A 533,964-nucleotide genomic window follows, 5' to 3' on the forward strand; every position below is an offset into this window, starting at 1 on the left:
AAACTCAGAGAGGTCAGGTGACTTGCCTAAAGACACACAGCTGGTTGCTCTCTTCTCTCCACTATGCCTTCCAATTCTAGAGCTCTCATTTTGAGGCCTTGGACAAATCACCCCAATGTTTGGACCTCCCACAGTTAGAACCTCAGTGCCTAAGAGTTGCAAAAAGTATGCATAGTAAGAAAGGTACAGCATCTATTTTTGATAGACTTTGATGTTTACGTGGATGCTCTCAGATTTAGCTTTCTAATAATATTTTGTTTGGCTGATGCAAAAATTGGTTGGTATTCTCCAAACAAATAGTAAATGGGAAACTAGATTTGTGCTGGGCCATGGAGAGGTGTCTGTGTTCTGTGAACATCTTTTCAATGATTTTTTTTTTTGGTATGCACGTGTGAGCAGGAAAATGATGGTCCCTAAGAGAGAAAAGAAGCCTTCTCTCCCCAGGGTGGAGGGGCAGGGCCAGGTTTAATGTGACTGGTGTGGCCTCCATTTTCCCATCCATAAAATGGCAATGATGATACTTGTCCTCCCATCTTCAGAGGCAGATCGTAAAGGTCAAATGGAATAACGTCTGGGAGGGAGTTCTGAAAGGTAAGGGATTATTGTGACAGGCAAAGGGGACGAAGCTGGCAGATTGAGGCGAGGTTCTCAGGAGTGAGGGGCTGGGAAGGGTGACGGGGAAATAAGATGCTGCCTTGGCACCAGAATGCTGGCAAGAATTTCCATGCCCTCATTACCACGGTGCTCCTGTCCGATTTAAACCCATCTCTGCTTTACTGCTCGAGCTGCCGCGATATTTTAGGAACGGCAGCCCAAAGGAACGCTGCGTTTGAAAAAGGTCGCTTTCCTGAATTTGCCACCGGGTATTATTTTTATGCCATTGTGCTGTTACCCAACTTCAAAATATACATCATATTTACATTGCCTCTGCTATGCATATATTTTTATTTTATTGCTTACCGTGTGGGTGACATTTGGTTATTGAGAATTGGACCCGGTTGTTGTTGTTGTTGTTGTTTGTTATCCTTCCTTTTGTAAGTGCTTGCTCTGATGTATTAATCTTTACAAAAGGAATGAGACGGGGACACATAAGCATTCACACTCACACACACTAATCACATTGCCATTTTATCTCACTTTGCGGGTGTGTGGCTACATTTATAAGAGCCGACAGATCTGAAATAGGTGGTCTGAACTGATTCAGGTGGGGAACGATGAAGCCCACAGCCTCCTGGGGAATCAGCTGAGGGAGAGAGAGAGAGAGAGAGAGAGAGAGTGAGAGAGCACCTTTTGTCTTGTTTGTGAAGGACACACCAGGCAAGAGGCAAGGATGGAACCATTGTGAGTCTGGGCTGGAAGGGGCCCTGGGGATATATTTATAGATCTATAAAAATATAGACATGTGTTTTATAGATATTTTATATCTTATACATTCATCTATCTATCCAGCACCTCACATAATTCCTGATCCTGGGCTCAATAAATGGTTATTGAATTAAGGAACCAAAGAATAGTTCTATCAACAATTTGTTGAGGTTGTCCTCTGTGCAAAACATTTTACATGCCCTCTTGCTCAGTGCCCCCAGCATCCCTGCCAAGCAATGTCATGATTTCCATTTTAAAAAGAAAGGAAACGGGGCTCCTCAAAAAGGGAAACATAGAATTGTCATATGACCCAGCAATTCCACTCCTTTTTTGGGTGTGTACCCAAAGGAATTGAAAGCAGGGACTCAAATACTTGTACCCAGGTGTTTCAGCAGCATTATTCACAATGACCAAAAGGTGAAACCATTTCATGTGTCCATCAACAGATGCATGGATAAACAAATTGTGGTCTATTGATAAAATGGAATATCATTCTGCCATAAAAAAGAATGGATTACGATGATAACATGCTAGGACGTGGATGAACCTGGAAAACACGGTAAGTTGAAGGAGCCAGAAACAAAAGGTCACATAGTCCATTTATAGGAAATGTCCAGAATAGGGAAAGCCACGGAGAGAAGGCAGATTTGTGGTCGCCAGCAGCAGGGTTGGCTGGGGAGTAACTCCATGATGGATTTGGGGGTTTTATTGTGGGGTATTTAAAATGTCTAGAACCAGAAGGAGGTGGTGGGTGCACCACACTGTGAACGGACTACATGCCACTGAATTGTTCACTCTAAGATGGTTCGTTTTATAGTATGTGAATTTCACCTCGATTTTAAAAAGGGAAACTGAGTCTAGAGGGTGTGGCAGATCAGTTACATCGGCAGCCCTAATTACCCTCTCCCATGTCCATGCGTTTGCACCGTGGCTTTTTTTTTTTTTTTTAAGATTTTATTTATTTATTTGACAGAGAGAGAGACACAGCGAGAGAGGGAACACAAGCAGGGGGAGTGGGAGAGGGAGAAGCAGGCTTCCTGCGGAGCAGGGAGCCCGATGCGGGGCTCGATCCCAGTACCCTGGGATCATGAACAGAGCCAAAGGCAGTCGCTTAACCAACTGAGCCACCCAGGCGCCCCTGCACTGTAGCTTTATAGGGCCTCTTCCGTTCTGACTCTGGACTTGGCCAAATGACTCTCTGATCAATGGGATGGCAGCAAACTTAATGGAGAGGCTTGGAAAAGCCCACATGTGTTTCCACTCACTGTCTTGGACTTAAACACCGCCACGGAGAACGGGCTTGGGCTAGCCTTCTGGAGGATGACGTGGAGTGGAGCCAAGTCATCCCAGCCAAGGCCATCCTATACCAGCCAGCCCCCAGCCGACCTGCAGGCTGCCTGCGATGCAGGAGTGACCTCGGCCAAGATCAGCCAAGCCTGGCTCATATCAGCAGAACCGCTCGGGCTACTGCTGGATTCGTGAGAAATAAGAACTGATTGTTGTTTTAAGCGATTAAATTTTGAAGTGGCTGTTTAACAATAAGAGCTAACTGGTACAGAGAGTTTGCATAACTTGCCCGAGGTCTCACATCAAGTAAGAAAAAGCAGAACTCGTTCCAAAGATGGGTTTGGAAGGCACTGTTTTATTCAGTTGTCATCTTCATTTTACAAATGAAGAAAATGAGACTCAGAAATTGTGAGGGTGGGTGGAGAAAGTGGGGCAGGGGGTGGGGTAGGGAGAGTCAGCCTCCTTGTCCTTGGTAAGGAAGGAATGTCACATGCACGCCCTCCCAGCCTTCCCCCAAACCCCAACCCAATGTCACTGGAAGGTACCGAAATGCTGATGTTGGTTTTCCAATGTGGGTTTCAGGTGGGATCTCTGTAGCTTTCCATCAGTTTTTGGCAAGGCTGCCCTCCTGCCCTGCCCTGCCATGGGCACTGCCTTGCTGGCGGAAAAGTAAGAACGATAACTCACTTACGTACTATTCTTCTCTCCTAAAACATTGCCCAGGTGTTATCCTGGTTCTTTAGAAGATGTTAATTTTGTGAGGCAGTGAGTTGCTGAGTGTTGCCCGATCAGCTTTGGAAACAGGGTCCCAAGGAGGACATGCAACTCACAGAGGCCACCTGGTTTAGTGTGCTTGGATCCAGTTATTAAAGAGGTGCTATTTCCTGACAGTCCTTTCTTACAAAGAGATCACGGCAATGATCAGCTTATCCTCACCCCCCCTGAGAAAAATGCTTCCCTCTGTGGGAAGAGAGCCACATGGATCTACACAATCAAGTGCTGGGCGTGGGGGGAGCAGGGAGAGGAGAGGGGAGGCTTTCAGGGACTGGGGGTGAAGGAAGAGCTTTTTCAGGGCGTCGAGGAGAGGCACACCTGAGTTGCAGGATAAGAAAGAAGTAAGTAGGAGGACAAATGGGAGTTTGATAAGTGCCGTTGGGGTCCATGGCTGGGAGCCTCGTTGACTGAGTCGGGAATGGCCCAGGGCTGTGTTCTTGGCCAGACAGTGCCCTGAGACTGAGCCACGTGAACCCACACTTTATAAGGGTTACGTCAGGCATGGGGCTGAGCCTAGTGTGAACTGGAGGTGATAAATGGGAATTCTGTCTCTAGTTCCTATTCCAGCCGTCACCCTGTCCACCTGGATTTGGAAAGAGACTTGAAAATATGGGGATTGCCACTTACAGGGGCATTCCTGAAGCTGAGGTCCCAGGTCCCAGCGCTCTGAGCAGCTCAGAAACCTGGGGGAGTCTAGGACTACCCTGATGGCTGTTGTGTCACTTCTAGGATGGGGCTCCTCTGGTCTGAGTAGTCTCGGAGCCTCACCAGCGTGGGCGAAGATTCGTGCAGAACCCAGGCTAGGCAGACAAGCTAGGGGTGGGATGATCACGTCCCATAGAGCCCACGTGTCCTCCGTACATCTCACACCAGATCACATGCATCGCTCCACATGCCCTATGACAGGCCACACACCTACCACGGGCCACATAGACACCACTAGTCATATGCCACATCAAAGCACAAGCTATACAGACACACCACATAACGTATGTCAAATACACATCCCGTCCCTCACACACATCCCGCACAGCACACCCACATTTCAGCACAATGCACACACATACACCGCTCCGAGATACACCCACCACACCCCCAACACACGTCGCAGCCCAGGCACCGACTTTACACACCTCCCACCCTGTGCCGCACGGGCACGCTCGCGAACCTGCCCTCCGCGCCCCAAGGCGCCAGCCGCCGCCGTGGCCCGCACCCACCCCACCCGCCGCACTTCCCTTCTCGCTCTGCCCCGGGAAGAAGCATAAAGGCATCTCCACGATCGTCTTCATGGCAGGAAGCCCAGCCGACGCGGGCGGTTGGTGGGGGTAGAGTGAACGCCTGTAAGCGACCGCATGCTTTTGGCACCGAGCAAGCACCTGGGCACAATGGAACATTGTAGGAGTTGCTGGATCTGGATTCTTTTTAAACTTTATTTAAATCAGATGATCCCTTTTTCCTCCCTGAGAAGTCAGGTCATGGGTATTGCCTTGAAGGGGTCACTGCATGGTCAGGGTGACTGACAGATAAACAGGTTATAACAAAGCCTTTCCAAAACTCTGGGGGGCCCAGCGCTTGCCAGGAGCGTCCATCTGGGCAGATCTTGCGGAGACCCCCAGGACTGGCATCTGTTGTGGGGCTTGCAGACTGAGGGCACTGACAGACTGGCCTGCTAGGGAAGCTAGGTTTATGGCAGTCGAAGATGTGGGAGGCGTGAGGGGATAGGCAGGTGGCCTCTGTGATGGCGAGGGGCTCGGCCTCGGGGGCAGAGGGGCCTGGGCGTGAGTCCTGGTCCTGCATCTCAGTAGGGCTGGGGCCTTGGGCTTTTACTCCTCCCGGGAGCTCAGTTTCCTCATGTGAAAAGAGGGACAATCATAGGCCCTACCCTAAAGGGTGGTTCTGAGGGCCAGATCTAAATGAGAACCCATGTGGCTGGTGCCTGTTAAGCACACCATGAATATTGGCCGCTGTTATTATTGTGACTATTATTATCATTTTCTTTGGAGTCTGGTCCCCGAAGTGATGGGAGAAGATGAGACCCAGAGCTGAGCAGAGGGGTCAGCCTTGGAGAAGGAGAGGGAAACAGGCAGGAGGAGGAGAGCTGGGTGAGGACAGATGTGGTGAGGTAGAGGCCAGGGAGGAGGAGAAAAATGGACCCCGAGTCAGCTGGTAGAGCCTGGTGGTTCTCGGCCCTGGCTGCCGGCAGCATCACATGGGGGACTTTTTAATAAACCCAGGCCCAGGCCCCGCCCCAGGAACCCGAAACTGGTCTGGCAGGGCCCAGGCATTGGGATCTGGGAGAGCAACCTTGACAACTGTTATGTGCACTCAGGGTCTAGGGCTCCTGTTGTAGACAAATGGTACCAGAAGGTCAGTGCCATCAAGCCCCCGGTGGGTGTTCTCCTGGCTTTTTTGGGGGTCTAACATTTGAGAGTGCCTTGCAGGCGAATCTCTCCACTGGATCTAATAGAGTGGACGCAGCGGCAGACTCACCCCCTCCCTGGGAGCCCCACGTCCTTAAGTGAGGGGGACTTGGCCACTGGCCTGGCTGAGGTGGGTGGAAGCAGACAGCCTGAGGGTGACCAGGGGCAGGGCCCATGACAGCTCAAGCCCTGGGCCATCTCTGGCAGCTCGTGGCCAGGAAAGGACCGGAGGGGGTGGGCCCTGCTCGGCACTCAGCACCCAAGTTCGCTCAAGCTCCTCAGCCCCAGCCAGCCCACCTCCCAGCCTCCCCTTCTGGGCTTACGGCCCCGAACCCCTCAGTCCTCCAGGCCCCTCCCTCCCACAGGTCACAGCCCTCTGCCCGCTTACTCCTCCTCCCTCTCAGATGCACTCTTGCAAGGCACCCTCCTGGACCACCTCTCCTCCCTGGCTCTGAGCCCTGTGCTTTCCTGACACCTTGGCTCAGGCCCATCTCAGCCTTTTTTCAACCCCATGTTGCAATCATCAGACTATAACCCCTTCGGGAGGAGTTTCTGGGTTATATTTATATCCTGGTATCCCTGGGCCAGCCACCGGCGGGTACTCAGTTAAATTTGTAAAGAGGCACACAAACCACCCACACTGGAATGAAAGATGGGGTTTGTGGCTTTCTTCTCTCCACCCTGTGCCTGCCCACGCTCTGCGAGTGAGAGAGGGGCTCAGCCTCAAGGCTGTCTCTGCGGGGCCTTGGGTACAGCTGGGGGACTGCACGCGTCTGGGGCTACTGGATGCTGCGCACCTCTCGATTCCTGCCCTCCGAGGAGGACGAGCTCCAGCTCCGGGCCCCTCGGGACACGCCCTGGAAAGCAATGTGGCATCTCAATGAGTCTACTCTTCCGGCCTCAACTGGGATACAGAAATCTATCCTGGGTGTGCCATGCGTGAACAAGCCTGCTCCTCCATCCCAGCTGCCCTCCTCTGGCCCTCCCCTCCTCTTTCCTTCCCTGCAGGGTCCCTCACCCCACAGCGGCAGTGGCCGGGGTTTGGACACCTGAGAACCCCAAACCCAGGCTGGATGTGAGGTGGCTGAGAGGCTTCGGTCTCCCTGCTGAAAGCCAAGGTGGATCCAGCTGTTCGCCCTGGCCAGGGAATCATGTCCTCTTTCTCACCATCCGATGGTGAGATCCCTCTTGCTACCTTTCTTGGGGGTCAAGAGGTGGGCTGGGTTCCGGCTCCGCTACTGTCCCCTGTGCCCTTCGGCAAATCCCTTCTCCGTCGAATGAGGGGGTGGGGCTCAGTGGTCTGCAGTGCTGTGATTCTCCAGGAACTGGGACAAGCCGGAGCCCTCTCTCTGCAGGTGGCATCGGGCTGCCTCGCTCGGGGTCTGAGCTCTACCTCTGCACCCAGTCGCATGGAAGAGGAGTGGAGGGAGCAGGCTCCATTCCCATATTGGGAAAATCTCGATGGGGGCGGATAGGTGAGCCCCTAAGCTTACCCTCTCTCATACCACCCTCTGGTTCCTAGAATTTGCTCCATTGCCTCTTGGGGTGGCAGGATTCTGCTCAGAGATGGACAAGGCTGCCCCTCTTCTTTGCCTCTGACCCTGAAGCCAGAGCAACCCTGGTCTGCAGCCCCTGGCGAGTCGAATGGGAGTGGAATGCTGCGTTGGGTCTCCACTTCCTCCCTGAAGGCTGATGGTAGCCCACAGCCGGCCACCTCACTGCCCTGAGGCCTCAGGCTCGGGAGACTCTGCTTTCCCATCATCTTGACCCCCAGCCTGCTCCTCCCAGCATCCCCTGGTGCTCCTCAGAGAGTCCCTGTTCGGGGGACAAAGAGCCAGCAGTTCTGCTGGTCCAGCCAAGCTGAGGGTGGCCAAGACAGGTGGCAGCCCCCTTCTTGCCCCAAACAGATGCAATCAAGCCATCAGCCTGTCTTTTTTTTCTTTCTCTCTCTTTCTTAATCAATTCCCATGACAAATGGGTTTGTGAAGGAGGGCAGCCTGCCCCGGGCGCTCTGCACGTCAGTCGGGACCCCAGAAGGAGCTGGATTCATAAAACTATAATGCACTATTTGAGCATATTTCCCAGTAACTGGACCCTGCAGAAAGGGGGCTGCCAGGGCCTTCCCTCCCACTAGGGAAGGTGGCTTAACCCTTCACCCCAAGTGCAGATGGAGTTGTTGCGTAGCCTCCTCATGGGGCCAGGAGCTCGGCGCATCGGGGGGCATTTGGGGGTGGCACGGTTGGAAGGATGGGCGGCAGCGCATGGTAACTGTGGGAACACTGGGCTCCAGCCTAACAATAAGTGAGATGCGGAACAAACAAAAAATCCGCAATTCTTCTTAGATCCATCACAGAGTGGAGGTCACTGGGCAAACGGCTGCCCCCTAAATTGGAAAGACAGACGAGAGGGTATAGACAATCGCGACTCTCCTGAACAGAAACCCTCAGGTGGACGCCCCCGCAGGAACCGTGCCGGGGTAGAAAACTCCAGCTGTAACTGATGGGTTGCCAGAGGCTCAGTGTGGACAAGCCAGACAGACAAACACTCCAGAGGGATCCAGTCATATGCAGCTTTTGTGTGTTTTACCAAGTTCTTACAGTAAAGATTGGAGAAAGAGCCCGTCTTGCTTCCTGCACAGGGACGGGAAAAGGAGCTGTTTTGAAATACTTCAGAGCATTCTGTTCCTACTAAGCCCTGCCTTCCAGAGCAACTAGTTAACCAGAGCTTAACCTGCTGGGGATTAATCGGAGCCCGACCGACCTGGGGCAGGGAAATGCCCGACTCCAGCCCCCTTTAGCCTTCCCGTCCCACCTAAGGAGAGCCAGAAAGCTGAGAAGGGCTTGTGCACAGGCTCCCAGAAAGACAGAGGCCTAACCCCAGGGCTCTAGAGCGTTCCCCTCCCCTACACCTCAGCCCCACGCCATGGAGGGTCTAGATGTGCTAGGGGCTCGGTCCTTTCTATGTACAGAAGAGGAAGCTGAGGCTCACGGGGGTTCAGGGACTTGCTAAGGACCCCATACGTAGCCAAATGGGAAGCAGGAGTTGGATTAGGTCTTCTCAATCCTAGACCGTGGGCCAATGTAATTCCCCTTCAGCCCCCTGAGTGAGTAGTCCTCTTGCCCTGGAGCATCTTAAGGCTGAAACTCTGCTCCTTTCCCAAACCTTGGCCACAGAGGTAATTCAAAGCAGCTCACTCCGATGCCTCTCTGGGAAGCCGCCAGTGGGGAATCCAGTGGGTGCACTGTTGTAGGAAAGAGGTTTGGGGGCAGGGCATACCCGATGCCCCTCTGGGTCACTTCTGCCCCAGGGAGCTGATGTCCTGTTCCACGCCCCTCAAGGGCTTAACCCTCTTCCCAGCCCGAGACCCAGGGGCTGAGGGATGTGAAGATGCCCAGTGAGGGTACCGGGTCTCACGGTGAAGCTGCCCGGAACCTGCCCTGAATCCACAGCCCCCCTCCCTGCCTTTAGCACTTCATCTGGCCAACCTGGTGGGACAGATGCGAGGACACTCCTTTCCCCAGACCCTCTTGCTCACAGCTGACACTGTGAGGACTCAAGGACAGCCTGTCTCCATGATGTGGGGCAATGCCCTTTGTTGGAAACTTCCAGAAGCAATTTGTGTTTCCTGGCAGAGGAAAAGGGAAAGAACTCCGGGCCTTCCATCTACTTATCCAGGGACAAACATAAGGAGAGAGTGTGGGGGTTAAGAGCTTAGGCTCTGCCCTGGGGAAATGTGGATTCAAGTCCTGATTCCAGCTGTGTGACCTTGAACAAGCTCTCTAGCCTTGGTTTTCCCTTATGAAGAGTGGAGGTCATTATAGCCAATCCGTGGGGGTGCTGTGAGGACTGAAGTGGTTTATAGAGAGCCTTAGCTCCTGGCGCCAGAAGGTGACAAACTGTCAGTACCATTATGGCGGGGGGGGCCTGCCTTTCTGGGACATCCTCTGAGAGACCATGAGTCTGCCGTGAGGCAATGCTCGAGGGTCTCCCTGGCCCACCAGCCCTCTGCTGGGTGACCTTGAGCCAGTCACTTTGCCTTACCAGGCCGAGTTTCTCCCTCTGTGAGCGGGAAGGGCCTCTTGGGATGGCTGGCCCACCCTGCCACAGGCAGGAGCTCAGGGGCCCGGCCCGGGGAGGGACAGGGGGGCCCGGGGGGGCAGGGGGGCCCGCAGGGGGCAGGGGGGCAGACCGAGGCCTTGAGCCCTGGGGGCACCGTGCTAAGACAGTTGCAGACACTATTGTTTGTGAGTTTGAAATTTCCTGACAGACAGAATGAGCCATCTGAAGCGAGAGTTTCATTTCCGTGGCCGTCCGGCTCGGCCACCTCCTGGGGAAGGCACGTGAGTGACAAGCTATAATTAAAGCCTCAGCTTAAGTCCAAGTCGGAGAAGGACGGTCTTTTAGTCAAGCACTCGGGTGAGGACAGACCTTTCCATCTGTGTGTCTTTGCAGGCCTTCTCCCCGGACACCGTCTGGCCGCTGGAGCAGGCCGGCCCTGTCCTCGTGACCTTTGCTGACCTGGCAGGAGCTCTCCCACATTCTCAGGCTTCAGCCCATCTGCCTGCTTCCCTGAGAAACCCGCAGAGCTGTGTGGATGGGCTCTGGGGCCCAAGACGGAGGCCTTTGTGCCGAGGCCCCAGGAGGCCACCTGCCTGGGGAAGGGCTGAGGGGCCGACTGTGCCTGGGGGAGCCCCAACAGTGTGCCGTGGGGATGCTGAGGCCTGGGTCAGACGACAGGGCTGCTCTCCGGTTCAGCCTGCCTGAGGCTCTGAGGCATGCCTGCGAAGGGTGGGGGGTGCCCCTAGATAGGGGGCTCCTGGCTTCACCCAGAAGCCCCTGCAAACCGGGGCCACCTGTGTGACCTGGCTCTGTCTACTCCCAGCTGCATCGGGCTGGGATTTCTCTTCCTCAGCAACCCCCCCCCCGCCCCCCCCCCGCCCCGCACCGTGTTTCTCTCTCTCTGGGCCTTACTCTTTCATTTGTTCAGCAACTATTCATCAGGGACCTGCGCTGCGCCCCAGAAATACAGTGTGAACAAGAGAGAGTTTCCGCCAGCTTCCAGAGCGGCAGGCAGCTGTTAGGGCGCCGAGCAGGGCAGCTCAAGGCCCACACAGACGTGCCCACACGGCCAGGCCTCCGCGGAGCCTGGTGGTGAAGGGAGCAGGGCAGCCCCTTCCCCCACTCAGGTGTCCTGCCCTGTAGGCTGCTTCCTACTCCGAGCCCTACCCACTGACCCCCCTACCCCCACCCGAGACGGAGAGAATTTTCCTCCTTCTCCAGCCTGGGCCGGACTGTCCGAGGCCAGTGGGTCCCGATCTCACCGATGTCCTCCTTGCCAGGCCGCCCTGACCGCTGGCCTGTTTCTGCTAGCCATGAGCTCTCTAGCTATTCCCTGGCAAGGAGGCGATATTCCTGTTTTACACCCCGGGGGCCGGTGGGGTATCAACAGGGTCCCTGACCACCCTGCGTTCGGCTAACCAGGAGCATATTTTCCCTGCTCATTTATTTATTGCGTGTGTTACTACTCTTGTCCTTCCTCATGCATTCGTGGTCATCTTGTGAAACCAGTGGGTCCCCAAGGAGCAGAATTCTTCCACTTCTTTAGGGACCCTTTCCTGAACGAGCATGTGGTGGGGGAGCGGCAAGGGCCGGATGCAGGCTGGAGAGTTGCTCTTCCCCGTCCTCACTGCACCTTCGGCCGCCTTCTCTCGGGGCCGGGGCGCTGACGCGGGGCGGGTGGCGGGGGGCAAACTCTACCAGCCTGGCTCCTCCTCAGGTTCAGTGGCTGGGAGACGCTGCGGGGAGCCTTGCAGGAGGGAAGGAGACCGAGGTCAGGATGCTTGTCCGACAAGCCCAGCTTCTTCCCTGAGGGACGGAGAGGGGCTGTGGCTGGGTCCCCAGTCCTGTCAGGCAGCCCCTGGGCTGTGGAGCCCGCGCCCCCCAGACTCCTGTAACGTAAACCCCTAGAGGCCCGGGGGGACCAGCGCTGCTCGCCTCAGTGAGTTCACTTCCTAGAGCTGCAGTCACCCCTTGGCTTCAACAACAGAAGTGTATTCTCTTCAGGTTCTGGGGGCTGGAAGTCCAAAATCAAAATGCTGGCAGGGCCCTGCCCCCTCTGAGGCCGCAGAGGGGAATCCGTTCTCCCCTCTCCCCTCGGGGGGGTTCCTGGGGTTCCTGGGGCCGGCAGGGCACCTCTTCAGTCTCTGCCCCATCACAGGGCGCTCTCCCCTCGTGTCTCTGTCTCTTTGCTTCTTGTAAGGACACCAGTCATACTGGATTAAAGACCCACCTCTCTCCTATATGACGTCTGCTTTACAATTTTTTTTTTTAAAGATTTTATTTATTTATTTGAGAGAGAGAGAATGAGAGAGCACATGAGAGGGGGGAGGGTCAGAGGGAGAAGCAGGATCCCCGCCGAGCAGGGAGCCCGATGCGGGACTCGATCCCGGGACTCCAGGATCATGACCTGAGCCGAAGGCAGACGCTTAACCGACTGAGCCACCCAGGCGCCCCTGCTTTACTATTAACATCTGCAGTGACCCTATTTCCAAATGAGGGCACATTCTGAGGTACGGGCGGGGATGAGGTTAGGGATTCAACATATCATCTTCGGGGGACACTCCTTATAACACTGGGGGTTGCCTCCTGGTCGGTGTTTCCTTAGCCCTGCCGCTAGCTCTTTGAAGAATCCTTTCCTTGAACCCCTCTTCCACGACCCCTTTGAATATGCTGTTTGTTTCCAGCCCTGAAATGGATCCCTGCTCTGACCCTTCCTCACTGTGTGAACTGGGGCCAGACGCTTAACCTCTCAGAGCCCTGGTTTCTTCATCTCTGAAGTGGAAATAATTTTCATACCTGCTCTACCTACTTTGCTGTGGCCGAAAGCTCTTTGTAAAGCCAAAAGGCCCGTAGCACTGACTGGGATCATTATCATCCTGTGTGTGTGCGCAAGGTCCAGCTGGGAAAGGCCCATGTCTACGTTACTCTCTGTGATCCGAACTGAACCTAGCACCACCTGCCAATACACGCTGAATCGACGCTCCTTGCTGTTGTTGATGACGGATCTCGTTCTTCTTGGCCCAGCCTTGGGGAGGCTCAACACCGAGCTGCTTCCCGGAATACAATTCATCCAGGGCCGGTTTCTTAGGGTCCGTTTGATTTGGACTTCCACTGAACCCTGACATCACAGGCTGCTCCATCACCAGTCCTGGGAGAAGCCAGCATCCCCCCGAGTGGAGCCCTTACTTTTAGTGCGACAGCTATTTTATCTAGGCCGCAGGGAAACAGAGATATTTTAAGATGAGTGTGTCAGCCGGGGTCAGTTTCCGCTCGGCTATCACTCGCGCTGTCAGGAGGAGAGAGGTTTCAGCTGTCCGGCGGGAGCCCATCAGTCACTCCCGGCAGCCCTTAATCAGACAAAGGAGCCCTCTCCACGGTGTTTCAGAGAGGGAGACTGTATTATTGTTCACACTCAACACATAATTTTGGACAAGAGTTTTAAGCCCACGAATAAGATCCCTTGTAGGTTTCAAGTGCTTAGGTCCCCTAAGATAGCCGACGGCCTCCCCCAAGGCTTCGAGTGGCTGCCATTTCTCTCCCGGCACAGCTCTCTTTCCCCAAGCTATTTTCATTCGGTCATTCAAGCAACATCCACACTGAGCCCCTCTGTGTGCCAGGCTTTTGCCAGGTTCTAGGGACAGTCCTCGAGAAAGCAAAGAACTCCAGTGCCCCGGGAGAAGCCCGTGAGCTAAGGCAGGTGCAGAGTGCTGGGGGACCCGAAGAAGGAGTGAGCAGCTCTCCCAGGGGGGAGGTGGAGGGCGGGGTTGCACCGGAGGGGCAGTCCAGCTGGACTCCAAGGACTTCTGCAGGTGGATGGGGGACAGTAAGGACATTCCAGGAAGGGATAAGAGCAAAGTTAGAGACGTGGGGAGGAACACCTGGGATTGTGAGCAGTTTAACAGGTGGGGAGTAGAAGGAGGGGAGGCTGGGGAGGCAGGGCCACGGCTCGATGATGAAGAGCCTTGTCCACTTAGCAGAGTAGAAGCTCCAGAAAGGGCAAGCACCTTGCCTGCCTGGCTCCCCACCGTTTCCCTGCTCCTGGAACAGTGCCTGCCGGGGGAGACATTCAGGAACTATTCCCTGAGTCCACAAAGGAGAAGTGAGGGCCGGGCGAGGAGGCTGATGCCGAGCCAATCCCTCTGTCAGCCCACTGCCATCTCGCCGTTCTCCAGTTAAACACCTTGCAAGATTCCCAGCAGCCACTGGGTAACATTTTTTTCTCTGGCGGGCCCTCAAGGCTTTACTGATCCATAGCCCATCCCCTTCTCCAACTGTATGTTCTAAGTCAGGAATTGGCAGACCACGGGCAGCCGGCCAACTCTGGCCCACCACCTGCTTCGGTAAATCATTTTTATCGGACCCCAGCCATGCCCCTTGGGTTAGATGATGTCCGTGGTGGCTTTTTCCTTCTACAAGGCAGCACTGAGGTGTTGCAACAGACCCCTTCTGGCCGGAAAAGCTGGAAATATTTACGATTTGGCCCATTTGCAGAAAAAGTTTGCAGGCCCCGTGCTAAGTCTTTGGACCTAGCACCTTGAACGTAGCAGGTGCTCAACCCATAGTTGCTGAACGAATCTGAGGGACCTTCATGAGTGCACTTACCCCTACTCCTGTCTTTTGGCTCACACCCTTCCTTGCACGCTCTTTTTGCCTCCCAGGCCTGGGCCCAGAACTCTCTGGTGACCTATCAGCAAGACAGAGCCGTAGGGCTGGACACCCCCATACACGGGGCCAGGACAGACAGATCCTGGGGTTTTTATTCGGATGTGGCTGCCGATGGAAGGTTCTGGCACCAGGGCAGCCGTGAAGCCATGGGAAAGGCTGGGGGATGGGTCAGAGCTCTTTGACTCACAGAAACCCTATCAAACTGCTGAGGAAAACAGGAGGGCTTATTGCGTGGGAAGTGGAGGGCAGTCTCCAGGTCTGAGAAGATTCAAGAGACCAGGCAAATCCAGGGACCACAGTCGAGGAGGCCATGACCCCCCTTTTCATCCACCCATCTTGCCTCATCTCTGCTCTTGAGTCTACCCGCTTCCTTCTCCCCTTTGACAGTCAGGGTTGCTCCCACTGGCAGCAAGTCTGGCCACCACCAGGCCGAGATGTCAGCATTCCTCTCTTGTAATCCACTGGGCCAGGGCCCCCATGAACTCTAGTTAGAACAGTCTTGGGGAAGGACTCTGATTGGTCAGACTGGGGCTCCGTAATCCGTCTCTGGGCTAATCCCTGTAGCAAGGGGCTTGAGTACTCTGATTGGCCAGGCCTGGGACACGTTGTGGGTGGGGTCTATTACCAAAGGAACGAGGGTTGGTGCAACCTGGCTGGGGATCTGAACAAACGTCCCTCAGCAGGTAGCGGTGTCCCAGCAAATGGCGCAGAGCCCCGCCTACAGAGCCGAGGCACCGAGGGAGCAAGGAAGTGTCTTAGACACAACAGGAAACCCTACTTGCACACTGGGGCACAGAGTCAGCTTCAGACCAGCAGCACAGGTAACGTCGCTGAGTCCTGGAATCTAGAGTTGGGGTTTCCTCGAATTCTTCCAGTTAAGACTGGTCCTGGGAACAGAGGTGGGTCTGAGCCTGCAGGGCTGAAAGAGTCAGTGGGTCCAACTGAATGCGCGTGTGTGGGGATGTTGCAGGGGCTGGGAACAGCCAGATCCTGCCCGTTCATTAAGCCCTGCTCACATGTCCTTCCTCCAGGCCACCCTCTCTGACCTTCCCTCCTGGAAGGGCCCTCCTCCACCTCGGACTTCTCACTGAACACGGGCTCTTTTTCCCCCCTGGGCACTTACCACATTTCCTGCCCAGGATTGTTCCCACAGCTGTCTCTCTGTGACAGGGTCTCACTCTAGCTGGAGAGAGAGAGAGAAGATGGCAGACACCAGGTCTTCTACTTGATTATTTTCCTGGAAGGCTCTAGAACTACCCTATGTGCCTCTCACAGAAGCCCTGAAATTTGGAATTGAAAGCCACTTTCTGGTGGCCGCTTTAATGCTCTTGGGGGCACCTCCAGCGATGGCAGACTCTCTTCTTTCCCAGACATGTATCACATGGAGGACAACTCTGATTCCACCAAAACACTATCTGCCTCGTCGTAACCGCTTCTCAGTGGTTCCAGCTCATTCTGGAGGACCTCCAAAAAAACTGAGTTGCTCTTCTAAATTGCAGGCTTTTAAATATTTGAAGAACATGATCATGGTACTTTCCTTCCGTATTTTCTCTCCAGGCAGACTCCCCAGGTCGCTGTTACTTAGTGGTGGCCAGTGGGTGAGGGATGGAGTGGGCCATGGGTATGAGACTCAGCATGCTGGTCAGGTCTGATTGGAGCAGAGCACTTACCAGGGCCATTAAAGGGGACTCACTTGGCTTTGTGTATTAGGATGCTTACAGGTAGAATACAATAGAAAACCCAAGCAAAAGGGGCTCAAATAATTAGAAAAAAGGATTATCTCTCAAGAAGAAGTCCTAAAGTGGAGTGGTTTTGGTTAGTTTAGTGCCCCAAGACAACCGTCAATGACCTGGGGCATTTCCATTTTTGCACCCTATATGCTCCTCTTTGGGCTGGTCTTATCACTCCAGATTCCTCAGGGTGTCGAGTCGGCTGCTGCAGTTCCAGACCTCACATGCTAGCAAGGTTTAAGGCAGAAGAAGGGCAGGGGCCAGTGTTTCTAGGGGTTCTTTTTAAGAAAGAGGAAAACTTTACCCAAAGTTCCCTAAATGTATTTGCCCCCATGTCTTCTTTGGCCAGAGTTGGATGTTGGGCCATTTTCAAAACCGTTAGTGGTGAGGAGAAAGGAATCACTTCAGTGAGTCATCAAGATTGACCCCCTGGGGGACGGGAAGGATTAGCCCCAAGGACAGGAAGACCTGAATTCAAATACCAGTTTCATCCACTTTGTAGCTGAGCTCCAACAGCTTAATGTGAATCACTAGTAGCTTGATGTGAATCATATAATCACCGAATCCCGTCACTGACCCCTTCATCTCCTCTGTGAAAGGGGCTCAGCGATGGTGCCGCCCGAAGAAACGGTGCGCGATCATTTAAAGCAATTAGTAGAGGTCCTGGTACAGCTAATGGATGCTGTTTTCTGTTCTTTTCTTTCTTCCCCTGATCTTAGACCACGGGCCATGTCACACTGGCTCCTACCTAGTCTCTTTGCTGCTTTTAAGCCCCGTTTTTCACATCTGATGTTTATGAAACCTTTTTTTTTTCCCATAAAACCTAAATGCAGGAATTTACGTTTATCCCTTTTGCATGTTTTCGGCCCGTTATTTCAACCTGTCAAGATATTTTTGAGTCTCGATTCTGCCACCCTTTCTATTAACAATCCCTCCGGCTTTGTGTCAACTGCAAATTTGATAAGCACCTCTTCTGTTCTGCTTCATCCACGTTGTTGAGAAAAGGGTGGAGGCAGACAAGGTCAAAGGCTGAGCCTCTGGGGCTGTGGGAGCTGCCTGCCGGGCCGACAGTGGGGTCCCAGCACGGCCTCCCCAACGCCTGTAGCATCAGGCAGGCAACGCTTGGCCTTCGTATTCAGGACGCGGAGGCTTTGAGGAATGTATTTCTTGAATTGCCACACCACCCCTTCGTCACAGGCACCCCCTGGTCCCTCCTGTTCTAGCTGTCCTTTAGGACAGGAATGCAAGCGGGCATGGCCCCTCCCGGGCGCCCCTGCTGGCTCCTAGGGATTCTTGCTTTCTGCTCTCTACGTCCTTACTGGGATTTGATGTTCTGTTCTAAAAATCAGGACGTAAGCTGTTGATAGTCCACCTTGTCTGCACTCTCTGTCAGCCCTCAAGGATGCCTGCCAGGGCTTCTGAACTGGCCCCTGAGGTCTTGCCATGAGCTCTCCAAGAGACCAGAGTCACTCTGGCTTCATATATATATATATATATATATATATATATATATATATACACACACACACACACATATATAAAATACAGTATACAGTATACATACATATTTTTAGAGAGAGAGAGAACGCTTTGGGGGGTGGGGGTGGGGAGGGACAGACAGAGAGAGAGGATCTTAAGCAGGCTCTATGCCGAGCAGGGAGCCCAAGGCGGGGCTCAATCCCACCACCCCGAGATCGTGGCCTGAGCTGAAATGAAGAGTCAGACACTTAACTGACTGAGCCACCCAGGCGCCCCCTGGCTTTATGTATGCTGAGTCCGATTTTCTTTCTTTCTTTTTCTTCTCTTCCTTTCCCTTCCCCTCTCCCTCCCTCTCTATTTCTTGAAATAAACGTTTTTAGATATTTTCCAATATCGTAAGTACATATTCTTTGCCACAAATTTGGAAAGCACCCACCTTGAGACATGACCTAATTCACAGTTCCGTGTGCTCTCTTCCCATAGGCATGGTCTGATTGTGTTAGGTAGCTGTAAACAGGTGATAAGAGAATTAAAGTACATCTGATAAATATTTTGAAATGCTATGGACCGCAGTTTTTCTACCGTACAGGTAATACAGGGAACAAGAGTGCATGCCCACACAACATGTGTGACTGCGTAAGCAAGTTTGGGACGCTTACCTTGTTTCTACTTAACCCGTCAGCCTATCTTGTCCAGGCTCTTACAAACTCTAGAAGGGTTTTGATGACTTTGGAAGAGTCCATAGGCTGGATGCCCCGAGTTGCCCCCAGAGGCAGGTCCAAACACCTAAGTTGTAGTGTTTGCCCTGAACTCAGTAGCTATGTGACCTGGGGCAAGTCACTTATTCTGCCTGGCTTCCAAAAAAGGGACTTGGCCTAGATACGCAATTCTCAATCTTTTAGGGTTTCAAGACTCCCAGTGATGACTAATTATATTTTTATTATCTATTGCTTGGGAAAAAAATGACGGCGACTTTGGGAAGGTTGTGAGTGTGAGCTTTGCTGGAAGGGTGTTACTCACGTCAATGTCCTAGAAGTATCTGAAGGGTGGTTGGCTCCGTAGCTCAGGGGTTAGAGCACTGGTCTTGTAGAAGTATCTGAAGGAAAGATTCAAGGTCCTAGGTCGGAGGAAACTCCAGAAAGCCTCTCTTCTGCTTTCTTTTCCATTTTCCCCAAAGACTGTAAGAAAAAGGGATCAGAGGATTGGGGGATGAAAGAGTAGGCGAGGATAGAGTTAGGGGGATGGGGGGATGGGGGATGGGGAATAAGGATGAGGGACTGGGGGGTGGGGATGAGGGGATGGGGTGGAGATGGGGGATGGGGAATAAGGATGAGGGCATGGGAGGTGGGGATGAAGGGATGGGGGATGGGGATGAGGATGAAGGGATGGAGGGAGGGCATGAGAGTGGGGATTAAGAGATGGAGGATGGGGATGAAGAAGTGGGGGGGATTGGAGATGGGGAATGAGGAGCTCCAATGTGTATGTGGTAGAATGGTGTTGCCTGTCCTCTTTATCCTCCTGTTTTCCCACCTCATGCATGGGGTAGGTTATTTTTGGTACAGTCCATCAAAGGAATGCTGTGTGAGGTGGTCAGTGTTAGCACCAGAAAGGTGGGTTGTCTTGTAGCTGTTCCTCTCAAGGACGTGAGGGTCCCTGGGAGCTGGGAGAATATCTCCCCAGCTTCAACCTCAAGGAGCAAAGACCAGTGGAACTGTTTCCCCTGGGGAAGGCAGAAAAAAGAGGAAAGAGGGAAGGGGGACATGGAAAAGACTCTCAGACTCCCATTTGAGACCCCCTCCCCACCCCCCGGCCCCAGGGCTCAGGAAGGAGACACTCTGCACCCTCCCATAGAGCGAGACAGCCCCTCCACAGAAGGCAGCATGACCTTGGAAAATGGAGAAGTAAGGAAGGCAGACAGGTCTTGGTGGGGCTGTGGTGTAGGGAAAAGGCAGGAAGAAGGGGCAGTTGGCGGGGAGGTCGGGGATACAGAGGTCTGTGGTGGAAGGGTGTGGGGGCAGGGGGAAGCCCTTGCCCATGAGGACTGCCAACAATGAAGTGGTGGCGGTGGGGAAGCCACAGCTCCCATCTGAGTTCTCACCTGCCTCGGCCCGTGCCCTCTGGGTGACTGCAGGTGCATCCTCCTTCCCCTGAGCCTCAGCTTACTCACTTTGGCAGTGGGGCGGGGCAGAGATGAGGAGGGTAGAGCAGTCTGCAAAGCTTCCTTCGGCTCCATCTTGGGGTCCCCTCTCCGCACGGTCTCTGGGGACAGCCTCCCCAGGCCTGCAGTGGTGGCCTTGGGACCCGCGCCTCATTCCCTAGATGTAACTACCCATTACACAGAGCCGCTCTCTACCAAGCTGGGGCTCTGGCAGCTTTATTATAAGTTTATTACATGCTAATTCAAGCAAATAAATTTGCCCCAGCTGTGAAGCAGAGGAGATTAATAACCTCAAAGATTACTTTGCTGCTTTGATGAGTTTCTTGAGCAGAGTATATTTAGGAAGAGCAACTAGATTAGTCAAAACCCCCTTTAATTATTAGTGACACTGTGCAAACGACTCTATACGACTGGAATACCAACTACTTAACTCCCTGACCTTCTTATTCAAATAAACACATCTTATTATAGCAACGTGCCTTCCTAGTGCACACACCACGGCAAACTGCTGGCCTTGGACCTGGCATTGGGGCAGGCGGTATGCGAACTCCATCCATGAAGGGTGGGATGACAGCCTTAAAGGTCTACATCCCCGTTTCCCTGTCTTCACCCTTGGATTGGATCGGCGCCACAGGGATGCCGTGGATGTCCTAGAGTTAGAAGAAACTTATCAGATGAGGGAAAGGACTTGCCCAAAGTCATGCAGTGAATTAGCCATATGGTCGCTGGAGCTCTGCCCCCTAATTTTCCACTCCAAAATCAGTTTTGCAGCAAGACAATGGGTCTGCCTCCAGTGGAAACTGTGAAGGTGACCAAATCTAATTGCAGGGACGCTCTCACCCCTCACTCCTATGCAGGCATATTGGGCCTTTGCTTCCTTCCAACTTAGAGCTTTTCTTCCCAGAAGCCTTATGCCGCATGGAAATGCCGCCTCTGCACATTCGGAGAATGAAGGTGGAGGAGTCATGTAACCAGGGATTCTGGCATCTCCTGCCAGGGGAGGGAAAGAGAGCCCCTCGGGTGTGTCCTCTGCTGCACAACAGACCGAGCACAAGGTCCCATCCCTGAATGCCAACAATGAGCTCATGAAGGAGGCTCTACCCATTTGTTTTCTAGATGAAGAAACCAAGGCTCAGGGAGCTGAAGCAACCTGCCCTGAAATGCCCTGCCTCCACTTGCCTACCTGGAAAATAGCCCCTGGTCTCTTCTGCCTCAGCTCAAGTGTCAGCTCCCGTGTGAAGCTTCCCTGTAGGCTTTTCCTTCCACACTACCTCCAGCGCTGATTACCCTCAACGGTGCTGATTTGCTTAGGATTTGTCTCCTTTATTTGTCTCTTAAAATCAAGAACTGGGTCTCTGTACTAAGTGCTCAGCTAACACTGACAAAGACTTGAAATTGTTCTGGATAATCTTGGTCATATGGGCAATGTCTGAACCTACTTATTGGCAACTTGGGAATAAGTAGTTATAGTTCCCTCATATAATTCAACAAAAAAATTGCAGGTGGAAAAGAAAAAAGTAATAATATGGAAAAAAATTATAGAGAAAAGGCCGACATGTATCTCAAGTGGAGAGTGCCTTTCTCAATGTAGAAACAAAGGCAGAATTCATAAAAGATAGATCTGACTATTTAAAAATGCAGATTTTTTTCCCACAGGCTAAGTGTAGGTTCCTTTCCCTTATTGTCTGCATGTCTTCCTGGTCAGAAACTTGCTTTTTTTTTTTTTTTTTTAAGATTTTATTTATTTGACAGATGATAGAGAGAACACAAGTAGGCAGAGTGGCAGGCAGAGGGAGAGGGAGAAGCAGACTCCCCGCTGACCAGGGAGCCCGACGTGGGACTAGATCCCAGGACCCTGGGATCATGACCCCAGCCAAAGGCAGACGCTTAATGACTGAGCCACCCAGGCGCCCAAGCCACTTGCTTTTATCCCAAATTTTATTTTTATTTATTTATTTTTTAAAGATTTTATTTATTTATTTATTAGAGAGCAAGAGAGAGAGAAACAGCATGAGAGGGAGAGGGTCAGAGGGAGAAGCAGGCTCCCTGCTGAGCTGGGAGCCCGATGTGGGACTCGATCCCAGGACTCCGGGATCATGACCTGAGCCGAAGGCAGTCGCTTAACCAACTGAGCCACCCAGGCGCCCTATCCCAAATTTTAAAAAGTACCATCAGAGTGAAAAATCTGCTGGTAGAAATGCTTGGATCAAACGATGCTTTGGCTTATTATTTGGAGGATGAGACAAATCCCCCAAGATTTTACTCCCTCCTTCTTCCTTTTGTAATAGAACCTCAAGATTTTAGCTGAGCAACTGCACTGCAGCAAAATTTTACATTTCCTAGTCTTCCTTGCAGCCAACTGGCCAATGGGGTGTAAATGGAAGTTCTGTGGACAACTTCTGGCTTCTGCCCTTAAAGAGAACTGGCCTCCTTTCCCCCTTTGCTCTTCTTGCTGGCTGGCGTGAGACCGGATCTGGAGCAGTCTTCTGGATCACAAGATGCAAGCCATGCGTGGAAGGTAGTGGAGTAACAAACAAAGGGAAAGAAGGCTAAGTCCCTTGCACCATAGAGTCATCACACCAGCCCTAGAGAGCTTACGCTAGAACTGTTAAGTGACAATTGTATATTATTGTTATTTTAGGGTCTTTGTTACAGCATCAAACTTGTATTCTAACCATAGAACGCTTTGATATGAATAACTGAGGATCAGCCTGACTGTGGATGCTGTAAAATCTCAAGACTGAGGTGTCTGTACTACTCTGAGCATGTTTAGGAGCTGCTCAAATTTTAATAGATCGGAATTGGAAGACTTCTTTTAAGATAACTTGTTTTGGGGGCGCCTGGGTGGCTTAGTCTTTAGGCGTCTGCCTTCGGCTCAGGTCATGGTCCCAGGGTCCTGGGATCGAGCCCCGCATTGGGCTCCCCGCTCAGTGGGAAGCCTGCTTCTCCCTCTCCCTCTCCCCCTGCTTGTGTTCCCTCTCTTGCTGTGTTTCTCTCTCTGTCAAATAAATAAATAAAATCTTAAAAAAAAAAGATAACTTGTTTGGTAGATGTGACTTTAGAAACTTGTAAAATTTTCCACAATTATAAAAAATTAATTTTGAAAAAATGAATCCATAAAAATGGAAAAAAAATCTAAATTGTGAAAGCAAAATGAAGGAAAGAAACCTGTGTATTAATTGTTATGGTAGCATAATTACACAGAAAAAAACTGTTTCAAGTGACTTAATTAATTACATTAATTTGATTATCAGCTCAAGGGGGATATACCCTAATAAAAACAGCTGCAAAAAAACTTTTTCAAACTGTTTATTGATATGCATATTACTAATGATAATGCTGGTATTGTTCATTTGAGACTGTTTGGTTTATATTATGAGATAAGGAAGTGAGTAATTATGTTGGTTTTATTGGGTTTTATGCTCAATGTGAAAGAAAAGATTATATGGATATAAGACTGATGAGGCTAAGTGAAAGCCCTATAATCCTGAGTCTGAATAGGGAGTATCAACATGAATTCAGGAGTATTTTATTATTTTTAAAGCTCTGTCCATTTTCTATACAGTGGGAAGACCTGGGAATAGTAGCTAACCCAGGAATATTGAACACCCCTACAAACCAGATTATGGTCTCTAAATACTATTATCTAAAAAATGGGCATCCAAGAGTTATTTATTTATTTATTATTTATTTGTCAGAGAGACAGAGCACAAGCAGGGGGAACAACAGGCAGAGGGAGAAGCAGACTCCCTGCTGAGCAGGAAGCCCCATGCAGGGCTCTATTCTAGGACCCTGGGATCATGACCTGAGCCGAGGGTAGATGCTTAACCGACTGAGCCACCCAGGCATCCCCCAAGATTTTTTTAAAAGATTTTATGTATTTATTTGACAGAGAGAGAGCACAAGCAGAGGGGAGTGGCAGGCAGAGGGAGAGGGAGAAGCAAGCTCCCTGTTGAGCAGGGAGACCGATGTGGGGCTCGATCCCAGGACCCTGGGATCATGACCCAAGCCAAAGGCAGACGCTTAACCGACTGAGCCACCCAGGTGCCCCAGGGATCCAAGATCTTTGAAGAAATGATGGATTCCGGTTCTGGGGCACAAAATGTATAAGATGACCCTGGAAAATTTGTTATGTCAAAGATTACTAGTTAGTAGCAACTTGAAAAGGCTTCTACTGGCCAAAGATGGGTCAATTTGATCATCAGTAAAATAATAACTGCAATGCATTGAAATGTATTTGGTCATATGGGCATTCTATGCAACGCTATTTGTCCCACAGCTGACCTTACTCATTGACAATTTGGAAAAAATTTAAGATATTTTTCAAGCCATGATTTCGTAATAAATTTTAAAAAGAAAAGAAGAAAAGCCACCCATGATCACTTTTGAAGGATGTTAGGGAACCTACTAAGTATTTTGAAAACCGGCAAATGAAGAGAAAGAATCAAGCTATATGAACCACAGGGTAAAGAAATGGTTGACAAGTAGCTCTGCATATGAAGAGTGAGATACAGAATTAGAATAACAGGGTGCCTGGGTGGCTCAGTTGGTTAAGCGACTGCCTTCGGCTCAGGTCATGATCCTGGAGTCCCGGGATCGAGTCCCGCATCGGGCTCCCTGCTCAGCAGGGAGTCTGCTTCTCCCTCTGACCCTCCCCCCTCTCATGCTCTCTCTCTCATTCTCTCTCTCAAATAAATAAATAAAATCTTAAAAAAAAAAAAAGAATTAGAATAACATCGTTTTGCAACTCTTAATGAAATTGTGGGGAACTCGATATAATGTGCTAGGTGATGGAAGAACACAGCACTCTCCACGAAGTGTCATTGCCAAAAAAACTCGACCTGAATTTTATCCAACCTCTATACCTAACTATCAATAATCTTTTGAAAGAGACGGGAAAACATGTTGAAGGACACTGTGGGGATGCAATCTGCAAAATCCCAGGTGTGCAAAGCCTACAGAACCATGATTCCAGGCTTTTCAATGAGCAAGGTAGGGTCAAGTTCAGTGGCATCCACCCAGCCTGGGATGTCAGCGGCAGAGCAGGTAAGAATGGCGTCCCTGGGGCAGGGGGCAGGGGGCAGCAACCCAGTGTGGGGTGTGGGAGCCCAAACAGGGTGAGGAGAGAGTCTTTGTGGCATGGCACAGGGGGTTAGAGTCCAGGTGAGGAGCGTCTGCATTGGTGAGTGGTGGGTGTTCAGAGGCTGGGGTGGGGTGGGAGTGGCCACATGGCCCAGCGAGGGGAGTTAGAGCCTGGATCAGGGTGAGGGAGAGTGTCCACACGGGAGGGGCGTCCTGGTGGGGGAGGTAGGGTATGGTGTATTGGAGCCAGACAGGGCTGAAGGGGGCATCTACGCGGGGCAGACAGCGGACAGCAGTGGCCTCATGAGGGATTTAAAAGCCAAAGCCGGGTAAGGAGGGCGCCCACGCGGGCATCCACAGAGGTGATGCTTACACGCACGTGGCTTCGTTCAGTAGGAAAACAGGCTGAGGGTAATCACGGGAGCGCTATCTCACGGTCAGAGGGAGTCACAAATATGGATGAGGGGAAAATGAGAAGTAACTGTGGAATGGGACTGGAATTAGGGATGTTCGTGTGAATTCATGTTTTTCAATGTCTAGATAGATATGGATATAAATATAGATGTAAATGTGGGTGTGAATGTATATAAATGTACATGTTGGTGTATTTGTGTGTGTGTGTGTTTTAGCGCAGTCTGTTGAGAGGGCCTAAGAGAAGCAGTATCTTGATACTAAGGAGCAGACCTAGTGCCCGTATTTTGATTTCTCAATACCCTTCTCCACGACAGAGGAGCCAGAACTCCCTGGAGAAAGGGGTGATTCTTCGGCTGGGGCGGAGACAGTAGAAGATGAGGCGAGAATATCTTGTGCCAGAAAATAAGGAAGGGCTCAAAAACCGGTGAGGGGGTGCTAGACAAATACTGAGGGCCAACCTGAGGGGCTACCACTAGAGCTCAAATCAGGGAACTTTTGAGTATAAAAATAAGTAATGATAGGGGCGCCTGGGTGGCTCAGTCGTTAAACATCTGCCTTCAGCTCAGGTCATGATCTCAGGATCCTGGGATCGAGTCCTGCATCGGGCTCCCTGCTCAGTGGGGAGTCTGCTTCTCCCTCTACCTGCTGCTCCCCCTGCTTGTGCTCGCTCTCTTGACAAGTAAATAAATAAAATTAAAAAAAAAGAGAGAGAGAGAAAGAAATATAGAAGAGAAGGTGGGATTCAAACCCCCCCCTTGGCTATCTTCACAGTCATAATGACTTCAGCCAAGAGGTTAGTGGATGCCGAGCTCAGGGAGTGAAAAGAAGCTCAGGGAGTGAGAAGTGGATATGTACGTAGTCTCAAACCAGCTGCCATCCAAAATATTGACTAATTACAAGGAAAAATGAGTACATTTACTGTGGAATAGCCTGGCCGACCCAATGGAATCAAGTGATTAAAAGCGAGCGTCGCTGCTAAGAGGACAAGCGAAACTGCATGGCCCCCGATAGGCTGCAGGACGCCCACAGCGCCCCTCAGTGTGGTGCTCTTGTTAAAAGGCATCGGCTGAAACGAATCGTGGAGAAACGTCAGGAAACTCAAATTGAGGGGATTCTGCAAAATCACTTGCCCATGATCTTCCCGAGTGTCCAGGTCATGGAAGTCGGTGAGAGGCTGAGGAACTGTCCCAGCTTGAGGGGGACGAATGAGACCTGACGATCAAATGTAATGCATGATCCTAGATCGCGGCTTTTGCAATAAAGGACGTTCCTGTGGCCACTGGTGGAACTTGGGTCGTGTGGTAGGAACGAATCAATGTTCGTTTCCTTATTGTGATGGCCGATTGGGATTATGTAGGAGAGGGTCACTGCTGCGGGAAAGACACGATCGCGTCTTGTCTGTGTGTGTAAATACGGGGGGGTGGGGGTGGCTAGTGGTGCTGGGCCATCCTGTCCGCCGTGCATTCTCAAACGGTTAAACAGAGAAAGTGCTTTGTATTGTCCTTGCAAAAACGTTTTTGTAAGTTTGAAGTTATTTTAAAATAAAAAATATCTCTGGCGTTCAAAAAAAGTAAGCTGTTCATAATAGCCCGTAAGCAGAAATAACCCAGATGCCTACCAACAGATGAATGGATAAATAAGATGTGGTGTATCCATACAATGGACTATCATTTGGTAATAAGAAGGAACAAAGTACACACTACAACATGGAGGAACCTTGAAAACATTATGCTAAGTGAAAGAAGCCAGTCATCATAGACCATATATTACATGAATCTGTTTATAGGAAATGTCTGAATAGACAAATCTATTGAGACAGAATTGTTCTAAAATTGGTCACGGTGATAATTGCGCAACGTTGTGAAGTACGAAAAACAACTGACTTCAAGCGAACTGCATGGTATATAAATTATATCTCAATAAAGCTGTTACCCAAAACAAACAAACAAACAAAACAAAGTGCACACGCATGATTAACCAATATATGAATTCCAGTGTAATCCTAACCCAGTAAGATTTGTTTGGGGGCAAAAATGAACCTTCTTTCAAATTCAGTTAAATTCAACATGAATTTGTGGAGCACCTACTACAAAGTAGAGTTTAAAAGGAAGTAAAAAGTGCCCAGGCTCTGGGCTAGGAGCTTGAGATTTAAGAATAGGAGACAAGAGGGGGCGCCTGGGTGGCTCAGTCGGTTAAGTGTTTGCCTTCGGCTCAGGTCATGATCCCAGGGTCCTGGGATCGAGCCGCATCAGGCTCCCTGCTCAGCGGGAAGCCTGCTCCTCCCTCTCGCACTCCCCCTGCTCATCTTCCCTTTCTCGCTGTCATTCTCTCTGTCAAATAAATAAATAAAATCTTAAAAAAAAAAAAAAAAAGAATAGGAGACAAGAGGAGCCCCAGGAGCTCAGACAAGTAAGGAGGATTACTACTGCAGGGTCACGGCTGTTGCAGAAGAGGGCCCAGGGGCTGTGGGAGCCCAGGAGAGGGGCACTTCATCCATTCCTCCTGGGAGGCCTGCCTGGAGGCGGTGACCCAGAGCTGAGTGGGGCGAGCTGAGGAAGTCAGGTGGAAGAGGGTAGTGCAGGGAAGGATCCTGCAGGCGCAGAAGCCACAGAAGCCACAGGACAGAGACCAGGCACTGCATGGCATGTTTTGGCAAACTGCAAGGGGTTAAGTGGGAGGCCTGGGCAGGGGGGCAGGCACCCAGAATGGAGGCCATGGTGCGGCAGGGTCAAGGCCGGCCTTGAGAGGGCAGAAGCCACCTCGTGCGCAGAAAGACAACAGAAGGTCATTTGCAGCTTCCAGAAGGTTAATAGGAGCAAGGAATCAGGTGACAATTGACAGTGCCCATTGGAGCAGAGGAGCAGAACACTGTCCCCTAGATTGTCTGTCCCTTTATGGGTTAACTGGTCCCCGCTGGGCTCCCAGGCCCCAAGGCTTCTCTGTCACTATGGATCACTCTACGGAGTTGGTCTCGCCTGCTCGCCAGCCAGCTCGGTTCCCTGGAGTCTGGCTGTCATTTGATTCCCCTGGAAGCCAGCTGCTGTGTGGGTGGGAGGGAGAGGGAGAGCAGGGTTTCAGGGACAGATCTTCTTTGTGCAGAACTCACGTCTGCTCCATGCTCCAGATGGAGGTGCCAGTCCCCTCCCTGAACAGAAGACAAACTCCAAAGCTGTCGGGCCAAGTTGGCTCACCTTGGAGACTCCTGGGAGGCAGGGGCGGGGGGGGGGACGGGAAGCAAATAAAGGGCACTTTTGATTTCTTTGCAAGAGCACAGCTCAAAGTGTCCTGCGTCAGGAGTGGGGGTGGGAGGGAGGGTGCAGAGGGGCAGAAGGGATCTGTGTCTCGGGAACATTCAGCAGAAGATTCAGAAAAATGTTTCCCTTTCCCTGCCCCTTCTTCCTCACCCCAAAACCTGTGGGGCTATAGAAAAGCACACCCATCTCCAGTATCATTGGCAGCACGACTCCCATTTCACAGAAGGAGCAGCTGAGGTGGTGCAGAGAGGTTGAGTAACTTGCCCAAGGTCACAAAGCTGGCTTTCCACCCAGGAGTGGCTGGTTCTAAAGCCCGCGTGGTGCAGGATATAGAACAGGACAGACTGGAAGATCCTCGAACCCTGCAGAACCCAGGGCGGTGGAGGGGCGGTCACAGGAATTCTGAAAGCCATCAGCAGACCCTGAAGGCCTCAGAAGATGCTTCAGAGGGGCTGGGCCTGAGCTAAGGAGAAATGGTGCATCTGTCCAGTCGTGGCATACGTCTTTATTTAGTGCCTATCATGTGTTGGGAACTCTTCCCAGCTGGACCGCAGGCTTGCAGGGTGCCAGGTGCTGGGGACACAAACACGAAGAAGTCGTGGTACTTGCTGGGCGGGAAACGCATGTGTAAGCCCCGCGCAGGGGTAGAAGTGAGCACGGCACTCCAAGAGAGGGGATGTGAGCGGGGGGCTTCCCTGAGCGGAGGCACTGCCTTGTGGAATTTCCTCCCGTCCACTCACGGGGGCCCACACTTGGATCTGTCGGCACCCTGAGCACAGGGTACTTGCACACCGAGCACACAAATGGAGGGACAGTTCTGGAGAGCCAGCTCGTTGACATCATCTAGGACTACCCGGGAGGCCAGATTATAACAAGAAGGTTGCTCAGGCGGGGGAAATCAGAGGGGTGGACGAACCATGAGAGACGATGGACTCTGGAAAACAAACTGAGGGTTCTAGAGGGGAGGGGGGTGGGAGGATGGGTTCGCCTGGTGGTGGGTATTGAGGAGGGCACATTCTGCATGGAGCACTGGGTGTTATGTACAAACAATGAATCATGGGACACTTTATCTAAAACTAATGATGTAATGTATGGGGATTAACATAAGAATAAAAAAAAAGATGCTGACAGAAGTTTAAGAGGACACAAATAAATGGAAAGACAGCCCATAAAAAAAAAAAAAAAAGAAGGTTGCTCGGCACGTTTTCAATCAGAACAAGGGGAGCTGGATGGAGCAAATATTCAACTGCATCAATAAGAAAGGTTGATGCACCTGTCTCTCAGGAAGGAAGACGTGAGCATAGGACGAGAATACTAGACATCCGTAAGCACGGAGCCCTGCCTCCACTGCGACAATTCTGCATGACGTGATCCAAAGCTTCTTGGCGAAGCTAGATTTAGCCGCTCAGCTTTCCCTGAGTCCAGCCTTTCATGCACCTCCCCTAACAGTGCAGCTTAGATGCTCTTCTGCTACAAATGTCCCCACCACAGAAGAAACCTCCAACTGACTTTCATGCAAGTAGCTCCTTTTCTGCAAGTTTGAAATGAAACTGACAAATGGTTGCAACTCACCGGTGGGTTCGAGAAATTGCTTTCTCATCCTACTTGGTGGATTAGCAGGCTCAGCAGGGCTGCGGGGAGCTGGGCTCCAGGGTCCTGGGGCCTTCGGACTCTTCTCCCACCCACTCCCACCCCACTCTCTGCCTCAGCCTCCCCCTCCTCCCCTCCCCCAGTCTACACTGGGTTTGCCAGTCATCGCCAGGCTGGACCACCAAGCTGAGCCGAGCTGTTCTGCCCCAGTCGAGCCCCCACTATCTGCCCAGCAGCCTCATCTATTGTGGCAACACGGTGGCCGACCACCCCACCGACGTCTTCAGCGCTAATGAAATGGTTTAATTTGACACAGATCTCTGAAAACTTTCTAAACAGTTAAGGGAGGCAAATTTTTAGTAAACGTGTTACACGCGACAGACGGGTCTGATGAGGCTGGAGCTGCAGGAAGGGGCTGCATCCGAAGGGTCTGGAAGCCTTCCTAGGAGGTTTGAGCAGTAGCCTGTTTCTCAACTCTATCAGACCCAACCCTCCTTTATATAAAAACATGTTGTAATGTCCCCCTTTACTAGCCTGAAAGAGAATCTGCAAATAATAGAACTTAAGTACTTTCAAAAAACTTCAGTAAAATGCTCAGTCCCTAATACAGGCAGTAATGTCGTGTGAGTGATTTAGAATAAAACACGATGTATTTGAGTATGTCAACATTTGGGAATGGCTGTGTTAGAGGGCATGATGAAGCGGTCAAATGTTTCCACGTGCGCGGTCACCGTGAATGTGACAAGTAGATGCAGACTGACCGAGGGCCATTGCCATCGATGACTCAATTTTCCAAATTGGTGAATAACTCGGTAACGTCCTGAACAAAACAAAGCGTGCTCTTCTCTTCAGTGACAGGGTAGTTACACTCCATCATGACTTATGAGATATTGAAAATGTGCAGAAAATACTTTGAGTTGACTGTTAAATAAAATTAGACAAAAGGCCCAGATAAGTATAGATTGGTTTCTTCTCCCGTGAATATTATGGGACCTGTCAGGCCTCCAGGGACCCAGGACAAGTCATCCTCGTGCAGGATTGCCCCACACGTCACAGCAGCCACAGCCCTCGCCTCGTCTGCTAAATGCCCACATTGAGAACCTCTTTGTGGGTCTGGAGGGCCAACAAAGGTCTAAGGGACAGTGACGGTCAGGCTTGTGGGGCAGCATGCCTCCTCTGGCCGCTGGTTGGGGCCGGGGAGGGCTTCGGTGGCTAATGCAGGAGTCCAGGGGAGAAGCCAGTGAGGGGAGGGCTCCCCAACCTGCAGCCCAGCCTGGTACGCACTGTGGGCTCAACTCCTCAGACACATGGGCCAATGACAGGTGTTGTGGGGGTCAGGCAGGGTGGGGAGCAGGGGTAGGATTTCGGTTCCGGCAAAAATATGGCAGATTGGTTTTGCTGCCATTCCACAGAGCTGGGTCCTTTGGTAAGGGAGCCCTTGATCTTCTCCTGACCCCAGATCCCCAAACTGGCCACGTGCGTTACAGCTCTAAGCTCGGCTTGCCATCCCCAGTTTGGATGCCCAGCTTCCCCCCATCATCCTGTTCCTGCCCCAACCATTGAGCATCTCATTGTCCTCTGGGGCTGGGGTTAGTGAGGGGCGAGGGCAGAGGTGATGGCCTCGGTGGTTCTTGAGCTGACTTCCATGCAACCCCAGCTCTCTCTGCCTGACCCTGCTGCTGGGCAGCACTTCCTGTGGGGATGGGGAGGAGGGTCTCTGGTCCTTAAAGGCACTATTAGAAAACCTTAAAAAGCCAGGCCTTCTTGCTCCTGACTTTTTGCCCCTGTTTCCACGTGGGAGTATATTCAAGGAAACAGCTATAGCCGAAAGTTATTGAAAAGCAATTTAAACTTTTCCTAAAGTATTCCAAAAAATTCCAAATGGTGATTCTTTTTTTTTTTTTTTAGATTGTATTTATTTATTTTAGAGAGAGAATGAGCATGAGCAGGAGGGGCAGAGAGAGAGGGAGAGAGAAACCCAAGCAGACTCCGTGCTGAGCGCGGAGCCCCAGGGAGGGCCCGAGATCAAGACCTGAGCCGAAACCAGGAGTTGGGACACCCAACCGAGGGCGCCACTCAGGCGCCCCTCCAAATGGTGATTCTATTTAAATTTTCTTTCCCAGAAAGAGCATGGTGGGCTCCTCCGTCTTTTAACAACCTAACCAGGGAGCTGTTATGTGCATTTCACCCACATACACTCTCAGCCCCATACACACACCTCACAGTCGTAGACAGCTGCCTGCGACCGTTCTCTAGTTTCTCCTTCTCCACCCAGCTCTTGCGAGATCCCGTCTTTCCCCTGCCCTGCTCACCTTACGTATCTGTTCATTTCTCTTTTACCTATTAAAGGGGATCCCGTCTTTGGCTCTTGGGCTTTTCCTGGGCAGGATAATTCTCCCCCTCACTGCTAATTTGCGCGACTGAGACCCAAAGCGGCAAAGAGCAAATTCTCCTTGGAAGGTGTGGGAGCAGAGGGGGGCCAGGGAGAAAGGCTGACTTCTTCCCAGGGTCATTCACTGAACGTGGGGACATCAGCATTAGCCCACGTTAGACTCCTTATCACAGCCGTGCTTACGTGCCCCCCACCCCACGCAGCCAGCTCTCACAGAAACGCCCACATGTGCTCTTTTCCATAATCCCCTCACCCAGTTCTTCCCTGGGTATTTTTACACTCCTTCAATATCAAGTTCTGATATTCATAACCATGACTCTGATTAGTGCAAGACTTCAAAGCGCCTTCTGAATCATTAAGGAAAGATTAAATTACATTCAGGATAGTTTCAGCATTAAGTGTAGCTGAGCTAATTCAGATCCTCTGAAAATTGGCAATATGATAAACTGCAACTTTACACAAGCCAGAGTATTCAGCTTAGATCCCCCTAGAAGCTCAGCAGAGTTAGACCACTCTGACGAGACCATGAGTCCACAGGAACCCATAAATACACAGGCACATCTGGGCAGGAAGCAGAGCCTGAGTCCCATCCAGCCAAATGCTGTCACTACCCCGTAAATCTTCCGGAAATTCAAACAGCCGTTAACGTTTGCCGACGTTGTAAGTGATGCTCTCATAATCACTGCCATCTATCTGGGCTTGGCCGTGGACAGGGTCATTTGGTTAATGCAGGATTCCATCTTCATTGCTTTGTAACTAGTTTTTAATCAGCGATGATTGCCGAGCTGGGATGCTGTGGGCCAGCTCACGGGCTCTTTCCTCAGAGAGTGCCCATAAATATGTCACAGCAATTAACCAGAGACCCGTGGGACGGTGGCGAGGGCGGCGGGGTGCAGCCACCAGCCTCTTCCCCTCCCCAAGAGGGGCTCCCTGGCCCCCATCCACCTTTGGAGGGTTGGTGAAGGGCATTGGCAGACAAGGGATGCCCTCGAAGGAGCATCTATTCCAGTGATTGCTTTTGACTTGCCCAGCAGTTTAATCTCCCAGGGGGTGGACGAAATGACCAGTCGTCCGGTTCCTCTGAAATCAATTCTGACCGTCAAAGAAAAATTGACTGGCAAACAGAATAGAGTCCTGGGGGGAGGGTCTTTATAATATTGTAGGCTGTATATAAAACGAGGCAGAGAAGGCTTAGCACGTGGAAGTTATCCCTTAGACTTGAGGGAGGTAGAGCACAAAACATTCAGAAAACAATATATAGTCATTTCTTTCGATTACAAGACTCTGCAGGAGAGGATGATGTGAGAAGCTGGGAAAACTACTACACATGCACTTCTGATTGGTCAATCTCAAATGATTCTGATGAGGAAAAGATGGGCAATGTCCCTCAGGATCCAGCGATGGCTGAACAGGCTTTCCAAAGGGACCAAAACATACATTTTTTAGCAGAAATATATGAGCACCCTTGGCTCAGAGCAACAGGTAATGCAGCTCTTTTCATTTTCTGCCGGACTGATGAGTGTAGCTTTAATGTTCATTTCCTATTTTGTGATTTAGAGCTGTGTTTCGTATGTTGAGCCATTTGGATTGGCTCGTCCATAAGGCACCTATTCCTGTCTTTTCCGCCTTTATCTATTGGGTTGCCTTTGTCTTGTCAATTCACAAGAGCTCTGCATATATTATGACCTTCGTTCTCCGCATTACAAATACTTTTTTCCGCCAAATCTGTCCTTGGTCTATCTTCAGTTTAAATTTCTTTGCCATATGAAAAATTTAAGTATTTTTTGTGCTAAAATATTTTCATAATGTTAGATATTTTTTTTAATGGCTTTTGGGTTTCTGATTTTAGCTTAAAAAGCTTCTAGATTGTACATGAATGGCATCGATTTTCTTGCAAGAATTTTATTGTTTTACATTTAAATCCTTAATCCATCTGGGATTTATTTTTATGAAGAACATAGGTTGAAAGTCAACTTTTATTTTAATCTAGTTGAAAAGCCAGCTGTGTTTGTACCATATATTAAGCAATCCATCCTTTTACAACAGAATTAAGCTACTCATTACATTTATCATGTAGTATTAATTCTTATATATACCAAGATTTATTTCAAATTATTTATTCTGTCCCACTGATCTATTTGACTCTTTTTTTGAAGTTTATTTATTTACTTAAAGATTTATTTATTTTGAGAGAGAGAGAGAGAGAGAGCACAAGCGAGAGGGGCAGAGGGAGAAGGAGAGAATCTCAAGCAGACTCCATGCTGAGTGCAGAGCCCAACTTGGGGCTTGATCTCATGACCCTGAGATCAGGACCTGAGCTGAACCCAAACGTCAGACGCTTAACCAACTGCACCATGCACCGTGCACCCCCATTGTATTTGTTTGTTTTGTTTTGTTTTAATGGAATCTCTTGAAATTTCTAGGATCACAATCCTATGTCTTTTCCTTTCAATGTTTATATTATTTCATTATCTTATTGCTTTCTTTAACCTCTAAGACAATATTAAATATTAAGTGATAGCAGCACCCCTCACCATCTCTTACTTTAATTTTTTTTTTTTTTTAAAGATTTTATTTATTTGACAGAGAGAGACAGCGAGAGCAGGAACACAAGCAGGGGGAGTGGGAGAGGGAGAAGCAGGGTCCCCGAAGAGCAGGGAGCCCGATGTGGGACTCGATCCCGGGACCCCGGGATCATGACCTGAGCCGAAGGCAGACGCTTAACGACTGAGCCACCCAGGCGCCCTCTCTTACTTTAATTGAAATAGGTTTTGTGTTTTGCCATTTAGGATAATTGCCATTGGGTTTGGTAGATAGTCTTTATTATATTGTATGCAATTGCTTTCTGTTTCAACTTTCTGTGGTTTTATTAGGAATAGCTGCTGTATTTTCAAATACTTTGCGAGCATTTACTGTTAGGATCACATGGTCTTTTTCTCCTTTAGTCTGTTAATATTAACAGATTATGTTGATAGATTTCGTGATAGTGGAATATTTTGCATTTCTGGAATAAATCCTGGTTGGTCATATTATGTTATACTCTTGGTATATTACTGGATTCTCTTTGCTACAGTTGTAGAATTGTAGAAGTTTTGCATCTGAGCAAAGTCTGTAGATGTATTTTTGTCTTGTTTCTGTATTGGGTTTTGACATCAAAGCTATGCTAGCATTATAAGACAGGGGAGCCTTCCATATTTTTCTATCATCTGGAACGGTTTAATAGCAATGGAATTATCAGTTAGATAAAACTCATTTGTAGGGGCGCCTGGGTGGCTCAGTCGTTAAGCGTCTGCCTTTGGCTCAGGTCATGATCCCAGGGTCCTGGGATCGAGCCCCGCATCGGGCTCCCTGCTCCGCGGGAAGCCTGCTTCTCCCTCTCCCACTCCCCCTGCTTGTGTTCCCTCTCTCGCTGTCTCTCTCTCTCTGTCAAAAATAAATAAAAATATTTTAATTAAAAAAAAAAGAAAAGAAAAGAAACTCCAGGGGCGCCTGGGTGGCTCAGTCGTTAAGCGTCTGCCTTCGGCTCAGGTCATGATCCCGGGGTCCTGGGATCGAGCCCCGCATGGGGCTCCCTGCTCAGCGGGAAGCTTGCTTCTCCCTCTCCCATTCCCCCTGCTTGTGTTCCCTCTCTCGCTGTGTCTCTCTGTCAAATAAATAAATAAAATCTTAAAAAAAAAAGCAACTCATTTGTAAACCCCTTTGTACCCAGTCCATTTTTCAATATTAGATCTTTAATTACCCTTTCAGTATCTTTTGTGGTAGTAAGTTTATTCTGGTCTTCTACTTCTGATCAGTTTTGGTATTTGCTAGAAAATTTTCTGCTTCTTTTAAATTTTTAGATTTGTTGCTCTTACTATTCTTTTCTCATTGTTATCTGTAGTTAATGTCTCTTATTCCTTAGATTGCATATTTTTGCTCTTTCTTCTTTATTCAGGGTGACTTATTAGCCTTTGTAAAAATCCAGCTTTTGGATCCATTTATCCCATCAATGACTTTATTGTTTCTATTTAAAACAATTTTTTTTAAAAAAGATCTTATTTATTTGGCAGAGAGAGAGAGTAGAGCAAGAGAGAGGGCACGAGATGGCGGGAGGGGCAGAGGGAGATGGAGAAGCAGCCTCCCAACTGAGCCTGATGACTGGGGGCTCATCCCAGTATCCTGAGATCATCACCTGAGCCAAAGGCAGATGCTTAACCAACTGAGCCACCGAGGCACCCTTATTGTTTTCTATTTTATAGCTTTTAGCTTCTACCAATTTCTCCTTTCTAGTTTTTTAGGTGCTGTTTACTACCTTAAGATGAATAATAAATTTCTTCACTGAAAAATAAATTTTTTCCATTGAAGACATTTAAAGCTATGAACTTTTCTCTGAGTACAGTTTTTGCTGTATGTTACAGGTTCAGATACAATGTGTGCTTTTTGTTGCTTTCTAGACCGTCTGTACTTTCTTTAACTTTCCTCTTTGATCCAAGGATGTACAGAATTGGGTCTCTCAATCATAACTGCACAGAAATTGAGAGACCCAATTTAATTATCTCTAATTGTATTGGATTATGATCATGGGATGTGGACCACAAAGTTGCTATTTGTTTAAATTAATATTAATTTTAGCTAAATTTAAGCATTAATAATTACATGGTTAATATTTATCAGTTAATAGGTAATTAATATGTTGCCACACAATGGGTTTTTGTATATATCCCATGGATAAATGACCAAAAAATGTACATTCTCTATTTAAAGATTCTATAGTCTGATGATCATTTACTAATTGCACTATACAAGTCCTCTGTGTCCTTATTTTTGTCTATTATACATGTCTAGTTCCAAGAGAGGTGCGTTAAAGTCTTTATGATTGTATTTTAATTTGTATCTAGTTCTCTTTGCAATTCTAATAGTTTCTGATTTAAGTGTTTGGTTCTCCTGGTAATTGAGGCTTGGGGTTTATCACCTCTGTATCCTCTTGTGTTTTTTGTCATTGCAGAATATCCCGTTGAGTGCCTTAATGTTAAATTCCACCCTGTCGGACCAACTGACATTTCAATTCTTGCCTTTTGTGTTTGCTTATTTTCTCTTTGCCACAGCTTTATTTTCAGCCATCTTTGTCATTTAACCATTTCTATAATAGCAGGTAATTGGGTTTCATTTTTTCTAAACATACCTGTTTTGCAGTGGTAGAAAATGCAATCCATTCATATTTAGTGATGGATTACCTTGCTAGCATTCCTTCTGTCCTACTTACTATGCTTATGTTTATCTTAACACTGTTGTTTCTTCTTTTCCTTTTCCTAGTTTTTGCTGATTTGTTTCTACTTAATATTTTTAGGGTTTCTCCCTGAAAGTTTGGTTTTCTCTAGATTGATATTTTTCTGCTTCTTTTTGGGTATATTTAGGCATTTAGTTTCGAGTGCTCTCCCCCACCCCCAACCAGGCACACTCAACACTGATGCTGACGCATGTCACCAGCTCAAACCCAGCAGAATGTTCTGGAGATGACAGCTCAGTGCTGTCATTGAGCACTTGTAGGACGGCAGGCAAATTACCTATCCCTCCCGAATATTAAAATGTAGCAGTCACACAACACGTGTAGGACTAACCAGGTCACGTGTGGGCCTCATCTAGCGTACCGTTGACGCCCCCATTCCCTGCTCTCTCCTTGGGCTTCTGGGACGGAGCTGCGCAATCAGGATGAGGATGAAGATGAACTTTTTCATGTCTCTGGCCCGCTCCTCTCAGAATTCCTAAGAGGAATTTCTCAGCCGAGCTCTCATTGGTCTTTCATTTCTGTGGGACGGCAGAGGTTATATATACTCTTCTGTCCTCAAGATTAACAAGACATTAGAGAGTGCTGATGTTTTGCCTGTGGACCTAAGAGATGGGCCTAGAAACAAATTCTCCTGTCTCCAGCCTTGGATTGAAAGGGACACCTTCTGGGCTTCTCTTCTTGGACCTTTGTGTAGCAGAAATGTCCCTAAGATAAAGCTGGAATAAGCCCGAGACGGGACACTGGAGGAGGGGCCCAAGGTGGCCATGCCCTGGGGACTAGGGCTCCACCTCACACTCTGAGGAAGCTTCATCCCTTATAAACCCATAGGCCTGGCTCTTCCTCTCCAAAGCTTAAAATCCATGGAATCCCTCTGGTTCAGACCATGTCTTGATTGTTACCACCAAGTCTTGGAGCTTGCCCCCCGTGAACTGGGTCTCAATGCTTTTCTTTTCTCTCAACGATTTGACAGATAGAAGGCGGAAGTGTCACAGATGATCTACTTCTTTCTACACCTTTAATTCTGTGATCCCACAAAATTTCTCTTCATTAAGCAAGACTTTGAACTTGAGGGCCAAGGCTGGGCTTCCTAACACCCTTTCAGACTCCTACTCAAGGGTCATGGAATTGGTTCTATGTCTTCTCCTGCAGGCTGCTGATAACAGAGGCCAGCAACCTGGAGAGCCACTTAGCTCCTTCGACACACATCTACCATCTGGGTCCCATGATCTCATGGGACCTTTGGTGTTTGCTCCCTGCCCACCCAAGGGCTCTGAGGTGTTCTGCAGCCTATTCTTCCATGGCAATGCTCTCTTGTCACTTCATAAAAATGTTCTACCAGCTACCTGGGGACAGCAGAAGGGCTTCTCCACTGGAGGTGCTGGGAGGCAGGTGCCAAGAGGTGAGGGGAGGCAGGTGTGATTGGTGACACCGCTGCCCCCCCAACCAAGCAACTGCTATCCCGCAGCCCAGCCCTCCTCTGCAAGTGAACAAACACCGAACAACTCTGTTCAAAACAGTTTATTGTATTTTATTTTTTTTTTGTCAGACAAACACATTGATTTCTGGACCACAGTAGAGGATGGAAACCTTTCACAAACTTATTTATTTGAAAATACAAATATAAAATTATACTTTCCACATCTGTGATGTGAGAGACTGCCATCCACATAGTAATTTTTTACAACAGGGCTTTAAGAAAGCCACACACAAAGACCTGAAAGATGCTTGAGATATATATATATATAGATACATATATATGTATATATATAAAAAAAATACTCACTACCAAAGTTGTCATCAGTTTCATACTAAAGTATAAAAGTAAGGGTGAGGTCAGCCACAGTGCTAGGGAAAGTTTTATTTAGATACATTTATGTCCACATGAAACGCTTAGACTTGCATCCTATTACATATGGAATTCCGAGTTTACAACACACCATGAACGGCAGACTGGCTAGCCCACGCTACTCAAGAGGACACTCACAGATTCCACACAGGATGGTACAGTATGTACAGAATACAGTAGCAGAGAGCCTTCCAGGGAGGCTCTGGAACTTCTGTCCCTCAGACACCCTCCCCCCCTCCCTGCCCCTTCGTGCCCCTGCCTCCCAGAAGTGAAATCCTGTCTGAGACAATACATTCTGATTATTTGATAGCCAAGTGTTTGGATTAAGGTTGCTTCCCCAGAGGTGTGGGTTTTATGTATATATATATTTTTGTTTTAGTTTACTTACGTTTTTTGGTTAAAAAAGAAAGAAAGAAAGAAAACCAACATATTACAGTATTAAAGTATTGCTTAACGTACAGCGTCTCCTTGTGTAGTGTCTGTGCCCAGGACCGGGCTGAGCTGATTCTGCTGCTTTTCTGCTTAGGGGGAGGGCAGAGGGGCCCACCAGTGTCTCTCTTCAGTGTGCTCGCACGCCTCCATCCCTCAGCTCGCACGCCTCCACCCCCCCCTTTTGTCTTCCTTGGAAGGTAGCCCAGCTGGTGAAGCACATTCAAGAGAGAAAATTCTCCCCCGCACCCCCTGCTCCCACAGTCTCCCTCTGTCCCTGCGTGCCACTCCCAACCGATAAAGAGAAGTATGAGTTAGTGTTTCTTTTGTAAACAATTTCATATGCAATATAATACAGAAAGCATGGCTGACCTTCAATAAAAAATGTAGTAAACTATATTGCTTTATTCTTGATTATGCTGCAGTGAGCGAATGGCAGGATGAAGCAGTGTGGTGTGGTGGTGGCTAAGTCTCTAGCCCTCGTTTGCACTAAAGATCAAAATAGGTTTTGTTTTTCTATTTGGAACCGAAAAAAAAAAAAATTTTTTTTTTCAAAATCCCCAAATGAAAAAAGAACCCCCCCTCAAAAAAAACCCCCAAACAAAAACAAAAACAAAACAAAACAAAAAAACTGAAAACAAAAACGGAACACCTTTCAGGTCGTTAGGACCAACAATTACCCGATGATTTTGAGACTAGTCTAGCAAGATGTGTGTAACATTCACTGGCTGTGAACTGCTGTGCAGTGAAACCGGAAATGGACACAATAGAGCCATGCTACCTTAAAGTCCAAGCTACAAGTTCAAATTAGGATGAAGGTTATGAAGGAGAGAAACGCAAAAAGGCATGTCGGGGCTTCGTTTGAGTCAAGCCAATGAGCGAACGGGACAGAACACGAGGCTGTTTGGTTTTCCCAGTGGGTGTGAGGAAGGCCACAAACCAGGGCTGAGAAAGCTCCTGGGGCGGGGACCAAAGGCTTGGCTGTCCCCGTCAGCTCCATGTCCAGGCGGAACCAGGAATGGGGTCTGGGAGCTAATGCCACTCACTTCCCTCTGCTTGGGAGGAGAGGAGTTCGGGGGTCCCAGGCAGATGGATCTGGAAGCCAGAAAGTCACCCGGTGGCTATTTTGTGATTCCGCGGGTGGGGGGGGGGAAGCCATCAGCCAAGAGGGTTTCTCCCCCAAAGGCGAAAAGGTGGTTCCCAGGTTCACCACTGAGCTTAACTGAAACAAAGACAAGGCTGAACATCAGTGCTAAAATAATTTATGAAAATCTTTCAAAATGGACTTCTAGATGAGTGGGGGGGACTAACGTGAACCTTAACCTAGGTAGCCACATTAAAACAGATCAGATTTCCACGAGATTTGTGCTATGGGCTACTGGGTCTCTTCAAAAGGTATTATAAACATCTAAAACATATTCACACAGATTATCAATTTCTTCTGAGCATTCTTAAAAAAATATTTTTTCTCTTAGTAAAATCATTTTAATATACCATGCCTCCCTCTTTTAAAAAATAAATTAAAAAAATCCAGTTTTGCATATCTAGCATTAGCATTTAAGGTAGTATGGCACACCCCTTCACAGTTTGGGGGGGGGTTGGGAATCTACAAAACGCCATAGAGTCTGCCGGCATTTGAACATCATGAGACCTTGGGTTAGCTGAAACCACATCAGATCAGCAAAAATAAAATAAAAAGTTGAAATTGGAAAAAAAAAACCAAAGGAAAAAACTGCCCCAAAATTATTAGCAATTTTTTTTTTCATAAATAAGAGAAAGTTCTATCCTTACTGGTCCTAAATCTGAATAACTATGTCTAATTTTTTTTTTAAACCTTAATTACGTTATACCTATCAATATGTACTAGAAGAAAGAGAAGAAAAAAAGTCACTACACTAGTACGAGGACAGCACGCTTACAAGATAGCCATTTTATACATTATTAACAGACAGTGATCAACGAAGAGTCTTCTGTGAGGTGATGGGGGATGCGGAGAAAGGAAGGGTACTACAGTACATCACCAACATGGACAAAAGAGTACTTAAATTCCCTAATCTAGACACTGAATTTCTGGGAATTTATGGTCTTTTTTCTTTTTTTCAAAAAACTTCTATTTTGTTATTTTATCACTTGAACAAGTTTTGATATTTTAAAAGCGCCCAGCATTTTACTCAACTTGGTTGTTTGGAAATAAAAGAAAGAAAGAAAAAAACAAAACAAAACAAAACAAAAACCCCTCACCAAACAACCTAACATTGATCGGAAAAACAAGATTTTTTTTTTCTTCTTTTTAATGTTGTTGCTGTTTAATTAGAATTGAAAAAGGCTTTTTTTCTTTCTTTCTGAGTTAGCATTTTGGAGCCTTTTGTTTGAAGATGCTTTTGCCCTACCATGTCTGTGAATGTCTACATTAGTCTACTTTGTTAGCAAAATTTATAAAAATAGGAGTGCAGCAGCTCTTTATAATAAATGTCGCATTCAGTGTTTCATACTGGCTGTGCCTTGAGTACCAAATTTATAAACGTAACAATTTAAAAAATATTAATAAAACGTCAATATCACATTTTAAAAAAGAAAAAATATATATCCACACTACAATATGTTTTAATGCCATCTACTGAGTTGTACTTCTATAGTTGCTGTTGCCGACCTATTACCAATATTAAAAAAAAGTTAAATTAAAAAATATCCTTCATCATAAGTATCTTTCCCCAACTGAGGACCATATATTATAACAGCCAAATGTTAAACATGTGCAAACAGGAAACTGTCAGTTTTTCCCACCAGTCACAGTGCAGCGATGTTTATACTTTTTTTATTTTTAAAATTCTGTTTACATCTACAATAAATTAAAAAAAAAAATTCTTCCATAGCCTCTCTGGGGATACTTGCAGCACTGAGGTATTAAAAAAAATATATAAACCAAAAGGTTGCTCTCCTAATTTGTAAATAGGAAGTGAATGGAGAAAAGTTTTCATTAACACAGGCTTCTCCGCCCCTGGCCTGAGCTCCCCCCACCCCCGGAGCTGGGGGGAGCCGGTGGGGGAGCAGGGGAGCAAAGAGAGGCAGAGTGTCCTAGGGACCTTTGGAGGTGCTGAAATGGTTGGACAATAGAAAATGATCAAATATTTAAAAATTAAGACTGAAAAAGAATGTCCCCCCACCCCCTCCCCACCCAAGCCAAACAGGTGTGCTTTGAAACTTTAAATATGTTAAATATTAAAATTGTAGCTTTGTTTTTAAAAAACGTCTTGGGAAAAGCAGTTTTTCATATTTTAAATAAAAATCTAACTAGACGGTAACATTTGAAGCTGTGCACAGACGAGAGGTTAATATGCTGGTATGACGCTAATACAGTTCTTAGGTCTATCACACAGACAGAAGGAGCTAAACAGTGTTCTAACTTTTCCCGGGGGGTCGTCCTGGCAGCGGGGGCGGGGGGGGGGGGTGTCCTTCCGCCTGGGAACCGACTCGGTTATCATGCCTTCCCCTCCTCCTCCTTCCACAGAGCATCGAACTGCCTGGGACCGACTCCCTCACAAAAATATTTTTGATTCTCTCTTTCTTAATAGTTTCTATGTAGTTAATGGAATTGTATTTACAACGCTTCTTTTTTTTTTAGAATTCACAATTTCAAAAAACCTTATAATATCACCTCTTTCAACAGAAAAAAAGCACTTATAGAAAAGGAGGACACTCAAAACATGGTCGTCCTTACCTTATTGCCGAAAATAGATATACTTAGGTTAACAAAGAGACGTCACAAAAAAGAACCGCTACAGAGTCTGTTAATTAGCTTACTACATCTCACTTATACGACGCAAAGTAGAAAGTTTATGCCCACCTCCCGCTCCACACTTCACAACTTTGCTTCCACAGACGCACAATGTGCTCCACTGGAAAAGCCATACAGTCTCAGAATTGGTACCAAAATATTGAGGAATATTACCATCTCAGCATCCTTTAAAAGTGAGAACAGAATCAAAACAAGCAAAAAAAAAAAAATCTTTTTAAGAGAAAAATAATACCTTAATATAACAATTATACTATGGTTAGCTTTTAACTAGATATTAAAGCTATATGACTACCGGACTAAGTCAAAATCACTACCAAATGTGATTCAAAGAGATTTAAAAGGAGAAGGGGGGGAAGAGAGAAGAGGAAGGGAAACCATCAAGAAAAACAAAACAAAACAAAACCAAAAATCATGGGTTATATACACATTTAAAAGCTGTTGTCTTATATTACAGCAGATTCGTGAGATGATGAGATGTAGTCAACCCTCGATCCGAAGTGAGCCATCTCTGGTTGGGATGGGGAGTGAGGCTGGTGGGGGTCCAGGTCTGATGACATCACCTAAACAAAGGGCCACTCAGAAACTTCGCCCAGTCTTGCCTGGACATCCAGGTATGCTCTGCAGGGCGCGGAAGGTCACGGATGCCCAGAGGAGAACATAAAGTGGGAAGTGGGAGAAGAGAGAAGATGTGTCAGGCAAACATACTATTTATTCCAACTTCTCAACTAGCGCTTCCACAGAACGACTACATTGGGCTACTGAGTACGTCTGGAAATGGCCAGGCTAACAGCTTACTGGGATCACGGCTTGGGAAATCTGACATCTTCACCACGCCTGACACTGGGGAGCGGACAGCTCTGCGACTCACTGTGCTCGTTTGCTATTTTGCTGATTTGATACGGCACTGGTGAATTCTTGGGGGGGGGGGGGCGGGGGAGTGGCAGGAAATGTGGTCAGCAAATGCGGCCATGCTGGGTGTTTGGCTACACTGGGTGAATTGCAAACTGATGAGAGATGCTTTTTGTTCTGGTTAAACTTCGGGTTTTCAAAGCCAAATGTTTAAAAAACTACTTTATCAGATACCGTCAATGACTGCCAATAACTGAAAATGCAGATTTAAAAAAATCTAAAAAAAATTATATTTCGTATCGAGGACTCGAGGTCAGGAAAAACATATGCAACAAATAACCAGCTTTGGTTATAGAAAATAAAAACAGGCCCGCGACTCACAGACTTGCTGAGTCTCCCTGAGTCCATTGTGAGCCTGGGAACTTCCTCTGTGGAGGGGACTACAGAGAACGAAACCTCGGTCATGGACAGAGTGTGTGTTTCGGTTCAAACATGTGACTCAATTGGTTCACTTCATCCATTTTGGAGGAGGGTGGTGGGGTGTTATCGCCAGTCTCTTGGCTACGTTATCCTTCTGTGGGAACCGGGTCCTAGAGTTGGGTGAGGAGGATGGGCTGGATGCCTTGCCCTCCCCTGGCTCCTATAGCGGCCATGGAGGGGAGGGCGGGCTGTGGTGGGAAGCCCTACCCCATCCTCATTTCCAGGGGAGGGAGAGTGCAAGGACAGCCGGGCAGCCGCAGTGTCTGACCTTGCAGGGGTCTGCTGTGCCTGGTAGCTGTCCCATCCCCTCATCATCTGACTCCACAAAGGGCTGGAGCCACCTCCAATCCCCAGAGTTCTTGGGGAGTTCAGTCCACTTTGCTCTCAGAGGAACCTTACTTCCCCTGGGCCCCCAAACCCAGCTTAATTAGTAGTGAGTAGCTCTCTTCAAACTGTTAGTGGCCTCTGGCTCTGGCCAGCAATGGCTGGGTCAGTGCTCGAAGGGAAGTGGAGGTGAGGGGTGGGGAGAATTCACACACGGGGTTTATTTGGTTAAGAGAGGCGGTTGCATTAGTTGAGGTGATTCCTTAGCAGCAACATTAGAGAAATCCAAAAGAGATTTATGGAGCTCAACTCAATCTGGTCCCCCAACTGGGCCCACCCGAGAGAGTCCTGGCTGACTTGGGGGCCTAGAGTGACCCCCTCTATGAGACAGGGGGTCCTACTAACTGCAAACCAAAGTGGCAAGTCCATCTCCAGTCTTGCTTCTCCTACATCCGAACTCCCAGAGGGAAAGGCGCTCCTGCCCCAGCAGGGACCCAGGCCCGGCCTCAGCTGTCACCCTCCCTCTTGACAGACCCATGTCTCAAGCCCCCAAACTAATGTGCTAACACAGTACGCACTTCGCTTTCACGAGAGAACCCCTCTTCCTTCTCGGGGTTCCTCCCGAGAGCAACAGATACTCATTTTCCAACGAGACCGTGGCAAGAGGCTCCTTCACTGACTGCCCCAACCCCCCCTTCTCCTCCACTCCACCCCTTCCATACCCCCATCAAAGTGATTTAAAAAAATGTTTAATTAACTTGAGCTCAGTTTAAAAGGTTAGGAAACTGGCAGGGATCCAAATCCACGTTATGCAGGTGATGTCGTTAATTTAATTTGCTTTTCGTGCGGTAATCTGGATAATTACTCAGTAGTTACTGGCAAAAATGTTTTCTTTTCACTAAAAGATGGAGTCTGGCTGTTGACTGCATGAACCCCATTGGCCAAAGCCAGCGAGCGCTGGGGGGCCGAAAGGGTCCAGGGACCTGAAAGGCCATCTCGTGGGACCCTGGAGGGGTTGGCCCTGGCCCCCACCCCCAGGCTTGGCTGAAGCCCAGGCTTCTCCTGCCTCCATCCCCCTGGGACAGGCAACAGCACCAGATCACCTTCCAGTTTCCTACACTCTTGATCGTATTTCAAGACAGAGAGAGATGAGGGGGTGGGGAAGAAGATAAAGAAAGGGAATCAAAAGAATCAAATCAAGAAGAATTAAAAAAAAAAGGTGGGGGTCATGATTACAGCTGGAGAGAAGGATGAGAGAGTACAAGACCGGATTTTTTGCCCCCACCCTCCTGCCAAGGGGTCGGGGAAGAGGAGAGAGAGGTGTTGGCACAATGGGGCCAGGGCCCGTGCGTACTTGCATGCCAGGGCACACACACGTACGACGCGCCCGGCAGGGCGGGGACACAGGGCAGAGAAGGTAGTACCTCAGAGTGGGGTGGCAACGGAAGCACCTGCTCAATGGTATCCATTTGTAAAGGCCGTTGCAATCAAAGGTCCCTAAAATTGCACAATTGTTAAGGTCATCAGCACGCTATACACGGGAACAGCTTGTCATATTCTGGGAAAGGAAATTATCTCTAGAACTAGACCGTGGTTGCCAGCATGAATATGTAATTCTGAGACACTGCGCCACGAGGGGCCCGGACGCCGTCCTCCCTGGCTCCGGGCCCTCCAGCCCCCACACCCCGCCCCAAGCCCGTCTGCTTGCCCAGGGGGTAATCGAGAGCCAGATGCACCAGGGAGGTGTGTGGCTGAGGGGAAAGGGAGGCCTCGGCCCAAAATGCTGGGCGCTGCTGCCCTGGACCCCGGAGGGCAAAGATACCCGTGTCTCTGCCCGCAGTCCCGACAGCTCCAGCTGGGGAGAAAGCAAGCCCAGCGCAGACAAAACGTGATGCCACGCGTGGTCATTTCAGAAAAGCGCCACGACCCACAGGTCAAGAGACCCAGGTTTTCAAGAACGAATAGGGTCTGTGTTTCCGGGCGCTGCAAATGGAAATGATCTGTGCTCTAGGTGGTGATAGATGGTCTCCCAAATCGATGCAGCTCTAAACTGAATACTACTACTCTGGATCTGGTACTACAGCTCAGCCGAGTGGATGTGACTCATCAGACTCCTGACTTAAGTGTTACTGGTCTGGGAGTGGAATTGCACAAGGACCCAGACTGCATGGGCCAGGGGTGGCGGCAACGCACACGTGCGTGTGCGCGCACGTGTGTGTAAGACAGTCTGTGAGAGAAAGAGTGCTCGTGCGTGGGTTAAGAGTGTGTGTGTGCACCCCTGCATGCGTGCGTGCACCCCTGTGTGTGTGCGTGTGCTTTCCAATGCTGGGGTGGGGGGGGCAGGGAGCGGCGCCCTGGTGCCCCAGACTTGTCCGCACTTGCCCTGTTCTCCCCAGCTCAGCCCCTGAGGCGGGGTTCTCCTGACAGGGACAGGGCCTGGAACAGCAGACACTCCCATCTTAGCCCCCAAACCAAACCTCCTCCAAAATGCTGAGGTTGGCTAGAACGGAGGGTGGCCGAATTTCTGCTTCCCAAATGGAAGGGACAGCGAGCGAGTGGGCTCAGGCACATTCATGCTCACACACACGAGGAGGGGGAAGAACAATACAATCTGAAAACAGCATGCAAATCTGTTAAGCAAATTTCCACTGCCTGGATTAGTTAGATTATAGAACCACAGAGCATTACAAATATCAAATGCATCTGGCCTTTGCGGGGTTGCGGCTAAAGAACGCAAATGGGAACTTACTTGGAACCTGGAAACTCTAAGAAACATTAGCAAAGGAAACCACCTGGGAGGGAGCGTGCACCCCACGCACCCCACACCGTGTCCCAGGGCCAAGTGCTGCCTCTGGACCTCAGGCCCAGGGCCTCGACCGACCAAGGCTGCTATCCTGAGGAGGGGGTGGGGGGCCCCCCAGCTCCTCAAGTCGCAGCCCACATGGCTGTCTCCAGGAGGCAGGGATCAAGCAGGGGGGCCGATACCGAGGGCCTGTTATGTGCTAGCAGGTGACGTATCCTGTTTCCATTAATTCTCAGACCATCTTTCGAGGGAGGCACGCTTATTGTCGTTTTGCAGCCAGGGAAGTGAAGTTCCGATGGGTTATGTAAGAGGCTTAAGGCTGCATGGGCTGAAGGTGATGGAGTGGGGATCTGAACTTGACCTGCCCATGCTCCTTCCACTCCATCACACGGCCACACACCGGTTGCTCAGGAAAAATCGAAACAGGAGCTTCAGCCCTAGGTGGCTGACGGAATGTGGACGGGGGAGTGGGGACCCACTGTCCTCTCCTCAGCCCCCAACCCTGGGGTCTTCTGGCATACTCTCCCATGGGAGACGGGCGGGAAAGGATGAGGCGGGGGGCGGGGGGTAGGTACTTACAGCTATGCCGTGGCTGAAGCCTGAGCCCGGCTGTGGGCTGGCCGCACTTATGTAATTCCCCACTCCGGAGTCCTGGCTGGCAGGGCCGTACAGATCGGCGACAGGTCCTGGGCTGTTGGCCCCCGGGAAGCCTCCAGGCCGCGCGGGGTTGGAGCCTGCCGGGGAAGCGGGCGCGCCAAAATTCGGTTGAGCACTGTAGCTATTCAGGACTGGTGTGCAGAGAATAGAGCTGGGTATGAGGCCAGAAGCCAGGCATGCACCGGTCATTACAAGCCAAACACTCGAGAAAAACAGCTGAGGCCCAACTTCTAACACTCAACCAAGGCCATGCGAAAACATCAGCAGGGACTCAAGAATACTCAGCCCAGGCTACTACTAAGAAGCTCGGAGCTCCGAAAATAGAATAAAAAAACAATCATTCAACACACTACAGCAACCAACCGGAGGTGCTTCACTGCCCACCAAATTATCACAAGAGAAATAGAGATATATATGGAAAAGAGAGAGGAAAAGAGAGAGAGAGATTGGTTTTCACATCTGAATTGGTGCTCATGCAGTCTTGTCTAGATCTGGGCACGTTGAGACAGCATTCACATCCCATGCAAACTACAAAGGAACTAGTTTTAGACTACACATTGTGTTAATATTGATATTAAAACGTGACAGGAAACAAAGCAATTTGTGTCCAGGAAAAAAAAATCTTTTGGGGAAGGGATTAAAAAAAATTTTTTTTTTGTTTCGCTTTTTCTTGTTTGTTTTTGGATCCATTCAATGACAAATTTGTTTAAAAAAAAAAGACAAAAAAGATCTCCATTCTCCAGCCCCCCCAAAACCACTTCCCCCCTCCCCACTGGCTACGTCCTCCCCCCACCCCCATTTATATCCCTGTATGAAAGTCGTCACTACTGAACGTGGTCGGAGGATGGGATATGTCATGGAAAATTTGGGCATCTTAACGTAACCGTAATGATGGTGGCAAGGGGTCCCCTTCTGGGGTGGAGAGCAGGGGATGGAGGGAGGGGGTGGGGTAGGGATGGCGAATCTGGAGGCTGGGGCCGAAGCCGGGTGAATGCCAATGGTTCTACAGGACACCCACACACTCACCTCCTGCAGTAGAAGGAAAAGGGGGGTTTAAACTTTTTTTTCCTTTTGTTTAAAAAAAAAAAAAGACAAAGAAGTATGAATGCAGAGGATACTGACTGAACCGATTTACAGCTAAAACGTATCTGACCGAAATGCCTGCTTTCTGTTAGTCAATCTCATATAAACTCCAGACTGAGCAAAGAGCTAGGAATGCACCTGTGCTCTAGAGAGGAGACTTCACAGCCACAGATCCTGAGAGTGGTGGTGAGGAGGGGCAGCGGCGGGGACACTGCCTGGGCTGCCATCTTTAGCCCTTGCACCCGCCCCCCCCCCCCGCCACAATTCCATCATTCCTTCTTCAGTGAGGGCCACGGCGGCAACCAGGTTAATTTTGTCTCATCTTTCATTTTCCCCTAGTAGCTTAAACTTTTTCTTTCCAAAATGGGGGAAAATTTTTTCTTTTTTTTTAAATTGCCAAAGTAAGTTCTCACTGATTTTGAAAGCTGAAGGTGGGTCTGGGGCCAGCCACTTCAGGGCTACGGCTGACCCATGTGGAAGAACCAGACAATCTGGACACCACATATTTCCACAACTTTGGCTCCAAGGGGCTGCTTCTCACTACAATCTTCTCCCACTGCTTCCCGTGGCATTTCCCTCTCTGCCTTGTGACCAGCTGCCTCCATCTGCAGCCCCACTCTTGGCCGCGGCCTGGCCCGAGGGACCTGGGCTTGAAGAGCCAGACTTGGATGGATTTTTACCTGTGTGTGCCTGGGATGGAAAGAGACTGACCACGCACCCAAGCCAGGCTGGCAGGAGACTGAGATGGGGACACGGAGATAGAAAGGAGATCAAACCAAGTGGCATCTGGCCCGTGACTGAGCAGAGAAAAGGGAAACTGATACCTCCAGGTGCCCTCGGGGCAGGAGGCTCGAAGGTGAGGCCCCTTGGAAGCTGGAGCTGAGAAATGAGTCAACTGGCAGATGGAAAAAACAGGTTCAAGAGGAAAAAATCACAGAGGCTTAGAGCAAGTGAACGGCTGATTTGAGAATGCACTGGCCGACAAGGGGGGCAGGAATTTTGAATACAGAAGATTAAACTTGCAGATAACATTTGGCCTTTTTCACTCATGGAGGCAAATATCAAGCTGAGATATTCAAAGGCGGTATTATCTTGGTCTAACACTTTTTCTTTTTTTGCTCTGGGCTAGGGAAAATGGAGTGAGCTCAGACAGTGGACTCCTGGTTTACCCAGGCAGCCGACCCCTGCTATACAAAGTAACTAGCTGGTTCTGTTTCAGGGTAAAGAGAGGCTAGGGGAAGGGGCCCACAGTGGAAGATGGAACGATTTTTTTGGCTTCTTGCTCCTCTGGCCAGATGAAAATGCAGGAAGACTGTGGGCAGGCCCACCTACCTAGGGGCTGGGGAGAAGGGAGGTCTTGGTCTTGGCTCCTTCCAGCAGGGAAAGCCACCCAGAGACTGATCCAGCTAGCAGAAGCAGCCTTGGAGAGAGGATGTAGCACGTCCATAGAAGGATGCTGTCCACAATCAGCCCCCTCCGTGTGCTTAGGAGCTAAGAGGGCCGGTGGTACCCGCCCATCCCAACTCCCTCTCCCGGTCCTGTGTGCCCAGGAGGCCTGAAGGGATTTCACAGTAAGCAGCCCCTCTCAGCCTACGGTGCCCCTCCCTGCTCAGTCACTTGTCAGCAAATGATCCTGTGAAGGCACCCGATTAGAATACAGCTCTGAAACCCCAAGTCCTGTATTGTTATAGACTCACTCCTCACAGTGCCTGATCCCTGCTCAAAGTCACCTTGCGGCTGTCCCCCAGCCAGGGGCGCAAGATCGGGCCGCGGGTCCCCGCCAGAGGGCGCAGTTGGCAGGCAGCAAGCACCTGGTTCCGGGCTGGGGGCTCCGGGCTGGGGGCACGGAGGAGGCCCGCCTCTGCGCCCTGCAGCCAACAACGCCCTCCTCGCCTCTCTGCAGGCGGAAGACCCAGGCTCCAGAAAGCAGGCCCAAGTCCCCGGACAGGCCAACCAGATACCCATGCATCATCAGCAAGCAAAAGGCTCGGACTGCTCGGCAAAGAGTAGGGAGCGCCACTTTGCATGCAAACTTGTCAGCAGCTGTTCCTTCTGTCTGGTGGGGGGTAAGGCATCAGGGACAAAATCGTCCTCTTCTTTTGGGAAGTTTGTACTGAACACCGGCTGGTTAGACAGGACGGGGAGCCATCTGAGGACCCTCTCTCTCCCTCTGCGCTGTGTGATCTGAGCAGAGGGAGATGCAGGCGGGCCGAGAAAGCAGCGGCTGAGTCCCGACCTGAGCGTGCATGCTGGGGCAGTCAGCCTTCAGGCAATGCTCAGTGAAGTGTCTTGGTGGAGGGTGCCTTTCCCTCCTTTGGAGGGGCTGGAAACAGTCCCCCAGGCCAGGATTGGGCAGGAAGAGGGGATGCGACATCACTTTCAGCGGGCAAGCGTACCTTGTCTACTGCTCAGCTCTAGGGTGTGTGTGTGTGTGTGTGTGTGTGTGTGTGTGTGTGTGCGCGCGTGCGCGCATGCGCTGGAGACAGGGACTCTTGGTATGTGTTGCTGAATAAACAGTGCTGAGATTTATGAATCGGGACATCATGACTCCCGTCCCAGGAGAGGACACGTCTTGCAAACACTTTGGCATTTCTGCTGCAGAAACCGTGAACATTGAGTGGCCACCAGGCAGTTTGGGGGCTCGCTGTGGGGAGCAGGGCTATGTGTCCGCCAGCCACTCTGGGCAGCATCCCCGTCAGCGGTTTAATTCTGGGCAAGTTCCTCCTCGCCCCTCGCCCCCAGCCCCCAGTGTCCTCTGGGCTTTCCGGGTCCAGGCAGCCAGTATGCTCAGGGACGCAGATGTGGTGCAGAGAAAGGGAGCACTGGACTTGGAGTCAGAAGGCCTGAGTGGGACCCTGGCCCTGACCTTCCGGCTGTGGGCCTCGGGTAAGCCCCTCAGCCGCTGGGGTGCTCATCTGTATCATGTGAGCGCCATCTGCCTTAGCCTGCCTCTCGGTGGGCTACGTGAGAATGGGAGAGAGAAAGCACTTTGTAACTTGTCGAGCTGAAAACAAACATGCTTATTTTTAATATAGTTGGGTAGGCAGAGCCCAGTAAGACAGGTACCATAGGAAGATTTAGGAAAATCTTATACAGGAAAATACAATTCACTGGCCATACAAATCAGGAAGGGATTTACTAAAGGATCCAATTCATCTGCCCGGTGCACTGAATCATGCTGGACCCGGATGAAGGACTCTGAGACATGGGGGGCAGGAAAGCAAGGGCGTGGAATCTCACTGAGGCCAGCAAGAGGAAATGCACTTGACTTATAGTGGGAGGCATTTAAGTTGGATAAAAAGAGGAACTTCCTGCCTATCCAGGGAATGAAACACCTTGATGGCTGAGCCAGGAAACCCCAGGGAATCTTATCCCAGAGACCCTAACAAAGGTTGGTCCTGCAGGCTTAAGTCCTTACTTGTAGGGGCTCAATCCACAGCTCACAGGTACCTCAGGGTGGAGCCTGCCTTCCTGCTGGCACACAGTCTGCCTGTGGCTCTGCCCAACTGTGGTCACAAGGGGCTGGGCTGAGAGTGGAATTAGTCACTGGGGGAGGGGAAGAACAGCCTTGAAAGTATGGAAGTGCCGATGTCCGTAGAATCCCTAAGTGATGCCAATGGACCTGACATAGAGAGCTAGAGCCCAGGACTATAAGGGGGGGTGGGCACCTCTGGGAGTGTCTGGCTCCAAGACCTGAAAATTGGATTATTACTGATCCAGACAAAGGAATTGTTTACAAAATCCTTTCTAGTTGAGCTCAGCGCACATATCCGGGACAAGCCGGGGCTCTGCCAAGTCCCAGCATGAGTCTGTGGTCTTGGTCTGGTGGCTCTCACGTTTCACCAAAGTGCAGGGCCAGCCCTCAAGACAATTGCAGTCATCTGCCTTGTGAATTATCTGCTGCTGCCAGGTTTCATCTGGGGTGGGAGGCCCTGGTGGCCCCTGGCACATTTCCAGAGCATGTGCTGCTTAGGGCTCAGGCAATGGTGGGCCCGTCCCCACCCAGTCCAGCTCTGAAGGTAATGTGCTACCGAAACAGAACTCACAACGCAGGGCATTTCAGGGCCAAAGAGAAGGGAGTCTGGGCTGACTGGTGTCAGGGCTCCCATTCCCAACCCCCAGCTCCCGAAAGAATGGAGGGAACAGAAGCCCCTGTCCTATTCTTTGAGGGCAGGGCTGTGTTCATTCATCACACTGGGTTTTAGGGTTGTTTGTTTTAAATAATGTAAAGAAACTGAAAAAGGAATGAGTAGAGGGGCTATGTTGATAGGCTGATGTCAGAGAAAAAGAGGTCAAGGTCATTGCCCCTCCAACTCTCCCCTCTACCTTCACCTTGTCCCTATCATGCTTCTAGCTGCCTTCATTAAAAACTCCATGGCAGGGGCGGTTGTGGTGGCTCAGTTGGACTCTTGATTTCAGCTCAGGTCATGATCTCAGGGTCATGAGATCCAGCCCTGTGCCCGGCTCTGCGTTCAGTGGGGCGTCTGCTTCTCTCCCTCTGCCCTCTCCCCGACTTGTGCATGCTCTCACTCTAAATAAATCTTAAACAACAACAACAACAAAAAAGACTCCTACAACACTGGGTGCTCAGTGATCCTGGGTCTGTAATGCCAACTGGCTGTCAACAGTGGAGACTCATGGGTCCCTCTTAACAGCCACTCACTCCTTGCTCATGTGCTCTGAAGAATGGCAGCTGGACAGCCAAGGCCTTCCTGGGAACAGAGTCGAGGACCCCGCTTTTATTCTCCGTGCCCTCTGAAAGTAGGGTCCACTATAAAGCAATGCAGATGGTCAAATGGGAAAGGTCAGCATGGAAAGATAATCCTGTTCCTGCTAACGGAAGGAGAAATACTGAGCTGTGAGTTATTATAGCATGTTTCCAGCAGAGCACCGGGGGATTATGCGCCAGCAGTCTGCCCGGCCGCTAGGTCCCAGGGATCCTGGCTCTAACTTTCCTTCTAGAGCTTAGCCTGAAGGTGGGAGAGAGAGATAGAGAGGACCAACAATTACATCCAACCTGGGAAAACTGTATGACACACTAAATTAGAATCAAATCAGTTCAGGGAACCAGATGCAGGGACAATCAATTTAATATATTATATATATATATACACACACACACACACATATATATATACTTAAGCTCTGCTAAAATTCAGGCTATTTCAGAAGGGCAGGGGAAGAAACACTTTAAAACTAGGGGAGGATTAAGAGAGTAATGTGATGACATTTCCTTTTCCCTGTCTCCATACACAAACAAATGTATTACAGAGGTACGAACTCAGCCTGATATCAACAGGTCTGGACATATCCAGGGAATGCCTGGCTCATCTTAAACACTGCACAGGACACGTGGAGAGTGTCTGCTCATGCACGGGGCTGACAGGAAAGCCAGTGTCACAAATACTCCAAATGTCACTTACAGCGGTGCCATGGTCTTCTAAGATTGCAGCTCCTGCTTGTTCTCTCAAAACCTAAGCTGCCTTAGACGGCTGTGGCTGGTGCCTGCCGGTTCACGCTGGGCGAATCTCAGGGAACGCATGGACAGCAGAACTGAGGGCTTGGGACTAACTATTATGTGGAATGATGGCCTAAGCTTCTGGTCAAATCACACCCCTCGGAAGAGATGACTTCACCACTGGCGGGCTCTAAAGCCCTCATCCAGTGTTAGAGGTGAACGTGGAGATTCTACTACCACTCAGGTCAGTGTGAGGAGAAGGCCCCAAACACCCAGAATGAACCCACTTGAGGAGAGCTTTGTGGCCAGGACTGTATACTTTTATGTTGAGATACAATCTCAACACAAATTAAACAGCTCGTTCTCTTTCTATCTTGATGCTCTTTTATTATCGGCCCTGAGTTGGGTCTGTGGGTGTGTGCCCTCCTCACAAAGGACCAGGCTGGGGTTGGTGGGGAAGGTGGGTGAGGGGAGGAGAGGGGTTAGTGGTTAGCTGCCGTCTGCTTATGGTGTAAATTCTGGGGATGGAGTAGCCGTGAGTGGGTCTGGGCCTAGTGGCCAAAGAAATCATGCTTTGCCGTGAGGGCAAAGAAGGAACTTTCTGGAGCCACTGTTAGGTTCCCGTTTCTCCCAGACCCCAAGGGTCCTGAGGGACAGACCCTATTTGCATGTGTCTGAAGAAGGAGGGGGAGACGGGTCCCCAGGAAGGGAAAGGCCATGAGATGGATCACTGGGGCTTGCCTGGCGCTGGCTCAGCCAAAGTGAACTGTTTTCCGGGCTGCAATGGCTTCACCAGTTGAAGGGACCTCAGCAGGCTGTCTGGCTCAGGCCCCTGGTCTCAAATGCAAGAGGGTGGTCGTGATCCCTCTCAGAAGTGAATGGGGTGAGTCAACAGTGCCTTAGCCCTGAGCCTCTAAGACACCTCGGAAAATAGGGGAAGTTAACCCGAGAGACAGATGTTTACGGCCCTGGGGAGACAGGCTTCGGCCTCCCCCGCCAACTCGCTGGGCTTCCAGTTCTGGCCCTCCCTGACCTGAGGCCCGAAAGGAAATAAGAACGGGGAGTGTGGTGCCAGAATGATCCCCCGTCTCTCTCTTTCCAGAACACTTTGGTTGCTCCGAGTGTCTCCTAGTTTAATCCCGAGAATGTCCCTTGCTTTGTTTTGATCTGGTGACTGCCTAGGTCTCTGAGGCCCATCCAGCTCTATCTTGTCAAAAAAGACACCAGTCTGGCTCCCCCCCCGCCCCCCGGGAACCCAGCCACCCTCTGTGCTGTGTGTGCTTGCTTGTTCCCCTCCTGTCTGCCCTCAGCCATAGGCGTCGGGTCCTAGCTTGCATCTTGTAAGTGATCCCACTCACGCAGGCTCGGCGAACGCTTCCTGCACTATGTACTATGAAGAGAAAGCATTATGAAGTCCAAGGCCAGAACTGCATACGTGTGGTATTCGCAGTCATGAGGAAAAGCTCTGTAAGAATTTGATAACACCCTGTCCCAGTCAGGGAAGGTGGAGTGGGGGAAAGCCTCCTACTATTGTGGGCACAAGAGGGTCCGGAGGCAAGAGGCACAAAGTTCTAGAAGCTGCAGCTTCTAAAGGTGCCAGGCTGGAAAGGGACCACGTGGGTGTTTGACGCCATCTTTTCTCACGCTCCCGACAACCTGTGAGATGGGTCCTATTACCCTGGGTTATAGATGAGGAAACTGAGGGCTGGAGCAGTGAGGGAACATGTCTCCTGAGTGTCTCTGACCAGACTGAACCCAGCTCTCACTTGGACCTCAAGCCAACTCCTGGCTGCTCTCCAAACCGAATCCTGCCGCTCGGCTGTCCCTCCCTGCATCACAGTCTGACAAGTCATCTCGTGATTATTTGGATCTTTCTTTGCCTCACACAGGTCGCAAGGACAAGACACCAAACCTGCCTTGTTGGAGCGCCAGCTCCTGAGGGTGTGGGCTCTGTTGCCCTCTCTGCATTAGAAGCTCCCTGGTGGTGGTGTCCCCCCCCATCAGACTGGGGGCTTCCTGGTGTTGGGCCATGCCTGCCGCAAGAGATAGGGGATGGTGTCTCTCCCAAAGGACTAGACCACCCTCCTCTGTGCCACATCCCAGAACAAGGCTGGGCAGAACAAAGCAGGCAGGCAGCATGGCTGGGGTCAGGGTGGGGAGGAGAGGGCGCTGCCAGACAGAAAGGAAGCCCTCCCATACGTGCATCCTTAGAGGGACTCCTCCAGAAAGTGTGACCAGAGGCCTGGTCTCAGTCCCAAAAGGGCAGTCCCGTGGGGAGCTGGACTGCCCTAGGGCCATCCGTATTTACTGCCCGATCACACTGAATGGAAACTCACTGTCCTGGACTTATGACCAGGGGTTAGGGTGGGGAGGATGCCCAAGGGGCAGCCCCTCGAGGACCTGCACAAGAGGCTTTCCACTCGAGCAGCCTGTCTTTAATGATTATAAAGGCAGAGGAGTTTAATCCATTTTTGATGTAAGCACTAATAGTTCTGTGTCCTTGAAGTTCAAAGCGGGCACATACATGTCACTAATTAGCCAAGCACGGAGCCATTCAGCTCCCTCTCATGTTTCTAATTAGGTCTTTAATAACAAACAAACTCCGACCTTACCAAACGGCCCCCATTCATCAGACAGTCAAGGAGGGTGGCTGCTTCCATGTTTATGGCTGCTTCGGGACGTTGGTTTCTATATGTACCTGCCCTTAATCTCAGCCAGGACAGGCCTGTCCTGAAATCCCTCTGTGAGGACAAAGACCCCTTCAGCCTGCCCTGGAGGGACGGACTTCCTGGCCCTGTTGGGAGGATCCATGGTGGGCAGGACAGCCGGCTGCAGGCTGAGGATCCAAACCAGCTCTCCTGGTCATTAGAGGAGGTGGGGGCGAGCAACCTGGCTTGGCTCTATGTATCCACTGCTGAGGTGCGGATGCTGGTGACAAAGTCACAGAGACGGTGTGAGGCTCTACATCTGGCAAGAAGCCGCTGGTACTTGAGTCCATGGTTACACACTGGACTTGACCCAGGGAGCTTTCACTACTACTCACGCCTGGGGCTGACCCTGGTAGATTCTGATTTGATGGGTCTGCAGTGTGGCCTGGATACCAGGAATTTAAAAAATTCTCCTGGTGATTCCAACAAGCAGCAAAGTTCAAGAACCACAGTGTGGGCCCCAGTCTCAGATCTGCTCACTGGCAGTAACTATTAACAGGTCCGCCTTTATTAATAAATACCATCCAGAAAGCCAAACCCTAAATGTTTAATCAACCACACCCAAGGATGGAAATCTGACTACAGGTTCCTTCAGGGATATCCATGATCCTGGAAATATTTTTGTCCCCCTCACTGCCTCCATGCATGAAAAAAATGCAGGATTGATTGTTTTCAAATGCATTCTCATCACCTGGAAGCCCTTGGCTTTCTCTTTACTCTTTTTAGCTCTTAAGGCACTGTCACTATTGTTTCCACCCCCCCCCCCCCACATGACAGGGGATCGAGAGCTGTGGAAACAGCAGCTACCTAGAGCTACAGAGTTGAAAGGTCCTCAAGCACCCTCTAGTCTGAAACCCTGAAATCACCTAGTGTGTTGGGTGGCGGAGCTAGACCAGAACCAAGTCTTTCCGATTCCCTCTTTCATGCTCTCATCTTCTTTTTAAAAAACACTGTTATCATCCTTCCTTATCTGATTAATCCCCAAGGCAACCTCGTCCCCTAGGAAGGTGAAGGAAAGTAAGGCCTCTGAGCTATTTCTGTCCCAAGGCCAGAGCACCGACAGCTGTGGGGCCAGTCCCTGAACCTGGTGTAACCCTCCAGCAACTCATATCCAAGCCTGACTTGTTTTTCTGGGCACCAGGTTGTCGGGGAGACACTGAAATCTCAGGGTCTGCCTCCGTGGAAGGTTTAAGGACTAAAAACTACTTCATGTGCCTGGAGTGGCACAATCTAGACCCAGAAAAGTCAAACAGTGTGGCCAAGGATACACAGCCAAACTGGATCCTCCAACATCGGTCTAGGTTTTCTGGTTTGGCTGCTGTGTTTGGGGTCTTCGGTCTTTTCTGGAGGCTGGGTTGACACTGCCAGACCCTTCCACCTGGGTCAGTGCCTAACTGACCCCTGACTCCGGGGTATCCTGTGTCCCGTGTGTCTGTAAAACTCTGCCTCTCTTTCCCCCAAGGCCCGGAAAGCCAACCCTCTGCAGGTTACAGTCAGAAATAACTTGCAGAAAGAGAGCCGAAAGCCGGGCTGGGCAGTCTTTGCCTCCCACAGCGCTCTGCCACGGCGCACAGGTCTGCACTGATTGCTTACCACAGACCTGGACAGACCGTTTTATTAATATTAATAAGTAACCAGGAACAAAGGGCCCCTTTATTTTTAGCTTTCTCTAATTGCGTAGTAATTACTCATCTACAAAACAAATGAGCCCCTGCTCGCGGTTGCCATAGTACCGGGAGCCCAGCCTCTCTCCAGGACGATTGGCCGAGGATCCCGCTGCTCCCACCTCCGGCCCCGCCCCTCCGCGGCCATTGGCCCGAAGCAAAGCCCCAGCAACTGGGCGGCCAATCCGCTCCCAGCCCCAGGGCTAGGCTGGGCTTCCTGGCGACCTTCCAGATTCAGTCCTCACCGCTCACGGGAAGGGATGGTGACTCATCCCTAAGGAGAACGGGAGAAGGTCTGTCTTGCCCTCCCTTGTTCCATCGCCTAGTTTCTTCTGGGCAGTGGCAAACTTCCCTCAGTCTTGTATTAGCTAAAGGCTCCTTTCAAATAATAACAATTACCTTCAGGCCGGCTCCCTCTTACCCGACCACGCCTCTTTGGGCCTCCTTTGTCTGTCTGTGGTGTGAAAAGGATTCAGGGACTGGAAGCCAGATCAGAAATGTCAGCCAAAGCTAGACAGAACCATGACCTTAAGTCTGCAACAGCAGAAGCAGGTGCAAAATGTGCATATAATGCTTCCTGAGGCCTCTTGTAAATGGTTTTGGGTTCTCTCTTCCCCCAAGGATAGGGAGAATTAAGTTGATGGGTAGTGGTGGTTTGCCCTTGAATATGTGTTAAGAATGCAGACCTCTGCTCACGAATCGGAGGGGCTGGTACGATGGAGCATCCGCTGACATGGTTGGGAGCACAGATGTGATGAGACAGACCCAGGTTCCGATCTTGTCTCTACTACCTCTGACAAGCTAGCTAAGCCACAGTCTTAAAATTTTAAAAATGGGAATGATAGTGCCCTCTTCATAGGATTAGGAGAATTAGATGGGGTAAGGCAGGTGGGCTTGGCACAATACTTGGCTCACTCAATGCGGGAGTTATTATGAACACTATTATGATTACTATTATCATCATGTATTAAAACTGGCTGGGAAGTGTCTCTAGCATTCTATCAACCACTTGCAAGATATCTTTCCCTTAGGGGGCCTCACAGGTGGGTGTGAATGTTGAAATGCTGGCTGGAACCCTCCTATCCATGCCACAGAGTGGATTTCATCGTGGCTCCCCCATCCTGACAGATCTACTTCCAACAGCCAATCACAGCTGTTCAAAAGCATTATTTGCCCACCTCCTGTTCTGCAGGATTCCAAGCTAGCAAGGGGGAGACCTTTTCATTATTATTAATAAGCATCCAGGAACAAAGGGCTCCTTTATTTTCTGCTTTCTCCGATTGCATAATAATTAGTCATCTACATTAAGAATGAGGCTGACTTTGCCTCCTGGAGTACTGATGGTTTATATTGTTGGAGAAGGTAGGCACCACTCTGAGATACATGCAAAACATGTTCCATAGAGTTTCAGAACCCCGCCTTTCATCCAGAAGACCTCACCAATCAGGAAGGAGACCGAGGACAGGTGCTGTGTTGAGGAGGGGCACCCTGGGTAGGGTTAATCAGGTGTGGCTTCCTAGCAGTCTGAGCCAATTTTAATGGAGGGAGCAAAGACAAGGACAGAGGGAGGTGGATTGGCAGTGGCTGCCACGAGGGCCCAGGAGTGGGGACCAACAGCCCCAGGTAGGGAATGAGTAATAACTTGTTGGCAGAAGCAAAGGAGAGTCACAAAAAACTAAGGTGGGGCATGGTGAGGGAGTGCCCTCCTGTGTCAGCCTTGCTCCCCCCTTCCCTTGTTCCAGGTCACCAACCCAGCCCCAGCCCTAGGGAATGGAGAGGGGTCAAGCTGTGTTCTCTGGGGGTGCTGCCAGGCTGATCTCCTTTAGCTGGTTCCGTCCTTACCACGTTCCACTGCCATGAAGCATATGAACTTCTCTCTCCCACCAATATGACTGTAGTGATCCGGTTTTCAAGGTCTCCCAGAATCTAGCCTGCCCTTGACCTCATCGTGCCTATACCCCCACTGCCCATCAGACAGCCTCCCACTGTCCCCCCTCTGACCGTGCCCTGAAATTCTGTGTCCCACCCCAGACTCCAGCATGATACTGAGCCCAGAGGTCAACAGCTAATAGGTAAGAGCCGAAGGCCCGAAGCCGCTCTTCCTGGGCAGTGACAGATGAACATTTATGGAGCGTTTACTCTACATGGTCTGTCACCTGTCCTCCTGCTTTCAGCCCGATCTCTCTAGTCTACCCTGCTTTCAAGGCTTGGCTAACATACAAATCTGATGTCACTTCCTGGGTTCAGGCCTCTTTGAGGCTCCTGGTTGTCTGTGTGAATCCAGGCTCTGGCCCTGCCAGCCCTCCAGCTTCATCAGCGGCCGCCCCCAGGCCCCCAACCCCACCCCATTGCATTTTACTCTCCAGCTGCTGGGAACCATTTGTAGGGCTTCAGATTCACTCCTCTGTTTTAGGCTCTGGTGACTTTGCACATGCTGTTCCCCCTGGTTCTTGGGGAACTCCTATTTGTCCTTTAAAAGTGGAGTCACTCCCCTGTGAAACCTTCCTTAACTTCCCAAACAAAGCCAATCACTTCCTCCTCCATGCCCTTTCTGTGACTGGACGGATGGCATCATACCGTAAGTACCCGTCAGCCTCCAGGCTAGGTGGGGAGACGCTTGAGGGCAGGGATTGTGCTCTGGATTCATCTAGGAGATTCCAGGGCTGTGGTGGGCTTCACACTTGTCCACCCAGCAGCATTCTCCTTTCCCCTCCTTTATCTGCACCCAGACCGTCCTTTGGAAATCCATCCTTCTCCTGCTATTCAGTTCAGAGGGGACTGATCTCACCCTCAGTGACTGGTTCTCTGCCAAGTCTTAGCCAAGGAGCACAAAGCTCTGGACTTCTGCTAGAATTCAGAACCATCTGACCCCCTCTTCTTCTAGACAGGTTGGTGTGAAGCAGGAAACTGTCGTGACCATTTTGCCACCACAGGAAAGCCAACATCATGACAATATTGAAGCAAAAAGGAGGACAAAGCCAAGGGAACTGCAGACAAAGAGCCCCAGCAGTCTATACATGAAGCCCACTCTTCCACGGAGCTTCCAGGATGTTGGTCAATAAGTCCCCTATCATATTTTACCATGCCGAGTTGGGTTTTCTGAGATAGCCCAAAGCACCCTGACTCAAGGCCTGGCACAGTGCCTGCCACATGTAATAATAACTACTGTTGTTATCCACTTAATAAATATCTGCTGAACTAAATTCCATGGCAGGTGTGCCATGGGCCCAGTTCTGAAATCTACATCTGAGAGACGGGCCTGTGAGGTCTAGGAGCCTGAGTCCTCCGCGGATACAGCGCCAGCCCCAAGGCTACTGGGCTCTCCCAGCATCCTGCATGTGGGGGGCATCTGGGTGGCAGGTGAGTTCTTCATGAACAAACATGGTTTCCCTACAGGGTTATTAAAGGAGGCCAGAGACCTGGGTTCAAGGTGAGGGTTCTTCACCCTTGACCAAAGCCTTGCTCCCCAGGTAACCAGCTGGGTGACTTTGGGTAAGTCATGCAACCACTCTGCAGATCCGCTTTCTCTTAAAACCAAACATGCAAAACCAGGCCAAAAACCTCTGCCTTCCTGCCTGTCTCCTGGGCTAGCTGCGGTCATAGGCATGGCAATCTAACCTCTGCCGAAAGGTAAGGAGCCATGACGCACCCAGGTCTGTGCTCCTTTGATGACTCTCACCAACATGTGAGTTCACCAGCTTTTGGGGTGCAAGGAGGGGGTGCCCCTGCCCATCTCTGTTGTGCTCTCTGTGCTCTTATGGAGCTTCCAAGGGCACCACCACACTTTCTACCCTCCTCCAGATGGCAGGGCCTGGGCTCCTGAGCCAGCGTGAGAGAGAGGGCCAACCAGCTCAGGGGGCAGGCATGGATGTGTCACCCTCTGAAAAGAATTCCACTGATTTAAAAGACCCTTAACATCCCCCTACTCCATTCACTTTAGGATTAACTTCTATGGAGGTCTGGGCTTCAAGGCTAGTCACTAATTGCACTAGAGTTGATTTATCAAGTGCATGGTGTTTCTATTACAAAATTATTGATCACAGCTGATGTATTTTATTCTCAACAGGGTTGGTCCAAAAGCCCTTGGAAAATGAATGAAGCCGAGGTCAGCAGCAGGCAGCTCCACACATTATTATAAATTCACTGGGGTTACTGAAATCCAACATAGGCCTCTTGATGGCAAAAGAACCGACCCTCCCAGAAGCGAAGATTTTAATAACAAACTGAGAAACGAGCTGCCCATCCCCAGGACATGAGGCGGTGGACTGAGAGGTAAGTCTGGCTGGTTGCAGCAGCTGCTCATAATGGGTCAGGGATCTGCTCTCCCTCTGGGCTGCCGTGCTGGCTCTACGCCATGGCCACAGATGGGGCTCCTTCCCAGCGAGAGGGCATCCCCAGGACCCTACTCCCCAGATGGGCTGTCTTGGGGCCGTCATCCCCAAAGGACACTTGCTGCTAGCACAAGGGAGGCTGGCTGGGAAAGAAGAGACGATTGCCCTGAGGCCCCCCTTCCTGGACATCAGATCCTGCTGATGGAGGTGCAGAAAAGCCATCCTCAGAAATGAAGGTAGCACGTGGATCCATTTTCCTTTTTGACATGAAGCTGACAGCGTGAGAAACAATGCATCGTGGGAAATAGGGACTCTCAGCAGGAGGGATCTGGAGCCTCAGACCACTGAAGGCAAGACGTGTTGTCTGCCTTTATATTCCTTGGGGCCTGGCACAGAGCAAACCTTCAATGCCTGCTTGGTTGAAAGCAACATCCGGGAACCCTAAAACGTATGCCACAAAGGATGCAAGTAATTCCGGATCCCTCTGGCAGCTGGAGGAGCGTGTGTGGGACGCTGTTGTTCACGCCCCTCAGGCCTAGCACATGTAAGGTGAAGGGGGTCACGGGGAACATGGAAAATACCCTGGGTGGGAGAGGTGGGACAGGCAGGCCTGCTTCATGTGCATCAGCATCTACTCTCCTTTATGGTTCAAGTTCAACTATTTCCTCTCCCTCCTGAGTTGAATTTTACTTTTGTTCATTGTACATACTGGAACCGAAACGGTTAGGATGTCCAGTCACAGGGTGGCAAAGCCATTTCCCTAGCAGAGCCAGACCCTGGATTTAGGCCACTAAGGGGGGATTTTCGCTGGCTCTGCCTTCTGTCCCACCCTCCTTCCTGCTCGGCAGCCTGCGTCCGTCAGCAGCTTTAGCAGCCCCAGAAGCCTGCCACTTCCAGCCATTTCCCCCGGCCCCCCCTCATCCCCCCCGCCCCCCCCCCCCCCCGCTCTGCAGGAGGGCTCTTCCCTGATCTCCCTTCCTGGGCCTCGGGGCCCTCCTTCTGTCCGGTGGCCAACTGGCCTGCTCACTTGCAATCCTTGTTCGTGCTGATGGTGCCACGGACCTCTCTCCACCATTCTGCTCTGTCACCTCACACTCCTCTGGGAACACCATGGACGCTGTGAAGTCCTGGGCTTCAGTCTCCCACAAGAGACAACCTATCCCCTGAAGGCTCAGGTCCCACCGGGTCCTCCTGCAGCGTTAGGTCAGAGTCACCAAGCAGCCGGACTAAAGAGCAGGTCCCCGGTGGCAACTACTGCTTCACATCCCATCAACTTGTAAAGATTCGGGCCATCTCCAAAAGCACTCCGTTATGGCTTGTCCCCACAAATGTAGGGGAGACAGCGTGTCCAGAGACATGGACTGCCCATGCCCCTGAGCCGAGGGCAGAGGCTGCAGGACTGGGAAATCTTCCTGGCAAGGTGGAGGGAAACTGTGGCCTCCTCTGTGAATGTCAGGGGTTCCCCTTCTCCCTTGTCCCGCCCCCTCTGCCCCCCCGGCCCACGGAGCTGTGCCAATAATCTCCGCACCAGGAAGATCACCACTCTGACACCACCTGTCCCCCCCCCGTCCCGTTCCTTGGAGAGCACATGTAAAGGCTTCTCCTTTATCTTCACCAACCGTAAGAACAGATGCTAAGCTTCACTAGGACCCAATGCATTCCTTGTCTGCAGATCAAGAACCTCAAGAGCTGAATCCCTTTCCCCACCATGTCTCATTTGCCCTCTGCCCCGGGGACTAGACTGTGTAGACAGGACTGCCATGAGGACCTGTTCCCTTGACAGGCTGGATGTGAGCTGGCAAAGGACCCAAGGCGTCGAGGGCCTGGACAGGCCTTGCCGGTGGGCTTTAAGAAAGAAGAAAAGACCTGCTCTGTTCAAGAACCACGTGAGGAAGACAAGAACAAGGCAGAATTGTCAGACTGCTTCCGATCCTGGTTCTGTTCTCATTTACTAGAGCCAGACGTCCTAGCAACAGAGACCTCAGTGAGGAAGGCTAGAGCTGAGGGTGGCAACCCAGTGCTGGACTGGGGGAGCAGGGAGTGTGAGGGGGGGTGGTGGTGGCTGATGGCGAGAACATGGATCCAAGCCCCTTGGCAACATTGAAAATATGGAGCCCCCTCTCTTCCTGGTCCCCCACGCTATCCTTCAGACAGCCATGCTGTGCTGGGCTGTCGGAGACCCTGTAATATCAACTCAACAATGCATGTTCTAGAGCTACAGCTACCAGGACATCTACTACAGTGCATGCATTTAGTTCAGTCCCACAGAGACATACACTCTAAGAACAGGCAGGGGAGGTGTGAAATGTTTTACTGGACAACAGGTGTTTTGGAGTTGTAACTAATAAAAAAAAATCGAAAACGAAAGTGTACAAAAAAAGACATTTCTCGAGAGTTGGATATGAGTTTGTTTCTTGAACTGTTTCATCTGAACAAGCAAAAACATGCAAACCAGCTGGTACTAACAGGAAGCTGGACACTGAGAGAGGATTAATAGGTGTGGACAAACCTTCCCGCTGAGCGTGCTCAGAAGAGTGTTTGAGAGGAGGTGTGCAGATCCTAGTGTAAGAGAGGCGGGAAAGTATGCCTCAGAGACACGCTCTCACCGCAGCCCCAACCAAGCAAGAGAAAAGACAACAGAAACATGACTCTCGCACTCACCACCACCGTCAGGAGCTCATGTTACTAGACTGGAATAAAGCTGGCAAGTATAAAGTACAGTAAGGGGTCCTGGCTGGGGCCGGAGATGGGCTGGGGGGTGGCGGGTGGGCAGGGGGCTCAGAAGCTCTTCGACTGATACACAGACCCACCCCGTAATGTCCCCCAGAAATAAAAGAGCCTGAAATCCGAACCACTTCCCTCATCTGTGTGTGTGTGTGCGGGGGGGGGGGGGGGGGGGGGTCGTTGACCAAACTGGATTTAGGTTTGGGTGGGACATGATGAGGCCATCAGAACTGAATGAATACGATCAAAATAAACAAACAAACTCTCGACTGAGCACAAGAAAAGATGACATTTCAGACTACCGGGTGAAGGTAAAAGAAAAGTGACCACTGATAGTGAAGTTATCTAGGAGTCGCAGGGACCTCCCCTGGCGGGGGGTCACCTGAGCCCTGCTCACCTCAGGTCCTGCGTGAATTAGGAAAAGGCGGGCAGGCTGGCCCCGAGAAGTTTTTGAGGTGGGTGCAGAGCTCAAGGCCCCCCTGGACCTCCTACCCTGACACCATAGCCCTGAGAGATACAAGTTGCCAACCTGAGCAAAATCCAAGCTGCTTCTCCAACCCCCAACCCTGCCCACCCCACGGCCCTCAGCAGGTGCTTCTACCTCAGGAAGCTCCCCCAGTACATCATAATATGGAAGGAAGAAAAACCAAAGTGGTGGAGCTAGACAAAAATGAAAGGCAAAATAGGGCCCTCCATAGGACGCCTGATCCCTAGACCAAGCCTGACAGCCAGGCCCTGGGGAGTGGAGGCCACGTTCCCTACTGTTTGGAGTCCCCTGCCAGGGTCGGTAGAGTACCAAGCTCAAGGTCAGTACTCCACCACAGGTTCCCTATACCAGCTTCTTCCTAGAAGACGATGCGCCTGGACTTGTGATGCCCTCCAACAGCTGAGGCTGCTTGCTTTGGGGGGGGGCGGGCGGGCAGAAGGAGCACCCCCGCCCCCCGCAAGGAGCTGGCACTGGGGGGCGGGGAGGGTTGCAGGAGCAGGGGAAGGGAGAACCGGGCAGTCATCCTTCAGTGATCACCTGCTGGCCTAGGCTGATGCACAAATACAAACAAGCGTGTGCCGTCCCTCTCACATATTCGCCAAAATGCCACCAAGGGGCCACTACAACAGGTAAATAATTGGCCATCTCACCAGGCTCGGAGTCCAGATTATTTTCTAGGGGGAGGGAGGGGACAGTCCTTACAGGCCAAAATGCACTAAAAGAAAGACAGGCAGAGATCTTCCTTCCCCAACCTTGTAACCCTGCTCCAGGTCCAAAGTGGGGGGCTGGGGGTGAGGGGCTGAGCTACCCTGTCTACACAGAGGCAGGTGTCTTCCAGCCCAGGTGGTGTTCTGACTTTGGCAGGCACAGTCTAGTCGTCGCCCTGGGGCTCACCACAAGCCCCTGACCCCCAGGCAGCACTGTGGGGTGCCCTGTAGCTTCCTGGCCGAGCCTGCACCCCTGGGGCCAGGCACCTCGGAGTTGAGGATTTACTCTTTGCACTAACCTAGGCTGGTGTGGGGCAGGTGGTCTGGGAGCACGCTCCTGAATAGAATTCACTAACAGTGCAGCAATGAGCATGGCTGACCTCGAATGGCCCCTGGGAGACTTAGCTCCCGATGGAAATGGCTACAAATAAAACACCACTGATCCTGGAAAAAAAAGTGTGGTTGGAGATGGCTCTGGAGTTTGGGGTTAGGAGCTGGAGGGAGGGGGTGGGTGGGACTCCCGCCTGGCTCTGGGGGTCCGTGAGAGGGTGGGGGTGGCGGGGGGGGCACAGGCCATGGGGAGACCGCTCTCAGACTCGCAAAGAACCCCATGCTGCCCTTTAAACTTGCCATGAAGTCAAGGAGAATGGGGGTGGGGAGAGAGGCAGGGTTAATTTTGGGTTAAAGTTTAGTTTCATAATCCAAGTTATAATAAGAAAGAAACTGAACGGAGAAAACATCCAACAACACTCAAAAATCTCGAGTTTTCTTTTTGTCGTCCCCCCCACCAGGCACAGGTAGGACAGAGGCTCGTTTGTAACGATACCAAAAAGCACTCAAGTTAAAAAACCAAACAGAACAGGGAGACACCAGGCAGGCGCGCCCGCCCCCAGGGCAGGGGCACCAAGGGACACGGGCCTGAGGGCAGGTGGGGGCCGCTGGAGGCTGAGCACGGGCGCCCAGCTCTCTGGCTAACTGGCCCTCAACAGCCCCCAGACAATTCCCGGCCCCTCCAAACAAATCCCCAGTGGGTGATTCCGGGGAGTGGATCCTTTGTAGCTCGAGGCAGTGCCAGTTTGCATGGAACGGATTTTTACTGATGTTTCTAAAGGGACTCACTGTGCCAGTCTCTTATCACTGAGGGTTTGGGTTTTTGGCATTTGCCCTCTGGGCTTTTAATGCCCCATTTCCTGGTACCCCACCAGCACCTCCCTCCCCCTGCCCTCCTCAGAGGCCTGTCAAACTAATTCGTTCCCGGGGTGCTCCCGTGCCCTGTCCATGGGGTATAGGGGAGAGAGCCGCAAACCGTGGCTACTGAGTCTAGGAGGAGCAAGGGCCCCTCAGCGGCTGGGGCGTGGAGGCCAGGAGGCCTCCCTGGGAGCCGGGCACAAAGCAGAAACCCCGCTTGCTTAGGAAGGCGGGGAGCATCTGGGGGGGAGAGACAGAAGGCCGCTCTGGGGCCTGCATCCTGGACATACCCAGCTCTAGCCTGAGCCCACAGTGCTGCTGGGGAAAATGTTCCCACCTCAGCTGAGGGGCTCCAGACCTCCTAAGAGGCGGGGTTTGGAGACCAAAGGACCAGGGCAGTTCTGTGGGAGAGAAAACCCCCAGTTCCCTCGGCAGGTGGAGTCCAGGAGCTCTCTGGCCTCTGCTCGGAGGATGCAACAGGGACTTCAAGGAATCACTCCATTTCAATCCCAGGACCGGGCTTTGAGCTGCATCAGCAAGGCCACCCACCAGGTGCAGCAGGGGCCTGGAGGCCAGGAGCTTCCCTCTCACTACCCGGAACTTCTCTGGCTAGGTCAGAGGCCCAAGGAAGGGCGCCTCGTGAAAGAGGGAAAGCTGAGGAGGGAAATGCGGCAGGTGCCCTGAGGCCGGCTGTCAGGTGAGGGGGCCATCCAGAGCCAAAAAGAAGGTCACTGCTCTTCTTACGAGGAGAGAGTAAGAGTCTACCTTTGGTCTGCAGTCCCGCGACTGGCCCCCACTGGGGGCTGCCCGGGGGGGCGGGGCCTCACCCACGCCCACCCCCCTGTCCCCACCCTCTGGGCTGTGGCGACAAGAGTGGACAGACGCAGCCACACAGATCCAACAGGGCCTTTACCTTCCCCGCACACTGGGGCATGCCTGGGAGCGCCTGTCCCGCACACCTCCCTACCTGAGCCTCTCGCCGCCGCCACCGCCGCCGCCGCCACTGGTCCGTAAGCCGCTGCCGGGAAGCCTGGCGGGGAGAGAGGAGCTGGAGTGAGGGCCGAACCCTGGCATGGGCCCCCCAGCACAGCCCGGGCTCACAGGCCACGCTCCACCCTGCCTCCAGAGCATGGGAGCGCGAAGGGAGCTCCGCGGGGTGGCCTTTAGGAGGGACCCAGGTCAGTGGCTCTCAGGCTTCTGGAAGGCATAGCACCTTCAGCTGGGTTTGATTCCTACACGTGTCACCCCAGAAACTAGTCCGAGAAGGCACACCGAAATAATCTCAGAGGATGAGGAGGATCTTCTCTTGGGAGCAGGGCGGGGTCCCTGCTGTCCTTGCCGTGACCGAGGGGGTCCCCCAGGGTGTGTCCAGGGCAGCGCCAAGCATGGCCCAGTGACCCCCGGAGCAGGTGGCCCCGAGCCTCTGGGCAGCACAGGCACCTGGGCCAGGAGTTGGCTGAACTCCAGCTGCTCTCCTAAGGCTCTGCTGGTCCGGACTCTGGAAAGCCTAGCGCTAGCAGCATCCCAGCCCCAGGCTGGAGGACGAGCTGTGCGGGGAGGCCTGGCTGGCCTCCTGCGTACACATGAAGGCAGCTAGGGGAGGGAGCGGGCAGCCGTAGGGACCGATGTGGGGTGAGCCCTGTGGCTTTGTCTCTCTGTTTCAAGCTCCCGAGGCACATTATGGGGATTTCGATCTGGCTCTTCTATCTGAGCTCCACATGCTGCTGATCAAGTCGGCAGTGAAGGGTCTCCTAGGGATCTCCATCAGTGCTTGTCCATCTAATAACACCCCGGGCAGCAAGGCTGTCCCAGAAATGGGACTGAAGGTCAGAAGGGACAAAGTGACCCAGTGTGGCTGCAGAATGTCCAGGGGAAGGAAGAGGTGGGCGAGTCCCCTCCCCTGGACTTCTCTTGGCCACTAGCATAATGCACACACAGTCACACTCACACGCGGAACAATCACCATCTGCCATCCAAGCAGACTTCTCAAGGCCTGATTTCAAGACCCATTTCCAAAGGCTGTGGTTTTAAACGATGCGCCAGAAGCCAGCAGCAAACAACGGGCAGCCAGACAGCTGCTCAGCTGTAGCCACTGGGCCTTCCAACTAGGGACCTGCTAGAGGACCAAGTGGGGGACACATGCACCGCGGTGTGGGGGCAGGGAGCAGGGGGAGGAAAGAAAGGAAAGAGAGCCATCCCCCAAACACAGCGAACTAGAAGCCCACTAAAGTCTAAGACTATTGTCCTAGCTACACGGAACTACTGGGGAGGAAAAGAAGTTCAAAAAGGAACAAGCTACTCTAAAAAGGTCAGGCTAAGCTACTTAAAATGTCAATGAAAAAAGACATACTTGCATTTAAATATGGTAATAGGGCTGTTGAAGGGGGAAAAAGAAAGATCCAGGTGAAATACGGGTACAAGGTCATCCCTGGCTGCTGGAATGGGTCTCCCAGCTCCCATGAAGACCCCCCATGTGCCAGGAGACCGCTCCCTCCCCCGAGGAGGCTGCCAGGGACCCATGCCACCTGAGACCCATGAAGGCACTCTCCCACCAAGTCCTTTCCCCCTCTCTTCCAAGCAGGATCTAGGTTTCTGGAAATGTGGGTGGTGGCAGAAAGTGCTGAAGAAAGTAAGGAAGAAGTCAAGTCATTTCTCCCTGTCCCAACCTCCGCACACCAGGCCCCCCCGCTGCAGGCACACGCAGCAGAGCTCAGGGGACCCTGAAGGAGAAGGAAGCAGACGGGGAGAGAAGGAAGGTCAAGTTACTCTTTTGCACTCCTCACCCGTACTCGAAACGGGTTTCCTCTTCCTCGGAAGCATGAAAAGGTGCGGCGGGGGGGGGGGGGAAGGGAAGGGGGGCAGAACCAGGGGGAGGCGCGTTTCGTCAATAAAAAGACATTTAACAAAAGGTCTATTTTCTGGAGTCAAGTGCATTTTTGACCAAAAAAAAAAAAAAAAAAAAAGTCCTAGAGAAAGAGGAAGAAAAAAAAAACTTATCCAAGAAAGGAAATCCATTATCCTTAATCTCAGATAAAGGTTTCTGCTGGAGACTGAGCATCAGACACCGCTAAGGGCTGGAATTTCATCTCAACCATCAAGCAGGGTTGAGCAGACTGACAGGTCTGAGAAGAGGCCGGGGGAGGAGAGCTCAGTCTGCCCCCCACCCCAGAGCGGGGAGCCCACAGCCCTCGCAGTGACTCCATCTGAAACACCAGGACCACAGCCCATGGCCCAGCCCAGCCTCTGTGGGAATCTGTCCCGGACCACTTCCCCAGCTCCCTGCCATCCCCCTCCTGTCCTCTTAGGCCGTTCAGCTGCACTGGTCACCCCACATACATTCTTCAGATGACCTCGCGGATAAGCCCGACACTATTACCAGGGGACCCCCATGGGCTAACACAGATCCAAGAAAGGGGAGTGTATGCATGCATGTGTGTGTGGTGGGCTGAGGCTGCCCCAGCCAGGGGCTGTCAGAGGCCAAAGAAGCATAGTGACCCTGGCCTAAAGCTGTCCTGATGGAGAACAGCCTGTCTCTAGGACAGCAGGAGACACCCGAGGACCAAGAGGCCCCAGCCCAGGGACTGTGGTGGAGATGAGCCCTCCTGGGCTGGACCTGGACCTGGACTTGGAAGAGCTGGGGGTGCAGGGAGAAGAAGCCTTCCAGACTTGCCTCGTGGTCCTGTTTTCAGCATATCTCCCCAGGCCCCGAGGAGCCAGGGGTCATCTATGGCAGCCTCGCTGTCCAGGAAACCTCTCATTTTATTTTTGGAGGGAGAGGGGGTCTGGGCTGCCGAGGAGAGAACTGCCCCGGTTGGGGGTACTCAGGAGAAGACCTTGGGGGGATTAGGCAGAAGGTCTGACAGGGCTCAGGCTTCTTGCTGGGGCTGAGGCCCAAGCAGAGATACATGGCAGAGCCCCTGGCCCCTGAGTGCCCATGGCTGCCTAGCACCCCACTCACTGCCCAGAATAGGTGACCATTTCTTCTCTGCTGCTGGGAATGTGGGCAGAGGCTCTTATGAGACAGGTGAGCACAAATCTTGGGTTCAAATCCTGGCTCAGCCATTTACTAGCTGTGTGACTTTGGGGACGTTGCTTAACCTTTCTGTGCCTTGATGTCCCCATCCGTAAAGGAGGTGATGATATTAGTGCAGGATTAATATACACAAAATGCTCAGATGAGTTCCTGCCAGGGAGTAAGCTTAAATGAATGTTAGGTGTCATCTTGATGAGGCCTGTCCAGCCATCAGCTCTGCCTTTAAGACATGACTCTCCTGCTTTCCTCATGAGGGGTCACAAGGTCAGATAATCATAAGCACACAGGAGGCTGGAATTTTTTACCCATTAACAGTGGCCTGTAATCCTTCATATTGTCCCAGCCTCCTAACGTCATTTTAGTGGAGCTAAAGTTCCCTAGCTCAAGATTTGAGTATGTATTCCGTTCAGCTCTAACAATGACTGGGCCAAGCCGGCTGGCATGACCCTCCTGCTCTCTAATACTTCCCGTTTCTTAGTAGTAAATCAGGCAGCAAAGAGAAAAATGTTTTGCTGATAAAATCTCAGGGCCTGGGGGCTTAGGTTGCCCACCTGGGAACTTGGGTGTTAGGAATGAGGTCTGCTCCTCCTGTTCGAGAACGCTGCATGCAAAAAGAGGGTGCCTGAGAACAAGAGAATAATGCTGATGCTAGAATTCCAAGCATGAGCAGGTGCCATGCCTTATTTAATGGCAGTCAAACCCAAAGACCCAGTCTCGCTAGTCTGAAGTTCCCCTGCCCCTCAGATGGGAGAACAGAAGGATCACCGTGCTCAAAGCCCAGCCTCTATCCCGTTGCCCAGGCCTTGCTGTGTAACTTGGGCATGACGCTTCACTTCTCTGGGCCCTGAGTAACCAGCTCGTTGTCTGCTGTAAGGACGTGAGGCCAGAGGACCTCTATGGTCCCTTCATCTCTGACCCTGTATGAACTGGTCTTCCTGACATAAAAGGATGACAAACCCAAGTCTCTGTCCCCGGAAAGCAGTGCCTCTGGGGTTGGTACGACCACACGTCTGGGTTCGTAACTCATCTAAGTAAAAGCTGTCACCATCCCACTGACCGTGAATGAGATGCTTTTCTGGACTTCTCCGAGCTGTAAGAAACTTGATGGCAAATTAGAAGTCAATGGCACTTTTGATTTTTTTGAGAATCCTAGGACACCACACCTTCTGCTGATTGCTTCCGTGGCACGCACCGGTTTCTGCCACCCCGGAGCAGTTATTTTGATGTGCACATCTTCTCTTGCTGGGTGACAAATTCTTCTGGGCAGGGAATGAGCCCCATGTCCCACTTAAGGCCTAGTGCAGAGTCTGCCCCAAAGAATATTCTCGTGGAGCATCAGCTGCTGCTGGTCAGGATGTCTTGAGGTGGTTCCTGAGAGCCAGAGCTGGGAGTCACCTGCACACGTAGCTGCCTCTCCTCAGGCGACCCTCCAACCTCGGGGGGGGGGGGGGGGAGGGCAGGGGAGGTTACACAAACTCAAAATGCCTACAGAAGTGTAATGAACCAGCGGAGGGGGCCGGGCGATAGCCCCTAAGAGCACCCTGCTCTGTCTCCCACGCTGATCCCCACCCCTGTCGCTCCCTGGACCACCCGGGGAAGCTTGACAAAGCCTGAGGCCTGGGTCCTACCCTGCAGAGAATCTGATTTAGCTGGTTGGGGCTGCAGCCCGGACAGTGGGACCTTTAACTGCTTCCTGGGTGATCCCAATGTACAGCCAAAGGCAAGAACCTTTGGTTGAAAGACTCTCAAAAACTGTAAAAAGTTCAAAGGCGCTGCACATCTGCACAAGTCCACCACTCTGCTTCCTTGTGGGAAGGAAGGCCCTGCCGACGATCCGGCAGTGACTCTCCTTCTTGGGACCATGTCTCACGAGACCCACGGCAGGGCCTCCATTCAGAGCAGCAGGTCTCTAGCCTGGCGGCGGGGGGGGGGGGGGGGGGGGGGGCGGAGGGGGCGGCTTTCACAACACACTAAGAATCGGGGGGGTCCGCATCTCTAGCTTTTAAAGGCCTTCCAGGGGTGCCTGGGTGGCTCAGTCATTAAGCGTCTGCCTTCAGCTCAGGTCATGATCCCAGGGTCCTGGGATCGAGCCCCACATCGGGCTCCCTGCTCAGCGGGAAGCCTGCTTCTCCCTCTCCCACTCCCCCTGCTTGTGTTCCCTCTCTCACTGTGTCTCTCTCTGTCAAATAAATAAATAAAATCTAAAAAAATTAAAAAAATAAAGAAATAAAGACCTTCCAGATGCTTCTGATGCACCGTGGAGGCAGAGAATCTCTGACTTAGAGGAAGCCTTAGCTTGTAGTCAACACCGAACGGTGCCTCCGTCCTATCGGCTGTGGGGCGTCAGGTCAGGCAGCTCTTTCTCTGCATCCCCTTCCCTGCCCGGCTTGAAAAGATGCTAGCCTGGAAATGGGCTGCAGGGAGACAGTCCTGGCAGTCACTACTTATTTCTGTGATCTTGGAGGAGTTCGTGGGCTTCTGTGCCTCTCGCAGGAAGAGCAGACGAGACAATTCAGAGCTTCCTGATTGTTCCAACAGGCTGCGACTTTGAGGGGAATCTTTATAAAACACTCTCTTGTAATGTGCCTTCCCATCCCGAAGGGTCCATTATGAAAGCAGTTTCTCCTCTGTTGTGTTTGCTCAAAGCACTCTCCACCCCCTTCCCCAGCACGTCCTGCATCTCCCCCACCAGGATTTTCTTTAGATGGTTCCAACATTCTTGACTAAATCCAACGTTGCTTCACTGAATCCAAACACTCAAAAAGAAGCAACCCAAAGAAGAAATGGTCTCCCAGAATGTAGGAAATACGCCCTGAAAGAGTTTAGAAAACGCTCCCATCTGTCATCTGACTGGCCCAAGGGCCCTGCCTACCTCCTGGGCAGGCCTGCCTGGTGTAGCTTTGTCCAGAGAGACAGAGCGGCGGATGCCCGGGGGTGCGGGGCGGGGGGACGGGTTGGGGGGGAGGGTGGATGGTGCATTTTTGGAGGAGGACCTAGGGGATCCAGATCAGAAGAGAGGGCCTGAAGAGGTGGGACAATGGATAACCAAAGGGGCACATGTTCATGATCAAACTGTAAAATTCTGCTCTGAAGAAAGCTGGTATGTGTCCATTGGAAAAAAAGAAAAAAACAAAACCCAAGTTCCTGCCATTCAACCTAGGAATCTGATTTCCACACACCTTTTTAGGAGCAAGCCTGACATTCCCTAAGGATACCAATAGTGCCATTCTCATGGGCACCCCCGCCCCCACCCCCAGGAGAGGGCTGGGGCTCCTACTGGGGCAGAGGTGCTGGAGACAAGTGTGGGGTGGAAGCCAGAGGGGCCAATGAGAACAGGCCAGGCCTACCTGTCTGGGCATAGGCAGGGGAAGGGTGTGCAGCTCACGGCTGGTCCTGGGTCCTCCCAGTTGCCTAAAGGAAGTGAGAGGCTCTGGGGTCAAGAGCCCCAAGGGTGTTGGCACCTAGAGCAGAGGGATGGCACAAAACTCGTCCCAAATAACTTTTAATGCAATTGCTGTTTAGCTTAATTTTCTCTGCAGATGTTGCAATGGGGATAAAGGGAAGGTACACTGCACATCAAAGCTTTGAGAGGTTTTACAGTCTGGTTGTCAGAGAGCTTCTTTTTGGATGAAAGGGTTTGTGGAAGCATGAAAACCCAAGTCAGGGAGCATCCTTTGGCAACGACAAGAAAATTCCCAGGAGAGGCAAGCACAGACCCAGGGTGCCCGGCCAGCAGTGAAAGCTGTCTGCCTGCAGATTCCTTCCAAATCAGAGGGGCTCAGGGAGCACAACAGAGTGCCTGCCATCACCATGCCCCCGAGCACCAGCAGGGGGGCGACTGCCCCCCACCCCGTGAAGCTTTGTGGCTTCCCATCTTCCTGGTGCCGGATAATGCAACTCAGGAATGGGCCTTGGCCTCAACCCAGGCGTGGCTCCCAGCTCAGAGCGTGGGGTCGAGGGCTGCAGGAGGAGAACTGAGAACACACTTTGGGCACTGCTTGCTTGGGTGCTGGGGTTCCTCTGGGAGAAAGGGAGCCGAGAGCTCCACCTGGGGGCTCTGGCCAGCATCCTCCTCCCTGGGCCTTCCTACCCCCACAGGTAGAGAGCTGGGGCCGCAGCACCTCTCTGACCCAGAACTTCTGCAGGGAAGCTATGTTCGAGCCTTCCCCATCTCCAGACCCTTTCTCAGACCCTTACCCTTTCCATAAATATTTACTGAGCACCTACTACATGCCAGCCACTATTCTAAGCACAGTGGTCAGGAGAGGAAATTGGCCAAAAGAAGCAGGGCCTTGGACTAAAGGGAGCTACGGCTCACTCTGCCAGGGAGAAGGGAGGGCTCTACCACAGACCCATCTAGTTTGTAACCAGGCCCGCGTCTGCTTTAGGGTCTTCTCACAGCCGAGCTCCAGCCCTGGGTGTGGCTACCCCAAATTCTGCTCCAAGAGGGGGCCAGCACCACGACTGTCTGACATAGGACACGTGCTTCGGCCCCCTGCTGGCCCTACAAGGACGCTCTGTTCCACATCACGCTCTCTCTCCAGCAAGACCTTAAGAGCGAGGACGGCCACAGGGAGTTCATTCCCAAACCAGCCCCCGCTGCTCTGGGCCAGCAGTCTGTGGCCCTGGATGGCCCTGGATAACCCAGGGTTACCTGCTTGCCCACAGAACGAACACCCGCCCGTCTCTGAGACCAAAGACCAAGACCTTCAAGTGAAGGCATTCCAGACTGTTGTTTCGAGAGATACATCAGCAACTATTCTGAGAGTTTCTCCTTGCATGAGAGAGTCCCTCCCTGCCCCCAAACGCTGCAATCTCTGCTTATGAGATGCTCACCCACCTACCACCAACGGGTGTCCCGACAAACCTGGTCTGACTATTGGTCCTTCTAGAGCTTGCTGTTCACATGGCTTTTCACACTTCTCCTGGTTCCCCAAATTTCAGATGCTGAGTCAAAATTCTGCTTCCTCCCCACAGGGTCTCATGCTGATCCATTTAAATCAAAATGGCCTCAAGTCTCTTTGGGCCTCTTCGCCGTGCCTACCTTGCCCCCCAGCTTCATTCTATATGGGCCTTTGCAATGGTACCGCCCCAGCACGGTTCCAAAGGGCACCCCTGTGGCGCCCACCTCTACGGACCCGGGCAGGAAACACTCAAGCCTTGAGCGCCCGACTTCTTGCCCGAAAGCCTTGAGCGCCCGACTTCTTGCCCGAAAGACCCCAGGTGGCCATCCTGGCCCTATCACTGGCTCCGTGAGTAAACTGACATCTGTGATCTCAACTCCCTCTGCCCCGCCTCCGACGTAAAATGTAGACCCCCCACCTTTTTGTGTCCCGAGAGAGGCTGTTTCTGGCGTTGAATAGCAGACCACTGCTGTACTGGGCATCACTGGGGTTGGTGGACCGTGGGATGGTCAGGGAGTCTTGGTGGGGAGCCCGGGGTGGCGAGGGAGACGCTCTGGGGGGCACAGGGCAGCTGTTATCTACCAACTGGCACAGACATATTTGACATTTTTAACAGCACAGCATACCACCTGCATGCCAGACCGAGGGTGAATGGCAGAACCTTCTCTACGCCTGTTTCCTCACCTGTACAGTAAAAGAACACGGCCTAGACAGTAAGAAAACAGTCCTCACACCCCGGAGAGTAACACAGCTGGTGTGTAAAAATTGTCAGCCACTGTGTCTCTTGCCCTGGAAGAATCAGGATAGTTTTGATTCAGATCTAAAAGGTAGAAAGAGGAGGAAGGTTGAAGCCAGGAGGGCATAGATGCTATCGATGGTGGAGCTTTCTGTAAAACGCTACCTGTTTCAACTTGCCCTCGTCCCACTCTCCAACATGGGATGGGCCCTTGGAGGGCCTGTTTCGAGCCCCTCGGTCTTACAGAGGAGGGCAAGTTGTGGTGCTTTCCATGGCCAAGGACCCAGAAAGTCCCCTCCAGCCGGGCCCTTCCCAGAGAGGCCCGGGTCACCTCCATGAGCTGTCCCACAGCTCTGCAAGGAAGACCCCGCTAGGCCCATTTAACAGACGAAGGACTCCAGGGCCAGAGCAGTTCCAGGAAACCGTATGGAGAGTGATTACAGCAAGGGGTAAAATGCCATCTCCCACACTTGTTGTGACCCAGGACAAGTGATGGAACTTCCGTCCCCAGCTCCTTCTGCTCCTTTGAAAATGTGGGTGACGGCACCGCCTGGCAGGGCCACTGTGACATTCAGCGAGAAGGCACTGGGTGCTCAGCGCAGTTATCTGGCACGCGGCAAGCCATCAGTAAGCGGGATAACAACTTTTATGTCTATTTTTATTATTACTGCCCAAGGTAATAACAGTAGTGGAGCTGAGAACTCCCTTTGGAGGCTTCCTATTCTAAAATCCTATTAATTTGGGGCGCCTGGGTGGCTCAGTCGTTAAGCGTCTGCCTTCGGCTCAGGTCATGGTCCCGGGGTCCTGGGATCGAGCCCCACATCGGGCTCCCTGCTCGGCGGGAAGCCTGCTTCTCCCTCTCCCACTCCCCCTGCTTGTGTTCCCTCTCTCGCTGTGTCTCTCTCTGTCAAATAAATAAATAAAATCTTAAAAAAAAAATAAATAAAATCCTATTAATTTACATGACATTCCACATCCAAAGGGCTTTCCTAGATAACATTTATAATTTCCTTGTGAGTGATAAAGGTAGGTTTTATCTGAAGTGTAAGTGCTAACTTTGGTGGGGTAACGTGCGTGAGGGCGGGAGGCAGGGGGCTCACAGGGGCTCAGGGAGGACACGGCCCCGTGATGTCGTGCCCACAGGTGTGGACGTGGCTCCCGGAGCTCTGGTGCTCATGTTGGCAGCTGGACTGGCTGCCCTCTTGCTCCTCACAGCTCCTCTAGGAAGGCCCCGCCTAGACGAGCCTCTCTGGGTCCTTCCATCTCAGTGGAGTCTGCCCTCTTCTCTGCCTCCAACAAATGCCCTATAAAGGCAAGAGCATGTCCCTCTGGTTCGCACCATGTCCCCAGATCGAGGGCAGGGCCTGTGACACGGCAGGTGTTTTAGTAACTTTACACTAGATGCGTAAAGGATGGAGAGGTGGAGGAGGATGGGTGGGTGGGTGCAAGGGGGTGGGGGGAAGAAGGTGCCTCTTCCTGCTCCTAGCCTTACCCGAATCCTAGCTTGCTCAAGGCTGGTACGAGAGACCAGATGAAGAAAGCCTGGAGAGATCCTAAACACGGACCGCTAAGACAGCTGCGGCACTGGCCCTACACCCTCCCCTGAAACGCCAGGAGTGCCCTGGGGCCAGCTGAACACCCACTCAGGCTCAGGGCAGGGCAGCAGGGCATCCATGGGGCATCAGCAGGCTGTGCTCTCCTCTCCCCGATGAGCGAGTGCTTTTGGGCAAGGCTCTCCTTCAAAGAAGCCAGTCCCGGCAGCTAGCATCCAGGGCGCGCGAGGCTGGCTCAGTGGTATCCACAAAGGCCTTGACAGGGAACAGCCTCCTAGGAGAAGTGGGGACAGCATCCCTGGCCCACAAATTCATTCCCTGGCTTCCCCATGACAGTCTGTTCTCCAGTTGTCCTGGCCCAGGTAAAGGCACAGCATCTGCCCGGGGGCAGGGGCAGGGGGTGGGGGGTGTCACAATGAACAGAGGCAGTAATGCAAGGGAGGAAGACATATGGACATATGACGCTTTCGTGCCTTTAACCTGCTGGTCCCTGGATACGGAATATCCTTCCCTCACCAGCTGCCTAATCAAATTCTATTTGCACTTCAAAACCCAGTTCAGGTACCACCCCTTCCTGAGAGCCTTCCAAGCAAAGTCCCAACTCCCTTCCCCATGCTCACTCTGCACATCTGGCCACATGTGGGACGTCCTCCAGGCTCTGACCTCCTCGATTGCTCACCCGCTTGCTCAGCATCCCTATGCCCACAGAGGATCCAGCCCCGGGGCTGGCCCTGATGACCCTTTCCAGCACATTGCAGAACATGTGCCCATGCCCCCACCCTCAAAACTGAAGGCGCAGGGAGGAGAGGGAGGAGAGGGAGTGACCCCACTGGTTGGGATCTCTCAGGGGCAGGGGATCCGAGCTGACCTGAACTCTGGGGCGTCTCTGGGCAGGACCCGGCTCCCTCTTTTCAGCCTGGAGAGGAGGAGGGCTTGGGGGCTGCACCTTTGCCTTCTGGTTTGTCCTTGGCTGCTGTGGACAGCATGAACTGCCCATCCCCCAGGCCTGCCACTGCCGCCTGCCTATAATTTCACACTCAATATTTTGTGTTTGTTTTGTGGTGTGAGTGGCTGGCTTTCACGTGCTTTTGCTGATGGAAATGAAACCTGAAGGGCTTGAAGCAAGGTGATTCCGTTTGAGCTGGCAGGCCAAGCAGGACTCTGTGAGCCTGGGGGTACAGGTACCCCGGGAGGTGGGAGCGGAGCAAGGGTGGCAGTGCGGGAGGAAATGGGGTCGGTGGGCGTGGCACTCAGCCCCCAGGAGAAGGAGGGAGGAAGCCAGGCCCGCAGCCTCCCTCATGCTGGCCCTGCCCCTGCCCCTGCCCCAGCCTCAGGGTGTCCCCACCTAGAAGGTGCATTGCCTGGCTCCTCCTCAGACACGACCCTCCCTTTCCCCAAGCACTAGATCATGCCTGATCCCAGTGCCCCTCTTAATGTGAGGAAAGGGAGCAGGGCAAGGATCGATAGCCCCATTTGACAGATGGGGACACAGAGGCCCAGAGGAGGCCTTAACTCTCCCAGCAAGCTAGGGGCAAGCACTGGGTCTCTGGACTTCGCCCTGGGAGAGCACAGTGCTCCGGGCTTTCGCGTGGGGAGCTGAGCGCTCCTTTAGTTACATTTCCCGTTATTTATGCAGAGGAGCTTCAAGAGGCACGGAAAGCTGATCGAAAGTGAAACCCGCAATTCATGTCAATTCAGATCGCTCCAATTCATTTCCGCAAACATTTATTAAGTGCCTATTAGGCCCTGTGCTCTGCTTTCATCTGGGAATAGCATCAGCTCCTGGGTCCCCAAGCGGAGGGAGGGCGCGGTGGTGAGGCCCACGCACGGCCCCCCACGGTGGCCCCCCACGGCCGTCAGCCAGGATTCGGGGCTGGGGCGGCATCTCCCCTCTGGTCTTCTTCCAGAACCGCAGACCGCTTCCCAGACTGAGTTTGCCTTTCACATGCAAACAGAGGATAAGCCCCCAGAACACCTGGGGGGCGGGGGGGGGGGCAGGAATGGGCTGGCCACAGGAGGAGCTAGCTTGTGATTTAAAATCTGCCCCATCCTATCTGTGAAGGGCGTAATGCCTGCAGACAAGCGTGAGCGCTGCAGGGCTGTGTGCATCGGGGTGCAGGGGGCTGCCTCATTACGAGGGGCCTTCTTTACACGGGAGTGTTTATAGAACCGAAACACCTGCCACGGGCGCCCAGGGCACATGGGCCTGAGGTTCCATGGCTGGGAAGCCAACCACCTCGTCTTAGCAGTTCAAGATCGGAAAAGGTGGGGGGCAGGAAGAATCCTGGGCTCTGGAGTTGTTTCCTGCAGTGGTCCAGGTGACCCATCCAGGCAAGATCCTAGGCCTGTGGGGTGGCAGCCGACGGTGTCTCTGAACACCTCACAAGATGTCATAAGCCGGACCGAACCAACAAGGTTGGGTGTGAGCTGGTTCAGGAAGCAGCCCATTCCCCATGGCCAAGGCTGCTCTCCCCAGTCATCTGGTTTATGGCAAACTCCTTCCCCGAGACCCTGGGCTCTCTGCACCCTGCTTTCCACATTCAGGCCACGGCCTTTGGGACAAGACCGACCACTAAGCCTGTGTGTTTGCTCAGACCAGCTGGACCTGACTGGAGCTGACCTTGCAGCAGCCCCTACCGAGCCTTCTCCTCCAGAGGGGACGGGGTGTCCCTGAGCTCCTGCACCTCTCCTCAGACCACACCCACCTCCTCTGCGTGAAACAGAATGGCCATCTTCTAGAGTGACCGAAAATCCCCCGGCACCGAAGATCCATCATTAGCCAAATAAGGAAGGCGAAATCTGTGGCGAGTGGGCATGAGTCCCAGACCCAACAACCCTGCAGGCATTGCTAACCAATCACAGCCCCTCTTTCTGCTGAGCGAGGACATGGCCTCAAAATCGCTCGGAAGCCAGTTCTCCAGGCGGCCAGTAGCCATCAGTCAATATCCACACTCGAGATGAAACCTGTTTTCTATCGCTGGAGAGGTAGAAGCACAAACTGGAACTTCCAGAACCAGAGCCTCAGGGTGTCCCCACCTAGAAGGTGCATTGCCTGGCTGCTCTCTCACGACCCGTCCTAGGAGGGGGGTGGGAGCACTGAGCTATGGGACACCAACCTGGTTGGTCCCCAGGGCAGCTGAAGGACCCCTGCAGGGCCACCGGCCAGCCTGAGGCAGGGAGAGGAATGGAGCCAAGAGAGAGTGAGGCAGAGGGGAGGGGAGAGGAGAGGAAGTGAAGGTGCAGGAGGAAGGAAACAGAGGTCCCCCTGTGGTTTCTCCACTGGCCCCCCACCTCTCTGACTCACTTTGGCAATCAAATCACATTACTCCTCTATTTAAAATCCCCTAAGGGCTTTCCTCTTGCTTTCGGGATCAAATCTCGATTCCTGAATCTGACTTACAAGCCCACCATGACTCAGCCCTGCTGCCCTCTTTAGCCTTGGCCCCCCACACCCTCACCTCCACCCCAAACCGCTCCTGCAAGCTGCCCATACTCTGAAGTCTGCGTAATCCATGAGACTTGTGTGGCTTCCTCTCTCAGGTTTGTGGCAGATTGCTAAGTATCCTGTATTATTCTACTTTTATTATTATCCCGTATATACTCCAGTTTTCTTCCTTAGTACAGAATCTCCTGTTTTTAGCTGGTATGTGGTTACCTGAAATAAAGATATTTCTGAGGATCCCTTGCAGCTAAAACTGGTCATGTGACTAAAGTCTGATCAATGGGATGTAAGCAGAGTGCCACACTTGACTTCTGAGAAGTAGTATTAAAGGGAAGAGATGTGCTCTTCTGGGATGAGTATGTAATGGCTGGAGCTTGGGCAGCCTTCTTAGACTATGAGGTAGAGTCTTATGTTGAAGAAAATAAGAACATGAAGATAAAAGAAACCCAGATCTCTAATACTGTGAAACCAAAACCAAAGGCTTCTTTTACATGAGAGAAACAAATTCTTATTTTGTTTAGGTCATCACTACTTTGTGTTTTCTTACTTTTGTGTGTTCTTTCTTTCTCTGCCTGGGATATATTTCCTTTCCTTCTTTACATAGCTGATTTCATTTGACTTTGCAAGACCCAGCTCTGATTTCACCGTCTCTAAGGGGCCATTCCTGACAGCACCCTAAGCTGGACAAGCAGCCACCATTGTCCCCTCGTAGCAAAGAGCGATCACCTCTTTCTAGCTAAGCACCTGTCTCATGATGGTCAGTGGGTCTGATGAGTGGTTCTCTCTCCCCCAGCTGGACTATGAGCATCTTGAAGGAGGGAGTCTCATTCATGTCCAGAGAGCTGGTACCTAATCAAGTGCCTGATCATGAGTAAATGGGGAGGGATGGAGGAGCAGGGGTGGGGCATGAGGGTGGGAAAGAAGTCCCGGCACTTCTCTGGCTTCACTTGGCGGATCCTATAGCATTTCTTTCACTGATAAGCAGAGCCACCAATAGGCAGCTCCACTGAGGTTGACGAGGAAGAGACAACCACTCTGGAGAGCGGCATAATAAGAACGCAATTTCTGAAACTTCTAGCTGCACAGCATTTACCAATTTACAAGGCACGCTGACATGTGCCCATTATCCTACTTAATTCTAACAACCTACCTAGGCACTCTTATTATTCCCAGGGCTGAAAGGGCTACATCATTCCCTCCAGGTCACATGGTACTACATGGCCAAGTGGGGGACCTGGGAATGAGGTCCTTCTAGCTTCACGTCGGAGCCTCCCCCAACCTGCACCGTTCAGGGGAGTCAGTGAGGCAAACCACGGGCAAACCGCACATCAGCCAGCGTGCACGAGCATGTGCATGAGCTCACGCACACCTGGTGCACAGATGTGAGAGGGGCTCCAGATGTTCCAGTGGCATCTTCCCCGGGGCGGCAAGAGTGATGGCAGACAAGGGGCATGGGGGCGGGCCACGCAGCTGCTGCATGCAGATGCTCTGCCCCTCTGCTCAAGGACAGGACCACCCCGAGCAAGTGCGGGGGACGCGAGGCAGCGGGGAGGGCTGGGGACAGGCAGAAGCCAGGGGGAGTCCGCATGCTTTCACAGACTGCGCTAGGCTGTTATGGGGACCAGTTATTTAGTCTAGCATTCACCTCCCCCGGAGCGAGAACAGGACACTGTCAGGCTAAGAGATGGCAGCACACAGCATGTCCGTGGTAAACAATTTATTTTTCTACCTCAGTCGCTTACAGGGGGGAAAAAAATAAAACGTCATTAGGGAGCAGCACAGATGAACTATTTACAGAGATGAAGAAAATTCACAATGGTTAAAACGTGGGTGAGGCGAGCATACCAAGACAAGTTCACCAAAGCAAAGCAATTCATAGCAGAACAAAATAAAGTGGGGGTGGGGGGGGTAGCCATACAGAATTGTTCAAAAAAAATAGCACTCATGAAAAAGCCTGCAGGAAAATAACAGGAAACTAACCAATGATTACATCAAGCATCTTTAATGAGATGAGCAAAACCACACTGGTTGGGTCTCAAGGACAGTGACATTCGAACAGATGGATTTGCTCACATCAAATGCATCCAGTGGAAGCACGCGGGTCACTTCTCACAAACTATGAACGTAAACAAGGGGGTGACTCTCGAAGGCGCTGCTGAGCTGTACTTCACGAATGCAAGCCCGTGGGGCTATTTCAAACGGGGGAGTGGAGGGGGTCGGGACCACGGGAAAAGCAAGCCCTTCTCGGAGTGACTGATCATCGGGGGTGCCAGCCCGATCTGGACCGGCCCCGTGTGTTCCGTCCCCTGCTACCCTGGCAGGCCCAGAGGCTCTGATCCCAGCAGTGACTGCAAGGCCAGTGTGGACGGGGTGCTGGGGAAGGAGGGGCTGGCGTGGGTCTGTGGCCATGGTAACTGAGATGTAGCAGTGCCCTAGTAAGGACACCAGCCCTTCTCCAAGTCACGTGTGCTTATTATTATGGCTAACGGCCACGGAGGGCCTGGCCCCCAAACACAAACATAACCAGATCATGATGGTTTTCCAGATACAGTTTTTCTTCCAGATGACGTTTTTCACATTAGTATGTACAGAACAGGGGTGTGTGTGTGTGTGTGTGTGTGTGTGTGTGTGTGTGTGTGTTCGTTCACTGTTGGTAATGTCCACCACAGGACATGAGTGCTCAAAGTCACACATCCCCAACGCCTGTGGGCCGCCACCAGCACTAAAAGCTCACCCCATGAAATGCCCCAAGAAGCCTATTTGGTCGCTATTTAAAATAATCTGATGTCTGTTTCCAGGATTCCCCTGAGGAGGCTCTACAAAGTTTGTGAGAAGTTTCCCTCTGGCCCCGTTACATTCCAGGTGGGGGTGGGGTGGGGGGGTGGGGCGGGGGGGGACGCTCACAGTGTGTACAAGAAGCAAAATGGGAGGGGACTGTAGAAGGAAAAAAAATTTTTTTTAAACTGAGTGAAGCAATGAGGACATGAGTCTTTTCCAAGAATTAAAAATGAGAAAAAGAACATTCGTTCAAACAGGCAGCTAGGACAGGCTCAGTGGACACTGAGAGCAGCTGGGGTGGCCCCGACCGGGACTGTGTCCTCTCTCTAGTAATGGTAGCAAACCCCAGTGTGTTATGCCTCTCTTAAGAGCTAGTTGATAAAAATTATGTCTTGTGAAATCGGCAAATAGTCTGCAAAGTGAAATAAGAACAGAAATTAACAGATTAAACTGAAATGAGTCCGGAGGGGGGGGAAGAGAGGAAACAGGGGAGGCCACCAATGAGGATCGTAATTATTTGAGCCCCAGTATTGATCCTGGGGGGGGTCAGGGTGGGGGTGCACGCGGTGGACACCTGGGCCTGGGAAGAAGGAGCCACTTCCATAGTGGCGGGTCGTCCCTCAATCTTTCTAGAAAAGAACCACTCCTCACTCTAACAATTATCCATAGATGTCGAGCCCTCTTTATCGGAGCATCTCATTTAATCGCATCAAACCCTAAAGGTGGGCGGAGGCAGGAACTGGTTCGCCTCAGCTGTGCGGCCCAGGAGAGGAGGTGGGTATTCACAGAGAGGACCTGCGTAGGGGAAACGCCGGGCCCTGTGTCCTGACAGGGGACCCCGGGGATGTGGGCTGTGAGTGAACACCCACAGGATGAAGAACCTTAGCAGCTCTTGGGGGCCTGGGCGTCCTGGTTAGTGCTCACACTGCCCCACTAGGATGGGTCCAGAGAGGGGCTGGGAGGGGTGCGGCGTCCACACACACTGTGAGAGACTGGAGGTGGGACGTGGGTGAAGTGGTACACGGTGAGGACACGGAAAAGAAAGATCACAAAGCAAAACCTCAGGGCAGTCTGGTGGGGACAGCTGTGTGCATGTCACCGGCTCAAAGGACCCCAGGGTGCGGGGGAGAAGTCAACCGGACAGGGAGAGCAGAGGGCAGATTTGGGCCACCCTCTGCTGGGCCGTCCCTCTGCACCCCAACCTCCTCCTCACCAGACCCTCCAAAACACTCCTTATTGGCACGGGGCAAGAGATGGATGTCAGAATGTTCCAAAGCTCCCCTGACTCAGAGACCCTGGCCCAGGCTGGAGGCTCCAGGCAGGGTCAAGTTTGGTTTTTGAAGGGAGCCACCACGTCACGAGCTCTTGACTAGAACACCATGGGGGGCTGCCTGGGGACAGCGGACAGAGGGGCAGCCAGGTCCAGCCACCGGGCCACCCCCTTCCCGGCCTGGGGCTACTCCACACGCTGACCCTCCCCAACGGCACGTGGCCTCACTCTTGTGGCCACTGACAGCCTCTTTGTGGCCATCGGTGAGGACATACAAGAGACCTCCAAGGTGAGAACTGGAAGGATGGGGAATGGAGAATCTGATGGCTGGGGGAGGAGAGAACAGCCACGTCTCACGGGTCAGGGAGCCCCTGTCCAGACATTTTAACGCCCCATTCCTGCCCTAATCAAATCCAGCTGACTGCATTGAGCTGCAGGAGCTAGTGACCGTGACAAACAGGCCCTGGACATGGTCACGCCTAGCCCACGCCAGGTCCCTCACACCCCTGCTCTGTTCCCAAAGCCTTGGCTAAAGGTGAAGGGCTGGGCACAGCAGGGAGACTATCTCATCCTACCCAGCCTTGGTTGGTCACTCTTGCATCTCTGTCTTGCATACATGTCTGCTGAGGACAGATCCTAAAGCACAGATCCCTGAGACAGAGCCCTTAGCATGAATCCATTTTGTCACCCCCCAAATTATTCCATGTTAGGATCCCCCAACTCTCCCTGCCTGGGACTAGTACTGCACCGAGGGGGCAATGGCAACCTGATTGTGAAGGGAGGGAAGCCACACCAGGTGTGCAGAGCGGCATGGTGCTCTCAGCGAGCCAGGACGGGAGCCTATATGTCTTCTTGTACCCTGGTGAGGAAGCCAGGGGAGGGAAGGAGACGAAAGGCTTTCCTAAAACTACCACCAGCTTCTGGGCTGAGGAGGATGGGCAAGAAATGAATAGGGACGATGACATGCCAGGCCTCCCTGGGAGGGACAGTACATATGCATGCATGTATGTGTGTGGACCATGCCCCGCCCACCTCTTTATGCTCCAGAATGGTGCCATCCAACAACTTCTGTAGAAATGTTCTACAGGCTGTGCTAACAGCAGCCACTAGCCACGTGTGGCTGCGAAGTGAAGCGTGGCTAGTGTGACGGAGAAACTGGAATTTTCATTTTACTTCATTTTCATTTAAATCTAAATTATAGTAGCTATGTGTGGTTAGTGGGATCGTCCTGGACAGACGGACGCTAGAGAGAGGAACGTGGGAGTTAAGAGCCAGACCACCTGGGTCTAAATCGTAGCCCTGCTCCTTGCTGCTAACGAGCCCTGGAACAGGGTTTTCTACCTCTCTAGGCCTCGGGGTCCCCATCTGTACATGGGAAAACCTAATGGAGGGGAGGGGCAGACTTCTCTGGTCGTCGCGCCCACTGTCCTGCTTCAAGAGCTCCCCTCCCAGTGCAGACGCTGGCCCCAGGGGACACGCTCATGGGGGAGTCTCCCCCACTCACACTCCCCCATCTGGAATGGCTGCTACTGTACCTGCCTTCCCTACCCCTCACCCCCACAATCGGAAGGGTGCACAGACCCCAGGGACTATCCTGCCCAAACCCCCTGTTTACAGAAGACAGAGATGAGGCCCGAGATACTGGGTGACCTGCTGTGGCCATGGGCAAGAGCCTGGGGCTTCCGTTGATGATGGAGGATCTGTCCCCCACCGGGCATGGCTCTAAGTGCCCCAAACGCTTCCTGGCCTCCTCTGAGTCACCCTTACCCCACCCCAACACTCAGTTGGAGGTGTGCAAATGCTGGGTGAGCCCCTCACGCACCTCTCCCTGGCCCTCCTCCCTGGCTTTAGGACAGGATCCTCTAAGGGCCATGCCTACGCTCCCTGGGCCTCCAAGGCCTCTGGGTCCAGGCAGGATGACCAACCAGGAATGAAACTCTCCTGGAAGCCCAGCTTCCGAGGGAGCCTCCTTCCTCAGCAGAGAACCCAAGAGGACAAAACTCCATTCCTAATGCCTTTTCTAGAAACTCCAGCTGTCCTCTGTACACACACACCCCCAAGCACCCCTGCACCCCGATATACTCTTGTCTATACTCCACGTTTGGGAAAGGCTGGCTCACCCCTTCAGGGGACAAATAAAGCCCCAACAACATTGCTTCCTTCAGCACCCTTCCCCCCACCCCTGTAAGACCATGCCTGCCCTTGCTGCCGCCTCAGGTGGGGGTCCCAGGCCCCCCAGCTACGTGGGAGCTGTGGCAGCCTGGGCACAAAGGCAGGCATTGTTGTGGGCTCTGCCTTGAGTCTCTGACGCCTACACGCGGGGGAGGGTGAATCTACACCCCCCGACCCAGGACAGCAAACCCAAACCCCAACAGCACACCACAGTTACACACAGAAGGGCGTCGAAGCCAGGGCTGCCAGGCAGAGCTGGAGGAGGGGAGGGAGGAAGGCAGGAAGGTAGGTAGGTGGGAGGGAGACGGGGGATGAGGGAAGCAGAGGGTAGGAGTCCAGTCCAGTGAGAGAACCTGTAACAGGCTCCAGACAAAGGAGGGTGGGCAGAGGGAGGGCTCCTGACTCAGCTCTTTCCCTTCCCCCGAAGGCTGCCACTCTCAAATACCCAGTACCGAGGCGGTACTTCGGTTAATCAGACACTGAGCTGCATCCTGCCCCCGGAGTTCAGTGGATTTGAACTTCAGCACCTACAGGTCATTTCCTGAATGCATATGTGTACGAGCTGTGTTCTCTTCAGGGATCCTCCCGCCTCCCCTCCAATGCAGCCCATCTCCCGTGCTTCCAAAGCCCCGGGAGACAAAGACACTCACCTGGGAACTGATAGCCATAGCTAGGAGCAAATCCAGGGTAGCCGCGGCCATAGGTTGCCACGAAGTTGGGGTAGCCTTGAACACAGAGAGAAAGATCACAGGGGCGTTAGTACAGCTGCTGCCTCAGCCCTGGGGTGAAATCCCGGGGAGGGCAGAAGTGAGGACAGCCTGGGTTATTTTCCCGCCAAAATGATTCGTCTCCCGTGAGGGTCTTTACCCAGGGCTCGGGTCCCCTCTCTCCTGTGGCTGGGGGCACTGCTGTCAGCCTGCTGGTAATTAACCTATATTTGGGCAGAGAGACCCCCAAAGCCCACGCACTTTCTGGAACCTGCAGAGTAAATGCCACGCGTTAGCACCAAACAGAGGGCCTGTGCCTGGCTCTGACATTTGGAGAGCTTACTCTGAATGTACTTTACCTTAAAGCTATTGACAGTAGGAGATTAAAGTCCTTGTAATGCCTCCTCCTGAGGCAGCAGACAGAGGTGCCCGCACCAGACAAAGCGGGAGCACTCAGGGCTCAGAGTTGTGGGGCAAAACTCAGGGCTGACCTTACGCTTCTAGAAAACCACTGTGCTTAATGAGCCCTGGCCCAGGGGAGGCAGGGTCCCGGGGAGCCTGCGTCCAAGCACAGGTACTCCACAGGGTGCCAGCATCTTCCCAAGCGCCCCCCCCCCGCACCCACCCCCACCCCCCGACCATGAGGGACTGGTTGGGTTAAAATGTGCTCCAGGAAGCATGGCCCAAACCCAGAAGCCTCACGCCACACATTGTAACTAACGGGTGCTTCACAGCGAGCGTATTTCCCACATGATCTCAACAGATAACCCAGGGGGTGATCTGTTAACCGTGGGCTGCCTGTGGAAATGGCTGCTGGGCTGGGCATGAGGAAACTCTGGCATGTTCTGCTCCTGGTGTGGCCCTCTGTGATCTAGCATGAAACCCCCAGTGAGCAGTCCCTTGGCTCTCAACCCTGCATTGTGCTCGCTCAGGCTACTTCACCATTTATGTCCCTGCCTCTTGGCTCAGGTGACAGAGAAGGCCGGTGTGTAGCCCTCTTGGACCGATTCTGCCAGCCCCAGGGGACCCACGGGTCCCCTCTGCCCCCATCCCACCAGGCTCACGTTGCCTCTGTCCACTCGGTGTGTAGGAGTCCCAGTACATTCATGCTCTTCACATACCTCCACGGTCAACCTCCCGCCACCACCATCACCAACCAGCCAACCACCACCAACAGCTGGACTTTTGCTTTGACCTCCGAGGTGGCTATTTGTGGTTGTTTCTTGGCTTCCCAGTCCCTGAACCCCTTCTCTGAGTTTGAGTCTTAGAGAGAGGCCTGCCTCCCATCCTGGAAGCAGAAGAGGGCCCCCTCCTGCTCTCTCTGAGCCAGGCAGCGGGAAAGCAAGTTGCGAACCTGGGTTTGGCCCAGGGAAGTCCCCCTTGGACCCACTGCTGAGGCTAATGGGGCAGAGGAGGAGACAGTGATTCAGAATTTACTCTGGGGCCTTTAGCATGAGCCCAGCACACAATGGTGGCAACAGGGGACCCCCCTTGACCAGGTCATTCCTAGGTTGTCCCTGGGTCACGGCTGTGGCTGACCACCCACCTCCCCAGTTACTGCCTATTCTCCAGCCTTCTTGGCAACTCTGTGAGCTGACGAGCCCCTTCCAATCATCTCCTTTTTGGTTTGCAGCAGCCAGAGCTGTTTCCGTGGCTTGCCACCAAGATGCTGGTAGAGAGTGGCTTTGATGGGTGGGGTCTGTCAGAGTCTTCCTGCGCTCCAGCCACAAGGGCAGCAGCTCGAGACAGCCACGGACACCCCCCAAATACGGGCTCTGGGGTCTCGTCACCCGCGTCCCAAGTGCACGTGGGTACGCCGCAAGCATTTTCTGACCTGCGGTGAGGGCTAAAGGAAAAGGATCATTCACGCAGTTCCATCTCGGGTGCCCTCGGGCATTGTGCGTTCGCGTTGGCAGGTCTTCCTGCTGCCTGTTCATAGAGCTCATATGCCTTAGAGGCCCAGGGATGGGACCCACCTTTCCTCACCTGCCCATGCATGTTTGTGTCATAGCCTCCTCTTGACCAGTGGATCTGTCATCGGACCGAGAAGAGAGGCTTGCTCTTGTGGGTGTCAGGAGACTTGGGGTCCAGGCTGGCCTCTGTCCCAAGGCCATGACCTTTGGGGGCGGGGGTCTTTATTGTCCTCTGACAGCTTGAGTCTTGCCATCTGTACAAAGCTCTGTGGGTCCCTTACAGCATTCTCGACTGAGACTCCCCGTGGCTCCCTTCCCTTCCTGTTTAGCCAGAGCCTTTCTAAATGTGCAGTCACAACTCACTGGCCGACTGACCCGTTTCCACGTCAAAAGGGGCCTGCGCCTGCTCCTTCCAAGTGCGCTGATCTCCCGGTGCTTGGGGTCTCCCTGGCACAGGGTCGCCCACACAAGCAGGATGACCGCACGGCTTTGCTCTGACTGCCGAGGAGCAGGCTATCCAAGGGTGATGCTCAGCTCTGGCCCCCCAGTGGGGAAAGAAAGGGACAGACGGACGGAGAGGAATGGGGCAAGCCCAAGAGGTCTTAAGTGGACTCACGCACACTGGCTTCTTCCCTGGTATTTATTTCATGGCTGGCCAGCTCAGTTCTCTTCTGAATTAATCACCCGCTCTCAAATCAGATCTTTCATGACTAGATTTCTTAAACCATTATTTCAACACTATTGATAAACGGATTATATGCAAACAGCCAAATCACCGCTGCCTAGGGCCTTTCCTGGTGAAAAATGACTCCTTTGCTTCTAACTTCAGCACTAGGGGTCTGGAATATTTTAATCTGACAGCAGATGTGTAGGCCCATGTGTCACCTTCAAGCCTCCCTCGGGGTGGGTGGGGTGGAGAGGGGGTGGGACGCCCAGCCCCTCCCTGACTCCAGCCACTTTCTTCCTGGCACATGTGACAGTCTTCGATAAGAAGGAAGACAAGCATGGTCGAGTTCACCCCAATTAGGGGCCTCACCCCAATCTTCCTGGACATATAGATATTGTCTCCTGCACAACAAAGACGAGAATTTGGCATCTGCCGGAGTGGGGTATCTGATCTCCAGCCCCCATCACGAACATCCTCTGGGTCAGGCAGATGAAATCATAAATTTATAATACAACATTACTTCAATTTTCCTCTTCATTTACTGTTGTGCAGCCCAGCTCTGCTCGAACTGCTCCAAGCCCCAGCCACACAGGGAAATTGGCTGGCTGCATATCAATAGCACATTACAGCAGACCGATGTGGATGCTCCATCAAGCCATATTACAGCGAGATGACCCAGCCGCCGCTTCCATTAGTAGCTGGGCCCCGCCCGCACTGGCCACTGCCCAATTTATGTGCTCCAGTACTCTGGACGCCTGATCAATCCCACAGTAATTATCTCTTGTCACTAAAGGAAAAACTAAGCCTGCTGCCTGGCTGACCACCTTTCTGGCAGATAGGCTTTCCGTTGTGGAAAAAAAAAAGGGAACTCAGAAATCAACAACTACTCGAATTTGCCAGTCAGATCATTTCAGGGCTCCCTTTTGGGGTTGCTGGCAGAGTTCTCAGAATCGTGGTTCTCGATCTTTGCTCCAACTCTAGGAGATGCTGGCTCTAACCCTGAAAAATGTCTGCATTCTAGGTGGGTGCATGACTCATCCGCTCCCGGGCTCTGTGACTCAGCTACTCAGTCATGGAAAATTGCTCCCACCAGGCCCCAACTTGAAAGGACAAGAGACAAGGGCTGTTTATCCAGGGACCTGCCAGAGTGTGACATATATGCCACGTGGTATGCAGAGCACTGCCCAGGGCGCCATGTTGGCTCCATGAGGGATGCATCCAGGATGCAATACCTAGTGCCCAGAGCCCCTCCCAGGTTGGGATGGGAAGGCCAAAGTCTACCTAGATGCTCGGACCCCAGAGTCATTCTGAGCCGTAGGAGCATCTTTAGGCCTATGCTGTCCAATTTAAATTTAAGTCTAAACTACGATGAAAACCCCAGTTCCTCAGTAGTATGAGCCACATCTTAAATGCTCAGTAGCCACATTAGCTAGTGGCTACCATCTTGGGCAGCGCAGACAGAGGCCCCTTCTACCACCACAGAAAGTTCTGGTGCACTGTGTTGTCCTAGAAGGAAACTGAAGAGCTGAATTTTGAGTTTCCTCTGTCCACCAGGAAACAGCTGAACAAACAGAGACCTCCTTGGCAATGACCTCAACAGGTACTTTGGGGAAAGACAAATCCCCGTTGAAATTACAAATGAGTCTAGACATGCAGCTCTACAATCAGCCCATCTCCTTTTGATCTGTTAGTGCATACCAGCAGATCACAGATCCTCATCTCTTCTAGATGCTGATTTTTTTTTTTTTTTTTAATTTGCTTTCATTTCAGAGGGGTTTAGTGTCAGGAAACACTGGGTCAAGACTTCACAGGGACTTCTCAGTAGGAGCACTGGTAAGAATGCCTCAGGCTTTCTTCAGCTGGTCTACAGAGTCCCACTATTTCCGGGCCTGCAGGGTGAAGCTTTCCTTCAAGGCCTCAGCAGTGAGGTATTTCTCTACCAGTGGTATCAAGCATGTTCAGTAGTGTGTGTCCAGCCGGGTCAAGACAGTTTAGAGGTAGTAGGACTATGTGGCTGGGGGCAGAGTAGGCCAAAAGGACTAAAATATATCAATAATAATCACATTTGCTTTTATTAAGTCCACTTTCATGAAGAAAAACCAGAGAGTCTAGGGCACGAGAGAGCAGCACAAAGTCTGAAGGGCTGCAAAAAGACCTTTCCAAGGGTCTTCGCTGATTTTCGTTTTGTCTAGCTGGAAGGCAGGGAGAGCTGGTCTGAGGAGGCCCCCTCCTCTTCTCTCCTACATTCTTTTTTAAGGAATTCCCAAGTGGGCTGATTATTCTATGACTCTGTCAAAGGCTGTGAAAGCTAAAGCCAAAACAGCTGTAGGTTTCCTCCCAAGGATGGATGCAGCCACATCAAGAGAGATCAAGCAAACATAACTGTGTAACTATACGCTCGCCAGCCTCCCTTTGACGAGACCTCCCCAAAGTATGGAGAAAATCTTAAGGGATATTTAAAAATTAGTTTCACAGTTCCCAAGTCATTTACAGACCAGCGTTATCTGCTGTCTCACTAGAACATCAGCTCCCTGAGATGCTCTGAGGCATCCTCAGCGCCTAGAACAGTGCCTGGCCCTTAGCAGGTGCTTGGGAAATACTTGTGAGAATGAACTGAAAAGCTTTAATGGTGTATAGTCTCACTTCGAAAAACCTGTCCAAGTGTTAGACATTTTTCTGCTCTTCTGACAACAAAAATTTACAGCACTAAACCTTTATTTCATTAATGAACTTTTAACAAACGTTGTTCTGTGCTGAGTTCATCAACCAAACTATGGCTGATGATGATCGCGGTGATGATGTGGACAGGTGATGGGTGATGGTGGCGATTCCAGGACAGATATGCACCACGGACGGGGTGACCCAGGTGACTTGTGGGGACATGTCAGGCCATCCCCATCCTAGCAAAGGATCAGATGCCGCCCGGTGCGACCACTTTAGAGGGAAGAAGCAAGAAGCAAGGGCTTTGGTCTCAGGATAGGAGACGGCACTCTCCTCGCCCAGAGTATCTAGAGGCCCAGGATGCCAGGCTCTGCCAATGCGAGAAGCCGAGGGCAGCGTCAGGAGTCTCCAGGCTGGCTGAGGAGGTGAGAGGCCAGCCAGGCCTTGAGACTGTGTGTTGGGTTCCCTGGGTGCTACGCCCGCTTCACCCCTTCTGCCTGGACCTTGGGCTGAGCTGGTTCCTGGCCGGGGGCATATTTTGGGAGCTCTCAGGAGGCCCGTCTCAGCAGGTGCCTGAAGGGCCTCACCACCATGGCTGGGGACTCAGGAGGCCCGGCGGCTGATGAGGCCTGGAGCCCAGCGCACAGATCACAGAAACTCAAAGATGATCCAACTCCTTGGGCTAGGGGTCTGAACGGAGAAGGCAGCAGATGCCACAGCACAAGCCACACCTTCCTGGCCGCTGGCAGGAAGGGATGCCCCATGGAAGGGTGTTGGGCACTTGCTCGGGCGGGAATGCCTTGGACTTGCACGGCTTACTAAGAAGAGCTCCCAGTTTGAGTATATCCTATTGTGTTTTATTGATCGGAAGACATACATTTTTTTCACATCTTAACGTCTCTGAAAGGAGCTCTATCTCACAGTCATTGTGGTAAGAAAGCCTTGGTCCAGTTTAATCAACAGCATCTGTATCTTTCTTTCTGAATGTTTGTACAAAGAGGCGTTTCACCACCCACAGCACCTTGGATTTGAGGAAATACAGCGCTGGCGAGGCCCGAGATGGTTTCATTGATCCTCAACAACCCCATGAAGTGAGAGTGTCCCACATCCCTATCTAAGGACGGGGTAACTGAAGGACAGAGCTGTTGGCACTTGTCCCAAGTCATGCAGCTCGGGGTGAGGAGTCCAGATCCCCTGGTTCTGAAGTCCCCAAGCCTTCCCCACTGGCTTACATAGCCCCCATGTTGGGGGAAGCTGGCCTGACACCATCAATTCCATCTTAAGGGCTCTCCGAGGACGGGTGACGGCCACCATCACCCGTCACCTGTCCACAGAGGAAAGCCTCTGTGACATGAGTGAGGCTGGCTGGGGTCTGGGGGTTCTGCCTGGTGGCAGTCTCAATAGAGCTACATGGGCCAAAGGCAAAAGCCTTAAGCAGCAGGGGTGTCAGTGGGAGGGGGTGACCTGGGAGAGGTTATCACTCAAGGACTAACAGATTCACCACAACATTTTTAACCAACAATTACTTCTTTACTGCAGCTTAGAGAAGTCATGACTTCAACCATGAGAGACAGGGAAAAAGTGGGGGCAGAGGAGTAAGCACCTGCCATTCATCACATATCCATCCCTCAATAAACAGGAGCCAATCGGATGGCACCTGGAGAAACACACGGACCACATGGGTTTGCCTACCACCAGCCGGGGTCAAAGCCCATCCTGGAGGCTCTGAGCCCAGCACTCCTCCTCACACACGCCCTGCAGGAACCTGGCCCCCTCAGCCAGGCCAGGGGGCTCTCAGTGTTCCCCACTAGGATCCTCGCCTTCCAAGGCTAGTCCTGTCTGGATCACTCTGAGCTTGCTCATCCTTCTTAGCATGGCGAACAGGTCACCTCCGCAGGGAGGTATTCCCTGATTCCTCAGTCTAATTTCCACTCTTCATGATGTGCTCTTAAAGCACCCCCAAACTCTATTATGACTAACTAGCTAGCTGTAGGATTAACTGTTAGCTGTTGTCACACTCACCAGACCGCAAGCTCCAGAGGGCAGGGACCACATCTGCCTTGTCAAGCGCTGTCTCCCCGTGCCAGCCCAGAGCAGGGCACGCACACAGCAGGTGCTCAAAGCCGACTGCTGGTGAGCACCTCCTGCATTCAACAAAGCCTCCCTGCCTTGGCTCCCATTATGAAACCACTGGGTGCCCTCTGTTCAGGAATCTGAGCTTGGGTGTCTGTAGAGATGTGGGCCCCCGGCCCTTGCTTGCAGTCTGGGGCAAACAGAACTGCTGCACCTTTGCTCTCTGGCAACTGACATGAATGAGCTGGCTTCGCTGTATACCTCTGCTTCCCCCTGAAGAAAACAGGTCATTCCTCCCAGCCTGCCAAGGGCATCAAGTTAGACTCCGAAAGGCAGCGGCACTTCCTGAAGATCTGATCCTAAGAAGGTTCCCATTTTATGCCCCAGGGCCTTCATACTCACCGTTTAAAATTCAAGACTCCAAAAACCAGCAGGAGGCAACTCTTTTAAGATTTGATTTTAGAATTTACAACTATTAATTAATTTGGAACTTCTCTTGGTATACACTGTATGGTAAAGACCACATACAAAATTACTTTTGAAGCAAGGGGTAGACAAGTGTCTCATAGTCAATCAGGAGATAATTCCCACTGATTTTTATTTATTTTATTTTATTAGAGAGAGCATGAGCAGGGGTGGGGGGAGGGGGAGAGGGAGAGAGAGAATCTCAAGCAGGCTCCACGCTCAGTGCAGAGCCCGACGCAGGGCTCGATCTCACGACCCTGAGATCATGACCTAAGCCAAAATTAAGAGTCGGACACCCTCCCACTGATTTTTAAAAGTAACTTCTTTATAATAATTACACTCTTACACAGAAATACGTTTAGTTTAGGTGCTTTCACTTTTTTTCTCAACAGGTGCATTCCTATATACCACACTATTTCATTACTGTAGCTTTGTGCCGTGTTCTGCTATCTGGTCAAACTAGTCTTTTCTCCTTTCTCTTTTGAAAACATTTTCTTATCTATTCTCATGTGTTTCTGCTTCCAGATCAGCGTTAGAATCATTTGGCCAATGCTTAAAGAAGTAAATAGGAATTTCCAATGAAACTCAATTAGACCTAAAACATTAATTCGAGAAGAAGTAATATTTCTGCTACTTTTAGGATTCTCGTGGCATCTCTTTCCATTTCTCAAAGTTCCTCAAACTAACTTTACTGGCCCTTGTTATTTCCTCAGACAAAATAGATACAATTCTTTTTAAGAATGTGTAACACCAAGAAAAGTTTCATACATTTCAAATGGAGCCAGGAATGATTTAAAGAACTGCGAATCTGAAAATACATAAAGAGCTGATCAAACAATATAGAAGGGGGACTCATCGCCAAACCGAATGAAAATCCATTAAAACCAGACAGATCATGTGCCTGAATGGAATTTTACCATTAACTACCATTTATCCCATTTAATTAGTATTTTCCCGACACACAATAACTCGCACTAAAATACCGCTCTCTCGCCTTGAAATTTCTAATTATTGTTGCGACCCACACCATTACGCCTCTTCTCTGCTTTCTCCATTTTTCATGCCATTTCAGTGGCAAGATTTTCAATTATCTACGTGGGATGGACAGAGATACCTTTAAGGAAGGGGCATAATATGCAACTTAATTTCTCTAAAAGCCAGGAGAGATCATTTTTCGTCAGAACAAAACACACTTTGTCTTTCATCATCATTTTTTTTTTTTTTGGCAAATAAAGAGTAAAACAGGCCATTTAAAACATCCATTTAAATGCAAATTCTGATATCCCGAGAGAAAAATGTTAATCATTTAAATAGACAGGATTATAGCCCACCCTCTTCACTTCCTCTCCTCTCCCAAGTTTTAGAAAATGGAGCCTCAGCCCACAAGGGTGAAGCTAGTCAGGAGTCCTCAGGTTTTTCAGAACACCCTGCCAGTAGAGAGGTGTGAGGCAGAGGGCTGCCTTTTTCTCCTTCCAAAGAAGGGAGTGGAGAGGAGATAAAATAATATCAAGTACCCCTATGAGCCAGGCATGGGACAAGATGATTATCTATCTATCTATCTATCTATCTATCTATCTATCTATCTATCTATCTATGTATCATCTATCTATCTTTGTAATGGTCACAACTACCTTGCAAAGGGGCTTATCATCTGAGACTCAGAAAGGCAGTTTGCCCAACTGGTAGGTGACCCAGTTGGGTGTCTAAGCCTCCGTAGCCCCCAGTGCATGGTAGCTCTGCAGTGTCCCCAGGGTCCCACCCGGACTCACCTAGCATTCCCATGCCAAGCATGAACGCGTCCATGGTGTAAGGCAGTCCCCGGGCCCGGCCTCTTGTCCCCGGTGGGAACATGACTTCCTTAGGCTGAGCTTTCTTACATTCTACCTGTTCAACAGAAAGGCGAACAAATGAGATGCAAATGAATGCCACGTAAATGTCAAATGCAGAACTGATCTGGTTACCCGCGAAGGTATTTTTAGCCTTGCTCCTTATTCACTGTAAATATAGCCATGCCAAGCAAATGGCCTGCAAAACAAATATTTAAGAAAACACGCCATTTGTTGCAAATCCTGCTCTGGAAAAACCGACAAGGATGAAATTGGGTTTGGAGGGGTGACAAGGACGTGGGCTGAAGACACACGTGCTTGGGTCGGGAGCTCAGACTGGAGCGTGCGCAGAAGGCCTGGGAGGTGAGGAGGCAGATGGGGCTGCCGGGTGTGTCTGTGAAGAAAAATAACAGCAGTAGTAATAATCCCTCCTGCTCGTTTGGTCCCTTACAGGTTTACAAATGCCTTTGCGCCCCTGACTCTTCACATCAGGCCACCTGATTCCATTTCTTATTAAACAGACAGGCCAGTTAGCTTTAGCTCCATTTCACAGATGACAAAACTGAACGTCAGAAGGCGTGTGTAATGTGCCGTAAGCCACAGCCCAGCAGGGGCAGGCCTGGAAGCCAGAGTTTTCAAATCTCTAGCTCAGCGATGCCATGGTCTCCAGAAAAGCCACCCCAGCAGGCTCCCGGGAGAAGTAATAACATTAAACACTGCTTCTGTCCATCTGGATTACCGGTTTCTCGTTCTGCAGCTACGTCTTCGAGTGGTTGCTAATCTTTCCTGTTTCCCTTCTGCCTCCTAAATTTCTTAATCCTATTCTGCTCACACAACCCATAAGTCACTTACTTCCCAGCCTTAATGATAGGTAATACAAGCTCCAGGAAAGAAGTAAAACTGTTGCCCTCGACAGTGCCTACACCATTCTTAGGAGCATGTGTCTCACACCCCTGCTCGGTGCTTACTTGCTTTTAGTTTACAGATAAACCTAACATAGCGTTGGCTGGTAATCCGCCCCATCGCTGATGGAGATAGGATGCCGTGGGGCAGGGCAGGAGTGCTTATGGTTGCAAAAAGTATCAGCATGACAGTCAGATAGATAGTGAGGTGGGAAGGGCAAGAATGAGGTCCCCGTATTTAAAAAGGGGCCATGTGGTTTAGGAGTCAAAACTCCACGTAGTTCAACCACTGCCGAGGGTCTCACTATCACATGGAAAATTACTATTATTCCCAGGGTATCTGAGATAGGAAGAAGTTAAATTGTGTGCCTTATACTTTGTTTTAAAGGGACCTACATGGGCTATCCATTTTGGAGACATGGATACCTCTCAAATCTTCTCATCCCAAATCTTCAATTAAAAAAAATATGTTAGGGGCACCCAGGTGGCTCAGTCGGTTAAGCAGCCGACTTTTGATCTCAGCTCAGGTCTTGATCTCAGGGTCGTGAGTTCAGGCCCCGTGTTGGGGCTTAGTGCTTAAGGCTTGAGGGAAGCTTTAACTACCTAAAACATTAACTACTCTTCCTTCAGAGACACCAGGTAGCAGGTGTTACTTGCTCTTGCTCTTTAAAGAACCACACATGCTTTAAAAACATGGACAAAATGGCTCAAAGTTCATGCCTGATAAGCGTAATACAAAGTTTTTATAGGTTATAAAAGAAAGAGACGAGCATACTGAAGTGAAAATGGGTGAAGGACATGAACAAGCAATTCACAAATGACTAATAATGACACGTATCTTTTCTATCACACGTCATGTATGACATCCTCAAACGAGACATACTGTCACCTATCAGATTGACCACAACGACAGGATTCCTTGATGTCAGAATCTCTGAGAGTACGGGGAGGATGGGTGGGAGTTTGTGCATATTTTTTGGGAGGGCAACCCAAAAACTTTCAAAAGCCATCCAAGTATACATCATTTGACCTAATAATGCTACTTGCAGGAGTTTATCCTGCACGGACATATGGATAAGGCTACTGTGGTGACAAACGTTAATTATGATTTTTTTTTTTTTAAAAGGAAATATCCTAAGTGTCCAAGAACAGGGAGTTAGTTAGCCAGGTTTGGTTCACCCAGGCTTACTGAAAGCTGTGAAGCTTCAGAAAAGCATGCTGATAATAAGATGCAATGGTATTGGGAAACCCTCAGTCCTGGGCAAACCAGGGTGGTTGGTCACCCTAAATGTAAGGGTGAGAAAAGCAAATTACAGTGACTCTGTGGAAAAATAAGTGTATATGCATACCAAACAAGGGGAAAATATTAAAAAGACATACCAAAGTCGCTTTAGAGTGACTTTGTTCTTTCATTTCCATGGTGCATTTTGTTACTGGTGTTTATTTGCCAAATTTTCTGCTCTGAGTATTACTGCTGCAAACAGTAGTAGGGAAAGGTGATTAAAAAGAAAGAAATTCATGAGAATTGGCTCTTTCAGATTTCTCTCCCAGGCCGGGGGTGACAGTTTGCTCCTAGATGCTATCCCTGGGACTCAGAAGCAGGCTGGGAAAGCTCATTTGCAGGAGCCTGTCTGAGCCTGGGAAGATGGGTGAGCTCTGCGGAGGCAGACAGATCATTACCTGACGCCAACACCGGGATCTGGAATAATACCGCTAACCAGCTCACTTCCTAATGGCCCTATCGCTGACAATCTACTGCATTGTCTTATGAAAACCTGCCGCCTGTTCCTAGGCAACCTGATCAACGAAAATTTCAGGTTTATACAGTCTTCATTTAGGGAACATAAAGGTTAACTGACTGTAATGGGAGTATTTTAAACAAACCCACCTACTCTTCCTCTCACTGAATAGGGCTAGCAGCTCCGTTTAATTCTGCTCTGTCTTCGCTGGTGCTGTTTTGGGCAGCACCCACTGCGCGGGTTCTGTCACCTGCCCGCTGTGTCAACTGTGAGTGCTCCCCGAGGCCAGGGGCTGTGGCACATGCACTCTTGGGGGGGATCCCCACGTCCTGGGCACTTGAGTGACGGGGAAAGGTAGCCACCGCACCAGGGAGCCTTGGCCTGGCCTGCACTGAAGGCTTCTCGAAAGATCTCTCAGAACCAAGAGGCCTGCCCACCCAGCCCCCAGCTCATTTGAAAACACACAAAAGGGGAAAGAAGAAGAGCTAATCTCTGTTCCTATCCTGAGTCCTTGCAGGGGGTCAGGGGCTTCCTGAGCGTGAAAACTACTCCCCCCTCCCCACCCCCACCAAGACTGGCAGAAGCCTCCCCTCCCCCATCAGACTGTGAGTTCTCAGGACAGGGATCAGGGTTTGCCCCTACTTCCCTGGTTCCTTATGACACCCCGTACAGAGCATGGACTGACGCACATGCTCATCAGGGTCGTGGAGACCCAGTCTTCTTAACCCAACAAAGCTGAGGGACTCCACATGCCCGGCAAGGGCTAGGCTGTGGGGGATGCAGACATAAGTAAGGCCAGCCTCCACCTCGAGAGCTCTCATTCTGTTGAAAGGAACAGGTTCTGTCTTGTTCTCCTAACATGACGGCAAGTACTCACGTCAATCTGTCCCCTGTCATTTCTGGGCCTGCCAGGCTCTGGAGCCTCTTGAGTTAGACCCACATTTGGGTCACCCCCGCACCCCCACTATCCTCCCACTGGGCCCCCTGGCAAGCTAGAGAACCGAGCAGTTACAGCCAGAACCCAAAGGGGGAAAACCAGCCTAAATCTGCCGGCTCCAGTCACACACTCAAGTCATGTGGCCACACACGACGTGCCACGTATCTACTGCTGTGTACCAGGCTACTTCCAAACTTCGTGGCCCCGAGCAACAATGGACCATCCTTCCCCGTGCTTCTGGGAGCTGCCTGGGCCCGGCAGGGCTCTTGCTTGCAGTCTCTCCTGTAGTTGTGCTCAGATGGTGCCTGGGGCTGGAGCTGGAGCCAGACAAAGCCCAGATCAGCTGGAGGTTCGAATGCCTTCTCCCACACAGTGGGCAGTTGAGGCTGGTCGGCGGGGACCGTCCATGGGGAGGCGCCGCCTTCTTGGCTTCTCCATGTAGCACTCCCTCCCTGGACACCATGGTGGCTGAGTCCCAAGAGGGGCTGTCCTTGCATGAGAATCCCATGAGACCAAGGCAGAGGCTGCAAGGCTTCTCATCACCTAGGCTCGAGGGTCACACTGCCATTTCCATCACGTTCTGCTGCTTACGCTGGGTCAGCCTAGACTTGCTGTGGGAAGGGACCACACAGGGTGTGCATGCCAGGAGGCGGAGCGCGCCGGGGCTGGCCTCGGACACCAGCTACCCCATGAGATCGATGAAGAGCGGCGAGCCAACAGGACAGTGGGAGGCCCTCCTCCTGGGAGGCCCGTGGCGTCTGGCTGGCCGGGTTCTTGGGCTGGCAGGCACTGAGGCCTGCTTCTAACATGGGGCCCCAGGCCTGGGAGCTCCCTACGGGGGCAGCCCCGGAGAGGCTTGCCTGGCTTCCCATAGTCAACAGAAGCAGTGGGCCTCTGGGTGGCCAGGCCTCTTGCTCTAGCTGTTTCAGCTCTGCCCCCACAGAACTCCATTTACTGTAAACGCCCTGCACCACCCACACCCAAAGTGCTTTCTCTAGGGCAGTCCTGGGTGGCGGCAGATTTTGAGGAAGGAACATCTCCAAGTCTTGGTCCTTGAATCTCCTCCATCAATGGCTCAGCCCCCACCTCAGCAGCTTCTCACAAAGGCTACAGCTTCCAATGGCAACTGGAAAAAGCAGTGTGGTTGGAGGACCAAGAGATTTCGTAGGAACTTCCATTCGGATCCTCAGAGGCCACCTGGGACTGACCAACTGCTCACATTAGGAAGACGAAGTCTCCATTTCAAGTGTCATGGCTAGCAAAGCCACAAGCCAACCCTGCACCAGGGGCCGAATGCCAAGGACGTGCCAAACCCCCCAAAGGTAGGTGGGATTTGCTTTCATTTTTCTGTCTTCAAATATGCTGCTCTACTTGGCACACTGGCCCTGGAGGAGAGGGGGTGGCTCCCCCGTAGCCTGCAGTTATGGAATAAGAATGATCTAGCTGAAGCCTCTTTAACGACAGGACAGTTAGGGCAGCAGTGTGCTCCTCCAGAAGATGAACCAGAGGCCTGACGTGGGCTGGCACGTGCGGTTTCTGACCCTCTGTACCGGCTGCTTGTCGAGGTGGGGTGCCCCCACCCATCACGGTCGAAAGCAACTCAGCAAGGAGGTCTGTTTCTAACTCTTTCTGTAGAAATGATTCCACACTTGCAGAAGAGTTGCAAGGATAGTACAAAGTACAGTTCTATATGTCTACATTCCTATCTGTATCTATGTACGTTTTTTCCTGAAACTTCTGAGAGTACGGTATATACACGATGGTACACATTTCCTAAACATTTTCTTACACACAGATACAATGCTTTTTATCTATAGCCTTGTGTCAGTGGACCCTATGATGTCCTTTGGAGGTAGAAATCCATCTTCCAGGACAGGAAGCTGAGGCCCAGGGATGTCAGACACCTCAGCTGTGGCTGAGGCCCAGGTCATGTGTGCTAAGGCTGAGTTTGAGGCCAGGTCTGCCTGATGCCCCCCATGGCTCATGCTAGGGGAGCCAGTCCCACGCCGAACCCTCTCCTTGGGGGTAGGGGTGTGTGTGTGTTTAGCATTGGCTTTTGGAGAAGGCACAGGGACTTTCTGTGGGGACGGCTTCCCTGCAGCTACTCTGAGTGGCCGCCCTCACCCAACTGGCCTGCAGCCCTTGCTGAGGCCAGCTCCCTGCCGGGCACCTTTTGGAAGAGGCTGAAGTCTGAGGATGGTGCCAAGGTCTGGGAAGTGAAAAAGGTTTTTGTTTTTCCCTGGTTTCTACATAAACAGCCCCAGTCAGCACATGGTCCCAGGGCTGGGAGGAAAACCACCCCAGCCTCAGTCTGGGGAAACCCAAGCCTGGTGCCCAGGGCCTTGATTTACCACCCAGGACAAAGCGACTCTGTGTGGCCTGGAGGCCAGGGTTTGCAGCGTCACTTCTCAGCCCAAACTGGTCAAGTTAGACGTGATTTTACTCCTCCAGGGGGAGAGGGGCCCATCTCAAAGGGTAAAATTCACTGCTGTTCAGAGAGGCCAGCCCGGACTGACTGGCTGGTGAAGGGAGGGGAACAAAGGGCAGGTCTCCCGGGCAGATGGGTGCGACTGGGAGCGTCCACGTGGGCAGCATCTTTTTGTTGAGCTTCCTGAAAGACAGAGGCCTGACCTGGTCTTGCCCCTAGATCAGCTTCTCCTCTGACTCAAACTGCAGCTCCCCCGCACCCCCCAGTCAGGTTCCAGGGGATTCCAGGCCAACACTGCTGCTCTGAGGCCCAAGCTGTCCATCCCCTCTGGCCGATAGGCCCCAAGTACTTTCCAGGGAGACGCCACTCTAGTGTAAAGACTTGGGGTCCTGCCTGGAGCCCGGCAGCTACCCAGCTCTCTCTGGTCAAACAGAAGGACTGAGCAACAGCCCAGAAACCACACCTGGCTCTGCACACCGGCCGTGCTCTCCTGTGGCTACGCCTTTCTCCCTCCTGCCCACTGTTCTCTCTTGCCCCGTCTGCCAGGCGTAAGCCTTTCTGGAGACGCTAGGAGGGCAGAACCTTTCCTGGGGCTCTTACAGGTTCATAACGAAGATTCAGAGGAGACCTGCTCTCAAGGAACCCACAGAGCAAGGAAGACAAACACAAGGCGAGCGACTCGGGGGAAGAACAGAGTCCTTACTGTTCTGCCCTGTGCACCATACCGGGAGTCAGCCCCAAGAGCATGGTAGCAATGGAACGTGCTCGAGAACGTGCAGGCCACTATGAAATGAAGTTGAGAGGCCCTTTATTCTGCCATTACTAGGAGTTCCGGGATGGTGGCAGCAGAGCACGAACCCAGCGAGGGCTCTGCTGAACACGGGTCTCATATCCCGGAAGCTGGCCCTGCTCCCGCCAGCTGCTGAGTGAGCTGTAGAAGGAGGCTGATGGAGTAGCAAGGTGCAGGTGACAAGCACAGAAACAGCCCAGCGAGGAGAGGCGGGGTAGGGCTGGGGAGGGAAGGCAGGACCACGGTCCTCCTCAGTGTGGAGCTCACGCTGGAGTTGGACCTGCTGGGCATCTCCCTCTGAGGAACCTGCAGAGAGTCGGGTTGCCCCTTCCGGGTTCTAACATCCAGTCCAGGGTTCCCATTCCGTCCAGCTGAGGTACTTGTCCACGGCCAGAGGCAGGATGGAGTCACGACCAGCAGGCGTGTGTCGCTGGAGGAGGGCCAGGCCTGGGGCGCCGCCATGGGAGGGGCGGCACTCACACCCAGAAATCCCGGCAGCCGCGCTGGGAAGACCCGGCCTGGGACTCCAGCAGGGGAGGGTGCCTCACCATCCTGCCATAGCCGCCCCCAGCCAGCACCTGCCCTCCAGCCTCTGCGGCCTCAGGGAGGCCGCTCAGCTGGGCGCTGGGGGCACCAGGAGGTGAGCAGAAGGGAGTTCTGCGTCCCGTCCCCTCGCCTCTCCTGTCCCAGACCTCTCCATCAGGTGCCGTCCTCGTAGACAGGGGCCAGCCTATGGCCAAGCGCCAGAGGACCCACTTGTAGAGGGTAACTTGTCTTGCTCCTACTGCAAAAGGGTCCCCACAGATACGGAGCCTCCCATGGGGTCTCTGGCAGAAGCAGTTACTGAGTAAACAAGATGGAAACGCCAGCTTAGACAGACAAAGGCCACCAGAAACCTCCACCTTCCAAGGACGTGTGCTTGCTATAAACGGTCCAGACCCATTTGTGAGAAGCACCGAGAGTCCCACAGGACATGTAATCTTGACGCTCTCTCCCCGGTCAGCAGGGTTACTGTAGGGAGGAAGGAACAAATTATTTATGGAGCGCTCCTCCTATGCCAGGCATGGCCACGACGCCCTCAGGTGTGCGCGCGTGTGCACGCATACGCTAGCTCACGTACAGTATGCATGCACGGTGACGTATACACATCACGCATGTAAGGCCCAGGGCCTGGCACAGAGGTCCTCAGAGAATGCCCACTGCTCTCCACACCCTCATTAATCAACTCCTCATTTCCTCTGCCTTGGCCTAATTAGCCCTGAAGTTACAACAGGAAAGGAAACGGAGGCTCCGAGGAAATGATTTGCGCAAGGTCACACAACCTGGTAATGACAAGCTATGGTTCAGTCCTAGGTCTCCTGCTTCAAAGCCCCTGTCCCCACCTCTGGGCCACTGGCCACGCAGGTGCGGCCCTCACAGCCCTTCCCCACCGCCCTCTATCCGATTCACATGCCACTCCTTCCACAAGGCCATCCTCAGTCCTAGTTCCAGAATTAATTTTATCTGTTGTTACCTCTGATTCATTAAAATCAACAATGACAAAGTGAAGGACGTTCTAAACCAATACAATCAGCACCTCCTAGTTAGCAGGCAGGGGCTAGGTGTGGACGCAGAGATGAATTCAACAGGATGTGGCTCTCCCTCAGAGGGGCCCAGCGTCTGGGCAAGGAGAGCAGAGGAGCTGGTCCCCAACACCCTCTGAGGCACGCGCCCCGTGACTGCAGGCTCCCACTCTGCCTCGATCTCAGGGTAGGGGGCTGTCCTTTCCACCAGCTCCTTGCTCTACATCTCTGTTCCGCTCACCAGCTGCCTGACTTCTCTGTGCCTCAATGTTCTCAACTGTAAAACAGACTAACAGTGGTGCCTGCCCCCCCAGGGCTGCACTGCACTAATAAATTCAACCAGCTAATCCTGTGAGCGCTTGCGCTGGATAAAGTTGGTTGGGTCACTCTTTAATCTTCGCCACGGGAGCCTAGGTGCGCGTCCCTGAAGGTGATAAAGCCGGTTCGCATCTGTGCTTCTGTCCCAAAGCCTGGGGAGCAGAGAGGAAGAAGGGGGCTGCCACCCGCCCCCAGCCCAGCAGACTCTGGACATGCTGCCACCGATTTTCCCCCAACCGCCCCACCTCCCGGCCGGGGAGAGCCCCGTCTTCCTGCTTTCATCAGCAAGGTGCGCAAAAGGAGCTTTGCGGGCTGCACTATTTGGGGAAAAAGCTGATGGTCGCAGTAGCAGCTGCTCTCTATTTCTGGGAACCTGCAAGGGCATTTCAAAGTGAAAGGAAACCTCTGCCTTCAGCAGGTGCCCAAACGCGGCCACAAGGCTGGGTGCTTACCCGAGGGTGGGCTTTGCCAGAGACTCTGCACCAAGCCCAACCTAATTTCTCTATTTAAAAGAGAGAGAGAGAAAGAAAAAAAAAGGGGGGGGGGGGCAGCCGAGCATTAGCTTGCAGGTGCCTGGGAAGTTGGGCAGGGCTGCTGGGTGGAGTCAAAGGAAGAACAGGCCCCAGAGAAGGGGTGCAGATTCTTCCAGGGGTCTCCATGCCCCCTGTGGACCCCCACCCCGTGGGCGGTGTGTAGGGAGCAGCACGTGTGGGAAAGTCCGGAGGAGCTGGGCACCAGGATAATGAAGGACCCCGCCCTCCCCAGGCCCCCTGCAGTGACCTTCCCAGAGGACAGATGAAGGGTGAAGGAGCCAGAACTCAGGCAACCTCCCTGCCGGCCAAATTACTTCTGCCTAAAGAGCACCGTTCACCACCCAACACCCAGCCTCCCCATGCCCTCCTCCCTCGGCACGCAAATCCCTCCACCCGCAGGAACACAGCCCGTACACAAACATGTGCATGCCTGATGCAGGGGTGGGGGGCGCAGGACCTCCCTCTCGCTCGTAAACACGGGGTTCATTTATTAAGTGCCTCTCTGGCATTTCCTTTTTTGCCTTCATCCTGCTTGTTTAATATTGCATTTGACATTCTCATTTTATAAATGGTAACAGAAGCAGAATGGATGGCTAAAATTAGCTTACAAGTAAGGAGGATGCTGCAAATAGGGTGGTGAACACAGAAGCCTAGTTAAATCCACCCACATCACCCAGCCCCTGCCCCCCACTTTTGGGCTGGTTCCCGATCAGCTCTTAGTCGTCAGTCTCCGGGCTGTGGAGGAGTGGCCCAAGGGAGGGGATGCGTGCCCACTCCTGGGGCACCCCTGCCAGGTGGCAGCACCCCATGCCAACCGTAGCTGGGGCCTCCGTGGACCATCTGGCCCAGCACCACAGCCCGAGAGGCCAACCCAGGACTCCCCTGCTCTCTCATCCTCCTGCCCCTGCCACCCCCAAAAGCCCCCATTCTGGGGGCGAATCCCCCAGGTGTGCCCTGGGCTGAAGGTGGCAAGCCTGAGAGCTCACCAGGCTTTGCTTTTTGAAGTGGGGTTTTCGAAACTTCCCCAATGTAGGATTCAGCTGAAGGGCTGAGCTGGCCTCCCTGGGACCTAGCAAATCCCGTCAGCGGGGCCCCTTCTGCTCTGTTCTGCAGGATGTGCACCCACCTGCTCTCCTCCGGCCCACCTCCCAGCCAGAGCATGGTGAATACCCACCTCACACCCTCCTCCCTGTCCGGGTCTGCACCCCTGCATTTCACTGACTTGTCGTCTGTCCAGGACCCCCTTCCCCTAGGATTACACATTTGTTCAGTAAAAGGATCCTAGAAATAATGACAGAGATGATGACTAACAGTAACAGTAAAAAGGCCTATTGCCTTGACAAAGCATGCTATGGCTGGTAGAGCCTGGTCCCAAGTCCTAACTCCCAGCAGTCTCTGAGAGAGGTGCCATCCTTACCTATCTGACCGAGGAGGAACCAAGCACAGGTGATGAGTAACCTGAGCAAGGTCACAAAGTCTAGCAATGAGTAGCCAGACATACTAGGGGGCATTCGGCAGCAAGGGACTTTGGGAACTCTCTCCTGGGAAGGCCTCTCGGGTTGACAGCATCCTGTTCTGACCCTTCCTTCACCTCCCACCCACTCAGTGCTTGGGGTCCCCCTAAGAATGAAGGCGCTGCTACTTTCTGCAGGCTACTACCGCAAACTCCAGCATCTGTTTGGGGCACCGCTGACCCTCTCTGCCTCACGCTAGTAACGTGCTGACTCCGTAGTGGACGTGGGTGAGCTCTTGCCTAAAAGCCTTTCCTTGGGCCCCTTGAGATAAGCAGACTGCACCTGCTCTGAGCTACATCAGTATAGGCCAGGAGTTGAAACTGTGGCCCACAAGGCAAATCCAGCTGCTGCTTGTTTTTATAAATAAAGTTTTATGTGAACACAGCCATGTCCACCCACTTACTTATCATCAGTGGCTACGGTTTGCTCTATGATGGCAGAGTTGAGTAGTTGTGACAGAAACCTAGGGACCTGAAAGCCTAAAATATTTATGTCTGGCCCTTTACAGAGTTTTTGGGCCCTTGGTTTAGGCCAAATGGAAGAAACTTGCGGGTACCAAGGGGGTTTTCAGGAGGGTGATTCCTTCAAGGCTACCAGATTATAGACCTTACACCAGAGCAGTCCAAGAGCTCCCAGGGACAAGAACCAAACCAGGGCCTTCAATAAGCTTCAAAGGCAGTGGCCACCATCCTTCCCATCTCAGAGGAGGAAACAGGAGCAGACAGGTGGGATATTCACCTGGGCACAGGACAACTAGTGATGGATATGGGATTGAGGCTCAGGTCCACATGATCTAAAGCCCTGAGTGCCTCTAAATGACCCAGGAGCTCCTGTTCTGGGGACAAGGACATGAGCATGTTACTTGGAGGATCCAGCTCAACACCCCAGTGGATGTGCCTCAAACATCTTTAATCTGAGACCCTTGTCAGAGGGGGAGGGCATGCCAGCACCGGGGGTGTGGTGGGGGGTGGTCCCTGGCACGGACAGCTTGCTATGGCGGGGTGCAGCGGGGGAGGCCTGGTGCCATGCACACAAAGGGCGTGTGGGCTGGGGCTGAGAGCAGCAGACCGGCCTGGGGACCCCATGCCATGCTGGCTCATCCAGCTCCATGCTCCTGGGGCCTCAGCCCTCACTCCGGGTCCCTTCCTTCGATACTTGACGATTTATGACCGACCCACAACTCCCACACCATCTCTCATTAGCAGCGATCCTTGCCTGGGGCTTCCCAGACTTTAAATGTGCACAGGCATCACTAGGGACTTGTCAAAATGCAGATTCTGATTCACTAGCTCTGGGGGTGGGGCCCGAGACTCTGCATTCCTAACGAGCTTGCAAAATGCTCAGCAAATTTCAAAAATCAGATCACCTCAATGGAACAAGGAAAAGGACTATTTAAAGGAGTCCTATAGAAATCCTTGTACAAAGCAAATAAAAACTCTATCTTCATCAGTCACACCAACCCAGGTTTTTCAGTTAGTGAGGTTTTGCCTAAGGTGGCAGCAGGGTAGAGTGGGAAGAACACTGGGTTGGAGCCAGAACACCACCGGTTCAAATCCCAGCTCTGCCACTTAGAACCGTGGACTGTGGAAGTCCCTTCACTGCTCTGAGCTCGAGAGCCCGCTCTGTAAAACGGGGCGATGACCACGTGCACGTGAAGGCCAACGTCCTACTGTTGAGTCAGGGGTCAGAGGAGGTGCCCCTGTTCGGGCACCCCTCAGGCCGCACCCCACGTTCTCCACCAGCGAGGCTCTCCCCAACTCCATCTGAGGTGGGGACGAAACCAGGCCTCGTTGGAGGCCCGGAGCAGGTCGGTGTCACTCCCGCCTCCCTCCCCGGGGCTGCGAGCTGGCGGGAGGCTGTGCCAGCTGGTGGCTCATCAAGCCCGCATCCCTGCTGCTGGGGGGGGGGGGGGGGCTGCTTCAATCAGGGGCCCGCGCTGGGGCTCGCAGAGTGGCCAGAGAGGAGGCCCTCTCTGGAGAGTCCCCAGATGGCTCTGCAGCTGCATTTCTGTGTGTTTATTAATAAGGAGCCCCGTTTGCGCCTCACAATGACCCGCACCAAGATGGGGGAAGGGGCTGAGTCCTGGCTCTCCCGGCTTGGGCCCCGAGCTCAGGTGGCGGCCAGCTGCCCCCCTTACCTGTGGCTCACCTGCCTCTGGGGGAGAGGCCAGGGAATCTGTCATGGCCGACGGGGACCCCTTCTGCCCAAGCTTGGCCCTTTGCCCCAGCCGGGAATCTGGCCCCGAGTGAGCCCATCTTCTCTGCTCTTCTCTTAGGAGAACATGGGAGCCCCACGGGCCATGACACAGCCGACTGGGGGAGGGGGGGGTCAGCGGTCTTGGAAGGCTGTGGCCCAGCGACATGACCTTTCAAGTCCCTTCCAGCCTCGAAGGGGTGCTGGCTTCCTGGATACAAATGTGAGCTCTGGTGCTGCCCATTGCTGAATGTTTGGCCCTGGGCAAATTGCTTAAGTTCTCTCTGCCTCACTTGCTTATCAGTAAAATGGGGGACAATAATCAGTACCTATATCAGAGTGTGTGTGATAGAAGAAAGAGATGCATATAGCGAGCTCTCAGCAGAGTATGTAGTTGGCACTAAAAACTGTGAGCTATTCGTGGGATCTCTGTAGGAGGGTGCCAGGGGGGTCTTTTGTGGCCCTCCCCCCTGCCGCCACCATCACCATGGAGGTGACCTCCTTAAGGGAGGGTCTATATGGGAATGGGGGCAGGGCTGTGGTGATTCCAGTTTCCTGAGGGCAGCTACCCAGAGCCCCGGCAGGCAGAAGGGCTGGTGTCTGCTGCGGGCTCTCTTGGATGCTGGGGAAGGGCCTTTTAAATGCCCAAGAGATTCACCAACCAAATTAGACGGGAAATGGCTTTGGGAATTATGATGCACCTCTCTGTCACATGGTCCCTCATGTAATCCTTTATTCATTCCACAATTATTTACCCAGGGCCCACTCAGTGCCAGCCAGAGGAGTACTGGATTAAGACGGAGAAGATCTGGATTCAAGTCCTGTCTTCGTGACTCATCGGGGGCCAGGCCTTTCTTATCTGTGAATATGAGAAAACGGTCGCTCCAGGCACATTCAGGGGCAGCACAGTGATCTGTCCCTGCAGAATTCGCGAGATTGCCAAGCCTCCAGGAGACGGGTCTTTACAGCTTCACAAGCAGTCCAGTTTACAAAACACTCCCCCAGACCTTCTAACAACCGTCCGGGTTTCTGCTTGGCAGTCTCTGCGTTCTCAGAGTCTTTCCAATCCTTCATTTGAATTCTGTCCATAGCACAGGTTAAATCCATTTCCTTTTCTGTGGGCCTCAGAAGTTGAAACCAGTATCACGGAATCCTCAGCAATTCCGACTTCTTCAGAGGAGGACGGCGTGCTGGAGAGGCCCTTTCTGTGACGACGACACGGCCGATGGCAAGAGCTCACGGTCAAGCTCATGGTTATCAAGGTGCTTGGCCTTTGCTGCTGGTACCTCCCCCCGAGGCCCAGGGGCCCCACCAGGTGGTCACCACGGGCCCCGTTATCCTGGAGCTTGGTGAGGCCTGGTGACCTTCCAATGGCCTCTTCCAGTACCTGGAATTTCCCCTTCAGAGCTGGTGACTGGTGGGTCAGGGCAGAGCACATGCAGGGACACCTCCAAAGCCTGTGTGTGATCCTCACCACTCCGCGCTCACCCCTTCCTCTTGTCTACTTCCACTGTTGCTATACCTTTAAAGAACAAGTACCAGCCCCCGATTCAAAAGAAATCAGAAACCCTGCCACTATGAACACAGTTACCTGCATGTGCCCCTGTCAGCCTCCAGCTGGCGGAAAAGAAGGTGACAATTGTGAAATGACTGGGGACCATGGCCACAAACCTCTCTGGCTTCAAGCCAGCCCATCCATGGGTTATCATCTTTCTGGGGCTGAACTCTACCTTCTGATGGTCCCCCTATGTCATCTGGGGATTCACCCTTGCAGCCCCCAAGCTCAAAACAATGGTCTGTGTTGTTCATCAGATGAGCCAGGAAGCTCAAGACCTCGGTTCCTTTACTGCCTGGGGAGCCCTGGGGCAGATTCCCCTGGGCCTCAGTTTCCCCACTGGACCCCCGAGGAGAATAAAGCTCTTTGTCACTTGTGCTTAAGGCTTGTGTCAAAGCCAGTCTGTAGCGAAGGGCTGCACGTATGGATTCGAGGCCGCACACAGCACAGTCTCTCGCCCGTCTGCACTGGGACTTCCTGATGAACCGTTAAGTCCTGGCAGGACGGGAATGGTGTCTGCCGGTGCTCTCAGAGGCCTCTTTCACTCTCCGATGCCCGGGCAGCCCTCAGTGGAGCCTGTCAGCAGCACGCCTGGCTAGGAGAAACAAGGCCTCCAGGCACTGTGCTTGTTTCCTTTTAAGCCCCCTGTCTCCCTAGTTTTAAAAATAGCAAGTAGCAATCTACCAAAAGAGAGAAGTACCAACTGGAAGGCACTGAGTTGGGGGGCGGGGAAGGGGACGGTGGACAGTGCAGAGAATGCTGATGAAGGGGTCCTGTGTTATTCCTACACACTTATCTCCCTGGTACCATTTTAATGCCTGAGCTGACACCTCCAACCTACAGTATGCAAAGAAACAGCATTTTCATTTCAGATGCATATGATGGCTAGGAACAATATGAACAATATTATTTTAGTGCCCTGGGAAAAAATTAGCAAGTCAAATATTGAATCAGGCCTGTAGCACCACATGCTAAGCAGACTGCTTTGATCTTATCCCCACTAAAAGCTCTGTTATTGAATTTAAAGTCAGTGAACAAGTATCAAACCAATATACAATGCACATATGAACGCATGTTTCAGAAGCTGGGAATGTTTTGACTAAAGGGAGAAAATACCAAAGTTAACAGCTACAATTGAAACACAAATTTGCCCTCCCTTTCTCATGGGGCTGGAGGCTCTGCTGGCCAAATATTTTGGCCCCAAAGGGCCTGCTGATGGCTCCCGAAACACCTGCTGAGCTCCGATATTTCTGGAACCAACAAGGAAGGGGTTTCTCCCCCACCGACTCAATTTGAAGGAGTTGGGAGACCTCCAGCAAGCCAATGTGCACGCTGTGTTCATGGTATGGCGCCCTCTGGTGGCCACTTCTCTGGGAAGCCTACCTGGCTCCCCCAGCTTGCAATGATCCAACCTCCTCCCTGTTGTGGGGGTCTTCCCAGAAAAAGGAGCTTTCAAGAGCCAAATGGGGGGATGGAAGAGGGTGCTCATTCGGGTAAAACCAGCTAGTTGATCGGAGGGGGAGAATGTTAATTACCCAGCAGGGCCCAAATGCAGAATGAATTTGGGTGGTAAACTTCCTACCTAGGAAATATTCCTCAAAAAGCCAAACCAAACAGCAAACTCATGTCCTAAGCCGCAGGTCAGCGAATTATAACACCCAGGCCAAATGTGGTTCCCCTGCTGGCTTATGTACATGTACAGCCCAAGAGTCAAGAATGGTTTTTGTACTTTCAAATGGTAAAAATATAAATAGATAAATATTTTGTGACATGAGATTTCAGTGTCAGCGTCCATCCACACAGCTTTACGGAACCACAGCCGTATTTGCACGGGATTGTCTGCGCACGCTTCCGCCGCGGCTTTGAGAGGCCGTGATCGTCAGCTGCGTGGCCTGCGAAGCTGAGAATATTTATGACTCAGCCCTTCCCTGAGAGTCTGTCAACACTTGCCGTCCATGGGACCGAACCCTTAGAGTCTCGTCCCGGTGCCCACCCTGCCCAGCCTCTCGTGTGCTGACGCGGGCTTTGGAAGTCTGTAAGACAAAGCTGTGCACACCAAGGGGAGGGGGGGCATTGCATGCACCGCAGCGCGACCCCTACAAACTTACCATTTTATTATTGATTTCATGGAAATGAATCTCACAGACTTTCTCCACAACATCTTCATTCTCAAACGTGACAAAGCCAAACCCTACAGGAAAAAGGAAAACAAAAAAACAAAAAAAACACAAAAAACAGAGGGGGTGGTGAGTTCAGTTCTGGCTGGCCACATGTTTTTCTTTGATGTCCTGCAGCAGTGACAGGCTCCTGATCTGAGGGTAGGGGGCCGGATCCCTGGGAAGGGCCTCCAGGTTGAGGCAATGATTTCTAATTTGTACCGAGCACCCTTCCGACAGTGAGGAAAAGTTAATGATTTCACCCACATGCAGTGGGCGCTGTATGGCTTACATCTGCCCCGAAGCAAACAAGAAATTTACTTGTCTGTTATTTACAAGGGTCAGAGCCCAGCGGCTCTCTGCGCAGAGGCAGGCGGGCGGGCCACCCTGAGTGGCGGCGGGGATCACCGCAGGGCCACGCGTGCCCTTTCCGCGCTGGAATGGCCAGCCCTCGGGGTCGGCCTCCAGACGGAGGCGGTTATTTGTCCTTTTCTTCCTGAATTACTTCCTCTAATACCTCATCAGGACATCCTGAGGCCTGGAAGAAACTATTAAAAGTTTCAGGCCTCTGTTCTACGCAGGCTTCCTTTTTCTACCGCTGCTTCCAAAGCGCTGCGGATCTGGGGCAGTTTAAGACTGTTTGATGCCTGCTGTCAGCCCGTCAGCCATCCACTGTATTTACTCGGCTGGAGACCGGCTTTGCTAGACAAGCTGTACTGAAGAATTGTGGCAGGCAACCGCTGCTCAGCATCCTGAGTTGCTCTCACTACCCTCCCGCCCCTCGCTTTCTTCTCCTCCCACTTGGGGCAGGGTTCCAGGACGCTGCCCCATCTGTGACCCCACTCAGTAAGCACTGCTTTAACACACAGACCCGCTCACAGGACCGCACGAACACCATGAGGGAACACACATGCAGCAGGTGCAGATAGCCCGATGGGGAGACAGCAGACCGGACTCTGCACTGATGAACTTATGTGGCATCCTGGGAAGCCCCTTCCCCACTCTGTGCCTCGAGCTTTGCACCTGTGGATTACGGTGGTGAGACTGACCACCCCTCAGGTTGCAGCCCCAATCGGGATTTGCAAGGCTCCCTGCTATGAACTAAAGGTTGTGTTCCACCCCCCATTCATATGTTGAAATCCTAACCCAATGTGATGGTGTCAGGAGGTGCGGCCTTGGGGAGGCGAGTAGGTCATGGGGGTGGCGGCCTCTTGCATGGGATTAGTGCCCTCAGGAAAGACAACAGAGAGAGTGAGCTTTCTCTCTCTGCTTTCTGCTGTGGGAGGACACAGTGGAAACCTTTCTACATGGGAAGGGGGCCTTCACCGAAACCCCGACCATACCGGCACCCTGACCTTGGACTTCCAGCCTCCAGAATGGTGAAAAATACATTCCTGTTGTTGATAAGGCTCCCAGTCTGTCCTTTGTAATAGCAGCTCAAATTGACCAAGATGCTACTGTCCCCAGAGACATGAACCTGGCCCCACGCAAACCTGGGCCCAACAGGAACACGAAAATCAGAATGGCTACTTTGTATTAGGATAGGCTTTCCCGTCAATAAGTAAAAAAAAAAAAAACAAAAAAAAAAACAGGTGTTTCCTCTTCGTGCTTCTGTGTCAAGTTTGGGTCCTGGAAACCCAGGGTAGAGAGAGAATCTCTCCAGTCCCTTCCGTGTATCTCCCTTCTGGCTTTCCCACCACCGTCTCTGAGGAACTTCAGAGAACAGGCAGCTGATACCCTGAGCTCCTCCATCATTGCTCCTGCAGGGTCTAGAACATTCCTAGGGAGAGGAACGGAAATGGCCACTTGCTACTCTCAAACAACTTCCAGCAAAACAGAGGGCTGGGACCAGCACACAAATGGCAGCCATGGTCTTCATTAGGATATGTGCTTTATTACCACACACCAAACAGGGGGCCCAACAACGCCATCCCCCAGGTTCCCTCTGTCTGGGCATCTCGTCCTCTTTGGCCCTTGGGGCCATCGACTATGTGCAGAGCTATAGGAGAGCCACACCCAGAGGCTGTCTCCACAACGTTTCTCTTTGGGCCTTGGCGTGCTGGCTCCCTATGCCCTCTTAAAAGGAGTGTGAAAACCATCAGGTAAGCCTCTCATCCAAGCAGGCACCCCATCAGCACACAGGGGATCACTTTGGTTAACCGCCTCCCTTCTGCCCACCGTCCTAGAGCCCAGATCCTAGGGGCCCCTCAAGAAGGGATTAAGATGGGGTCTTTGTCTGGTTTTGGGATCAAGGTAATGGTGGCCTCATAAAACGAGTTTTGGAAGTTTTCCTTCCATTTCTATTTTTTGGAACAGTTTCAGAAGAATTGGTATTAATTCTTCCTTAAATGTTTGGTAGAATTCCCCTGGGAAGCCATCTGGCCCTGGGCTTTTGTTTGTTGGGAGATTTTTGATGACTGCTTCAATTTCCTTAGTGGTTATAGGTCTGTTCAGGTTTTCTATTTCATCCTGGCTCAGTTTTGGTAGTTGATACATCTCTAGGAATGCATCCATTTCTTCCAGGTTATCTAATTTGCTGGCATAGAGTTGCTCATATGTTCTTATAATTGTTTGTATTTCTTTGGTGTTGGTTGTGATCTCTCCTCTTTCATTCATGATTTTATTGATTTGGGTCATTTCTCTTTTCTTTTTGATAAGTCTGGCCAGGGGTTTATCAATCTTATTAATTCTTTCAAAGAACCAGCTCCTAGTTTTGTTGATCTGTTCTACTGTTCTTTTGGTTTCTATTTCATTGATTTCTGCTCTGATCTTTATTATTTCTCCTCTCCTGCTGGGTTTAGGTTTTATTGTCTGTCCTTTCTCCAGCTCCTTTAGGTGTAGGGTTAGGCTGTGTATTTGAGACCTTTCTTGTTTCTTGAGAAAGGCTTGTATTGCTATATACTTCCCTCTTAGGGCTGCCTTTGCTGCATCCCAAAGATTTTGAACAGTTGTGTTTTCATTTTCATTTGCAAATGACATATCAGATAAAGGGCTAGTACCCAAAATTTATAAAGAACTTATCAAACTCAACACCCAAAGAACCAATGATCCAATCAAGAAATGGGCAGAAGACATGAATAGACATTTTTCCAAAGAAGACATCCAAATGGCCAACAGACACATGAAAAAGTGCTCAACATTGCTCAGCATCAGGGAAATCCAAATCAAAACCTCAATGAGATACCACCTCACACCAGTCAGAATGGCTAAAAATAACAAGTCAGGAAACGACAGATTTTGGTGAGGATGCGGAGAAAGGGGAACCCTCCTACACTGCTGGTGGGAATGCAAGCTGGTGCAGCCACTCTGGAAAACAGTATGGAGGTTCTTCAGAAAGTTGAAAATAGAGCTACCATATGATCCAGCAATTGCACTACTGGGTATTTACCCCAAAGATACAAATGTAGGGATCCGAAGGGGTACATGCACCCCGATGTTTACAGCAGCAATGTCCATAATAGCCAAACTATGGAAAGAGCCAAGATGTTCATCAACAGATGAATGGATAAAGAAGATGTGAATCTTCATAATGGAATATTATGCAGCCATCAAAAGGAATGAAATCTTGCCATTTGCAACAACGTGGATGGAACTGGAGGGTATTATGCTGAGCGAAATAAGTCAAACAGAGAAAGACATGTGTCATATGACCTCACTGATATGAGGAATTCTTAATCTAGGAAACAAACTGAGGGTTGCTGGAGTGGTGGGGGGGTGGGAGGGATGGGGTGGCTGGGTGATAGACATTGGGGAGGGTATGTGCTATGGTGAGCGCTGTGAATTGTGTAAAACAGTTGAATCACAGACCTGTACCCCTAAAACAAATAATACATTATATGTTAAAAAAAAAAGATAGCAGGAAGGGAAGAATGAAGGGGGGGAAATTGGAGGGGGAGACAAACCATAAGAGACGATGGACTCTGAGAAACAAACTGAGGGTTCTAGAGGGGAGGGCGGTGGGGAGATGGGTTAGCCTGGTGATGGGTATTAAAGAGGGCACGTATTGCATGGAGCACTGGGTGTTACATGCAAACAATGAATCATGGAACACTACATCAAAAACTAATGATGTAAGTGATTAACATAATAAAAAAAAAAACCTTCCCCCCCCCCCCCAAAGAAGGGATTAAGATACAGTGCCCTTCAAAAGGTCCTCAGGGGAGGGAGGGGCAGCACGGCCAAGGATGGGGGGTGGGAATCTGCTAGCACGGCTTCCAGGACAATGGCAGGGCTGGGGCCTCATTCACTCTGTGTCCCCAGGATGCACAGAGCCCCTAACACACAGAGAGGGCTGAGTGGCTGGTGGCTGGTGGGGTCTGAGTATCTTGCTAATCCATCTGCACCACTGCCTCCGCTCAAGACTGACTCGGCCCTTCCTTCTGCATTTACAGGCTCCCACCCTGCTAGGATCCTGGAGAATGCAAGAGATCAGCAAGACAATGTCCCGTTTCTGAAGCAATTGGCTCCCTGAGTGACACAAGTCAGAGGTTCCCACTCAAGGACAGCGTCTGGGCCATACAGACCCCGCCCCGCCCTTCCCTCCAGCCTGCGGGCCGTCACCCTGAGATTCCTCTGTCTCTGAAGGTCACCTCTCTAGCCTGTATCTAAACCCAGTTAACACATGTATCCCTAAAGAAGCCTGGACATGTTGGTACTCAGGGGAAACCTTACTGCTAATTAGGATGAGTGTAATGAGTTGAGCAGTAGCCCCCAGACGCTGAGTCCCCATCCTAACCCCTGGACCAGATGAATGTGACCTTGTTTGGAAAAAAGCATTTTTGCAAACGTAATGAAGTTAAGGATCTCAAGAATGAGGGCAGCGGGGATCCAATGACAGGTGTTCTCAGGAGAGAAAGGAGGGGGAAATTTGAGACCTAGAGGACAGAGAGGGCCACAGCCACTAGCCCACCAGCCGAGGAACACCTGAGCCACCAGGAGAGCTGCAAGTGGCAAGGGAAGTGTCCCTGAGGACCTTTGGAGGGAGCGTGGCCCTACGGACACCTTGTTTTTGGACGTCCAGCCTCCAGAACTGTGAGAACACAAGTTTCTGTTGTTCGAAGCCACCCACCCAGTTTTCGGTGCTTTGTAACCGCAGCCCCGGGAAACGAGCATAGCAAGGTTACAGGGTTTCAGCCGCTCCCCCACGTACAGGTCACACATGACCTCCCCCAGCCAGGCCAAGTGTGTGCTCTGGTCAGAAGGCAGGAGAGTGTGGACAAATGAACCCAACCCGACCATGCCATCGGGAAATAACAGCAAGTCAGTGCCAGTCAGGGGCACCGCTCCACAAGCCAGAGGACAGCCTGGCTGAGAGCCAGCTTGCTGCTGAGCACAGGTCCTTGATCCTGGAACAGAGCCCAGGGTAAGTCAAGTCACCACGGGGGTCACGAGTCGAGATGACCACCATGAAAGCTGCTTTCCTGGGGCAGCCCACGCCTTCCCGGTCTACTCTGCAGATCACCGTCTGAACTCCAGGCCCAGGATCGTGCAGGACGCCCCGCTGCCCCAGTTTCTCACTCGGCGCCACGGCTCCAAGCTGGGAGCAGGTGTGACAGAGCTAGGAGGCAGGAATCCAAATGCAGACTGTGCACCAGGAAGGGTGGGGGCAGGACTCGCCGCATCATTTTGAATTCTGACTCTGATGTTCTCCCTGCTGGTCCCTTCCCCTAACCTCACAGGACTCAAAATTTGAGTATCACAAAAAATGATTTTCCTGATCAAAGGAGAGAGCCTCCATTTCAAACCTATGTACCTTGGATGCATAACAATTCAGCGATGTCAAGACTCATTTGCAGTATTTTAAAGATCTACATCATTTCAACAGCCCTGTCTGTTTGGCCCGAATAGAGAAAACAAACTTGATTGTGTCTAAAATATTTATGTATTCCATTTGAGAAAGCAAAGAAACCATGAAACGCTTAATTATCAATAAATGTTATTCCTTAACATATAATCATTTTTCCCTCAGAGGTGCATTATCATTTACAATGAATGAGTAACTCAGTGGAGAACCACCCCCAAGTAAATTAAACAGAGGAGTGAAAGACAAGACAACGGTGTCAGAAATTTGGGAAGGAGAGGGTGGTGGGTGGGAAAAATCTTTTTTTGGCATCAAAGTCTTTCTCTTTTTTGAAATTAATTTTTTTTAACTGGGTAAAATGTACATAACATAAAATTTACCATTGCAACCATTTTTTTTTTTTTTTTTAGTGTACACTTCAGCAACAGTAAGGACATTCATGATGTTGTATAATGATCACACTATCCATTTCCAGAACTTCTTTTTACCATCTTGAGCTGAGACTCTGCACCCAGCAAGCCCTAGCTCCCCATTCCTCACTCCCTCAGCCCCCGGTGACCTAGTTCTACTTTCTGTCTCTAGGAATTTGCCTCCTCTAGGCACCTCATGTAAGTCGAATCCCACAGTATTTGTCCTTTCGTGTCTGGTTTATTTCACTCAGCACAATATTTTCCAGGCATTGTAGTCTTTTGAGTGGCCTGCTGGACATACAGATTCTACCTGAAACTCAGGAAGTCTGATTCTTCCTGAGAAGGGGTAAGAAGGACTGATTATTTCCCTTCCATTTTCCCAAAGGAGAGCCCCACAGAGAATCAGAAATGGAGCCTCATGAACGCCCACCAAACGGAGGTGTAATGGCCGGGTAAAAGAAACACATGGTTATCCTCACTCAAAAAAAAGGAAGGACCAAATAATGAGCTGTGTGCTCCTAGAGAGTCCCATGACCTCTCTGGGCCTTTAAAAGCAGGCAGAACCTAAGGGATGCATGGGCGGGGGTGGGGATGGGGAGGTGTCCTGCTCTGGTCCCCACCAAGGCAGGGGCTGTGACCATGGTGAGTCTACGAGGGCTCACACTCCACCGGGGCCCCCTGGGGATGCCCCTGTGATCACCCCCTGCTCGGGCTCTCATCTCCCTTGATCCTAAGGAGGCCTCTCACCCTGAAGCCAAAGAACTCTGTAGGTATTTAAAGTCACTCAAGCTGCCATTCAGAATGAAGAGGAACCCTAGGGACTCACAACTGGAAGGGGGAAGCAAAATCTGGGGACAACAGGCTAGTTCACCAAAGAAACCCTCCCACCTGTCATCAGCAAAATGACACCTCCCTAGCCTCTCACGAAGCCCCCACCTTAACTGTACCCCTCAATTCAGAGGGGCCTCCAGGAGTCAGCAAAACTGGCACAAAGAAGGTGGGTGGGAAGATGAAACCCCAAACAGAAAGGGTTTAAGAATGGACATAAACAGGAGAGAAGTTGACAGGGAGCATTTAAAAATGAAAACTCTATAGCATTCTCCTGAAAGAAGCTATTATTGGAAACTAACAAGTAAGCTCTATTTAAGAGATAAGCATTTAAGAGTCAAACCTTTTTTCCCTCTTTTATTCAAATGAACAAAACTGAATATTCATCTGAATAATACAAAGCTATAAAACACACACACACACAGAAGAGAGTAGAAATCTGAAAATAAGATACCTCAAAATTAAAATGACCTACTGCAGACACAGGCACTGAGGAACATCCGAGAGCTGACTTTAAAGAATTCTTTTTTAGGTCAGGGAGGGAAAAATGGGAAGGGCCACCTCCTCACCTCAAAAATAATTTTCTTCTCTTATCATATAGGCCAATGAACACTAATAGGCAATCGCGTGGTGCCTAATGCATCTTCAGTGAAAATCACTGCAAGTCATGAGTTAACACACTTGGTTAATGGGGGAAAAAATGACGGAGAAACCCTCCCCCCACCCCACAACTGTCGAATTTACTCAGAGAATCCCATGAGGAGTTTAAGGTATGTGTACACAAGTCTATTTATAACCCACGCAACCTCCCTCTCTCGCTAATAGCCCAGTGTCGGAGGAAGTGGTAGTATCCGTGGGCTGCTTTCAGTATAAATACAAACCTCTTGGGTTTGGGCGTGGGGAACCCTTTCTGGTTTCAAAATGCTTCTTATACATCATCCTACCTGGTCCCCAAGTTAACCCCATGAGAGGTGGGGCAGGCTCTGCCATCATCATTTTGCTCAACTGCTTGGCATCGTTTTAAATGACCCATCCAGGGTGACACATGGCTACTAAGCCAGAGCAGGACATCTGGGACTTCCTCAGATCACTAAGTGTTCGAGATGGATTTGGTGGCCCTAGGGCTCAAGAGGGCAAGAGCCTGGACCATGAGGCATGGTGTTTCATATGCCCCATGAGTCAACCACCACTGAGCTGTGTGTCGGTGACATGTCATCTCGGGCTACTCCCTATCCCCAACTCAGAACATGTCTGGGTCACCCGTGTGGGCTACAGCAGGTTTGGCAAATCTGTTTTGTCTGCCTTGAAGGGCTTTCCTGGAACCTGGGATAGAGAAGGTCTGAGCCCCTGCCTCCCATGGGTCCATCGGGCAAGAAGAGCAGAGAGAAGCAGTATGCACAGATGCACGGCAGGGTGAGGTGGCTTTATAAGTCCTGGGTTTGCCCTAAAAAATATCTATATAACTCAGAAGATGGATCTGTTCCAAGAAAAAAACAAACTGTCTTTCCAAAAGAAGTGACATGTTTCCGACCACCACTTTGGGATACTCACTGCATGTTACCCAGACATTCATGAAATCCACTCTAACGATAATTTTAAGAGAAAGCTTGCCTACATTTGTTGAGCAGCTGCTAACTCAGTCCTCATAGCTCCTCCTGTGGAGCCGGAACGTTCCCACTTGACAGATGAAGGACTGAGGCCCGGGTGGCAGCCTGTGCTCTTCCTACCACAGCCCACTTCCTCCGTATGAAGATGCCTCTGGTATCTCTTGGATTCTAAATTTGTCCTACAACCTGGCTCTTACAAGCCCTCCCTGTCACCTTTCCCTGCAAGAACCTCTACCCAATGGGCAACAGCACCTCATCCTAACAACCCAGCAGGGGGCGGCCCAGGAGACAGGGGGGTAGAGATGTGCTCATCCGTTCCAGTTGCCTGCTTGCCTCCCCCGCTGCCTGAGACATCTGCATCCTTCCACATAAAGGCAGCGAAGGGAAAACTGAGGTTTTTCAGAAGTACACAACAAAGACTTACAAAGAAAAACAACCAGGGTCTCTCCTAAGCCAGTCTAACGTAGGATGGGCACAGGGTGAGTGACTTCCCTGAATGTTTCCAAACCCCACCCACAGACCTGCCGGAAACAGGGCTGGATTATCAGGCATGATGCTGGAGACTTTGTGCCGCAAAATGCCTCCCTCATGAGTCAGCCGCCCCGGAGGGCTCACTTCCCTGGACGGGTTAAGAACAAAGAACAAGGGCAGGTGTACTGACCTGTGCTGGACACAGGACGCAGCCTCAGGGCTGGTCATAACAAAGACTTGCGGGCCAGGAGGCCAGCAGAGGCAGATGCTTGTTACCACTCTCCCCTATGGCCGGCAAACATGCCTGTGATGAATTCGAGAGGCCTGCAGACATCCCTGCCCCCTACCACCCCCCCCCCCCGCCCCCGGTCCCCTTCTACCTCCCTGACTCGAGCCAACAGGCTGCCTCATTGGGAGACCCCATCTGACCCGGCCTATCCTCCCTGCCACGTCCCCTTCAGGGTGGCACTGCAGCCCTCCCATTGTGTATCATTCATGCACCTGCTTCCTCGTTTACACCAGTAGTTCGGCAGCTGGTTGCTGTAAACTATAATAAAATGCCTTTCCAAAAAATGAAGGAATGTGACCAGACATGCCAGACATCATGATATTAAAGCCGTGTCAATTAATTTCTCCCCCTGCTTGATAAACGAGCCCCATTCCATCTCTTAATAATGAGGAGAGAAACAAGAAAAGTTGACACTTAGTTTAATTTATTTTCTCAACTTGCCTGGTCATATTTCTTTCTGCCTTGCAGAGCCTGGCTGGGGCTGTGGGGGATTACAAGTGGCTGGCGCGCCGGCAAGACAGAGATCGGTGCGAATCGACACGGGCCTCCCGTATTCCCACAAACCACTTAATCAGGAGGGGAAAGGGACTTGGAGAGCCGGCTCGCACCTGCGCCTCTCCAGCCATCTTTGTGGGCTGGGGGAGGGGAGTCTTGGGGACCGGGAGGGAGGTGATCTCAGGTGTGTGTGTGTGTGGGGGGGGGTCAGATAACAGAAATGGCGCTATCAGGTCTCCAATCCAGTGCACAGAACTGCACAAGACTGAATTCCCTAAATTAATATTAAGCTACGTTGGTGGCATTAGCCAGAGGGGAGCCCATTTCTCAACTGGAAAGGTACTTTTCTTTCCTCTTCAGCCCATGGATGCTGGAGCCAACACCTGACCTTGAAATGTGAGCGTCAGCCTTCTAAAAGTCGGACGCCAACCGTGAACCAGCAAGCATTTCAGGAAGGCTTAAGTTACAAGTCATTTTTTCATATGGCCACAGTCACTTCAGGACCGTTTATGGAGGCCTCCAGACCGTAAACCGAGTTGGGAGTGAAAGTGAAATGTGCAGGGGGAGAAATTAATAGACGCGGCTTTAATATCATGATGTCTGGCGTGTCTGGTCATATTCCTTCATTTTTTGGAAAGGCATTTTATTTCTTGATGTGGTCCTGTGGCAGTTTTCTGATGGGGGTGGGGCATGTTAGAAATGCAGGGCAGGGCCCTCCCCAATCCCCAGGTTCTCCTGCTTCCCAAGGTGGGCTCCGTGGACGTGGCCCAGGAATCTGCATTTTAACCAGCTCTCTGCAGCTTCTGATGCGCACCAAGTCTGACTCTGCTCCGTACTTCCCAGTTCAGGATGAGCTGAGTAGAGATCATTTGGTTAAAAATAATCCAGAACTTTTCCAAAAGGAAAGAGAATCTCTAGGCTTCCCTCTAACATGAAGAGAGAAACTAAAACTGTTTTAAGAAGCCTCTAATATCCCTTTCATGGAGAGCTGGACCTCTCAGCCCCACGGGCAGTCCTCATCCAAGATAAGGCGAGATCAGGGGCAAAGAAGCAGCTTCTCTTTTCCAGGCTCAAGAAAGGATGGAGACCAGTTCATACTAGAGTGTGAACAACTGATGTTACTTCCCTTCCCAGAGGTGTTAGTTGCTTTCATACAAGGATTTGGTAAACCACTAGGTTCTACATTAGAATTCTAAACAGATATTCAGGAGGTGGGAGGTGTGTGTGCGTGTGCGTGTATTTTACTGATGGGGGAGGCACCTCCTTCCGTCTGTGAAATTATATGCATGTAGAGAGGACTTTACAATGGGGTGGTGATGGGGTGAAAAACCACCCTGGAAAGAGAAGGAGGGGAGGAAAAAAAGGGAGGGAGAGAAAGAGATTCAGAGAGAGGGGTGGGGTGGAGGGAGAGAGACTCCTCCATCATCCCTAAACAATTTTTCTTTTTTTTTTTTTTTTGAGAGCGAGCGAGCAAGTGCAAGTGGGGGGAGTGGGTGGGGGGGGTGGGCAGAGGGAGAGAGAGAATCTTAAGCAGGCTCCTCGCTCAGTGTGGGGGAGCCCAACGAGGGGCTCGATCTCACGACCCTGAGACCATGACCTGAGCCAAAATCAAGAGTCGGACGCTTAACAGACTGAGCCACCCAGGTGCCCCCCTAAACCATTTTTCTAAGAGAGAAGTCTGCCATGAATACTGATTGCGTGGTCTGAAAGGGCCTACGGCTGCAGGGAAAGGGGGGGTCCTCATCCCAGACTCTTGTTAACCGAGGGGGAAAATGCACCTGTGATCTAGGCCAGACAACCCCAACCTCATTTCATTCTGAGTGCGCTCCATCGCAGTGATTCTGTGAATGACACTTGTCAGGACAGCAGATTAGTTCACAAACCTATTTTTTTGTGCGTGGTGTTCCATCTTGGTTGGGAAAATAGTCAGTTCTTGGCGAGAGAGACACATATTACCGCTGTTAAGTGCCAATATAAACTCCGGGACGCAGTGGTAAATTCACCAAATTAAATCGCTAGACAACTGGCTCGGATCAGGACCCCGGCAGAAGGTGCCAGGGCGGCAGAGCGTGCCCAGCGGGATGGAGGAGGCTGAGGTCGTGTGCACAGCTGGAGCAAGGGCATGAGGACGCGCTGCCTCCACGTCTGCTCTGCAAACCAGAGCCTCAGGCAGCCCTGCTGAGCTCTGCCAGTAAGAACGTGTCCTTCAAGGCTTCTAGGTCCCTGGGAGTTCTGAGCTCAGGGGAGTTGGGGCACCAGCCAGAAGCTATTCCCCACAGAGGTATTATTTGGGTTGGTCCTCCCAGCCACCCCCCCACCCCCCGAGAGTGGGTTTAAAATCTGTCACCTTTTCTGACACCCTCTGGCCCCATGCATGCAGTGAGCATCCTGGAAGGTAAGGCAAGTCTCAACTACCTCAGTGTCCCCCCGAGGGTGTGTGTGTGTGGAAATGGGCTTGGTCTTGGATTTAGGTGGATCTGGGCTCAAATCCTGGCTCCAGCAATAACTGGCTGTGTGACTCTGAGCAGGTTCGTTAACCACTCTGACCCTCAGTATCTTCCTTGAGACGGAAAGAAGAAATCTGCCTCACAGCTAGGATTGCTTGAAAACCCTCGTGAGGGGTTAGCGGTCCTTGCCCACCAACCAAAAGAGACTTTTCATGGCCTCTCTCCTATCCCAGCCTCTATCTGCACACATACTTCCCAGCCCTGTGTCCTGTTAAACTTCATTTGACATGTGTGTCAGAGAGATGGCCATGGTGCTTTACCAACTATCACAATGGGAACAAGATTCGGGACAGACAGAGGTGAAACAAGTCATGTGGTGAATTCCCAGTCTTACTCCTTGAAAAGACCCCATTGTGCATCCTTTTGGGTCAAAACAAAAATCACGTACTACTCCCTCGCCCCTACCACCGACGCACCATCAGCAGCTCTCCTGCCACTCTGAGAGTCAGACTGCAGCCTGGCTGCTGAGGAAAAAGTCAAAGGCCTCTGTTTGGAGGGCGCTTCCCTTGTATCCTCGGAAGAGGGAACGTAAAGGACGAGACAAAGGGAAACAAAAGGGGAACGTGGGGTGGACACAGACAACAAAACCTGGCCCGAAAGGAAGGGTCGGAAGCAGCCCCCCACCCCACTCACCCCAGTATGGAGAGAGAACCCCTCAGAAAAGCTTCAGCCTCCCCAGCAGCCACCTCAAGATGCCCACCTGCCTCCCCTCCAACAAGTCCTCGGGGAATGGTTACTGGCCTCAGAGAAGGTTCCAAAACTCCATCAAAAAACCATTACTTGGAAGCAGGTTTTCAGCGCCGCCGCAAATTATATGACTTTTATTATGAGGTATGGTTTCAGAATAGCTCCAACTGACAGAGCCCTGGCTCGATGCCTGCCGTGCCCGCTACCCGCTCTGTGCCCCCCCCCTTACCCTGCAGGGGGGTCATCTCTGCCTGCATCTCTGTGGCTCCAGCTGGCCGTGCTGCCAGCAAGCCTGCGGGAGTCTGGGGTAGGGAGCTGCCCATCACGGTGGCTCTGTGGAGACACGCGAGCTTATTCACCGTGGAGTGGGGGCTGGCCTATTTTTGTGGCTGTTAAAGGAACTGTTCCTAACATCTGGAGACCAGATCTCTCTGCGAAGCTGAGAGCAGCAGTCCAGACAGCCTGGCTGGGGCGGCAGCTCTGCTGGGAGCAAGCTTCTGCTCACTCTGCTCTGTTCCTGGGCTGTCCAGACAGCGGCCTGGGGCGGGGAAAGGGAGGAAGGGGGTGGAGAAGCAGGGGCGGTGGGCCGCTACTCAGGGGGACCCACACCAACCAGCAGCATCGGCGCCACCTGGGAATTTGCTGGAAATGCAGAGTCTCAGACCCCACCCTGGACCTCCTAAACCCAAACTTGCATTTTTAACAAATTCTCCAGGTGACTTACGCAAATTGAAATTTAAGAGGCACTGGTCTGGAACAATGATTCTCAACTGTGATTCCTATGTCAGAATCCCTTAGGAAAAAATTTAAAATACTGATGCCCAGGCCCCACCCTCAGAACTGAGTTAGGTCTGGGTTAGTACGCCAGCATCTGTCTGTTCTTGAATTTCCCCAGGTGATTCGGATGTCCAGATAGGGTCAAGAAACACTGGAAAAAGGAAAAATGTATAGTGCCTAATTTTTATTATTTTTTTATTTAAAAATTTTTTAAAGATTTTATTTATTTATTTGACAGAGCGAGAGAGCACAAGCAGGGAGAATAGTAGAGGGAGAGGGAGAAGCAGGCTCCCCGCCAAGCAGGGAGCCCGACGCGGGACTTGATCCCAGGACCTTGGGATCACGACCTGAGCCGAAGGCAGACGCTTAACCATCTGAGCCACCCAGGCACCCCTAATTTCAGCTTTGCTAATTTTAATACAAGGACTGAACGGTCTTAGTGCCCATAAGTGCCACACACCCATGTAGCAGAGACTTGTGTCTTATTTTATTTTATTTTATTTTATTTTTTTTTTTTTAAGATTTTATTTATTTATTTGAGACAGAGAGAATGAGAGACAGAGAGCATGAGAGGGAGGAGGGTCAGAGGGAGAAGCAGACTCCCTGCCGAGCAGGGAGCCCGATGCGGGACTCGATCCCGGGACTCCAGGATCATGACCTGAGCCGAAGGCAGTCGCTTAACCAACTGAGCCACCCAGGCGCCCGAGACTTGTGTCTTAGACGGTGTTTTCCAGACCTCTGAAGGACAACAAATGCTTCGAAGCTGGGGGAGGTCAGAGTGGCACTTCACTTACCCACCTGCTGCAAGCTTAGCTGGTACCTGGTGCTGCTCAGCTATGACCAGTAAATGGATGTACAGATCGTGTGGCCTGGCTTTAAGAACAAAATGGGCCTTGCAAAGAACATCCGGATTGGAAGGAATACCAAGAATATAAGCACATGCCAACTAACAGAAAATGGCGGGCTAACCCTTCTCTGGCTCCCAGCAAGACTCCTCACCTGCCATACCATGCCCCCAAAATGCGTTCTGATCAGGTGGGACAAGTGGCAGCCCAGAGAGTGAGAAAGAATATGCCCCCACCTTTTTTTTAAGAGGGGGAGAGAGGGGCAGAGAGAGGGGTAGAATCTTAAGCAGGCTCCATGCCCAGTGTGGAGCTGGACACGGGGCTCGACCCTGAGATCGTGACCTGAGCTGAAATCAAGACACAGACGTTTAACCAACTGAGCCACCCAGGCGCCCCCAGAACCTGCTTTTCAAACAGAAACTTGTGCTATAGAGAAAACACCTGGAAAACAAATGTTTGCAAACTATTTGTATTCTTCTGTGATTTGGTTGCCTTTAAAAAGCATATAACTGGGTCAGCCTACAAAGGCTCTCATTCTACACAAAGGCTTTTAAAACTTGGAAATAGAACTGTAAAACTCATTTCTTTAAAAGAAAAAAAAGATTTCAGTGGATTTTGAACCCATTTGTTAAAAATATAAAAAATGCAACACTTGATTAGTTTGCGTGAAAAACTGATTGACATCAGGGAAGATGGAAATTTACAAGCTGAATTTCAACAAAATCCTTTGCATAATTGGAGGATGGGATTGAAAAATTAGTATCATGATTTAGTCAGCACAGTGAATATACCTCCACTGGGATCTGTTTATCTTGTGCAGTGGATTTTTCAGTTATGACAGGCATGAAGTCCGTGCACCAAAATAAACTAACCTCAGAATTCATCCTGTAGAGTTGGATCACGAAGTGTTAAATCAAGAATTTTTTTAAAAAGGGAAACCTATTCAACCACATTACTCTAAAAATCTTCTAATTACTAATAAAGTAAGTACGACTTAGTTCAAATATATCCTATTCCTTTTGTACAGATTTATAATACACATATATTAGAGTAGTACATGTAAAGAAATTAAAAAGTAAGATATACTGGGTGTGTGTGTGCTAATTTTTTTCTGCACAATTAGAATATTTTGGAGACACCTGCTCTACAAGGAGAAGGTGGGGCCTTATGTCTTGAACTCTGGTTCTGAAGCCCATCCCTTAGTTACAGAAACGATGGAAAGTCAGAGGATGGGATGACTGCCAGCTGGTGCGGACCTTCAAGGAGAGGCCTTCGGGGGAGATATTCAGGGGAGGCCAGAACCAGCCAATTCCAGGATCTCCTGGGTCCTCGTGCTCAGCTCAGAGAGTGCTCCGAAGGCCCTGGGGAGAGGTTTACCCTCCAAACAGAGACCCCTGCTCCCTGCATGGTAATGGCAGCAATACCTGAACTCTTCTCAATACATTTTTCATAGCATCGTATCTTCATTAAAATTTTATTCTATTAGCATTCTGAATCCGAACCACTAAGTACATAATTGCTAAAACATGTGTTAAGCGACGACTTAGGAAATGCCGGTTTTATCATATTGTTAATTAACAGAAAGCAGGATTAATACATTCACAGATCATTAGAAGCGTTTGGTTCCGTCTCCCCTGCTCTGCAGCGGGGAGGCTGGTGGGCAGTGGGCAACCCCAGGCGCAGCTCCTCGTGGTTTGCCCGTCGCCCCTCTGCAGGTTCTGCCAAGGTCTTTGGGGCAAACTCAAGAAACAGAGACACAAAGTCTATTCTGCCCAAAGGAAACTATTCCAAGATCTGGGATCACTCAGTGCAGGCTACTCAAAAAGCCGGACATGGAAGGATTTGGGTGGGAGGAAGAGAAAGAGCAACACATCCTCTGAAGTCAGACCAGGGAGGCTCCGTGGACCACTGGGAAGTTTCCAGTCTTGACCCAGAGGATGTGGCTGAAATCGCAGTTGTGCTGCCATTACTGGCCGGGCAAGCCATTAACCCCCCTGATCCTGTGTCTCCACCTGTAAAGCAGGAATAAAGATGCCGACCTCCCAGGGCAGGCATGTGGACCGAATGAGAGAACGCACACTGCTATCATCCCCGCCCAAGCGTGCAGTTTTTATGTAAGGATCCTGCACCCAGTATTGCTTGGAGTAAGTGGGCCACCAGCTGAGACCTGAAAATGAATTAGCTATCCATAAATGTTGACTGCAGTGGGATGGGCTCTTGTGGGGCTATCCCGAGGTGCCAACGCCAAGTGATTTGGAAGTGGATTCGGACTTGCTCTCATCTCCAATGGAAACCCTGTCATACGATCTCTAGGACCGAGGGGTTTATTCAAACCTCTGCACACCCCGTCCTGGGAATTATAGAGGTATTCAGGCAAGAAATGAATTAAATGTCTTCTCTTTTCCCAGCCATCCAAACTGCTTTAGCCTGGCCCGATGGTGGTACTCCCAATTCTTCACACTTAATGATGAAATTATCCACCTGCCTGGGCAGCACACAAGAGCAGCACTGGAAGCGCCCCCCACAGATGAGGGAGGAAGGAGGAGGCCAGGTATGGTGGTGAGGCTCCACCTAGGGTTTCCTGGAAGCTGGGGGTCAAGGTGAAGCCCTGGGTCAGAAATATGAAAGCAGTCAGGAAAAGCAAATAGGTTCTGCCTCAGCCTTCAACAATAAACTTCAGCTGGGGCAGGAGCCCTTCCCAAAGGAAGAGAGGGGCAGGGCCAAGGCCAACTGCTAGGGTGATGATAAATCACTTCACCTAGCTGGAGCCAGGATACAGAAATCAAAGCTAAGGGAAAATAGAAAAAAATAAATGCAGACCAGCCTCTGGCAGGACCAAGTGGGAACAGAGAAATCACCTGGTTGCATTTTTTTTTTCTGGAACATTCTTTCCAGAATAGAATGTTTACTTAGCATATCGAAGTCTCCTGTGTTGAGGCCTTCTCATATGGGTTATTTGTGATATAATACATCAATTATTTGTGAATTGTGAATGGAAACAGCTCCCTTATTTGTAGATAAGGTTAGGAGTAGAAAGAACCTCCTTATTTCTGGGTTGTGAGTGGAGTCTGAGCTTCGGGTTCAGACCTGGGCTGTAATCCCAGTTCCACAACCGATCAGCTGTGTGAGGTCTCTCTCTGCCTCGGTTTTCTCATCCATAAAATGGGGATACTAATATTTTAGGGTAGCAGAGCATTTAAACAAGACAATGCCCACGAACCTTAGTCAGCACAGTTCCTTGTCCTGGTCAAACGGTAGAGCACTTGTGTCCCTCTGCGGATCTGGTTTTCTTACTTATATCGATTTGCTGTATCAGCTCACTAACTTGACCCTGTGGGATGCGGGCTCCTGGAAACGGCTGCCTCTGAGGAGCGGCTGGCCAGGACTCTTGTGCTTTGAGCCCCGCCTGCCCCACTGACCAAAAGGAGGCAGAGGGAGCCGGAGACTGGCCGAGAGGGGACTCCCCCCACCCCTAGGGGAGAAGGATCATCATGATAGTTTGGCCTGACACTTGGCACCATAACTGCTACACTCGATCAGAGATGGACCCTTCCCGAGCCCAGAGCAGGAACAGGACGCACCTGAGGCCAGGTAAGAAGGCAAGGCCTGGGTCTCCACCAGGAGCCACCGCCTCCCTCCTGTCATCCAACCCAAGAGCCAGAGCCTCCCTGCTCACCAGAGAAGGCAAGTGAGAGACAGCAGAGCCATACCCCAACGTGAAAAGCACGGCGCCCCCAGGGCCATGCTGTGGTCATTCTGCTGCCTGGTTGCAGAGACCAGGAACTTCGATTTATTTGTGTCTGGGGCCTTAAAGAACCTCAGCTGTCATCCCTTCCTTAGTTTATTACCAAATTTCTAAAATATTACATTCTTTATTATATCCAAATTCACTTTATTGCACTTGACAATACAGATAATCACATACCATATGCTCTAATGTTTTGAAACCAATGCATGTTGACAGCGGTTTTTATTCATGATGCATAATTCCATCCCGAGCTCACAATGAGGCCTCTGAGCACCCAGCCTGGTGTTAAGACTTTCGCCTAATAACAGATTAACAATACAGCAAGTTGCCGAGACACAATCCGTCCCTTGCCATTCTCTATTTACAACGCGAAAAATGTACCTGAGCTGAAAAGAGGGATTTATCGGAGAGAGAGGGGGGAAAAAACCCCTACCACCACCCACCCGTCATTCCCGGAGGGTTCATAATGATTTGTTATTGTTCTGTGCTTATGAAACTTGATATTGAAAAGAGGGATTGGTCTTGTGCCAAGTAGCAAGGCAACTAATCACACCAATCCACACTGCTGGGCCCTGAGAAATGCAGGCACAAAATGCCCCAAAGCCCTCATTAGCGGTCTCTTGTTTTCACTCTTGTTTTGCTACAAGCAAATATTTGTCACTCCTCTACCTTGGTGAGACCCTCCCTCCCTCTCGTCCCCTCTCCTCATCCCCTGGGCATCCCTTCTGTTCCCAATTAGCCCCAAGCTTCCTGGCAAGATGAACGCTGCTGAGGAGGACTCCTACCCCCGGCCTCCTGGCACCTCCCCGGGAGAAAGGCCAGCACGGCGGGGACACTCTTCACGGCTCCATCGGCAGAGCCCCCTTGTCCGAGGGCAGCTGAAGCAGAGGGTGGATAATGTGAAGATGATCCTTCAGCTTTGCGGTGGTGCCCAGAACAAACAATGTCATTTCACGCATCCCCTAACTAAGCGCTTTCTTTCATTTGCTCTGGAGAAACGCTCAAACTGGAAACCCATTAGATCATGTCACACGTCGTGGCAAAGAGCTTCGGCTGTCACCAGCAGAGAATCAACTCAGATTTACAGATCCTTAAAGCCTGAATATATAGATATTCGTCTTCCCCCTGCAGATAGACAATGGGACCAGGGTGGCAGTGGAGGGACCTGCAGCCCCGCGGCCCGGCCGCAGACAGATCCGAGTTTAACAATCATTCTCCCAGATAATGGGATTTCTCAACAAGGGGAGGCGTGGGGGGAGGGGGCGGGAGGAATGATAAAGCCAGGCCTTTACTCTGCCCAACACTTGGCTGTTTCTCCAAGGCCTTGCAGGGCCGGGGCAGGAAGAGAGTTATTGGCAACCATGCCTCTGGGGGACCCAGTGATCTGCCGTAAGCAAAAGCAACACTACCGACCAAAGAAGGGACAGGAGGTGGAAGACGCAGAAATGCTTACTAAGCCACCTACGAAGGAGGCCGAATGAATTAAGGGGCATCTTACTCCATGTAATTGCTGTGCCCCTGGACAGTTTAAGTTATCACTCGTTTTCATAAATAAAAACCTCCTTTCCCTTTGGGCTTCCAGCAGGACTCCAAAAAGGCTTTTTCTTTATTTCTTTAATCATCTTTAGCAGACGCAGGGGCTCCTCCTACCATCTCAAAGAGTACGGGTTGTTCTTTTGTTCTGTCTTTTTCCCTTGCTCATCTCACACAGATCAAGGATGGAAGTAACTAGTCACTAAACCAGTATCTACCAGACACCAGAGCTTAAAGACCTAGTTTCCAGACATGTTATCAGCAGATCTTTCCAGATTCCTCTGGAAAGGAGAGGTTTTGGGCCATTTCATAATTTAGCAAGACCCATTCGTGATCTGCAAAGCGACCACTGAACACACTGCTTCCTGGGCCCACTGCGCCCCATCAATTCGATTTTCTGTTTGAATACTTCCTCTGGGGAGAGCACATCACCCCTCACCACTTCATAAAGATGGCTTGTTTAAGAGCTGGGCATCTTGAGGGACTGCTAAGTTGTTCTTCATCCTAAGGATCGATCTTTCTCTTGGTAACTTCACGCTCAGCCATCTATAAACAGGGAACCAGCCCACCCCACTTCCAGCCCTTTGGATCTAACACAGCCACCTTGTTCCTTCCTGCTCTCATCTCCCCTGGTTCCTCTTAAATGTCTCCCATGATACTGTTTCCAGTCCCCATCAGACCTCCCCAGATATGGTCTACCTTGTCAACATCGCTCCTAAACTGGGACACCTAGAACAGGACACAATACTCCACATGGGGACTGTTGACGAGTCTAGTGAGGGTCTCATGCTCTGCTTCAGGCAGTTTCTCTTTCTTCTAAGTGGCTTTCTTAGCAATTTCATCATCCCACTGCCTCAAAGAAAGCTTACACAGTCAATTAAAACCTACGGCTGACTGTAAACCGTTATCAAAATACCCTCCCCCCACCTTCATTTATTTTCCTTTCTTTAGACTATAAACTTTGTCACCTTCTGATGATAAAATAGACATTTTAGAGTCTTAGAAAATACAGAAAACATGTATTCCTACAATAAGCAGTAACTGGACACCTACTAGACAGAGGAAACTTAGCTGAGCCTTTAGGATGCAGCGGAGAATGAGCCCCAGCCTTTGCCGTGCAAAGAATGGAATTATCTGGGCCCAAGGGCCGGAACTGCTGTTGGCCTTATTCACCCCTGCGTCCCCACATCCCCTTGATTAGCAACCAGGGCAGAGTGGGTGCTTAGCAAATTAACTGTGACATGGGGAATGGCTTTGGAGGATGGCACTCCAGCCGATCGGCCTGTACATACAAATGATTTTATTTTTCAAAGATGGTGTCAGTTATGATCAGATACAGTCAGTACCAGATGAAACGCTAGGACAAGGACTCTCAGACCCTCTCCTTCAGCCTGCCAGGGCCTCCTCTTCCAGTTTCCACCCAGAGCCTTGTCCCTGAGGACGGAACCTGCTCCACTGAGGATTTGAGTGCATGCAGGCCAATTCCAGGATCCCTGGGCCCAGCCAAACAAGGCCATCTTCCTCCTCTGACAAGCACAGTTGCAAAGGCTTACATAAAAGTCTATGTTTCTCCAGGCAGCAGCAGCTGGGAAGAACCGAGCAGGGATGGAAGAAGCGGCTGGAGAGGTCTAGCGTGCTCTGCTCCTATTGAATCACCACACTGAGCCAACTCAAATTCAGTTATGCTGCTTCTACTGGGACTGGATGTTTAAGCATCTGTGGTCAATGGGGCCACAGAAACCACAAGCTGGACAACACCCTGGACTGTAGCCCCCAGTTACCATCTGCCATGAACGAGCTGCTGTGGATGGGACAGCACCAGTCAGCAGGCAGCCACGACAGAGATCGACTCCCATCGGGACTTTTAAAAAAAACAAAAACAAAAACAAAATGCATTATTTCTGGCTCTTGGAAGGCTGGGAGAGCGGCTGGCCCTGCCATCCCTGAGATTGACCAGCCAGGAGTTCCACTGTACTCAGTAGAAGACAGAAGGCAGGAGTTAGGACAGCCCCATGCTCAGGGAGAGACTCCTACCCCACCCAGTGTCGTCTGTTATTGCTGTGCCCAGAACATGGTGCCCTACACAGCGCATCCAGCCTTTCTTTCCACGGTGGTAACCTTCCAGGAAAGGCTGGGGATGGCCACTGGAGGCTCAAGCGTGCCGGGGAGGACCAGGAACAGTGTTCCTCCCCTGGGGTCTGCGGCTCGGTCCATGGGCTGGCCTGTCTGCCGTGCCCCAGCCGGAAGCCACCCCTTCCCCACTCCCCTGCCTCTGAGGGAGGACGTTCCTACCCAACTATCATGGGGCAGACTCATGAAGGCCTTGCTTTCTGGTTCTTCATGCCTGGTTTTCTGCCTGTCAGAAGGTATAATGGACTCACTTATTTTGTTTCATTGGCTTGTAAAGGAACATAACCGAATCATGATGGGGAAAGAAGCTGGCAGTGGCCGAGGCCTCAGCGAAGGCTGGAGAGAGGCCAGGATTTAAGTAATGCCTGGCCATTCACTCTCGCCGAGGACCAGCGGCACTGCTGAGCTGGGATGGAGGACAGGAGGGCAGGGGCGGGAGAGGCACTTCCCACCCTGGGACCGCATGATCCGGCCCAGGGAGGCAGGGGCAGAGCTCCCTCCCGACAGGTTCTCCTCCAGGGTGAGCTGCATTCCTTGGGTGGTCCTCATTATCATCACAACCACCACTACTTATTCAGCAGAAGTCTAACTCAACCCTTTTTTTTTTTAAAGATTTTGTTTATTTATTTATTTAAGAGAGAGAGCGAGAAACAGCGTGAGAGGGGATAGGGTCAGAGGGAGAAGCAGGCTCCCTGCTAAGCAGGGAGCCCGATGCGGGACTCGATCCCGGGACTCCAGGATCATGACCTGAGCCAAAGGCAGTCGCTTAACCAACTGAGCCACCCAGGCGCCCCTAACTCAACCCTTTTAAATACATTATCTCTAATCCTCCCAACCTGCCCTCAAGGCAGGTAATGTCATCCCAATTTGACAAATGAGAAATCTGATGCTCAGTGAAGTCACCTGCCATGGTTTCTCCATGAGTAGCTGAGCTGGGATGCAAGCCCGGTTCCATCTGTCCCGAAAGCCTGGGCTTTCCTTGCCATCAGCCCCTGGAAGGGCAACCAGAATAAATGGAAGGTCTAGCATGAACACAGCTCTAGATAAGACACCATAGCATGGAGGCCAAATGCCTGATGGGTTATCCTTGCTGGGATGTAGGGTGGCCGGGGATGCCCAGAGGGTCCTCAGGCTGTGTCACCCTGAGCAACTCACCTGACCTACTGGCTCAACAACTTCCTCATCGAGGCCTGAGATTTCTTTCAGTCCGCATTGTTCAGCATCAAATTTCCTGTGCTTAGAACTTGCACTCGGTCAAGATTTATCAAATGAATGAATACATCTGAAAAACTGGAAATCCCAGTAACTTCCTCCCTACTGGTCTTATTAATTAGATAACACAGAACACTTTGCAAGGAGCATGACACATACCCAGGGATCAATAAGCAGAAGTTTCTGGTTATTATTAATGCTATTATTCTATACTTTCTATTAGGATACCATTACTGCTTCACAAGGTCGTTATAAGGATCAATGCAGCTGTGAACTCTAAATGTAGGCCAGTATTTTCATACTAACCAGGAGCCAACACTGGACCATAAAGGAGGATGCTGCCAAGTGTCACGGGTAATACAGCAGAGGCCGCGCAAAGGTGTCCCAGGAAGCTGCGTGCTTTGGGGGCACCCAGTAGGGGAAGGTCCCGGGGCACTGTGCCCAGTGGGATCCTGGGGCCAAGCTGCTGGGGGCAACGCCAGGGATTCTGCCTGCTGCTAACACTGTGCGCGTCACCTGATGCTCATAAATTACAACCACCTCGGCCAGGTCTCTGCTCAGCTTTGTTAAAAATAGAGTTTACAACAGAAACCTAAATCCAGACCCCTCTAAATCAGGGCGGTGGGAGAGCAGGTGCTACCCAAACGTGGCGCCAGGCTGACATGCAGAGGAGTTTGGGCAGCTGCAGCTCTGGAGGAAGGAGGGCTCTTGACACAGAAGGTATGGCGGCATTCCCTCCAAAGTGCCAGCCAACTCTGATTCAGTCAATACTGGTTCAGCACCCGCTTATGTGCCAGGAGGGTCTGGGGGCTGAATCAGCCGCGGCTCAAGGTGACCAAACGGACGGGGATTAGTGAGCACAGAACAGCTCTAATTTCAGGACAGATTTTCTGAAGGAAAAAGGTAAACAGATTGGTCTTTTAAAAGGCAGCTCCTCCGAAGCTAGAGTTCTGAGACCGTGCCCCACAAAAACTTCTGGCAGCCTGCCCTGAGCTCCGGAGCTCTGGAAATTCCTCTCATCCTGGAGGCTTCTATGGCAAGTCCTTCCTCTTTTCCAGGTTGCTGGTGCCAAATACCATCTTGCTTAGCAAACCCAACATTTCCAGAACAGGGTGAAGCTCAAAATAATTCTCACAGTGAGACTCACTGGGACCTAAATAGCTTTGCTGATTAAACCTCTGAGTCCTTACCCGAACCTGTGACATTCCTCCTCAGTGATGCCAAATCCTCTACTGCACCCCAGCAAGCTGAGGCCCCGGGGTCTGATTCTGCTGCACATGCCTGTTAGAGTCGCCTGCCCTTCCCCCATCATAATCCCCTGATTTACTCTTTGGAAAGGCTGACCAGCTTTCTGGCTCCCCCACCACACCCAGCAAAGCGGAATGGACAAGCCAGGCCACAGAGGCAGGCTGCTGGGTCCTGGGCAACAGAGGGCCCGTCCCCCTGCCGAGAGCGCTCTCTTCCCTCCCTGTGGCCTCTCCTCTCCAGTACCAGGGGCAGGCCCCTAGGCCTGGAATTCGAGGGGAAAGATTTAACAAGCCACAGAAGCTAGTGGTGGACTGATTCTCCTGTGGCCAGGGGGCGGCCTGCCCCTCCACCTTGACAGTGACAGGCCATAAAAGGTTAGTGGCGTGCTCCCTGCCGCTGGATCCTTGGAGCTAAATGATAAAATGATTTCAGGTCTGGGCGGAAAGCTCTATTCCTACTTAGAACGGCCACAGCTCCAGAAATGAAACTCTGCTCAACATTCTGGCCTTCTGCTCCAAAGCTCTGAGCCAGACCCAATACGTCAATGAGGCAGCCAATTAGGGCTGACTGCACGCTCCTGCCCTGGTCTCTACCAGCCTGAGAGCAGAAAGCCACCGGCCACAGCAGGTCAGAGGCCCTGAACCTCCCCCGCGTGGCTCAGGCTTCGCCATACCGTGCAGGAGAGAGGCTGTCATCGCTGCCCTGACTGCCTGTCCCATGTCAGTCCTTCTCCCAGAAGGCCTGGGGAGCTGAGCCAGGCAAGCTTCATCTACCTGCTGACCGATGGCACTAGGTTGCGGGACCCCCCATCTTACATGGAGCTCGCACCCCAAGCTGCCCACTGTGGTGACCTGGGCGTGCCCGTATGAGCAAAGGCAGTGGAGACTCTGCTGGGTTTCCCCCCTTGCCTCATATAGGTTCGCTTAAACATTCTCAATAGGCATTAGGACCTTATCACCGAGAGCACCAATATAAATGTGCCAAGGAACAGCATCCTGAGGCCTGGGGACAAGAAGGTGGGAGGGAGGTTGGGTCTCTGGCACTATCCATTTTGCCAGCTGGCAGGGGCCCCCCGTTCTCTTCCTGGCTCCCACAATGCCTGCAAAGCCTTGGCAAATGCAGAAATGATTAAGGCACAGACTTAGAACCCACCCACGACTCCTTTACCAGGGAAACCACTGGTAACAGTTTAGAGAAACTCCCTCCTTCCACGAATACCACTCTACCAAAGTGACGCTCAGCCAAGACAACGCGTCCCCATCACTCAGGGAAAATTTTAAAAACACAATCTGCAGGCGTCACCCTCCACAACTCTGGCCGACTTGGTGTGAGATGGAACCTGGGAAGTGGCCCCCGCTCTCAGACCTCCCCAGCGGATTCGAATTCTAGCGTGATTCGCGGCATGTATACAGTTTATAGCTCTTTTTGTGCAACATTATGTCATCAGCATTTCCACGTCATTTTAAAAAATCCTTGTAAACATCGCTTTGATGGGTGTGTAATGATCCATCATGTGAACGTCCCATTATCTCCTTTCAGTCTGCTTTTGTAAGTGCTCTCCCGTGAGAGCATCCGGAAATAGCTGGGGTCCAGACTGAAGACCTCCTCCCAGCTTGCAAGGCCAGTGAGCCTGGTCACTGGCATATACACTTGGGGAGCGGAGGCTAGCCTCCTGCACTGCCATCTTGGGAGCCTGTACCGCACCCCAGAATTCTTCACCAATTGGGTACCCTGGCTGCCTCTGCCAGGAGGAGCATCTCGGTGTCACGGGGGGAGATACACCCAGCAGGCCCTCAATGAAGGTCTGTGTGGCGGGGCGGGCTGCATGATCCCGAATGCCTTGGGAGTTCCTCTTGGAGTTTCCACAAGGCTCACTGGCTTAGGACCCTCACCACCTTAAAAGGCATTTTGAATCTTTTCATTTTGGCCCAGAAATTAGGTCAGGAACTGAGTCTTCATCTTCCTATACCCGTTTCTCTTGCTTCTTCCTTTGAGCAACTTGGAAAACTGGTATCTCTCTAGAAATAGGCACGCAAGAGGCCTTGTTCTGGAGTCCCCGGTCCCGCACGAGGAGGGGTCATTTCAGAGATTCTCATGGCTCTTTACACCCAGAATGTTCAAGCTTCCAGAAGATCCACCAGAAAGACAGTTGACCCCAAGACACCAGGCTGGGGCAGGGAGGCCTCTTTACCATCCTCCCTCCAGATGTTCTACGAAGGAGAAACACCTGGCATGCAAACTGGGGCCCATTTCCAATTTCAAGCTACTTGCTCCCCATCAGGGAGCTCTCAGGCAACGCACCCTCCATCTCCCACTCCGGGAACATCTGGCAAGTAGATGATTAGAAGCACATGCTTTCCGGCGAAACCGAGCTTGGTCTCAGGAGCCCTATCTTCCCTCTTCCCTCTAATCCACCGCCCCACCTCATTCACCTCCCCATCCTGGCTTTGCCGAGCTGTTCTGCAAAACAGATGTTGCACCTGACCCAAGATCTCCCAGGCCAAAAAATTTTTTAAAAAGAGGCTGCAACATCAAACAGTCTTCCCAAGTCCAAGATAGCACCGTAAATACCGCCCCTGCCCCCCTTCTGCCTCCAGCAACCTCTGCTCCTGGCCTCAGCGCAAAGCTTGTCATCCCCGCTCAGAAGGCGTCAGTCACACTCACCGGGACACAGGCACTCCCCCCCTTCAGCTGAACATCTACATCAAGTTTCACATGAAGGAATATGCTGAAAAAGACCTTCCGGGAGTTTAACATTACTTGTTTCCAGTAAACCAGGGTTAGTCCCAAGGCCTCAACCAGGGCGAAGAACTAACAAGGAAGAGAGACGCTGGAGCTAGGTGTTAACTCTTAGGAGGTGAGCCATTCAAAGCCTCTAGGAAAGTTCTAGAATCAGAATGGCTTAACCACCTCCTGTTGGGAGGCCCCTGGGAAACCTGCCTCCTACTAAGTCCCTAAAGGCAAGAGAATCTTTGCTACTGACGGGGCAGGAAAAGGGACTGGAAGAGGTCCCTTGCGAACCTACACACTGGATCATCCCAACGTTGGGTCACTGTCCTGTATTCTGTACCCATGTTACAGCTCACTCCGACACACTCAAAACTCCTAAGGAGTAGGAACGTGAATGATGAAATGGGGGAAGAAATCTGAAGCATGCTCCTCCCATGCTGTACCCCTCTGTGAATTCACAGGCATCCTCCCAGGAGAGCAGGGCCCGCACATGGCACTCCCGCACCCCTTTCCAGGTGCCCCGCCTTTACTTCAGTTTGTCTTCCGGGCAGAAACGTTTAAAGAATATAGCTTTTGGAGTTAGATAAACTCTAAGGTCCTAACCCCAGAGCTCCTGCTTACAGGAAGCTAGAGACTCTGGTCATGCCTCAGCATCTTCATCCATGAAGCCGGGACAACGGAAGCCTCTGCGGGGCTATCGTAAGGATTCAGTAAAGGTCTTTATTGGAATGCTGGGCACATAGCAAGGTGTCCAAGACTCCTCCCTTCCCTTCCCCTGGGCGAACTATGGACAGAGACGACTGCGGGCCACACAAAACGGGAGGGACAAATGCATTCCACCCCGTCCTGGGCACAGATAAGCAGACCATCTCGGGGAGCACTGGCCTCCTCAGTCAGGAAGGCACCTGACGCGTCTGACGGCGCGGCGAGCCTGGAGGGGAACCCTGCCGTCCTGCCGTCTCTGTGGCACAGCCCTGTGACACGAGCCACGCACGCCCCGTTCCAGAGAGAGGGGACAGGCGGTCGCTGGTTAACTGCCGGTGAAGGCAGCGGCACTTTACAGTAACCCAGCATGGACAATATTATGAATGACACTCGCAAGCTGCTAGCCTGGGGACTCATTACAGTCAAGGTACAACACGGCAGCCTGCCAAGCCCCCGGCTTTCACACTCGCTATGCCAGAACATCCACACACAATTTAATTGCATTATAATTTCAAAAGTGCTTTTCAAACTGGAAAAAGGCATTCACTGATTAACCAGCGAAGAGCAAAATTGTTTATGAAATTGAATACAAAAAGCTACAGAAATGTAATTGGGTCGTTCTAGCACCTAATTTTCAAGCCATTTTCCCCACTTATTTAATCACGAGATACAAAAGGAGCGACTGAATTGACTTCATACTAATTAGATTACTCCCTGCGATCCTCCGGGCCTATATTCCAACTGGTTGATAGCGAACAAAAATGCTGCCGCAGCTTGTTGGCGGGACAGAATGGATCGTTTCGAACAGACCCTTCCGGCATCTGTCCCCTCCAACCTCCCCGGCTCCCTGCTCCACGTGTGTGTCCTCGGAGAAACCTCACCCTCCGGGGGATGGACGGGAAGAATCCTCAGGTCTGTCCCCAGCGCTCCCTGGAAGAATGGGTTTGAGCATGCCCCTTCTATTACATCCTGCCACCTCCCCGGCGGCAGCAGTGAAAGCCACGCGGCGACTCTCCTAACTGGCTGTACGACGCCCTTGGTGTGCCTCAGCATACTTTTCCTTTCATTGTTTCATAAACCGGCTGGTGGCCCCAGCCTGATTGGTGGCAGCCTCTCGGCAAGCCCGGCTCTGCTGAGTTATTTTCTCACTCTGCCCTGAGCCTCCAGCGCGGGGCCAAATCTTCACTCCCTCAATTACCGAGTGGATAAAACCACTTTCCCCTTGGAAAGCAGTGCTGGCCTGTATTTTCAATGCGGGCCTGCCCTCTGACAACACAGGTGCGGTGAGAGACGGTGACTTTGGCACAGGGAAGCACAGCGGATGCTCTGCGGGTCACCCTGACACACACACCCAACTCAGGCCTCCCGGAGGACAGGGCCTCCTTCTACTCCTCTGGAGACCTTCCTCTGATAGACGGTACAGCCTTCTCGTGGCTTTCTGGCTCATTTTAAATTTTATTAGGAGCAACATAATTGATTATATAATCAAATGTAAAACGTACATTATCAAGATAGCTCAGCACTTCACAGACCATTTAATCAAGATATCTGGGGCCGGGCCAAAAAAACCTAACTTACACGAAGCCTCAAGTACATATTACTCTGCTCTTAGTTTCCACACTGAAGATGGGTGGGGGAGGAGCTCATCCGTCCAGGGCTGAGCTGCACACAGGCATTGGGTCTGCAGGTCCTCTGAGCCACTTCTCCGAACGAGGAGAAAACCCCAAAGGCCTCTCTACCGTGAACCCTATCTGGCGATGTTACATCTTCACGCAGACCCCAATTTCTCTAGTCTGTGAGGATGTCTTTGGGGGCCTGCCCAAGTGCCCCAGCAACATGCAGGTAGCCGAAAGGAGTTCTCACGTCTCTTCGCCCATCATAAACCGTTACTTTCCCTGGGAAAGTAAACAGATGTTATTTAGGACGCAAGAGAGGTGTCTCATGACGACAGCCAATTTTCACCAAACCTGGGGAGCCGGAGAGTGGGGAGAGTGGCAAGAAGGGGACACCTGCCTGCAATGCCTTCCCCTCCCCCGCGTCCAGGGTCTAGCAGGATGCAGCATCAACTGCTCCACGAAGCCGCTCAAACTAATCCATGCCATCAGTAACAGTGTGCTGAGCCTGGCTTACGGCAGTGCCAGGCAGGGTGCTGGCCCCGGGGGTAGAAGATGAAACAGGTCCCTGTCTTCAGAGAGATCCCTGACCTTAGTGGGACAGGGAGGGGCAAACATCCCAATAGGAAACCGCCAAGGCTGTGATGGGGGTGGGGGAGGGGGCAAAAGGAAGGTGACTGCCTGCAAGAACCTAGAAAGGCTTCCAGGCAGGTGATACGGTCTGTCCATCTGGCCCACTGGAGTCCTACATGGGAGAGGAGGCTTCCCGGCACCAAAGGAGCAGAGAAGTGCATTCTAGGTGAAGATAAGGCCACGTACAAAGTCAGGGACGTCTGCAGGGGCGTGAGGCGTTGGGAACCAGCAGGTAGGATGCTATGGTTCAAGAACCAGAGAAGGGTACAAGGTGAGGTTGGGAAGGCTGGCTGGAGTTAGGAGACCTCGAATGCCACGCTAAAACATTCAGCCCTTATCCTACAGAAAACGGGAAATCCCTCCTGATCTCTTCCTTCTCCAGAGGCACGATCCGGGCACAGCGCCAGGCACTGTGGATCTTATAAGCCCTCGAGTCTGACCCCCTGGGTGCCTACCGTGTGTCTTTGGCAAGTAAGCACCCTTCCGCATCTCTGTTTCCTCAGCTTCAAAGAGGAACCCCGCAAGGATCAAGTAAGGCAGCACAGGCACTCTGGGACAACACTGAAGGCGCCCCGTCAGCGGTCGTTGCTGACGAAGGTGGTGACACGAGACACACACGTGGAACAGTGACCAGCAACCCACTGCCATGACCGGCACCGGGAGAAGGCTGTGTGCAAGTGCTGGTGACTGGACAAGGGAGCACAGTCCAGGCGCAGAGTGCTGTCACTCCGTACACACCAGGTGCTCACACCAGGTATTGTATGAGCAAATACAATGGCATACAACTTAGCAAGGATCACATACTCAACGGGCCTCCTAGTTCTCAAAGTGAGGCCCACCCTTTACGCCCCGTAGGTCTCAGAGCTCCCGATAGGGCAGGGTCTCCCCACAGCATGGTCTCCAGCATCCCTCCCAGGTCACGGTGCGACACAGACGTTTTGGGGCTCAGGAGCTGACTGTAGATGGCCTCTGTCACCACCATCAATGCAACTTCCTGGGCTTAACTGGAGGTTTCCAGACCACCCTGCTGGGCCCAACTGAGGTCCAGAAACACACCCCAGGCAGTGGAAGGATCCACACATTCAAAAATTCCACAGTCTAAAGAAAGGCATGAGAGAGGCCACAAGGGCAAAGGATGCAGGCCAAAGCAGTGACTGACCATCAACAAGTTTGCAGGAGTCACGTGAGACCCGTCACAGGTGACCTTCTAGGCTGTCCCTGGCCAATGCCTACAAATACATTCGCTCCTGGGCAGTTCTTAATTACTGCTATGCTCAGACCCAGGCATCTGTGCCCTTTTCCAGCAAGAGACCCACAAACACAGAGCACATGCCCTGCACAGGTAGGGAGGATGGGCAGCCAGGGACACAGGGTCTTTGTGTCTTGAGCACAACAGATCAGCAACACAGTGAGAAAAACCGCACAGCAGACCTGGCCATAAAAGACGTCCTATTCTTTGGGCTATGCTCGGGCAAGGTGATATGCATAGGAAGCGGTGCCCAGTCCTATTCTGGTTCAGGGGGCTGTTCAGCAGAGCGTGTACCAGGCCAGACAATGGGGTTCTTTGCGAACTCCTGAACCACAGCATCCTTAGCGAGGCAGCAGGCCTGGGGACTAGGAGGTGGGGGATGAAAGGAAAACGCAAAACCTCCCTTTTGGGATGGGGCCATCTGCACACACGGGGTGTGTGTGTGTGTGTGTGTGTGTGTGTGTCCCACCAACATGTGGCTCCTACTGATATATTAAATTCTAGAGCAGTACAATCCATGTTAGGGAGGACAGGAAATTTACCCGGCATGGCTGAGCTTTATTCAATGTCACACTGTTTATGAAAGCAGGGTTGTGCAGTGAGAGGGAAATGCAAAAAGTGGGTGGTACTTCGGGATTCGGGAGCCGTGAGCTCACTTTCCAGCTTCGCTGCTGACTGGCCTGAGATCTTGGGCAAGCAGCCTAACTGCTCTCAGCTTTTTCCATCTGTAAAAGGGGTTCCTGTCTCCTAGGCTGTGGGGAAGCCCAACCAGCTAATGTCTATGAAGCATCAGCACAGCGTAAATGGCCCCAAAGCATAGGGCTGGAAAGGAATAGAACTTTCCATGGGAAAAGCAGGAAGAACAATTAACTCACGAAAGAGAACTAGCTTCCAAGGCTTGCAGCCGTTGGAGTGAAAATACTGGACACACAGTTCACACAGCAAGACTTATCTATCCACTAGTGCAGGCCCTGAGGATCGGATTTGCTAGCTACCAGTTTGCCGGTCAGAGTTGAAGGGACAGCATTTCTTTCTGTTGGTGGAGTAAGGACAGGGTATTTCCCCCCCGCCCCCCGCTTTTAACAGTTTTAAAAGATGGCTGTCCTCCACCCGCTGAAAAGCTAACATCCATAACAGGGAGTGCATCCTACTGGAAAGCTGGTGTCACCGTCATCCGCTGTGACAGCACAGGCCTGAGCAAGAGCCGCCTCACTAGCTCTGTACTGCCACTCAGACGTTCCAGGCCACAGGCGGAGCCCAGTGAGGACAGGTGGCATCCCACTGACCAGAGTCCAGGGTGGGCTGGTGTGGTACCCGCAAGTGATGCCTTCTGCCAGAGGACGAACACTCCCTCTGCAGGCTAAGGACCCATGAGAAGAGAAATCTACAGGTCTGGGGGGAGGGGGACCTCAGACCACAGAAGCTCCTAGAACAGGATCCATTTTCTTTTTTTTTTTTTTAATTTGAGAGAGTGAGAGAGAGAGTGAACATGAGTGGGGTAGGAGCAGAGGCAGAGGGAGAAGCAGGCTCCCCACTGGGCAGGGAGCCCCATGCAGGGCTCGATCCTGGGACTCCGGGATCATGACCTGAGCCAAAGGCAAACGTTTAACCGACTGAGCCACCCAGGCGCCCAACAGGATCCATTACTGAACATCTTGGGATGCCACAGCACTTGGCATGTGATAGGGGCTCACTCACTGTTTACTGGGTGTGTGGATGGAAACCCACAGCTGCCATTTGTTGGACACTCCTATGTATCCGGCTTTTTATAGACAGGTCCTCAATTAATCTATAGCCGTCACCATCTGAAGTAGTCTCACCCCATCTTTCAGATCAAGGAAACAGGCTCAGCGACACTACGCAGCTTACAGAGAGGGTAAGTGGGAGGAGCCAGAATTCGAATCCAGGCCTGTTGGACTCCAAACCTGCAAACTCAAGCACTGACTAAACCAATCCTCTCTGGCCATCAGTTTCCTTCTCTGTGACATGAGGGTACGGCCGTCAGCTGGTGCCTAGCAGGGCAGCTTCCAGGCCTCTGAGATTCTGGTTATGCGGGCCGACCCCGCTCTGGGAAACGGGACCCTGCCTGATGAGGGCCAGTGAGGACTGCTCTCCAAGACACAAGCTACCACTTTCTGCGAGCCAGGCCGTGGATCTCCCACCTTGCTGTGCTCCCCACAGCCTCCCGCCTCCCGAGAGCACAGCCTCCTTTCCAGACAGGGCCCAAGGAGGAGAAAAAGCAGCGGCTGGGCTCATAGATCAGACCGCTTCTCGACTGCAGCTTGGATGGGAGGCCAGGTGGGGAAAAGGGGAGTCTCTGACCCATGGGCTCCAGCACCGTACATGTGGGATTCCCCAGAATCAACCGAACAGAAATGGGTAAGCTGGAGATGGACAACCACAGGCCGGTGAGCGAGAGCTGAGGTTTGTGCGGCATTTGGGACCTGTTCAGGGCTGACATGGGCAAAGTGGCTACAGATATACAGATCTTCCTTGACTTATTTATTTTTTTAAAGATTTTATTTATTTATTTACTTATTTATTTAGAGAGTGTGCACGCCTGTGCATGTGAGTGGGGGGAGGAGCAAAGGGAGAGGGAGAGAGAGAATCTCAAGTAGACTCACCACTGAGCATGGAGCCAGACGCAGGGCTCGATCTCACGACCCTGAGATCAGGACCTGAGCCGAAACCAAGAGTCAGACACTTAACTGACTGAGCCACCCAGGTGCCCCAATCTTCCTTGATTTACAGTGGGGTTGTGTCCCACCATAAGTTGAAAATGCATTTAATACAGCTAACCTAACTGAACATCACAGCTTGGCCGAGCCGACCTAGTTTCTAACACTTGCCTCCTCAGAACATTTACATTAGCCTACAGTTGGGCAAAATCATCTAACACAAAGCCTGTTTTATGCCAAAGTGTTGACTAGCTCATGTAATTTACTGAGTATTGTACTGACAGTGAAAAGTAGAATAGCTGTACGGGTACAGAATGGTCGTGAGTTATGGGTTGTTTACCCTCATGATCGCAGGGTGGACTGGGCGCTGCATCCCACCGCCCAGCATCACGAGAGAGCATCGTACTGCACATCCGCTAGCCCAGGGAAAAGACCCAAACTCACAATTCACATTCTACTCAATGCTTATGGTTTTCCCACCATTGTAAAGTAAAAAAAATTGTAAGTCAGGGACCATCTGTATTATGTTTGAGGCAGATGGGCAAGAACACCAAATGCCCCACCTACTGCTTTGGCAGAGCCCTCTCCAAAGCATCCAGCCCCGCCCCTGCTGGCGTCCTCCCACCTTGGGGCTGTGGTTTCTTCTGGGTCATGGGGTCTCTGCAGCATCACTCGAGAACAGTGTCAGAAAAAGCAGCATCCACACTTGACTCCCTAGACCTGCAGATCGGCCTGGGCAGAGAGTTCTCATTGGGGGCCAAGGCACTGACCTCACCACTACTGGGCGTCATCAACTAGGTGGGCGCCGGAAAGTTGTGGTCCCTACCAGCAGGACAGCAACCGCCGCATGGCCCAGGAGGGCCACAGTGGGCCTTCCATCCCCCACACCTCTCCTCCTACCATACTTCCAGTGGGATAAAACTGGCTTGCCTCCTTCCCTGGGTGCCCACGAAACAGAACCCCACAATCTGTCACTTGGCAGAGATCAGGTAAACAAAAACACACCACGAGGCACGCCTGTGCTGGAGACAACCACCTCCTTCAGTGAGCTCTGATTGGGCCTACTAGGAACTGTAGAGGGATTGTCTAAATGACACCTTCCAAAACCCTAGGGGACAGGTGTTCCCGTTATCCCATTTTACAGAGGAAGAGTCTGAGGCTCAGAGAGGTCATGTCACTTGCCTAAGGTCACTCAGCAGGTGCATGGTTAGAAGATGGGATTTCTGAAGTCAGGCACTGCTATCAGAGTCCCTGCTTCCCAACCATTCTGTTCCCCAAACAGTGGTTTGGAGGTGGTGGGGGGGAGGAAGCAGTACAGAGAGAAGAGCTTTGGACACCATCCACAAAGCAGGCTGTGTAAATCCCCGGAAATCCGCATGGAGTCTGGTGCAGGTCCTCCCCTACCTCCCTCCAGAGTTCCCTGGAAGGGCATGGAACATTACAAGTCCCTCCACCCCCAGAGTTTCAGCAGGGGGGTCCAGGACACATGAAGTCTCCTCCTGCTACCCCCAACCCCCCCCCAAATATTTTGAAAGAGCAAAATTTCCCTCCGAAGACTCTTGAGAGAAGCCAGCTGGCAAGGCAAAGCTATAAAGATGTCATTATGCAATGAACCCCTTCCACGTACCGTCATAGCTCTCCACGTTTGCTACCGTACCGGGAGGTACCAAGCAGCAATTTTAAACAGTCTCCTCCACTGCCCCACTTCTAGTCTTCCAGAATCACATGTGTTTCTACTTTGAAATCCATTAACATGGATGTTCAGCGGGCAAATCCAGATGGCTGGGTGCCCTCTGCAAACGCATGTGGCACTTTGCAGAATCCATTTTACGACCCCGCCTTCTCACCTTCCCACCCACCAATCGTGGCCAAGGAGCCAGGCTGAAAAGATGGACCCGCCCAGATCTGAGACCCCGCTCCTGCTTTAGGAAACCTCTGCGGGGACACGGGACAGCCAAGCTCTCTCCAGGCGCCCCTGGGTAGACAGGGGCTGGCACCAAGCAGACCTGGAGGGGTGCTGCCTGAGGCATGGCAATGGGGACAGGCATCCTTTGGACTGTAGGCTGTCATCAGCACACGGTCCCTTCAATTTCCCCTCAGGCCCGGGGCTGCCTTATACCGGTCCTTGGGATTTTCCATTTTTACCACTAGGGTCTATGCGGTCATGGGCAGGGCTGAGGCAAGCTCCGGGACGCAGGAGCCAGACTGCCCTGCTTCACATGCCTCATCCTCCACCAAGGCCCTCCCTCCACCTGCAGCCGATCCCCAACCAGAGAAACTCCCATTGCAATGGGGCTGCTGGTCTGGACAGATGAGGTGGGGGGGAACCACCTCATCATCAGGGAGGAGGGGTAGGCAAAGGGTGTGTGCCATCTCCTCCTTGCCTTAGCTTTAATTTTCCAAACACTGTCCTCACAAAGGTGTCTTTCAGCCCAAGCATTCTCTCCAAGGTAGGCGGAGCAGAGATCACCCCGTTCCGTAGTTCCGTGGATATACACGCCTGTTTAGACAGTAAGTAATGTTCCTTCTGTGGTACCAACGTCGACTGGGTATGAATTAAAATGGCATCAAAGAGCCAGCGCGTTCTTGATGCATGTGAGCCAAACCAAAAAGAACCTGGAAGGTTCTGTGACTCAGGAACTCCACAAAGAGACAACAGAATCTAGCAGGCGGGTCTTTGCTCTGGGCAGGGCTGGTGGTTTAGAATTGGTAGAAGGGCGGGTCTGGGGATGGGACAAGTGACTTAACAGTGGCGGCTTTCTGTTATACCACCAGGGAAGATGGGCAGGCAGCTCGAGCCAGCAAGGGCTTGTCCCCACTACTGTGGGGCAGGCTAGGGAGTCTCACCCAAATGCTGGGGGTCTCCAAGACTCACAGTGTAGGGAGGCACCAACACTCCACCCATGGACTCCAGGACATGGAGCCCCAACAAAAGAGCCCAAAGGGGAAACCAACCATCTTTGCTAGTTGCTGGAAAGGTACTATTTATAGCTCCAGATGGTTAAACTGCTGTTTTAAAAAGACTGCTCTCAGGCCATTTTTAGAGCACCCGTCTTCCCTCGGCTGGCTGCACGGTGACCAGGAAGAGCAGAGCTGAATCGGTGTAATTAGAGGTGCCTCCTACGCCAAGACCGTAACTCCAGTCTAAGTCTGTCCTTCTCCCCAGAGCCTTTATATCAATATTTTGTCAGCTCCCCATGCCAGGAGCAGGCGAGCTCCACCCTGGGCAGCTGGGAAAATGGGCGGGGGGTTATTACGAGAAATGTTCCTCCTGTCCCCTTATTCTTCTTAGCAAAAGAAGTGAAAACCAAAAAGGGGGGTGTGGGAGGGCTAAGTCAGCTGCAGTCCTGGGGGCACCACAGCACCCAAGGAGACCGTGCTTTCTGGAACGCTGACAATCCGCTGACTTAGCTGCCTTGGTTATGGACCTGAACATTTAGAAGAAATATTTGGCACCCAGGAAAATGGCTCTGTTTCACCCCATTAACTCTGACCAAAACTGGGGCTGCTTCTCGCTCATCAACAGCTCGTCAGAATCAGGGACTCTGCACTCTCAAGGGACACTCTGAGACTCCTCCTTTCCCCATCTCAAACAGGGAGTGGTTGCAGACAGACTTAGGCACAGGCAGCCTTGCCTTGTGGTGGGCAGGGGCAAAGGGTACACCCCTGCCCAGGGCTGCGGGGGACCAGCCAACCCCCACCGAGCCTGTCCTTGGCCCCAAGCCCTCCCGGGCAGGGTTTTCCTTTAGCAAACCAGACCTCACAGAGTCCACAGGGACAGAAAATGACTGAGAAGTGAAGTGAGCTGGGTGGTGCTGGCATTACTGAATTCATTCCAAACACATTAAGCATTAGAGTCAGGAGGGAAATGGGGCTTGGCCCTAAGGCTGAGCCTTAAGACTCCATCATGACGTCTTGCAAAAAGCCTCCAGCTCCCAAGTGATTCCTTGCTTTTTTTCAGGGACACTCCTGCTCTTACCCTGTTTGGTAGAAGGTGGTGTGACTCTCTTCGTAGTAAACAGGAAGAATACCATGGGCAGCAGAGAGTACAAGTTCCCTGTGCTCCCTGGGCTTTGAGTCAGCCCACCCCAACCCCGAAGGCCTTGTCCACGACGAGGAAGTCTCTCCACTACTGGGGTCCAGTGGGGTACCCCTCAACCTAGTAAGATGTTAGGTGAGGGGATAATCTGGTATGCCATCTGCCATTCCTTTGGCTTATGTCTCCCTTTCACTCCTCAGGCAGGGACAAGGGATGCTATTTAATTAGGGGAGACCCTCACAATCCTAAATCATGCGGTCTATACTCCACCTACGGAACCATCTTGGACAGGTCTCTCCATCTGTGACACAGGGAAGTCCTGAAACCCATGCACACACTTGAGAAGGTGGCCAGGACAATGAACATTATCGAACACCAACTAAGGGCCAGATGCTGTATGTCTATTAATCTGGGAGGGTCAACATTGAAGCTATTTCTCCTTCCTGTTATAGTTCTTTTGGAAGGATCCCGAGCTATCAACACTGGACAAGTGAAAATACTTTGTAGATGGCATAACACTTTAAAGATAGGAGCTAAATAGGGCGTCTGGGTGGCTCACTTGGTTAAACATTTGCCTTCAGCTCAGGTCATGATCTCAGGGTCCTGGGATGGAGCTCCTCATCAGGCTCCCTGCTCTGCGGGGAGCCTGCTTCTCTTCCTCCTCAGCCCCTCCCCCCACTCGTGCACGCTCTCTCTCTTGCTCGCTCACTCTCTCTCTCTCAAATAAAATCCTAAAAAAAAAAAACAGGAGCTAAAGAAACAAAAAGGAAGCTCCGAAGACAAGTGAAAGAACCAAGACAAGTGCTGCCCCCAGGACCGCAGCTGACAAGGTAACATACACCAAGTAGCTATCCTCCCAAGAGTTAGCCAACTGGTCCACCTGGGAGATCAATCACATGACCTTTGCCCCCAGAGGGCCATGTGGGCACTGAGTCCGGGGACCAGGAAGCTGTGGGGCTGTTGCAGGACATCCTGACCTCCTTCCAAATACCCCAGAGACTGATGTGTTGGGACAGACACGTTCTGCCTCACAGCCCCATGGTCCTTGTCTGTCCACCTCAAGGAAGATGTATTCTTGCATTTCTAACTGATGTCTTGGGGAAATAATTAGATGTCACTACTCTCACATTACATTACAACTTCCCTGCAGATCCTGGAGGACGGGGAAATGAGTTACAGTGAGCAAACCAAGCTAAATACAGTTGGTAATTGAAAAAGTGGCCAAGAAAATCAGGAGGGGAAAAGCAAGCAACTCAGACCTAAACGGATTATCAATCATTTCCTTTTAGGGCAAGCTCCACTGCAACTTAATCAATTGCTATTGCTTCCCAGATTAAATAAGAAAACTGATACTGTAGGGAAGGAGGAGGAGGAAAAAAAAAAGTTAAATATTTGTTTACCATCACATTCTTGATGGATACTGAACATCCTATATTCAATTCCAATCCAGTTCCAAGTATATCGGCATAAAAGAAATTTATAAGCGACAAAGCTCAGATAATGTGTCATTTTACGACCAAGGGTGTGAAGTGTCTAAGGCATAGTCTCCAGGCACCTCGGAAACATGGGGTTTAACAGTCACACGAGAAAGTGGTGGTTCTGGGCTGCGCAGCCTGCCTGGAGCAGGGGGAGAATTCCAGGTGGGGCCCCGAGGAGGACTGCTTTGTGACCTTGGGACCGCTAAGGTCCCCAGTCACGAGACCTCCAAGGGCTGTGGAGTCTGTTGCCATGGCAACCCGGTAAGGCTAAACACTCTTGCTCCTCTAGTTAACAAACATGTACCGAGTCCCTGTTATGTGTCAGGGACTGGGGACACCAAGAAGAACAGACTCTGGTCTACTAGCAAGGTCCTTACAGTTATTGAGGTGGGGGAGGCAACATAAGCAAACATTGACAAAGGAATGGTCAGAGGGATCTGGAAGGAAGGAGTACGCCCAGGCTGAGTCCTGGAGACCCTCTGGAGTTTGTCAAAGGAAAGGTGGGTGGGAGTTAATAGGTGCAGAAGCAGGGAGAGACCCTGGTGGTCAAGGAACGGCAGGGGCACCGGACATACTAAGCAGATAGCCCAGGCTGGTGGGGAGTAGAGAGGCAGGCAAGGACTGTTCAGGCAGCTGGGAAGCCATCAAACCTGGCATGATCAGAATCCTCATTCAGAAAGATCCCTTCGAACGGGTCAGAGAGGGGCGGGCCTGGAGGCAGGAGTCCCCTGAGAGTCACGGCAGGTGCCAGGGAAAGATGGGACGGGTGCCTGCAGCAGGCATGTCAGTGAACACAGGGGCTGTGCAGAGACCGGCCAGATGTGCAGGAGGGGGGGGAGTCCAGGGTGAAGCCTCAGGTATGGCTTGAGCAGCCGGGCACTATTACCCAGGAAGGGGGGGGCAGTCAGGGGGACGGCCTGGGCAGCCCAGGCTAGTGACACACTCCCTTCCCACATTGCTTGACTTCTTACCCACTGTCCGTAGAACTTAAAAAATACACACAAGAAGCACAAGCTTCTCCAAGTTCAGCATAGTGCCCAAATACCATTGAGGGCGGGAACATGAGAGCAGGTTCCTAGGTTCCCCACGAGGTCTCAGCATGTCTGGATGGCAGATCCCAGCAGGGCTGCGGGAGCTGCTCATGCAGGACTCAGGAATGGAAACTTCAGGGGCCGGCCTGGATGGCTGGGAGTTGGGCTACGAAGCTACAGTCCAGGGGCCAAATGCCCAGGCTATACGGCCACTCTGGGGCTCAAATCTCAGCTCAGCCCCTAGCTGTGTCCCCATGGGCCAGGTCCTTAACCCCCCCGTTTCTTCATCTGAAAAATGGGCACAATAACAGCTAAGCCACACGAGGCAGCCGGCAGGGGCAGGGAGGGATAGCAGGGGAAGCGCAAGGTCCCATGGCCAGGAATAGGGAGCACTTTCTGATAAGAGTTAGCTCTCATCGGTGCTAATAAAGACAACATCCCAGATGTAAGCCAGGTACAGACCATTTCCCTCAAACCTCTCGCCACCAGAGAAGCAGGAAACAGCTTTTTAACACGTCCCAGGCAAGGGAACACACACAGTGACCCCTCGCCGAGAAGGGGGAGGGAAGGGGTCTCAGATGCCGGCCCCAGGCTCGCCAGAGCCACTGGAAGCAGAAGCTGGTGGCTCTTTGCAGCACTGCTACTCCTGGTACTTGATGCAGGAGGGGGACTTTGAAAGTGACAAGGCACTCTAGTAATGCTCTGGAAAACTATACATTCACTTGGAGAGCACCAAGTCTAATTACCTCGCCAAGACTCTCTGCATTTTTAAGAACCCCCCCTTTTTTCCCCCTCCTTAAACTCTTGATCATAAGGACTCTTGTTAGCAATACTCGGTGTCCTTCTTGTTTCGCCTGTTGCCGTGGCAACAGAGCAGTGTTTACCAGCCTTTCCAAGCTGGTACATCTTTATTAGCACCCGGATCCCATGAGGAGCAGGAAGCAGTGCAGAGGTTTAAAGAGCATTAATCCCCTTAAGCTTTGCAAACCTCTCTAGTTAGGGAGCCCACAAGGGGGGGGGGGGGGAATTGGGGTCTCTGCCATTTTCAGGGCCCTACTAGAATCGTTAAGCCTCCATGAAGCACCAGACCGAAAAAAACTTATCTCTCCGGAGCTTTGCTTTAAATTTCTTCCCCTCTTGAAAAAGACAAACTTGTGGACCGCCTGCTTGTGCTTCGCAAGAAAAGTTTGCTCCCCATCCATCAGAGAGGGGAGCCACCTCTCCGACCATATTGTTCTCTCTCGTGATAAACACTGGCCTTCAAAACATGGTTCTCTCTCGGCTGGGAGGAGGGACAGCCACAAAGGCCTACGGGCCGGGCCACCTGTGCACCCCCTCTCTGCAACCCTCCCTGATGAGAACCAACAGATGATTCTGAGGTCAGATAGATTTCCAGTGTATTTCAAAAACCCCACCTCTGAAACAGCTGGAGAAAGTGCTCCATCTCAGCCTCTCCAGGAAGGTTTTTCAAAGTCAGCACCAGGGCAGAAGTGGGAAAGGAGGGAGAAGAAAGCGTTCCTTTACATCGTTTAAAGGCAGTTCAATGTCCCAATCCCCCTCCTACCATATAAAGGTCTCTTTCATCCTTCATCCCAGCTTAGGAAAAAAAAAAAAATCAAACCCAGCTAGGGCTCTAGGAAAACCTGTGGCTGAATTTTGAAAAATTGCACAAGTGAAAGATGATACCAACATTCATTCTGGCTTCCCAAACAGCTTTCAAATGGGTAATTTTGAGCTGGCCGAGCATTGGCATCCTCCACAGCCCCCAGTCCCGTGTTCTGTGCCCACCAGTCCAGTTCAGTCAGGGCTGCCCAAATGAAACACAGGGGCCATTAAGAGCTTGGCCTTGGGTGGGTGGGGGGGTGGGGGTGGGGGGAGCGTACTGCCTGGGGGGCTGACAGAAGGCTGCATTTCCAACCTAGCAATTTCTGATCCCACTTTTGAATCTACTAGGCGTCTCCCATTATTCCCAGGGGTGCTCAAAATTCTTAAAACAAAATATTAAGTCACTTGGATCATTTTTTCTTCTTTTGGTGGGATAAAGGGTTCATTCAAAGACTAGTATCACCCTCTCAAAAGACTCCCCAGCCCAAGCTGCATCAGCACAAAAAACTCGGGACAGCTTGGTTCCCAGACTCTACCAATTCTAGGTGGTCCCACAGTCATGTGATTACAGAGTTATTCATCTGTGACATCCCCCTGGGTTTTCTAAAAGTACTTGAGGTGCCTTAAAATGCTCAAGCACGTACAACAGTGGACAAGAAAAACATGAATCAAGGCTGTAAAAGGGAGAACGGTCAATCGCGTTGGGGTTCAGAGCAGGCAGCCTGAGGCTCAGGGCCGGAGCAGCCAAAGGACTAGAACTTCTGATTATGGAAAAACTGGAACACCAATTTTCTCTATGAACCCGAGGGAACACTAGAGAGGTGTCACTGGTTAACAGGGCTTAAAACAAACAGTCACAGAGAGCTCAGGAAAGCCCATCAGCCAAGACCTCCAGAGAGAGAGTCAGGACCAGGATGGCGACACCTAGTGTTTGGTCTGATTACTTCAGGCTTGGGGTAGAGAGCACCCCAGAGGCAGAGACCCAGGGTCTGGAGGCAGCAGGATGTCGAGTTAGGGGGGCTGGGCTGGGGGTGAGTGGGTGGGAATCTGGCTGGCTTGGGTTCCCGTGACACGAAGCCAGCAGAAAGCCAAACCGGGCTTCCTCGGACCCTCTCAGAGAGGGAGTTAGGAATGAATTACAGACCAGTGAGCAGGACTCTGAACTTCAATTAAACCGCAGAAACTCCCCCATGGGTTATGTGGGTTGCTCCGTGGAATCAGCAGTAAATTCTCATGAATGATGGGTCTTGAGGGTCCAACGAGAAAGTGGGAGGACAGCCCCCCCCCAGTGTGTAACCAGTCCTGGGGCAGGGCGAGGAGAGACCTACTAAAGGTCACATGGCCTGGGTCTAGAGCACTCTGGACAAAACACAGCTTCTGTGCAGCAAGTGGAGTAAAGAAGTAATCCTTCCGGAAGCTGAAGGATCTAAGGAAAGTCAGGCTGGTTGGCCTAGTGTGGGTGTTCCAGCCCAATGGTAAGAGAAGGCTGGGGTGGCATAAATCCTGCCTGAACTTCTGTTTTTAGAGGAGCCACCAGTGCCTAAAACCACCTCCCAGCCAACCCTTGTCCCCAGGAGTGGACACCCCTGAGTCCAACTTTGACATCTGTGGTCCCTTTAAATCCTTTCCTTTCCTTTCTTTTGGAGCCTAGTGAGAAGCCTCTCAAGCAAAGGGCCAACTGGGAAAAGTCTTGTTATTAACCTCCACACCTGCACTTGAAAGCTAAGATTCAGCAGCAGGTGGGGGAAGGGAGGTGGGCTATGGCAGTGCGGGAGGGGACGGTTTGAGAATGCGCCCTGCGCACACGTGTGACCCATGGGTGCATTCAGGGATCGAGAGACTTATGCACCTAATTTCTACCCTTGGCTGAACACCAATTTCCAATCCAACTGCCACCTCGTCCCAGGCAGGCTGCAGCCAGTATATCTCCTCCGCTGGCCTGGATGCGCTGGACGCTCATCACACTGGCCCCCACCTTCCCCGGGGCAGGGGCAAGGGCACGGCTCCCGCCAGGTTAAATCTGGGGGCCGACTGGATTCTCGGGCCCGGGCGAGTCTGAGGAGGGCCTCTCCCTCAACACGCAGGCAAATCAGCAGGAAGAATTCAGAATGTCGCTGCGACTGGCAGGGAAACCCTCGTACACTCAGGTCCAGCCTCAAAGGAGGCTTTATTTAGTCCTCGAGATACTACTGCTCCGTGTGTCCCACTACGGTTCACCTAGGCACCGAAAGCAGAGGACTTCACTCGATCTCAGTCCTGGCCTGCAGAAGCTCACAGCGCTCCGCAGAAGAGAGCCTTTATGCCAGTTCTAAAGCACTCTGGAAAAAAAAATCCTTAAAAATACAACCACCAAAAAACGACAAGGAGGTGGTCATTCTTTTATACTGAAGAAAGAGAGTGGTTATTAGTCACAAATTTTACTTACATCTTCTAAAACCATCTTCTTTCCCTATCAATTCCCACTTTTTGGTTTAATAGGCAAATGGCTTCTGAAAAATTCTGTGAGGTGAGGCCAGGGGTGGAAGACATCTACAATGTGGATTTGATCAGGCAAGAGATGGAAGGTAGGCGTGTGTGTGTGTGTGAGATCTTGGATGTGTGAACTTGTGTGTGTGTGTGTGTGTGAGTGATCTTGGATGTGTGAACTTCCACATCCAGACCTGAGCATTCCTAAAAAAAGGAAAGAAGTCCCCAGTCTCCTCTCCTTCCCAGGCTGAAAAATTCCCAAGTTTTCCAACCAGGCTTCCAATATATCAGACAGAAAGATGAAAACAAGAGAAGGGAGAATTAAGAAGGGCAGAGAATGAATTTGGATTTCTGCTTAACTTTCAATTCTGTCTCCAGAATTTCTTTTGGAAGAGAAATGGTAAAAAGAGGGGGGTGGGAGTAGAGAATAAGAGACATCGTGTTCTTTCCTTATGACCCCCCCAAAAAAATCCAAACCTTGCTATTTTAAACTAAGAAAAGCAGTGTGTGAGGAACAGCTTGCATACAGCTGAAGCCGGCATTATTTACCTCGGGTCTCCTATACTAACTCAACTTTTACTTCTTAAGCACTTTTGCAACAAAAGAGAAGAGGAAAGGCCCAAACAGGCGCATAATACGGAGATCCGCCAGTGGATCCTGAAGGTGGCCCAGGGCGCTCTCCTGTCCAGGCTGGCCGTGGGGCCTTGCCAGCTACTGTTCCCAGCTGCCAGCCAAGGTCCCCAACCCAGCTCTGACAACAGTCTGCAAAGCTCCCTCCCCAGCACCGCTCACAAGTGGCACTTGTCTATGGCGTTTATGCTCAATCCTGTTGAGGTTTCTCCTAACTGGCTCAGAAAAGATGGTGTTTTCAGACAGCTGGGGCCAGAGGTGGGGTATGGGGAGGCAGGCCAGCTTCCACCTCATTGGGGGGGTGACCAATGCCAGTAAAGTGGCCCCGGCATCAACCAACTTCTAAACGCTTTGATGCCAGTCTCAACGGACCCACTAAAAGGACTGTCTCCAACCCACTCTACTTTCTCCACTCAGCAGGGCCTCGAGCATCAGCTATAATCTCTTCGCCAACTGCACATGCCTTGTTCCTGAACGCAAATGCAGCAGGGTGCGCCAAGGAGCTACCGTGTAACAGGATTCCAGGCTTCAAATCCCACTCTCCACCTCACCCTAGCTGTGTGACCTTAGTCAAGTTACTGAACCTCTCCCATCAGGGAAATGGAGTGGCCAGGGGGTAAAGGGGAATACACCAAGCCTCAGCAGTGCCTCATAATGACTGTCATCATTCACTCATTTCCTCAAAAACTATTCACCCAGGGGCATCTGGTCAGTAGAGCATACAACTCTTGCAGGATGCGAGTTCAAGCCCCATGTTGGGCTCAGTGCCTACTTCCAAAAAAAAAAAAAAAAAAAAAAGGAAAGAAAGAAAGGAAAGAAAGGAAAGAAAGGAAAGAAAGAAAGAAATTCACCTAGGCCTTAATTCTTAAAGGTGACTGGTTTCACAGCTGAGGGTAGGGGTGAAGGGGAGGTGGGAAAGGAGGGCAAAGAGCTACCCCAAAGAGGAAAGCCATGGTGGTGAAGACAATCAGAAGTGAAGGGAAAACAGGATTCCTTATTCATGCGCTGAACCCAGATGTTATCAGCGGATACCATGGGGTACCATGCAACTAGGCTAAATCAAGAGCTTGAGGTCTACGCGTGGTCAGGGAACTCCTGGGGCTGGGGAGGGTACTGGATTATTTTGTTTAAGTAACAAGGAGAAGAGGTGTGAAGAGGCAAACACCAAACTTGCTAAGGGCCTCCAGGTCACTCATTAAAAGCACCTCTTCTCTCAGGGTCACCCTGGATAATGCCTCCAGGCTGGTGAAGGATCACTGACCCAGGAAGCTATATCCCTCTGCCTGGTGCTGCCATGGAGGTTGCGAGCAATCACCCTCCCTCCCCGCCCCCCCACCCCAAACTTATCTGGCCCTACTGTTTACAGCTCACCACACCACAAATCTTTATTTCTTGTCACCCACTGGCCCGAGCTGTCCCCACTCCCTGTTTCTTCCAGACAAGTTAATAAGATGGAAGGCTCCCCAGAGGCCCGGAGCCGGCGAACATTATCACTTGGAAGCAAGGCAGAAATCCTGACACATCGGAAATGACTTCAAGCCTATTAATTACCCTTTCTTCTTTGGCAGATCTTTTGAAAGAAAGCTTGACAAACTGAAAGGAAGGCTAGCATTGCCTCCCCGCCCCAATTAGGCCCCCACTCCCACCCCAGTAACACCAATCTGCTACCTGCCTTTTTATTTTAAACAATTTGTCAGAATGGTACCCACACCTCGAGGGGTCCCACCTCTGGTCCACATTGTCAGGGCTGCAAAAGGCAAGCCCCTCTTTAGGGACTAAGTCTTTGAAATCCGAGAGATCTGGAAGCGGGAAGAAGTAGGGAGTGGGCAGGGCTTAGAACCCCAGGGCCTGTCTTCCAAGGACATTCACAGGGAGCCCAGACCCCAAGTCACATATTCAGGGGAGGAGTGTCCACGCTCTCTCATTCCTGGGGTGACAGATGCAATGATGCTTGGATTCCTGGATGCAGCATCTTTCCTGAAATCCTCTGGATGAATCTCGCCAACAGAGAAGTGTGGGGGAGGGGCTTCTAAAGCTAGAAAGCCTGGTGTGTTGAGGGGCCAAACAATAACTGCATCTTCACGTTTCACCGTCTACCACACCAACATCTACTCGGGGCTCCCCTGAAACAATCCCTTCCTTAGTGAGGTTTATACAAAAAGGACTACGTGGATTACTTTGAGAGCCCTCTTCTTTGGTGTACTTTTTATATATCCATCTATTCAAATCACCAAATGGATTCCAATAGGAATTGCAAACATAACTATTGATTTTCTTACTGAGATGGGTTCCTTCCATCAAAGCCGTCCCCATATTAATGTGAACAGAATCACCATCCCCTCAGCTGCTCCACCCTGAACCTATAATCAGCCCTAATTGAGCCAGCTCTTCATAACCAGCATCCAACAACTGAGAACATCTTGGGTCTCATCTCCAAAAAACTGCCTCTCCCCATCCCCTCTGCTACAGCCCAAGACCTTGGCAGCTCTCATCTTCTGCAATGAACTCCCACTGGCTTTCCTACTGCCCAACGTGCAGCCCTGTCACCCTTCCTCAACTCAGGAGCCAGTAGAATCTTTCCAGAGCAGAAGTCCTATGCCTCTGCCCTTCTTCCCTCCTTCCAACAGCTGCCCTCCACCTTGCCCTGGCTCACAAACTCTTCATGGTCCAGCCCCTACCTACCTCCCTCGATCATTGCCTACCACTCTCCCTCTCAGCCATGGCCTTCTGTCCTTCAAACATGCCACGTTCATGCCCACCCCCAGGGCCTTTGCACTCACTGTTGCCTTCTCCTTGGAATACCTCTGCCTCCCAATTCAAATGCCTGCTCCTCGGGGAGGCCACAGCCACCTACCCACCTAATAGGCCCTAGGCTCCCTCACCAGGATTTTCCTATTTTTGCTTCAGAGCACTCCCCAAAAGAAGAGGAGCTTGCAAAGAAGGAGAGCTAGGATTAGGCCTGCTTTGTTCCTGTAGTATTGCTAAAACTTGAACAGCTCCTGGAACAGAGGATACCCCAGTATGCAGCAGAGCCCCCAGCACAGGATGGACCTCCGCTGGTACCGTGGGGGGCCCCTTTGCCCCTGGCCAATCTGAGGAAACCCAGAATGAACACATGACTGGATCAGTACAACCCAGCCCCCACCATAGCTCTGGAAATACCAAGGGCTTTAAGCTGGAACGACCCACTGCCTGACCACCCCTGGCAGCTGGGAGAGCCCCCATCACTATCGTCTACGAAGGTCCCACACAGCTTTCCAAGGGCATTCTAGATTTGAATCTCTGCACCTGGGTCTGCTAAAGGCAAGGCCACCCACCCAGGCGCCATTTTTCTGGTGCATTTCCACCGGATCGCACTTTAAACTCAAACAAAAAAATGTTTTAAGCCATTACCTGGGAAATCATCAAATCATTTGTTCATTTTTATTAGTGCTGCTGTAATTAAAGAGAATCATATTTCCGAAATCTTAAGCTGCACTTAACAAAACCCACCCTCCAACCAATCAATTAGTATTACAATAACCACGTTCCCTTGTTGCCGCTGCGATTAGCATTTTGATTGAATGTCTGTTGAAAAGTGACTGGTAACAGAAGATTGTGTTCAGAAAGTAATGTTTCTTTATTCGTCACCACCGAACCTTGTCTGGTTGTCTCCAGTCTCAGCTCAAAAGAGACAAGACAGTTTCCAAAAGCAGTCATTTTGGTGGCGGATTATATTTTCAGGAGGTGGGTGATAAATTAGGCATAATGGCTCTGGCATGGCCAGCTAACACACAGGGGCCTCCCGCTGACTGTGGCTTGGCACCAGGCAGCTGCACCTCCATGACCAGAGCCCTCGGCGGGGGTGGGGATTATGTGTCCCTGCTGCCGCGGCACCCGCCCCTACCCCAGTAATCTAGGACAGTAAATGCCAGGTCTTCAGACATAGCACTTCAGAAAACGCAGATATGATAAGGCCTCTGCCAGATAAGCCAGTGACCACCGTGATTCCTACAGAAGATCACCATCACCCGCTACTCTGCCAGGCACTCGGAAAACCCGTTATTCTAGCATAATACTGTCTCCAGTCGTCATAATAATAAAAGTACCAGTCAGTAAAGAGATGGGTTAAGAAGCTTCATTATGGGCAGAGAATGACTGTCTTCTCCACGTCACAGGAATTAAACACAAGAGTTCATTAAGTCACTGTATTAGAATTTAAATGACACGCTGGTTCAGACAGCTCTATTTATGGATGCCCCCCATCATCAAAGCCTTGTGTGGCTAACTGGAGAGTTCCAGAACAGAGCACAGCCAAACAAACCAAAAAGTTTCCGTTACAGCACATACTTAACTCCAGGCAAGTCAGCTTCTCAACTAGAGGAGATTCTGCTTTGACCGGCCTTAGAGTCGGAAAAGGGTACAGGAGTGGGGATGTCGGCAGTGAAGAAGGCCACGTGCTCCAGGACAGAAATATGGAGGGAGTTAAATGTCATCCATCTGTCTGTCCATTCATCAAGTTTCAATCCACAGCAAAGGACGTGCATGAGTTTCACCCACTTCCTGCCCACAGCTCACCATACAATAATAGCAAGGGGCATCGGCAAGTTGTGTTAATGCATCATTAAAAAAAATACAAAAAACAAAAAGCCAAACTTCTAGGGCGCCTGGGTGGCTCAGTCAGTTAAGCGTCTGCCTTCAGCTCAGGTCATGATCCCAGGGTCCTGGGATGGAGTCCCGCATCGGGCTCCCTGCTCAGTGGGGAGTCTGCTTCTCCCTCCGCCCCTGCCCCGCTCATGATCGCTCTCTCGCTCTCTCTCAAAAATATATAAAAATCTTAAAAAAAACAACTTCTAGAATTCAGGGGAAGGGGGGGAAGCGCCATACGGTTCCTTGAAAAATCTTCCTCCTCCAAGCCCCAGTTCGTTTTCCTCCCCCAACTCCAGCTTCTTCCCTGGCTGCCAGACAGGATTTTTCTGTCAGGTAGCAATTTCATTTTTAAAATGCTCTTATCAAGGATTTAGGGTGAAAGATAAAAATCAGCACAGTAAATCATCATAAAGGAGTGTGGTGTGAGGCATAGTATTTTACAAATCAAAACAGTTAACAAAATGAAAATGCAAGGACAGGAAAACAAAGTAAGTTTAAACATCCTCTGAAAGGGGGGGGGGGGGCGGATCAGAGGCCAAATTAAACAGAGAGATCACCCTTCAGATTTCCAAGCCCCTTTGGTAACAGTCTTGGCAGATCTGCTAAGAATTGCATGAACAGTCCAATTTCCACTTTAAAACAGGTTTTTAGAAGGTATATATATTGTCAAACCATTACACACACTTAACTAAGGGGCTTTCATCGAAGTCATCTGACCTGCAAGCATGTGTTGCTAATATCACTGCTTTATTATTTATCAAATCAATTTCTTCATGGAATGACTAATAAGGCAGACACAGCTGCTCTCCTCTTCCCATCCAGCTGCTACCGACCAGACAACAGCAAGATTTGCTAGAAACCTGCGGTTTCTTAACCCCCACATTTTGCTAAAGAAACTTACAAAAAATAAAAGGGGTGGGGGGGGGGAAGAAGGGATGGACCCAGGAGGTGCCAATTTAGGATTCAAGCCACTTTGTGGAAGCCGTTTATACTACCCAGGAAAAGTTAAGACTGCTAATTGACCAGGCCAAGGCATGAATCTTGGTTTTAGCAAGGGATTTTATTAATCCCATCATAAAGGAACCGCAAACCTAAAATAAAGTAAGAATACATACGGGCACCTACTTTCCTATTTTGATCCTTTGTAACATCTTTGATTCCAGCATTTTTAAAACAAAGGGCCACATCTCATTCACCTACGCACCATCTCCCACCCCCGGCCCCACAACACACACAAAGTTCCTATACACCCTTAGAATGGCAACTCCTAAAAATAGTCATCAAGACATTTATTCTAACCTTTTTTTAATTCTAACTTTTTAGTATAAATTTACCAATCTCTTCGGAGGCCTACCTGAAAATTCACAATAAATAAGAACATGCAATTTGGTGAGTTCCCATCTGCCAAGGAATGATTCCATTGTCCATTAAAAGCTACGGTTCTAAAAATACATGAAGGGAAATTATTAGGTATTGTGGATACACATTTCTGTTGTAAAACAGGATCAGTACTATGGGCAAAATACAAAGCTCCTTTTATAAATCTTACCCGTTTTTTAAAAAGGTAAGACAGCATGGGGGAGGGAGCAAATTAAACTATAATTTTCAGGCAATGTTTCCTTATTGTCACTCAGAAAAATTGCCAGGTGTTTCCAGAGTAGTTTATACATAAATATACTAGCTGAATCAGGAAATCTTCCCAGGGCAAATGAATCAACTTAATTAAAAGAAGACTAAGATGCCAAGCCTAGTGATTTGGGAAGTGGGGAGGAAATTCAGAAATCTCTAAGTACACACCTTTCTACCTGGCCTTTGAGAGTGAAGCACATCAAGTGTTTTAAATCCTGGTACGGACCCCTGGCTGAAGTACACCTACCCTTGGCCCACGAGGCTGCACCAGGCATCATGGGTTAGGAGAAGGAATGCAGGACCTTTTTTTTTTTTAATTGAACCAGTATTTTCAGTCTTTCTTCCAGGTCACCTGTAAAAGGCAACTACAACCCCACCAAAGCCATTTTTTTTTTCCCTTTTAAGAAATACACCCCTCCACCCGCCGTTAGTTTGCTGAATAATTGTTCCTCCTTTAGGCTCTGGAAGAAACAGCAGTGTTCCCGAACCATCTTCAGGTTCAGCCTTTACCAAAGCCCTCTCCCGAAAACACCTGCAGCTCTTACACTCTCCTCCAGGCAAGACCACTGCACCTCTTTTTTTGCGAGCGTAGGTCTCCAGTTGTGAGGGGGAAGGCACAGAGCAGAGAAAGTGGAGATGAACCTCTATTTTCAAGCAACGAAGAACAGAGACCACAGTGGGGAGGGCCTGCCCTTTTTCCACCCACCCTCTTGTCCTATATATTAATACCATTTGCCAAATACTGGGGATATAAGGGAAGGAGATGGGGAAGACACAGATAAGAATCAAATAAGTAACACAATCACTAAGAACTGAGAAGTGCAATGAAGGAAAAGGACAAGGAACTGGGAGCCCAGGGGACCGATGGAACTGACCCAGTCTGGGGGTTTTGGGAAGATCTCCCTGAGGAAAGGATATTTAAGACTCCTCCTGAAAAGTGAGTAAGAACTGGCCAGGAGTGGAAGACAGACTGTCCCTGGCCCCCCGAGGAACAGCCTGTGAGGGCGGCCCTGTTAAGGCAATGCGCACGAGGCTGGCATGGCTGCAGAGAGCACAGTATCGGGTGAAGCTGGACAGGAGAAAAGGGCCGGGCAGCAAAGCCTCTGCAGACCAGCGCCAACATCTTAGGCCTTACCCTACCAGGGACAGCAAGCCAGCAACGTATTTTCGGTAGGACAACAACTCGATTCACAACTGGCACAACGGAACGGTAATCGTTCCCACCTCCCACTGCTCGCACGGATCACCGAGGGCCACTCACCTATAGGAGACACCGCCTCCCTCCCAGGGCTTATGCACCAAGGACGGTCCTCTAACCCACGGCCTAGACATGGGTCCGGATCAAAGACCTGGTCAGCGGCCCTGCCTTAGTGAACTTTAAAGCTGGAAGGCCCTTGGAGAGCGTCTGACCCCGGGGTTCCCGGCCCTGACTGCACACTAGCTTTAGCTGGGGGAGCGCTGAAATGCCTCCATGCCGGGGCTCCAGCCTGCAGTCTCACTTAATTGATCTGGGGTGGGCCCCAGGCATCGGTCCGTTTTCAAACTCCCCAGGTGATTCTAATCTGCAACCAGGGTTGAAAACCGCGGATACGGTCTGAAACCTCAGACGTGAGAGTCAGCATTCATCATATGGGCCTCTTAAAGCTGGGCTGTGGGATGCCGTAAGTCACCTCGGTCTTCCCAGCCAACCCCGTCTGTAAGTGAGGAAGCCAAAGTTAGCCGCAGGGAGTTAAGCGACTCTTGGGATTATGAGAAGAATCTAAGTTCCAACTAAAGGAACATAAGTGGACGAGGTGAACTTTGGGGGAAGTCCCCTTCTTGACTACGCAGACTAGAAGGGCATCGAAACCCACTGAGGACCTTCTCCTAAAGTGATGTTTCCAACAGGCTCCCTGGATCCACCGCCGTTCCCACCCGGGGAACGCACAACAGCTGGGTGTGAGGCAGGACGGAGCCCAGGGCTGGTGAGAGACACACAAAACAGGGGCCACTGTTGCTTCTGTGTCTATTCTGGGCCCAGAATGGATGATGTCACCCCCAGTGGCAGTGGAGAGCGGGAGTCATGAATCATCCACGAACCGGCCCAGCCTCCGAGATAATAAATCGGATGTCAGCGTTGCGTCCTTTGCGGATCTGGTGCAGAGGCGCCGGCTTTGCCTCGGCTGCTGGAACACAGGCACCGGCGCGGGAAACATTCAGACAGAAGGATGTGCTTCTGATTATTTCCTGACATCAAGACGGGGCAAGTTGAGGAAGAAATGTGGAATTTGTAGGGAGTGCTCAAAGGTGACCAACTCTGATCACTGTAAAATCACGGCTATTACTTTATGTCCTGCCAGGCTTGCCAACGAAACCTGAGGGTTAAGAGAAGCACATCCACGTGGGTGCCCAGACTATTCATTATTGTGGTGCCCACTTGCGTCCTGTGACTTGGGACCTGTAGGTATTGGCGTCTTGACCCTCAATGGCATTAATTTAGCTCAGAAACTCATTCTAGGATTGCATTTGGCAAACGTTCCTGCCTGGAAGGGTTTCTGGGACAACACAGAGAAATCAAGAAGTCTGTCTGGCAGGTTCTGAAGTTCAGCGTCGTCTCGCTGTGTTCGTTTTTATTTTTTCCCAGGGTGGAATTTGGAGCAGGTATGTAAGGAGGGTAGAGTGTGTGTTGTCTCACCCAAGCTCTCTCAACTTCCTTCTCTCTTTTCTCTTATTTCCCTAGGCAGCCGAACTGAATGAACCAAGTTGGAAACACCCATCTAATGGGTGGTTTGCATTCTTGAGAGCTGGGGGTCCTGACAACTCCCCAGTGTAACTGGCGTATCCACAACTCTGAAGCGTATTCTTTGGCTTCCAAAGAAATGACCGAGCTCTGAAGATGACTAGATTAAAAATGAAATCTCAGAATTCTTCGAGTGTTTCTACTGAAAAACACATGTAACACCCAAAGGTCAATTTCACGGTCTTTGACGAAATTCGACCTGGGCAAGCCACGAACGATGTCAGGATTTGGGGGCCATGTTCTCAGATTTCTCCCGCGCGTAGCTTTGCCGAGGGAACAGCATGACGTGACAGGGACGCCCACGGCCACAGTGGCCCTGGAGCAGGGGCACCTGTCCCGCAGAAAGCGGGGCTCTGCCCTGTGTGCGCTCCCCAGGGTGGCTGTAACAGCATGCCACAAACTGGGGGTGCTGAAAACAACAAAGTTGAGTGTCTCACAGTTCTGGAAGCTAGAAGCCTGACATCAAGATGTTGGTGGGGCCGCATTCTCCTGAAGGCTCCAGGAGAAAATCTGTCCTGCGCCCTTAGCTTGTGGTGTTGCCAGCAATCCTGGGCTGACGGCTGCATCATCCCCAGTCCTGCCCTCGTGGTCCCATGACACTCTCCCCTGTGTGTCTGTCTTCACGTGTCTTCCCTCTTAGAAGGATTCCAGTCATATGGGATGAACCTGACCCAGAATGGCCTCATCTTGATTACCTTTGCAAAGACTCTATTTCCAAGTAAGGTCACATTCTGAACTAAGAGGGGTTGAGACTCCCCCTTTGGGGAGGGGGGGACACAATTCAACCCACAATATTCTCCCATCTTGGCAAACCTGATGGGATCTGCACGCAGCACTCTGGAGTGTTAACATTTTCTCTAATCAGCGAGCCTTGGTCTTTCTTCCCCAAACAACAGTAACAGTAGTCACAGCAAAATAACAGGAGCTGTTAGACTATGTTTATTAATCATAACTTGGTTAGGAAAATGCTTTTAACTTTTTTCTTTAACTAAAAAGCGCTTGAGGGGTGCCTAGGTGGCTCGGTTGGTTAAGTATCTGCCTTCGGCTTAGGTCATGATTCCAGGGTCCTGGGATCGAACCCCATGTCAGGCTCCTTGCTCAGTGGGGAGTCTGCTTCTCCATCTCCCACTGCCCCTCTCCCTCGCTTGTGCTTGCTTTTTCTCTCTCTCTCTCAAATAAATAAAATCCTTAAGAAATAAAAAGCACTCTGAACTTCTGGAATGGAGGGTCTCCCATTTGACCTCTCTCCCTTCAGGTCTGCGATAAACTCAAGCAAACCATGTTTCTTTGCAGACGGGGACCAGGCTGGCTATTCTATTAATAGCACATTGTCTGGGAGGAGCAGAAACTACTAAGAAAATCTTCATCTATCTATCTGACTCTCTGTTTATGGAAAGAAAAAGGCAAGTCAGTGGTAAAAAGATCCTTGGCTGCATTTAATCAAATGTTGTTGTTCTGGATTAACCTGGCCCGTCTCCCTGGCAAGAGAGAAAACTCCGATGAACCAGGGCCCACACCTCATTCAACCAAGCATGAGATACTGCACGTTGTACCAGCCCCATCATTACAACCAAGTTTTAGAACATGTACGCAAATGTCATGAACAAGGTAGAAGTGACAACAGTTACCATGTTAGGGAGCTGGGATGAGGTGAATTTTTTTCTTTTGAAAACTCTCTCTCATGTTGTTGTATCACTGCATTTGCAATTCAAATTAGAATGAATTTTAAAAGCTTACACTAAAAAAGTAAATGTTTGAACAGGTAATAAATGCACATGGAACAAAAATTCAAAAGGTAAATAAGTATACAATAAAATGTTTTTCCTTATCTTTGTACCTCTGAGCACTTAATCCTCTTCCCCAGAAGCGAAGGCTGCTTTTTATTTATGTACATTTGCATCTGTGAATATACAGGCCTGTGCATAAAACATACTCAGGTGCTCACTGTGGCCAGAGACTGCTCCAAGTCCCTTACACTAATTAACTGATGTAAGACTCAGGCTAACCCCAGGTCATCATTCCTATTTTACAAATGAGGAGTCTGACTCACAGAGAGGGTAAGTAACTTGCCCAAGGTCACACAGCTATTATGTCGCAGAGCTCGGATTCAAACACCAGCTGCCTGACTCTATAGAGCATGTGCTCTTACCCACTATGCCGTTCTAACGCTTTGTGACCAGTTCTGTGGGGATCCTTTCAGCAAGTCTATGCACACGCAAGGGTATGTTTTGTGGGGGAAGGGGAGGGGAAGATTGTTTTAAAGATTAGGGTCTTAAAATTCAAACACAGACTGTAGTCTGTTTGCCTCAAAAAGTTAAACCAATGGTCTTCCTTAAGGGGGAAAGGCAAGAAACGAGGCCCGCTCATGGTGGGCACTTAATAATTCGTATGGAGTGAGTGCGTTAGCCCCACCAGGGAGCCAAACGGGGCTCAAAGCTTTTCGGTAACTTGCCTGAGATCACACCTGTGGGAAGCTGGGATGGCCTGCAAAATTCCGGGTCTAGAAGTACAACGTGCCCACACAGAGATGCAGATGGCCTAGCGCATGGCCTCTGCTCCGCGAGGCTCCGAACAGAAGCTCAAGTCCAGAGCTGGGAACCTCGAGTCCCCAGGGAGGCAGCCACCCTGGCTTCTGGTTCCCGGGCCCCTAGCAGCGCTGTGGTGCTAAGAAGGGGGGTGCTTTTAATCAAGTCACCACGCTGAAGGCCTCCACACCCTGCCCTCACGGAGATCTTCCAACATGTCGTGAGAGTCTGAGCCCGGGCCTCTATGGGAACAGGGCCCAACAAAAGCCTCATTGTCCCTCTCCACAAAAAACCATTTCTGGGTCAATGAAGTTGCTGACCCTGGGCCCACTCCCTTTCTGCTTCCGTGGGCCTCAGCCAGGAGGCAGGCAGGAAGACCTATTAGCTCACCACCCTTTTCGTGCCAGGGCTTTTATTCCAAAGGAAAGAAGTTTCAGATTTATACTCCAGCTCCAGAAAATGCAGTGCCTCCAGGGTGCCAGATCCCCCCGGCGACACAGGCTCCCTCTGGCGCTGGGCACCCCGTCCCCCCAGCCCCGTTGCTAGGGAGTCAAGGGCTTTGTACTCTTCCACGTCTACAAAGAAAAGCAGGTGAACAGAAACCAAGCTACTGTGTTGATTAATATCTCAAGAGACAGCACCGGAATGGGCACTTCCGGAACTTAGTTAGCTCTGGGGGAAAAAAAAATTAAAGCACTCTCCTTGCTTTCCTGTCAGAAATAAAATTAAGGTCTCAGATCGATGTTGCCAGGGCTGGGGTATCTACGGGAATCTTTAATGGCCTCCTCTGCATGTTTTCAAATGCGCATTCCCCTTCAACCTTGCCCTTTTAATTGGTTATTTGCGAGGTCATGTTTGCACCAATTTCTCGGGAAGGCTAATGGTGTTTATTTAAGGAGAAAATAAATGTGCAGACAGCTCCAGGGGCTGGTCTCTGAAAGATGGCTCAGGGTGGGGGCTGCAGCTCTGTACCCCACTCCCCCCACTTCCACCCTCCATCCCTGCTAGATTGGAGGAGGTCCTGAGATGGCTCAGGTGACAGGTCAGGCCTTGAGGGAACCGTGCTATTGGCTGGGGGTGGGGTGGGGAGTTAATAAAGTGGCACAGCCCCGGGGCAAGGCCCTACAAGGGAGTGAAGACTCTGGGTTGCACCCTTCATGGTGGGTACATAGAAGCCTGCTCACCCCCCCTTACACGGCCCTGGCTTTAGAATGAGCCCAGTTAGGAGCCCAGCACCCTGGGTTTCAAGCATCTAGTGGAGGGGTACGTGGAGATCCATTTATACCACCGTAGGATTTGGCAGTTCTTCCACATTCTAACTAAAGCGTGCCCAACTACGAGAATGCACGTAACTGTTTTCCAACAGAGTCTCTCCAAGTACCCAAAGGCAGCAATTAACATCCACATCACAACCACAGCGGTTGCCCTCGCCCCACTCCCCACATCCCTTCTACCTGGGGTGGACAGGAGGGGACACAATCATACTGAGTTGCTACCCCATTCTGAATACTCTCTCCTAGAGTCCTGGTTTATCAGTAACTTTCCTAAGCAGTTGTCCCACACTAATAAATATGGTCCATTGTGGGGAGAGAAGATTATCACCTGACCTGATCGAGACCCTTTACTTCATTAAAGAGCCCAAGTGCCATGCTTGGTGGCCACATCATCCCATCATCCTACAGACTGGACTGAAAGTTCTGTGTAGCCAAGACCCTTGGATGGCATTCATGGCCCTATTAAAAGACCGGCTGCAGATGCAGAATTGGGATCAGTACTAATGATGATCAAGCTATTGCTTTATGGTCTCTAATAAACCCCTTGATACATCTCAGACTTGGGGTGGCACACGATGGGTGCCCAATGCCATCGGCAGTGTGCACAGGGGACGAGAGGCAGATTTGAGAGGTGGGGACCATGCAAAGGCATGACTGCAGCAGCTGGACTCCAGTGTAGGCACGGAGGCCCTTGAGCCACATCACCAAGTGTCCTCACCAGCCGTGACTCCAGGAATCCCTGCCGCCCTTCCTACCCCGTCCAACAACCCTCTCCCACCCAGAGGGACTTCTTCCTCCATCCCACAAAGTCCCAGCTATGGGCTGGAGAGTTCCAACCTTCTTTCCCAGGTAAGGTCAGAATGCTAGACTCCCATTAGGAAAAACACACACATACATTATCTTTGACATCCCACACCTACGAAGTAAGCAACGCCTTTTCATTTTTCATTTAGTTTACACCTTTGTGAAACTCCTTTTACATTCCGCACCCCGTGCACCCCCCCCACCCCCAGCTCTGGTGAGAAGGCCCCGATGAACAAATAATTACAGGGCAATCCTGAATCATGTCTAGCATACATAAAACAGTCAGTCTGGACTTCAGAGGTCAATTTCAAAAGTGACTGTCTGGCAGGTAGTCAGGACATTAAGGGCTCTTTTTCCTCCTTAGAAAAGCATTATCTTCTATCACAGTTTCAGCGACCTCTTACTGGCACCATTTTAATAAATAAACTGATTACGCAAATTACAGAGACCTTCAACTTCAGCCAAACTGCTTTTTGGGACCGAGACGCCGGGCAAGCTTCGAGGGAGAAGCAGAGCTCCGTCAGCCCCACCTCGTGGAGGTGAGCCTGCGGAAAGCTCCTCCCTCAAGCCACACGGGCCCAACAGGTGCCCTTCCAGCCCCGTGGCTCCTGGGAAGGCACAGTCACCCTGGCAGAGGGCCCTCCGCGTAGGGGGCCTGCTGGTGACGGTGCTCTCGGAGGGTCACGAAACCACCCGGGCCGCGGTCAATTCAGCAGAGGGGCCGGTTGGGGAGCCAATGACTATCTCAGAACCACTGGCTCTCTCCAAAGCCATCAGCATTGCACTTAACAAACGACCCTTAACAGTAGCGAGAGGAGTCCTCCAAAACACTGAGCTTTATCGTCCTCTCCCGGTCTCCGTCCCTTTGCCTCTGGCAACGTTCTGGAGCAAACAGGCCTGCTGGGGAATGGAAGCCACGGGAGGTAAGAAGGCCCGTCTCCGAGTCTCTCCTCTGCACGAATTCCCTCTCCAGCTGACCTTCATCAGGCTTGACTCATTTTCCACTGGACCCCCAGCCACCCAGCTCTCCCCTGATGGGCCAGATGTGGAGGGACCGGCAGTGCGAGGCTCATGAATCTAGAGGCCTGAGGTCAGAGAGAGGGACAGCTGAGCCACCCCTGGAATGACACTCGCGGTGGGGGCTCCCTTCCCTGACGAGGAGGTGAACATGAGATATATTTCAGCAACCCCCATCCCCACGTTCCTCCACCTTCTCAAGCAGGGCTGATGCAGGGACAGTGGGGACAGATCCAAACCATGCCACCCTCCCTCCCTCTCTCCGGCTCACCCCTCAGCCCTCTGCCTCCCAAAGGGTGAACTGGAAAGGACAGCACTTTGTAGTGTCTTCCCTCCAGCCCCTCCTCACCAGCCCCACTCTGGGATCAATACCTAATGCTGAATTTAAGATCTTATCTGAGTTTTGCAAGGATAAAACAACAAACTTTCCCCCAGTGATTAAATCCTTTGATGATCAGCCCAATATTTTTCAGACCACCTCTAACAGCTTTTAGAGAGCAAATGAAATGACTCTGAGAAAATTGGAAAGACACCTTCTTTCTCTCCCCTTGGGCACAAAGAATCTCATGGAAGGCCCCAGCTTTTATCAGCCGCTCAGCTCCTACCTGGCTGCAGGAACCTGCTAAGTGGCCATCCAAATCTCTACATGCCTTGGTTTCTCCATCTCAAATGGAGGTGCATCATAGTCCAGCAAGAAGGGTAGGCGGAGAAGCACCAATAACAAGGAGGTGCTCAAGAGTTAAAATCACCAAATCCCCTGCTTTAAACCACTGCCTTGCAAGTGTGCTTGCAGAGGAGCTGAGAACAAGGGCTCTGGGTCAAACAGGCTGGGTTTACATTCAACTAGGGATTCTGGGCAGCTGGGTTCACCTCTGACCTTCATAAAGATTCAACAGTACGTGTAGGCGCTGTGCTAAGCACGGGGTATAGAACTGCTCAGGAAGCACTGGCTGTTTCTACCAAGAATGTTAACATGGCCTGGGTAACACAGAATCCACTGTACCAACCACAGATCCCCAGATCCCCCCCTTCAGGATCTGCTGGGAGTGCTCTTGGAAGATGGCCCCCAACTGTCTGTTCCCTCCAGGATGTCCTCAGGGCAAGTCCAAGGTCACAGGTGCTTCCCAGGGTGGGCCGCATCCTGTGACAGATCAACATCAGGTGTAAGGTCAGCCCTTCCACCCCGCTGGGGCCAGCCCTAGCTTCAGAATTCCCAGGGCCTCACAGATCAGTTTCTCCCTCTGCCCGCTGCCCCCTGAGGGCACCCCTGTGTGCTCATCTTCATCTCAGGGGACCCAAAGACAACCCCTCACCTCCCTCTCCTAGCTAAAAAAATAAAAATGAAAAAGGACTTAATCTTGGACACTCTCTCAGTTAAAAGGCTAAAAGCCAGAAACATACTTCAGGTCCTGGAGCTCATCAACCCCAGCTCCCCCATTTTGCAGAGAACGAACCTGAGGTGTCAGAAAGGGTTAGGAAATGTGCCCCAGTCAGGTATCAAGGAGACAGCAGGAGCTTAGAGGTCTGCTCTAAGCGGAGAGGGGGAAGACTCCACACCTCTGTGTGGGTCCCATTCTGAATGACCTTCTTCTTGCTTCCACGGGGGAGGACATATATCCTGGAAGGGCTCATTGTCTCCTGTTCCCCTGGATTCTTTCCCAGGGCGTGAGTGAGGTCCAAGTACAGATGTAAGAGGGAAAGAAATACAGGCTGTCGTTTCTGGGAACAGATGTAACTGAGGGCCACGCTGTCCCTATGGGACTAACGGGGGGCCAGGGGCAGGGCGTAGCCACTGTGGGGCGAGGAGTGGATGCTCAGCCCTGACCTCTGGCTCACGGTGGCTAGAGAAATCGGAGTGGTCCCGTGAGCCCCGCGGACACGACTTCCCGAATCCCAGGCCCAACCGTGCAGTGTTCCCGGATGACAGCTGTCCCAGCTCCAAGGGCACACAGGTGGTTTTCATAAGGCCCGGCGCTAGGCTGCCTGACGGGGTTGTGCTGGGAGTTAGGTGCGTGGGTGCTGGGCAAGCACCGTGGCGGCACACGGGGTTAATGGTGTGCACCTCTTTAAGAAGAAAGCTGGTGGTTCTGCCAGCCCGAGAGGTGTCTTGAACTTCTGCTACTGCAGTACTTTCTTCTTGATAAGATAATGGGAAACGGGAAGCTTGAGGAGGTGAAGGTAAGGTTGGGGCAAGGTGGCTGCCGGGAGGATTTTCTTTTCTTGTGCTTATCACCTGATTCCAAATGCACATTCCATCAGGCCAGGGATGGGGGACCCACTGTTCCATATGGAGGATATGTGCTTCTGTGGTGACACGGTTTTGTTTTTTTTTTTAAATTCTTTCCCCTCCTAAATGCTCTGAACCACTTAAGCATTACCCCAGCATTAGCATCCAGTTCAAACAGAAACTCTCAGCTACTCAGAGGGGCTGGAAAATGGGGGGGTGGGGTGGGGCAAAGCTCCCACCTACACAGAAAGAACACCAGGGAGCAGGTTTCTGTACAGGAGGGAAGGGGAAGGAGGACGTCAGGGCCTCCTTGTTGAAACTTCCTGGCACACTTTCCCTCCTGCCTTCTCTCCCCACACCCCCCGGGCTACACCCACTCAGGCCAGCTCGGCGGGTGGGCAGCCTGCACGGCAGCCCTGGCCCCACGCTCAGAAGGGCTCCACTCTGAGTTCAATGCTCTGCTGTCACCTTGAAATTCTTAATGATTTTTTACTAAGAGGCCCCATTTTTCCCCTTGTTCAGGCTCCACGAATTATTCAAGTCCTACATCCGGGACAGGAATCTTATCCTCTGGCAGGGCAGGAGGGTGCTTGGGCATGCACCCGGGGCTGTGCCCGGCCTCCTTCCTGCCAGTGCCCCCCAGAAGTCCTGACTCGGGCAAGCGAGCAGTGCCATCCTTGGAACCACTCTGAGCTCAGGGCCGTAAAAGGGACCTCCCTCCACCTCACCAGAGGAGTCACAGAAGGATGCTGCCCAGCACCACACCCAGCGCCCTGGAGAAAGGGAAGGGAAGAGGCACCACCCATAGCAGGAAGCCTTTGGGTTAGAAATCAGGGAGAACCTTCCCTGGCCCCCCCTCTGGGGCTATGCCCGGAGGGCCCAACGCCCTCAGTGTGAACCTGCCTCTGTCTGTTACTAGTTGAATAACGTGACACGGAAAGTCACCGGCCCTCTCAGGCCCCCCAGATGACATGCCTCCTTCTAGGCAGGGCTGTGAGGGCTGCACGAGATGATTTTTCATCCCCTCCAATACAGGGCCTGATCTGGAGCAGATCAGAAATCCCTTTATTGGTGGATATTCAAAAAAAGAGTGATAAGGCTACACTGCCTAGAAGCCACTCAGGACTCTTCCAGGAGCATGAATTCTAGCACGGAACACCAATGCCACACTCAGATGGGCCTCGCCCACCCTGAAAACAAATGGATGAGAACGCTCTTCTTAACAAGCCCGTCCCCATGTGAAGACCACAGAGAAGGAGCAGAATTTGAAATCAGCAGTCCTAGGGATGAGCCCCTGCTCTGACCTGGGGTGTGTCCCTTACCCCCTCTGAGCTTCCGTCACCTCAGATGATGACAGTGAAAACAATAATGATAAGAGCTAAACTAGGCACTATTGATATGTGCAGCACTAGACTCTCCAAACAACCCTACAGGGAAGTACTCCTTTATCCCCATTTCACAGATGAATAAACTGAGACCAACAAGATAAACAAGTTAAGTGATTCTCCCGAAGTCACAGGGCTGCTGTGAAGATCAGATCAGATCATGCACAGGAAAGCAGTGCTCGGACACCCCCCCCCCCCACACCCTGTAAGGATGATGGCAGAGAATAATCACGAACTGCCCCTCTCCGCACCCTGTTCCCCTCCCGCTCTCGGCTCTCAGGATGCTGAGCAACGCAGAGGACAAAGCACTCATTCCACACCCATAAGCTCTTCTTTTCTTCCCTCTCCTTCCCCTTCTCCTCACCCTCCACCCCTCTCCCCATCCCTTCCCAACATATCCCAACATCGATGCCCCAGTTTTCCACCCTCCCCTCTGAGGATGCTGTGGATGGACACCCGGACTGCCAGGCACACTCAGGACAGCCCCTCCCCCCCTGCCTCCCCCTCCCGACCCTCTTCCTCCCTTTCACTCAGGCTGCCTGCTCCCAACAGGAGAGGCATAGAGGCAATGCTTCTAATCACAGGTGACAGCAAGAATGTAAACAACACAAGAAACATCTAAATGCAATCCAAGTGGCAAGGAAACACCGCTCCCTCTGGCTCCTCTCAAGAATGCTGCTTCCTGCCACCTCCCTTCCGAATCGCGGCTCCTTAGTGCCCCATTCATAGGAGCCCCAGAAACCAGGAGCTTCCGGAGAACAGGAGATGGAACGCCAAGCCATAACCTTGGACTCTACTTCCTCTGGGAGGATTTTCTAGATTCGTCCAATTTTTTGCTTAAAGCAATAATTTCAACATGTTCCTTTCTTGGGGAGGCGAGGTATGGAGGTCAGAAACCCCTCTGACAATCTGTTCAAAGCTAGGAATATCTCCCAAGAAAACGCAAACATCAAACATCACAGACCCCCAAGTTGAGACCTATTTTCTAAAACACGGATAGGACAGGAAGAGCACAGGAGAAAAAATGAGTAAGTGCGGAGCCCTCTGAACATTCCAGACATGCAAACGGGCGCTGCCACGTCTGCAATCCCCGTACACGTCGAATAAACCTACAAGAGGGTATTTTTTTTCTTTTCTGACTTGTGTACTTCTAAACCACCTCCTTCAATGCAAATTGAAAGCTCAGCTGAGTAATTGCTATGAATAATTTTCACTTGGATCCCTTAGTGCTCAGGTCTAGCAAAGACGAAGAAAGCCAGGATCAGAAAGGGATATCAGAACACGAGTTGGGTGTGGCTGATTTTTAACTGTCCAGGATCTGGACTCTTTGTGCTATGGTGGCCCTCATGAATACAGATGTTCAACAGCTGGGCAACTAACAGAAGGGGCAAACTTTTTCGGCTGAGTATCTTACCTCTGTGCCTGTTGGTTGTCTTATCAAACATCAGCATTGCGTCCTCCACCTGCAAAACAAACAGAAGGGAGTCTGCTTTAGGAATTTTGACAAAACATACGAAACGCTATATGCTGCTGGGGGAGGGTGGTTTCCACCCTCAAAGTCATAGGTGCTCATTAAAATTTATTTGAAAACACAAAAAATTAGAAAGAAAAATCACTGTCTTTCCATCTTCCCGCCCAGAACAACCACAGTTAACATCTGATGTATTTCGCTTTAGGAAACATACACTGTATACCTATTTTAATACAGTTTAAATCATACGGTAATGGAATTTTCCCCTTGTTCTTTTTTTATATAATATTACAATATTGCAAATAATTCCCAGATGAGTACATCGTGAATATTATCTGGTTTTCTTCCCAATTTTTTTTATTATGGTAAAATACACATAACATAAAAATTTCCATCTTCACCATTCTTAAGTGTAGAGTTCAGTGGTACTGAGTACATTCATAATGTTGAACCACAATCCCCACCCATCCATGTCTGGAACTCTTTTAATCTCATAAAACTGACACTCTACCCCATCAAATAATAACCCCACCCATCCCCTTCGTCCCCCCAGCCCCTGGCAACCACTATCCTATCTGCTGTCTTTATGACTGTGACTGAGGTCCCCCCATCTCCGGGGCAGACATTCCAAGACCCCCAGTGGTTGCCTGAAACTTCGGATAGTACTCAACCCAGTAAATACCATGTTTCTTCTTGGACATACATACCTATGATAAAGTTTAATTTATACATTAGGCACGGTTGAAGATTTAGCAATAGTAACAAATAATAAAATAGAACAATTACAACAATATACTATAATACAAGTTATGTGACTGTGGTCTTTCTCTCTCAAAATATCTCATTGTAAAGTTACTGACAAAGAGAGATGATAAGATGCCTACATGATGAGAGGAAATGAGGTGAATGACGTAGGCAAGTGACATAGCCTTCGGCTGCTACGGATCATCTGATAATCCATCAGAAGGAAGATCACCTGCATTAGGACCACGGTTGACCGCAGGTAACTGAAGCCATGAATAAGGGGGGACTATGGTATTTCATATAAATAGACTCACACAGTATTTGTCTTTTTGTGACTGGCTTATTCCGTTTATCATAATGTCCTCAAGATTCATCCATATTCCGCTGCACGTATATACCACATTTTGCTTATTCATTGATCCATCGACGGATACTCGGTTTTAGCTATTGTGAATAAACACGAATGTACACATATCTCCTTGTGTCCCTGTTTTCATTTTTTTGTGTGTGTGTATACACCCAGAAATGAAATTGCTAGGTCATATGGTAACTTTCCTTTTAATTTTTGGAGGAACTGCCATCCTGTTTTCCACAGTGGCTGTACCATTTTACATTCCCACCAAGAGTGCACAAAGGTTCCAATTTTTCCACATCCTGGCCAACACTTGTTATTTTCTGGAATTTTTTTTATAGTAGTTATCCTAATGGGTGTGAGCTATTGTGAATTCTATCTTGACTGCAGCATAATACTTCACAGAGTGAGAAACCATTGCTTACTCAGTTATCCTTCTGTGGATATTTAAACTTTTTCCAGTTATACACAATGGAAATTTAATGCCTTGATTGCTCTGGGCTGAACTGTGCCCCCCTCCAAACTTGGATGTTGGAATCTTAACCCCCAGTATCTGAGAATGTGATTGTATTTGGAGATAGGGTCTTTAAAGAGGTTATTGAGTTAAAATGAGGTCATTAGAGTGGGCCCTGATCCAATACTGACTGGGGTCGTTATACACAGAGGGAATCTGGATCTGGTCAGGTACAAAGGGAAGACCACGTGAGGACACAGGGAGAAGGTGGCTGTCTGCAAACCAAGGAGAGAGGGTTCAGAAGAAACCAACCCTGCCGATCTTGGACTTCCAGCGTCCACAAGAGTGAGCAAATAAATTTTTGTTGTTTGACCATCCAGTCTGTGGTACTTGGTTATGGCTGCCCCAGCAAACTAATACATTCATACTAGGACCTTTACAAACAGATCAAAGAGTAGAAAGCACCAAAGCTATCCTCTGTCTCTCTTCCTCTTCCTCCCTCAGTCTTTCTAGGCATCCTGCAACCCTTTTGGATATTTCTAGTGATAAGATTTCAGGATCCACACTCAATTTCCATGCAGATCTCAAGAAAGTCACCCTCACTGAACCAGATTTGGCTTTGAATTCCACTCCTTGTACTTACGATCCAATTCTTTATTCTTCGACAAAACACCAAAATACCCATCTATAGTGCAGGTATTGTCCTAGCCGATCAGCTACTCACCTGGGGAGGGTACTCAGTTTGTCCAGGTGAGCAGCCTGGTCTCTTCATTCATTTTGTGCCCGAGATTGGCAGTAAAACTACAACTCAACCCATGCGGTCCTGGACAGAGCCGCTAGCCAAAGGGCTCTGAGCTTGGAGCAATTTCAGTGTGTGTGTGTGTGTGTATGTGTGTGTGTGTGTGTGATTGGGAGGGACTGAGCACTGTTCATTGGAGCTCAAAGGCTCACAAATGAGTTTGGGGGCCTGCGCTAAGCCAGCTGAGAAAAGGAATCATAGGCTATTCATTCTTCACTCCTTCCAGACTACAATCTTTGATGGAGGGGAAGACACTGGGCAAAGCAATAAAACCAGGTTTAAAATGCTGCCTCCAGACAAATCAAATCTATTTTTCTAGATGCTATCAAATAGAACAGGGGGAAAAGAAAAGTCAAGGTAAGAATGGAAGAGGGGGTAGGCAAGCCAGACACAAACCTCGTAAACCTCGAAGGGACTGCCCTAGCTTAAAAATCCCTTCCAGAGTCAGGGCCCCCTTGGTTGCTAAGCAACCGAGTCTGAACAAACAGGCTCCTGGGGCCTTCCCCTTCTGGTCCCCATTTCTAAAGTCAGTGACTGGGAGGAAAATGGCCTTGCACGGTGACTGCTTTGCCAGCAGGGAGCTCCTCTCTCTCGGCCGGGTACCAGGGTGGAGAAGGGGTGCCTTCACCAGACCCCTCCGCAGCCAGGCAGGCTCGACAGTCCCCCCCGGGCACCTGCGGAGGCCACACACACCACAGCCGTCTGCCTCGGTGCACTACTCAAGCAAAACCACCAGAAGATCAACTGGTTTGTTTGCACACAGAGCAGTCACACTCGAGCATATGGTACTACAGACTCAGACCCCAGGGCCTCGATAAGAATTCCAACGCCTGCGGTGCGGGTGGGTGGGTGTCGCGCAGGTAAACGTGACATCTGTTTCACACCCATCTCCACATTTTCTAAGACGTTTGCCAAGTGCTTATTTGGAGCTAAAAATGCCTAACAGTAAGGAAAACAGCCTCCCTTCTGTGTTGGCCATGTTTTGGTACTGAAACTCAGATCCCCTTAGGAAATAAATATTTTTAATTAAAAAAAAAAAAAAGTATTTTCAATGCCTCCCCACCCCCACCCCTCAACAGGGTGTAATTGGCTCCCTCTTTCCTTTCCAAAGTTTGGATATTTTCTGCCGCTACCCTCCCAACATTCGCTCCACCCTGGGGAGCGACGGGGAGGTTCTGTGTATGTTTTTTAGGGCAACCATTGTCGTAAAGAATAGAGCTCCTTCCTCCACAGTCCACTCGCACAATGGGACTCGCAGAGACCTCTTGAATAGATAAAATGTCAGGGCGAAAGAGAAATTCTATTAACACTTTACAAAATAAAACAGCTAGAGAAGAAAGAGAAAGAAAGAAAAAATCAATATGGATAAGACCCGGTGCTGGGGGGCGGTGGTGGGGAAAAACTTCTCAGCGATTGCAAAACACTTATTAATTCAGAGAAGCCATCAATGCAATGGAAATCTGGCAGAACAGCAAGAGCTGAAACTGGGAGAATTTGAATATACAAAGACTGAATAGAATGAAAAACACGGCCTCACATACGGGGCTGTTTCTCACGGTTCTGTGTGAATCCAACAGAAGCAGCTTGTGTGAGTCTGCATCATGGGCGAATGAGGAGCACAGTCAAGGTAACCCGTATTCAACCCCAGCGAGAGCAGACTGATGACTGTGTCTCTGTCTGTCCGTCCGTCCGTCTGTCTCTCTCTCACACACACACACACACGCACACACACACGAAACCCAGGTAGATCAGTTGGCTGTGAGGAGTCATCAACTGCGATGTGAACCCCAGACCTCATTTGAGGGTGCCAGGACACAGAGAGTTGGGGGCTGGACACAGGAATTTTTCTGACCTCAAGTAGAAAACACCACTAACTCTTGTTAGGTGTCTCCTCAAGACTAGCACTGGTATTTATTTTGTGTTGACAGTGCCCTTACCAGGCTTACATATTTCTTTGTACCAGAGGTGGGGGCCCATGGGCCTCGTGGTCTTGGGGCAGGGGTGTCCCTGGAGGGATTGAGAAGGAGAGGAGATATCCGAACCTCAGCATACTTTGCCTTACATCCTGGCACACGCTTGGTCTGTTTTGAGAGAAGGAGCTCGCCCCAACCTTGAGACGCACCTTTTAATAACTTAGGGCGGGTTCAAATGCCGCCTGGCATCTTGGTGGTATAACTTTGTGAACGAAAAGGCAAGGTAAAGTAGCTTTTAAATAAGATGGCTGGGGATGCCCGCCTGTTTGTCTCGGCGCCAGCAAGTCCTGACCATGTATTGCTGCCTATCTCCAGGTTCAGACCACACCATAACCTCCTCAGAAGCGTGTATCGTGCGCACAGCACATCTGAGAGTCACGAAGCTACGCCACTGGCCATGGGGGGGGTGGGCAGGGCTCCTCAGACTTCCTCCACGTCAGGACCACCTGGCTCGTTTTGACACGGGTCCCTCAGACCTCACCCCTGGAGTGTCTGATGCTGTGGCGCTTGCGTTTCCAAAGAGCTCCTGGGGGATACTTATGCAGTGGCTGGCCTGGGGCCCCCACTTTCTATGAGAAATAAGAACAAAGGTTAAACACGCTGGGCACAGCTGCTTCTTGCTCTTTGCACACGTCAGTGCTCAGTACATGGAATCAAATTTCTCCTCCAGAGGCAGCTGCCACACTTCGGTGTGACAACAGTCCTCCCCTCTTTGTTCCTTGTCTCTCATCCATTTATATCCTAAGACCCTGAAAATAATGACAGTAGAACCTATGATGGAAAAGACAAGAAGAGGGACATCTTCGTGACAACCAAGCTGTCCCTGCACCCAGTGCAAGAAAAATTTGGATTCTACCAGGGTGATAGAAACCTTCCTTCTAACAGATAAACTCCAGCCAGCCAACTCGATCTTGAATAGAAAACTGAGCTAATGTTAACTTTATTTACTTTTATGTGACATATATTTACTAAGCACTCACTATTTGCAGAGCATCGGCCTACGTACAGGTAAGAGGCACACTATACCGGTCCCTGGTAGACTGTTGGCATTAATGGCCCCATGCCCTTTATTCTGTAATTTTGCAGTTCCTCTCCCCAAAGAGGCAGAGTCTATCTCTCCATCCCACGTATCTGAACTTGACTTCTTATGGTCAACAAAATGAGGTGGAGGTATGCCTGTTTTGGGTCTGCCCTTGAGAGGGTTTTCGTGTTTCTGCTTGTTCTCTCTTGCACCTCTGCCATCACCAAGAGAAGGGCGTGCCCGGGCTAGCCAGCTAGAGGATGAGAGGCACGTGGAGCTGGGCCAAGTCCCCTCAGCTGCCCAAGCCGAGGACAGCCTGGATGAGTGGATAGTTAGTCAACCCCAAAACATGCAAGTGAGCCCAGACAAGATCAGCAGAACCACTCTCAGTGGACTCTACACAGGTGAAATAAACAGCTATTGGGGCACCTGGGTGGCTCAGTCGATTAAGTGTCTGCCTTCAGCTCAGGTCATGATCCAGGGTCCTGGGATCGAGCCCCACGTCGGGTTCCCTGCTCAGTGGGGAGCCTGCTTCTCCCTCTCCCTCTCTCTGCTGCTCTGTCTACTTGTGCTCTCTCTCTGTCAAATAAATAAATTTAAAAAAAAAAATCTTAAAAAAAAAGGGGAAGAAACAGCTATTGTCTGCCACTGAGGTTTTGTAGTTGTTCGTTACACAGCATTCTTGTGGCAATAGGTAACTTGTACATGGTCCCTATTTTTTTTTTTTTAAGATTTTAACCTACTGGAAGATACACAGGCAGTCTCAAAGAATACTAGACAATGAACAAAAGCAAGAAAAGAACTGGAAGGAGGTAAAATGTAGAATATGGGCTGAGTATGAAACTGTCAAGTTACATATTCCAAGTGGAATACAGGTATCAGGGTGGCAAGGGACTACTTCTAAATCTCACCCCAGCAGCAAGGTTGGAGACAGGGACCCTAGAAGTGCCAGGAGAAATTGGCAACATGTACCTCACTAAATGAGCACCATGAAAATCAGCAATAATTAGCACTCAAGTCAGTGGGTGATGCCTCTCTAATCCTAATTCATTTAATGAATGAACGAACCCTCTTTATAGTGAGTCAAAAGGTTCATTGTGAGCCAGGCATTCTTGCTGGGTGAATTTAGAAGTAGCCATTTGGTACTGACCATATCCAGAGGCGGGACTTTAGCCAGCCCAGCCCAACTCATGTGACGGCCGAAGAGGAAACCTTTCAGGTCACAAAGCAAAGAAGCTCCTAGAAAGAGAGGTCAAAAATTCTGTTGGTCAACTCCGTTGGCCAAAGGTTGGGAGCCTAGAGTGTGCCCTCAGACCACTGTTTCTTCTGCCTGCAGCTTTGGTTGCCCAAGTACACAGAAGGGGAGTGATGCTGATTTGGGGACGCAGAAAACTTGTCCCCAGGAGGAACCTAAAGGGAATCGAGTTACTGGTACTAATTCGGCAGATGCTGGGAGGCAGCAGAGTGCGGCAGGCAGCGTGGCACAAAGCATGGGTAGGATCCAGGTTGTAATCCAGCTCTGCTGGGATCTTACGGAGGACAAGTCACCTCCCTTCTGTCCTTAGTTTCTCATCTATAACAGGAGGAAACTATGAGATGGCCGCCTAAGATCTACTCGTGAAAACTCTCTGCCTAGAATGCTAAAACAGACCACAGAGCCCGCTAGGACAACAGCTAGAAGCATCAAATTCGCCACTGGTCTTTCACAAACTCTGTTCTGTCAGGACGCTCCAGAGCTTTGCTGTGGCCAACACACGCTGAGAAACTTCCCACTCCTCTTGGGATCCAAATACATACACCCACATGCCATACATATCAAGAACAAAGCAGGAAATGGCACTTCAAATGATCTTTAAATTATCTGGACAAGAGGGAGAGGAAAGGGAAAAAAAAAAAAAAAAAGAAACCCAGCTCTTCATACTCCCCCAGAACAAATGCCCTTGAATTTCGCTTCCTGCTCCCACTCAAACACTTCAAGAGTTGGTTTAAATAAACGCCCATAAATGCGACACCATGATACTGTAGTGCGTAGGGCTTAACAGACCTTATTATGCTCTATAAACTCAAGGCACTAAAGTCACAAGAGTGGAGACTCATAGAGGAGGCAGGATTGCCCAGGACAGAGGAGCTGGAGATGGAGGTCGTCCTACTGGGGACCGTTTCAAGACATGGGATGGCAATGCTCTCCACTTCTCCTCCAACCAGCTGGACATAAGCAAAACCTGTCCCTGCCCCCAAGCTCAGCCGCGGTGTCTTCGTTTATTGAAATGAGACTTTTCTGTACGCTCTGGCCTTGCGAAGAGGGAGGTTTGAATCACTCTGAATCTGAATCACTGCCCAAAAGAAAGGATGGAAGAGAAGAAGGCAGGCTGGAAGATCCCATTACGCTGAATTTTAACCTTGACTGCTCCCTAGGATCACCTGAACAACTTTTCTTTCTTTTATCTGACAGAGCGAGAGAGCACAAGCAGGGGGAGTGGCAGGCAGAGGGAGAAGCAGGTTCCCCACTGAGCGGGGGGCCTGATGTGGGACTCAATCCCAGGACCCTGGGATCATGACCCTAGCTGAAGGCAGACGCTCAACCATTTGAGCCACCTAGGCGCGCCCCATACCTGAAGAATTTTTAAAATCCCGGCTGCTGAGGCTACACCTGGCCCTGTTAAATCAGATCTCTAGAAGGGGAAGCCTGGTAGAGGAGTGCTGAAAGCTCCCTAGCCATCCCAGGGGCAGCCAAAGCTGAGAATCCTTGTTCTGAATGGCTAAATACAGCTGAGTTGGCCTTAATCACAGCCTGTGTGTCACAGAGCAAGCTGGTGGCAGAGGTGGAATGGGGCCGAGGGGTCCCAGAAATAAATGGGCCCTAAGGAAAAGGGGCACCGAACAGAGCTTTGGCTGCCTGTAGACTGGCGGTCTACTCCCTGCCAGAAAAGTCCAGAGCAGGCAGTTCCTTTGTTACGGACTGCTTTCGGGGAGCTCTCCCTGCCCTGTCTTGGGTCTTAGGACAAGAGAGTCAGAGCCCTGTCCTGGAAGAAGCTCAGCATAGCCAAAAACGGAACAGAGGGCTTGAGAAAACCTAATGAAATCGTTGCTCTTCTGCCACCGTCACCCAAGATTTTCACCAATACTCTTACTGCTTTGGTCCTCACCACAATCCCCGGAGACAGAGACTAGCACAGAGTCCTCCGTTTCCTCACTGGCTGTCCTGGAGCTGGCAGGGGTTGGGCCCAGGACTCAGCTGCTGGCCTTAGGAGTCCGAAGCTCACCCCACCAGCCTCTGCCTGCCCGCCCGCCTCTGATTCTTGCCACCCCCTTGCTGCAGGCACGCAGGCTTCTCGGCCACCCCTGACCTCTGTGCATTTTCCCCTGCGGGTCTGCCACCATCGAGACACTTGGGGGTTTGTAGCACATTTCCCCCCATTCCAAGGGTCCAAAAATTCTGGGTTGCATCCACCTGAAATAGTTTAACTCATGGCCACGCCTTTAACTGACTAAGAAGAGAGTCTGCTGAGTGTCTCCTAAACTTTTTTTTTTTTTGGAGTAAAATATACGTAACATAAAATTTGCCATTTAAACCATTTTTTACTGGTACCCAGCTCAGTGCATTAAGTACATTTCCTAAACTCTTCCTAGAGGGCTCCCAAGTTTGGCCAGAAGGTTCTATCCCCATTGGCAAGACTCTTTTTTACCAGCCCTATTTCCCCCTACTTTTACTTCTTTTTATTCTTGTGGGCTCAGTCCATTTTCCCATTTAACTTAGCAAATAAAACACACCGAAGTGTGGATCTGACAGCAGGTACGAATTTAACAAACGAACACTTGCCCATGGGAACTGAAGAATGTGGGGCCTCTGAACAGCTCTCCTGGAGATTAGACATTTCCTTTACCTGAAGACAAAGCCTCCTGCTCAGAGGTTCTCATTGCACAAGTGAACAGCAGACTCTACGTTATGAAATGCCTCCACCTTCCCCCAAGAAACAATGATTATTGTAATAGCTACCATTAATGGCACTTAATAGGCAAATGCAAAGCTCATTTAATTATCAAAATAGCTCTGAGGGAGATATTATCATACCCATTATACAGGTGAGGAAGTTATGATCAGGTGACCTGCCGAGGATCCTACGAGCAGTCACCAGTGGGGCCAGGATTTAAAACCGCAAGCGTCCCTACATCTTCCCACTGGTCTCCCTTAATGGTGTTCTAGTTTTTGAGTCCCCGGGGCTCAGGGTAGTGTCATGGGCTCCTGAAAGAACACACAAACACTGCCTTAAAGCTCTACCAGAAAGTTTTTTTTTTTTTTTTTTTTTTAAGATTTTATTTATTTGAGAGAGAGAATGAGAGACAGAGAGCACGAGAGGGAAGAGGGCAGAGGGAGAAGCAGACCCCCTGCTGAGCAGGGAGCCCGATGTGGGACTCGATCCCGGGACTCCAGGATCATGACCTGAGCCGAAAGCAGTCGCTTAACCAACTGAGCCACCCAGGCACCCAAAGCTCCACCAGAAAGTTAAGAGGATCGATGAGGTAAACCAGGAAGACAGACACGTGCTCTCTCAGGTGGCCTCAGAAGACGAGGGAGTGCCGAAGAGGGGTCTGTCCCTCTTAGATGGGTGAACTCGGGAAAGCCTCCAGATCACCGGGCTGTTCCAAGATCACAGAGTAAGCTAGTGGCAGAGCTGGAACTGGCGGAGGGGTCCTGGAGCATAGTTTGGGGCTCAGCCCCTGTGAGTCCCCATGGTGCCTGGGCCCTGAGAACGCTATGTGTCCTGCTTCCCAGGATGGTTACAAAGGCTCCAGTGGTGGCGAGGGAGTACCTAACGTGCAGGACACTGCGGACAGCCACTGTCGCTGCCCCACCCCCGGCAAGCCCCTTGCGCACGCATGCAGACGCACACACTCCAACTCTGCAAACGGGTCAGGCCGAGGGACAGCCACTCACAGACCCAGCATGTCCTTGCGAGGGCAGTCCTAGGAGGCCCCCTCTCAAAACCGAGCAGGGAAAGCAAGAGCCTGTGTGAAGCGTGGTTGGGGTGGGGGCCCCACTGGGGCGGAGCAGGTGAAGCCGGGAGTCCAGCACCAGCCAGGAGGGTGGGGCAGGGGCGAGGTGGGGGGGTCCAGCCAGGGCTCAAGACAGGAAGCGGCGAAGGGAGGGAGGTGGTGGGAGAGGGACAGCAAGGGAGGCCGGGCACGAGCAGTTGCAGGAGAAGCAGCTGGTTCCGGCAGGCGTGACAGGTGTCCCACGGAAATGGCATCTGGCCCAAGGGCCTCTTGCGAGAGGTGCCTTCGAGTGGCGGCGGCTGTGCTCTGGAAATGCACGGCCTGTCTGCAGCACTGGCCATGCGTGCGTGTGTGCGTGCATGCGTGCGTGCCAGTGTGCGCGAGGAGCGGAGCGGAGAGACAGGCGGGCTGCCTAACGCTCCCAGGTCCCCCCGCCTGCCACTCCCCATCAGGCCTCACCTACCGTGAAAAAGGCCCAAACCTGCGAGCTCCGGAGGAGACAGGCAAATCATTAGTGGAGCACTGATGTGCCGGAACACTCTCTTGCATTCCCATTAAACAAATACTAAACTGCTAATTGCCAAAACAGATCTCCACGACTCGGACCGAACAGGGGAAGGGTTTATAATTACCAAGTGTGAAAATGCACAGCCTGTAAATAACCACCTCATCTGTCCTAATATGGGCTGATATTGATGGGCATGAAATAAACATCAGGACCAAATGGAAAAATCATCCACATCTCCTGTGGCCAATGTAATCTCGAATGGTGACAAGCGTAGCTGTAGCCATACACTTGGGGAGAGGGGAAAAAGAAGATTTGCAGGCTTGGAAAGCCTACGTCCCAAACCTGCTTTCAGTCCCTTGGGTCATGTGCATCTCCTTTTTGCCTGGAAAACAGGGAGGGTAAATGGCATGGTTTGATAATGGGATGGAGAGCCTTTCTGTACCTAGGAAAGGCCAGGGTCTGGGGCAGGAAACTTGTGAGCGCATGACCCTCTAGGACAGGGCTTCAGAGCCCCTTGGCCTGTCCCCTTTGACAGAATGGCTGGTGAGGATGGAGGGAGAGGGAGAGGTTTGCCAAGGTGACACATGTATTCACCAAGCTAGTATTTCCTAAGGCTCTACTGTCTGCCTAGCACAAAGAGTTGCAGAGGACGGATGAAAAGAATGTGGGTTTAGGGTGACCCTTGGCCTTTTAGACAACCCATATGCCACAGTGCCTCCTCTCCCCCACGGCCCCCTGCCACTGGGATGGGAGGCAGACGGGTCCAGCAGATTCCAGAGCCCTACCTCTCTCCCTGACTGCACCTGAGGGGGTGAGGCGATGGGCCAGAGGTCACAGGGACGTCACTACAGTGTCCTAAAGCTCAGGCCCTTCTTCTCTGCCGGCTTGTGATTCTGAGGAATTCAGCCAGCCTCGGAGTGGCTGTTGGGAACTGGGGGGGAGGTTCCGTTCCTCTCAGAATCACAGACTCGGGAGTTAGAAGTGACCCAGAGGTCACCTCTCCACTTCCCGCCCAGTGCAGGAATCCCTTCTCCAAGGCTCTTCTGAACCCTTTCTGGAGCTTCAAAGGCTCGGAGCATCTCTGCCCCACCCCCTCGGTCGGCTGCTCAGGCCTGAATTCAGCGCGGTGGCACTTAGATGCCCGAAATAGCAGCTCCCTCTGATCTGAAGCCCAATTTTGGCAGGCAGCAGAATCCTGTGAACCACATGGCATCTAGGCACCTGAATCAGAGCACCAAGGACCACCCATCCCAAAGCTTCCCTGTCGGGGCTGAGGCATCTGAAGAAGCTCCTGCTGCTTCCCCACTGGGTAGCCTGAGAGCCAATCTCCTCGGTCCCCCCAGGGTCCCTGAAGTCACCCCCAGGACCAGCCCTGACCCAAAGACTTTATGAAATATAAACAAGTTAAGGAAAGCCTGCGCTACATACTATTTTTAAAGGAACCCTACTTTGTTAGTTTTAAGTTCCCAAAGTGTCTTCAAATAATGGCTAACCAAAGTTCAAGTGCGGTAACAGGCTACAGGATTCAGTTACTTGGCGAAGTTACTTCTTGTTCAGAGAAGATCCTAAAGTGTCTGGAGCTGGAAAAAGCCAAAGACAAAGAGGAGTCCAGCCCGAGCCGGAGTGGTGGAGTAGAAGGAGGCTGGTGTGGCATCCCAAGTCCTGCGTTCAAATCCCGCCCCACCATTTCCACCTACACACAATCTCAGGCAAGGCTTTCCAAGGCGGCTCAGTTTCCTCGTGTGTAAAAGGGGTGATGATCATTACCTGACCCTCAGCCTAACTTGGGATGCAGAAATTATTAACATAATATACAAGGAAGCCCTCAGTGAGTGGTTAAGTGACTGCCCTCTGGTATTGCCAGTACACAGTATACGCTGGTGCCCCACAAAGGTCCGTCAGTTGAGGGCTGCGTAACGGGAGAAGAGACTTCGTACCGACGACCAGAAGCTCCGATTTAGAGACATGAGTACAGATGAGCAAGGTTTACCATCATAAGGGCACCTTGCTTTATGTATTGTGCTGTAACGAGTCGTCTGCAAATACAGCATATTTTAGACAGCGAGGGGGGAACGGAAGAATGAGCCGTGGTGCATCCTACAGTGGGGAACTTCTCGAAATAAAAAGACACAAGCTACTGGGATGCAGCTTGGATGGATCTCAAGGGAATTATGCGGACTGAAAAAAGTCAATCTCAAAGGCTTATTCCATACCGTATGATTCCGTTGCTGTAACGTTCTTGAAATGACAAAATTATAGTGACGGAGAGAACAGAGTGGTGGTTGCCAGGGGTTAGGGTGCAGGAATTTTTTGTGGTGATGGGACACTTCAGCACCCTGATTATGGGCACAGTCGCTCCAATCCACACAGGCAATGGAATTTCAAAGAACTGTGCGTGTGCGCATACATCCCCCCCCCACCCCACAGGAGTGGCTGTTAAAACTGATGGATGATGCACCAGCATCATTTCCTGGTTTTAACAATGTGCTATGGTTATAGGAGATATTACCATCGTGGGAAGCTGTGTGAAGGGTGCACAAGAGCTCTCTGTACTATTTTTAATACAACTTTCTGTGAGTCCTACACTATTTAAAAATAAAAATTTATAATAATAATTTTTTAAAAACCACAAGGGGGCTCATTATTTCCAGAAATTCACTAGCAGATCAGTTTATAAGGCAAATAAGGATGCCCTAATTTCTCTTCATTTGGATAAAGTAGGCATACAGAAGGTATGCTTATCGCAGAGAGATGGATCCCTTAACCTGTATCTTGTACTTGGCCCTGGCAGAAGCAAGCCAAAATATTATTTTGTCACATGAGCATCTGTGTGGATAGTCCCCACTGCCCCTGTCTCATCACCTTCCCCGGTGCCCAGCAAACCCGCAGCACCTACTAGAGTAACTAATACAAAAGTAAGTGTACAGAGGCACCTGGGTGGTTCAGTTGGTTGAGCATCTGCCTCTGGCAGGTCATGATCCCAGGGTCCTGGGATTGAGCCCCGCACCGGGCTGCCTGCTCCGTGGGGAGCCTGCTTCTCCCTCTCCCTCTGCCTGCCGCTCCCCCTGCTTGTGCTCGCTCTCTGACAAATAAATAAATAAAATCTTAGAAAAAAAAAATGAGTGTACTGCAAGTGCTTCCTGATTGAGTTTCAGAAAGATTTTTGCAGGATAAAGGAAAAAACTTCAGACAGAAAAGAGCCTCGTATCTAGTGGTTTCCAAAGTTCCTTTTTTTAAGCCATCAAGATCCTCTCTTTCATTTTTGAGACACATATTACAGGCCTTGGGATATTTCATACACCAATAAATTATACTTATTACTATGTTTGGGATGTGGGAATGTATTTATCAACACTCCCCATAACTGTAATTTGGGGCTGTTGGCAGTAGGAGGTGATCAGGGACCCAGTGAGTTGGGATACATTGTCTAAAACAGGCACACCTGACATTTCAGTTGGGATGGGGTATCCACAATGTCTGATAGATTTTCTTTCTTTTTTTTTTTAAGGTCCTCCTAGATTTTTTGAAGTACATGCACACCTCATCTTATTGTGCTCCACTTTACTGCACTTCGTGGATACTACGATTTTTACAAATTGGTTTGTGGCAACACTGTGTACAGTAAGTCCACTGGTGCCTTTTTCCCAGCAGCATTTGCTCATTGCGTGTGTCGGCGTGACCTTTTGGTTAACCCTCACAATACTTCAAACTTTCCCATATTCTCATATTGGTTATGGTGAGATCTGTGATCAGTGATTAGGCCTTGCCAAAAGCTCAGATGGTGGTCAGCGTGTCTTAGCTAGTGTTTCTAAATATTATATTCTTATATTTTATAAATTTTATTTATCTACTAAAAGTTAAATACATTTATTAATTTATTAAATACATTTAACTTATTAACATACTATATACATTTTATTTACTTGTATCATTTATATGTTTTGAATAGAAAAGTATTTTTTTTAAGTGAGGTATGTACAGTGTTTGGACATAATGTTATCGCGCACTTAAAAGACTGCAGGATAATGTGGCATAGTGTAAGTGTAACTTTTTTTTAAAGATTTTATTTATTTGACAGAGAGAGAGAGCACAAGTAGGCAGAGTGGCAGGCAGAGGGAGAGGGAGAAGCAGGCTCTCCACTGAGCAGGGAGCCCGATGCGGGGCTCGATCCCAGGACTCCAGGATCATGACCTGAGCCGAAGGCAAACGCTTAACCGACTGAGCCACCCAGGTGCCCCCATAAGCGTAACTTTTATATGCATCGGAAAACCAAAAAATTCTTGACTTGCTTTCCTGCGACCTGCCACATCTCTGAAGTGTGCCCATAATGAGGTGAACCCAAGGACCCCACATTCTTGCCGCTGACTCCTTCTGGCCTGCTCCCGATGTCCAAGGGATAACTCAGATCTCTGCAAATGAGTATGGACAGAAAATCCAACCCCCCCACCAACTTAATCCCCAAGCCATACAGCTCCTTAAAGGGTAAAAAAGAAGGGAGGGTAAAAACCTTCATCTACCCTTACCAAAAAAAAAAAAAGTACCAATTCAAGCTGCTTCAAGACCCAACAAGCATTTTTTTCTTTCATTTATTTCTACATCAACACTCTGAAGGATAAAGATCTTTCTCATTTCAAGAGCTGTCAATTTGCTTTAGTGCCATGTGTTTCATCTGTTTGAGGTAAAGGGAATTACAAAGCAGGCAAATGAAATAATGCACTGCAATCTAACGTACTTTGGCAATTCAAATTGGGACCAGGGAAAAAGGAAATTAAACAGGGATGACAGGCCACACAGCACACCTGGGCTGTGCCCCACGGGCCCACCCTGCCGCTTCCCTCTGCTTGCTAACTTTGTGATTTGATGAAGTCTTCAGTTCTTTCCTGCAAACTGTACTATTTGCTGCACCCCTAATTCTTCAAATCATTTATACATGTTGCACAACTCATACAATATTTTGCTTTCTGAAGCAGAAAAAAACCTCTTCGCTGCCAGGAAACCGTCAGGTGCTGTTACTTTAAATACCCCTGTGAAAGCCGGCAGCCCCGTTCAGTGGGTTTACTACCCTTCCCCATATAAATGAACAAGGAAAAATGCTTGCCACATGCCAGACTGTGAGAAAGCCTTACCCCATCAAGCCCAAGGGGTCCATTACACAATGAACTTAATAAATACAAAGGAAGCCTTAATCTCCTCTTGCGGTCCTCCTCTGCCAATGAGGACACCCCATGAAGATTTTTGGTTAATTCCTTTACATTTTTTTTGTTTTTAATTAAGTTGCTCCTCAACTGCTCAGATCTGTAATTTTCCCCCACTTTAGCTCAGGGCTGGGGACTTTTGAGAGAATGACGGGAATTTCCAGGGCCAAGATGCCTCAGCAGACCTCAGGTGCTCTGTGACACTAAGGAACCTGCCCTTGACCATCCTGTAGGTGAACCACAAGGAGCTGGTCAGAGGCTGTGAGAGCCCAGGGGTTTGGACTCCTTCGAGCTCCCAGCGTAAAAGGATCTCCCCACCCTGCCCCCTACACCTACCACCACTACCAACTTTAAATCAAACAGTTGATGGGAGAGTGGACCTGTGGTACTGTCTTTGGCAGAATCCCATCTGACTTGAGGTTTATAAAAGGCATCGCCATTCTTCTGCCAACGACGCAGGTACCCACAAACTGTGTTTATTGAGGTGCCAGGACCTGGGTCCCAGCGCTGCTGAGGAGACAGATGCGTCTCAGCAGTACCGACTAGCAGGAAAGGCCAGATGCTCTGGAGTCAGACTCCCGGGGCTTAGATTCTGGCTCTACCACTCCCTAGCTGTGTGACCTTACGCAGGTTTCTCAGCCTTTCTGTGCCTGTGTCTTCACCTCTAAGTTGGTACCTACGTCACAGTGTTATTAAGAGCATTAAGAGAAGTTCACTCATGTGTGGCCTTCTGGCACACATGAAGAGCTAAAGAGCCGTCCCCCATCACGATCAGCTGAGTAAGCGGGTCAAGAGGAGATGTCTAATGTTGCTCATTGTACCTAAGGCACTTCCTATTTCAACCATTAGGCTACTGACGCGAAGTGAAATTAAAACCCGTGGAGAGGGTGGCTTTACCTGAGCAATCAGTACCAAGGATAAAATGATATGCTTGAGCTGGCCACGATCTCTACCATCTGTCTGCACCTCTTGCCACAGGGGCTCAGAAGTGTGGAAAACCAGCTGAGAGAGACAGACAGGCTGGGGCTAGCATGCTCATGCGTGGCCACTGCTACTCGCCACCACGTCCTCACTAACACTCTTCAGCTTCTGAGTTCTGTGGTGCAGAGATGAACTCCCCGAGGTCGCTCACCCTCTGCACCTGAATCTGATGATCCTCTGGGCCATCCTGCACCTGAGGGGCTGCCCCCGACAGATATCAACAGGTGACGAGAGCTTCAGAGGCCTCACCTTCCACCCTAGGCAGTGACAGCCCTATCAACTGGGCTGGATGAATGCCCTTCACTCAGTGAATGGGTAGCCCCTAACTCAGAACGAAAGAAGTTTGGCACAAGGGGTGGTGCTACCTTTAAAATTCATTCATTCATTTAAAAAAAAAAATCATTTGATCAACACATATTTACTGCGTGTCTACCGTACTGAGCACAAAGACTGTGAAATGAGGAAGACCGGACTCCCGCTCTTGAGGTCCAGGGGGACACGACAGTCACTGCTGGATTGGTGACAAATGCTCTAAGGGCCGCGTAGCCCCCTACAGGACGCGCGCAGACATTCTGTAGTCTTTAATCATTCATTCATGGCCTCTGGGGCTCTGGAAACTCAAAGTAAAAATGACACTAACTTAGCTAGAGGAGACAGTTTGTGGCGGACGTGGCGGGAGGGCCTTCTAGGCAAAGACGCCCCAAGGGTTGGAGCAGCAGGTCTGGAGGGACAGTTAGAAGCCCAGGCCACCATCAGTGTGGGGCTGGCTTTTCAGAAAGGAGCCAGAAGGCCCAGAAGAAAGTCAGGGGGCCCACACACAGTCCTTGCCAAAACCAACCTCCCCGAGTGGACTGGGGGGAGATCCAACAGTGCCGGTTGAGGTTCAGGGGTCAGGGGCTTCATCATCTGCTGCCCACAGTTACACAATGGGTCAGGGGCAGAGCCTGCGGCTAGCAGATGGCATCGCCCCAGGAAATGGCATCACTGTGAACAATACAACAAGGTGGAAAGGAAGCTGCCTCCTCAAGGCAATGCCAGACCCAAGGAGCGACCCTTGTGGACTAAATGATGGCATTCTGAGCTGATGGCACTGGAGCCCCGTGGCCTGGAATGCTGAGGAGCTGCCATGTCCCGAGGCCCCATCGCAGGCCTTTGGGAAGGAGAGAGAACTCTTCTAGCTCAATGATCTCCCCTGTCTCTGTGTGTGTAGGGGTGGGGTGGGGAGAGCGATTCGATTTATTTGAGTGAGTGGATCACCACTCTACTTTTTATTACCTTTGTTTCTCGTTCAAAGTGTGTTAACCTGGATTCCTTGCTCCACGGATCAATACCCTCAGGCCTGTGTTACCAGAGTGTGCTCCTACTGGAGGGTGAGCTCCCTGAGAGCAAGGCCCTCCTGGATCACTCCCTGGACCCTTCCCTGGGGGCTCAGTGTGCCATGCTGGTGGACCCACTTGTGGTGCTAGACCAGGAATCCGTGGAAAGGACAAGTGGCTCCCTCCCTGCCTGTTCGTGGTGGTGACATCCACCAAAGGGTCAAGGCTGAGCAAGACCCCTGAGTTTCCTGTCCCTGCACAAAAATGGAACAGGGGACCGAAGCATCTGTCTGCTGGATCCAGTGGCAGGCACACTTCCACCCCACCTCTAGGAGAGTGAGATGGAGAGCGGCCGAAGCAGGATGAGGGCTGACCCTGGGGATTTAAGCTGCCTGCTCCTAATCCCAGTTTACGTGCTGAGGCTAAAGCCAGGGACAAACGCAATGTGCCATAAACCTATTTTTTTTTAAAAAAATTTTATTTATTTATTTGAGAGAGAGAGAATGAGAGAGAGAGAGCACATGAGAGGGGAGAGGGTCAGAGGGAGAAGCAGGCTCCCTGCTGAGCATGGAGCCCGATGCGGGACTCGATCCAGGGACTCCAGGATCATGACCTGAGCCGAAGGCAGCCGCCCAACCAACTGAGCCACCCAGGCGCCCCATAAACCTATTTTTTTAAAGGCACTTCTGGATGCCCGTACCTGCCCCAGCCAGTTCCAGTAGCAACAGAGCTCACATGACTTTTAAAACTGAGAAGGGGGTGGGGAAGCTCAGCGTTATTTATGACTTCACACCAGCGGACTCAGAGCTTGTTAGCATCTTGCTCTAAAGCATCAGGTGGGAAGAAACAGGAGGGCCACGTGGGGACAAGCACCATTCCCAACACCCCCCAACATTGCCTCTTCAAGCACACTCCCCACCCAGGACCATCCACACCAGCCCCCAAGGCGGCCTGCCAGGAACCCCACCACCCAAGAGGCCGCAAGTCCAGGGCGCCTGACTCGGAGACAGTAGAGAGGCCTCAGTTCAAGAACAAATGGACAATCAACGAGCACGTCACCAAGGTACCTTTTCTGCCTCCCACACCCTGGTTGGAGAAGCGAATCGAAACAGACGTTTAGAATCAAAGGACAAAAACAGTAGCTTATCGTGGCAAAATGAGGTGCTAGAACAAGAACAATGGAGAAATCACCATTTGGCCAAAATCTTCAGGCACGGATTTCCCAGCAGAAGAGGGAACAGAGCCAGATCTTGAAAGATGGGAAAGTTTTGAAAAGCCAGAGATTTTGGGAAAGCTTTTGCCTGCAGGGGAAGGGGGGCAGGGCGCCGGGGGACAACTGAGTTAATATTGGCGGATGTCATTTGGTTGGAGATGCCTTGGGTCTGGAGTTCAAGGAGGAGCAAAAGAGAGCAGGGCATCCCCAGAGCATCAAAGCTTCCGGGCGTCACCTCCTGTGACTCAATCTCCTTCCCCGCGTGGGCGGGATAAAGCAGGAGATGCATGCTCCCAGAGCACTCCCCCACACTCCTTTCTGCTCAAGAGAAAAATATTTAAGAGAAACACTCTCTAGACAGCTGAAATTTCTCCCTCGCCAGCCCAATTTAGTTATTTATCAGAACACTTCAGTGAGGTTATTTTCAGGCTTCCACATGAAATAGTAATACTTAGCACTTCCAATTCATCTCCTGAGCAGGTTTCAAAAGTCGGCTCATTGATGCTCCACACTCGCAAGGAGACAGCTCTCTACCCCATCTCTCAGACTGGAAGACAGAGGCAGGGCTGCCCAGGATCCTCCCCATCGATGTCTGCAATGAAGGACATCATACCAGTCTGACCCAGGTGTACTCTCACTTGGACCCCGCACCGTTTCCAATGAAGAGGACACTGTGCTTAGCATGTAGGCCTCTGTTCTCAAGGGCCCGGGGACAGCCCTGTGGCCCCAGAGCCAGCCAGGTGCATGCCTCTCTCACAGGACACTGCTGCCATCAGCAGTGCCCCACGTCCCCCGGGTCCCCACCGTCCCTCACCAGCCCTGCTGGGCACACTAGTGTATCTGCATGAGCCCAATCTCACTTCCCATGTCACTCCAATCCCATCTAGGACGAAAGCATCCCTTTCTGGGACAAGGTATGGGCTTGGGAGGAGGGCTTCTGGACGGGTTTATATCCTGTGGCTTTTCATCTCTCCCTAAAAAGGAAACACCCCCAGACTTCTTCACAGCCAGCATCAAGCCTTTCAAGTCCTACGGAGGACCCCACACTGTAGCCCTCAGGTGGATTTTGCATTCATCACTTCAAAATGAGACTGCAGGTTTCTGTCATTTGAGTCCTCCCTTTATTAGTCATTCATGTAGCCAATGGGTTGATTTTCCTGGGGGCAGGATGAGGAAGAATGGGCTGTCCATGTAGATACCTCACCTCTGTGTACTGCAGGGACTGGAAGTCTGGGGAGTCCGTGCAGGCGAGGGCAGCAGATAAGGGCCGGTGTGGTCACGGTGTGCCGCCCAGGTAGTGGTAGACTCTGATCAATGCCAGGGCTGCACACCCGGCCCCCTGGCGTGGCCCTCCCAAAGCTGCCTGCCCATCACTGCCCTGAGGGGAGGCCCCGGCCCACCGGGTGGCTCTTCCTCCGTCTCAGCCCCTGGTGCTCCCAAATACAGCAGGAGTTCCGAAAGGCCAGCTTCTGTTGTCCCCATGCTGAATCTTCACTGACTCAGATACGACCCTGGCCTTTTACCTAGCGTCAGCTGGCTTGGTCCAATGTCTAATGTGCAGTAAGGACTCAATAAAATACCACCTCCATCTTGTTGCTTAATAAATGAACACATCAGGATGGATACCAAATGGTCACTGTCCTCTTAAGAGAACTCACAGGGGAGGGCCCTGTCTTCATGCACTAAGACTTCAAATATTTTTGGGGGGATGTGAGGGATTCCCTTCTAGTCAGTTCCCAAGTCATGTAAGACAACTAGTCTTATTATTTTATAGTCCTGCTGCATTTGGGTCCAAAACCAGCATAATCAATCTTGGCCACAAGTCATTTGGAGCTAAGGCTGGTGACGGTTTCCAAAAATCACATCCACTTTCAAAGGCTAAAGATTTATCACCAGTGAGGATATTCAGAAGAAAATGCCACAGAGTCTGAATATGACTTCACAGTAAAAGCTTTGAAAACGCTCAGAGCAAAGGCGAGATCTTTGGAATAAGTACACAGACTCCCACTTTGAAGAGGACACATTGCATTTGTAGGAAAAAGCCCTGGTCTTAATGCTTCTAGTCACTGTGGGGGAAGAGGGAGGGGTAAGAGGCGGGAGGTGGGGGTGGGGGCAGGAGGGAGAAAGAGAGAAATACAGATAGACAGAGGGAGACAGAAACCGACAGAGAGAAACACACACACACAGAAATACAGACAGACAGGAGAAACAGACAGACTGAGAAAGACTGATTCATCATGAAAGGCTCTTAGAGGTGAAATAAAAGGAAGTGAAATAAGAAAGGATGTTCCATAGCCTCACACCAAATGAATTATGGATTCAGCTGTAAGAAAACATTCACGGTCTCAATGTACAACAGCATTAGCATCCCCAGGATGTGTTTACGAAGCACCAGGAGGTCTGTGAGTCTGGGCTGGGCCCGCACTTGCTTGCAAATCACTCCACAGATCCCCCACCCCCACCCCAGCCCCAGCACACATCATTTCCATGCACTGCTTAGCTGCCAGAGATCTGCCTTCCCTACCTAGTGGCCCGGACTGACCCTCGTGCCCTGTACCCTGTACACGGAGGAGGACACGGGAAGGTTTCCCCTCAACAGGCATGAGAAACAAGGTCCAGCGTTGCTCCATGGTAATCAAACAGGCTGAACACATCCAGATGTTCGAACAGTTCAAGAAAGCACGGCAGAGCCCCTCAGACCACTCGGCCTGGTCCAGTGGGCAGCCTTCTCCCCACTCCCCCGCCCCCCCCCCCCCCCCCCGCCGCCCGGGGCCAGAGGGAATCTTCATGCAGAATGGCTAGTCCTCAGGGCAAGTGAAATGACGCTCATGCCCCCAGGGGACAGGGCACTATGCATAAAGCGGGGGGGGGGGGGGGGGGTCCCTGCAGCCAACAGAAGAAGGGATGTTGATCCACTCTTGAGACATCTGGAACATGAGGGTGGCCACAAGCCATCTTTATCACATCTCGGTGCATACAAATACACAACGGAAAATCACAGATCCCTCTCATCTACCAAATGAGCCACAGGTTTTCCCCAAGTGCTCGGGACACTCCACCTCGTGCGGCTCATCCTGAGAAAGCCTTTCAAAGGGAAGGAACCAGAGCGCTGGAGCTCTGGATGAGGCTAATTGCACTGCCAGGGTCTCACCCCGGACAGACCCAGGTGAGGACGCCTCAAAAGAAAACATCCAACCTCCCCTGGCAACTGAGATATCTAAGGCTCGCCCACTGTCCTTCTGTGCGTGCCTGTTGGGTCCATGTGCTGATAAGACGCGTATTACATTAGGATGCTTCCTCATGCATGAAAGTCTATTTTAAAGAGAGTCTGGAGGAGGGGGATGAGGCCTGAGGAGGGGAAGTTAAAAGGAAGGCTGCTTTATTTAGAAAAGTCTCAGCTACAGCATAAAACTGTGCTTTACCTGCAAAGGGAAACTCATGAAAGTTTCTCTCTGGTTCCAGAGAAAGAGACCTACACCCACAGAATTCCAGATGCTTTTACTTCCTTATTTACTTTCATCTTGTGCCCCCTCAACCCAACTTACACACTAACTCTTGAATAAATACATACTACCACCCTCCCAAACCCAACCCCCCCTCCAACCCTGGGTAGGGTTGACGCCACTCAACCCTACCCAGTAAGTACAAACATTGCTTTATCTTAAATTTCATTCTCTCTGGGCCTGACTTCCCCATGGAAAATAGTACACATACTACAAAAGTACACAAATTCCTGTTTAAGGAACTCTGGCGAAGCATTCTTTTGGAAAGCAAGGAGTATTTGTCTATATTAAGGAGTGATGATTTACTTTTAATGTGTTCAGAGAAATGTGGAAGGCTCCACCCCCATTCTTATTAAATAGGAAAACTTAAAGAGCTTACCCCAAATCCCATCCTTCCATGATGCTCACCTACCCACGCTTGCTCCCAGGGTTTCTGGGGACCACGCGTCTTGCTCCTTCCTCTGTAACTTCCCCTGCCTCCTGCTTGTTCTCCCAACCTGTCATCTCCAGCTCGTCACCCACTCTGCCCTATCACCACCCCCACCTCTCCTCTGAGTTCTTCACCCAAGCACGTGGCTTGCACAGACACCTACCTCTCCGGGGTCTCCTCCCATGCCTGTCCCCAGAGCGCTCCCCTCCCTTCTCTGCCTGCCATTGCTTTTTGGCCACATGCACATTCTGGCCCTCAACACCCAACACATCTTCACACGGACAGACCCGTCTTCCTCCCAAACCTCCTCTCCCCCAGCGGGCCCCTACCTCTCCTGGGCCGAAAGCTTTATGCTCTTGTTCACCTTTCCCTCTTCTAAGCCACCCACCCCATTCTGTCATTTCTTCCTTTGATGGAACCTCTGTCCCACCCTTTGCTTGTTTCCCTATACCCCTCATAGTTTTAGGGCCTTGCTGCTGTAGGTCTGGTACTAACATAAGATGACCGACCTCCTGGGACCCCTGACCACTCTTGCTCCCCTCCAATCGATTCCACTCGGTATGGCCTGGTTTTCCTGAAGGACCACTTCGAGCCTTCCAAGTGTCCGAGCGCCCACAGGGAAATGTCCAAGCACTCTTGGCCCAGTACCAGCTGGCTTCAGCCTCATGTCTCTCTGTCCCTGACAGATGCCAGTCTCCTGGTTCATCCTCTCTCCAAGTCTCCTCCAACCCCTTTGCTTGTGGGGGATGCACCTTCGTCCACCCGCCATGGTGTGAAGAACAGAAGAAAAACAATGAGAAAATACAGGAGGAGACCCCCCAGGGAGGCCAGCTCTGGGAGCTGTGTTCTAAGGCCATGATGGCTGGACACACGGGCTGGTGAGCTTTCAACAAGGAGGCTGTCCTGAGGCCACAGGAGGGGAGGGGATTACAGGAAGAAGGACAGAGAAGGCAACCACCCCGCACCTGCTGCTTTTCTAACATCATGCAACAGAAACCAAAGTCTGGGGACTTGCAGAGGTCTGAGTCATGGTCAAGGGAACAGAAGTTTCAATAGAAACTTCTCTCCCCAAACCATCCCCACCTTGTGAATAGGGACTCAATCAAGAACAAGGGCTCATGACTTGTTTTCTGCTGACTGACAGATGAAGGGCAGCTCTGGGGACTGAGCCATGGCCCCGGGACTTTCAAGACCTGGACTCTTGCTGATGTGTGAAGTGACCTTGGACTAGTTGACAAATGTACCATGCCTAATCTGTTATAAAGGAGGGCTTGCAAAACATTTATTTTTTAATACATGTATTCCATATACATAGCAGAAACTGCCAATGAGCAAAACAGGAAAATACGAATCGCCATCATTAACATTCTGGTGTTTAGCTTTCCAGACTTTTTTCTAGCAAAATGTGTATGTGTCTGTGTGTAACATTTTTTTTTTTTTAAGATTTTATTTATTTATTTGAGACAGAATGAGAGAGAGAGAGCACATGAGAGGGGGGAGGGTCAGAGGCAGAAGCAGGCTCCCTGCTGAGCAGGGAGCCCGATGCGGGACTCGATCCAGGGACTCCAGGATCATGACCTGAGCCGAAGGCAGTCGCTTAACCAACTGAGCCACCCAGGCGCCCTGTGTGTAACATTTTTAATTTAAAAAAGGGGGGAGAGAATGAGTGAGGAAACAGAGTAAAGAATACTTATTAAAGTTATTTGCCAATGCCTCATTTCCTGAATGATTGAGGTTTCATTCCCAAGTATGTATCACTATTTGGTGGCTGAATATAACAAAACTTCCAGTCAGTTTCTTTCATTCCACAGACTCACATCAGTCTCTAAGCCACCCCTGAACCGTGATTTATATGACAGCTTGGGAAAAGCCAACTGGGGACAATCAGTGGAACAGACGGGAGATAGGCCTGGCGAATGTGCATGAATTAAAAGGAAAACTCTATTGTAATAGGAACAAGATTCTAATCACTACACCTAATTACAAAGAGGAGTAAATCACTGAAAAAAAAATTAAGTGTCTCATACAGAACAAACAAAGCAATTAGTCACAAACAGAAGCTCAGGGTTTGGTGAGCGAGCTGGAGCCCAGCCCCAAGCCACCAGCTGCATATCCACTCCTGAGGCTGCATCAGGGCGCAGGTGGGGCTGGGCGGTCAGCGGTGGGGAAGGGCAGGTGACACAGGGCAGGAGCACACACACAGCCTCCTCAGGACCCTCTGCCAACACCGTTACATCCTTGCAGAGGCCTGAGCCCAGAGCCCAGACTTTCCTGGATGGCAGATTAATGGCTGGTGACTTAATGTAGGACAGAGCCACCTCCTCCATTCTCTGTCCCATCCCTCAGGTTGGTAATAATAACAACCACAGTAATAGCAGTTAGTCCTTACTACCCGATTACTACACACCACACACTGTACCAGGCATTTATTTACACAGTGCTCTGCCCCAACGTTCCCAGTCACCCTTTCAGGGAGGGACTATCATCGTGTCCATTTATAAATGCTGAAGCTGAGGTGCAGAGGATCGAGCAGCTTGGCTACATTCGCCCTGTTTAGGAGGACCACTGCCTTGATTTAAACCCCGCAGTGGACTTCAGGGCCCATCTCCTCAAGTCCGCGCCACGTCACTTGTGCAATGGGAGAGGGAGTGCCCGTCCCGCCACGCTGCGGTAAGAAGCGAGGTGTCACGCGTGTGTCACGAGGCGTCACGTGGTGTACACACACTATTCAGTAAACGCTAACTGTTGATTCATAACTGTCTTCCTCTTCACTGCTCTACCCGGCCTTCCCCATGGGGTCCCTCCCAGCGGGTCCCTGGACAGTTCCCACCGCACGGTAGGCTCCTGCATGCGCCGCATTCCGCAAGAAGGCTCCCTGGAAAACTGCACACTAGCGGTGACTGCCTGAAGGGTAGGCTTTCTTGGGGGGGCTGGAGGGTAAAACCTCCAGGGGTCGTGGCCCTTCTATGACCATCTCACTGCCAGAAGCCGAACTCGGGCTCATGCAGACAGTAATGCAGGGGAGTGAATGGGCATACGCACACACGTTACGGGTTCACCTGGTCACTAAGGCACCCTTCTGAGCACGCCAGGATCTGTTGTAGACACTGAGAGGCAGGGGGGAGGGGGATTTTGAAAGACCAACGTACCAGGTCTGTGAGCCCAGGCTGAGGGGGACAGGGGCAGGGCAGCCTGCAGGAGGCTGGCCTAGGGCGGTGGCAGGGAGGGAGGTGGATGGAGAGCAAGCCGGGCCCTTGTTATGGTGCTTCCTCCCCTCACTCTAAACTAGATGATAACACAAGAGTTTCTGGCTGAGCGTGTGTGGCAGTAAAAACATAAAAGCATGTTTGTTTTTGACAAGTCTGGCAAAGATGCTCAGCTCAGCCCAGGCCAGCAAGCACTCGCGTGGATGTCCTCAGCCGGTCCTCCAGACTACGGCTCAGCACCGGCCAACTCAGACACTAGCAGACCAGTCAAGGACCCGGGCCCAGGGTCACAGAGACTTGGCTTCACATCTGACACTCAGGAGCCACATGGTGACCTTAAGCAAGCAACAGAACACGTTACTTGACTCACTGAACCCCAGTTAATGCAATGTTCTTAAAAGGAGAATGAAATGATATTAAACGAGATGGGACACTGACACCCAGGGAAACACAGAAAAGGGGTTAGCTTCTGATGCTGCTGTTGTTGTTATCATTATTATGGGTTGATCTTTTTATTTAAAGACCACAGCTGAGCCTCTCCTTAACTGCGTGCACTCGTCATCAGAACTGACAAGTCAGAGCCGTGGGTAAAGCCCAGTCATCACACATACACTATACAGACCCATGTGGCTCTTCCTCACCCAACACTGGTGGCCAAACTCTGCCTGCTCTACCAAGAGGGCACCTGCCCACCCTCTCATCAAGAGGTAAGGACTCTGTCCCACTCCCCTTTATTCGAGGTGAGCTTGTGACTCGCTCGAGTTCTATGACTTTCAAAGCTAGGTCAGAAAAAGTGAAGCCACTTCCGTCATGCCGGCTGGAACCCTTGTGCTGAAGCCTCAAGCTACTGTATAAAGAGTTCAACAGCCCTGAGGCCGCCATGACGTGAGGAAGCTCAAAGGAGCTCACGAAGACAGGCCACACAGAGAAGTCCTGAGACCACATGCAGAGAGAGAGAGATGCTTGGCCAGCCCTCTGCTGTACCAGCCACTGGCTGACTGCAACCCCCCAGCCAGAACCACCCGGATGAGCCCCTCCCAAATTCCTGATCCACACAAACCCTGAGAGAGAATGTAATGATTGTTGTTTTAAGCCAGTAGGCTTTGGGATGATTTGTTATGCACCAACAGATAACTGGAACACCATGCATAGAAAAACATGCTGCAGCCTGATGGGTAAATATTAAGAGCTCCTAATGCTATGATAACTTTTATCATTATTTCCTGTTCAAATCTGCCCTTGATTTTGTCTTTGGAAAAAATATGTACGTTGGGGTGGGGAGAAGGCATACAGATTTCTTTTTAGCCCCTGAGGAAAAAAAGCCTGATTGTCACCAAATGAATAGTGTCAATATGCACAATGACATCTCAATTCACCTGGTAGCATCTTTTAGAAACAAGATTCTGTGAACTCATTAAACGGTGACTTGCAACAGCAAGGTTTTCCCCCAACAGCGCTGAACTAACTCTATGCAAAGACCCTCAAGATGGTGAATTGTTGGGGAGCTGCGCCCCCTTTATGGCGCCAAGAGCCCACCTCATTCATCCACAGGCAACGCGGAAACTCGCTGCCACATTGCGTAAGAACGGTGTGTCTGGCCTTCCCCCCCCGCCCCCCCACTGCACTCTGTAAGAGGTGGGCGAAGATTTCTCCACCAACCACTAAACAAGCATGCCTGGGGCGGCCAGGTGCCTCACAGCTCTCCTGTTCCCATCACAGTAGTTCCTGGGAGCAAATTGAGATCGTAAGGCCATCAGCGGCCTAGGCGCTCATCATCTTGACAGATACTTAGCTATTCATTTAAAAACAAGCGAGAGAACAAGCGTCAGCTGTATTTTTTAATTACTCCTGGATAGAACTGGGAATGCTTTGGCATAATTGGGGTATTGAGATTTTTTTTCCCCCTTTGAAGGCCTTTTTGCAGCAAGAAAAATACTGTGTTTATTCTAATAAAAACCAAACCTTCTTTAAAATTATCTTAGCAATGGCAAGGCGAAGGGCAACGGACATCTATTTCTCACTGGGCGCAAGGGTCATCATTATCAGGGCTGGCTCTGCCATGAATGTGTGCCCTCGGGCACGGCTCTCTCAAGTCTCTTCTCTCATTTATAAAATAGGGAACATGAAGAAAATTCCACACGTTCCCTTTGCCCTTTAGCTCCAATGTAATGTGAGGTCATCACTCCCACTCGTTTCCTGTCACCCCAGCCCAGCGGGGTATAAGGTACCACGGACCAGCACTCCTGGAATGGAGAGTATTTCTGGGCACATGGTGCCCAAACTCATCACTGGCTTCCATGAGAACCTGTCCAACAGAACAATGGTCTTCAACCATCTGTGTGTCCACCGAGCACCCGGTGACCTTGTTAAATGCATAGTCCCGGGCCACTCCTCCAGAGAGCAGGACTCAATCCTTCTAGAGTGGGGCCCAGGAATCTGCATTTTAGATAAATGCAGGTCTAGCTGAAAGCGGCAGAACGACTAAGTCTCGAATCCTGTCCACTTAACCTTGAGCAAGGTACTCCACCTCCCTGAACCTCTCTATTCTGAGGAAACACAGCCTCGCGGCACCGCGGGGGAAAACGGTGCCCCTTTCCCATCCACTTCCTGCCGCACTCCTCCTCTGCCTCACGCAGACCTGCTCCTCTCTCACTCCACAAGTGGGGAACCACAGAGCTACAGCCTCTCGGAAGACCGGTTGGGCAGGAAAAGCCACACTGCAAAGGGCCAATGACAGCGCCTGGACCATGTGAACGGCCACATGGCTCTTAGTTAACAGTACAGGAGGGCGAGAGCTGAAACCCGCCACCGACACAAGTTGTCATCATACACCTGGCAGCTGGAGAATACAAAACACAAAAACAAAGGGGATTATGATCCTCGTAAATAGCATTTCCAAAGCCTCTGGGTGCCCTGCCCTGTTCATTGCAGAGCTGTCATGGTCCCACCGGGCGCCCCTCAGACCCAACTGCACCCCAGAGGACTCTGAATGCCCTGATGGGGCAGCAGAGCCCGGGGGGAGAAGGGTTGCTCCCCACCCCGCAGGCTCCGTCCTCCGGGAGCAGCTGGGGAAGGAGCTGACCTGCATGCGCCCATTTGCAGCCGGGCACCTGGGCTAGCCACAGCCGGGCTTTGCGACCACATGGCTGACAGAGCGCATTAGCTCACCTCCTCCACTTGTCAAAACAATTAGGTGCTGGAAGGTGGCGGCGGCACTGTGACCGAGAACACACAATCAGTGTATCAAGCCTATTCATCAGCCTCGTGGATGGGGCGACAGGGCTGTGAGGGCAGGGGACCCAAATGAGGGACAAGGGACTGGGCTGCTCACCTTGGGACAGGGGAGTCATTAAAACCATCTGCCAGAAACATAAAGCCTGGAAGCATCACACGGCCTCCGATGACAAAAGGTCCCAGTGTCTGTGGATCTACAGGACAAGTGACCAGCCGTGCTCAGGAGAAGGGGAGAGAGTCCGGGCAGTCACCGGGTGATTGACAAGCCGGCCCTCCCGCACTCCTACTCTGCTCCAGTAACTACCCGTATTATGCCGAAATGACACAAGTGACAATAATTAAGCCCAGATCTCTGTGGATCGTTCGCCGTGATAATTCCACCTTTGTAATTCAGCTTCAGATAAACCCCTTTTGTTCTGCCTTATAACACAGATTCTAGTATCATTCAAGTATATTAACTGTAGCCTATTACTGTCACAAAAAATGCTCCCTGAGCCATAGCAAAAGACTCCCCAGACAAAACTTTATGTCATGTTAATCCAAGCTTTAATAACTATGAGGATATATAACTGTATTCTAATTGTGCTCTGCGTTCCCGCATACAAAACCAGAAGATAGCAGAAATGACAGCAGCAGATCTCCTCAAGTAAAAAAGCATCAATTCCCCACTCAGGGGGCCGGGAGGCTGGCGTGAAGGGCTGTGTGTTTATATGGGGGAAAAAGCGATCTGGGGCTTCTGAGCGTAGGGAAGACTCTGGGGCTCGCGGGGGATGGCTGGAAATCAGCACCACCGAAGGCTGAAAAGCAAGGTCTTCAGAGGCCGGGCCGTGGAATATGGCAGCAAGTGGTCATGGCGATATGGGGGTAGGGATGGGAGACTTGTCAAGGGGACAAAGTCAGAGATGTGCGGGGGGAACAAAGAAGCAGAGTGGGACTTTTCCACCGTAGCTACGAGAATCCTGGGTTCTCCGTGTGGTTTGGACACCAACTTGGGATCCCTGCTCAGTGGGCAGTCTGCTTGTCCCTCTCCCTCTGCCCCTCCTCCCTGCTCATGCTCTGTCTGTCTCTCTGAAATAAATAAAATCTTTTTTTTTTTTAAGATTTATTTATTTATTTATTTGTCAGAGAGAGAGACAGAACACAAGCAGGGGGAGAGGCAGGCAGAGGGAGAAGCAGGCTCCCCGCCTAGCAAGGAGCCCGATGTGGGACTCGATCCCAGGACCCCGGGATCATGACCCGAGCCGAAGGCAGCCGCTTAACCAACTGAGCCACCCAGGCGTCCCAATAAATAAAATCTTAAAAAAACAAAACAAAACACCAAACATATTATGTCTCAAAATGCAGGCAGAGTGATGATGCCCATCCGGGCCAGAGACCTCCTGGGGAGGGTATTTATTGTGTCCCCGGCATGAATTCTTGACTTCAGCAGAGGTCTGAACGGCCAGGCCAGCCTCTTTATTGATATTTTTGCTGCACTTAACAATCAAAGAACACAAGAATCAGGAGGTAGCAAGTGAGGACAGTGATTTCATTCATCTCTTTCTTCTGTTTTTCTGTAGATCAACTATGCAACCAGATTTTATCATGAGACAAATCAGAAATCTCCAGGGAAACTGCAATCACTCCTGTCCCCTCTCATCTGACAGATGCAAATGACACAATTGCCCCCCAAATCCTGAAAGATGACAGACAGGCAGGGTCTGGAGGAAAAAATGGTTGTTCCCCACGTCTCCACGGTGCCCACCTGGTGGGCTTGCAAACCTGTTGGCCAGCACTCGGAATTCTGGAGGCGTGGCTGGGACAAGGGTCCAAGATTGCGCCTTACGTTTCCCCCTTTGACATGGGACTCTGGGTCTCCTTCACGGCAACAGGGTCCACAGTGGACCTCATTTCTCAACCCACTGGATGCTAGCTCACCTCGTTCTACCTAATTTTCAGCTCCCCAAAGCAGAAAACTGATGGGAAGTAGAAGAATAACAAAGATACTCCGGAAAAGACTGGGAAGCCAAATGGACAGGCCCCTCCCACCCAGGGACTGGCCCGGGGCGTGTCACACCCATGGGGAAGAGGTGCAGCTTTCCCAGCTGCCCCTGTGATTTCTTCGATATCTATCAGAAAGTACTTTTTCCCCTTGCCCATCCAGCACTGGCTGCCAAAGACATAGATATCAATTGAGAACCCTCAGTATCGATCAGGTCAAATGCTAAAAGGTTTTTATTTCCTGATTTCTCGATCTTAGAGGGTCCCAGAGGACCTACCTAATATAGTAATACTACAGTGAAATTAACTGTGGGAAGAAAGAGACTCCGTAATTTACATTGTCCTGATTTTATGTGTCCATCACTCTCAACGCTCATGCAGGATGTTGTCTCACAAATCCTTCCCCCGTTTTTCATGGGGATTACGGAGACCCTGACAACAGAGCGGATGCCTCGCTTTGCTACACAAATAGTGTCGGGAAATACAAATGAAGGACTGAAGCAATTCAGAACATTATAAATCAGAAACTATCTTTTCATCTCTGCTAATGTGTGAACTCCAGGTGACAAGCCTGGCTTAAAAAAAAAAAGAAGAAGAAAAAGAAAAAGCTTTCATCACAACTGGTTTAGGTGGTATCAGGAGCAAATTACAACACTAATACAGTTCTCAGAGAAAGAAAAATAAATTTTAAAAGAGCAAAATGATGACTTTCAGAGCAATGTTCATCTTCCTTCTGTCCAGTATTATGAATTCATCATCAAGGGAGAAAAAAATGAGACAAAGCTGCCAAGCCAGAAGGGTGGCAGGAAGAAGGTTTCACACTCCTATCATTAGATCAGTCCTGTGAAAAAGAATCATCATCATCATCATGTTGCTGGCCTTCCTCTGCGAGGATGCTCAGTGATTCCTGAATGGGAAGTCAGGGTTTTGCAAGAGTTGGAACCGTGATCTCAATCCCTCCCTCCCTTCCTTCCCCAGACATGCACCTTCTCTGATAAACTCATGTCTAAGCACACCCCAGCTGACCCCCAGGCTCTCCCAAAGAGCCCCTCCAAGAGGCCAAGACCCGCCCCTGGCTGCCGAGTTCTGCACCGGGAGATATGCCATGCCTACATTCAATTTATCCAGAGTCAATGATCAGCCACAAACATTTAACCCCAGGCTGGCTGCTGGGGTTCTCCTGCCTCAAGTGTTCTCCTGGGCTGCTTTCCAGAACCTCAACCAATCTGAAAGTTACTTTTGATGCCAGGATCAATGTTCTGCAGAACTGCAGCTACGGAGGATGTGGTATTCTAAGCACTAACTCCCTAGAATCTCAGAGTTTGTTCATTCATTCACTCCCCAACCTGTCTTTTCAACGGCCCTGCTCAGCTCTGTGCCTGGGTGTGCTCTGAGAGAGGCCTCTGGCCAGGTCTTGTGATAAAGAGAGGAAAGAGGAAGCAGCAGGTTACTCCCCTCCATGGTAGAATCAAAATAATCTGACCAGCGCAGGTGCTTGGCAAGAACACCCGAGGTCTGAGGGCAAGCCCTTTATCCTGGCACCAGGGCCACCGCTAGCTGTGAACAAAAAGGCCCATGAGGGGCAGAGTGGCACCTCCCATCTGCCCACCTTCCCACCCCAGAACCCGGGCCAGGTGCCCTGCGGATGCTACCAGTATGCACCTTGGCTCCAAGGAGTCTGAGCCACTCTGAGCTACTGGTTCCAAGTACTAAGCTGCTGCCGCCGGCTAAGAAGGAAAAGACAAAGGGAACAGGACGGGGACAGGGCAGGTGGGGGGACGGGGTGGGGTGGGGGCGGTAGAACATGCAGAGAAAGAAAAAAATCCCCCCAGAAGGCATTTCAGCCACTCAGAACAATTCAGAAGACCAGAGCTGGGAAATGGGACAGACCAAAATGTTTACAAATGTTTTTTTGTAATGTGCCCCACTTTTGCTCTACAGAAACAAAATATCAAGGCATCTCACCAAGATCATGATCACTTCTGGACCGAGGATAAGAGCCATGGCATTTTATTCCCAATGTATCCCCTACAGAAAAGATAATCCATCTGCTCTGGAACCAGGACACACATGTGAACCCAACACAACCACCTCCCCTCTGCCCTCACGGGCCTGTCCTAAAGGCAACCACGAGCCCCTCCTGGATGGCTGAGCGTGGCTTTCAAAGGCAGAGCACCACTACCTTCAGCGTGAGAAGATGTTTAAATAGCCCCCAGTTCTCCAGGTTCTAATTAGAGGGTCCCTGCAGGACTCTTGCCAGAGATCTGAGAAGCTGACAACACGACGCATGCCAGGGGCAAGTGCTTCGGTGTGGCGGCCACCCCAAGACACCTGGCAAACTTCATCAGGTTTCAACAAGAGATCTAAACATATCAGGCTTAAGAGAACAAAGCAGAGGGCCCGATGGTGCCTAAGAGGAAAGCCTGTTGCTAACCATTCTAAGCAAGTGAAAGAAAGAAGGAGAGTTTATTGAGTGCTATGCATTTCATGCACACTATTTCATTCACGTGCCTACTACAGCCATTCCAAGAGAGGCTGGACAGGTCCCATTTTGCAGATGTGGAAACTGAGGCTTGGGGCAGTTAAACAGCTTGCCCTGAGAGAGCTCCATGGTCCACGATCTTACTGCTGTAGCTTGCAACCATTAAGTACATTCTTGTTTGCCAGAAGTGGAAGAGGGCTTTTCCAAAGAAGTTCTGACGTCTTTGAGTCTCCCATGAGATAAACTTGGGGGAATTTAAAGCAAACAAATTCACTGCTAAGGTTCCATCACCAGGACATTCCAACTATCCTCTCTTCAACTCTCTGCTCACCCCAATTCCTTGCCCTTCACATAATATAAAGGGTTACTGTCTGCAGCACCCACCTGGGCTACCACCCCAGACATATTTGGATTTATAAGCAGGTGCATTTGGTGCTTTTGTCTTTCTTCCCAGGTCCTGTTTCTTAGACGTTTTACCATCTGCAGAATGGAGCTGTCACAGGACAGAGATCAACTGCCTTTGGGTGCCAGCTCCAGCGGGGTTAATGGCCCCCACAGGTAGACACACATTGGAATGGCAGGTGTGGGTGGTAAGCAGGATAAAGACCACCCAGTGGCTGTGGTCACATGCCCAGCATGGCCCCGGGGAACACAGTGGGCTCTTTACTGATGCTGCTGCTGATAAATAATTGAGAAGGAGCCACAGGTGCTCAGGAAGACTTCCTGCAAAGAAGTCCAGAGGATGGAGGAGGGAGCAGAAGAAGAGGGCTAAGTGCTGCCAGGTGCTTGAACCACAGTGCTTCTGGGAAAGCCGCTGGGTGGTACCAGCTGGCCACCCAGGACAGACACATCCAGGGGCTCTGTCCACTGACATGCTGGCTGTGCTGGAACCTCCCTGGCCAACTCGGAACCCCAAGGCTGGTGCTCAGAACCCTAGAGCCATTTGGCTCAAATTCAGGGGCTGCTTCTTCTGTGCCTAGCAGACCCGCCCCTCTGTTGCACACCTCTCTCCCTTCCTCTCCTTCCAATGCACCTGAGGGCATCTATTCCCAGACCCCCGTCACCTCCCACCCTTCCCCTTGCTTCCACCCCCCCCCCCCCCGAGCACCTTCTCCCTCGAGAAGTTCCATCCATCAGGCTAATCCCACACCTTGGCTTTTTCATAGACTCGTGGAACTGGGAACCTGGAAAGGCCCTCTGAGGTCTCATCCAAATCCCTCCTTTGACAGATGAGGGCTACCTGGGGCCCAGAAGCCACGTGGCTTGCCCAAGGCCACTCAGCCAGCTGGCAGCAGACCTGAGACACGAACCCAAGACTCCTAATGACCCTTAACGACTCCGATGACGCATACATGAGCACAAAGGGGCTGCGTCTCCGGGCAAGAACTGAGAGTGGAGGCCTCGGGCCATTGCCTGGATCCTGGCAGTGTGTTCCTTCTCAGACAGAGTGGCACGCGTGGGAGGGTACGCCGGAGCTCTCTGCCAGGATGTCCAATTTTCTCTCTTGCCATGTTTGCACACCGCCAGCTCTGATACGCCCTCATTGTGCAGGATCTGAGTACATTTCTAAGCTGTGTTTCTGGCTCTGAAAGGTGCGAGGTCCATACCATTGCACCCCAGGAAACTAAAGGCAAGAACAAGAAAGCCCCCAGTCCACAAACGTTAAGGCCAAAAAGCCCCAATGGGTAGGTGGAGAGAGTTAAATAGGATAGTAGGAAAGAAGGATCCGCCCAAGGAGAGGAAATTTCAGCCCATTGCTGATTATCCTTCATTATTCAACTGAGCTGCCGTAGATGCTGGAAGGAGACGGATGTTTAAGATGTATGGAAATATCATTTCCTCCTGGGACAAGGAGGAGGGAGACGGTGTTGTTATATATGAAGGAGTTCCCTCCTGGTTGTTTTCTCCAGGAATCCTACTACCACCCTCTAGAGAAATGAGGCAAAATGAGACCAGCAAGACTGTCCTGGGCTCAAATGGGTCTTCCCTCTCCCACGCTCTAATCACCTCTGCACACACTTCACAGAGGCTAAACACGGGCCTGGCCCAGAGCTAGGCACTGAGAGGAGCCCACAGTCTAGAGACAGGATGCACAGATCACAAAGTGCACATAAGGGCCACAGAGTGCTATGGGAATGGAGGGACAGAGAGACACAACCAGATGCACAGGGTCGGGGAGGGAAGGAGGAGACTGGCATGGCCTGCAGGCATCTGTTGGCTGAAGTATGGGTAAACGGGGTGCACAGAAGGAAGAGAGTTCCAAGCAGAGGACACACCCAGTTAAAGAGGGGAGACAGAAAGTGTATGTGGTTTGGTGCGGCTGAAGCTGAGCATGGGGGAAGGCAGAGGCAGGGCGTGCGCACCATGAAGGGCCTTGGAGGGCCTCATCTCCCTCACCTAGGAGCTTGGGCTTTGCTTGGTGGTTATTGGGGCCACTGAAGGGAGCTGAGCAGGGGAATGATGTGGCCAGACCAGCCTTGTAGAACCATCATCTGGCAGCATCTGAAGGATGACCAGAGGCCCCAGCTGAAGGTCAGGAGAAGAGTTCTGGCACTTGAGGAATTGCAGAGTGACCCAAAGACAGAGCAGTTGAAGAGAGGCATCAGTGCAAGCTTCTTTTTAGGACTGGAAAGACTGATGATGGTAGATGTGGGGGGAGAGGGAGACAATCCCCAGGGTCCCGACACCACCGACATGGAACCCACAGGAATAGGATGTGGCCACGCCTATCACCTGCTTGGAACACCCTGATGTCTTCCAACCTCGCAACCACAACTCCCCAATTTGGCACCAAAGACTAGCTCTGCAGTCTTCCGACCTGGCGCCACAGAGCAGGGTCCTGTTGGCCGCGCCCAGCGCACCTCCTCACAGGCCCTGTGAGCCAGCCTTCACGGGTCCTGCTGCATTTCCCACATCTGTACCTCGGGCCACGTTCCCCCCACCCCCCCGCCTGCGGAAATGCAGCCTATCCCTCAAGTCCCGCTCACATGTCAACTCATTCCCTCCCCACCCTCTGGGTTTCTCTCCTGTTCTTTTACTTGGCGTGTACCCAGTATTCTCCTTGGAGGATGTCATCTGTCACTGTCTCACACGCTAGACTCTTAAGTTCCTTGCAGGTAAGGACATGGCTGGGTTTCTCTCTATAGCCTTTGTGGAGTGTGGACACACTTGGTACTCAATGAGTCTGGCAATACACTAAAATAGCAGCAGATAATAAAAAGTCCAGGTAGCAGAGATAAGGGAGCTCTCTCAAATTCTCATTTCCACACTCGGGATGGGCCACTACTTCTATCCTCCCAACTCTGAATGAACCACAGAGCTTGGAATTTATTGCCTGAAAGACAACTTCCCAGAGGAAAAACAAGAAGCCTGTTCACCAGCAAATAAGCTTTCCAAACACACATATGTGGAAGAGGAGTTTGACAAAAGTGGGTGATATAAATTGCATACGTTATTTGCATATAAGGTAAGGAAATCACTTTCAGGTTCTGTGCAAGAGAGAGGTTATATAAACATCACGTCGTTCATGATTCCAATGACCCAAACTATTTCAGAGCCTGCTTCGGGCAGCAAGAAAGCCTGTTTTTGCTGGGATGGGATTTTGTTTTGTTTTTGCCCTTCCCTATAGAGAGGAGACTCAGCTCACTTGGATTAACTGAAGTGAAAAGAAAGCAGTATCTCTGCTCTAATTCCACAAGGCTGGGAGAGCCCCTTATAAGTTCATTTCTGGTTCTCAAATGCTTGTGAACCTGTTGATTAGAGGAAGGGGATTATCTGCATTTGCTAGGAGAAAAAACAGCACTGTGGTGTTCTTCCTTCACCAACTGGCCAGTGAGAACCCTGTTTCCAGCCACAGGGTCATTTGCACGAGTGGGGGAAACTGATTTCAGAGGCCGCAGAAGCTGGTATTCCGGCACTGCATCCTTGGGAGGGGACGGAGGGCAGGAGTCTGGTTGGAGAAACAGACCCCCAGAGGCCTTCCAGAGCTCTCACTGAGGGTAGTCAAGTCTGGTGTGTTGGAGTGGCCTAAGCAGTCTTGGTCTGCAAGCACGGAGGGGGCTGAAAACATGGGCGCAGGCTTTGGTGCCATGTCCCCCGAGAGCTTTGTCCACCTGGTGATACCCTCCCTTGCACAGATGGAGGAGGAGGGCTGCAAGGTGCAGGCAGCATTAGAAGCGGGTCTTCAAGTCAGGGTAAGAGCTCTGGTGGGGTAGAAATGGAGTGGCAGGAACAACCCAGCAATCCGGGAGCCCCTGGACGAAGTCAGAAAAGCCATCAGTAGCCCAAGGGCACTGGAGAAGCTGCAACTGTGACAGGGAAGGAGGCAGGGTCCTACCACCAACCAGTAAAGGTGCCCTGCTCTCTGGGAGGCTGAGGTTTTGTTCGGGAGGCTTTGTTTGGGCAACTAGCAAGCGTTTCCAAGCAGAGAAATGACATGAACAAAGTTGTTCTTTAAGTCACATTTCTCCAATCGCAGTTTACTGGATAAACCAGGTGGAGGAGCAGTATAGAAAAAAGGCAGTAGATAGGCTCCTGAGCCAGTCTAAGTAAAAAATGTACTTAGAATCTGAAATCAGGAGAACGAGCTTTTAAAGCTGATGGCACCAAAGTCAGAGAGAGGACCAGATAGCAGAGGGGAAGGTGATCACATTTTTTATTAATTTGGGAAGGAGGAGGACAAAAAAGGAAAAGAAATATTGACTTCTGCAGGACATCCCAGAGGAAATGTCCAGTAGATCACTGGACTTCCAAGCTTGGCACCCCAAAATGCAGACCAGGGTAGAGGTACAGATGTGGACCCAGCCTTATAACGGTGATGCTGGAGGTGGAGGTGCAGGGGATGGAGCCCTAAGGACACCTACCTTAAGGGCAGGAAAAGAGAAGCAACCACAGAAGCAAACAGAGGCTGAAGACAGTCAGATGGACAAGCATCCTGATAGACAGACTGGCGGGGCGAGGGCGGGGGGGATGAGTGTGGGTTCTGGAGCCAAACTCAAATCCCAGCTCTCCCATCTACTGGCTGGGAGACCTTGGGAAAGTTTGTTAATGTCTCAGTGCCTCGGTTTCTCCATCTGTAAAACTGGCTCTCAGCCCCAAACCCACTCATTTATTACACTTGGTTTTGTGGCGAAAGTGGGACCCTGCAAACCACATACGTTTTGGCTTTGCCACTGGGTCCCTGTTAGGCTGTGCCAATGGGGGGCGCTAAAGAGAGCCTCTGGGGTTGGAGGAAGAAGGGACTTGTCCCTTCCCTTCGGCTTCCTGGGGGCTTCCTGGGGGCTTCCTGTTAGCTTGTGGTTCCTGTGAGCATCATCGCCCCAGCAAGGCTGCTTCATCCTGGTAGCACCAAGTGCCTTCCTGTACGAGCAGCTGAGTCTGCAGTTTCTCCCAGCATGTGCAGAACCAGCAACATGGCGCGCCTGCCCCTCCCTCCGAGGCATCAGCACTGGAGGCCAAGACCCCCCTCCTCAGTGGTCCGGGGCCCTCCTCCTGCAAACATCCAAGTTTGAATACTTCCAACCTGGTCAGCCACCGGGGTGGTGGCTGCTTCCTGCAGTCGCTACCTCCGGGGTCCCTCAAAGCGGGGTTCTCAAAGTGTGCACCCCCACCAGCATCTTGAAAATTTGTTAGAAATGCGAAATTGGGGGGCCCTACTCCAGACTTACTGAATCAGATACGCTGGAGTGGGGCCCAGTCATCTGTGTTGGGGCACGTGGGTGGCTCAGTCAGTTGAGCGTCCAACTCTTGGTTTCGGATCAGGTCATGATCTCAGGTTCACGAGATTGAGCCCTGCATCAGGCTCTGCACTCAGCAGGGATTGTGCTTGGGATCCTCTCTCGCCCTCTCCTTTTGCCCCTCCCCACCCCCAATCAATCAATCAATCCATCCTACAGGTGTCTGAGGTACCCTGACGTCTGAGAACAAATGCCTCAGAATTTTCCTTTTACCTTTTCAGTTAATTTGTTAACTTGATATCCCGTTAACAATTCTTTATTTGAACTCTCTCTGCACAGATAACTGGTGTGGTCTCTCTGTCCCTTGGCTGGACCTCAGCTCAAACAATAGGAATAATAGTAACTACCTCATAATACTAATACTTATTACCATTAGGATAGTAGGTTGCAGGAGCCAAAAGCAGAATGAAGAGATGCTATGGCCAACAGAATCAATGAAAGAATACTGGATTATTATTACTGACCCTTCAGAGCAGAGTTTTAAAATGTGATTTGGGGGGGTTCCCCCTAACATACACACATAGCCAGACTCTCTTAGGAAATACTTCCTTCTTAGTCAATTCCTACAAGGAGGTCATGCAAAACCATTCGGCCCCTCAAGCTAGCAGAATGAAGTGCAGAACCCTTCACAGCTGCTCTCAGACAGAATGCCCACATAATCCGATGCAAGTTGGGGGGGCTGGCCCTAACTTTCTAGATGCAGGCACACCAAGAGGGCCTTGAGAAATCCTCATAAAAGCCTGCTGTTCACAGACAGAGAACCAACACGAGTTGTAGTTACAGAGTCTCGGGATGATAAGGATGAGGAAGGGGCCACCCAAATGGACCAGCCCAGCCCCCTCAGGCTGCACGTGAGGCAAAGGGACTCGTCTAAGGTCAAACGGCTGCCCAGCCAACACCAGTACCGAGCTTCCCAACTCCCTCCAACTCCATCGAAGATGAGTGACAGGCTTGGCCAAAGCATTCGATTTCCTAAGTACCATCATTTAACAAGCAGCAAGAAACCAAACTGTAAACGGGGAGAGGGGGCTACAAGAACAAGGCCGGAAGAGCTTAGGAGGGAGCGTGACTGTCAGCAGGCAGTTTTCTTTGCCCATCAAAATAACAAATGAAGTCAGGCATTTACTGTAGCGTGGACGCCAGAGCAACTGTGAGCCCACGGTGTTTTCAACATCTCGGGAGATAGGCAAGTCACTCCAAGACAATGCATTCTTAATGCGTTCTTAAACAGATTCTGACTCAAACCCTGAGACAGTTGGGCCTCTTCCAAGAAACGTTAGCCACTGTGAGATATCTCTTTCAGTTCTCTCCAGTAGATCTCCTTGGAATTTGCCAGATAAAGAGGCAATTTATCATGTGGCCGAAGGTTGTATGTAATGCATTATCTGCCTTCCGCCAGGATTTGTGCATCTGTGTAAGGACCCTGGTTGGACTGGACGACTGATTCGTCTCCATCTTGAGGAGCCATAGCAACATGAAATCAACAAGGAGAGAACTGTTAAATGAATAATTTACTGATTTCATAAGAACCTGCCTTGTAATTTATAGTTCTATTATCTTTCCTACCCGTGTCTTCACTCCTTTGTATAAAAGCTGCAATCAGGCTGAATAACATTTGAGAATCTAATAAGCACACACAACTGTGTACTTAAGCTGACGGGTATAGATCGGTCCTGGTGGCAGTTATGTCCCTTGGAGGCCAGGTCCTCCCATGGCCACCTCTTCCTCGCCCCTTCTGCAAAGGGGTAAAAGTTAGGGAGCAGATGACCTCCAATAAACCTTACATTTTCAAATGAAATGTTTTCCTTCCTTGGGTCGTCTGGAGCCAATCATGACAGAGTTGAGTGGCATTCAGAAGTATTATGTGGAAGAAATATCACCCGTTACAATCCACCAATTGTCACTTTAAAAATTCCCCAAAGAGACCTAGTTACTAGCAAAGGAGAGAGAAGGAAAAAAATAAAAAATTTTTAAAAAAGCAGCAAAGTATAGTTTCAATGACAATTGTGGTATTTTAAAAGCTCTTTCAGTATCATCCATGATAGCATTTTAGTGACGGAAGCGCATCTTGTCACTCAGCCTCAATTTAAACGATATTTATGAAGAAAACAATACAATGAAAGCAGACCTATTTGCTGACTTCCTTATTTGGGTGGAATAGGTGACAGATTATTTTGGTTCTGTGCTTTTCAGCAGAACGGATGTGCGCTACCTGCTGCCTGCTTCTCTGCAATCCCCTCCAAAAATCAAAAGGCAACCAATAACTACAGGGAAATGCAGGCTTGAACAGTTTGTCACTGAGAACTCAGCCTTCTTTTCATCCAGAATAGCTCCCAGCCATGGGGAGAGCCCTGCTGAAGTGCAGAATTACCATGAACCCAGAGGAAATGGGCCTCTCAGCCCCCAGTGCCCTGTGCGCTTGACCACCCTTCACGATGAGCCCCTGAAATCCTGCACTGCCATCAGGTAGCTCCCCTACCCATGCCACGCCAGCCTTCGTCCCCTAATTGTCACTGCTGCTTAGCAGGGAGTTCCCTAATGTCTCCGGGACACCGAGGGTGAGGGCTTAAGTCACCTCCTTTGCTGACTGTCGCCTACTATTACGGAGGCACAGTTCTGTGACTGGAGCTTGGGCTGGCATGGAAATGAACTCGGGCACGTTACTTCTGTAAACTTCATGGCCCCAGGACTAGGACAGCTTGGCCCGAAAGGTAGAATGTGGCAGTTCTGAGAACACAGGATTTTTGTGCTCAATCTCTTCCCCTTGTCTATTTATAGCACACCGTCTCTACAGCAAAGGACTGAAAGCCAGCCAAGCTCAGGCAGAGGTAGGCTTGGTAAGTCCCGCTCACGTGATTCAGTCTCAGAATTCTGAATATATGACTCAAGGGCTTAGGGTAAGACAGATACTCTGATGAAGGTGACAAGAAATCTCTCCTCTGGCTTCCAAACTCTCAGGCTGCTGGCTGGAGCCGGAACCTTGGCTACTACCAATACGGGTCCTGTTCGCTGGTTTCAGAGATACTAAGGAAGCTACAGTCTTTTCCAGTTTTATTTTGTTTCTAGTTTTTACTAGTTACATTGACAGATGCTAACACTAAGGTTTCATCTCTTCCCTCTACCAGGCTGATACTCAAAGCAGCCCTGTCCCCTGGAGGCCGGCCCACGCTGCATCGGTAATGTGAAGTGGGAAGATTACTGGCATTTCGCTTATCTGACCTGCGTGGAAATGCTGGCCAGAGCTTGAACACCTTACTTGACTCTATAAGCCTCAGGTTCCCCACGTTGTAGAACATAGATTCTCACTCCTCAGACCTATCAGAGAGGATCAGATGGGTCATGTATGCAAAAGGCCGCTGACCTAGACCTGCCCCGCACCCCTGCCGCTCCCCTGTGGGGCCTTTCCCCGTATCTCTCAACCCACCAAGCACACAAGCTCTCCTACTTGTTTGGCGGACAGCCCTTCACCAGATGGAAGCTTCATGCGGCCTGAGGTTTTGTCTGTTTTGTGTAGTGACACGTCCCCAGGGCCTAGGACACTGGCACACGGCACGCGCTCCATGACTGTTTGGACGCACGAAATGAACAAATTCGGTAGCAAAGCCACCAAGTAGCTACTCTCTCAAAGGGTGGAACGGCCGAGTCCTTGCTTGTTTTCGAAAGAGAAGAAATCTGTATTTCAGTGGTAGGAAGAGGGAACAAAGCAACAGACAGCTTGGTCTCCTGCCCAAGGTCAAAATGGACTGGCTCACACCAGAACCCAATACAGGATCCCTGAATTCATTTGGACTCTGAGAACCACTCTGTGCTTCTCCCAGGGCAGTCTGGGGCCTCCTGGTGGCTTTCCTCCCCATTTCTGGCTCAACAACACGAGAATTCAGAAACCCAGTGACATAAGTGCTGGCCTTGAAGGAATAGAGAGACATCAGTAGAAATCGATCTATCTCACTTGGTTCTGGGGGCAGATGGTATTAGAACACATGCTTCAGAGGCCAGGGGCCTTTTCCTTCTTGAGAAAGAAACTAAAATATTTGGAAGTGCATCCTAAAAGCTTCGTGTTCTGTAATCTGAAACAAAACACGAGAATTAAGTAACAAAGGACTTTCCATCAGAGACTGAACTGTGCTTTGTACTGGGAAAATTTCTTGAAGGATGTGAATAGAAGCCAATGGGGTATGGAGGATTCTAGAAGCTGGGGCCCACTAGGCATCATCAGTTTTACTTTCTGATTCTGATAGATGGCTCCTTCTCTTCAACACAGGCCAACCTCCCCAGAGCTAAAGAGGGGGCTGTGTGGATGGACCCCTGGCTAGCTTCTGGCCTGCAGCCAACGGGCCCATCATGAACATGCCTGGCATGGTGCACCCCCCGTTACGGGGCTACAGAGCCGGTAAGGAGATGCCAGGGAAAGCCCCTCCGGGGAGTGGGTCCTCACAGGACCAGGCTGGGGGGCGGGACTGGGGCCCCATGCTCCCCGCACACCAAAGCTCCGCCATGAGCTACAGCCAGCAGCCCTGCAGGGGAGAAGGCAGCCTGGCTGTGGCCAGTGTGCTCCAGGCCGCTGTGGGAGGGCTTCATTAGACGCACTAACCCAGGGCCATCAGTCTGACAGTCTCGCACCTTCCAGCCTTGCAAATGCCTCCCACTTATAATTGCCACCCACTTGCGACCTTTCCACCAGGAATCACTCAGGAGGGACAAGGACAACCAAGTCCCCAACAGCTATGGAAAGAAAGATTTCTCCAAGAACCCTAGCATCTTTGGGGGGCTGTTCTTGCACCAACTCCACCCTCTAGCCCCCCAGCACACAAAGTCGAGCCTCTTCTTGGGGCTCTCCCTGGTTAAGTCAACACCCTTTGGCGGGGTTTACACCCGGGAGCAAGCAGAGCCACATGCAGAGGCTTCGCAGGAATGCGGGGAGCCCTGCAGGGCTAGGGCAGGGGGATAGGTGCAGGGCCCTGGGAGATGCCGAGGGACTGGCGGTGGCTGACCACGTCTCTGCCTAGTCAAGGCCACCTCCACAGCAATGCAGGGCTCAGAAGGAAACCCATTTCCGATCAGCAGTGTCAGGCGCTTGGGGCCGCCTGGCTCATTGGCAGTCGGCTTTCCGCAGAACTGCCAAACTCGGAATCCATCAACGGCAGTTGTGTCAGGAGAAAGCCCAGCTTGTCAACAGGAACTCCTTCCGTGGAGCCCACATGCTGTGTTTACCTCTCCAGAGTTCAAATGAGCAGCTCCCCCCCTTCCTCACCCTAGAACAAACACGAACACACACACACACACCCCTGAGGCCACAGGAGGCCACGGGAGGCTGACCTCCGCCCCAGAGCATGGGAAGGGGCAGGCTGTCTTCTCCCCACCCCACCCTGCCTTTCCAAAGTTAGGCCAGGCACCACTTGCTGGGGTTCCTCTACCACCACCCCCTGATCAAAGTCCCCACAGCAAAGCTGCTAGCTCAGTCAAGACAGCCACAAGGACAGCCACACGGGGATGAGGACTTGGGAAAAGAACTTGTGTTTTCAGGTCTTAGATGGGGAAGAGTGAGAACAGTAAGTCTACTGAAGTGGGTGGCGGGGCGGGGGGGGGGGGGCAACTTTTCCTTTACTTGGCTCCAGAGCACCCACGTTGCTCCCATGTGATCCCAGAAAAATGCCTTCATCACCTCAGTTTTCCCACCTGTGAAATGAGAACATTGTCAACTTCTCAAAGCTGCTGTGAGCATTAAATGAGATCGTACAGCTCAAATACTTAGTTTCGCACTGCAACAACGCTGAGGCCCTAAGGGATGGGAAGGCCATAAGACGGAAGGGAGCTGGAGCCTTGGATCACCAAGTGGAAGGAAAGCCAACCACCAACCTCTGCACTGAACTGCTAAGTGAGCAAGAAATAACCTTCCACGTGTTAAGCACCGAAATGTGGGGGCTGCGTCATTTCAGTGGCTGGTGTTACCCTAATACAGGTAGCAAGAAGGAGCACTTGTCATTTGGGATGTCAGCTTAGGTAGGTGACTCGAGATCCTATGCACTTCGCTCCTACAAAATAGCTGAAGCTTCCACCCACACAAGGGACCCATCCTGCACCCCCCTCCTCAACCTGCCGCTGGGCTCAGAGGAAGATGCCAAAAGGTTCTGGATGCTTGGGATGCATTGTGGATGTACAGGAGGGGAGCCTCATCTCCCCCATAGCTTCTGCTCAGAGTCCCCAGGAAACATCTAAGGCCATTAACCAGGGGAGCTGCTGATGCAAATCAACCTGGAGAGCCCTATATGTTGTGAGTGGCAGGCACTAACCGTTTGCATGACAAACCTCCTACAAGATGCTGGCTAAACTGCCCTTTTGTGCCAATTAAAGATTCTCCAGAACAGAAAGATTACACACCATTCTCTAGCACTGACAACAATAAAACAATTTTAAAGGCTATTCCGATCTTCAGTTCACAGCTGACACTGTCGGGAGGGGAGAGTGGCTGGGGCTTTGTTCTTTGCTGTTGTTGCGTCTTCAGACTTCACCAAGGATATTTGGGGGAGGAGTGGAGACTGGCAGACAGGAGGAGTCTGAAACGCATTCCTGGAGTTTTTAAAGATGAAAAATGAACAATCTGATGTTCTTTTCCTGTGGGTGTGTGTACACAACCTTGTACGGGCAAGCGTGCGCACACACACGCACACACACTCTCTTTCTCACCAGCGCCTCTCAGGGGGTCCTCAGAAATGACTCCCAAGGAATCCTGGTCTCTGCAGGGGTCTGACAGACCTGAGATACGAGGTTAGAGGTGGCACTAGTTGCTATTTTTGGCACCAATTAATTGAAACTACAAGGGCAAAGGCCCAGGAGCTATCCCTCATGTGTTTGTTTTAAAGGCAAATTTCCAAAACAGTGAGAGATTAAAAAAAAAAAAAGTCTTCGGGTTTTCAGAAATAAGAAATGCATTCAGGTCCTCAGATAAAGCAAGAGGGGGAGTTTAAGTGACAGTCTCTTGCCTAGCAGGTCCTGACGAGGGATGACCGGGAGCGCCCCCAACGTCACGTGTGTTTTATTCTTTCCGCTCCTGTGTGTGTGCACGTGTCTTTGGGATTCCCCCAACACTCACCCATGGTCCTCACCATCTGCCCATATCTGAGAACTGGAAATCTGCATCTGCTACCCAACAAACTTCTGAGTGTCTCACTCAACTGGATCCTCTGTGAGGACAAGAGCGTCTCCTAGTCTTTTTGATAAATCCTTCAGCTTCTGGGCACAATCAGCAGCTCCGGCCTCTGGTTGCCCTAATACCTCAGTGCCCTGCACACAGCAGATGCTCACTGAGCGGTGACTGTATATTTGCTGAAGACGTATAGGTAAATTTAGATCAGGTACCTCACATGTCCACCAGTCACCTTAGATTCGAAAGGACAGAGAGCCATATTCTCCCCCACAGAGCAGCCGGGCACGGTGCAGGCAATGAGTAGAAGAAAGAACATAGTTTCCAAACAGTGGTTTTCAACCATAGGTAATTTCGCTGCCCAGGGGACTTTGCAAGATTGGGGGACATTTTTATTGTCATGAAGAAGTTGGGTGTGCTCCCGGCATCTAGTAGGTAGAGGCCTGAGATACCAATAAATATCAATGCACGGGACAGTCCCCACGACAAAGAATTATCTGGCCCAGAATGTCTGAGGGACTGAGATGGGGAAACCCTGGCTTAGAAGAGCCTGACCTGGGGCGCCTGGGTGGCTCAGTCGTTTAGGTGTATGCTTTTGACTCGGGTCATGATCCCAGAGTCCTGGGATGGAGCCCTGCATAGGGCTCCCTGCTCGGGGCCCCCTGCTCGGTGGGGAGCCTGCTTCTCCCTCTCCCTTGCTTGTGCTCTCTCTCTTGCTATCTCAAATAAAGATCTTTAAAAAAAAAAAAAGAAGAAGAAGAAGAAGAGCCTGACCTGCCTGAGTCAAACAGCTCTGCCATGGATAAGCTCGGCCACTTTGGGCAGGATATCTGACCACACAGAGACTTGGCTTTCTGATATGTCCAATGGGGACAGTCACAACTACTCTGCAGAAGGATTAAGTAAGATGCCAAATAAATGAATGTGTCTAACACAAATACGCTGACTGCTGTTGTTAACCAGGACACGTCTCGAGCCCTGGGGACACACCACTGTGGGCCCATTTTTTAGGGACAGGAGGGGAAAGACCGTTGCACTGATGGTACCCATCAGCAAATACCCCCAACTTTGCGTGAGAGTCCCTGTGTCTCATCATCTGCCTCCGTCCTGAACTCTGTCCCCTGAAGCAAATTCCCTCATGAGAGAAACATCTTCCCCCTAAGGAAGAAGAGGAAGGAGGAAAAAACAAAACCAAAAAAACAGCCAAATGGTAATAAGTCTGGGGCAGCTCCCTTCAGCTGGTTGTGATTAAAAGTGCATTTCCATTCTGTCTGCCGGGGCTAAACAGAAGGCTTCAGACCTTCTGAGGAATGTGAGCTCCCAGCACCACCGCCCCCAACAAAGAGCTGCTTCCAGAAGGCCAGGGGAAAGGTGCTGCCCAGGCACGGGAGATGGGAGCCATAGTCCAGGAGCACCCAGCCACCCTCCAGTCTCAGGCAACCCCTACCTCCCATATGGCAATGAGGACAGGAAGGTTCTGGAAGGGAGGCCAGTGCATAGCTTCTGCCCATACTCTCCCCACAGAAACAATTAAAGAGCTCAGGCTGTGGCTGCCAAGTTCCTCCATCCAGTTTGGTAGATATTTTAATAGAGGAGGAGAATTCCCAGAGGGCCCCCCCCAACGGAAATGCCCCATGTCAGGGAGCGTTTGTTTTCATTTCCTTGAGCCGTCAATGAATTCTACTCATGGCAACGGCTGGGGGCTGGATCCGATCCACACAGAAGCTAACCAGAAGCATTTGTTCCCTGAAATAAATCTCTCTTTGGGGAATGAGTTATATATACATCCGTGTGGGGGGGACCTACACACACATACTCACACACGCACATATATTATGCATTACAGACAAAATACACGGGGTGAATCCCCAGACAGGCAGCCTGAGCCTCTGAGAAGAGAAGGCGATGCGCTGGTTAGCTTCAAAGGACATTTAGACAAAAGTAGCTTGGTGGAAAAACTCAATGCTATGCAGTGCCTTGTGAGCGGGAAAAGGGGTTGCGCATGCAGAGTCCTGTAAGGTACAAGGAGGCACCCTGTAACAGGACAAATAATGACAAGAACCGTGGCCACGTGGTGATGTACCCTCTACCAAGAACTATGCTACATACTCGCATTTATTCACTCATTTCAACCTCACAACAACCCAAAGGAGAGTTAATATCCCTATTATTGCTGTGATTATTTCCATTTTACAGATGAGCAAAATAAGGCTTAGAAAATTAAGGGACTTGGCTCAAGGTCATAAGACCTGAAAGCAGGTGGCAGAGGTAAGATGCAAACCCAGACGTGGCTGGTTCCAAGTCCAGTTCCCAAACTCTGAGACACAGGGATCCCCTTCCCATCACCTTCAGAAGAGGTCAGAAGGTCTCCTCCTCCCCACCGCCTACTGCACACGTCCAGGCCACAGTCACCACGTCCTCACCCAGGGAACCTGCAGGGCCTCTCCGCGGATCGGCTATTAGAGAAAGCAAGCAGCCACATTTGCTGTGCTCTTCCTACCGCTCCCCAAGGAGTGGCCTCCCAGAAAAAAAGCAGGTGCTCTTGCCAACCTGTGTGAACCCACCCTTACTATGGACACTCGTGGGTGTGTTTTAAAGACGACTTCTGTGAGAGAATAATCCCCACCGAATTCCTCTTCTGTGGCATTCCACCACTTCAGCTCTCAACCTGAATTAAAGCAAAGCCCCTCAGTGGCAGGAACGAGGAGGAACTCCAAGGCCCTGCTGTGAGGGTCTTCTGCACCCTGCACTGCCTCTCTCCAGGCTCATGACCGCCTTCTGTCTGAGAGGGCAGGCCCACCCAAACTGAGAGAAGCTGCATGTCGGCTCTTCTGTTCCCTCAGCTTCTCAAGATCTGCAGGACAAGCCCCTGGGGGTAGGGGCGAGGCATTTTGTGGCTCAGACATTTCCCTTCCTCTCTCCTGTCCTGCCCTGCCCTGTCCTCGGGATGCTGATGGGTTACCTGGATGCCCACGCTCTTGGGTACGAGGGGACCTTGAAACTTTCTGCAGAGTCAAAGGCTGAGAGGGTATCTGCCCATCTGGCCCAGATAAGCAAGGACGCTCAACTGCAAATGCAAGCGTGGTTGTGGGGGCAGGGGGTAGGGACGGGTCCAGAGCTACACCCCCTCCTTCAGCTGCATGCCTCAAGCTACTCCCTGGCTCAATGTCTTCATCTGGAAAAAACAAGAATACCAGGCTGACCTAGCTCATAGGATCAGGGGACAGAGCAATGTGCTCTCTTTGGCATTTGTGACAAACATATCTCCTGTGAGTACAGCGCTTCCAAACACAAGGTGCTCCAGGAAGGACTCTGACGGGCCAGCGTCAGCTCGCCTCGAGAATCCCAAACTGAGCTAACGGTCAGCACGGAGGTTACAGGGCCACAGAGACCAGGCAGGTGGCACAGATGAGAAAGCAGGATGGTAGGGGTGTGGGGTGACCTGCTCCAAGGGGCAGCCATCACCCAGAGGGCCAACCGTGTGCAAGCACACCCCACGTGAGGCCCCGACCTCCCCAAGCAGCGGCACCACTAGAGCAGAACCCCACAAAGAATGAGAACAGCCATCACTCCCGTGGCGGCCACACCGTGCCAGGCACTGGGCCGGGCACCGCACGTGGACGGTGGTAATGCATGTTATTATCATTAACAGCTCTATGGACCTGGTACTTTTATTAGTCCCATTCTGCAGATAAGGGAACTGAGGTACAGCCAGTCTGAAGTAACTTGCCCAAGCACAGCGGCGGGGCCTAGTCTCGAACCCAGGTAGTCTGGCTCCCGTGTCTGCCATGCGCCTTCCGTGCTGCTCAACTGCCTTCCCCCCACGGGAGCTCCTGGCGGCCGGGCACACTGCCGTCCCGGTCCCAGCTGGGGCCGGCGGGGCTGACCCCGCTGTGGCGCACCGTGCGGGCACATGTGACACACAGTTAGGCAGTCTCTCAGCCTGCCCACCCCCCAAGGCAGGTGTGGGGCCTCATTCATTCATTCTACAAATATTCACTGAGAAGGTGCCACCTGCCAAGAGCCAGGCCCGGCACTGGGACACAAGGGAGACAGTGGCTGCCCTCAAGGAGCTTCCACTCTACTGAAGACAGACCAAGGATTAGTATAAAGAGTGGTGTGGGGTAGAGGAGAGGAAACCCAGGGCAACACAGAAAGCACCAGCCTGGGGGTGAAGGAAGGCTTCCTGGAGGAGGCAGCATCTGAGCTGGGTCCCAGAGGATGAAAAGGCAGGAGACCAGAGGAAAAGGGGAGGTGGGAAGAATGGCAAGCATGTTCTGGGCAAAGGGCACGATGCAGCACATGAGGTCAGGGAACTGCAAGGGGGTCGGTGTTGGCGGGGCAGAGGTCTAGGTGGGCCCTGCAGGACAGAAGCCCATGGGCCATGCGGGCTGTTTGGATTTTATCCCAGGACCACAAGCATCGGGACACAGAATTAGATGTGCACTACAGGAAGATCCTCAAGGGGCGCCCCCGGGTGGCTTAGTCGGTGGAGCATCCAACTTGGTTTTGGCTCAGGTTGTGATCTCAGAGTCATGATCTCAAGATCATGAGATCAAACCCCGTGTCAGGCTCCCCACTCAGCAGGCAGTCTGCTTAAAGATTCTCTCCCTCTGCCCCTCCTCTGCTCGCTCACTCTCTCTCTCTCTGTCTCTAAAATAAATCTTTAAAAAGAGAGAGAGAGATCCTTAAGCAGAACCGTCTGGAAGATGGGACAGGCTGGGAGAAGAAGACTGGAACTGTACTGGGTCCCACTGGTTGAAAGAAAACTTTGAGCTCTTGTCCCCTCTTGTCCTATCTTCTCTTCCCGAGGCCCCAACCTCCCAGCTCCAGACACAGTAGGGTCACAAGCCAGGGCCTGAAGACTAATACAACTCTGGAGCTAAAGAGGTGACCCCTGGGCAGGAACTGAAATCCCCTGCAAGCCCTACCCCTTTCCTTAGCTCTGACCACGGTCACGCACTCCCCATCCACCAGACCCTGCTCAGGGAGACCACTGACTGGGCACCCTCGTCATCTGTGTCTAAATGTAATGAAAAAAATTGACTGTTTGCTTGGTGCAATAGGGCATGACACTGTTTACACAGAAATAATAGCCCAACTGTGATGGATTCTAAATCTCCATTACAGTGAAAGATTTGAAGGAGTAAAGCAGTTAGAAAAATAATTGGTTTTCTTGTTTAGTTTAAAAATCCTTTATGCTTACAGATCATGGACTTCGCCCCCTCCCTTCCTGGGGGCTTTAAAATAGAAAAGAACAAGAGCGAGGAGGGCGAGGCAGAAAAGTTCAGAACTTCTGTGTTTCTGCAGAGCCCACAAGGTCAGGGCTGCCCCGGATCTCAGGGCACAAAGGGGCTCCAATTAGAGCTGGCCCCAGGCCCCGGCGGCTGTTACCACCCTGAGAGCCGCCTCCCGCTAAGGCAGAAAGAGACGCGAGCTGATGTGAGCAGCCTGTCCGGAGTCCAGCTCCAGCAGGTACAGGGAAACAGACCCCTGGGGGAAGCGCTCAGGGCTTTTGCTTTCAAGGGAGGAGAAGCAGTCAGAGGCTCACTTAAGAGAACAAAAGACTGTGACCTCAAAACGGGAGAGGTAGAGCTAAGGAGTCCTCCTAGGCCACCTTCTAGCATCTTCCCAGGGCTCTGGAGCTTCCGCTATCTACAGGAGCAGTGACAGAGCCAGGGGATGATGCCCAGATGAGGCATGAGAGGCCATGCTGTGAGCACTCACTGGGCCAAATGGATCATGTGTCTCCCCCAGCACCTGAGGACATCCCAAGGCACTGGGTTAAGCTGTGTGCCTGAACAGGACACGAGGGGCTGACCGTCAGCACCATCCCCTGCATGGCCCAGGATTCCTCCCGTCTTTTCCTCAGGAGGTGGCAGTGCCCCTCCATGAAAGCAGTACATGCCCCACGTATCATGTGGTGCAGGTGCCACGGGCCAGGCCCGGCTTGTTGCAGCACTCTTTGTGCATCTCCTCACAACGCTCTTGGGGAGAGACAATTCCCCCACTGTACAAGAGAGGAAACTGAGGCTCCAAGAGGTTACCTAACTCACCTCGGGTGGCACCAGGGACACACACCCCGCTCCATTCTGCTTCTGGAGGCTGAGCTCCCGTCCACTACGACTTATGCCCCTGGGCTTGAAGCAACTGCTTTGGATAACAGGTCACGGTGCAAAGGATGTGACGCTTGCTAGCGGGACCTAGAGAGGACACGTCTGGCTCTTTGGCAGGAGGCTGCCAGATACCCCAACCATGAGCCAGAGAGTGTCAGTGTGCAGGTCCTGAAGGAAAGGGGTAATGCCAGATGGGGTGGGTGGAGTGTGCGTACACCACCACCCTCTTAAAGGGAAAGAAACTATGAGAATGGCCTTGGAGGGTCAGCAGTAGTGGCATTCATGAATACTGTAGGAAGACAGCACACTGTATGGATTCCCAGGCACCAGTGTTCTAGATCACTTCTCCCCAGCTTCTAGACACACGCCTGAGGAATGTCCTCCGGTTGAGCACAGCACGAGTGAACAAATGCTAAAGGGGAAACCAGGTACCTACCGTCCCTCTAACCTTCCTTCCATCTGTCCATCTATCTACCCTTCATCTGTCCTTCCCTTCATCTATCCATCTACCCATCCATCCTTCACCTGTCCTTCTGTTCATGCATCTGTCCTTCCTTCTATCTGTCCATCTATCTACTGTCTGTCCTTCCATCCATTCATCTGTCCTTCCTTCCTTTCATCCATCAATCTACCCGTCCATCCTTCATCTGTCCTTCATTCCATCTAGCCTTGTTTTCCTTCCTTCCCTTCACCTATTGTCTCCTTCCTTCCTTCCTTCTCCGCCCTTCCATCCATCCATCCATCCATCCATCCATCCATCCATCCATCCATCCCTCCAATACTGATTATCAAGAAGTACAATAATCTCTCAAGCACAAAAATCCCCACCTGGTCAGCCAGACTCTTGGCTTCAGGACTTCTGGGAGCCCCAGAAATGCATACCCACTTGAGAGTTCTTCCAGGAGGGGCACTGTGTGTCTTCGGGGGGAGGGAAGGGGTGAGGACTGGGCGGATTTGAAGTTTTTCCAACTTGTGCACCCTCACCCCAGTCCAAGTTTCTGGCTAGCCAGGGAAGTGACCGCCTATCTGCCTTCTCAAAGTGAACAGGGAGGGACTAAAGATCCAGTCCTGGATGATTACATTTCTGGAAGAAGATATGCAGCGACTCACTCCCTTCGGCTCACAAGGTGAGGGACCTCTTTGAAAAGAGTTAATAGGATGAAAAAAATCACAGCAGCCAAGATTCACTCTGTCCTCTGGTTAAACTAAAGAGCAGAGGGCATAGAACTCAGATGAACGAAACAGACCTTGGGTTGGTCTGACTTGAGACCAGTATCTCAAATATGATTTTCATTTGAAAGTTGGACCTAAATGTTGCCGACAGCTACCTCAAAAAAAAAAAAAAAAGAAAGAAAGAAAGAAATTCAATAAAGAAAAGAGGAGATGAGCAGACAGTGAGAAAAATGCAGGCACTTACGAGTTCAAGACCCTGTGGGACACTCCTGAATATTTTAAATATCTTGGGGGAAAAAAATGAAAACAGTTTCTCCCAACTTTAACCAGAGAAGGGAGTCTCTTTCTAGTCTGCAAATCCTTTGAGGCAATTCTTTAAATTATTTACTAGCTTTTTGATTATATTTTACAGTGCAGTGGGTGGCAGGGGAGGAAGAGAGGAAAAAGAGAGCCGGGCAAGAAGTAAGTGGGAGAAAGCTGCTGCTGACATTTTCAATATCTGTCTGGAATATTTTAAAAGCCGTGTGTCTGTTTGAAATAGCACAGTCTCCGGCAACAATGGATTGCTGCCTCCCGTACTTCTTTAGGTCATATTTGCATACAAAAGACCAGCTGCTGAGCAGCTATTATGCTGCGAAGCCACAGTGGGCCTGGGAGAGGCGAGGTTACCAGCAAGTGTAAAGAACCCACAGAGACCCCATTAATTTTTCAGGAATTCTCAGGCCCTGGCCTTTTAAAGGCCAGTGGAGAAATTCCGATCAGAAGTCTCCCCATGGTCTGCTGCCTGTAAATGTTGGGTCCAAATTGAAAAAATGAAGAGTGGCAAGGCTTCTCCCCTAAAATTAGGAGACACGCCCCTTCTTGGCGGCCGTGGAGAGCGGTGTACGCGGAGCTGGGGAGAGGCCGCCGTGCGCGCACCCAAGCCTCCCTCCGAGGTCCAATTTCAGGAAATTTATTCCAGTTGTAAGCCATTAGGTGCCAATTTTTCAAATCAGCCTTATGATTCCAAAGCGTGTGCCGCTTAAGAGGCCTTCCACGGGACTCAGCTGAACAAACGCTCCCTAAAAGCATCACAATAAAGCCTCGTGTTCTTCCAGATTCTCAGGTTTTAAAAGAAATCGATGCGTGCCCCACAAAGGTAGAGAGAAGAGAAGGAGAGGGGGAAAGCAAAGTCTAGAACTCAGGGAAGGATGGCCACTGGGGCCAAGAAGAGCTTGGCGCAGCCCCACCTCCACCTCCTACAAGACACTCCTAGTGTCCTAGCCCGGTGGCCCCTGTAAAAGGGGACAGACATCACCCCCGCTTTGGATAAGTTGTAAATTATGCATGGAGAGCTCTTCGCCCAACAGCCCGGCATACAGCAGACCCTCCGGACACACTGGCTCCTTTCTCCCCTCCGTAGCCCTCCGCCCCACCCCAGGACCCCTACACGTCCAGTAGTTGTTGGGATCAAGAGGACTCATTCCTTGGGGAAAAAATCAAAGCAGCTTCAGAAGAAATAGAGACAGGGATCCACCTCGTGTTCCCTGCTTAGTAACAGGAGCCCAGGAAGATCGCTGCCACTGACCGGGGTGTCCACACAGTGGCTCAGGGCTGGCTCCAGGCTAAGCAAAATACCTCCTCCACGCTTCAGTTTAGGTTTCCAGGACAGGTCACCGAATTGTGTTCAACAGAAATATGACAGTAATGAAAAGGATAATCATAATGTCACATGCCTAAAACTACTCTAGGTGGTTCCATCAAAAACATATATTTTTTTCCCCATCCATGAAAAACATGCCCGTGGTCAAGATGGGGGTATTCCCCAGGGAAGGTGTAAGACGGATATTGTCAACAGGGAGCAAAGACACCTCACCATCTAATGCGGAGTCTGCAATACACTTTCCCACATAGTACCTCATGCCAGGTAGGCACTGTTCACGGGGCTCTGTCCTATCTGGCGAGAGGGACCGTTTCCACCTGAGGACTCTCATCAAGGTCAGGCGTCCTCCTGCCAAACTGAAGCAGGAGGCTCTGCAGGCTGCCCGCTGGACCAATCTGAGGAAAAGAGGGAAGGGTGGGAAGCCTACCAGGATCACTCAGGGCTCTGAAGAGTGCATCAAGGGGCACCAGGGTGGGAGGGTGGCCCACCTGCCCTCATGGTCTCCTTCCAGCTCCAGAGGCTGGCCTCTTTCCTGCTTCCTTCCTCAGAGAAATAGATTTAGCCAGGTTCTGTGTCTCTCTGACTAAAGGCTTGAGATCTGACCACTCCTGGGAAGATGGCCTGTTTCTCACTTCCGCTTCTACTCCTTAGACAACTCTGCTTTGCTACCTCAAGGTCACTTCTTCCGTCCCCTCCTCATTCAACTCCCCACCCTAATCCCAAAAATAGCAACCAAAGAGTTACCATCATTTCAAATCCGAAAATATTTACTGAACACTGCATGTCTATTACACTGAACCAAACTAAACATGCCCGGGGGCAAGGTGGCAACACCCTGGGGGTGACAAAGATTGAAGATATTCAGGACAGAACCCATTCTGTATGTACTATTCCATTCTAAGAATCGAGTAGGTTTCCAAAAAATGATAAAAAAAAAACAGGCAACCTGTTTGGATAATATGGCTGATGAGTGAACAGAACCAACACTGAAGAGTGGGTCAAGTCTGACCAGATGGGGTGGGGGGGGCACTGCAGACTGCGCACATCAGACATGTCCCAACGTCCCAAAGCAGGGGAGGAGGAGAAGGGAGAAGTAGTTGGACTAGCCCAGGAGTAAGAGAATACACTGGAAATTCCGTGGAGGTCATGTTTGTGGAGAGGCAGAGAGCATCTGCAAGGTGAGGAGAGCAAACCGGCCCCCGGAGGCTGGTGGGTGACGAGGCTCTCGACCAGAGGCAACCTCAGTGGGAACGAAGAGACCTGGACTGGGGGGAGGGAGATCTCACAGACAGGACCGGGAGACCTTTCTCAAAACCTTGAGAATCCTCTAGGTTTTACTCATGTTGGAAATTCCCCAGGACCCAATTTTTCTGAGTCATTTCAAAACTATTGGTGCTCCTCTGACAAAGGCCCTCCCCACTGCACTGCGCCTGCCACCGGCACCCCTACATACACAACACGGGGGTGGGGGGGGGCTGACACTCCAGAGAGAAAACAACCCGTCCTGGGGAACTGAGTGGGGCCAGGGTTCCAGCAGAAGGGAGAGAGGAGGTGGAGCTAGGTGTCTGCCCAGGCCTGGGGTCCACCAACATGCAAGTAGGCCAAGGGGTGCTCACTGCTCAGAAACCACAGCTCCTCCATCCAAGACCCGTGCTGGGAGGGACCCGATGGCACCCACTGAGGTGCAGGCAGAGAACAATCCGAGGGGGCATCACCTGGCTACCTCCGGCCTCCGCCATCCACACGGGTACAACGCAGGATGTGTGTGTGTGTGCTGGTGGGTATGACACTGGATGGAACGGGGTAAGACTGTGACATCCCTGCCATTAACAAGGAAGGAAGGAACTCCAGCTACCCAGAGGCCGCTGCTCCATTATGGACTTAATGGCCCATAATGCTTTGGGGGCCCACATGCCCCTCTTGTCGAATTTCAACACCACTCGCTCTGCATTTTGCCTAAATTGATTGCCTTGGAGGAGGAAATGCTTTACATGATAAGGCTCGTTCAGGGGATGTCCTTGCCTTGTGCTGGAATATTTTTTTTGATCAACAGAAGGAAATTCTCTCTCTCAAAGGTAGACTCACGGTGTCTGCCTTTTTTTCTGCCCCCCACCCACATAACTGCCCTTCTTGGAACTGAACCCTGGACGGGGGACTTCTTCAACCTCCTGGAAGAAAAAAAAGTCTCAGAATGGCAGGGGAAGCTGGCGACTGCGGGCTGAGATGTTCTGGGCTCACATGGGCACAGCACCCACCACGGCAGGCGGCAGGGGAGGAAGTCCTGGTGGGGGCAGGCATAGCGGAGGGCCTCCACTCATCGCTGACGGGTGTTTGTGGCCTCAGTAATAAGGTGAATCATGCGGGGCTGAGGCAGGGGAGGTGGCAATGCGAAGACACAGAGCGAAAGAGAAAGAAAAAGGGAGTGGAGAGTTCAAGAGAACCAGAGGGTGTTGGGGCAGAAAGAAAAAGCATATGAGAGGGGAGAGGGAAAGAACGCGTTGCAGGTTGAATCATGTCCCCCTAAACCCCTAAAACGGGCACATTGAAGTCCTAACCCCAGCACGTCAGAATGTGACCTTATTTGGAGGTACGGTCCTTGCAGATGTGATAGTGAAGATGAAGTCACACCAGAGTAGGGTGGGCCCCTAATCCAATACAACAAGCGTCCTTATAAAAAGGGGAAATCTGGACACAGACTGGCATGGACACAGAACGCCCTGAGCGTGAAGACAGGTAGCAGGGTGATGTGCCCACAAGCCGAGGAATGTGAAGCACTGCTTGCAGACCACTGGAACCGCCAGCCTCCTTCACACCTGCAGGAGGGAGCAAGCCCGCCGGCATCTCGACCTTGGACCTCCAAAACTGTAAGGCAATACGTGTCTGTGGTTGAAGGCGTTCAGTTTGAGCACTCAATAGGAGCTGCTGCAGCTCCTAGGAAACCAGTACCTGGGGAAAGGAAAGAAGGAAAAGAGAACGTCTGTGCAGCACTAACACCCCCTTAAAATCAGGCGGGACTGTGTGCGGGGCTCAGGCTGTTCCCTGCTGTTCCTGCTGCAGCAGGGGGCCGAGAGGGGGAGGGTCCCATGCCCTCTGAGCCCTCCAAGTGCGGCAGCCCCTCTGCTTGGCCTCGGCTGGAGCTACCTCTTAGGAGGATTAATTTTTAATAAATCAGCACTCCTGTTTTTCTGTACTTATTAAAATTTAAGACAATGAGTCATGGAACCTGCAAGGCTTGGGTTGACTAATTACCGTGGAACAGCTGCCTGGGATGACCGTGTGGCCCTCGGGGAGCCGGCGGAATGCCGTCGTGTGCAGCACGGAGAGCAGGCTGGGGGACGGCTCGGTGGCTGCGGGATCTGTGCCCCGCCCTCTGCGGCCGGGTCAAGGGCAGGGCTATCTGCGGGCCCTGTGGGCACGTGCTCAGCCACCTCAAGAGTTATCACCAATCCCAACGTGTCACAGGAGACTGGGCACGGAGACGAGGGGAGGCTTCAGCCCTGTCCCTGGCCCACAAGCTGTGCGAATCTAACTTTGCACTCAAGTGCTCAAAAAGAGGGTGCAGCCTCTGCAGACGGCCTCAGCACTAAGCCCTGGCAGTAAGTGTGGTGCAGAAGACACACAGCTTCCCGCCTCACCTCTGTCATTCAGCCAAGCACATGCCCTGCACTGGCCGGAGACCGTCGCCCTCCCCGGTGCCTACCCTGCTGACCCCACCCTCAGCCCCAAATGCCCTTCTCTCGAGGCTCCTCCCCACCCCCTTCCTCAGCTTCCCTTCCCTCCTGGACAAAGGACAAGTTTCACCTTCCAATAGCATCCCTGCGACCTGGTCTGGCCCCTCAGGCCCCAATGCCACCCGTGCTTAGCTCCCTTCTGTGGGTTATGCAGGCTCTCGGCATTAGCAAACTGCAGCTGGTCCTCCGAACTCCTACGCGGTGTGACCCCTCAAGGCCCTTGCAGGAGCAGCTCCTTCCACCTGGAGTCCTCGCCAGCCCCCCTCTACCTGGGGAACCTGATTTGTCCTTCCAACCCCTGCGGCTCAAGCCTCATGCCCTGCAGTGCTCTCTCTGGATGAACCCCTGGTCCTGTGCCTGATGTGGCTGCCCCCCACACAGTTTCATCATGGCACACTTCACACTATAGCTTACCTACTTGTTCTGCACGACTCTTGCTTACCAGATGTCCCCAAGGGTACAGACTGTGTCTCCCATCTCTAGTACCTAGCATATGTCTGACCCCTGTCCACACCTCCAGACCTGCTGGGATACGTGAATAAACTCTCTCTCTCTCTCTCTCTCTCTCTCGAGTGCACTCGCAAAAGCATTTACTAAAGACCGCTCTAATCCAGTCTTGGGGTTCCAGCCTAACAAGCTGGGAATGTGGGAGATTCACGAACTTGGAGCCAAGGGTCCAAGGTTCAGGGCCTCACATCATTCTGACGCCAGAGAAGCAGAAGCCACAGGAGATGATTCAAATCTCTCCCTTCCTGTCACTGGGCCACTTGATGCCCTTTTCTGGAAAAGTCTGACCGCGGGCAAACGCCCCGCCCTGCGCCCCCGTGTCCTGCCTTGCTTCTCTCCCTTCACCCCTGTCCCCACTCCTGCCCCCCTCTAGAATAAAGCAGGGAGCACCTCATAAGAAAGTTGACAAAGACCAAGTTCAACACAAAGGCAGTACTTAAAAAATGTCACAGGGATGTTTGTGAGAAACAGTTAGCCCAAGTCCCCAAACACAGCAAACGGTTTAACTTCTGTGCCCCATCAATACTCTGAAACTCAACTTGTACTCATTGCTTGTTAAACGGGAAGACAAACGTTAAACGGCGTGGGCCCGTCTCGGCTGAGCTTCTGTGCGGCTCCTACAAAGAGGCAGCTATTCCTCGGAGCGAAGCAGCCGAACAGCCAGTACTGCGGCTGGGCTGGAGTTATTTGGTGCCAATTAGGAGCTGCCATAGCTACCCAGAGCAAACAACCCAACACACTTGCCAGGTGCCCGGCAACCGCAAAGCAGACGTGGGCAAGGGAATTCTCAAATTATCCTCCCGTGGCCTGCAAGGGCACCCTCCCCACACACCAGGCCTGCTTCAAGACATGGGATTAGGAGTAATTAAGGGCTCAATTATTTTCTGAGGATCCAGAGTGGCCCGCCCGAGTTATGGGCTGGGCAGCCAGGCTTCTCACTGATCACTCAGAGGCAAGGAACATGGAGAGTATCAGGGCTAGAGTGGGGTTCCCCATCCACTTATCCAGGCGCTCCCAGAGTCCTTGTATTTCGAGAGATGGTATTGACAGTGAAGCTTGCCCACCTCTAAGAGTCAACCAGAAATTGCACAGACTCAAAGCGTCAAAAGGCATGGTAACAGTACAGTAGTTGATCTGCAACTCTGATGGCCATTGAGAGATTATATTTATATGTGAATATATATTATATTTGTATATGCTTACACTTATTATACTTATAAATTATAACAGCATTATTATATGTAACATTATATATTATAAATCACAATAAGTCATTACATAAAATATACATATATTATATTACATATTATAAAAGTAAATGTTTATGTGCACATGCATATATACATATAAATATGTATGTATATAGAAAATATATTAAGTTGATACGTATTTACTTAAATATCCTTTTTTCAATTTGGTTGATCCTTAAACAATGTGGGGGGTAGGGGCGCCAATCCCCTGCACAGTCAAAAATCTGAGTGCAACTTTTCACTCCCTAAAAACTTAATGACTAATAGCCTACTGTTGACCGGAAGCCTTGCCAATAACATAAACAGTCAATTAACACATATTTTATATGTTATATGTATCATATACTGTACTCTCACAATGAAGTAAGCTGGATAAAATAAAATATTAAGAAAATCACAAGGAAGCAAAAATATATTTATAATACTATACTGTATTTATGGGAAAAAGTCTGCATATAAGTGGATCCGTGTTGAACTGTGTTATTCCCAAGGCCAACTGTATATGTAATATATCTGATAGCTACATCTGTATCAACTTGATATATAAATTTATACCTGACTTAAATTATCAAGTCAAAATTCATCTACTTTCCAATATTAACTGATTGAGTCAATAGGGAAAAAAAATTTGAAAAGAAGTGAAGATGTTAGAGAACACTCTAGTAAGTCCTATCATTTCACAGCCTTAAAGGAGGAAGTGACTTTAGAAAGTTTCTCAAGGAATGCTCCAAGAGACATTAGCCCCATGAGATTCTCTTTAAAGTAAGTTCAGTGGCCAAATAAGTTCAGGAAATACTATCTACCTTAACCTGATCTTAGAAAATGAGAACACTTGTTAGCAAAGTAAAGGCACTGAGAAGTCCTGCATGGGTGTGTGTGTGTGTGTGTGTGTGTGTGTGAATGTTTATTCAGCAGTTGCTAAATTTATTTATAAATACATTTATTTGGCCACAGAGTCCTTATGTCTCCTAACATTTCACAATGCCTTGAGGAAAATGTCCAGTCTTCCACCTAGAGTACAATTCTGCCCAGAGAAGTGGTGAACTTGGCAGGGGTGGTCAGTCCGACTACACATTAAAACTTTAGGCCTTGGAACATGACACTGCCAAACCTCTCATTCCCCTCCCCTCCCAATAGCCAGGAACTTTCCAAACAAGATGCCAATAAAAACACAGGGCCCAGGGTGCATGGAGATTGGGTAGAGAAATACCATGCCTTGTTCCCATCTCAAAGAGCCTTGGAAGGTTCAGGTAAGTCTCCTGCCAAGGATACTTAAATGGTTGAGAATGACCTAGAAGGCAATCATTTGCCTAAAATAAACTCTAAGATGATGCAGCCCTGGGAACTACATCAACATTTTGCAGTAAAGATTTGCTGACCCACAGGCAGCAGGGCTGGGATTTAGCCCCAATTTTGCTCCTGACCATGACCCTTGAGCAAGACTATGACTCCGCACACCCATCTTCAAAACGGGGAAGTCAGCTCTGGTGCCCTCCACCCCCTCTTTGAGACACTGTGAGGTGGGAGGAGTCTCTCCTGTCTCTCCCCCTGCACCATGAGCTCCTGCCAAGGGCAGGCATTGTTCTTCAACACCTTCACATTCCCAGGGATGAGCTCAGAGACGCTGATCGTCCTTCCTGTGAAATGGTGGTTGTTGTTGGGTTTATTCTTCTGCCTAGAAATCCCTCACTTCTTAGCATCTGCTTTGGGTGAGTTCCAGGAGGGTGGTCTCCATTAGGGCCGCTGGTCCATCTCCCTGTGCCATATATAAGGCCCATCATGTTTCTTCCCCATCTCTCCCCCAATTAATGTTTAGATAAGCTTTGTCCAAAGAGCCCAGAGCCTTTTCAGACAGCAGCTTGTGCGTGACACCTGGAAATGGGCACAGGCCAGGATGGGGTGTATGTGTGCACGTCCACGTGAGGAAATGAGGGTGTATGTGTTTGTGAGTGTTGGGTGGGGAGCAAATCCAACGTTTTCCCAGGGTCACAGAGCAAATCGGCATGCGGTGAGTTCTGCAGAGCACTCCACGATGCCCTAGTTCTCAGAATACAAATGGGAGGACAACACTGCAAACTGCATCCTCCCCCCACCCCAACTCCCAGGGCCGCCCTCGTTCCCCTGCCGGCTCAGGGCCCTGCTCACCACATCCCTCAAGTACATCTCTGTTTGTTTTGGACTCACTCTACACATAAACTTCAACACTGCGGGGGCACGGAGATAGGGAACCAAGCCTGTTTGAAGACGATCTCTTTCTAACGGCTGTCATCTTTAATTCATAACCGTCCCATGAACCAGGCAAACAGTGCATGAGGGCCGAGGGCCACCCCCTCCCCCCCGCTTCCTAGGGTTTTTAAACGCAAGCGGCTGCACAGGAAGTCGGTTTTCACAAAAGCAAAAGAGAAAAACATGCTAATGTACAAGCAATGGCTTCAAGCCCCCCATTTCAAGTCTTGTTTTTGTTGCCAAGTGGTTGGCCCGTGACCGCAGCAGCCTGTGTCTGAGCCAAGGGGCAGGGGCCTCGCTGCATTATTCAAGAGTGAGTGACCACAAAACCATCTTTTGCACAGAGTTACCACAGACAGAGACAGTTTCAGATACAAGAGGCTGGACACTGAAAGAAAAGGAAGTTCTAACACAGGCCTTGGGGCCACAAGAAGAGGCCTGAGGAGGGAAGGGACAGTCACCGGGCATCACTGATGGGCCCCAACCCGTGCTAGGGGCTTTACAGGACCTTAGAGGGGAGGCGGGGAAACCCGGGCTCTCGGAAGTGACTTAACCGTCTCAAGGGCGTGAAACTAATGATGGCAGAAGCAGGGGTCCTGCCGGGGCAGACAGGACCCGTCCGGAGGGAGGGGCTGCAACCCCCGGAGTGGAGCCACGCCCACACACCCCGCTTCCCGGACCGGGGGCGGACTAGTCACTCTGCAGACTTTAACCCGGTGAAGAGTTTAGTGCCACACGGGCCACGTGGCTAAGAACTGTTCTATTCCACGGCCATCGTCCAAAGTCAGGGCGAAGCACGTCTCCGAAAAATGGGCCACTGACGGCCATACGGAGAAGGAGAGGCAGGCCGGAACTACTCGTGGCCGCCACACACCAGCAGCGTCACCTTGACTCTCCGAAGCTCCGGGGCATCTCAGGGACCTGGCAAAGACATCCTCCTACTCATTGCCGGGCTGGAGGCTCCCTCGGTTCATTAACACTCTCAGGGGATGTGCTCAACACAGAACCGGTAGGGGGAGACGGTCCTTTCCACTCAGCCCTCGGGGGGCTGCCCATTTCACTGAGGGTTATGTCTAGGCGGTCAACTGGGTAACAGAACCCAGTCCTTTAGGCCTGGCCGGGACTCAACCCACCAGGGGTGTTTGAGGAGGAAGATAAAGGCAGGAACCCTGGGGTCAGACAGTTTGGATCCTGGCTCTGCCAGTTCCCAGCTGTGTAACATCGAACAAGTCGCTTAACCTCTCTGTCCTGCATTTCCTCATGCCTAAAGCGGGAAGAACAGCAGTACCTCCCACAAAGATGGTGGTGAGGATCAAGTGAGTCCCGAGCCGTGCGTGGCACGGGGTGCGTGCTCTGCACAAGGAAATGCTTGTGTCCGCTCTTCTGATGCTGGAATTAAGTTTCCTGCTTTGCCTCTCTACGGCACCGTGTGAGCAAATGACATCAACTACCCCGTGAGACCACTGACTACTCAACACACAGCAAGTTTCAGAGACATGGCTCAACCCCAAATTATCAGGTTACAATCACCTAGACAGCCAGAAAAGGGACAGCAAGCCTCACAGATGGTCACAAGGCGCCCTGAAAATTAGGAAGGTGACATCACCGTGATGATGTGCAGGGGTGAGAAGCCCCTCGCCCAGGTCTGGCCAGGCGGTTCTGGTCTGCGTCTGCCACGTGGAAGCCCCTCCTGGCTGAGCTTAGACCTTGCATCCAAATCCCAGCTCCCCACCTCTCACCGGTATCACCTGGGGGCAGGACGAGAACCTGTCTCCAGGTCATCTGTAACACAGGGATGATGACAGGACCACCTGCAGGGTGGCTGGGCAGGGCAAACAGGTAAGATGGGACCAGACAGTGCCTGGCTAGCACATTGTAGGTAATGAGTAAATGGGAGCTAGTCTCACCGCAAAAATGAAAGAAATCAGGCCTTCCCTCTGCAGATTAGAACCCTCTTAGAGACCAGCCTTTTCAGTCCACATTTAATGATCTTAATCTATACAGAACAAAAGTGAGCAAATGGATTGGGAAGACTGCCACAACAACTTGCGTGCCCCTCAGAAGTCTGGGGTCTCTGGCCTAGAGGGGGACACACACAAACAGGAGGTGGAGGTCTGGCTTCCAGTCTTAGTTTCGGTACTGGCAGGCGAGTCCTGGGCAAGCCGCTTCCCCTCTGCGAAGATGCACACGGGTCCCCAGGGGCCCTTCCAGCTGGCCCTGTGCAACCTGCTCCCCATATGGAGGAGAGGGCCCCTACCCTCCCGGTCAAGAGGAAGGATGGCCGCATGGTCCCTGGCCCAGAGCCAAGGTGAGGATGGCTGGAACCTCCCAGCCACATCTGTCCAGGACCCCAGCCGGACAAACCTCCATGGAGCACCCAGTTGCCAAACTGGTTTTTAAGGTACCAAAGGTGAAACCTGATGAATATGTCATCTAACTGGAGCCTGATGAATAAAGGTGTGGTCAGAGGTGCCCATCTTGAGGTCAGACGAATGTGAGCACATGGGAGAGCTAGTCTCCAGGAAAGACAAAAAAGGAGCATCACTCATGGTCACAGTCAGCAAAGCTTGGAAGGGTCAAGGTTTCGTTTTCCTAATTCCCTGATCCCTTGATGCTCTTCTTCCACCAGGCTTCACTGCAGGGACCAGAGCCGGCTGACTGAGGTGACAGATCGTACCTGTCCCTTCCCCCTTTCTGAAAAGCCCAAAGTGCCCCTGCCGGGCAGGGCTGCAGAGAGTTTTAAAGACAAGTGCTGCCGGGAGGTGAGGAGGAAAACAGGCCAGGCTGGACAGCTGCACCAATTTCACTGTCATTCCCAAATCACACATCTGCCTTCCTAGGGCTCTGCATCCTCAACTTCCCACCTTAAATCTCAGAAAGCAGCAAAGCACCAAAGCAATTTTCTCTGCTGGCCTCAGAGCAGAGGTACAAGCAGGCGAGAATGAGATTAGGGACCCACTCTCTGTGAAGATCCAGCAACGGCTACGGGGCCTCCGCTCTTGGAAAAAAGGGCGAAGCGTCTCACTGTCCAGAAATGTGAGGCCCCAGGCTGGTGCCTCAGCTGCAGCAATGTCACAGGAAGGACGAGATGAAGGGAACTACTTTCAGAAGGTGCTACGAAGTCTACAATGGGCAGATCAACCCACTGTTTCATAAACAGCAACTAGTTCTTTGATGGTGCCTTCCCCAAACACCACCACTATATCTAGGGACGTATTTAGCTAGGGATCTCATTTGTGCATTCCAGCACAAGATTATCTGCCAAGGAGGTGGAGGCTTCTCCACAATACCCCCACCTTACATGTGCACCCACACACACGCAACACCCACGCTCTCACACGTTTACATGCTCAAAACCACACAACGGATGCTAGCGTCTGGCAGGCAATTTCAAGCAGTCCGAATTCAGAAGAATGTCAGGTTGTAGATGAAGGCAAAGGACACTCAAGCCTAAATACCTGGCCCTTGATAAACCCCCAGAATTTTGCTCCTTCTGGACACTTATCTGCATCTTCCAACCATCCACCTTCTCAATCTTAACCCAGACTATTAACGACTGAGGAAACATCCTGAAGCCCAAGGAGAACTAAGAGCATAGAAACACCACCACTATCCGCCAGGCCATCCAACCCTTACACCAGCCTATCCAACCTCGCTCTTCCCCCCAGCTAAGTCTCAGGAAAGGATAGGGAAAAGGTGAAAAGTTTTGGGAAAGTGGAAAGCCTGCAAAGACAAAATAATACTCTATTTTCCTCTCAGTATATACGAACGTATATAAATGTACAGAAGGGGTGCCACATGAATATTCACCGAAATGAGAAGAGCAAGTTGGGGGGGCGGGAGAACAGGGAGGAAGAGTGAATTGTCCAAAGGGACTTCGCCTTTTCTATAGGTTTTCATTTTCTCCAAGGAGACACTCCTCCTGAATTACTTTATGTAATTTAACAAAGCTTTTTTCTTTTTTTTAAACCCAGGAATGCCATTTCCAGTTGCTGCTCTAGCCACAGAAGGAAATAAATCTTTTTCCTTCCTCTCATTTCTCGTTTTGAAGAAGGCAAAGAAAACCATGTTCCCCTCCTATGCTGAATTTGCTGAAGGTCAAATTCTAGTGCCTATAAACTTTGATAATGTCTCCAAAATTTACTATTTTTTACAGGCTCTATAGCTTTTAATAGCAAAAGCGAGTCATTTTTCACTGTTCATTTGTGGCACGGGAAGAGAAAAAAGTCTGTCATGTCTGATGTGTCTGCGCTAAAACACTTCATTTTCCTTTCTAGTTAGTAAGTGAACTAAAAATTACTTCTTGCAAATAGATGCATAGGTCTATAATGGACACACAATGTATGTGTCTATGAGCAAGGCTGTGAAAGAGCGAGACAAGAATCGCTACCCCAAGAGAATGCACAGCAACATCCGTTAACAGAGGTTTGCTTTATTAAATGTATCTAGGTTTGAGAAACTGCTGGTCTATAAGGTCAAAGATTTCTTGGGTCATCAACCAATTAGAAAAAAAAATCTTAGCAAACCCAGTCTCTCATATATATGTGAAGGCAATGCCAAGATGGGGAAGATCAGTTACTCTGGGTCTATAAAGCAGAACGTGGATGGAGAAGGGGTGGATTTGAGACCAGGAGGAAGCACGGCAGCCCCATCCCTCTGAGTAGGTTGAGTGAGGGCATTTCGGTGCTCACACCGGCCATTATATGTGTGCATTCTGGTCACTCAAGACCTGTGATGGGGGGTGCACAGGGTGGGCCAGTAGGTGTCACCACGTCATGAGAAGGGCATTGGCCTAGGGGGTAGAGATGTGGGTTTCACCCCTAGCTCGGCCTTCAGTCAACAACCCAACAATGAAGTCCTCGATGATGACCAAGACCAGTTAACATTTACTAAGCACTGACTACCTAGGTGTCAGGGATCACACAAAACACTCTGCATGCATGATCTTGGGTGACCTTCACTCCAGTTTCCCCCCACCTACTTCTATCTGTTATCCCCATTTCGCAGATTAGGAAGCTGAGTCTCAGGGTACTTAGGCAGAGGCCAACCCAAGGTCTGCGCTAGTAAATGGCTAATGACACCATCACAGTACCACCTTGTCCTCTCAAGGCTTCCTCTTCCGCTCCTCACCTGCTTTGGAGGCTCCCAGAGCCAACCCAAACTAAAGTCCTTATAGAAATGACCAAATGTTACCCAGGAGGGAGGAGGGAACTCCCTTCCTCGACCCAGGAACCCTTGGAGGTGAGGTCCAGGGACAAGCATACCTCTGTCCCAAAGACCTCAAAGCCAAACAGGTCCCAGACAGCTTTCCTGGACCCCACAGATCTGTCCCTCACACCTCCCCATATCCTGTTCCCACCCTGGCTTCCAGAAACCGGGAGTCTACATGGAATTTGTCATTAAAGGTTTCACCAGCCGAGATCCACGCCCTCCGCCGTTGTTAGCTCTAACAGGGGTGAGGGGTGTGGGAGGAGAAACCTGCTCCACATACCCATGGGCAGGCTCCCCGCCAAAATCCTCCACACACCATCTTCCTGTTCATTTTGCCCCATGGATGATTTTTAAAGCTTTTTAATTGTCCTTAATAAATTACCTACATGTACATGGTTGTTACAATAGTTTCATTAATTTTTCTCGGTGCATCTAAGCTGTTTATCACAGAAGTGTTAATAGAAAAGAAAAACATGTCAGGCAGGTTCCTGCTCACATACTCTGGGCTTGGGCAAATTAATGCTTATGGGATTGCTTTCCCGCACCACAAACAATTAGGGGCATATTTATTTCATACGAGCAAACCATCTTTCAGCAAAGCCAGAAAGAGTGTGCCCACCAGGGAGCCCGGCAACGGCTGGCTGTGGATGGGGCCCACAGATGCCTGCCTCATATTCGGTGCCGGGTAACTTCATCTCTGCTCTCCTTCGGCTGAAATCTCAACCGACAGTCTTAGATGTGTACAACTTGCCCCACACTGACGGCGAGAGACATGTCAGGGGTATTTCAGATGATGTGCTTCTTGGTGTTTGAGGCTTTCAACCAGAAGTAAATCACACCGATGGCCAAAAGTGACACTGGGAGAGCCAGGCAGGTGGCTCCACAGCAACAGGAGCAGAGAATGCAGGCGATCGACAGGGGACTGCTTGTCTGGCTTCCCAGGATCCAGAGGAAAAGGGTAAAGGGGCTGTGGGGAGCGTGGCTATAAACCTTGAGCCTGCTGGTCGTTCCACACACTTACCGTCTGACCAAGAGCTGGACGTGACAGCAGGGTCGGCTGGGTCTTACTCAGGTGACAGCAGGAGCTCTGGGCTGAGACAAAACATACACAGGGCCCTCCACAACTGGGCCAGGGGTCCCCCCCCTTCCTGAGCAGGGGATTTTAAAAATTTAAACTGTCACAAGCTAGCTTCAGAGTTGTTAAGGGTGATGGTCTATCTTCTCAGAGCAAATGAATTTTTTGGACTTTTGATTTATGAATCAACCTGGCATCAAAATATATGTGATTGCAGCTATCCAGATAGAGGGCAAAGCTTCAAGGCCTGCCCCAAGCTGACCCCAGCTCTTCTTCCCAAAAGGCTCATTTCTTGCCACACCAAATTATTTCATGTTTCCCTAATGCACTTTTGCCCCAGTGGGTTCTCCTTGCCAGAAAAGTTCTCTTCATCTGTCCTATCAAACTCCTATTCACCCTTCAGAGCCCATGCTTCTCCCTCCCTTCCCCAGATGGAACCGTTTCAGCACCAATGATGCTCCCATTGCACATGGATGCATTTCTTTTCCAGCCTAGGAGTCACTAGAAGAATATTCCCTGAGTTGAATGGATGGTCAACCTCTTCTCTAATTCGTGCTCTTCATGGCATTGATGCTCCACTAACTGACTGGATCCTGAAGGAGGAGCCCCCACCGAGAGCACCTCTGCTGAGGCCTAAAAGGCTCACCTCTGGGGAAAAGCCCTCTTCTGGGTACTTGGCACCTTTGAGGCTGAGACCATGGGGCAGAGAGTTGCAAAGGGGACCCTCTGGGCAGGTACAGAACACATACTGCAAATCCCTTTGCTTCTCCCTTGCCAGTGCACTGAGAACGTTTCCGAACCCCCTAACCCCCTGACAGTGCCCCACCCAACTCTCCAACTCATCTCTCATCACTGGCTCCTTTGCTCACCTGCCTTCCAGCCCCAGCACCCTTCCCTCTGTTCCCTGAACTCGCAAAGCTCACCTCACCTTGGACACTACACGGGCCATTCCATCTGCCTGGAGAGCCCTGTCCTTGGACAGTCCTATGGCCTCAGAGAAGTCTCTCTGCCCACTTTGCCTAAAGGAGCACCCTTACACCCTTGCCCCGCTCCCTAGTCCCTCCCCAGCCAAATGCACTGTTCCACTTCCTCTCTGTCATAATCGGTATCTGTAAGTAGTGTGTTCACTTATTCATTCTCGAATCTGCAGTCTGAGTCCCCAGTAGCTTATAAGTTCCCGAGAGCAAAGGGCCTGCTGTCTCACTCACATCCATGTCCCCAATGCCCAGGACAGTGCCTGCCACTTGGTAGGCACTCCCAACCATCTGTCTCATGAATGAGTGAAACTCATCTTGTTGTTGAACAAAGTTTGCTCTCCAAAGCCCCTTATAGAAAAACTTTGTATTCTGGAAAATGGCCTGGTTCAACAGCCAGTCCAGGAAGCACAGAGGAACGAGGAATACTCTGGAATTCAGGGACATACCTCGGGGAGCACTGGTAAACACACAGCATGAATTCACAAAACTAGTCGCATGTTAATATATGCTGCCTCCTCCTTAAACAGCTTATGAACACTATAATTTTCTTCACTAAAACACTGTCTAACAGAACCAACTCCCCTAATTACAGACGTTTGTATGCATTATAATCTTTATACAATTAAACCTACTTGAAAGAATAAATGATTAAATGCCCCCCTTGCCCTGTCACTAACCCATCCCTCCTCTAACTACCACCACCAAAAAACAAACAAAACACAAACCACACAACAACTAAACACAGAGGTGCTGAGAACACCAAGTTGCAGACAGACAGAAATCCCAGGAAATTGAAATTCGGGCTGACATAGAACTTTTGTTAGCTACAGGGGGGAAAGTCAACTTTCAACTTCAAACCCAGTATCCGACAGCTCAGCATCTGACTGCATTGTCAAATTAAAGGCTGTGTGTATTGTACAAAATGTCTTATTTCAGGAGCAAACATCTTCCCTTGCACAACTCACCTCCAGACACAAACACATGGTTTGGTGACTGGCAGAGGCTTTTCTGGGATCATCTCTTAAAAATTTCACAAACGCATTCCTGGCCCGAGGGTGTTTACCAGGAAGTCGGTGGTGACTCCTCTGGAGTCAGGCAGGTTTAACTGATAAATCTCTCTTTGGGACACGGCTGTACACCCTGGGGGAAACATCCAGTACGGAATCTCTATGAAAAAGGCCCAGATGTCAGCTACCCGTCCGATGCGAACACCCTACTTTTGTAAAATTCAGCATCGTGGGGAGAAAAAGAGGCATCCTGAGAGTCAAAACAGATCCTCCTGTTTCAAGTACTGAAAGGGCCCTGAGCACAAAGCTGTGTTATCTGAACCCCTGAAAAGCTAGTGCTTGAAAAGATCAGGCAGGGAGGTTTAATTACAGCCACGGCACAGACCCGGCCCTGCAGGGCCCTCTCATCTGCTCCAGAAATGCCCTGAAAAGCTCTCTTTTCTGCCTGGGCCACGTTCAACACCAGGCTAGCCAGATGTGCAATCCAGAGGTCTTGGGACAATCAGAGTCATTTTCCTGTCCCTCCAGGGGACAACTCTGCCGGCACAGGAGCTGGACGGCGGGATAGCCGGGTGGAAAGATCTGGGTCATCCCGTGGATCTGCAGCAACTGCCACTGGGCAAGGCACACTGGTCCACTCTGAGCCTCTGTGTTCTTATCCGTAAACTGGAGGTGTTAGCAAAATCTGCCTCCTAGGGCTGCTGATGGTGTCCTGGAGAAGCCCCATGAGTATCTGGTTATCAGGCAAGGGATGCCTGGCCATTTGTCAGGAATTTTGTATGGTCACTCGTGCCCCTCTAGTCCCTTCCACGACTTGAATGTGAAGAGGCTCGGGGTGTGCCCAAAGGGGCAGGAATCAGCAAGCACTTAGTTCTCCTGTTCTTCCCCCCCACACCCCCCAAACCCCCACCCCGTCTCCTCCCCTGGCTCTGCACCTTGCCCATCCTCCCCCCAAGACTAAGTGGGTGGCAGCTGCCTTTCTGGAGCATCCACCAGGGCGCCACTGGATTTATGGGCAGACATGTCTCAGCCCCGTTTTTCAACGAGGTAGAGAGGCAAGTGGCAGTGCTCGGTATGCTACCCTGGGCTCTCATTCTGCCCTCTCAACAAGCCTCTCAGGTACGATCATTATCCCGTCTGGCCTCCGAGGATGCTGAAGCTCAGAGAGATGAAGTGATTTGCACAAGGACACAGAGCTTATTGAGCAATAGTGTCCAGGCCGGGACACAGAGAGAGACAAACCCCAGGACAGGGCTGCCTCACAAAGGTGGAGCAGCCTAATGCAGAGGGCAGAAGGGAGACGTGGTCTGAAGTGTCAGCTTAGCCCCCAGCTTGCCCTCCGACCTCAGACACCCTCCCAGCACCATGCTCTCTCCTCCACACAAGGGAGGTTGGCCCTTCCAAGATTGTTCCGTGGCTCCATGAGTCACCGACTTGCAGGCCTTCCTCATGCGAGCAGCCTCTCTCTGCAGCTCAGCCCGCGGGCACCGATCTCAGGCCCTCCTCGCGTGCTTGGGGTAGGGTGGGCAGTGAGGACAGGCTGTCCCTGCCGGGGCCAAGTGTGCCCAAGGCAGCTTACAGGAAATCTCATTAGTCAGCACCAACAGCTGCCCCAGAACACGTGGCACCGATGGGACCCACCCGAGACCCTGCTCAACCTTGGGGGTGGCTGGAGAGCAGGAAAAAGGGATTCCAGAACCTCCCCGGGGCTACATGTGGTGTGGGCTCTCCCCTCATCCACAGCAAACCCCCCTCCCCCGCGCCCAAAACGCACTTCTCTCAGCCCCAGCTATGGGCGTGGTTGGATTTTCTAGTCAGAAATGTCCCCTGGCGTCGTCAGCCAGGAGGACAGAGAGGGCACTGGAGATAGGCAAAGCGTCTCCGAGGGTTCTGAAACCCCAGTCACCAGGCTGTTTCCCGGGGCTGGGAAGAAGCCAGTCAGTCAAGTGGGAGGAGGTGACTCCTACCACTCTGTGGTTGATCTGAAAGACTATGAGTCTCCTCCATCACCTCCTTTCCTCACCCCCTCAAATCTTGACCAGGGCAATTTTTGTAGGCATTCCAGTGCTCTCCTGTCCCCAGGAAGAGTCCGAGCATCAAATTTCCAGCACTGTTTGCCAGAGATATGCCAGGCCCACTGGTTGCCGGCAGGAGATGCCATTCTATACACCTGTCAGGAAGAAAGGAAGGGGAAGATGGCACCGGGCCAGAGCCACCTTCCCCCGCCCCACCTGGGCTCCGAGCCTTCCAAAGTCTTTTCAACATCCTCTCTCAATTTTCAGCCATGCTCATCTTGGGCAACCTGGCCTGGAGGTTGTTTCCCACAAGAAGGAGCACACTGAGAGGCCAGGGGAGAACAAAACACTGGATTCTTCTGGGGAGAAAGGGGGCGACAATGTGGACAGGCTGTATAAAACCCTACAGAAGTCAACAAGCCTCATGTTGCTTAAGCAAAATAAACACTCAAGCAAAAACCTCTCTAAGTTCTGAATCTTATAGCAACTCCCCTTCAGGGAAGTGAAGTTATTCATGCTTGAAAACCAAGAAGGTAAATGTCTCCAAAAGGCTCATCACAATTGGCAGTGCGGATGTACAAGCCCACGAATGTGACACGGATCCCAGTTTAAAAGTGGAGACTTCCAGGGACGCCTGCGTGGCTCACTTGGTTGAGCAGCTGACTCTCACTTTCGGCTCAAGTCATGATCTCAGGGTCCTGGGATCGAGCCCCGTGTCGGGCTCCGTGCTCAGTGGGCAGTCTGCCTGAGATTCTCTCTCCCTCTCCTTCTGCCCCTCCCTCTGCTCATGCTCTCTCTCTCTCTAAAATAAATAAAATCTTTTTTAAAAAATAAAGTGGAGGGCGCCTGGGTGGCTCAGTTGGTTAAACAACTGCCTTCGGCTCAGGTCATGATCCCGGAGTCCCGGGATTGATTCCCACATTGGGCTCCCTGCTCAGCGGGGAGTCTGCTTCTCTCTCTGGCCCTCTTTCCTCTCATGCTCTCTCTCACTCTCTCTCTCAAATAAATAAAATCTTTAAAAAAAAATAAAAAATAAAAAATAAAGTGGAGCCTTCCAGGGGACATGAGGGGGGAGGGAAGAGATGCCTCACTTAGATCCCTCTACCCTGGTGCCCTTCCCCTAAAGCTGATGAGCAATCGTGAAATAATAAAAAAGGAGACCCTGCAGGCATCCCCTTTCCCAAGGCAATGATAGAAACAATGGTTACTGCTGTCTGTAGACCTGCTGTGTGCCAGGCAACCTGCTGAGGCCTTCTCACACCCCAAGTGACCAATAATGTCCCTGACAGAAGGGAGATTACATGAGTAAGTTTAAATAACAACCAATAACAAAGAAAATAATAGCATCAGGCTGCGATAAGGAGAAAGAGCAATCCTGAACACACGTGCCCTCTGTGCCCCACGCAGGGCCTGTCTTACAGAATCCTCCTCTACTGAAGAGGAGACGGGCTCTGAGAAGTTCACAGACATACAAAACTGAACCCTGCAGCTGAGATTCGAACCCAGTTCCATCCGAGGGCAGAGGTCTGTCTACAAACTGGTGATACCTTTATGATTCTCTAAAAAAACCCCTCTTCTCTACAGTAACCACCAACCAGTCCAGTGCAGGCTGCAGGGGGAGTGACAACTGTTGCGGGCTTCTGCAGGGTGGGGGGGCTGGGGAATGCTCCCCAACAGGGTTTGGACTCTAGAAGAGGCTGGGAAGACCAGACTTTACCAATACCCAAGAGCCACAGGGTCAAAAACTCATGCTGAACGTCTTAAGTGTCCGCCTTGGGGGTGGGCAGCTCTCTTCTAATGCAGCCCCACCATGTGAGAAGCCCGTGCATGAGCGCACCCATCCTCCGAGTGGCAAGAGGCCCCCCAGGGCCGTGGAACCCCCTCCCTCTCTCTCTCCTCGGTCAGCCGTCTTGTGCACATAAATCACCAGGACCAGGCAAGGGTGTGGCTGGTTCTGCGAACCCGTCCCTGTCCCTGGCAACAAAATACAAAGACTCCATCCTCCCATTCGCGAACTACCTGCGTCACCAGCTCCCGCACAGGGCCGCGTGAGGGTGAGGAGCCCGCGCAGGCGGTCTTCAGGGCTCTGAGGTCCCTGCAGCCCCAGCGGAACAGCATGGGGCAGTGCTGTCAGGAGCAAGCTGGCCAGAGCAGCTGCCCCATGCTGTTCCTCTGGGGCTGCAGGGACCAGCTGCAGCAGCAGCCCCCACCCGGGGGGCCCTGACCGGAGCCTGATGGCAGCCCTAGGCACCTCTCTGAGCTACCGCTGCCTCAGGAGTAAAGACAGACTGCCCAGGCCCACTCCCTCGCAGGTTTCTCCGCTCGCCCCAAACTTGCAGGCGTCAGCTGTGGCCTCCTTCCCTCAGAGCCTGCACCCCCAAGTGCCTCACTGCTCACCCCGGGCAACTGGGGAGTCACGTCCACACCCACGGCACTGAGGCACATAAATGAACAAACACACACCGAGATTCAGAACACAAAGTGTGCGCACCCACGCAGACCGCCATTCATTAAAGGCCTGGGGCAGCCAGCCAAATTATAAATAGACCGGCTCATTTTTAAGATGACCAGCTCTTCAGCAAAGTTCTCTGGCCTTTAGCAGTGGTGTGAGCCCAGCCTCCTCTTAACCTCTTAGCTAAATGCTCAAACAGACAGCCCAGTTCTGACCCAGCCAAGCTAGCAAAGCATGGTCATGTCACACACACACACACACACACACACACACACACACACACACCCATAACAAACCCTGGCCATGACTATCTGATAAGCAGGATCTGATTGATGCTACGCCCAGAGATACAGGGTCCAAAGAGGTCTCCAAGTCACAGGAATGACAAACACAAAGCAGTTTAAAAAGGAATGAGGGGCACGGCTTCTTACGCCCCAGCAAATGCTCGGTGGCGAGACTCAGCTGGCGATCAGGCTCACTTCTCAGACCTCCATTAGCGCACGGTGTACCTATCACCACCTCTTCAGCTCACAGCTCAGAACAATCCCTGCCTCCCCAGCCTTCCAAGCAGAGTTCAAACTGCCTCGCATGGCTTCTAGGTCGAGAACGCCAAGGGGCGATAGGAGGTTCAAATAACCACCTCACTCTGGGGAGACCGTAGCTATCTGCAAACAGCTCGCCCTCAGCACAAGCCATTACAAGGAGGTCCTCCTGGTACTGCATCTCGGCCAGACCAGACCCCCCCCAGCCCTACCCTAAGCACAATGGGCACAGGTCTGCAAAGCAGCTCGAAGGACAGGAGGTGCACACAGTGATCTTCATTCACCCACATTTATGGTAGCAACAGCATCTGACCAACATTATATTCCAAGAAACCACACATGCTAGGGTGCCTTTACCTGCTCTCTTAGTATTATGGACTAAATGTGTATGTCCCCTCGACGTCCTATGTTGTAGCCCTACCCCCCAATGGGATGGTATCTGGAGGTGGGGCCCTGGCAGGTCATCAGGTCTAGATGAGGCCATGAGGGTGGAGCTCCTGTGATGGGACTAGTGCCCGTGTAAGAACAGGAAGAGACAGCAGTTCTCTCTCCACGATATGAGGGCACATCAAACAGGTAGCTGTCTGCAAGCCAGAAAGAGGTTTCTCACCAGAACCCGACTACGCACCCTGATCTCAAACTTCCAGTCTTCAGAACTGTGAGAAATACATTTCCGTTGGTTAAGCCACCAGTCTATGGTATTTTGTTATGGCAACAAAATACCAAGCTAAGACAGGGAGAGAGCTCCAATTTTTCTTTGTTGTTTCAAATTCTCTCTCTCTGGCCCTCAAACACTAACCCAGACTTCGGCCATCCCCTAAGAATCCTGGAAATATATTGACTCATCAGATTCTTAGGAAATGCCCCAAATCTGGGCCTTCTCCTACACAGTGAAGTCCTTCAGAAAAGGCAGGAAAAGAACCATCTCCCCCATGCCTGGTACACAACCTGGAAAAGTCACCTCATCAGGGTCAGTCTTTGTGGTCCCGATGAGAAAGGCTTAGGTTGGCTTAACTCTTTCCCCTAAAATGTCCAATCTGTATCATCAGCCAATGAGGTGCTTCCGCAGGACCTCCCCACGTCCTGAGTCAGGCTAGGCCGGGGCTAGACTAGAAAATCCCACAAACCACACTGAGTGCAAATCCTCATCCAGATCTACAAACACCTCTCGCCTCCACTCTGTAAAATCCCATATACCACACAGGCTTGGGCAGAGCAACCACACGTTGCTGGAAAAGTTGGGACCCGTCCAGCATTGGCAACAGGACAAGGGCTGCGCCTAAAATTGCATGTCAGGTAACGGACCCCCCTAATGTCAGCTAATCGACACTGACCACTAATGGACACCTACTGTCTACTTCAAAAAGCCTCTAGTGGCTCGGCTACACAGACTTACAACCCAGTTCTCTCTCATGGAAAAGCTAAAATTCTCAGGCTTGAGGGTCTCCGGCAGCCTGGGCTTTTCCTGGTGGCAACTTGCCTCTGTCTCCCCGGTCCTCTGATTAAACCCCTCACCTCAACCCTAAAATGCTGTCGTTTTTAATTCCTTAGGGGTAGCATTTTGTTTTCTTAACTGAACTGTAGCTTTCAAAATAGTGCTGACCTTCCTGTTCCCCACCCCCATCACCGAGCAACAGAAATTAAATTGATTCCCGCTATCAGTGCCCTGCATCTAAGTGATTATGCCCAGCCACCAGAAAAGTCCGCTTTCTGCTCCATCCCATGAACAGGAACCCTGTTGCTAAATCCAACCCCACAGGCTCAGGAAGGAGGCAATGGAGGAAGGGGGGTAACCAAGTGGCACAGGTAACAATTTATGGCCCCCTAGTCACTGTGGTCTTATCTCTGCGGCCAGCCCCTTCTGAGAAATGGCGCCCGTTACCAAACCCCCCGGGGGGGCTGCCTCCCTCCCTCCTCTGGGGTCTCAGCCGTTTGGGACAGGTGGCCCAGCCGGGGAGCGGGGAGCGGAAAGATTGCTGTGGAGAGCCCATCCTGCCCTTGGCCAGATCCTCCTCTCCTCAGCATGGTGCCACGCAGGCAAGCCGGCTCCAACTGCCTCTTCCAGCTAACAAGCAGGGGAGGTCGAGGCTGCAGTGAAGAAGTGAAGGCCCACAGCCTCAGAGAGGTCCTCCTGTGACCACCCACTCCAGAGGAGGCCCCCCTCTCTTCTCAGAGGAGACACCGTGCTCTCCCTGCAAAGGACCCATGGCAATTCATAGCTGTGTCTGTTTAATGTCACTGTGCCCCACTCGATTGGCCCCATGAGGGCCAGACCACGATGACTGCCTTCTTCTCCACAGTATCAGGCACTCAATAAATATTTATTGAATAAATAAGTAGGAAAAAAACCCCACTTTACTGCAGGCTACGAGAAACAGGATACTAACTTATTTTTGGTGGGGCCTCTCTGAGAGTTGTTTGGTCCACACTGCCATGCAGAGGATAGACTATACAAACTTACAGGGATCTTTTGCTTTTTTTCCCTTTCCTCATACCTCTCATTATTTTTGCCTAGGTCACATGCCAGAAAAATGTTTCCCTGCCCCATACCAAAAAGAAGACAGAGCCAAGGACAAGAGTTTCAAAGTTTCACCGCAGTGAACGCTGGAATTCTACCTGGCAGGCCATGAAAACAACCTCTCCTTCCTCTCCCCAGTCCCTTGTGCACCTTCCCCCCAACCCAAGTTCAATTCCCAGTTCATTCCACTTCCCTACCACGATCACTAGGAATGGCAGTCCCACTGCTGAGCCCCTCCCAGAGCTGGAATTCCTGACTCAAGTCTGTTATTGGCTTATAACAGGTTCAGCTCATCGAATCATCTTTCTGATGTCCGAGGAGCAGAAGCCAAGAAGCTTCATTTATTTATCTCTATCTCATTTTGTTCCAAAAGGGACTGGAGGTATCCTACCAAAATATCTACAGCACGATCAAAATAAATGAAGCACTGAGTGAAGAGGAGAAATAAAATAAATCTAGAAGTAAGATGACTGCCCAAAAGTAGACATCATAATCGATCAAGGCATTCCCGAAACATGAGATGTGAAAGCCTCCTTTCCCGAGTCACATCCTCGACAGGAAGATGGGAGATATTTGCGCAGATATTCAACAGACACTTTATCCACCCCGCGAGTGTCTGTGCTCGCCCTTGGGGACTCATCAACAATACACACACCAGGCTCCAGGCTGCAAGTGTCTCTCACGTCCTTGAGTCCCGTGTCAAGCGCTCGCAGTTGGGGAGAGGAGAGTTGCTGGAGTCAACCCAGGCGAAGAGACAGAAAGGGAGGGGAAACGTTTCCTTCTAAAACCTGGGCATGTCAGCACTCATCCCCGCTTGCAAAATAAACCTTCTCTGACCTTGGACAGGACTCGATGATCTCCTTGGCCCTTCCAATTCTAAAACTTTTACGATCTTATGATTCATGGTTGTCATACTCCCAGGAATGGTTTTGTTGGAACACCCACGGCACTCAGTAATCTCTCACTTCCATGCAAGCCTGAGCTTAGATGCCAATCCTGTGTGCTCTCATTCCTGTGCCTCCCAGTTACGGGGGGCTGCCCAGATGCAGGGGCTCCTCTGTCCCAGTCTCTTGAATCTCTCAACTTTCATTCCCACACCTGCCAACCCGCAGCTTAACAGGGCAAAGCCCATGCTGGACGTCCCCCAGCAACCCCCAGAGTGGGGCATCCAGTGTTCTTTCATCCATACATTTCAGAGAACCCAACACACCCAGAACACAAGTGCAACAGTTTTTCTCAGAAAATCTGTGAACATACATTCCTCCTTCTTCAATAATCTGTTCCGAGTCCTTGTCATAACAGGAAATATTTACTGAGTACATATTCTGTGCTGAGCCCTCTCCTGAATTCGCTCATTTAATCCTTATAACACCCTAGCAAGGCAGTTAACTATTATTCTTCCCATCTTAATGTACAGATCAGCACGGTGAGACTCAATGAGGTCAAGGTGCCTGCTCAAGGCCACACCAGGATTCTGTACCTGGTTCATCTCATTCCAAAGCTTTTAACCACACTGCATTGCAGAGTGGCACCTGCTTTTACAATCTATTAGGAATTTCCCCAATTTCAATTGCTTCATCACTCAGTTACACAGTTTTCAGACATGCATTCATTTCAAGAGCTACACTCCCACATGGAGCGCTATGGTGCAGGAAAGCAGATGTGGATTTCGTGGTCCTGCAGACCTGAGCTTCAATCCTGATTCAAGGTCCCCCAACCTCCCAGAGTTCCAGTTTCCCCTGCATAGAGTGGAGCTAACAGTCCCCCAGGTCTTCTCAGGTCATAACCTGGTTATCACAGGAGTGTGGCAATTCCTGGATTGATAAACATTTTTCTAAGAGAAATGAATGTACCCCCTGCACTTCTGAAAATCCACAGAAAACACAGATCAATCACTCAGTCCCATCTGAAGAGCACTGAATCCATCACCCATGCCACAGGGCATTCCAAAGGAGCTGTAGGGGAGACAGCATAGCCCTTGGGCTCTCCCTGGCTAGGGAGGCCCCTTCAACACGTGGGAACGATTTTCTAATTAAGTGGTGTATTGACTTCAAGTGCAACAACAGCTCAGGTGAAGAAGACAGTGAATTCGAGGTCCACAAAGAAAGAATTGCATGGGGCCATCAAGACCAGATCACCTTTGGTGCTCCTAGATCCCCACTATCCACAGTCTGAGTGACATTTTAAAATGCGGATCATGTCATCTGTCTGCTTAAAAGCTCTCAAAGGCTTTCCATGACTCTTCGAATGAAATTCACACTTTACATGGCTCACAAGGCTCTGTATCATCTCCCTGCTTTTTCTCCCACTCTCCGGACTCCATCACACCTCAGCCCTGTCACAGGGTCTTTGCACTGCTACTTCTCTCCGCCAAGACCATCTTCCTCCAGATCTGCACACGTCGGCTCCTTCTTTCATACAGGTCTCGGCTTCAAAGCCAGCTTCTGAGAGAATCCTTCCCTGACCGCTCCACCAAAAATAACCCTGAGCACACTCTCTTGCACGACCCAATATTATTTTCTTCATAGCAAAGGGCACTACCTGATAATCCTGTGTTTATTTGCATGTCCTCTGAAGGCTTTCCCTCCGACCTTCCGCTGAAATGTACATCTGATGAAAGCAAGAACCTTGTCCATCTTACAAGGGCCAGTGCCGAACACAGCACCTGGCATATTGCAGACTCTCAATAAAACTTTATTCGGAGAGGAGGAGGAGGGGACGGCAGTACAGGCAAAGGACAGGAGTGCAGATGAGCAGGACACATGATGAAGACACGCCTTCATTGTGACCTTCCTGCCTTGAAAAATGAATCCCTCCAAGGCCCAGCCTTCCTAAAACTGGCACAGACTTGCAGCCTGGGGGCCCAGCCTGCACATGAGGGGTCAGCCCTTTCTTCCCTCCTGACGCTCCGAGCCAGGCTCCTCCTGAGCACCGAAATCGGAGTGCTGTGGTTGGAAATGGCCACCGTGGAGGATTTGGCCTGGCACCTGCTACGTACGGCTGAGCCGGCAGCCTGGCCAGGGCAGCTCCTTAGTGAAGTGGGTCACAGGTGGCCTCATCCCCTGAGTACTGCATTGTGGGTGTCACATCTGCCTTCGAATTGACAGGTAGAGGCAGCTGTGGGGGCAGGAGGCCAGGCTTGGGGGCCTTGAAGCCAGGTGTGGCTTTCGTGCACCTTCTGCTGGGTTACTGGAGGCCAGAAGCACCTGTGGTCCAGGAGTGAGGCTCTCCCTAACACGAGGAGGCAGAGATGCCAAAAGAACTCCATGCTGTTTCTGGAGCAGTTTTTCAGAGCTCAGCCATCCCCTCTCCTTGGCTGACCAATCCCATTTCTTCTCTGACATTTACTACCTTCTGAAAGACTTGATTGCAGTGGAAAGATGATGGGACCACAGGTCAGAGTGGGCCTCATTCTGGATCTGTGGCAAACAGGCTCTGATTTGTTAGGGAGGCTGCTGGGAGCGACTCCACTTGGCACTCTGCCCCCAGTAGTGTCCTGCGGTACCTGGGTGAATGTGCCAGGTAATTCTGCACACAGGGCCCTGGGCTGGGGTGTGGAATATGGAGAGAAGACTTCACCCGGCCCGTGTGAGTGACTTGCCATGTCCCGCAGAGCACAACCGTGCTTCCTCAAAGCCATGCCTTTCTCCCCTCAACACATTCAGCCTTTAATTGTAACTATTAATCACCCTGAGCTGTGTCGCACTTCATAACCCTTCCATTAAATAGTAAGGTTTTTTTTTTTTAATTGAGCTTTCTTAATTGAATTATTGAATTACCAGGCACTTGATGTGGCTCTGGTGGATGACAGTTGTGGAGTTCCAGCATCGAGAGGGATCTTAGTTTCCTTATCAGGGACAGAGAGGGTGTGTGGGGTGGCAGCAGGCTCGACCCTTCTTCCCCTGCCCTGCCCTCTTCCCTGCGCTGTTCCTGGGACATAGCGCCTCTCCGGTGGCCGTCTGTGTTTTCCTGGTTGTTCCTAGCAATAGGGTCAGGTTCAGGTGGAGATAGTCACATCCAGGGGTTGGGAGCACTGCTCCCGTCTGGAATCAGGCAGTCTGTCCTTGGGACAAGATGCTCGCTGGGCCTCATCCTTGCCCTCGGCCCCGTCTCCCACACTGCTCATCCCTCAACCTCTTCGTGCCCATGGCCTCAGCCACCATCCCTCTCCCTCCCCAGTTTCTACCTGCAGCTGCAGCCCAGCCCTCTCCCCACCTGACCCCCCAGCACCCCTCCTGTCAGACACCCCCATTCGAATGTTTCAGTTCCATCTTATGCTCCACCCTCCTCAGACTGACCTCACCCACTCCAATCTCGTCTCCTGTTCTGAATTCCTGTCTGGGAGAACAGTGGTGTTACTGACGGCTCTTCCTGACTCATTCTTGAGGCTGATGTTTATCTGCTAAGTGTGTCCACCCCTCGTTCCCCGCCCCTCCCGCCTTCTGTCCCCGTCCAGGCAAGGCCGAACCATGTCTGCTTCTTGTCGCCTCATTCCTTCCTGCTCTAATCTGTCTTGTGCTCGCCTTCCTTAAATCCTGTTTTCACTGGACCGTCTGATCCCCAGCTTGCAGTGGCCCCCTGCTTCCGGCCACAGTGACCTGCTGTCCTCTTAGCTCCGCTGCTGTGGACGGATCCTTCCAACGGGCACCGTGACCGAGGCCCCCACCTCCCTCAGGGTGGATCTGAGACCAGTGGGGGAATGATGGGGAAAGGGAGGTTCGGATGCCTTGCTGGCTTCTCCAAGGTCACACCTTGAGTTGGTGGGTGTGCTGGGTTGAATGGTGCCTCCTCCAGAATTCATGTCCACCTAAAACCTCAGAATGAGACCTTATTTGGAAATAGGGTCTTTGAAGATGTAATTAGTTAATGTGAGATCCTACTGGATCAGAGGGGTTCCTAATGCAGTGACTGATAGCCTTATAAGAAGAGGGTGATTTAGACGCAGAAGATACACACAGGGAGAACACCACGGGAAGCCAAAGAGAGGTTGGCGTGATGTGTCTATAAGCCAGGGAACACCAAGGATTACTGACCACCAGAAGCTTAGAGGGAGCACAGGACAGATTCTCCCTAGAGCCTCAGAAGGAGCCAACCCACTGACATTGTGATATTAGACTTTGGCCTCCAGAGCTGTGAGAGAATACATTTCTCGGGTGTGGAGCCCTCCCACCCCCCGTTTCCAGTGCTTTGTTATGGCAGCCCCCGGAAACTAATAAAAGAAATGGGTTGGAGACACTTGAACTAGGAAGTAGTAACAAGTTGCTTATGTAAGTATTAGTATGAACGTGTCTTCCCCTTCTGAACTGATCAGAGACTGACTTCCCCTTCTGACTGACAGTTCTTTGGTGCACCCATCTGGGGCCCACTTGGGACAACATGCTGATCAGAAACCAAAGGTCTGCAGCTGCAAGATGCCCATGGTCAAGGAAGAGGCCCAGTGGAAAACGGGGTGGACAAAAGGACAAATGTCATCTGGCACTTGGAATCTCATGGACTTCGGTCTTTTGCCCTTCCACTAACGAAGACTGGACACATTATGGTATCATGGAGAGCAACTGTATCAGGTAAGGGGGCAAAGCCTTCATGCTCTAGTTGAACCAAAGTTAGCTGGAACTTTCCATAAAGGTATGGCCTTTCCATAAAGCTATAAGGCATGCTAAAATACTCCCATGAGGGCTTGATGAGAAATCAACATCTACTGAGCATCTACCCTGTACCAAGAGCTGTGACGGATTTTGTATAAATTCTCTCTTTTGAGTCTGACCACTGCCATTATCCTCACTTTTCAAAGGGAGGCACCTAACTTCAAAGGAGTCAGGTAACTCGGTCCCACACACCGCAAGTACTGGGTCCCAAATCCAGTCTGTTGACTTTGGTGTGAGTTCTAAGAGGGCTGAGGTAGAGAATAAAGCAACCCAGGCCCAGGACAGCCGAAAGTGATGTGCCTGAGTTGACATTCCCCACCCCACCCCCCCACCCGCTTGGTGGTGGCACTTCTACCAGGCCTTCCAGCTTACCATCCTCCCATTAACCAACAGGGGAGAGGACAGTTATCAGTCACCATTCACTGTGGAATTGCTTTCAGCAACTGGGAGCCTTTTATCTCTAATAGTAGAAAAACATGGATGGTTTTCAGTTAAAGGCTTTACAGAAAAAGGCACAGCAAATAGTTTCCTTTTGTTCGTGGTTCTTGAAGGAGCATCCTCCATGCTCTTGAAATGATAACCACAGCCAAATTCAGGAAGGAGAGGGAAGCAGGACAGTCAAGCCAGACCCTTAAACTGCTAATGCTCCTTCATCTTCGTGACCAGAGAACCAGGGCCGCCTCCCGCTCTCTACTCTGACCCCTCTGTCCGGCCGCCACCGTGGCCCTGTCCCACTTCCTCCATTTGCCCCCTGGGTCAAAGGATGAGCCACAGTCTCGACCCTCAGGGCCCTCAGCACGTAGGCCATGGAAAGCTGGTGAATGGGTGCTCGGCGCCCTTCAGCCCTGAGGGGCAGACAGACAGATGGATTCTGTTGAGTGCAGCCCAGAGTCTCTCAGATGGCCAGATTTGGTGGGGGGGGGGGGGGGGGGAGGCAGGGGGTAAGAGCTGGAATACGAAAAATCAATCCAATGGAAACGCCATTGCCTTGAAGGGTGTATGTGTTACGTGAAGACTTCTCAGGGAATGAATGAACGGACAGTTGTCCTGGATCGCTAACACATTTTCAACTCCAGTGTGCCAGATAGGTGGGGTACAAAGAAGAAACCACCACAGCTGCCCTTGAGGCGCATGCCCATGGGGGCAGCATCAACACTGTCATCACTAAGACTATGGAGAACCACACGAGAAGAGAAAGACAGTGAGCTTGGATTTGGCTGGAAAAAATATTTAAAAGCAATACTAATTAATTATAATCACTGATGTGAACTGTTCGCCATTCATGCCTAATTGCTGTGCAGCAAAATGATGGTGTTTACCATTAAAAGCACATCACGTTAACTTTGGGGTGAGTTTTCTTTGGTGGCAACAGAATTTCCAATGAATGGGCAAATGTGTAGATGCTTTTATTCATGGGCGTCTGCCAACCACCTCCAGACACTGGAAAGAGTCCTGTTCTTATAAACAATAATGCAAGTATGATTTAAATTAACATTGTCTTGAGCAGCCTGCGTGTGAGGTCCTCTATAGAGGACCTCTCTCCTTTAAGACTCCTAATCCTATAATAAGAAAGGAGTTCTACTATATGTATCACCATTTTATAGAGAAAGTCACTTGCCCCAGGTCACACAGTAGGGAAGTGATGGGGTCAAGAACTGGCAGCCAGGTCTGCCGGCCTCCAGTATCCACGTTCGTCACCAAACGACAACTGCAGAGCAAATGTGCAGAAAACAAGTTCCGAAGAGTGCTTGTTCCAAAATGCTAATAGCTAGTTCTCAGTGATGAGACTATCAATTCCTCCTTGTGCTTAGCTGTATCTGCGTAATTAAAAAAAAAAAATCCATAATGGATTACTAGGGGGGCTCACCACTTGGTTGGTTGGTTAAGGACTACAGCCCCACTGGCTACAGCCTTCCCTATCCAGAAGCCAAATCAGTGGTGGGGAGATGGGAGTCCAGCTACGCAGGGCATGCAAAACCCTTGCTGGTCAGCTAGACCAACCTTCCATGTGCTGCAGACGCCCTTGCTAGCTGGCCCTAACAGATGGTCCTTCACTTCATCACAGCTTCCCCGGATGCCAGATGCATGGATGGAAGCTTCAGAAAACATCCAGCCGGGAAGGACAGTGGCAACAGGATCAGCACAAAGAATGCCCTGCGAGAATGCCCTTTCCCAGAGTCTGACAATGCACTATCAGCCTTTCTTCCTCTTATTAGGAGGATACAACCACTGAAGTTCATCTCTTAGACATGGAAGAGCAAAAAGCTTCCAAAATTGGAGCCAGCCTCTTTCCCCAGTGATTTGAGAGCAACGCTGTGTATCTACCGACAGTGACATAGACTAAAATGCAGGGCTAATTCCGACCAGCCCAGGTGCCAACTAGAAGGTCCCACCCAACTGCAGCCAGGTCGGTCAAGGTCTGCCCTGGTTAGACAGAGAACACTTCCCAGATCCGGGAAGGGCTGCTCCCCACCTTAGGAAGAGCCAGATACGTGAAGAAAGATCTGGATGACGTCACAGGCAGGAGCTCTGTCTAAGGCACTGTGTTGAGGTTGGGAGTTTCCCCTTCCGGACACGGAGGCTCCAGTGCCGGCTCTGTGTCCCGCCCACAGAATGCACCATGACTGACTTGCAAATGCATCCTGAATGGCAAACGCGTTCTTACCTAGGAGAGTGGAAGCACCGATGTCACCGGGGATGTCTGCCTTGGGAAACACGTGCTGTGGGGGTGGTGGGGGTGGTGGAGGACAAACGGACCTCATCATTGTGCTGACACAACTATGCTTCGGGACACAGCAGATAAGACAGGACATTCAAAATTAGGAGGCCTTGGTTGGAGATCCTGCTATTTGCCACCCAATTAATTTCCGTGTGCTCCTCGAAGAGTGAGTGAGTACCCTTCTTCTAAATACGGGAACAGGTAACCAATGATTCCAACCCTAGCTGCGCATTAGGGCTTTTAAAAACAGATGCCCAGCCCCCACCCCAATCCTATCATCTAATCCCCAGAGACGAGTCCATGAATTCCTATTTCTTTAAAAGTTCTTTTAGTAACTCTGATACACAGTCAAATGTGAGACCCATTGACATATATAGATAGCAGGCCAATGACATATATATACATACTATTACATATATAAAAATATAACTATATTTATAACTCTATCTATATATATTGAAACATCGTTCAAAATACATTACATGCACATTTTTTCTGATACAGAGCTCAAAAAGCCAAAATAAGGAACTATGTGCTCACCAAGTGGGGAAGCAGATTTTTACTCCTGGAAAGTTCTTCCTTAAAACATTAAAAACCAGTCTAAAATGGAAGTTGATGCCTTGGGAGGTTGCGAGAGGTATCTAATAAATTTGCCAGGAAAATTGCAGAAGAGATTCCCATATGGATTGAACGGATGGGCTGGACCAAATCACTTTTTGATTCAATGCATTAAAAATTAATGATACCATAACATTTATTTACCCCCACTTTGTGTCGGGCACTTTACTTACATTGTCTGACTTAATCCTTAGAACCACACGATGAGGAAAGTGGTTATATACGTTTCACCCATCAGTAGGAGAGAAAGCTGGGTCCCCATCACACCCTCCCCTACCCCCGCCAGGCTGGTTTCCTCACATCCAGGGAGGTCCTCATATCTCCTTGCCTTGCTCATGCCAGTCCCACTGAAGAGAAGAAAACCAGAACTTCTCTCAATCAGAACCCTGCAAAGCAATCACAGTACCTTTCCTTGGATCCCCACCTCTGCCCTGGTTGAGCTGTGTAAGCACAGACTTTAGAATTCAGGAGCCCTGGGCCCTGGGGACATCTGGTGCTGCTTGCTTTCCCGTTGGATGGAAAACGTCAGCTTCCTCTTAATCCTTTCCCCAAACACTAATCCACCACGCCATGCTTAACCTTCACTCCGGGACGGAAGAGCACACACCTGTACTGAAATAAGGGCTCTGTGGACTCTGGGAGCCTTTCTCTGCAAGTTTTATCAAATGCAGATATAAAAGGTAACGAGATGGGATATGTGGTGTGTGCCCCAGGCCTGCGCTCCTCAGCCCCTTTCCGGCCCTTCTGAGGCTGTCCCAAATCCCCTTCTGCTCTGTCTGCGGCTCCCATGAGGGCAGGGACCCTGCCACAGTGCAGTCACCTCCGCACCCGGTATGTCAAAAGCATCTGACAACTATTCATTGAACAAAAGAAATAAAATAGGCAATCAATCAAAAACATGCCTAAAACGGGGGAAAAATGGACTTTCAGAGACCTGCAAATGTTAAAACTTTGTGATTAAAGTCACAAAATACACACTGGGCGTCTACTGGGTGCAAGGCACTGTACCCAAGCCATGGGGACACACACAAAAGCAGCAGTGTGCAGTCCCCACTGAGCTGGAAGGAAAAGATAAACAGGTAACAAGCTGAATCTTTATCTTAAAGACCAATGCAGCATTTAAATAACAATGGGAATGCTTTCACAAAGCAGGATGTAATTGCCAAATGTATTATACGAAGGAAAAAAGTCCCCATTTGTCTTCAGTTATATCCTTTCTAGGACAAAACAGGTATGAGCCTAGGAATGATCAAAAATCCACTGAAAATCACAACTGAACATACCCCACTGGAAAACATTTTCTCTGCCGCCATTTTTAAAAGTTTCAAGATGACAACCTGAAACATCACCTCCACCCCGGGTCTGTCCTGAACCCCTCTCCATGTATCACCCCAGGGCCCAGGGCTCCACAAGAAGAGTTGGGAGTCAGCTGCTGGGATCATTAGTGAGGCAAGTGCAACACTTTGCACCGAATTGGGTGATCTGTAAATGAAGGAAATTTATTTTTAATACTGTTATGATTTTGTTTAAAAACAAAAGGCATATGGGCGCCTGGGTGGCTCAGTTGGTTAAGCGACTGCCTTGGGCTCAGGTCATGATCCTGGAGTCCCAGGATCGAGTCCCGCATCGGGCTCCCTGCTCAGCAGGGAGTCTGCTTCTCCCTCTGACCCTCACCCCTCTCATGCTCTCTCTCTCATTCTCTCTCTCAAATAAATAAATAAAATCTTTAAAAAAAAAAAAGGCATACTAGAAGAAATTAAATATAGGAGTGAACAAAGAACTAAAGACTCCTTTCATATTTCATTGCCCTGAGATAACCCACAGTAATGTTTTGGTGCAACTTTCCAGAACACCTCCTTGTGATCCAACTATAACCCCAGCTCCCCCTCTTCAGGATGCGGTATGGGATTGGATATGAGGGTCGTGCAACTCCTCCACCCCGGGAAGAAATGCTTACAGGAGCCAGCAGTGATTTTCCCAAACTTTTGCAAGGGCTTCCTGAATCTTGCCCCACCTCCTGTAGGGCCGGTTCCTGCTGGATGACTAACCCTGCCCCAGGAAGGAAATGGGCCTAGCTAAAGACCAGGAGTTGGGCCTCATTAAATTGCAAAGATCAGGTGTGGACGGACACAGCCCCACCCTCTTGATTCTTAGCCCCCTCACCTCCAAGTTGCAGGTGCAGGACTCTACTGCTGCACTTGCAGTCACTGGGCACTGAGACCAGAGGCAGCCTGAGGGGTGAAGCAGGGCCAGCTGTCTCCCACTATCCCCCATGGGAAAGCACTTCTATCCACATGGCAGGGTAGCCCTGGGAAAATAACACGGAAGCCTCCACCTCCAGAGCACACCAGGAGACTCAGAACCTGCGGGCGGTGAGCCTCCCCCAAGTGATGTGTTACCAGATCCCAAGCCTCACACCATATGGACTCCAGGAAGCCAGGAGGCAGCTCTGCCTTCCCACTTCTGGAGTTTTGAGTAAGTTTTCAAGGGATGCCCAGAAGCAGAATGGGCATGGAAAGAAGAAACTACAAGTCAGAGCCCCAAGGCACACAGAGCTATCATCCCTCAGAGAGGAAACCCATGCCCAGAGAAGCTAAGACACCAGCTCAAGAGCTCAGAGCCACTGAGTAGAGCTTCAAATGCATGTCTGACTTTGATCTTCCTCTCACAAAGCTACCGGCAGCATTTTTCTCCACCTGAATCATTTAGTCCTCATTCTCTGGTCTGAAGAGTTTAACAGAAGACAGCTACCACATGTGGCTTTCTTTCCATGTAAAAATGAGCTCGGAGAACATTCTGGAGAGTTCAGGGTTCACACAGCCCCAAAGGATCTGCGAGAAGAACTGGCCCTCGACACAACCAGCTGGAACATCACAATGATTGCCCCTGCAGGAGATGTATATAATAAAAATTGAATGCTGCAGCATGAACTTCATACATACTTGTCCTCTTGGTTTATTCATCAGAAATAATTATCTGTGCTTACTTTCACAAGAGCACATATTTTATAGGGTACATTAAAATTTAATGGATTTTTAATAATATTGTAACTACCGCAAGAGAAAAACTGGAAAAAGCCACACCACATGTCTTTGCTGCTGGTGGTTTGGCTCTAGAACTGTAGAGAAAGAACAAATGTAGTGTGGAGGGGCGGCAGGGGAGGATGAGGAGCTCTGATGGAGACCACCCGGTGTCTGGTGTGAAAAATCGTACAGCTGACACCTGGCACAGGGGTCCTGTGCTAAGGCAGGGAGGTCGAGGAAGAGAAGATGCCAAGTTAACAAACTACCCTCAGTGGTCGATTCTGCTTGACTTGACCTGACTTTGGACAACCTGGGATCTAGTTCAGACACCGAAGGAAGCTAGTAATGGTCATGCGTAAAACAGACACTTCAATCATGGAAAGTCACGGGTAGGCCCCAGCCAACGGGACACAACTCTAGGGCCAGAAGAGATTCCAAACGTCATTGAGTACAACTTTAGAGAAAGGATAGCCAAGGCCCAGAGAAGGTAAATATTGCCCAAGATCGTAAAAAGGACCAGCAGGTAGGTCTTTATATCTCTATATGGGGCTTCTTCTATTCCCTTGCAGGGCCCACAGTAAAAGCGTATACTTAAAAACCAATGCTGATGGCAAAGACAATGGCCTCAAGTCTTCAGTAATCTGCTGGATTTCGAGGTCCACACTGCTTAGCCATTTCTGAGAGCCATTATTTTCCATGAGTCACCCAACAGTTTTTATTTTGATATGTATCACAAAAGATTACTCTAGTTTAATTTTTCAGGGTAAGTTTCCTCTCTCCCTTGAGGACTCAGACCCACGCATTTAAAAAACTCTTTACAGAGCCATGTCCTGTCCAGAGGTGCCTCGTAGAAAGCTCCTACGCTATGCCCAGTGCAGCTGTCCAGGGTCTCCTCATGTGTCACCAGCGCAGACACCACTATCTATTTCTGGCCGAGGAAAGAAACACGTGGTGTCCTGCCACCAATGATCCATCCACAGCCCGGCTGACTCACCCATTGTAAGCCCAATGCCAAAAATAATACCTTGCCAAAATTACGGTTCCTAATCTTTGACAAAGTAATATCCAAATTAAAATGAAAAAAGGCTGAAATGTCAAGTGATGATGGTGACTTATCTCGTACTGATTTATATAATGCACCGCCCTCTTCGATGGGCAGATTTTTCCATGACATCAATTCAGGCAGCAAGCAGGTTTAATGATGACAATGACCACAGGAAAGCAAGCACGGGACCAGAGTTGGCTGGCCCTGGACTAGGAGCTTCCTTTGTCCCTCACCCTCTTTGTGCTATTGAGTGCATACCCTCATGCCCCTGAGCCTCATTTTCCTCATTGGTGACAATGGATGGAAGAATGCCCACCTGGCAGGGGTAGTGTAGGAATTATATATTTATATATTAATAAAAGCAACCAGCGGAGTGACTAGTACACAGCAGAGACCCAATTAAGGACAGCTGTTGGGGCACCTGGGTGGTTCAGTTGGTTAAGCGTCTGCCTTCAGCTCAGGTCATGATCCCACAGGGTCCCGGGATCTAGCCCCACATCCCCACATCAGACTCCTTGTGCTTGTACTCTCTCTCTGTCAAATAAATAAAATCTTAAAAAAAAAAATAGATAGCTGTTATTAAAAGTAGTGGGGCACCTGGGTGGCTCAGTCAGTTGAGCATCTGCCTCTGGCTCAGGTTATGATCCTGGGGTCCTAGGATCGAGTCCCACACTGGGCAACCTGCTCAGCGGGAAGTCTCCTTCTCCTTCTGCCCCTCCCCCTGCTCACTCTCTCTCAAATAAATAAAATCTTTAAAAACAACACTTAGGGGGCGCCTGAGTGGCTCAGTCATTAAGTGTCTGCCTTCAGCTCAGGTCATGATCCCGGGGTCCTGGGATCAAGCCCCGCATCGGGCTCCCTGCTCCGCGGGAAGCCCGCTTCTCCCTCTCTCACTCCCCCTGCTTGTGTTCCCTCTCTCGCTGTGTCTCTCTCTGTCAAATAAATAAATAAAATCTTTAAAAAAAATAAAAAATAATAAAAAAAAAAAATAAAAACAACACTTAGTATTTGCTATCCCTAAATATGATTGATAGTTGGTAGTTCCTTCCAGCTTTCAAATACAGAGCTCTAATAATAAATATGCCTACTATTAAACAATATTAAATATTAAACCTCTGTGTAACAGGAAAGCCCAAAATATGGAACACTGTTCCAGTACCTGCCCAACAGGCCTCCCGATGCCATCTCACCAACTTGTGATTTTTACTGATTTTGTAAATTGCTTGTTTTAGTAGAAGCACATTGTGCCTCCTTCTTAAAGGAAGTAGGAGGAGGAACAGAAGAAGAAGGAATGCAGAAGGAGAGAAAGAGAGAGGAAAGCCAAGAGGAGTCTAGAAGGTTCTACACATCCAGGCCTTGTCCCCCACTCCAACCGCTCCTGCCCATCCACCCACCGTCCTGTACAGGTCCCGAGCCTCTCACATGACCCAGGTCCACTCCCTGCCCAGTGAGTGGAGATACCAAGTCGGAGTAATCACATGCCCTCTCCGTGTCCACAGGCACTCCGACAGAAGGTGAGAAGGACCGCCTTGGGGCCATTAAATGAGGACATTAAAAGCGCTGATGTAACTAAAACACATTAACCTGGAGAGGAAGCCAGGCTATAAGCTGCAGCCCCACCGACATCATAAAAAGTAAAGAGGCCTCAGTAATGGAACCAATGTTACAGCCGTTGATATAAATTATACCTCGGAACAGGGGCGAAGGGGGTGGGATGTAAAAATGGAACAAGTTCAAACTTCTTTTATTGTAATAGTCTCCAGTTGAGCATAATCACAAAGCTATAGTGCAATACGATTGCCAAAACTAGACAAACATCTGTGAGGTGGATTCATCTCAGAGGGGGCGCCGACAGCCTGTTATCATTAAAGCCGCGACGCGCACTCTGCGATTGAACTGCAGGCCGCCTTGTTACTGCGTTTGCGGAGGCAATTGTACCAGATGTTGGCAACTATCTTCAGATGGATGACAGGCACCTGCTGTGGAGGAAATTTAGCTCCTCGTTGGCCTCTCTGATTTGGGGGCAGGGAGGGAGGGCCAAGAAGAAGGGGCCCTTGCAGATACCCCATGGCGAGGCACTAACCCAAAGTGACCAGGACGGGAGGTTAAGCTCACCAGATGGGGGCCCGCCCACCCACTCCCATTCAGCTCCTGGCACCAAAGACCCAGGAAAGGTCCACGAGGTGCTGGAGGGAAGATGGAGAACTTGAGGAGGCCTCTCATCCAGGCAGGAGAAGACCAAGCTCTGCACACATTAGCTTCTCTCAGCAGGTTGCTCTTGGTAACGGTCTCCGAGACTCTTGAAGAGATCCTAAATTTGAAACATGGCTATGGACATTAATCATCATTAAAAGGCAAACAGGCAATTTTCAAACCATGTCATGCTGACTCAGATAGAGACAAAGGCTCGGGAAGGGGGGAGAGCAGGGACGAGAGAGATAAATACCACCCATGCCACCATGGACAAATAAAAATCATAAGAGCCCATAATTCATTTTCCAGAGTTCCCTGAGCATCAGCCGCTAGTTATTTGGCAGAAATGATTCACTCCAAAGTCAGCAGGACTGACCCAGGCCTACCTTGCTGAGGGGTACTCTAGCAGAAAGACACGGATAAAATGCAACTGCAGACATCCCAGCCTCTGGAAGTGCAACCTGACCCCTCCTCAGCCAAGGGTGGTCAAGAGAACCACCCAGAGACTCCATAGACGGGTTCAGTCCTGGAGGGCTGAAGTCTTGCTGATGAGGTAAAGTCAAATCGTGTTTGCCCTTGCCAAAATGTTCTAATGAGGCCTCTCAGCTGGCCTTGGGGATTATTTCTGAACACATGGTGATTCTCCTTCCTCTTGGATAATCAAAGTTGAACCAGACACCTCGTACTCGACTCATTCTTGCTATGGTCACTGAGGCAAGAGCACTGAATCCTGACAACTGCCCTCCAAGAGAGGCAGCAGCTGGGCCTCAGTGGCACCAGCAGGCCATCCGGGCCCCAGGGTGCCCCGGGACACGTGACCCAGGTTCCAAAGTTACTCTTGAACTTCAGTATCCTCCCCTCCAATACCCCTCCACATACATCTACATGGCTTGGAGTGACAAACTGGTCTAGTCACAGCCAAAGAAATTCATCGGCTTGATCCAGCTAGTTGAAAAATATAACACGCATGTTAAATCTGAGTTTTCTACCTCTACTAGTAGCCCAGTTTGGGCTTACTCTCATACTTAGCCACAAAACAAAACGAAACATGCCTTTCAGCCTGTAATTAAGGTTGTTTTCATGTCCTTAGCCAATAAGAACTTCTTTGCTCTGTTAAAAAAACAACAACCAATACTTCAAAGTTCCTAGGACAGAAATGACAAATTTTCAGAGAAACACTTACTAGAGAATATAGAAATCAAGGCATCAATTTAATTTCACACTCTACCTGCCTTGGACTAATTTGTGTAAATTACATTTCATACCAAGAACCTCAGCCCACGTGACCACAATGGAGAAATAAGCAGCTTGCATCAAATTGAGTTTTTCAGGTGTAAGTATATAGCTCTTTTTAGTGTGTGAATGTTTAGCTCAAATTTCAAAGCAGGTTTTATATAAAAATTTCCAAGTGTTAATTTCCACATTTTCACCGGCACGTCAATGTCACTGGATTTTTACAGAGCTAAGGAGTGCAAATTAATCCGTGTGGATCTGGTTTTTTTCTTCTCTTAGAAAAATGATTATAACCAAACTCTCAGCTCATGGGCGTGAGTTAGCAGAGTGAAGGATCTGCTCCATGCAGCTGCACACAAGTTTCCATTTTGACCTTCCACATTCAGGAATGTGGTTGGACAAGTGGTGCGAGACGAGCAGGCCTTTGCACACATGTTCTCAGATGGGATCCTCTAGCCTGCGGCTGTCACAGCCACACGGAGCACTGAGCAGCGGCACCCGCCACGGAAGAAAAAGCAAGACCCCAGGATCATTCCTTGCCTGTCCACCATAATGTTCCTTGCATGTCTACCCTCTCTGACTGGCCATGTATTTGCAGCTCCTTACTCTGAAGAACTTTTCTAAATGGATGGGAGGGTCAGCGTGAAACCACACGATGTACCTTTCTGATGCACGTCTATACTGAAAGGGCCATTCTTCAAAAGGGGTATCCGTGTGCCCCCCAAATCAGTTTATGACGAACTCTAAAACTATCCACAGTCATATGGAATCCTTACTTTCTGTTGAGACTCAAGTTAGAGACTGGGAATGTCTGTAGCGGAAGACAGCAACTTACGGCTCACAGGCCAAACCCGGCCCGCTGCCTGTTTTTGTGAATAAAGTTTTATTGGAACACAGCCAGCACTCACTCATTTACATGCGCCTATGGCTTCACACCAAGAACCTCAGCCCATGTGACCACAATGGAGATGCTTTTGCGCTACAGCAGCACTGAGTCGCTGAGACAGAGGCCATATGGCCCACAGATTCTACAATCTTTACTATCTGGCCCTTTACAGTTTGTCAACCCCTCTTCTACATAAGCATGGTACTGGGAAGAATATGAATAAGAAAATGTGACTATGATCTCTTGAGACTGGAAGGGCTCAACACATATGAGAATGGTATTGCTTTTTGTTGCCTTAACGAAAAGAAAGGTATCTAGAAGGAACACACTTGATTTGGGACACTTTATACAAACTTTCCCTCCAGAGGTTACAAGCTATGGGTTTTGCAGAAAAACCACTAACTTCAACGATCATTTTGTCCTAGGTACAATGCAGGAGTCATGTCTGTCAATTTCCTTGGGCTGCTGAATCCATTCGCCAGCAGGGCGCGGGTTAAATGCATCTAGGAAGCAATAATGAGGCTGAACATAACTGAGGCAGCCTGACTAATGCTTTCTGAAGCTCTCCAGCACTGAACAAACAGTGTCCACTGCCCCGCCCATGGGTCAAACAAACTCTCTTGGCTTGTAGTTGCTGGTGGGGTCGAGGGATAAGATATCAGAGAGGAACTGCGAACTTGGCAAGAGGAGGAAACACTTCGAAATCCCAGGGCATATCCTCAGCAGTTCATATATTTGGGCAAGGAGAATGCAGGCATCTGATTTGAACTCTGCCTCCCCCTCTGCTCTCCAGCTGATGACAAAGTCAAACTCACTACTTCAAGGTCTCCTGACGTTAGCATTCTCCATTTGTTTCTTTCCAAAGTGGGCACAGTTAGGGCTGCTCTCTCCAGGGGCAAGACACATGGGGGGGGGGGTGCTCCTCCCTAGTCTCCATGCCAACTGACAGAACCCAGAACGGCTGCCAAGAACCCTTTCCAGGTCAACACTCGGGTTGGTGCTGAAGCAAATGTTGACATAACCCACCTTCAAAGGCTGTTGTGGGGAACAGGCAAGATGGCAGTTGTGAAAGCAGGGGAGGCACAGAGGAGGAGCTCCCAGCAGCCACCACCCTCCCCACCCGTCGGTGATGGCTGGCAGGCTCCTGGCCTTCCCTCACTGCACTGCAGTTCTCTATACTGGCATCCTACTCCTTGCCTATATTCCCCTCGTGGGCAGGGACCCTGCCTCACTGATCTCTATGAACCCAGCACAGTGTATAACACCTAGCAGGCACTCGAGATTTGGGTTACTGAATGGCAGGATGGCTGGACAAGCATCACCACCCCAGGTGGACAAGCAAGGACCATCCATCTCAGGACTTTTCAGTAACGGCTGATGGAGACCTCTTTCCTCCCCTTCTGGCTGGCTCCATGGTCCCCAGCCAGCCATGGCTTTGCATCCTTAGAACTCCTGAATACACCGTCCCCAGCCCCGCAGGAACTCCCCCACCCCACGACATGAAGCTCTCCCTGAGCACAGGCCTATGAGGCAGACGAGTTACAGTGAAGAGACTAAGAGGAATCAATGTAGGGCACCCCTCACAAGGCAACCCCAAAGTGAGAAGCCCTTCAAGGAAGTGGCGTTCAGTTAAATACAACCAGACGTGCCCTTGTTGAGAAGGGATGTTACAAACAGACAGCACTAGAAAAATCCCAGTCCACAAGAAGGCAGAAATTTCTATCAAACAGGCCGTTTGAAATAACTTGCAAGTGAATTACGGCAGCTACTTCCTATGGGAGGGGAAATTATTTTAGGCGGCTTTCCAGTCCCATGTGCTGCTTTAATCTGAGTCATATGCAAGAAATATTTATTGAGGGTGGAAGTCTCCCCATAGGTGTGTTTTAAGTGCAGGCCGTGCTGAAGCGCTCCAGTTAGCTCTATAAAGCTGCCTTAAAAGAACATTTTTAATGTGCTGTCTCAATTGCTTTAAACTGATTTCTCATTGCAAACAAACAAACCCCCTACAAATATCTGCTTTCCTGCATCCACGGCCTCTGCTGCCAGGCATGCACCGAGTACTTGGGGACGCCACCATTAAGATGGTGGTTTTCAATAGAAACTTGGCATTTATCATAGCGAGAGCATTATCTTCTCAACAGAAGCTGACAATTTGTCCTATTCCTCCCTTGAGAGAATCCAGTAAGATCGCATTTGCTTCCCCTGCATGCTGTTTCTCCTACTACAACATTTCTTTGCCTGGAAAGAAAATATTGTGACTCCTTGCCATATTCACTTCATTAGCATAAGAGGAAAAAAAGCCAAATCCTCCCATTGGCCTCCCCCAACAGTAGCTCCAGCTGGGCTAAATCTAGCAGGATCTTAGATGCAGGACTTCTGTGGTTCAGGATCTGTCACAGAACTGATGGTTACGGAGGCATGGGGGCAGAGACTGGGAGGGTCCAAGAAACAAGTCCCTTAGAAACTCAAGACCATCCATTTAGCATATAGGAAGGGCATCGTACAGATTACTGTAGAGAGTTTATAGGTGGGGCATGAACCTGGTGGAGGTCAGCAGTTTGGGACTTTAGATACACAGGGTGTGTGTGTGTGAGGAAGGAGGGGGGATGAATGTGGGGAGGGGACCCTATTACTCAACACCCATGTGACAGACACAGGGGAAACTTGTCTCCTTTTATTCTCACAGCCACCCTGTAAATAAAATTGTATCCCCACTTCAAGGACAAGAAGTGAGACTCAAAAGAGCAAAATCACTGGCCCAAGGTCACAACCCTAAAAGCCAATGGCAGCATCCAGATTCAAGCTCAAGTCTACTTGAAAGTCCAGAATCATTCAACTCCATCCCACATAACAATTCCCAAGAGCCTGGCAATAAAATGCCAATGGCATCCCTCTGTTCTTTCGAGAGGGAAAAAAATGTACCCACAAGCAAGTTCTCTCTATCCACAGCCAGATTTACCAACATCAGAGATGTTTGTGCTTTGGCTTAACGTTGTTGGACCTGTTTTTACTGCCCAGCCTGGATGATCACAGAACAAGTCTGGGGAAGAAGCTGCCCAGAGCCCGCCTACTGTTCCCACCCTGGGAGGATCCATGCATCTCTGAGCCAAGACGAATCCCACCACAGACCCTACTTGATAACTCCCTCTCAGCAGCCCCACTACTTTCTAAGACCAAAGACAGAAAGAAGAGCAGGGGAGACGGTGAGACATGAACAGATATACCCCGTTCTTACTCCCCTCTCATCCGTCCCTTTGCCAGGACAGCTGTGTCTACCCCTTACACCAAGACCCACCTGAGAAGCTACCTGCTCTGTACAAGGCCATGCTTGCCAGCTCCACCCTGCCCAGATAGTCCCTTAGTTCTATTAAACTTTTACTGCAGGGTAGAAATAGCTCATTTAGGGGGACCTGACTGGCTCAGTCAATAGAGCGTGTGACTCTTGATCTCGGGGTTGTGAGTTCAAGCCCCACGCTGGATGTAGAGATGACTTAAAAATAAAATTAAAGGGGTGCCTGGCTGGCTTAATCGGTGGAGCATGTGACTCTTGATCTTGGGGTTGTAGGTTTGGCCCCATGTTGGGTGTAGAGATTGCTTAAAAATAAAATCCTTAAAAGATATAAAATAAAATCTTAAAAAAAAAAAAAAAGCTCATTTGTCCCGGATTCAGGGGAATGACAGGTTCCATGTAAAGAAATGCTCCAGATAATTGAATATATTCTCTTAAAGGCTCATTTTTAAAAAGAAAAATTGTAATTTTACCATTTGAAACTCCTTCTCCAATGACTGGCACAGCTCTGCCCTCTAATACAGAGGGCCCATTCATTCTGTCACTATTTGCTGAGCACCAACTACTGCCCAGGCACTGGGACAGTCCTGGTGCTACACGGTGAGTAAACAGATCCCGCTCTACGTTGGCGGAACTGACAGTCTACTCGGGGCAAAGAGGGTACTCGCGTTTGACTTTTCTCTTGATACACTAAGATTCCCATTATGGGTTCTCTCAGCTCTTGGTTTGTTTTCTTTATGATACAATTTGTAATTACTTTTGGTATTTATTTGTTTGCTCTTGGCTGGTCCTCCCCGACCCCATCCTAAAACTCAAGCCACAAGTAAGCAGGGATCTTGTCTCTTTCGTTCACTGAGGCACCCTTGGCTCCTAGCTCAGTGCCTGGCATTCGGAAGAGAATCAAGATCTGGTGAATGAATCAATGAACAATGAATGATGCGCGAGGCTGTAGAAAAGATGCCTTCTGGACCTAATGAGGAAGGATGGCTATTTCCCTGCACTAAATGGTCCCACAATGTGGTACTTCGAAAGATCTAAGTCTTTTTGTTTTTATAGGGTTTTTTCCCCTCTTCTTTACACTGAGCTTATTAACATCTTCCCACCCCTTAATAATTGCTATAAATTCAAAACCAGAAAAACAAGCTTATTAGAATCACATGAAAAAGAAAAGGAAAAAAAAAATGAGGATGTAAAAAGCTCTCTCAAGAGGCTAAATAAACTCAATAAACACGTCAGTGGATCAATACATATAAATATATTTTGATAAACATCAGCTAAATGATATTGGGCCAATTTCCAGACACGATCTCCTACCCTCCCCCACACACAAAAGTTTAATTATTCAAACAAGTTTAAAGAGTTCAGCTAGCAGGGTCCAACTAGAAGAATTCTCTTCTGGCCCACATCAGTTCAGCATTTTCCATCAAAGCCAGAGCAACTCGAGGTTAATTCCACACACCGGAAGCACCAGGGTAGCTGGAATAAATTGGAAGTATGTGCCATAGACATTTACAAGACACTGAATCTTCCTCTTTAGGCTGAGAGGATCCAGGAAAGACTCTGCACTGTGTGTTATCCCCAAGGTGGGGGGGGGGGGGGGGGCACACTGAGTGGTAAGCCCACCCAGAGGACAGATGGGAAAGAAGTAAGAGCCTGTGGCCTGTACGTGCATGTATGTGCTTGCACACGCACCCAAGTCAGGGCTACTGCTGGACAGGACAGGAGAGGCAATTCCAGAGGCTGAACCTGGGTCTCAGAGGATAAAAATTACAGCAGCTGATATTTCTAATATTTACAAAGCACTTGCTCTATTTCTGGCAGAATGCTAAGAACTTATAATATAGGTATTAGTTCATTTTTTTTTTAAGATTTATTTTACTTTTAGAGAGAGAGAGAGGGTGCACACACGGGAGGGGCAGAGGGAGAGGAAGAGAGAATCTCAAGCAGACTCCACGCTGACCTTGGAGCCCGATGGGGCCCAATCCCACGACCCTGAGAGCGTCACCTGAGCTGAAACCAAGAGTTGGCCGCTCAGTCGACTGTGTCACCCAGGCGTCCCTATGTACTAGTTCATTTAATCATCGTGTCGATCCTGTGGGGTAAGTACCATCCTTATTTCCATTCTACACATAAAGAAACTGAGGTAGAAAGACGTTAAATGACCCGCCCAAGGTTACAGAGCTAATAAACAGGTGAACTGGATTTGGTATCAGACAGTCCGAGTATAAAAATTCCACGCCCTTATTACTAGGCATTAAGCTAAACCAGGGGGTCGGCAACTGTGGCTGAGGGCCAAACTCAGCAGCCTTCTGGGTTTTGTAAATAAAGTTTTATTGGAACACAGCCACAGCCGTTTGTTTTCACACTGTCTCCGGCTGCTGTCATTGACACTACAGTGGCAGAGCTGAATGGTTGTGAGCGACCATCTGGGCCACAAAACCGAAAATAGTTATTATCCGGCCCTTTACAGAGAAAGTACGCCAACCCCTATGCTAAACAGTAGTAATTCTCAATGTTTCTACCCAAGTGCTCCTAATGGTCAAGGAAATTATGGGACAGCCCAGAATGACTGGGGACAGGGGCCAATGCAGCCAGCAGCTCTCCCGAAATGTCTCCAAGTCTCATGGTTTTTTCAAACACAATTATGCAAAGTTTGCATTCTGTACCATAATATTTCTTCTAATATAACATGTCGAAAACAAACAACCATAAAGTCATCGCTTCCTGAGAAAGGTACCACTGTAATCCTACGGCACCGTGCACCACGGGTCCTGGCACCCCAGACACCCAAGGGAGGCAGCCCCGCAGGAGCGGCTCAGGGGTAACAGCAAACCGCAGGACCTCCGCACCTCGGTCCCTACTGCAGTTCCATGGAGGTGTCCGGAGCAGGTCATTTACACTCCCCCAGCCCTCCTTTCCTAACTTTCACACGAGCTCATCCTCCTCCCACACGGGGCTGTTTGGATGGAGACAAATCAAAAGACACTCAAAAGCTGTCAGCAACCAAGAATCTCTGAATCCGAACACAGATGCCAACTTGGAAGGAAGAGCTATGACGCCAAGAAATCCTCCTTTTTTGCTACCGGAACACATATATCAGGGCGCCAGGTGGCTCAGTTAAGCATCTGCCTTTGGCTCAGGTCATGATCCCAGGGTCCTGGGATGAAGCCCCGCATCGGGCTCCTTGCTCAGTGGGGAGTCGGCCTCTCCCTCTCCCTCCTCCTCTCCCCCCACATGTGTTCTCTCTCTCTCTCAAAGAAATAAATAAAATCTTAAAAAAAAAAAAAGCACACATATATCAATAAAAGAAATGGGCTAGTCTTTTTAAAAGATAAAAATTTGGGGCGCCTGGGTGGCTCAGTTGGTTAAGCGACTGCCTTCGGCTCAGGTCATGATCCCGGAGTCCTAGGATCGAGTCCCACACATCTGGCTCCCGGCTCAGCAGGGAGCCTGCGTCTCCCTCTGACCCTATCCCCTCTCATGCTGTTTCTCTCTCGCTCTCTCTCTCTCTCAAATAAATAAATAAATAAAATCTTTTAAAAAAATAAATAAAAGATAAAAATTTTTAAAAAGTGTTTCCATATTAGAGAATCGGCCAAGTCCCTCACCGGCTCCTCCAGCACGCCGCTGCCTGGTGCTCACCCTACCCTCTACCATTCCCTAAGAAAGCTGAGAATGAGATCGGGAAGGCCACCTCTGGTCAGCCCATACTCTTATTTATGTTCCCTAAAGTGAAAAGCCCCCTAAACTGTTTTGGTTTTCTCTAAATACTAACAGTCTGCAAACAATAAGCAAGTCTGAAAATATTTACCTCTGCTGCCAATCATAAAAGACCGTTAGCAAACTCAATGACCAAAAATCTCTAATTTACAACTAATCCGATTGCGCAAATTGCATCTTCTACTACAGACCACCTAAAAAACGACTTCCTGTAAACAAATCACTCTGCTGGGTTTCTCTAATCGAATTAAATCCTTATTTTGCTCTTTAACTATAAGGAATTCACTTTTCTCGACACGGGGCAGAATTTTTTTATTTTCAAGAGATGGAAGAAATAATCCCCAAGTAGGAGCCCAGATAGGAACCCAAAGGGTCCTACATTCCAAGTAAATGACCAGCTGTCCCTTGCTGCAGGGCTGTGGGTCTGTCTGTCCCTTAACACTTACTGGCCTGTGGGAGTGCAGGAAGGTAGACTGTAAAATGGATCTGAAGTAAGCATGATGGAAGACACAGGAAGGAATATTTAAATCTGCCTGGAGGTGGTCCAAGAAGGTTTCATCCCTTTAGGAGTTGCAGGCCAAGTATCTCCACTTTCCCACCTCCCCTTTATGCAGGTAACCAACTCATTCTGGTCTGTATGCCCTGAGTTCCCGGAAACTCCTCAGTCCTAGGCAAACCAGGACAGCTGGTCACCCTACCTTTACCCAGCCCTGCTCTTCTCCCTACAGTCAGGAATCCGTCAATACTATTCACTGGTTGCCTGCAGTGCACTGCCTCCCACCACCCACCCCATACCGGCAACAAGGAATCATCCAACCCTTCCACAGCCCCTCCACCCAGATTCTTCCATCCTGGAGATGGCCTCGTCCCACAAACGCCCCACCAAGAAGAAAGAACCATCACCCGGGCGGCGGAAGGTATGTGGACTCATGGCAAAACAAATCCCACTCTGCCAGGGACTCCACTCTAGGAGGACAGCACCAAGTGAAGAAAAATGGAAACGGGGTATACAAATTCAATCTATCAAATCTCCTATTTATTTTATGCAAAGTTTTCCTGGTGCTTATTAATACCAGCTTTCTCTCTACCATTTAATCTCTGCTTCCATTTCATTCTTGGAGGCCTGTGATTATTCTAATTCAGCATTTGGATGACTTCATTTCCGCTCAAGTACACCCAGGTCAACTTGGATAGAAAAGAAAGAGGAGGAGAAGCAAAATAATCAGCTAAAAGCTATTAAATATCAGCCGTGTGCCTCATGATTGGTTTTAAAGGCAGTGGTGAGGTTAGCAACAGTCAGAAACTCAACCCTTCTGCCTCTTCCTGCATATCAACATTTTTCTGGGGCTCTCACTCTTATGGCTTCGAATGTAAATAAAGCCCGGATTGGCAGCCCACTTGGAGCTAATTCACAAATACCAAGTCTGAATATACAGAGAGCTGTAAAAATTTAGAGGGTGGTAACTTGACAGATCCGGCCCTTCTACAGAGAGACTAATTCTCAGAGGACAAAAGAAGGGGGGTGGGGGGAAAGGAGAAGAAAAAGAAAGAAAAGCAAAGCATACACGACCCATGTAATGGGGTATCCAATTGACGGGGTGGGGGGTGGGCAGGAATCTCCATATCAATGTTCACTCCACCAAACAATGGAATTCCATTTCTATGCCAAGTCTAAATGAACTGAGCTTTCTCTTCCGTAAGAACCACTCCTTGCACCCACTGGCACAAGCTCGAACCGCGATTTCTCAGACACTTGCCGTTCCCACTGAAGTACGTCCAGGGGGAGAAAGGCTTTCTTTCTCATGCTAACAGCTCCATTGTAAGTGACATCTTCAGAGGCTGCCAGGAGGGCTCTGGGAAGGTGAGCTGGTGGAGGTGCTTAAAACCCCTTCTCCACCAACCCTCCCAGGCTCATTAACTCCTCCCTGTCCTGGGCCTCCCCCTTCTCGGGCCCCCTAGAAAAATTAAATCAAGCTCCACCATCCTGGGAAAGCCCAGTTAAATAGCCACGCCAGAAAGTTCGGGCCTGGTTCCTCTACCTACTATGCATGTGAAGCATGGAATTTGATTAACATAATCTCAAAGTTTTCCCAGCTTGCTACCCAGAAGGCATCCTGTTTTGCTATTTGTATATTTTAAAACACTGTTAACAGAGCAATAATAATGTCTGATGCATTTGCCCAACAACAGCTGGCTATATTTTATACACTAAAAAGGAAATGTGAAGTTTTCCTAGAAACCTACTATTTCAGGAGCCCCTTTTTTTAAGCAAGAGAAAAGGAGAGGAGAGGGGAGGAGAGGGGAGAAGAGGTAAGAAAAGAAAGAAAAGAAAAGAAAAGAAAAGAAAAGAAAAGAAAAGAAAAGAAAAGAAAAGAAAAGAAAAGGCAGAATTTATTAAGTCTGATCGTGAGGTTGGAGTGCTCAATTAATTTCTAACTCGCCTCACTCCACTGGCTGCAACAGAAATCGGTCTCCATTATGGAGGAAAAAGTTCATCAGGAAAACACGAAGTTGTTTTGTTTGGTAGGAGGGTTTACCTGCAAAGCCCAAGGATCACGTTACTTGTGGGTACTGCTTGTTTGCTTGCTGCCACCTGGCCTAGGAAGCTGAGGCAGGCAGATGAGGGAGGTTCTCCTGCGGCTAACGGCGCCTCTTTGCACTCAGCAGCTCTACCCGGGGTCAGAGGGCAAATAAAGTCCCCTCCCCCATATGACACACTTCCGAAGGGAGAGACTGACACAAACCAGACAGAGAATTAATAAAACATGAGGACAGTGTTGGCCTTGTTCTGGGTTATTACAGGAAGAAAACTGAACACAAAAGTAGCCTTCAGCAAGGCCAGCCAGGGAGGGGAGAGCAACGGGGGCCCTTCCTGGCCCACTCCACAGCTGTAACTCAAGAAGGTCTGAGGAACATCAAGGCTCTCCAGAGCAAAGGCCAGCAGAGGACAGGCGAGGAGTGGTCACACTGGCCACCTTCCAGTCGGGCAACCTGGACAAACCACCTCAGAAGACAAAGGCCTCCTGGGAGCTTTGGTGCCCACAAAGGACAGACGGGGACTTTTGTTTTCCAGGCCTGGTCTGAGCAAACCACATACCGCATGGAGCTCCATTTATCTACAACACACATGTGGAAGCGATAAAACATTACCTCAGAATCACAGTCCACCGTCAGGAACACGGTGAAGTTGCTTATTTATTTTCTCCCGAATCTCTTGCCTTTCAAATTTCAAAGGCTTTCTAATATTTTTATGTTAGCTCTTCCTCTCCTCACACACACAGTATCAAAAGGACTCTCTGAGCAGTGGCCACGAACACCCCACCTGCACATACAACCCGGGGCGAGGAAATCATCGGTGTCAAACACTTCCTTCGAGCGCACCCTCCGACCATCCCACACACAGGCGGGATAAATGAAAAGATCCCACCATATCAAAAGCCAATTCATTCTTATTTTCAATTTTTTTTTTCTCCAAAAGACTTCAAGCACCATTCTCTGTAGCTCAAGTTCACTTTTAGAGGCCCACACACAACCCCACTCCAACAAAAGGACTCCGGAGGACCCTTTTCACCTCATTTCCACAGGGCTCCCCTTTGATGGGACCTAAAGAGCTCTAACTCTCCAAATCCCGTTTCCCTGAAGGCCTCCTCTTGCCGTCCACCACAGGAGACCAGAGGGGCTGGCCCAGGAAGGGGTTAAAGCCCTCATGTCAAACCGCAAACTCGGGCACTGGCCCAGGAGGGACATGGGAACCAGGGCAGTGGAGTGATAAAGGCCGGATTGTAGCAGCCCACTGAATTGGAAATGACTTGTAGGCCTAATGAAACAGAACTTTGGCAGTAAAACAGAATGAAAGGAATGAGACAATAAAAGGCTGGAACAAAGGGTGCAGAGTCGTTTCAGCTTAGCAAAATAAGCTCACTTTGTTGGTGGGGAAAGCCAAAGCCGATTAGGATAAACCAACGACTGAGCGTAAGTCTTCCAAACTAATTACACAGTTCACCATGTGAAGTATAATTGGAAGCCTCCAGATGCGGGCTGCTTTGCTTTCACAGGAGTTCTATAAAGTGAGAATTACCTAGTGAGCTCGGCACTGAGCAGCCCTATCATCGAGGTGAACAGCTGAAAGGTGCAGAACTGCTCCATCCGGGACGAAGCCGAGAATTCATTAAGTTTAAAGGCCTCTTTTTGATCTCCAAAATCCTATAAGTGAGAATTTAAGAAACCGGTACTTGAAGGAGGGGCCGAAAGGGGAGAAGGAGGAAACCCACGCACATGGAGCTTCTTTGATCCCAGTGCTTTTTAATTACCAAGCTGGGCTCTTCTGGATGGCTATGTGGGGAGCAGGGTGGTGAACCCTCCGAGCGATTGTCTGGGTCTGTACGTGCCTATCGAGAGCATCATTCACATGCCACTTTCTGGAATGGTCTGCGTACATCATTCCTGGACATATGAAAATCGTGAACACAGATAACGTCCACTAGGAAACCTGATGCAGTGAAATAAATTACCGCACATCAACATTCTTGACAAATGAACAAAACCTGCTCACTCAGAGTATAGGGGCTGCTTCGTGGTAAAGTAGGAGACGGGGTTTTTATAAACGGTGAAAAGAGGCTAGATGGTACAAAAATGAATGACTATCTGGGCTCTCCCCAGCATGCGCTTGTGTGATCTTGGACAACTCATGACCTTCTTCCACATCAGTTTGGTCATCTACATGATAGATATTCCACCTATCTTGCTTGACAGCTTTGAGAATCAGATTTTAAAATGCATCAAAAAGCTTAGCACAAAGCATACATCCCTCAAAGTCAGAAACATCAACTCATAGCAAAAGAATCTTTGTAGTAAAATCTGAACTTCACAAAGTCTGAGTCTTCATTAATTTAGATCTAGCACATGTAAAAAGGAGGTGGAAATACTCTACAGATCCCTGGATCTTACTCATAGGATGAAGATTCTGGTTTATAAATAGCACCTTTTTCCAAATAGAGAATCCCTTCACTGTTTCTGCATCTTGCAGTCCAGAAATTAACTCTACCACAGTTATGACAGTTTCACTTATTATATCATGCTCATTGCTATTGATAATATCTTGTTTTGGCTACAGTCTATGGATACCTTAGATAGATACCTATCTATTCTTATACCCCACTTATGTATGTTTATTTTTTTTTGAAGATTTATTTATTTGAGAGCGAGATACCATGCACGAACAGGGGGAGGGGAAGAGGGAGAGGGAGAAGCAGACTCCCTGATGAGCAGGGAGGAGCCCAATGCAGGGCAATCCCAGGATCCCGGGATCATGACCTGAGCCGAAGGCAGACGCCCAACCAACTGAGTCACCCAGGTGCCCCTGTGTGTTTAAACACACTTTCTAGATTATTGAATTTTCAAGCCTGAAACCAACCTTAGGAATAACTTAGTCCAGGGTTGGCAAATTATGGCCCACAGGACAAAAGTGGCCCACCACCTATATTTATAAATAAAGTTTTATTGGAACACAGCCACATCCAATAATGGATTGGCCATAGCTGCTTCCTCCATACAAAAGCAGAACTAAATAGTTGTGATAGAGACCATATGTCCTGTAAAGCCAAAAACATATACTATCTGACCCTTTTCAACTTTTCCAACTCCTTCCCTTAGAGGAGAAACTGAGACCAGAAAAGAAATGGCCTGTTAAGGTGTCACAGTGGGGACACTGTACAGGCAGGCCCAGCACGAGGGCCTGGAATACTTCTCCTTACTTTCCTCTAATGACAGCATGGAGGACAGCTACCCAGGGGGTGAGGATGGCCATCCAAGTGGGCAGAATCCTTATGCCAATGGCCACACTTCATAATCTCATCTTAAATATAAACAAGTAATGACATCCCTAACTAGGGTGGTGGGGGTAAGTTTCAGGGAGGAAGGTGGGAGAAAAGCACAAAAGGGTTTACAAACCTCCAATTTGAGTTATTTAAAGCTCTCGGTGTGTCATTCTGCCCCCACTCCACTTACAGTAATGACATATTTAAACTCTCTTAGCCCAGCCCCATGATAGCAGTCTTACCCATCTTGATTGCCACCTGAAATAAACAGTCGAAGCAGCGGCCGCCTCAGGCACGATGGGAAGAGGGAGAGGAGAGAGGAATGACAGCGAGGGAAACCTAAAACATGGGTGGCAAACCCAGAATGGAGGCGTGGAAGGATGGAAAGTTCTGGATGTGGAGGACGAGGAAGTAGGGTGTGAATTCTGGCTGTTATCCTGCCTTACCTGGGTGACGTTCCTTGAGACTTAACCTCTCTGACCTTACTGCTCACCTTTGTCAAAGGGCTGGATGACACCAAAATCTACCATGCAGATGAGATGAGGGGACCTATGTCTAGTTCCCAGCACTGTCCCCAGCCCATGGATGGACACAGTCTCTTCCTTTCTTTTGCATCCTCCCCACCCTAAGCCCATCTTGTGGATTGATCCGAGGTTGGAACAGGGCCCACAGTTCAGGTTCTGTTAACACACAAGCCTGGAGGGGAAGTCTGCATCCAGCTCTACCTTTCGGAGGTGACCTTGAGTCAAAGACTCAATCCTGCCTAGACTCCATTTAACAAGCTACAGAATGGGCAGTACCCCTACCAGCCTCCCAGAGAAGAATTAAATGAGATAATATAAGTCAATGGCCTAGCCCAGGACTCAACACAGTACATACTCACTAATAAAATTCCACCTCGCTAATTTGCCATTAACCAACTAAAAAGGGCCCCAAACAACTTTACCGACGGGAATGTGTACAAGTATGTGAGTCTAGCTGACACAAGTGTGTGTGTGTTCGGTTTTGTTCAACCAGAATATAAACTACTGAAGGGCAGAGTCAGTTTGTTGACTAACCATTGGGTTGACTCACTGCCTTAAGGCCCAGCAGCACAATCTCCTCTCTTTTGATGGCTCTGATTCCAAATGCATTACACCAGAATCCTCAGAGGTGGTGGACCCTGCCCAAGGTGGGTACGAACATAACACGAGCCACCAGCACAAGGAGGAATAAGCCCCTCTGAAAACAGACCCAGATAATGCACAGAGCACGTGTATGAAACAAGCTACTAAAACAGGAGCACAGAGAGTGTTATGGTTTTGATACATTCAAAAGCCTCCTTAGTCCTTTAATAAAACACCTGATAAGTTTACACATCCTGCTGGAATCTACAAATGTTACTGCTAAATTAACTGAGCAGCTTCAGCCCTAGCGCAGGCCACGCCAGGGAAGATGGTCTGTGAATGCCTCCCTGACAAGGGGACAACTGTTCTCAGGGCAGGGATGGTTGCGGCCGTGGGCCCGGCCAAAGCTTGCAGAGCTTCCCACTGCTGGATACTGGGTCCCAACTGTAAGTGTTAATGAAAAAAGACAGAGAGAAAAGGAGAACGAGAGAGAGAGAGAGAGAAGCCTGGAGGTGGGAGCGTGCGGAGGTGCGGCAGGTACTGGCGTCTCCGGAATACTCTAACAGCCCAACTTCTCTGACACCCACACATAGGACCATGAGATTCCAGTTTATAGCTCAAAAAAGAAATTCCACCTCAATTTTGCGAACACTGCTCCTGGCCTTGTTTTAGAGGCAGAACTGTAGCAAAGGGGCGCACACTCCCGAGCCTTCCATTACACAAGCTGGACCTGTCTCATTTAATTATTTCCAGTCTCTCCCCACAGGCAGGGTGGGGCTGGGCTGTGGACCAATCCCCCCTGGTGCTTTAAATGAGTCTTGAAGAGAAGTACATGGTCACCAACGCACTCAGCGATTCTTCAAAACCAGCCAGAATGAATCAGCCCCCAGCTGGCAAAGCAAGACGGTGCCATGGGAAGGCGTCTTTCCTAAGCAACCTGGAAGGGCAGTTAAGTGCCATTCTGAATGCCAAGCCAGGCTGGAGGAGCCTGGTTCCTCTTTGTTGCATGTCTCCCATCCATGCAGAAACTGATGATGACCAGAGATGGGAAAAATCTCCATTTTGAAGCTAAACAGTGATCACGGCCCTCATCCCAGACAGTAGCTCACAGCTCGACACACCCGGGGACGAGGTCTGAGCCGCGCACCACCTTGAGCAAACAAATAAAAGCACAGAACCTTCAGACCCGTCAGTGGGCAGCAGTGCCTGGTACCACCCAGGGCAAGCACAACAGCCGTTACCGGGGGAGACAGGAGTGACAAAGCTTAGAAGAGGCGCAGTGTCTTCTCCCCCTCTGCTATATCAGCCCTCTGGCAGCAGGGACGCAGACCTTTGCAAAGGAGACCGTCGCACACCTGGACTCCCAGGACAACACCCATGGCAACCGAAAGATGCGGGAAGCAGGGGGCCAGCACAGCCTCTCAGCTGCCAGCTTCCCAGGACACGGCAGCCAGAGGAGGGGATCACACAAAGCCAGCAAGGCTAGCCTCCCCCACAAGCTGCCTTGTCGGAGCCCGGGGACCATGTGGCCATCAGAGGAACGCTACTTTCCAAGGCACCAGCTCCCCCACCAGCTAGAGAGAGGCTGATTTAAGCACATCACCCATGGTTGCATATCCTGTCTGCTGACTCTGTCTTAACCTACACACTCGCACACTCCTGGTCCTGGCTGACTGGGGGGCATTCTGCATTGCTCCCAGCCTGGTCCAGCAACAGAGCCCAGGGGATCATTTTACTTCTGTCTCACACACATTCTGACAGGTACAGGCCCAGCATCTTTCCCGAGTCTCCTTGGGCATCTGACAGGGGAAGGTTCAACCGCACAGGACCCCAGGGAGCCTCCACTCTTCATGTATCTTCCAGAAAGGCACTGACTCACAGGCCTCTAGCAGCTTCTGCAGGAGCTCCTGTCCTGTGAGTCACAGCCCCGCATCCCTCCCCAGTCGCTGCTGCCACCACCACCCAGGCCCCAGGTGGCCAGCACCACCACACTGCAAGGCCACTCTGTCTGCTCCTGTGGGCACGTGGGGCACCGTGCCGACCACAAGCCAGACTCTTCCATGTCAGCTTCTGACAGATTTCACTTAAATCTGGACGACCAAGTGCAAGGACAAGGTTCCTGAGGACGCAGCTGTGGCAAAGGGAGGGGGCGCGGCTGCAGCCAGCCCCACGCGCCACTTACCTTGCCAAACTGCTCAAAGTACTGCTTCACATCTTCCACCACCGTGTTCGCAGATAATCCGCCTACAAATATCTTCTTTGTTCTTGTGACCATCTGCAAGAAATGACAAGAGGAGGGCGTGGGTTAACCAGGCTATCTGAAGCAATGCTCGCTAAGACGCTAAAACAAGCCACTCTCCATGTGCCTCTAGGAAGGCAATTTTAGATAAATTCGAGCTGTACGGCACAGGCCCTTGAGACATCTCAGAATGCTGGAGACAGCCACGCCGGATAGCTCAGGCCTTCAGGCCACAACCTATAAGCTTGAGTTTCATACAGACAGAGTAGACTTCAGAACCTCTAAGCCATAAGACACAGCTTCATTCTGATTTCTAGCACAAAGAGAAAAGTGGCACATCAAAGCTGTTTTAAACCTAAGAGATGGGAGCAAAACAGAATTACGTGCATAAAAATCTGCTGCCCAGAAAGTACCATAAAATTTGTCAGTAAGAAACTCAGACATCATTCAAACATATGGGTGGGCTGTCTACACCAAGCTGCTCTGGGTGCTGGTTCATGTCTGCCAACAAGACAGACCCTGACCCCACACGCAGGGGCCACTCTTGGAGCTCAGTCCTCATTCTTTTTCCCCTCTAGATTCTTCATTATTCGCCCCGATTCACCCTACACTTTAGTCAAGCCCAGCTAAGCCCCAGGTATCCACCCCTTTGTCCATACAAGTCCTTCTCCCTAGAACGCCTCTCTGTGCCTAAATCTCCCATGGCTACCATCCTGCAAGATCCAACGACCTTCTCCAAAATGCAAGCTATCTATATCGTCCCCACATCCAGCTGTCCCTTCTCTCTTCTGAACACTAACACCATACCCACCAGCCTGTCCTGGCACCCACTTCTTCCCACCTAATGCAGAAGTCACTGATAATCCTGTCTTTCTTACTTCCTTCCCCAGACGCTGAGTTCCTGATTCCTCTCGGTACCCTCCACAAAGCCAAGTACAGCGCCAGGCCCACAGAAGCCCACACCAAATATGTGGTCGATGTGAAAACGAATGACTGTGGTCACATTTCAGAATGACACCAGTTCCAAAGCAAATGATACAAATGGTTCAGAGACAGAACCAAACATCATAGGTAGGAGCCAAAAGTGAAACAAGAAAATAAATCTTACTCCGAACACTTAAGTCTAGGCTGTGTGTGTGTTTTATTTTTTTTTAATGTGCAACTAAAGAAGATTTTATCTAAATGTTAAATAAAAAATTTCAAACCTCAGTAGATACAAGGGCTCACCCATTTGGCTACATATAATAAAAGCCCAATGTCTTAACCTGACACGAGAAATTCTGTCACAATGTACACACATATCAAATCATAATGTTTGTACACTTTAAATACCTTACAATTCTGTCAGGTACACCTCAGGAAAGCTGAGGGGAAAATGTTTCATGAGAACATATAAATAAAAGCATGACTGAAACCCCCAAAATAAGTGAATAAGATGAAGCCGAGAATGTTTAAAAAAACAAAAAAAAAAAACAAAAAAACCCACAACGTCATATGCGTCCATTACAATTCGATGTCCTGAGCTTAGCATCTTCCAGGAGAGACATGTGCCACCACAGGCCGCTGACGGAGCCCCATCTGGAATGTCCTGTAGCAGGCTTGCTGCACTATTGTATGAGGCCATGGTCCTAGCAACTCCACACACTTCCTGTGGGCTCTGAGGGCCATGCAGTGGTTACACGTGTGTTTAAAGCTGTGATTTATCGCTTTTCGTCTCTTTTCAGATGAACGGGAGAGGAGAGGAGATGATGTACATGAGAACGTGCTACGAAGATCCCACCAGCATCCACAGCGCCAACTCCAAGAGCCTCTCGTTAACCAGTGGGCATCTTATTCTGCCCCTTACTGTCCATCCCCCTTCTCAGCCATTCCGTAAGTCCCTCTGGCAGACAAGGTCACCTTCCCGTGAAACTCCATCAGTCCCTCTCCAGATTTCAATCTCTCCCGACACTTACTGACTGCCAAATTTTACTGCCCTAACTTTCCTAATGTGTTCATTCAACAGATACATTTAGTGCTAGGTGCTGGAGCCTATGTTCCAACATAATGTAGAATTTAATCCACAATAAAATGGAGATATAATAATTAGCCTACCACGCGAGGTTCCTATTAGGACTAAATTAAATAACATATGCCAAAGTGTCTTAGCAGGACACCAGGCAGATGCTAGGTAAGTGGTCACTGTAACCGAATCCAAAGTCATTTACTACATTCATCCTTCAAGCTCACAATGAGCTTGTGTGGCAGAAAGATACTTTACACAAAAATCTTTGATAAATCAACTCTTGGTGCCCCATTCCCTTCCACTGTAATTTCAAAACCACTTTCCTGCATCTCTACATGATTTCAGATGATCAAAGACTCCCAATAGTTTCATTTCAGATTTTTCATTCTTTTTTTTTTTTTTTTACCCAGCCAAGTAATTAAATATCTATAAAGAAACTACTGTGATCCACAAACATGCATTAGTGGAGTTCTCAACTTAAAGAAACTCTGAAGAAGCATTCTATAAAATTAACTCTATGGTGCCATTTCTACATTGTTTAGAGCCAGGTGGGTATAGAACAGACCCTATTTATATTCCAAATGTTCACATGGACCCAGATAATTAAATGAGTAATGTGTCTTCATTCCCAGTAACAGAAGTCAACAGAATGTTCATTCCCCAATAACTGGTTAAATGAAAAGGCCCCCTCTTATACTCTCTACAGCTGCTCAACAGCCATAAACCTATCATGCCAGAGCCTTAAACACTGGGGCAGACACCCAGCTATAAATCTACATAGTCCCAAAAAAAGCCTGTAAAATACTTTTTTTAGAAGGATGAGAAATCCCAGGCCCCAGACACTGCGCCAAAGTATCCAAGTTACTAAAACATCCTCTCCAGGAACCAGCTCAATTCAGTGATGGATCCCACTCTACGGCAAACACTAAAAGGAAACTGGTTTAATCAAAACCTTCCAGATGTGAAAAGGCCAGTGGGAAGATGTGCAACACTCGGTTAGCTGCTCATCAATGTCTTGGCTTCAGGAGAGGAGAGCACGGCTGGGGGGCGACAGGGCTCTGCACGGTGACCCCTCCCACCAGGGGGCACCCTGGAGGAAATGGGGTGATTTACTTTGGGAATCCTGACGGCATCACTGCTAAACGGACTGTGCAGTGCTTGATGATTTGCATTCTGAAGACGGACACGGGAGGCAGGCAGAGAGGACTCTAGAATCACACATTCTACCCTGTTTCCCTTCCACCTCCAGGGCTGCTGGTGAGGACAGGACAGGGGTGGGGCTAGATGTCGTGTCCAGGCTCCCAGTGGGACTAACTGGAGGTCCTCAAATTCCTATCAATACTATCAAAGTTTCTGTGTCCATGTCTGCACACGTGCGTGTGTATGTGTGTGCGTGTGTGTCTGGGGTAACTCTCTAGTCCCGATCCTTCCGTCTTGGCTGCTACTTGCCCCAGGAACCACCCAGAGCTTTAACCCTCTTCTGACCTCGGAAACAGGGTGCAGGACACGTTACCACTGGTCCCCCTCTGACTCCATAGTCCTTTGCGTTATAAGAAGTCCTCTCCACCCACGGTGGAAAGAGCCACCTGTGTTTTCTTCCTGCGCTAGGCCCTTTGGGTAACTGTTTCCTAAACCACAGCCCTCACACCAATACAGTACTTAACCACACAAAGCAAGGGAAGCTGGCCACTGCACATCAAAATGCTCAGGTGGCCGCAGGCGGTCCCCACAGTGCACCCAAATGGAAAGAGCTATCCATCTGTTCCAGAGAGGGCTCACTCCAAAATCCATTAGGAAAGTGAGCTTAAATGTCCTTTGCATGGAGTTTTTGGTGGAGGGGTTGTAGAAAACACTTTGTATGCAAGTGCTTTCCACTCTTTGAGACACTAGATACCCACCAAGAGCCCAGTACCACTTGGGGACAGCCGTCTCCCCCAGCAGATGCCCTTCCTTTTATGGTCTAGGGCGGCACTCTGGGGAGTGCGTGTGTGTGTGTGTGTGTGTGTGTGTGTGTGTGTGTGTGTAGCGTGCATCAGGGGGTGGGGAGTGTTCAGGCTGCTCGGGCTTGCACAAATCGTTGCTGCACATTTTGTAGCTAGACCCGTAATTTAATGAAACACCACTGCTCTCCACACCTCTTGGATCCACAGAGAAAACCCCGGCACCCATTCCAGTCTGGAAAATTGCTGTTTACACGGAAGAACTGGCCAAAGCCAGTGGCTACCTAGAGCTGCAAAGGACACTCCACCTTCCTGCTTCTGACAAAAGAGCTCTTCTTTTTTTTTCTTGTTTCAAAAAATCCCTTTAAAAAAAAAACTGTGTTTGTATCTGAAATGGTCACTCAGAGTGGGACCACTGGTTGTATTTTTATAAAACAGGATAAAGCAGATGAGTGTGCATGTGTGTGTGTGTGTGTTGAAAGCAGAAGGTAGAAGTATTAGAAAAGAGAATTACTTTGAAGAATGAGATTGATGGGGAAAACTTAGCTCTAGGAGCTTTGCCCCAAAGATATTAGTTGTCACACAGGAAAACGACAGTAACTGAAAATGTTTCTCATCCTGACAAATGCATGGAAAGGCAGGAAGTGGCTCTGGAGAGTCTTGAATGGGTAGGAGAGAAGCCCAGAGAAATTAAGTCAGCTCTTGCCATCACCACGTGCCTGCAAAGAGCTCAAATTCCCCCTTCGGTGACACACATTAGTCATCTTCACTGCCCAAAAGCACTGGCTCATTTACAGAAGCTCTCCCATCTGTGGGAGCCCTGAGGCGGAGAGAGCCCAGGGAAGATGTAAGAACGCTAGCGCTGGGCAAGATTTTGCAAGCCTGACTGCCCGTTGTCCCCATTCTACAGGTGGAAAAAATCAAGTCCCAGCAAGCTGGCTCATGTGCTGGTTAAAGGCAAAGAGCAGAGTGATGAGGGAGAATGGATATGTTGGCAGATACCATGCAATTCCATCCCAGACTCTGAATCTGGTGAACACTTTGTTCTTCAGATTCTTGGGTAAAACTGTATGTTATCATCAAAATGTCAGTTCCCTGTCTCTGAGAATTAAGCCCAGTTTTTGTACGACAAAGAAGCTCTCGCAGGGCTAACCGGGGCTGCAGAAGTCCCAAACTCCACAGCCCCATTCCACAGGGAGTTTCCTCCGAGGGACGTGCCCTCTAAAATTCCCAAGTTCCCCCAATATTTGTTTCCAACCTTCCCTCCTCCCTCTAAACTACTACTCTTGCTACCACAGCTGCCGCCACTGCCACCATATCTGAACCCAGTGGCAAAACTCACTTAGCACACAAAAGCAGAACCCAGGTACTAGAATCTTCTCCAAATGATTCTAGAATCACATGTGGAAAAAGACCATACTGGGTTGACTAGAGTCCCCCCAAATTCACGTCCACCCAGGTCTTTGGAAACAGGGCCTTTGCAGATGTAATCAGTTAAGGATCTTGAGATGAAATCATCCTGGGTGTAGGGAGGGCCCTAAATCCAATGACTGGTGTCCTAACAAGAGGAGAAGGGACATACACTACCCGTGGAAAGGCCATGTGAAGATGGGAGGAGAGACTGGAGTGATGTGTCTACAAACCAAGGAACCCCAAGAATTCCCGGCAGCTACCAGAAGGTAGGCGAGAGGCATGGACGGCTTCTCCCTCACAGTCTCCAGAAGCAATGAGCCTTGCCAATGCCTTCGTTGCAGACTTCAGGACTCCTAAACTGGGAGAGAAGACATCTCTATGCTTTAATCCCTCCAGGCTGTCTTAATTTGTTAAGAAGCCAATCTGAAGACCTACCTGGGGGAGGTCCTAGGGCATGACAGCCCTGGCCTCACCTCTTCTTGGTGACCATGGAGTGGGAGTCCACAGGGAGGACCCCCACCATCATGGAGGAAGACAATGCCGTACCCACATGTGTGACAGTCTGAATCTACCCTCCCAAGGACGGCAGGCCACGCTCATCACTTACATACCCACTATGGCAGGGGCCACAGGGACAAGTCTCTGCCTCAAAAGGTAAGGCAATACCTACTGGGAGATGAGGGAGGAGCCCAAATGCTCCCCACGGAGTCCAGATACCCCTGGCATAACACTTCATACAAGCTGGGCCAAGGGAGGGGAGAGGGCAAGAGCAAGTTTGACTCTGCCCTTTGCAAGTCTGAAGCAAAGATGCAGAAATGACAGGCCAGACACTGCTGGTGGGGGCGGACATAAAATGATGCAGGCCCTAAGATGATTACACAGTTACTAGATGACCCTGTAAGTCCACTCCTAGTACATACCCAGTACGTACCCATCTATCCACCCAAAGCCTCTCACACAAAATGTTCATTAAGGCATTGTTCATAAGAGTCAAAAAGTGGAACTACCCAAATGCCCATCAAGGATGAACAGATAAATTAAATGTGATATATCTGTGGAACGGAATAGTATTCGGCCACAAAAAAGAACAAAATACTGACATATGCTGCAACATGGATAAGCCTCGAAAACATTACGCTAAGTGAGAGAAGCCAGTCAATAAAAGGTCACACATACCGTAGGATTCCATTCGTATGGTTGCTTAGGGCTGGGGAAGCAGGGATCATGATGGCTTTTAAAGAGTAGGAGGTTTCTTTTTGGGGTGATGAACACGCTCTAAAATGGACTGTGGAGATGGTGTGCATATCTGTGATTATACTAAAAACCACTGAACTGCACTCTTAAATGGGTAAATTGTACGGCATGTGAATTATGTCTCAATAAAGCTGTTCTTTTTTTTTTTTTTCCATGACAGGCCAAAAAGATCCCTAGATTGAGAGTCTGAATGCAAAAAGGGCTTAAAAATAAACCCACGTGCCCTAGAAAGCATGCTCTCCCCGGCTACTGCATCTGCCAGCTACATCTCCATGCTTTGCTTCGCCCCTGGTTGACCACTGGACAAAGGTGTAACAATATTTGATGTTGCCAACTGCAGAAATTAATTTAACTTCAGAGGAAATTAATTATAAATATAACCCCAAATGTTTCTCTGAGCTCTCTCTCTCTCCCCATCTATAGCTATGAGCCAGAGAGCACCAGGGTTCAGGCTACAATTTGGCATTCCCTCTAAATAGCTTTAAAATTGGAAGGAAAAAAATAGCTTTCCTCTATATGGGGCTGGAATATAATTTACACACAATTATCCGGCATAGTCAGGTTACAACATTACCTCTGATTAAAACAACAGTAACTCACCTACAAGAGAACGTCATCTCGTAATGAAATGATCAGGCTGCTCAGGCAAGCTCCCCACCTCCAGCTCAGGGCCCTCTGCCTGGCTCCCTCCCAGGCTAATTTAAAAATACTACTTCTCTTACCCCTGGGGGGAATGCTGCAGCCCGCATGGGTGACCTGTCCACAGGTCGGTATCAGAGAGTAACATCCTAGACAGTGACATTCGGACAAGGGACTCCGGGGTGGGTAAGAGAAAAAGGTACGGAGATCGAGCACTGCCTTGCAAAGCCCAAGAAGTTAAGGATTATGACCCACGGTCAACCGATGCTGAGCAGCGAAGTGGCTGGCTGGCCGTCACCTCGATCACAGGCACCCGAGCTGTTCTGTACCCACAGGTAGCTTCTCTGTCACTCCAGCCTTCTGGGAGCCCCCTCCCCCTGATACTCGCCACAGACTGAGTCACGGGAGGCCCCAACAACACTCTCTGGTGTTCTAATGATTGCCAATACGGAGGTGCAATTAAAACCCATCATCTTTTACAGCAGTGGTATTAAGCGAAATTAAGTAAGTACCCTTTACTGTTGCTGAATTTGTGAGGAAGCCGTGCATCCCTGCATACAAAAGAGGAGCCTCCAAAGCCCCAGCCAGACAGTGGAAGCAGATTCTGACTGAACCCCCAGAAAGGGCCAGCGGGGATGGCGGGGCTGCTGGGAATTCCATGCCTTCCATCTGGGCCCGTCACTCCCGCCCACCGTGCAGCCGGGTGGGATTCTTCAGAAAACCTGGAAGATGCCTCATGGTGAGGGGTGGGGCCCTGGAGACGGTGACACTGAGGGCCCAGGGTGCTGCATGTCTCAAGCAGAGGTCCCAGGAGACCCAGCCTAGGGCAGTGATCCAAAGGACACGATGGCCCTCACTTTACAACACGCTCTGTCCGCCCGCCCGCTCGCATTGCCGAGCACATCTGTGTAACTGAGGCAGAGTAAATAACCACCCTGGCCCTGGTGGGTCACATGACAGTAGGTCAAGTCTCTCAAGGCTCTCAACAGTTCTTGGCCTCCCTTTCCCCTTGAATCGTGGGCCTCAGCCCCCGGCGTGACCAACTGAGGCAGCGAATGCGGGACTGGAACTCCAAGAAGGCCGCCCCCCGGGAGTCCGTGCCGCTCCAGCAAGGACAGGGACGAAAGCCCAGGCCTCTCACCCAAACCCTGCTCAGGGCTTGTCTGGGGGCCTCCCTGGCGGGCGCAGCGCCTACATGCAGGCCGAGCTCCCGGCCCCGGAGTCCAGAGCACCCCCTCCCGCTCCCCAAACTGCTCCCTTCGCAAGACATTTCAGGTCAGCGGGGAGCCACCACCAGAGAGACGGTTTCACCACAGAAGTGAAGCGCTGGAAGCAGAAGTAAACACCCCCGCCTTCCCCGACCGCCTGCCCGGGAGCCACGTCAGGAAGCCCGGCTGCGAGGGAGCACACATGCTCCGAGTAGGAAAACCAGGCTTGGGAGGGTGTTCCCTCTTCTGCACTCTGGGGAAGACTGCCCCAGAGAGAGCCTTCTGGAACCCACTCCGGTGAGAACTAGACCTGTGCTCATCCGCAACAACTAAACGGCTCTTGTTAGGAAGGGAAAAGCAGGGAAACTTTGCTGGCAGGCAGGCTCTGAAGCCAGGGCCGCCCATCCCCCAAGCCCTCCAGTTGATTTCAGGAAAAGAACAAATGGCAGCCTTAACCCTTAGCCTTGATTACCTTCATTAGCATATTTTAGATGCATACGGCAATCAGTTCTTGATGAGCAAGTTTTACCTAATCCGCGGAGCCGAGCCAGGCTGCAGGCTCCCCGACACGCCTGGCCCAGCAGCACCTCGGCATCTCCTGGGGCATCTTGAAAACCTAGTGAGACTGGCCCCCACCCTCGGGATGCTGATCTCATTGGTCGGCAGGGAGGCCCGGGCATCTGTAGGTTTTAAACATTCTCCAGAAGATTCTAAGGGGCAGTCAGGGCTCTATGAGAAGCGGCTTGAGTGAGGGAGCTTGAGTCCCCACTCAGCCACTTCCCTATTGTAACTGCAGGCAAGCCATGGGTAAAGTGGGGACAAGAGATACATGCCACGGAGCTGCTCTAAGCATCACCAGAGATGAGTATATGAACGCACCCAGCACACAGTAGGTGCTCAGAAAATGACTGCTGAATTGTAAGAGAGTGACACAAGAGACTAAGAGGGACGGGAAGGGAAACTGCAGAGAACAGTCTCTGGTGGCAAGACACACTCATTCATTCTCTCATCAGACATGTTTTGAGGACCTACTATGTGCCAAGTCCTGTATGCTAGACTCCATGTATGTTAAGGTGAATGAGATCTGGCATCTGCTCTGAAGGTGCTTCCCGCCAAGGAAGAGGCTGTGTTACAGTAGCAAGGTGAAGCTTTGGGGGCACCAGGCTGGACATGACTTGAGGCCTGAAGGTCAGCAGCAAGTAGCCAGGAAAGAAAGGGGAGAAGGACCTCCCCGGCAGGAGCAGCAGGATCTTTGACATTGGCCAAAAGGCCATAAGTGGACACGAATGACTGTGGCTAAGGTGTTGATGGAATGCAAGCAGGAGAGGGGCCAGGCCTGAGAGGGGAGGCCCTGCAAGCCAAGCCGGGGAGGCAACAGAAACCTCCACAGGGCTGAAACAGGGAAGCCACTCTTCACTCAGGAAAGAGAAAAGCAGGGCCATCGTGGGGGGGGGGGGGGGGGCCTGGGTCATTTAATGCTAAATGTTGGCAAGGAGGCCTGGGCAAGAGTAGCGAGGAAAGCAAGCACCAACCAGAAGGAAGGCACCTAGACACCAGTCCTGGTGACCAGCATGGGGCCTGGGGTCAGCTTCCCATCAGCAGGTCCTTCCCTGCTCCACTATCCACTGTTTCAGAAACATCGGGGGTGGGGGGAAGGAGGAGGGCAGGTGGGGAAGGCAGAAGGAGAGATAAGCATATTGCACCCTCGGTGTGGTCATCTTTGGAAACACACTCAGCCATCTGTTAGGTCATAAATTTTACTTGTCAAGAAAAAGAAAGTCAAATTCCCCCCGCCCCCAGGATGCACTGGTCTGGCCCCCGCCACCTGCCACAAGTAACTTCCTTTGAGGGAAAAGGGGAGAGCCAAGGAGTGTTTGCAGTGAAAGAGAGAAGCCAAGAAAACCATGAGCAAGGCTTTCCACCATTTATTAAATGTCTTACCCCTAAAGGGATGGAAGGTGATCTTTCTAAATCCAAGAGGGTTTTAGAGGCTGAAAAGAGCATCAGCTTTAGAGATTCTGGAGATGGAAGGGCTAGGTTCCAATCCCAGCACCTCAAACCAGCCAAGTGATAAGAGTAGAAAGAAGACCAACCCAGGAAGCTCAATCCCAACCATATATACTAGGTGACCCTGACCCTAACCGAGCTTCTCAGAACTTGGGTTACCCCTTCTATAAAATGAGATTTAAAAAGTTACATGTGAAACGTGCTTAGCATGGGGTGGAATGACAGGCACATAAAAGTTCCTTTTCCCCTCCCAACTGCCTTCCTTTCCCCACCAGTGACTTCACCCTCTATCTGTTTGGCGGTAAACAGGGATCAAACCTTCCCTGCCTGTCCCACAGACTACACAACAGGAAAAAAAGCACCTGGAAGAGGCATGAGGCACACACTGTAAATATAATGACTAATGATGACTTTACTTGCCAAAGATGTCTCAGACACCACCCCGAATCAGCCCACCCCCAGAGGCAGCATTGGGCAACCACGATATTCCAAGGGCTGAAGATGCTCCAGCAGAAAAGGAGGCTATCTGAATGCAAAGCAATGTCTTTATCTGCCTTACCCTACGCAGTCCCTTACCCTATGAAGAGTAACATACTGTTCCACAGAGGAAGGTCATTCTCCGTAAGAGAGAAAACTGTCTGTGCCTCGGAGGTAGTATTTCTCTACTACACCAATATCCTAGTATGTCTGTGCTCTCCTCATGCCAGGAACATATTTCTATAAATCCTCACATAAGAGAAAACTTTATTTTCCAGAGAGACAAACGAAGAGGGGGGGAGGGGGAGGAAACAATATTCACAGGAAAAACATTCACCAATCAAACAGAACGCTGCCTGCCAGGAACTTCACTAAATGTGTAGTGTTACAGATGTTTTATGCTCATGATGTCTGTTCTATTTAAAACACTTGCACGAGGCCAACCAAACAATGGAAAAGAGAGAAAGAAAAGACATGTCCCCCAACGTGCCCAACCCAGCTAACTGGTCTGGGCTGGATGTTTATTGAGGCAAAGAGGTAACTGGGGACCTGTAACTGTCAGCCAAAATGTGGAGGGCTCATTTCGGAGTTCACTCTGGAGGACTGTCAAATCGGCCACACGGCCCAGTAAATGGCACACGGATTCTCAGAAGGGCACTTCATCCTGGAAGACCAGGGTCTTCTATGGGAAAATTGCTCTGCACCTGGCAAGCTCTTAATAAAATCTAGTTCCCTTCCCTCAAGGAAGAACAATCTGCCCAGTTAAACCTCATTTGTCCAACAACATTCATTCCTTCCACAAACATTTGTTCAGTGCCCGCTATGCATAAAGGTACTGACCTAAGGCTTCATGGACAATCCACTGCAGTCAGGATGCCCCCCCAAGAATGGAATCTTCAGAAAGTGATCAATCAAGCCCCCAGAATGGAAGCTTCAGAAAGTCAAGGACTTTTGTCTGTTTAGTTCACCAGTGTATACCTAGCACCTAGAAGAAGGCCTGGCCTACAGTAGGCACACAATATGGGCTGAACAAATGAGTGAATGAATATTTCCTGCCCTTAATTACCCAGTCTGTGGATGATTCCAGGTCCCTGAGCACCTACCTTGTCTCCTTTCTTTCTCCTTGGGCCATTCTGAGCACTCCCTATTTGCCAATGAGGTAAAAGGCTCCATTCCTAAGAAGAGCTGGCCAAAGTTCTATCCAAGAGCCGCAGAGAACACAGAGAGACCACTGCAAAAGAAGGTCCTGCTGGATGGAGGCAAACAAACCTTCCCCTACTAGTCAGACACACACAGCTGGTGATTTGTTAGAGGCATCTTTATATACAAAAAGGACAACTGATGATTCTGGATATGAGACCATTTAAAAGGTCACGTGAAATAGGGAAGGGTCTGAAACACCCTGCAATCACAGATTCAGTGACAATATCCAGGCTCTGTATCACCAGCCCCTGGTTAATTCCATTTAACATCAGATGTTAATGACCACCTAGTCCCCCACCAGGCCATAGGAGCCCAAACTAAATGATTTAGTTCTCTGCCCTTAGAGCTCTCACAGGGGCCTGATGAAAACACAAAGGCACAAGTATGCAAAAACGACAGAGGGATCCATGATAAACTCTGTCAGAAGAGTCAGAGAAGGCTTCAGAGAAGAAATGCCTAACTGGGGTTTTAAAGGATGAGTAGGAGTTTTCCAGGAAGACAAGAAAGAAGAGCAGGTGGAGTCACAACAGAAACACAGACCGTGTTTCAGGCACCAAAAGTTCGGCACTACCAGAAATCAAGTGGAAAGGAGGATTTGATGGGAGATGAGGACTGATGCAAGGGTTAGATCACAAAGGGTCTTGTAGATCATAGCCAAGGAGACTAACCTTCATCCTTTAGACAAGGGACCAATGATTTTAAGCAGAGGAATAACATAGCCAGCTTTGTGTTTTAGATAAGTCATTCCGTAGAGGCCAGACGGGAGAGCTTGCACACAGAGACTGTAAGGACGGTTAGAAGCTTATCATAATAGCCCAAGATGAAGGGACCTTCAACTAAAGCAAGGATCTTTTGCATAACAAAGCAGGAAGAGATTTAAGAGTAGGAGACAAAATTATCAGCCCTCGGTAAATGGCCAGATGCAGCAATGAGGTAAAGGAAGTCACCAACTGTGATAAGGAATTGCAGAAGACGTAGGTTTACAGAGGAACGATAAATGTGTTCAGTTTGGGTACATTAAATTTGCAGTGCCCAGAGGACAATTTATGTATCTGTTCTGGAGCTCAGGAGAAAGATTAGGACAGATGACCCAGAGTGAATTCACTAGGAGGAATCCTAACATCCTCTGGAAACCCAAAGCCACAGCCAGAGAACGAGTAGAGAAGCAAGAGAAAATGGTCTCGCCAACAACGGCAAATGGCCCCTTGGGCTATGCCCCTTCCCTTGAAGATGAGTAAGTCTGTGACTGCTTCAACCAGGAGAATACAGAAGAGATGGTGTGTGACTTCCAGGGCTGGGTCACAAAAGGTGCTGCAGCTTCCAGCTTGTTCGCTGGAACATGCATCCTTGGGGACCTGAGCCACGAGATAAGATGTCCAACTACCCCAAAGCTGCCATGTTGTAAGGAGGCCCAGCCACACAGACAGACCACATGTGGGAACTCCATTCTCTGAGCCACCCCTGCCCAGGCACCAGACAGATGAGTGGATAAGCTTTCAGATAATCTTACCATCAACATGTTAAAATCTTCCCAGCTGAGGCCCTATCCATGGCAAAGCAGAAACCAGCTCTCCTGCTGAGCCCCGTCTAAATTCCTGACCCAGTAATTCCCTGAGCATAATAAAATAGTTGCTTCAGACTGCTAAATTCAGGGGTAAGTTGATACAGAGCAGTAAGAACTGTTTATCAAAGTTAGGGCATTTCAAATGGAAGGCAGTGGTCGGCGGTGTCCAACAACATGAAGATGTTTTAGAGCGGTAAGGAAGCATCAGTTCTCGGTGTCGGTGGATCCAGACCTCAGGCACACACCGTCCATGGCCAATCTCAGGACATGCAGGGCCAGCAGCATGTGTAGTTCAACGGCCAACTCCAAGCTACCACATGAACAGCTCCCACACAGGCCCCAGGGTGTGCCGAGCCCTGGAGTGACTTGGCAGTCTGTGGTTAGCTGCCAGTGTTCCTTTGGGGAAAAACCTTACTGCTGATGGCAACTGGCACTGAAGATTTACTACCTTCATACACTAGCTGTGGTCAGCTTTGCCCTTAAAAAGGTAGAAGTCTGACAAAGTAAGGTTTTTTTTCTAGAGAGAAATGGTTTTTATATTTGTTATCATTGTAAATATCAATAGTTCTAAGAGGCCACCTTAAAACAGCAATCTGTTTTAAGAGCCCTTTCTTGCCCTTGGCCAAAGGCCCTCTTGTCTTCCTGTGCAAAATCTGGATTTAATACTCAGGATACATCTGAAACCACGATCATCTTGCACACTTGTTCTCCAGGCAGCTCTGCAGCTCAGGACAGCTCACTTCCTGTCCAGCCGGCAAGTCTAGAGACCCAGAGACAAGTCAAAGTCATTGCTTTGAAAATAGGGCATTCCTCTCCCTGACCACAAATCTTGCTCACCACCCCTCTGCCAAAAGGCCGGCTTGGTCTTCCACTCTGTTCCTGCTGCTCATAGGCCCTGGGTCCCCCAAACCTTCTCTGTGTCCCAGAGATGATCCAGATCAAAGGAATGTGTTAAAACACAGGGACTGAGCCACCTGGGAGCCTGCAGGAGACTCAGTCTGCACAAAGAGAGACCCAGAAACAAAATAAGAGCCTTCAAAGAAGGGATAGAGAGATTTGAGAGAACCTCTAAAAATGAGTCGGGTTTTCTAGGCAAAAAAGGGAGAGGTTATTCCGGAAGCCTGGACAGAGAAGATGCACAGGCAGAGGGGCTCTGGGGCGCGATGCCCAGAGCACAGGTACATGGGGACCTGTGTGACATGAGGCTGGAAGGGCCCAGGTGAGGCTGGGATTCCAGGCAGATGACTGGGCCAGACCCCATGGGTAGCCGGAAGCAGCGGACATATGAGTACTGAGTGGGGGGGCTATCGGGGATGGACCACCAGAGACAAAGCCACAGCCAAAGCAGATGAGAGGCCCCGATGGAAGGTGGCAGCAGAGACAGAAACAAAGGGACAGATGCGTGGCAGCAGCAGGTGCATGGCTAGGTACCCAGTGACCATCGGGGGTGACAGAACGCTCAAATTCAAAGGATCCAGGGTGCTCACAAAAGCAGAATCCCCCTTAGAGTATAAGCAACCTTACAAGGCAAAACCCACATTCGCTCGGTGTTTGTGAGTGGGGGGCTCACAGCCCACGCTCCGAGGCCACCATGCTTTGCCCACGCAAAGTCTGAAAACCTCTGCATTGACTAGATCCTGCGTCAGTCAGCCTGGCGGACGTCTGTGCTCCTCAGCCTGCTCCCACTTCACTGTCAATGCCATGGGGCCAGAAAGGTGAGGGTCTGCCAAGTTCCTACCCTGCTGGCGCTGGCAAGCACCACTCCCAACCAAAATTCAATTCTGCCCTCAGAAGCTGCCGCTTTCAAAGCGAAGGGTACACGCTCTGTTCAAGTTCGGCAGGCCAGCCTTCCTGGTCCCTCCCGGGCCACCCACTGTGGGTTAAAGACTCATTTATGCACACTCTGGGGGCTCAGCATAGAACAGTTCCAGACACAGAACAAGGCTTTAACCAGGTGCTTAGAATGCAGGGCACAACTTGGTTAATGCTATTGTAGGACTCCACAAAGACTTGGATGCATTTCGGCAAACAGCTAATAATAAAAGCAGGAGGAGGGGAGAGGTGGAAAAAGTCAACCTGGCATTTTTACAGGGGATCATCCTCCTCCCCACCCCCCGCCTTTGTGACAACTTGCTTCTATCTCCAATTAGCCTATTTTCAGCAGCCAATATCCAATATCCTAGGCCCGCTATTCAAGAGCCTTTTATCTAGCATGCACATACTTTACAGAAAAGAAAAAGGAAAGGATTTCTAAAGTGGCCAGGCCAAAAAAAAGAAAAAAAAAACTAAGAGGATTGGGGGGTGCTGTATTCAAGAACAAAGAAAATTCTGGAAACCTCCTGAAAGGACCCTGCCTGCCTCTTCCTATTAAGCAATCAAGAGCTGACAGAGCGCTGGACATGTAGCCGCTGAGGAGTATGGAGGCTGAGGGCCGCATGGGGGGCCACGTTCCTCTCCCCACCGCATCCAGCCTTCTCCTTATCACCAGCCTGCAGGACGGAGCAGGGCCTCTGCCTGGGTACAGGGGGGACTGTGGGGAGAAGTAAAAGAAGGGAGAAACCAATCCGAGAAATAACTTCCTGACAGGCCGACAGCTGACATTCTGAAGTGAACACAGGATGTGCCAAGAAATTATCAGGCCTGGCTTTTCTCACCCTGATAGATGACAAAGCAAAAAAAAAAAAAAAAAGAAGAAGAAGAAGAGGAGGAGGAGGAAGAGGAGGAAGAAAAAGGGGAGGAGGAAAAAGAAGAAAGAAAATGAAGAAACAACCGCAGCCACACACATCTCATAAATCACGACCTTTATTGAATGCTTCACCACAGAACAGTAACAGTCAAACTGAATAAAGACACCCTTCTGTAAAGTAACAGCTGAGACTCGCCATCTCCCCCAGCCCAGGATGGGCAGGAGGGAGGACTGAACTTTGAGACAGAGAAGGGTTTGGAGAAAGCAGAGTCAGCAGTAGAGACAGGCGGTGGTTTTCCTACTTGATTCTCAAACCATGGGCACCCAGAAGCCTGCAGAAGCGGGGTGACCCGGGAGCAAATGCATGAGCGAGGGCGGCAGGGTCGCATTCTGAAGGGCGTGGGGGTGGGTACGGCTGTTGAGGGCATCAGGGGTGAAGGAGCACTCGGGATGGGTCTGCAGAAAACGTGAGAGGGTAAAAGCAAGATGAAAAGTCGATGGCCGAACTCCACCGGAGGAACGTTGGACTGCGGGCCGGCAGTTCATCACGGGGACGTTCAACCCGTCAAAGAAGCCCAGCCACCCTCACAGGTAACATGGCGGGCCCAAATGGTGACAGAAGAACACAGCTTCCTCTCACTCTACATTCCCACTTGCTCCAAGTCCACGGCATGGTCAGGGAGAGGGGCGTTCAGTGTGTGGTATGGCGTGCCTTCCTCAGGAAAGGCTGGCTCGCTCTGGAACCTTCTCTCCCAAGTGTCCCACTCTCAAAGCTTGACACGCCGATGCCCCAAACCCAGTAAGCTAGGTAAGAAACTAAAAAAGGAAGGAAGGAAGGAAGGTATTCCTTCAGTGCCTCAATCTGTGGGGCAGGATCAGTGATGGGACAAGGGCTCTTTCTGTACAGCGATGGTCTTCCTCTGCCCTACTCATCAAACAAATTAGCTTTGTGGGGTTTTTAAGCGATGGGGGAAAGAGGGAAGAGAAATAAATGTATTTCTTTCCAAATTCTGTCATCTGCAGAATCCAGAGAACTAGATTTGTGGTCGGGAAGAGGACTACTTTCGAGTCCTGCCAAGAGGAAGGGCCTGATGCCTGAGCACAGTAGGCCCTCCACAAGCACAGGCTGGACTGAACTGCACGGGAGCCTTGTTCACCTGGCCACCGTCCCGGAGTCCCTGCCCAATTCCAACTCAGGAGCCGGCCCCCATGACGCAACACCAGAGGGTGATGTAACAGATCAGGAGCATTTCTGAGCAAACATCATGGAGGACAAGACTCCCTGGTTCAAGTCAGAGTTAAAGACTGTCAGACTAATTCCTGAACTCAGGCTTGTCTAATTCCTTCCTCTCTGACTCTATCCCTAAGCACCTTCAAAAAGGCACTTATGGGTCAAAATGGTACCTGGAACGACCATGCACTTCCCCTCCCTCGGGTGAGGGGAAGGGGCATCAGGGGGAAGGCAGAATCTCATTCACATGTTAAGCTTTAGCAGCAAACGTTGTTATAAGGCCAAAGGCAGAAATTCGTGACTGTGGAAAGCAAGTAAGAGACCACAACCGCCCAAAAGGTTAGGACACTATTTCTGAAATGTTAATGCTTAATCATCAGCTGCTCATAAACAGACCACTCTTTGACGGGGTTAGGAAGACGAAGCTGGGCCTCTGTCGTCTAAAGCTTAAGTGAAATGAAAAATCCCAAACTAAAAACCAGACCATGGGTGAATTCACCTGATGGAGGTTTCTCCATCTCCAGAACACAGGGTCATGGAGAGATCGAGATCTCACATGCCTATTCTTGACGCATTTGACTGCACCTCTCAGTGACTCCCTACCTAGGGGAAGGGATCTGAGTGCTGGCTGGTGGAAAAAGTGATACTTTGTGGTTGTGTGCTACCGAAGAAGCCAACTCATGGTTTCAGAACACGCTGCACTGAACCGAAGCAAGAGTACATGGGTTCTTGCATGACCCAGAGGAGACAGCAGTGAACTGGAGCCAGACCGGGATTTGGATCCCAACTCCGCCGACTGCAGGCTGTACGACCGTGAACCAGACACTCTACCTCTCTGAGCCTTAGTTTCCCCATCTATGAAATGGGATCATGTTCCCGATATTAACAGCATTACTGTGAGGATCAAATCAGATTATATGCAAAAGTGCTCTGTATACCTGAAAACGCAGTGGAGGTATCAGTCCCATGGACTCACCAAGCAACTCACCCAGCACTTGCACAAACATGTGATTTCTCTATCTCAGACGGCCTGTCACGGGCCGAGGGGGAAAGAGGAGTAAGAACTCTAATCCCACATTGGCATCAATGGCCGATCACCAAAAGAGAAATCTCCCAGGAAGATAAGGGGAACCACATATCATCTAATTAAAGCAGGCAGGTGAGTGGCAAGCTCAAAGGCAGAACAGCCTGGCTCAGCCTCCTGCTCTTGGGCGGCCAGGGCAAGAATCAGCAGATGGGGCTTGGTGTGCCTTTGCTGTGGAGACAGACACCCAACAGCTGTAAGGGCCACCTTCGTGGAAGGGAGAAGGCAGGAGGAAGGGGAATGTGGCCACCCCTACCTCTAAATTCATCCCCTATTTGTTCCCTATACCAGCTCCCCATTCCCACCAGGCTGCTGGACCCAGGGGCCCCCAAACACACTCACTCAGAGTGGCCTCGGTGCCTTTATTCCTGCTGGGCGTGCCTCAAGGGCACTGCCTTCAATCCTCATGGAAGCCTTATGCAGGAGCATGGGATAACGTGACACTGTCTTACCTTCGTCATCATCACTATGATTCGCTATTCACTGTGTGTCAGGCACTGCTGTAAACACTTGACACGCATCGGCATATTGAACTCCCAACCACAATCCAACAAGGTGGGAACCATCATGATCTCCCTTGTATGGATAAAAGAAACGGAGACACAGAGTAAAGGACAGAACCAGAATAGGAGCCCAAGCAATGTGTTTCCAAAATCTACACGCCTCACCCATTAGTCTACACTACCTCTTTTGAACACAGTCAATGATGTGTCCCATCTTTTCTGCCAAGAACACAATGACTGGGTGTCATTTTTTTATCAAGCACACAGCAAATTCGGGAAAAACAGAGAAAGAGGAAAGACGGGAAAGGAATGAGATGAGGGATGCAGGAAAGAGGAAGAAAAGTAGAATAGAAAGGGAAGCAGCCAGCAGAGAGAAATGGTGTCATGTCCAGGCTGTGGGTTCCAGAGTCAAGAATCTAGAGCTGGATTCCGGTTCAGACAGGTGTCAAGAAGTATCAAGAGTCCCAGCCTTTCCCCAAAGAGAGGGAGGCTGTAAAGGTCAGATGAGCAGAAACAATAGTGGGAGGGGGAGGGGGGCGGTGGGGACCTAAGGAGCGTCTCACAGCATGGGGCCACCCCTCCCCCCAGCCCAGCTCTGGGCTAAGCATTTTATGGGCATTATTCCATGGAATTCTCCCAGCAATTTAATGAAGTAAGGCTCTTCATCGTCCCCATTTCACAGCTGAGGACACTGCAGCTTCCTGATGTTAAATCATTTGCCCAAAGCCAGACATCTAATGAAGCTGAAAAGCACCCAGCCCTGTCCAAAAACAGTACTGATATATATGTGGCTCTCCCCAACTGCAAGCTGCCCACGTATGGATGAACGCAGCACAGAACGCTTTTCACACCAAGCCATCCATCCCTAGAATACACACATCCCAGGAGGTGAGAAATATAAGGAGAAAACTAAAGACTACAAGGTGCCAGGTGACATTCCTGATGAGGAGAGGCCTGTCCTGAAGATGTCATTCATGGTCAGCAGATGCTTCCACTGCCACCCAAGGAAAGGCCACCTAAAAAGGCTTACCCACCTGCACAGAAAAGTAAGCTCCTTTGGAGACAGAATCATATCTTTCATAGGTTTCCCCTCCCCTGCTCCAAGCAGAATGTTCAGTAAGAGTTGCTGACTCACCTGACCAGCTCAGGGACTGAGAAGGCTGCTGATCACCTGTTGCCAGGGACTTCAATCTGCTAATGCCTATACTGCATGTCATTACTCTCTGGATTTTGACCCTCTACCCATTATTCCCTTCCTTCCTCTCCCATAAGACTCATTGTCAATTTAATCACACTGGACGTTCTTGAATAAACCTCACAGTAACCCAGCCAAGTCAAGGCTGTAAGCACTAGGCACTCAGCTGCCACCCCAGAAGTGGACAATGGCCAAGAATAGCAAAGAATGATGTTCCATCTGTATGGGGAATTCCCAGGAGTGACAAGAAGTCCCAGCAGTGATAACAAAGACATGGAAACCAAGATGATTGTTCCAATAGCATGCAGGACCTGTGTTCTGCTTCCATCTTGCCTAAAGCACTTCCCAAATGTCAACTGTGCACAGAGTAAACATTAAGTGGTTTCCTTGATAGATGAGAGAAAATAAACTTCTTTCTACATTTTGGATTTTGAGAGGGAATGCAGGGTTTCCCCAAGGATGAAGGGAATCACACCAGAAAAAGGTCAGGAAAAAAATAGTATGTTAAAGGTTTAGTGATCAATATCAGGTTACAAGTTTAAGGGCTGGATCTGGGCCTGAATTTACTGTCAGTCAAGTCAAGTCCTAAATTACCACGCATCATTTATGCCTATAGTTGCAAAAATGCAACTGAACTTCAAATGACATATCCTAAAACAATACATGGTATTACTGCCATCCCATGACGGTGTTTCTGTATACAGCCACTCCTTTTTTTCTTTAATCTCTTTTATATTTTGTACAACACTCCAGTTTTTGTTTTTTGCTACTCTGCTAGTCTACCTTCCATAACTGTAACACAGAACTCAAGTGTATCTGATCCATTTACGAAACTCATGAGTCCTCATGGTAAATCGGTGTCCATCATCCACCCCAACATCCTCCCACAAGCTCTCTGCTACACAGGCACTGGAAAAGTGAGGAGCCTTTCAGACTCCCTTGCAGCTAGCTGGAAAAGGGGGAGTGTGGATTCTGCACTCAGCTGTGTGCTCTGGTAGCACGGCCAGGGATGCGTGTGGCTCTTCAGCAGCTGCATCCTGTGTCTCAGCTGACTCCTCACGGAGAATCTATTTTGTTGGAGAAGATGAAGGCGAGGCGGCAGCAGCCGAGGTGCTTCCGACGAGGGCAGAGCGGGCACAGTTCCGAACCACAAAGCTTCCCAATTTGCCAAGCAGCTTTCAGGCAACAGAAGAGGCAGAGGCTACTCGAAGACCCAGATCTGCTGCGAGATTCCGAGAGTTGTTTCCCAAAAGCGCAACCTAGAGGTTCTTCCTCCATCGCCTGATGATTTCTGCAAGAATTTTTGTGCCCTCCAAGAAATTCCTTTCTGCTTAAGCTAGAGAGGAGCAGATTCAGCCCTCTGCAACTGAAACCAGACCAAAACTTGGCTTTTGTTCTTGTTTTTAAAAGTAGATCAACATCTTCATTTAAGAAGAAGAAAGGCACAAACCAGAACCCTGAAATTTCAGTTATGTTTCTGATTGGCTGGATGACCTGAGACATGGTACTTATTAATGTTTACTGGGCCCCAGTTTTCTCATCCAGAAAATGAGAGGGTGAAACCAGATGGTCTCCGAGGTCCCTAACATCCTAACCTTGAGGGCTTCTAAATTCAGATGCCCTTTACTTTCCTAATCTGAATTTATTTTTGCAATCAACTGGATCAGTGCCCCTTGGTAGAAAAAAAAAAAATGTCCTCCTTCTGAATAGTGATGGCTTTCCATTCATACTCTGGGATACCAGATTTCCGGGCCAAGAAACTCTCGGCTGTCACCTGGGGCTGAACATTTCCTTTGAAGAACAGTCCACAGTGGTATGGGCACCGGGGTGGGGGGGGAGGAGGTAGAGGTGGTGAATAATATTCCTTTATAGTTTCTTCTGGAAAGGGAAGTGGTAGTATTGGTTTCCGTATTGTTTCTATTTTTCAAAGCAGAAAGTACTCATTGATTCTTTGTATAATTAAACAAATAGAAAACAGGCAAAGCTTGCTTTCAAATTTCTGTTTACATGTATGTAGTCTTCCCACCCACCTCCCTACCCCAAAAAGAAGAAACAGACCTGTACATTGACTGTTGATTATCTCTCTGTAGTGAAGATTTCAGGGACGTTTGTTTTCATTTTTATGCCTTTGGACATTTTCCAAATTAGCCATGTTCATTAACCTGGTGAGTTAAGAGGCCAGTGAGGAGCCCCCTCGCGTCTGGGCAGGCGGCTTTGTGGAAGGGTTACCCCCAAAGTTCTGATTCAGAGGAAAGCTATTCCCACCCTCAAACTTGAATAAATGTTAACCAAGACAGACAGACAGGTGGGGTGGTCAGCCTGTTGAAGGTAAGTAGGTAGGTAAACAAATAAACTCTAAAGAGAAAGCTGTGCCAAACTGCGCTAGAGAAGGGGGGAGTTTAGAGATAAATACAGTATAAGTTGAGCAGAGAAACACCAGTCTTTTCAAAAGTACTCCTTACCAGGCAGCAGAAATAAAGATGTTTACCGTACATACACACGTATCTATTTTTATAAAAACTAGTTAATTTTTTAAAATTAAGTTAATCTCTCAAGCTTCTGGCAAGGTTATAAAAGTAGTACCATCCTCCTTATAGAGCCAATTAAGATAAAAATATATTTTATAAGGAGATTATAAATAGGCAAGTACATATAATACATTATGTATATTTTGAAAGTATACATTATGTATATTTCAATACATTATACATATATTTTTTCAAGATAGATATATATACACACACACATATATATATAAATTCTCCTTTAAAATATCTTTAGCCTTTAACCCAAAAACTCCACGTCTAGGTATATGGTGTAAAAAGACAGTCAGAGATGTTGATAAGGGGTCACATACAAGCATGTTCACCAGTGTTCTCTGTAATTATAAGAAATCATTAAAGAGGGCACGTATTGCATGGAGCACTGGGTGTTATGCGCAAACAATGAATCATGGAACACTACATCAAAAACTAATGATGTAATGTATGGTGATTAACATAGCATAATAAAATAAAATTTAAAAAAAAGAAATCATTAGCAAGCTATTCAACAATAGGCTTTGGTAAAATAGAGTTGTAAGTCACAATACAATGCAGACAATCAAAATCATGCCACAAAAAATAGTTAATTGTAAGGGGAAAATACTCATGGTATGGACGTAAAAGGAGTTTAGTGAATAATGTGCGTTTAAGTGTCTATTTTTTGCCATAATTTTTGTCATGAATAAAGGATGGAAGAAACGCACCAAAATGTTAACAATGGTCATCTCTAAATAGTAAACAGTAGAGTTAGGGAGATTTTTACTTAATTCTTATGGTCTTCCATAATTTCCCCCAAGTTTTTATAATTGTGGGAGTAGAGCAGAAGCTGTAATAAATGTTCTAAATAAGCAAACTGCCCAGGTCTCTCCCTTCTGTAAACACCCAAGTTGGAGTCAAAAGCGTTTTCTTATCACAGACCAATCTTGTAATTTTACCCCATCAACTGTCTGAATGGAACAAACATTACTCATTTGCCATGTTTGTGGCTGGGGTAGTGTTTTACGCTGTTTTTAAATTAATTAATTTGAGTCACAAGCATTTGAAATGAGACTATTTTATGGGGCTGAAATTTACATTTATCTCCCTTTTTAAAGCCCATTTAGCAAATTAACAAGAAAACAGCAACACTCAGGGAAGTTACGGCACCCGCCCGCATGTGTCATATATAAAATAGCAACTCCAGGATTCTCGTGAGGGTCAAAGGAGATTGTCTTATAAAGAACTCTGGAAAGAAAATAAAATGCTCTGTAAGTAGTAGTAAAATACCATCACTATCCTTAAAGTCCTGCTGCTTCGTGACTTCGACACAGGGTTTCGTAACTCTTAGTAAAGCCCTGTCCTAACGCCAAGGGAAGACTCCCCGTGATTGGGGCATCTGGCATTGCTCTGGGTAAACGCCCATCACATTCCCCATGCGATCCATGACCCCACATAGGTCAGAAATACAGCTCACACGAGGAAAATCGATGCAGCTAGTTGCTGGTGAGTTTTATCTATAATCAAAGCAGGTCCAGCACAGTCTCTCTACTTAAAAGAAAAACAGAAACATCCTGTGGTCCACAGTGGCCATCCATGAATATCCCAGAGGTCTCACTGCAGCCCAAATTGTCTTAGGGCGAAATTCCAGGGACACATACCCCAGGACCTTGGTCTCTCTGGGCAGAAAGGAATACCAAAGAGCAACAAAGGAGGCAGGTAGAAGGAACATCAGCCTCGGGTCAAACACACAGGAAGCCAAAAGGACTTTTAAAGGGGCCCTTCCCCCAACCAGGGCTCCATTTTATTACCAAAGAGAATGACATTTCTTCCATTTGGAAAAATGCGTGTAATCCAAGTTCTTCCTGATTCAAACTGTCCTCTCCCACAATCTCTACATGTTTAAGATATTCCCATTACAAATGCAAACAGCAGCCTCCAAAACGAGACCTCGGGCGACAGGCAGGCCCGGGCAGGAATGGTACACGAATTCCCCTTCGTTGAGGGCGGTTTTCACAGCGACCCAAACCCCCTGGCTTGCAATTAACTCGCTCAGTTAATAATTCAAATCCATTGGCTGGGCAAGTTTTAACATTTCAATGGTGGTTTACAATTAACCCAGCAACGGTGTTTTAAGGTGTTTGATTTTTAATTAGTCTATTGATTTACCAGTCTGGTTAACGATACTTATTCCTGCACACTTTATTCTGTCTTCCGGTTCTTCTGGGGTGGCTACTCTGCCTCTTTTCCCCTCTGAGCAACTCCAGACTACATACAGCCCCTCCTTCTCCAGGGGCACAGGAGATGATATATCAAGAACAGAAGGCATAAAGCCTGAACGCCTGGAATCTGTTTGGCCTTGGGCAAACTGAGGTAACCTGCCTGTGCCTCTGTTTCTCCATCTATAAAATGGGATGGTAGCACCTACCGACAGGAATAGCGTGACCACTGAATGAGATGACACAAAAATCCTCAGATCAGCACCTGACCCAGAGTAAGCGCCCGGGGAGCCCTGGTCTCCTCTTTTCCCTTCTTCCGTGGTTCGGAAGCCATCTAACGTTGCTAATCTAAACATTTCCATTTCCGTATCTTCCTTTTGCAAAACCCAGAGAGCGGAGAACGTGGTATGCCCCATGGAATACTTTCTAAGAACAAACCTAGAATGAATTATTCATCAACAGAAGTGTCCCTCTCCCTGGCACATTTAGGCGTGTCTATTAAATAACATCTGTCCAACATGCTTTATTCCCAGGGGAACAGACATCAGAGACATCAAAGCTTTCTCAAGGTCACACCGCTCAGCAGCAAGAAGGAAACGGATCTCAGAGTACACGGTCCCTGAACTACGACAAATGGCCCCTCTCATTACCTTCCTATCTGTTTCCCAGATGTAGGGAGACAGGTGAGGTGAGGAGGGAATGCTTGTTTCCAGTGACATCTGCTGCAATTCTACAACAGAGCCAACGGTGGGCCATGTCCTAGGCTTGCTAGCAGGGACAAGTGTGATGTCACGCTCAACAAAATAACTGAAAACCGTACAAAGAGCTCCCGGTCCTTCCCATCACCAGAAGCCAAAAGTGCCACCATCACCATATCAAGAGACCTGAGAACTAGCTCCATCAGTATTTCCATAAAGCTCACTATAGAGGGATTCTGAGATGCAACCTTGGAAATCACTGGTAGAAAAAAATCCCACGGTAAGGCCAATATGAAACCATTTCTGCCCTCCCCGCCCCAGTGGTGGAGAAAGGCCAACACGCTATGATGTTTTCTATCCCAGTTCCTTTAGACATGCAGTTCCTTCTTTGTAGAATGCTTTCTCCTTCCTTGTGCATCTGGTGAACTCCTCTTCATCCCTTCCAATACTCCAGTAACTCTTCTTGAAAGCCTTGCCTGACAATCCCCTCCCTAGCTCACCTGTCAGTACCTGTCATCTACCCAGTACCTTGTACATAACTTCAACTTGTCACTTGCCTGTATTCTAATTGTGTGGTTCTCAAACCCTGGGGTATCATGACATATTTATGCTCTTAAAAAGCAAAGACCGCCCAAGAGTTTTTGTTTATAGGTCAATGTTTACTGTATTAGAAATTAAAATGGAGGGGGCGCCTGGGTGGCTCAGTCGTTAAGCATCTGCCTTTGGCTCGGGTCATGATCCCAGGGTCCTGGGATCGAGTCCCACATCTGGCTCCCTGCTTCTCCCTCTCCCACTCCCCCTGCTTGTGTTCCCTCTCTAGCTCTGTCTCTGTCAAATAAATAAAATCTTAAAAAAAAAAAGAAATTAAAACGGAGACATTTTTAAACAGGAATATACACATCCTATAAGCCATCAGAACAATGGCATCAACACACAGGCCCTGAGGCCTCCGGAAAATTCTACCATACATTCACGGAAGGATGAGAGTGAAAAAGGCAAACAAAGTCTTGGGGTTATTATGAAAAAAAGTTTTGACACCACGGAATCCTTGAAATGGTCTCAGGGATGCCCAGGTGTCCCTGAACCACTATTTGGAAACCACTGTTCTAGTTCATTCATTTGCATGTCTGTGTTTTCTGTATTCTGGGAGCAGCTTGAAGGTAGGGGGTCTGTAGCTTACATCTTTTCTGTGTTCACCTCTTCCTCCCTGCACCCTATCAGAGGCCCAGGAACCCCACAAAACCAACTGTGGCTCCCCCTCACTGGAGGAGAACTTGCTGGACACTCCCTCTTCCACCAAGACTCCGCAGGGCTGGAAGGACAGGTAGCGGTGGCGCGAGCATGGGGGGGCCTCCGCGCACAGGCCTATGCTAATGGTGACCCCAACCGTCTCCCAGAGCGATGCTTCTCTGCAGATATGCACATGGGGAGACAAGCCCTCACGGCACTTATTTATAAAAGGCCATTCCCTGGAGGATGCAGGGATTTAAAATCTTGTGACTTGATTTCCACCGATCCCCCTAACAAGCCTCTGGGGAAGGACCGGGGAGCTAGATCCCAGGGTTCCCAGGTTCCCAGAGAAGCGTCAGGCAGTGCTGGGGAAAGGGCTGCTGTGGGCCCAGTGGGGAAGCCCCTCCAAGGCCCAAGACTCCCGGGATTCCCAGCTAGGGCAAAACTGGTCACGGTGACCAGTCCTTCCTGCAAAGCCTCCAGCTCTGCACCATCATCCTGTCTTCCTCTGCCAGCCACACCCCCACCTCCACCTACTACACACACAGCGTATTTTCCACCAGCCGCCGGGTTCTCTCTTCCTAGAACTCGGGAAAAAAAAAAAAATCACGATTCAGGAAAACACACCCACGCATCTTGCTCACCGAGTGTGACGCCAATCCCCACGGCGTGGCTTTGTCTCTGCTCTACAACTGATAGCGGAAGAGAAGGAAATGCCTTCTCGATACCAAAACGCTGCCTCATCCTTACCCTACAACAAGGCCCCCACCTGGGTGCGCACTTGCAAATCTGATGTTGATATCACTATTTGAATCCACGTCCAAGCTTGGAAAACAAGCCAAGAGCTCAGAGGATCCAAGGCAAACTCAATCTGACAACCACAACCCTGACGGCTGCCAAGTCTGATTGACTAGTTGGATATATTTAGATATGGGAGAAGCAGGGCATAAAGCAGTGTCGTGCCACTGAACTCAAGAATACGGTGTTGGTAACGACAGACTAGCAAATAAACAGCCGACAGCCATCCAGCCACATCATCTGGCATCCCAGGCGCAGAACCCGCGCCTCCCTAAACAACACAGAATTTCAAAAGCCGCCCATGTTATTACCAAAAAGGAAAAGCAATTAGAAAGGGTTCTGCCACGGCATTCCCCGTAATCGTTCTTTAGAAATAAACAAACAAGTAAGTAAATATATCTGCTCCTTTACTCTCCCCACCCACCCACACACATCCCCACTCCTCCTCCTCCTCTGCTGTCCCTTTCTAGGACAAACCAAGTATCGAGCAAGAACAAGGCCAAGTTCATGGAGGTAAAAGCCTTGGACCCTGTGCTTCTGCTTTTGCAAAGGTTCTGTTTGAAATCTGGCCCTCTCCACCACTAACTGAGACATATATGGAAATAAAAGTTAGGGGTTTCTCTTATTTCTTCTTTCTTTGGAGGGATGGAAACACCTAGAGTAGGGGGAGGTTAGGGCTATTCATTAGAGACCCCCTTCACCAAGCGGTTCATACCCTCATCCCTTTAGGGCAGTCAGACTTCGGCACAGAGACCAGCCCTACTAGAGGCTGCAAATGAATTGACACCCTATCGGCCTCAGCTTCCCAGCTATAAGATCAGGAAAATAATACCCATCACTGGGAGGATTCATTCATTCATTCATCAGACAAACATTTATGGAGACTCTACTATGTGCCAGGCACTAGAGGAGATACGGAGATACGGCCACAGATAAAAGGAAGAGTTAGATAAGATGGCCCAGATGAAGCTGTGCACAACACCAGGAACACGGTAAGTGCCCGGTGCCTGGGAGCAACCATGCCATCATGACACACTCCACCTTCCCTCAAACCATGTCCTCACTCATATGGTGTTCTTTCGGCTCCTCTAGTACACTGGGCTTTTGAGCAGGCTGTTCGCCTCTATGCCTAGCCCTTCCTACCCCTTCTGACCTAACTCCATTCATGTCAAGTCACTCCTGGATGCCTCCCAACAGATACCCTTGTACTGTGCTTCCAAGTCACCCTCTACTCTCCCTCCGTAGCACTGATCACAAGGTGCACTGATGCATCTATCTGTGAGATTCTGTTAGCGTCCGCCCCCCCAAAATTTCCTGTAGGCTTCATACAGGTATCTTCCTCTACCACTGAATTTCCCCTTAGCATCCAGAAAAGCAAGAGTAGGGACCTAATGCATATCTGATCTGTTGGTGGAATGAATGAATGAATGAGTGAAATAACCATTTAATGGAGTGGCCTCCCTCCATCTCTACAAACACAATTTCACAGAACTAGTCCCAAGGCATGTAAAAACCACAGCGCCTCAAATTTCTCGTCTGCAAAATGAAGTTCTAGTAAACATTCGAAACCTCCAGATTTTTAAAAAATTAAGTCTCAATACAGGATACATTTCTCAGACCAGGGTTGGATCTTTAGAGACAGCAAATATTTTCTTCTGGAATAAAAATAAGCTGGGTGTCCGCTATTAACAGACAGGAAGTGCCACGGGTCTTAAAAACAGGTTCTTTTTTTTGGGGGGGGGGGGGGAGGAATAAATAAATTGAGACTTCTGTTATGGGCAAAATCCTGTGCCATGAAGGATAAAAGCCAACGCTATACTAAAAAGGAAAAAGAAAAGAAAAAAAACCAGCCCCAGCATCTCTGAGCAACACATCCGGGTTAGTAGAGCAGAAAGGACACACAGGCCCGAAGAAAGCCTAGGGTTTCTGTTTTTAGGACAAGACTCAAACCCAAATGGAGGCTTGGGGACCACAATGAAAGGAGCCAGAGGCCTTCTGCACCAAATAGTCAAGACCCAATCCTACAGCTGTTTGGGGGCACGATGTGGGTTTGCTTTTTTTTTTCCTGTGGGGTGAGGGAGGCGATGGTTATTTTATGGGTGGAAAGCGGGCTTAAATGCAAGCCCATTAGAGAAGCAGAGCCTTAATTTATCAATTAGACGCCATCTGTGGATTGTGTTCCTTGAAATAATTGTTGAATTTGACAATGCACTGCAGCTTTACAAAGTTTCTGCCATCCTTGATGCCGTTTAATTAAATTTCTGCACTTAACTTTGATTGCGCTGAAAGCGCCGATGCCTTCCACAGATTGAGTTCCCCGGCCACCTGCTGGGAGGGAGCCAAGCGCCTTTCCAGAGAAAGGGAAAAATACGTATTTTCTTTTATTTTCACCCTCGCCTTTTCTCAGTCTTCACCCAAAGGGAATCAAGTCTGCGGCTGCACGGGAGGGAAGCGTGTTTCCAGACCCAGCCAGCAGAGCCGTGGGCCCCTCGCCACCTACGCGAGGTCTTTCTGCTCTTTTACTGTGTCTCACGGACAGAGTTAACAAAACAGGATCCCAGACGGTTACCAAATGCAGAGAGCAGCTTAAAATAGAACACAATAATTATCACAGAGAGCAACTAAGAACACAGGTTTCAGGTGGAAACTGCTTCTGTTTCCAAACTCCCTACCCAGAAGGACCCTACAGGTCAGTAAAGGGATGGACCCCCCACACTGGGAGGCGGCCTGGGGCCCGGGGTCCATATTAGCTTGCTAATCCTGATAGATGAGCCTGGGCACTGCCATAGTTTCAAAGGACATCTGCAGGGCAGTTTCTCACCTGCCTGGTTTCGGACAAACAATGGCCCCTACCCACCAAGGGCTTCCGATCAGCCTTCGTTGATTTCTCTCTCTCTCTCTCTCTCTCTCTCTCTCGTTGTGTGTGTGTGTGTATGTGTTAAGATACGCATAACATAAAACCACCACTCCTGTCTCCATGGATCTGACAACTCTAGGAACCTCACAGAAGCAGATCACACCATATTTCTCTTTTCGTGCTTGGCTTATTTCACTTAGCATAATGTCCTCAAGGTTTATCCATACTGTGGCATGTGTCAGAGTTTTCTTCCTTTTTAAGGCCAAATAATATTCCATTGCATATGGAATGTGCATATACACATTTTGTTTATCCACTCATCTGTCAATAGATATCTGGGTTGTTTCCACCTTCTGGCTATTGTGAACAACACTGGTAGGAACATTGGTATATAAATATCTCTTCAAGTCCTCCCTTTTCTGTTCTTTTGGGTATATAACCAGATGTGGAATTTCTGGATCTATAGTAATTCTATGTTTCATCTTTCTGAGGATCTGCCATACTGTTCTTCATTGCGGCTGCACCATTTTAGAATCCCACCTGCAATATGCAGGAGCTTCCAGAGACTTCATTTTAAATAGAAACTTTACAATTATAACGCATGCACTTGCATTGAACATTGCCCTCTCCCGACTTTTTTCTCTTCATACAAATATGGTATGAGTGGGTATTACAAGAAGATGAACACTTTAGTGTGGGTTACTTTTTTTTTTTGGAGGAAATATCAGGGGGGTGGCACATAATGAAAGAAACAAATGCGAGAAAGGCAGAGCTAACAGGTGTGAAAAATAAACTTGGCACCTTTTATTTTCCTAGAACCACACAGCTCCTCTAACTCAAAACCTCAAGTTCAAAAGATTTATGGACTATAACTTCAGAACTATAAAATAAAATTCTCAGGAAACACAGTCAATAGATCATTACAAGAGCCATTTATGCAAGCCATAAACTCACAGGGCAAACAGAACTGGGTCAGATATTAATTTTCCACAATGGGCAGGGTAACTAGAGAGAAGTTACTTCACCATGTCCTGTGTCCTATCATCCAGTGAGCATTCATCTCAGGAAAGCCACAGAATCCTTGCTTTAGGAAAGGAAGGCTACAGGTCTCCCCAAATTACAAGCAAAGACTTCCCATTATAATGCCCTATCACACTGCGATATTGAAACGGAAATGGAAATCTACATTTATTTTTTTTAAAGATTTTATTTATTTATTTGAGAGAGAGAGAATGAGAGAGAGCACATGGAGAGGGGAGGGTCAGAGGGAGAAGCAGACTCCCTGCTGAGCAGGGAGCCCGATGCAGGACTCGATCCAGGGACTCCAGGATCATGACCTGAGCCGAAGGCAGTTGCTTAACCAACTGAGCCACCCAGGCGCCTGGAAATTTACCTTTAATTTAAATGCCTGAGTCCAACTCTGCTGCTACAAACTGCAATTTCAATTCCACATTCCTTCTCTGACTACTGAAAGTCAACCTCACTTTGTTACAAAGATCTCGGCCCATCCACACAGCTTTGGGGCCCAGGCAGAAGTTTGCTCAGTTTCAGAAGGGAAGGTCAGGATCACAGGTCACCATGGGATACCCCCTTCCCAACAGCCAATTACCCCAAACCCAGAGAGAAATTCGGGCTTTTCTAGGAGAGCTCAGATTTTATGTATTTTCTTATTTATTTTCAGCAATTTGTGGACCATGTAAGAAAAGAGAATTTCCTTTGTTCCACCTTTGAAAGGCTGACCAAATATATATATATATATATATATATATATATGCATATATATATATGCATATATATATAACTAGACTGACACGGGATCTTATGGTAATCACGTGTTCCAATTTTGGGTTCTGAAAGTTCATGAACCATTCACAACGCAGACCCCATTCAGTGCCACTGAACTCCCTTCAGAAGGGAACCAATAGGGGAGATATTTCTGGACCTCCCCCACCAAAGAGTCAATATTCCACTTGTTACAATCCATAGTAAATTTTATGGACAAGTTATAAACCATCAGAATTAAGTAGTTCACACAGAAACCTGTGTCTTCACCTTAACCATGCAGCACCTTCACACCCTGTAATTAGCCTCTGCTGAATGAATATTAAGTCCTGTGGAAGTATGAAGGGTCAATTATATCACCGAATGAAGAAAAGACAAGACACTTGTCTTGGACTCGGGCTCTGTCTTAAATTAACTTTTAATATGGAACAAAATGTTATATGCGCTTTTCCTATATTCTAATTTTTCCTCTGTGGAAGCAATAAGGTATTTTAAAAATTTAAGAGAACTGAGAAACCAGAGAAGAATCACTCCACGGGCATAAAGCTTAGTTTTAACATTTTCTCTTCGTGAGTTCGCATCAACGTCTGGAAACAGCACCCCCCTAAGTGCTACCAGATTAAATGAGGCAGGGTCCTGTGGGCCCTCACAGGCCAGGGGAGATTCAGGGACAGGGGGCAGGGTCAGCCCTGCAGCTGGAAAATGGAACTCAGAGCCTCTGGACAGGTTTTCCTCTGGCTGATCCCCAGGCCACCTCTGCTTGGCCCTTCTTATTAGTCTCCTCAATGAAGCCAAACCCAGCACACAAGAGCCCCTAACCCCCTGCAGAGTGGCCTCGTCTAGAGACGAGAGGCTTCCGAGAAAAGGTAAGGGAAAGAGAAATTGTCGAAGAGAGCAAGTTACAACTGTGGCACCCCTGGGCCTCAATCCCTTGTGATATGAGGCAGGGTATAAATCCCACTGATACATAAATTAAATACACTAGCACCAGTATGTGACAGAAGCCCAGCTCCTTCCATAAGCCCTAAAGGCTCAGTGTTTGGAAGACCCCGTCTGGCTCCACATGGCTGCAGACAGCTGGCTTCTGAAGCCCCATCCTAACAAAACAAGGGTCCAACTTCGGTTGTCTCTTCACTTGCTTCAAGTATCCACTTCTTCACCATGCATGAAGGCAAAGAACATTCTAGAAAACCGTAGCTAAACCACTTCTCTGGCGCTGAACCTTGGGACACCCCAAGGGGACTTCCTACGCAATAAGACAGAGGGCCAGGCTCCCTTAAGTTGCTGGAGAGGAGTTTCCCAAAATACCCTAAGTAACAATAGTACTGAATGACATCTCATGGGCTAGGGAGCTAAGCATAGGGGCTGACAGGCTAAGACTAAAGGATGACTAAAGGAAAATAATAAGGGGACTGAAAACTATCTTCACTGCAGAGAGCAGAGTATGTCAATTCTAGAGGAAATGGTAGCAGGAGTCCCCGCGGGCCCGGCAGGGCTTCATGAAGCAACAGGGATTTCCCTCTAGCTTGGGGTATCACCAGCTGACCACAGACTTGGCAGATAAAACTCCCCCACCTGCCCCGCCATCAATTAGCATTAATAAAGCCATTACCAGCTGTTCTGGATGGCTCACTCACACAACCTTGGGGAAGAGGCAGTACCCTCAAGCATTCTGGGAGGTCCATTTTATAGAAGAAGAAACCGAGGCTCAGGCAGGTGGTCCCTGGATATGGAACCCTTGTCTTTCTGACTTCAAGGTCCATGCTCTTGTCAACCCACTTTTCTCCCCCTTATGGCTAGATTTATAATAACATTAACAGAACAAAGATTTGCCATGGTGGGGACCTGAACCTGAACCGCTTTTGACTGGGAGGCTCTCAGCAGAGATTCTCCCCAGCTCCCACCCCAAGCAGTGGGATCTCAGGGGTTCCAGGACCTGGGGAGGGTGGATAAGAAGCAAAACCTTTTCTCCCGCCACTGGATGTCTGAAGAGCAGTTCCCCTTCTCCTACAAGTTCTGAAAGATAGTGGCATCGAGGGACTTCTGTGGGTGAATATAGCTGTCCTCCACAAAACCACCTCAAAGTATCAGGAACATCCCTCAAAGGATCCTAGTGGTGTACCACCTTTGAATTTACCCACACAGTTATATTTCAACGTTTGAGGTATAACTTCTACACAATTGTTAGAAGTGCTATGAAAATCAGTACTTCCTTTCTTTGCCTTAAATTATTTTCCTCAAGCCTTGCACTCTTTGTATTCACAGAATCACTGTGTGACCTTTAGTCTTCAACTTCCCTGGGCCCATTCATTTGCACAATGAGTGTTCTGACCTAATCAATCTTCAAGGTCCCCTCCAAACTCTGTCAATCAGGATCCCAAATCCCATATTTACCTTCTGATATACCATCTTGATCCTGAAACCAACCCAATCTCCCCTTTCCAAAACATCTTTGTACTTAAGTGATGCCTCTCCAATGTGACCACTAACCCATAAAACACCTTTGTGGGAATTAGAAAATGATGCTACTGTGGACACAGCCTTGCCTCAGAGCAAAACTTGGCTTTCAGCCCGCAGTCGATCAGAAGCCTTGTTCAGTGGACCACCTGAACAACCATGCATGGCAGCCTTGTACATTTTCACTGAAGGTTACGGAGGGTTACTAGTAACTCAATTCTGCCACCAATAACAAAAATAGCAATTAATAAACATTGACCGTTATATGCCTTGGACACTGCGTTTTTGTTTTAAATGCTACTGAACAGACATAAAAAATATTAAGAGCATACATGTACACTATACAATCAACACCCATATACCTATCAGCCAGTTTGAGAAATGAAAAAATATTAACTTTGCTTTTTCCTAATCCCATCCCCTTCCCTCCTTACTTAGAGGTAACCATTATCCTGAATTTTGTGCATACCACTCTCACTTTTCCTTATACTTTTGCCACTATGAATTCCGCATATTTTTGAACATTCCTGTAAAAGGAATCACAGTATAAGTACTCTCCCATGCTTGCTTGTCTCCTTCAATACACATTTGTAAATCATCAGTGTTAAAAGCGGCTATAGTAATAAAGCCCGTGCCACACACCATTCAGCGTTCACAATAGCTATAACATGGATACCAACAGCCCCATTCTGCACGTGAGGAAACCGAAGGCTCAGGAAGTTAAATGACTTGCCCGAAGTCACACAGATGGTTAGTGGCGCAGCTGGGATTCAAACTCAGTGATGCAAGATAATAATAATAACAACAACAATAATAACGCAACCAGGTAGTGTGGCTAAAGGGAGAGGTAAACAAAGCAGACCCAGCCTTGCTCTCAAAGCACTTACAGGCAGACCCGACTCTATGTAAAGTTCTGTCTGAATGCAGACCCCTGGTTCTTACCTAGTTGGTGAAGCTACCTCCCCACCTGTTTGAGAAGTTCTGGTTGGAACCACACCTGAGGATTCTGCAGCAGAAGCGCCTTCATTTGTCAGGGCAGACCACTTCTAAATTCTTTTTCTTAGAGGTTTTATTTATTTGAGAGAGAGAGACAGCACAGGGGTACACACGAACAGGGGAGGGGCAGAGGGGGAGGGAGAGGGACAAGCAGACTCCGCGCAGATCACAAGCCCAAGGCTGGACTCAATCCCACGACCCCAAGATCATGACCTGAGCCAAAATCAGGAGTTGGATGCTCAACCAACTGAGCCACCCAGACACCCTAGACCACTTCTAAATTCTAAAAGTGATCCTCACCATTACATTCTTATTCCAACACCAAAAAAAAAAAAAAAAGAATAAGGAAAGAAAAACAAACACCCACATAGGGAGAATAGCTCTAAGTTTCCAAGAAAAGGCAGATTGTAGCTGATGAGGCTCCAGCTACAGACTTGAGTCAATAAACGTGTTACCTGCAAACATTTAACCTTAAACATCATTGCAGTCATCAGAAAAGCCAACTTCAGCCCATGACTGGAACCAGACTAGAGGAAAACGCCCAAAGGAATCATTCTGGTTTTACAGGTACCAAATGCTGTCCAGTAGAAAAAAGAAAGAAAGAAAAAAGAAAAACCCACAAAGGCTCCCTCTTCTTCCCTTTGCCCTTGATTTCTAGCCAATGCTCTTCTTCAGGTGCACTTGCCAAGGTCTGTGGGGACTGGAAGCCAAGCCCGCCAAGCTGTGGGTCCCTGGAACGGTACCCCCCATGAGCCACTTCCTTTGGGGTACATGGAAATGCCATTCAGGAAAGGAATAAGAAAGCACCAGTGTGACCAGCTGACCCCCAGACGGGAGATGGGCATGGAGAGGAATCCTGGCTGAGTTACCCAGCCAGCCAAGGTCAAAGGTAAGGCCAAACCGCAGCCTCGGTCAAGAGAAAACAGCAAAGTGACTTTGGCTCATCAAAAATGAATGAATGAATGAATGAATGAATGAATGAATGTTCATTTATTAATCTGGACAGAAGCCTTTCTCCTTGAGCATTTTCTCTCTGTATTTACTGATCAAATCTCTGTGAATGAGAGTTCACAACCCTCTTCCTGGATCAAGAAAGACACACACACACAAGACACACACACAAACACACACACACACACACACACACGAGCCCCTCAACTGAAAAATCGAGTCCAGCAGGTCGTGATTTCACCTCTGTGTGACCAGGATGCAGCCACAAAGGGCTGGAAAGGGAGCCTGTAGCACGGCTCCCGTGGGCGTCACCATTAGTAAGTAAGGGCAGCAGCTCCCTTACTGTGCAAGGCTCCCCTCCCCTGGCGGGCACACCAGCGGGCCTGAGCGAGCGTGGCCCACCGCCGCCGAGGAAGCCCACGATTCGAGCCCAGAGAGCCGAGGCCTCCAGGAGTTGCCCAAGTGCAACTGGGTGACGGAGTCCAGCCCCAAAGCCCCAGCATCCTTCCCCGGTGCCCTGCCACGCCGCCCACGTCCTGCTGCTTCTCCCACCAGCCACAGACCCCGAAGCTGGGGGCCTTGGAGGGTCCTGAAGCTTAAAGCCATCCAGAAGTTCAGAGAGCCTGGCCTGTGGTTCTTGGCGGCTCCAGGAGGCTACTCCTCTGCAAGGGGCCAAGGGGGGCCTTTGTGGCAATGAATGAGGCTGTCCTCAAGGAGAAATGCGGCCAGGCCTGCTTTGTTTTCTCAGGAAGGCCTGAATCATGAGGGAGAGAGCAAGTGCTGTGCACACTAGCGTGGGGCAGAGGGGGCGGGGGGGGGGGGGGCACAAATCTGCCTGAAGAACTGGGGCAGGGTCGCTGGATGGGGCGGGCAGCTGGCCCGGGGGTGCACTGTTGGCGATCTCACCCACTCCAAAATAACCCCACCAATTTGCACACGAATAAGCAAACACAAAACCCCAAAGCGAAGACATTCAAAACCGAAAGCAGCTGCTAATCACCTGTTTAATTTTTTTTTTAAATTAGCTGCAACGAAGAATTTTCAAACTCTGAAGTACAATACACAGCTTAACATTTTCATACACCTGTAAAACCACTAAGTTAAATCCCATTACAAAAGACTCCAACTTATAAAGGAGCAGTTCAAATACAGTTCTTATCAAATACAAACAATGGAAAATGATTTAGGCAGAGAACATCAGTCACTGGAAATTAACATTTGAAAAAAATTTTTTTACATAAAAACCATCTGTGTATTGAGAAGGTGCACTCCACTAAACCACAGGCCTAATTAAGGAACTAGGAATCAAGGCATTACATAGTAATGCAGTAAGTTTTGCGTGTTTTCTTTCTTCTTTTTTTTTTTTTTTGAGTCTTGCTGAAATCTTATCAATATGGAACGTGTTGTCCTTTCTTCTCCGTAAATCTAAGATGATGTCTGTGTCAAATTGCTAAGTGCACTTGCGGCTGACAGACAAAACACAACTTGTCTTAATCTGGGTGGTTCTCCCTTCCCAGCACCCCCACCCAAGGATAGCTGCTTAAAAGTCCAGCCCCGGCATAAAAGTATCAAGAAGATAAAAATGAAGAAGCATGCCCACTGGGAAAGAAGTTGCGCCAAGAGTGGAGAGCTGGTACGGATGGGTAACAAGGTCCAGAATTAAAATGTTACATCTCTCCCCCCAGCAACGTTCTCTCCTGAGCAAAGGATTAAAAAAGACCAATTAACAGTTATCATCCAAATGGCACTTTACATCTTACAAAGCACTTGGTGGATATCTTAGTTGATGCATATGGCAACTCAGTGACCTGAAGATAAGGAAATGAGGTCTCCAAAAGGTTACACGGCCCATCCAGGGTCACGGAGCTAGTTAGGAAGAGACAGACCAGAGCCTGGAACCCTGCCAGGCCCAGCCTGCCCCACTGCTTCTCAAAACAGCATTGTCAGAACAAGGGAGGGGATTTGGCCCGGCCCGTGGAGCAAGAGAATGATGCGGTCTGAACAATGCTAACCAAGAACCCACACGTGATTGTACTTCTCCGTGAGTCTGTGCCTTGAGGGTAACAACATGGTACTTACTTGAGCTTTGGCATGACCCCCAACAGAAAGGCCCCAGGAAGAGAAAGATAAGACAGACCGAAGGGGACAACCACCGTATCACGGACATGGGGTGTTTTGTCTGCTCAGCACCCCTACCTCTGGGGAAGCAGCCCTCCCTCACCCCATGCAGTTCTAATGGGACTGTCCATCAGAGACTGGTCCCAAAGCTGGGTCTGTGACCTACACAATGCCCATCGGGGAACTTCCCTGAAAGTGATACACAGATGCTGAAGGAAAGTAGCAATATTTCCACTGGAGCTGCCAAGCTAATATGTGAATCCAGGACTCTGGTGGCCATCTTATCCAACTCCTGGAAAACATTTATCTACAAAAGGAGCAAATGAGGCCAACCCAGAGGGACAGAAGGAACAGAGATTGATGAGGGTCAGAGAGAGCCATGATGATATCATTTGAGTCCTCTGGAACCGACTATGATGAAGGCAGGTAAACTCCTGGACTTGACAGTTACATGGGCCAACAGATTCCCTTTTCTCCTTGGGATCACTGCAGTGGGTCATCTGTAACCCAAAGGATGCTGACTTATGACCCGTAAGACAACGTTAAATATACACTGACGACACACACCACGTTTTTCAGACTATCTCCACTTTCAATGCCCAGTGTTGTGGCTCCATTAAACCACTTCCACTCTGGCCTTCTGGAAGCTACCCTTGGCCCAGCAGCTGGAGCACTCCTCTTCAACAGTTAATCATTATTACATCATTCTCTGGCTCAGATCCTTCCCATGATGTCCCTTCACAATCTCCTTTTTATGGGCTTCAAGGTTTCTCTTATCTGCCCCTGCCTTCCTCTCCAAATTCCCCTCCTATCTTCCCCACCGATACCCGGCCCCACATCTACCACTCTGTACTTCCTGCTGGGGCCTCAAGGCTGCTTCACCCAGAGCTTTGGTGGCTCCCTCCCTCCCTTAACTAGAGTCTCAGTCACCTCCTACAGTCCCTTAAACACCTTTCTGGCATAACTTATATCCTCTTATTCCACTTCTTCAATCACCACTACCTAGAATCATATTCATTGGTTTATGGTCTCTCCAATGTCAGTTAGAATGTCAGCTCTCCGGGGCGGGGACTTTAATCATCTTATTAACTTCTGTATCCCCAGTGCCTACCCTCTCTGGTGCTACTTATTGAACAAATAAACAAAATTCCAGTATCATGGCATCCACGCATCTCCTAGGCACCCAAAAAAGGCCCAGCATGGAATCCTGGGCCATTCCATATCCTCAGGCTTTCTATCCCAAAACGAAGATTGCCAGAGTGTATGTTCTTGACCAGGGGTTGGGAAACTACAGCCTGTGAGCCCAGCTGTCTACTTTTATACAATTTGTAAACCAAGAATGTTTTTTTTTTACAGAGGAACAGTGTGCTTGACTGGATGCTAGAAAAAATAACTTTGAACTCCAATGCAGCAAAATGTTATCCACTGCCCCAAAATAATACCTATTCTTCTCACTACTAAAATGGTATTACAAAAAATTATACTGTTTTTGTTACATTTTTTATTTCATCAGTAAAAAAAAAAAACTATATAAATTTGTTTTCTCTCTTATTATATAAGTACTTACATAAAAGCCTCAATATTGCCTCTTGACCCACAAAACCTAAAATATTTACTGTCTAGCCCCTTCACCCAAAAAAAAAAGAAGAAAAGTTTGCCAACCCCTGATATAATCTTACTAAAAATCAAGGGAAGAAAGGAGATTTAATAGGTCAGTCCAACCCCGGCACTATCCAGAACAGACTAAGGAAACAAGACCGGGTCATAAATTGTTCTTAACGTCCTGGGACCCAGGAAAAAATAATCATATTAAGTTCTCTATGGAAAGCTCTTAAAATTCAAAGACACTCCATAGAAAACAGATATTTTGGTTCAGCAAAGACTCCTACAGGAGAAATGACCACCTCCCTTGCCCCGCCCCACCCTCCATCTCCACCTACCTCCTAAATCAATAAGAACCATGTTTTACCTTAGAGTCTCCGAGGGGCTTCTCGATGTATTCCTAACTGAGGTTCCTAACATCAGTGCCTTGAGCCTGCCATTAGCCCTATGGTCCTTGAGACAACCCCAAAAATACACAGCACTTCAGAACCACATCAAATCAACCAACACGACTCCATCCAATGTGGAAGGCGCAGGGCTCCTGCTTCACCCCACAGTTGGTCCAAGGATGATTTAAGCAGCAGCAGGGGTCAAAGGCTAAATCCACTCCCACCCTGGCCAGCAAAAGTCCAAGAATGGTCTGGGAAACACAGGAGCCCGGACCCAACTTGAGTTGCCAGAATCCAAAAGGGAAGAAACATGTCCCTCCCTGGAAAGGGAGCACATTGTTGGGGAGCCGTCTGGGGAAAGATGGGCCAGTGGGCTGTTGATATTCAAATCATCATTAAATGACTCAAATTTCCAGAAATAAAAGGCATCACAGTGGGAAATGCTCCATCTTGACTTTTCTAAATTCTGGCTTTGGCAGAATAAAGCCGCGGAGTAGAGAACCAATTAATTTTTAAGCATTTCCTTTAAAATTACAAGAACCACCCTCACCCAGTCCAGTCTTTGCCAATTTCCAGCTTTCCACACCCGGATCCTTCACACCACCCAGTAAAACTGCCCTGTGCCCACGACCACAAAGGAGGCAGGGGAGAGCCCTCACGGCCAGAGCAAACTGCTCACCTCAGGGACCCCATCCAAATTACATCCACGTGGCAAGAGACCGAGAGGCTTAAACACATGAAAACAAGTCCTTCAAGACCTAAAACCTAGTCCAGGTACAGCCTTTGCAAGGAATGAGCTAACATTTATTCCACTGACCTAGCCCTTGGTCTTTTGTCCAGGGTCCCTCAATACCTGTCCTAAAATTACAGACCCAGGTGAGCCTAGAAGAGCAGTTAGAGACACGCCGCTGCTCTGCACTGGGCAAGGCCACCTAAACATGTTCCCATTAGGGACGGGGCTTCTGGCCACCGTCGCTGGGAGCCCCCCTGCCTCCTCTTCTTTCCCGAAGTCCTAGATACAGCCCTATTTTCTCCACTATTTCCTCTCCAAAACAAGAGGAGCAAACTTAAGAGTCCTCTATTCAGACTTCTACATTCCAGAAATCCAAAGAACCAACTGGAAGGGCAGCCACAGATTTCTTTAGTTTGGAGAAATACCAAAGTGGCCCTAAGTCCCAAAAGAGAAACAGTGGCCCAAGACTCACTCACGCGCTGATGAACCTCAGAGGACAGCCCGTTTCAATAAGCCACCGGCCAGGTCTGTGACTTCACATCCAGATTCATTCATCCGACAAATATTCGCTGAGTGCCCCGTGTGCCAGCACCGGGCAGGGGACACGACAGCAAACAAAACACCGAAACGCCTGCCTTCCTGGGACTTACATTCGGATGCCTCGGGCACTGCCTGGATATGAAAGGAATGCAGAGAAGCCAGCCCTCATCCCACCTTTCCCTTGGCCTTTCTCCTCACAGCAGATCGCATTCATTTACTGACTCACACACTCATTCATCCCATCAGCCTTGGGTCAGGCCCTAAGCCAGGTCAGTGGGGGCTCCAGAATTTACAGACAGCAGGGGCTTCGGAGCAGCAACGTCTGAAGTGGGAAGGGGGATCTGTCTCGAAGCTCCACGAGCCCTCGGCATCTGCTTCAACAGTGTCTGTGGTAGAGAGGCACTGGGGAAGACTGGGAAACCAGCAAAGCCCCCGGCCCGGCACCCCACACTAACGGGCGCCGGCAACCGGGAAGTGAGGATGACGGGGCTGCTGCCCTTCCTGAGATACTCCCACAGACAACCTAAGGATGTGCTGACAATGCTGCACCTGACCCTCCAGAACCATCATCTGCTCTTTTCCTCTCGGCTTGGTGCCTGGCAAGACTGATCTCTCTGGAATGGGTCTCCCCTGGGCTCCCCTGCTCTCTGTCTTCTGGCTGGGTCTGGCCAACAGCAGACACTGTCAGGAGAAAGTGGGAAGAGAGAGGAGCGGGATATGGTCCCATCCCTGCTTCCTCTTCCTCTGCCACGGCTCCTGTTGGGGAGTCTCTTCCCGCAGCTTCATTCTGGTAACTGCGCCCCCGTCTTGCCCCTTTAGACTGAGGGGTAGTGACTGCTCCGTGCTGCTGACAATCCCTGGGTGCCTCATCATTCCTCACTGAACCTTTGACTCTGTCTACACCTCTGTAAATAGTCTTCCCACTCAATCTTTTCAATCACCCCCTTCCATGAAGCATCTGTTTCCTATAGGGACCCTGACTAATACGCTACAGTGGGTGAACAAAAAGTCTCAAGAATAGTGTGGGTATTGGCAGAGAAAGCCACAGCCTCCCAGGCACAAGAGAAAAAGGGAGAGAGGCTGAGAGAAGCTCATAGACAAGGGGATGTTTCAGCCAAATAAGCAAGATGGAAGCAGGAGCATCCAGGCCAAAGGGCCCCATCAACAAAGGCACAGAAGCATCACACCGGAGGGACCAGGGAACTTGCAGCAGCTCCTCGTAGATGGGGGGTGGGGAAGCCAGGCAATGACGCTTGAGAGGAGGAGACCATAACGGCACGCCTTATTAGCAATGCTAAGGCATTTGGACTTCATCCCGAAGCAATGGGCGGTCTCCCATGCCAATCACATGGTGATGCCATCCAATACTCCATGTGTTTCCAGACACATCCTTCCTTGGACAAACTGAAAATTGGCATTTGTTTAGGACAAATAAACATAATCCCTAAAACGGCTATTTCAGAGCACTGTGTCTGGAATCTAAGGCAAAAAAATAAAAAAATAAAAGCCATCAGACCATGAAATATGGTTCACTGTAATATCCTTCTATGAACACACACACACACCCTCGGCACTGTTAACAACAGGCTTTGGAGCATTAACAACCTCAGGTAAAACATACCAGTCATTAACAACAGATTTTGAGAAGATTACAACCTAAATAACTATCATCGGAACACATAAGTTACTTAATATAAAGTGGTTCCATATGGTTCATTTTATAATTCACGTGGCATCAGGCAGCAAGAATCCGTTCAGATGACAACTACTGGAGTCACTAGATATGCTTTTATTTTTCCAAAAGGGCAGTAAAGAAGGGCATATTCAAGAGATTTTCAGGTACTACCGGATCCTAGAATATTCTTGGATTTAAACATTGTTTTCTTGGCCTCCCTCTCTTCTTTTGGATTTTTAGGTACATATATATTTGAAATTAGCTTTAATTAGACTTCAGGTAGAGTAATTTTTTAAAGTCCATCTGCTTGATGAGTTCCCCGCGACCAGCATTTTCACTCTTCTTGTGGCTCCTGGGTTGCAAGCAGACAGGCTGGAACATAAGCATGCACGTGTACCAAACTGACTACTGTTGTTAAACTAATAAAAGGTAATCTTCTCGTCTCTTTAAGTATTTATGCCCCTGTCATTGGTTACATGGTACTCAGACACAAATGTACACCATCTATGCTTCCAAAGCAGGTTATTCAAATGCTTCGTTTTTCCTCTCCCGTCTTCTTTCGTCTTCCCCCAGCATACAGGATGGACTCCAAAGCTGAGAGCTTTCCCGTATTTCTTTAATCACTGTCAGGATTGCTCATAAATGTTAATTAAGAAGAAGATTTAAATGTTACTCCCCAACTGTGCCAAATGGAGAACCTCTGAGTGTCTTATGCGCTTCCCGTGAGCTTTCCCTCTCCGGGTCTGCTCCTTTACCCCCTCCGATGGCCCGTGTGCACACGCACGCCAACCAAGCACACGCACACACGCGCACGCACGCCCGTGCGCCCTGACCCAGCTGCGTCAAGAGCCGGGCAGCCGGGCAGCAGTGGTCACCATGGGAGAGAGGATGGCGGAGGAGGAGAAACCCGGCGGAGGAGGAGAAACCCAGCAGTGGGAGGGGGTGCTTCAGACACAAGCACCGGCCCCCCTCAGCTGAGACCTCTCAACCCGAGGACAGAGGGAAGCGTGCCCAGCCAGGAACCCAGATGGAGGGCCAGCCTGTGACTGCTCTTAGTTGAGAAAGTTCAAGAAGGCTTCTCTGTACTCCCAGTAGCTCCTTAGCCTGCTGGCCAGGACTCTAAGCCTCTGAACTAAAGACAATGCCTTTGGGTCCATAATTTGAGATAAAAGGCTTACCTGGGAGAGCTAACATGCCAGAGTATACCCCTCTTCCAAACTGTCATGTAGCAGAAAACCAAGAAGCCAGAATATCCTAGGATGGGGTGTGGTTGGGGGAAAGGGGGACACCAACTTAGGAATGTTACCACTCCCCAACAGGTCACCTTCTCTGGGTACAAAATCAACCTGAACGCTGAGCCGTGGCCTTAGTCTGCTGCAGCTCAGGCATCCGTCACTATCTGCCCATCTCCCCAGAGCCCCCATCCCAGCCCCCCTGCCCAACAGGCCTCATGCTGGGCAGCACAGCCGTATCCCAGCCGTTGTGAAATACACTGCATGTCACCTGTGCCACAAGGAACAAAGCACAGAAGGAACTTAGCACTGAAGAAGGCTGAGTCTAGATTCTTCCTATAGCGTCACCCCCTTCCACTACAATGTGAGAGTCCGTGAATAGGACAGAAAGGGCCAGACGTGCAGCAAGCCCAGGGAACTGTGCCCACCTCCTGCATATGACCCATGAGTTCCGGGAAGGCAGAAACCAAGTGCATTCATCTCGCTCAGTGCTGAATCCTCCCAGCTGGCCCAGGGCCTGGCAGAGGGCACAGCCTGTGAGTGTGGCTTCAGTGAAGGAAGGAAGGAAGGAAGGAACAACCAGACATGTGGAACCCTAAAGTCCTAAAGAAGACTGAAGGATCACTGAGACAATGTGAGGAGGGGGAACTGAGAACATCCACCCCAGCTAATTCCACTGAAGCAGGTGATGTGGGAAACCTAGACACAAACTCACTGTCGAGAGAGACCCAAGAACAAAATCCCACTTCTGTGCTCACTCACGCCAGGGGGTGTGGGGTGTTCCGGGTAGAAACCCTGGGAGGTGACCTCACTGAACTTCCCATTCACACTCATGGAGACAGAACCACCCCCAATAAAAAAAGCCTTGGGGTGCAACCCACGAGATGCTAAGAAGATGGGGACAGAAGGCCATGCATTCGCATTACAGCAACACCCACACAGATGGGCTCGTGCACAGGGGACAGCTCTGGCAAGCAAGGAGAGCATAGAGAAGATGGTGCGTGAACACTTTCTCTTCCTTCCCTTAGCACTGGAAAAGTGCTGTTATAATGTGGCATCCACTATTTAAAAATAAGAATGGTTAAGATCATTTTTAAAGAACTACTCTGGAATAAAAGTCTCATGCTTCAAATCTAGATAACATGGCACACTGTGGCATGCTCCATTAATTCCCACTTCCTTTCTAGAATGCAAGTGCAGAACACGTCCCATCACTATTATCTATGGCACCATAAGAACAAGTAGGAAGGGCCAGGAGTGTCATGACTCATTTCCAGGAACAATGGAAAAGAGGGGTATTGACTATTGGCTGGCTTAATTAAGAAATCTGCTACTGTAAAATGCTGGCAAATTCTCTTCTGGAGCTCCCTGACAAAGACAGGAGCAGAACTGGTTATGTATTTGAGGTGGCTACGGTGTAGAACCCAGACTCTCTGTAATGCACTATCTTAAAGATAACCAGAGTAAATTTAAAATGCATACACACAAACATATGTATATTCTGCACCACTCTGTATATTCTGTTCAAATTTTATTATAAACGGGACACTGTGCAAAATGTTTAAGTAATGGCTCGAACAACAACAAAAAAAGAAGAAATACTTTGTTTTAATGGCATTTAACTCATTCGGCTTGGACTATAGTCATTCATGTTTTTATTTTATGCCCTGTAAGAAACAGCTTTCTCAAATCCCAACAGGCCAGCCACACTTTCTCACAAATATTAGATCAGTGGGTCAGATCAATGAACTCAACGGGTTTGCATCTTCATTAAGAAAAAATTAGACCAAAAAAATGTTTATTATTATCTGTATGTTTCAAATCTTGCTAAGAATAAACGTTAGAAGGGGATACTTCACTTGTAAGTTTTTAAACTTCAAAAGGTTGCAATTTTCATGCACCTCTCAGGAGATACAAGTAGATGGTGGTTTCTCATTTCTGATAGTTGACATCAGGTCTTCTTATAAAAGGTCCTCTGGCCGAAAGTGAATCAATATAAAGAAAAGTATGAAGTAAGCAATAATAAATATAGCATGAGGATATGGTAAAAATCACGAAGGTGATAACATCTGGGGGATACGGACCTAACATTTTTCATCTCTCATCTTGGACTTTCCTTTCTCCTCCATCCACCACCTAATCTATCTCAAAAAATAAGATGCAACTGTCACAACGAAGGGGAACCTGGGAACCAGGCTACTAAATGTCATGTGATGTCCTGGATGGGGTCTTGGAACAGAAAAAGGGCAGTAAAGAAAAACTGAGGAAATTAGGAGTATGGCCTTTAGTTAATTATTAAAAATAATAACATGCCTTAAGGACACCTGGGTGGCTCAGTTGGTTGAGCATCTGCCTTCGGCTCAGGTCATGATCCCAGGGTCCTGGGATCGAGTCCCGCATCGGGCTCCTTGCTCAGCAGGAAGCCTGCTTCTCCCTCTCCCACTCCCCCTGCTTGTGTGCACACTCTCTCTCTCTCTCTCTGACAAAATCTTTTTTAAAAAATAAAATTAATTAATTAATTTTTTAAAAATAAAAATAATAAGATGCCTTAAAGAATATATACTTTGCTAACTCTTGTATAAGAAAAAAAGGGCATATAAAACAAATGCAAATATCTGTTTATTTTTACAAAACAAATGCAAGGGTAACCCCTGGTAGGGAGGTAGGGGCAGGATAGACAGGATATGGGAGTAGCAGGTCTCTAAGTAAACTTCTAAATACATGTTAATGTCCCATATAGTAAATAAAATTCAGTTAACAAAGATGAGAAGAGGGAAAAAAAATCATTAAAAAAAACCATTAACGATGATGAAAGGTAGACGGCTGGGTGGGACAGCTACACTAAGTATCTTAGGGACACAGGATCTGACTGTATACCCTCAGCTTTTAGCTGGGGTGGGCGGGGGAGGGAGATGGTGCCAACTGCTAACAAATCCTGAACTCTTCTTAGTAGAATTTTGGGGGTTTTGTAAGTAGTGGAATGGGCAAGCAATTCTGGTTCTACTGGAGATGTATTTCGGGACTGAGAAAAGCACTCACTGTGCTGATGTTGCCAGCCAGCATTCTCACTGTGGGAAGAAGGGCACACGAATATGGAATGTGGGAGTGAAGGAAGAAACCTGTCCCAGAGGGACTGGAAACGGAGGTATGGCATGAACTCAAGATTTCTAAAACATGTATGAGTGTGGTGCAAGTACATGTCCATATGTACGTGTGCATGCATGTGTCAGTATGTTTACACTCCTCTATTTCCTCCATCTCTCCATGGACATGACCTGGATGCAAGGACATCCAGTAACAATAAGCAAAGACACTGCAGGAACAATAAACATACCTTGCACTCAGCCCATGCTCTCTAAATCCAGTCCCCAGTAAAAGAAACCACCTCTTTGGAGAAATGACTAACTACAGGGCTGGGGCATGGTGGACACAAGATAAGCCTGAACATCTTGTTATGCCAGAAAGTAGTGTTCCAAACAGTGTTTGTGGGGCATGTTCTAAGGAAGCAGACGAAAGGCTCTCCCACTAGCCAAATCTGAGACAATTTTAGCACCAAAATAATTAAGCACAGTAATGAATTATAAGCCACTAAAAAAAAACAAAAACAAACAGGATTCCATGAACCCATACCTCTGCAGGTAGATCAACAGACGAATGGAAGAGAAGGAATGGCTCTTGCTTCCGGTAGAATGCCAAGGGCCAACTGGTAAATACGGTTGGGGTGTAGGAGTTGAAAAATCATTTGGCAACCCTCATAGAAATGCTAGCTCTGGCAAAAATCATCAGTGAATGCTACTAAGTGGAAATTTTGATGGGTCTCCCCACGGGCTACATATTAGGGAAAACAAAGTAACAATATAGGGGAGAAAACCAAAAACAACAGCTGGACAACAATGATCAAAATTAACACCATTACAGAGGGGGAGATGTACATCAAGTGCCTGCAGATGTGATCCCCTGGGGAGGATGTAAAAACATTTGTGTAGCAACCTGGCCAGGAATGCATAACTTGAATCTAATCATGAAGAAATATTAGGCAAGAATGTTCTCCCGGACAAAATGAGATTACAGTTGACCCTTGAACAACGTGGGAGTTAGGAGCACTGAACCCATGTGAAGTCGAAAATCCACATACAACTTTGGACTCCCCCCAAAACTTAACTACTAATTATCTACTGTTGACCGGAAGACTTAACTTATAACACAAACAGTGGATTAACATAACTTTTGTACATTATATGTATTATATGCCATATCCTTACAATCAAGTAAACTATCGAAAAAAAAGTATTAACAAAATCACAAGAGTGTAAACATACATTTACCATACCGTACCGTATCTATCGAAAAAAAAAAAAAATCCACGTGTAAGTGGCCATGCAGTTCAAACCTGTGCCATTCAAGAGCCAACTGTATATTGCTTATAAATGTCACAAAAGGCCAAGAACGTCTGTAGAAATATTCCAGATTACAGCAGAGACAGAGGACACATTTAAAAACTGCATGTTACTACCTGGTCCTGCGGAACATCCTGTGCTTGAAGGAAAAAGAATTCTACAAGCAACAGATTGGGCCCACTGACAAAACTAGAGTATGGACGGTAGGTAGATCACATAAAAAGCACTGTACCCATGCTGAATTTCCCAAAGGCCAGTGTAACTGGACCAGAGTTGTGTAAGGGAATATCCCCATTCTTAGGAACACTGATGTATGTAGGAGTGAAGGGTCATGACGTATACATTTATTCCCTAAGGATTCAAGGGGGGGAAACTGTCTATATAGAGACAAAAGAGCACCTAACAGGGCGCCTGGGTGGCTCTGTCAGTTAAGCGTCTGCCTTCGGCTCAGGTCATGATCCCAGGGTCCTGGGATTGAGCCCCATGTTGGGCTCTCTGCTCAGCAGGAAGCCTGCCTCTTCCTGCCACTCCACCTGCTTGTGCTCTCTCTGTCAAATAAATAAAATCTTAAAAAAAAAAAAAAAAAAGCACCGAACAGAGCACAGGGGGAAGGGGGGTACAGCAGATTACTGACAAAGGTTTGAGTGGAGGATATATGGGTGTTCTTCCTACTTAACTCTTAATTTTTTTTCTTTAAATTTTAAGTTATTTCCTAATAAAAAGTAGGGGGAGAGGAGAAAGAGGGAGTAGAGAGGAGCAGGGGAGAGGGAGAAAAGGGGGACGAGGGAAGGGGAGGGGAGGATCCAGTGGCTAAGCCCAGGACGTGGACTACCTACAGGCTTAGCATCCCATCTATCACTCCCCTTCATCCAAGATCCATTTCCTCATCTGTAAAGTGGGGCAAGATGGCTTAATCCTTACCTACCTCACGAGTTTTGCAGAGAGAGAAAAATAATAAACACAAAGACAGAATTTCTTTTAATCCTATTTTCTGAGGGAGAGCATTACGACCCGTATCCTCCTTATTTGGCATCAGATTTTGCAAGATTCAATACTGAACTTTTGCAAATTTGGGTGACTTCAGAAAAGGAATCAAGGTCACAGAACTCTTTCGTCAGTATTATCAAATAAATAGTTGCCTAAACACAATCCCCAAAGAAATCGATGCGTCCTACGATCATTTCAAAACGTGTGTGCGTGCCCAGGTGCATGCATGTGCCTGTGTGTGTGTGCACATATGCACGTGTGTGTAAGAATTATGGGGACAAAAGACTGGCTAACTCACTAAAATTTAAACAGTTGTTTAGAGCAATGCAATTATAGCTCATTCTCCCCTCCTATTCTTCTAAGTTTACACAGTGTTATTTATTTCACTTTTTTAATTTTTAAAGATATTTTTGTGGCCACTGAAACATGACTGAACGTCTTCAAAAACGCACCCCATTTTCACATTACTGTAGGGTACCATCAATGCTGGTGAACTTCAGGAGGGAGAGAGAACAGCACTGTGCAAGCTGACAAAGCTATTTCTGCATATGAAATGGGCAATCTGGAGCTTTTCGCCTGATTCGCTGCCAATTTCCTAGTCCAGACTTGGATCTTCTCCCTCTGACCAAGGGAAAAAGTCATCTTCCAACCCACATCCTCACTAAAATCCTGCAAATCAACGACTGGACATTTCTTCGCTAGAAGTCAAACATCAGCCAAGGAAGTCTCTACTGAACTCTGCCCCACACCACAGGGTCACCCTGGACGATACCCACAGGATAGAGGCCCAACCCAAAGGTCTGGAGAAAGACCAGAAGCTCAGCGGTGGCATTCCACTCAGAAGGTAAACTGAGTTTCAACGGCACCTCTTTCTTACCCACCAACCCTCCTGCTGATACAGGGTTAGGATGTCCATGTCCCAACGAGGTGTTTTGCCAACATCCCTCAGATCCACATCAAATATAATTTTCAAACCAATTAGCTCGAAAAGCCTCACAACCAAAGCAGTATCTCCCACATCCTCATTATGGGGCCATCCTATTCAATTCCTAATGAGAGGAAAGACAAAGGCAGTAGATGTGATAGGGTCTACTTCAAAAATTCTTTTTCTTTTAGAAAACAGATCCTCTTTTGTTCTGGTTAAACACCAATTACTCTGCTCTCTCTAACATGCAAATCAGCCGAAAATAGGGCAATATGGAGCTCACTCTGGTTCCACGGGCAAGTCAGAATGAAGCAATGAAGCAACAGAAAGGGGACAGGGAGGGACAGGGCAAGAAGAGAGGGGAGAGGGAGGACAGAAAGGGGAAGGAGAGAAGAGAGAAAAGATGAGCGACTCAGGCAGATCCCTGGGGGTCTTCAATTCCAAGTACTTTGTGCTCAGATAAAGCTCTTTTCAAAGGGCCTTTTTGTGTTTTCTGTGGCAATGCCCACAAGTGGTGATGTTGCCATTATCCAAGAAAAGCAGTAGCGCATTAAGGTCTGCAATATAAGCAAGAATAGCAAAAGTGGCCAGCAAAGCAACTTACCTGCAGCTCCCACCGGCTACAGACACTCGCCCATGAACCAGGGGAAGAGAACAGAGAAGGACCGAAGGACAGCCAGCATCCTGGCCTTAGAGGTGCCGGTGCCCAGACAGGTGAGTGCGTGAGGACCAAGCCAGGAACTCCGTCTTGACTCCGTCTCCCGCTCAGGCAGCGGGTGGTGCCTGGCTTCGTTCTGTTTTCCTTCATTCTAGTTAAGCTGAACTAATTTCAATCTTCTAAAAGCATTATGACTTTTTAACTTTTTTTAATGCAGGCATGTGGCCGGGTGTAATCCGAGTTCCCAACAGCTCCAAAGAAAGCCTAAGGCAGGGCTGCTCACACCTTCTCCTGCACAGTCCCTGGGGATGCCTGAGTCCGGGGTGGGGTCTGAGCTTCTGCATGTCTAACAGGCTCCCAGGTGAGGCTGGGACTCCACGGAGTCAAGGGTCACCTTCCCAATTCCCCGCCCCCCCCCCCCCCCAGTTTAACTGTCCTTCCAGCCTCTGTCCTGACTTGAGCCCCTTCCCTGGCCCACCCCAGTCCCAGTTCTGAGTGGGGAGCCCCTCCCTGCCCTCCCACAATGTCTGTGTTCTAGAAGAACAACAAAGAGGGCCAGGGAAAAGTCAAGCCACCTTCCCATGCCAGGCCTGGAACAGTCCCACCCCCATGCCCAACCAGCAGCACCTGAACTTCTCTATAATGTACCACAGAATGGGATCTTTAGAGAGCAAGGCAGATCCAGGTTCAGAGGAGAGCCTATTCCTGCCGAGACTCCCTCCTGGCACCATGGCAGGGACAACTATGGTGCAGGGAGGGAGCAGTCCAAAATGACAACAGTGACCGGAAACCAGCCTCTTGTGCTGATGAGAGCACGGGCTACACTGGAAATCTTGGGAGAAGGACACACGCTCCATCTCCAGGGCCCAATGCCAAGCCCACTCCAGAGTCAGGACAAACACCCAATCTCCACCCCAGTAAGTCCCCAGTGTCTACCTGCCCACATTTCCTACTACATGTTCCTGCAGAAAGAAGTTTCTGGCTGACCACCCCGTGCCCCAGAACACCGCAGGCCAGCGCTGGGAAGACTTCTATGGTGAAATGACTGCCGCAACAATGGGGGTCCCCCACGCTCTCCCCTTCTGGTCCTGCCTTCCTAACATCCAAGGCTGCCAAGCAGGGCATGAATGTCCCTCTGTTTCCCGAGCCTCACCCCTCGTCCCAGGGGAACAAAAGAAAGAACTAACATTTTGCTGGGCTCCCCCTATGTGCCAAGAACTGAGCCATCACATTCCATCTCATTCTATCCTCCAGAGAACCCTGCAGTATTGACACTGGGTCTCCACCCCACAAACAGGGAAACAGAGGCTCTGAGAGGCGAACCTTTGTGGCGCACAGGGGTCAGGGTCACGGTGCAGTGGTTGTCAGGGTGCGGGATCTGGAGGCACACTCCATGAGTGGGGACAGCCATCCACCCTCTGGCCGTGTGAATCCGGTCCCCGTTAAGCCAAATAAAATGGGGTAAAGACATAACCTTCCTCATAGGCTTGTTGTGAGGACTAAACGGGACATCATAAAGTGAAGGTGAGCCGGCCTATGGCAAATGATCAAAGAAATGTTCACTATCACCCACAGTCAACAAGTGAGGCAGGGCTGGGTTCCAGCACTCCAGCTGTGCATCATGTGACTACTGGGTTTCCGGCAGGCCCACGACTTGACAGCAGTAGAATCCGTTCCTATTTAAGGACGGGCTCTTGGGGGACCACCATGTGGGGTTGGGGGCCCTTGGGGGGCAGTCTTCCACGAGACAGTGGTCTGAAACACACGGAGCACGGACGGTGGGAAGCTAGAAAGGGCTCCGGGAGGGACAGGTCCAAAGGTCCTCCCTGGCACTGGAGACCACCAGTGCAACAGGGAAGCAGCTCCAAGGAAGCGCGGGAGAGCCACGGGGCACAGCCTCAGGTGCTTACATGAATGATCTTGCCTGGGAGGGAAAAGGGCTGTAGAGGAGCAAGGCTGGGAAGCCATACTCTACCCCTCTCTGCCCCGGAGCAGAATCCATGACAGCAGAGCCTGGGACCCCCAAGGAGGGAAGGAGTGGAGCACAGCGGATCCCCCACATCCCCCAGATCCGCCCGAACCTCAGCCGGCAGAGGAAGAACCACACGAGTGGAGGCAGACACGGAGAGCTAGTCAGCAGGGATCAAACACAAGAAAACAGAAATGGCTTTTACGTTTCTAAGCGTCCATGTAAGATGAAACATTTGGAAAACTGGTTGGCTTTGAAGACACTCCTGAATCAATCCACGAGACAGTGACCCAAATCCGCGACCCCCTGGAGGCCGCCCCAGAGCAAAGCGCCACCCCCCCCACCCCACCTCCGCCACAGGAGCGGCTGTGCTTACCCGCCTTTCCCAGGAGCGAGCGGGTGATGGATAGTTCTAAGGAATACCCTATAATCTGCATTTATGCCATTTGTCTCTTTGATACAGAAAATACAGATATTTGCATCATTTATTTTAATACGCGTGATTTTCTTCTGAAAGCCACAAAGAGAAAGAAAGTCTGATCCCCAGCCGCCCCCACCCCTACCCCTTACCATTCCCCCCCTCCCTTCTTTAGAAGACTCAAAACTTAAGCCTGGCACTCCTGACAAGCCAAATTGATCTGGAAAGGATCTTCACAGGCCAGTTGCATTAAAAGAACAAATAAAAGACTCTCCTTGCAAAGGCGACAAGGAAGACAAAGGCAAGCACATCTCCTTCACAGTGGCTGGCCTCCTAGAGGGGATGGCAGGGGGGGTCTGGGGGAGGGCAGGAAGTTGCCACGCAAACTGCTCATCCCACATTATCGGCCTTTGTGGTAGAACTCAATGGTGCACCCTAAAACCGCAGGCTTGAACAAAAAACCATGCCGGGGGCCGAAATGAGGAAGAGAAGCTTCCTCGCCACCAGGAGGGAGAAGCCTGCAGGCTGGGGTGGCTACCCCGGGTCAGTGAATGAACAAGGCAGAGGCCGGGCTCTGAGTTATGCAGCCGGCAGGGTCCCTGGCAAATGGGACACAAGAAGGGTTCCAAGGACTGCCAGCCACTTAGTCTTTATTTTCGCTCTCACAGACACCTGAACACAAATGTGGGCACGGAATGGCCACGCGCCCCATATTTCCTCACCAACGAACTCCAGAGGCACCAACGTGGCCGCGTGGCTGGCACATGGTCTCTGCCTTGCCCACAGGCCTCCTGTTTGCCCAATGATCAGGGCTCCCGTGACTCCTTGGGGACAGAACGCAGCATATAGGTTCTCGCCACCCCGCACCCCTGCAGGGTGGGTTTATCATGCCCACTCATCCGAGGAGCAACCTGAGCCCAGGGCGACTGCCCTCGATGCTCCCAGCTCCTCCTGGACCCCTGGGTCTGTACTCTAAACCTTCTTTGCGACACACTTCAATTGCCTCTGGTTGGGCTGGTCACCTTTTTCTTTGGACATTTTCCTTTCCTCAGCCACTCATCCAATACTCACTGGCCGAGCACCTGTTCTACGGAGAACAGCGTTCTAGGCACTGAGAATGCAGTGCAGTCAAGATAGGCAGGCGGTTCCCTCCCAGGAAGCCGATCTTCAATGTGGAGAGGGACAAAAGGATCAAAACAAACAAAATCGGTCCAGCGTCGCCATGTGTGAGTCCACAAATGCCGACAAGTGCTCCTCCATCAGCCACAGGGAGCCCACACAGGCTCTAATTTCCCCTCCCTTTCTCTTAACTCAAGACCCATCTATGCCTGGCCCCTGCCACTGTCCCTTCTAGAGAAGCCCCAGCACAATACACGGCGATGAACAGCTACAGGATGCTCCTTGCTGTAGAAAACAGCCCTCACACAACCACCACCTGGGGGCCCTACAGTCCCACCAGGAAAGGGCTCTCTCCCTGGTTCTTTCCCTATTCCCACCAGAGACATGTCCAGAAAGATGATTCTCCCATTTGCCTATCTGACTAGAAACAGTGTCAGGGCGCCTGGGTGGCTCAGTTGGTTAAGCGTCTGCCTTCAGTTCAGTCATGATCCCGGGGTCCTGGGATCGAGCCCGGCATGGGGCTCCCTGCTCAATGGGGAGCCTGCTTCTCCCTCTGCTTTCCCCCTGCTTGTGCTCTCTCTCATTCTGTTAAATAAAATCTTTAATGAAGGAAGGAAGGAAGGAAGGAAGGAAGGAAGGAAGGAAGGAAGGAAGGAAGGAAGGAAGGAAGGAAGGAAAGAATAAAGAAAAGCGTTGACCCTCATGTCAAACAAACCTCAAACCACAGTCAGGGTCAAGCTCAGCCTGGACACCTCTTGCAGCACCAGCCCCACACTGTGACTCCCTGCCTCTGTCCTAAGCTCCCCTCATCGTCAAAACTTCCTGGCGCTACCTGCTCACCCAAGGGGCATCATTTAATCTAATAAGATATCTCCCCGACCACCCTTCCATAACTTAAACATAACCCCCTGTAATGGGTCTTCTGAAAACCATACCGAGAGCAAACATTCAAAAGCCTTGACTCCAAAGGCGTGACTGCGGGACATCCAGGAGACTGGCATGGAAGAAATGGAACCAGGGTCTTGAACAAAAATAACACAACTTTATGAATGATTGGTACAGGCAATAGCTAATTTACTCCGTACACTATAAGGCACATAATGTTATCCATGTGTGACAGATAAGAAAACTCAGAATTTACCCCTCATTTATTAAATAAGGAGGTTCAGAATTGAAATAATTTGTAAAGGAGCAAAATCGGGACTCAGATCCAGGACCTCCACCTTCCAAGCTGCAACACTTTTCTGCTCTACCCTGTGCCATACCGTATGGTAGGAAATTAAATCCATATATATTTTGTCCTTGGCAGTAAGGCGTATTTAAAATATACCTGTGTTTTTCAGTGAGATGATGGAGTGGTATGCAGCAATTAAAACTGTGGTTTTACAAACATCTAATGACGTAAAAATTATTATAAAGTGCTATTAAATGAGAAAAGCTGAATACACACACATACACACACACACACCATGGTATGATTCCAATTCTGGCTTTTTTCCAATTCTGTTTTTAAACAGAGATGTACACACAAAAATGATAATACACCAAAACATCAAATTGTGTTATCTGTAAGTAATGGGATTATGAATTTTTTTCTTCATGTGTTTCTATACGCAGTACATCTTCTGTAAGGAGCAGGCATTCATTCTCTAATTTGGAAAAAAATATTAATAACCGTTACTTCTGGAAAGACAGAAGCCACAGTTTTGGCCTGGCAGCAGGCCAACCCATGATGTGAAGTCGGACCACCCCCTCCCCAACCCAAGTCACTGCCCAGCCGAGGCGTGGGCAGCGGTGCCAACGCCAGCCGCTTGGTGCCAGGGGGGCCCCACCACAAACAGCCACCAGGGAGTCTCACCACACCTGAGCACCATGGCTAGCCAGCGACACGGGGGCGAGTGCCTTCCTGAAGGACAGAACCCCGCCTCTGGGACATCCCAGCCACAGGGGCTGGAGACTGAGGAAAGAAAGTGAAGAATATGGGGTGAGGGCCGAAGACAAAACTGCCCTCAAAGACAACAAGACGATTTCTAAGCTGTGCCTATTAGCATGGACCCCACCAACGCCACCAAACAGCACCAGCGAGACATGACCCCAAAGGGGTTCCTGGTGTCAATCCTAGATCACAACACTGGAAGAACACGAGCAACACTGCGGGGCCTTAGAAAAGAAAACGAGGTCCCTCTTAGCAAGGGTGGAGTCCCAGTCCAATTAGAGGGCTTCTGTGTGGCCAATGTCCCTGAGCCTCAGTTTGCTCATCTGGAAACCTAGGCTAAAAAGCTGAGCCGAGAAGATAATTTTAAGAGCTGAAAGAAATCGTGGTAATGAAGCTCCAGGAAAAGCCAAAAGCAATGCTGTGAGGACTCTCAGGCCCTCTGCATAGGCCCACATGCCTCCAGCCTCCAGTTATTACATTCTCCAACTCCTGCATAGGCCCACAGCCTCCAACTCTGGCAGGGAACTTGGAAGCAGACCCTCCAGCCCCAGGCGAGCCTCCAGAGGACTGCAGCCCTGAATCACTGCTGACTGCAACCTTCCGAGTGACCTTGAGCCAGAACCACCCCACTGAACCCAGTCCACATTCCTGACCCTCAGATGCTCTGTGAGATAACACACGTTTACTACTTTAAGCTGCTAAATTCTGGGGTAATTTGTTACAGAGCAATACATAACTAATTCAGAGTTTGGTTCCAGCATAGAAGAGCTCAACAAACTCCTGGTTTCAGCTCAGGTCATGATCTCAGGATCGTGAGATTGAGCCCTGTGTCAGGCTCCGCGCTCAACATGGAGTCTGCTTGGGTTCCTCTCTCCTTCTCCCTCTGCCTCCCCCCTCTCTCAAAATAAATAAATAAATCTTAAAAAAAAAAAAAAAAAAGAGCTCAAGAGATGACTCCTACAACATCTCTTCAATCCCTATATGTCAAAACAACCATAATATGCAACACTGATTACTAACAGCTTAAAAAAAAAAAAAAGCCACTGTATGAATTGCAAGATGCACCCAAAGTGGAAAGGTTTTCAAATGCTGAGTTTCACCTCCACAGCTGTTCCTGTCAGTCTTCCCCATCAGTGGGACAGGCCTCTAGTCGCTCAGGCCAAAAACCTTGGCCTTACTCTAGATTCTCCTTTTTCCACACTTGCCACATCCCAGTCTTCAAAGAATCCCCTAGGCTCTACCTTCAAGACATAATCTGGACTCAAACTACTTCTCACCACCTCCCCCACCACCACCCTGTCCCTAGACAACTATGGTGACCTCCGAGCTGGCCTCCTTGCTTTCACCTTTGCCCTTCTGCAGTCTGCACGCCACACTGCAGCCAGCAGGCCTTCTAAGGTGTAATCCATCTCTTACCAAGCCCTCTGCTCAAATCCTACTGTGGCTTCCCCCTTACATGCAGAATAAACGCCCACGTCCTTACCAGGGTGTTCATGATCTGGTCTTCCTGCCTGTCCAAGCTTGGCACCTTCCACTAGCCCCTAACCCCGTCCACACAGCCCTTCCTGCTGGTCCTCACACAAGCAGGCCTCTGCCGCCAGGGTTGTGCCCTCCACCTGGAGCACTGTCCCCAGAGAGCACTCACAAGGGTTTCCACACAAACGGCATCTCCCAATAAAGGTCCTGCCTGACAATCCTACCTAAATCAACACTCTCCTCCCCATCTCAGTCTCTATGCCCTTACTCTGCTCTGTTTTTTTCACAATTGACATATTATGTTCATTTCTCTTCACGTTTCATTGTCAAGACATTATGAAGTTCACCGCAGCGTCGCCAGTGCCGGAAACAACTCCTGGCACAGATGAGCTGCTCCTTATTTACGCCGAGAGTCAGCAAACTTTTTCACAAAGGGCCAGACAGCACATCCCGTACAACCTCCGCTGCAACTACCCAACTCTGCTGCTGTAGCACGAAACCAGCGGCAGATGATACATACACAAATGAGTGTGGAAGAGTTCCAATAAAATGTATGAAAACAAGTAGTGGGCCACATGGGACCCTCGGGCCGTACTGCACCAAGCCTGACATACCTCATTCATTCATTCAACATATATTTGCTTCTCAAACCTGACTGTTTTCCATCTTCAAGCTGGATAATAAGGGAAGGACGGATGGAAAACACATCTTAGGGCTCTGGGCAGAATTCAACAAGAGCTCTCTCACAGTGAAACGCTTAATAAAAACCCAAACGGACAACAGGCTGTCTCATCATTTTCTGGGGTCTTTCAGCACAGATTAGATGCTCTCATCCAGTTTAGGAGGTGGCTAGTCTAACGACAGGGCAGTGGGCCAGCTCACTTCTTTCATAGTCTCTTGAGGACTGCAAGGCAGGGCCAGGTCTTAGTTCTAGCATGTCCCACCTCTGCTAGAACCACATCAACCGGTTATTACATTCTCCACTTCCGGAGAAAATCTACGATTGATGCTTACTAACTTGTCAAGGATGGGGTCAGGGGTGAGCTGAGGGGTTCAGGAGGACATCAATGCACCCAAAATACGTCACTGATGGGTTCCTGTGCAATGCCAAAGAACAAGCATGAAAATAAACATGCAACCTGGCAGCCAGGCTACTCACAAAGGCTATGCTTATGTTAAATTCACCACCAAGAACAAAGATGGATACCTACAGGGCACTGCTTAAAAGAAAAAAAGAGAAAAAAATGCACATGCTCAAGTCTTTCTGCTTTAATTGTCACTGAATTCATAGTTCAGTGTCTCCTACTAGCCTTAGCTTGTTTCTCTTCCCAAGCCCTTTTGCTCCAGCTCAATCCATTGGAGGAAACATTTTAATGAGATCTTGGGGAGTACTGCCTTCAAAGGTGCTCCCCAGCCACCCACCAGTCCTCAGGCAGCCCCAAAAGCTGAGCCCCTGTGCACCCTCACCTTCGGTGGCCACCCAGAGAACCCTCCCGGGGAAGCTGTGAGGCTTGCCATTTTTAATCACCACCTACCCAGATGGCAGGGGACCCTGATGGGCTGTTTCATTTCATCCCACTCTCAGATTTTATCAGCATTTTGCCACTGTCAAAGAGCAGGGAAGAAATAGGAATCAAAAAATGCTTTCATTCGAGGGTACCTCTGACTTTCTAAACCCACTCTCAACTTTGGTTATCTTATTTCAAACTCAGAAGAAACTCAAGAGGCAGCAGAGCAGAGGCTTAAATCTCCATCCACCCATGTGTTCTGCAAGTATCTACTGTGTGGCCACGGAGTATGTGTAGGGGTGAGGGAGGGCAGGCCTTGCTTCCCGGGAGGGAACAGGGGGGTGGAACAGATCTCCATGGTACCATAAGGAAACCGAGGCACAGAGAGGAGCGAAGTGACCTTCCAAGGTCAAGTGGCCAGTGAGGGTGAAGCCCTCACTGCCAAGCCAAACAGATAAATGGGGGCCGGGCCAGCCACGTGGTAGCTGAAAACAAGGGGAAGTACTTTATCATTTTCTTGATCTTCTGGAGAAGTACGTCAAACCTCGAAGACAAATCTTTTTTTTTTTCCTTACTAAAAAAAAAAGTTGTTTTTAAGGTACAACCACACCCTGGCTAATCACACCAGGATAAAATGGGCTTGGTAGATCAAGAATTAGTCTAAGAAAAATCAGAGTTGGAGGACAAGGAGAAAAACGATCAAATGTTATTGTGAAATTTCCAAGGAAATGGAAAAACTAATGCCAGAGAGGGACACCTGGGTGGCTCAGTCGGTTAAGCGGCTGCCTTTAGCTCAGGTCATGATCCCAGGGTCCTCGGATCAAGTCCCACATCAGGTTCCTGCTCAGCGGGGAGCCTGCTTCTCCCTCTGCCTCTGCCCCTCCCCCCACCGCACGCGCTCTCTGTCAAATAAATAAAATCTTAAAAAAAAAAAAATGCCAGAGAGTAGCAATTTGCTAGCAATAGATGAAACATTTAGGCTGTTCATATGTGCTACATATTCTTTAGGGTCTTAGGTTTACCTAATTCATTAATCCTCCCTGCGATCCTATGAAGAGGAAATATTATCATCCCTGGGGAATAGAGAAGTTAAATAATTTGCCCAGGGTCACACAGCCAATAAAGTGACAGAGCCAGGATTTGAGCCTTCACTGTCTGGCTCCTAAATCCATGCTCTTAAATATTACACTGATCAGAATTCACCTCAGTCTCTCTCAGAAAGTTTTTGCATTTTTCCAGCAGCAGGAAATCTTTGCAATCTCCTTTTTATTTTTGTGTGTGTGTGTGTGTTTGAAGTATTTTTTACCCCCATTCTTTGCACAAGGGCTCTAAAATGACTAACAAAAAGAGACATAAAACCAACAACAAAATTAAAATTTAAAAAAATCATGCACATGGCAAGGTATATTATTAATACACCAATAATTAGGCTGATGACTGTTCACATCTGGTGCTAAGCGTCCTGGCAGCCCAGGTAAAAAGGGCAACATTATCAGTTATAGAACTGTCTTTATCAAAAGGAGAAAAGCTTATCAGTTTCTTTAAGAGAACCAAACTTTTCTTATTACTAAATTTCCATAGAATTTCTCACTGAGTAATATGAAAAGGATACAATGAGGTGGTAGACAAATGTCCTCGCCGACATTTTCTTTGGTAGGATTTTAAAAACAGGTTGTAACACTAAAAGCAAATCAGGAGAAGGCAATTCTATAAACAGTTGGGGTCGGAGTGGGAGGACGTAGCTTTCTGGGGAGACAGTATCACCCTAGATGCTAGAATGGCGTAAAGTTACAAAATCGAAAGAATTACAAAAAACTTTTCTCTATGAATAAGCAAATCCTTGGGAGTGACTGATGTGCCTTCACTGCTCTAAGACAGGGGAACACAGGACAGTGAGGTAAGTGAATAGAAAGGAAGTTTACACACCAGGCAGCCCCGTGAAATGGGGTTTCAGGAATCACTAGGGCATCCACACCCACATCCTTACAGCACAGATGCATCTCCCTGGGTTTTCAGTCTCGATTGGCGGTGGCAGAAGGAAAGCCACAGCCATCTGAATGACCAGCCCCAATGTGGCTTACCCACGGTAAGTGACAGTCTACTCATGCCGCATACTCCCTTCCGTGACATCTCAACTCTCGCACTGAAGAAGCTACTGGAAACCCAAGTTCCTACCCCCTCAGCCCTGCCCGTTTGCCAGCTCAGAGGACTGAAGAAACAAAGTGTCTGCATTTGGTTCAGGGTTCTTCAAGAAACCCCTTGGAAACAGAGATGGGAAGACTGGACAGTGTGTCCTGGATCAGTACTTCCAGAAGTTTCATTATTTGGTTTCAAGTGCTTTGAGACACAAAGACACAGAACCTCTTTGAGTTAGGAACCGAATGTGATCCGAGCCTCCACTTCACCAAGAAAAGACATCATCAAAGTCTTATTCCAGGTCACGTGCACTAGAAACTCGAACTCCAGGGTCCCCACCCCCAGCCTGGGCTCCTTCTAGCACATTATGATGCTGCCTTGAAACATGAACCCCAAGTGTAGTTGAAACTCCCCCTCGCCTTCAGTGCTCTATTAGGATAGAGACCAAGGACTCCTAGGGCCTGGGGATGAGGAATACCTGAGACAAGAGTCTTACCAGGCTCTGAATCATGCAGGTGTCCTTCACCTGTTTAGAAGGCAGAAATGAATTGAGGCTTTTTGGAGCCCGAGTGGGGCGCAGAGGGCAATCAAGAGGCACAGACACACTGTATGCAACATGCCCTCGACCCAGAACCCAGTCGCAGGAAAGCACAGCAGCGTGGAACGCGTAAGCCCACAGCCTTCCTCTGCACCACACACCTTCTGTCCAGTTTGCCGACCGAAAGAAGTTGGAAACTCTACCATCCACCCTCCCGAGTCATTATTCAACAACAAACAGGAGCTATTTTTAGAACTTTTTCCATGAAGGCGCCATAGGCAAAGGCCACCAACCTCTGCGACGCAGGAAGGTTAAACAAGGCTATCGGGCCAAAAAAAAAATTTTAATAGGCAAGTTCCATTTCATATTCCTCTGCTCAACACAGCTTCTGATTTTATAAATGGACCTTAAAATTAACAGGAGAACAGGCAGCTTTTCCCAGGAGCCTCTGTGTCCGTTCTGCAAAATTACATAACTCAGAAAACGAAGGCTCTGATTCGATTATGCTTTCAGCAGCCTGCTGGCTGAGCCGAATTCACTGTGCACATCGTCGGCTCCCCGAAAGGGACTCAAACACAGAGAAGCCAGGCAGGAGAGAGGGAAGCTGCACAAACCCTTTTTCACTAACTCATGTAAATACATCTTTGAGAAACCTCTTTACACCTTCAGTGACCCCCCTCCCCAAACACCCAGACTTACTCCCCAGTAAAACCCCACCATGCGTTTCTGGCCCACCCACACCAGGTAAGAAATGACACGTTTTGGAGCTTGGGTTCAATGTGTTGTCCGCCCCTAATGGAAGTTTATACATGCCTCCCACATAGGGGCATCATTAGAAGGAATCAAACAATTTACTGTTAAACACTCCGAGGTTAAAGGACAGAACATGCTCTTGGGAATGCAAAATATTACCATTTACCTTTTAAAAAAAAAAAGTTTATTTACTTGTCTTTTACAACCAAGCCAAAGGAAATACAGCTTTTTCCAAATGTAGTTGGAGGTGCTGAAAACCTCTTTAGTAATCCCATTTCTACAAAATGTAGAGCTGTTTTGCAGGAAGAAATTCAAATAAGCCCCTGGAGTCGTTTTCCTCTGCAGGTGAGGTAACTCCCGTTCCTAGCATCCTCCAGGTATCTCATTACCCGGGGGTACCTCCCACAGCACAATTTCTGGGCACACACTCGTTGCTGTCTCCCGTCCCCTCCTGCCCATGACAGGTATCCTCTCTTAATCATTCACAAATATTGAAATGAGCTTAGATTCCTAGCACAGGGCCCCGAAGCCAAATGAGTGAGGAACCACCAGCAAGATAACCAAAATGCACTCATGTAATTTGGCAGAATATATCAAAAGCCCTCACTCGCCCCCCACCCTAAACACACAAACTTTGACCCAGCAATTCCACCTAGAGGAATGTCTCCTCAGGCAATAATCAAACAAGCGGGTTTTAAAAAGGGGGGGGAAGGGGGAGGCTATTCAAGGAGCTTCCCTGTCACACTGTTTATCCAGGCAAAGCTGAACCACCCAGCTGTCCAACCACAGAGGATTAGTTAAAGGAGGTTATATCCATACAATGCAGCATTCTGCAGCCGCTGAAAACGTCCACGATGAGGTGTGTACGCAGAGTGAACATGGCAGGCAGAGCAAGTTAGAAACCGTGTATAATGTGATCTAATTTTTTTAAGAGAAATAGATGCGCATTCATGAGGCCAAAGAAGCCAGTGTGAGAACAGCTATCTGCTGCATAATTCCAACCAGATGACATGTTGGAAAAGGTAAAACTAGCAAGACGATAAAAAGATTAGCGGTCGCCAGGGAGGGCGTGGGGGTGAATTTTTACACAGTGAAAACACTGTATGATATTTTAATGATGGCTACATATGCCATTTTACATTTGTCCAAACCCACAGAACGTACACCACAGAGAGTGAACCCTAAGGTGACCTACACACATTGGGTGATTGCAATGTGTCAGTGCAAGTTTGTCAACTGTAACAAACGTCCCACTCTGGGGGGGGATTCTGGGGGAATCTATGCAGGTGTGGGGATGGGGGGAATAGATGGGAAATCTCTGAATCTTCCTCTCAATTATATTGTAAACCTAATACCACTCTAAAAAATTAAGTCTTGGTGTGTCTGGGTGACTCGGTCAGTTAAGCATCTGCCTTCAACTTAGGTCATGATCCCAGGGTCCTAGGATTGAGTCCCGTGTCGGGCTCCCCGCTCCGAGGGGAGCCTGCTTCTCCCTCTCCCTCTAATGCCCCCCCCCCATTGCTCATGCTCTGCCTCTGTTTCTCTCTCTCAAATAAATAAATAAAATCTTTAAAAAATAAAATTTAAAAATTAAGTCTTCATTTTTTTTTTAATTTTTAAAGAAGGGAAATATATACTAAGTTGCATCTACAGTTACACTGGAGTGCCTAGAAGGAGAGAAATATAGAAGACAGCTAGCCAGATGCATGGACTACAGAGATAGGTAAGAGCTGATACTGGTATTTTGGGAGATTTTATTAAAAATCTTTTTATGTTATGTTACTTTTGAGCCCAGTGTATTTTTTAGAACATGAACTTTGCTGAGGACAACAGGCAGTAAAAAATATTAATAAAGATGGGGCGCCTGGCTGGCTCAGTCGGTGGAGCATGTGACTCTTGATCTCAGGGTTGTTAGTTTGAGCCCCACACTGGGTGTAGAGATTACTTAAAAGTAAAATCTTTGAAAAAAATATTTTAATAAGGAAAATGAGAAAAAAAAACATCCCCCCCTACCCCCACCAACAGCAAAGCCTCTACATACTGAATTCTAAGGGTCGGAGGGGGGAGGCAAGTTCTCATCCATTCCTGGAAAAGGCAGTTCGGCTCTCCGCGTGGAGACTGAAAGAACTATCTATTTGCAGCCAAGGGCAAATTTCTGGTCCTGAACAGAATGAGGAGCCTATGCTACAGGTCCCCCTTAGCTGGCTCTACTCATAAACTAGGGCCCTCCCAGCACAACCAATCAGCCAGTGACCTCAAGGGCATCTCGGAGAGGCTCGGGTTTTGTGACATGATTATAAAAGCAGCTCCCACTATAAGTGTTGAAACAGACACAATCAATCCTCAGTTTTGTCTGCACTAAAGCTCAGAGAATAGATTCCCCCACACACACACACACCCCACACTCCTCCTTGATGCTGCAGAAAAGGCGGTGTTGAGTGTGGAACACTACTGTTCTCAAACTCTGATACCTATGCCCGAGTCAGGTGGTCCGCCGACAAACTAACCAATCATAGCAGCATCTCCACAGTCAGGACTGAAAACCACACATCCCAGCCCTCCTCCCTAGGGACTGCCCTGAGAAAAGGCACCTACCCACTGAGCGGGTTATCAGAGTTGGGTCCCTGCAATGCACACTGGCTGTGCAACCTCAGGCAAGTCACCCTACCTCTCTGGGTCTCAGGTTTGTCATCTTTCTAGATACTGGACAAGATGATCGCAAAGATAGTTGTTACTCTAGATGATCTGTTTCTGTGAGTGCTGAGGTCCATTTCATACTCAGGAAATCACTCAATGACCATTGAGATTTTTTCTTTTTTAATTCCCACATCCAATCACTTTATTACCCTATCAAAAATGCCCCAGGGATGAAGCACACTATTCCAACTCTGTGACAACAAGAAACTGCAAACCACCGCAGTTAAGACAGGCAGAGAGTCCTTCCAAATGCTTCCACGTTCTCCCACAACTTCGCCTGAACTGCTAAGCACAACACCCCAAGCCTCCATGGAGACAGAGGAGCCCAGTGGTTAAAAATCCAGCTGCCTGAATTTAAATCCCACCCCTCCACTTCCTGGCCATGCGATCCTGGGCAAGCTACCTAAGCAGCAGATGCCTCAATGTCCCCATCTATAAAACAGGGATAAAATAAGTACCTTCTCATCAGACCGCTGTGAAGATCAAATGAGCGGAAATAAGCAGGCATTTAGCACGAAGCCTGGCACACAGTGAGCCCTTAATAAATGTTAATAAATGCTAGCTGTTATTATCCATTCATCCAATGGACTCTTACTGCGTATTTATTCTAACAGTGCCAGTTACTCTTGAAGACTCTAAGGGAACACAAAAATGTTGAACGGGACACAGTCCAAGACCTTTAGTGTCTAGTGGGAAAAAGCCAACTTGAACCAGTAAATACAGGTCCATGCTCCCTTATCCAAAGCCCTTGGGCCAGAAAGGTTCGGGTTGAGACGTTTCTGTTCAGACAAGTAACAGGTGCACGTGCCATATATATTATGGATTATATGGCACCCAGCACCCCTCTCTTCTTCCCCCGCCCCACCTCCAGTGCCTGGAACAGCACTTGTGATCAAACACGTTGGGATGGATTCCTTCAGGAATATAGGATCCTTCGAGGATACTATAGTCACAAGACAGTTCAAGTCAGATTTTACAGTTAAATGAGTTGCCAAAGAAGTTCTGGTTTTCAGAGCTTTCTGGATATCAGAATTGCAGATTAAGGGCCATATAGCAACAAGGTATTGGGGGTCTTCAAATAAAGCCAACAGCAAACAACCAAATGGGGGTGACAGAAAAGGCTTCACCAAAAAGGCACCATTTAAGATGAAACTTGAGTGGGAAACAGGAGCCCCAGTGAACTAGGTGGGTGAATATTTGTGGCCAAGGAGCCAGCAGATGCAAAAGCGGAGAGGTCAGAGCCAGCAGAGAATGTTCAGAACCGGCAACAGATCAAAGGGCCCAACCTCAGATGTGTGTGCAGCAGGGGCAAGAGGAGAAACTGGAAATGGGGACAGAGTCTGATCCTGAATGGCCCAGGAGCCCTGAAGACCTCCCATCAGTGCCCGCGGGCCACCCGGAAGGCAGTTTCGGAATCTGAAGCAGGGAGAACAGGATCAGATTTGCATTTCTGTGAAATCCCCCTGGGTGGCTGCCCAGTAAACAGACAGGAAGAGGGAGAGAGGGAGGAGGTGCCTGGCCGGGAGGCCGTGCCAGTGGTCAGGGAAGAGACAATGATGCCAACGGAGGCCATGCAGTGGGTGAAGGAGAGGGACAGCTCCTGCGAGCCTGCGAGGTGCACACACTCACCTCCAAATGTGCTGAGGAGGATAGTGTCAGACAACCCATACCTGTCCCAGGCAATATCTCACCGAGGCCCTCTTTCCAGAGGCTACGTTCTGATGTACCAAGTGACAAAGTGACAATTTTAACAGCACCAGATCTGAGGGGCAGCAGCCCAAATCCTTACTCCCCTTCCCCTCCCGGTTACAGCTGGTTAGTAAAGTACACTGGTCAGGTGCACGTGACCTCAGTCGGTCCCGGCACCTGCAGCTCAGAAGTCTGAGAAGACCGAGCAGTGGGTCACAGAGGTGGGGACAGCATCTACCACCCGTCCTTCTGAGCCACAGGGCTGACACTATATTTGCCAGGCAGGGCGACCAGGAGACACTAGAGGTGAAGGTCCAGGTCGGGATGGAGTGGGCCTCTGCTGACCGTGAGGATGACCTACAGCCATCCACTCGGACGTAGTCACTACCCTCCCACAATGAAAAGCAAAACCAACTAAAACAGAACACTAGCCTGAAGCCAGGGAAGAAGAGGGGCTATTTCAGGGTGATGGGAGAGCTCCGAGCGGCCATTTGGGAGACCGCAGCACCAGCTTGTCCCTCCCGCCCCCCAACTTACCTGCCGATTCCTCCAGGTACTGAAAAGCGGAGGGCTGAAAAGAAGGCTCCACCGTCAGAGGTCGGAGAGGATGTGATGGAGCAGGCCAAGGAGCACTCGGGGGAACCACTCAGTGACTCAAAAGCCCCACCTGCCACCCCTGCCCCAGGCTTGGGGCTCCACACACAAGACCTCCAGATCCTTTAGAACAGGGACCACCCGTTCCTCCTCTTAGCGTCCTAAAAATAATCCCCTGCGAAACTGAGCCATCCCCAAAAAGAAAACCGTCTCAGGAGAACCTATGGAAAGAATGCTCCTTGTAGAGCAGGAACCAACGGGGGCGGGATGAGTAATTGAGGAGCGCAGAGACGCACGCACGCACGTACGCACGCACGCACGCACGCACGCACGCACGCACGAAGGCGAAGCCTAAAGAGCCTTTCACGTTAGCAGCGCTGGTGCAGTCCGTAGCCAGCACACGGTCCACCTGGAGGCTTCTCCTGACCCCTGCAGGGGCCGGTGGTTTGCTGGCTCCCAACTCTCTTGCCCTCCCCACCCTGGCAACTGGGAAGAGTCCCTCCCGTTGAGGCCACAAGGCGCTGGCTTGGACTAGCGCCCTCCACGCAGCCACGGTGGCCCCTCTGGGGGCCCGAGACCCGGCACTGCCAGGGAAGGGGTGCCCGTGAGAGCAAGCGCACGTTCCCCAACGGGCTGCTGGGGCAACAGCGAAGGCCTCCTCTGGAACTGGGACCTTGGAGCTTTGGCAGCATCCACCCAGTGTCCAGCGGGCTTCCCCATCTCCCTCCCTGGACGTTTACCAAGCTCCATCAACCCCGGGGGCAGGGAAAACCCAAAGTACTTCTCCAAAAGCGTGGATCTCCCAAAAGCCCAAAGGACAAACCGATGCTCTCGGTCAAAACCCTGATAAAAGTTTGTCTCACGTTTTTTTTCTTTCCTACTTCCCTACAGGATTTGGGACCTGCGCCTTTGAAGAGTCGGTCTGTGTCAAAGAGATGAGGAAACAAACTTAACACTTGACACGAGGGGGTGATTTCTGGAGGGACGTGGGGGGCCGGTGGTGGGGAATTCTTGGGGTCAGCTGCTTCTTTTGTTTTATGACCTTTTATTATGGACACTTGCAAACGTTCACAAAAGTAAAGAGATTAATACAATAAGCCCCCTGTACTCACCACCCAGTATCAATTGTTACCAATGCACAGTCCATCTTGCCTCACCTACCCGCACCCCCGCCTCCAGATTATTCTAATCAATGGCTTCCTTCTCAACCTGTCTTTAACCCACACGACCCAGAACTCCCAAGTGGGCTCTGCTCCCTACCATGCACCCCTCACATTGTCACCTGGAAATCCTCCAAGTGTCCCAACTAATCCAGAGACCTACGACCTTCACAACCGAGTTTTCCAGCTTGAAAACAGAGCGGGGGTACGAAGGAGCGGATACGTTTCTGCTGCGCACTCTGAGAAGCTGTTATCAACAGCTCCCTTGCAGAAGAAGGAAGAAAACCCAGGACTTCTCAGGTACCTGGGGCTCTCCCGGGCGACACCTCACTCTCATAACCAAGCTCAAAACCCCACCTACCACTGATGCCAGTGAGTTGCACGGGGCTGGCTGTTTATGTTTGATTAAGGGCTGGTTTATGTTTCCTCAGGGAGTTTTTATTTCTATGCTGTTATTTCACCCCTAAAATTTACAGTGCCTGAATTCTTCCGCCCTGTTTGAGTCAACCCACTCCCTCCTCCTCCTAGTCTGTGAATGGCCAGAAATAGTTTCCATTGTCATTGACTTAAATTTCCCCTTTGATGATGGGAACAAATATTTTTCTTGCCTTTCCTGAAACAGGAATAAATTTTTCCATTCAAGTTCTAATCGGACTCTGCGGGCCAAAACCTGAGCAGAAAGTGCAGAGGACACCCAAAGAGACGAGATGAGGTCCATCTGCCTCCTGCCCTTGGGGCTGGAGGAGCCGGCATCAGCAACCTGCTTTGTGGCCACAGCAGGCTGGATCCATTCCCAAATCCTGCTCTCACAAATACGCCCCAAGCTCTGGCCTAGGTTCGGTAGATACAGCTGCAAACAAGACCAAGCCTGACCTACCCTCATGGAACTTAAAATTTAAAACTACAGCAAAGCTTCCCAGTCCTACACAAAAGAATTTCTTTGGAGGCTGTTCCAGAAGAACAGCCAACAAACAGCACAGCCCTTCCTCCTATGACCACATCTCCCTCTCCAGCTCACCTCCTCTCCCCGTGTGCTCCTTTAGCACAAATTCGACAGCTCCCCAGAGGAGCAGGCACAAGCCAGAAGACAAAGCACCACCACCCCCCCCCTCCACTGCGGGGAAATCTGCAGGCCTCATCCAGGAGAAAGCACAGAATGGATTCTGCTATGACAGAGCTCCGTGTCTCCAGAGAAACTGGCTCTGTTTCCATAACTGATATTGTGGACAGAGCACTGGAGAGCTGGGACGTCACAGGAGGGTGGGGTGGGGGGCTTCCTTGGATCGCTTTTTCTCCTTCCCTAACTCTGATCTAATGTTCTGAGTCACCTTGCCAAACGAGGCGAATGGCGGCTCTCAAAGTGTTTATAATTACCATTGCTATCTGCTTGGTGGTGCACAGTAATAACGGAGAGATTAGGCCTGGAAGCCACAGGAGTGAGCTCAACAAGAACACAGCTTTCCCAGAAGCTGAAATAAGAGGCTCCTTCATGGTCACTCTTCCCAGCCTGTCTGGCCAAGCCACGTTCAGAGAGTTCAGAGGTACTGAGGGTTCACTGAGTGCCCCCAGACTCCAAATCTATGGCTCCACATTATAGCCCAGAGTTAAGAGAACCAGTGGAATGTCCTTGCAGCCTCCTCCCCTTGGTCTAGGCGGGCTGCATGCAGAACAGGAGGGAGGAAAGGGAACCCAGATGGAGTAGGGCAGCGTGGCAGGGAATGGGCTAAGGGGATTCTTAGATGCCCCTTTTTCATATCTGGGGAATGACCCCAGGGCCCAGGCAGCTGCCAAAGCCTTTTTAGGTCCCATGTGTCTTCCTGTTCCCTCCCCGGGCCAGCCACCCTCCACCCTCCGCTGGGCCCCTGTCTAGTTACAAAGACAGCGGGAGTCTGCTGAGTATTTCCTTCTATCTGCACCTTAAGCTGGGGACCAGAGGCTCCCTCTACATGATTGCCTATTTCAACGAGAAGAAAGCAAAGGAAGCTTAGGATTCAGAATTCTGGAAGAATTATTCATCCCCTTTGGGTGTCACTTAGCTCTTTGATGAGATTCTAAGAGTAGGAACCTCTGACCCTCCCCAGCTGTCTTGCAAACCAGCAAGAAATATCTTGACAGCGCACCCCCCTCCGCCCCCCCCCCCGTGCCCTCCCCTGAGGCCTCTCCAAACAGCCCTGGCATACCTAACGATCCCCTCTGCTACCTTCCTACAAATTGGCTTGCACCTGAAGGAGGTGAGATATCACCTCAGCCCCGGATTCAGGTCCCCACATTAACGCCTAAATAAAAATAACTCTCTCCCCTCCCCCTGGAGAGGCACGAAGCTGACCATCCCGGTCCCCGCAATAGAGCCAAACGCCGTACAGATCATTCTCCACCCAAAGACAGCTTTCCAGTCCTCTCCAGAGAAGACACTCCAAGAAGTATTGAACAAGAAGGCAGACTGCAAGTGTTCACAATTGCCCTCAAGTCTCAGAGTAATTGTGTTTCTTTCGATCGGAACACAGTTCAGCAGCGAGTGTCCTGAAAAGTGGCAGGCGGCAGCCTGGTGACCACTCGAAGGAAGAAAGCATTCTCCTTCCAGCAAAGCGGAGAGCAAGACGGAGCCGAGGGAGGGACCGGAGGACTCGCACCCGCAACCTGTCTGAGGCCAGCCTTGAGGAGCAAGCCCCCAGTCCCTCCGAAAGGCAGCCCCGGGAGGAGACACTGCACTGCCAAGGACCAGCATCGTGGCTGGAAGGAGGAGCTGAGACTTACCCCCTTCAGAAATGGGCATCAAAAACCCCTACTCAACAGGGCTCAGTTTTGTTGAGGATGGAATCGGGCAGATGCATCCAAAGCACCGTGCCCAACACCAGTCATAAAGCAAGCTCCTGATAAAACTGTCTGGTTGAATCGAAGGCCCCGTGGATTGCCAGAGTCACCATCCTGACCCAATGCCTCCTGATTCTCCAATGCAAATGAAAATGCCCCTTCAACTGAGGTAATACGGTTTCCAGTAGGAATCTGGGCGTTCAAGTTCCTGTCCTGGCTGTGCCACCAAACCACTTGTGGGAGCTTGAAAAGGTCCCTTCGCCTTCAGTCTCGGTTTCCCGGTGTGCGCTGAAAGAATAACCATTTAAAAATCCTAGGGGCGCCCGGCTGGCTCAGTTGGTAGAGCATGCGACCCTTGATCTCAGGGTCGTGAGTTCAAGCCCCCACGTTGGGCATCAAGCTTACTTAAAATAAGTAATAAATTTTTTAAAATAATAAAAATTCTAACAGGGACCCCCAGTCTCCAGTGACAGCACAGGCTTTGCATATTTCAGAACACCTTCTTCACGACCATGTAAAGAATGATCTCAGCCCACCTGGCCAGAAGGCGCCGTTCTGCATAACCACCAGCCGCCCTCTCACCAAGCTTAGAAGGTTGCGCCACCAAGGCTGTAGCTCCCATGCCCTCTTGTCCCTTCATGGCCCACGCACCCCACGGCGAAAGGACAAGGCTGGGCAAAGAGCGAGCGGTGGCCTTGCACTTGCCCTTCCTCAAGGCTGGCCCAGGAGCCGCAGGTACCACACGAAGCCTCGTCGAGAGAGCTGTTTCCCCAGCCAGCTTCCCTGTTTCTCTCCTCCACCAGCTCCATAACCTACATTAGGACATTTACATTTAACAAATCAGCCACAGAATCCTAAGGAGCACAGATGTTCCTGCTGTGCAGCATCTTCTTTGCACTTAAAAGGCAAAACAACACAAGAAAACACAAAAGGGGAAACTTGCAACTCAGACACTCCCTTTTCTCTAAGACCTGGATTCGGGGACAAGCTTTAAGTGCACTGACGTCTGCCTACCTTTTCTCCCCAAGCTCCCGAAACCCAAGACTCCCACAGGCACCTTTTCCCACCCAGGTTTCAGAGAGGAGGTCCCCACGTCGTTTCTGCTCAAGCTACTCACGAACAAGGCCAGTGCCCTCAAAGCTGTCCAACCGCCAAGGTCACTGGCCCCTGCGGGTCCTCCATGACAAAGTGGAGGGGAAGAAAATGACACTGGAGAAGCCCCCCAAGGCCAGAGCTGGGGGCGACCTCAGAAGTAAGGCAAAAGCCCCTAGACTGCCATTCAGAACACTGTCTCATGAGGAAGACGCAGATAAAACCAGCGAAGAGTCTAGAACGGAAGAAAGGCTCCAGAAGAACACCCAGTGGGGATGCCCACCCGCCAGCAGTGAAAACCCTCACTGGACCTCCTACCTCCCCTTCGGCGTCCTCCTCGCCCACCTGCAATCCTACTTTAAATCCCAGCTCGGGGCACCTTTCCCAAGACTCACGACAGAGGCCATGGGGCTCCACAGCCCCGCACACCCTGGGCTCTGTGGCTGCCGGCTGCATGGCCTCAGGACCAAAGTGCCTATCTCAGCGTCCTGACTCCTTTGTCTGTCATCTAAGTCCATTTCTATCCTATCCACTCCGTGTGTCAAAACTACAAAATGTGATCCAGTCTTAGAGGGCGGTTATTACCAAATTATGCTAATAGTGCTAATTGAGATTGTCGAAATTCTTTTAGGCATTAAGGCCTCTTTGTGCATATATTCTGCCTCCCTGATGGGGCTGTAATTTCCCCCAAGGGCAGAGGTTATGTCTCTTTCTTTTTTCAAAATGCCACACATCACAGTCTCATTTGGTGGCGGGGGCTGAAGAGCTGGCAACGGAGGGCAAGCCCGCTGCCGCCCCACCTGCTGGCCTTGACAGGCATGACTAATCGAGTGCGTGCTTCTTCCGCTGATCAGCAGCACTCCGGTAGGCAAGCCAGTTCCAATCGATCAGACATGGCAGAGGGGAAGCAAAGGGAAACTAAACCCCTAGTCTAGAAGGTACCCAAGAACTCTAACAAGCACAAGTCCCAACTGTTGACAGGCAGGCACTCCAAAAACACAGCCCACCTACACAGATGGCCTTGGGGCACGCCTATGACCGGTGCCCGATTCTATCTACCTTTCTTTTTTGCTGCCTCAAAGCCTTCTGAGAAGATCAGCAGGATGTAAATTATTAAATTATGATGCCTGGTGTCATATCACTAACAAGCAGTCTATAATCTCTGACACAGGAGAAAGGGAACAAAGGACAGAATTTGTGATGAATCCATAAAACTGGACCCCACGCTGTCACTCCGATCCTACAGCTGCCTCTCAAATATCCCCACAGTCAGATAAACCTCCCTCCCTTGCTTCCTGCCTATCCAAAGACTAAGGATGTAGAGGAGAGGCAAGCACAAGGAAAAGGAAGCAAAGCATATGCTTTTCCAAAGCCAAAAGCAGGAATGACCCCAGGCCTCATCCTCCTGGGCTTGTGAAGGAGAGAGAGGCAGAGATCTCGCTCAGAAGGTCCCTCTCAGTTCCCAGAGGTTGAAGGATGGTGCATTTATGACTTTGCATTATCTCCAACTAAGGGCCTTCCAAATAGATCTCTCTTGTCACCGTTGCAACCTTGGGCTGACAATACAACAGGACATCGGCTGTCTTTCGAGAGGCGCGTAACAAGGCCACGATGTAGTCACAGGCTGCCCTTCTCTGAAGAACACCTCCATCCACTTGGTGGGCCCTCAGAAACTCCGTCATAATGATGATGATGACAAATGGCGATTTCAAAGCCCTCTCCTGTTTACCGTCTAGAGGCCTCTCAATACCCCTGTGTGAGTCTATATTCATATATCCCGTGTACACCCTCCACCATGGCAAAGACCTAATTTAGACGGAGGCAAATTAGCTCCGTGGGGTGAAATGCATTAACCAAGTCTCCCAAACAGCACAAATCTAATTAACTGAAAATCAAAATTGCAAAGCTGCCGAAAAAGATTTCCACGGAAGAAGTCTCCCAAGGATTGAAGAAAAGTTGTGGGCCATGTGACCTGCCTAATCCAAGTCTCACCGCTAAACTGGGATAAACGCTGTTAGGGTGTTTGGGTCTGTTTGCTTTTTCACTCATGTTTGTTTTCTCTAGATCACCTTTATCACCAGTGGGCTTTAGAGAGCTTATCTGGTGCATGCAACAGCCATAAAAAGCATCCTTTCCGAGGAGTGGGCTCAGCCTTCAAAAACCTTCAGTGCTATGGGAAATAAGAATACCATTTCCAGAAAACTGGGCTGGGAATTCCTCTTCTACCCACGCACATCTGCCCCACCTCCCCCATTAGAGGCTCATCTCCACACAACCTCTAGGATCCTGAGGTGTTGGAAGCAGTGGAATCCAGTGCCGCGCACCCTGGGGCCCCTGTGTCCCCCCATCCTTGACACAGGTAGGTGAGCAGGGTGTGGGGTCTGCCCTTCACTCTTCTGACCTGCCCTATGCAAAAGACAGCAGGACAGTCACTGGGGTAGGATGGGGCTCCCTTTCCCTCTGAAGCCTATGAGTTCCTGCTCTTAGGGAAAGAGAGGACAGGAGCAGTTTCTGTGCCTTCTACCCCACACCACACCCTGCCATTGCTCCCCACTGCCCGAAACAGTGGTTCTCGATCCTGGCGGCAACTAGAAAAAAAAATGGGAGATTTAAAAACAAGCACAAACACAAACACAAGAACATAAAACAAAGCCCAGGCCACACCCCAAGCCAAGTAAATCAGAATACTGGGAGGGAACCACCCCCCCCACCCCACCCCCACCACCACCAGGCGACCAAGGCTGAGAACCACTGTGCTAGACCAGGATCTAGACCGGGGTTTCTCAAACTTGAACGTGCACCGGAATTTCTTGGAGATCCTGTTGAAATGCAGATGCTGACTGAGCAGGTCTTGGGTGGGGCCTAAGATTCTGCACCTCACAGAGGGCTCCCTGCAGCTGCTGCCGGTTCAGAGACCATTCTCGAGCTGCAAGGCTCTAGAATCAAAGTCTAAACTCTCTGGCTCAAGACACCTACGATCCGACTTCTCTATTTTCCCTTTTCCATCTCTTGCCCCTGCCCAACTCATTTACCCCAAAATGCATACAGCTCCCAAAATACACAGTGCTATTTCTCTCCTTGGTAGCTGTGCACCTGCTACTCCCTTTAGTGGGAAAGCCCTTCTTCCCACAACTACTCCATCTCCTAGAAAACTCCTACCATCTGTTATAGGCTGAATTGTGTTCCCCATCCCCAAAACTCCTAGGTTGAAATCCTAGCCCCGTAGCACCTCAAAATTAACTGTTTAGAGGTGGAGATAGAATCTTTAGAGAGGTAATTAAGTTAAAATGGGGTCATCGGGGTGGTCCCTAATCAGGATGACTGGCGTCCTTACAAGAGGAAATGTGGACACAGACACACACACATACATGCGCACGTACAGAGGAAGGACACGGGGAGGACACGGGGAGAAGACTGCCACCTGCAAGCCAGAGAGAGTCCTGAATGGACCCTTCCCTCCCAGTCCTCAGGAGGAACCGACCCTACCTACCACACCTTGACCTTGGGCTTCTGGCGTCCAGAACTATGAGACAATATAACCTTCTGTTGTGTAAACCACCCAGCGAGCGGTGCTTTGTTACGACAGCCCCAGGAAACTAACTCATCTTCTTTCCAGACCCAATCCAGGCACTGCCTCCTTTGGGAGGTGGCCCGGACCAGCCCCAGCAGGCCCATCACCATGGCCACCCTTTGTGCCTCCAGGCGCGGCTGCCTGTCCTGCCATCCTGCTCCTCAGACTTCCCACTCCAGGTGAGCTTTCCGGGGGCTGAGACCCTGCCACCCCCCCCCCCCCCGCCGCCGCCCCCGTCCAGGGCTCGGGCACGTCGCACAGCGCAGGGCACAGGGAAGGTGTCCACAGACGTGAACCGGAATGAACTGCAGGACATCAGGCCTCACCTTGCAAGCTGTCTCTTCCCGCCAGGCTCCCCTGCCCGCCAGCATGGGGGGGGGGGGGGGGACGGGGGGGGCGGGGAGCACCCTGCAGCCTCCCCAGTTCTGGTTTCCCAGTAGGCAGCCAAGAATGATCAGTGTTTTGAGCTGGGTTTTGTTTTTATTGTGTGTGGTTTTTAAGCCACCATATTGAAATGCAAACTGCCAGGTGTTAAAAATGTTGCCCCCAGCCATGAGGGGCAGCTGGTGTCTACAGACTAGCATTTATCACATTTGCAGTAAATACACAAAAGGTCCCAATTCAAAACCAGGAAGAGAAAGTAATTCTTTTGTCAAAAGGCAGTGGTAACTGAACGCTGGGCAGGGAGGGATCTGAGCTGCTGCTTCCCGTCCCGGGGTTATGCAGAGAGAGAGGAGAGCAAAGAACATCAGACAGGCACATTTTAACCATGTGCTCTACGGCTGAGCCCTTGCCTAACCCCACTGCATTTAAACTTCACCCCCGTCCAAGAGCAGGGCTGGCGCGTCACAAAAGGGACGTCCACCTTTTGCAAAAGGGAACTCTTACCCCTTCTACACAGCTAAGATGGTGGCCTGAAAACCTGTGCCTGAAAGGAGGATCCAAAACAGGTCCATTAATTCACACAAATACAAAATACCAAAACCTTTCCTGTTCAAAGAGCAGAGAGGAGAGTCGAGTTAAAAGTTACAGTGCCCTCCACACTGGTAAGGAACAGCCCAAGAACCTTCCTAGAATTTTTGATTTTCCTTTTCACACAACCTGAAATATGAAAGGGTCACTTTTTATTTGGGTCGATTTATACTCCGAAGACTGCAGGGTTTGCTCTTTTGAAGGTTACGAGGCTGGCCAGCCTTGAAACTCCAGCACAGCGTTTCATCCCTGGGCTGGCGCCTCCCTTTCCAGCTGGGCCCCCGGGGAGCCTGCGGCCTTGAATCCAGAGGTCTGTGCCCACCCGGAGCCCCCCAGACTCCACCAGAGCAGGTTTCCTCCACTTGCTCCTTTGAAAACAAGAGATTTGGGCAGAGAACATAGAGGGTAGGCAGGAAATGCTACCCAACCCGACACAGGCTTCAGATTTAAGGCACTTTCCTTCTGTGAAGTTGCCTTCAGGCACAAATAGACCATAAATGAATGTAGTTCAGTTCCCCCAGTCGTGGCGCTCTCCGTGACTCTGACAGCAAAGCCAGGGGCCCCCAGCAGCAGCTCCCCAACACGGCTGAGGGTGCGGCTCCTCCCACCGTGCTCTGCTCCCACCTGAACTCAACAGTGGCCCTTCCAGATGTGAGCATGGCAGCTCATCTCTCAAGAGAGCAGATGTCAAAGATACCACCATGGCTTGAATTCTTTTTTTTTTTTTCTTAAAGATTTTATTTTATTTATTTGACAGAGAGAACACACCTAGGCAGAGCGGCAGGCAAAGGGAGAGGGAGAGCAGGCTCCCCCTGGGGCAGGGAGCCCGATGCGGGGCTCGATCCCAGGACTCTGGGATCATGACCTGAGCCAAAGGCAGACGCTTAACCAGCTGAGCCATCCAGGCGCCCTATGGCTTGAATTCTCTCCTCCAGCCTTCCCACCTCTCTTGAGCCAAGGGCATCATACCACCAATCCTCAGTATGTCGGACCTCCTAGAACCTCCTAGAACCCAAGTGCAGGGTCTCTTACCGCACATGGAACTGCTATAATTTCCGTCTTTTCTCTCTTTATCCTTTGCAAGATGGGATTTCAAAATCCAGGGAAACCTGCTCCTTAGCAAAGAAGCATGTCCATCCCTGAGCTATTCAAGCTACTCTCTAAGCCCCCCTTTATCATGTGCTAAGGGGGGACCACAGACATGATGCTTCGTACACACCCCCAACTGGTCTCAATGGCCAAAACTCTCCTCGCCTCAGTGAGCACCAGGGGAATGGGCCCGCAAGCCCGATTTTCTGCAGACCACCACCCAGCACGACAATAGCAGGAGTCCTACCAAGGGCCACTCCTGACCAAGCAACTACTGTGTTCTGGCACTGCAGGAATTTGACTTGTGTTACACAGAAACTCATGGAACCCTCACGGCATTGAGAGGCAGGCATCACCATTCCACTCGATAAAGCTAGCTATTGGTTTTATTCTTATTTTCTTTTTTTGCCTTAATGTTATTCCTTTTATATTGAGAAGAAAAGTAGAGAAAGAACAAGCAACTTGCCCAGGGTCCCCAGAGAGTGAAGCAGCAGAAAAGGGATTTGAACTCAGCCCTGTCTGACACCAAAGCTCCCCTCTTCAGCAGCACCCCCAAAGCTTCTGGGCCTCTCCTTGTCTGCCCTTGATCTGCACAGGACCGGGGTGGGGGAGAGAGGCAGGTGGGGTACTCACTAACAGCCACCACTGCCCTGCTGGGTAAACTGAGGCCTTGCGAAGAAGCAGAGTGCCCCTCATCCTCACTTGGAGGGAGAAGACCAGTCCCTTCGAGTGCCTCAAATACAAGAGGCCAGGGTCTGCGAGGCCATGCCTCTCTGCTGAGCTCGGCTCTCGGGCCTGCAGTGGGCAGCCTGCAGGTGCTCGGCTCCAGGCCCACCCAGGATAAGGAGCTGAGCGACACCCGCCCCCTGGCCGCCCACGCTGCCCATCGGCAGGGCACAGCCCGCAGCACGTGATGGGTAGTCCACAGTGCCGAAGCGGGATGCAGGTCCAGGCAGGCCTGCCAGGCCAGGAAGGAGGACGGAAGCAGGGCCATGGAGGGGCTGACACGCCCTTTCCCACCCCGACTTCCAGGCCAGCGCTGGCTGCACCCCCCCACCCCCCCACACTCACACACCCACGCTAGCGCACTCACTCACCGAAGCCCACGGCCCCTCCCTCCTCCCTGCCCCCGTCACCACGTGCGCCAGGAGAGAGGCTGACGCCAGTGGACAGACACTGCCCACCTGTGTCTCACGACAGGCCAGGCTCTTCCCGAGTCTATTGATTACTAATAGCACTTTACTCTGGCCTCAAGAACCCTTCTGCCACCGAGTCGTGACTTCCGCATCCAGCCTGGCTGCCCTCCAGCGAGCCTCCCCTTCCCCGACTGCTCCTTCCTGAGCGGCTCAGATCTCAGGGAACTGACACGTGACCATCTGGAGCCGACACCTGCTTTTCTGAAAAGGAATTCCCCTCAAGGACGATCAAGTCACAGATACTAAATCCACCTTTATATGTGCAAATATTTCCTGATGCTTATGGCACACACCTCTGCAATACCACACGCGCGCGCACAGATTCATGCTTTATTCTATAGCTTTCCCCCTGGTAAGGTCTTATAGTGAGTGGCCAAGGGAGGTTTGCAGCCACTTCTTCTGCAAGCCCATCCTGGAAGCTGACCAGTGGCAGAGGGGAAGGGAGCTATCAGAAGGCCTAAAGCAATTTCCGAATAAACTGGCACCAGGAGGGCAAGATCCAAGTAACAGGAGGAGCCTGCTCTGAACACAGCTTCCAGCTCGTAGAAAAGAGAGAAGCACTGACAAGTTCCTTAGCCCCCAACTTGAGGCTAAAATTCCCTGTGACGATGAAGCCCAGCAGGACAGATGATCTATAGACTTGCTTATGTTCAAAGAGTCTCTGTGCAGTACATTTTAACTTATTAAAGAGCATTAACGTTTCTTTTCAAAGGCTTTCTCCAGTCCACAGACAAGCTGGGATAGCATTCCCCAGAAGTATCACACAGGCTCCCAGCCGAGGACGCGCTGTCCCCACTCTGTGACAAACATACAGGCCACCCTCAGTTTGGGAAACCTGCCAGGTGCTAGCAGGTGACCTTGGACAAGTCACTTACCCCAGCACTAGGCTTCAGTTTCTTCGTCATGAACAGGGGGCAATTAAAACTGCTTCCTCGGATTTAAACAGATGAAAGAGCTTGGTACTCAGAAGGGAACCAGCACTTAGGACCCTCTACTGTGTGCTAGGAAGCTTATATTCATCATCTCACTCACACGAATCCTTGAAACGACCTTGGAAGATAACAGTGGGCGGCAGTGACGGTGGTGGTGGTGGTAACAGGAGTAGCTATTACTCTTTGGTGTCCTCTGGCTTACAACGCCTACATGGCAGACACATCATCTCGTCTCATCCTTACAACCACGTGGGGGACAGATATTATTCCCCCTCGGTTACAAATCAGGAACCAGGGATCCAACAGCTAATACGCGGTAAAGCCAGGACTGCAACTCAGGTCTGTGTGACCACAAAGAGGCAAAGTTCCACTGCCTCTCAGGGCATGCGGATGCCTTCACTCACCCTTCATGTATCTACTAACCAGCTTCCATGGGTCAGGCTCTAGGTGAGGCACCTGAAGTGGAGCAGTGAACAACACAGACACTGTCCTTACTCTCACGTAGCTTATGGTCCAACAGGGAGAAAAAGACAATTAAACAAGCAATTACTGTGACAGGGGATGGATTAGTCAGGGGTCTCCAGAGAAACGGAACCCAAAGGAAATTATATTATATTATATTTTATCATATCATATATCATGTCATACCATTTATTATATATTAGGAGAAGCAGGTATTTATTTCAAGGAATTGGCTCAGTTATGGGGGCAGTCAAGTCTGAAATTCATGACAGGCCAGCAGGATGGAAAATTCACAGAGGGTTTTTCTAAGATGTATTCTGAGAGGCAGAATTGCTTCTTCCTCCAGAAACCTCAGTCTTTGCTCTTAAGGTCTTCAACTGATTAGATGAGGCCCACCCACATGATTGAGGGTAATCTGCTTCACTGAAAGTCAACTGATTAAAAATGTTAACCACATCTGGGGCGCCTGGGTGACTCAGTCGGTTACACATCTGACTTTGGCTCAGGTCATGATCTCAGGGTCCTGGAATCAAGCCCTGCATCGGGCTCTGCGCTCAGTGGGGGAGTCCGCTTCTCCCTCTCCCTCTCCCTTTACCCCACCCCCTGCTCATGCTCGTGCACGTGCTCTCTCTCTCAAATAAATAAAGTCTTAAAAGAAAGTGTAACCACATCTACAAAATCCTTCACAGCAGCATCTAGACCAGTGGTTTGACCAAACGACTGTGCACCACGGCCACTAGCCATCCAGTGGTATATGAAATGTTAAGGAAACACAGAGGAGAAACCTGGGGATTTAGGGGAAAATGCTGGAAAGCCTAACAGATACGCAGGCATCAGAGGTCAAAATGTTTTCAAAACTCACGGAAATGTACTCGTCAAAGAACAAGTCCTCATATCATTGTACGAGGGACACCCAGGCTACAAGACCCCAGCGAATCCTTCTGAGAACCAAAAAATTACTTAGTCCAACACTTTGCTTTTTAACATGATAGGGGAGGAATACTTACACCACAGTCTCACAATAAGTCAGTGTTGTGTACACCAAGGAATATGGAGCCTAGCAGCAGAGTGTTTGAACAGCGACAAGCAAAGAGGGGCATGTATGTGCGTCTATCAACAGGCGCCCCCCGTTCCTGGGGATGGGAGGGCTCAGCAGAATCTCCCTCCCGCCCATCCACTTAGGGCAAACAGCAGCGTCCCACCGGACCCTTCCAACCTCATCCTCTTCTGAGCAACCGCAGACCCGAGACCAGCACTCTAGGACCCACCGCTGAGGAGTGGGAGAACAACAGGGCGGGGGAGGATGTCCCCAAAGGAGACAGGAAGAAGCGGACGAGACCCCATCTGATTACTCAGTCACAGTAAGGTCATCTGTTCGGTGAAACTGCAGATGAGTCTCACTCTTTAACAAGCAGATCTCAGTGGGACCCCCTCTCTCTCATTAGCAGGCAGGAAAGGTACTTCTCTACAGGCAGCGGTGAACTCCAAGCCCCAGAAGGCCTGCGGGTGGTAGGGACAAGCAGACTCAAAACACAAGAGGCAGCCAGGTCGCCGCATAAGCTCTTCCTCGTCCAGTGGAGGGATGGGTGGGGCCTGGCGGACGGCAGGTGCCGGGCCTCTCTCCACGGGGATGGACAGAAGGCAAGGCCCATGTCTTGTTGGTGTCACTCACACAGCCGACATTCAATAAATATCTTTGAATGAAGGAGTGTATCTAAACCTTAATACACTATTGGTATCGTATCCTCTTCAGAGAGAGAGCAGATGTTTGGAAATGCCTTTCCAGTCGGAAGCGACAGTTCGTGCAGAGCCCTTCACGCGACCGTGTGGGTTGTGCTCCCTGTTTATAAAGAGCTAGAAGAAGGGGATCAAGGGAAGGCCAACTAAATGGTGGAAAAGAAACAGAACACTTGGCCTCCACGGAGCCGCGGCTCTGACTTTATTAGCAAGGGAGTCTTAACCTGTGCGTCCGATGCCGCCTCTGGAAAATGGGCCCGTCTCCTCACACGACCATCGTCAGAGCCAGCTGTAACGCCCGCGGGCTGACTCTCCCCTCGCGCCCGAGCCTGTACTCTCCCCGAGGAGGGCCTGCCGTCTGAGGCGGGCAGCCAGCCGCCCCCAACCTTGTCAGCACCCACGCACCGCGATCAACGTGTGTCTGACGACATTAGCCAAGTCCCCGGCCCGGGCCGCTGAGGCGGATTCTTTTCCCAGAAGATTAATTTATTAATTCTTCCTGAAAGCTGTTTGTTTGGGAGAAGAATGCGCCACCAGCTCCAGGTGAGCGGGTGTTGCTAAGGAAAAAAAAGCCCAGAAAACAATAGCGCTCCTACCCTCCTCCTCAACGCCCCAGGCCACAGGGACACCTGCTTTCTCTGAGACCCTGGCGCAACGGCTCACCCTCCTGCACGCTGAGCCATGACAAGGCTCGCCAGACACACGCAAGGTCCCTTTGGGGACCCCCTATGGGATTCTGCACCACCGAACCCCACACATCCCAGCCCTGAATCCTAACTGAGGGCACCTTTCCCAGAGGCCAAGGCGACTTAGGGCTCTTCTCAAGCATTCTGTTTGCCCACTAAGAACACGGTCCTGCCTGGAATCGCCTCCCCACAGGGTCTGTCCTTCCCCATCAGACCGGAAGCTCCCCAGGGGCAGAGATCTGGCCTGTCTAGTTCTGCTGCATACCCAAAGCCCGACAAAACATCGGGCTCAATACATGTTTGTTACACTGAATTGGGCTCCCCAAGGATAGGACCCTGTATGCAAAGCCCTCTGTGTGGGGGCCTCTTATGGTTCTCAGTGCTTGTGTATACAACCATTTTCCTTAGGAGAGGGTCCAAAGGTTTCACCAGAGGCTCACAGATCACCTAGCCAAAAAGAGCCTAAGACTGCTGACAAAGGGTGAGCCCCAGGGCAGGAGCTGTGGGTGAATTCCTATAGGTTCCTCTTTGTCTTAGCAGTCAAGGAGTCCTTCATGGCCTCTTCCCTTCATATGAAGCTCCCCCTCCCTCCCGACAACCTTCCCTCCTCCACATAATTCAGATCCTAAGGTGCCCCAGGAGCTCCCTGGAGACCCTCTCCTCTGAGAGGTTCTCCCGAAAGCCCCCAACAAGACCCTGCACTCTTGTCCGCTTGCATTGGCAGTGTCCCGGGCACCACCTTGCATGACACCCATTGCCCCACTGGGAAACTATCGCTGACATCCTGGGTATATACATTCCAGGATCCCACAACAGTGTGTAAGCTTCTTCAAGACAGAACTAGGATCTTCCTCCTTCAAGTGCCCATCACACCAGGAACTCAATAACTCAGCATGCTGACAGGCATTCTGAGCAGTGTCATAAAGAACAGGCTGCAAACTACTGGGTATTTACCCCAAAGATACAAAAGTAGGGATCCAAAGGGGTACGTGCACCCCGATGTTTATAGCAGCAATGCCCACGATAGCCAAACTGTGGAAAGAGCCAAGATGTCCATCGACAGATGAATGGATAAAGAAGAGGTGGTATATATATATATATATATATATATATATATATATATATATATATATATATATAATGGAATATTATGCAGCCATCAAAAGGAATGAGATCTTGCCATTTGCAACGACGTGGATGGAACTGGAGGGTATTATGTTGAGTGAAATAAGTCAAACAGAGAAAGACATGTATCATATGATCTCACTGATATGAGGAATTCTTAATTGCAGGAAACAAACTGAGGGTTGCTGGAGTGGGGGGTGGGGTGGGAGGGATGGGGTGACTGGGTGATAGACACTGGGGAGGGTATGTGCTCTGGTAAGCGCTGTGAATTGTGCAAGACTGTTGAATCTCAGATCTGTACCTCTGAAACAAATAATGCAATATATGTTAAGAAAAAAAAAAGAAGAAGGTAGCGGGAGGGGAAGAATGAAGCAGGGGAAATCAGAGGGGGAGACGAACCATGAGAGACGATGGACTCTGAAAAACAAACTGAGGGTTCTAGAGGGGAGGGGGGTGGGAGGATGGGTTAGCCTGGTGATGGGTATTGAGGAGGGCACATTCTGCCTGGAGCACTGGGTGTTATGCACAAACAATGAATCATGGAACACTTCATCTAAAACTAATGATGTAATGTATGGGGATTAACATAAGAATAAAATAATAATAATAATAATAAATTCAGAGAAAGGTCAAAAAAAAAAAAAAAGAACAGGCTGCAAAGTCCAGGTTCATTTTAGTTAAGTCTTGTTCTTATACGATAATAATGCAAGAGCTTCTAAAACATTCACTAGGGTGCCTGGATGGCTCAGTTGGTTAAGCGACTGCCTTCGGCTCAGGTCATGATCCTGGAGTCCCTGGATCGAGTCCCGCATCGGGCTCCCTGCTCAGCAGGGAGTCTGCTTCTCCCTCTGACCCTCTCCCCTCTCATGTGCTCTCTCTCTATCTCATTCTCTCTCTCAAATAAATAAATAAAATCTTAAAAAAATAAAAATAAAAATAAAACATTCACTAGCCTTCACACAAAATCTAGTAATGTGATTTTTCCCAGTTCCCTCCCAGACCTTGTCCACAGCACAGGTAAGATTTATAAACATAGCTGTGTTCATAATATAAACACAGTGTTAGCCTCTGATAGTCCCGCCGCCCTTAGCACTATGTCTCTCAACAGGCTCTCACTTGGGACTGGAAGCCTCTATTTTGCCCTGCAATTCTCCTCATGGGGTTACTAGAACAACCAACCCAGCATATGTTGAGTTGTGCAATTCCATTCTCTCATTCCATAGACAGCTTCTCTTCCCCAGGTGTTAAAGCAGATTTTCTTTCTCATTTTCCAGAACATCAAAGGTCTATTTTCACATGAAAGCACTCATTTGAACATGTAGTAAAACAGACTACCCTCCCCCAGAAGCCTCACCCATGGCAAGACCCTCCCTGGCCAACAGGTCCCTAGTGCCCATTTGGGAACCACCCCATGAAGACCCAACTCCTGTACCCCAACAATCCTGCCCAACCCTTCATGGACCCATGGACCTCTGACCCTCCCCCTCACCTCCCCACCCCCCAGGGGAGTCTGGTCCCTTTTCTCTCTTCTATTCACATACAAGTGCATGACTTCTCCCTCTCTCATCTCCCTCACTCGAGAGCAAGCCAGTCACTACCATTGTCCCCGATGTTTGCCTGGGACTATCCCCCAGGGCCTCCTGAAAGCCACTCCCTTGCCCAGGATCTGCTGCCACCAAACACCCCAGGGACTCTGCCTGGACTCTCCTTTATTTGCCAATTTACATGAAAAGGAACAACATGCTCCCATCAGATAAGGAAAAGGCTGCCTTGCTGTCATTCAGGAGCTTTTCATAAAATAAAAGGGTCAACAAGACCGGGCATCCACTGAGTTCCCCAAACATAATACACAGAACCCAAGAGAAGCCTCACGAGCTAACAGATGCTCCCCAAATTCTCCCACTAAATGCAATGAATCCATCTGATTCTGTCCCCAAGGCAGGAAAACAGCATTAGGGAAGATGAGTGCTACCAAAGCAGCGGGTTTTGTAGCACTGAATAAGAAGCATGTTTTAGTGTCCCTGTTCCTTTCCCTAAGAAAACAAGCATGCCGTTCGACCTCATTACTGACTGGGGAAATGCAAATTAGAACCACAACGAGATACCACAAGATTGGCAAAAATTTAGAAGTCTGATAATACCAACTGTTGGTGAGAATACGGAGCAATGACAGTGATATGATGCTGCCAAAGGGGGAGGGGGAAACGCCTGGGTGGCTCAGTCGGTTCGGCATCTGCCTTCGGCTCAGGTCATGGTCCCGGGGTCCTGGGATCGAGCCCCGCATCGGGCTCCCTGCTCCGCGGGAAGCCTGCTTCTCCCTCTCCCTCTGCCTCCCCCCACCGCTCGTGCTCACGCTCTCTCAAATAAATAAAATCTTAAAAACAAAACAATGCTGCCAAAGGAGGATCTTTAGAACATGATTTCTAGTAAACTACAGTCATACATACCCCAAGTCAGCAGCCCCACTCCTACACGTGTGTTCTGGGGAACTGTGGCATACATACACCGAAAGATGTGTGCAAGCATATGCACAGCAACACCGAGTGAACAAAAAAACAACACCAAGAATTCAAATGTCCATTCAAAAGGGAGAAGAATGATGACCCATGGCTGCAGCGAACCCTATCCAGCACCGAACGCAAATGGACCACAGCTGCATGCGTCAACAGGCATGAAGGCACAGACATCCAGCTGAATAAAACAAAGTATTCTTACAAAGGCAGAAAGCAGGCCCACTTACCCATGGTGGGTGGCCAGGGGCTTACACAGAAGGGGTGTGAACACCTGGAAATATTCCACTTCCCAGCCATGTAGGGAGCATGCGGGTATTTACTGTTGTTCATACTTCACGCATGCATTTCACGTGTGTGTATATAAGCAGTATTTTATACGTGGGGGAGAAAAAAAATCAACTACACTCAGGTTAAACACCTCTTCCTCTCCCTACGCCATTTTCCCTCTGGGACCTCTCATTCTCTCTAAAGGAACTGACTTGTTAAGGGCTCTCAGTACTTACTACCACCCTTTTCCCTCGAGTCAAGTCAAAATTCTATCAAGGAGATGCAAAACCAAAAGGGAAATGAATCTATTCATACCGCAAAGCAAAATCTACTCTAGAAAAATCTCTGCATCCACAGCGCATTGCTAACAGGGGTCCTATCAGCATGGACAGTGCTCCTGCGATTTCTCCTCCCAAGGATTGCCACCCCTGGGCCACTCCACGCTGCCATGCCTCTTCCAGAGAAGAACCAGGACTTCCCAAGACTTCTTAGGACCCAGCAGGACAGAGTTGGACTCCGTCTCCCGCTCCACGAGCACGACATCTTGCAGGCAGTTCCCAGAGCCTCCTTCAACAAGCTTCTCTCATGAAGCATTGCCAGTGGAAATAGGCTCCCTCACCAAGAAACTCTTCAAAGGGCTCACCCTCTTAACACCAACAAATTCCTAGTCGTTTTCTGCTCATTCACCCTTCAATCTGGCAAAACCTTCTTTGTATCACTATTGTCCCCTCTGCTCTGGGGCGCCCCCAAAGCTACCGGGGGCCAAATGTCCATCCCTTGTACCTCTAGTCATCTCAAACTGCCAAGAATCAACCCCTACTCTCCCGCCACCCACGACGCAAGAGATCCAGGATTTGGTGTGTGCCCTTCCCTTTCCCAAATCACCCTCCCACCACCTGTCACAGTTCTAGCTCCTGAAATTCTAATGCTGTATCTCTGTTCCAGGAAGCTGATCCCAGATACCGAGCAGATAAATACGCCTCTCTCCCAGTGAAAACAAGGCTGTATCGTAAACCACTCCCACATCTACCTGCACCTTCTCATCGGAGCACACACACCTACTATGTGTTCTCAGTCAAGTCACCTGATCAAATATAATAACAATAACAATAATAATACATACCTGCTTCATGTTTACAGCGAGCCTAGCAACAGCGCTCTTCAAAATGGCAGTACACCGAAAAGGGGGAGAGACAGGGTGCCCAAATGCACAGGGATTTTGTTAACTGAAAAAAGACTGCAAAGTGATATGTATAACAGGATCTCATATTTGGAAACCATAATATATATTCATAGTTTACACGGGAAAAGAAAGTTATGAGAGAATGTATTCTAATTCATTAGCAGCGCTGGAGAGGGGAGGGAGCCCCATGGGAAACTTTTACTTTGGATGCTATAAATTCCCTAATGTTTAATTTTTTATTATGAAGATGCATTACTTATGTAGAAGAAACTTTTAAAAATAAATTTTAAAAGAAAGAGAACAAGACAGAATTCCAACTCTCAGGAAGCTTCCAATCTGGCTGCTAAAGTCAAAGTTAACACGTGGGGGGGAAGTAAACGAGACAAGATAAACAATACAATCACAGGCTCTCTCCAGGAGAAGGACGGGGCATCACAGAGTAACAGCTGTCCATGTCAGGCAATGAATACCCATGGAATGAGAAGGACAGGTCAGCTGGCCACAAGTTTTCAGAAGGGCGTGCAGGCAGGGAGGGATCTGCCATGGGGTCCGATGGAGAAAGGTGGGGATGAGAGGCATGGAAAGGGGGACAAGCCAGGAGTGAGGGGCTCCCTGGGGACCTTCGGGTCTTCCTTCGCCAGTTTCCAAAACAGTAATGGAATAACTTGCCCTCCCTCCAGGCAGATGATATCTGAATGCATGCAAGACAAATATAATCCCAACCAAGCCAAAAGGAATACCCCCAATATCCCTTCTCTTTAGAACTTATTATTCTGAAATGATTTTAGAGTGACAGAAGAAATGAGAAGATAGACTGTTCCCCCATACCCTTCACCCAGCTCCCCCTAACGTTACTATCTTACGTTAACCATGATACCTCTATCAAACCAAGAAATTAACTTTGATTCAGTACTATTGACTACAAACATTTTTTGGATTTCACCAGTTTTTCCACTGATATCCTTTTTCGGGTCCAGGATCCAATCTAGGATACCACGCTGCATTGACTATGACTCATTTTCAAACAAGCAAACGTTTTATGATTATTTATTCTCTCTTGGTAAGAAAATGTCCTCGCACTCAGGGCAAAGACTTAGCCCTTCTCCTTGCCATCAAAGAAAGCAATCTTTGACATAATCTGCCAACCTCCAAAGGGAACAGAATTTGATCTACAGTGAGATTAAAACCCAGACAATGACCAAACCTCTTCACCCTCCATAAGCAGCCACAACCCTGGCCTCTCTCCACGGCAACTAACTGGTATTTGAAAGTAATTTATGTTAATTGCAATCGGGCATATATGAACATTACAAAGCAAGCTGGCTTCAAACAAAAGGGCTCAAGAGAGGAGCCTAACAAAAAATTAATTTTGTAAAAGACCTATTTCTTATTCCAACTTGTTTTTAAATATATGTTCTGAGTCACACACCATTAACTGTCTCAATTTATTAATAATCTCAGGGCAACCGACTATCTCAGATCATGCAAAGATGAAATCTTGCATAAAAAAGAAAATGAAATATCTACACACAAACATTAAGCAGGTAGTCAGCTGTGATGACCAGAAAGGATGAATTTTTTTTTTTTTTAAAACCAGAATTTGTGGTAGGGCAAAAAGAGGAAGGTACATGAACTGGTAACTCAAACTTTGAAAATTCTTCTCCTCTGAGCAGATTATTTTAGAAACAACTGGTTCAAAGAAAGTTCTTTGGAATTCTGTCTTCCTCTCCCCATAAGAGAGGTTTGTGATGGGAAAAGGCCCCCATATTCTCAAAGACCCTTCTTTTAGCTGAGGAAATGACAGTGCTGTTTTGGCATTTTAAAGCAAGAACAAATACTTTAGCTATAAAATCCACTTTGTAGATTGAATCAGCAAGACAGCTGTTTATACAGAAACCCTTTCCTCTCTCCCTCCGAGCCCCTTTAGTGATTCATATCAGTAATAAAACACTGGCCGGAACAAAGAAAAACAGAGTTTGAAAAAGAGAGAGAGGCACCCCAGCATCAGAATACCAACTTAGCCCCTTTCCCTCTGAATGATGCCTTCGCAACCTACCCCACTTGTAAAACAGACAAACAAACAGAATCTCCCCAAAGCAGACCAACTTTTTGTTGCAGAGCCAGAAACCGGGTTCTTATTTGTGTAAAACGCCCAGTGGGTGTGACACAATTCATCTTTGATATGCCTTAGGCTTTGAAGTCCGCTCTCTTTCTAGCCCCAGGGAACCTGGATGAGTCATCGGCACCCTTCTCTCTCCCTTCCTCTCTCACCAGGAGCAGGACCACCAGATTAATTCCCCCCGAGTGATGCAGGCTCCAGGAGGGAAAGAGGACAGGAAGGCACATGACCATCCATCATGGGAAACAAAACCCCAAGAACCCTGTTTGCCCTGGAGGGTGAGCATTTCCCCCACTGTAATTCTTTCCTGTTCCCTCCCCAAGGCCCAAGTCAAATGTCACTTCCTCTGTGAAGCCTTCCCCCACTCTCCCCAACACGGACTCCCCCCTCAGAGGGCCTCTAACACCTGTAGCATCCTTCGGCTGTTGATTTAGCACCGACGCGTTGGTGACCCGCCCTCCCGAACAGACTGCACCCTCCAGAGCGGAGGAGGTCCCCTTCCCCATCTCTGTAACCCTCGCACCATGCCCTGCACCCAACCCAGAGCAGGGGATCAACAAATGTTTGTTCAGTGAATGAACACAACTCAACTACCCCCAGAAACCACGTTACTCAATGCTAATCACCACTCGCTGCATGAATAATGAATGAAGAAATGAACCAACAAGTATCTCCTTGTTAGCTAAGTTGCCAAGTCCTCTGGGAGCACAAAGGACGGATCCACTGGCTTGTGGCTGTGATCTGAAGGTTCAAAGACAAGACGACTCCGTCTTGAAGGGGTGTGCGAGAGGCAGCGGGGAGGCGAGCCAACCCCCCCCCCCCCGCCGCCGTCCTCCACCTGCAGGTGGCAGTGCCCTGAGACTTCACCAGCCAAGTTCACTGCCCTGCGGCAAGCAGCCCCCTGGGGTTGGGCTTTGTGTGGCACACTTAGGAGAACCAACCAAGTCACCCAAGGACAAACTCAACTTGGTGTTCTCCCACAATACCCACCCCGATGGGGCCACGCCTCGACTCGCTCATCTGCCACAGCCCTCCTGCACCTGCCAGTACTTAAACCCCCAAGCCAGATGCTCAAACAGCACCCAACTGGAGTGCTATATCAGAGCAAACAGCCAGGCAAGATTTATGATAATGGGAGCACCGGATCTCTTCCCACTCACTGGAATAAAAAGGTCAGACGAATATTCAATTTGGTGCTGATCAGAGCTGGATGCTCCCAAGTCTGGGATTCATTCTACCCGTCAAAAATAAACAAGCCCTCCTCGGGAAAGCCTTCATTTGGGTCATCTGTAGGGCCTGGCTCCTCCCTAATCCCACAGCCCTGGGGAGAGGCAGAACCAGAGATGCACAAACACACAAGACAGAGAGACACAGGCACTTTGTTCAGTTTCTCTGAACGATCCTCAAAAGAGGTCAATGTGGATCACCATCTATGACATCTGACATCCTGAATTCCTTTAAAAAAAGAATAACAGAAGCGCTAATTATATATTCACAGGATGTGCTATGTACCCAGGAAAAAAGTTACGGTCAGATATTTAGGCCTTTTCTAATTCTGCAAATAATCAAGTAATGGCAAGGTAGAGCCAAGCACTGTCTGGGCCTTGCAGGGGGAGAGGGGGCCAGGGGATCGGGGGCAGGGAGGACTAGAGGTGAGAGGGAGGGCTTCACAGTTGGAGAACTCACAGTAGACCCTCAGGGCACGGAGCCCCGAACTCTGCACGTACCTGTTGGTGGTTCCCTACTCCACGCCAGAAGTGGGACATGTCACATGAAGGTCCCTCCACCAGTAAGGGCCCTGATCTCTCTCTCCCCATCCTCAGCTGCGCCCCAGCCTCCAGAGCAAATACCACTGCAGATTCACCCAGGAGTGGCTGTGAAAACCACTGGCACTCAAGACCGCTGACCAAGTAGATGGACCTTTTTTTTTTAAACCTTCTTGAACATAAGCAGTAAATTGCTCAAACGTCTTCAGTTTTGCAATAGAGGCCCTCCACAGAGAAAACAAAATCTTATGTTTTGGTTTGAAAGATTGGCTCATTGCTCAAAAGGATCTTATTCTAAAACCTCTGGTATCAGGAATAATGATCTCTCCTTCACTTCGCTTGTTCCGGAAGTCAAGGTTTTTCTATAACGGGTTTTCTTTTTTTTTTTTTTATTCTTATGTTAATCCCCATACATTACATCATTAGTTTAAGATGAAGTGTTCCATGATTCATTGTTTGTGCATAACACCCAGTGCTCCATGCAGAATGTGCCCTCCTCAATACCCACCACCAGGCTAACCCATCCTCCCACCCCCCTCCCCTCTAGAACCCTCAGTTTGTTTTTCAGAGTCCATCGTCTCTCATTATAACGGGTTTTCTTAAAGTGGGGCACCCCTGTGAGAGGGAAGGTCCCTTCTCAGTTTGGGGGTACATGGGCCCTTCCTCCAGCTCCCTAAAGTCTGAAAGCCCCTAAGACAATCCAGAGAACGGTGGCAGGAACTCTTCCAGCCTTCCTGGCCCCAAACACTCTTTATGGAATAACCCATTTGATCCCAAGGGAACCTTGGAGCCTCCTCTCCAGGTGACATCTCTGAGGGCCCTGGTTACAGTCCCAGACACCAGGGACCTCAGCAGCTGGAGATCCCAGGGGAGGGCCCCCCATCTCTGGTTCTAACAAGCTCCCAGGGGAAGTTCTTACAGCAGCACGGGCTCAGCGCCGTTTCATCCTCTCTCCAGGTACTTCCATCCCACACACCTGCAGTCACCAGGCCTCAGGCACATGGGGGGTCCTAGCCCTCACCCCGTTTTCATACTTACTGGCTCCGGCTCTTGTGCAGGCCCTGCCCTCTTAGCTAAGTGGTCTCCCTCGATCCCCACAACGCTGCCAAGAATTTTCTTTCTAAGACGTGAATTTGGTCCTGCTGGTGCTCACAAACTGTAATTCCAGAACTGCCTTCAGGTACAGGCTCTGTATCTTGGCTGGAAACACAAAATCTTTCCTGCTCTTGCCTCTAAACCGCCGTCTAGCCTCCTCTCCCACCCAAACCCTGACTCCACCAACCTCCAGCCCCCTTCCCCCCCAGGCCGCTGTCCCACTTCTCTGGCCTGCACTCACGGTACACCCAAAGGTCTTCCCAGCCCCCAGTTGTTCCCCACAAATGCACCTTCCCCATGACTTCATCCCCTCCCGTATTCTCCTGCCTCTGCCTTGATGACCGCAATCTCCACCCTTGAGGAGGGGGGCTGCTTTGCCTCTGTTTACAGCCCCATCTCCCCATCTCTAGCACAATGCTCAGCCCGTGGTGGGAGGAAGGGGAGGTCAGTGCGTGAATGCACCCACCCTCTCTTGTCGGTTAGCTGGAATGGGATGCTAATGAGACCATGGTCATGAGTTCCATACCCCTTGGCAGCCTTGCCCTTCACTTGCAAAAGGCCTGTTCCGTGGCTAGCCACCTGACTGCTGGTCACAAGAGGGGCGAGGCCAGAGTGCACACATAGCTCCACACAACCCTGTCCGAGTGCAGGGAAAACAACTCCAGCATACGCCCTGCTAAGGACGGGTCAGGCGTGTCACCTCCACACACAAGAAAAAGCAGCAAAGGGAACCCATCTTTCCGCAGCCTGTGACGGTACTAAGCAGCATGGTTAGCTGTAATTTCAATAAGCCTTATTAAGACCCAATTTTCTTGGGTCTTCTTTCAGATTCTGCAGCATTAAAAGCCTCGCTGCTTAATTACATTAGGAGCACCTGTATATATTATGTGCAATAAATCAACTTTAATTTACCACCACACAAGGCTATTCATCTTCTCCGGGTTATTTATTGCTCAGTATTATTGGTGCTGAATTGTATCCTCTCCACTGTAAGAAAGAATAGTTGGGGTAAGAAGAGCCAAAGCTGTATTTCAGAATGCTCCGGGATTCTGATCACACATGTACCCAGCAAAGAGGAAAGAAGGAAACATATAAGCGAGTCTTGGCAATCTGCTCCTTGCTATTTTCCTAAAACACTCCCCAAACATTTTGATGTTTTCTTTTACACGCGTGCACACACACACACACCAGCTCCCCACTGAAACAACACAACCTGCAACACAGGCCCGCTGTTCTCGCGGGCAAAGTGAGAGCCGGGTGTGGGACGCCAGCCTCGCCAGAGCCGGGGACCTGCTGCGGGCCAGGGCAGCCGGGCCTCGCTGGCCCCACGGCTGCCGGGGCCAGCCCAGCGCTCCGACGGCGCGGGCAGGACCCGGCTGGGGCAGAAGCCGGCAGCTTGCAGCCACCCACACCCATCACGCCTGGCAGGGCCCGCATCCAGCAGCCTGTGTCCGGCCCATCGGAGGTGAAGAAGGGTGCCGTCATGACTTGGGGGAGCCTCATTCCTTGAGGATCTGAGAAACGCTGCCCTTCTAGAGTCGCAAAGTGCTCTGCAGGGCCCCGCATCTGAGGCGTTAAGTGCAGATTCCTGGGCCCCTCCGTTGAGACCCAGGGACATGTCACATGAAGGTCCCTCCAACAGTAAGGGCCCTGATCTCTCCCAGGGAAGGGCCTGGGTGATTTTTCCGCAGAGTGCCATGTACGAACCACTGTCGTAAAACCAGGGAAGCAAAGCTAACCGTCCATTCCAGAATAACATAACTACTAACAACGTAACGAAGAGTGACTTCCTTACTCCCCACCGGGCTCTAGGTCCGGACCTTTACTTCCGTTAATTCTTCGAAACCACCCAAAGTTGGTACTATGATCCTCACCCCATTTTATACAGATGAGGAAACTGAGGCACAGAGGGATTAAATAACTTGCCCAACATCCCATCTTTATACCTGGCCGGGCAGTCCAGTCTCTGCATGCGTGCTCTCAGCCACTAGGCTATCCTGCCTCTCCAGCCCAAGTGTCTTTGGTTATAAATAAACAGGAGACAAAAGTCACTGAGACATCATGGGCCCCACCTCCAGCCCATAAAGCCATCTGGTTCCCCCAAGTTTAAGATCTAAAGCTTGCTGGCAACACCTCGGTCCTGTCTCTAAGCTCCCCACCGACCAGAAGCCTCTCCCTCACTCGCTTACCAAAACTAGAAAACAAGATCCCCGTACGCTGTGCCGACGGGCTGCCTCCTGACACGGGAGCCAAACCGTTGGAAACTAAACTAACATCACTAAATATTCCCGGCCCTCTCCCCTCTCACCAAGGGAGCCGTGATGGGTTTTATGGCACACAACGGACTTTTTTACAAGCACAGCAACCGCGTGCAACTTCCACTGGATAATTTGCCTTTAATCAGGGTCTAGGAAAACCCTTGGCCCACCAATCTCACCAGACAGCCCCTTCCAGGCTTGTCTTAACAGAAAACAGAGAAGGAAGAAAGGGGGAGAGAGGACAGCAGAGTCCTGGCAAGGGGAAACTTTTTTTTTCCCCCAGTTGAATTCATTTCAAATAAAACTCCGTTTTGTGTGCACAGAGAAACCCGTTCCTCTGAGCTCTTCGGAACCCGTGTGTGCAGAGGAGAGGGCTGATCAGACTCAGGAGCCTGCAGCCCCTCTCCTACTAGAGGCCGGGAACACAGGAGCGCCAAGAGCCCCCCCGGAGCGGGAGAAAGCTGCCCCGCGCAGTGCTCCGCGGAGAGGCTGGCCCAGGGAAACGTCCCTCTCCCTGCGCTCTCCCTTGGCCACAAAGAGGACTGTCAGGGGCCGTGGCCTGGCTCCCGCGACTTCTCTGGGTGCCTTCCAGCTCTTGAAATCTATGCATATTTCAGGGTCCAGGTTCCAACCTACGCTGGACGGAACCTCAGAACACACACCCACCCTTCCCCTTCCTCCCGTACAGGAGCCACCTGCGAGGCTGCGCCCATGACTCTCAACCAGAGGCGACTGTGCACCCCAGGAGGCATTTTTAATGGTCACAGCTGGAGAGGGGCGCCCCTGGCATCCAGTGCATAGAAGCCAGGCATGCTGTTAAATATCTTCCCATATGCACAACACCCCCCGCCACTCCCCTCTCCCCAACCCCAGCAACAGAGAATTCTCCAGCCCAAAATGTCAACAGTGCCATGGTCCAGAAACCCTGGGCTAATTACTGACAGTAATTAAATGTTCACACTCACACAAGCTTCCCACAGCCTCTGCCCCTTGCACCACCACCATCTCCACCACCCCCCTAAATCAAGCAGGAGTCAGAGCCCAGCCCGGAGCGACCTGTGACCTGCGTGCGGAGCCCTCGCCTCCCTCGGTCGCTGGAGCAAGGGGAGAGAAGGAGGGTGCCCAGAAGCTGGGACTGTCTCGGATTGACTGGGAGGTGAACCCTCATTTCGGCAGACCTTGAGGGGGTGGGGGTACAGGGAGATTCTGAAGAGAAGAGAGGAGGGAAGAGCTAACCTTCGGGGGCCTGGAAGCCCCAACAGCATGCTGTGGCCCCTCGGCCCAAGTCAGTAGGATGAACCGACTGGTGTAAGTCTGACTCCCCTACAACCTCCTGCCTTTCCCAACAACAGCTGGACCCAGCCCAGTTGAACAACTGGCACTAAGTAAGCACCAACTGAATGTTCCAGGCATTGTACGAGGTGCTCTCTTGAACGTGTACCTGTCCCCACAGCCACCAAGCAAGTCTTAATATCCTCATTTTACACGGGACACACATGTGGCTCAGAGAGGTTATGTAACTTGGCTAGGTCACACAGCCAGAATTCGATCCCAGAACTGCCTTCAAAAACAGGCCCTACCCACCACACCACATCGCCTCTCTTCTCCCACAGAGGGATGGAGAAATAAAAGAAAGCGGACGCTCCAAACCCCCTGGACTTCGCTGCTGCTCCTGGTACCACCCTAGGCCTGATCTCCCATAACCAGCCCTCCTGCTGCTTGCCAAAGGGGAGAGTCTGACCACCTCCGTCTCCATGATAGGCTCCCTTTAGGAAGATGGCCCAGTGTGACCCTCCAGTCCTTTGACACAAGGCCCGATCAGCAGGGACTCTCTGACCAGACCAGGGGTGAGCGCAGGACTGGTTTCACTCACAGCCCGCTAAAACCTACATCCTGCCTCCCCGAGGCAGGGCCTGCAGAGGGAGCCCACTTGACTGCTTCTAACTCACAAAAGGGGGGCCAGGAACTCGGGCTGGCCACGAGTACAACTGGGCAGTTCCAGTGAGGCACGGAGAGGGCTTGCTAACGCCCCAGGTAGGAACAGAAAGGCCTCAGAAGCCCGGTGCACCTCTTCTGTGCACTAAAGCCCCAGCTCCCAACTGACTTTGGACGCCCAAAGCAAAGCAGAACATCAGACACCAGACACAAACCGACCACTACACAATAGAAGCATGGGGCCAACTGAGTCACAAGGGAATCAGCACTCGAGGCGCTGGGACTCAGGATCCAAATTCGGACTGGCCCATCTCCGACAGCGGTCTTCCATCTGAAACCCCCCACCCCCTGACGTGCTCTCCTTCCTACAATTCCCCAGGACTGGCCACGAAGGACTTGTGGAAGAGATGAAAAGTGAACAAATCATATGGTACCTAAACTCAGGCACAAGGGGGTTCCAAACTCACTAGCTTCCAAGACACTCAGGTGACCCACCCCCCCCAGGGCTGGGTGTTCATGGAGGGAAGCAATCTGTGCTTCCTTTTCTCTGGGCCACACGGACTTCCCACATTCACGCTGCAAGGAGGTACTCTTGGGCTCCTCGGGATGCCCAAGGGAAGGGTCTTATTATGATGGTTTAGCCAAGAAAAAAAAAAGGAAAGACAAGGGAGAAAAAGAGCTTTCCGAGACCACTAATTTGCAGAGTACCACAGAGACCACGAATATGGAGCAAATGGGGTTGCTTTTTTTTTTTTTAATTCCCAATGCCAAGAGAAATGTTGCTTCAGAAATCCCTGCACCGTTTCTCTGCAGGCCGGGCCCTCTCTCGGCCTCCCCTTTGTCCCCGGGCCTCTCGCTGTAACACGCAGGGCCCTGCACTTCCCATGCCCCTAACCCTACCTTGGCATTTGAATGAGCGGCTACTGGTTTCTCCTCCCAAAGCTGCCTGCTTTCTCCCAGAACACAACTTTCCTAATTCTGTGTGTTCACTTAAAAGAAAAAAAAAAAGGCAGGTTTACTGCGAGGTCATTTTGCCCTTGGAAAGGAACAAATTAAGTTGAGGCACAATGGGCTGGGGAGTCCACTCTCCCTCAGACAAGCGACCTTGGGAAAGGTCACTCGCAGCCCCTTGTTCCTGGAACCTGGAGACCAGCGGTGTGGTCACCTCGGAGAGCCCAGCGAGGAACAGTGGCACGCCAAACTCCTTTATGGGGTCCCTCTTAAACACTCCAGAACTCCGTCCGGTTCCCCGCAGAACTCGGAAAACAAAAGTGCTCTCGGCAGGAGGGGGAAGCCAGGACCCGATTATGAGCAATTAGCGAATCAGTGATTCTCAGAGACACTGATGTAGGCCAGCAGTTCTTATTAGCGACCCTCGAGGAACACACAAGGGCGCCCAGCTTCGGGAGAGGGGGTGCTCAAAAAATCACCGAGACCCGCCTTCGGGGTCTTCTCCCTCAGACCCTTAAAGTCTGTGCTAAGCCTTTAAAGAAAAAGCTTTGGTAATTTGTTTCCTTAATGCTAAAAAAACAAGTGAAATTACAGCCACCAGGGCTGGGGCCAACATGAAATCACGCTCTCAAAATCCTGGACACGGGACAAGGAGTTAGGTATCGGTCAAAAGAGAGAAAGAAAGAAAAGAAAAGGGAGGGAGGGGCCGAGGGAGGCAAGCTAGCTGGCTCAGATGAGCAGCGTGACTCTCTTCTTGCCCTCATCCGGGAAGCAGGGACGGAAAACAGATTGGGTCCCCACTCCCACTGCATCCATCGGGGATGAAAGGTATTGATTCCCGAGACAAAAAGTATCCTGCAGTATTTTTTTCTTTTATATTACCCCCTCACCCATCCAAACACCTGTTCAGGAAGTCAGAACGACAGGGCAGAACGTGCTCGGAGCCTTGCTAACTGACGGCAACAAGAAAAGGAAACGTTTCTAAAAATATAACGATGCTTGCTGGGAAAATAGGGTTCCGTGTACACAGAAATTCGCGGGAATACCTCTTTGGGGAGATGTTCCTGTAACTGTTTCTAAACATTCAGTTCTATACCGCAGAAGTCAAAACAAGCCCTGAGAACAGAGCAGCTTCCCAGACACAACTGGGGGTGCCCCCTGTCCTCCACAGCCAACTCCCCTTGAAGGTGGCTAGGGGCACAGCAACTCTGCACCCCCGAACCGTGTGGGACCCGCTCTTCTGTTTTCGGATTTGCAAGTACTAAAGGGAAGCATGGGAGGGGTCAAGGCGAGACTTTTATAAAGGCACAAACCAGCCCCCTACACAGAGCATTGCAAACTTCTTTATTCCTTCCGTTTCAGCCCATTTGTTAATCTATTTACTCTAAGCAGTTGGAAGAAGACAGCAAAAGAAAACAAAACCAGGCTTTCTTCCTAGGAGGGGGAAAACGCGTCTCCTTGAACCCAAAGAACTCTCCCTCGCTGATACTCGCCTCCCCTGCAAGTTTTCTTGCTCCCTAACCTTGAAAACAGAGCGCGTCTACAGCCCTCTGTGCTTGGCTCCAACGACCAAGTTGAGGAATCCTTATCTGAAAGACGAGTCCCAGCTGAGAAATGCAAACCATTTTGTAAAAGTTGGAAAGAAGAAAGTTCTGAGAAACTGAAGCTCATCTGTGCACAGAAACTTCCCTTCCTCCTAGGAGGCTTCTAGAAAGGTGAAGGTCAAGGCACATCCAGAAACTGATCACTCCTCAGTGAGGGAGCTTCCATAAATTGTTACCAATTTGCCTCCTCGAGTAAAAAAGGCAGTTTTCATGCTAGCTAAGAGCACAGCGGCCAAAGCCAGCTGAAGCCCTCTTCTGTCCCCCACAGATGCCCCTGAGCTTAGCTGAGGCCTCCCCCGCCCCACGCAGGGAAAGAAGATGGCCCGCGGAGCCCCATGCCTCTCATCTCTAGAGCAACCAGAAACACCCCCAACCAACCGTCAACCACGATAAACAGGAATCCCAAACAAAAACTCTTTCCTTCTCAATAACTGTCTTTGACAATATTCTAATTAAGTGCTTTCTTAAAAAGTTGGGGTCAGCGTGTTTGATATGTGACTACAGTCAAACCACACCGCCCCATCTCCTCCTCCTTCCAGCCTTACCCTCAGGCACTTAAAGAAAAAAAAAATTTTTTTTCCAGATTTCCAAGCCAGCTGTGACTGCACAGCTGTAGGGAACAAACCTGTCGGGAGAAACACACACACACACACACACACCTCTCTAAGATATATACATAGAGCACACGGGTTTATTTTTTGTTTGGAGTGAGAGACACAGGACTAGCAGCTCTGGGCCTGCAAACGTGGTGCGGGGGCGGGGGCAGGGGCGGCCAGCAAACATGGGCACGAGCCTTAAGGACACTCGCATTAAAGAGAAAACATTCGACAAGGATGAAAAAGACACCGATACTCGGACATTGCTCAAATCCGCGGGTCCCTTTTTAGAATTAAAAAGGAAAATAAAATCTGGAGCCATGCTGATCCAGAACATCAGAGCAATGGGCTTCCCTGGTGAGAGCCTCCCCCCTAACACACTTTAATCGCCCGAAGTTGGCTATTTTTGTTGGCACTGGGTCCCTTTAAAGATTGTTTACAAATACTGAGCAATTGATATTTCCTAACTCAAGGGTATCCTGAATAGAAACAGAGTCCTGCTGGGCACAATGGGGATGCTCCCAGTGTGTCCCCACCAACCTGCCACCTCTGCTGGGAGCCTGGGGCACAGGGGGCCCCTGCTCTGGGAAAGCACCCACCCCCCCACCCCAGCGAGACCACGTTTCCAGGTGGCCACGAGTGTCCTCCACCCTTTGCACATCGTTCACCAATTCTGCTGGCTCTGAAGCCAAATTTTCTTTTTTTTTTTAAGATTTTATTTATTCATTCGAGAGAGAAGACAGAGAGAGCATGAACAGGGGGAGGGGCAGAGGGAGAGGGAAAAGCAGGCTCAGGGCTCGATCCCAGGACCCTGGGATCATGACCTGAGCCAAAGGCAGATGATTAACTGACTGAGCCATTCAGGCATCCCAGACAAATTTTCTCTTCCTACGCTTTATTGGGGCCTGGATTGAGGCCTTTTGTTGTTGCTATTACATATTGTCGTTTCAGGATTTTTTTTTTTTGGTTGGGTTCAGGGGTATTTGGAAGAGCCTATTTCTTTCCTTTCTTCCTTTCCTTCTTTTGTATCTATATTTTCACATGCTCTTTACGTGGCTTAAGGCTTGGCATCCATCTCAAACACATCTATAATGGACCAGGAGCCAAAATCTGTTTCTGATTATCACAAAGAAATCAAGGTCCCCTGAAGGCTGGGGGGGTGGATGCAGGGAGAACCAGCTACAGGCCCCTTGAAAGGGTCAGGGACACAAACCGACTTCTGGGCTCTGCCCAGAGAGGAAACACTTCAGCCCCAGGGGCTGACGTTACCGCCTGACCCCACTCGGCCTTTGCTTATAAACTTCCCAGCCACTCACTTTGCAGAGCTTATAGGTGGGGACTCCACACCTAGTGGAACAGTGCTTTCTAGAAATCCTGGTGACTCTGAAAGGGAGAAGGGGGGGAGTGGAGAGGGACACATGAGCTCCCTCTCCCCTCCCCAAAAACCACAAGCCCCCACACAGAGAACACAGCTGCAGGAAGATGAAAAACATTTTATTGTTTAAAGAGTACCAGAGGATTTCTGGACATGGGCAATTTAAAATTAAACACCACTCTGTCACAGCCGTTAGCAGTTAAAGGTGAACGCGTTACTTTAAAAGCAAAATCATCCCTGCCAGAAGGGCTGCCTTCCACTGAGGGACCTAGAGGCCTCCTCCGTTATTCAAACTTTAATAGCCGGCCACCCAACTGCTCTGGATGGCAAGCCTCTCCCATAGACAGATTTTTCCGGGGGGAGGGGGTAAAAAGTCTTGCTCTCTCCCTCCCTCCACAGAGCATAAAGTAAACGCTTTAGAGAAAGTGAGTAATATCTTGCGGCTGAGGTAAAAGACTCAATTATAAAACCTTCAGGAGGATTCTCAAGGAACATCTACCCACTGTGACAGCAAGTTATGCAAAACCCAAAGTGCAGCTCAAATATTTCCCCTCTACCCGCCCCCTGCCTCCTCCCACCCCTGCAAAACACACGGGAGGAGGAGGAAGCAGGCAAATGGGGGGGATGCTGCCATGAAAAATCGCTTCTGAGGCCTGGACACTCATCCGACATAAAGCAACAGCCCCCAATCCTGAAAGACAAGCCGGCCACATGCACACGCTTCTTTATCACCTCAGCAAGAACTAGGGCTCAGGAGGCCGGCACTAATTTTAGTACCAGATTTATTATGCAGCTGGGGGCAGGGATTCTTCAGCCTGTCCCTTGAACTATGCTGCCTTCAGGACGGCCCCTCCGAGGAGCAGCGAGGCTAACACACAGAAACTTCCAGACTCCCGAGATCCGAGATCCGGGAATCCTTGGAAAATGCGGGGCTGGCCCTCCAGGGTGCTTCCTGGTCCTTTCTGGGCGTTCCTAAGAGCTCCCTCTAACTACAAGACTGCAATATACCTCCTACTTAGTGTCAGAAACAAAGTCACCCCAAGCAAAGACATGTAACCCCAAGGTCACAAAGCAAGGGACACCAACGTCGACTGAAACCAAGCCCGGGACTGGCAACTCCGGTCTCCCGGCTTTGATCTCAAAGGAAATAAAGCCAGAGAAGTCAAAGCGGGGACAAACTGTCACTGTTGACGTCCTCGGGCGGCCACTTCAACCTGGCTCCGTGGAACGTCCGAACTGAAGACAGACTCTCGGGGTTGTTTTATCTCCATCAGGCTTTTCCACTTGGGGTGCTGGGCGTCCTTTGGTCTGCCGTTGGCCCCGGTTTCTCTCAGCGTCCCCCCACAGAGCAGGCCTGTCACTGGGTAGCTCTGGCGGATGGCAGTCATCCTGCCTGCTTTACTCCAGAAGGGCCTCTTCACACAAAAGGCCTCACTGAGGCAGAACGGGCTCACCTTTGATTTGCTCACCTCTCACATGTAAAAACAGCTCAGAGGCCTCTGCTGAGCACGGCTGCGCTCGGGGAAAGACTGAAATTCAGTCTGTTGCGAAACAAGCATTTTTTAAAGCACTCTCTGGAAGGTGAGATCCTCGCTCGGGTTCTGCTCCAAGGAAGAGCTAAATGGAGCGGGCTGGAACGGAATTAGCCTCCGAGAACCCAGCCGTACCCTCCGAGTAGCAACACCAACTCGCTGGAAGCGACTGGGAGAGTAAAGTCAGAGGTGCGTTTGAATCGCAAAGACAGAAGCAATTGGCTCTGAATCATTTTCAGCCTTTGCAGTTTGATAGGGAAGTATTATTATCAATCCAGCAGACACAAGGGAACGAGAGGCCCAGCAGGACTCAGGATTGGATGGGGTCGCACCGCAGGCAGCGGAAGGGCCGCAGCCAGAATCTACATCCCTCACTTATGCCAAGCTCTCTCCGTAAGATCCACTCTTCATGGCCACGCGTGGCCTTGGCCCTCTCGACTGAACAGGACAGGTGACACCGGGTCCATACGGGAGTGTGCCTCACTGTCTATTCCACTGGATGAGCCCACGCAGACGAGCAAAGGCCAAGCCCCAGGGAGCCCACCATCCTGCGACAACACCACATCCACCTCTGGGGGATGTTACCGTGTGGCCTCGTGCCTGACTCAGCAGGCCACACGCGGTGATGGGACCGTGCAGGTACCTCCCCATGGACCTGCAGCATGCACAGAACTTACCCAAGGGCCCCAAGATTGCAGAATGCCCTTTCCCCAACACCCACCTGTCCAGGCCAGCCCCACCCTAACTCCTTAATGGCTGTCCATGGCCTAAAGCTATAGTCCCCAAAGTAGGGTTTAGGAGGAAAAGACGAACTTTCATTTGTGTTTAGCTTTTTTTTTTAGATTTTATTTATTTATTTGAAAGAGAATGAAAGTGCCCCCATAAGCAGGGGGGAGGGGCAGACGGAGAGAGAGAAGCAGACCCCCACCCTGCTGAGCAGGGAGTCCCATGAGGGGTTTGATCCCAGGACCCTGAGATCACAACCTGAGCCGAAGGCAGACGCTTAACCAACTGAGCCACCCAGATGCCCTGTGTTTAACTTTCTTCTCATCCTTTTTAACTTTTAATTATTTGTCTATGACTTACAGGGTATGTAGACTTTTAACACAATAGCACATGTATGTCGTTTGTAAGTAAATATACAAGTATACACTCAAAAAAAAGGTCTACCAAAAAAAAGGTCTACCAACATCACCGTGAGTGTGCAAAATTCCTGCCAGAGGGTTACGTTCAACCCTGAGTCTGGGCCCATGTGCCCTGCCCATCTGCTGTGGGCACCAACATTCCCGATCTCAGCAAGGTGGGGGCAGGGGCGCTCTGTCTACACATACCACAAGCCGAACCTGCCTCTCCCCTTTAGCACCACCCATTCAGCTGCTGTGCTAATTCACAAACACACCTCCGTCAGTCCGCTGGTCTCCACCTCCAGCCAGACCACCCCCCTCCTTCAGGCAAGTCACAAACCAGTCTCCCCACATCTGCCTGAGGCTCCCACAAGCCCTCCTCCACACAGACTGCCACACAGATCTTTCCAAAACGCAAAACTGATCAGTTCCCACCCCTTCCTAAGCCCTAAGTGGGCCCCCCAACAGCCCTCTTGGGGTAAGAATAGAACCCAACCCCACACACATGGCCCAGCCTGACTGCTCTGCTCTCTTCCTCCCAGCCCTCTGCCCTCCAGCACATGAAATGCACCCCGATCCTCCCTCCTGAGGTCATGCTTACCTTCACCCTGCAAGCTCAGCCCCTATGTACTTCTCCGGGAAGCCTTCCCGAAACCCTACAGGAGATCCGGTGTCTCCATTACACCCCCTGGAACAGCCTACAGGTTTTTGTAGCATTCACTGTAATTGTACTAGAATAATAGATCCTGTGATAGGTTGTTTAACAAATGTGTCCCTGCCAGATGCAAATGCAGGGGCGGGGTGACCCTCCTCCCAGCTGGACCCCACTCCCCAGCTCTGGGCCTGGCTCAGGACAGGGCAGACATCTGCTGTGTGGTGAGTGAATCGATCCTTCAGCCCGCCCTCCTCTGCACAGCGTGCTCTGGCCTTTACCTGGCCTGCGCTGTGCTCATTTGCAAGTATATCCTTTCTCCTGAACCAGCAAGATGCTCTCCACCACAGTCCCTCTTTCCACCCTCCCTTCAAGGGAGTAATAATAGTCTAACAAGGGGCGCCTGGGTGGCTCAGTCGGTTAAGCGTCTGCCTTCGGCTCGGGTCGTGATCTCCAGGTCCTAGGATTGAGTCCCATGTCTGGGCTTCCGACTCAGCAGGGAGTCTGCTTCTCTCTCTCTCTCTCTCTCTCTCTCTCTCTCTCTCTCTCCCCCCCTCCCTCTGCCTCTCCTCCCCTGCTCATGACCTCTCTCTCTCAAAAAAAAAAAAAAAAAAAGCCTAACAACACCCCCTAGGATTTCCCCATCCTCAACACCTACTCAGGCCTGCCCCCGAAAAAGAGACTGACAAGCAGCTGGGGGACCCGGCTGGCCACAGCGAGCTGGCATCCACAGCAGCCGCCCAGGGCCCGGACCTGCCCCCCCTTCGGCACTCCCGATGCACACTCAGGCCTGAGAGGCAGGTGCTGCTGCCGATCAGCATCACCTCACCCAAGTGGGGGAGTACAGTGGGAGAGGAAGCCATCAAAACACAGAACTCTGTCTGCCAAACACACTTAGGAACATTCTGAAATCGCAAATGGCCTTTGATCAGTCCTGCCTCAGTCACGCAAAGCTTCTGTATTTCAGACAGTACCAGACGTGGGTTTCTGAAAACGAACATGGGTCTCCAGGTCCCGCAGCGATCAGTTCCCCTCCACTTCTCCCCCCCTCCTCCTTCTCCCGCCACCAGGGGGCTAAGATGTCGAGCGAGGGCGGCCCGATCCCCATGCCCACGGCGCAGTCTGGTGCCTCCAGCTGGGGACCGCAGGCCGGCCGACTGCAGACGTCCCTCCGCTCCGCGGGGCTCAGGGGCCAGTCACAGGCAGCACCCAAAGCTCCAGGCCAGGCAGTTCAGGCAGGCCTTGCTTCTTTGACCACAAACCTGCCTCTGTGGGAAGCTCCGTCCAGGTCAGAAAGTCAACCTTCGCAGTTCAACTGTTTTCTTGCTGTGGCCGCTTCTGCTCCACACCTTTGTGTCTCAGGAACTTTCAGCCAGACCACCACACCTAAAGTGCTAACCACCTTTCCGGCGCTGTGACAAGCGCTGTCTGAACACTGTGGCACGCAGTCCTTGCAACGACCCTGTCAGGTAGGTATTCGTAACCTATTCTCCCCACTTTACAGGTCAGGAAACTGAGGACTCGCAAAGTTAAGCGAACTTCCCGAGGTCACCCAGCTAAGAAATTATTAGGCTATAAAGAAAAACCCTAACACTGCCTGCCTCCTGAGCCCGTTCTCTTAAACCCTAAGCACTGCTGATTCCCGCCACATATTCCCTCATTCTCCTTCAGTCCACGGATGGAGAAACTGAGGCACAGAGCTGCAAGGCAACTGGCCCGAGGTCACATTCAGCTATTCGGCACCGAACTAAGAACTAGAAGCCAGGTCTCTCCCACTGCAACTGGAACATTCACACCCACAGTCAGCCATCCTCCCTCCAGCCCCAAGCACCCCATCAAAAAGAGAACCAACCCAACCCCCCAGGCCAAAGAAGAAAGATCCCTAATGTGAGCCAACCTAAGGAGAGCAGGGCACTTCCTCCCTAGGTCTCCTGTCTCCTAACCGTACAGCAGAGCTCCCTGGCTCTCTGTGTCCTTGTCCTTTGCGCCACCCGCCCTGAAAAGACCTAGTCAGCACTGGGAAAGCTTGGGAAGCAGAAATCTTGAGCCTCAGCACACACTGAAGAGCCTCCCGGGGACCTGGCACTGAACGGGGGACCGCCTCAAGAGAAATCCGAGCGTCCCCCGATTTGGAAACTGAGGACACGAGTCGTGCCTCTTTTTGGAAGCCAAAGAAACGCACCTGCAGGGAAGGAAACTGAGGCAGAGAGCGGCAGCGGCCAGCTGGTCAAGGCCCCCGCCACCCGCGAGAAGGAGTGGGTAGACAGAGGCAGAACTTCCTCGGGCCCCAGACGCCCCTGTGTGCCCGTCCAGCTCCTCCCTGCAGACCAGCAAGGGTCTCTGCCAGTTCTCTAGGAGGAGCCCCTCGTCGCCTTTCTCTGTATTTACCCCTTTGGCTTTTAAATCCAGAGAGTTTCACGAGGAGCAGGCACATGCGGAAAGGAGCTAACCTCGTCACCACGGTTGCAGCTCTCCTCATCAAGCAAGTGAGGTCTAAACTGGCTCCTAATTAATATTAACCCTCCAAATCAGAGTCATGCTCAGAAAACCCTGGATGAAGAGACACAGGGCGGGAGGGGAGTCTCCAATTTTCTTTTTACTTCATCTGGAAAATTAAGAGCACCGCTGATTTGAACAAGAAACCATCAAGGAAAGCAATCACAACTCCACATGGCCCGTAGCTTGATGGACTTGGATGTGTAAGCTGCCACTTTCATGAGCTGAAATTAAAACGGCTGTGGCAAGAATAGCAAAATGATGGCATGGGTCTGTCCCTCCTCCTTCACCCTCAGAAAACATAAAAAGCCCTGCAGGAGACTCTGCAGGAGATCGGGCAAGACATCCTCGTTTGACAAAACAAGGCAGCAGAAAACTGGTCCAAGTCTCTACCTCGGTCCTTCAGAGGAGGGTGTCCCCCAAGACTCTGCACCTCAAAGGATAATGAAGGGGGGCAGTGGACACAGAGCAGCAGAGGGGGGCAGGGGTGCCTGGAGACCCTCCACTCCAAACTTAACACTTATTTGCTGTTCCTGCATTAATTACAATAAACTGCTCCATAGCCTAGCGATCACTTAATGGAGCAGCAAATATGGTTTTTTCCCTATAATTAGTCAATGTAATCTTCCACTCTTCCCCTCCTCCCGGCCACCCCCTTCCATCCTCCATACACTCACATTCACACATACCCCATCCCCTGCCCAGCATCCACTCATAACCATAATCTTGCTCCTTGTTCCTGGAAACATCTGGAAAATTCCACCTGATGGACATGAAGTGAAGGGGGCTAATCTGGAAAATGAGCACAGGATCTGGACACACAGACTGTAGATGCCCTAAGATATCAGGGGGCTTTCCCAGCCCTGACAGTTGATCGGAGGGTCAGGGTTCACGAGGCTGATGGCTGGGCACTAGGGGCATTTCCCGGAGCTCCGGTGCTCACGTCCGTAGAGCAAAACCTACTGGTCTGTGTCCCCAGGTAAAAGGTTCTGTGAAAAGACACCATCCCCCACGCCAACATTCTCCCTCCCTCCCACTGTCCTCAGTCACGGTCAGAAACCTAAGCACCCCCAAACCTCTTCAACCATGCTGCCCTGTCCTCCTGATTACTGCCAAATGTCAAAAGTACCAAAGCCACCTTCAAAGGCTTGTGGACACCATCTAAGGTTCCTGACCAAACAAAATCATTTCCCACCACTGGAAATTTGGGTTTTGTGAAACAAAGCCCCTAAGACAGCCCTTTTGCATGTAGATTAAGGATAAGAGCACCCCCTCTTACAGTCAGCTTTCTAAGGACTCATCCACTAACTCCAGAATCTCTAGCAAGAGCAGAGTACTTTGTATCTTTCTCATTTTTCAAGATACAAAAAGAAAAAAAAAAAAAAAAAAAGAAAAAACCCCCTTCCCTGCGGAGGAAGGAATTCACATGTTCTAAGTGCCAACCATACACCAGGTGCCTGATTTACAGTGTCTCATTTCATCCCACAACTCTGTTACCCCCAGTTTTTAGGTACAGAATCGAAGCTTGGAAAAGTTTAGACACCTTCCCAAGGTCACAGAGTCAGTGGCAGCACCGAATTCACTGCAGAGGCTTGAGCCCCGGGGCCATGTGCCTACCAAACTACATGCCCCATTTGTAATAGCACGAAACGCCCCTGAATCTGAATTACACCATGATTCCACCTAATCACATATATTTACACACATACACACACACACACACACACACGTACGCTCTTTTGTATTCCTCAATTGCTGAAGAAAAAAATATCTAAGGCCAGAGACCGCAGCACTGATCAGGTCTCCAACTACCAGGCAAGGCAGACGGTGAGCATTTTGCCTGACTCTTCCTAACAATACTAACTCACACACCCAAAGTGCCTACTGTGCGCCAGACACCAGCACTTTCTCTGTCAACTCATGGAATCCTCACAACAAACCCAGGGAGGAGAGCCTGTTATTGTGCCCATTTCGCAGATGACAGAACTAAGGCATGGAATATTTAGGTGACGTGCTCAAGGTCACACAGCTGGGAAGTGACAGAGCAAGGATTCAAACTCAGCCTGCTTCCAGAGTCCAGGCTCTTCAACACTAAGCTACACCACTTCAACAGAAAGGAGTAAGAATAATAAAGTGGATGATTAAACATGGGACGGGAGATGGGGTGGACTCAGGTGCACAGCTGGAGCTTTATTTTTCCCATATTTTCAGACACCACCTCTCCCACAAACTGTTTCCAGGATTTCTCTTCGGCGAACAATTGTTGTCTTCAAGCTCTCCTGTGAAAATCTGAGAACAAGAGCCCAGGAAGACCGAGGCGTTGGCCCCTAGGCAGCTTTTAAAGCCCGTGCACAGGGGGAGACGTTTGAGGATGCTTGAGTTCAAACCTACAAAGCACTTCCCCGACACATGGCGTTTTGTCTGGATGGCCCTGAGAAACGGTCATTTCCCATTAACACAATCAGCCCTTCTCGGGAAAGCCCAGGGGGTCTGCTCATCCCCCTCTCCATCATCTCTTTGCCGCTTGGGCAAGAACTCAGGTGACTGTTTCCACGGTGCGTTCTGCTCTAATCCAGCGGGGTCCTGCTGAAGAGGGGCAGCTGAAGAACGAAGGCTGTGAACACACAGGCTCTGAGCAAACAGGGTGATGGGGGTTATAAAGGCAAGCACAACACGCTGACGTGGCAGTGTGCCAAAGAGAGGCTGCCCAGGCAGGACTTGTGCTCAAAAAGAACTTTAATTGAATTCTTTCAGCAAGTGCAGCAGAAAAATTCATAATGAGGTACCCCCCCCAACTATGTCACTCAGTTCTACACTTCTGTGGATCCACTGAAAAATCTCTTTTAACAAGGATGTGGGAACGTGTGCGGACGTGAACCTGAACATCGTGTTCTGCAGGGAAAAACAATGATCCAATCCATGGATTTTTATTTTCAAAGCAATTTAAGTAAGGCATTCTGCCATAATCAGCTTTACTACCCCTATTAGTATAGGAAAACAAGTTCTGAACCTAGCTCCCTAGTGGAAAACGCAAAATTTGTATAATTAAAATTATACTTGTGAAATTCAAACACACTTTAATTTCCTAAGGGTCCCCTAATCAAGTCAGAAGTTCTTACTAAAACCAATTATCCGCTTTGAAAACAGAAGAGGAAACATACACACGTAACAGTCTTGTGGAGATTCACAGCCCGGTTTTTGCCTAGGCTCAAGCACCCCTAATGCAATCCTTTTTTTTCCCCCCGGGGTGAAAGAGAAGGTGAACTACCGGCCGGTTTTTATTAAGCGTTATGTGTGTAAGTTTAAACATTTTTGTTTGTTGGTTTGCCTTTAACTACAAAAAGGACACACTTGAGAGAGCTCCCAGAGGGATCGGAACTGAAGGGGTAAAAAAATAAACCAGGGGAAAAAAAATAAAAAATAAATAAAAAAATAAACCAGGGGAGCATCAATAAATACTCACTGTTTCCACCCACCCCACCCACTCCAGCCTCCCTCGAAATTTTTTGCTTTAGATCTCGCAGCAGTTTTTCAAACACCTGCCCAGGACGGTTCAGGATACTCAGGATGCTCATTCCAATGCCATGCTGAGGAATGAGGCAGAGGAGAGCAGTTTCATTCCTGGAATGAGTGGACAATAGACCAAGAGTCCCAAGGTCCCGCTGGGTAAGGCAGGTTTCTCACCTTCTGACCAGGTAATCTACCTGAAATGTGGCTGCTTTTCTTGAGTAACTGGAAAGTCTTGCCCAAGAGCAACGTGGAAATACAGAATACATTCCAAGGCACTAAAATATTTAAGAAGTAGTGGTTGCAATGTTCCATTTATACCATCAATATGAAATGTTATCAGGCTAGGGCTTTAGAAAAAGAAAGTAAAGTTACAAGTGAACAGGTTTTCTCCTCCTGCCTCCCTAGAATCCATTTCTGGGACGAGAATACTGACTTTTCTTCGCCCTCTTGGCCTTGGTGTTCCCAACAGTGGCCCAGCACTGTGACGCAGGCTCCAGCAGGGACCCGGAAGGTAAAGCAAAATGCCTCCAGGCTTAAAACTATACTTTTCAGTAGGTGGAATTTGAGAACCCGCCACACATGGCCTCCCTAGGATGGCGAGGATCGAAGCCAATGGAGCAGGGCTTGGTGTTAAAACTTTGATCGCAGGGCCCTGGGAAACAGAGCGTGTGCACGCACACACACGCACGCCCACGCGAGCATGCAGAAGGAGACACAGTCAGCCGAGAGCCAGTCATGGGAACCGCTGCTTTGCTGGTTCCTTGCCTCCCTCCCACCAGAGCGGCCACCTCATTAATGTCACTCAGCATCGCGTTTTGCTACACTAGGTCTTTCTGCGTGCCGTTCCCGCGGGCAGCCCAAAGCCGGCTTCCATTATAAACTTCTGTTCCTTGGGAAACTATCAAAAGCTTTGACTGGAGAAGAGAAAAAACTTCCAGAGGGCCTCTCTGCTCGCTCCTCCAAGTTTTTTCTCTGTGGTTGCTTTATTCAAAATCACTACACACACAAACCGTGCTCTGAAAGTCATTTACAACATGGCAGCTAAAAAAAAAAAAAAGAGAGAGAGAGAGAGAAAGAAAAGAAGAACAAAAAGGAAAAAAAAGAGCTAGTGATCACTATGGCCCGTCTACCTGCAATTGCCCAAAGAGAATAATTCATTTCGGTGGAGGATATGGATGAAGTCCTGAATACATTCCAACTCCGTTTTCTGTCCTTCAAAACAATAAAAATGTAAAAACCCCCGATGAAAGAAGGCCCGAGGTGGCAGGAATGAGAATCTCTTGACCCCAGGGAATTTATTCTCCTGGATCTTCTAAAGCACTCTCTCCCCAGAATGCATCATCAAGACCATTTTATTAGATTTTTCTAAACCCTTGAAATTGTCACATAATTGAAACAGAAACAGCAGTTTAGAGCTCCGAATGGATTTCTTAAAAAAGAAGATTCTGGGCTGGCCCCAACATCCCCTCCTTGGCCGCTCTCGCCCCTAACCTAAATTTAAGACCCTTGCACACAAAACCCGATTTATCTTTTAAATCCTCCCTTGCCATAAAAGTTACACATTCCCCTAATGCCTTAGATTTCAGGACATTTGGGAGAAACTCATCCCAGACAACAGGCTAAAAAAAGAATCCATTAGCATTAACTTGCCTGTCACAGTCAGTGACAAATAAATGAATGCGATGCTTTCAGATCAGTCATTGGTGGAACTACCCCCAGGCAGATAAAGACCAGGCCTGGGAGAGAGAAGGCTCACGGAGAGACCTCTCACACAGCAGTGTCTTAGCTGTCCCCTAGCTACTCCCCAGGACTTCACTCTCAAAGGCATTAAAAACACAGCTATCAGATACAGAAGAGGAAATGCATTCCCCATGCCCACCCAGCAACCCCAAGACGAAGGACGCACGCTATCTCCCCTTCAAGAGCCAGGACCCTGGGAGCAGAGCCAGGACCCTGGGAGCAGACCCAGCCACTGCACATACCATTTCCCGAATCTCAACGTGCTATTCTATCCATCACCCCTAGGAAGGACAACAGTACCCACAAGCCGCTAGGTAAGGTCCGCGTACAATCTAGCCAGTGCCATCTTTGGGAACAGTAACAGACAACCAATGCTTATACTGGGTCACCCTAGGCCCTTCGTGTGCAATAACCCATTTAATCTCCTGAACAAATCTAGGATGGAAGTGCTGTGAAAACCCCCATTTTACAGGTGAAGAAATAGAGGCACAACACCATTAAACGATTTGTCCACAATTCCCTAGCTGGGAAGTGGCATTCAACTGTGCCAAGAAGGTTCTTACCTTCTTGGTAAGCAGTGGAAACTAAACTGAAGCTTCCTGGCCAGACCACACCAAAATCTATTCCTGTTCCTCGGCCTGAGCACTTTACAGCAGTCGGGCAAAGCACTCGAACCTAAAAATCTACCCACAGCGGGGGTAGATTTTATTGGATGCAGCGGGGCTTTGTGGTTAAGAGAGCTGAGACTTGGAATTCAGACAGACTTTGGTCCAAAGGCCAACACTGACCCTTCCTAGGAGTACGGCCCCAGGAAAGCTGCTTACCCTCCCTGGGCCTCGGTTTACCATTCTGCAAGGCAGAGAAAACACAAAGCACTGCAAAGGACTGGTGTCAGGATGAAGTTAAAGGAGATTAATCATACAGAGGCTTAGCACAGTGCCTCGAACATACTGACTCACAACAAGTAACAGCCATAATTGTGGGTTAGGATTTTTCTTCTTCATCACTGAAGGTCTCAAAATAAAATAAAGAAGTATAGCAGGCGGACACACACCCTGGGAATAACTTCCCAGATCCCTGGGAACTTGATGTTATCTACCCTTGAAAGAGAGAGAGAACAGAGATAGCTTATTGTATACGTGGGACCCAGTGGGACACCTGCCCCAGCGGGACCAACCGCCCTAGAGCCTGGGCCCCTACCATGTACCACGAGGTGCTCAGGCCCCAGCCCACACTTGCTCACACCTCTCGTATCACACGGTAGGTACAGGTCATGATCCCAAAATCTCATGTTCCTCACACCAGGCAGCCACTCTGAGAGAAAGGTGACCCCAAGCAGACCTCTGAAGGCATAGGCTTCAGAGGTCTGAGCCCCAGGGCACACACCCTGGTGATACACAGACAATCTGTGATTTCCGCACCAAGAAATGACATCTCGTTGTCTACACACAGCAAGGTCAACAACACGGCTTAGACGAGGACAGAGTATAGAACTTTGGGATTTCGTCTCTGTCATGGCCCCTAGTTAAGAAGGTAAAGAGGTGCGGAAGGGAAAACATAGAAGCAAGAGAAGGACAGAGCTCTTCGCGGTTGCCGCACACCCCAAAGGGCAGGGGTGGTATCTGCCAAGAACATCACTCCTAGAGAAGGCTCAGCAGCCAGAGAGAACACAGTATGAATGACGCAGAAGGCACAGATCCAGGGTGGGAGGGTCTCCATGAAACCACACCAGCCACAGTCCTATCCCCAGCTTCCAGATTGATCCAAAAGAGCTCAGAACATTGTACGGGGCATCTCCGTGATCGTGCACACACAAAACAGGTTCCCCAGCACATGCCAAATAAAGCCCAGACTCGTTTGCTTTGCCTGGCATTCAAGGCAACCCAACCTGGCCCCAGCCTGCTCTCCACGCCTCCACCCCGAGCACCGGGCAACACACGCCCTTCGCTGCAGCGGCCCACTGACCTCTCCTAGCCCCTCGCATTCCTGCCATTCTTCCCTCCTTCCTGTTCCTCAGGATCTGGGGCAAAGACCACCTCCTCTGAGAAGCTATCTTAGCTCTTCCTTCCTCTGAAGACCGTTCCTGCTGCTCTGCTGTGTTTCTCACACCCTCTCCTGTTCCACAGGTAGCAGCCGTCCTCCCAACCAGAGGAGCTAAGACCCTTGAAAACAAGAACCGTGTCACCCTTGCCATTTTGCATTCATTCCACCTACGTGGAGACTGATGGTGTGCGGAAGAGCGGCAGTAAAAGCTAAGGGTTTTTTTGCAATTAATAGAACATGTTTGGGCGCCTGGGTGGCTCAGTTGGTTAAGCGACTGCTTTCGGCTCAGGTCATGATCCTGGAGTCCCGGGATCGAGTCCCGCATCGGGCTCCCTGCTCAGTGGAGAGCCTGCTTCTGCCTCTCTCTCTGCCTGCCTCTCTGCCTACTTGTGCTTTCTCTCTGTGTGTCAAATAAATAAATAAAAAAAATCTTAAAAAAAAAAAAATCTTCTTTGTGTCCTTAGACTTCATTGTCCAGTGCAGACAATAAGGCATGAACCTAAATAACCGTAAAACTCAGAACAAAGCGCCTAACACAGTTCCCGATGCTAAGCAGAAACTTGGTAAAGAATTGCCCAAAGGCCGAGAACGGCAAGTGAACGCACGGAAGATACAGTCTCTCCCCGCCCGACCCTCACTCTTACCCTACTGTGGTCGCACACCTGTCAGCATGTTAGGTACTCATTCACTTGCTCAGTACTTATTTGCCCCCGTAGAGTGAAAGCCCCATGAGGGCAGGGACTTTTTGGTCTTATTCTCCACACCGTCCCCAGAACCTCACACAGGCCCTGGCACACCAGAGGTGCTCAGTGATGTTTGGTGGATAAAGATATGAATCCGTGCCCAGCACAATGCCTAACGAGTGTGTCAACAACTTTTTGCAAATTTATTACTGTTTATTATTTGCTAACTTATTATTACTGTTATTATATTATTACAGTTTGCCATAACCAAAGAAAAGGTAAAACGCTAAAGAAATCCAGAGAAAGAAGTACTACATGGAAGAGAGAGCAGAAACAGATCTGTGGAAAAGGTAACCCAAGTCGGGCTTTGAAAGAGAGGCGTGTGGTACACAGGCCAGAGCAGAAAGGACAGTGCAGGTAGGGATGCACAAAAGGGCAGCTATTCCGAGAAGGGGGAACGTGCAATTTCAAGGCAGCAAAAGGGAGAAGAGTTGAGAAGTAAGCTGGAAGAAGACACACCTTGTACAGATCTTGAACGACCCTAGCTACCTGGCTAAGAAGCTCAGACTTTGGTGGGCATTGAGGGTTTCCTGAATCCCCCCAAAAGTGGGTGCACAGAGTCAGCAATTAAAAACAATCAAACAAGCTCTTACTCAGTGAACACACCAGATCAAACAAGCAAACAGAGATGATGAACTACATCTCCCTTTTGGATTCCTGGGACTTCCAGCCAGAGAACGTTCAGGTTTAAAAACACAAAAGGAGGGCGCCTGGGTGGCTCAGTTGGTTAAGCGACTGCCTTCGGCTCAGGTCATGATCCTGGAGTCCCGGGATCGAGTCCTGCATCGGGCTCCCTGCTCAGCAGGGAGTCTGTTTCTCCCTCTGATCCTTCCCCCTCTCATGCTCTCTCCCCCGTCTCATTCTCTATCTCAAATAAATAAATAAAATCTTAAAAAAAACACACACACACAAAAGGACAGGAAGAACAGATGCCACCTCAGGGGGGCACCCAAGAGGGTCGGCTGGTTCCTCAGAGAGTGCCTCCCTCCTCCTCTCTTCTTGCAGCGGCGGAGGGGTCTCACCTGCCCGCCAAAGACATCTGACATAGAACAGAGCAGCTCCGGCTTCTCGGCAGACTGACCTTAACGCTGAAAGGAAAGCATGCAAGGCAAGGCAGAATCTCAGGAAAGGACATTTGTAGGATGGGGCGCCCCTCCTCCTGAGCGGACACCTGCTGCTGACCGGAACGCAGGAAGGAGCCGCGCTCCCCGACAAGAAAGCGGCTAAGCCACTAATCCCCCAGGGTCCTCGAGGTTGTGGACAAGGCTGCACACACACCACCACGTCCCCGCTGGGAACCAGAAACCCACCGGCAGGCTGGGTAACTGTGGCCGGCGAGGTGACAGCCGCAGATCATCCGGGATGGCACGAAGCTAGAATGACCCGACCCACCGCAGCAGGGGGAGGCCAGATGCCGAGAACTCACCCCTCGCCCGCCCTTGAGAAGCTGCCAAGGAACCACTCCCCCGGAACAGGAGGTGCCTGTGTAAAACGCTCGTGCTGTGCTGCACCCATCTGGACGGATGCATGCGTAACAGAGAACCTTCCAGGCCCCAGAGCCTCATCAGTGCACGAGACAGGAGCAGGAAAACCTGGCTTCGCTCAACCTTGCCACAACTTAGCTGTGTGCCCTCGCGCTGCCAACCTAACTTCCCCGCATGTCAGCTGCCTCCGCCCTGAAAAAGGTGGGCTGGATTCATCTGGAGCACCGAAGTCAGCATCCGGCGATGTCAGCAGGCAGGGGGCTTACGTTCCAATCAGGATTTCTCTTGCGTCATTTTCCACTGTAGCTTTTCTTATTTGACAAAGATAATTCGATAATGGGGCGCCTGGCTGGCTCCATTGCTTAGAGCACGTGACTCTTGATCTTGGGGTTGTAGGTTGGGGCCCCACGTCGGGCGCGGAGAGGACTTAAAAATGGTAGTAATGATAAATAATTCTGTAATAATGATACCAGCAGACACCTGCTGGCACCACCTTGTGCCAGGCTCCCAGCAAAGAGCTCTGCATTCACGCTGAAAACCACCCCACGCTGGGCACTACACCCCTGTTTTAAAGAGGAAGAAACTGAGGCATAGAGGGGCCCACGTGGGGTGCCCATGGTCACCCAGCTGCCAGTGAAGCAACTGGAAATAGGCTGAAGAAATGAGATCTCCATGGATCAACAGATAAGGTTCTGGCCTCTGACACGTAAGGAGGAAAATGGCAACCTGGGGAGCAGAGAAAGCTTTATGACACATGAGGATAAGTAGGGCAGATGGGGAGTTACACCCAGACTCGCCCGTGCCCCTAAGAGGTTCGACAGCCTCTTGGTTTTTCCACACGAGAAGAAGAACCCACGAGCTTGAGCAAAACTCTTGCAGGCAGCCAACGCTTCTGCCCAAAGGGACTGACAAAATGATATGACATGATTGATCCCAATCATGCCCGTTCCTCCAACAGCTTCAAATTAAGTCATCTTTTTTAGAATAGCACGACCATTTTAATTTTTTAAAAGACAGAGGGGAAGAAACTCTTACATATTTTACAAAATGAAATAATCATCCAGCGAAATAGGAAGGCACAGAACGGACCCATCGTCTTCTGATCAAAATGTACTTTGCTAATTAACGGCCACTAGTCTCCAAAGAGTCGCCCCTCGACTAGTTAATAAAGCCCCATTATACTTCACTTGAGAGGTGAACATTTACATCGCAAAGGGGGATGAATGAACTGCAGGATTCAAAGCCCTTCCTTCGGATCGCTCATTAAAATTCTGGTCAAAACGGATTTTTATTTATATGATACATTAAAGAATATTATGACAGTACTAATATGAAATCTGCTCCTCACTGCCACGGCTTTGCTTTCGTATTAAGTTACAGTTTCTTTCCACTAGTCTTGTTTTAACACCTCCACGAATATTTCTCTGGCGAGTGCTAGCAAAGAGAGACAGCCAGAAAGCAGAGAAATGCATTTTAACTGAAACCCACGCTGTATCATTGACAAGCTCCTCACCCAGCCCCCGAGGAGGGGCGCAGTTCACCTCGCACCTCGCAGTTCACCTCGCACCCCGACATGTCCACACACAGAAGTTTTATTGAAGGGAGATAAACAAAAAATAAGTAAGGGTGACTTAAACTCCTAGACTCCCTGCCAGCCAGAGTTTGGCCTCCAACACTAACTTCAGTCTGAAATCCCCGTGGCCGGGCTCAAATTCTATCAGAAAAGAACCGTTGACAAGAAAGGCACTTTCTCCCCATCCTGCCCCAACTCCCAACCAGCACACACCTCGCAAATTCCCCAGCCGCTTCCCTGGAGCTGAGCAAAGCACAGAGCCCTGTGAAAGGGTGCCCCTCCACACGGCCAGCCAGAGTCACCCCACAGGATGACATCACGGGGGTTGGGTGAATCACCCAACCAGGGACCTTCAAAGTCCGCGCACGCTGGCTACGGTTCAGCTCCTCACAGCCTGACCACCACCCTGCGCTGCGTCCTCCACCCGAACGGACAGGTGAGACCCCTAGATCCCCGCCACAGGATAGCTCACCGGGCAGGGGCCCGGTTCTGGAGCTAGGCTGCCCGTACCCCACTTCTCAGCCCATGTATGCCTCGGTTTTCTCATCTATAGATTGGACATAATCCTAGTGCCCACCTCTCAGGACACAGGCGAAGACTGGATGAGTTGATATACGTAAGGACCCTACAACAGTGCCTGGCACATAAATTCAATTAACGTCATTATGATCACTAGACCGCTCTTGGCGACTGGTATGAGAGCCTAACAAAATTAACAGTAAAAACAGCAGGTAATACATATGGTATTACCACGCGCCAGGTCTTTTTTTTTTTTAAGCACTTTACCTTTATTAATTTATTTAATCTGCAAAAAAACCCAGTAAGATGGAGTATATGAGATTCCAAGAAACCAAACGATTTGCCCACATCCACACAGCGAATGAGGGGCAGAGCCGGGATCCAAACCCAAGCTGCTGCGCTTGAAGATAACAAAAAGAAAGATGATTAAACCAACAAAAATAATGATAATGGTGACGATGGGGATGGATGAGGCCCTCACCCCGTGCCGGGCTCTTTCATTCTCCACAGCAACCTTGTGAGGGAGCTACCCCCATCACTCACCTTTTACAGAAGAGCAAACAGGCCGGGAGAGGTGGTTTGCTCAGTGTCTTGGGACCTGAGATGCAGATGGAGATAACAGATAGGAAAGTCCTTGGGAAAGGGTGCCATAAAAAGCAAGGTATTGTTATGCAATCTCTAGAACTCCACAGAAAGATGTCCTCCCCCAACTGGTATAATATTTGCTCACATCTAAAAGTCTGACAATCCACCTAAAACATCCCAGACTCCAGGTTGGGGGTGGGGGAGGGGAGGTGGACACTTTGACAAGTTCGAGAAATAGTGTATCTCGTTTTCAAGTTGAATGCATCACCGAAAAACCAAATGCCAGAGTATGTTAAAATGAAATACAGCTTTCCTGGTTTAAAAAAAAAAAAAAAAAGTGGTGGGAGTGAGGGGTGGGCAACAAGAGGGAAGAGAAAACAGGTCAAACCCATGATTTGACCAAGTCAGGGATTTTTCCAGTTTCCTTCTAGGTTAATCTGATCCTAGTTCTGGGTGATCAAATGACTAACCTGGAAATTTGAAGATTCACACTTATGGAAGAAACAGCAATTCTTCCAAACCCAGGAAACACTGCTAATTCTGGAAAGCCTCTGAAATGTCAAGGATCACACACAGTTTGAAAAGCAACCTTTACACAGTTAGCAGTCCGAAAGTTTGTGTTCAGTACAGAAATAATCTAACCTCTTCGGTTCATTGATTCCTATTATTTGCTTAATCATTAGGAGAAAAAAAATGCCTTAAGAAAGTATTTTTGCTCTATTTACTTAAGAGATTTGTGTTTCCTTTGAAAGAAAAGAAAGGAAAAGAAAAATTACATGGGGGTAAAAAAAAAAAGGAAGGAAGGATGGATCACATGGCAGGCTCCAGACCTGAAATTCTCAAAATGTCATCCACAAGGGCCAACTTTTTCTTCATTAAAGTGCTTCATCCCTCCCCTTACACAATTAAAAGGTTCCACCTGTGGGAGACTATGCTTGAAGAAATAAATGGAATTTGCAAAAGCAACAACTCTTTCCCTTTATGACCTGTAATCCGACGCTTCACCTTTTCCCCCCTTCCCTAAAAGAACGCCAAGGCCACAAGCTACAGGAAAAGTCTACCTCTCAATATTACACAGGGAGGAAAAAAGTATAATTAAAACGTGTGATTTTAACATATTAAGCCCATAAATTTCACCCTCGGTTCCAGGTAGCTCTGTTCTCATCCCCACAGCTGGCAAGCTCAGCGAAAACTATGTTAGCCACACACTTGTGAAAGAGTGAAGGCCGGGGCGCCTGGGTGGCTCAGTTGGTTAAGCGACTGCCTTCGGCTCAGGTCATGATCCTGGAGTCCCTGGATCGAGTCCCGCATCGGGCTCCCTGCTCAGCAGGGAGTCTGCTTCTCCCTCTGCCCTCTTCCCTCTTGTGCTGTCTCTCATTCTCTCTCTCTCAAATAAATAAATAAAATCTTTAAAAAAAAAAAGAGTGAAGGCCAATCTCGACCCTCTAAGCAAATCTTGTAGTACCACTCCTCCAAGGTTATAACAGACTCAGAGCTTCTCCCCCAGGCCCCAGCACTTGAAAATGTGCCCTGATTGATCCCACCAACCTGAAACCCAGACATCCAATGCCTCCTCTGTCAGATTCAGGGCTTTATGGGTCTACAAAGTCGTTTCTCCAAGGAAAGACAAGCTGTTTACTCAAATTCTACTCCTCTCCATAAACTCCAAGTTGTAAGGGCCTCAAAAGAGAACCCTCCAAAAGACAGTCACAAGGAAATGTCCAAGTTTTCCTGATAGGATCTTGGCAACGCTTAAAAAGTAAATAGAACATTTGCATAAATATTGCAACAGACGGAGCTCTGTCCTGCCACGAAGGATCAGGCTTGCCCCTGCCCCCTGTTGGATGCTCAGAACCCACCTCAGGATGGCTAAATTGCAGACGCACGCGATTATCTTGCAGAGCTCCTTGCCTGGCCTGGACTCTCACAGCCACATGCTGATACCGTGAAGGTACCTGAAGGCACCAGGTTTCAACACTTGATTGCCAGTACTCTGTTTGAAATTCAAAATCCTTGGCAACCATCTCTGAGTGCTAAAATCCTATTACTGATTCTCCTACTTACCTTGGGTTGGGCCCGACGAGGAAATGCAACTTTGGGGTCAATCTGGGGGGGGGAGGAAATGGGAAAGAAAGAGTCAATTCCAGTATTTGGAGAGGGAGAAAAAATTATGATTAATCACCTAATTATTAATCACTCATTTCTCAGGCTTATAACCCAGCTTTTAGTAACTTCTCAGGCAACTCAAAAGTTCCTTAAACTTTGATCCAAACTTTACTCATCCCTCCCACAATGTAACAAATAAAGGAGCCTCTCTAAAGTGTCCTACCATGTATTTCAACGTGTGATGTTCTTAATAAATCAGATTTCACATGTTCTTATCTAAGCAAGGGCTTCTCTTCTGCAGACACTGGACATTGAATGGTACCTGCATCTAATTTGCAATGCAGGACTGGGAGAAAAGATGGGACCATCATCCCTGAAAAAAAAAATCGTAACTTGAAAAATTAAACATAAGAATTTTTCAGCAGTCGGTAACTGGATAGGAGATCTTCTCCCCAGTGATAACTAAACAAGGCAGGTGGAAAAGGGGATGCCAAAAATTTTTTAAATCATCAACATCCAAAAACTCCCCATGGACATCCAACACTATGGCTTGAGTTCATTCATTCGTGTTGGCAAGAGTACAGTTACCTGAGTTAGCCAAAAAGACAGTTCATTCTGTAGTTAGACCACAAGAGGAAGCAGGTGTCAAAAGCTATGGAACCTAACCCAGTTCTTAAAAAATAATAATAATACTACAATAAAATAAAAGGAAACACATCCACTAAAACTACCCGGATTTTAAAAATCACAGAGTGTAGAAATCTATTAGCAACCTAAACCCAAATTACAAAAGTAAGGTCATCATGGGGAGAGGGTAAAAAAAAAAGAAAAAATTACTGAAAAAAAGAAATAGGAATCTACTGTAACAATTAGGGTATTCTTCCTACCCCAACCCCAATCAGAATGGAAAAACATCCTCCACCCCCAGATCAGACACTCAGCAGAACACATGATTCTCAAAAGGGGAATGGCTTTAAAACTCAAAACAATTCCCATGGAAGTATTTGAATCTAATAGGCTGATCCGAGGTGGGGGAAGTTGTTGGACAGAAAATATGGGGAGGGAAAGAATTTTAAAAATCCCCATTATTGGTTTTCATTAGACTTCTAAATGTTAACAAATCTTTGGGTAAAACTCTGCACAGAATATTGCTACAAGTCACTTATTTATAGGCTCTGGCTTTCATAATACAATTTTCCCCTTTTAAAATGTAAACCTGAACCTTGTTTTCAGTTCTGCTGTGGGGCAGCAAAAAGAGTAAGGCTGTGGGATGAAGCACAGAGTGGGGGGCAGGGGGGGCAAGGCACACCAGAGAGTTCTTGTGCCCAGACCTACATCCCTTAGGACACCCCAGCTGGTAAGACAAAGATTTACCACTTGTCTTAAGGTGGTTTAAAGACCTAATACAAGTCCACAGCATGTTTTTTTACCTTTAAACATCACCTGAGAAATGAGGGATTACTTTTCAAAAACTAAAATAGACAAAAATCTCTGATCTAGGAAACTAACCTCTCATCAAGATTAACATTACCGCATCTACAGGTGTACTCAGCACTGACTAGAGCTGTCTACAAGAGAGATACAACAGGTGTGGATTTTCCATTCTGTTGACCAAACATAAGACAGATGTGTCTTTTTATAAACACTCCCCCCAGAATACGGCTTTTGAGCTGACCAGCACACAATTGCAGTAAGAAGTCACCTTGTTTGTGGAGTAAAAGGTGAGGGACATGCCGGGAGAGAGACCAGGAGCTGGGGGGGAGGGATAGGAAGCCCTGAAGAAAGTGGAACGCTCAAAAATATCTAAAATTACAAAACTCGGGGCGCCTGGGTGGCTCAGTCGTTAAGCATTAGCCTTTGGCTCAGGTTATGATCCCAGGGTCCTGGGATCGAGCCCCGCATCAGGCTCCCTGCTCGGCGGGAAGCCTGCTTCTCCCTCTCCCACTCCCCCTGCTTGTGTTCCCTCTCCCGCTATGTTTCTCTCTGTCAAATAAATAAATCTTTAAAAAAAAAAAAATTACAAAACTCAAAGCCAATTCAGAATTTCTGGATGGTGGGTTTGGGATAACAGCGTGTCAGACCACCAGGCGCGTTTTTCAGTGTGCAAAGTTTACACGCTGAAATCTCCAAAGGAGAGGACAGGTCAAGGTAAGTATGGCAAATCCCAACCTTTTGCACATCCCTGTCAACTATTTTTTTAAAAAAAAACAAACAAAAAAGAAAACTACCAAAAATTAAAACATTAGTTAGTTAGGTACAGCTCTACTTACTGTAGCTACAAATCCTCTAGGAAAAGACTAGGGTACTATTTTGGATGTGAATGGCCGTTACCTAAACAAAGCTTTTAAGGTAACGGTAAACAAGATCCTCGTTTCCATGTCAATAAACCAACCGCTTCTGCCTCCTGCACTGAACGTTGAAACAAAGTCAAAATCTAGGTTATACTAAATAATAGTGACCAAAACATATCCACAAACAATTAGGGAGGGAAAACAGCACGTTTTGCACCTGATACTGAGGACTATGACCCACCAGGCACCATAGAAACCACATACTATTTCTCCTACCCAGGGTGGGGAGACGGAGTGAATAATAAATTCCTGAATTTGCCTTGAAATATTTTCCTCTTTAATTTTGCTAGCTTTTTGAAACGGCTGACCAAGAAGTCAAGGGGAAAAACACATTCCTCAGACATCCATTATCACCCTACAAATGACTGTCCCTAAAATTAAATTATCTAAAAGCGCAAAAAGGCTGGGCTGCAAAAGCTATGGCAAGTCCAGCACAATTGATAAAGCAACTTAAAGTGCCTGGGGTCCTCTCTTGAGGGCTAGTGAACATGCACCTGCCCTCTGATCAGAGAGACAAGGTGAATTTGCAAAATAAGTTCACGTGCACCAAAGGTGGCCAGGTTTCTTTCCCTTTTTTCCCTTCCCCTCAATGTTAAAGCCAAAAAGGGCTTGGAAGATCACCCTGTTCCACTCCTGTATTTTACAGAAAAGGAAACTGAGGCCCCGCCGAGGCAGGGAACAACTTGCCCAAATTCATAAAGGGCAGCTGGGACTAGACCCTGGTCCTTTGCCTTGCCCCACCACCTACCACAGTCCCAAGCAGCCCAGCACTGCATCCCAATGTCACCTCGGGGCCCCTGCTTTGGCGGACGTATAAAAACTGTAGGGAGATTCTAACAGGCATAAAGGGAAGGGAGAGCCATAAAGCCAACACAGGGGTCTAAATAAAACACTACGAGCTGTCCGCCCCCGCCCCCATGACCGTACTAAATATCTTTCTTCCCTTCTTCTCTAATCTCTACCTAGAGACTTTTCCCCCTCTCCACACCAGTCTCTGAAACCTTCTAATGCTATAAAAGTACCCACACTCAAAAAATAAAGGATCTGAGGGAAAAAAGCAAAACCAAATCACTTGGAAACCCAAGGCCTTATCAGTGTTAGATTTCACTCCATCTGGAGTCACCCACTGGAGTCACCCAGCGTGGCTCTGGGGGGGTCTCCTTCCCTTCTCAAACCACATTCCAAATCCGAGGTGCCCCAGGAGAAACCTGTTGCCTGGACCTGGGATTAGCGCCCCCTCGCCTTCCTCCCTCCTCCCGGCCCCAGTCCCTCCCAGCTGGCCACGAAGCGGGCTGTGCCTTCTAAAAGCCAATTCCCACAGCCACAGTTGGTAACGCGGCTGTGCTCGGCTGACAAAGAAAAGTTGCCTTTGCTCTGTGGTGCAGTTTCCTTGATGGTCCCTGGGCCCCGTAGATAGCCTCTCCCCGCGCAGACCCCTCCCCCAGGCCTACGCTGGGCAGCATCTGGAGCTGCAGTGGGACAGGCTCTAAACAGAAAACCCCAAACCCAGCCATGGCATCAAACTTCAGAGCCAACTCTCGAGCCCTGCTTATCACTACCCAGTTCTCAGCAGAAGCAAAAGAAAGCACGGTCCCTTTAAATGGGGCTGTCAGTGCCCAGATGGGTCCTGAACAGGGGCGAACAACAACAACGACAGAAAGCAACCTACCGTCTTGGAATCTAACTCGTGGTGGGGCTGACCTAATACTTTATCTACACTTGCTGGGTCTGCGAACGTGACGAAACCGAAGCCTCTGAAATGAGACAAAGAGGGAGAAAAACAAACAAGAAAATGTGACACCATTGAAAGCAACAAGGAGTGAGCCCTCCTGCAGAATGGAGAGCCAAAGTTGCCCCCTCGCACCCCCGCGGCCCACAGCCCTCCCCCAAGCCCCCTCCGCCTCGCAAGAAAACGCATCAAGGTTAACCGGGGAAGTGGAACGGGGGCAGGGCGGGTGGAGGTAACTTGGAAAATGCTGGTGTCTCCACTCTTTCGCCACCTCAGTCTCCTTCTCCTCTCCTCCTCCCCTTCCCTTTCTTAACGCTTTGTTTTATTCCGAAGAAAACCCGGCGCTCAGAAGAGATTCATCCAGCTTTCTAAAAGGGGCAGAAGAGTTTAGGGAGCTGGGAGTATGGGGAAAGCATACATTAAAAAAAAAAAAAAAAAAAAAAACTATGTAGAAAGTGAATGAAGCTGAATGTCATTTTAAACAGGAGAAAAAGAAGCGACGGGAAAAGGACTTCAAGCAGAGAGATGGGCATCTCTGTATCCAGAGTTCAGCCCCAATTAACAATAACCTTTCGGGTTATGGGGGCGGGCGTGGGGGGGGGTGGAATAGAGCGACGTTCGAAACTAGCCACATGCCTGAGCCCCATTCTAAATCCGCTTAGCTACTTCCGAAGACACCTCCAAAAATAACACTTAAACTTTGTTCTAAAATAAAGACAAAATCCAGAAGAGAATGGTTTACCTGGAGCGTTTCGTAGTGGGATCTCTCATGACCATACATTCTCTAATTTCTCCAAATTTGCTAAAATAGTCTCTAAGGCTATCTGTAGAGAGAGAAAGAGAGAGATGGGGGGGGAGAGAAGGTGTGGGGAAAAAAAAGCAATGCAAATTTTGATCAAGGACAAAAACCAAAAGTAGTTTTCTGTTGTTATTCTGTTTTGTTTTTGCATTTTTTGCACACGCGGGGGAAATTCGGCAACAGAGGTCGCGTAGAGGGCTCGGAAAGGATTTGCTATTTAAAAAAATAACCTTGCACAGGAGAAGTGGGGAGCCAATGGCGGGGGGGGGCTCCTACGCCGGGATAACAAAGAGCAATAAAGAAGCCAAGAAGGGGGGGACCCAGACGTCCCCCCCTCCCTCCCTTACCTGGTGAGGTCTGCCAGCTCAGTCCACCGATAAACATTTTACTAGAGGGAGAAAACATAACAGAAGTGAGCACCGATGTCAGATCGGCCATTTTGACGTGTAACTTACAAAAGCTAAAAGGAAAGCGGGGGGGAGCGAGCGAGCGAGAGCCGGGAGGTGGGGTGGGGGAGAAGGTGACGGCGAAATGCAATCCAAAGGTGTGTAACTTCCACGGGGGGGGTGCGCGGGAGGGGCGGGGGGGCGCGGGAGATGCCCGGCTCCGCGCACCGCCGTCCCCGCCGCTGCAAGGAGAGCGAGCCCGAGGCGGCGCGGTGGGCAGCGGCTGGAAACTTACCCGGGGTCGTGCTGGGAGTCGTTGGCGCTGCCCGAGGTGCCTTGGCTCCCATTTGCCTCCATATCTGAGCCCCCCCGCCCCCCCACCCCCAAAAAACCGAGCCCCACAGCGATCGGAGCGGAGCGGCGGCCGGCTCCGAGCCCCGAGATCTCCCGCTCCCTCCTCCCCCTCCTCCTCCCCCCCCGCCCGGGCTCCTCCGAATCTCTCTGCGAGCGGCGGAGCCGGGGCAGCGGCGAGAGCCGTCACACGTGGGCTCGGCTTAGCTCAGCCCCGCTGCTCGCACACCCCCCCGTCCCCGCCCCCCCGGCCCATCCCCACCTCTCCCCCTCCTCCTCCCCACCCCCATCTCCTCCTCCTCCTCCCCCTCCTCCCCGGCGCACGTGGGGCGGAGTTCTAGAACGTCGTGTAACCAATGCCGGTGACGTCACGCACCCCGGTGCGGCCCCCGCCTGCCCGCGCGCGCACACTCGGCCCCCCGCGGCCGGACCCACGGGGGCGGTGCGCGAACCCCGCGGCCGGAGGGGGCCCCGCCTCTAGGCGGGCCGGGCGAGGGGGAGCGCACCCCGACTTCCCTGGATCACATGGGCTGCGGGGGGCGGGTGGATCGGGGGAGGGGGAGGCGCGGGGAGCTCGCGGCCGCTCCTCGCTCGGGCAGGGGAGAAGACGCCCCCCACCCCCTCTAGTTCGGCCTCTCCATTCAAGTTCGCCGGCCCCGGCCGCCGGGATCCGGAGATGGCACCAGCCGCCCGCCCAGCCCTGCGCCCTTTTTCCAGCCACCGCGCAGAAATTTAGGTCAAGGACGTCGGGATCAAACCCAAACCCTGGCGCTCTTCGGCGGGCCCCGAGACCCCCCAGGATCGGGGAGCTTCCGGATTGAGGAGACCCTCCCGCACAAACAGCAGCCACAAGTTTTATTTTCCTTTGGCGCTGGAAGTTCTCTCTGGCTCTGGCTCCACACCGGCACGTCTTGCGCCGCTCCCCGCCCTTCCCCGGCAGAGGTATGAATCCGTGCCGGGGAAAGGTTTTTTTGGAACTTTGAGAAACTGACGCGAATCCAGTGGTGAGAAAGTGCCGAAGAGAGGGTTTCCGCGTTAATCATACGGAGTTTAAAAAATATAATAAAATGGGCTTTATAGGGGTCAAGGTCAAATGGTTGGGGTTCAAAGTAAATTTTTGTATGTAGTGAGAAATACTCTGGAAGCATCTCTGGGATGGCTGGGGAGGGTGGTGGTTTTCAGGAAACCCCTCTCCAACCGGCTCGTTATATATTTTTATAATTTCTATACCGAGATAGTAAAATGCATGAGGTTGAAAGAGCCCCAGGACCCCCACCCCGATCTGGGGAGGGGGTTGAGGGTAGCAGAAGGCTTCAGGCACACTCACCCACTACCACCTTGGTAGCAGTGTGGTGCGCTGCGCAGGTCCTGGCACACAGTAGGTGCTTAATAAATACTGGTTTCATCCCTCCCCGCCCTGAAACCCCCAAAAAGAGGATGCTCGTAGCTTCCCGAAGGCATCGCACACTTCTCCAGCCGATTCCAGGCTGGCCAGATTCAGACTGGATTCAATTTATGGGGTCTTAAAAACAATAAGGGTACAATTACCCGTATTGTTTTAAATTATTACAATAAATTGAGTTAATATGGCATGAGGGGCAACATAAAGTTGTGGTTCATCAAATACTCAGATTAATGTTAAGTATGAATTGATGCCCAGTTAACACTTTTCCATTAATTTTCATAGGATTAGGACACAGTGGAATACATTCAACAGCAAAACTGTACCAAATCCACTGTGGGTCGTGGCAAAGTGGAATATTTGGAAAATCCCAACACTAGCCAAAGCCTTGGATGACCAGATTCTTAATCTCCCTGCCTCCTACATTTGGGATAATTCCTCACTGATAGGATTGATGGGGTGAGAGGAGAGATTGAAGTAAGTAAGTATAAAAGTTTTTTTTTTTTTTTAAAGATTTTATTTATTTATTTGAGAAAGAGAATGAGATAGAGCATGAGAGGGGGGAGGGTCAGAGGGAGAAGCAGACTCCCTGCCGAGCAGGGAGCCCGATGCAGGACTCGATCCCGGGACTCCAGGATCATGACCTGAGCCGAAGGCAGTTGCTTAACCAACTGAGCCACCCAGGCGCCCAAAAAGTCTCTTTTTTGTTGCAAACCTATGCGGGTTGTGCTTATTACCAATCATTACTGACTATGATGTTTTTTGAAGGCACTTTAGAGCTTTAAGCCACAAACCCAAGCATTTTCCCATCACTCCAAGTTGCTTCCAAAATCATCCGGGGTCCCCGTGTGTTGAAGAGCCCGTTGTTATTATGGTGATTGTCTATTATGACTATTCTCAATAACAAAATGCAGACAACAGAGCTAATTGGATTTTGTTTGGGAGTTTTGCACTAGAACCACAGACCATCAGAGGTAGAAAGGCCTTTCCTGATCCAACCCTCTGGTCTTTTCATCAGGGTCCCAGAGGAGCCAAGCTCACCAGGCTACACCCCACCCCCACCAGTCAGTCAGCTCCTAAGAGGGGCTCTGGCCATCACTCTGTTGCCCTTTGGCTCTGTTGCATGCATATTTATTCTGTCCTTCACAAGGCAAGAGTGGGGTGCCCTTGTTCCCTGTTATAGACCTATGCAAGCTGACCCTGAACAGAATTAAAACCCCAAGAGGGGCTAGCACTGCAATTATAAAGTCACTGGTGGAGAGAGAGCTTGATCTTATATTTCCATGACTACATTGTTTTTACTTATTGATTTTTCATTTATATGGTGTAATATTTACTCTTCTTATATAATTCTATGGTTTTGACAAATGCATAGGATTGAGTTGTCTTCATGATAACGAATCCGAGATGCAGAGGAGTTTCATTGTCCCAAAAAATTCTCTCTTGCTGCCCTATTGCACTATGTTATTTGGAATGACTTATTATTTATTATGCATTTCTTCTCCAGCTCACTCGCTTAATGCAGCCCCGGGTCAGAATTCCAGCAGCATGCAATGTCAGTCTTCTACCCTCTCTACTGCCCATGACACTGTTAGACACTCCCTTCGTGTAACTCACTCTTCCCTTGGCATCCTTGATGCCCACATTCTTTTGGTTTTCCTCCTACCTCTCCAGCCATTTCTTCTCTGTCTCTTTACTCTGACTCCTCCTCTGCCTTTCTTTTAAATACTGGTGTTCATTCTCTTCCCCAGCTACACACCCTCCCTGGATGAGCTCCTTTGAACCGTGGGTTTAAATACTACCTACTTGCCAATGCTACTCAAATTAAAGTCTCTGGCCTGAGCTCTCCACAAAGCTCCAGGCTCTGGTTAATTTCCTATTCACTGTCTGCACTTCACCTTCCTGGAGGTACCCCAAACTCAACATGCATGTCCAAAAACGCATGCATTTTCCCCCTGAACCTAAAACTCTTTTAAGTTTCACTATATGGGTCAACAGAACCCCAGCCATCCTAGAGACAAGTTTGGCCCTTCTCCAGGTTGACATCTTCCCATGTGTGATCCGTCATGAAGGAGTGTGGGTTTCACTTCCTAAGTATCTCTCAAATTCATCTTTCCTGCTGCTGCATCCCACATTTCCCACTTGAGCCCCTGCGATAACCTTCTAAGCATTCTTCCCACACCATTTCTTACTCCATTAATGTACCTGGAAAGCTTTCTCTGACCGGGTCAAATCCCTCTTGGAAGGCACTGTTATCTTACCAGAATGTCCTCTATGTACCTTACCCTGTGCAGTCATTTGCTTTGTTGCTCATCTCCTCCACCAAACCATAAGCTCTGCCCTCCACATATTAGCACAGTGCCTATTAGTGCATGGTTGACACTCAATAAATATTTGTTGAACAAATGAAAGGTTGAATGAATGAATGAAGGTCAACATCTAATTTAATGGTAGGATTTATTGTATCCATGTCCATAAGTCAAATTGGCTGCAATTTTCCCTTTTTGTATTGCCTTTGTCTGGTTATACTGGCCTCATAAAATGAACTAGTAAATGTTCCTTCTTTTTTCATTTTCTGGAACAGTGTGTATAAAATTGGAATTATGTGTTCCTTGAATGTTTGGTAGAACTTTCCAGTAAAATGTCTGGGTATGGGATAAACATTTCCTAGGTTGGTTTTTAACTACTGATTCCATTTCTTTAGTGGCTATGGATCTCTTTGAGTTTTATATTTTTCTTGAGTCAGTTCTTACACATTATATTTTTCAAGGAAATTATTCATAGCGACTAGGTTTCCAAATGTATTAACAAAATGCTGTTGATAATTTCCTCTTAATATATTTTAATCTCTGCTGAAACTATCCATCATGTTCATTTATTCATTCCTAGTATTATTGTATATGTGTTTTCTCTTTTCTGGATCAGTGGTGCCAGAGATCTCCCTTTATTTAACTAATAGTTCTTCTTTCTACTAGTGTTTTCAAAGAATCAGGTTTTAATTTGGTTAACACTATTTTTTGGTTTTGTTAATTTTTATTTTTATATATTATTATATATCTTATATTCTTGTATATAAGAATAAGAGCATATATACCATATAACTAAGAATATATAGCACATGGAAGAATATAATACATAATTGTACTATTAATATATATCTTGTATTATTTTCTCCTGCTCTCTTTGTGTTTATTCTCTTGATGTTTAAACATTTTTTTTAATAGGTGGCTTAAGTAATTAATTTTCAGCCTTCTGTTTTCTGATTGTAACATAGAAGACTATGGATTTCACTCTGAATACCACTCAAACTACATTCCACAAGATAGAGAGAATTTTTATTATTATCCCAGGGAAAGAATAGATTTCAAATATGATTTCTTCTTTGGCTCAATACATGTGTATCTTTTTATTTCTAAACATAAGTTTTTTTGTTTTGATTTTTAGTTATTTATATCTAAGGTAATTGAATGAGGGTCAGAGAAGGTGGTCTATATAAAAGAGATTCTTGTTATTTGTTGAGACTTGCTTTGCCAAATGGTCTATTTTTATATATATTCCATGTGGCTTTGAAAAGAATATTCCATGTGTCTGGCTCAGTTGGTGGAGCATGCAACTCTTGATCTTGGGGTCGAGAGTTCAAACCCCATGTTGGGCGTAGAGCTTACTTTAAAAAAAAACAAACAGAATGGGTATGCCTTAATTGGTAAGTGTAGCATACTATATAGACCTATTAAATCAAGCTTCTTGGGCGCCTGGGTGGCTCAGATGGTTAAGCGTCTGCCTTCGGCTCAGGTCATGATCCCAGGATCCTGGGATCGAGTCCCACATTGGGCTCCCGGCTCAGCGGGGAGCCTGCTTCTCCCTCTGACCCTCTCCCCTCTCATGCTGTTTCCGTCTCGCTCGCGCTCTAAAAAATAAATAAAATCTTTAAAAAAAAAAAAATCAAGCTTCTTAATTATGTTACCCAGATTTTCTGTAGCCTTACTAATGTTTTGTCTGTTTGATCTATCACTTTTTATAGTAGTATATCAGAATCTCCTTATATGATTGAATTTGCCAATTTTTCCTAAAAATCTCTCAAATTTTATTTTTTCTATATTTTAAAAGTATGTGATAAGGCATGTCAAAAACGGCTGTTAATATCTCCTACTATGGCTGTGCATTTTTCTGTTTTTTACATTTTATTTGTCTTACTTTTTGCTTTATATATTTTCAGGCTATGTTACTAGGTACATGCAAGCTTAGATATACTGTTTTCACAGTGAATTGTTTCTTTAATATATATGGTTGACCCTTGAACAACACAGGTTTGAACTGTGCGGGTCTGCTTATATACAGACTTTCTTCAATAAAGATGGTTCAGGGGTGCCTGGGTGGCTCAGTCGTTAAGCGTCTGCCTTCAGCTCAGGTCATGATCCCAGGGTCCTGCATCGGGCTCCCCCCTCGGCGGAAAGCCTGCTTCTCCCTCTCCCACTCCCCCTGCTTGTGTTCCTGCTCTCGCTATCTCTCTCTGTCAAATAAATAAATAAAATCTTTAAAAAATAAATAAATAAGTAAAATAAAATAAAGATGGTTCAGTACTGTGAAATTACTGTATATTTTCTCTTCTTTGTTATTTTCTTAATAACATTTTCTTTTCTCTAGCTTACTTTATTGTGAGAATACAGTATATAATATATATAACATACAAAGTATGTGTTAATCAACTTTTGTTATCTATTGTAAAAATGCCATATATAATACATATAAGATACAAAATATGTAATTGTTATGTTATTTATTGTGAGAATATGGTATATAATACATATACAAAATATGTATTAATTGACTGTTTATGTCTTCCAGTCACAATAGGCTATTGATGGTTAAGTTTTGGGGGAGTTGAAAGTCATACGCAGATTTTCAACTGCTCAGGGGGTCATCGTCCCTAACCCCTGCATGGTTCAAGGATCAACTATACAGAAATGGTCTTTAACCCTAGTACTTCTGGCTTTAAAGTCTGCTTTGCCTGTGAAAAATATATAACTATTCCAACTTCTGATTAGCATTTGCTTGGCATATCTTTTTCCATCCTTTGCTTTCAACCTTTCTATGTCTTTAAGTTTTAGGTGAGTCTCTTATAGACAGCATATAGCTGGATCTTGTTCACTTATTTATTTGACTAGTAAGTTTTGTCCATTTATATTTAATGTGATGTTTTTAATGAAACTTGGGGTGCAAAAATACATTAACCACAATCTCTGGGATTAACACACTGTCATCACTGGGTATATTCATGGCCTTATTTTATTTTGTTTTTTGATATTATGAACACCTGTAAACCTGTTGTTCAATTAGAGAACAAAAGCAGTAACAATGACTTACAACTACCTATATGCTTCTCCCCATCTTCTTCCATCTGAAGTAACCACTAATCTCAATCTTGAGTTTATTATTCTTTTGCTTCTTAAAAATTTTTATCAAATTTTTATCACACTTTTTTTAAGTTATTATGAAAAATTTCTGAGGTTTATATTTTTTACCCAACATCCTGTTATTATGATTCAGCTAGATTATTACATCTGGTTATAGTTCATTCTTTTTTTTTTTTTAAAGATTTATTAGAGAGAGCAAGCATGCACACACAGCGGGAGAGGGAGAAGCAGATTCCCCATTGAGCAGGGAGCCCGATGCGGGACTCAATCCCAGGACCCTGAGATCATGACCTGAGCAGAAGGCAGACGCTTAACGGCTGAGCCACCCAGGTGCCCTGGTTGTAGTTCATTCTTATTCCTGACTGTATAATACTCTGTTGGGTACCGCTGCCACGGTTTATTTTGTCCATTTTTCTGTCACAGGACTTTGGGTTGTTGCAAATTTTTGCTGTTATGAGCAGCGCTATAATGAACATTCTTGTCCTCTGGTGCTTTGTGGGCAAGAATTTTTCTTTGGAGTGATGACTGGGTCATAAGGTATGTACAAGATAATGCTAAGCAGTTTTCCAAAGTGTTGTTTCAATTTGTGCTCCCACTAGCAACATGTAAGAGAACCTATTGATCTACTGATTACTGATGTTTTAGAATTAATGCCTTCAGTCTCATTTTGCACCTTTTGCTTATTTGCTTTCTCTTAAGTTTTTGTTTACTTCTTTTCTTCTTTTCTATTAAATTGACCAAGAATTCTTTGTCTCCCTTTCCTCTTAATTTAGAATTGTAAATTCTATTTCTATTCTTTTAGTGGTTATTTTAGAATTTTCAACATATGCACTTGATCCAACCCCACTACAACTATACAATAAGGTAAGAATGATTCTACTTCAATTATATCCTTCCTCGTACGTGTTACTGTTGCTTGTTATTTGAGACCCCACCTGCTTTTAATACCCCTGAATTTAATCACTGTTGTCACTTTAGTTTTATGCAGTTCTTGTGTAGATTTGCCCATGTTTACCCATTTCTTCACCTTTGTTTCTGGCCTACCATTCCTTTTTTCTAATTACCAGCCCTTTTCCTTGAAACATACCCTTTAGTATCATTTTCAGGGAGGTTATGTGAGTGACCTGCTTTCTCCATTAATATAAAATTGTTTGACTGCACTCTCATCCTTGAATGATGATTTCTCTGGGGAGAGAATCTAGACTGAAAGTTTAGTTTACCCTCAAGACACATTTTGTTGTTTCTCTATTGTTGAGACGTTTGCTGTCATTCCTTTGTAGGGAATCTGGCTTTTCTTTCTGGTTTTAAGATTTTCTCTTTGTCTTTGGCTCCCTGCGGTCTTACCATGCCGTGTTCAGATGCGAATTTCTTTTTATTTACCTGGTTCAAGATTCATTGTACATCCAAAATCTCAGGGTTGATGTTTTCTTTTTTTTTTTTTTTTTAATATTTTATTTATTTGACAGAGAGAGACACAGCGAGAGAGGGAACACAAGCAGGGCGAGAGGGACAGGGAGAGGGAGAAGCTGGCTCTCCACGAAGCAGGGAGCCCGATGTGGGGCTGGATCCCAGGACCCTGTGATCACGACCTGAGCCGAAGGCAGACGCTTAACCATCTGAGCCACCCAGGCGCCCCAGGGTTGATGTTTTCTTATCAAATTTGCAAACGGTCACTGTATAAATCCTGCGTCCCCTACATTCTTTCTCTGTTCTCCTTCTGGTACCTGTACTAGGTATATAATGGACCATCTCTTTCTAGGCAACATACCCTGAACCTTTCTCTCAGACTTTCCTTCACTTCGTCTCTCTGTGATGCTTCCTGGGCAATTTCTTCAGTTTTTTTCTTCAGCGATGGTTCATCTGCTGTGTAACTCACCCACTGAGCTTTTCATTTCAGTGGCTATATATGTCATTTCCAGAGGTTCTACTTAGTTCTCTTTCAAATCTACCTTTTTAAAATACTGTTATTTTCTCGTGGTCCAAATGTTCTTTTATGTCTTTCATAATTTTAAACTTATGTACTTTATAAGTCTGATAGTTCTGTTTCCTGAGGTTCTTGGGACACTTGTATCTATTCCATTTTCATTATGGTGGATTACATCCATGTATATTTTGTTGTTTGGAGTAGGGTCTGTATCTTTATCTTTGCTTTTCAGTTTTGGGGTTCCTGATTCCTGGATCGTACAGATAGGGTAAATTCCAGCCCCAAATTTACATGAAGGCTGGGCTATAGTCCCAAATTCTCAGTGAAGACTTCTTTCTCCACTTTCAAGTCATGACAAGACAGTGAAATTTTCTTATCTTCCTGTGCCCCCAGGGAGATTTTTTTCCCAGTGAATTATTTCTAAAACGATTCATCCTTTTGAGGGTTCCAGTTTAAAGTGGGGATCTCAGTACCACCTTCTCACTTTGAATGGGCCCAAGCCACAGTCTCCTTCCTGTGTGGATTTGCCCAAGACCAGCTCCATCTCCGCTTACTTGCTCACGATACTAACTGCCATTTCCCTCTTGCTTCTGGCACCGGGGGCCTGTCCTTACTGTCTCATGAGCTCATTGCAGTGGGTGTTTATTGCATTTTGACCAGTGTTTAGAGATGGGCTATAGTGGGAGGATGATTAAAATTATTTCATCTGGGCGCCTGGGTGGCTCAGTTGTTTAAGCGACTGCCTTCGGCTCAGGTCATGATCCTGGAGTCCCGGGATCGAGTCCCACATCGGGCTCCCTGCTCGGCAGGGTGTCTGCTTCTCCCTCTGCCCTCTTCCCTCTCATGCTCTCTCTCGTTCTCTCCCTCTCAAATAAATAAATAAAATCTTTAAAAAAAAAATTATTTCATCTGCCATATTGCCAGAAATGGAATTCACTTCCATTTCAAATGTTTAATGTCTTCCATTGCAAATGCATTTTTTCTTAGAGTACTGTGGCACCTAAGATTTCTGAGTAATTTCTCTTCTGAATAATCTTTTTTTAAATTTTTATTTTAAATTGAAGTATAGTTGAACTTGTGAACAATTTTTTATGGGTGAGGTGGCATTGGCATTATCTCAAATGAGGCAAACATAGGTCAGTGCAGCTATCCATTCTAATCACCTGGAAACTTGAAAAAGCACAGATGCTTGGCTCCATCCACAAGATTCTGATTTAATTGGTTGGGAGACCACCTGGGCAGGGGTCTTTTTTAAAACTTCCCAAGTGATTCTAATGTGCAACCAAGGCTAAACACAATTATTTAAAACATACTGATGAAAACGAGCAAGCCATAATGATCCCTGGGCTCTACCCCAGAATGTCGGATTTATTTTGCCTGGGGAGGGGCCCCAGGCATCATATTTTTCTGACATTTCCCTGATGATTGCAGGCTTGAGCACCATTGATTTTCCTGGGTACATGCAGTCAGACGGAGGCATTCAAATAATGTTTGAGCGGGAAGCATGAGAAGTAATCTAGCTCAGCATATGCATATGCTTAACTGTCCATCTGACTCCCAAGGGCCTTTTAATTATAAAGATTCCTGGAGATTATTGGGGAGACCTGGGTAGCACAGTCGGTTAAACGTCCAGCTCTTGATTTTGGCTCAGGTCATGGTCTCAGGGTCATGAGATCAAGCCCCGCATTGGGCTCTGTGCTGGGCATGTAGCCTGCTTAAGATTCTCTCCCCTTCCCTCTGTCCTTGCCCCCCCCCCCCGCCACATGCACATGAGCACATGTGCATGCGTGTGCACTCTCTCTCTCTCTCTAAAAAGAAATTTAAAAAAAAGATTCCTGGAGATTATAAGGCCAGTGAGTCTTTCATTCCCCCGAGGACTGTGATGGGCAACTAAGTCTGGAAACCATTTAGCGAACCCATCTTGTTTTACAAAGGAGGAAACCATCCCCGAGAGAAGTGTTTTCTTCACAAAGTCACAGAGCTGATTCAGAGGATGCTGACTCCTACCTTCCAGTCTAATGTCTTTTTCATCCACTTCCAAACATAAAGCCCACTACTGCTTTTAGACGATCTTGGCCATTTTAAAGAGACAGTTTTTGAATTTATGTGCAGTGACGTCAGGCATGTGGCATTTTCTGTTTTGCTTTGTTTTGCTTTGGCACAGCGGAGAGAAAATAAAACAGCCTGCCACCTGGCACGTAGGGTCATAGTAGCAGCTTGGTGACCTTGAGCTGATCAGCCACCATCCATCTCAACTGCCCCATCTGTAAATAGGGGGTCATGGTGGTTTTAAAATATAACCACAGGGCGCCTGGGTGGCTCAGATGGTTAAGCGTCTGCCTTCGGCTCAGGTCATGATCCCAGGGTCCTGGGATCGAGTCCCACATCGGGCTCCCTGCTCCTTGGGAGCCTGCTTCTCCCTCTGCCTCTCTGTCTCTCATGAATAAATAAATAAAATCTTAAAAAAAAATTATAAAAAATAAATAAATAAATAAATAAAATAAAATATAACCACAATTTCTTTAATACTCCTCTAAGAAGTGGAGCCTGGTTCCCCTCCCCCTGAGTGTCTGCCATCCTTGGTGACTGGTTTCTAATGAACAGCATGTGACGGAAATAACAGTGGGTGAATTCCAAGGCTAGGTCACACAAGGCATCATGGCTTCCACCTTGCTCTCTCTCGGATCACTTGCTCTGGGGGAAACCAGCTGCCATATCATGAAGACAATTAAGTAGCGCAATGGAGAGGCCCACATGGAGAACTGAGGTTTGCTGCTGGCAATGCGATCTTGCCAGGATTGTGAACTAGACACATTGAAGGCAGATCCGCCAGCCCCGGTCACACCTTCAGATGACTGCTACCCTGGCCTATGCCTTGACTGCAACTTCATGAGAGACTTTGAGCCAGAACCTCCCAACTAAGCCATTCCCAATTCCTGACCCTCAGATGCTGTGTGAGATAGTAAAGACTTGTTGTCTGAAGCTACTAAATCGGGATAATTTGTTATCCAGAATAGATAACGAATACAGAGATACTTCAAAACGCACTAAAATAGAGCTGCTTACTTTATAGGCTTGCACCAGGATTCATATGCTAACATTTATAGAGCGTTTTAGTTAGACTCTGGCCAAATGAACTGCATATTAGATATAAAGTAGTGATTGTGTATTATTAATGTTATCAGATTGCAACACATTTCATGTTCAGTTACCTAAAATGCTCTTTCTGGGGCATCGCTTTGCTCATCATCTTATCCCCATTGCACACTTATAAAAGGTCACTGTCAAGATATAAAAGTATATATATGATTTAAATGTCTTGACTCAGTGGCTAACAACCATGAGCATGTTTTCAAATTGGAAAAGCAAGATTAATTTAAACTTGCTCTTTTTCACACAAGGTACTTTGTTTATTTTTCAGGATTGCATTTCACTGCCAAGCCAAGTGCCTCTCTGATTAAAGAGTATGTTCACTTCATCTCTCGTAGTCTCTTACAAGCCTACTCTTAAGAATAGACATGGCAGACTTTGCACCAAAAAAGCAAACCATATTTTTACCAGAAACTATTTAGTGAAATGAGTTTTTAGTCATGAAAATTTCACCAAGTATAAATTTCATGTCTGAAAGTAATGGGCCCTTTGTATTTCCCTTCAATAAATAAATAGCTTCTTTCCTCAAGAATTACAACTTCTGAGCGTGCTCTTAAATTCAAAGCTAGTTTGTTTTCTTCCAAGAAAATGAAAATATGCATGTGCATACAGACCCTTCTTTGGTTGGTCCTTCTAGATCTGTGTAAAATGGGAAAGCCAAGATGGTATCTTTCTAACAGTCGTAACTGGAGATATAAAATATCTGGGAAGAACATGAACAAAGGCAGAGGGTGTGAGGCTGAAAGCGAAACTGTATTTTTCAAACACTCTTTACTTATCTAACATATAAATATCTTTATGTGTAATTTACTCCCAACATTGTCTGGTATACTTAGAGACATAAAAGTCTATTTAAACGATGGAGAAAATTTGCTTCGCTTTGTTATTTCTTTCCCAGACCGGAGAGGGAAATGCAAAAAAAAGCTCCCTAATTGGGGGAGGGGGGACAGATTTAGCCAAAATTTTTCCTTTTTTTCTTTCCATGTTCCCATAGGACACAGCTAGAAATTGAGTGGGGTGGTTGAAGACTTTTGCTCCTTTTTGTCCCCTCTGCCTTCCACGTTCCTTGTTCCAACTCAAAATGATCACACCCAACCAGGGCAAATGCTGCTTACAAGTTTAGCTGAGTGAGAAAAAGTCAGACTCCTAATAAATGTCAACATCTTTTATGGAGTGACCGCAGTGAGTATCCTTCTAGGTGCGGTGGCGGACAGAAGCTAGGACATCTTTATTCTTCAGGAGTTGTAAGAGGTGGTCAGTAGCTTGGGGTTGGGTGTGAGGCTGGCTCCAGCCCCTCTGGGTGGTAGCTCCCTGCAGGGGACACCCTGTGCCATGCTGGTGAGCCCCCTCCCCGACCTTGGCTCCCTTAGGTGAGTGTGGGCGTGGCAGGCACAGGAGAGAAGCCTCTGGAATTAAACAGAAAGTTCCTGTTTTCACTGACAATATCCCAGAGCTGCTCTCCTCTGCAGCTGAAAACTGTTTAACTGCCATTTGTCATTCAGTCATCATTATTCTTATACGTGTAGGTAAATATTTTATTAAGCGTCTCCGCTGCTTGGCAGTTAGGGAGCCCTTTGCCTGCTAGACGTGGCGGGCGCCCAGCGCTGCCCAGGGGGGTGAGAGAACAGCGGGCTCCCTGAACCCTTGGTGGTGTTAGTAGAGCGGTGGTCCTTTCCACCTGGAAACCATTTTCTCCTCTGGTCTCTTGGGCATAATCTTCCATTTCTTCTTCTCTTTTTTTAATCAGTTACCAATTTGGTCTTGATGAAAGGTGCCGGGGCCTGCAGGAGAAAATGACTCTGCCTTTCAACTCCTCCTGGAAATGGTTGACTCGGTGCCGCGGTCACCTTCCCTTACACCTCTGCACCCATTTGGGCACTTGCCTCATCCCCACCGCGCTCTGCCTTGCCCAACAGAAACCTCGGTGTCACAGCTGGAAATGTGCAGGGGCCGCTCCACCCAGGCCCCCTCACACACACCGCAGTTATGTCTGGGACCTCCAAACATTCCCCTAGGCTTTCACCGTCTAGCGTCCGAGCCCCATCAGCTTGCCAGGTCGCCAGCAACCAGCTCCCAGCTCGACCCACAAAACCACCCGTTAGCTTGGACAAATGTTGGGTCCCCTTCTTCAAAATCCTTAGCTGTTTCCCATTTACCCAGTATTAGAGGTGGCCAAAACAGCAATAGGAAGCATGGCTGTAGTGTCATCCCGTCATATCTCTGGGTCTTCTGGAGGCCAACGGGACCGGGTCTGCTTCTGTGTGGGGAGTTCCAACTTTGGAGGACCGTGGGTATGACGCCCTCTTCTGGTGGCTCTGGGGAACGCCTTCTTGCGCCCCTGCGTTTCAGTTCCCTCTGCTGGCGGAGGAGAGAGAAGCTGCCTCTCGCCTCCTGGCCCCAGATGCCAGAGCTCCCGGGCCCTGCCGTCAAATTGTGAGACCCAAGCCCCACAGATCCTGAGGTTTCCGGAAGTTGAAACCGAGGCCCACGACGGTAGCCCCGCACTGCAATTTATACAGTTACCAGTTCCAAGTGGCTGAAAAACAAATGAAGGGAAGGGTAGGAAAGGGAGAAAGCACTGTAACCTCCAAAGGGGGTTCAAATAGGCCGAAATCACATCTATGTAGCTACCCGTGGTATGGACACACAGTGACAGAGGGAAGAAAGGAATCAGAGAAAAGATCAGGAGTGAGGACAATAGAGGACAGACTTTACAGCAAATTGCTGAGTAAGACACTCGTGCTAAAAATAATACCATTTGGAGAGGGCATAAGAAACAAAAGTGTGGCTGTGCCCATGGGTGGGAGGAAGAAGAGGCTCTGCATATAAACACCCAGAATTAGAACAACATGAAGAAAGGACCATCACCCAAGCGGAGAAGGAATGAACGTAAGAATAATTTGAAGTGAGCCAGGAAATTAATTCTGTCACCATCCTCTTGCTTCTGTGGATCCGATGATGCTGGAGGCCCCCCAGCAGTGGATGGCCACGCCTCTGGGTTTGAGCAGGCCCCAAGACCCCATCACCCACTCAGCAGATGCCACATAAGAGAGGAGGGCGAGCCCCGGCTTTGTATCTTCTAGTCTGGATCACAGATAATCATGAACATTCAAAAAATCAATTGCCCAAGTGGCTGATGGGGAGGTCTGGCTTGACAGAAGGCGTTCACGAGGAAGACCCGGGGGGTTAGCTGATCACAAGCTTGATGTGAACCTACTTCGCAGGGAGGTTGTTGAGAACCCTAATGCAATCTCAGGCTCTATTAATAGAACGGCGGAGTGTGGAAGGAGGGAGGCCGTAATCCCAGTGCGTGCTGGCAGGTCAGGCCACATGCAGCTTTATGCTCAGTCCTGCAGGCTATATTTTAAGAGAGGCACTGGCAAATTCGAGCCTGTTCAGAAGAGCATGAAAAGGACTGGATGCCAGTACTTAGACAGCACCAAGATTAGCTTGACAGTCCTTTTACAACTGGCGAAATCGGAATGCGTATTGCATTGAAGACAGAATCTCAGGAGCTAGGACTGAGAATCGGGCTTTCAGTTTTTACTTAGCCTCCCTGAGCCTGATGGGGTGCCCTTTCCATATAATGGGGATACCGCTCTCCCCCCGACCTACCTGCAAGCATAGTTTGAAGGACAGTCTGCTCAGCGGGGCTTGTATACTGAGCATCTCCTTGGGGCCAACTCCCAGCCGGGCACTAGAGCACCAACTGGAGCTTGGAGTCTAGTCTGTGTTGGAGACACAGGCCCATCAGCAGGCATCTTGCATATAACATGACAGATGATAATAGATACATGCACTGATTTGCAATGAGATGTAATTAATATCTTATCAGGAAAGAATGACAAGAGAGAAAAACAAAGTCTTCAGGGCATATGTACTTGTAAGTGCAAAGGGAAAAAACTGCTGGAGGCCAGAGAGGAGGAGAGTCCATGAGTGAGGAAAGATTAGAACTGGAAAATTTCAGAGTCATGAAAGACTGTTGAAAGGTCTCTACACTGTCAGGCACCACCAAGAAATCCAGGAGGAAGAGGAGAAAAGTTGAAATATTTCCAGACCTCCCTGGATGTGGAGGTTAGGCGTTTCATCCTTAGTGGTCAAGAAACACCTTTTGGGGAAATGCTGGAGGCAGAGACGGACTTCATTTAGGACGTTTGTGGCAGGATGCATTTATTGGACACCTACTGCACACTTAGCATGGTGCTATGCACTATGGAAGTTGGAAAAGCATAAGATTTTGTTGTCACTACTTCAGTAGTGACTGGTGAGTTAAGAGAAACACGTATACATTCATCAGCGAAGAGCAGAAGATTATTACACAAATTGTTCAGCGGGGTAAGGCAGACAGTGGTTTAAATGGCCAGTTGGGGGCGCCTGGGTGGCTCAGTCGGTTAAGCGACTGCCTTCGGCTCAGGTCATGATCCTGGAGTCCCGGAATCGAGTCCCGCATCGGGCTCCCTGCTCGGCGGGGAGTCTGCTTCTCCCTCTCCCGCTCCCCGCTCTTGTGCTCTCTCTCTCTCTCTCTCTCTCTCTCAAATAAATAAATAAAATCTTTAAAAAAAAAATGGCCAGTTGGTTGACCCATGATGTTCCTTATGCTTATGAAAGTGAGAAGAAGAAAAGATGGCAACAGTACATTCCAATATGGTAAACCTGATCCTAGTCTTCCTCTTCCCGTGTCGCTTGGGAAGTTTCCTTTCCTAGAAGTGTTCAGAAACAATTCTTGGCCTAACATCCCTCACGTGTGCTCCCATTTTGTTATTTACCAGTGAAATTAATATTACTCTTTACTCTACTCACATTCTAGATCCAACATGCGTTTTTTCATCAGTGGGTTTGTGTTTGGTTGATTAGTTATTCATGTATAATGCAAGATGACAAGAGCTGTAATACAGAGAAATGATTGTGGAGAATACAGGCATACAAGCTCTGGGGTTGGCTTCTTTTTTTCTTTTCTCTTTTTTGGGAGGGGTGGTGTTGGTGGGTGGGTAGGCAGGTTAGTAAGGCTTTTGGATTACTTACAGATGGTTGAAATTCTTTTCTTACCAAACTGGTGACTGAAGCAAAATTGGGGGAATTAAAGTAAATGCGCCCTTTGCTTTGCATCCCCCAGTCTCCTTGATCTACATCATGAGTCCTTCATGGACTTCTGCATCTGTTCCTACAATCGCTCACATCATTTGACTTCTCTGGACTTGAGTTTCCCCATCTGTATCATGTCCAATGTATCTTTTTCTATGTTGGCTTCTTTCACAGGCTAAATTTTTGCAAAGGGAATCCACCTTATAGATGAGTTCTACCTCAATCTTACCCTCTGGGACTTCCCTTGGAGTAGCTAGAGAGGTCTCTATAGGATGCAAATCCGATCCCTCCAGTGGCTTCCCACTGCACCCAACCCCTTTGTATGGCCTAAAAAACCCTATGTGATCTGATTCTGGCCTGCTTTTCCAATCTATATCATGCCATCATCCCCTACCATTTCTCAAACAAAATGAATGACTTTTGCTCCTGAGGCCCTTTGCATATGCTGTTCATCCTGCTTGGAATGTTCTTTCTCCACTCACTGAATGGACATATCCCTATTACTTTCCAAATCTTAGTTCAAATACCACCTCCTCGCAAATGCCTTTTCTGTTCAACCTCTCTAAAGTCACCTCCTCATCCATTGCTTTCTAGTTCATTGACGTATTTATTTCCTGCTGGGAGCCCAGCTGAGAGCCTCAATTAGCCTCTATTTCCATCTTTCCATGTGGCAGCATGGGCTTCCTAACAGCATGGAAGCTGGATCTCAAAAGGGAAGAAGAAACACCCAAATCCAAAATGTTCTCCAGCATCCCCAAATCCTTTTCTAGCACGTTATCCTAGTTTCTCTTCTTTGCCCTTCTCACTCTTTGAAATTATTGTGCTAATTTCTGATTCCTTGCTAATTGCTGGCTCCTTCCCCCCATCTATGAGGGTAGAAACCCTGTCTGTCTCATTCACTGCACATGCCCAGCACAGAAGAAGTACCCAGTAAACATTTGTTGAATAAGTGAATTTTAAATGTTCAGAAATAAAGAGAAAGAAGCAGTTAAGATGCAGGCGAAATGTAATGAAACACACAAACATACACACATTCACAAAAAATCAGGCTGCAGAGGACTTTTCAGGTTGAGAACCATGGCCTGAAGGGCGGAGAGCCCACCACGCAGTGAGCCAGGCATGAATTGGATCATATTCGCAGCCCACCTGCCTCCTGCTGTTCAGAACCCATCACAGAGTTGACCTGGGAAGGTGGTGACTCAGGCACAGGGACCCAGGACACATAGGACCGGGCAGGGGACCAGGATCAGGACCTGGACAGCTGGACCTTAAGGGGAAGTAGGCTATGCCCAGATATCATAGGTCCCCAACAGGATGATGTCAGGAGCAATTCCCTGAGGTCCTGTGCCTGGCATAGGAGGGCTTTGGGTGCTTTACTTGAACCCAAGCATGCAGAGGAAGATGATCTTGGTTTAACACAATTCAAATCAGCAGCTACTATGCAAAAAACATTGTGCCACCTGCAGTGGGTGATGGAGGGGTGAGAGGCAGGGACGGTGCCCAAGCAGTGGCTCCTTGACAAGATGGAAGGTGTAAGTGGCAAGGGAAGGAGGCCAGCAACCCCAAAGTTACAGAAAAGGGAGAAGCAAAAAGGCTTCCAAGAGGGGCCAGCACTGGAGGTGGCTAGCCAGAAGGGCTTTCCAGAGGCAGGAAAGCCAGGGTATGTTTGGGAATGCCCAGGAGCTACATTATTAGGCTGGAGGAGGGTGGGGTCTACAAGAAGTGCAAGAAGAGCAATTTATTACCAAAAGTTCCAGTGAAGTCCCTCAGAACAGATCCCAGAAGCCAGGAGCTGGAGTCTTGGACTCAGAGCAGAGAAGAGTGAAGAGCAGTTTCACAGCTTTCCGGAGAAGAGGAAAGGGGGGATGCTGGGCAAGCAGAAGCACAAGCCATCCACCCTGCAGTGATGGAAGAGGAGTCCAAAAACACATCTGGGACATGTTGTGATTGAACGAAGTATAAGTGACTGTTGGAAACTGTGTGTATGAGGGGATTTGGGGTAGCGAGAAATTATAAAAGCAACAGAAGGATGGGCTGAACAAACTGATTCTAGAAATCAACGTGGAGCACACCCATGCTCACAGCAGCACTATCCACAACAGCCCAAGGGTGGAGACAACCCCGTGTCCATCAACAGATGCATGGATACACAAAATGGGGCACATACATCCAATGGAATATTATGCGTCTATGAAAAGCAATGAAGAAGTGACACAGACTACAGTGTGGATGAACCTTGAGGACATTATGCGAAGTGGAAGAAGCCAGACACAAAAGGACAAATACGGCATAAGTCCACTGATAGGAGCTACTTAGAATAGTCAGATTCATAGGACACAAAGTAGAATGGGTGTTGCCAAGGTCTGAGGGGTGGGGTGAACAGGAGTTATTGTTAAATGGGTACAGAGTTTCAGTGTGGGATGATTAGAAAGTTCTGGAAATGGATTAAAAATAAGTTCCGGAAATAATAATGATGATAGCACAATAATGTGAATATATTTAACATCACTGAGTTGTACACTTAAAAATGGTTAAATGGTACACTTTGTGTCATGTCTATTTTACCACAACAACAAAAAAAATGAATGTGGAAAAATTAGGAAGTCAAGAATATCCAGTTTAGCTCTGAGAAAGGAAAGTAATAGGAAGATAAAATCCTACGAGATAGTAACACAAATTATAAAACCTCAAGAATTAAGGGGCACCTGGGTGGCTCAGTTGGTTAAGCGACTGCCTTCAGCTCAGGTCATGATCCTGGAGTCCCGGGATCGAGCCCCGCATCGGGCTCCCTGCTCAGCAGGGAGTCTGCTTCTCCCTCTGACCCTCCCCACTCTCATGTGCTCTCTCTCATTCTCTCTCTCTCAAATAAATAAATAAAACCTCAAGAATTAAAACAGCATGGCGCTGGCACTTGACTACACAGACACACAATGGAACAGATAGAAAGTCCAGAAATAGGCCCACATCATTCAAGACTTTCATGTGTTGGAAAGGTGGCATCTGGAAACAGCAGGGAAACCGTGCTGGGAAGAACTGGAGCCATCAGGGGAAAATGGAGCTGGCTCCTGATCTCATCCTTATACCAGGAAGAACTCCAAACGGAAAAGAAATGTAAATGTGAAACACAACCCCATACCAAAACTAGAAGGAATCAGGGGAGAATTCTTTTTTAACCTCAGAGGGTGAGGACATATCAGCTGTGACTTTGGGTCACAAGCCCTCTATGCCTATGTCCTGGGCTTGGTGTGAACGCTATAGGAGTGATACATGCAGAGTACTTGGGATAATGCCCAGCACACACACAAAACTCCATAAGTGACCACCACTACCACCCTCCTTGTCGGCATCACCACCATCAAAAAGAATTGAGGACATTTACAAACTGGTAAGAAATAAGTATCAAGGTCTATTAAATAGAAATAAAAGGCAAGGTAGAGCAGTATGCACATAATATGCTATCCTTGGTTTTAAAAGGGAGGAGTAGACACATGCTCATATATATCTACATGTATGTGTAAGTGTATATTTACACACACATATACACAATAAACATCTTTGGTCAGGCCACTGCATGACACAACTCCAGGGGGCACAATTCCATTGTATTCTATGCCAGTGGCATCCCAGGAGCTCAATATAAATGGTGTCTCTTGGAGGTGAGCACCATGGTGGCCCAGCTAACTTGACTGCATGTGGTAACATGTCTCTGGGAACACAAAGAATGGAATAACACTGCTCGCTTGTGGGAAGAGACATAGGTGGCTTGGAACAGAGGTGGAAAGGAGACTTTTCACAATACGGTCTTTGTGTCTTTTCAATCTGGAACTATGTACATGTGTTATGGAATAGTCCTCATTCCAGGAAATAAAGGGACCTGTGAAAATAAATCAGTGCACACATATAAAAGTAATGCATAAAAGTAACAGTACACATTAGGGAACTGGGGAAATACAAAGAAGTACAAAGGAGAGAATTATAATGATTTTTCTGGTTATCTCTGTGTGTCGGTCTGGAGTGCTTTGAAAGGCATCATACAGAGCAGGAGTGGGGGAACAATAGCTCCAGGCTATCCCTGGCCCACCACCTGTTTGGTTCTTTTGGGTTTTGTTTTGTTTTGTTTTGTTTTGTTTTGTTTTGTTTGTGCATTCAGTGCGGGGCCTGAACTCACAACCCTAAGACCAAGACCTGAGTTGAGATCAAGAGTCAGATGCTTAACCAACTGAGTGGCCCTTACCACCTGTGTTTGTAAATAAAGTTTTATTGCAATGCAGCCACACATTTGGTGACATATCATCTATGACCGCTCTCCTGCTACATTTAGTTATTGAGTAACTTTGATTTTGGCAAGTTATTTGCTGTTGTTTCTAGTTCAATCTATAAATCTAGTTCAATCTATAAATGCCCTGGCATGATGTCACTAAAAGGCACAGTGAAGAAGTAAGATGATAGCAATGGGTATTAACAAATATGTTAGCTTGGAATTAGAACTTAAGAAAACAAGAAGCAGAGGTGTTCACCACAGTGAAATTAATGTTAGGATAAGTGGTAACAAACTGAATTTGTGTGCATATAATAAGAAACAGAAAGATAGAACCTGAATTGAAGTAAGAAAAACATACCAAGACAGATTAAAGATTATCAAAGTGGAGAAAATAAAAAAGATATTCTCCCAAATAAGCTAGGCCTTATTAAAAAGTATAGTAGTAAAATAATTCCCTATGTTATGACATGGGATAAGGTATTTAAAAAATATGAGAAAAAACACACCTCCTATCTTGAAATCTCACCAGACATTCAATCTTCTCAAGGTCCAGGGGGACATTCAAAAGTCATAGGAGACTTAGAACAATTCTCTTTTGGGCAGGACTATCCTGTGCATCGTAGGAGTCTGGCATCCCTGGCTCCCTTAAATGCTGCTAATGGTCCGGTTCATAATGACAACCAAAACAACTCCTTCAAATTTTCAAAACTCCCCTGAAGGGCAGCACCACCCTCCTTGAGAACCATAGATACATGTGAAAGCAATTTGAAACGTTAAAAGCACTTTTCAAATTCACAGTATGATTAATCTACAAGAATGCAGTGGATTTTCAGTAGATACTGTGTATCTGCACTATTTACATGAAGACTATTGAATTATAAAACACGAGTGTTTTCTTTTTCCATAAAACCAGTTTCAGTTTTGGAAACATAGCAAGTAAATCAATATACTTCCTGAAAACAACTAAACATTCTGGATTTAAAATAATTGAAGGGCATCAATGAATGAACAGAAAAGTTTAGGATCCTTAGCCCAGGGATTGAACGATGTGGAGCTCAGAATTGTAAACTGAGCACAGCACTCCCCTAAGACATTTGCTGAACCTGGTGAACTTGAACTTTGGTATTCATAGCCTCAAAGACATAAAAAAAGAGCCAAAGCCCCAGGTATGCCCAAGATGGGGAGTCTAACAAGAGATCTTCCAGCATAAAAATGGATTATCTCCAAAAACTATTCTTATAGTGAAAACATGGACTCAGAAATACCTCCAAGTTCCTCCTGGAGACTGCAAGGAAAATCTGCCTCAAACCTTGCAATTGAGCGGATAAGATGTGTATGAGTGTGTGTGTGCACATGCACACATGTGCCAGGAATCAACACAAAACATTCAAACTACAAGCTGTCCATGACAGTTTATAGCAAAAAATCTACACTATCTGGGTGGTCTGAACACCCCAAGTGGAGAATGTAACTGGAGTCATCCCAGGATCTAGTAATGCCTCCAGCACCTGGCAGAAGAAAAAGCGAATCCTCTATAGAGGAAGCCAAATTTATCCCAGACCTCAAAGTAGTCCCACAAATAAAATGTCAAGGAAAATGATCAGGTTAAAGTTAAATGACAGAGGGAGGGAAAGAGAGAGGGAAGGAGGGAGGGAGGGAGGGAGGGAGGGAGGGAGGGAGGGAGGGAGAGAGGGAGGGAGGAAAGAAAGGAAGATACTAAATACACAATGGAATAAGGCACTAAGAACTAAGAGCAAGAAGCAGCAGGTAGCTGGAACAAACCTGCAAGAACCTCAGATGCTGGAATAGTAAGATGTGGACTATAAAATAACCATGTTTGAATGTTTGGTAAAAACAAAGTCCATGCATGAAAACATATACAAGAAAAAGAAGCTATAAAAAATGATCAAGCAATTTTGAAAAAGAACCCTGTGGGCCTAAAAAACAAACAAAAAACTCAATGGACAGATTTATTAGAAAAATCACATGTGAAAAGAACGGGTAAACTGGAAGACTGGTCTGAAAAACATTTCCAAATTGCAGCATAGGAAAACAAAGATAAAATGAAAGAGGAAATAAAGACATGGAGGATAGATCAAGAATTGTAACAAACATCTAATAACAGTTCCAAAAGGAAAGGAAAAGGATGGGGCAGAGGCAACATCTGAAAAGACAGGACTGAATATTGTCAGGACTCAGGAAATACCAACACACAGAATGAAGAAATCCAAGGAATCCCAAGGAAAAGCTATCTAGATAGATAGGTAGATAGGTAGATGCATTGGTAGATAGATAGATAGATAGATAGATAGATAGATAGATAGATAGATGATAGATGTATGTCTTTGGTGTTCTACTATTTCAGTATCACTATAAATGAATATCCATCACTGTGAAATTGCAAAACACCAAAGACAAAGAGAATATCTTAAGAGCGGTGAGAGAGAAAAGACAGATTCTTTTTTTTTAAGATTTATTTATTTGAAAGAGAGAGAAAACAGGAGTGTGTGAGTGGGGGGAGGGAAAGAGGGAGAGAATCTCAAGCAGACTCCCCACTGAGCACAGAGCCTGTCATGGGGCTCAAGTCCACGCCCCATGAGATCATGATCTGAGCCGAAACCAAGAGTCAGACACTCAACCAACTGAGCCACCCAGGGACACAAAGACAGATTATTTTTAAAGGAGTGACAGACAACTTACTACTCACTGGTATCAATAGAAATCAAAAGACAGGGTAGAATACCTTCAGTGTGCTGAGAGAAAATGATGGTCGCTATCAATTCCATATCCATAATGAAAGAGGAAAAGTCACTTCCAGACACACAAAAACTGAGAGACATTGGTACTAACAAACCCTCACTCCTGGCAAAAGCAAAATCAGTCCTGACATAAGGTGTGAGGAGCAAGAGGGAATAAAGCGCATAAAAAGTGAAAAGCAGGTCGAATATTGACTATATAAAACAACAATAATAGGCATGGAATCGCAAAAGGAAAATTGATAGAATTAAGAAACACAGCAATAACAGCATAGATGTCAGGAAAGTGTAAATGGAAGTTGTAAGGTTTTTATATTTTTCAGAAGAGCAAAATTATTGAGTAACTTTGATGTTGGTAAGTTATTTCCTGCTGTTCCTAGAGAAACCACTTACAGAGTAGAAACAGTTCTTAAGGGCGCCTGGGTGACTCAGTTGGTTAAGCGACTGCCTTCGGCTCAGGTCATGATCCTGGAGTCCCGGGATCGAGTCCCGCGTCAGGCTCCCTGCTCGGCGGGGAGTCTGCTTCTCCCTCTGACCCTCCCCCCTCTCATGCTCTCTCTATCTCATTCTCTCTCAAATGAATAAATAAAATCTTTAAAAAAAAAAAAAAGAAACAGTTCTTAAGCCAGTGAAAGGAAAAAAATGAAAATGGAAAAAACAACAAATCAATCTAGACGAGGGCAAGAGAGGATAGAAAGATAAATGGAACTTGTGGGAAAAACAGAAATTAAAAACAAGATAGCTGGGGTGCCTGGGTGGCTCAGTTGGTGAAGCGACTGCCTTCGGCTCAGGTCATGATCCCGGAGTCCCGGGATCGAGTCCCGCATCGGGCTCCCTGCTCGGCAGGGAGTCTGCTTCTCCCTCTGACCCTCCCCCCTCTCATGTGCTCTCTCTCATTCTCTCTCTCTCAAATAAATAAATAAAATCTTAAAAAAAAAAAAAAACAAGATATCTATAAACCTGAAAATATTAACAATTATAACAAATGTAAATGAATTAAATGCATCCCCTAAAATACAGAGCTTGTCAGAATGGATATATTTTTTTTAAAACTAACCATATGCTGCTCCTAAGAAACATATTTTTTTTCTAAGAAACCTATCTTAAGCAAGAGCATACAGAGTCTGAAAGTGAAAGGATGAAAAAAGATATACTAAGAAAAGGGGTACAGGGTTTAGCTATCTTAACATTAAGCAAAATGAACTTAAGGCAAAAAGTATGCTACAGACAGGGAAAGTTAAGTAATTCAGTTAAACAGGATATTAAATTTATATACTCAATAACTTTCCAAGTATATTAAGCCAAAATTGACAGTTACCAAGAGAAAGAAAAAAATCAGCAATCATAATGGGACACTTTACTCACCTTTTCCATTAACTGGTGGAACAAACAGTAAAAAATCATCAATAGGGATATAGGAGATTTGAACAACCCAGTGGACATTATGTCAGTTGAGGAAAATAGATACCAAGATGGGATTAGATGTGCCGGAGGTTTACTGAGGAGACTGCCTGTGAAGGAGGAGGGGAAGGAAGCAGTGGTAGACAGGTTTGAAAGGAGGGGGAGAAAGAAGGAAAAATAAGTAGGAAGAGTTTCCCATTCCAGGGTGTTTCTACAAATGTGTTGGCCAGACTGATGGGGTGGCCCTGAGCCAAAGTTGCCCATGAGGGGAATGAACTTGCAGTAACACCCTTGACCTCAGTTATTTGCTGGGAACAGCCCAGGGAAAGAGTATCTCAGCACACATGTGTTGGTGGATCCAGAGGCATGGCAGGTAGGGCTCCGGTCAACTATGCTCCCCTCAGCAGGAGAGCTGAATTGCACATGATCATGACCTCCATAGACATCTTTAGCAGAACCAAGTGGCACATTTTCACTGCACCACAGATGAATTTAGAACCCCACTCCCCAAAACTGCAAAAACAACATCTTTACAAGTATACACAGAACATTTACTAAAATGGACTATATACTGGGTCATAAAGTAAATCTCAATACATTTCTTAAGAATTGAAATCATACAGACTGCAATTTCTGACAACAAAAAGTGACAGAATACCCCTTATATGCGTAGAAACTCAGAAACACATATTCAGAAAACCAAGGGATCAAAGAAGAAAACATAGTAGAAATCAGAAAATACTAAGAACTAAACTATAATGAAAAGACATAGCAAAATCTTTGAATAGAGCTAAATAATACTGAGGGAAATATAAGACCTAAAATAGTATGTTTAAGAAAAAAAAAAGAAAAGAAAACCACCATCCAGTTTAGCCTCCATTTTATGAAGTTAGAAACAGATCAGCAAAATAAACTCAAGAAAGGTCCACAACGAAGTAACAAAGCTAAGAGTAGGAATTAATGAAACAGAAAATAAACACAATAGAGAGAATTAACACAGCCAAACATTGATCCTCTGCAAAGACTAATAAAAGTGACAAACCTCTGGTAAGACTGGGAAATAAAGAGAAAAAGCATAAACAATACCAGGAATGAAACAATGATATAAATACAGAGATTACAGACATTGAAACAAAGTAAGAGGACATTGTTGAAAATTTTTATGTCACTAAATTTGAAATCTTTTATGAGATAGGCACATTCTCAGGGAAATCTAACTGACTCAAGAAATAGAAACCCTGAACATCCTATAACCTCGAAGAAAATGGAATTTGTACATTTAAACCTGCCTACATAGTAGACTGCAGACCCTGATGATATGGGTAGCGAGTTCCAGACATTCAAAGAATAAATAATTATAATCTTATATGAGCTATTTCAGAGAATTTAAAAAGAGCTCCCATTCCTTCAATTAATTTTATGAATCTAGCATTAACTTGATATCCAAACCTGAAAGTATAAGAAAGGAAAAATTCAGGCATATCTCTCAGGAATATAGGTTCAAAAATCATAAACAAAATATTAGCAATGTGAATCAGCAATATATGAAAAGGATAATGCATTATGAGCAAAGCAATATAATAAAGGAGAAAAATCATGTGATCATTAGCTATATTAGCAGTTGCTCAAATTCAATATCCATTCCTTTTTTTTTTTTTTTTGACAGAGAGAGAGAGAGAGAGGAAACACAATCAGGGGGAGTGGGAGAGGGAGAAGCAGGCTCCCCACAGAACAGGGAGCCCGATGCGGGGCTCAATCCCAGGACCCTGGGATCATGACCTGAGCCGAGGGCAGACGCTTAACGACTGAGCCACCCAGGTGCCTCTCCATTCTTTTTTTAATAAAATTATTTATTGGGGTGCCTGAGTGGCTCAGTTGTTAAGCACACACAGTGAAATATTATGCAGCCATCAAAAAATGAAATCTTGCCATTTGCAACAATGGGGATGGAACTAGAGAGTATTATGCTAAGTAAAATAAGTCAATCAGAGAAAGACAATTATCATATGATCTCACTGATATGAGGAATTTGAGAAACAAGACAGGATCATAGGGAAAGGGAGAGAAAAATGAAACAAGATGAAACCAGAGAGGGAGACAAACCATAAGAGACTCTTAATCTCAGGAAACAAACTGAGGGTTGCTGGAGTGGAGGGGGGTGGGAGGGATGGGGTGACAGGGTGATGGACATTGGGGAGGGTATGGGCTATGGTGAGCACTGTGAATTGTGTAAGACTGATGAATCACAGACCTATACCCCTGAAACAAGTAATACATTATGTTAATTTAAAAAAGAACTTAAAAAACTGAAAATTTTTTTAAAAATTAAAAATAAATAAATTTTTTAAAAATAAAACTATTTATTTTTATGTAATTTCTACACCCTACGTGGGGCTCGAACTCATGACCCTGAAATCAAGAGTCTCATGTTCTTCCAACTAAGCCAGCCAGATGCCCCTCAATGTCCATTCTTGATTTAAAAAAAGAAAACTTGGAACGGGAGGAAGCATCCATAACATGATAAAGGCTGTATATCAAAAATACTATGGTAGAGGTCCTAACTAATATAATAAGGCAAGAAAAGAAATTAATGGTATTATAAAGGAAGAAACCATCAATATTTATAGACAAGTTTGTGTACATTGAAAATCCAAAGGAATATACACACTATCAGAGTTAATAATTCAACTTAATAAAACAGCTAGATACAAAGTAAATATTGTAAAAAAACAATTGAATTTCTATACTTCAGTTGTAAGCAAGTTGAAATGAAATTTTTTTTATTTTAAAAGATTTTATTTATTTATTTCCCAGAGAGAGCAAGAGAGCACAAGCAGGGGGACCAGCAGGCAGAGGGAAAGGGAGAAGCGGACTCCCTGCTGAGCAGGGAGCCCGATGCTGGACTCAATCCCAGGACGCTGGGATCATGACCTGAGCCGAAGGCAAACGCTTAAACCGACAGGCGCCCCGAAATGAATTTTTTTTTAAAGATTTTATTTATTTATTTATCTGAGAGAGAGAGAGCATGAGAGGGGAGAGGGTAAGAGAGAGAAGTAGACTCCCTGCCCAGCAGGGAGCCTGACGTGGGACTCGATCCCGGGACTCCATGGATCATGACCTGAGCCGAAGGCAGTCGCCCAACCAACTGAGCCACCCAGGCGCCCTGAAATGAAGTTTTAAAAAGATAATATTTACAATAGCATCAGAAGACATAAAAAAAACTAGGAATGAATCTTCCTTAGGTGTGCAAGACTTCTACACAGAAATTATAAAATACTATTAATAAATATTAAAGAAGATCTACATATGTGGAAGGTTATATCATGTCCATGGGTTGAAAGACTCAAGTTAGTAAGGATATCAATTCTCTTCAAAGTGATCTATAGAATCAATTTAATCCCAATCAAAATCACATCAGGATCAGGCACTTGGGTGGCTCAGTCGTTAAGCGTCTGCCTTCGGCTCAGGTCATGATCCCAGGGTCCTGGGATTGAGCCCCACATCAGGCTCCCTGCTCGGCGGAAAGCCTGCTTCTCCCTCCCCCACTCCTGCTTGTGTTCCCTCTCTCGCTGTGTCTCTCTCTGTCAAATAAATAAATAAAATCTTAAAAAAAATCATATCAGGATCTTTAAGTTTCAATTTTCAATTTTTTGTTGCTAAACCTAAGGATACACAATTGAATTTTGAATATTGAACTTGTATTCTGTGACCTTATGGAACTCATATTAGTTCTGGTAGCTTTTTTGTAGATTCCTCAAGATTTTCTAGTAGATAATCCATTATCAGTGAATAAAGACAGTTTTATTTCTTCTTTTCCAATCTGTATGCCTTTTTTTTCTCTTGCCTTGTTCTCTTGCCTCCATTAAAATGTTGAATAGAATTGGTAAGAGTAGACACACTTGTCTTGTTCAGTCATAGGAGGAAGGCATTCAACATCTCAAGAATAATGTTAACTGTAGATTTTTTTGAAGACATCTTTGACCAGGTTAAGGGCTCTTTTTTATTCCAAGTTTGCTGACAGTTTATATCATGAATGGATGTGGGGTTTTTTGAGATATTTTTTCTATTTAGATGAGCATATGGCTTTTCTTTTTTACTGCATTAATATGAATTACATCGATTTTTGAAGGTCATACTAATCTTACATTCTCAGGATGAACCCCACTTGATCTCAGAATGTATTATCCTTTTTACATGTTGCTGGATTCAATTTGCTAAGTATTTGTTAAGGACTTTTATTTCTATGTTCCTGAGGAATACTGGTCTGTAGTTTTCTTTTCTTGTAGTGTTTTTGTCCGGTTTTGTTAGCTTAGTAATGCTGGCCTCATAAAATGAGTCAGGAAGGATTCCCTCATCTTCTATTTTCTGAGAGAGATTGTGTATAATTGGTATTATTTCTTCTTAAGCATTTGTTCGAATTGATCAGTGAAGGTGTCTAGGACTGGTGTTTTCTTTATGGGAAGATTTTAAGTACACATTTCTTTCTTTCTTTCTCTTTTAAGATTTTATTTTTAAGTAATCTCTATACCCAACGTGGGACTGGAAATCACAACCCCAAGATCAAGAGTCACATGCTCAGGGCGCCTGGGTGGCTCAGTCATTAAGCGTCTGCCTTCGGCTCAGGTCATGATCCCAGGCTCCTGGGATCAAGCCCCACGTCAGGCTCCCTGCTCAGCAGGAAGCTTTCTTCTCCCTCTCCCATTCCCCCTGCTTGTGTTCCTGCTCTCGCTGTGTCTCCCTCTGTCAAATAAATAAATAAAATCTTAAAAAAAAAAAAAAGTCACATGCTCTTCTGAATGTACCAGCCAGACGCCCCTAAATACAGTTCTTTTTTTTTTTTAAGATTTTATTTATTTATTTGAGAGAGAGAATGAGAGAGAGAGAGAGCATGAGAGGGGGAGGGTCAGAGGGAGAAGCAGACTCCCTGCCGAGCAGGGAGCCCGATGCGGGACTCGATCCTGGGACTCCAGGATCATGACCTGAGCCAAAGGCAGTCGCTTAACCAACTGAGCCACCCAGGCGCCCGACAGTTCTTTAATAGATCTAAAGTTATTCAGATTATCTATTTCTTCTTGATTGTGCTTTGGCTACTCATGTTCCTTAGGAAATTTGTGCATTTCATTTAAATTATTTGAATTTATTGGCATGAAGTTGGCATAATATTCCTTTATTATCCTTTAATGTCTGCAAAATGATATATTTTACTTCTGATACTCTTTTATTCCTGATGTTAATAATTTATGTCTTCTTTCTCTTTTTTTTTTTTTCTTCATTAGTCTGGCTAGTTTACCAATTTTATTGATCTTTTCAAAGAACCAGCTTTTGGTTTCATTGATTTTTCTCTATTGTTTTTTATGTTGTATATCAGCAATTTCTGGTCTTATCATTATTATTTCCTTCCTTCTGCTTACATTGGATTTTCTGTTTTTAACATATATAACTGTTAAAGGACAAATATCCAGGATACAGAAATAACTGTCAAGAATTTATAAGAAAATAAATAATCTTCCCCAAGCAAAAGACTTAAACTTTACAGGCTTTACATAAGAGAAACATGAATGACCAATAAACATACAAAAAGTGGCTCAACCTCTGATTAAAATCATATGAAGATCTCATTACATACATACGTGATTGGCAAAATTTAGTCTGATAATTACAACTGCAGAAAGCGCTTAGCAATGGGATCACTCACTACTCATCCACTGCAGGTGGGAGTGAATTTTTCAGAGCACTTTGGGAAAAGTTCATTATCAAGTAAAGTCAAATATGTACATGCCTTAACAACTCAATAATTTGACTCTCAGGTGTAAATCCTAGAGAAGCTTTCCCAAATATATGTCAGAAGAAATGTAAGGAATAATCAGAGCAGCAATATTGGTAACAGTCAAATGCCCGTTAACACTAGAATATATACAATTACAATGAAATACCATATAGCATTGAGAAGGAATGGACTACAACTTCACTCATCAACAAAGAAGAATCTCAAAACACAATGTTGAAGAAAAAGATGCCAAACAGAAATGACTGCATACAGTAGATTCTGATGTCTATACAGTTAAAAAAAAAAAAAAAAGATAAAACTAAACTATATTATTTGGGGATGGATAACTGGTAACACTATAAAGTAAAACAAGAGAATAATTATCACAAAACGTTAGGATAATGGGTACCTCTGCTGGATAGAGGGGATTGCAGTTGGGGAAGGGCACCAATTTTCATTCTTGACCTAGTTGCTGGTCATTTGGGTCTCACCTCATTATTATTCTTTAGCATGTACTTGCATGGTTTTTTTGACTCATTTATGTGTATGACACATTTCAAAATAATAAAATAAAATTAACCTAAATTGATAAGCCTAAAATAAAATTAACCTAAACTGTGCATACTTTCTTTATAATCAGAGATAATATGATGATTTCAAGGTTTCGTGTGTCCTTATTCATCCATTCATTTATTCTACAGGCATTTCTTACACATTTACTCTGTGCTAGGCATTATACCAGATGCCAGAAATATAGATATTAATTTATTATTAGGGAATTTTAATAACAAAAAGAGTAATAGCTGATGTTATTATTATAACAACTGACATTTAACTGTTTACTATTTGTATTAAGCACTTTACATAGATGACTTGATTTAATCCTTTGACATCCCTGAGTATGGACTACTATTTCCCTGATTTTAAAAATGAGGAAGTGGGCGCCTGGGTGGCTCAGATGGTTAAGCGTCTGCCTTCGGCTCGGGTCATGATCTCGGGGTCCTGGGATCGAGTCCCGCATCGGGCTCCCTGCTCCTTGGGAGCCTGCTTCTCCCTCTGCCTCTCTCTCTCTCTCTGTCTCTCATGAATAAATAAATAATAAAAAAAAAATCTAAAATAAAATAAATAAATAAAAATGAGGAAGTGGTGGGGCAGGGCGCCTGGGTGGCTCAGTCGTTAAGCATTTGCCATCGGCTCAGGTCAGGATCCCAGGGTCCTGGGATTGAGCCCTGTATCGGGCTCCCTGCTCAGTGGGAAGCCTGCTTCTCCCTCTCCCACTCCTCCTGCTTGTGTTCCCTCTCTCACTGTGTCTCTCTCTGTCAAATAAATAAATAAAATCTTAAAAAAAAAAAATGAGGAAGTGGCAAAGCAATGTTTAATAACTTGCCCAGCTGGCAGAGCTCAGAAAAGACAGAGCCAAGATTTGCTCTTAACAAATGGAAGTTTTTCTGCTCAACTTCCAGTCCCTTTCCTCCAAGTGACAACACTCTGTTTTCCTTTGGGGAGTCTCTCCTCTTCTCACATTTGGTCCTGTGGGTCAGTTGGAGCTAACTATCTGGTCCTGGGTTCAAGGACTGAGGAAATGACCATTTATCCTATTCCAGCCTCTTGGATGCAGTAGTTGGTTTAGGCATGAGCCTAAAGAGAGAGAATTTAGAGACTGAGTCCTGAAGCCTTGATTTAAACCCCTGGATCCAGCCATGCCTGAAGCTCGCCCCAATGTCTGGTCTTTTCAGGTACATGAACCTCAAGTTGGATTTCTAGTACTTGCAAAAAGGAGTCCTAGCTAATACAAGGACACATAAAAATAATTCGATAATTATTGTACCAGCTAAGTGACAAAGACTAAAATTAATGTGGGTGTTTAGGATGCACTTAAACATACTCAGGATACATGGAGTGAGGTGTTTTTTGTATTGTTTTGTTTTGTTTTTTACTTTTTTCCCTGTCCCATCCTAGGTCTGAAGCAAATCTCAGAGAAGATAAATTACTAAGAGAGAAAGTCATGGATTACCTTGATGTTTCCACAGACCAAGCCAGTCATCCTTCACAGGGGAGATGGGGAATGAGGTGTGGGTGTACCCAATGTCATGAAAGAGTATCACAAAAGACCAGATCTCAGGGATGACAATCACAACAACAAGAGTAATTTAGGTTCTGGGATACATTTCATCACAGGTTTACGAAGCCCTTGACAGCAAAATTAAATCTGACATCACTCTTTGGGTTGACAAACACTGTTGCAGTCTCCCGATAAAGTGAGCTCAGACACTTGAGGGCTCTCTCCCCCTGAGGGTTAGAGTCACCTTCTTCCATTCAGCTAATGGTACCTCAGTCACCTCCGAAAGTGACTGAGCCTCTAGAAGACCCTTGTCATGAGAGATTAATGCAGCCCTTGGAGAAAATGGAGTTACTTACAGGAGTCAGTCAAGCCATGGGCTCAAATCCATCCTTGGGTTTAACTCCCTGGTATCTCGTCTTCCTCCCCCTCTGCAACCAGGTTCAGAAAGAACTTCACCCTCCTACCTTCCATCTTAAGGGCAGACATCCAAATCAGCATGTTAAGTCAATTAGACCAGTCACATCCTCTTAAAGAATGTAAAATCTGACATGAAGATCATCACAAAAAGTCGTATCTTTTTCTCTCTGTGGGCAAGGACAATTCGCCACTTCCAGGCAGCAGAGGCTTAAGAGCATCATCATTCAGATGCAAACAGCATCTAAATAACCACGATGTTTAGCGCCCGGGACCATGGTCCATTCACCTTCTTCCACAATTAAAAGTGACCATTACACTCAGTGTTTGTTTCACTAACCAAGGTGAGGTCATACTTCCCTCCCAGAGATGGAGACCCAAAAAATGTTTTATCTCCTTGATAAATGTGAAGCTATAATAAAACAGAATTTAGGTCTTTGGTGAATAATTCATGTTTATCTAAAAGAAAAAATTATGACTTTCATTATATTTCATCTCTTACCGAGTTCTAGAAACTGATTTCCTGGTCTGGAACTTCCAGAAATCCATTGCAGATTTGCCTGATGATTTTCTCTTGAGGGTTCCTCCCATCACCTCCACCCTCCTCACTAAATTCCCTTTGGCCCCCCAGAGTCATGGGGAAGAGAGGAAGAAAAGTCAAGGGCAGGAAAGGTCTGATCTGACAGTGGTGCCACTGGGGCGGATGCCTGGAGCTGGCAATTCTTTCATGGGCTTCCATGGGGTTCTCCAGGTTCCCCTACAACTGAATCCTTTGACCCAGGTAGTACGTCTCGTAGACTAACTGCTTATGGACCCCCTTAGCTGGGTACCTAACAGTATTTCCTCTACCTGTTTCTGCTCAGGTCAGAGCATGCAGCTCAATGGGTGTGTCCTTTCAAACAACCCCACCCTTCCTAGAGGGATTTAGAACTGCAAGCTTTTGGCTTTCCCAGTAGTGCTCGGATTCCTTAAATGTAGTGATTTCTCTGCTGCCCTGGGCTACCTCAGCCAGCTGCAGGACTTTTCTCTGAAACGTGAGTTCAGTTTCCAGTCCCTGGGTCCTTCTCACTGCGAGTAGCCTCTACCCAACTTTCAGTGGGTGGTCTGTTCAGAGCTTCTCTCACTAGACCTGAGGTGGGGGTAAACATGCCTTACTTTTTCTCAAGAGGAGACTGAGATTCATATCACACCCCAACTCTCTCTAAAGAAATTCCAGTGTCTGGCCTTTTCATCTTCAATCTCCCAGCACCCAACTTTTTTTTCTTTAAATTCAACTATCTTTTTAAACATTGAAAAATTGAAAAGAAAATTGAAATACGCAGATAGCAACATTCACCTTTTTAGTGTAAAGTTCTATGAGTTTTGGCAAATGTATATAATATATTGTAACCATTAAATTCATTATCCTTGGGCGCCTGGGTGGCTCAGTCGTTAAGCGTCTGCCTTCAGCTCAGGTCATGATCCCAGGGTCCTGGGATCGAGTCCCACATCGGGCTCCCTGCTCAGCAGGAAGCCTTCTTCTCCCTCTCCCACTCCCCCTGCTTGTGTTCCTGCTCTCTCTATTTCTCTCTCTCTGTCAAATAAATAAAATCTTTTAAAAAATAATAAATGAATGAATAAATAAATAAATAAATTCATTATCCCTTAAATTCTCTTCTCCCTTTGCAATCAGCTCCTTCCCTCAGCCCCGGCCCTGGCAACCACTGATCTGTTATCTGTCCCTAAATATTAGCCTTTTCCAGAATGTCATATAAATGGATTCATTCGACATGTAGACTTGGAGTTTGGCTTCTTTCGTTTAATACAGTGCATTTGAAATTCATCCATGTTGCCCTGAGGATGTCCTAACTTGTTCTTTTTTACTGCTGAGTAGGCTTGTGTAGTGTGGACGCACCAGTATGTTTATCCATTCACTAATTGGAGGGCTTTGGGTTGTTTCCAGGTGTTGACAATTATGCATAAAGCCACTATCAGCATTCATGTACAGGTTTTTGTGTGAACATACGTTTCCATTTCTCTTGGGTAAATGCCTAGGAGTGGGACTGTGGGATTGTTGGGTCGTATTATAAGAAACTGTCAAACTGATTTCCACAGTAGCTGTGCCGTTTCGCATTGTCCCTAGCACCGTGTGGACGTTCCAGCTGCCCTCTATCTTTGCCAGCACTTAGTGTTGTCAATTTATTTAAAAATGTACCCATTTTAATAGGTGTGTGGTGGTATCTCATAGTTTTAATTTGCGTTCTCAAGAACTACTGATGTTGAGCATCTTTTCATGTGCTTCTTTGCCATCCATATATCATCTTTGATGAAGTGTCAACTCAAATCTTTGCCTATTTTTTAATTGGGTTGTTTTCTTTGTATGGAGTTTTGAGAGTTCTTTATATATTCTGATCAGATATGTTTTGCTAATATCTTCTCCAAGTCTGTGGCTTGTCTTTTCATCCTCTTTTTTTTTTTTAACATGTTGCAAATGACTTATTTTTAGTAAGATTGAAATATCATCTGGTAAGGAGTAAGTAGAAGACCTGGAAAATCTTTTCCTCCACCAGCTCATTTCTTTAGATATCATGAGATGACCACTTAAATCTTTGAATTTGTACGTCAGTTAAGCATTTGAGACTTGGTATCAATATGATGTTTTTATGGGGGTTTTTGTGTGTGTTTTGATGTTTATGTTTTTCAGTTTTATTGAGCTATAATTGGCATACATTACTGTCTGAGTTTAAGAGGTACAGCATCATGGATTGACTTACCTACACTGTGAAATGATGACTACTCTAAGTTTAGTTAGCATCCATCATCTCCTATAGGTACAATTTTTACTTATTTTTTTAAGATTTTATTTATTTATTAGGGAGGGAGAGAGAGAGAGAGAGAGCAAGTGGGGGGAGGGGCAGAGGGAGAGAGAATCTCAAGCAGACTCCGTGATGAGTACAGAGCCCAACACAGGGCTCAATCTTATGACCCTGAGATCATGACCTGAGCCAAAATCAAGAGTCAGATGCTTAACTGACTGAGCCACCCAAGCACCCCGGTACAATTTTTAAAAAGGAAAAAAAAAGAAAAAAATTTTCCTTGTGATGAGAATTTTTAGGATTTACTCTCTTACCAACCTTCTTATATATCATAGGATTGCTCACTATAGTCATCACAGGACGTTACAACCTAGTACTTCATTCTCTTAACAGTGTCTTCCAAAGAGCAGAAGTGTTCAATTTTGATGAAGTCGAAAACATCAACTTTTTCTTTTAAGGATGATGCTTTTAGTTTTGTAACTACAGAATCTTTGCCTAACCCAAGATCACAATGATTTCCTCCTCCATTTTCCTCTAGAAGTTTTACAGTATTGGGTTTTACATTGAAAGTAAGTCTATTACCCATTAAGGGTTAATTTTTATATATGGCACAGGGTTTACTTTTGCATATAGATGTCTAATAGAAATCGGGCACCATTTATTGTTGGACCATCTTTTCTCCATCTACTTGCCTGTGCCTTTGCTGGATATCAATTGACCATATATGTATGGATCTATTTCTGGATTCTCTATTTGGTTTCATTGATCTGTGCATATCCTTTTGACAAACCACACTGCCTTGGTTACCCTAGTTTTATAGTAAGCCTTGAAATCCAATACTGTGAATCCTCCAATTTTGTTCTTTTTAAAAATTCTTTTGACTGTTCTAGATTTATTGTCTTTTCATATAAATTTTAGAATCAGTTTGTGAATTTCTTTTTTTTTTCAGTAAAGATTATATTTTTAAGTAATCTCTATACCCCACATGGGGCTTGGACTCACAACCCCAAGATCAAGAGTCACATGGTCTACCAACTGAGCCAGCCAGGTGCCCCCAACTTGACAATTTCTGCAAAAAAAAAAAAAAAATTTCCTGGATTTTGATTGGGATTGCACTGAATCAATAGATCAGTTTGGGAAGAATGGCCATCTTAACAATACTGAGTGTTCTAATCCATGAATCATCCATTTATTTAGGTCTTCTTTTTTATTTCGTGAGTGTTTTGTAGTTTTCAGCATACAGATCTTGTACATATTTTATCAGATTTATACTTAAATATGTTGTGTTTTTGGATGCTATTGGAAATAGTACTTAAAAGTCCTTAAGTTTCCAACTGTTAATTGCCAGTGTATAGGAATACAATTGATTTTGGGGTTTTGATCTTTATCTTACAATTTTACTAAACTCACTTATTAGCTCTCATAGTTTATTTTGCAGATTCTTTGAAATTGTCTATGTATATAATTATGTCATCTTTGAATAAAGAGTTTTATTTCTTCTTTTACAATCTATGACTTCTTTTTTTCTTGCCTTATTGCACTAGCTAGGAACTCCAATAAATGTCGGATAGCAGTGGTGAGAGTGCATAGTCTTGCCTTCTTCCCAATTTTAGGAGTTAGAGTTCCCTTGGAACCTTCTCACCAAAGTGAGAGGGAGACATTCCCTAGCTCTCTCCCAAGGGAAGAGTACAACTCTTACCCACTGACAAGTCTGTCTATCCAAAGAATCTAATTTCAACTTCTGGCCTTGACAACTTCAGGCTCTGTATACTTTGAGGGAGGTAGCGGTGGGTAGAGGATAGAGATCACAACACTGGTTCCAAGATGCCTCCTTATAAGTCCTGCATATGTGTCCTAGCACCTCACTTTTGGAATGAAGGGGATTCTTGCCATCTATTTTTTTTTCTCAGCATTTTGGGGTATCAGCCAAAACTAACTCATCCTTATCCTGATGGTATTACAACTTTTCTTTTACAAATGAGGGAAGTTAGGCTCAGAGAGTTTAAAGAACTTGTTCAAGGTCTTATAGCTAGGAAATAGCAGGATTAAAACTCAGTTCTGTCAAGTTCAAAGATGGTGTTCTTCCCACTAGGCCTCATCAGTACAGACAGAAACATTCAGGCCCATTATTGCTCCCCAAATGCACATATAAAACCAAGAGGGCTAAGGTATTTCAACATTTAATTTAGCCATTGTAGAAGACCATACTTTGGCCAATGGAGGAGATACCGTTGCATCTATCCTTCAAATGACCATGGAATGATAATAATTCTATATCCTGAAGCAGGTGCTGAGGTCAGAAGCTGAGAGTCTCTAATTATCAACACTGGTCCCCTCAGGCCTTCCTTGAATAATCCAGGCAGGCAATCAGGACTGACAATATGGACTCTGTTTTAGTCAAGAAATTTGACCATATGTCTCTAGGTCAAGGAATCCCAAGCCAATTTGCCTCCACGACCACTTCAGAAAACCCAGACCCTTCCTGAAGATCACTTCTTGCTGATGAGAGGCAGGCAGGCAGGCCCCAGGCAAAAGTTTAGGATTGAAGCTGATACCACTAAAGTCAAACTGAAAGAAATTGGCATTAATAATCCTTAGGCAGGTGAAGAAAACTTTCCTGTCAGTGTTCCAAAAAATAGATTTTTCTGGGAACTAAAATGTTTAAGTTAAAAGAAGGGGTCTCAGCAATTCCACTCCTTGGTATATACACAAAATAACTGAAAACAGGAGTTCAAGAAAAAGCAATACAGGGGCGCCTGGGTGGCTCAGTCGGTTAAGCGACTGCCTTCGGCTCAGGTCATGATCCTGGAGTCCTGGGATCGAGTCCCGCATCGGGCTCCCTGCTCAGTGGGGAGTCTGCTTCTCCCTCTGACCCTCCTCCCTCTCGTGCTCTCTGTCTCTCATTCTCTCTGTCTCAAATAAATAAATAAAATCTTTAAAAAAAAAAAAGCAATACAATAACTTGTACATTAATGTTTATAACTTCATTATTCACAATAGTCAAAATGTGGAAACAACCTAAATGTCTGAAACAGAGGAATGATAAAGAAAATGTGGTATATCCATACAATGGAATATTATTCAGCCAACCATAAAATGTAATGAGGTACTAATACCAGCTACAATGTGGATAAAGCTAGGAGACATTATGCTAAGTGAAGAAAAAAAAAAACAGACACAAAAGGTCACATATTATAGGATTCCATTTACATGAAATATCCAGAGTAGTCATATCCATAGAGATAGGAAGTAAATGTGTGGTTGCCAGGAGACGGGAGGAGGGGGGAATGGGGAGTGATTGCTTAATAATTATAGAGTTTTCTTCTAAGGTAATAAAAATGCTCTGGAACTACATAATGGAGATAGCTGTACAACTCTGTGAATGTAATAAATGCTGCTGAATTGTACACTGTAAGATAGTTAAAATGGTAACTTTTATGTTATATGTATTTTACCATAATAAAAAAAGAGGGGTCTTTGCTAAAGAGTCAGGGTATGACCACCTAGCCAGATCACTTCCTGAAAACCGCCTCTTGCCTAATTAAGTCCTTTGTCATATCCTACGTGGATTATCACACTGGCCTCCTACCTGGCTTCCTCTCCCTGGTGTTACCTATCTCCACTCCATCTTCCACAGACTACAACGTTAAAATGAGCATGACTTTCTTTTGTTCAAAATCCTTCAACCGTTCCTAATCTCCTACTGCAGAAAAACCACATTCCTTCACACAGCCTCCAAAGTCACTTCAGGATGGGGCACCGATCACTTGGTTTCCTGTGTCTCCTTCATGGTAGGTGCACCCTGAGCAGGCAGGGACCACAACGGTCTCACACCTTGTTGTGTCCCCAGCACATGGCACAGTCTTTGGTGCACAGGAGTTATCCAGTGAATATTTGTTGAGTGAATTGATCAGGCTTCAGCCTACCTGTCTGGCTCTAGCTCTTGCTCTCTCCTCAAATACCCTGTATTATAGCCAAACCGACCTGTGCATGGGAAGCCTGGGACACGTTGGTCTCTCCACTGGGTATGTTTTCTGCCCCATCTGTCAATCTGGGCAAGCTCAGACTCACCCTTGAAGATGCAGTCCAAGTGTGCACATTCTTCTGTGGCCCTCAGTCACTCGTTTCTGTGGGTTCCCACCGCATCTCACACAGTGCTTTGTGGCAGCACTTAGCACATGTCCTAGAATCGTTTATTTACATCCCTGGCTCTCCTACTGGACCGTGGGGACTGAGTAGCTCCTCTTACCCCTCCCCCAGCCGCCACGTGTGATATTGGGGGACGAAACAAAAAAGCAACCAAATAATTTGTCTTGAAGGAGCAACCTGGGAAATTTTTTGTGCACAGGAGGAAACTATCTGAATTAAATTGGAGATTGAGAGCAGCTCACTGAATCTCTGAGTCATTCTATTTACTTGGCCGTGGTGAAAGGGAAGAGGTAGAGAAGGAGTCAGAAATTGAAGCAAGTGGGAAGGGTGGGAAACTGTAATGACATAATGGACATCTCACCTTCACCCAGCACCTCTCCGCCGGAAGGACGCTGCCCTGTACTCACTGAACTACTCAGACAGTGAGTCTTACCTGTGTCCCCAAGAAAGCCAGAGGCGCTCCGTCCCGTGTGAGGGGAACCTTCCATCCAGCCTGAGAGACTGCAGACCCACCTGACGATGAAAATTCCAGTTTCCTCCACCTCCCTGCCCCTGGGTCACTTCATCCCCTTTTGTCCACTCACGTCAGCAGGAATATTCCATTATCACTCTTCCTAATAATGTGGGTCTTTTCCGTTTGGTCAAAATATGCTGTGTGGTCTGTGCCCTATTCAGCTCCCCATGTTCCACGGCCCTTTGGGTTAACATGGCCCTGCTTTCCCCAGGGAGCAGGAGAGGGGGGGCCCCCAGGAGAGCTCAGCTGTGCAGCCAGACTCTGGGAGAGCGCCCCGCTTTCCTTTTCTTTTCTCTCTCAGACCAGGAGGTACTTTGAACCCTGGACTTCAAGGGTCAAGAGGGGAAAGGGAGCGAGAAATTTAGGAACAGGTAGAGCTTCCCAAAACAGAAGGGAAAGGAACTGATGCTGTTTGGTGTATCTAAGTGACCTCATTTAATTCTGTCTTTGCTATGAGACAGCATTATTCCCGTTGACAGGTGAGGAAATGGAGATGAAGCCACTTTCCCAGATTCCCCTCCCCTCCTCGTTAGTGCCAGGGCCAATGTCCAACCAGATGTGTCCACTCCAGCATCTGGGCTCTCTCCTTCCTCCTCACCCGTTTGCCTCTGGCTGTGGGAGCAGGCTGCCCAGCGGGCTGATGGGAAGGACAGCAGACACTGAGGGTGTCCAAAGGGACGGGTGAGCATAGGTCTGAGCAAGGCTCACGTCCCAAGGGTCCAGTGTGGCCATGGGAGTTCATGGTGCTCCTCACCTCAGGCTACCTACTATCCATCAGGCCTGGGTGTTTTGGGTTTGATTTTTTTTTTTTTTTAATTTTTGTTTAGCGAGAGAGAGAGTATGAGTTGGTGGGGGGGAGACAAAAGCAGGGGCAGAAGAGGGGAGAGAGAGAGAGAATCTTAAGCAGGCTCCACGTTTGGCACAGAGCCCGATGTGGGGCTCATTCTCACCATCCTGAAATCATGACCTGAGCCGAAATCAAGAGTCGGATGCTTAACACACCCCAGTGGGGGTTGGGAACACCCCCGTCAGGGAACCCAGACATACAGAAAAGAGACTAACACAGTATCTCTGGGGGCCGTTGCTCCCTCCATCCACCTCGCTTCGGTGAAGCTTCATGAAGCGCAGTGGCATCTGAGGAGGACTGTTTTTCACGCTCCCACTTACCATTTTGGTGTCTCTGCTTTGCTGGTGCTATAAACACACACACACTTGGCCTACAGGAGCGTGGGGCTGGTGGGTCACAGCGCAGGGCCCATGCGCACAGAGCCGCCAATCGAATTTCTGTATTCCTTCATTCACACAGCAAACATTTCGGGAGCTACTATGGGCTACGTAGGGGGTATAACCAGATAAGTAAAACCAAATCCCTGACAGAAGGGAGGCCACAGGTAGCCAGGAAGGACATGTGTATGTGAATAATTGTAGCATAAGGGATCAGTGACCTTGAAGGTGTGTCTGAGGTAGCCTGGGAGCAATGTGTCCCTCGAAGACGGGGGTAAGAGAAAACATCACAGAGGAGAGGGCATGTTCCTGGGCCAGCAGGGATAACAGGAATTTGCCAGATGGAAAAGGATGGGAAGGGGTTTGCAGACAGAGCAAATGACAGAAGGAAAACAACAGAGGCAAGAAAGCGAGTGACACGTTTGGAGAACAACGGGGAGCTCGGAGAGTGGGATGGGGGGCTGTTGGCAACAGTGCAGGGCCTCGGTCAGCCCCCAGAACTAAACGTCGAACATGCTTGATGGTGCAGCAAGGGTTAAGACATCGAGCTAAGAACAGTGGCAAAGAGAGAAAATAATGTTTTCTTTTTTTTAGTAGGCTACACACCCATATGGGACTTGAACTCATGACCCCGAGATCAAGAGTCGAATGCTCTAACTGACTGAGCCAGCCAGGTGCCCCATAGAAAGAAAAGGTTGTTATCGCAATAAGGTGAACCCCTGTGTTCTGAGAGGCCTCCTCTGTGAGGTCCAGGTGGACGTGAGGGAGCAGCCCAGGTTTCTGCCATCACCCAGGCCGATCCGCCTTTCTCCTTTGCGCTGCTCACCTGTGGCTTAAAGAGTAAAACCAAAGGAAAGTAAGCTAACGGGGTCAGAGCGACTATTCTTCCCAAGCCTTTAACCTGGGCTAACCTCTCTTTCTGGCCTGTGTAGATGACAATACCAGTGCTCTGCCCTTTGGGACATTTCTGAGGTGCAACCCACACTCCCCTGTGGGGTCAGGCTGATGCACGCCCCGCAGAGCCCGGTCTGCACTTGAGCCTGGCTCAGCCTCCTCCCCTGTCCTGGCCTGCCTCGTCCTCTCCCTCTCCTACATTCCTGCTCTCCTCCGAGCATACAAGTCTCCCCTGGGAGCACTTCTTTAAATAAATTACTTGCCCATACCTCCTCATCTTAAGATCTGCTTCCTGGGGACCTGACCTAAGACATTGAGCTTCAGGAGCATGTGAGAGAAGGCTGCAGCTGTGGCTGGTGCCAGCCAGGGACCCAGGATGACATTCTTGCAGCACTGCTAGATTTAACAAATAAAAGCTTAAATTTCAGATAAACAGGATGCCCAGTTAATTTGAGCTTCACATAAACAACAAATAAGTTCTTAGGATAAGTATGTCCCATGCAGCATTGGGGCTATACTTACACTAAGAAATCATTCATTGTTTATCTGAAATTCAAATTTAACCAGGCATTCTATCTTTTATATGGTAATCTTAGGAAGGGCCCTACATACTTTTGCCTTCATGGGCCTCTTCGTTTATGAAATTTTTAAAAATTCTATATAGAACTGCATAGATATAAAGATGAATAAAAGTCAGGCTGGACTCATTATCATATATTCATATATTCATTATTATTATACTCATTTTTTCCTACTTTAAAATAAATTAAAGCATGTTCTCGGGCCTCTAAGGGGCCTAATGGAGAAGTCATCCTGTTACCAGCTTAGGAAGAGTCTTGAGTGCCATGATTAGACGTGACTGGACTTTTCTTCATCAGCCATTGTTCAACTAAGAACTCTGTGATTAGACTGTGTTGACCCTGTGTTAGCCCTAGTTGAGAGTGTGAAGAGAAGGCCAAAGAATGGAATTTTTGGACGGGGGAGAAGCTGATCACCATGACTGAGGTGGGACATCAATAGGACCTCCATAAGAACAGCTGGTAAGCTCATTAGTTCAAGGGTCTACATGCTATAACGCCCCCCGGGTCTCCATCTGCAAAGGCATGGCCTGGGCACAGGGCGGGTGGTGCAATGGGCTTATCTGAAGGCGTCAGAACCACTGTTGGGTCAACCCCCTCCCTATGAGAACAAACAGGGCACCATCACTCAAAAAACAATGGCTTGGGTCCCCATCAGGCAAAGCACCAAGAGATGTTCCAAGCCAGAGCATAACCTGTTCTTGTAAATACAGCTTTATTGAACAGACATGCCTATTTAGTTCCATGTTGTTTATGACTGCCTGTGTGCAGCCTTGAGTAGTTGTGATGGAGACCAAATGTCCCACAAAGCCTAAAGTATTTGCTATCTGGCCCTTTACAGAAAAAGTTGGCGAACACTGCTCCAGGCTGTGGGGGAGAATCGCAGGGGACTTGGTGAAAAACTGGTATTTCTTGGTATGTGAAAACTGAAAAGAAAGCCCCGCCCATCAGTCTTCGACGGCTGCGCAGAGTGTTTCCCCCTCCACCCCCACCGCTTGCCCGCGCCCTCCAATTGAAACAAAAACTCTACGCATTGTCTCCAAGCAGACGGAAATGGCTTATCTCTTTGGTTATTGGGGAAATACAGAAGAGAAACTTGTCCAGATGGTGTTTATAAATCCAAACTAGAAGCCCACCCCACAAAGAGCAGGGGGAGCCGCACAGGGTTAGGGAGAGGAAGAGGAGAGAGATTTGGGGAGAAGGGGGGAGATGCTAGTCAGAAATTCCTGCTTGCCCTTTTGCAATCACTTAAATAATCTGTGGTGCTCAATGGGTACCTTACCTGACCTAATTAAAAATCGGATTGCTATTTTAACTGAGAAAAATAGTACTTTGAACTGTTTTAGGAAGAAGAAAAGAATAAACATTATCAAGACCATCTCTTAGAAGATTAGGACAAAAAAATCCAGAAGGAGAGCCTTCAAAGCTGTTTTTGTTTTCCCTGGCTTTGAAATACTTAGACAGTCCTGATAATTTTATCTTCCTCGAAATATAGCAAATAAAGTCTATTTACTACTCCCAGGCAATTCCATACATAAATTCAAACACACACACACACACACACACACAAAACACTTTAAACGAACCTTTCTGTGAGTCTCAAATCCATCATTTCTCTTCCTGTGGCGAGGGCTTTATACCACTGATCAATGCAATTCGAAAGTTTTGGAGGTGATTTTGTTTTTTCTACCTTGCTATTTGATGAGTTTTCAGATGGCCATCTAAAGCACAGCTTACATGCTGTCCCTCAAGGATCTCAGGGAGGCTTCAGATGAGCTGACATGGTGAGAGATGGTTAGCAGAGATAGAAATATATTTTATCTAGTTTCTTAAGTTGGCTTTTAAAGTTAGTTCAAACACACTACTTAGTGATTCATGAAAAATCTTTTTTTTAACCCCGAGAATAATATTTTCACTTCTCATCCTCCCATTTAGGAGGAGAGTTGCTTTAGGAAGCATTATCCTTCCCATAAGAAAAGGCTTTCTAGGCACAAATATGCCACAAAAAGCCCATGGAAAGATAAGCTGATTCCCCTTGAACTGTATTTTGAATGTCCTGGTTTTAAAAATGGGATAAGATATTCCATTATCCCTAATTAGAATTTTTTTGGGCAGCCAGATAGAAAGTAAGTTATTCTGTGGCCATAAAAGTAATCTACTCTTGGCAGGACGTGCATTTTAAAATAATTTTGTATATAATACGTTCTTTTTTTCTTTCAACAAATCATCTATCAAGCACCCTGTATGGGCCAGACCCTGTTGCCAAACTTAACAAAAGAGAGATTAAGGATGTGGTCCTTGCCATTAAGTTGCTCACAGCCCAGGAGGAAGATGGACACGGAAAAAAATAATTGCAGTACAATGCAGCGAGTGTGTCCATAGACCTTCACCCTGAAGTTGCCTGCTTTACCGATGGCGTGCATCAACGACATTGATTGGTTGTCTCGTTGACTGATGGATACCCAAGCCTCATTCCTAAAAGGGACATTATCAATATGGCTAATCAAATGGTATAGCAAAAGAGCAAATGGACAGATTAAGTAGACCTTAGCTAAATCTCTTACTTTCTGCCAAGGAGGATAAATTTCTATCTCAACCCTTCCATGAAGAGCAGATACAGGGCACCGATAGAGCTGTGATGGCTTCCTTTCCCAGGCACAGATATTAGATAGCTTGTCTTTACCCCACCACCACTACCTTAAAAAAAAAAAATTATATATATATATACACACATACATATATATATATATACATACATGTATATACATGTATATATACATATACATATATGTATATATGTGTGTATATATACATGTATATGTATATATGTGTGTATATGTATACATATACATATACATGTATATGTATATGTATATATATCAGGGAGCCAATACATGGGGGGAAACATTATTGTTACCTAATATTTGGGAGTGGGGTTGGGGGAAGGAATAGGGGAGATGCTGACAGGGCTCCTGGCCCCCAGAGCCTGCAAGAGAAATATTTGCACGCACAGTTCAGACATGACCGAGTTCCCATGATCCCTATATACATCAGTTAGGATGTTTTGGGCTGTAAGTAACTGAATATTCAATTAATGTGGCTTAAACGGGAGGGTTTATTTTCACTACGTAACAGTAAATCCAGAGGCACTGGTTCCAAGCGAGGGACAAGGGTGGTATCCAAAACACTTAACAGTCGCTATCACACAGCGCTGACAGATCAGGACCAGTGGCCCACCAGACAGCGCAGCGACACACAGCGCAGCTGCCTCTGTCCCTCCGCAGAATCCTGTCCCTGGCTCCAGGTTGCTTCCACGGCTCAATGATGTCAGAGCTTAGGTCAGCTTGAAAAGATTCTCTTGGCCTTGCCTTTGCGTTGAGCAGCTGAGTGCCACGCCCCAAAACATCACTGCATCACCTAACAACGAAGCCTAACAGCAGGAAGGAGGGAGTGAATGTCTATCTCGGTGCATCTCTCTTTTTATGAGGGGGAAATCTCTCCCAGAAGCCCTCAGTGGGCTTCCTCTTAAGTACGATTGGCCAGAAACTGGGTCACATGTCCATCCTTAAACCAATCACTAGCAAGGAACGAGGGCCTGCCGTAGTTGGCTTGGAGCAATCATCATTCACTCTCTGGGGCTGGGGCGAGCGTGCCCCCTTGCCAAAGCACACAGCTTTTGATACCTGTACCAGAACCAAAGTCGGGTGCCGTTGGCATGGAAGAAAGCACAGAGGGGAGGGGGGCAGTAAGGAAGAGCTTTTTGGCAGGCAACCAGCGATATCTGCCACATCACCCTTTTGGTGAGAAGCAGGTTTCCATTTTTCCAATACGATCACCACAGGGTGGAGGTGGGGTGACCCGGGAATCTGATCACCCCACCGGTCTGCTCCTTTTCTCTCAGAGATGGAGCCATCATCAGCCTGTGCAGGCGGCCCTAGAGCTCTTCAAGGTCATAATTTAAGGCCAACTCATACATACAAGGTAAGTGATGGAGCGCTCTGATCTCACTAACTGTGGACAGGACGCCATGCTTCACTACTGTCCTTGGTAGGTCACATCTGTGGCCTGGATTCACGAAGCTTGATTTATAGCCCTTCAGCCACAAGCCGTAGGTTACTCCTCCTAACTCTTCCATGTGTAGAGTGTCTAGGAAGTCAGCAAGAACCCATCCAACTACAGAGCAGACATACTGTGATGGGGTGTTTCCAAAAAACAATGCTTAGTGAGTTCAAACCTTGTTTCAAAAAGAAATATTCATGAAAAACTAATGCCCCGATTTTATGGTCTTCCTTTCCGTAAAACGCAGGAAGTGCTCAGGAAGGTACTGAGAGAAGAAACCATAGGCGATATTTTGAATGCGGGACACCCTTTGGCCCTGCAATTGCTTGCTTAGGGAGATAGCCCCATGGAGGTCAGGGCTGTGGTCTGATTACTCTGTGGGTCTACTCACTTCACACAGTGATGGCTTGGGTTCCAGGTCACACGGCACACCCATGGCCTGGGTCAGTCGTCTCACAAATACAGTCAATCCCTCTGTGTAGGCTGATTACAAATAATGTCCCTAATTCTCCATCTGCCTGCATCTTTGCCATCGATAACAAACTTCACAGCTCCTCCAATCAAGAGATGGGGTTGATTTCCCCAATCCTTGAATCCAGGCTGACCACATGACTTGCTTTGGCTGATGGAACGTAGTAAGTGGCACTGAGATAGTTCTTCAAAGCCTCTCATACTTCTTCTAATTCTCTGGAACCCTGCCATCACCCAGAGAACAAACCTGGGCTGGCCTGCTGGATGCTGAGAGACTCATGACTCAGTCACCCCCATTGCTGCGGCCAACAACTAGCCAGTCACCTAACATAGGAGTGAAGCCATCCTGGACCAGCCGGTCTCCAGCCATCTCACCAGCTGAGAAGAGAGAAAAGAGCATGAGCGAGCCAAGCCATGATCCAACCTCATTGAGGCCATACCAGAGAACCATAGTTTTTCTATAGACTTGCGAGGAATAACTAACACTATTGTTTTGGGGTGGTTACACCACAGTCGTTCACTCAGACCCCGTCCACTATAGAGGTGACTTGAGCCTCTTCCCCACCCAGCCTCCCTTTGGGAAAAAGTACTTTAAATACCAGGGAGGGGGGTTTACCATCTCCTCCATTACAGGACAGCATGTGGTGAGGAGTCCTGCTAAAAGTCTTGCTGGTGATATTGGGGTTTCCTGTGCCTTTATGAAACCCACAAGCTCTAAAGACATCCATGCCATCAACCTGGAGTAACTTCTCAGGGCCAGTGAGCACCATTCTGTTAAATCTATTCATGGCTATCTGATAGGGTCAAAGGCTGAACGTGAAGAAGTTAATCCTGGAGTTCAGTGAAACCAGTTTCACTCTTCTAGAGTTCTGGGATCCATCTTGGTGCCATGATTCTAGATACCCCTTAGCATCTGACTTTTCAAGCCATCTCAGAAATCATGATCCAAGTCCAAACCACCATATGATGGCCCTTCCCAGCCTGGGGCATCCACCTCTCTCATGGGTGAGCTAGTAACAGTCCCTTCTCCTCCATGCAGATAGCAACCCAAACACTCCAAAAGAGTTATCACCTCTGGTGCTTCAACACCGTTCTTTGCACAGCCTTATTTTACCCTTTCCAGCCCAGCAAGTTTTTCTCCCTAGTCCCTATAGTGGGCCTGCGCCCAGGCTGGACGCGGAGGGTGGTCTCTAACTTGTCCAGCTCAGAACGGGCATGAAGGTCAGAAAGAGCCTTGATCAGAAAAGTCCCTGAAGAGGAGCAGGAGGTAATAAATCAGCTTTGCAGAAGCAGAGCTTTTGAGTGTGCTTTGGTCCAAACCAACGTTTTTCATCATTAAATATGCCCCAAATTACAGCCCAGAGATCCAGAAATCCACTTACATAAAAACTCAGGTAGGGAAAATGTCAAGATAAAAACAAATGGTCTCGTCTATGGAAATGTTAATGCTTTTTCCCTGCTTTCCCCCCCACCCCCCCATCAAACTGAAACTTGCACAGTGTTCTTGCTCATGTTCAGAATCAAGTTCAAGGAGCTCCTTCTTCTCTCTTCTGCATTGGGTTCCCACCTCCCGTCCCCCGCCCACTCAAAGTCCTGTGTAGAAAAATCTGTGAGGGGACCCTGAATGGTTAGGTTTATGCCACTGTGAGGTTTTTGGATGATTTTTTTTCCCCTCATGAAAGGCGCCCTTGACGAAGTTTTGCCTTCTCCCAGGGAGATGGCTGGGGACGGCCTGAGTTTCCTGAAGGAGGCAGCCATTCTGCCAAACTCAGAAGTGTGAAGCGGGAAGGTCAGTGAGCCCCAGGCTCCAGGATAACAGGGACCCTGTTCTGCTAGCTACACACCCCTGAGCTCTGCGTCTAGCAAGAAGCCTAGAATTACTGCACAAAGGTGAGCCTGAGGATAACCTCCCCCTAAACTCAGAAAACTGATTATTCAGGCCTCTAATTCAGAGAGTAGGGGGTGCTTGAATTAAACGTTCATTTTTATGCCCAGTTTGGCAATGGGAGTTGGGCACCAACAGTTAAAGTTTTTTATCTTTTTTTAAAAAGCATGGAAAGTTTGGGGGCTGGAGGATCCTTATCTTGTGATAAGTCAGTCAGACTCCAAGGGTAACCATCAGAAACTTAGAACCGTGTGTCACTCCAGCAAAAAATGGAACTGGGTGAGAAAACCCTATGCTGGAGCTCTTCGCTTGTGATGCTCGGGAGACTGCTCCTGTCTCACGAGGCAGTTGCTTGCAGGAAAATGAGCAAGGGATTGAGTCCTGGGTCTGAAATCTGCCTCTGCTCTCCCGACTGGCTGTGCAGTCCTGGGAAGGCGATCTGATCTCTCTATGTCCCCATCATCACTTTCTCGGAAAACGGGGGCAATTATAAGCCCCGCGTGGTGATTACACAGTTAGAGGGCATGATGCATTGTTGAATAAGATCAATTTTAAGGGCGCCTGGGTGGCTCAGTTGGTTAAGCGACTGCCTTCGGCTCAGGTCGTGATCCCGGAGTCCTGGGATCGAGTCCCACATCGGGCTCCCTGCCCGGTAGGGAGCCTGCTTCTCCTTCTGACCCTATCCCCTCTCATGCTGTTTTTCTCTCTCTCTCTCTCTCAAATAAATAAATAAATAAAATCTTAAAAAAAAAAAATTAAAAAAAAAAGATCAATTTTAAGAACAAACACCAATAACTAGGATTATGTTTGAGCATTGTATTTGTCCGAATAGACTGGGTTATGTGTGTTAACAAGTGACTCCAAAATCTCAGGGGCTCACAAGATATAATTCTAGCTTAAACAGCTGGTCCATTGTGGGGGCTAAGGCTCTGCTCCATTTGCACTTCACCTTGGGACCTGGATGATGAGAGTGTCTCCTTGTGGGCTCGTGGCAGAGGAAAAGGGAATATGCTGGAATGACACAGGGGCTCTCAAGCCCTCTCTTAGAAGTGGCGCAGGTCACTTCTGCCAAGTCTTCACTGGCCAAAGCTGGTCATGCGGCCGAGCCTGTCCTCCTAAAATGGGAATATTCCATCCTCCCACAGGGATAGAGAGGAAACGTTTGAACAGGGCAATGTTGGTGCCCATCACTGCTGCCTGTAACAGAAAATCCCAAATACCGGAGGCAGATGCAGAGGCTGTTCCTTTCTTGTAAAATAAACCCCAAAGTAGGTGGTCGTGGGTGCACATGGAGGCTCCTCAGTCACTGGGGACCCATACCGTCTATATGTGGCTTCTGTCATCTGTAGCTGGCCTGTTATTTTCAAATAACAGAGAAATGTGTGCTCTTTTAGAAGTGGGAGGAAAGGGAGGGGTTCCCCTATTGAACTATTGCGCTTTCCTAAATGGGGCTGTGCCCAGCACTCCAGACCCTCTGCCCGCTGCTGCCTTGGGGACCCCCCCGGCCCCTCCCCCGGCCACGGTGAGACGAGTGCCCTTTAGGAAAGCGCATTAGGACTCCTTAGCTGAGCAAGTGGGAAACAGAATAAACAGGAACCTGACCCACCCAGTCGAAGCTGGGGCATAGAAAACGAGGAGACGCCCACGTGAACATAAAATGGAAATGCTCTAAGCACACACAGGGACTCTGGCACCGAACGGGTCCATGGCGAGAGGATGGAGAAGAAGCTGGCGCGCTCAGGAGGGACGTGTACAGCGAGCCCCTATTGCGCCCCCGTGGTCCCAGCTAGTGGGACCTGGGAGCCACCCCATCGTACTTCCCGAGGCCTCTGGTGGATTCATTTGTGCTTTTGTCAGCCTCTTTCGAGGATTGTTCACAGACGGGGCGGGGAGCCATGCACTCTGGGTTTTGTACATCCACACGTATTTTGTCTTGTGCTTCTCCTCTGTCTTCTTAAGGTGTGTGTCAGTGTTTGGCCAACACTGATGCCTGTCTCGGTTCTGCTCGACACAAACTCCACTGCTTGTGCTGGATCTCCCCAGGAGGACCCAAGGACCCAGACAACCCATCCAGCTCCGGCCCAGCCTCTTGCCATCACATGTAGACAGCAGCCCGGGAATCCTCTGTCCCATGAGGGCCAGGCTCTCCCGGGGGCCCGCCTCACCCTAGCTTCTCTGAGGCCGATCGCCCACCACTCACCCAGTCCTCTCGCACTTCTCCCAAAGCCCAGAGCCTCGCCACCTCTCCGGGCCATCCCGGTTTAGAACGCAGACGGACGGGGCTTGGGCATGGCCAGGGGAGATAGTCTTGTTCGGTTGCCATGTCTGCAAGAGACAGTTTTGAACAAGCAAGTGTTTTGTCCCTTCAAGGTGCACACAGAGGCAGGGCCCAAACATCCTGTGGCTTCTATGAAGAGATGAATTGGTAACTGTTCTCACTTCTTGAGGCAGCTTACTAAGAAACCAAATTGCCACCCCAAGGCTGGGCCGGCCAGCTCCCTAGACACCAGCCCCAAACCTGGGCCTCTGAGTTCAGGCTCTGGGGGTGCCTTCCCCTTCTTCGGAAAGTATGATCAGTAAAGGTGATTTCACGGTGCACCAGGACAGTGCCAGCTCAGTCTGGAGAGCAGGCCTGCCCTGGGTGGGCCCTCCTGTGGCCCTCAGCCTGTGTGGGCAACGCATGAAGGCCTTTAATGTCTTGGGGGATCAGGGCAGAAACTGGAACCACCTTTTCAAATGGCCTGACACAGCCGGCCTGGTTCACAGGGCTCTGCACAGGCCTGACGGGGCACACACATGGTCAACGAGCAAGGGGAACCTTCTCATTTCAGTCCCCACACATAGGGTTGTGTGTTATTTCCAGAAGGATTATGCAGGCAGCCCTGTCCCACGGTATTGGCTTTCAGTGCCACGCTCAATGAAGTAGAAAACCTGAAAGGATCCCACACCCACAGATGCCGTGCCACTCCAACTCCGTGTAGACTATGGGCCACTTTTAAATGCCAGCTCTGAAAGTCACGGCAAAATGGGCCTCAGAAGCCCAGCACTAACCCAGTTAAACCATTATGGAACTGTAGGTTCAAATCTCAATCAACTCCCCTTCCCGCCATATAATATCATAGAGCACATTTTTGCTAGACCAATCCTCGGGTATTATGCCTTAATCCTAACCCAAAGTCTCTGCTTGCCTAGAAATGTCACAAGACAGGAGGGCTCCACATGCTTCCGCTAATCTTCTTTCAGATAAACAGTTGATTGTTCCTGGGTCCCCTGCTTCTCTGCCTCCTATCAGAAAGAAGCCCAGGATTCCCTCACTCTGAACCTTTTCCAGAAAATGAGCTGAAACTCCCTGGCACGGGAAAGCTGAACTCTGCAGGAGGACGCATACACCAGCACACAGACACCTGCTGCAAGGTGGGCATGGTGGAGGTGAAGTGGGCTGTGTGTGAGGTCAAGGTCTCTGTGTTGCATCACTAATCACCACAGACAGTGGTTTAGAACAACACACCGTTAGCTCACGGGGGCCCAAGGGCCTGGAGTCCAGGCATGGACAGCTTAGCTGGGTTCTCCGCTCAAGGTCTCCTGAGGCTGCAGTCAAGGTGTTGCTGCCAAGCTGTGTTCTCATCTGGAGGCTCAAGTAGGAAACCATTTGCTCCCCACCTCATACAGGTTATTGGCAGAATTCATCCCCGTGAGGCTGTATGAGTGAGGGCCCTAGCTTCTTACTGGCTGTCAGCGAGAGATGGCCCTCAGGGTCTGAAGGTTGCCCGCAGTCCCCTGCCACGTGGCCCTCTCCGTAGGCAGTTCACAACAGGTGCTCGCTTCTGTAAGGCCATCAGGAGACTCTCTCTTGCTCCGGTGGGCTAAGACAGAGTCTTACATGATAAGGTAGTGTGATCCTCGGAGAGACATCCATCACCTTGCCATTTTCTATGTATTATGAGCCAGTCACAGGTTCTGCCCACACTCAAGGGGGCAGGACTATGCAGGGATGTGACTCATTGGAGGCCCCCATGGGGTGTGCCCACCATCCCCCATAAACTGCTGCCCACCTCTGCCACTTACAGTTAGGTGACCTTGAGCAAGTTACTCGGCCTTATTTACAAATAATCTTTCTTATTTGTAAGATGGAGGTAAACCCCATAGGATTCTTGGGAAGATCAAATAAAATATTCCATCTCAAGTGTTTTGCAGAATGCTTGTCACATAGTAAACACTCAAATGTTAGCTGTGATGGTGGTGATGGTGATTAATATTAATATTATTGGCACTGTGAGACTCTCAGGTCTGTCTTGGATACTAAGAAGCAGAAATATAACTCAGACTACAGCTCCCCTGGCTACACAACCCTTCATGAAGGCCAGATCTGCATCACTGGCCGCTCCAGGAATCTCAAGAGAGATCAGCTCCAGTCTCAGCTGGAAGCTGGGGCATCTTGGGACCCTGGGCGGCAATGCCAGCCTCCCAGCCACTGCTATCTGTTAGGCGACAAGTGTGCCTCAGGAGATGCAAGGGTGCTTCAGCAAGAGGGTCTGCTCATCTCTTGTGAGCCCCTGGGGCAGCTGAGCTTAAGGGGTGGGCCTCACCAGACCCCATGGGACAAGACAAATTGAGCATCTCTCCCAAGTTGGCCATGATTGGTACCTCACTTATATCAGGATATAGGAAGTTCTTCCTCTTTTTTTTTTTTAAAGATTTTATTTATTTATTTATTTAATTGACAGAGAGAGAGAGAGACAGCGTGAGAGGGAACACAAGCAGGGGGAGTGGGAAAGGGAGAAGCAGGCTTCTGGCCAAGCAGGGAGCCTGACGCGGGGCTCGATCCCAGGACCTTGGGATCATGACCTGGGCTGAAGGCAGTCGCTTAACCAACTGAGCCACCCAGGCGCCCCAGGAAGTTCTTCTATATCCTAATCATTCCTGCACCTCTAATTCTATTATTCGTTCACACAGAATAACAAAAGCCATTGTTTATTATTCGCCAGAATCCCATAAATCCCATGAGAAGAATTAAAAAATAACAAGTAAAAGACACAGTCAACCCCACCATCATTGCAACAACAACCTAAATACACATACCATCAAGCACACAAGCCAAAGATAACCATAGTTAGAATAGCTCACACCAATAATAATAACAGTAACCGACAATGAATTTTTCAAGTTTAGTGTTAATACACTGATCTGGACATTGGCTCACAGAAGGATGTACTCTCAGGGCACCTGGGCGGTTCAGTCAGTTAAGCATCGCACTCTTGGTTTCGGCTCAAATCATGATCTTGATGGTTGTGAGATCAAGCCCTGCACTGGGCTCTGTGCTCAGTGGGGAGTCTGCTTGAGGATTCTCTCCCTCTGCTCCTCCCCCCTCCCTCTCTCCCTTCCTCTCTCTCTCTCTCTAAGAAATAAATAAATCTTTAAATAAATAAATAAATAAAGGATGTGCTCTCCTGGCTTGGCATCATGGGAGCTCAGTTGTTCTGGTAATGCATTTATGTGGTGCTTCGTTTGTGCGACATGGTTCTGAAGGATGCTTGGAGGCCCACCTCAATGTTAGCTTCTCCACCCTATGGGGTTCCCATACTGGACACCAGTACATCTTAATTTTTTTCTTTTGGAATTTTTGGAAACTTCGAGGTTATTTATTTCACAGGGAGGTAAAAATATTTTTCTAATTATTTTTATTTTTTGAAAGAACAGCTGCACTACCACTGGAACTTGAGGGGGTGGCTGTTTTGAGACTCATAGGCTTGGAGAAAAAAAAAAAAATCTTGCTTTATTTCAAAGAAGGATATGACCCTTCAATAATATCCAGGAGAACTGGATGGGTGATTATCGTCAGTTCTTTGGAATCTATAGGCAACTCAGTTGTGTGAAGAGGCAAGGGTCTGTGATCTACTTAGCTTTCCATTTGGGGAAATTTCCTCTAGAGGATTTTCTCTAGATCCTGAAAGCTCCTTTGTTTATGAGGTGTATATAGGTGTACCAAATAAGCCAGGACACACAGTGGAGGGCTGAAGCTTGGGTTTTTGACTGGAGAACCACATCCCACCCTCATTCATTCTTTCATTCAACAAATGCTGTGGGCACTTCCCATGTTTCCAGTCATATGTAGCCTTTGAGGATAGAGCCGTGAAGTCATGATGGAAATAAATATGGCTCCTATTCTAAGAGTTCACTATCAGAGGAGATTCTCAGTGTGGTGTAACAAGAGGTAAACCTGGGATCACACAGAGCATTGGACAAGCACAGGGATGGGAGGGACACCCAACTCAGCTTGGAAGAGGGATAAAGGAAGGCTTTCCCGAGCCAGTAAGTTCAAGGAGGATAATAAGGGTGTAGGGTGGAGTCCTAGGCAATATTCCAGGCAGAGGGAACAAAGAATGAAAAGTCTCTTAAGCCTAAGAAAGCAAGGTGTGCCAGGAGCTAAAGGAAGTTCTGAGAAGTTGGAGAACAGAGATGGGAAGTGGGGGGCGGACTCTCTGGAGAGGCACATAGGGGGCCACCTCACAGCCCTGCCTTGGAAAGCTCCTTCAAACTGCTGCCTCAGAAAAGCCATAAGAAAAGATAAGGCCATCTGGCAGTTGGGGAGCTTGGATAGAGGATTACAGTTAAAGTTAAATTTTAAAGCAGAAAATTCCTTTATTTTTACATCATTAATTAAGCTTTAAAAAAAATCTTTATGTTTTAATACATGCTCGTTTTGACAAATTCAAACAATACAAAAACTACATTAATTAGAGAGAGGAAGCGCCCCCATCCCCTTCCAGTCCTATTCTCCAGCAGAAATTCCTGTTACTGTTTGATTCTTTCCTTACCCACTTTTTATCTATGCATATGCCAATATATATCTGTATATCATTGCTGTTGTTGTTATTATATAAATAACAAATACTAACAAGGAGTTCCAGTGTTCCTGAGCACTGTTCTAAGCCCTTTGCATGGACCCTCACTTCATCCTGACTGCAACACAAACAGGTTATTTATCTCCAGATCAGAGGTAAGGAAACTGAGACACGGAGAGATTAGGTAACTTGTCCATGGTTGTACATGTAATCTCAGAACCAGGATACAAACCAGGCAATGTTATTCTAAAGTTTGTACATCTAACCACTATGTTCTATGCATGTATGTGTGTATACACACACATGTGCGTGCACCTACAACCCACAATGTTTGTTATTTAACCAAACTGGGATCATTGCATTCATACTAACTATTTTCACTTAAAATACATCATAATTTAAAAATGGGCAAAAGATCTGAATAGACATTTCCCCAAAGATACACAAACGGCCAGTAAGCACATGATAACATGCTCAAAGTCATTGGTCATTGGAAAAACACAAGTCAAAACCACAATGAGATACCACTTCATACCCACCGGGATGGCCATATTTTTTGTAATGGAAAATAACAAATGTCGGCAAGGATGCAGAGAAATTAGAACCCTTGTACATCACTGATAGGAATGTAAAATGGTTCAGCCACTGTGGAAAATAATTTGGCAGTTCCTCAAAAAGTTAAATATAGAATTACCATATGACCCTGCAATTCCACTCCTTGGTATATGCCCAGAAGAACTGCAAAGAGGTAAACAAATACATGCACACATATGTTCATAGCGGCACTCGTCACAGTAGCCAAAAGGAAGAAACAACCCAAATGACCATCAACTGATGAATGGATAAACAAACTGTGGCGAATCCATATAATAGATTATTATTCAGTCATTAAAAGGAATGAAGTAGAGGCACCATGCTGCAATGTGGATGAACCTTGAAAACACACGGGTGCAAAAGCCAGACGCAAAAGGCCATATACTGCATCACTCCATGTACATGAATTATCCAGAGTGAATAAATCCATACAAACAGAAGAAGTTTGGTTGTTGCCAGGAGCTTTTTAATGGGCACAGGGTTTCATTTTGGAGTAATGAAAATGTTTCGGAACTAGACAGAGGTGGTGGTCATACAACATTGTGAACATACCGAATGCCACTGGATTGTCCACTTTAAAATGATTCATTTTATGTGAATTTTACCTCCATAAAAAATAAATGAATAAAAATATATCGTGGGGGGGGCGCCTGGGTGGCTCAGTTGGTTAAGCGACTGCCTTCGGCTCAGGTCATGATCCTGGAGTCCCTGGATCGAGTCCCGCATCGGGCTCCCTGCTCAGCAGGGAACCTGCTTCTCCCTCTGACCCTCCCCCCCCTCATGTGCTCTCTCTCTCTCGTTCTCTCTGTCTCAAATAAATAAATAAATAAATAAATAAATAAATAAATAAAATCTTTAAAAATATATATATATATCATGGGTTTTCTAGTCCTGGCCATGACTTAGTAGCTGACATCAGCCTCACTATAAATAACTATAAAAGTGAACAAAAGATACGAAGCAACTGATTTCAGGCATTGAGCAGGTGCTGAGCTGCTACCCTGATAGGAGGGTAGCACAGAAGAAAAATCCCATAGGAAGGTGGTTTCCAAGTTTCAGGGACATAAGCGGGGCCCAAGCTTAGAGCAGTGGTCGCACTGGGAGAAAAGCAGGGGCCTCAAGGAGGAAACAGGTTAGAGTGCAGGGCTGCTGAGGGGCCGGACTTACAGGGTGTGGCACGGAGGGAACTGCCCAAAGGGGCCCCAGCAATCTGTGAAGGGCTGCCTGGACCCAGGGCCATAGTTCACAAAGTCTAGCAGAGAACAGCTTCTGAGGGGCTGAGAGATGAACAGAGATTGCAGACAGTGCAGAACACTGAAGAGAACTTGGAGTTCGGATGCAGCCAGAGCGGAGAAATTCAGGGCACTCAGTGGAGACAGTTCTTAGGAATAAGGACCATGCCCTAGGAGTAAGCACTATGCCCCAGGAATAAGAGCAACACTGAAATAGACCCACCTTAACAAAACGGTTAAGCCAAGCCTCAACAAGGGCAAGGTGACCCATCAAAAATTTAAATGCCTGCCAAAATAAAATTCACCACTTGGTAGAAAAGGATTTTCAAAAATGCAGAATCTCTATGCTACATCAATCATAATACCAAGAGTGAGAAAATTTGAAATGAAAATGAAAAATTACTACCCATTTTTCTATTCCTATATATATGCTTGACCTTTGTTCTGTGGTGTGATTAAGTTACTTAGAAACAGTATGATTCAGGTTTTGTTTTTAAACTTTGTCAGGTGGGAACTGAGTAGCATTTAGTCTAGAGCTAATTCTGCCCCACTATGGAGGAAAGACTTTTCTGAGGACACCAACTGACTGGAATGCTTTGTTGGAATTATGAGGCTTTCCATTCTGGTGGCAACAGGTATTATTCCCAGCCCTGCGCAAACTTCAGGGATTGTTCTCTCTAATGCTTTTGGGTAGTTCTTTCTTCAGCCTTAGATAGTTTCCTCAGATGCATGCACTATCCAGTATTTAGCTGAAGACTTGTGTGTGCCTGGGCATGCACACACACAGCTCCTCTTCTCTAGTACCTTGCCCTGCAAACTCCACCCACCTCTACCTTCCCAGACTCCCAGCTCCACCCCTTCAACTCAGGGAAATGGCTGGACTCCACCTGGGTTCTTCCTGCACCAAGGTCTTGAATCTTTCCCCAGGCAAAACGTTCAGGTAATTGTAGGAGGTTCACCTTGTTTGTTTTCTTACTCTCAACTGTCATTAGCTATTGTTGCCTGATGTCTTATCTAATGACAACCATCGTTTCACATATTTTCTTTGGTTGGTTGGTTGGTTGGTTGGTTGGTTGGTTGAGGCAGAAGGGCAAATCTGGTCCCTGTTACTCCATCTTGACTTTTGATTTACAGCAGTAAGTTCAATGACTTAAAGGAAATAGAAAAATTCCTTGAAAAACAAAACTTTCTAAAACTGACCCAAGAAGGAGTAAAAAATCTGAATCGTCCTATATCTGCTAAAGAAATTGAATTCATAATTTAAAACCTCCTCATAGGAGTGCCTGGGTGGCTCAGTCGTTAAGCATCTGCCTTCGGCTCAGGTCATGGTCCCAGGGTCCTGGGATCAAGCCCCGCATCGGGCTCCCTGCTCCGCGGGAAGCCTGCTTCTCCCTCTCCCACTCCCCCGCTTGGGTTCCCACTCTCGCTGTCTCTCTCTGTGTGTCAAATAAATAAATAAAAATCTTTTTTAAAAAATTAAAAATTAAAAAAATAAAAACTTCTCACAAAGAAAACTGCAGGCCCCTATGGCTTAACTGGTGAGTTCTATTAAAATTTTAAGAAAGAACAAATTTTATATAAACATTTTTTAGAGAACAGAGGAAAACAATTTCCAACTCAGCATAACCCAGATATCGAAGTCTGACAAGGACATTATAAGAAAAGAAAATTTACACCAAAATCACTTCACAAAAGCCTTCTTCCCCGCCTCCCCACTCCCCCCGCTTTTGTTCCCTCTCTCACTGTCTCTTTCTCTGTCAAATAAATAAATAAATAATCTTAAAAAAAAAAAAAAAAGATGTACGTTCTTACCAGAACTGCATAGTTCTGGTGGTCCTAATCAGTGCAATAAGGCAAGAAAAAGAAATAAAATATAGGGTGCCTGGGTGCCTCAGTCATTAAGTGTCTGCCTTCAGCCCAGGTTGTGATCCCAGGGTCCTGGGATTGAGTCCTACATCGGGCTCCCTACTCAGCAGAGGCCTACTTCTCCCTCTCCCACTCCCCTTGCTGTGTTCCCTCTCTTGTTGTCTCTCTCTCTGTTGAAAAATATATAAAAATCTTTAAAAAAAAAACAAAAAATAAAAAGCTAAGAGTTGGTCTTTTAAAAAAAAGAAATAAAATATACAAAAATTGAAAATGAAGAATAAAACCAACTCTTTGAAGATAACATGATTTAATACATAGAAAATCCAAAGGAGTCTATAAAATCACTATCGCTAAAAAGAGGATTTGCATGATACAAAGACAATGTACAAAAATCAATTGTATTTCTATATACTAGCAATGAATAATTGAAAAATAAAATTTAAAAAACAAAAATACCAAAAACAATTAAATACTTAGGGAAAATTTTAACAAAATATGACATGTACAATGAAAACTACAAAACATTCCTGGAAGGAATTTATAAGATCTAAATAAATGGAAAGGTATACCATATTCATTGAATGAAAAACTCACTATTGTTGAGGTGTCAATTTTCTCACAAACTGATCTATATATTCAGTGCATTGATCTATAGTATTTTTTTTTTTAGATTTTATTTATTTATTTGACAGAGAGAGCGAGAGAGCACAAGCAGGGAGAGCAGCAGAGGGAGAGGGAGAAGCAGGCTCTCCACCGAGCAGGGAGCCCCATGCAGGACTCGATCCCAGGACCCTGGGATCATGACCTGAGCCAAAGGCAGACGCTTAACCATCTGAGCCACTCAGGTGCCCCTGATCTGTAGATTCTAATTAAAATCTCAGCAGGCTTTTTTTTTTTAAACATGCTTATTCTAAAGTTTATATGGAAATGGGAGTATCCTAGAAGAGTCAAGACAGTTATGAAAAACAACAAAGTTGGAAGACATATTACCTGCTTTCAATTAACTCAAATGGATCAGAGGCCTAAGTATGAAAGCAGAAGCTATAAGATTTATAGAAAAAGCTTCTAAATCAGGAAATATCTTCATGACCTTGGGGTAAGCAAAAATTTCTTAGGGCACAAAAGTCACTAACCATAAAAGAAGCATAAATAAACTGTGTCACTCTGTTCTTCAGAGCACACGATTTAGAGAGTCAATAGACAAACAGCAAAAATACTTGAGATACGTATGTCCAACAAAGGACTTATATTCAGACTATATAAAAACTGCTACAAATTAAAAACAAAAAGACAATGCAACAGAAAAGGCCAAAAGACTCAAGAAAGTATTTCCAAAAATATGAAGACTTAATAATCATGAGACTACCTGTTCCACATCATTTATCATCAGGAACATATAAATTAAAACCACAATAAGATAGACCGTTACACACATTTAAATGGCTAAGATTTAAAAAACTGAAAATACTCAGTGCTGGCAAGAGCAACTAGACCTCTCATTTATTTCTGGCTAGAGTGTGAAATGGTACTATCCCCTTGGGAAGCTGACAGTTTTTAATATAGTTCAACATATACTTACCATATGACACAGAAATTCACTTCCTAGGTATATATCCAAGAGAACTCATGTACACACACACACACACACACACTTTATACATATGGCCCCACATTGGAACAGCCCAAAGGTCCCTCTCTAGAGAATAAAGAAACCATGGTACACAAACAACTGAATACTACTCAGCAAGTCTGCTCATGCTGCCATAAAATATCACAGGCTTAAATAACAGAAATTTGTGTCTCACAGTTCTGGAGCCTGGGAAGTCCAGTCAAAGATGTTGGCAAAGTAGGTTTCTGAGGTCTCTTGTCTTGGCTTATGCGAGCCCACCATCCTGCTCTGTGTTCACATGACCTTTTCTTTGTGCCTTAACAGAGAGAGAGAGAGAGAGAGAGAGAGAGAAAGCTGAGGGCAAGCTCTCTGGTGCCTCTTCTTTAAAAAAATACTAATCCGGGGCACCTGGGTGGCTTAGTCATTGGGCGTCTGCCTTCAGCTCAGGTTATGGTCCCAGGGTCCTGGGATCGAGCCCCACATCAGGCTCCCTGCTCAGCGGGAAGCCTGCTTCTCCCTCTCCCACTCCCCCTGCTTGTGTTCCCTCTCTCTCTGGGTCTCTCTCTGTCAAATAAACAAATAAAATCTTTAAAAAAACAAAAAACAAAAAAATACTAATCCTATGGGCTCAAGACCCTACCCCTATAACCTAATTTAACCTTAATTACTTCCTTAAAGAGCCCATCTCCAAATATAGCCACACTGGGGGTGTGGTGTTGGAGCTTAAAACTTCAACATACGATTTGGGGTGGGTGGTGGGGGGTGAGTGGGACACAAATACTCTGAGCACAACAGCAACAAAAAGGAAACTACTGTTACTTGCAACAACATGGCTGAATATTTTTTAAAAATATAATTCCAAAAACATAAAGTTTAAGAAGAGACAAAACGAATCCGTGGTGTTAGAAATCAGAATAATGATTGAGGCACCTGGGTGCTTAAGTCGGTTGAACACCCAGCTCTTGGTTTTGGCTCAGGTCATGATCTCAGGGTCGTGAGATCGAGCCCTGCGACAGGCTCTGCCCTCAGCAGGGGAGTCTGCTTGAAGATTCTCTCCCTCTGCCCCTCCCCCCACTCAGGCTCACTCTCTCTTTCTCAAATAAATATCTAAATCTCAAAAAAAAAAAGGAAGTAATCAGAATAATGATTACTTTGTGTGGGTGGGGAGGGATTGATGAAAAAGTGGCATAAGGAAATTTTTGGAGTGATGGAAATTGGTTTTTTTAGTTTGATGGGGTGATGGTAACAGGTGAATACATTTGCCAAAAGCCACAGAGCTATATTCTCAGAAGTGGTGCATTTATTGCATGTAAGTTATGGCTCCATAGAGTCCATTCCTCCATGGCAGCTCATATGGATTTACCTTTTTCTTTTTAGCAGCTACATAGTCTTCCATTATGAATGTCATAATTCATAACTATTTTCCCCATTTATAGACGTTTATAGATAGACCTTCCAAGCTTGTGCGGAAGTGAACACACTTGAAGGATAAATTCCTAAGTGGGATTGTTACAGCCTTCACTTTGTTAAAAATGAAGAATCTGAATGAAATGAATAAGTCATGGGGATAACCGCTACAGCATAAGGAATCTAGTCAAAAGTATTGTAATACGTTGCATGGTGACAGATGGGAACCACGCACGCCACCGTGAGCATAGCAGAACTCGTTGAATTGCTGTGGGGTGCACCTGAAACTAATGTAACATTGTGTGTCAACTATACTTCAATTAAAAAAAAAAAAAAGAATCTGAATCTCAGAAGCAAGAAGAGACTTCTCCAAAGCGTGCCGTAATTACAGAGTGTGTTACGCCGGCAGAACCTGGAAGTGAGGAGGTGTGTGTTATTACACAGAAATACTGATGGGGGGTGGAGGCCGATGCTGAACTTCTGACCAGAATAACAGGAACCATTTATGCTAATTCCATTTCTTTCCTTGTCTTGCACTCATCCTGTGAGTATTAATGCCTTCAGGCAGCCTTAATTTAACATAATCCTAAGTGAATTCCTGGGATCCCACAGTACTTTAGTTATAGTACCTTAATAGTATTAATACCCATTACTTAATAGTAATAGTACCCAAAGTACCTTAAATAATAACTCATTACATGCCAAGCAATATGCATTATCTCATTTAATCCTCACAACTCCATAAAGTAAAGCTGTTATTAATTCCATGTCCATTGTATAGATGGGAAAACTGAGGCTTCAACAGGTTAAGTACCTTGCCCAAGGTGACACCGCTAAAAAGTGATCGAAACAGGTTTCAGACCCAGGTCCCTGACATAAAAGGCCCTACTCTTAACCATTATACCACACTTCCTCTTAAGAAAAAGATTCCACAGGATGTTGTTGTGAAGGTCACACAAAATGATTACAGTGTTGGCTACCAGCTTCTCAACAATTTGAAGGCAGTTCATGCATTTTTATTTCTGTCTTCCTGCCATCTGGCTCCCAGTGGAGTGCAAAGGGCTTAGCACTGTGCCTGACACATAGTAAGCACTCAGTGAGTGCTAATTATTATCATGCTTGGAGCTCAATAAATGTTTGTTGAGTAAGTAAACATTTGCATGAATGACTAATTATCTAAAGTATTCTTTTAGCAAATAAACAAGGAAATAGGGACCACAGGTTGCAAGCCCCCTCTCCTGCCCAACAGCTCATCCCGAGGCAGCTGAACCAGGAAGGAATGGCCAACCCCCTTCTGTTCACTTGTCTGCTCCCCCATGGGACACAGAAACAGGAAGTGCCCCCGATTTGGTGTGGGACATCAGCCCCAGTCTGTGCGGGCACGGTGTGGGGCAGACTCTCAACGTATTTGTGCGTGAAGGAAAGAATCATTTGGTAGAGCGGTGGAGGTGATGGTGGTGGTCACGGTGTGTGTATGTGTGCGTGTGTGTGCGTGCATGCGCCCTGCCTCTTACTCCCCCTCACAGTGAAACCCAACTACAAATGAGGTGAGGTTGGGGAGGTGCCTAATACAAAGCTTTGGGCAACATCACAGGGTGCACACAGGATGAACACGGGCTTAAGAGTAAGTCATGCACTCAGGGTCCAAGGACATCAGAAGGTCCTTGAACCTCTGCTGTATCTTTCCATTCTGTTGCCTCATCTTCATTAGAGGAATGCCCTGCAGCAGGAGGTAACAGGTTTAGGGTGAGGAAAAGCCTCAGCCCCATGAGCCGGGTGAGCGCTGCTTCTCTTGACCCACACGCCCTTGTGTGCCCTATCCGCATTCAGAGCCTCTGCCAATTTCTTTGCCAGCTACCAGCATCCACTCAAGCAGAGCTGGGGGTTGACCCTTCCCGCTCCTCTGCCTACGTGCTGACCCTCCCCTCTTCTTGGCACGGGCTGGGAGCAGAAGACAGCATGTCCCAAGAGCCTGGTGAACTGAGGGAGCAAATCCTCATCTTACGGCTCTAAAAGCCCTTGTTCTCATTTTGTCGTTAAACTTTCAGAGCCCTGCTCACTTGAGGCAGTTTTGATTTAGGTTTTATGGTGATCCTTAAACTCATAAGTGAAACTTGTTTGAAACGTCTGTCACTCTGTTATTACAGAAATAATATAACAAGAAATATTTTCATGTAAGACTTTGCAGTGAAAAGACAAATTGTTCTCAAGCTTAAATATACTTGCAAAATATCAAGACGAAGAGGTGGAAAAAAGGAGCCAACAGATAAGAGACATAGAGGAATAAGTGAGGATCCAACCAATAGAAGCTTATGGAAAAAGAGGAGAAGAAACAGAGGAGGGGTGCCTGGGTGGTTCAGTCAGCTAAGCGTCTGCCTTCGGCTCAGGTCATGATCGCGGGGTCCTGGGATCGAGTCCCACATCGGGCTCCTTGCTCAGCGGGGAGCCTGCTTCTCCCTCTGCCTGCAGCTCCCCCTGCTTGTGCTCTCTCTCTCTTTGTCCAAATAAATAAATAAAATCTTTAAAAAAGAAAGAAAAAGAAACGGAGGAGAGGAAATTATCAAAGAACTAATATAAGAAAATTTCTCATAGGTAATGGACACAAGATCAGACCAATGAATGAAGCAAGGCTCACACCTGGGAACAACACTGAAATAATAGGTCACCAAGAATAAGGAGAGGAACCTAAAAGCTTCCACTGAAGGTCAGGGTCCTTATAAAGTGATAACAATGAAGTGGATCAGGATTTTCAATGGGAAAATTGATACAAGGGGCAACAGAGCAGTGCCTTCAAAGTTATAAGCGAATTTAGGGGCACCTGGGTGGCTCAGTCAGTTAAGCGTCTCTCTTTGGCTCGGGTCATGATCATAGGGTCCTGAGATCGAGCCCCACATCGGGCTCCCTGCTCAGCATGGAGCCTGCTTCTCCCTCTCCCTCTGTCTGCCACTTGTGCTCTCTCTGTCAAATAAATAAAATCTCAAAAAAAAAAAAAGATTTAATTTTTAAGTAATTTCTACACCCAACGTGGGGCTCAAACTCACAACCCTGAGATCAAGAGTCACATGCTCCTCTGACTAAGCCAGCCAGGAGCCCCTAAAAAAATTTCCAAACATAAAAGATTTGGAAACTGTACCCAAGCACACCTCTGCCTAGGACGTCACTTACTGGTATGCTCTGGCAAAATAAGGGAGGAAAAATCAAGAACAAACCCCCAGATCTCAGGAACTGCGGGTTGAGGTCAGGGAATCAGTGAAAGGAAGCTCCCCGATGGTTACTGTCCAGATTGAAGCAAGACAACAGAAGGTTCTAAAAGGAAGATCTTGGGGTAGGGGAAAAAACTCAATAGAACGCCTGTTAGAATGGAAAGTGAGGGGGAAATGGAGACCATGCTAAAGTCAAATAGTGCAAGAAGGGAAAAAAATGCTATTTGAAATTCCAGCTCAAAGAAAAGTACCACAAGGAAGCAAGCATTAGCGGGGACACTGGCGGCCAGCAGAGAACCACAGAGGTACGTATGTGTCAATAAGGGCAATATTGTTCATTGATTTTAGAATCAATCTTTAAGCAAAACATTGATTTCAGTTACAGAACAGAATGAGGATGCCATCTATCAGACCCTGTGAAAGCACGTGTGACAGAGATGTATAGAAGGAAGGACAGAATTGGGGGGAAGCCTGCAGCATTAGGTGGGGGACCTCGGGACTAGTAAATAATGAACGAGTGTCGTGTCGTTCTTAAAGCGACAGTCGTAGCCAAAATAGCGGTATGATTATGTTGGGAGGACAAGAGGAAGGGAGAGGGAGGTGGGTGTACATGAGCTAAGCCCTTTACCAACGTAGCAGGAAATCAGTGAGTACACCCTTAAAACGTAAAACAAAGAAATAGCAGTGTTTCCTGGGGGACATGCTGATAACATTCACAAGAAACAGCTGAAAATGGGAGAGATGGTTGCTCGGGGGAATGGATTGGAAGAAACAAACGGTGGACACTGTTACTTTGACTTAAGAAAGAGTTTTGTTGTTGGTTTTTTTTAAGATTTTATTTATTTGACAGAGAGATGCAGTGAGAGAGGGAACACAAGCAGGGGGAGTGAGAGAGGGAGAAGCAGAGTCCCCACTGAGCAGCGAGCCCGATGCGGGGCTCGATCCCAGGACCCTGGGATCATGACCTGAGCCGAAGGCAGATGCTTAACAACTGAGCCACCCAGGTGCCCCGACTTAAGAAAGAGTTTTAAATAAAAGCACAGTTATAGTCCACATGTTTTATTTGGGAAGGTATGTGAGTGCGCGGTAAGTAAGTGTGACATTTCTCGGATACAGCTAGCAGTCAAAGGAGAAGGAAGCCGGGAGCCAAACTTGAGGCTGAGTCACTGGGGCAGTGGTGGGGCCAGGAGGGGTCCTCGATCCATCTCCAGATGAAGATCTGTGAATGAGGAGCACGCAGGGCCTCTGCAGGGATGCAGTGGTCCTCCTGAGGCGTCAGTCCCCAGTGTCCAGCAGAGCCAGTGGCCCTTAAGGCCAGAATTCAAATGCAAGCTGTCCCCAAACAGCCCCCTGCCACACCTATTTTTAAAAGTCATATTCTTTTTTTTTTTTTTTAAGATTTTATTTATTTATTTGACAGAGAAAGACAGCGAGAGAGGGAACACAAGCAGGGGGAGTGGGAGAGGGAGAAGCAGGCTTCCTGCGGAGCAGGGAGCCCGATGCGATTCCAGGACCCTGGGATCATGACCTGAGCCGAAGGCAGACGCTTAACGACTGAGCCACCCAGGCACCCCTAAAAGTCATATTCTTGTTGTAAAAACAACATAAGGATGGTTTTTGAGGAATGTGTTTCAATCACCCATAATCCTTCCCATGCCTGTGCACCGTAATTACTTATATTTTTTTTCTGTGATCCTTTCTAGACTTTGTCTACATTCTACAAAATTCTGCATAGTTCTGATGCTCGTGTACATATAATCTTGCAAGCATTCTACCTCTCACAAGTGGTATTGCTTGTTTCTACACAGCCTGCATAATTGTCCATTTTAATGGCCGCGTATTATGCAGGATCACTTTTAATGAACAACAGCACCCTGGGTTAACTGTTTATCATTATGCCAAGTATTTCTTTATTTTTTAACCTCCATTTTACTTTTATATAAGGCCGTTCCATTTACAGACACTTTCTTAGCAACCTCACAACTTCCCAGCATGTAGTGGGAGCTGGTGTTATTATCCCTGCTTTCTAGATGGGGAAACTGAGGTCCAGAGAGATCAAGCAAGGGTCCTGCCCTAGGTCATACTGGCAACAAGGACAGGGCCAAGTGGACACTGCCTCTAGGTCTCTGTCTCCAAGTTTGGTGTTTCCTTCCACCACGCAGCTCTGACTTTGAGCATCTCTTGGCACATTCTCTCGTTCACAGGAAGGAATTATTACCACCTCATTTTGCAGATGAGGAAGCTGGAGCCCAGAAAGGGAAGGTAACTTGCCCAAGGTCACATGGCAGAGCCAGGAGGCAAACCCAAGCAAGCTGACTCAAAGCCAGATCTCTAACCCCCACCCCAGCCTCCCCAGGCCCCTAACCCTCACCCCAGACCGAGGCGTCATGTTCTCGCCCTGTTCCACCTACTTGTTCTCATGTCTTAGCAAGTGCTGGCCCTCAGCTCAGCTGCTCACATTCACTTTAGAGGAACCCTTGGGCTGACCCCAGGCAGCCAGACACCGGGGAAGCATGGCTTCTTGGGCAGAATCAGTGGATGAGATTTTGGGGCTTTTTTTCCATTTTCCATTTCCATTTCCATTTTCTTCCATTTGGTTGATTGGTGTGTGTGTGTGTGTGTGTGTGTGTTAAAATATACATAATATAAAGCTTACCATTTTAACTAATTTTAAATGTACAATTCAGTGACATTCACAATGCTGTACAACTATCACCAGGATCCAACTCTATCTAGAACTTTCTCATCTTCTCAAACTGAAACTCTGTATCCATTAAATAATAACTCCCCATTGTCCTTAACCTCCAGCTTCTGGCAACCACTATCTCTATGAATTTGATAACTAGGTACCTCATAGAAGTGGAATCAAAAAGTATTTGTCCTTTGGTGTCTGGCTCATTTCATTTACCATGATACCTTCAAGATCCATCCATTTGTAGCATGTATCAGAAATTTCATACTTTTTTAAGGTTGAATAATATTTTTTGTGTGTATATATATATATACTATATTTTTTATTATCCATTCATATGTCAATGGACATTTGGGTTGTTTCAACATTTTGCTCACTGTGAATAATGCTGCTATAAACATCAGTGTACAATATCTGAGTCTCTGCTTTCAACTGTACGGGGCCTAGACCCAGAAGTGGGTGAGTTTTCAAAAACATAAAAACTCGGGGTGCCTGGGTGGCTCAGTCATTAAGCGTCTGCCTTCAGCTCAGGTCATGATCCCAGGGTCCTGGGATCGAGCCCCACATTGGGCTCCCTGCTCAGCGGGAGGCCTGCTTCTCCCTCTCCCACTCCCCCTGCTTGTGTTCCCTCTCTCGCTGTGTCTCTCTCTGTCAAATAAATAAATAAAATCTTAAAAAAAAATTAAAATAAATAAATAAATAAAAACTCTACACTCTCTGTTTCCAGCTTTTCAGAAGGCGGGGGGTGGGGGGGAGGCAAGCACTACATAAGCATGGATGGGTAGGAGAAAATATTTGCAAATCATACATCTAATAAGGAACTTATATTCCAAATATATAAAGAACTCTCACAACTCAATAATAAAAAGACAACCCAATTAAAAAATGGACAAAGGAACTGAATAGACATTTCTCCAAGGAAGATACACAAATGGCCAATAAGCACATGAAAAGATGCTCTACATTATCAGTCATCAGGAAGATGCAAAATAAAACCACAGTGACATACCACTTCACACCCAATATGGCTAGGATAAAAGAGTCAGACAATAATGAGTGTTTGAGGATGTGGAGAAATGGGAACCCTCACACACTGCTGGTGGGAATATGAAATGGTACGAACACTTTGGAAAACAGTCTGGCTGTTCCTCTAAATGATTAAACACAGAGTTAGCATATGACGTAGAAATCCCACTCCTAGGTCTATATCCCAAAGAATTGAAAACAGATACTCAAACATGTGTACAGGAATGTTCATAGCTGTATTAGTCACTGTAGCCAAGAGGTGGAAACAATCCAAATAGTTATCAACTGATGAAAGGATAAGGGGGACCTGGGTGGCTCAGTCAGTTAAGCGGCTCAGGTCATGATCTCAGGGTCATGAGATTGAGCCCCGAGTTGGGTTCTGTGCTCAGTGTGGAGTCCGCTTGAGATTCTCTCCCTTTGCCTCTGCTCCTCCTCCTCCCTCTGTCTCTCTCTCTCAAAATAAATGAATAAAATCTTAAAAAAAAAAAAAAGGATAAACAAAATGTGGTATATCCATACAATGGAATATTATTCAACTGTAAAAAGGAAGTACAGCAGCCTATTCATAATTACCCAAACTTGGAAGCAACCAAGATGTCCTTCAGTAAGTGAATGAATAAGTCCACTGTGGTCCACCCAGGCAATGGAATGTTACTCAATGCTAAAAAGAAATGAACTATCAAGTCATCAAAAGACATGTTACTAAGTGAAAGAAGCCAGTCTGGAAAGGCTACATATATGATTCTAGCAAGGTGACATTCTGGAAAACACAAAACTATGGAGACAGTAAAAAGACCAGTGGTTGGCAGGGGTTGGGGCTGGTGGGAGAGATAAACAGTTGGAGCATAGAGGATCAGTGAAACTATTCTGTATGATGCTATCATGGTGGATACACATCATTATACACTTGTCCGAATCCACAGAATGTACCCCCAGAGTGAACCCTAATGTAAACTATGGAGTCTTGACGATGATGTGTCAAAGTAGTTTCCTTTATTGTAACAAACGTAGCACTCTGGTGTGGGAGATTGATAGTGAGGGAGTCTGGTTTAGGTCAGGGGTGGGCCAAGAGGTATGTGGAAACTCTCCGTACCTTCTGCTCCATTTTTCTGTGAACCTAAATTTGTTCAAAAAAATAAAATCTGGAAAAATAAAATGAAGTATTGACACATGTTACAACATGGATGAACCTGGAAACTATTTTACTGAGTGAAAGAAGTCAGTCCCAGTCCCAAGAGACCACATATCGGATGACTTTATTATATGAAAGGTCCAGAGTAGGAAAAGTATCTATAGAGACAAAAAGCAGATTAGTGGTTGTTTAGGGCTGGGGGATACAGGGTAGGGGTGCGGATGGAGGGGTAGGAGCTAATGGATATGGGATTTCTTTTTGAGATTATCAAAATATTCCAAGATTGACTGTAGTGATAGTGTACTGATCTGTGAAGATACTAAAAATGACTGCAGCCTATGCTTTAAATGGATGAATTGTATGGTATAGAACTTATATCTCTATTAAGCTGGAAGGAAGGAAGGAAGGAAGAAGAAGAAGAAGAAGAAGAAGAAGAAGAAGAAGAAGAAGAAGAAGAAGAAGAAGAAGAAGAAGAAGAAGAAAGAAGAAGAAGAAGAAGAAGAAAAGAAGAAGAAGAAGGAGAAGAAGAAGAAGAAGAAGAAAGAAAGAAAGGAAGAAAGGAAGGAAGGAAGGAAGGAAGGAAGGAAGGAAGGAAGGAAGGAAGGAAGGAAGGAAAGAGAGAGAGAGAGAGAGAAAGAAAGAAAGAAAGAAAAAAGCATATAGGACTGCAGCCTCCCAGAAGCCCCTTCTGATGACCTTCATCTGAGGCTAAGAGGCTGCCCCACCCCCAGCCCAAGCCTCTCCCTAAAGGAGAACGTTGGATTCCGTATCTTGAGGGAAGAGGGATGGGGCCCAGGTTCCTGCCAGACCCCAGCAGCAGCAACACAACTCAGCTTAGCGGTCTGCCAGGTGTTTTCGCCTCGGGTGGGCACCTAGACAAGCCAAACCCTCGACCTCATGACACTGTGACAGAGCCCAGCACGGAGGGGACACGGCCGCCCTACTGCCACAGAATCAGCCAGATGGGCCTGCGTGAGAGAGAGCCCTTGCTCTCCCTTCGGAGTGAGGAGGAGCCACCCCTCCCTCAGCCTGGAGGCAACTGCAGGCCAAGGCAGATTCCTGAGGCCCAGGAGCCTGTGACTTGACCTTTAGTCAAAAAAAAAAAAAAAAGTTATAAATGTTCAGAGCTGAAAAAGACATTGGAGGTGATCCAGAGAGTGGCTTCTAGACTTCTAGATTTCATAGCCCATATCATTCCAAAATATCTGGGGAGCCTGACAAGTTTGACAGCTTCTTATTTTGCTAAATGAAGACAATTTTTAAAATTAATATCCTTACTTGATTTTTTCAACAAATCGTGGAGGTAGAATGTCAGAATAAAGAGAAGCTGTTTAAATTGAATAAATTTAGCTTGATGAAAAACTCACTACATTTCTCCTCCACCCCCCACCCCCACTTTGGCAAGTGAAAACTTGCCAGACACGAGGGAAAACTTTATCTTAGAACAGGGATGGCTTTGGGGCCGGGCTTTAAGCACCCCTCCCCATTCAGCACTTGAATCTTCTTTTTTTTTTTTTTTTTTTTAAGATTTTATTTATTTATTTGAGAGAGAGAGAATGAGAGACAGAGAGCATGAGAGGGAGGAGGGTCAGAGGGAGAAGCAGACTCCCCGCCGAGCAGGGAGCCCGATGCGGGACTCGATCCCGGGACTCCAGGATCATGACCTGAGCCGAAGGCAGTCGCTTAACCGACTGAGCCACCCAGGCGCCCAGAAGTAATTTTTTTTTTAAAGATTTTATTTATTTATTTGAGACAGAGAGAATGAGAGAGAGAGAGCACATGAGGGGGGGAGGGTCAGAGGGAGAAGCAGACTCCCCACCGAGCAGGGAGCCCGATGCGGGACTCGATCCCGGGACTCCAGGATCATGACCTGAGCCGAAGGCAGTCGCTCAACCGACTGAGCCACCCAGACGCCCAGCACCTGAATCTTCTTGAAACCATCTCTGGAAAACAGCTTCCCGACTGATAGGGTTTCAGGGCCACAGAGCTGTGGGTTCAAATCCTGCCTTTGCAACTTGCTGGCTCTATATAGACTTCTGGGAATTTCTGACCTTCTCTGAGCCTCAGTTCCCTTATCCTTAAAATAATGCTTATCTCACAGGTATTTTTATGAAAATTATTACAAAATAAAAAAAATATGAGAGATCTTGGCACATAGTAGGGCATTACATTGTTGTTTTCATGCCCCCTAGTGGTGAAAAACAGTCTCTAAGGGGCGCCTGTGTGGCTCGGTTGGTTAAGCGTCTGCCTTCGGCTCAGGTCATGATCTCAGGGTCCTGGGATCAAGCCCTGCATCGGGCTCCTGGGTCAGCAGTCAGCCTGCTTCTTCCTCTCCCTCTGTTGCTCCCCTTGCTTGTGTTCTCTCACTAGCTCTCGCTCTCTCCCAAATAAAGTCTTAAAAAAAAAGAAAGAAAGAAAGAAAAAGAAAAGCAAAATAGTCTCCAAGACAATGCATTGCATTTTCCCAGCACTTTAGGTGATAAAAAAGTTCTTCCCTAAGTATAGCTCAAACTGCCTTCCTGTCTATCTACCCCTTGATCTCACATATGGGCTTACCAGTCGCAAGGAACAAATCCAATCTTTCTGCCATGACAGATCTTAGTTCCTTCTCAATCTTCCATTCTCTAGACAAAATACCCTCTTTCTGTCAATCGTTCCTCAGAGACGTCCTCACCATCCTGCTTGTATCAGTCAGCTACTGCCAGGATAATGCCCTGTAACAAACCTCTCCAAAAACTCAGTGGGAAAAACCAAACACTCGATGGCACACTACCTTAAGCTAGGCCTGGTGGGGCTTCCCTCCATGTTTCACATCAGCTCCGGGTGTTTGTCTGTCTCTCATCTTCCTTGGACTCCCAGAGTCTTGTTCTTTCAATGACAAAAGCCAGAAGTGTGAGGGGATATACTCAAGTGCATAAGCATATTTCTAGGTTTGCTGCCTTCACATACCATTATCCAAAGCAAGACCCCAAGGTCAAGCCCAAAATCAAGAGGTCATGGCAAGGGTATGGATATAGAATACAGAAAGGTGAAGAATTGAGACAATAATTCTGTCTTCCCACTGCTCACTTTCCCTGTATGCTCTTGGCCTTAACTTATGTATATTGAACATACTCTTCTAAGGTCTTACTGGGATAGGGCAGTAAGAGTTTTGGGAGGAGACACAAAGCCTTGCATGATCTGGCCCCTGCCTACCTCCCTGACCTTTTCTCCTACCATTCTCCTTCTTGCTGTCTACACTTTAGCCACACTGGGTTTCTTTCATTTTCTTGAAAGCTCTAATCTCTTTGCCACCTCAGGGCCTTTGCGTGTGCTGCCTCTTTTTTTTTTTTTTAATTTTTATTTATTTGACAGAGAGAGATACAGTGAGAGAGGGAACACAAGCAGGGGGAGTGGGGGAGGGAGAAGCAGGCTTCCTGCCGAGCAGAGAGCCCAATGTGGGGCTTGGTCCCAGAATCCTGGAACCATGACTCGAGCCGAAGGCAGACGCTTAACAACTGAGCCACCCAGGCACCCCAAATGTACTGCTTCTTAACGCTTTGCACAGAAAACTCTTTCCCCCCAACCCCTTCCCCTGCTCCTAGTTTGAATTTCTTCTTACCTTTAAAATAGAACTTACATGTCATGTTGTCAAAGAGATGTTTTCCTGACCACCAAATCCAATTAAATCTCCCTCTTTTGCTCTCTAGCAGATGGGTCTTGTTTATTTTCCTCTTAGATACAGATACAGAAAAACCTCTTAGTATTATACTTGGGTTTGCAATTATTTATTTGTTTATTTAATTCGGGTTTTTCCCCCTACTAGACTCCAAGCTCATGAAGTCAAAGAGCATGTCTGGCTTGCTCATTGTTGTGTCCCCAGTGCCCATCATAAGCACAACACACAAGAGATGCTTAATGCATATTTACTGAGTGAAGAAATATAGGATTAATGCAAAGGAATAAATGAACAAAGGATTTCATCAGGTCTCATTCTCCTTCCCTCTGTTCAATGACAAAAGGTAAAGGAGGATAGGAAGCATAAAGCTGGCCTTGGAACACAGCCTGGAGAAGGCTCCTAATCTTTTCTTAGGTGCATGGCCTTTGCCATGAATGTTTGACTTTTTTTTTTCTTTTGAGAGAGAGAGAGCATGTGCAAGGTGGGGGAAGGGCAAAGGGAGAGGGAGAGAGAGAATCTTAAGTAGGCTCTACTTCAAGCACAGAGCCCAACATGGGGCTCGCTCTCACAACCCTGCAATCGTGACCTGAGCCAAAATCAAGAGTCAGATGCTTAACCAATTGAGCTGCCCAGGCACCCCTCCTTGATTATTTTTTGATGAGGATTTGCTTCCACAACTCATTTTGCTTAGACATCTACTCAGAGGAATTCATGCTCTCTGACCACATGCTCACTTTCCTGGTAGGTGACCAGATGTGCACCAGGGGGGTTGAGATCAAAAACATGCCACCAGCAATTCACCAGGGAGATACCTGACAAGGGTCAGCATAGGGGAACTACAGATAAATGGAGCTCCATGACACAAGCAGCTACTTGGGGGGTAGAGATGTTTGATGTCCAATGACAGTATTGTTCTATCTGCCAAAAGTGTCCATTCCAGCTTCCTCTTCGAGATCCTTCTCTCTCCTCTCACGCAGCCTTTCAATCAGACTTTGTCCTTCATCACCCCCACAAACTGCTGAACCTTCGGCCCTTTGGCCCTTTGAAAACATCTGCACCTATTTAATAAAGCCCTCTGTAGCCTAGAGAAACAAGAATAACCTGAGCCAGAAAGTCAAGTTCCTGAGTCAGTTTCCTCACCTGACAAATGGGCATGGCCACACTCAGCAAACAGTAATGAGGACTGGTTGAAACAAGATAACAAAAAAGTGCTTCCTCAAGTGTGATAGACAATTCAGAGGTTAGTAGAATTGTTTACCTCTTTCAGCCAAGTAGGGTTGTGTTGTGGTACACAAAGGGTTAAAGATTTGGGAACCAAAAATTCTTTCTGGAACAGAAGAAAAGAGAAAAAAAAAAAATAATAATGCCCACTTCTCCAAGCACTTGAAGGACAGATTGCTTAGGGTGGGATTGCAATCGTGTCTCCAAGTGGGAGAAATGATTGCCATCCTCATCAATATTACTGCCGGCTGAGTCTACATGGGACTCGATCAGGTAATTGAGGTCCCAAATTTAGTTTTTATCCAGACACCAAGATTAATAGGAATGGCTTCTGGGAATTAACTCTTTGTAGCTCTCCAAGTCACAATGCACTTAGGACTCGATGTCAACATTTTACACCTGAACATTTGGAAGGCAAAGATCTATTGTCTGGTTTCACTAGCCCAAATGTTAAAAAGGTCAAGGTCATTGGATTCCTGTATAGTTGTCAGTTCTAGTTTGACCTGGGGAACTTCAGGTACCTGAACCCCTAGACAGCCGCTTCTAAGTTGTTGTAAGTCCCCTGGAAGAAAGAACAGTCACAACTGGGGACAATCCACCTTAGATGCTATAGAAACAACAATAAACCAATAACACATAAACACACAACTAAAATATGCAGCAATGGGTGCCTGGGTGGCTCAGCTGGTTAAGCAACTGCCTTTGGCTCAGGTCATGATCCTGGAGTCCCAGGATCGAGTCCCACATCGGGCTCCCTGTTCAGCAGGGAGTCTGCTTCTCCCTCTGACCCTCCCCCTCTCGTGCTGTCTCTCTTATCCTCTCTCTCTCTCAAATAAATAAATAAAATTTTTTATAAAAAAATAAAAAAATAAAATATGCAGCAATATCACTCTGATGTTGTTAGGGCAGCAGCTATTTATATCATTGACTCAATAAGTATTTACTAAATCTATCACGTGGTCAGTACCATATTAATAGAGAAAGAAAAGCTACATGACCATCTCAAAAGATACAGAAAAACCATCTGAAAAAACAATCCAATATCCGTTCATGGTAGAAACTCTCAACAAACTAAAAGAAAACTTTCCTCAACCTTTATAAGGGCATCTCTGAAAAACCCTTTGCTAACATCACACTTATACTCATTCTTGCCCCCTAAGAATCAGGAAGTAGACAAGGAAGTCCACTCTTTTTTTTTTTTTTTAAAGATTTTATTTATTTATTTGACAGAGAGAGATAGTGAGAGCAGGAACACAAGCAGGGGAAGTGGGAGAGGGAGAAGCAGGCTTCCCGCGGAGCAGGGACCCCGATGCGGGGCTCGATCCCAGGACCCTGGGATCATGACCTGAGCTGAAGGCAGATGCTTAACGACTGAGCCACCCAGCCGCCCCAAGGAAGTCCACTCTTGCCACTTCTATTCAATATTGTAGCCAGGAAGTTCTTGCAATTAGGCAAGGGGAAGAAAGGCATCCAGATTAGAAAGGAAGAAGTAAAACTATCTCTATTTACAGATGACATGATCTTACATATAGAAAAATCCTAAAGAATTCACACACACCAAAAAAACTATTACAGCTAATAAGCATGTTCAGCAAAGTTGCAGGATTAATACACACACTCAGCTGTGTTTCTATACACTAGCAATGAACAATCCAAAAAAGAAGTTAAGACAACAATTCCATTCACAATAGTATCAAAAAGAATAAAATACTAAGGAATAAATTTAACCAAAAAAGTGAAAGACTTGTATACTCAAAACTACAAAGTGTTGTTGAAAGAAATTAAAGAAAACTTAAATAAATGGAAAGACATCTTGTCTTCATGAATTGGAAATGAATGCCTAGGTGTTCCTAGGCAATAGTTTCTTAAGTATAATGCCCAAAGGCAAGCAACAAAAGAAAACATAGATGAACTAAACTTCATCAAAATTTAAAACTTTTGGGGTGGGTGCGTGGCTCAGTTGGGTAAGTGGCTGCCTTCGGTTCAGGTCATGATCCCAGGGTCCTGGGATCGAGCCCCACATCGGGCTCATTGCTTAGCAGGGGGCCTGCTTCTCCCCTGCCTGCCCTTCCCCCGGCTTGTGCTTGCTCTCTGTCTCTCTCGCTCTCTCTGTGTCAAATGAATAAATAAAATCTTTAAAAAAAATGTAAAACTTTTGTGCATCAAGGGACATTATCACAAAAAAGAAAAACAACCCGTAGAGTGGAAGTATTTGTAAATCATGTATCTATAAGAGTCTAGTATCCAGAATATATGAAGAACCCTTACAACTCAGCAATAAAAAGACAACCCAATTTAAAACAAAGGATTTGAATAGACATTGTTTCCAAAGAATATATACAAATGGCCAACAAGCACATGAAAAGACGTTCGACATCATTAGTCATTAGGGAAATGAAAATCAAAACCATGAGATACCCCTTCACACGCACTGCTGCGGCTATTATCGCAAAGACAACAACAAGTGTTGGTGAGGATGTGGAGACACTGGAACTTCAGACATCGCTGGTGGGAATGTAAAAGGGTTCAGCCACTGTATAAGATAACTTGGCAGTTCCTCAAAAAGTCAAATATAGAATTACCACATCTGCCGGCCATTCCATTCCTTGGTATATACCCCCAAAGAATGGACAACAGGTGCTCAAAAAATTGGCACACAGACGTTTATAGCAGCCCTAGTCACAACAGCCAAAAGGTGGAAATGACCCATATGTCCATTGACTGATGAATGGATAATCATGATGTGGTATATCTATACAATGGAATATCACTCAGCCATAAAAAGCAATGAGTACTGATACCTACTGCAACACGGATGAACCTTGAAAGCTGCTAAGTGAAAGAAACCAGACATAAAGGTGATATATTGTATAATTCCATTTATATGAAATGTCCAGAACAGGTAAATCCATAGAGACAGAAAGTAGATTAGTGTTTGCCAGGTGTTGGGGAAAGGGAAAATGAGGGATGACTGTTTAATGAGTATGGGATTTCTTTTGGGGGTAATGATTATGTTCTGAAATTAGATAGAGGGGATGCCTGCACAACACCGAATTAAAATCACTGAAATGTACATTTAAATGTGGTTTAAATGGTGAATTTTATGTAATGTGAATTTTATCTCAATTCCTTCTCTTTTTATTTTTTGACTCTTTTTTTTTAATTGAAGTGTACTTGACACACATTGTTAGATTAGTTTCAGGTGCATTATGTTTAATGATTCGATAACTCTATACACTATGCTGTGCTCACCACAATACAGATACAGTCTGTCACCACCAGGGACAGACTCCAAACCCCATCAGTCTAGCACAGTGCCAAGAAAACCCTGAAAACAGTGGGACTTCAAACAGTGGGTTCCTTCAAAAAGGAACTTCCCCAAACACGGGATCACACAGAAAAACAATCTGAATTTCTTCTTCTTCCTCCCCTCCTCCAAAGTCTAAGGCATCAGGACTGAAAAAAAAGCATCCCCAGGCAGGTGCGATGAATGCCAAGGTTACCGAAGGGAAATCACGTTGATTATTGAAATATAAAGATCCATGCACTCAAAGCACTGGGAGCTGTTAAAAGCAGAATGAGCCATTTCCACTGAGGAATCAGGCAGCCTTTCAGGGGTTATGATGACAGAGTTTGGAATGCTCATTTCAGAGCAAGTAGGAAAAAAATAAAAGCCAAAACTATACTTCATCACCTGACATTGTCACCCTTTTCTCCAAGCTTGGCTAAGCCCCACTCTCAGATTCTCAGACACTTAGCTCATCTTTTCCCTGCACCACAGTGAGGATACATCCTGCGATGTGGACGAGAGTTCCAGCCGTATCAAAATCCCCCAGGTGCTCATCAGCAGAGACCCTTCCTGTTCTGTACCTGGGGTCGGGCTTACCACCTCTTGCTGTTCTCCAAACGTACACGTCCCTGGGTCTTCGCCGAAGCTTCCAGATCCCAGGCTGGATGTGACCACTCCTTCTTAGTCCTCACAGCCTCCTGGGTCCAACTCCATCAAAACCTGCCCCTGCTCCCTGCCTTTTCCTCACCAGACCATGAGTGCCTTGAAGGCAAAGGGGCTCACGGTTGACTGCCTTTATTTAAACTGATAACTGAGGGGGCCCTATAGAACATGTCTCCTCCTCCATAAAATCAGGGGGTTGGACAAGCTCATCGATGTTGTCTGAAGATGGCCTTCACGCCTATTTGGCCCACGCTGCACTGATTGTATTTAAGCAAGCATGCTAAAATTGGAAAACTTGGGTGGCTCAGTCAGTTAAGCATCTGCTTCCGGCTCAGGTCCTGATTCCAGGGTCCTGGGATCGAGTCTCATGTCGGGTTCCCTGCTCAGCGGGGAGCCTGCTTCTCCCTCTGAATCTGCCCCCACTCATTCTCAATCTCTCTCTCTCTCTCAAATAAAATATTTAAAAATAAATAAATAAAATTGGAAAACTTTATGTTAAAATCTTGATTTCTGTCTTGTCTAGAAAACTCAGGCGATCTTGCAGCATGGGGCCCATCTTTGTGGCTGGAATGTCAGCTGCTCTGTTGAGGTGGTGCACCTGCTGGTGTCCCTCACTCATCTAGGCCTCTGGAGGCATTGGACTTGAGTTTCCTGGTCTAGGTGCCTTCTTCTCGTGCAAGTCTGAGGCTCTACCATTCCATCATTCCAATTTCTCTTCCTCCTCCAGCCAATCATCACTGGGTTTGTTTTTTTGTTGTTGCTTTTTTTTTTTTTTTAATCTTGGTGAGAGCCAATGCATTGAGAAATCCAACTTTCCTTGTTTAGTTTTGTTACTTTCCTAGAACTGCTAGACCAAGACAGCAGCCACAAGCCTCCCAGGTTAATTCCTCAACAGTTAATCACCAGATACCATCTTTATAAGCAATGCCAGCCTTCTAAAAAAGCACTATCACTTTTAGGTTATGCAGAGCACTCTCCTCTTCCTCAGCACTGAACTGGGAACGGCAAACGCCCAATTTCAAAAGCACATTTCAAAGGTAATCCAGCTGAATGCAGACTTCTTAAAAGGACATCAAATGCTTGAGCAAATCCTACCTATATATAACCATTTAAGCAATTTCAAACACATTTCCGTTGTATAATTATGCGAGGACTTTGGTCATAAAACATCTCCTGCAAACTTAAGAGAAATCGCCGCAGATTTTTATTTGTAAGAAAAATGCCCGGTTGCGAAGTAGACCTGTCATCAGCTTCTCAGTGCCTTTCCATCTGGTCATTCCCCACCAACCTGCTGGCCCCAGTGGGTCCTCACTCAGGTGAACAAGCACCCAACCCAAAGAGGAAACTCAATTAGCATCTAGCTGGGCCTGAGCAGATTGGCTCGTAATGCTGGGGATTTTGAGCTTGAAAGCAGAAGTCATTATGTTTCAGTATATTAGTGAAAAGGGACCATTATTTCCTCCGGAAACCTGCTATTCCTCCTGTATTCCCTATTGACAGACTTTGGAGCAGTGATTCTCATCCCTGGCTGCACATTAGAGACACCCTGGGGGTTTTTTTGTTTTTTTTGTTGTTGTTGTTTTTGTTGTTTTTGTTTTTGTTTTTTTAAAGATTTTATTTATTTATTTGAGAGAGAGAGAATGAGAGACAGAGAGCACGAGAGGGAAGAGGGCAGAGGGAGAAGCAGACTCCCCGCCGAGCAGGGAGCCGGATGTGGGACTCGATCCCGGGACTCCAGGATCATGACCTGAGCCGAAGGCAGTCGCTTAACCAACTGAGCCACCCAGGCGCCCCTGTTGTTTTTGGTTTTTTTTTTAAAGATTTTATTTATTTATTTGAGACAGAGAGAATGAGAGACAGAGAGCATGAGAGGGAGGAGGGTCAGAGGGAGAAGCAGGCTCCCCGCCGAGCAGGGAGCCCGATGTGGGACTCGATCCCGGAACTCCAGGATCATGACCTGAGCCGAAGGCAGTCGCTTAACCAACTGAGCCACCCAGGCGCCCTGTTTTTTTTTTTTTAAATGCCAAAGTCCCGCCACCACTGCAGACCAATTCAGTCAGACTTGCAGAGAGGGGAGCAAGCTGACATCAGAATTTTGAAGTGCTCACGTGATTCCAATGCATGGCCAGGGCTGAAAACCACTGGTGTATGGGGATGCGGTGGTTCCCGAAGTGTGGTGCCCGGATCAACAGCCTCAGCATCACTCAGGAACGTGTTAGAAATGTAGGTTCTTGAGTCCCATGCCAGACCTACTGAATCAGGAACTCGGGGGGTAGGGCCCAGTAATCTGTATTTTAACAAGCATTCCAGGTGATTCTAATATATGCTAAGGTTTAATTAAGGACCACTGGTGTCACAGACTCAGTCAGGCTTGGGTTTCCATCCCAAATCCACCAGTTACTATCTCTGTGACCTGAGCCAAGTGCTTTCCTAGATGAAGCTCAGTTTTCACATCTATAAAAGGGGCATAACAAGGAATTAAATTAGACAATGCACTGAATGCACTTAAGATACGCTCCAACAGAGTCAGCACTCAAGTAACTGTTGGCTTATGTTATCCAGGTGCCCCACCTGGAATATATCTTCCATTTCCCTTCACACTGCACCACCTCATACAATCTTTGGCCAAGTCTATCCATCCCTACACCCTTACTATTTCTTCCCTTCTCCTCCCTTCATCCCGCCACTGCCCTGGGATCCAGTGGAGCGAGGTACAGATTCTGCACAAGAGCTGAGAATAGGAGTGAGAAGACAAAGGGAACGAGACAAAGGGGAGCTCGGGGAGCCTCCCTAGGACACGAGTCTGCTTCCGAGGAAGAGGGTGAGTCCCTGCTGGTCAACTGTGCCAATCTTTTCTCTCCTAAGATTTCATGCGGGGTGACAAGTGTGGCCCTGAAATTTTGAACAAACCCCTTGAGACAACAGACCTGCCGCCCCTGCAGCAGAATGTGTCCCAGGGCCTCCCGTGTGGTTTGTCGACGCTCCAGGCACCGGCGAAACCTAATGAAAATATCTCCTGATCGGTCCTCGGGGGCTGCCCTCCAGGAAGGAAGAATACTGTGGCCACGGAGCGTCAGCTTTTTAACGAGTCCTGATCAGTTTGTCTCGAAGCAGCATGTTCAGCTGGGGCCTCAGATCTCCTTCCTAAAGGGTATGATTGCCCCAAGAGAGAAACAGCCCCTCATTTGTCCCACTTGGGTGACTGTTCCCAAATTGTCTCCCCAGGCAACAGTCACATGGATGGAATAAGGAAGAACAGGGGATTGGGATCCAGAGGCTTGGTGAATGTGGCCTGTCCCAACCCCAAAGGGCTCATTACTGCTCCTCAGGCGCACCAGGCACTCTCCTGCCCGTGGGCACCCCTGCTGGCCCGTCTCCACCTGGTTCACGCTTCCCCCGAGGAGCCCAGAGAGTGCCTCCTCATCCTCACATCTTTACTCAAATGTCCCCTTTTCATGGAGCCCCACCTCGACCATCCTCTCTGTACTTGCAGACCAACCCCCACCACGCACCCTCTCTGTCTCCCTCCTTCTGCTCTTCCACCATCTTTCAGCTCAAGGACTCGCAAACCTGAGTCGCATCAGAATCCTCGGGAGAGCTTGTTAAAACACAGACCGCTGGGCCCAGCCTAGCAAGTTCTCAAGTGGTCCTGACACTGCCCATCCGGGGCCCTCGCTCTGAGAACCAGTGGGCTAACATACTACACACCCTGCTAGCTTGTCACCCATGAGGGCAAGCAGGCTACTCAGAGAGTATGGTCTGGGAGTCAGACAGCCCTGAGGCCAAGTACTAAGTCCACCAGTCTGCCAGCTGTGATCTTGGGCAGGCGATGTAACCTCAGTTTTAAAGATTTTATTTATTTATTTTATTTGAGAGAGAGAGAGAGAGAGAGAGCAAGCGGAGGGGCAGAGGGAGAGGGAGAGGCAGACTCCCCGCTAAGTGCAGAGCAATATGGGGCTCCATCTCACGCCCCTGAGACCGTGACCTGAGCCGAAACCAAGAGCCGGATGCTCAACTGACTGAGCCACCCAGGAGCCCCTGCAACGTCAGTTTTAGAGCCTCAGTTTCCTTGTTTGTAAAGTGGGTATAATTAGGACCGGCTGCCACATTTGCAGGGTCCAATGTAAAATGGCAATATAGAAGTGTTGTTAAAAAATTATTAGGAATTTCCAGGTGTTGACCAGCAGAGCATTAAAGTGAGTGCAGGGCTCCTGTTGAGCACAAGGCCCCCTGTAGGAGGACACTGGCTGCGATGTCCGGGACACTGGGCCTGGGTGTGACAATGAGTAGTATCTATTTCACTGGTTTGTTGTGAAGACCAAGGAGGATAAGGTATGTAGATACACGTTCCACAGTGTCTGGCACGTGCTAGGTACTAAAAAAAAAAAAAAAACAACCAAAAACGAATCCCCCCCTCCCCCTTATATCTTCCCTTCTTCTTCCATCCATTTGTTGTCTCTCAGGATAAGCTTTCTTGGCTCGCACGGCTGTAGTCCTCACCCCCGAGCTTGGTCCTGCTGGGAACTGACAGCAAAGCCCTCCCCACCCACTACTTGGCCTTGGCCCGCTGTGGCTGCTGGCGGCTGGCGCAGCTGTTCCTGGCAAGTGGGGGCCACGGCCCCCTGCCTAGGACCCTTTGTGGTCTGGGTAGTTCAAGGGGGAAGTTCTAGGAGGCGCAGCGGGAGGAAGCGAAGCCCCAGGCCCGTGGCTGGGCAGCTGGCCCCGAAGCTGCTCCCCTTGGGTGAATGAGGGATCATAGGCATGGGGGGCTCCACTGGGCTGTTGACCTCCCACATGAGTGAGCCCCATACAGGGCTGGTGGCTTGCTCCTCCCACCCACCCGAAGGGACAGACAGAGGGACAATTATTTTTGGGAACCGCAAAGCCTCACTTTTTATTGCTTTTCTGTGTTAGCTCGTCTCATAGACTCTGAAATGATCAGACCTGGCAGAAATGACTGGCCCTTCTGTGGGTGTGGAGCTGAGGGGTGCGGGGGGGGGGGAGGGGGGGAGGAGAACAAGAGCCCGCCCCTTGTGCACCACCCTGAAGACTACAGACACCTCCTACCCACCCTAGCTGCAAGCCGGAGTCAAGGGCCTGGCCCACATCAGGTTGCTGCAAACCAAGGCGAGACCCTGAGGTTCTCGTGGTGTGCTCGTGATGAATCCGAGCAGGGGGAGCGACAGCGGGCAGCGGCTGGCAGGGGGGGCCAGGGAGCTCCTTCCTGTTTTACAAGTTCCAACTATAAAAACTCACAGACTTACACAGAAGAAGAGAGAGGGTCCCATTTTCCAATGGCCTCCCCCAACATCTCCTTTCAGGTCTTTTTTTTTTTTTTTTTAATCGAGTCTCCTGGTAAATACTGTAATTCAATTTTACAAGACATCCATTTGTGCTTAGCCCTTCGGAAAGAGCAATGCCTGTCCTGGGAAGTAGTGTTCCCATGCACGCACCTGCCTGGTTGTGTGCACACGCCAGCATGCACGCGCGTGTGTAAAACTTACAGTAACATTAGGCTCCATGTTTCGCTTCCCCACTGTGCCGGGCAGTCAGGTTCAAGTCCTGTGATGGCACTTACGAGCTAGGTGACCCTGCATGAGTTTCTTATCTCTCTGCTCTGCCTTTTTTCTCTTTTGTACGTGGAGGAGTGGTGAAGATGAGCGATAATGAATATTAACGAAGTGCCTGACACAGGGTAATAGTTAATTAACAGCAAATTTGCAAGGTTGTGAGAACAGCCAGAGTGGATGTACCAGGCGTGTGGAAGCTGCCCCAAAAATGTACCCTGAAAGGAGTCAAGGACCCTGAGTCAGACACCGAGACCCCAAGATGAGAAGTTGTAACCTGGGGTCTCTCCCCTGCCCCCTCCTTTCTCCCACCTGGCTCTCCCTTTCTCCATCTAGTTATCCTTTTTGTTACTTCTTCGACAGGATGGTGGGATGCGGGGGTCCCCTTTCTCCCCCGCCCCCCTGGCACCATTTGCTTGGTGGCAGGAGGATGACCAAAAGCTGAGGTGTGGCAGTGTAACGGTTAATTTTATGTGTCAGCTCAATGGGGCTGACAGAGGCCCAGAGAGAGCTGGTCACATGATTTCTGGGTGTGTCTGTGGGGGTGTTTCTGGAAGAGATGAAGCATTTGAATCAGTAGACTGAGTAAGGATCACCCTCCCCATGGAGGGTGGGCATCCCCCTGATCCACTGATGGCCCGAATACAATAAGGAGTCGCAGGGAGAGTGAATTTGCATTCTTTGCTTGAGCGAGGCATCCACCTTCTGCCCTCGGAGGGACGTCAGTGCTCCTGGTTCTCAGGCCTTCTGCTTCTCCACAGAATGCATTCACAGAGTAACACCAAAAGGGGCGAAGGAAGATGCTAGTCACCCTACGTCTTTCAATGTGTCTTCCATACCCTCGGGTGCGGCTATGAGAGTGAGAACTGGGCCAAGCACTTCAGGAAACTGCTGGGCAGTGTCTTCTAAAGCTGAGCATACGCATACCCAATCCAAGGGAAGTGAGAGCATACGGCCACCCGAAATGCAGGCACAACATTGTCTTGGTCTGTTTGGGCCGATAGCAACACCAGAGCCTGGGTGGCTTATAAACAACAGAAATTTATTTCGGACAGTTCTGGAGGCTGGGAAGCCCAAGATCAAGGCGCCAGCAGATTCGGCATCCGGGGAGAACCTGCTTCCCGGTTCGTAGATGGCTGCCTTCTCACTGGGCCTCACATGATGGAAGGGACAAGGGAGCTGTCTAGGGTCTCTTTTATGAAGGCACTGATCCCATTCCTGAGGACTGCACCCTCATGACCTCATTGCCTCCCCAAAGCCCTCCCCCGCTAATACCATCACACTGGGGGACCCAAACATCCAGGCTATTGTCAACGTTCTAACAGTTTGTTCGTCGTAGCCCCAAACGGGAAATAGCCCAGATGCTCATCAGAAAGAGAATGGGTAAATGAATTGTACACAGTCATGCAATGGAATACCACACCCCCACAACCACCCCCCATAAAAAGAATGCACCATGGCCACATACGAGAACACGGATGATTTGGGACATAATGTTCAGTGAAAGAAAACAGACTCGGGGCACCTGGGTGGCTCAGTTGGTTAAGCGACTGCCTTCGGCTCAGGTCATGATCCTGGAGTCCCGGGATCGAGTCCCGCATCGGGCTCCCTGCTCGGCGGGGAGTCTGCTCCTCCCTCTGACCCTCCCCCCTCTCATGTGCTCTCTGTCTCTCTCATTCTCTCTGTCTCAAATAAATAAATAAAATCTTTAAAAAAAAAAAAAAAGAAAGAAAGAAAACAGACTCAAAAAATATTCCATTTATACGACATTCAAGAACAGGCAAAACCAGCCCCTGGTGATACAAGTCATAACAGTGGTTGCCTGTTGGGGGTATTGACTTCAAAGGGGCGTGTGAGACCTTTCTGGGTGCTGTAACTATCCTGATCTGGGTAGTGGTTACAGGAGTGTAGACATAAGTAAAAACCAGCAAGCTGTATACCTGGGATCAGTGCACTTTACACACACTTTACTGTATGTGTGTTATATCTCAATAAAAATGAAAAAAAAAAAGATTATATTCTTTTACCAGAATCTACTGTGCATGTAGAAGCTACAAATGAAGGAATCCAATAACTGTCTTGGGAAAAGCACACTTATATTGCATTATACGAATTTTTTTTGTGCAAATGGCCTTAGTTTTAAACAGGTACACATTTGAAATATGCTACAATTTTTGCAGCCTGCTTTGATGTTGCTTCATTGTTTAACAAACCGAAGCTTAAAGAAAGGCAGCAACAGTCTGGCCCTCTCTGAGCTTCTGGGAGGCCCCATCATGGACACAGCCACAGGACAAATAAAGACAGTCAGGACCCCTGACGCACAGCCTGGAGAAGCAGTGGGGTCTGGCCAAGTGCCCACTTGGGGATGCTGATGAGGCAAGAGGACAGCCTCAGGGTGTCCAGTCCACACCCTGAGCCCTTTCTGCCTCCTGCCTGGGAGACACCTGCCACCATCCCAGACTTTCTAAAGCCCAGGTTGTGCTGGTCCTTTCCATAGCTTTCCCGGCATCCTAAGGCATACCTCTGTGAGAACCCAGCCCTGGAAGAGAGGCCCAGGAGCCGGAAGGTGCCAGGAAACTGCCCAAAGTGGGTAGTCTGGACTGACTTCCTGGGCATGTGTTGTGTGCAGACACACAGGACCCCACGATTGGTTAATACTCTGCTGTCACTGTCTTCAAATTCTTAGTAGTTGTCGGACAAGGGGCCCCACATTTTCATTTTTCCCCAGATTCGATGGCCAGTCCTGGAAGTCACAGAGTCTGGTGTTAACAACCCTGTGTCCAGCACTGGGGTCTAGTCCCCACTCTGCCCCTCGCTGGCGGGAGCACCTGGGCCTGGCTGCTTCATGTCTGTGCCTCAGGTCCCGGTCTATAACATGGGAGTGACAGAAAGACTCGTTCAGGAAGCGTTAGGGGAATTAAACCAGCCTGCAGCAGCGGGCCTGCCACATTACAAGCGCTCAGTAAAGTGTTGTGATTGGCGTTAAGATGATTGAGGGCCGATTATTGAGGCAGCAGTCTTGCCTGGACCTGTCTCAGAAATGCCTTTTCTAAAGGCAGGAGCCAAAGAAAGAAGCTTTGGGATTAACTCTTCCAAAATAGCAAATGTTCTCTCTTCGGCATTAGGTCTAACACCAGCTGCATTATTACACCCCAGGAGAAATGTGTCCTCATCAAGTCACAAAAGCCTGGTTTCAACCCACGGAGAGAACAAAAAATAGTCTGAAATCCTGAAAAAGCCAATACCATCAGGTACACGATATCCAGTCCATCTTTGATTTGGGGGTTCACTGAAGCATGGCTGATGCGTGGTTATCTTGGGTCCTAGGTGTCGCTTCTGTAAATAGACTTTTGTTAAAAAAAAAAATTGACTGACTTGGAAAAAAACGAAAGAAACACAAGGAGCAGCAAGAATACTTTCTCTCTATATCCTTTCCCATGAAATTGACAGGTCTGAGAACTCCAAGGATCCTGTCTGTTCACACATTAATTAACCTCTTCTGGCCTCCTTTCTGCCCTTGCACGCAGAAGTTCACAGCAGAGATTAGGAATGCAGATGCTCGAGTCAGACTCCGGAGGGCATCTTAACACCTTCGCTCCCCAGCTGTGTGACCTGGCACCAGGCACTGGACCTCTCTGTGCTTCTGCCTCCTCATCCATAAATAGGGAAGCTAATGGTAATTCCCTCCCGGGTTCATCTTGTGATGACGCAAGCTCACGCATGTAAAGTGTAGAGAATGGTGCCTGGCACACAGTTAGCTCTCCATAAATGCTAGCCACAGGTCATGAGCATGAAGCCTCCAGCCACAGTCACGCAGAATCATGGGAGAAGTAGCAGTAATTCCAGTCATGTTGTTGTTTAGACTGCCCCAGGGCCTTTGGTCATATGACTACAGATCCCTTCTGAGGAAGCGTCCAGAAGGTAGGAGACCCATGAGGAGCATGAGGGATTGTTCAAGGCCTAGGGGAAACCTCAACCTAACTGAGATCTTCTCAACATTTCAAGGGCATGGGCCACAGAGCTCAGAGTCATTTTAGATGCTGGTGGCGGGGGTGGGGGGTGGAAAAACGGACCTTGGAGGTCAGCAAGTCCACATCCCTCACCTATATATGAGGCTCAGAGAAGGCAAGTGACCTGCCCAAGGTCACACAGCAGAATAGGGGCTCCATTGGGAAGACAGCACAGGGTTTATGACTTGCCACAGCCCTGCCCCGCTCCTTGCCTCCTACAGCTCATTCAGCCAGAGCTTCCGGCTCCTCACACAGTCCTCCCCACCCCTCCACCTCTCCGGTGGGCTTTCTATCAGGCTATGGGCTCATCTCATTCTTGGCCACATCCTGCTGAAGACCCATTTTTCTTACTGAATCAGGCCGCCATTAGGTCCTGAAAGCCCCATACGTCTTCTATGGATGAGCAGATCCCTTAATCTATTATTCCACAGTCCTATTTATATATATTTATCCATATGGCTATATAAATAGGGCTTTGAGACATATACGTGGCAGGTTATTGCTGTGGCATAGTTGTTCTCCCCAAGAGGAAAACAAAAATGATGTATGGCTGAGGCTCTTTTCCATGCAGAAAGCTCCCGTCTGATTTATTAAGAGTGAGTTTTCAGCCACATGCTCTGAAGGTAGAGAATCTATTGCAAAGTTATCTAAGAACAGGACACCCCGCTCCACATGCCAAAAGGCAATCTAGGGTGTGTCGGGAGCTCGAAGCATCTTAGAGCAGTTGCTCCCAGGCACTTGCTGTGTCCCGGGCTATTAACTAGGATTCCTTTGGTTGCAAGTTTAAGCAAAAAAAAGGGGGGGGGGCATTTGTTATGAGGGTACTGGGTGTCTCCGGGAAGTCAGAGAGGAATGTGGCCGGGTGTCAGGAACGGCTGAGCCTGGAGAGATGAACACCAGCCTGCCTCTCTCTCCCCTCCCTGCCCCTCCCCCGGTCCGTTCTCTCTCCCTCCAGAGTGACACCCTCCATATGGAAGAAAACAGGACAGCCAGTGGCCTCCACGGACTGACTCTGTGCTTTCTCTGGTCCCAAGTACAAAACCCCACGGAAGGGGACTCATGTTCCCTGCTTGGCCTAGGGGTCAAGCGCAGGATCTAGAGAGCCCGGTGCAGCTGCCGCAGGTGGCATGAGGACAGACTGGGTGCGGCCAGGAGCAGTGCTCCAGGGAAGTGGGGGGCTCTGTGAGGAAGAGCCAGCAGACAAAGCAAGCAAATGTGTCCCGTTCACTGTGTGGGCTCAGGAAGGCACTGAACGTCTCTGGGCTCCAGCATCCTTACGGAGAAAGTCAGGATACTGGGGTGCTCCATGAAGGCAGAGAATTGTGACTGTTCAGTTCCCCGATGGATCTCCAGTGCCTAATCAATGCCTGGAACGTGGTCGTGTTCGAGAAATACTTAGTGAATAAATAAATGAATAAGAACTCCCTCGCAGGACTGTTGGAAGGATTAATTGAGATAAAACATTCAGAGGGCACTCCGTGCCAGGAACTGGTCTAAGCATAGAATCAAATACAGGAAGCATATGTAGAGCAGTGCCTGGTGCTCGCAGGGACACATAGGAAAAAACTACTTGCTGGGGTCACACAGCCGGGGGGTGGCCTTCTGAAGCCACCTCGCTACCTTCCTCTTCACCGATACCCTCTAGTCCCCTAGTCTCCAGCCTCGGGGCAAGAGACTCAGGGAGTCCGAATAAATCTGGGGTATGCGGCATGCGTCCACATGTGTATAAAACATGGTGGGCAAACCGAATAAATTATGGTGATCACGGACACGTTGATGGCCATTTCAAAATGGATTACATGTTACACTACTTAGTGAAATACAAATTCATTGTAAATCATGAATGAACTCACAGTAGCCTAGGATCATGTCGTATTTTCTCAGTCATTGACTACTGCGAGGACATCTGTTTTTACGGGGAAGGTTTTGAAAATTTAATGTCGAGTAAAAACATCCTGATTGGGAACCTCTGGCTCCTCCTCATGCCACAGATGCGGAGAATCAGGCTGGGATTGGGGGACAGGGCAGGAAGTGACTCGCCCCAGGTCACCCAGTGAGTTAGGATGGGCTCAGCGCTAGAACACAGACACAGGACCATCAAGGACTCCAGAGGGCAAGGGTATCACACACCAGAGGGACAGAGGGGGACACTGCCTCGTTCCGCTCTGACGACACCAAGTACTGGTGAGGATGAGGAGCCACGGGGGTCACGCTCTGCAGCAGAGAAGGGGGGCACTCTCTATAAGCACTTGGAGAGCAATCTGGCATTTCCTAGTGAAGTCAAGGGTATTTACACCCTATGACCCAGCAATGGCACCTTCAGGGAAGCTCTAGACACGTAAATGAGGAGATACGTTCAAGAGAGTTCACTGGAGCTTTAAAAAATGGAAAGAGCATAAATGATCATCAAGAGAACAGGTAGGCTGAAACATTCAATGACTTCCTACCCAGCAGTTTCCAGAAAAATAATCCAGTTACATCCATTCATAGAAATAAACCTTATGGCTGGGAGCAGGACAGCCTGAGCTGGTCCTGGACTTGGCAGACCTTAGTCCTCTCTCCTGGCCAGGCCTTAGGTTTTTTCATCTGCAAAATGGGAGCTTGTGATCAGACCAAGGGCTTTCAAACTGCTTGGCAAAGCCCTAAAGATGCTTCACGGGTTCTGCAAATGTTTGATTCAGATGTCATCGTTCAAAAACAGTTTTAACTTTTAAAAAGCTGCAGGGAACAATGTGCACACACTCCAGTGTGCTTTGTACAAAACGTTAACCCATCGCAGACTGGCACCGCGTTGCTTGTCCCATTCTCCAGACCTCGGAACGAGCTCCCCGTCTTCTCAGTCTCAGAGCAGCGGGTCCCCGAGACCGTGGGGCCCGCAGCTCTTACAACCTGTTGCCATTTCCAACCACCTCGCTGAGCCCAGATTTCTTTCAATACTGTGTAACCAAAGCAACACAAACCAATAGTTTGTATGTTGTGCAAGATGATCATTGTTGTGCGTAATGTCACGTGTAGTTTTTATTGGTTAAATTTTATTTACTACTGTAATAAAATCTTTTAAAGATTTATTTATTTATTTATTTATTTATTTATTTATTTATTTATTTATTTCTCCCTCTGAGAGAGCACGAGTGGTGGGGAGGGGCAGAGAGAAAGGGTGCGCGAGCGGGGGTGGGGGGGGTGGGAGGGTGGGGGGAGGGGCAGAGGGGGAAGCAGACTCCCCACTGAGTATGAAGGGGGGGCTACCCAAGGGCCTCAATCCCATGACCCTGAGATCACGACCTGAGTGGAAACCAAGAGTCCGACGCTTAACCAGCTGAGCCACCCAGGCGCCCCAATAAAAAATTTTTTTTTTTAAAGATTTTATTTATTTATTTGAGAAAGAGAGAGAGAGAAACAGCATGAGAGGGGAGAGGGTCAGAGGGAGAAGCAGGCTCCCCGCCGAGCCAGGAGCCCGATGTGGGACTCGATCCCAGGACTCCGGGACCATGACCTGAGCCGAAGGCAGTCGCTTAACCAACTGAGCCACCCAGGCGCCCCCAATAAAAATTTTTAAATAAACTTTCTTTTGGTACTTTTGTATTCACACTCACATTGCAAAGGTAGTCCCGAGAGTTCCCGAATACCTTTCACCCTGCTTCGGTTCCTCCGAGTATCTGCTCTCATACAGGATGGCGTTGTCAGACGGGACGTACGTTTGTCAAAACGAAAGACACCAACATTGTAAGTAAAAAGATGTCGCTGGTGTTTCTACTTATGTCCTTTTTCTGTTCCAGGATCCAGTCAGTTGAGGCCACCACATCGCCGTTGGTCAGACTTTCATTTTCATCGAGCCCATGTCCTCATTTCGTAAGTTAAACACTAATGCAAACCTGTAGTTTTATGCTAATAAAATACCAATTTTATCTCACTGTGCAGAATGAAATGCTAGGAAGATCCCTTCCTAGGGAAAACTGAACAAAACAAGTGGAGGCGCTGCTGCTGGAGGCGCTGCTACCCAATTAGGATGTTTTTATTCGACACTGGATAAACAGTGTGGTATATCCATTCAAGGGAACACAGCACAAAAAGGGAAGAGCTGATGCACGCACCAACATGGACTGACGGCCCAGCGGCCCCGGCCCCAGCCCCGGCCCAGAACTAGGTCTGTCGGGACTTGCCAAGGACAGCCAAGTGCCCTCAGCTCACAGGGTGGCAGTTTCACACCCATTTCAGGTTGAAATTGCCTCTGACTGCTCATCCTGGGGGGGATTTTCTTCAATAAAATGAACGCGAGACAGGTGTTCATTTATTCATTCTTTCTTTTGACCTGCTATGTGCCAGCAACTCTGGGAGCTGGAACTACCAGTGAACAAAGCAGACAAATGATTGCCTTTGTGGAGCTTATATTCCGACAGAGGAGATAATGACAAACAAGAGGGACGTAAACTATAGGGGGTGTTAGATGGTGATGCCTAGAGAAAAAAAATAAGACAGGAGAGGGGGAAAGGAAAGGTTGGTGAGGGGGAAATTTTAGCAGACACCTGGGAGAAGAGCATTCTAGGCAGAGGGGAAAGCAAGTGCAAAGGCCCTGAGGCAGAAACACACCTGTGTGTTTGAGGAACAGTGAGGGGGGCCAGTGTGGCCACCGGGGACTAAATGAGAGGGAGAGAGCGGTCAGCAGGCTGGATGGAACACGGAGAAATGCCGATGAGAAAGCCCAGAGCCTTCCAGAAATAGCTGGACACCCTGTGGGGCAGCAATGAGGCTCTAGCTCAGCAGCAGGGGCTGGGTGATCACAGCATGAGCTTTCACAGGAGCGTGACCATTGTGCACACCTCTGGGGGCGGGGCCCAGAATCTGCCCGAACACAGTTGAGAGGCACAACTGTGTCCAGCTTGGAGCAAACTGGGAGAGCAGGGCTAACGTGGACACCGCGCTCGGCGGTCTCCAGGACCTCTCCTGACCCAGTTCCCTGAGAAGCCACGGACACGAGGAACAAGTGTTAGCCTGCCCCCGACACCCAGGGCCCACTGGCCAGTGCGGATAAGGCAATGAGGGCACAGTGAGGCAGGGGGTGGCCCAGGGCCGGAGCCTGGACAGGTCTCCCTGTGCTGCAGTAGGCCCTGAACTACCAATATACGGAGAAATGAACCCCACAGTCCTTGGGGCTCTTAAGGAATGAGGAGAAGCCTGAGAAGAGAGAGAAACGTCTTGTAACTCATGGCACGGGGCGGGGGGGGGTGGGCACGTTCGAGATTTTCGTTTGAAGGTCAAACCCAAACATCCTTCCACAGGCGGCTGGATAAACAGTGTGGTATATCCATTCAAGGGAACACAGCACAAAAAGGGAAGAGCTGATGCACGCACCAACATGGACGAGCCTCAAAGTGTGCTAAGCACAAGGAGGCAGGCAGAAGAGAGTACATCGCATGATTCCATTTACAGAAAACACTAACTAATCGACAATGACATACGGCAGATTTCTGGCTGCCTGGGGACGGGGTTGGGGAGGGACAGGGGGATTATGGAGGGACTCAAGTAAACTATTGGGGGTGACTGCATACGTTCATCGTCTTGAATGTGGCAATGCGCTCACCTGGGCGTTCGTGTCAAAATTTACCAAGTTGTATACTTTAAATACGTGCAACTGACCATATGCCAATTATACAGCAATAAAGTTGAAAAACGTAAGTGGACTAAGCACCCCAAATAAAAGTTAGAGATGGCCAGAGTAGGGAAAGTAAACAACTTGACTTTGTGTCCCAAGATTTTACTTATATAATATTTTATGTATGTCCATAAGTTACACATATTTAAAACATTCTTACACATTCTATATTTTATGTATAATTATATACATGATTATATACTACAATGTGTGCTTTTACACGTGTTATACTTGTATTATGGGAATATATTTGGTTTTTATATCTTTTGTTTTTTAAGTAGGCTCCACACTCAGCAAGGAGCCCGACATGGGGCTTGAACTCACAACGCTGAGATCAAGACCTGAGCTGATAGCAAGAGTTGGACACTTAACCGACCGAGCTACACAGGCACCCCTAGCTTTTATATCCTTTATATTTTATCTCTCTTATGTGACTTTTTTACATTTATAAATATATTTATACATACTACATATAATTTATTCATATTGTATGTGAATAACTTTGCATTTATACATTTTATGTATTATGAATATATTCGTGTGTGTGTGTGTGTGTGTGTTTACACAGAGAATCCCAGATGTCAGGTCTCTCGGCTCCCTAACGGGTAACATTGATCCATCCGATTGCCCCATTCCACAGATTCCCCAAGATTTCTCCAAATCCCCAGCTGCTTGAAGTTCCAGACTTCCAGCCTCCCCTGGTTCTGGCTCTCAGCCCAGTCTCCCGGATGTGGCTTTATGGACGCCCTGACATTGGTTCACAAATGAGACACACACCTCTTCTCCCTCCCCACACCCTAAGCAACTCAAATACAAGGCTGACGCCTAAAAACCGAATTTTCCATGAAGACTCAGGAGTGACATGGGCACTTCATGGCAAACAGCTTCAATGACAGGGTATTCCTTGGGCCGCCCTGGTTGAGAAGCTGGGGAGGGGGAGAGTGGGCATTCTCCTTGGCCACACCAACCCAGCCCTCCTCCCTCCCACCTCCTCCCCTCCCGCCTCCTCTCTCCCCTTTGCACCCTCCCTGCTGGACCATCTTCTTCTGTGCCCCAAATTCTCTTCAGAGGAGGCCCGTCCTGCCTCCTACACACACAGACAGGTTTGTAACTACCCATGCAAATGTATCCGTGGGCTAACCCAAAAAGCAGCACCTGAGATTGGCAAGCTGCCCCTCCGGTTCCTTTCTCCCCTGCCCACGCCCCCGCTCCTGGGACATGGGGGCTCAGAACCCCCGCCTTGCCCCCTCACGCTCTGACGTGTCTTTCCATCCTGTCCGAAACTAGGGCTTGGTGTCCCCAGTGCCCCCTCTGGGGGTTGCGTTTGCTGAGTAAGGAGCAAGCCGGCTGGTACAGAGGCTGAATAAACAGTCGGTAGAAGTTAACTTGAACGTTCAGGGAGAAGAACAGAGGCTTTCGACGTGAGCTGGGGAGGGAATCCTAATTGCCAGAGAGAGAGAGGAGGGCCAGACGCCTGGCGCGGGGGACACGCGACGCAGGATGTTGGCGGTGGCTGAGACAGGCAGGTGTGCAGCTGACGTGGGAAGCAGAAGGGCAAGAATTCTAATGGAATGAAGACACTGTTGGGAAGGGGAACTGGGACTGAGAGAGGGGAGGCGGGCGAGGGGTCCCGGAGGCAGCCAGCCGAAGACATGTGCCAGGGCGGGGGGTCCCAGCTTCTCCCCGCAGCCAGGCTCAGAAGGAGAGGGTATTTGGGAACAGGGGTCTGGGTGGCAGGTGTTTTGATGGTGGCATCCCCCTGCAGATGGAATTGCAGCGAGGGAGCCATCCTGGGGTGGTTCCAGAGGATGAGCAGGGAGTAGAGGAGATGGGCAGTGGGGTCTTCAATGTGGAGGAAATGATGGGCCTCCTGGACCCAGAAAGAGGGGGAGACCCCATCCTGCGAGAACTCGCAGAAGCAAAGATGACCAACTGGTTTGAAACTTCTACAAATCTTATCCTCATGCCTACCCCATGTGGCAAGCTAAAGGGCACAAATAATAAACAAAATATTTATCAAGTGCACCCTAGATGCCAGGAAATTCACATCTAATTCCTACTATTGGAGGTGACCCTAGTTTACAGATGTGCAAGCTGAGGCCCAGAGAGGTTAAGTAACTTCCCTGAGATCACACAGCTCTTAGCCTGTATGCCAACCCAGAGACGTCCATGTATGTAGACTGCCTTTGAAGTTGGGAGGTTTCAGTCTTAGTGCACATACCCGTGGTCAGATACATCATGTTCAAGGGCCTAAAACCCAGCAGGATATGTCCTTTTTACCATATGACCTCATACCTGAACCGCCAGATCTAGCCCGGATCCACCAGAGGCGAGACGAGCACCACCTGTCCCAGACTTCCCCGCCACTGGCGTGAGCGACCTCCCAACGGCTCCACACGCATTTTCTCCAGCTCCACCTGAAGGCAACTCTGGCACAGATGGGATATAAGGAAGATCCCTGACACAGAGGCGTGAGAGGCTAGAACCCAAGACAAGGTAAGAGTCATGGAAACCTTTGGGGCATTTCATCCTGTTAACTGAGTTTCTGTGGTATCTGCTTAAAGGCAAATGCCCTCAATCATGTATTCACTCAACCAAATATTCTTGAGGGCTCTGATGTTCTGGGTCCTGTTTCACATGCTAGAGTTACAGAAATAAGATACATGCCCTGTTCTCGAGGGACTCACACCACCAGGAAGTGATGTCCCAGCAGCAGGACGAGGGGTGTGCTCTGGGGATGAGCTGCAGCTGGCTATCTCCCACAGGTGGGAGGTGGGGGGGGGCGGTGAAGACAGGAAATACTTCCTGGAGGAGGGAGCCTTGGTGTGTTAGGGGAAAAGAGGAGAACCAGCAGGGGACACAGCCCTTGCTGAGGCTCAGAGGGGAGAGAGGCAGAACTTTCGACCGTCTGCAATGACAGGGGGTTGAAGGTCAAGGGTGGCAGGGAGCTGTGGGCTCTGGAGGCCCACAGGGTTCTGGAAGACTTTCTAGGTGGCATCAGTGATCTCCCCTGAGGATGGTGAGAATGGCCGGTGCCCCCACCCAGCCTGGAAATGGAGCTAAAGAAAACTTCCCCTGAGAGAAATGGAAGAGACTCCCCAGGCCCTTTGACTGGGTCTGCCCAGGCTAGTCCACCAGGATCTGAACTTGGGCAACTCAAATACATCTTCCGGAAGGTAACTGCGCCGGACCACCTCCGGATGCCCCTGAAAACCACAGGAGGGACGCACCGTGTCCCTGTTGCCGAGTTGCACCGTGTTCTCTATGTACCTCAGGTCCGTGTGCATGCATAAATATTCATAGCTGGAAAAACAAGGTGACAGTCCTTTCCTGCTCCGGAAGAAACCACAGAGGGCACCTGGCTTTCCCGTCCTCCTGCCTTTAAAGGCTGTGTCAGAGCCCAGGAAGGACTACACCTTCTAAAACCGGGCTTCCTTAATTTGTTTAACAAAAGACATCTCCATGCTCTGTGGCCTCTTAATTTCCGTAGATGTTAAAGTGCAGAGAATTAAAGAATCAATGACCAATTAAGGAGGCACTGGCAGCTTCTGGCCAAGACCATATTATTTATTTATTCAGCCAGCCACACTCATTTTTAAAGTGCCAACTTTCCATTTTGTTTCTGACATCAAAAATAAATCAAACTAAACTGTATACGTCATAGCTGAAAAAAATTATTTGCATGATGCATTGCAAATGCATCTGAAGGCTCAGTAGCCACCTGCAAAAGAAATTTTTGTGTCAAAAAAAAGATATAAATTCATTCTGGCACTGGACGCCCCTTTGGGTACATATAGGATTGAAACGATAGAAGTAAGATTTTAATTCACTAGTGATTTTTCCACCTACTCTCGAGCTTCTTTTTGATTTCTGAGCATCCATTTTCTTGGATTGTCCTGGGAGGGTTGCAAAGGTTTTAGTCCATTAACACAATGGTGCTTTGGTGACATGTCAGAATGGGCAGAGGTAAACAGCCATAGTGGGGACATCGGCTGGCCTTTCTCTGCTCCTGGTCCTGGCCTTCCATCCAGAGTGGGGGTTACACAATGACCCCCTTTCTCCTCCAACCAAATGACACCCTTTGACATGCTTTACCTTAAAAGAAATGCAAATTTGCCACCTAGTCTCTTGTCCCTTAACTGCTCCCCGAATTGCACAAGCCCTGCCCAAGTTTGGACAATTCGGAGTTGTTCCTGCGATGGGTACCTTCACTCTCCCCTCTCCCCTACCTCCCCCACATCCCCTTTCCCCCTCTGCCCCCAATCATACCTCACTCCCACCCTCTCTCCAGCAACCCCTCAATCCCACTTCCTACTTACATCTATCTACCCAAGCTACCCCAAGGTCGACTCTAGGACAGTGATTTCAAACAACCGTGTGCACCAGAACCACCTGGATGGCGTGTTTAAAAAGTTTCTGATTCAGTGGGTCTGAGGTAGGGCTTGAGAATTTGCATTTCTGGTAAGTTCTGAGAATGAGACCATACTTGGAGAACCACTGTGGAGGCAGTTGTAGGGAGGGTGTCCTTCCAGAAACTTGTGATATTGCGCCATCTAGTGGTCAGAGGCCACAGTGGCAACGATTTGTACAGGGCAAATTCCAAGACCCTGAAATTCACCCCTCCCCACACACCAAGAGCTTCATGGCTTGAGCGCAGGGTATTCACTTTTGTTATCTCTACCTTCTTGGTAAGCTTTTTGTTGAAATTAAATGATCTCTTTTCATCCTCGGAACAACCACAGGGCAGAACTGAGACTGAAATCTTTTGAGGCCAGAAACGACATGGTGCAAACAGATTTTGGTGTTTGTCCTCCAAATGCTGCTCAATAAATTGAATCTTTTTTTTTTTTAAAGATTTTATTTATTTATTTGAGACAGAGAGAATGAGAGACAGAGAGCATGAGAGGGAGGAGGGTCAGAGGGAGAAGCAGACTCCCGCTGAGCAGGGAGCCCGATGTGGACTCAATCCCGGGACTCCAGGATCATGACCTGAGCCGAAGGCAGTCGCTTAACCAACTGAGCCACCCAGGCGCCCCAGCAATTTGCATTTTTAACAAGCACTCCAGGTAAGCTCTGAAGCAAATGGCCTGAGCCCCAACTTGAGAAACATTATTGGAAAGAGCGTAACCTCCTCTCATGGCACTCCTCTACCCAGGGCTGCCCCATAAACGATAGGAGCCACGAGGGATGTGCACTTACCCACCAGCCACCCTTTAAGAAGCAAAAAGAAACATGTGTGACCGATCGCATCTTTTGTAATCCACTATAACCAAAATGTTTCATTCTCTCTCTTCAATCATGCTTTTTCTCACAAAGTGTATAGTTTAAGCTTACACCACCTCTCCATCTGGACAAGTCATGTCTCAAGCGTTCCGTGGCCACATGCGGCCAGTGGCCACCACGTTGGACAGCACCACTCTGGATGCGTTGGAACTGGGAGTGGATGGAAATGTTCTATGATCTGCACTTAGGCATCATTTATTGAATGCTTTCCACCGGGCCCCGTGCTAAGTGCTTTCCATGCTTTATGCCAGTGGTTTCATGCCAACCCTCTTCGTCCTCTTGAGACAGGATGCTAGGAATCATCCACTGCATGTCTGGAGGGCCCAGAGGATTTAGGAGGAAGAGCGTGATGGAGACTGAGCTCAGCCGCTGCAGGTACTGAGGGCTCTGGTGGGAGAGATACTGGGGCGAGGCTGGAATCCAATCAGCAGGGAGGAAGTGGATTCAGGGGTGGGGTGGGACTGGCCTGGAATCACACATCTGGTTAGAGAGCATTCATAGTGGCAAGCAACAGAAATGGATTAGGGATTGCCTGGAAGGTCACTGGGCAAAGCAACAGGACAGGAGCCGGAAGGGCAGCTGGGCAGGAAGAGCTCAGAGAGGTCTCTCTCTCAAGCAGGATTCTCAGTTCCAGAAACACATCAGCGTCACCTGGTGAGCTTTTTTTTTTTTAAAGATTTTTTTTTTTTTTAAAGATTTTATTTATTTGACAGAGAGAGAGAGAGCGAGAGCAGGAACACAAGCAGGGGGAGTGGGAGAGGGAGAAGCAGGCCTCCCGCCAAGCAGGGAGCCCGATGCGGGACTCAATCCCAGGACTCTGGGATCATGACCAGCGCCGAAGGCAGACGCTTAATGACTGAGCCACCCAGGCGCCCGGTTTTTTTTTTTTTTTTAAGATTTATTTAAGTAATCTCTACACCCAATGTAGGGCTTGAACTCTCAACCCTGATTATCAAGAGTTGCATGCTCTACCGACTAAGCCAGCCAGGAGCCCCCCTGGTGATAAATCTTGATGTGCAAATAACTACTGAGTCTAAACATAATCCGGCCCCACGGCCCGGCCCAGGAGTCCTCCTCCCAGATGCAGGCCCAAGAGAAATGAATATATACATCCACCAAAAACCTAGGAGTGAGTCGGAGCAGCTTTATTCATTCCAGCCCCAAAGGGACACCTAAATGAACACTCATCAAAGAACGGGTAGAGAAGCTGTGGTATGTTCATGCAGCAGAAGACACATACCTTCTCAGACCTCGAGGCCGGTGGAGGGAGCAGGATGCAAGAGTCCTTGCTGGATGATCCCATTCATTCAAAGTTCCAGAAAGGCAAAGCTAATCTTACAGAGGTCAAAGAATAGTGGTCACTGGGGAGAGGGTGCTGGCCAGACAGGGCATGAGAGGAACTCCTGGGGTCCTGGAAACGTCCATCATCATCTGACTAGGGTGACCCAGGTTTATCTGTGTAAAAGGGCATCACGTCCTACCCTCAAGAATTGTGCACTTTATGTAGTTTAACATACGTGTCATACTCCAAAAGTAACAATTCTAAAAAATGTTATCTCAACTCCCAAGCTGCGGCCCAGCCCAGTGAAATCTGCATCTCTGAGAATGGGTCTGGGCACTGGGAGTTTCGAAGCGATTCCAGTATGCAGCCAGTTAAGACGCTACGGCCCCAGAACGGCACTTCTGCCAACCTGCAGGAGCACATAAATCCCCTGGGGATCATAGGCAAAGGAAGAGTGGGTTCAGTAGGGTGGGGCTTGGGATTCTGCTCCCAGATGCTGCCAGCACTCTGGGACTGTGGACCACACTCTGCTACCCAAAAAGGATCTTCCTGGTCTACCCCAGGTTCGTGCCCACCCTGTGTGAGCGGAGGGTTCTGTGCTGGACTGCCCTACCAGGAGCAAGGCTTCTACCAGGAGGGAGTCTACAAGACACAGAGCTGCCCACCGCAGACAACCTTAGGGACCCTGAAGATTCTGTAATTCTCCAAGTCTAAAGAAGTCACGGTTGGCAAGGAGGCAGGAAATACTAAGGCCGCATTTAAGTTTGATTAAATAGGGCCAAGAATGCAGGAGTGTTCATAGTGGGGAGGTCAGCGAACTTCTTTCTGTAAAGGACTAGGTATTTCTGACCTTGCAGGGTACACAGTCTCTACGGCAGGTCCTCAAGTTGGTGGTTGTAGCACAATAGACAATATGCAACCCAACGCCCGCGGCTGTGGGCCAGTAACACTGTATTTACAAACACAGGTCTGGTTTGTGGCCTGAGGCTGACGCGATGCTGTCATTTGTGTGTGTGAGGGATGGGCCCTCTCGTAGAAGACACGAAAAACTACATCATCTCCCTGGAGACGAAACGTGGGGGCCTGGGGGACACAGCAAGGAAACCACCTTTCACTGATTATCCTTAGATATCTTTGGAATCATGAATTGTATCACCTATTAAAAAAAACGAGAACAAAAAGATAGGACTTGTACACATGATGTATTTGCAGACAGCCTCCTGTGAAGATGTGCGTCCTCCTTTACCATCTCTTTCTCCAAGTGTCCCCCGAGCCAGAGCTACAGGACAGCCCCCATCTTGGTGGGAGGGTGGCCCCCACCACCTTCACCTCTTTCCTTGGCCTTCTCTTCCTTCAAGGTGGTGGAGGCCACCTCCTGCAAGGAGCTTTCCCAGAAACACGGGAATGCTAGCCTCCCTCATCCCCCCGTCAACATGGCCCCTTTGGCCACCATGAGAAGCAGAGGTATCACATGCACGTACGTAAGAGCAGAGTCTGGGGTCTGGGGTCTCGAAGGCCCGAGTCCCAGTCCTGGAGCTGCTGATCTGTAGCCTGTTTCCCACCTCCCCAGCGGTTGCCAGGATCCCCTAAGGAAGTGAGGGAAGGCACCTCCACAGGAAAGCACCATCTGTGTAGAGACCACCGAGCCACCCTCCCCAGGGAGAGATGCTTCCCTACGGGCCAGTGTGTGTCTCATCCTCACGGGCCCCTCGCAGGAAGCTTGGCATACAGCAGGCACTCAGTGGAGAGAAAGACATCAGTGGGAGCAGGCAGAGCTCCTGTCACCAAGCCAAGCTGGAGAAACATAAGAAATCCATCCCAGGTCGAGGTAGGAGGTGTCTGCCTCCCGGGGCCTTCCAGGGCTTCTCAAATGGTATCTGCCCGACCAGATGTCAGCTGGGCCTATTTCTAGCAACAAACAGCCAAGATCTCGCCTAGATAATTTGCTTTGTAAAAATACGTCAGTCAGCCTCATTAACAGGAATCTTCAGGAAGGCTCTTATTTACAGAACAAATCGGTCTAAAGGCAAAGTTGGGAAGTACCTCTGTGTTCATCTAAGTCACCCCCGGGTTTTACGGATGCGGGATGGGGGGAGAGAGGGTGAGACCCTTGCCCCAAGCCCCACGGCCAGAGCTCTAAGTCCTCAGAGGAAAAGTCAGGGGCCCAGAACGAGGGACCATCGATCAGCACAGGCTAGAACAGGCTGCAGATAACACACCACCTCAACCTCAGTGACTTAGGACACACTTGCTTCGCACACCTGCATCCATGGGGGACTGGCCGCAACCCAGCCCTTTGTGGTCTTCGCGCCAGGACGCAGGTGCACAGACTAGGCCCACCTGCAGCACAGCCATGGCTGGGAGGGAGAGAGCAAGTGAGTCTACCTTGGGCCCCACACTGCCTCTACCCACCTTTCACGGACCACGCCTGAGTGCAAGAGTACAAGGATGCACAATCCTACTGCAGGGGACGGAAGACGGGATTTTTGGCAAGGTGACCTTCACTCCAGCAGAGGTGCTCAGCCTAGTAACCTGCTGCCATTGTCAGGACAAAAAGACAGAAATGTTCAGATGTACAAGGTGCTCTGAAAACCAAAAAAAGTCAAAGTCATAGTCCAGACAAAAGTGAATCAAAATAAAGACCTCAGGAGCAGGTGTGTAAGAAATAGTAGGAATAAAGCTGGTGAAACAAAGTTGGCGAAAATGTTTCCCGGTAACGTGACTGAAGTTTAATGTCACCATTCTAAAACTCTTGAGATAGAAGCATATGTGAAAAAAGTTTGGCATTCTGAACTGGATTCTAGATGATTCTAACAAAACCCAGGAGACAGAGAAAGTGTGTGCATGCACATCTGTAGAAAGAAAGGCAGAAATCTTTCTGCTGAGTTTCCCTTTTGGGGAGAAAGGAGGAAATGTAACTACGTGACATTAAGAGAAACATAAATTCAGAGTTACTGGCGAATAACTGATATCCACTGATAACACAGAAACAAGATGTTAAATGCTAAATTTAGGGGCACCTGGGTGGCTCAGTCGGTTAAGCGTCTGCCTTCGGCTCAGGTCATGATCCCAGGGTCCTGGGATTGAGCCCCGTGTTGGGCTCCCTGCTCAGCCAGGAGTCTGTTTCTCCCTCTCCCTCTGCTCCTCTTCACCCCCGACTCCCTGCTTTTGTTCTCTGCTCTCTCTCAAATAAATAAAATCTTTTAAAAAATAAAAATGCTAAATTTACTACAGGGAAAAGTTCTGATCAAGCAAATGAAAAGCAAAAAAAAAAAAAAGGCCTAAAACCACCCCAAAACAAAACAGAAAAATGAACTAAATGGCAAACAACATTGCAACGGTGACTACAGTGAACAAGTCAGATTCACCTACTGACCTCTTAGATTTCGCTAAAAGAAAAAAAATTCTAGGGGCGCCTGGGTGGCTCAGTTGGTTAAGTGACTGCCTTCGGCTCAGGTCATGATACTGGAGTCCCGGGATCGAGTCCCACATCAGGCTCCCTGCTCAGCGGGGAGTCTGCTTCTCCCTCTGACCCTCCCCCCCTCATGCTCTCTCTATCTCAGTCTCTCTCTCAAATAAATAAATAAAATCTTAAAAAAAAAAATTAAGAAAAAAATTCTAGCAGTGTGCTGTTTATAAGCCATCCATCCACCTCATTAAATGACAGAAAAAAAATACAAAATTTAAAACAAAAAGCACCAAACAGAATACCAAAGATATTTCACATTGATGAGAAAATATCACCCATGAGCTTTTGCAAACCTAGCAACACAACAGCTTTTTTCAGAAGTTTCCGCTTAAGAAGAACAGGAAAGCATGACAATACCAGAAACTTTTAATGCACTTTTCTTGGGAATGGACAGAAAGTACAGACAAAAAAAAAAAAAAGTGGAGGGAGAGGGCAAGAAAGAAAAACTAGATATGAATAATTTACAAGCTCAATTTAATATATTACATAAAACTTTATAACAAACCAACAACATGCATTATTTTTTTCCAAATGTTGGTAAAACATTCACCATGATTGCCTCTCAAAAAAAATTCATGCTAAAGGTCATCTGGAAAAATAAATATGCAAAGGAACCTAGAGCTTTTTGAATAAGATAAGGACAAACATCAACATAAGGCCGTCAGTACTGGTATGATGCTGATCGGTGGGACAGTCTGGTACCCCACAAGGTAGCCACCTGAGCACCTGAGCCGTGGTTAGTCGGCCCGACAGGCTGCAAGTGTAAAATATACACACAGGATTCCCCAAGACTGAGTATGAAAAATACTATAAAATCTCATTGATATTTCCAATGTGCATTACATGTTGAAATGTTAGGTTAAACAAACTATTAAAATTAGTCTCATCTGGTTTTTTCCTTTCTATTGAGGCTCCTAGAAAATTTTAAATTACACACGTGGCTCACATGTTTCTACTGGGCAGTGCTGGTGTAGAAACAATCCAGATGTTCTCTTTTCTGTCCACATCCCTGATGACCTTTCCCAGTGGAGATTTTTCTCCTTTTCAGATCATCGAAGATCAAAACCATTCACTCTGGCCTAGATGCTACATGTTCTTCCTGGCTTTATTTACATTTCTCAAATTTTAATCTCTCATATAAGCCAAGTGATTGATCACCTCCTGCCGTGGTGTTTTTGCCATTCTCAGTTGTAAGACTGTTTTGCAGGCTGATGTTTTAACGACTGTCGCCTTTACATGGGGATGCGGAACAAAGCATGATCAGTGCTCGTGTTACTTCAGAGCGGCTGTGGTTGCGACCTGCCTTGGGACAAGAGTCTGGCTTTGAGTGTCCAACTGCAAACCACTTTCTAAGTCACCATCTATTTCCAGGATCAGTTTCTGCCTCACTGGGGTCTCATGAGGACCAAGTATCTCCTGCAAAACGGCACCCTGTCTTGACACAATAAGCTCTCCATCACTCCAGCTACTCATCTTGGTTTATCTTAAGCCTGTGACAGTTAAGGGACGTGTGTGAGGCTGTACCACGCGTAGCAGGAACCTGGGCCCCAGCCTCCATGCTGACACCCCGCTGGGAGCAGCCCCACTTGGCAGGGCCCAGAGGACCCGAGGGGAAGCAGTTGAAATAAACACCTGGAGTAAGAACAGGTTGGAAGTTCTAGCCTCCTGCACCAGCATTCCACCTGTCTTCCCCATACCCCCGGGCAGGTGACCAAGTCTCCCTCCAGGACCATGAGTTTTCAAAGTCATACTTAAGCCATCCCCCTGGATGGCCCAGTTAACTCAGAGCAGATGTCTAAAATACACTGGCTCAGAGGACTGACGTCCAGAATGGGGGAGTGAGGACCTCCATAAGCCTACCCCTCCATAAGAACAAGATTACCAGCAAAATGGTCAAAATCAACTTTTTTCCAAACTCTGTAATCTGAGAAGGGTTAATTCAAAGAGTACATGACCTTCCCCAACCTCTAAACTCACTTTACTCCCATATATCAAAATCTCCTTAAAGGGACCCATCCCTGAAGGCTAAGACTATAAGCCCTGAGCAGCCCACCTCCTCATCCCCAATGCCCATCTTCCCCAATCCTGGGGGCCTTGTCCAAGGGATCCTGACCCATCACCCCAGGAGCTGTCTCACTGGAAGCCCTTATCTTGTCTGGACCACCCTGTCCCCCACCAGGCACCAGAATTCTGTGGCTCCCTCCATTAAAACCTTTCAAGCTCCCAAAGGCCAAATCTGCGCACCAGGCTTTGCGACTCTCCCCAAACTGGCTTGAAGGCTCCCACACAACCTTGTCTGCTCCAGTGGTACAGAGTTGTACAGAAAAAGCTGAGACTGGGTGTAACCCAAGCTGGCCAATGTCACTGCCAATTACGGCTGGGACTTAGGATGAGCAGCTCCGACCCCATAAGAGCTTGCCTTGGGCCAAGCTCTGTACGAGCAGGGGACACTCCCATGATTTTGCCTCATTGCCTTGAGGTTGGTCCCATGATCTGATCCTACAGATGAGGGAAACAGTCTGTTAACCACTCGTTACCCACGGCCGGGGAGAGTGGCTGCAGCTCTGTGGGAAGATTCCTTCAGTGTGAAGGAACCTTGGGCAGCCTCCACTCTCTAGAAACCCCGGTGGTGGGGGGAGGGGGGTAAGCTCCGAGACACAGGCCAAAGGGCCCAAGCCTGCCTTTGCCCTGGAGGGTCTGTTAAATCAAAATGTTATTCTGGGGCACCTGGGTGGCTCAATCAGTCAAGCAGCAGACCCTTGATTTCCGCTCAGGTCATAATCTCGAGCCCCATGTTGGGCCCCGTGCTCAGCAGGGCATCTACTTAAGATCCTTTCTCTCTCTCCCTCTTCCCCTGCCCCTCCCTCCTGTGAGCACAACCTCTCTGTAAAATAAATCTTTAGGGGCGCCTGGGTGGCTCAGTCGTTAAGCGTCTGCCTTTGGCTCAGGTCATGATCCCAGGGTCCTGGGATCCAGTCCCACATCGGGCTCCCTGCTTGGCGGGGAGCCTGCTCCTCCCTCTCCCACTCCCCCCCCTGCTGTGTTCCTGCTCTCACTGTCTGTCAAATAAATAAATAAAAATCTTTAAATCTTTAAAAAATCAAAACTTCACTCTGCTCTCCCCATGT

General features: G+C 49.0%; 1 protein-coding gene and 2 long non-coding RNA genes across 15 annotated transcripts; 2 read left to right on the forward strand and 1 right to left on the reverse strand.

Moving 5' to 3' along the window:
• Window positions 1-39,438: 39,438 nt before the first annotated feature.
• On the reverse strand, window positions 39,439-425,055 carry MSI2 (musashi RNA binding protein 2). Of its 6 annotated transcripts, none has more exons than XM_045889211.3 (14): window positions 424,884-425,054; window positions 424,550-424,590; window positions 424,146-424,227; window positions 423,344-423,428; window positions 419,282-419,323; window positions 295,660-295,752; window positions 182,424-182,472; window positions 117,249-117,331; window positions 100,613-100,727; window positions 91,008-91,082; window positions 70,437-70,499; window positions 49,042-49,250; window positions 47,084-47,156; window positions 39,439-44,624 (listed from the first exon to the last, which is right to left on the reverse strand). In XM_045889211.3, exons 1-13 carry the CDS (start codon window positions 424,943-424,945, stop codon window positions 47,115-47,117), a joined length of 1,041 nt encoding a protein of 346 aa, XP_045745167.1. In that variant the 5' UTR covers window positions 424,946-425,054; the 3' UTR covers window positions 39,439-44,624; window positions 47,084-47,114. The 6 variants fall into 6 exon arrangements, with proteins under 6 accessions (XP_045745167.1, XP_045745169.1, XP_045745168.1 ...); XM_045889213.3 differs by having other exon boundaries at window positions 49,042-49,196; window positions 424,884-425,053; XM_045889212.3 differs by lacking the exon at window positions 47,084-47,156 and having other exon boundaries at window positions 424,884-425,055.
• A 254-nt stretch (window positions 425,056-425,309) lies between these two features.
• Window positions 425,310-441,394, forward strand: LOC123854169 (uncharacterized). 8 transcript variants are annotated; one of them, XR_010408743.1, is made up of 6 exons: window positions 425,310-425,881; window positions 426,627-426,822; window positions 431,937-432,085; window positions 432,179-432,292; window positions 432,558-432,619; window positions 437,101-437,361. It is a non-coding gene; the product is annotated as an uncharacterized LOC123854169 (long non-coding RNA). The 8 variants fall into 8 exon arrangements; XR_008507182.2 differs by having other exon boundaries at window positions 426,627-426,818; XR_010408742.1 differs by lacking the exons at window positions 431,937-432,085; window positions 437,101-437,361 and adding exons at window positions 437,824-438,011; window positions 438,577-441,394 and having other exon boundaries at window positions 425,311-425,881; window positions 426,627-426,818.
• A 27,351-nt stretch (window positions 441,395-468,745) lies between these two features.
• LOC135362971 (uncharacterized) lies at window positions 468,746-472,863 on the forward strand. Its single transcript, XR_010408553.1, has 3 exons — window positions 468,746-469,188; window positions 469,568-469,641; window positions 472,628-472,863. It is a non-coding gene; the product is annotated as an uncharacterized LOC135362971 (long non-coding RNA).
• Window positions 472,864-533,964: the final 61,101 nt, after the last annotated feature.

The sequence above is a fragment of the Mirounga angustirostris genome, unplaced genomic scaffold, assembly GCF_029215605.1.
Source record: "Mirounga angustirostris isolate CCGP_5_RB_7025 unplaced genomic scaffold, mMirAng1.0.hap1 SCAF_17, whole genome shotgun sequence".
Classification (NCBI taxonomy): domain Eukaryota; kingdom Metazoa; phylum Chordata; class Mammalia; order Carnivora; family Phocidae; genus Mirounga; species Mirounga angustirostris.

Excerpts from the sequence above, each read along its gene's own strand:
- MSI2 (XM_045889212.3), bottom strand. The coding sequence starts at position 424,945 with ATGGAGGCAAATGGGAGCCAAGGCACCTCGGGCAGCGCCAACGACTCC. Across the intron at positions 423,429-424,145 it reads CCCACTACGAAACGCTCCAG|AGGCTTCGGTTTCGTCACGT; the intron begins GTAAACCATTCT and ends GTCTCATTTCAG. Across the intron at positions 419,324-423,343 it reads ACGAGTTAGATTCCAAGACG|ATTGACCCCAAAGTTGCATT; the intron begins GTAGGTTGCTTT and ends TCCCCCCCCCAG.